Genomic DNA, 563,836 nt, shown 5'->3' with positions numbered 1-563,836 from the left:
GATTGTCAGTGCAGAAGTGAATCCAGAGAAATATTGCCTATGAAAAGTTTGGGAAGCATTGGACCAGAATAATGAGGTGTAAAAGCAGAAAAAGTCATTTGTAAGAGTGGGTCAAATGCAAATTAGGACCTCTATTGGGACTGTTGATGAGGACTCTTGAGCCAGGAGAAGACTGAAGTTAGAAGCTTGGACGTGTGGGTTGGTCATTAGGGAAGGGCTTGGAGCACTGGCAAAATCTTGACTCAGTTGAAGGAAGCAAGAGAAGGCACCATTTCGAGTGGTAGGGAGGAAGGGTACAAAGCTACAGCAGAGGCTGTGATCTGGAATGGATGATAGGCCAAAAGAAATTGGTAAGAATAAAGGTCCTGTGGGAGGGGAAAGGTGGGGAGCAGTAAAAGAGAGACTTACCACAGAGGAGGACAAATGGTGTGGAAAGGGGCAAACAGAATGCGAGGGGGCATGGAAGGAAAGGGGGAAGAAGGGAGGGAACCTGCATCAGGCAAAGCTGGAACAGCAGGAGATTTGCAGTCTAAAAATGGAGTTTACTAGGTGAAGTTTGAAGGGGTGATAACGAGCAATATCTTGATTATGAGCGGGGAAGAGGGCAACCACCACAGGGCTCTTTTTGACATAGAGCTCTATTCCTACATGCTCTTTTCTAAGGTGTGTGGGCACACTCTGCATATGAGGGCCATTATCATTTCCCTTAGCAAAAGACTTCGGCTCCAACCATGCATAAGATTACAACAGCCTTGCAGCAGAGCATTACATTGGAAAGCCTGTTCAAGCTGGATACTCCAGACCTGTCATCCAAAAGCTCGTAGTCACTCTGAGAGCTAAGGCTGTATTTTTAAATATGCACAAAGAAGGCAAGCTGATGAGGCAGCACAGGAACAAACATCACTCTTGGGAACAGAAGCTGAATGAGAAAGGGTTGCAGCCTGCACTCCTTACATGGAAAACAATTCTGTTGGAATAGGCAACAAATGAAGGGGTTATTTTAATAATTATTGGTAGAATTTCTAGATCTAGAACTGTTGCTGAAAAATATCTGGAAGTGAATAAATAGCTCATCCTGTGGGTCTGACTGGACAGCAAAGCCTGGCAGCATGGGGAAAGGAGGAGGAAGTCCCATCCGAGGTCCTTAAGATACAATGGCAGGGTGAGAACTTGTTCTAGCTTGCTCTCCCTGCAGAGCAATAGAACAGTTTTTAGAGCAACATGTGTCAGACTTAGTGACTCACAACCACATGTGGACGTTCCTAGTAAAATAGAAATTGGTCCAGCAGTAGATGAAGAGGAAAGAATCCCAAGTATTGCTTGTGCTAGACAAAAGATCAGATGACTCAAAGTATGCATGCAGACTCTTCTTTCTTTATTTTCAGTCCTTTTTATCTAATAGTGTGTTCCAACAAGTAAATAAAACCTTTTTGTTTTAAAAAGGTATTGATGATGTAAGACAGATTACATATAACAGGCAATACATGCTTGATATATGTGGGATAATGCACAGGTTTATTCTGAGCAAACAGATTTCTCCTTGAAGTGGCTAATGCAAAAGCCTGACACCAATGGTTAAAGGCAGTAGAAGGAAAACAGAAATGCAGCTGGGCTGTAGTAAACCTTGAACAAAGCTTTTTTGGACATTGATAAGAGGTTTTCCTTACCTGAGAATTCAGAATTAGGATCGCAGCAGAACAGGTATCCGCTAGGCCTACTAAATGTGACTGCAATTAAAGCAATAGACAAAGCATCTCCTGTTTGCTGTTAGGCCCAACATCCCTTGTAGAACAACAAGAATTGCGTCCTTTATAACATTTTTCCAGTGATGTCGTGTCACGTGGACATGCAGCAATAGCATTCCCCTCTTTGACAAGTAACAGAGAATATTAATGGGGCCTGTTTCTGAGACGGACAACGAATGGATTACTCAGAATCAGAAAAATTTATATTCCGTTGTTGCCGATCCTGAGTCATCGGGCATTGTGGAGTCAACTCTTAAAGTTCCTGGGCTGGAATAGTGGGCATTGTGGCTATATACCTGCTATCATGGATTGATGTAATGTAATGTAAATGTAAATAGTGGCTTCACTAAGTAAAAGGGAGTTTTTATTCTGGACTTTTAAGCTATGTGCTAACATCTCATGCTAGGAAATCAATCTGCTAAAATCTCATTTATTATCTAGAAAATAATGACGAGTGTGAACTAATATTCTTAGAAAAATAATTACGCACAATAGTAAGAGGTGGGAGTACCTGCTTGCTATAGATTTCAAGGTTCGACAAACACGTTTTAATGGAGAACTCGGTCTCCTGGCTACCACAACAAAGCAGGCAGGATATTCTTTTTGCTTTAAGTACAGAACTGTATATGTTAGTAGTCTGCGCAGGCTGATGCCTGTTCGTGGAAGAATCTACTCATGTTGGTTTACATTTACAGTTTCCCACAACATGATTTGATTTCAGTATGCAGCGATAACAGGACTGATGCATGCTCTTAAGCGTTCAAGAGGAACTGAACTTCAGAAAAGATACATTTGCTGAAACTAGTTCATTTTCACATGTTCCAAGGCAAGCTTCACGTAACACTTTACATCAAGTCCTCCTAGCTTCTTACCCCCCAGGGCATTCTTTGGAAACCAAAAATCCTCTGTGGCTTAAATTTTAGAAAGAAGATGATGTGGCATGGGAACATGAACCATATGATCATTGTAATCTTTACAGTACTGTACTGGGAAGCATATCTACCGTCTTTTACCTAACCTCCAAATATTTAAACTGGAAAAATTAAGTTAAAACTGAAGGACTTTTAGATTTGCAGAGCACAAATACTGCATTCGGAGGTTTTGGCAAGTTCCCAGGGAACATTTAAAACTTGTAAGCATCCAGGAAAGCACAGAAGAACTTGGAGATCGTTGGCTAAAAACCAACGATGGACTTTTCTGGCTGCAAAGAGAAAGTGTCTTCCTCTCTCACCATTCATCTGGGCAAGCATGGATGTAACTAGTAATTTCATAAATATTTGATCATACTGAAAGCACCATGCATATTCTTCACTTTACTCGCAGAAGTAATCACAGTGATGATGATGTGCAAGGGTACTGTTAGTGCACACACCTCACCTAGGGGCTATTCTTAACAGTTAACTTCTGGCATCTCTCTTACGTGCTGAGTTTGGAGCTAAGGCTTTCTATAAAGTCAATGGAGTGAAGAATGTTCCTTAGAGTGGGATTCAAACATACACATTAAGAGTTTATTGCTTTTAATTAACTACACAGTGAATTCAGATACACGCCTAACATTATAGACTACGTGAATATCTGAATTGCAATTCTTAGTCCAGAAACTTTTGTCAAAAACTCTCCTACATGATGATGATGATCTCTTTCCATTCATAATATTTCTGACTTCAACCTGTCTTGGATGAGGTAGCTCTGAGCATCTACTCAATGAAAAAGAGATAGTACCTAAATATATCTGAACGAGAAAGAAAAGTCTAAAATTATAGTGGTTTAATTATATATATACACATAATATATTTATATCTTTATTTCTATTAAAATACTTAATCTTTTTGCAAGTAACAGGGTTGCTCTTCTCTATGGAATGTAAGCCAAGTTTCAGCTGGGAACAAATAATTGAGTTATATAAGCACATATAAAAATAGACTGACCCACATCTGTAACAACAGGATCACATTATAATAAAATAGTATTTGTTGTATAATTTCCCAAAGGCAGAAAGCACCTATATAAATGCACTTATACAAAGAAAACCATGTAATATTTGGTCTATATTAGGCATCCATGGAGCTCTGCAATATGATGGTTTACATGCACGTGAGCCAAAACATGAACAGTTTGTCTTCCCGGTGCAATGCCGTTCTGCAGAGAAGATGGATATCCAGTTCTGAGTATCATGATCTGTATTTGTATCAGAAGATTGATGTAAGATGACATGGTCTGAGAAGAAGTAGCTGCATGCAAAAAATATCAAGTAAAATTAAGGGTTTTTATTTCTGGAATAGGCCACAGTACTGTACAGTTTTGTTTACATTACTACAACCGATCAGAATAGGGCTCTAGCGAGCACAGTTCTGCACACATCAGGGAATCTGCAGCTGCAGATCTGAATAGGATAGGAAACATTATATAAACTTATTGCACATGCTGCTTCTCCTGCTGTAATAGCTAATATGTCAAGACGTGCTTATAGAAACAGACACGTGCATATGCGCATCGCAGACAAGGTAGGTGCTCAGCTGGAAATCAAACCAATGTGTATTTACAACTACTGTTGCCACTCCTCCCTTGCACAGCTTGCAAATTCACAAGCTGCCACAGTATATTCCAAATAATTTAAGTTGTAGTTCTCTTCAAAGCTAAAAGCCAGAAGTATAACATGGTAATTGTGAATATTTAATACTTCACAGTACTCACAGACTAGTTTTACGAAGCAAAATCTGTTCTTAAACCAATAGAATATGTGCAATAAGAACACCTTTCTTCAACTATAGCTACCATTACTGATGCTCAAAGCCAACTTATGAGTCCTTAAAGCTTAGTTAACTCAGAATTAATTTTCCTCACAGTAAGAGCATGATGTACTCCAAAGTAATGAATATTTCCATGCCAATTTCTCTTTTAAATTCTTAATTTTATCATCTATAACATTATTTTTTTATTTCTTAATGTGGCAAGAATTCTTTCATAACAGAGACTGTTTTCTCCCTAGTATTCTAATGGGTGAAAAATAAATGTTGGTAGAAGCTAAGCATGGAAAATTTCAGCCTAAAATATTTCTTTAAGTAACGAATGACTGAAAACAGGGTATTAGAACGAAACCTGTTTCTAACCCTGTTGCATTTGCCTCCTTTTAGCTCTAATGTAGAGTTTATAATATATGGGGGAGGGGTGTTTCTGAAGCATAGATCTGGTTGCTTAACCAACAAGATATAAACCTAACCGATTAAGTACAGCATAGAAAGGGCAAAAACATTTTTTTTACACTGGTTAGCAACTCTGCCTTAACACAGATGTAAAAGTAGCTACCTGAGGCAAACTTAGGCTCCAGTTGCCACTTGAGCTTAGCTGAAAGATAGCTCCATTTCAGCACGCATTGACTCAAACGTATCTCAGCTGACTCTGTCAATAAGAGCAAAAACCTAAGTGTTCTCCATGATATAGAGCCCAGTTCTCTGAAAACTAATCAAGACTACAAGGTCATCTTGCACTGGTTATTGAAGAACCATCAAAATCATTTTTTCTTGCTTCTATTCCAACATGGACCGAATAAAAAGAAATCTACAGCAGAAATTTGCAGTAGATCAAGAAGATCAGATCTGCATAATAACTGATGATTTCTCTGGCTAGCACATATGATCAGATAGTCTCTATATCCCAGGAAGTCATGCCAGTATTTCCGGTGCTTAGTGTGTCAGATAGCAACGCTGATCTTTTGAAATAAGGGCAACGCTATAGACAAGAGGGCACTGATCCCTCAAACAATGTAACTGCCTTATTCTCTGTGTATCCATGTGAGATGGCAACAGCGTGATCATTATATATGTTTTTGAAATGAGGCAAAATCAAACATTAGAAGTTAAAATGTACTTCTAAACCTGCTCAGTGACTGCTCAGCCAAAAGCCTACAGAAATCAATAGGACATTAATTCCCAGTGGGAACTGGGCTCAAAAACCTTTAGACCATTTTGAAAATTTTGCCCATGTCTAAAAACAATCTAATATTTCTGGAGCCAAAACCTCATCGGTTCAGTGGATCTTGCATTTATACATTGGAACTTCAGGATGTGAAAATACCTCTAACTCTACAAACGTTAAGAAAAAAAAAATCATTGTTTTACATATGCTTGGCATCAGGAAAGCCTGATCTATGTGACCAAAAGTAAGCTATGTAAATTAAAGCAACTAAACAAACGTGACAGTAGAAATTATATCAAACTGTTGAGTGTAGCCCTCTCTACGGACTGCAGTGAGCAGTACAGACTCATCTGATCTTATATACATCTTTCCTATTGGACTAAATGGCTTTGTGAACTTACAACTTTCTAAAAGGAAACATTTCAAAAACTGACCTGTAAGCAAAGTAAGAATTCTATTGACAGATTCAGCTTACCAGGGAATAATGTTCACTGCACCGATTTAAAATTTACCTGCAATTAATCCCATACCTGGCAACTGGGGAACACAGGAAATTTTGTTTTAAAGCATAGTTTTCAAATTGCAGAAGAGAGGAATTCAATTGCTCAAACCTTAATCAAAGTCTCAAATAGGTCTTCGCAAAGTTTGGGGGTTTTTTGTAAGGATGGCCATTTAACAGCAGGGGTATTAAGTTGCAGATCACATAACAAAAATTTAATTTCCTTGGCCATATCTGTTCTCAGCTTCTAAATGTTCTGGGGCTCCATGTCAGCTCAAATGTTCCTTTGCTTGTCATCCCTAAAAGCACACCTGGTGTGATACAGCGTTATGCCAGCCCAGGGAACTGAACTTGCAATGACTTTGCACAACTGTGCAGCAAGTGAGAGCAGCTGAGGTTCACCCAGTCTGGTATGCACAGCTGGGGGATTTCCCCAGCTCCAGCAATAGCTCCTGTCCCCAGTCATCCACCACAGTCACTCCAACCCCAACATAACTGAAGACATCCTGTAGACTTAGATGGCAAATTCAAGACGTCTCTGTCATCCACATATAAAAGCCTCTGTGGGCCACAAATAGCTCATTTGGGATGGGAAATAAGTAGCTCGTTCAAAGATTTCCCTTTTTGACTGCTGAACCTAGCTTTTGCACTGCAGTTCATCTGCTAAGTAATTATTCCCAGCAAGCAAAGTCACAAAGAAGAAAGTAGTTTTTGATGAACCAGTTGAGAAGAATCACTGCTTTCTGACAAAACCGACCATCTCCCATGCTCCTCTGGCAATCCAAACTCATGCTGCATTGACTGTGAGGATATGAATCATTTGGTCTTTTACCAGCAAGAAAAAAGAGTAAAGTCTTAACATCCACAGATCCAAGGTAGAGGAAGTCTTGGTGCTCTTGGACTCAGCAGAGCCTGAGCAGTGAGCTCTTCCTGGTGAGCCTCCAGCCAGCTCTCCGCTGCTACCATAGGGAAAGGCGTCAAAGGAGTCACGCAGGACATTTTGCAGTAACATCCACTGGATGTGGGAGTCATTAGCTTCCTTGAAAATTTGGATTATATTGTTCAGGTATTTCGAGTTAAAAAATAAAAGTCATACTGAGTCTTGCCAATGGCTTAAAAATTAGCAGTTCTGATCTTCAAGGCGAGAAAACATTTCACTTTTTCAATATGATAATTTTTCATGCCTATGTATAGAAGCTGAACTGAAAAAAACCCTCAAGTTTGACCTGTCTGGAATTGAGTAACTACTAAGGAACCTGGAGCTAGGTGAGTCAGGAGCAGTCTAAATTAAAACAGATAGGAATACAACCTTATAATTATTATGCATATAAGTATTATGTATATAAGAATATATAACATAGTTTTCCTACATACCATATACACTGGTATACAATTTTGCAGACTGTTGGAAAGGTGGGCCTTAGGCTTAAGTAATTTTGTGAGGATGGTAATATGTATTTGGAATATGTATTTTATGCATACATTTTTGTTTGAATATTCTTCATCTTTATAAACACAAAGCTTGAAGTTGCTTTGAGGTTTGGCACCTTGGAAGTTATTCCACTGGAGACAATTAATACACAGTGTTTGTAACTGTATGTATTATGATTAGATCTGATAGCACAATCTGTAGTGAAGATGTCCCAACATTTCTCACTTCAAGACACCTCTTTTAGTTACTTATAACTTTGCCAAATGGGTTTTGGACTGAAAAATGTCTTACCAGATGCTTTTCCTTAGCCTGATTATTTTCTTGTTTGTTTCTCAATTTACAGATAAAATAATGTAAGCCTTCATGAGAACAGGGCTAGACAAAAAGTGTGTTATGTTGCCCATGCTGAAAATGTTGTGGGTTTTTACCGTAAAAGTTTTACTCCATCCAGTTGTTGAAGTAAAAATTTCAAATTGGGATGGAGGGGCTTTATGCTAGGAAAATATTCCTGCTGTTCTGAAAATCTATCCACATTTTAAAAATTCCATTTTGCAAGTGTTCAGAAAAGACGTGCTAGAGATTTAGCTGAAAACTCTGAAGAGTCCATCTGCTGTGGACCTACTCAGGGCTGCACAGACATAATTCTTCCTGTGATTATAGCCAAGCACCACAAAATGTGTGCCTCTCAGGGACCTTTCTGTTGACAGAGTGCAGAGGAGAAAACAAATTAATTTGAATGCAGTGTAGACAGAAGTGGAGTTTAGGAGTTAGTGATTATATACATCGAGAAAGAAATGGAGGGAGTGTGATGAGGGGGAGGGTGGTACCGTGAATTGCCATGTGGATATGCAGGAGGTGGGGACTGGGAGCTTGTGTGGAAGATGAGGTTTAGAGGCTGACAAACAACCAAGGTGGACAAAGGAAGAGAATTGAGGTTAGCTGAGCAAAGGGACCAGGACAAACATGCAAAGAGGAGTAGATGAGGATTTCAGGGAATGGGGTCGAAAATGAACACCAGCTAAACCAGGGATTAGATAGTGCGAGAGGGCTAACTGGTGGTTTGAGAGCTGGTCAGTGGTTAAGCTGAATTATTTGGGTAGGTAAGAAGACAAGAATGTGAAAGGCATAAAGAAGACTGTGAATAAGAGTAACACAAAACATTAAAACAACATTTTAAAGGTGCAATGCAAGGTTAAATGCAAGCTTTTAACACATAGGAAATGCCAACATTGATACTGCTTTTGAAACTTTAATTTGAACCCTTGGGCACAAGCATGATGATACACTATTATGGCATGATGATAGACTATTTCTTCTACAGAAACCCAGCCTTACTCAGGGAACCCCATTACAAGAAATCTCCTCTGGGTTTCCACAAGGTTATAAATTGAAGATTACAAAACTCCTGCTTCATTGGCTCTGGCAGTCAGAAGGTGTGAAAAGCATTAAGCAGTGGATTGTTGGAAGGATAGCCACCTGCATGGAGATGCTGAAAATTAGGTTCCTTCTTTGCCTCTGACAGTTCTCATATGATACTAAACAAGTAATTTTAATCTAACTTTTCCAGATGGTCACTAATTACACATTTTCAGAGAGCCACCCGGAGATCTGAGATCTAGTTTGAAATAGTGTTGGCTAGTCATCGCTGAATTCTGCTGGAACGATGCTTCAGACATAAGGACTTGAAAAGTCAGGTCCTTGGCACCCTGGACACTGAATACTACAAAACAGTTTTGACTTCTAGTTCTCGCTTTCCCATTCTAAGGCAGTTAATGCTTCTCACCTCAAACTGTTCCTTGGGTCCAGATGTCACTCCAAATAGAGAAACATAATTTAATTTGGTTATTCCACAATTGATTTCAAGTTGAACACATCAATAAACAACTCTCTTATTTATGCAAAACTACATGGATTTGTTTGTTTCAACTTGAACATGTAGTTCAATCCTACAGGGCTTTTGGCACTTTTTTGGTTAGCTTGTGATTCATCTCATGCAACGGGTCAACTAGGTTCTTCAATTAAATATATAAAGAGAAAAAAACAGTAGTTCTGGAATGAGAAAACCATTGTAGCTTGCATTTACTGAATAAACACCTATGTGGTTAAGCTTTGTAACTAAAATAGAACCTCCACTTTTGGAGAGAAACCAGAGAATACTTTGGAGTTACAATAAAATATCATGTAGACAAATTAATTTCAGTGGAACAATAGTCTGAAGTGTTGCATTCATTTTATTTTCAAACTCAGGAAACCCAGACTGTGATTCTTTCATACCCAAGTAGAGTTTATTAAATGACAGCTAATGTAGGAAGATACAGAGCCAAAAACCTGGGGTAGAAAAGGAACATTTTTTGTAGTAGTGTGGGAGGATGAAGCTCAGAAGAGTGTTTTATATCTTTTAGTGACTCAGGTGTTACATACTCATCTGAGTGCCTAACAGCAGAACAGCTTGCTATGTAACTTCCCAGCTAGAGGACTGAAAGCAAAGGGTTACACGAGGAAAAACGTAAGCGTGCTTGGTTCAGCTGAAATCAAATTCAGGACACTCCTAATCCTGGAGTGATGTTTACAGCTCATGATCTTGTAATTAGAAAAAAACCCAACAAATTCACTAACATCAGAACTGGAGATAGCACAGAAAAATTTAAATGTGTTTTTTCTCAGAGTATTAAATGATAAAAACTTAAACTAGAACTTGTCATTTGCTAAGTATGTCCTAATTCTTTTCTTCTTTTTTTTCTTTTTTCTTTTTTTCTTTTTTTTTTTTTCCATTTTGGACATATGCACTGTGGCACCTTACATTAACAGGTCTAATATCACCTCCCCCTGAACCAAACATCCAAATAACTTTCTAGTAGAGGAAATATTGTTCTCCCACATAACTGTAGACAGCCAGCAGATGCACAGGAAGGCTCAGGCCTCCTAAATTCCACAAATAAAGTCTATGGCAGAAAGAAGCAAACTCCTGAGACCCTGTTCTGTTTCTTAACACAACTTTTAACACAACAGAGACAATCCTTTCCCTTCTAAAAAGGTCACTGCTTTTGCTATTTTAAACGTGTATGAGGATGTATGCACACTTTCTCGAAAAAAATGTCCTTTTTCATAGGAAAAGTTAACAATCCGTTACGAAAAATGACTTCAGCCTTCTAGGCTGTGAGAGTGTTATTGCATTTGGCTTACAGATCTAAAATATTGCAGGAGTTTTCTCTAAGCAATCTTCCTTTGAACGAGACAACGTCTTGTATTGAAAACAAGTTCATGAGATATTATAATCTGAGACACTAAATACTTTTTAAACATTAATTTGATTTTATTTAAAAGAGCCCCTTGAAACCATAAAAGAGATAATTTAATGTAAGAACTGGATTCCTTTACCTTCTACATGAAAGAAAAGCCTACAAAGACGCTAAAGTTCCATGAGTAGCTTACTTTGCAAGAGGAAAGTCATAACTGAGTATTCAGTTCAATGGGCCAGCATTTTGCCCCCAAAATCTGAAAGCATTGTTTTCGGCATTGCAATAAGGTGAACTTGAAAGTTTCAGCAGGAATGATCTTTTGTTTTCGCAGCCTACAGCCAGAAGGAGCCATTAGACCCTGTAGTCCTACCTCCTCTATAATACAAACTATTAGGTTTCAGCCAGATGTGTTACTGTATTACATTCAAAATTAAGCTATTAAGTTAGATGAATAGGGTTTCAGTGCCCAGAGGAGTAAGAGATTCATTACCCGCAGTCAGAAAACAGGACACATAAGGTGACACTCATGCCCAAGGTCACGGCAAGAGCTGAAGGCCCAATAGGTGATGTGATCTCAGAAGATGAACCACACTTCACAGCACAGAGGAAGGAAAAGTCCTCTCAAGTACTTGGCAAATCTAATGTGGAGGTTATTCCTTTCCACCTCCAAATCTGGTAATGAGCAAAAAACTGCATATATGAGGAGGACACATCAAGCAGGACTCTAAAAGCAAAGATGCTCAGTGCAGCCTTAAAGCATGAATTCATTCTGCGTGAAGTCCCATATCCTGGTGTGGTTGATCTCTGGTACTTCAGAGGAATATCAAAAAACTTAGGATAACTTGCTTACGTGTTGCTAATTGTTCACGAGGCAGAAAAATGCCATACTGATTCTTGCTGGTGAATAACTAATGGCCCTATGCATGAGATCCAATTGTAATGATTGCTTTCCTGCGCAGCGGTAACTTAACAAGCATGCTGAGGGCGCTGCCTACAATATCCCTGAGGCCTGTGAAGGATGAGATAAACATCACTTCACTAGACACAGACTTATTAAAACCAGAGGGAACTGCACACCTATTCAGTCAGTCCAGTGGACCTACTACACTTTTTTTCAGGAACAGATTAAAGCAAATGTTTTTAGAATGAATCTTGCTTGAGATTCTGACGTGTCCCCTAAAGCCTCTGCATATTTTTAAATACTGTCAACTTGCCACACCAATAGAAATTAAATCAGAACCCCGATTTTATTTTTGATAGCATAGCACCAGTAAGCTAAACCAGTGTTAAAAATAAATCCCAAGTCAGAATTGCCAGCCTATTTCCATAAGAAAATGACAGTACAACTGCTGATCCTTTGCCTTTAAGAACTGCTAAATCTCAAACAAGCTAATTCACAAAATAACATGGGTGAAAACTCAGATTTCAAATAGAAAGTAATCAAAGATGGATACCAACATCAGTTAATGGCACAGCAAAGACATAATTTTTAGGTATACATTTTTATATATATACATCTGCTAATGTAAGAAAGTAAAATACAGCAAGCAAGATAGTTTTGGCTAACTCCCGCTTTTAAAAGGGATCTCTGTTTCTGACTGGTGGTGTCAGACCAATGCACAACAGAAAAGTATACCAACAGACATAAGGCCTGTGCCAATTGTTTTTAACGTAGGATGATAAAATATTTTCTTGCATTGTGATAGCAACAGCAAAGTGGCACTGGTGTGAAACTGATAAAAACAAGATCTTGAGTAGGTTAATGTGTTTTTACAAGTGACCACAAATAGCACTTGTGAATGGAAATGTGCAGCATCTACTTAGAAAAGCCATCCATTATTGCAGTATTACGAGGGAAAAGGAAAGGATAAGATCATAACAGGTCCTGACTCTAGCTGAGGCTCTGTGTGAACTGATGGATGGAAAACTCTCTAAATCAGAGATTTGTGGCACTTGAAGGATCGGGCGCTGTAAAATGAGAGCATTTACATGAGTCCTGTACAACCGGGCACACATAAAAGGGGATTTTGATTTTCAAGTCCCTTTTGTCTCTGTCAGCATGTGCCACTCACTACCTCTTAACTGCCGTGGACCACACATGGTACCTAAAATTGAACGACGGGCCTGAACTCTTGCATTTTTGCTGTGTGATGTGAAGTTAAAAGGTTTAGTACAACAGACTTGATTTAGACAAGCAAACAGAAACAAATATGATATTTACTTACTGTAGGCGCTTTCAGTACCTAAGGTTAAAGAGCCATCTGTTTCTCTGGTATAATTCCAGTGGTTTCAACGGAATCAGGGCAGGATAAATTTGATGCAATACGTTCACCTGGTCACCTAGCACACAGCAGAGACGTTCCCTTTGTGTGCAAGTCTGCATACAATCAGTTTGCCATCTAGTGGCAACTATTTTGAACACAGACAGTGATTTAAACCAGTAGATGTTATTTTAAATACCAGGGTGTATTAAATCATCTGAGGTGTATGAAAACACACATTATCAGCTAAAAATTATTTTGAAGCCTCAAAGTGTAACTGCATATATACCCAGCATTGTACATTCAGACAAGAAAAATTTCCTGACTCAAGCTGACTATCTAACACAAAAACATTTGCAATTGCACCAATACTTTCTGTACAGAGTGGCTGGCTATTTATCGCCCGTAGGATTTTGCATGAAAGAAGATGGAACAAAATACTGATGATTAGACACCTTCTAATTCACACATCTCCCTCTCCTGCCGGTCTCTCTGGGATTAAAAGAAATGCTATCACTGAAAATTTGTACGTAGCCAAACTGTGGCCCTACCTGAGTCATCTCAGTGACTGGAATGGCAGTTGCTCATGTGGGAAAAGCAAAGACATGGCCAAGTCAGCTTGTTTGTATTAAGGTTATGAGTTACTAATAGAAAGACTAGTCGCAGCTAGCGACCACATGCCATACCTCCTAACCCAAAGCAGCTACCAGAATCTCCTCAGGAAATGCAAAAAAGATGTACTTTTTGGTGTGGATGGCCTGGTAGCACTTATGTGCTTACGTAAGTGGGTTTATTTTCCCTACTTTTAAGGCTAATTTGGCTATTCTTAAGAGTAACTGGACATTTATCTGCTTGTGGTACTTGAATGATCTTTGTTACTATACTCTTCCTTGCTTTACTATTATTACCATATGTGTCATGACACAAGAAATGTATCTGACATAGGGAAATGCTGTTATCTTATTATACAGATAAATGTCTCATTGCTTCAAACTTGAAGTGGCAAAGACTTCTGCCCTTCCTTCTGCACAAGGAATTCCATAAATTTCATAAGAAGCTTAAAAAAACATTAAACCCAGTGCCAGAATACATTGTCCCTAGACCTGATTTTAAAATAGTAAAAAGATACGAGTCCTGCATGTCTAAATTCTACTGGGAGCCAATTCCATAATGATGGAGATGAAATAACTCGAGAGCCAACTGACGTCAGTCAGTCTAGAAGACATGCCAAATAGCTAGCAGTAGCTAACCTCAGTGAATGACAGGAACCAAAGGGTGACAAAAGGTCAGAGAGGAACACAGGTCCTCCAATTTTAGAGTATCCTGAATTGACAGGGGAATCCCCAAAACACTGAAAACTTGAGCGATGTGATGTGAAAAAAATGGATTTAAAGAAGATTTAGGCTGCTGAAATTTGTATTAGGATGTCATTAGCTATTATCCTGCAGAGAACCATTTAATAATGAATTTTATTAAACTGGAGCTGTATTAAAGAGCTGTTGCAATACGTTTTGGAGATGTCATAAATACAATTTTGTTTGTTTGTTTTCTGACAAATATCAGCTGGATCTAATGTCAGAGGAGCAGTAAAACTGAGTACAAATTCTTTAGATGAGAGAATTTATCAGGTTTCTGAGCTTAATGATGTGTCTGCTTACACTGTAGTAGTCAAAAATATAAATATACATAGATGTTTCATTGAGTTACTGAATGCATCTGTATTCAACCTCCCATTCAGTGATCACAGACAAATGCTCAATTCATTAAAAATACACTTTAGCCCCGATTGCCAGCCTAGCTGTGATAAAGTGACTTGCATTCTGTTCTGGGCCATGAATCATGGTCACAAGAGTTAATTAAAGTTCTAATGGCAGGGTCAACGAGGTCAAGTGAATGAGTTTGTCTATATGTAATTAGGGCAGAACGGAAGATAATGGAGTTCAACAGGTGTAACTGAGAGCAGAAGCTGTCTCTCCTATTAGAGTGCTTAACTTGAAGATTCAAAATTGCTTTTGGAGTGAAAAGTTGGGAAAAATACCTTTTTACTTGTCAACGGAAGAAATTTTTCTCCAGAAATGACAGGTCTGAAAACAGATGACGTCCCAGCGCCATCTTTATTCTTGTTTCAAACCTGCTGAACTTAAGCATGTGAATAACATGATTGTTTCAACAGGACACATTTTTATTTTCTAGGTAAATGCAGTGTATCTATGACTGCAGAAAAATTAAGATAAATGAGAAAATTTTGTAGATGGAAATGCATCCTGGATGTGGTTTATTCTACATCAGTTCAGTTTTAGAATTTCTGTATTTTCTCACATTAAAGCAATGAGTTCAAACTAAAGATGGCAAATAAGAAAAATAATTAATTTGTGGCACTTTTCAATCTAATAAGAAAATGCATACTTTATCCTGACTCCTCTATACGGACATCTGTTGCTCACAAGCTTGCTGTTTTTAAGCCAATCACTTGCCTCAAATACCGAGAAACAGCGAAAGTGTACTCCATGAACAGGACAGAATGCATGCAGAATAATTTACTGCACAATCCTAAGAACCCAGTGTAAAAGCACTGAGGCAGGTTTATTTAAACTCCCTCTTCGGAGAGCAAAGGGAAACGTGTGAATGTGTAAGTGTCCCAATAGTCCTTCCCCAGCAGTCCCCCAGCTGTATGTTAACACATTTATGATAGCTATTGGCAGTGCAAATTTCTTTCTACTACCTTGCCAGCGCTCGAATCAGCCTTTCAATCAGAAGGTACACTTCTGCAAATGAAAAAGGAGTTCAGTTTCCATGCCCAATCAATCCTGGTATCTCTCCTCAGAGTGCCAGAAAGGGATGGTTAATTAGTGCCATGTATTACTGCGCTGGGGACACCTGCCTGCAATGAACAAAAATGAGACCGTTAGGTCATTTCATAGAGACTCTACAGTTACATCTACCCCAGTAAATTAAAATAGTGACTGGGAACATTCTTGGGCACAGAAATGGGATTGCACATTAAATTAAATGATGATGGAAAAGGTTCTTGCCCACGCCAGTGAGCACAACTGGGGAGGCTGGCACAGGCCTGGGTTACACCACCGGGCAGCTTGTGGGCAGCCACGCTGTCTGGTAGAGTACACACTGGTCATGCCATGCCATGTGGCCCAGGAGCCTTCCTGGCACTTTTATGGTACTAGGATACACATAGTGTATTGTTACTTGTTAAGCTTTCACATAATGTATAAAATTTATAATTGAATCAGTTATAAAATAGATAATCCCATAAAATGTTCAACCATTCCAAAATCACCCATTATATCCTGTCAGCTAGATTTTGTTTTTTTCAAATGGTGGAAAAACAGGCTTGGTAGCTGTTAGGTTATGTGGCAACAGCCCATCTGCACACCCACGAAAGAGCACAGAGAGGCAATGTCTGAGGGGGAGCCCAGATAATACCATGATGGGCTGCTCCCAGGCTCATCAAGGAGAGCCATCGGTTCATCTCCACAAGCCCAGAGGAGCCAGAGAGGGAAGCAGGATGAGACTGTGTTTGCGTGAGTTCTCCATGTGCCTGTCTGTGATCTGTGTGGCATACATGTGTGTATATATATATATATATATATATGCATGTATGTGATGTATGTATGCTCTGTGTGTGTGTGCTTACTGGGAATACATCTTCAGCCTCACTACTGTTTGGACCTAGGGGCATGGAGCTGCAACAGCCTTGCCTCTCTCAGGCTGTTCGATCCAGCACCGTATATTTTCCTCTAGCAGTAGCAGCAATTTTGCAACCCACTCCTCAGTTTTTGCAGGTCTAGTCCTAAAAAGATTTTTCAGTGCTTCAGTGTACTCATCAAAAATTCCCACTAACACTAGTGGAGATGCCAGAATATCTTCAAAATGTAGGCTTGTGGTAATCAGCACATTAAGCTCAGCAGAAAGGCCAAATATTGATTTTTTTTTAAATACAGACAATTAAACTTGGTTCTTAGACATACAGTGGGGCCAGGGTGGAAAGTTTACATTGCTGCAATTGTGTTATTGCTTTGCTCTGGATAAACAGAAGACTTCATTTTCACTTCTATCAATCCCACACCATTCACAAACAATAAAATTAATTTCTAGTTTGAATAAATAAAGCCTACTAAATTTGTTCCTTTGCCAATACTTTCAAGCTTTATATGGAATTTGTTCACAAAGCCAATAGTGTCAGTTAACAAAACAAAAGATGTTGTTTACTATTTTTGCTATTAATTAAGCCAAATCCTTAGATACAAGTAGCTCATTGGGGTTAATTATCTCTAAAAGAATCCAAATCATTTCAAGTTTGCAGATCAGAAAGAAATATACCAATTTTTTGAGTTGAATTCTTTTAGTAATATGAGCATTTCAGAGTTCATGAGCTTTTACACTGAAATTCAAGGAGACAACTTTTCAGGAGCTGAAAGTCCCTAAAATTCACTCTTATTTCATCAATTATACTGAAAGCTTTTCTACATGATATTATCAGGAATGAGGGCATTGTTAAAAGTGATCCAACAAAATTTGGAACAAATAATAGACTGATACATTCAAAGCACATTCCTGCTTCCACTTAATTCTCAGATTCCCCGTCCCTCAAAATTTATCCATCTGCAACTGAGGTGAAAGAAGGAAAGAACCTGATTGCTTTAATTCTCATGGAGGTAGAGCCTAGACCTCACACAATTCCAGCTCCTTCCATATGGGTGCCAAGCTGTCATATTAAGACTGTATAATGCATATACAATCAACACCAAATTCTGTGGGTTGTCTTTCATAGGATACAATGAAGCTATATTTGCTAAAGTTGTAACACATGCTAAGTCAATAAATTTTAGTGCTTTTTTTTTTCTTTCAAAAACGCATTTTCATCGAGTTCCCTTCACTGCATTGTCAGAGTCTTCCAGTCACTGCAGTAAAAGAACAAGAACAGTGGCCACTTTTTTTTCCCCCAAGCTCTTCTACCCTCATACACAATGTGAGTATAGTTCCTCCCTATCAGCAGATGGAGACAGAGTACACATGTTTTGATGTCATCATCCTTCAGTTAATTAAGCATTTCTCACCACACAACATAGACAGCATCCATTAGGTTGATCTTTGTATTTTCTTAAAGTTTCCATTATAATGAATCAACATACCTTGGGTTTTAGTCATTTCCCTGATTTTAAGATGTTTTTCTATTTTTGGAATTACCTAAGAAACGTGATCCTGGGTCTAGCCCTACATGTTAAGGCCCAGTGTGCTGTAGCACAATCAGTGTAACAGCAACACAGATTACCTGTTAACTTCCATGAGAGATACTCATGTAATATTGCTGTATGATATAGTTCTTCAAATTGCTGTTAATTGTTTTTGCCATGCTATTCAACAGCATCATAAATTGTGGGCTTAAATGGGAACATACTAAAAAAACCCTGTAAGTAATAAGTTCAGGCAGCAAACTTAGCAGGAAGCTTTTATAAAAATTTTCTCACAGTTCATTATTACAAATTGACTTTTTGTTTTGGCCCAGGTAGCAGATAGGAACTAGGTATTGCCTGGATAGTATTACGTGCCATTATCAGTTTCTTAAAAGAGATACTGCCCTATAGAAGTATCCTTAATTTCACTTTCAAAAGGTGTCTTTAATTATTCTCTGTTCTGCAATTGTCTGCACTTATGCTTTTGTCACTGTCTCTTAACTCTTGTCCATTACATATCACTACAAAGAAAGTACATGGGTACAGCCAAATGCCAAATAACAGTATTTATTAAGTATTCTTAAACAGGTGAGGGCAAGGCATCGATATCCTACCAAAGTAACTGTTTCCTGTGTGTTTCCATAAGGCAAACCAGCACAAACTCCAGGGGTTCAAATGTAATGGAGTGATGTTTTTCCTCATAACCTTAAGAAAAATCTCTAGCATAATGCTTCAGAAAATGGTCTGTATTTAAAAGTAGGGCTCGTTGAAACCAAAATAGATCATTTATTTTAACCTCTATTAAAACTTGTCTTCTGTCTCCCGCTGCTGAATAGGACTTGTCGTATTTCCTATAGCTGACCCAGTAAAAAAGAATTTGAAGAAAATAAGAAATACAAAACAAGATTATTCCATTATCTTGGCATTTTGCTAACAGCAACACAACATCTCTTCCGTTAACATTCACTATTGGGTGATTCAGTGTTTTGGGTCACACACAGTTTCTGCCACTCCCAATTTTGATTTGCTCCTGTTCACGGGATTACCACAGTTCTGGTGCTTCCGATCCTGAAGCAAGGACGCAACAGAAATATTATCCTTCCTTTTAGAGTATTTAAAGTTTTCAACTGTGCGATAGGAATAGGAGGAACCTCTTAGTCTCCCTAACAAACCCATGCCTACAGCTTCCATTACATTTCAGTCAAACTCAGTGACTTTGGTTCTATCTTCAATCTTTGTCTGGTTAAATTGACTCTTTGTGAAGAAGTCAGTCAGTGAATGTAAACTCTTGTTATGTTTAATAATGGTCTTAGATTAATGCAATCCATTACTTTTTCAATTATCTTGCTACTTAGAGTTACTGCAAACGTTTATGCAAATTAATTTTAGGTCATGGCTGTTTTCAGCTGATACTTTGGGGTAGATAGGATGCTCTCTGAATGAAACCTTTTGTTCCTTTTCCAATATTTTTTAATTACTAAAGCCAATATTTCTTCATTAATTTGCTACTTATAACTATTGCAACCATTTAAGCAAAGTAATTTTTACTTTTTTTTATTTTGCTTCAGTCTATTCCTTTGACATCGCTTCAGCCCTCAAAATAGGATTTAACTGATGTACAGATTTTTGTGCTAGCATTTTGCACAGAAAGGAATTTCACACAATACTACCAGTAATTTCCCTGACAGTATTCACAATCTGGAGCTATCGAATCCATGAGCAAAAGCTCTTGTTTGCTGAGTGCAGACTACATTTTAAGGCAGATAACATTTATTTTGTATGATTAAAAAGGTGTAAAAAAACTTAATGAAACTTGCACATATTATGTTAGTGATAGCAAAAAAAAAAGGTCGTGCTTGGTTCAGTTTCATAAGTGTTCCCTTGTATGATCTCCTTTTTCCCAATAACACAGCATACTGAATCATAATGTGTCTGTAAAAAGTCAAATCTGAATCCATTAAGGAACTGCTCAGTAGAAGTTGGATCTGCTCTAGAGCATACTAAATTTCATTCTGCTGAAGGAACAAAATATGGTTCAGGAAAAGAAGAAGAGTCGTAACATAAGTCTGGCATTCTTAACCTATTTATACCTAATTTAATGTGAATTATACTCGATGTAATAAAGCGATAGTCAGAAGAAAAATGTTAGCAAAGAACATTGTGAAGAATGTACCTTTTCACATCTATAGTCAATAGAATTAATGTTAGGAATTGTAAAACTAATTAAAAGTAGAAAGGTATAATAACCCCAAGGAACTGTGATCAAATGAATGCTGAAAAAAGCAAATAGAAGGCAGAAAACAATATTAATAAAGTTGTCTCTAAATAGTCAAATTATATTATAGATATGCTTTGGCTGACTGTAGCTATGAAAGTATGAACATTAAATGAGCTAGTAGGATTTTCTCTTTGCTCTTCAGCGGCTTACAGTTAGCTCGCAGATGGCTTCTGTCTCAATTTAGTTTAATCCAATCAACTCGCCTCACTCTGTCCTATACTCACCTATAAGAATGTTTTTTGGGGTGAAAAACAGCTGCTTCTTCCTGCTGGCATTGGCATATGGAATATAGCAACAGCACTTCCTTTCACTCATCATGTGTCCATGGCTCTCAAGGTCAAAACTGCTGAAACCAAGGTAAAGGGAATTGAGTTTGTTTAGTGTTGTATGTCACTGGATAGTATTTAGAGAATTAGACAGCTACTGTGGGGCTTGAAAAAGCAGTTGCTTTCATTCTTACAGTAAGAGTGTTCTTCAGTCTTCTCTTCCTAAAAAACAAAATGAAAAGGACACTTTATAGTAGAGTGCTGGTAGTAAGTACTGCAAAGTACATCTTATAAAAGGGATTTCAAAATATGTGATGTAGTTCCATTTATGAGATATAACCCTTGGAAGGGTCTAATAAAATCCTACATTTGATGACACTGGTGTATTCCTAAAATTCTTTCTTTAAGTTGTTTTAGCATATAATAAATGACTCTGTAGTTTTTAACTTGTGGGTTTTGCTTTGAAATACTTCAGGAATTAGAAAGGGAAAAAATAGTTTGAAAATACAACATATTCTGAGATTTAAAAAATATATATTTAAATTTCAGTGGAAAGCTCAAATGAAAAAAATGAAGTGGAATGTAATACAACTGGAAGATTTTCAAAGGGTTTTCATTTTCATGTTATTCTTTTAAGAATATATTCTTAGCACCGAGCTGCATGGATTTCTTTAGCTTATTCGACTGAGCAAAGCATGCTATACCTAATACATCACTACATCCCTGAGACAGGGACTAGAAATATTCTGGGTACAAAGAGAAAAATCCCGGGCCTTTGACGCCAGTGAAAGTTTGTCGCTGACTTCAAGAGAGGCTGGAAATTTACCTACTGTAATTAGAGCTCAACAGGTCATTGGCTCACAGCCGTCCTTCAGCTCTGTGATTTTCACCTCAGTCCTGTCTCACCACTTTTATTACAGTACAAATCTACATCTAGAGCAGATAAGCCTTCAAGGAGGCAGTTGGTACAGGAGGGGCAGCAGATAAAGGAGAATTACAGGAAATGTGCATCTGCTCAGAGCAATGGAATGAAAATGATTCCCACCAAAAATGTGCCAAAGATTAAACTTCCAATGCTTAGAGATACTTCGAGGGGGGTAGGAGGTAGCATGGCTGCCAAACTTGCACGTGACTTTGTAGTCAATTAACATTACAGTGACCGTAGTGTACACCATGGAAAAGAAGGGATCAAATGGATTATTTGGCCAGTTTTCATTTAGAATAAGACTAAAGACAGTGGAAATGGGAAAGCCATATTTAGCCCTCAGACCAACCTGCCTGAAGAGATAAATCATTCTCAGTTTTTGCTTGGCTTTGTTTTGATGTAGGGAAAGAAGAAAATAGTAAGGCTGTCTTGGACATTTACTTATTGACAAATATCAGTTTGTACAGGCATGATGAACTTCTCTCCTATTGCATTAGAAACTACAGCTCCTTGATCTCTCTCCTTGTGGGAGATAGATGCACTATTCAATATTTAGCACTTTACAAAATTTAGCAATATAAAAATAAGTAGTTTGCTAAATTCACAGTATCCACACTTCTGTCAATGTCAGATGGTTCCATAAATACATTACCTACCACACAACCATTCAAAGAGAACTAAGGCCAGAAGTGAACGTTAGAGATGTTTGAGTGAAGCTTCATCCAGAGAGGCATCTGGTTTTGCTTTGAAGGATCTAGTATTTCCAAAGGCAGTTTGTTCCATTGGCTAATTGCCTGTACATTTAAAAATGTCCTTCATGCATCTTTTTAATTTGTCTAGCTATAACTTGCAGCTGTTTACTTCTTGTGGCTTTTCTGATAGATTAAAGAGCCCTTAAGAACCTGGTATTTTCTGCCTGTGAAGGTACTTATCCATCATAATCAAATCAGCCCTCAGAGCTAAACAGATTGACCTCTTTAGGGCTGTAGTCCTAATGAAAAAGAAAATGTAGCCATCAGCTCCCTTTTGTGGCTATTCTCTGCACCTTCTTAATTTCTTAACATACTTTAAAAATTGCTGACACTAAATTGGATGCCACTTTGTCTTCCCAGTGCTCTGTTTAGAGGTAATACTTCCTTATTTCTATTCATACTCTCCCACCTTAAAACCCGAAGCCTTAAGAGCTTGCTTTGTGTCCCAGTATTGCAAGAGAAGCTCATAAAAACGAGCTAGTATGAACGAATGCTCATCTACAGCCCTTCTCAGAATCACTATCTCCTTGAATAAAGGCTCCTTTTACCAGCATATAACAAACTAAATCAAAATGGAAATTACACTTTAGAGCTGCCTTATGTTTTACATTTTTCACTGCAATCTCACCTGCCAATTGAGTTTTATTTAAAAATGGGGACATTAAAAAATATTCTATACCTTTTCTTCTTTTCTTTATTAATTTTGAATCACTTGTCAAGAACATTATCCAACTTTATCCTCAAAATCCCCCCTCAATGCCCCAAAATGATAAGGGCACTCAATAACCAGTTTTGATAAAAATTCTTGAATAAGAGCAAATAAAAAGAGCAAGTCTCTTTCAAACTTTGCAAAAGGGAAATGATTTTTGAAACTTTGCAGTATCTTATACATTTGGGTTTTGGTTTCATTCCTTTAGTCTTAGTTGTCCTCCAAATAATTCCTCTTCCTTTCTAGTTATGAATATGCAATTATTATTTCCCCTAACTCAGTCCCTGTAATCAACCTACACACATGTGATTCCTTTTACCTTTCTTTAGAAATGAGTCCTATCCCTCTATTAGTTGTTACCTATTTTTCCTAAAATTAATCCCATTGTAAATATGGTGTCACTATTCAGAGATTAACTCCAGCTTCTTTTGCATTGATATAATGCTTCACTATGTTACTCCATATTGATTGCTTGCCATTCTGATACACTGAAAAATTGCATCCAGTCTTCTATATTTTACTACTTCATTTATGCAGGGCCACTTTTTGTGGATTTCCTTCTGAATGAATACCTGTATTTGGAATATTTCATCATGTTAATCTTCATTTTTCCATTTTAAATTTATTTTTGAATTGCAAGAAGTCCTGTAAAACATCAAAACTTTCAAACTCATTTGCTATCAGCTCAATTCTATTGATCTCAAGGGATCTTGCAGGGCACACAAAAATTTGCTGGCTTAGGACCCACATTTACATGTCCAAGTGTATTTTTTTAATAATGGAATCGCTATAGTAATGATGTTACCCTTATTGCATAATGTATCACAGTTTGGAGATCAATGGAGGTCTTACCAGAGGAGTCAGATAAACACCCATTGCTAGTTTCAAATACTTGATAACCAAACTGGAGGAAGGGCAAGAAAATTCTTAACTCATTACATGTGTTGTACCTGGGCTAAGACTTTATACAATAGTCTGCTCCTAAAACAGAAACTGAAACTGGAATGCTTTAATATAAGAAAGCAAAATGTAGACACACATCTTTCCATTGTAAAGCATCATGTAGCACAATATTAAAGATGGACAATATGAAACTGATAGCAATTCTCTCTACAGTCACTGTCTTTCTCATGACTGCTTTCTATCTATATCTTTTGGAGAAAATTAAAGAGTAGAAGATGCAGGATGGAGGGGATAGGCAGAGAGGAAAATGAAACAATAAAGAAAGTCAGGAGTTTAAAAAATGGCCAATTAAAAAGGAAAGATACAAAGAAGTTAAAAAAGAGGAAAGCACTAGCACTAGCTAGTGTGAGAAAATACAAGACAATCTGGAGTCTATAGAAAAGAAAAACTGATTTTACTGATCACTCTACCAGACTGTAGTAAACATATTCAGTTTCATGTTCTTAAGCAAGCGCACAATATTGCCAAAGCAGTTGCTCAGGTTTGATGCATAGACATCCCTAGTCCTGATGTCCCATGTTTCCCTTTAAAAAAATAAAAACCCAAATAAGCACCTGGAATGTCATTATATCATCACAGAAAAACAGAAATTAAAGTGTTCTGCATTAGCAAGGCTCTATTATTATTACCAGAACACATTAACCTTCAAAACATAATTTTACATTATATGTGTAGGAATTAATACAAGTCCTAGGGTCTGCATAATTCAGGAAGCCAACTTAGATGATCTGAGATATGTGAATTGTGCTTCACCTGAAAGGATCTCAAGGCATTTTATGAACTTCATCAGCTGAAGGCTCACAGGTTTTCCTCTGGCTGCATTGCTTCTGAAACTTCAGTTTAGAAATGAAGACACTGAAATGGAATGAAAGAAATAGTGATAATAAGGTATCTTAGGAGAAATAAAGTATTTGTATCATTCTCTAGATACCGTTTCTCTTTTATTTAAAGACAGAGTATTTGATCATAAGATAGTAATTGCTTTATGAAACTTGTATTTTTAGGAGTATTTTTTTCAATTTGGAGTCGGAATTTATTTAGAACTAATTCCCAAAAATTGAACTTTGAAAAATATGTAACAGATATCCCTTGTTACTCATTTCTACATCCTTACCTTTGGAAGTAAGCACTGGGATGACGTTTTCTAGAGGCTGGGAAACTTAACAGTTACTGCTTTACAATTTTCTACATTTTTATTTGTATACGGTTTCAACATGCTTAAAAGGATGGCATTTCTTTTAAGTTAAAAACTAGGTTTAGTTAAGCATCTGGATGATCTTAAACTCTCAAGGCTTCCTGTGTAATAAGTATCAAGAAATGTGCTTCTCAGTCTCCGAACACTTATAAATTCAAGAAGCAGTTGGTATACAATAAAATACAATAAAAACAAAGAACCGTACATTGTAACCACACATTAGGAGCCGAAATGTACCAAAGAGCTTTTAACAGCTTTTATGTAATTGGCAACAGCAAAAATTCCGTCTAAATATTTCATTTTCTAAATGTGTGTGAGGTTCCACATTATGATTGATAGAAATCTGGAATTATTTTCTGACAATTATGTACCTAATATAAACATGGCATTAGGTTTTACTGTTTTTTTCCCTTTTGCAGGTTGTTCTGGTGAACCTGTTGATATGCATGGTAGTTTTCTACACGGTGTACTATGTGGTCCTATCTGTGTGCTTTGCAGTATTCAAGTAAGATTTCCTTGTCTTTAGTCTAATATGAGGGCATACAACAACTGGATATAGTTGGTAGGGCTCTGACTCTGTAGAGGAGGCATCCAGACTGGAGGCATCCAGTCCCAGTTATTCTGTGAACACATTCTTCAAATTCAGTTGAGTTGTTGTACCTGGACCTTTGTTCAAGTGCACAAATTGGCAAATGGAGACTGAAAACTAATACGCAATGCTGCTTCTAATCTGCTTCCTTGCACTTGCACCGTGTAAATAAATGAACGTAAGAGAAAAGATGACATAAAAAAAGGAAAAGAAAGATTTTACAGTTGATAAAAAAGACAAATTATATTCCCTTAGGAAGTTATTGATTAGCATGTATAGTGCCAGACATGTCTTAAATACAAGCGGAGATCATGGACACCATGTACAAGGGCAAGACCACAACATGCAATGGAACATAGAGAGCTTGTAAAAATCCAGAGTATTCCATCTGAAATTGTATTTAAAAGCACCCATAATATGTCATATAATCACGAAGGCTTTATTGAAAATCTCTGGTTATATTTGTTCATTCTATTTCCACAGGATTAAAATGCTGGATGCTTTGGCACCTTTTGATTTTAAGACAAATCCCTCATGGATTAACCCATATTATTTAGGTAACTGAAGTTTGTTTCTGTTTTTTTTCCCAGCCAAGAAAATAGATTGTATCTGGATGTAAACTTGTGTTCCTTATGGACAGTATTTTAAAGCTGTTTTAGTAATACTAATGATTTCTGTATTTTAACTACACTGCATTTAAATGCTTATTCATCTTCCTTGCACTTCTCATTTCTGTATTGCTACTCACCATTCAAGCGATTGTTAGGCTTTTCCTTGAGTTGTTCTTCTGATCTTGCATCATCTGAAGAAAACGTGCTGCTTTGGCAGGATGCTTCATTTTCATTGCAGAACAATTACCTATTCTCTGTAAAGATCCTCCACAAAGTTGTTAAATTTAATTTTCATACTGCAGTGAATTTCTTATGAACCATATTGGATCCAGATCTGAGTAACAGGTCACATTCAACTACTGGAAATCTTGCTTTGGTAATGCCTAAATACAGTGGGCATTAGAATTTCAGGGTTTGATTGTAGCTCAATCCCTAAACATATCTTTATATATGCTAAAACAGATTTCTGCATTTTTGTCTGAAGCTTTCAAAATATATTCTCTTTCCTAAACTGTCATTCCTAAAAAATTACATGCATACATGAATTTTACCTGATTTGTAATCCATTTTACAAAGGCAAACCACATCATCTATCAGTAAAGTAAGTAAAGCTCAAAAGTAAATTGTTTAGTTCATCAGGTTAAAGAGAGTAATAAAAATGCATGGATATTTGTACAGTGTCAATACTGATTTCAGATTAAAAAAGAGCATTTCAGTTGTAGCAATGGAAAAGAAAATTAAATCATATTCCATTAGAATTACTTTGCAGGGCCCTAACGTAATTACTGTATCTCAGTATGATTTTTTTTCCCAAAAATTTTATCAGCTAGTTTGATGCAGCATGTTTATATGCCAAAGACAGCAACTATATCATGCAACCGGTTAGTATTCCATCCTCCTTTCTGTCCACGGGATGAAATAACATGGATAGAATAGCAAAACAAAACAGGATCTGTTTAAAGTCTATGGGCACGCAGACAGAACGAAGCTCCCTGAATGATGTTGCAAATGAGAATTAGTTTACTCAAGGGTCTCACTCATGCCTGTTAAAAACTTAGAAGATAACCTCAAAGTAAAAATGGAAGTCAGCTCAGAACTGAGGTATCATTACTGGCCCAGTTTTGTAAAAAAGTTTACAGAGCATCTGTCTACACTAAGCATACTTTCTAAATTATAAAATTATTGGCAAAATTTAAAGGGATACTACCATCATGAACTATAATAAACTAAAAAACCTAAAATGCATTTGTCAAACATTAAATTTTTTGAAGTGTTATTTCCTATTTTCCTAACTACATGTTGTTTTCCAGTTATCTTCTTATTATTTTTTACATTTTTTAAACTGCTGGGTGAAAGACCCATATTACAGTAGGAACTAATTCATCCTATACAGAAAAGAATAAAAGTAAAAGGCACAAAATGCTGCCAAATGTATGAATTAAATACAGTTGTCATGGTTTAAGCCCAGCCGGCAACTAAGCCCCACATGGCTGCTTGCTTGCTCCCCCCCGGGTGGGATGGGGGAGAGAATCGGAAGAGTAAAAGTGAGAAAACTCGTGGGTTGAGATAAAGACAGTTTAATAGGGAAAGCAAAAGCTGCGCACGCAAACAAAGCAAAGCAAGGAATTCATTCACTCCTTCCCATGGGCAGGCAGGTGTTCAGCCATCTCCAGGACAGCAGGGCTCCATCACGCATGATGGTGACTTGGGAAGACAAACGCCATCACTCCAAACGTCCCCCCCCTTCCTTCTTCCCCCAGCTTTATATACTGAGCATGACGCCATATGGTATGGAATATCCCTTTGGTCAGTTTGGGTCAGCTGTCCCAGCTGTGTCCCCTCCCAGCTTCTCGTTGGCAGGCCATGGGAAGCTGAAAAGTCCTTGACTAGTGTAAGCACTACTCAGCAACAACAAAAACATCAGTGTGTTATCAACATTATTCTCATACTAAACCCAAAACACAGCATTATACCTACACGAGCTACTAGGAAGAAAATGAACTCTATCCCAGCCGAAACCAGGACAACAGTGAAAAAATAACAATGGTCTCTACTCTCAGCTACAGTAATCTTGGGTATTACATCACTGTAATAGTAAAAAAATAAATAATTCCATTAAAAATGTGACTTTTGTATGCCCGTGTACTTAAAAATAAGAACAAAATGCATTTAGATGGAAAATTATCTGAATTACAATTGCACAATTATGGCCTGTTGCATGGGAATTCAGGACTACAGCTAGAAGAGACGTCCCGCATTTTACATTCAGCCCCCTGCATAAAGCCACCGAGCATAACGTCAAACTTCACCCTAAAGGTGATAATTTTTGATCCCATTACACATTGTAGCAAGTAAACAAGCTGAAAGCGAAGCACCACTCCATTGCTGTGTCAAAGACTACAGCTCATCAAATACCAGATGAGGTTCCTCACCCTTCCCAGCGTAGCTGCTCCGTGCCTTCCAGACTGTTTTCCTGCCCGCGGCTTGCCCCTGCCATTGCTTTTGCAGAGCTGTGCCCGCATCAGGGGAGGTGGTCAGCGCAGGCTGGTGGCACAGCATGGCTCAGCACACTGGGGAGAAAGCGCCAGGGGACAGAAATGCACCATTTCATCACCAAGAGAAGGAATTTTCTTGATCAGATAACTTTAATAGTCTCTTTTGGCAGCACAGTTTAGTTATTATCACTTTGCTGGTAATCCCCATTTGTGGTTTAACACAACACAGAGCGAGCTGCTGAATGTCAGGCATGGTGAGTGCATGGTAGCTGCGTCAGCCTTGCTATCAGCACTGAGAAAAGCCAGGCTCCTGCCTGTATGTGCCATGAGACCCATATGGATGGATGGCCTCTGCTCACCGTGTAGGCCCTCTGCTCTATCTCCCCTTGCGTGTCTTGTCTTGAAATTGTTCTGAGGTGTATATATATATTCTGGTGTATATCATATATATATATGATGCAATGAAGTCGACAGGGAGAAAGCTATGGAGTTTCTTACCAAACATAACCCCTTAACCACACAATTCTGCTTTGGATGAGAAAAATTTGTCTCTATCACTCAAATCTATTTGGTGCCATATGCAGAGTGTGGATGGTCCCTAAGTAAAATTTCCACACCATTTCTCCTCTAGACTATATAAACTGGTCATAATCCTGTCACTGGTCATGATCCTGTTAATTCTCATGTTTTGCAAAATCAGCAATGAACTTTATAATGAAAACATTAGTGTAATATTTGATCCTGTAAAAATAATTTGCGTAACTATCTCAGACATTTTAACTTCCTTTTGCTACCATTTTGAATATGGGAAAAAACCTTTCAAAACTGTGCTTGAAATATCTTATTTTCATTTACAGTTCTTGTGATATCGTTGGAAATAACTTTCTTCATTTGTGGTCTGCTGTTTGCCCTGGTTGTGGAAGAATGGGTTTGGGATTATGCTGTAACAGTTACTATTATTCATATCATCATAACTTCAGTCGGTAAGTCAGTTTACTGCTAAATATATGCACAGTATCACAAATTGAAGGACCAATCAACTATGATTCATCTACTGTATTACTGGACTAACTTAATCATTTTTCCTTAAAGCTAAGTAAATGCATATCTCTATTTTCCATCTATTTGACTCATGCATGTATTTAAATTGTGCCATTTAAAACTAAATTCTGGTTTTGTTGCAGAATTTTAGAACACTATTTTCTTATCAAGAATTCAGAGTTTTAGTTTGTAATCTAACAGTTCATATCAAACAGATCCAGCCTAGATACAATTTCAGCATCTGGGAAGTGCGTTTTTCTCTAAAACAGGAAATTAATAGTGGTCCATGTCCTGACACTTTAAGATCTACTCATTAACACTTCAGCTCGAGTTCAGAGTAAAAATGAGGCTTGCTTCAGCAAAGCCGATTCAAAGTTTTAAAGTTAGATCATTTGAACTAAACCTCATTGAAGAAAATAAAGAATTTTACCACCGAAGCATCTATTTTCCCCTGAAACTCTTCCCCTCAAAGGAAAGAAAAGGAAAAGAATTGGCTGCTGTAAATGAGACTCGTCATCCCTTTTTGCCAGTCCCTGGTAACCTGCTCCCTCTTCTCATGCTGTTTAGAAGAATGCTGCTATGGCTGATTAGGAAATATATTTTAACCCCATCCTTGCCAGAGCCCATTTGGGGATTCTCGTCTCCTCTAACAATGAGCTTAGTATTTTTATTCTAGAATTTAGAAATAGGAAAAATACCACTGACAAAGTAGGACTCCCTCCCTACTACATAAGAATTCATATTCCATTTCCCAATGCTTTGTCCATTTGTCTTTTAGCACTTTATACAGACAGGGATTCCCCAGTTCCCATGACAAGTTAAGCCAGAGACCAACAGAGACTGCATCTTAAAAAATTAACCATAATTTCTCCTCTACTGAATTTGATTTCCTGGAATTTAAGCTACTGTAATTCCTTATTAATAACTTCCGTATTTAAATCAAGGAATTTACAAAAACTTTGTCAAAAAGTGCGTTGTATATAATTTCTACAGGAAGGTATCTTCTATCATTATATTAGATGATGCATTTCAATGTCCAAACAACCCCAGATTTGTTATTGTTTCTTTCAAATGGCCAACGAAAGCTCTGCTGGCTGACTCTGAGCTGCCAGCACATGCAGGGTGCCTCCCAGCTCACTTTACTACCTCGACAGCCCTGTCAGCTTTTTTGGGGGTGGCAATATTGGGTCATATAATGGCCCTTCAGTTGATCATACAGTGGGGATGTGGGTCAGCTTGCACTTGCAAGGGCAAGTGCCTGACACAGGAGAGAGCATGCTGTGCAATAGTGCTAACATGCAGCGTGCGCACCCAGACTGCCTTTCATGCACTGCATCACCCATTAAACTGAAAATGTTTATTTAATTTATTTGGATTGCAGCAATATGTAGGCACTCTACCAGGGGATCGGTGTCTTTGTTGTGCTAAACCGTGTACAGGTAAGTAATAGAAAAGGCATTTCTTCCGCAGAGAGTCTAAGAAAGAGCTCCATTTAGCACACACTTATTAGGTTTAAGACTTGCCTTCCAGTGGGATCACTCACCAGGCTAAGCTTAATGGTATGACCAAGCATCTGAATGATCAGGACCTAAATATGCATTTGCAATTTCAATAAATGTAAAGTGTGTAATTTATGAAACTTAACTAAGCAGACCTTTGATAACATAATGTAATGTTTGCATGTCCCCATCCTTATTGTTTAAAAATTTACATTTCTCCTTTTCTTCTCCTTGTTATGTCTTCTCAGTTATGTCCGAATTCCCCCTGACGTTACACTGGTGGCTGGCATTAGGTATAATTACATTCTTTAAAGTTTAAATTGTTAGACTCTGTGTAGAAAGTTAGTATTTACAGTATGAATTGTTTCTATTAAATGTCTGTTGTCTCGCTAATTTGAGAATTGTCAACATTTAAAGAAGAAATATATGCTTTGAATTTACACTTCTTTTAATGACACAGGCAAGTAACACTGGGCTAACATTTGCCTTGCCTTAAAAAAATCTTCTGTTTTAAGACCAGAATGTACTCAGCTTATGTTAATCTTGCTAACAAACAGCAGATACGCTCATGTTCTTGAAATAAACCATGATTAAGTCCTGACTAATCAAACTTTCTCACTTAATTTAGGTGTCAAAAAGACAGTTGCCCAAACTAGTCTTCCTTGGTACCCTTTATAATCAATGGAAAGAAACAGGCACCTTCAGAGGCAATTTTTATAAACACTATGCAGAGGCACGTATGATAGATGAGATAGATAAATCCCAGTCATCACATTTCCTTAGAGTGAATGGCAAGCCTACATTTCTGAATGTTTAATTTTCTGTAAAATTAAAAGCATAGCTTTGTATTAGAATATATTATCGTGAAAAATAGTTAAGGGAAAAGGACTGGCTTCTGCTCTTCTTTCTTGTATGATGGATAACAAGCATCGACAGCTGCAGTAAATTCCTAAATGATGGGGACAGGCAAATAAATTCCCTGTCCTGCAACTGGTTTTGCATCAGCAGCTGCTGAGGCTGATATCTTTGTAGGTGGTTAAAGCCTTGGGCAAAATGTTTAAGTAGACAGTCCATTTTTAAAAAATTGAAGATAAAAAGAATGTCTGTTTAAAGTTTTATCATAACATTTATATTCTGCTATAAAAAATAATATAAAACAGTCATAAATTTTATTTCAGGATCTGGAGTAATTTCAATGATTTGTGGAGGACAGATTTTGGCGTACTGCTTGTTCAAAGACAACTTCATTTACCCAATTCTAGATGATTTTTGAAAAGGAAAATTAAAACTTGCCTTTGTATCTATATACATTCTATGGTTTCATTAACAACATAATCGAAATGAAGTTAGCAACTGTCTAATGGTAAAGCTTACCAGACCTCTTGTATCTTACATTTGTTTGTAATGTCAATGTCATCACTTTTAGCTGTTGTATGTAATCACTTTCAGCTTTTGTATGTACATTAGCCATTAAGTAAATAATTAGATACACTGTCTCTTTTTTAAAAACAAATAAACCATAAGGAGGATAACAGCAATGATGCAGCACTCTTTCAAAATCCTAAAAGGAAAAGGAAAAAACAGATTTGAATTTCATGTTTTCAGGGTGCTTGCTATTTTATGAAATGCCGACTCTAATTTAGGCTGGAGTCTGACCTCTCACAAGTGCTGCAAAACTTTAAAGTCACCCTATCTGGCATAAATTGCTGTAGGTTTACTGGCAAACCCCTGGCAAAGAAGAATCTGTGAACAGCACATAGCTCTGCATCTCTTTCCATCTTAAAGCTCTCATGTAGGAGCTGCCCAAGACAACAGCAGGCAGACGTACAATCCCCAATGTTTGGTTGACCCCCTTGCTTCCAGGGATGCTACAGACAAATGATTTCTACAATAGCTTCAGGCTATTCTGTCTTTTGCTAATGATCCATTTATGGTCTGGCTGTGCTGGAATGAGGAAAGGCAAATGCTACTGACAGCCACTTTTTTACATACCCCTTTATCTCTCCCCCAGCTGCAAGTGGCCAATGCCAAAGTGTGAGTTTATGGGTAGTGGTAATTAAAAACAGAATCACAGAATCACAGAATCATATAGGTTAGAAAAGACATTTAAGATCACCGAGTCCAACCGTAAACCTAACACTGCCAAATCCACCACTAAACCATGTCCCTAAGCACCTCATCCAAACGTCTTTTAAATACCTCCAGGGATGGCGACTCAACCACTTCCCTGGGCAGCCTGTTCCAATGCTTGATAACCCTTTCAGTGAAGTAAAATTTCCTAATATCCAGTCTAAACCTCCCCTGGCGCAACTGGAGGCCATTTCCTCTCATCCTATCACTTGTTACCTGGGAGAAGAGACCGACCCCCACCTCTCTACAACCTCCTGTCAGGTAGTTGTAGAGAGAAAACAACAAACAAACCACAGTAGTGGCTTCAAGTAACTCTTTATCTCTTTAACCATAATAAGGTTGTAACAGGAAAATTGCTAGAAGGCAACTTCATCTTAAATATGATACTAGTGATTGGATTTCAACTGCGGTTTGCTTAGAAGAGCAAGACTGGATTGGTGTTTGTGCAGGAGTGCTAAATGTTGCATTTGCCTTAATCTTACTCAACAGATAATGCCTCTGAAGAATCTGTCCCCTGTTGATCTAATCAAACATCTTAAAATTTATCGCAAGTTTTACAATTTGCAATTAAGTTTCAATACTGAAAGTACATATACAGTGAGAAGCACGTTTCAGAAGATTCCCAAAAGAATGAGCTTGTCTCTCATAAATGATAGATATGCAAGTCATTTTAGAGACAAACCAGGTATGTAAATCCATGGCATTGAAAAGACTTAGACTTTACAAGTTGTTCAGCATAATACACTGCATACTGAAGTCAGCGGAGATCATTCTGGAGAGTGAATCAACTGACCCGCAGTGATCACTGGTCTGACCATGGACCATTTTTAGTTTGATGGATTTGTATCTCCATAAACATTAGTGTGCAGATAACTGACTGGTATTATGTGTTTGAAAGATGTTTGCACATTTCTTCCAGATTCATTTCAGTTCAGAACTATAAAAATGGATGTGAAGGACATGCTGTCTGATGTAAATTCATACCTCTGTCCTCATCCGTACGCAGTTTGTGTGTGTAGTGTGCCATGTGGCAGAACGTGAGTGGATTAGATACAAAGTTAATCCATGGGTGGAACAAGTTTCTATTTTTAACCTGACAGGATTTTCCTCTACGCGTGTCAGCCCAGCAGCAGCTTGTAGTAGCTCTGTTGCCCAGTCTTGACAGTTTTAACTTTTGTTTTCTATTTAAAATCTTAAACCACCAGCAAGACATACCTTCAGACAAATATGAAGAGTGCTTTAGCCCCAGGATTTCTCCAAGGCACGTACAACTAGGCCAGTGCTAGAAAAACAATCACAGCAAGAACTCTATTGAGGATTAAAAGGCTTAGCCCAGCTATTAGAGAGTCATTAGCTTTTTGCATTACTTTCAGATATGGAATGATGAGACAATGTCAGCATTATTTATTTAATCTTTCCTGTTACTTATATGTTGAGCATGCATGATAAATATTACACATAGTGTTTGAAGTGTAGACAAAGTTCATATATAAATTTTCATCATGTAAGCAATATGAGCTATATCTGTGTGGGCATTACCTGGTTAGAAGCCTTCAGATGTTATACCTAATACTATGTGATTTCTATTTGATATACCAAACCAGTACTTTTGAATATGAGAAACCTGGCTATATCTGGAAAAATAAAAAAGTGATGCACCTGAGCAATGTGCATGTGACTAATGGATAACAGTCAAGACAGGTGGGAAAGAAGAGCTGCTGGAGGAAAAGAAGGGCATTGTGTATGTTTCACAACAGACCTGCCAAAGACTACAAAAAAGGCCACTACAGAAAACAGAAGGAAAATAGGGAAAACAGCAACTGGGACGTATGTTTGGAAAAAGGCACAATGAAAGCAAGAAATGAGAAAACAAAACAGACAAGATCAGTGAAAGAAGAAAAAATCTGCAGACTGAACTTGTAGCACTGGAGTCTCACAACATGAGACTTGCATGCCATTTGTATGCTGCAATCTGTTTTTCTGCTCATGTATATATGACTCTAGGAAAGGTGGTCCCCACATCCATAGTTCTGACTACAATCTGTGATGTTATGCCTGCGGCTCCTGCCCCAGGATTTTCAGAATTCTTTGCTCTCTGACTCAGCCAGGCACAGGAATATTGTGTAACTTAGTTGGTGTGGGCTTGGTGTTAAGTTATTTAACCCCTTGTGATACAGTTTGGTAGTCATGAGTTCGCACAGGTATCAGTGGGGGTATAGACAGTCTAGAAAACATTACAAGCAGATGGGGACTTTATCCACTTCCAGGCAGAGTTTGCAGGGAAGACAGTTAGAAGTTGCAAACATTAGGTACAGAAATCAATGGAATGGTGCACAAATGACATACCTTAATAATACCATACTTCGAGTCATTTTAAGGGTTTTTTTTCAGAGGCAAGAAACTCCTTTTCATCATATCCAACCACCTACTGAGAGAGATTATAGTTCTCCTCAATTCAGCCCTCTCTCTAAATGGCTCTGCATTCATTCTCATTCCAAATGGTGAAGTGTCTTACTTGTAACAAAGAACATGAGTGAAATGCATTTCTTTGGAGACTCTGAGCATATATTCCTAGGCTAATAGCACTGCCTTCAATGTAATGTCAAAGTGTAAACCAATTCAAAAAGTTGTTCTGGGACCAACAAACTAACTCAAACGTGTGAAAACAGCCAAATATTGAACTACAGAGTAGTTTGATACACAGACAATGAAACGATTTTTAGTTGGCGTTTTCATAAAAAAACCAGATTTAAATACTTATAATTTCCTAGTGAAGTAGAGAGCTAGTAATTCAAACTAAGCCTGTAATTTTTCCACCTCTGTAAATTGCTTGATCAACATTTCCACCTTTTTTGTACCCAAACTTAAAAAAGCAAGCAAAACAAAACCCTACAGTACTCATTATTTCTGTATTCCTAAAAATACCAACCACTGCTGCACCAATAAATATAGAAAACACAGTATGAATAATACTAGATCACCAGCAATGGGTAGATGAGTCACCTGACTGCAGTCTCCTACGTTGGATATTCATGCACAAGATTCCTGTGGCCCATAGTCTCTTGACTAGAAATATCCATCAGTGAGCTTCGTTAAACCGAGAAAAGATGTGAAAGCCTTATACATTCTTCGCTCCATCAGCTGGTATGTACGTTGTCACACCATAAAGTTAGATCCTTGTTAATCTCCCCAGGTATTTAAAGCTTCATTTAAATATTTTGTATCTTCCAAATGTGACTTACTTAGAATATTTATTTCTTGTCTTAAGATCCTGTGTAATGATCCATCTGTTCAGTAATGGCTAATACTCTAATCTCTCCTTTTTGTGAGCTAATCACAGCCCCAGACAGCATGCACTCTCTCATTAGATGTCAGAGAGGATAAAGGTCTTAGGAATGGTTATAAAATTTGATGATGTAATTAATACCTTTATTATTGGCTTTAAACATTTTAGTGTGAGGCTATGATTTTAAGATGCAGACCCATGTCCCAGCCTCTCCTCTGCTCAGGAGAATGATATGGATCCCTTTGGAGTCCCTCTTCAGATGCACCAGGATAATTATGCCTACGTTGTAGGGCAGGCATGCTCTGTGATGGACTTACATCCTACTCCATCCATTCTCCAGTTCAGGGGACCAAATGAATACCTTGAAGTGAGCTCCCAGTTCATACAGTCAGGTTTCCTTTGCCAACAAGGATGAAAGAAGGGTAAGATGTGTGCTTGGATGTCATCCTGACATGTAGTTGTAGCATGGCATTGGCTTGGACTGGGGATTTGGGAAGCGACACTAGGACACCAACTATGGACAACCAAAATCTAAGGAAAAGCCTTGGCCCCCATCTTTTAAGGTTGCCTACCCCTAGAAAACAGTTGCAATCAAATATAACGATGATGGTTGAAACTGGAGCCTGTAAGAAATATGCAAGGTACTTTCAGTCTCTTGCTGTCATTGTCCTAAATCAAAGATAGTCACAGCCTGGCCATTACTGTTCCGTATTTTCCAATGAAAATAAATCCTAATATGAGATTATTTGCTGTGGATTTGCAGAGTGATTTGTAAACAAAGGGTCCGCTCCTGCTTCCAACAGCAAAGATCCCGTTATCTCTATCAGAGCAATAATCTGTCAAAGGACCACTTCTATGTACCCAGACGGTCTCTCAGAGCGATCTTGTCTTGTCACCAGGTTTTCAGCAGCAAAAGGAGAAGTGTTTAAATGAAACATGGGTGATGGCAAAATGCTCCAATACATTAAGAATTACCAGTTTCCTAGCAGTCTTCAGACACTTTTGCACTGAAATTACATCTACATCAATAGCTTTCAAAATACACTGAAAAAGTGCTTTGATTCTCTTCATAAACCTTGATGGGGGTCCACACAAAGATGTACCTTTAAAAAGGACAAAAAAGATCAATGTGTTTGATATCTCATATGGTATTAACAGAAAAAAATTGTAGATATTAGCCAAATTACATGAGCAAATTCAACAGCAAACCATATTTACATTAATTTGAATTTAGTATTTAAAATTAATCTGAATTCTAAGGAGTTGTTTTAACACTACTTCACTGGAAAACTATAGCAAATCCTATGAAAGTGGGGAGTATTCCTTAGTACACTCCCAGAAGAGACAAGGGCAGGCAGTGAGCGGCAAAGGCAGAGGGAAGAGGGTGTTTCAAGAATGTAGCTGCTTCAATACCCAGGAAGAATGAAAGAGAACTTACAGGATATGAACTGACTTACCTAGCTGGGAGCCATTTTCCATTCTAATGGGAGATGTGCTGGTAACTAAGTCCTGGCAAAATGTTTCAGCAAACCATCGATACACAAAAATTCATTTTAAGACAGCCAAAACCATCTGTGAACACAGTTAATTGGGTTTTGTTTGAAAAAGAAAAAAGGTGAAGAGTGTCAATGCCTGTTCATTTCAGTCCCATTAAACCTCAGTTGTTCAGGTTAGACTCACAAGGGTACCAACAAGAAGAGAACGAGAGGGCTGCAATGACAGTGGATACATTCAGATCTAAAGCAGTAAACTCTCCAGATCAAATTCATCAGGCAATTATTTGGTGTGCCATATTTTCCAGCAGCTTTTTAAGCACGCAACCCTTGCTTTAGAAATAAATTTTATTTCCTGAACATTTGCCATTGAAACATTTAAAGAAAAATGCAAGTTGTAATTGAAAAGCAACTACTGTTTTCCATTGTCAGGAAATGAAGCAACATCGATCTTCAGGTTTTAAGCAAATAAAATCAGTTTTGATTAAAAACAAAGTTGCATTAAACTGAAATTTTATCACAAAAATCTGCTTAGACCAGAAGGTATTTTTACTGAAAAAAAATATTTTTTCCCAAATGATAATGTTTCATACCTTATTTGTTGTATGTATTTTTAGAATGTGTTATGTATCACTAGATAACATTTGCAGACTGTTCCAGTTGCCGAGGTAACTATGTTATTTTAATGATCAACGGAGAGGATCATTATGTAAAACATTATGTTAATTTCAAACGCGGAAAATTGATGTCTTGCTGTTACCTTCAAGCTGCACCTTTTTTTTTTTCCCCTCAAAGTGCCTTTTTCCATGAAAATTAATGGTATGGCTAAGTGCTCGAGTATCCTTTTCATACTGATTCACGTTGGCTTTGGAGGCAAATAAGGCAAAAATGACACCTGACAACCAACTAATGGCAGAAAAAATTCAAACCACCATAGTTTGTACAGAAATAGTATAGGAAAAATTGTTCCATATATACTTAACTAATATACATGGACAGTTGGTGGGAATTTTAGGAAGGCACATATCATATAATTTCATTTTGAACTTTGAAATATATTATTGCTTAGTTAAGGAAAGCAAATTATAAAGCACATGTAAGTATTGTTTATGATTAAGTATGCATAAGTGTTGTCCATGATACAGACCAACTGATGAAGAGATTAAAAAACTGACATTTAACTTTTGCTGCTTTTATTAGATTATATATCTACCAGATTACTAGATTATACCAGCAGTACAAATGCCGAACATTTACAATTTTATTGCACTCATAAGTGCTCTTTCTGAGGCTGCAGTGAGAACCTTGCTGATCTTAGTAGTTCATGGTACGTTGCTGTTCTCACACCTGCTTTCTCCATCAAAAAAATGTCTGTACATTTGAAAATTATCAAAACTAAGTCTCGCACAAATTCTAGGGCTCATAATGGCAAGAGCTGCTATAGAGCACCAGCCTCACAAATGCAGGTTGTCTCAGGCTACCAAATGCAACTCAGTTTTGTCACCAGAATCTTCTTTTGCCTCTTCTCTGGAGTTCTGCCTACAGATTGTCTTAAATTATGAACGCTTAATTCTCTAGGTGGAACTGGATGCTTTTATGTATCAGAACATGATATGCTCCAGACATCTGAGAGCTCCTATATTCTCCTGACACTTCATCGTAATCACCTGATCCATTTTAGAGTCAGTGAACTCTTCTGACAATATTCAAAGTGCATTTTGATGGAGACTATATTTATACGGACTGTACCTCTTCACTTCACGGAGCTTATTTGAATCCTTTCCCAAGGATTTCCTCTGCAGGCAAAGCTCTGACTTCAAAAGGTGGTAGCTCTTTCTCAAATTCTTTACCCATAATCACACCTATTACACTGGTCGTCTTCTATTTCAACCTCACTACCCCAACTTTTCTGACATGCTGAGGTTTGCCAATTTGTACACATCCCAGTGAGGACTGCAAGCCGAAAATGTAAGAATGTGAAAAAACAGAATTGTATTAAATCAATTAGATACTGTAAAAAGAACATACGATGATACAGCTGGGAATAAACCATCTATTAACTAATAGGATTAGGAATTAATTTCCCCTTTCCAACAGCTTATGCCTCACTTGTCCACTATGTGCGACCAAATACCTTATCCTGAAAAGCTTTGCCTTCATCCTTAGCATGGTGAAAATAGTGGGCTACATATTCAATCCTTGGAATGATTTAAAACTTTCTGATGGGTAGCTTTCTGCTAGAAAATGCTGATTACACAAAATCTAAAAGTTTCAAGGAAAAATATCCTTTATGTAGAAATTTGTTGACAAAATATAATCAAAACACGTTATCCTGTTGACTACTGAATTACACCAGAACATGATGTAAAAAATTAAAGTCAAACAATGGAATAAAACAAAGAAATACTGAAACAAAACTCCTAAAGCGCATGTTTTATGTCAAACATTTTGATAGGTCCTTTTAGAAATTGTAAAACAGACTTTTCAGGATTTTTGTTTCATGGAAAGTTTAAATTCTTGCAGGGAAAAAAAGAGAAAAATGCATATGTCAGGTCAATTTTTAGTCTAGTAAGACTAGATTCATACATTTTTGGGAACAAGCAATTTGAATTATAACAGAATTGTTAGATCACAGCTACTTCATATTTTTTAATCTTTTTGTGAACAAATGTATTATATGAATAAATATAAGTATAGAATTAGCAAGGACAGATTAGTTAAGGAATGCTAGTGAGAAATAATACATCTTAAGAACAAATATGAAAAGGGGGATCGCTAACTACTAAAAAGAAGCCAGCCTTGTTAAACCTGCTAGAGGTGAAACACTCCACCTCTGCTCCACTGACAGAGCAGAGCTGTAAACGGTGTAGAGAGCAGCACAGAGCATGAGAACAAGTTAGCAAGTGAAGGGCACATATTTTGGAGCTCTAATTGACATGAGCTGAGAAATACAGGAAGTATAGAAAGAATTTATAGAGTAAAATAGTGACGTTAATGAAAACAACAAGCTTGAGGATATGGGATATAAAGCTATATGTAGAGTGGGCAAAAAAAAATTCTACATAGCAGTATTAACCACTAAAAAAAAAAATAATTCTGTTTTAACTATCTACATCAACTCCTGTATGTTTACTGAATCTCTGTATTCTGATTCATCACCAGTAACTAAACACACTTTTCTCACAAGTCTGATACTGTCAAGAACGTGCAGACCGAAGGGATTACAGACTACAGTGAACCACAAACTGAATTAAAATTCTGTCAGTGAGGATTTCCAATGAATTCTTCCTAGAAAAACTAAAATACCATTTACAGTAGCCACCTTATTTCAAAAGGGTACACTGACTGAATAGTAACTTGCAGGTACAACCTTCTAATCTATATCAAATATTTAAGTTGTATCTTTGTGGCACTACTTACTTCCAAGCTATCCACAGTCCCCAAATACTGCTTGGTGAAGTAGAAACATCTCATGTACTGTGACTTCTCTTTGTTTCTAAGTTTCAGTAATTTGAATGTTATCAACACAATGAAATGCTTCATTAATCATTATTATACATCAAGAATTCTGAGTCAGAAAATACGGAATACATTTTTGTTTGCAACCTTCCCTCATACAAGTTAATGTGTGCATTATGATTGTCTTTGAATTACATTACTATAGTGCATACTACTTTTTCAAGAGTCTTGCCTGGTTCAGTGCTCAGGGTGGATGCACAAGAAGGGGAGAATAAGGCTGAAGGGATATTCTCAATTTGGAGTGCACCAGAAAGTAAGTAATTAATATTAATAGATTTGAAAACCTGGAGCTACTGTTGTGATCATCTGCTCTGTGATCATCTAGGCTGATCTCCACAGTAACAAAGACCACAGAATTTTCTCCATAACCCCTATCAAACAGATGTAAAGATTATTTATATGCGGTTTATATGAGGAAGTCACCCATTGTAGAGCTAAAATTTCAAGAGATCCAAGATCCAGTAGTGCTTTACATAAATCGTTGCAGTACCCTTACAGTAACACAAAAGGTGTTTCATTGTTCCCAGCCTGAATTCGCCTAACTTCTGCTTCAGTCCTTTGGTTCTTCTCATGTCTTTGGTAGATTAAAGAGCTCTCTACTATGACAAACCCTCCTGCGTAGGCGCTTACACGCCATAATCAAATCACTTCTTCTTCCCGTCCTCTGCTGAGCCGAATGGGCTGAAGGCGTCCGTTTCGTGCGGCGAGGCAGGTTGCCCAGACCTGCAATCACTCCCCTTGCTCTGCACTGAACTCTTCCCCACTGACCGGCCTCTGAAAGAGCACACAGGCACCGTGCAGGTCTCAGCCCTGCCATTCGCAGCGACGGGACCTCTTCCTACTCCCGTGGAGCGTTTCCATCCTCACACCTCCCGGCCTGCGCTCTCCTACACAGGGCGGGGTGCCCGGGCTACCGGCCCATGCGCCCACCTACCCCAAGCGCTACCATACCCCAGCATGCTCGCCCTCCTCCCCGCCAGCCCCGGCCGGGCCGCTTGCCAGCCGCGTCCACCTCAGAAGAAAGCCGAGACCCCGCCGGCCTCCCCGGGCCTCCGCCTCGTCCCGAGGCGCGGCCGTGGCGGGAAGGCCGCCCCAGGGCACCCCCGCCAAAGCCGGGCCCCTCAGGGAGGCCGCAGGGCCCGAACCCAGCCCTCCTATCCTGTGCGGGCCCGCCGTCTCGCCGCCCGGCGTGTCACGGTGGCCCCGCCGCAGGCCGGAGCTGAGCGGAGCGGAAGGAAACGGGCGGGCGGGGGGCGCCCCGACGGCACCAGGCGGAGCGGGGCCCGGCCCCCGCGGCGGGAGCCCCGCGCTCTCCCCCTCACGAAGATGCGGCGGGAACGCGGCCGAGCCGCCCTCGGCCCCGCAGTGACTCGGCGACCGCGCCGCTGCCCGACTCCGCGCCCCGCGCCGCTGCCCCTCCAGAGCGGGCGGCGGGGGGGGGCCGGGGTCGGACGGCCCCGAGGGAGGGCGCCGGCCCCGCCCTCTGCCCGGGCGGGCCTCTCCGCGGCGGGGCCGGGCGCGGGCGGTGTCTCCGCGGTGGCGGTCGGCGCGGGCAGCTGAGCGGCCGAGAGGCGACGCCGCTGCCGCCCCGAGGACGGCGAAGCAGCAGGGAAAGAGCCGCTGAGGGAGGAGCCCCCGGGGAGCGTCGCCCTCTCATCGTGTGTCCCTCCCGCCCCCGGGGCAGCGGCGGGGAAGGTGACCCGGGAAGATGGTGACTGTGGTGACCAAGCTGGTGCACTACCTGCACCTGAGGTAAGGGCGGGCGAGCGTGGCGACCGCCCTGCTCCTCCCGCCGGGCGCGACACCCGGGCGGCCGCCGCCCCGCGCCCGTCCCGCCGGGCGCTGCTGCGGGGTCCACGCTGCCCGCCCACGCGTGCGCCGCGCCGCGCCGCAGGCGACGCCGCCTCCGCCGCCCCCCGCGCCGGGCTGCGCCGACACCGCCGGGAGCCGTCGGGAGGGAACCTTGGGCGGCTGCCGCCTGGTGCGTTGCGGTGTGCTGCGGAAACGAGTGACAGTCGGGGGGGTCGGCGCCGCGGGTGGGAGCGTGTCCGCCCCCGCTGTCGGTGCCTGACCCCGCCGGCCGCTTCCATGTGCGCTCCCTGCGGCTGCAGGCTTCTTCCAGCCGATCACTGAAGTGCGTCTTGCAGCACAACAGCCCAACAAGGCGCTTCCTGGAAAACATCGGTTATTACTTTATAGTCTGAAAAGCCGATGTCCCTACAGTGCTTGTATAGCATAATTATAATGGCATGGATTAGACAAATGACATGCTTATTCTCTTATATACGACTTCTGGCAGGATACATTGCTAAGACATTTTTCCCAATGTCATCTATTCGCATCAGAATTTAGCAGATAAATAAAAATGGTTTTGCATCGAGTGGACAGAAAGCAAGAAGATGTGCTGTCCCGGTGATGTTCCAGTTGTATTTTGTTGAATCGCAGTTTTTCTCATGTATATGAACGCCTAATGTGCATTAAAAGAGTTGATCAAAAATATAAAGAAAATGCATCAAGGGGGAGCATATATGGAGACAGATTTAATTTGTGAAAGCAGTGATGTTTTTGTGTAGCATTTTCACATAAGGCACACCAACTCTGGGAACTGATTTCATTAGCTAGATTTTTCCAAGTTAGCCAGGGACTCAGTAAACGCAACAGGCGAAGAAACTGAATGTTATAGTCCTGAATGAAAATGAGTTGGGATAAGTTTCCATTTGTCAAAGCTACATAAGAGGATGAATACTTCACTGAGTATTGCTGGAGTGGTAGATAGTGGCAGTATCTGACAGGACGTACATGAGCAAGAGGTGTTCCCTGGAACCAGTACACATCAGCGAGACAGAGCATATTTGCACGCAGAACAGATCAGGGAAGGGTACTTGGTCATCTGTAGTGAGTCTGCAGGCTTAAAGTGCAGCTTGATTTTAGCAGAATCACATAATACTTTTGTCCATCCGCATCACAAAATCATGATGGATGTTTCAATCCATGCAAGTCAGACATGAACAGCTACTATTAGGCATTACAGTGTGCTTATTCTGTGCCTCCATTAGCAAATGACCAGCAATATAACAATGAACCCAGAAAACAGTAAAGTAGAAAAGAGAGTGCATAAAAATGAAATTGCCTGGCACATTCTTGAAATACTGTAATTTATGAGCTCTGATTAAACCATTTCAGTAGGTTTAGTAGGTTTCTGGCTAGCCATGTGATAATGTTTTTCCTATACGTGAGGATGGAAATAGTTAAAAACCAATTAACAGCAAGGAAACTGAAAAATAAGCTGTGCAACTGGGTTAAGAATAGTTAGGCAGCTGGCGTGCTGGGAAAAATGCGTATCATCAGCGTACGCAGAAATGCTAAGGGTCAGCTGTCATCTTCATATTCTGTGTAAATTCTTACCCAGCAAGGCCTGGTTCATGAATTGGATTTTAAGGTTCTGCCACAGTTAAGTGAATAAATATTATGCTAATATGCCATAAGAAAAAGATATTTGAATGTGAAGAACTGTACTTAATAAGTTTATAAGAATATAGTTTGTGGCAAGATTAGACTATGCCAATAAAATAGTACACCGGGCAGCCCAAACAATTACTATAATCCGATCCTTAGAGAATCATAATTGTAGGACTGTAGGACTTGCGCAGTTAGCAGAAATGGGGACATCATAGGAATCTGTCTTACCTTTGAATTTGACACCTTGCAAAACATAGGATCCCAAAGCTACAGGAATAATATTACAACCTTGGGCACTATGCGAATGTTCTAAAAAATGCCCTTTCTGAAAATCAGAAGGAAATACATTGAAATACAGTACTCGTACTTGCTAGAAGAAATCATGTAGCAGTACGTAGTCTCTTACACTTATCTCAACTAATTAGCCCTTATAGAGGATGGTTCTGTACCCATTTAAGTCCCTTCAGCTCTGTCATAAACTTCTGATTAGTTTCAGTCAGACAAAAGCAGGCTTACTGAATGGGAATGGATCAGCCAAGGAAATAATTGTAAAAATACTAAATTACATTCTCAGCAAGGCAAGATGTTTTCATATGAATATACTTTATCTAATTATCTCTATGTAAATAAAGATTGTGCACCAAGCAAAAGCAGAGCAGTACACAAAAAATGAGATGAGCAGTGATTCTTGAGAACAACAGACAAAGGAGACAGCGGCAGACAGAGCAGCTCCCAAGGACAACACCAGGCAACACAAGCAAACTGAAGACAAAGACATAGACTTATGAGTGTGAGACATTCACGAGGGGAGTGAACATTCGATGCTACCAAGGAGATTTCCACAGTAAATTGTATTGCAGAAATTTGAACTGAAGGACGGCTGTGGTAGTTCCTCATTTTAGGAAATGAAAATGTTTAAGCTACGCAGGTGGAAAAGAGCAGTCCCAGGCTTGAAGTGCTTTTTTGGAAGTTCAATGTTTGTTATGAATTAATTATCTGTTTTTATAACCTGCCTCTGAAAGCGGTGACATGAAATGCAATGAGATTGTTAACTGAAGCAGTAACTAATAAGGCTTTTTTTGAGTGGTCATGAGATCCCTGCTTTTATATGTGAAATTTTTATATCTTTAAAAAGTTGGCCAGCAAATAAAAAACTTCTGCTAATAGTGTCAGTCACATCTTCCTTCATCCCTCTGATTCCAACATCTTTACACTCACCAAGAGGTCTCACTTAGGTTGGGTATGGCTCTGGTATGAGCAGGGTCTTCAGGATCTGCTTCTTAAAAATCCATGATCTGGGTCTGCGTGGTTCAAGATGTGGCCGATGGACTGAATCCTGCCTGAAGAATGTTTCTGGCTGGCCCGGCACTTTTTTCTCAAAGGAGCCTGGGACCAAGAAGTTTGGACAAGACGCTGTACTGCTACTCCAACACCTCAGCGTATGGCTATGCATGGTTACCCTGAGGAAGGAGCAGAGAGGAGAGAGAGGATGAGGAAGGATAGGAGGGAGCGTGACTCTTCCTCCTGCTTAGAGGTCCAGCAGAGGTTGAAGCTGCTGATGTTGCTGTTACAAAAACACACAGTCTGGACCTCTTGGTTCAGCATCCCTGGCTACCATGCTTGGACAAAGTGTTTCCCTGTGAAACTTCTGTTTCAGAAGTTTCATGTCCCTCTTAGAGCACCCCAGGGAACTATCATGATTCCTGAGTCCAGCTGGGTGTCCTTGCCTCCACTCTTCTGGGGGCTTGGTACAAGTGTGGCCATCTCCGATGGACAAGTAAAGGATACAGGGTTCTGCTGAATGCTGCAGGTGAGGTTATGCAGCACAAGTGTTATTTTATGGCTCCTTATGCTCTTGCACTAGTGTACAAATGGTCTGCGTGGACCACTGCCTGGTCTTTGATTCTTACCAGCCCCCTCTCCCCCCTCACAGCCAAAGGTATGATACTTGTACATCTTTTTTTTTCATTTGTAAAATTATAGATTAAAACAATTAACATATTGGGACACATAGACCTGAAGTGACGTTGTTGACTTCTGAAGTTCTTGAGTTCATTTTCTTTTAGAAGCTTAATGATTCTTTAATGTAAAATTTTTTTTATATTTAATGTAGCTACTCTCTGTCGCTTCTTCCACCCTAGTGTAGGAACATAGCACGGGAGGATGCCAGGGTGGAAAGAACTTCCTAGCTCACTGAGTGCTACCTTCCGGCTTATAAAAAAGCTACCATCTCTAATCCATTTCATAAACATGCTGAGCTTTTTTAAAGATTAGGTTGTTTGTCCTTCTTGATGGGTGTGCTGGAACCTTGCTCCTCTTGATAGTTAGAAATGGATTTCTAATTTTCAACCTACAGTTGCCAATGGGAAGTTTCAACACATTTCTTTTATATTGACACTGTCCATTAACTTAAATGGATCTTCCTACCCAAGATATCTATGTTTATGAGTACTCGCAAACAGCAGTTTTATCGTTGCTTCTTAGTTGCTCATGCTGCAATAGATTCCATTCTTTCCCATGTGATTGTCCATACGCCTTTCTTGATTATGAGTGATCAGAAGTGACACTAAAATTCTAAGTAATGTCTGATCAATGCCTGTGATGATATTAAAACTCTGCTATCTAGCCTGACATAGCTAGATATACGTAGGACTACGTATGCCTTTTTTATTGCTGTACTATACTGTGTCTCATGGCTGCCTTATGACCAATTAATATCTGTCATTTCAAACTGATGAGTCCTGTGGCTTATAGCTTAAAATCTAGTTATTAAGTCTATTAAATACATGCACTTGTGTCTCATTTTTATTCTTCCAGTCCCTTTATTAATCCATTTTTCCTGTATAATATCCTGGACTTTCTCTAAATTGATATCCCTCATTTCATACTATCAATAAATTTCACATTTTTCTTTCTGTGCCGAAGTTAAGAATGAAAATATTAAATAATAAGATCATTAGTAAGAAGGAACCTGGAGAAATTTTAATAGGAAGACTCCCTTTCTCCCAATTAATCAATCAGTTTTTCGGCACCATGTATTGCTATCTCTCTTCAGCTATGTCTTTTCCCAGTTTACAAACTTGCACTGTTCCCAATCTCCTGTTTGTGTAACTCTATATGTAGTTATGCTCCTTATGTGGTACAGTATCAAATGCAATACTGCAGTCCATACAGGTTAGATCTGCTGCAGCCCCCCATCTTTAATACAACAAGTTATTTTATTACCAAAATCTGTATTTACCTTGTTAAAGTCATGTTGTATTTTATTGCAGGTTTCCATTTACCTCTGTGCCTCAACATACCCTTTCCTTTGAAGTTCTTAAACAGACTTGCACACTGTTGAGCTCAGAGTAACAGGTGTAAAGTTGCCAGTTTTTCTGTTTTTCTCTTTCTGAATTGTATTTGTTATGTTGACATTCTCTGGTAATGTGGCATCACTTGAGCTGATAGATTTTTTTAAATTACTTACTATGGAATTCATAGGTGAATTGTTTCAATATTTGGGGCAGGAGATTATATATTCTGCCTGGCTTAATTTTGCCAAACCTTAAAAACTTTGCTTCTATCTTGAATGCGATTTAGTGTTATACACACATTTTCAGTAGTTGTCTGGCTTTTGCTGTCATTCCCCTTACAGAAGATTTGAGTCAGGAAGTTTTGGGGTGTCCATGCCAACATTATCTTTGATCTCAACTCCGTTCTTACTGTGTAGCAACTTCACTGCAATTTCATTTCTCTTTTTCTCTATACTTTCAAAGAATAGTGTACATTTATTTTTATTTATATTGCTAGGTCTCAGGACCTGTCAACTGTCAGGACTCAGCTTGACTTTTGGCAATTCTCATTTTATCCCTACACTTTTTGACCTCTAAGACAGCACTTTCTTGTCGTCCCCCATCCCATCTTTTCTTGTAGCCTTTTTGCTCATACCTAATACAGTGTTCAGATAAATCCATTCATTTTTTCAACCAAAGATGCTGCACATTTGTCAGTTATCTTTATGGACCTGCCAACTCTTTTTTCTTCAGAGGATACTGAGCATCTGAGAAGCCCATGGCTGTAGAACAGAGAACTCAAGTCTTAGACTTAGGGATGATCTGTTTGTATGCCTGAACTCTTATTTTTGTTTAAAAGTGACATAGGATGAAAAAAAGGCATGCACTCTGCAAAATGCTGTTAGTAAAGACATACTATTTAAAGTAGTCAGGTCAGCTCATTTTGACTGAAAAGGGTTAGTGAATGATTGTGTATCAGCTGTGCAAAGATGTCAACCTCTTCCATTAGCACATTTGGCTCCAAAAGAGGATGTTTGTTCATCACTATTTTGAAACAGCTTAAACCACTTTCTGACCAATCTATGATAAATGACAAAAAAATTCTCAATGTGAATTAAGAATGCACATCCAGCAGTTTTCACTCAATTAAACTTGATTAGCTCTTTGACTAGTGAAGGCCATCACCAATGTTTTGTTAGCATTTCATTTCTCACCGTTCTGCTCCATGCGGTACCTCCCGGAAACTACACAAAGGCAGGAGGATTGTCAGAGCCCAGGAAACATGACGTGGGACACTCACCATTTCAGCTTTTCTCCAGGCTTGCCAGGTGCAATAGAAAGGAAGAGAGACACTCATACCGTTTGGAGGTGGAGGGTGATCCTTGCCACCAAGGAGAAGGCCAACTGGCAGGCATTTCTCAGACTGTGTCCTCTCTTTCTGATACTACCTGTCAAGCCAGACACAGCTCGGGCTGGGTGGTCTATGTGGTGGCTTTTCCAATATTGGAAAGGAGATGGCTGCAATAGCTGTGTAGTCATTGCCCTCGTTCTGTTAGGGAATACAACAATAATAACTCTGCGGCACACACGTACACCTTCATTCCCTCACTCTTCCTGCTCAGATGCTTATTTCCTCCAATCCTTCCTGATGTATCTTCTCAGCAAAACCAACTGCAATAAGTAATTGAAAAGCCCAATATTCCCATGTATTATTTTGCTGCAACAGTGGTCAATAGAATCATTGGATACTTGATTCCTATCGTGTAATAAGTACAAATTTTTATCAGCTTCGTTACTCCATTGTATTTTCAAAGCCACCTTCATAATCTCTGGCCAAAAATAAAAGCCACTGTGGCCATCACAGTCCGTCAGCTTGGAGGGAAGGGTTGCATCACTTTAATAATTTTTCTCTCTGGAGCACAAAGATCAAAATGAGAAACAGTCCTGCATAAAGTAAGCTTTGAGAGATCAGAGATTTAAAGCAGGAGCTTGAAGTACAATGAAAATTATTGGAAAATCCACTCAAGAAAGTAATACAGGCAAGCACATTTTACTTACTAGAAGCCAGCAACCCAGAACAGCTCTTAGCCACTGTGTCCCACTGAGCTGTGGGAATTTGAGTAGTTATCAGATGGAGTAATTAGCGACTGAGTCATTTTGTGGAATTACTGGTACATAAGTCAAGCAATGTTATGGCAAGACGTTGATGACTTTGTAAAGAAACGGTGTATAGTTGCAGTTGTAAAAAGTATTCTTCCCAGTGAGCGTAGTAACAAATAGTGAGAGAAAAGAAATGCACGCTAATCAAGAATGTCCACCTAGGCCTAAACAGAGAATACAAGAAAAAACAAGTAGCAAGAATGACATTTGGAGGCAAGCTCAACACAAAGATGTCTAGCAAAAATGAAGTAGTCATAGGCGTTCGATAAATTTAGCAGTTTTAAGAACAGAAGCCCTTATACTTCATGTCCTCCTCAAAATAAGCTTAAAGTTGAGGCAAATATTATTTATGGAGTTAAATATTTTGTTTCTTCCTTGTGGCCAGTCTAGCCAGGAGAAAGATGAGTTTTCTTCTTTTGTGTGATTCTCTATTGTTTAATACTGTTTCAAAGTTGGGATGTCTGTAGGTGGTGGAGTGGCAGATCTCCTCATGCTCTGGGCAGGGGCAAGCACTGACATCATGGACTTTACCATAATTCCTGAGGCAAAACCAAAGGGCTTAGAGGTTTACACAAAGTAATGAGAGCCAGACCTACTTACCCTTGCTTACACGTATATTTTCCTTCCTTCCCTCTTTGCAGAATTGACATTTCCTCTATAAGAAATGAGAGGACAGCCCCCCCCCCGGCCCTTTTCACAAGTGCAAACCAACCCCTATAGTCTGTTCTGTAATGCTATCTAATTCTTTAATTTTTCTCCAAAACCCAGATTTCTGGAGATGGCTTATGCATGACTGAATCTGAGTGTCAGAAGCTGCAAGTAAACATGAAAGAAGCCAGGGACATATCCTCAGCATTGTCTGTATGCAGTTTGCATTGCAGCTGTACAGAGCAACTCAGTGAAGGAGACGGGTATGGAAATGCTGAATCCACAAACCGTGGTAATAGCCTGGTGGATGGTACTGCATCAGATATTTAACTTGTAAAGGCAGGAGTCCAAAAAACTCAGACATTTTAATAAAAGAGTCATTTTATCATGTAAGCAAGGAAAATTTAAATAAAGATATTGTTCCTTTTTCTCTGAACTTGAAAGGTCAGAGAGATTTTACTTTGATGCTAGGAAGTGGTAGTCATATTCAAATTTGAACAAATACTAATTGCTAAAAATAGAGTGTAGCTGAATGAACATGGCGAAAGAAGCATTTGTGGAAAAATGTCAACTTCTGTGAAGGAACTCAAATTACTAGAACAATTTTTTTTGGCACAGGAATTATGAATGTCACAAGTCAACATTCAGCTCTGTGTGTGTGAGGGTCAAATATGAAGTTAACACACCTCCCCCCCCCCAGTCTGTACTCACTATTAAATCAAGCAGAAAACAATAATTTCATTAAATGGTACAACTGACAGAGGAACTGCAGAATCAGAGCTCTGATTCCTGCCAAATATTTTGCCAGATAAAATTAGGAGGAGGAGTGGTTTTACAGTCCTTGGTTATCAGAAAAGCACCATTTACTAATGCGTTTATAGGAAGTTATTGATATTGTTTGAAGTAAAGCTATGTACAATTTATTATGATGGACCTAACATGAAAAAACCTCAGGTGTCTATGGAAAGTTGTGCTAAGTGGGTTCATTAGATCCAGTTAAAATTTGTAATAAGAGACAGTCTTAGCATGCAAGAAAATGAAGTAGTGGTTCAGTTCACGCTTTGCAAAAGTGTCACATTGAACTCGTTAAATGGCTGGGACGATCACTCACCAGGAAGGGAATTGCTTCCGTTGAGAATCGGGATCCTTGCTGGAAGATTATGCTTATTCAAATGAAGCCAAGGAAAGGTGACACTCAGCCATCATAAGAGTGTAGTACTTCAATACTTCAAGAATACTTCTATAATACTTTTGTTTGGACAAAAAAGTGAACAAAGATTGTAAGTGCAAATAGTATTCAGTGGAAAGAAGGCTAGACCACTTCTAAATAAGAGTTGTAGTCCAAATTAACAGTGTTATAGTAGTATGCTGCTTCTTATGTTCTCTTTGTCTTGGACCTGCTGGATCAATTTTTACTCTGAATGCTGTTATGTGATACACATTTGACAGCAGTTAAGGAATAATAGAAGTCCAGCAGTCTTTAGTGTATCTGATTGCTGTGAATGAGAAATTAACTGTCTAAAGAGAAAGTAATGTGCGTTATTTTGTACCTCATGAGCCTTACCCTTCCCTCTGTGAGGAGAGGACTCCGTTCGAGCCTCTCACTCATAGAAGGGCCATTGACTCCTCTGGGCGGAGGCATCCATTGCAGTTCGGGTTGCTCAGATGTGCAGATGAATGTGCATGCGCAGAAAGACAATTACAGTTGTGATAATATCTGACAACTAGGAGAGAGATGTCCTTTAGAACCAGTTTTGGTCCGTCTCGGATGATTAAATCGAGTCTTTGCCACGGGGGTGAGCTGTGGGACCTTCGCCCCTGCACGTCACTGGCGTGGGATCACTATAGCGAAGGGTGGGTGCAAGAGGAGAACTGGTCTCCTATGTATTTTTCCTGTAGGAAATTTTAATTCTGTTAAAACAATTTTGGTCCTCTCTGCTCTTCACAGTAGCGAAGCATATGGTCCCACATTTGGTGGCCAGCACTAGCAACAGATTAACACCTCAGATAAATGCTACATTTTGCTATTATGACAGTAAATGCAATTAGACCTGGGCATAATGAGACAAAAGATTCCATAGCCAGAGAAAAGCACATGTTCTCTATGAATTACAGACCTAGTATTGATTCGTAATTATATGTATGAGATAGAATGGTTTATATCTCCAGTAATCTTTACAGACTACCATCTGCCTCTAGACAAACTTAAGAAGGAAACTTAATTTGGATAAAAACCTGATGTGGATAGTTAATTCAGTTAAGGGATCAATTTCTAATAAAATTTAAGGATTGGGCTGTGTGATAATCCTTTGAACTACCTGTAGCAGCAAATTTGTCCTTAGCTTTTTTTCCCCACAGTGCCCCAGTGGCACTCAGCTTTCTGGTAAGTGATAGACCCGGTATGGTCAATAAAAACTGACTGAAACAAAACTGAAAGAATTTTAAAGTTACTGCTATCATAATAGTAATAATAGCAGTAAAACTCATCAAAATATAGATTATTATAATAAAAGTACATTAACATATATATTTGTTAAAAGTAATAGTGATATGAAGTAAGTAGATGTTTTTAAGATTAATTTAAAAATATGAATTATGAATGCATTCACGTGTACATACACTTGCTACAAATGAGATCAACAAAGACCTTCAGTGTTACGGGGTAAGACAGACATGAAATGAGGGCAGAACAGAAGTGTTTGAGTAAATGTCAGTTTGAAATGTCTTCTCAGTCTTTCAGGACTGCATTTCTGCTCCTAAGCAAGAGCAGTTTGCATGCAATGAACTCCCTGGTATACGTTGACTCCCACTGCACTCTGTGTCCTTAGCAATTTCCTTTGAACTCTCTCACTCAGCAGAATATAAGGTCCAGTTCAATTTGATAAAGAGGAACTCATGATGACCTGTATATAATAGATTTAAGTGCAGTACAGGGTGTTATGTTTTCTTTCAAGATGTCTTTAGAGCTAATGCAGAGATACCATTTTAAGGTTTTGGGCTTCGTGTTGCTATCCATTTAACGGTTTACATCAGATCTATAAATCCTTCATGACATTTTTGCTAAAGGAAACATTACTTCATGTATTACACTGCTAACAATAGCATATCGTTTTCTTAGGTAAGTCAGAAGTTCAGGCCGGTGTCAGAGGTAGCTACGTTAGTCATTTGTGATGAAAGAAAAGCCTCTATTAATGCTTATGCACTAGGATTAAGATGACTTGAATGCTGTAATCCTTCCTGTTCGACTGTTGGCATCATGCTGCCATCTGACAACAGCTGTTTCCTCCTTAATCTAGTGGAAAAAAATTGTGGTAGATTGTTGCTTGCACCATTACAAGCTCAGTCATTCCAATTAATGTTTTAGTAAATATGCATATTTATCACAATAAAAACCTCTTAAATGTATACACATATTACATATAGTACAGTCTTGTTTATTTTTTGCATCTGCTTTAGTAAGTAGCCAAAGAACCAACTGACATTGTTCTGCACCAACACTTCCTTTTAGCTCTGTGGTTAGGAGTGTGCTATGTGGGACAGCAGGATCCAAAACTTGTCATGAGGAAAAAACCCAGGCATTTGGGGCACATCAGAAAATGAGTAAGCATTGCATGTGATGACACTGTAATTGCCACTCTTGGCACAAGGCCAAGCATGAAGTTTGCAGAGTCTTTTGAAGCTACTGGAGCTGGAGGATCCTGCCTTGGAACTGGACATCAGGCCACATCTCTGTATTTCCTGCCAGCTGCTACTTTCAGGACATGAAGTTACATTTGTCTCAAGTCTTCCCTGAGCTTCAAATTGTTAGGGTACTTAGGTGAAGCTTAGAATTCCAAAACTCATCCATGAGAATCTGATTGGGACACTGTTGGATCATGGTCCCATCATAAGTGCTGGTTTGACTGACAGCTACTGGTATGTTCACATACATTGAATACATTTGGTATTGGAGATAAAATAAAGGCTTGCTAAATGACAAAGTATTCCTTGAAAGTGGAAGACTGAACATTTGTACTTTTTTTTTAAATCTCCTTTTGAGTTGGTGATGCACAGAAAAGTGACTACTGTTGGTTGTGAAGTGGGAGAATTTAGCCAGAAGATCCTGTCCCTCTTTATGGGTGTTTTCCGAGTTTAGCTTGGGAACACAATGAAATGCAGACATGGATAGAGGGGAGGAAAAAAAGGGTCACACTGAAAATCAGGCAAATAATTCTGTACCTTTCAAGAGTAGAAACTCAGAACTGAAGGATCCCATGAAATACTTTATTATCATTTCAGGTGAAGTCCTTTAAACTGAAAATAGGGATGTCCATATTTACAAGAATGATGAAGGCTATGGAAGGCACCTGGTTTGCACCCACTGTTACCCAGCAGTGTGGGTGTGTGCTGTAGATCATGCTAGGGGTGCTACTCTCTCAATACACAGGAAAGGGGGGAAGGATTATGTGAGTGTCAGTTTGGGAACTATTGTGCTCTGATCCAGCCAATTATTATAAACAATCCTAATTACTGACAGCGGAAATACTCAAAGCCAGCCCTTAACTTCCAGCAGCAGAACTCCCAACTTCTGCCGGGGGAAATGGGCTCATGGTCAAGGTCTCCCAAAATCCACCTACACCAGCCCAGTAACTGTTGAGGGAAGTGAAAACAAAACTGCTCTCTATTTTGCAAAACACAAAATATTCCTAATAGCAGGACAGAAAGGACAAATGGTCCTACCCTGCTGTCTACTCTTCCTAGCAGATATGCACTATGAGAAACAGAATTCCTTACTTCATGTTTGAGGATGATGGTTTCACAGGCTGGAACACACCATGGACTGGCTGCACAGAGACTGAACTTCTCATTCGCTTCTAGAATCGTGCTCTGGAGCTTGTGCAACCACTAATTTGTAATTGAGAGGATCTTTGGACATACTCTTGTATTAGCTAAGATTCATGCTAAGATTGTTAGCTTAGCAAATCACTGGATTCTGCAGTGCTCTTTTGTATTAGCTGCTTCCAATAATGAGACTTTGCATGCAAATATGAATAGCTGGGGCAAAATAGAAATATTGCAAGTCCTAATAGAATTAAATATTGCAGGTATTTTTATGACACTGCAGAATGCATGAATAGTGATCAGTTGTTTAGGGATGAAATGGAAGGAAACAAAATATGGAATACTCTGCTTATATTAAAGGCCTGTTGTGTAAACTGTATTTAATACCATCTTTAAACAGATGAGTTCTTGGTGAGTATTCTCAAGGGGGTTTCTTTTATTTGCACCACCTACCTTGGTTTAGTCTGAAGTAAATAGAGTTTATTTAAAATGCATTCTTAGGTTTCAGCCCTACTGCCTCAAACATAACACCAAAACCAAACGATCAGCAGGACAGTGTGTGGGCATCAGTATGAGCTGGATTATGAGCTCTGGGGATGCACGTGAATGTAATTTTTTGAAGGACATAGGAGCTGATAATATATACTGACATTTTATAGTGAGAACAGATCTTTTTTTAGAAAGTCTTCAATCCAGAGGTATTCTTAATATTTGTACTTTTTGCTATAGCAAAATGTATTTGACAGTTGTAGCTCTTTAACTGAAAATATCACTCAGAAATTTGGAGTGATGCAGAGGATGCCTTTCTGTTTGTCCATTGACATTTTTGATATTTACATTTCCAATCAGGGCATAAACACAACAGTTTCACCTGACTAAAATGCGCCATTAAAATTTAAATACATGTTTATTTTGCCAATACATGATTCACTGAATTAAGATAACACTGAACATCCCCTATGAGCTAAAAACTTGGCTTGCAATTTAGAAAGGGGCCTGTGTTCTGCAGATAAGTACACTGTCAGTGTTACTCTGTGTTTAAAATGTTTCAGCTACAGGGGTTACAATTGAAGAATTGCTTCATTTCTGCAAAGCAGGAGCAGGCCAACCTGTGTATCACAAGATTCAGATTTAGGACTGAGTTCCTGAGAGTTATTTGTGACCGCAGCATGTTAAATGTGATCCAGATTTCCTCGAATGGTGATGCTTTTAAATCTAATCAGAAAATTGTATCCTCAGAAAGTTCAAGAAATTCAATCATAAAGTTAACAGGATGTGTTACTTTTTAAAAAAGTTATTTTTTAAAATAATGCAATATAATAGAAGTTTTTTGCTGCTGTCCTATATACTGAATTATAATTTGTATTTTTTGTCATTCATATGCATTTACACTACTTTAATTGTTGCAAGGAACCAGAATTATTTTAAATTATGGCCTATTTGAACATAAAAGTAGCTCTACTGGATTGGACCAAAAATCCATCTATCTGGTATCCTACCTGTGTTTAAAAGACGCCCATACAAGAGTTTTAAAGCAGGGCCACCATTCCCAATGCTTTCGCCAGCTTGCAGCCATACGCTGCCAGGCAACTCCTGAGCCAGATGTTCTTTCTATGTATTTAGTAATAGTCCATGGATTTCTTTTCTGCAAACATGTCTGGTCTTGCCAAGAACCTGTGTAAGCTTTTAGGTTCCCCAGCATCCTGTGGCAAGCAATTCTGCTGCATAATGACACATTATGTGAAATGCCACCACTTTCTGTTTGTTTTGAATCGGTTTTTCATTGTAGTTATAGCTAATTCCCCTTAGTTCTGGTACTGGAAGAGGCAGTGAACAATCTATTGATATAACTCCTTTTTTTTTTCCCTTTGAGGTTTGTATCTTACTAATTGAGGTCCCAGTCTTCACCTGCAGACCACCTTCTCTGCCCTCTTTGGGTTTTTTTGTGGTTTTTTTTTTTTAATTGATCCTATAATTATAGTAGCTGGCAGTGAAATCACCAGGATTACTTGTATGAGAAAGGTATACCCAACTAAGCCCTGAATTAGAAATGGTATTTGATATAGTTTAAATCTGAATATTGTTTAAACATAAACACAGCTTCCATTGTATTTTGTTTGGATGTTGGGGCCAATCAGCCTCTTAACAGAAAACCTGATCTGACTGTACAATTTAGGCCAATACTTATTTTATTATTAATGCATATTGTTTACTTCAGTAAGAGTATGTTATGCCAGAAGAGTTTGTCATGTACTTTTACAGCTTAAAAGACTTTCTGACATACAGCAAGTATAATCCAGAAGGTGCCATTGGTAGATTTGTAAGTATATTCCCAGTATTCTTCTGTATTTTACTATATGCCTATAATTTAAGAATGGTACGTAATCATCTATTCCAACACTTCTGTACTTTCTGTCCCTAAATGTGAATAATACAAAATAGAATACACATACTGGGTCCTTATGCTTTGAAATTTGGGTCCTTGCAAAGCAACTGTGATGAAGCTTTATTTTAAAATATTAGCCTTGCTTTTAATTAAAGTACTTATCTGCAGTCAAAAGAATGAGAAATTAGGTTGACTAAAATAGTTACAATATTCTGAACTGAATAGTTAAAAGTAGGGAATTCTGCTGACTAAAGCAGGATACTTGAAGCCCTTGGAGGCTGGCATTCATGGTGGTGGGATATGGCAACGTCCTAAAGTCATTACCATTTCACAGCTTGTTGGCAGCTAAAAAATGATGTACTTGCTTCATGGGGAAGAACAACATTCCAGTTTTGCCCATGTAACAAGTACTTCAGGCAGCACTTAAGACATTTAAAACTATTATGGTTATATGTTGTAATATATATTTCTGCATAACATTACAGCACACATTATACATTGTGCTGATGCCTTGTGAAAGTATCTTCCTGTGATTACTGTAATGAAATGCACTTTGCACAGATAATGTTGTAGAGCCTGATCCTTCCACAAATAGATAACTCTCAAACTGGGGCTAGGAAAAAGAAAAATCTTCACCTTGAAATCTGCTCCTATGAGCATCTGCTCTTATTGTAACAATAATCTGTTATAGCAATTTTGTCTTAATTTTTAGTGATGCCCCAAAGCAACTGAAGGGAAGAAACTAACAGGCTAAGAAAAGAAAAAAGAATGCTTTTGGCAAGCATGCAGCTTTTTCCCTTTAACTGTTCATTCATGGCCAGAAGCCCCAGAAACAGCATACAGACACATGGTCTCTGTGCTGCTACTTTGGTAAAACTAAAACTAATAGATATCTGAAGGTTCAATGGCTGAAGATTAATTTTCCTAATTTTTGTGAGTGAGTGATTTGTGGGCTTCTGCACTCTTGAAAACCGGTCTATGTCAGTGAGAAATGTGATTATTTTATAAACTAGCTATACTAGTAAAAGCCCTACTGCAGCTGCAGTAGAAAAGCACTTTATACTGCTACAGCCACCTAAACACCTGAACAGGTATTAAATGTTACAAGTACTCTTATATTGATAAAATGTATCTACACTAGGGTCTTTTTTCTCTACCCATTCTGGAAGAGTCCCATCTGGCAAAATGAAAGTGTAGAAGGCCCTAGTGAGAAAGCCCCCTTTTCATAAGTCTTCTAATTCTTTTGGGAAGTGCTCCAAAATTGGGTACTGTTGACAAGTGCCCAGCCTGAACTGTACACGTCTTCCTGAACGTGAAGGGGAGAGGGAGCGGACACCTGGTAATCCCCTCATTTCAGTGGAAGCACTGGGGGTAAGAATAGTACGTGAATCCTTGTGGAGTTTCACATTGCTGTTCCCTTCTCCTGCCCTTTTTTTTTCTACCCAAAAGAAAGGGCGGTCTAAATTTTTTACCTGTGTAGTACAAAGAATGATCTAAGCAAATGGTGATCTAAGCAAAAAATGCAAACAGGAAGCAGAATAAGAAGATATTGGGTTGTCCTATAATTATCCCCAATTAAAAAAAACCAACAAACCAACCACAAGGAGAAAGCAATTTTAAATATTACAAATGTTTTATGAATCTAAAAGCCAGAGAGCAAACAATTCACTCATGAATTTATTTATTTATTCCTCAGAAGAGAATTTACAAGCCCAAACAGGCTGGTGGACCGTCCAGCTCCAGCTGCACCAGGCCAGCAGCAAAGCAGGGCGACTGAAGCCCTTGCAGGAGCCACCCTGGTGCCCGTCTCTCCTGCATCCCTTCAGAGACGAGCATAAAGGAGCCTGAGTATTGCAGCTGATGTTGAGCTCACAGGATGGCAACTCGGGGCTGAAATCTTCGTCCCAGGAAAATCAGCAGAGCCTTAGTCTCTGACTCCGGTGGGGTCAACATTTTGCTTCACGTGCTCTGGCTGTAGAAAAGCTGCTGTATTCTACTGTCCTGTCATTTATAACCCCATTTTCCAAAGCTTTTCAGCCTTTGATGAAGTAAGGCTACCTTCTTCACAAGCACTGATGATCAGCTATGAAAATCTGATAATTTCTTCTCCTACAATGTGGGCATTTACCATATAATTTCTCAATTTGCCTTTTATCTATTTATCATTATTTATAATCTCTGTCTCCATAAGAATAGAGCCTAACACAATCTATGGTAATGTCAATTAGGCAATTTAAAAATTTGGAGACAAGTGCTGGTCATTATATATCTGCATATACAGGCAATGAGGGAGAAAAAAACATTTGGATAATATTTGAGGCTTGCTTGTTTGTTTGTGGCCTGTGTGCTGGCTTTGCCATGCTTCTGATTTGTCCTTCACCTTGTAACTTGTCCTCTTAAATCCAGATTATATGGGATAGCACAGAGAGAAGCAAAACACAAACAATAGGTTTTTCATATGACTACTACTTGATTACCCCTAACCAGCTAAGCTAACAGAAATGTAATTTTATGATATTTGTTAATGTCACTGTTATAATTCTGGGAAAATTGTAGACTCTCCCAAAATGGAGGTACTCGTATGTAGTTGAAGCTTTTGTACATCAGCCAGCAGGTGATGAAAGCTCCTACAGATGATTATCCCCACATGTACTTTTGTAACATGTTCCAAAACAAACTTAAATAGGTGCTAAACTCCCTCAAAAGCAGCAGAGCTCATGGTATCAGAAGTATCTTTGTAATATTTTCTACCAAGTTTCATTGTCATGCACACTCACATACAAGATGAGTCTCTTTTCAATGAGAATTTCTGAAATACTCACCTTAAATTACTGAAAGTGCTTACTTCTTATATCTCAGTTTTAAAGATGGTAGAAAATGAGTTTGGAAGAAGAGGTAAAACCAAAAGTTTATGCAGCCTACTTACTATACAGGGATTGTTAAAATGCATAATTACTGATAAGAGATGATACTCTGGCTGGAAATGATGTGCCCCTTCAAAAATGTTACCTTTCATTAACGCAAAATGAGGTCCTCAGCTCCTTGCCTCTGTCTCTCATACACACAAGTTCACAGTATGTAAAGTAATACAGCCCCTTCTTTTATGGTCAAGGACAGATAGAAGAGAGAAGCTGATGATTCCTTCATATTTTAGATAATTTGTCCCATGATAAGAGACAGATGGACTCACGTAAATTCTGCGATGGAAATATTAGTGACCAGATTATAGTGCCTTCTGGCAATTTGATTTTGTATTTAGTAAAAATACATGAAAATGTATAAGGGGTGGTGTTCCCCGATCCTGGGAATTGCTTTCTGTCCCTGAGGAAAATGCATGCTTCCACTGATGCAAGTTAGTAGCCCCATTTCCATTGATTTTCAAGTGCCAAGATGCAACCCTCCCCTGATTTGAGAGCACTAGCCAAGGGCTGCAGATGGCTCCTCGTCAAAGACCAAACCCCGACACAGCCGCACGTCGTGACTGCTCACTCGGAGCCCCACTTCCCTGTGGCAGCCATATGGCTCGGAGCCATTCCCTGGGTGCTCTTCCCTCTTGCTGGGTATGCGTGTGCATCCTCCTCTGCAAACCACCCCACTTCCCCGGCCTGTTTTGTGCCGTGCACTCTTGTTCTGATTTTGTTTATGACCATATTCATTTCTACCAGTGAAGCTACGATTGCATTTCATAGATTGAAATTTCAGGAGACTTGATCATAGATGCCCTCATAATATATATATGTTATCTGTATGTTTACATTTATGTACATTTACATTGCTTTTCCCCATATGCATACTTATTTAAAAGATACTTCAGCTTCTCTCTTTTTTTTTTTTTTCTGGACATATGGTGAACAGTATTGTACATAGCGTGAGTTATTAAATAGTAAGATACTATATTAAATCAAAGTAAATCTAACCGCTATAACATAAATACCATTTTTTTGGTGAATATCTTCCAAGTGAACTGCAAACGTTATGTTTTTCCTGCAGAAACTACACAGATGATATCCTGATGTAGGCAAACTTTCAAGTTTAGCCTTCTGTAACACCAGCGATTGCTTCCAAAATACACAGCAGTGGTAGTATATTCTTGCCTTGTATTTCTGCAGCTCTGTCTGAACTTTGCTCTACACAATTGTGAAAAGACACAATTGTGTCTTGACACAAAGACACAAACCTGTCTATCACAATTTCTTTGCAGTCAGAGATGAGCAAATTAGCTGCAACAAGTGATTTATTAAATTTAGTAATTTGTGAGTGTCATAAATGTACCCTTAGAGGACTGAGGCCTTAGAGGCCACAGATTTGATGCTTTCTTTAAAATTATTTGTGACTAGTGTGTGTGGCTATGCATCAGCCTAGAAATACTCATGAACTTTATAGTTATTGTTAGGTATGTGGTACTATAGTACAGCTATAATAGTGCTTTGAGTTTTTATTATTCTTGCTATATGACTGGTATTTTTTCAGCTTTCTCACTGGCTGCTTTCAATCACAAACAAATAAAACCTCAAATATTTATTTCTTGTACAAATTTTTGCACAAGTATTCATGTTAATTTTCCTTGTAGTTGTTATTCATGAGAGTTACATTAAAGTTACTTTTGTATAGCTATGAAGAGCAAATAAAAAGCATCAGAAGGATTATCAGAAACAAATAATCAGGTTTTTTTCCTACAGTTTATGTTTGTGAATTCCTTTGTGCAAAATTTGGCCAATCCTTGTTACAATAATGCTATTGGAAAATAGCTTCCAGTCCTAAATATCATACACTTACTTTAATTCAAAATTACAAGTGCTAAGCATTGCTGTCAAAGCTAATTTATGCAAAAGATGTAGAGAAAATTTTGGTTGTGTTAATTGATGATTTTTCACAGAATGCAAGCATAACAGAAACAAGCCTGGTAAGCTGATGAAAAAGGCAAGACAAGCAAGAAAGCGGGGACTTCTATTCCTCCTTTCTGATTTGTCTCTGATACTTACAGACAAGGTTTTAAGAGATACTGTCCCATTAATATGATATTTCTCAAACTGGAGTCAAGGATTTCACATGTGGTTAAAGTATGGTGCCCTTCTTTTGGATTTTAATTAAATTTCTGGAAAATGCAGTTCTGAGTTGATATGAACCATTTTCTTAATTCATGTTGAATTCAGAAGATTGTTTCAATTCAAAATAGCAAAAATAATACTGACAGCTTGAAATATTCCATATTAAGGGTGGCTAAATTTGATTGCATTGTGTAAAATGTGAGAGAAGGAAACCTTTTTCTAAGATTTGTTTGGGATGAAGGAGAATGATGCAAAATGAATATTTTTGTCAATAAGAAAGAACTAAGAATATTTTGCTTTGTGTTAACTTGAAGTTTTACTGGGTAATCTTCAGTTTCAAAGCCCTTACAGAGAAGTGGTTTTCTTTCTTGCAGCCCATGACTCATGCAATTGTTCCTTTCTTTGTTCTGAAGCATTTCTTCTCAGTTCATAGTGACATTTCTGGATAGCTCTGGCTTGCTCAGTTTAGGATTGTGTCACAATTTTCATGAGGTTTTCTGACTGACTAAACTCAGAAGAAATGCTTCTTCTTCGTGGCTGCTGTATGTTTTACTTCACCAGATGTTGCTGTACCACAAATTCAGCTGTGATCAAATCTGCAGGCAACAGCAAAATTAGAAGGGTAATGAAGAGAAGAGCTCCCAGTCAATGTGCAGACTGACTTAGTGAACACATGTGAGGGAGAGCATGGTTTCAACTTCCTAGCCAGATGTAGACTGAAAAAACTAACCCAGCCCCTGCTCAAACCTGATCTAAAGCGGGGGGGGGGGGGGGGAGTAGCTGATACAGACCATGAACCTGAGTGATGGATACAGCCTGCCTTTTAAAGCATCAAATCATACATTTATTTTCAAGAAGTATGTTCTCCACACTTGCTAGCACCATCTCCATCTCACTTGATGAATCTTCAGCTGGTCAGTTCATCCATTCAGTTACATCCCAAATGCTGGATATAGGGGTCTACTTCCTGACTTAAAGGAGAAGAGAGGTGGAGTTGTGAGTTACAGGAATCTTCTCTGCTCCTGCCTCTCCAGTGGGTTTGGTGTTGGTTGCAATGTCCAAGAGAAGAGACAAACCCAGGATTTCTGGCATTCATATGACAGCACTCTCACAGCAATGACGTGAATGCCCCCGACCACTCTGTACATACCCCTCATAAGAAATTTCAGAATGAGCTTCCTATGTGTGCTTTGATGTGCAAACTGGTCAGCAAATCTGCTCTAACTGTATCCTACTCGCATATGCTCAAGTCAGTCATAGAAGGACTGTAAGCACTGATGTGAGAAGCAGCCATGAGAAAAGCTAATGTTTTCCACAATACCATGTTTGTGATACAGTCAGGAGAGTATTTGTGGTGATGTACAAGGTCCCAGTTGCCCTACAGAGTTCAGGGCCCTCATGTTCAAGAAAGATCAATTCAAATTGGAACAGATGCAGAAAGAGTCAACAAGGATGGTCAGGAGGATGGAAGATCTCTCCCTGAAAGAAAGCCAAAAGCACGTAGCATGTTTAACCCAGAGAAGTTCCTCTTGAAGGGTTATACAGCTGCCTTGTATAAATGTAAAACAGGATTGAACAGGAACATGAGATACCATGCTCCAGAGTTTTTCTTTTATCTTTATTTCATTTTCATGCGTTAATGGAGTATATCTACCTATGTAGTGAATGCATTCGGTGTGCACCACGTCTAGGTGACACCTTGGGAAAATTAAGAAGGACCGAGGCCATTATATTCTGAAAATACACTGCCTTTCCATAATTAGTGCCATAGGGGAAGTCATGGTTTATAAAACCAAAATTGTATCAAAACTAGCTCAAGAGAAAGGGGGCATTCAGTGTCACCAGTGAAAATCCCTTAGTCCCCAACGTTCTTGCTGACTTTCCAAAAGTGGCATGAAACATCAGTTGTGGTATTAAGTTTTCCCCAACAGTCCTACACATCATGTGGAGATACTGCGAAGTGTACTAGATTTATCATCTGTTCTCTGTGCTTGTGGATACAGAAATCCATGCCATTTCATCCCTATTAAATCACGCACCAGAAGAAAGTAAACATAGTGATGTAATGGGAAGTAATACGCTGCATTTTTTGGTACCTTTCAATGTAATTGAAGATATGGTGAATAATCCTCATAAATAGCTAGATATTATTAGCCCCGTTATATGGATAGGGAAAGGGAAGCAAGAATTGATATGAGGGTTTGTGCAAGGTCACACTACAAATAAACGTGGATAAATTACCACTACTGAAACTGATATACCTCTGGGTAAAATTCAGCAGCTGTCTGACCATGAGCAAAAACATAAAGCAGATGAGATGAGAACCTCAACCACACAGCCCCCTCTGTGATTTATGTAAGGTAAGCAGATGGGCTGCGATGGGCAAGATCTGAATTTCTCCAGGGGGTGCATTCAAGAAAAATCAAATTGGATAAACTGGAATAAATTCATGTGCTCATTAGTCTTCGCATGGATAATCTCAAAAACAGCATCGGTAGTTACCGTTTCACCTTTTGCAGTCATTGAATTAAGAATTACCGAAGCAGCCACCAGAGTGCACCAGATACATTTGAGAGCAACTTGCAAGAAAAGAGAGGAACATAAGAAGTGTCCCTCCCTTTTCTTCTTTTCGTCTTTTCTTTTTGCTATGGGAAACAAATCAGCTGTTTAAATATGTATGTGGAGGGCAGTGAGGGAGAAGGTGAAAACTTCCAGAAAGCCGGGAGGGTGTCAGTCTCTTACCTGTGGCCATGTCCTTGCAGTTGCTTCTGTGCCAATTGTTTTGCTTGCTAAATTCCCCCACGTATCGAGCTGCATCTTGATAGTATTGGACATTTTCTTCCATAAAAAATCCTATGAAAATTTGCATATAGGATACACATTAGCTTGCAGGATCAGACCATAAGAAATGTTCATAATGTGCTGGCTAGCAAACAAGTTACCAGCTTTCTGTGTACAAGTCTGCTTTCTGTGGACACGTGTGACTTCATCCCCATCTTTGATATCCAGGGATATGAAGCTGATCTGAAACACCTCCTACATACCAGTACTGTACATTTCAGGGTACTGACTACTCCACATTGTGTATGCTATATGGTACACATTGTAACCGAATGTTGCATCTTCCATATTTTGAAGGGCAACATAAAAGCATTAAAGGTGGAGCTTATCTCACAGATGTGGACACCTGCATGGGACCTAGTCATGTAGTCAACCTTTGTAGTCAGTGTAAATAAACAGACAGTTCTAGAGTGTGATTCATCTTTATGTCCTAAAGTGGAGGTCTAACACAGGGCAGAGGATTTTACCCTCTAAAAGGGTAAAATTTATTTCTCTTTCAATGGAGCATAAAATCACTTGCATGGATGTAGACATCAAGAGTTAAGTAACAGAAATCATACTCTGACTATGTAACCTGTAATATTCTTTTTTATATTATTCCTAGCATTGGTTATTAACGGCTGCAGAACACTATTCACGTATGTAGTGATGTAGTGGAGTGCAACAATACATGAAGTGTGAAGCTTAGTAACGGTTAGATTTCATCTTACAATATACAAACAACTTTCCATTTCATGTGTTTTCTGGCTGCTAGCTGGAACTGTGGAATCACAGTTTGGACAATGGAAGTGCTGCCATTTTATTTGAATGTGAGTTAGGTGAGTGAGCTGATGAGACATTTTCTGCTCAGTTTAAAACCCATCTGAACAAATTTTACAGTCGATAATGCTAGGGAAAGGATGAAACTCTCCTGCATTAAAAATATAATTTAAAAGTCCTGAAGTACAGTTGTACTTTCACTGCAGCCCTGCACTGGTTGTCTAAACGCCCCGGCATTGGTTCTAGAGGGATCTGTGGACCTCAGCAGGAATAAATCCATCTACTGCCATTGAAGTCAGCCTGTGAATTCGAATTTGTATGCTCACCTTTTACTATTTCCTCCAGCCAGTGCTTCTCAGTGGATTGCATTTTTACCTGCTGAAAATTAATGCATCATCAGGAACACGGTATGTGAAAAATCACCCGTCACCTATATAAAATATAGAATCATATATTTATACAAAATATGAAAATCAGTGTGATTTATTTTTTTATTTGGGAAAACTTTAAACAGGAAAAAAAATCACTCTGCAGTGAAGAGTCAAAAGCATATGTTGAACACATGCATGTTCAAACCCTGTAAAGCAGCGATGAAGGATGGTACTGCTGAGAAGTTCCCTTTTTAGCAATTGCTTTGTAAAGCACGAGAACCCTGCGTGATCTGCTTGGCTCTGGTGACTGATTATATTAAGTGTAAAGGCACTGCATGACATCTTAATCTAAATATTTAAACTCTTTGAAGGAGTCTTGGATTCTGTAGCAAGATAGACTGATTTGTAATCTCCTTCCTCAGTGATATCTCCTTTTATCACATAAAGCTATATGCCTCAAACGGTGCATTCTTATCTAGTTGATTACGAACAACCTTACTTTCCAAATAAGCATTCCTGTACCTTGTTAAGAACATGAATATGAACTGCAAACTCAGCAATTACTGACTATAAATTGGTTTAGGCAGAAGATACACCGGTGAGAGAGTGGTGATATTCATGTCAGTTTACAGCAATGATACATCTGTAGATGAAAACTGTCTAGCTGGCTCCACTGTAAATCAGGAATAATTTCATCAAAGAAAACTATGCTGGTGTTACGCTGTCGTAACAGTACAGAGTTTGATCCTATCAAGTTGTCAAGCATAGTAAAGAAAAAAGTGTGCCTAGAGTTAAGCTCCTAAATCCACTTCCACGTTTGAAGTGCGTCACATTAAAGACAGATTTAAGAAGGGAATCTGGTGGTTTTATCACTAATTTAATCCCTATTCTCATTTATTAATAGAACTTACTTCTTTCTAGCTCCTTTTCCCACCCTCCTTGTGATCAAAGAATCATAGAATAGTTTGGGTTGGAAGGGACCTGTAAAGGTTGTCTAGTCCAAGTGCTATACCTACAAAAGCCTTCTTACTCTCCAGTTGACTGGTACAAACTCATTCTGGGTTTTGCCATTCTTAGTCTCCCCCCCTGCCCATGAATGAGGCAGGTTCTTCCCCTTCTCCATCTGCAGTAAAGTTTTCTTTGAGCAGTCCCTGGTGACGCCGCATTGGCTACATCTTGTTTCTGCATTCTTCTTTTTACAGCGGCAGTGCAGCATGTTATGTTGTGCCTTAATTACGATGTGTTTTAAGATGCTTATCAAAGAAAAAGCAGTTTCTATTTTTGTTCTTATAACACCTAATATATATTTAGTTTGGGCAAAGGGCTTTGGAAAGCACTCATTAAACACAGAATGCTTTACATGTTTTTACTTTTCTTTCTGTTGTTTTTTTAGTTATTCTTTAAAGGAAGTTTTATAACTAAGTGGGGCATTTGGCATGCAACCAATTAGCTGAAGTTTTAGAAATGGCCGGGTCCTGAGGATCCTGGTGTTTACATTTTTAGTTTTCTTGGTTTAGTTTAAAAGAGAAAGGTTGGGTCCTTAACAAAATAACTTTGCATTCTACATAGGCTGTTTGACAATCGATGTGCATTTAAAGAAAGAGCCAAAGGTACCAGTAGATAGGTGTAGTGACATACATTAATAGGATGTTTTCTCATCTCATGCTGATGTACTTCCACAGTGACCAGTGAAAACAGACGAGTCTTGTTTGTGTGTTTATGTGAGAAGTTAGGCCTCAATTTTTGCCTTTTGGACGTGGCCTGAGACATGTAGCGAGAGTGCTGTACCTTTGCAGTGGGCGTACAGGGAAATCTTTTCACAGTCCTAAGTTTTGTAGTGGTTTCGTGCCCTTGTTTTTGTGTGTGTGTGTGAGTAGGTACATGCCGATAATTTGTCCCAGTCTCTTGCTCTTGGTGCATACTGCTAGTTAAGCTGTTGTAGCCGTGCTACTAAGCCATTGCTGAAGCAGAACTGTAGTTGTGCCTTCTCTTTTACCCATTCCCTTTGGAAGCTGAGAACATCTGGAGAGGTGGGGCAGCACCAACCTCTTTTATATGCACGTAAATCTGCCCTGATATACCTGTTTAAAAAATCCACATAGTTCCAAATAGGCCTGTTCTTTATTCTAATTTATATGTAAAGCTTACCTGTTGGTACTATTATCTATTTTTTTAGTAAAGTATTTATTTTTGAAAAATTCTAAATATGAAAATTTTTATTAAAAAATTAACAAATTTCATGCCAAAAATATTTTAGTCAAAACACCTTGGCCAGCTGTCTACAGATAAAACATCTTACAGAAGCCATGGAAGAGGCAGACTTTATTAAAACCCACCCCTACCCTCAGTTCTTCACATGAACTTAAAACTAAGGCAGCAGTTGACCTTCAGTGGTGTAAGAAGTGAAAAGGCGCTGCTGTAATGGTTGGTCTATCAAACATCGGCCAAGTTTTCCTGTGCTTGTAATGCTGGGACTCTTCGCAAAATTTCATGGTGACCTTACCCTTTTTAAAGAAATTGGGGATGTCCTGTTTGGCATTCTGTAGAAGGTCACCCTTTTAAGAAGAAATCTACTGGATGAAATTATCCACTTAAGTCAATGACAAAATTCAGTTATGGCTGGATATCACCCCTGAACTCTGCAAAATCACCAGCTGTAAGCACCAAGGACCTCTGAAGGACAAACTGATCTTGCTCAAACATGACGGGAAGTTCTTCCTGTTTGCTTCTCCGCTGGGAGCAACTTCACAGTGACCGTAGGTCGAGATTTCTGTGCTGCGCCTGCTTGGCAGCTCTGTGCTGGAGAACAGCTGCACAGAAAAAGGCATGGTCCATCGGCAACTGCATGGAGCTTTCCTAGTTAGGTGTATGATGGTTTAAGTAAGTTAAGATTCAGACTCCAGATACCTGCATGCTCCAGGTACTGAACTTTTCAGATATTTAACTGCAAGCAAAGCAGTTGCATGATGGTTTTCAGTTTGTTTTAAAAGGAAAAAGGAAATAAAATGCAAGTTACACTCATATGGAAGTTAATCCATTCCCTTATGGCAAAAAGCAATTATAATTCAGCCAAATTATATGCTTCTGTGAATGCAGACACAAACGATAAACCTAAATACTGCACATACATTTACAGGGTACGTTGTAGTTGCCATGGAAAAACCAGGTTTGAGTGTTGCGGTGCAGATTGGGCCTACGGAATCAAAACTACCACCAAGGCAGTGAGTGAATCCCATCTCATCGACGTTTGTGCCGAGGCGCAAGAGGAGGCCGTCCCTACTGAAAAGGCCGACCCAGCGCTGCCTGCTCCGGCTGTCGCCGGTTGGTAGAGCGGGGCCTTGGGGCTAATGGCGGCTCGTTTAAGGCACAGCAGCTCTGAGGCAGCGCGGTCACCTCGTGTCCTTGCCTGACGCTATCACCTGCTGTGATTTTTATAGCAATAGCTTGTAATTAAAAAAAAAATCACTTTTCTGTATGAAAAGTTAAGCACAGAATCATGTGGCGATTCAGTGAAATGGGCAACGTACAAAGCAAACCCTGAACACTGGACGCATTCCTTATTTTTCTTACCACCGGGCTGCATTTGCGACCCCGCAGCCTCGCCAGCCACCTCTGCGGGAGCAGCAGTTCTCGTGTGGCGCGGAGCACCTGCATCCCAGACCACTTACTCGGGTCTGAAACCGCAGCAGCTTGTCTGGCTTTCATGGACCGACGTCTTCGCGGTACCTTAGGACGAACTCCAGCCCGGCTAAGGAACGCTGGGTTTTAACACTACGTGATGTCTGGAAGCACACCAAACGCCTCGGCGGGCGGGCGGCCGCCCCCGCCCGGGCCCGTCGCGGGTCGAGCCGCCGGCGGCCGGTGCACGCCGCGGGCAGCCGCTCCCGGAAGCCGCTCGGTGCCGCCGCGCTCCTGCGCGGCCGCCGCCGCTGCCTCCCGCCGGCCTCGCCCGCGGGGCGCCCGGGCGCCCCGGCCAGGAGGAGGGGCGCGGCCCGGCGGAGCGCGGCGGCGGCCCCGCCGGGCCGCAGGAAGCGCTGCCGTCACCCGGCCCTGCCCCGCTGCGCCGCCGGCGGGAGGCTGGGCCGCGCCGGGCCGCGGCCGGGCCGCCCCGCTCCGCCTCGGCGTCCCCAGAAGGGATGCGGCGGCGCACGCCATGAGCTGGCGGTCCGGCTCCCGCGGCGTGGTCCTCACCGCCTACCACCCCAGCGGCGGCGGCGACGCCCCCGGCGGGTGAGTGGGGGCGCGGGGAGGCCGGGCCGGCGGCGGCAGGCCCGGCGCGGCGCGGCGCGGCGCGGGCAGCAGGTGCGCTCGGGGGCCGCGGGGCGGGGGCGGCGGCAGCGGCGGCCGCCGGGCTGCGGGGCTGCGGGGCTGCGGGCCGTGCAGCGGCGGAGGAGCGGAGCCGGCTCAGCGGGAAGCTGTGGCGCGGGGAGAAGGTGCCTCCGGCCCCCGGGGGCTGGGAGGGCTTCCCCATCTCTGCGCTTTGTCCCGCATCCTCCCAAGCGGCTTTTCCCGTCTTTTTTTTTTGCCCCTTTCTCTAATAACGCCTGCACGTCGCGGAAACCCCAGGCGTTTTGCTGGGCTCCTGAGAGCCGAGTGCAAACAGCAGACGCCGGCTGTTGTCAAGGTGTTTGCGGCTGAAAACAGCTCCCCGGCCACCCGAGTGCGTTGTCGGTGTTAAAACCGAACTGTTCCTGGCCGGTGCGTCTTTAGAGTTGGAGCGTGGAGGGTTTGCAGGGTGCAGTGGTGAGTGCTGCCCCGTGGCTGCCGGGGGAGCTGGAGCCCAGGGTCTTTGGGATCAGGCTGTTTGTGGGATGCGGTGCATAGATTTTCATAGAACCTCTTTGCACTTTACCGCTTTGTTCTTTGCATTATTGGTATTTTTTAAATGAGATAAACAGAAGGCAGGTGCAGGTAATGACAAGATAAACTTTTTAAAGCATTTGCCATTTTGCTTAAAAGGTGAAACTGATAACGGGCAAGGAAGCCAGCTTCACTTTTGTGAAGGCTGAGGACCTCCTAATGCCTCACAGCGTATGTTTAGTATAGGCAGAAGCACTGCTTGCTGGCTTTTCCATAGAATAACCGGAGAGACTGCTGTGTGGAAAGGAGAGTTTTGTCTTTATGGCCCATTCAGTCTTGTCTCTTCCTTGCTGAAACTGTCAACAAAGGTCCCATTGATAAAGATGGGACTTTTATTAATGCCGAGAAGCCAGCTGGAACCGGGAAGGTATTGAGACTGGCACACAGCTTCCATGCGTGCATAGGAAGAGCGTGTCTGATCAGAGATTATAGTCTGATTAAAAGAAGATAAAAGGAAGTACAGTGTGTCACCCTGGACAAAAGATAAGTGATGCACCATGATATGTCACACCAAGAGTCCACGGCAAAAGCAAGAACTGAACTGAGAAATACAGCCTACCCCGTGTTTGAACCACAGAGTCGTGCCTCTCTTTTTATTGAGGTACTTCCTTCTCTGTAAGTAATGTTATTTATCAACGCTGCCTTAAGCCCTGCTGTCATCTTAGCTACATATCTAAGGGCACTGCAGATCTAGTTGTTCACTATTGAATGCAAAATATGTGCATTTCTGCAAGAAAAACACAAAATCCACCGCCTTCTCTATTATTGTTTGTGGTGTTTTTACTTCTTATACCCCTCCTCAAACTTCCCATGCAGGAGGGACAGGATAAAAACCACTTTCCCTGCATAACTTCTGAATAAGGATCTGTGTATCTGTAAACTATCAGGATCGGTTCCCTCCTTTAACACGGGGCTGCCTGGATACATGGCTCTGATACATGGCTCTAATACATGGCTGCAGTTGCTCTTAGCCCTCAGAGGCCCCAGATGCGTGAGCACAGTCCTGAGGGCCCTTCCATGTCCTAGAAACGTGTCTCCCCTGCTAACACCGCACCATTAGGAGCAGCGATCTCATCAGGTTCCCTGCAGCTGCTTCTGGGGACAGCCTCCTGGGTAAACCGAGACTTTGCCATGCAAGTAATGGTGTTCCTTCACAAATTGTTCTGATGTGGGGTGAAGGCAGTGCAGGGGAAATAAATGTGAAAAGCAGCGTCATTTCCTTAGTTATAGCAAATAAGTATGTACATTAAAGCCTGCGCAGAACAGGGGATTCCCACAGTTTGCCTGAATTCCACCGCTGGCAGTGTTACGGCTTTCCAAGCCATGCATGTTTGCCACCTAGCTCCTTAAACTGAGATCAAACAAAACTCTTCTGAAACATTGTTACGTTTCTGTGGGATTTTTGTCCATTTTTCTAACTACTTTCCTTCTTCATCAACATTCCCAAGATGTGCAGAGCTGTGTGATAATAACAGAGCAAATGCCCGAACCTGTATAATTCTGAAATATTTTGTGGAAATAAGTTCTTCCATTATGCTCTGCACAGCATGTAAGTGTACCAGTTCTGCCGTCCAGATTCTGCATTGTATTACTGGTGTGAAAATTGGAACTTACTTTGCCTTTTTAAAAAATAACAAAATAAGAACAACTTTCAGTATCTAGGTTAGCATCTCTCTAATTTGAAAACTCTGTAAATTTTAACAGGGATCAGAATATTAGGAAGCCAATGTAATACAGTGCTAGCTGTAATGAAGCAGCCCTTTTGGAAAGATTAATGGAGAAACTATGTTGAATTATTTTTTCATAGGCATTCAAAATAGTGCATGTTAGAGATTGCTTTGTCTTTGGAGGGCTGGGGAAGTGTGGCACTGGTGCATCCTGGAAAAAGTGATACATTGGCTGTGCTCCAGACAAAGTGGCATCCTAGGAAAGGGCTATACTTCCTAACCATTTGTTTTTTCCTTCAGACATATGGGAAGTCTTGCTTTGTAAGACTTAAGAGTTTTGCTGATCTAATAGATTGATGAGCTACTTTTCTGTTCTTTTTTGGCCCTTTAAAGGCACAATGAGCCTGTCAAATATTTCCTTTAGGAAAGGCTTACCTTACCATTGGTTCACTAGGCTAAAATCTAGAACATCCTCAGTGTGATTACTTCCAAGTTTGACAATTTAGAAATATTGCCTTGACAATGGTGATGCACAAAATAGCATCAGAGCTTTGCCATAGAGAAGTTTATTTTACATTTTACTTTAAAGTAACGGTTAAAGGAGTATCTTTGTACAGTGTAGATATTGATTGTGGGTGAGGTCTGTGATATACCTAAGTATTTCTCTGAGAACTTCCTTAGAGAAATCACAAAGGCAGATTACCCAGTATTAAATTCAATTTTAATAGCTCTCTTTTCCATATTGCTTCAGTTTTCTCACTTCCCAGTTTTAACCTCTTAGATCCACTAATGCTTTATTGGCTGTCACGCTAATTGGATTTTGGTGTCATCTCCTTTTCTTTATGATGTCCATGCACAAGCTTTTAAAATTTCTTCTTGTTTTTCCCATGAAACCATTTGTTGTTTTATGGACTGTGGAAGGTAAAAGTGAATCAGATAGCTCTCAGTCCAAGACCCTGTTTCGGTGACTGCTTGTAGGCCTGTCACCCTCTTGCACGTGAAATGTGAAATCCACACCTTTAAGCATAGACTTCCAGTGCCATTTAGGTTCCTTGCCAGGGTATTTTACCCCTCCTACTGTGGCAGAAAGGACTGCAGGTCCTGTGTCATATTTGCCATCCATATGTAGGCGTTTCGAATAACAACAGTCTTCTCATATGGCTGCGTGGGCTTACCCTCAGGCAATCAAATGCCATGCACTATTTCTGTCCTGTAGAGTGAGTGAATGTGTGTGTTTATGCATATATATATGTATGTGTGTATGTGGATGTATGTAAAAATATTTAAAAAATGTGATTATAAGGCTAAGACCAAGTCTGGAGATTCAGTGGATGGGGAATAGGATACAGCAAAACTACAAGTGAATGCATGCAGACTGCATGTAGAACTAACTGCATGCATACCAGTGCATGAGATAAACTTCCGCTACAGAGCATTTTCAAGAGCCAAGCCTAAAATGCAAAGTGAGTAACAGATAAATGATTTTAAATGCGGTGGCCGCTGGAGGTTGACTTTGCTTTTCTCTCCATGCCTTTGTTGTGTGTGAGAGGCTGCCTTTCTGTATCGTCTCCCGTGCTGCACCAGATTGTCGTGTGCATCACAGCCTCCCTGTGTCTGTCCCAGTGAGTCACTGTACCTGCTCACCAGCAGCCAGCACGTGCGCTTTTGCTGCCAGTTCACCTACACTTCTCTAACTTACATCGGAAGAGCAGTTTGAGTTTTGAAGCTTTGCAAGCCAGTGCCTGTTTAACAACATATGCTCCCGAGGGCTTGTGAATCTTCATATTGCTAGTGACTTAAGAAGGACTGCAACATTTCATAGAGCCTAGGACACGGCATTTGCCATATTGAAATCTTGTGTTTGGTTTGCTGGTAGTCACTTGCAAAATGAGAACAATCAGTTGAGTTGCCCTGAGTTGGAACTAAACCCCAGACCAGTTCTGGAAAGAGTGTTGTAACCCTTAGCTGCTGTAAGAGAGAAGATTGCTGCCAGTTCTGGAAAGAGTGTTGTAATGCTTAGCTACTGCAAGAGAGAAGATTGCTGCCGCCTCAGGTCTCCTCTTTCGAGTGACGCCTGCTAGCCAGAGCCTGCGGTCCCCGAGGCTCACTGTCCCGCTTCATTACTGAATCCGCATGACTTTGGGAGACACCAGCTGAAGCTTGGATCTGTGTGGCAGTGAAACCAGGGCGTCTGAGTTGGGTTTTGCTGTAGAGAAGTGCCCTTTTTGGTGGGTTACTGTGTAAGTCTGTATAAAACAAAATACTTATTTTTATATGCCTTTGTAAATATGAGCCTTGCTAAATTAGTAGTGGCAGCATCTGTGTTCACTGTGAGGATGGGTGACAAGTGAGGGGCATAAAATACTTGGTGTTTCCTACAGACAGCTGTGGTCTAAATCACTCACTCATTGCTTGATCTCCCTGAGAAAGAAACCAGATGATAGATGTCCTTTGAGCTTGGAAAAATGACAAAGACTTCTGCTATGAATTGCCCACAATATATCATTTTTTCAAACGTTGACCATAATAGACATTACAAATCACACATACAAGAGGAGTTTATTCTTTCCTTACCAGAATAATCTGCCTCATTCATTGTTCAAATATTTGCTCAGTTTAATCTGAAGACTTAATAGTTTGCATCTTAAGCCAAGAAGAAATCTAGTAGTATGCATGAATTCGTGCCTTTTTTCAAGGGCAATTTCCACCTCTGTTCTTTCAGAGAGAAAAGTTCTCATTCCTTTTGCCCTCTTTTCCTGCCAGTGACTCACTCTTGGAATTGAAATCCAGTGAAATCCAGTATGAAGGACTAAAGCACTGTTAGGGGTACATGTAATGCCCAGTGCACAAGCAACAAACTCACAAGCTGATTACTCACAACTGACTTCAGCTGGTGGAGCCTTTTGCAATTTCATTTGCAACCTGCTAGTATAGCACAGATTTCAGGTTCTCCATATCATCACAGCATTTGTTGTTCCTACCCCTGTAATCTGTCTTTTGTGACGCCAGTAGGGATGGCTCAGCACAGGACCTTCCATGTGTGGCTTTGCTTCTGGAAAGCAAAGACCTATCACACCGTGACTGACTTCACAAAATCATAGCAGTCTTTTTATCTGCTAAGTTTACGGGCTCTACATGAGCACAGTCTTTGTCTAAATGCATTAGAAAAATCTTTCCTGCCTTGGATTTGCCTGCTAATTTAAACTGTTTATTGTCTGATGCCTACCAATTATCTAAATGCATTACAAAAATCTTCCTGCTTTGAATTTGCCTACTAATTTGAACAGTGTTTATTGTTCAAACCCTACCAACATCTTTAGATAGAGCTGACAGGCAACAATACATTAAGTTGCTTTATTTAGCATTGCTTTTGTGTCTTTTGTATTTCATGCATGTATAATATGTAGTATACTGCAGACCCTTAATGTGTTGCTTAGTTATTGGTGTATTAATCCCAGTAACTTGATCTACTGACAGCAAGATGTGGTATCCCAACATTTCCTGCTTCCTTGATTCTGGATTCCTGCTTCATGGGGTTCCCCCTTCCCCCAGTTTGCACCTTATTTCTTCTTTGAATTTATCTTGCTCCTGCCTTTGGTTCTTGCTATGTCTTTCCAATCAATTAAAAAGCCCTCCTAGTGCCTGTTACCTGTTGTCAAGTCGTGGCTCAATTTTATCTTGGTAGATGGAGCAAATAATTCTCTTTGACTCTCTTTGTTTCTTCAGTCTGAAAAGTCTTTTTACGACACTTTCCTTCAGCATTTTCAGCATCCTTCTTTACACTTGCCCTGCTACTTTGCTTCTCCTTCACCCGCCAGCCTGAATTACATGCAGTACTTCAGTGTCAGTCTCATGGGTGTCACCTACACAGGTAAAATCACTTCCTTGCTGCTAATTACCTTGCTGTTAATTACCGCCTCAACCAATTGTATATACTGCAGTCAGGCTGTCTTGTTTTTCTAAGAATCCTGGTTGAATTCACTTTGAGTTGTATGTCCTTTCTGAGCCCCTCTCTGATCTCCTCAAGCTCTTCTTTTTCAGTGCAATCCTCATTGTGTAGATGTAGTCACTGTTTCTTGCACTTAGACATCCATTTAGCATCTGTCAGTATGATAAAACAACATTATTTCAACAAGCCTGGTTCACTATGTGACCTAGATTATTCAGCGCCGTGGATGTATATTTGATTTAACACCCTTTGCTATCAATGGAAACAGTCTATTCAGTTATACTCTGGGTCAGGCCCTTAGAGTAGATGTAAAATGAGAATAACTGTGCTGAATCAGTGGAGCTACATAAGCAGAAAAGAGGAAAATTGGGGCCCTCAGCATATAGGCTTTCTTTTTTGTTTTAATGACATACAGAGAATGAGATGTCATGCTTGTCTAGCTATAAGGAATGTGAAGCATAAAGGCCTTTTGAACATTTTAATTAAGGGCTTTCCCTTTTTTTCTTGAGTGTGTACAAATCTAGATGATACAGAGCATAATACCATGTACTACTAGATGTGCTGTTATAAGCATATAGACCTTATGCAAAACTAGAATGTAACTGAACTTCCGATGAGCAAAGTGCCAGAGGAGCTGTGTAAATCTGAACTCCAACGTTCGCTTTAAGTGTGGTATCAGCTTAATATTTTTTTATTGTTTTTCTAAGTTATTTTTCTTCGAAGAGCAGGATTGTCGAACTTGTTTTCAAATAAGACTAATGGCATTATCAATCTGCTGATACTGGCACTTGATTAAAAAGTGTTATAATCTATTGTTATTGCCAATATTTTACTCAATTTGTAACTTACTAGAGAGGCTGGAGCTGAAACCTGTAAGGTTTTAAAAGGCTACTCATACATGTTTTGGTAACATCTGCAATGCCAGGACCCTTGTCCTTGTTATGCTTTTTTACTAGAGTTACTGAGTACGCATCTTCATTCTTTTCTTCTATGATTCAGAATACTACGGCTGAACAGAGGCCGTAATGACAGTAAGTGATACAGCGAGGTTCCTGCTGTGAGTGGTGTTGCAGATTCCTGTTCTGCATGGGTTACTGATTGCCGCTCCAGACCCCTTGGCCAGGGGAAGAAAAACTCCACACTCGTAAGTTTTGAGTATTTCCAACATGACAGTGGACTGTTTTGTGAGGGCTGCTGGTTTTGCAATGAACTTGCCTCTGCCTTGGAGTCTTGATCTCAAAATAATGTTCAGGCAGGAAATGTAAGTATTTATAGTCAAATAAATAGGAAAAAAGGTAGGGGTTTTGTTTTTTAAAGTATTTGTATGTGTGCAAAATAAATAGATTTGATTTATTTCGTAAGTACAATTGTAGCCATCATTTTCTGAGGTATATTTTTGGTGATACCCCAAGCAGCATATGGGATGAGCACCTAAGCAATTTACCCCTCTGCGCTCCCAAAAAAGCTGAAGCTATGAACTTATTCTTTGGTCATTTTGTGCCAGCTCTTTTGTATTACAGTAGAATAAAAGTGTGCACAGAAACTGTTACTTACCTGGTCATACCTTCCTGTAGATAAGCTGCTCAATATTCCCCCTTGTTTTATGACTCTGTTCCCTGCCCTTCCTGCTCCAGCATCCCAGTCCTGTTAGCCTAGAAATGCTTTAATGAGAATTTCAGAGATTTTATCTGTCATCTTTCTGCAACATCCTTCTTTCCTAGGGAGGCTTCTTAGGCCAAAAGGTGAGAATAAAAATGTGTTAGAATGTTTACTTTGCAGGGCCCCCAGTATTGTTGGAGGACTTAAAATGGTTTGGGGTGAAGGATTTGAGGAGGAGCAAACGTGAATGTTTTTAGCATGCTTAGAAATATGGTCGAAGGTACACCACACATGAGAAAGCAACAAGGTAAGAATAATGCTGTCTTCAGCAAATAATATCTTATCATGCATACTCAGTGCCAAACTGCGGCAGAACAGTTGGCATGTTTTGCTTGATTTAGCATCAGTACAAATCTTCAATTTACCACTCCTGAGACTACCTCTTCTTCCTGTCCACCAGTCCTTAAACTGCCCAGACAGCTTTTACTCTGGCTTAGAGGAGTCAGATATTTTGACTTCACTTCCCTATTTGAAAACCAGGAAAATACTTAAGAGGATGTGTGAGAATTGTTTGGTCAATGTTTAGTGATATGTGCTTAGTAAAGTACACTTTAATTTTTATTATTTTTAATCAGTTGATTGTTTTCAGCTGATTTCTATGTAATTGTCAGAACAATAGTTGGCAGTACTCAAGGCCACTGATGAAATATTGTGTCTATCAGAAATTCTCTGCCTTTGATAAAATACAACAGCAAGGTCCAGGAGTATACTATATCCAGAGGTAACAGGGAGCTTTGCCCCTGGTTTAAGAGAGTGCAAGGTTAGATTTTAACTGTACAAATAAAGCAGAAAGTTCTGGTAAGGCTCATAGTGGCCCAAGGAGTCATATAGTAATTGTGGTTATAGCTGTGGTTATGAGCCTATGATCCCTCATACAAAGCAAGAGGCTTGGAGCAGTAACCAGAAGCCTCAGCTACTGAACAGCGAGGAAGCCCTGGTAAGTGCCGTCCGACACACAGCTGTGACTCACTGGCCAGTCACAGCGGGAGACCAGAGCTGTCCTTACCATGGGCCAGGGGAAGATGCTTTCTCTCTTGGCAGTTGCCCAGAGGATGATAGATCTAACAGCTCTGTAATGTAGCTTCTGGAGCCCCACCGCGTGATTCCCTTTGCCACAACCAGATAAGAGAACGCTGGTAACGGTGTTATCACTGTGGGAATAGTTATGCCCATCATTACAACCCGTTTAGAGAGTGGGCTTTCGTGTCCTACTAAACTCATTCTGATGGCTTGGCTGTGTCATCTTCTCCTGAGAAGCCTGTATTTCGGGTAGACTTGAGGAATATCTTTTTGTTCTGTTGAAAGTATTATCTCAGGAGAGAGATGCCACGCAATTTCCTGAAACTTTTTCTTTTCATCTCAGAGTGCCTCCTAAGGCTTGTCCTGAACCAGCAGAAGTTTTCATGTGCAGTGAGAGTGGGTGCAGGTCATGGCCATATTAGGCTGAGATAAGTGGAGGCTGAAAAGAGTGGGGTTGTCACTGAAAGTGGAGTTTCCTTCCATCTCTCACCTACGCCTTCCTAATGCTTTTCTTGCCCTGTCATTGGCATTTCTGAGCTGACTGAAGTATGTTGTGCTGCATCAAAAAAAAAAAAAATCCAACTGAAAGCCATAGTTTTTTGCAAGTGTTGTTTTCAGACAGATTGGTTTCTTAACCTAGCTCAGCAAGTGGCTGCATCAGTGATGGTGCTGGCACAAGGGAAGTGATGGAAACCCACAGGAAAGGCGGATTTGACAGAACCCTCTGGCAGCAGCCTACATCTGTGCCAGCTTAATGTAGTCATTAGGGGGCTGCGATTTGACAAGATAAGTCATTTTTCTGAGTCCTGCTACTGGCTATGGCCACATCCTGTGAGAGGCTCATCTGATACAATTTAACTCCATTGGTTCAGATTTGTTAAAAAGATATTTGTTAACTTTGTACTGACAGGTTTTTAGTCAGTTCAGGTACAGCTTGTCCTTTAGCAGCCACTCTAAAGCTAGTGTAAGCTTCATCTCCGGCTCATTTAGTCCTGACTCATACCACTCAGTGCTTCAGTTGTGTGCATGTCCTCTACCTGCAAAAGGCAGGCTGCGATGTGAGAAGAGATCCTTGGGATCCAGGGAACACCTGCGCTCCTCTTACGGAGCTGTGGATAACCTGCCGTCCCCTCGCTGTCAGCGTGTGGCATCGTGCAGCCTGCCTCACCAAAAGAAACAAAAGCCCAGCTTGGATTCCCACACACTGTAATGAGGTAAATTAAACTGCAGTTGCTAAATTATGGTTGGTCGACGGTTGATAAGCTCTTGAAAGCTTGCTGATTTGTGCCTTGTTTAAACACGCCTTTCTTTGCTCTGAACTTTGCACCAGAGAGATCGCTTTGGTTTCGTAGTGCCCCAGGTAGTCCATCAAAACAGTATCAGGAATGAGAAGTATAATCAGAATAGCTCATACGATTTCCTATAGGAAACACAACCTAACTTTTCATCACAGTAATGTTTTCTGGTTTAAGGGTAAAAAAGACTAAGACATCAAATATCTAAGACATTATACAAATATAAGTCACTGAAAATATTATGTACTAACTAAAACGTCCAAGCATCTGTCCGGTGACCCAAATTCTGCCTGCCACCTTCTTTCAGAGGAGGATATTTATGCTGTGGTACTTGTTCTCCTTTGAGGTAAAAGCTAAGAAAAAGACTGTGTGTGTTTGAACTTCTTACTGTGGATGATACATACAAGAACAAACTAAAACATGATCTTTTTTTCTCCTAGTAAGCAGGAGCTGCTTATGAAAGTTTATGGGAAACTTTATGAGCTTCATGCTGTGAAAGCTGGTATTTGGCACTTTGTACTTCAAATCAGAACTAACAGCTTATGAAGATGTATGGTATTAAAATCTGTGTGATGTGTCACAGTGTTTTGGTTTTTGGGCCTTGCTTGAGCTTTTGAAGTGGTTGTTTAAGAAAGTTTTGTCATCCTGTATTAGGGAGTGTAAGGGAGACATTCGCTTACATGTTTTTGCTCACTGTCCATTTGCTGAATTATTTGATACAGATTTCACTAAACACAGACCTCAGTATAGGTTGTGATAATTTTTCTTAATTTTAAATATATGTATGTATTTAATCTCTGACATTCAGATTAGGCGTAAATTCAGTTTTTGTTGTATACATTTGAAGAAGTTGCTAAGTGAGATCCAGTTAGTTAGCAGCTAGGGGTTAGCTGGGGTGAAAAATGCATCTGGAGCCAGATCGTCCTTCTGTACGTCTGCACAGGGCCTTGCCAGCGAGAAGCGGGGCAAGGGATGGGATGGGATGACAAAGCACTCAGCGTAAGCAACCTTATATGACAGTCTTTTCAAACCTTTCAAATTGTGTATTATAGTCTAAGTTTGTATGTAAAATTTTGTAGGAGCCTGGAGCCAGGCTCTTGGCTGTTTTTTAGCAACAGGGTGTTCCCTCCCCTATGAAAGCCGGGATTCCTCCTGGGAAACAGGTTACTGGGCTGTGCTGAGTGGTAGCTTTCTTGGGGTACATCTCCATGGCAGTGTGCTCAGACCTTAGCCCAGCAGCAGCATGACCCCATCAGATAGCTGTGTAGCTGTATTCATGTGGGTTTGAGCCTACGCCGAGAAACCTTTCCTTCAGCCTGGTTCTGTTTCTTTCCCCCTCCCCGTGTGTGGTATGGTCTTGACACAGGTGCACAACCTCTGATTCTGGACAAGGTCGGTGCCTTTTGTACCGTGCTCTGTTATGTTAGTCTCGTGGAGGTTTTTGAAAGCCTATTTCTTTCTCGCCCTCCAAGTCTTCTCACATGGGTATTTTTGTATAAAAATGTAATTCAACTTTGATCCAAAGGAGCTTCTTCAATTGGATAAAGGATATTTCTCCAAGTAGGTTATCTTGCACAAATCACTAGTAGGAGATAGTGTTCTTAAGTAGAAGAATCAAGGTCACATCTGCATATGCTGCTTTGTTGGGTTTTTTTCTTCTTCATTTTATTTGCAGCCTTCCTTATAGATAAAGCTGTAGATAATCTTAGTGCCTGTACACGCAAACATTTTTACGTGGGTGTATTGGTAAATACCTTTATTTGTTTTTAAAATGTGTCCTGACTGGTGTAATTTTGTGTACAGGTATAGCTGTAATTCAGTTTGCTGGCTAGGAACATTCTTAGTTTTTTGCTAGCAGTGTTGCAACCATTTTTGATACAAAACCCCTTTTATTGCTCTACTATAAATTTCTTTCTACAATTCTGATTTCCTTTAATTAAGACTAGAAGTTCTTCTCTGGATGGATTTCTTTCCTTCCATTCTATAATACATATATTATGTAAGTATATATGGTTGTATGTGAATAGATGATCTGGAATTCTATGGATTTGATTTCTGCTTTATATGGAACGATGGTTTCATCCCATCTGAGCACACATGTCATTTTCTAGGTATGCATATTAACCTCTTCCTTAAGATTTGTTTTATTTTCCTTTCATTTTGTTTTATTCAACTTGCAAATGAGGATTGGGAGGTAAAAGCTTTTTGTTACAATATGCAGCATCATCTATTAATGAATATCTCTGAAATAATGAGGGACTCTTACACTCAGAATATTGTAGGACTGCTTAAAACCTATTAAAATTGCAAAAGTTTTCTGGTGTCCATCAGGTGTCCCACAATATTATGTGATCTTTGCAAAAAAACCCCTGTTCTTAAGCATATTTGGGAATTCGGAGGTCTGGAAATGAAAAGTAACTGGAGAATTTCTCGTTTTACACACCATTGTTCCAATAATTATAAAGGCCGTTCACCTGTCACTTTCATGTAAAACTTCGAAGGTGACTTTTTCAGGTAATTTATTCCATTATACCACCACACTGTTGACGTGAGAAACTAATCTCTGTTTCTATTTAAGTTGACATTATCTTACTTTTGTAGGACTCTGGAATTGCTGAACATGTTTTGTACTTATCCTTCATTTTATTTTTTTAGGTGCATTCCCCATTTTTTAATTGAAGATACGTTTATGCCAATATATTCTTTATATCATTACTGAATGACTTTCTGTCTGGTTTTAAGAACTTTTACTCACTTACCTGTAGTTTAAGTTATAGCAAGATTCTTCTGAAGACTGATGAGATTTATCTGAGTCAAAATATTAGTATGAAGTTAAATTTTTTGACTTAAGGTAGAAAATTAAAACTGTTCAGGGAAACATACCCTAAAAGCACAAGATGCTTTTGCAAGTAGGAGCAACACTTTTGCCGCTTATAGTAACCAGTGAGGGAATTGTAGTATTTTAAAGCTTTGATTTTTATTGTTAACTGTTACTTTGGTTCTGTGGCTTGTTCTGAGCTAGCCAGAGATGATCCTTTGTCCCACTTCAAGCTGCTGCTGTCACGACTAGCCATTGCTAGTACTTTAAACAAGGAAATTACTTCAATAACTCCCAAAGTGCCATGGCGTCTTCAAGAGAAGGACATTCATTTATTGATTCGTAAGCTGCCTCGTGGCTGGCCTCATTAGCTCTGGAGGTGCAGAGCGTGCGTTTCCCAGGCCTTTGTCCTGATCCCAGAGTACATTGTATCCTTCACTGATGGTTAGTTGTCCACCAAGGTGGTCTGTCAAACAGTAGCTTGGCAATTTTACCTCAGGAAGTCCACCATCACCTTAAAGGTTTTCAAGCTCTGTGAGTCCGTGTACCATCCAGTCTTCTTCCAACTGGTTGCCATCTGAGAAGGGTGGGAGAGTGCTGCTGCAGTGAGGGGTCATGGGACAATCAGCTGTGCCAGGCTACTAAAAGGACATCCATATCCATTTAGTTTCTTAAGGAGAAGGCTTGTGACCCTTACGAGCGGAAGAAGGTATTGCTTTGTCTTTTTCCGTTACCAAGGATCCCTCATGCCACAGGTTTTGCTTTCTCAGAAGCATCTGCTTTGCATGGTTGTCACCAAGTTGCTGCTGCTAGGCAAGTGGGAGGTTGCGTGCCCAGTATCTGTCTGAGTGAGCTCTCCATAATACTGAGGAAATTGTTGCAGTTCAGGAGATGCAAGCAAGACGTCTTGCATGTTCCTTGTGCTAGATACACCAAGGTCTGCCTGCCCCTGTTTCTCTGGCTTGATGCTCTGGAAGAAAGGCAAGGTGGCTGGCATATCCAGCTGTGGCAGGCTCACCTATGGATAACTACTGGGCAGACGTGGCTGTACACTCTGGTTCCCTTAAAGGATGCCTTGCAGGTGTTTTCCTAATGACCTCTAGGATTAAAAGGGATTAAGGAAAAACTAATGACAAGGGCCATTCCAAGTGCTTTGTACAGTTCTGGGATTCCAGGTCTTCTGCTGTGTCAAGCTGAAGGAACAATACAAGGGAAAAAGGAGTGGCATTGGGGGTTTTGTGGGAAGTGGCTTAACTACTCGAAGGGTGACGGTGTTACTTTGGATGTCTCCTGGTGACCTCCAGTGGAAGAAAGCCTAGCTGTTGGCTGGAGATGCAGTGCTGAGGTGATGCTGATGCCCTTTCCGTGGCTGTAGACCCACCGCTATTTCTGAATAAAGAATCATTCTCTGCTGTGGCCGCAGAGAGCGGTGATTCGCACTGGGCTGGTGGCGTGCTTCAGTCGTGCATCTAGTTGGCTCTGCTCAGTGTTATCACACAGTCCTCTGACAGGCCCGGCAGCTGGAGTTTTCCCACATAGTCTCTCCTAGTAAAGAGACATACCTGTCCCTTTCCCCCGAATCGGACTGTGTGTACAGCAGGCTAGCTGCCTTACTGCTTGTGCTGTCTTTGGAGGGGTCTGCCTGTAAGGATGGGGAGATTCCAGGGTCTGGCACGTGGTTGTTTTGGGGTGTGGAGTTAGGCTGCTCAGAGAAGGATGCTCAAAGGGCGGTGTCTGCCTCTTACGAGTTACTGTAAGGGTGGGGTGGCCTTGAGGTGTCACCCTTGGGGGCATCCCCCTGGGGCGCTCCGAGGTTGCGCTGGTGTGAAGCCTGTGTGAACAGAGAAGGAATTGGAGCCGAAGAGCATTACTTTGGCACTCCTGGGGAAGAGGCAGCTTCAGTGTATTACCTCGTCGTTTAAAACAACAGCATATATACTTGGTAATAAGAAGTCATATTTATTCTGAGAGGGCATTGTACAAATCATTCTAACTGATTTAGTTCCAAGTGAGGTGTGATGAAATGGCAAGAAAGGGAAAATGAAGTCAGTTGCCTAGAGGGCACAGTCAATGAAAATATCCCTAAATTCCTCATTGCACCTTCCTGACTTTCAAAGAGGAAGGAGATCTGAGCACCTCCAGTGAAAACACCCAACAAGGGTGGCAGAAGCTGTAAAGTATACACACCGGTTTTGCATTTAGAGAACTGAGAATTGAGAAAATAGTATAATTTAGGTATATGGGCATTTGTCTTTCTTTGAAAGTCTTCTTTTCATCTTTATGTTAAAATATGTCGTAAATTTTCTGTTACAGAGTTTCTACTTCCCTTGCCATTTCTCTGTTGACTTACATTGTAGGTTTTAGACCCTTTTGATGCTGACAAGTGTATGATTCCATTTCTGTGTCAATCTGTCAGCACTTGTATAGTCTTTGTAAATGTAAGGCTTTGTCCAGGTGCCTTATTTTGGCGAGGGAATTACTCTTTATCCTCTGAGATAGAATTGTCTACTTATGCAAATATTTCTTGTATCCAAAGAAACGTTTAAGATTGCAAGTGTGCATTTTCAGTGCAGAAAACACTAAGAAGGCATTTACTTTAATACCTCTGGTAGGAAGGGGCTCAACTGTGTCACCCTGCCTGAGCTCGAAGGATGTATTTGTCACTTGGCTCGGGCCCAGAGATGTTCAGTCCCTTCATTGCCTCCCCAACACTGTTGGTATGTGCTGGTTCCCTAATTTTTAGGGTGTGTTAGGGAGCGCTTCAGAGCTGGAAAGCCAGGGGGGTCCTGCCTGGCGTGGCAAGGTGACATGAGGGCTGGGGACAGGACAGAGTGGTCAGGCAGTGCAGCCTGGGAGCTGGGAGTGAAGGACTTGCGGGGTGCCTTGCAGCTTCTGCTCTGGTTTGCCTCACACCTTGTTCCCTTCGCTGTCTAGAAATGTCTCTGCTTTGTGCACCCAGGTCAGGCCCGTTCGGGCTGTCTTTCCTTCCTCCCTCCCCTTCCCCCCAGATTGCAGGCTTAGGTCACTGTCATAATATGATGTTTTCAAATTAATTAAAATGGAGTTTTCATATGTGACTTAATATTGCATGCAGCAAATGGTTTTTTTCCTGTGTACATATGATACTGCATAAAAACATACGGTATTCATTTGCAGAAGATGCGTCTCATAATGGGAAGTACAGATGTCTAACATTGGGTGCTTGGTCTTGTAACTAAAAATCAAGGATGGTAATACTCAAGTGTGCATAACATTGCTCTTGTTTTTCTGGACACAGTGTGTGTACATATGGCAAAAGAAAATATGAATTTGTATTTATAGAAGCATCTGCATATGGATTGTGCCTTATTTCAGGTTTAATGTGTTATATGTGAAGCATTGTATTTCGTTTTCCTTGATTATTACTGGGGTCTGTAATCATAGCTACTTAGTGTTACGAGTAAGTGCTATTTTTACCCTGTTTACACAAAGGAATATGTCTAAAGTTGAAGTCAGGGATTTAACCTCTAGATACATGGGGAAAGTTAAAAGAGTACAATGTGATTTTACTTGCAGTTTTTGCTCGCAGTTAACCCTCTACTGAAGTGTTTTCTTTGGGAATGCAGGGAAAGAGTTATGGCTAATATTAGTGATGCAATAATTTTAAAAAGACAGATTGATGTTGCTTTATATAACTGATTGACGTCTTCCAAAATAGACTGATACCTTTTTAGAACAATAATGATGGAGAATGTTATCAGCTGAAAAACCGTAGGTGGCACCTGTATGTTGATTTAGAAACTGGTATCTCTCCTGTTTGTAAGATGCTGGTAAAGAAAGGGGTGTTGGTTAGGAAGGAAAACAAAGGATTTTCCTAAATAATTTCTATTAAGAATTATCATCTAAATAATTTATAAATCTAAAAAATGACAAGGTTTTTTTTTTTACTTACTACTAGTATTTAATATGTAAATCCCAGAATTCTCACAGTCCCTGCCTGCATCTTCTTTTTGATGAGTGTAATTTAAACTAAAATTGGTAAGAGCTCTTTTGGTCTTCCGTTTCCACAATTTTCGAAGCATTTTTTTTCTCATTTTACTAGCAGCGCATTTTTTTTCAGCTGCAGAGCAAGCAGTGACTGTCAGCCTTCCCTTTCTGACCAGTCTTGAACATTTCCTCTTGCTGCCTTAAAATATGACGACAGTCTTCCATGACTGTGTTAAGTTTTGATGAACTCGCTGTCCATGTACCCACATGGAAAGGAGACTGCTTATGCCAAAAAAGAATCAGATCTAAGAGTAAAGAACAAAAAAATGTAATGCTGTTAGTGGAAAGGAGAAACAAGGATTAGATGTGTAAAATCATGATCAACTAATAATAAAGTACATATGGAAAGTTTTTTTAGGGTTTGTTTTTCATTTTGAACAGTCGTTCCTATTAAATGATTGGTATTTAATTTGCATGTTTTGTTTACTTTTTCTTAATTTCCAGTGTTTGTTTCCTTTTCTATTTTTCCCCCGCTATTGTTTGGTTTGTATTATGTTCTCTTTGTTTTTCCCCTCTCCTGGAACAAAACAAAACCTCTTTTAAATCCTTACTGTTGAAGTTTTGGTTTTGTATTCAAGTGCTGATGCTCAGACCTCGTGGACAGGTAGCATGGTAGTGAACGCCACGGTAGGCATTTAGTGCTGGGTGGCATCCTATCAAGGGAGACCCAGGTTGTGAGAACAGATTCATCACTGCAGGAAATCTGGCTTCCCCTCCCCATCACTCCTCTAGAACCTGACACATCAGAAAACATGTCATTCCTTCCTTGGTGTCACCTTCATCTTGGGTTATAGGGCATTTCTGCTGTGTGGGGAAAGTTTTTTTCTAAGCTGTAGTGGTGAAACAACGGAGCAGCTGGAGCTCTTAAATTACAGACCAGGCGTTTATGTCAGGGCTACCACTGGTTTCCAAAGTTGCGCATGAATGCATCTATATATTCAAATTGGTAGCTGTAAATCTGTATATTTAATTTGTAGGTGAAGGGACATATTTATGCATACAAGAACCAGTAAAGCTTTGCAGGGAGCCTGGTTGAAAAAATACACATTTTTATAGCTTTTCTGCCGATGTTCAGAAAACAGAGGTGGTAGCGAAGGGGGAGAGGGAAGGAGAGAATCTGTGGTCCTGAGTTGCTTCCTTTTTGCTTGGTTGTCTACTGACATTTAAAAACGACCAGAACTACAAGGGGGGAGGGAATATATTAATGTAATTTTGTTTTATTTAGTGGGGTTCCTGCTGGGTCATAGGACCCCAAGCCTTTGGAAGTGCTTGTTAGCGTAAGTAACAGAGAGGGCTGCAGACAGTTCAGTTGTTACACCCCAGGAACAGGTATTTTGCAGGAATATTTGCTTAGAAGAAGGACTTTGGTAGGAAAGGAGACGTCGCAAAGGCTCAGGGCTTTAGCAGTTGTCCTCGAAGGTAAAAAGTAAGAATTGTGACTGAATGCCCTTTTCAATCTCTTTTCTTCTGCTGAGATGATGATGGACTTTGCTGCTGCCCTCTTCATGCGGTGGGTCTGTGGGGAGGGGGCATGAAGGAAAAGCTGGACGAGGGCAGACCTGCATCGCCCTCCGCTGCTGCCATGGCACGCTCTGCCGGGCTCCTACTAGAGGAGTTCCTCAAAGCAGGTTTGCCTCATGTGCGGAGACGTATGCAGCTTTGTTGTGTTAGCTCCTCTGAGAGCAGGTGAAATCCCAGCGACCACTTTTGAAGCTGGTTGCAAACCCCTCCTTCCTCATGCTAAGCCTGAACTAAACCCAGATTGTCCATCCCTTGGGGTGTCCTTGAGGCCTCCCTCTCTCCTATCCCCTTGCCGTTAAGGATGCTTCTTAAAAGCATCCTCTCTGACGTTTTGCTTCAGTTTCTGAACAGACCCTTATCCCTCAGCGTACTTGGGTGCTGGCCTGCCTTGTGTGTGCTTCTCTCCTCGGCCCTTTCTGCGGGCAGCTCTGCTTCCTCCTCTCCCACTCTTGTCTAGCTTCTGTGAGAGCACCTTTATCCACTTCGACGTAGTGGGTCTTTGCTGGTGGTTTGTTTGGATAATGAACACAGCTTCCTTAAAAGAGGTCTTGAGGCTCCTGCATGGATTTCCTTGCCTGCTGTTTGAGAATGCTCATACAAATTCATTTACAATTTATTCTGAATGTAAGGATTATGTAGTAATAAATTGCCTATGAAAGTGTGCCAGTTTCCTTCAAGCATAAACAAAAGTACCAAATTGTGCTGTAGGCCTCAATATTTGCAACTAAAAGGGTTATAGGTCTAACTAATAGGTCCTTTAACATGGTCAGAGCTAATGCTTTTAGAGAGCTAATTGCTTTTAGAGGCACAAAAGTGACTCCAGTATCATTTCGTGGCTGTAACTGAACTTTACTAGATGGTCCTGCTATTTGCCAGAATAGCTTAAATCGGGCTTTGTTGCCATGTTTATTTTTTTCCACTGTGAAAAGAAAAATAAATTATTTAAATCTTTCCTCTCTGTGCCTCTCAATAATGGAATTACGAATACTGTATCTATTTCACTTCCTGGTTTATTCTCTTTGATATCTGCAGAGCCTGAAGTAATCTCACACAGGCTTTATTCTCTTCTTTGGGAGAAGATTAGTTCCAGTAGTTCCCTTAGAAGATTACAGAAAAAGTGTACTTTTAAAATGTGTATGATGTGTTCAAATATTTTCCCAATAAGCAGCATGAGCGTTGTTACAGAGAACATATTTTGCATACATTTTTGTAATTGATATGAATTAAAGAGAATGAAAAGAACCAAAACTGCAGAGGAAAACATCTCTGTCTATATGGAGCCAGGTGATGTAGAAGGTATTTGGAAGGAATGAGAAAGGTAGATCAACTGACCGAGTGTCAGAGCCAAAAATGTGACAAAGGAGATTCGAATGAGGCCATTCCTTTCCTTACTTTCCTAGCTGTGGGCAATACGTTTTCTTTAAAACTAGCTTTAAACACAATTAGGGTTGTATGTAAGGGAAATATATTGGGTGTGTGTTGAGTTTGGAGACTGGCTTCTGTTTTCATTCACTGGGACTTGAGGTGCTGTAAGCACTTCCAGCTCTTCCAAAAGTCTGCAGGAGTTACAAACCCGCTTCTAACGTGGTGCCACTTGTGTGATTGTACCTGTACAGGTCACCCAGATTCCCTCGTCCCCTTGTGTTCCCCTCTGGTGGATTTTGCATTCCCAGGAATAGCTATTTCTCTTTCTGAAATGTATGCTTTTGAACCAGGAATTTCTATGTGTGGGCAAAAAATAGGCATGTGTTTTCAAAGCCTTTGAGAGTCTTCATTCAAGTGGTTTGAGAATTAAAAGGGTCAGAATGGCAGGGCCTGAGACAATACGGTCTACTTAATTTTGTGAATACAGAAGTAAAACCAAACCTGATTTCCTCTGATACTACTTCTCAGTTTAGCTAATTGTGATAATTTTATTGCAAGTCTGAGGTGATGTTCTATTTAAAGCTCCAAATCTGAGTCCAGGAGACTCACCTTTCACTAAAAGAAGTAAGCAGGCTTTTGTATTTTATGGTTGGAGAATAAAGCTAAAAGCATGCACTGAGTTGAACAGCTCAGACACTGGAACGCAACAGTCCCCCCAAAACCAAGCAAACACAACTGGTCCAGTCATTTTGTGGGGGACAGGTTTCATGGCTGCAGTTGTCAATCCTGAATTCTTTCTCGCTTTATGTGGAGTGGAACAAGATCACGATTATTCTGAAACAACCTGGGATGGCATATCAAATAACTCTTTTTGAAAATGTTCAAAAGTATATATGTTATAGTTCTAACACCTTTTTTGATAATAATTTCACATCATCAGTCATACACAGGGGCCAATGGTCTATGCCATCATTTTAGATAGGGTGTGTATGTGTATCAGTTTACCGTAATTATAATTCATCTAATCGGAAATAGACAATAGGTAGAGTCTAAATGGCTGTGTAGGAACATGAGGTCCTATTAAAGGAAATGTCATGAAATATTTTAATCTTCTTAGAAGTGCTGCATATGGTTCAGGCAGATTAAGTTTTGGCATTGTATCTGGAATCTCCCATTTCTGGTGCAGTGAATTAGAATATTAAGTGTAGTAGTCTGTGTCATTGCCGCAGTTCCCTTCCTGTTTTCTTCAGTGACAGGTTGGGGTTGGGAAAGGAGGAAGGTCATGTTCACTAAGGTAAAAAAATCTTACATAAATAGTAATGAGGATGTGGCTGGAAGCAGTACAGTGTATGTATATACTTTATAGATTTATACTCTGGCAGCCCTAACTTTGTCTTGTGTTGCATTTATTATTCATGGAGGGGTTTAAAATGCCAGTTTGTGGGCTTTTCTGGGTTTTTGTTTTGGTGTTGGTTTTTTGGAGGGGTTTGTTGTTTGTGGTTTGGGTGGGTTTTTGTTGTTGTTGTTGTTGTTAATCTCCAGAGCAGTTTTGAGCAAGTATTAACAGCAGCTGATGGTATTACAAAAAATCCTGAGGGACCTGATTCTCTTTGCTCAGCCTTTTTTATGCTCATTTAGAAAGTTAGTACTGTTTTATACCCTCTCTGCAATCACTTTGTACTCTGTCTTTGGAAGGAGAACAGAGCTTTGCCTCAGTTCCTACTTCTCTGGCTTTTCTTTGGAGCTTAAGGGGGATTTGGGCAAGTTTGATTGCAGTTGACATTCAAAATGTCCCATAAGGTCACAGAGCAGCCAAAATAAAACTCTTTAAGTTGGGAGAGAAGGAGTGCTAAGTGTCAGTTCACCAAAAATACTGGAAATTATGTTGATTCATTGCTGTTATCTTTGCATCCTCTGTATGACTTTTTTGAAAAGACTGAGTTTCAGGAGAGTTTGCAGTCAGTCATGGACAGAATAAAAGACAGAAAAGGTAGAAAGGATGCAGTTGTTGCAGTGAGTGACAAGATTTAGGAGCTAGAATGAAAAGCAGAAATACAAGCCCAGATTAAAGTTTCTCTAATGCCTTCTAAAAGTTATGAAGCACTTTAAAAGGGGTGAGAAATATTTTTGCATTGCTCTGGACACCACATGTGCAGACTTGGATCCTGGGAGGTATTGCTAAAGGGTTACCTGCTGCTCATGAAAGCTGGTGATACTGGCTTGTTTGACAGGAGGTTTTAGCTATCAGTGAAATAGAAAGAATATTTTTAATAAATTAAGCTATATAAAAAGATTAAGACATTTACATTTAGCTTTTTTTTTTTTTAACTTCTGTTAGGTAGTGTCACTACTTTGTGGCTTTATGCAAAATCCAGTTACTTTAGAACAACCTGCCTTGATGGGCACATCAATTACAATTTGATCTTTTTTTTAACAGAAGACTTTGAAAGATGCTCAAAGCTGTACTGCAAAATACTGAATACTGTGCAAAGGAGTGGTGTGACAAAAATTTCATAAAGATCAGGTTGGAATCCATTGGAATAAGTGATTCGGTAATAAATATTCTTGATTTAACACATACTTGGAATCAAGGCCTTGCATTATTTTCATGGCTGATCATTTGGGATGCAGCTTTGCCTAGAAACTGTGAAAGATCAGGATGCCCTTCTGGTAGGTGCCGTGACTATAGGTAGGTCTGGTGATTGCTTCCCAGGGCAGCGTCCCAGCCAAGAACAGGGAGCTCAAGCCAGGCAACTGCTGTAGCCATTAGATTAGAGCTTTCTTGGTTAATTCAGTTAAGAATTCTTTGCACCTTGCGGTGCTACTTGGCTTCTTGAAAGGAGGGGAGGGATGGGAGCAGCTTTGGGCTTCGGAGCTTTACTTATTCCCACATGTTTGTAGCTCAGCCTTCAGGATGAGAAGCAGAACAGGAGACCCCATTGTTTCCCTCTCCTTATCTTTTTAGCTGTTTAGATTTGAAAGGACTTGAGAAGTCCTGTATTTTTATTTATGAGCACAGCATCCCATGGATGTGATTGCTCAGTAAATAGTTTTCAGAATGGGCCACAGTACCCATAGGCACTTTTTTGTTGTTTAAATCTAGTTAGCCTTTGTGCAAACTTAAAATTACTTACGCAAATTACTGCTTAACTTTGTAACTCCTATGTCAACAAGATAATTCTGTTTTGTGAGTGCTGCTCTATTTATAGCCATGGTTCTGGAGTCTATCACAAAGCCACAACAGCAGAGCTTCCTTTTATCTGCCTTGCAGTTCACTATGGGTCAGATCTTGATCTTTAACGCTCAGTGGTCCAGTGGTGAAAGACTCCAGAGATCTGAGAATTATTCTTGTTTCTGTCACTGATTTGCACCGTGAATTTGAACGGCATGCTTCACCTCTCCAGGCCAAATACCCACCCCTTTTTCTTTTTCCCTCTCACAGCCTTCATGTACCTTGTTTATCAGGTTAATAATACATCTAACCATGTGTTGGTATGATGCTCAGAATCAGTGATCCCCAGTATCAGCTGAGGTATGGCTGCAATAATACTACTAATAGCTTTTACGTAAATGGCCAAACGTACACTGGCTTTGGGAGTGATGACTCCCTTTGCACAGGCATTTCAGAAGCTGCTGCTGTAATGTAGCTGTAGTCAGATATGTTTTTGTCATTTTATATAACTCTGGAAGTAAAGTGCTATTTTATTGGGGTGCCGGAGAGTGTATCTGAAGGGGCTGCCGTGCTCAAGACGTTGCCAGTACAAGAACCCCAATAACAATGGTTAATGGCCAGGATTACTTAAAGAAGCTTTTAAGGCCAAGCATACGAGGACTGTATTTTCAATGTACAACTTAAGGAGGTGTAATAGTCCAGTTTGACAAGTAATTATATCACTTGATAGTGCAGTGCTTTTTTTGCACTGTTCTCTATGTTGGAAATTGGCTGATACAAACAAATGTTTGTGAAACTTTTAGTCTTGTAGAACATTGACTCGGCCTTCAATTTGAAACCTGTTTAAAGACAATGTTTAAGACTCCCATAGGCTTTGTTAAGCAGCTGTGGAAAAGAACCATATTTGTTTAACCTCAAAGAGTTGAATCCTAATTGAGGTTAAACCCAGTAATTAATTAGACGGCTTCTTCCCTTGTTCCACTTGTGACACTTTGTATAGTTGTGACAGTTTTTATTCAGGAAAGACCCAGGCCTGAATTTTGAATTCCAAAATTTGGCAAAAGCAGGTGGAAAAAAGGACCCTGTACAGAAATTCCTAATTTGTAAGCAGAAGAGGTTTTTCCCACTCCTCCCTTTCACTTGCTTTTCATCCATTGTTGCATTTTTTTCGGGAAGAAGTTAACAGATTATAGAGACTGGTATCTTTTTGCTTTATGTTCATACAGTATTTAGTAGCTGGACTTTGTCCTTTCCTGGAGTTGGTGAGCTCTCCTGCAATAATCCTGTTAGAGGAACGCCACTTCTCTTTCAGCAGGGTTAACCTGTTCTGTTTGGTTCAACAGTGCATTTATATTCCCTGGTTTTTATGACCACGAACATCCTTGCATTTAGTATTTCTGCCTTTCAGTATATTTACACATCTAATACATGCATACCCATATATTTAGTATATAAGGATACCATACAATTATGATGTTTGTACAGCAACGTAGAAAGATCATATTCAGATCCAAAATTAGTGGCTAGCACTATAGAAATGTCAAAGATTATCTTTTTCTCATCGCTCACTGTTTTAAAACACAACATAGTCCTTAATTCTTGAGTGAGAAAAATGGAAGTAAGGGCAAAATTAGCTTTCTACGAACTGAATTTATCTGAAATGCCAGTGAAAGAGCACCTTACTAACTGATTAATCTCTAGCTGCTGTAGTTTACACATGACAAGTATCAGTTATGAACTGCTAAAAGGGCACTGGAAGAGACAGGGAAATTTAGATTTCACAGGGAAGAAAATAAGGAATAAAGACAACTTCACTAGTATGAAGTGACTATTGATGAAATCAGAACCAGGCTGACAGAACCTGAAAAAAAGCACTTTTATTATGGTGTAGAACAGTGATTAATGTGAAGAGTCATATTTTCTTACAGGCTGAGAAAGGACACAGTTGGTCACAAAAGGAAAGGCTGAAGAAGATATTTGCGCACAGTCCTTCTACCTTAAGTACTTGCCACAACGTGAAGCTCATCTGTACTTAGTGAAATAACCCAAATCTGATTTCTTTCCTTGTGAATGTAACGAATGGTGTTCATTACAAGAATTGGTTTTAATGGCTCCCCTCTGGAAGAGCTGGAGTGCTTCGTCTTGCATCCTTGATGTTTCTAATAAATAAATGCATCTCCGGTGGGTGGGACAAGAAGATTAACTCTGGTAAGAGACTGCAATAACTATGTTGAAGAAGGGGTTTTATACCTGGGGGCTCAGTTTTGTACTGAGATAAATAGGCAAAAATCTCATCGGCTGCAAAGGGCACGTGTCTGAGTATCAGAGGTCAGAACTGGCTGTGTAATTTGGAAATGAGAGTATTGCACTGCTCCCTGTAAAGCTATTTGGAGAGTAAACTCTTTACTAATGATTGGAAATAGATGTTAATAAGATTTTAATAGAGTTTGAGAGTGTTGTTAGCAAAGACCCTAATGGAAATACGAGTTTCTAGGGGGGGGAAAAACTGCTGGAGAGTAAACTTACCATTTAGTAATCTGAAATGCTAAATGAGTAGTGTTTGAAAATTACTTTAAGTGACTGTGTTAGCAGTAGCTTACATTTTCTGGGGGAAGAAAAGAGATCTCCTTGAAGATACTTGTGAAAAGCAGCTGCATTTTTCAAATATGAAATAGAAAAACTGAACACCTAAAAACTCAAGAATGTGCTGGAGAAGTAACCTACTTTCTGCGACCACAGTAAGAGCTTTTTTTGTAATGAACGGTGCTTATTTCCTACTGGTAGTTTTTTGGAAAGCAGTCTTCTACCAAATTTTAAAGCTTGCAACATGGGGTATTTGAAATACTTTTTTAAGCTTGGTTTTTTTATGAGTCTTTCTGTGAATGTGGGATTAATTATTTTTAAAAACATATCTCTCTTCCAGATTCCTTATTATTACTAAGATTGATTGCTTCTCCCCTTCTTCTCTCTTTTTTTTCTTGGCCTTAACTTGTTCCCACCTATGTGTTTTTATTGTGTGATATGCAACTAGTGCTTACTAAGTATATGTTTGGAGAAGGACTGAATTTAGTGGAAGGTAACAGCAGAAATCCCATGTTCTTGGTCTTGTCAACAGATATCTACAAATAAAAATCTTAATTGGCAACCTATTTTTCCCTACGCTGTGGATTTTTAAAAATATTTTTCTTTTCTCATCTACACCAGCCCTATGGTATCAAGACTGTCCTCGTTATCCTCGAAGGGTCTTTCTTGTTTGTGCCTCTTTGTGCGCAGGGGTTCATAGGAGGGACAGAGATGGGGATGCCTGGAGCCACTGCTGTGCAGATTACCCACCAAATACTGCTTCACTGGCGTCTTTCTCTGGTGGGGCATGCAAAGCAAGAAACACTGAACCAAGTGAAGTGAAAATAAGATCTGACCTGCTCCGTCAGCTAAAGTTTTAGCAGTTGTTCTCTCCCAGCCTGAGCCTCTCTCTGTCCCAGCCCATAGAAATGTGAATTGTGGATGTGGACAAATGCAGATGGATTTGGAAGGGTTTGCAGTCCAAACAGAAACTGGGGATAAGGGGTTGGTTGAGTCTGACGAGGGAAGACAAGGAATCGGTGAGTGGAGCGGGAGCGGTGTGGCAGCGGCCTGTGGCCTTGGCTCCTGAAGAGCCCGAGTGCTGCCGGCGCTGGGGCTGCCAGCTGTGGATGAGCCTAAGGCAACATGGATTTTGAAGGAGAAGATTTGCAGCAGAGCAGTGAGGTTTTTGTGTGAATATTTCTTGGAAGGTTCCCCTGGTCGTTCATGTCCTTCTCTGAGGGCTTTCATGAGGAGAAGTGGCGCTACTGCCCGCTCAGAGTTGGGAGCGGCTGTATTGATTCATTAATGAGAGATGGAAAGATCAGGCCGGGAAGAGCCTTACAAGAAAAGCAGCTTATGTTTGGTCGAGTAGAGCAGGCCTGTGACCAGTGATTGAAGGGTAGGCCGCAGTCTCTGAGAGTTAATGGAGTGTTTTTAATGTACAGCAAATGCTCACAGGACCCTGAAAATGGCCTTGAGTGCTCTGTGCCGAGTATCAGCTGTGCATTTCAGGGCACAGACTTCTTCGAGACAGGACTTCATCTGGGGAAGGTAACGAGCTGGCTTTTTCAGAAGGACAGGAGGAGAGCTTCCCTGGAAGCATGGCACAGAGCCGTGGCCTGCTGCAGAATATCCCACCTCAGCCTGCCAGAGCCCCCCAGAGTGCACGCTTTTAACGTATTCCATCTGTTGGTTTTATCTTTTGCGTGGTGTGCTGTCGTGGTTAAATTTCAGCTGAGGCGGGTCAGTGAGAGCAGGTTGTTCCAAAGGTGAAAGGCCACCGAAGAGCTGCCGAGCAGCTCCGCAGGGTTAAACCGGGGGACGAGAAGCTGAAATCTGACCTCACTGGGGCTGCGGTTCAACCGTACGGAGTCTGTTTCTGAGAGGGACCCAGTCTGCTCTGAGCACCTTCAGCCGCAGGGGGAGGGAAGCCTGGGCAAGGGCTGGGAAGCCCGACCTGCTTCGGCCACACTCGGCACCGACATCGGCTGCTGGGGACGCTTCTGATGCAGCTCCATGAGCATCTTTCTGCAGTGATTAGTGTTGGATTCACAAGCAGCACAGGGAACACACGGGACATGCCTGTCAGGAGACTTTAAGAACCAAGGTAGCTACATGGAGAAATTGTATTTATTGGGTAACATGTACTACTATTAAGATGTTGTTATTGCCATTGATGCAGAAGCTAAATACTCCTTTATATATATTTTTTTCCTAGGCTTTCAAATAAGGGCAGGTTCAGGAATGGTGTTGGGGTGCATATTAGCTTGGTAATTCATTGTCATTTATTAACTTGTACCTGGAGCAGAGAGGCAGGGCAGGTGGAAACTCATAGTCCTTCCATAAGGCTCTTTACCTTTAAAGGCAAAGTCCATATAGTTAGTATTTCTTATCAGAGAATCAAGCACATATGGTGTGAAAGGATTTGTGACTTGGACACACAACGGGCTTATCTTCAGAGAGAAAGGTATGCCTTTTTTACTTAGGGGCAACTAACAAGCATTAGTTGTGCCAAGATAAAATGTAAGGCCGAGGTGCTTTTGTTTCAATTCTAGATAAACTTGCAATGTCAGCCAAATGGGAAGGCAGGACTTAATTTACTGTGTTTACATTGTGATAAATCCACAATGCTTGATCTTTGATATGTTTTTCTGTCGGAATAAGTGATATTTATTACTTAACCCCGAACCATGCCTCCTTTTTTAGTATATGGAGACAAATTCAGACATTAAAGACTTCTGAAGCTGTTACTGAAATGTTAAGAATTTACTGTTTTTTAATACAAGGAAGAATTTTGATATACTGTCACAATAGTAGAGTAAGTTAGTTTAGAAAGGACCACTGGAGATCATCTTGTCCTATCTACCTCCCACTCAAAGTAGGACCAACTCTGAAGTTAGATCAGGTTGCTACTCATGTAATCCATGTCCTCTTGCTGATACTCTGAATCAGTTGGTAGCTTTTGATTTGGTATCTTCAACTGTAAGGGTGACCTGTAACTTCAATGACATCACTACAACCTTTGCACTTTTTAAGAGGAATTCTTTGCTAGGTCAGTGGTAATTTTTGCCAATGACTTAATAAGGTCAAGATGAGACCTAGAGGTTTCAGGTTGTTGGTTTCTTTTTTCTAGTTGCAGCTACACTTAAGATGAAAGATCCCTTTTGAAAGCCTTAGCAACATACAATTGGCAGGGTGAACCAAAAACTAGTAACATCAAACTATAAAAATGGTAAGCTTTCAGTCAAAGAGGAAGCAAGAGAAACAAATACTGGCCTTTATTAAACGTTTGGACTCACCAGTTTACTTCACAAACTGTAACTTCATTGTCCTTTCCCAGCTGTAATTAAGGTCATAGGTACCAGACTAAATATTTATAAAGAATAAAAGCAGAATAGCAAAGGAAAAATCTAGGGGTACTGTCAAGCTATAAGAATTTACTCAGGCAGAAAGGCACTTTTGAAAAATTCTTTATGAAAGGTGATGCTAGGAAGATATGTACCATGAATTTTGTGGAACTGATTGTTGTGAGTTGAATTAGAGGTTTGGTGTAACTAGGATTACTAGAACTTGGATTCATTATTTCCTCTTTCATACAGACTCCTGTGCCATTCCAGATTGGGAGATAAGTATAGCAGAATACGTATATGTATAGATATGTATAGTTTGATACTTTGACACAATTCATCGCTAACTGCCTTCACAGATATTAACATATCCTGTATCTTAAAATGCTAACCAAGAATTGCATTTTGGTTTATGTTTATAGCCGTCGGTCTGGACAGTATACAATGAACCATGACCACTCCAAGAAGACCACCGATGGAGCATCGTTTGACCGCTCAGGATCTCAGGACTCCTTGGATGAACTGTCTATGGATGACTACTGGAAAGAACTTGAAAATATCCATGAAACCAGAGGAAATAATCATGAGGAACGAGTAGCACTTGTAGTGAAAGAGCCAGATGGTAATGAAATCTGTTCTTGTGAATGATCATCAGTTTGCTGATTTAGGGTTTTTTCTTTAAGTCTTATTTCAAGAGATGGCACCCACCAAACACACTTAAATGAAAAAGGAGGTCACTCTGCTGAACATCCACTGTTGAAATTCTGTTGCCTCTGATGCATATCACCAGAAACAGGCAGTGCCCTGAAAGAGAATTGTATTGGAGATAAGTAAAAGGCTGGCTTTCCTTTAAAAGGTATTTGCAGAACATCAGAAAGGTGCCTGTATTTGCAAATCACAACAATCAAAGCTTTATTTGCAGTTACTGTTAAACTAACTTACCCTTTCGCTCTTTGTGTATGTTGTTCGTTATTGTAGCTATTGTGGATAGAAACCTCACGCTTTAGAAGACAAGCCAATGATTAACCGGTTTAAGTTTAGTGAGTAACTTTCTACGCTTGTAACTATTGTGACTGTTCAGTTGTATTATTTTTGTTTCTCAGAAGTATCAATTATGGGCCACTCCTGAGGGCATGATCTTAGAAGAAGTTGGGCAATTTCTTTATTTTTCTTGTCCTATCAGACAAAAGAGGAGTAATGTCCTTAATTCCACTCTTATCTCAAAAATTATTTTTTTAACAGTGTAGTATCTGCCCCTCTCCCATTCTTACAAGAGGCTCCCAGTCTCAGTAAATTAAAATGGTGAGCTTTGCATGTTGGTATGGCCTCTGCATGAGTGAGAAGAATGTGCTCCATTAGCTTTCAAAAGGATTTGCACTTCTGCCTCCCTAGGTGTTTTGAAACATCACCGCTATTTACAAGTGCTCTGAAGAGGGTAGCAATGTTGCCTCTGGAGAAAGCAGCAAGGCTCCAAGCCTGCATGCCTGGGGAGCAGGGTATCTGACAGAGCTGCAAGGCTTTCTCCAGAGCAGCAGAGCCCATCATTCTGCAGTGCATGAGCCTCTTCTCTTACCCCAGCTCACTGATGCTGCTACGGCTTCAGGCTCTGCACTCCAAAACCCACCATTTCCTTTTTTATTTATATATAGCCTTGTTCCCCCGAGTTGCTGCTCCAGCTTGAGCTGCTGACTCTGGCATGAGGCCCAAGTGAGTCAGCTCATTTGAGCTGATCAGCTCGAGCAGATGTTGCTCTGCCCCACACCTTGCCTAATGTGTAGCACCTCGCCTGGGTGTGAGTACTCCTGAATGTGTGTGACACTGCACCTGGCTGATGGGCCTGCCTGGGCAGAGGCTTGCTTGAGATGCAGCCATGCAAAGGCTAGGCAGAGGAGAGATGAGATATACCTTACTCGCATCTGCTCTGGAGAATAGGTGTAGCCCTTCTTTCCAGCCCTAATAACAAAATCTGAGAGAGTCTTGTCAGAGGCTCAGGATTTGGCCGCATAGCCATAGCAAAATTCATACTTAAAATTTTGTGTCTGTTTTCTGAACACTGTTAATATTCAGGTGCCCACTTGGATGTGCACTGGGCACTGTGGGAAACTGCAGTCAATAGTGAAGTTGACACGCCAGCTTTGGAGTACTTTTAGATATCTCATAAATGGAAATGTTGCTTGAACATTTGAGAGGGTTGTTGGCATTCAGCACAAACTTGGCTGCTACAGACAGAACTTGGTGTTTTAAAGAAAGTATCAGAGAGATACTGGTTTCAGAAGCAGAAGTTTTGCCATGGGTGACAGTGTTTAATAGCTTTCTCCTCTTTCATGTGCAGTGATCTGTCAATAAAGGATACCTTATCAGCTATAAGACTAAAGCAACAATTGTTTTGTGGGCTGTCAGCAGGCTGGAGACCATGTCATAAGAACTGATTAAAAAATAACATTAAGGTGACTCTTGTAGCCTGGTTTGTCCTTCATTAAATTGACCTAGTGCAGAGGTGTAGGATTAATGCATCAAAAAAAGTGAGCAGAACCATGTCAGTAAAGGAGCTAAAAAGATTGAGGATTGAACTAAAAATCAATGAAGCAGCGATGATCAGAGACTTTCAGACTTCCCCATACACATTTATATCTAGGTACACTTATAAAATGGTATATGATTTAATAGAAGTGCTATAGATTATTATAAAGTTTGCCCCATAGCAATCTGTATTGGATTAACTATTTTAAAAGCTTTGATATCATATATTAACCCTTTTGAAGCTCTTTAGAAACACTAGCTTTCTTCCAGGTCATGGTAGTGTAAGTAATTGTTCTTAATTGTGGATCCCCTTAGTACTTTCCCTGTGAACTGCGTTACCTAGATCATGTTATTAACATCCAGTGTGCTTAACAGTACTCAAAAGCCAACGTTTATGCCTTTTCCTCTTTGCCTTGCTCAGAGGGAGAACTGGAAGAAGAATGGCTGAAGGAGGCAGGTCTGTCAAATCTGTTTGGCGAGAGCTCTGGTGACTCCCTGGAAAGTGTGGTGTTTCTGTCCACACTGACCCGAACTCAGAAGGCAGCAGTAGAAAAGCGAGTAGAGACTGTCACACAAACCATGAGGAAAAAAAACAAACAGCACCAGATTCCTGATGTCAGAGATATCTTCAGGCTACAAAATGACTCAAAGGGAAAAGTAAGTTCCTGTCCGTTGTTTTGTTTGATTCTGGCAGAGAGAAGAGAGCGACATGGAGGGGTCGGGGGAGAGGAGAGGGACACACAGACACAAAAGGGATATTTCTAGAAGATTTGTGTCTAACTTTTCACTGATTTCCAAGGGAATTTTCTACTGAATTTATGGGAATAGCGTTGGCCCAGACTTGACATTTCATTAAGCAATTTTAGAAATATATTTGCCTCGTATTCTTTAAAGGTGATGAATAAAACAACCACTCCATGGTCAAGATATTAATCTGAATTAATTTTAATGCAGATGCAAAACTCATGACAACAATCACCCAAAGAGCTACCAAAAGCCCGCTCTTATCTTTGGGTGGTAGTGCCCTGCACCCATCCTGAGGGGTCTGCCAGATAGGGGGCAGTACCTCTTACTTACTGGTGCTCTTGTTTCTTTTTTTTTTTTAAAAAGGATTAAAAAAGGGACATCAACCTAACCTCCTCTGTTTTGGCTAGGTCTTTATGCCTGTCAGCGGGGGGCTTAGACCCCGTACTAACTCCCAGGGCCTGTGCATGTCATAAAACTGTGTGTGGGAAGTTGCTCTGACAGGTCTTGAAGGGTCCCTATCCCCTCTCATGGGGTATTGAATGGGGGAGTTCCTCTCCCATACGCAGGAAAGGGGAAGGAGGGAAATGGAGACTATGATTAGAATTCCTCTTCTGTGGAGAAGCATATGTGTCCTGTCTGCTGCCCCAAAAGCAACGAGAACTTCAGCCGTAAGAAGACTCTGACCTGATGGAAGTGCATGGCTAGCTTACCTGACCTCAGCCCTGTCCCTTGTTCTCACTGCTGCCACTGCCGTTCAACGCAATGGTAGTGGCGGTGGAAAGCGTAGTGAATTTTGAGGGGATTTAACTTCCTCCTTCACCTAACAGCTTCCTCTCCTTCGGCAACTCCTTTCAAATTCAGGAGAGGTGAAATGTAGTGGGGGGAGTTTGTAAGCTCAAATGTATGTTCTGGAGGCACAACTTCCCCTTCACTGTTCTTCTTTGCATGTGGTTGCAGAAGGGATATTAACTCCATAAAAGCTTTCCAGGATCTGATTTGGAATTGACTACACCTAAAAATTACAAGATCTAATTGCAGAGCAATTTAGGTAAAATATCTTAAAGCTTAAAGCAGTATAATTTCCCTTTCAAGTATGTTATTTCAGTAAAGCACAAGAAATACTCATGTTCCTGTATTTAAACTACACATTGTAATGTTTGAAAATCATGTCACAGTGTTCAGTAGACTTCTGTGTCTCTTAAAGTATGTTTTGATATTGATGACATCAGTGGAAAGTAATGCAAACAGACAAATGATTGTAGCCATTTAAGATGTATAAAACAGAAGGTTTTATACATCTTAATAAATATATTTATTAAATATAGAAATAACTAAAAAAAAAAAGAATCCTTCTAAACCTGTCTCCTTGACTGAAATAAAATAATACAAGTGTAGGCCCTCAAACCTATACTGCATTCCTTTCTCCAAAGCAAGATAATTATTCAGAAATCGTTGCTTGCAGAATTCTTTGATTCTGAATGATTCTATTCAGAATGATTCATCCAATCTGTCACAGAAAGCCTATAGTGAAGTAGCTTCTACAACCTCCCTAGGTAACTTGTCTCAGTGCTTTGTTACTCTCCCATCATTAGAAAGCTTTTTATGTAAAAACAGAGGACTGAAGCCATCTGTAGCTGTATGAAGTCATTACAGTTTAATAATAGCCTCTGAAAATCCTGTAACCCCCTTCACCTGGAGGAAAGCAGGAGGAAAGGTAAAACAATAGTGTTGATGATTCGCATCAATGCAACAATTGTGTTGATGTTTCTACTAAATTTCCTGCCATATTCCCAAAGAGAAACTAGACATTTGGTACCTTGATAGCTTCCCAGTCTGCTTCTACTGCTCTGTGAAATGTTAATCATTTTCTGGGCAGTCATGCTATCTTCTTCCACCTCTCAAGATCCCCGATTTAAAAAAAAAAAAGTAGATATACAGATTTGTGTTGGTAGGAGAAATCTTTAAAACTTGATTTTTTTTTCTTGGTAAGTATGGAGTTATACAGTGCTTGAGTAAAATATGATTAAAAATCTAAAGTGCTAAACATTCATTGTTGATTTGAGTTGCCAAAAAGATAATAAAAATAATACATAGGTAAAAACATATATGGGTACATGTGTACCCATATATATATGGGTATAGATTTTCTACATGTTCTTAAATATCTTTTTCTATAGTAGGTGTCATCCAGTTCAGGGAATGTGACAAATCTTGAGACTGTGTAGTGCAGCACTGTAGAAAGGAGAAGATGGTTCAAATCCTTTCCTGTTTTGTTGTCTCTTCAAAGTGTCCTGGTTTTACTGTTGGGAATTGAAGCTGTAAGCACAGATATTAATGTCAGGCCGCCCTGCAAAAGGGATGGGATTGTTCTGTAGGGGAGGCAACCATGTAAGATTTTGCAAGAGGAAGGAATTTGGACTGTCAGTCAGCATGTCTCCTCCAGATTCCCTTTCCATATCTTTTCCAGTGCAAACTATGGCTTCAGGTCAAAGACTACATTTTCTTATTCTTTGCAACTCTGGAAAATTAAGTCTTATACCCACTTGGCCTTTTAGGAAGAGGGGGAATGGACTTAATTACTTCTTTTTTAATTACCTAGATTTCAGATCCCCATAGACTTTGGCAAAGGGTTTTCTACTGAACCACACCGGTGTGCTTCTGCATACCCCTGAATTGCAGGAGTATGTGTTTTAATCCTGCACAGAGTCAAAGGAGTTTCTACAACCATGTATTTGGTTTCTGTAGGCATGCATACTTATTGTTCCTTTCTTAGGTCTGTGATGGAAGTGAACCTTCAACTGCGAGAACAAGTGAAAACAAAAATGAAACACAAGATGGAACAAAAGGTAATGCCAAACAACTCTCCTCCCCCCCCCTCCCCCCCCTTTAGTTTGTAGGCTTTCAACTACACAAGTTACTACATAGGTCCATATTTCAAGTAACTTTTCAGCAAAAGAAAATGAAAGTCTTATGAGAAACCTGTTCTGGCCTGTGTTGTTGTGGTGTAAAATTTTTAAGCATGGCTGTAGATAGTGTCCTTTGAGCCATCTGGGAAACGTTGTTTGTTAACAGTGATCATCTTATAATCGAGTCATCTGGGAGAAGTCTCCTCTCATAGCTTATGCTAAGGTCTTTGCTGATCCTTAATTTACCCCTTCTAGTTTATCTCTGCTGTACAGTACAGGAAATGAAGCACTATACATAAGCTCATCAGTGCATACAAGAGAACAAAAACAAATGGACTATAAACATGCAAAAAAAGTGAGAACTGGCTGTATGTCTGCAGCTCAAAATGAAAGAAAAACAGGAATGGAAGAAAAAAGTTGTTTACCTTTTTAAGGAAAATGGAAAGGAAATAGCATTCTGTGTGTATAGGACTGGGTTATGTTCAACAGTGCGTGATCACACAAGAGGGGTGCAGTACCTGTGGAAGACCCCTCCCTCTCACTGCCAGGTAGGACAGAGCATCACAGAAGTCCTTAGCTGATTCTGTAGTTTCTGTTTTGAGAGTATGAATTTTGATGAAAGACTTTGACAAAGCTTTCTGCTCTTCTTCAGATCCGATAATAAAAGGGTGGCTGCCCTGCATCATCTTAGGTTTCTTCAAAGTAGGGGTTGCACTGTGTCTGTTATACCACCGTACCCATCACTGTAGAGATCAGGATATTAACTGGCAGCCATTTAAGCTTTAAGATACTGCACTGCTATTCTGCATTGTTTGTATGTTGGGGTTTTTTTCTTCTTCTGGGGGACTGGATAGCACATAGGTGTTACACTGAACCCTATAGCAACTTAAATAGTCACTCAGGCAGATCCAGTTCCCTACTGCAAGTTACTTAATCTGTAAGTAGACTTAGAAAACAGCAACAAACAATACAGGATGTGCATGGAAGTTGAAGTGGGAGAGATTAATATAAACCAGCCCTGAATATCACCAAATCTGTGCGTTTCCAGAAGTGCTGTTAATCCTTCCTTCCCTTAGTCTCAGCAAACCTCACTCCAGTAAGAACAGTAAAAAACTGGGAGGACTGCCAGACTGCTGGTTCAGCACAAGGGAAGGAAGAGATGCCTGGTGCTTGTGTCAATAAACTGCACTGTAGGATTCAGAGCTGGAAAATTACCAAGCAATTATTACAGAGTTTTTATCACATCTGGTTCTTTTTTTCTAGTGGCCCCGATGAACCCTTCAGAAATGGGAAGTTCTGAAAGGCAAATCCCATATGCTAGCTCTCCTCAGCACAGATTGCGATGTGGATGGCAAATGCAGCCTGCTTACATCCTGATACACTTCTGCTCTTGTCAACATGTTAAAGTGGGCTCTGCTCCCAACATTGGAGCAGGAAGAAAAAATCAGTTAAATTTGCAGTCAAACCATGCAAGTTTGGTGGTGTTAAAAGCACCGCACCTGTTTCAGTGCTTTGCTGTGATCTTTCCTCCAGAATGATGAGCAAATTAGTGTTACACAAACAGTGAATGAATTTAGGGCAAAAAGTAAACAATGCCTGATATTTCAGAGATACTAAGTATTTATGAAATCCAAAGACATTATTTTAAAGTGGAAACGCCCTTTGACAGAGAAGTAGTACCAGTTTTACCTGAAAAATATGAATATCATCTCAGCCATTATAAAAAAAATCCAAAGCTTAGATTGAGATGTCTTAAAACTGTTAGAGTGAACAACTCTGGCCCTTCTCCAAAGGTGATGACTCTGTTTCTAACTTTGTATTTGAACGCTGCATTCCCAAGTGCTTCTGCCAGACTGAAGATGCTGATGGTTTGCCCTTAGAGCATACATGGGCTGTGTGAACCTGTGCTCACTCCTCCTTTCTTGCCAGTCCGACACACCTTGTTTCTTGCCTAAACAAAGTAAACAAACTCAGGGAATAATATGAAACCATTACGTTTTTATTCTTTTCTGCCTGATCCTGTTCAAACAGAACAGTTTAATGAGTTCCTAAGATTTTTTTGTTGGTAGATGCACATTTGAGTTTTTTTTGGAAGGACCCTCACTTACTGGCTTTACGTGCCTCTTTGTTTCACGTAGGTACAGAACACGTCTACAGGAAATGAAAAGAAAATTCAGAATCATGTCTTAAGCTGTCAAAAGACATTATCATATTAACAATCCATAACGCTCACTAAAGACCTGTAAAGCTAGCAATATGTTCAACAGCTATGAAAGAAAAAAAGTAATTCTTTTTGGATGCCTGTGAAAAGGAGTAAATAACCTTGTTGGTTGAGACATCTCAAGAAATAAAAAGCAAAGAATAAAGCAGATGAAAAGCTAAATACTTGTTAGCTTAAACAGGGGAGCAGCAAAAGTCAGTTTACTGTGGGACTGCAGTTGTCCTTCTGAGCACACAGAATTAGCTACAAGGGAAGAATGTTAGATAAAACCTCTGTGTAAGTGTTGTCTCACAAACGGAGTTCGTTACCCAGTGTGCAACACCCAATATGCACACAGAGCCGAGATATCGATTTATTTCTGGTTTTGCGCAAAAATGGGTGCTAGGTGGTAATTCCACAAAGCTAGCACACTGCTCGTTCATGCAGGTACAATATTTATACGGTCTAGTTATACATATGCATAAGTAACTACGCAAAGCGGTTTTCTATTGGTCTACATTTTCTTGTCTCAATCTTAAAGCTACAGTACTACTTTAATATTCTGCACGTGCTCAAACGTGAGGGGTCTCTGCTTGGGCTGGGGTCTCCAGCTCAAGGGGTGTGACTTTTAGTATTATAATGAGGAGAGTTCACATGAGGGTGCTTCTTATCACACTTCTACTAGTAGTTTCAGATTGTTCCAAAAACTTCTTAATTAGCTTACATATTTCTCCAGGATGTGCTTCACTCCTGAGGACAATAGTTCTTGATTAGACGTTCCACATTCCAGCATGAATCCCCCTTATCCACTTTATGTATGTCTTGGCCTTCCACCAGCTCTAGTATACTTCACACATCTAAATATTTAGATCAGACCGACCTTCCACGCGTATCTGTATAACACTGAATCTGATTGACTACATAAGGGCAACCTCAAAGCATAATGATCTGGCAAATAGATGAAAGAATTGCATGTACTATGTGTAACACGATGGCAAAGAACTGTAATGTTTGCTTCTTGATAGGAAAAAAGACTGAAATGTGGTTGTATTTCTTAATTAAAGAGTTTGTTTCTGCTTTTCATTTTACATGATAAATAAGGAATCTATGGCCAGAGTGATAGAGAGTTAGTGAAAAGATTACAAAGTTTTTTATTGTCTATTTAAAATCATCTATGAATGAGCATTTTGGAGAAATGCTTTGTCACTCAAAAAAAAATCAGCTGTTCTACCTTTCCAATTATAAATTAAGATCTATCAGCATAGCTGCATCGGGGTATACTCTAGATTCTCCAGCAAAACTAGGAAATAGCAAGGTTGACACTTCCTATATTTCCATGTCCTATTAAAAAGAAACCCAAAACGTAATCCATGCCCCGCTCCTGTAGAATTCCCATAATTTTATGTGAGCTTTAAATAGCACTGTGAACCAAGGAAAGGGTACATGACTAATGTAAAATAGAGTTTCCACATCCTTATAGATAATATTTACATTTTTCTGTATCACACTTGCTTTTCTCTCATGAAATACTGCATGCAGTTGGCAGGTTGGCAGAACACCAAAGCTGCTTCCTCTTACAGCTGCTTCCTAGTTAGTGAATGCACAACAATAGGAGCAAGGCTATAGACCAAGAAGAAACTCCCCACAACAGCAGCATTTCCAGAGTTTTAAAATGTGCCATTACCAAGACATCTGCTTTACATGCCACCTTCGTATGACCAGAGGACTGAAACAGGAGCTACTGCTTTATTGTTTGTTAACATCAGATCCCTCCCAGGCTGGTAGGAAGTATGTAGGTCATGTATAGGCCACATTAGCATGACAGAAGTCTTGGGGGGACCAGGAACTGTTTTCCTTTAGTTCAGATGCATTAAATAGTTTACATGATGTATACAGATATACACACAGGGAGGCCAAAGATCGAAGCCAGGGATGAATTTGACCTTGGATATTTTTGGTTACTGAGGTTTCACATATCTCTTTACCGAAAGGAGCAGCTCTAGTTTCAGGATCAGCTTAATCTTTAGCGTATGCCCCAGGCATCTTTCGGGGTCTATGGAAAGTGAGCAGAAGCCACTCTGGAAGGAGCATGTGGCGAGTAATACACACAACAGGCAACATTTGGAAATGTTTTATTCTACTTCTCACAGCATGGCTTGGTTGTAAGTGGAGTCAAAGTGTTAACTCAAATCCACCTTCTCTCTCTGGAAGCCTCTCAGCTCTAGATCAATTACATTAATGTGGAACTGGTTGCATAAAGCACTGTGCCCTACCAGAGAGTGGCTGTGGTCGCTGCAGCCATTTGCCTATCAGGTCCCCTGAGTTTGGCCCCGGAAGACTGAGGTCATTTTCAGGACTCACTCTAAAGAATAGCAGAGACTAGTCTTGTTTTGTGTACAGTCTTTCAGTTAGATGCAGATACAATTCAGAAAAATTTTCAAGTTGGTGTAATTTTTTTTTTTTTAAACTTGATGCTTCATATGCTGTTCAGTTTGCACACTTGCAGCTCAGCTCTTTTGCAGATCACTAGAAGTATCAGTGTAGAGCAGCACTTTCCTGATGCCTTCTCCCTTAATCAGCCTATCTGCAGCCTTTCCCCTGCTTCAAGGCCAAATGTTGCTGTAGCTGTAACTATTTTCTGGGAACTTTATTCTGGCTTGGTTTAGCATAGTTATCCCAGGCCATAGAAAAATTTCCCACAGTGGTGTAAAGAAATTAATCCATTACGTTATGCAATACTCATATACCAAAGCATCCGCACTGCTCATGGTTTGCCTCCTCAACTCATGTCTGTTTCCATCCCACTTTTCCTGCACTTGGACTATGTTAGCTCTGAACAGGCTGCAGTCTCCTGTGTCTAGGAGCCAATGGCAGAATCATGGTCCCATTGAAATGAGCAGGATTGATTTGTTTATATTTGTGCTGGTTTTAAGAAAGTCTGAATTTCATCACAAATACTTACAAGGTATTTGTAATGTCTTGTACAAGAAACCTAGTCCTGGATGTATCCTTTAGGTATTTGTAATGTCTTGTACAAGGAACCTAGTCCTGGATGTATCCTTTAAGAAGTATCACATCACAAGAGAGATGGTGGAGAGATTAGAATCTTTCTCTGTCTAAATTGTCTTTGATGCTTTGTATTAAATAGTGTTATTTACAATATAATTTTCCTCTTGCTTCTTTTGTGATATATTTTAACTTCAGACTGAAAAGCAATGGTTGATTTACTATGAAATTAGACTTCCTCTTTTTCTAAAAGCAGAACTACCTCTCCCTTTTTTCCTTCTTTTTTTTTTTTTTTTAAAAGTTCTAAATTTGTCTAGTGTTTGATTCCTTTAAGGAACAAAGAAAGAGAAGTAAGGCCATTGTTGTGTACTTAGTCCTTCCCTGTATCATGAAAACATGTCCAAACAGTTTTGAGGAATCTAGACTCTTCAGGCTGAGGTGAGGACAGGGATGTTGGGGCAAAGACATGATCTATGTACTCCCTGTTATTCCCAGATGTTAACGCTTTGGATCATAGAGGAAACATTCTCTTTTGCTTTTGAAACTTTAATGGCAGAAAAAATTGCTGATTTGGTCGCAGGATGTTAGTCTTTGAAGCTGGAAAGTGTTTGATGGCAAGAAACTTCTGATGCCAAAGCTATTTGGCTCTGGAATATTCTGGGAGTCTGCTGTTTGATTGAGGTGGATTGCTTTATCTTTTCATAATAGATAAAAAGGAGAAAACCCCATGCCTTCGCAGAATTATTCAAGAAAAACTCTAAAAGATGGACCCTTGTAAGAAGTAAATTCTCAACTGACATAAAAAAATGCAGAAATTGGTGAATTTTCAGCCAGAAAGTCCATCCCTTGCACAGCGTTGACTTCTACTTGGTTTTAAACTTGCTCTCATGCACTGAGTGATGCTCAGTTGTGCTGCTGTTGATTATTAGTTTTTTCTACTCTGTTTTCAGGTCCGAAGTTCAGTCTTGGAACTGATGAGCAGAAGAGCCTGCTTGAAGACATGCCGGTTTTGGACACTGACATCAATTTGGAGATACCATTTGCAGAACAGGCAGCTAATCTCAAAGACAAATCAGTAGGCAAAATGTGCAAGGGTGGAGGAGGTGACACTCTTCTCCCAGTAGGTGTTTCCTACTTATTGCTCTCATTCTTTGTTTTTACTAGTGGTCCTATTTGCATGATATTTATCTGATAGTGGGTGAATTAGATTTAGAAGAACATTGTCGGATCCAGCTTCATGGAGATAGACCTTCTCAAGATCACTCATCTTGGGGAATAGTATTCTCAATAACATGGGAATAACTACTTTTATGCCTATTTATATCATTGTCTGTCTGGCAAAATGCACTCTCTGTGTAAGCAATAACAGACTGGTAATATTAAGCTGGAATAGTGGCTTAGTGGTAGTTGTACACAAACTGTGTCCTTACTTCATTTGTTTACAGCCCCTTTTCCTGTTATCTGAAGTGAGATGCTTTACCTCTGTAATAAAATCTCTGTTGTTATTTAAAAAGGGGTGGTGGATGCCTGTAGAAACCTTGTGCAGTTATCCAATGCAGATAGGTGAGGGATGAGAATGAAGAACAGAATGGTCCATAGAAGTCTAAAGTCAAATGGCAGGAAATTCAGGATTAGTTTGTGCTCGGTTTTACTTTCCAACTCTTAATAAAAAAGGCACCTTCTGAATGAATCCAAATAAATACAAAAGAAGATCCTCCAAGGCATTTTGTTGTTGATCCTCAGGCATCTCTTTGAGGATCTCTCTCTGCCTAACAGTTCATGAACATGCAGTTATGTATGACCTGTAAACTAATGACTGGTGTGAAAAATGTCGGGTTTTTTTTCTAACAGTGTATGCAAACATGTCTGAGTAAACATAGTGTCTGAAGTAATAATGTTTCACAGTTCTTCAAACACTTAATTTAGATAAGGGCATGTGCAGTTCTTCAAATAGTAATTACCCCATGTATCCTAGTTTAAACATTATAAACCAGACACTAGTGGATATTTAGAAATGGATTCTAAAGTGTTTGAGTCATGTTTCTCTAATGCAGCCTATAACAAGGAAACAATAGCTATAGTCTAACGTACTTCTATATATATGCATATATATATATACATAATATATACTTTAGCTATACTTTTAGCTAGGCTTATGAAGGATTGCTTAAAGACATGGCTATGGGATTTCTCCTTCAGTGATGAAAGGAGTGGCAAAATAATAGGAAAAGGACAGGAGTTACCTATTTAAATCTACAATTTGTATTTGTTGCACCTTCATCATTGGCAGCTATTTTTAAACATACATGTTTGTGCAAGTCAATCAAACCTCAAGGCGGGAAACTGACTATATATCTACAATTTGTAAATTATGTTTATGTTTTGGTATGTGCCCTTGTAGTCATGTACCATAACCACCAATTCATCTGTGTTATCACTGGGTTTGTAGAGGATGAGAAAATAATTCTGGAGTATAATACGTCTTTCCAAATGGAAGAAAGTCTTGTCAGCCTTCCTGCTTTGAGTCATGCATACTGCTAATGTCAAGCACAGGCAAGAGTCTTACTTAGAAGCCTGCTGGTTAGAGATGGAGTTAAAAAGCTCTATGAGCTGGAAAGTCCCTCTGCCTCCCCCTCTCGGCTCAATTCCTTATATTGGTCTCTGACTGCAGCTTCTGAGCATTTAGTGCAGTAGAAATGAGCCATAATTAAGGATCCCCCTTCCCTAAGAAGGGAACCCCTTTATTATTATTTATAAGGCAGCCAAATATGTTATTTTCTGTGCATAAGTGCAGAGGGATTTCTATCCCAGTTGTACATGCATAGGATTGTTCATGGACAGTAATTTCCACCACTGTAAATGCAAAAGGATGCAGAAGGTGGTGGTGGTGGGTGGTTACAAGCAAGACAAAGCCAGACTCTTCTTGGAGGTGCACAGCAAAAGGGCAAGAGGCAATGGACACAAGAGAGTACAGGGGAAATTCTGTTTTGCAAAGAAAAAAAAGTCCCCATGAGAGCGTTAAGCACTGGAATGGGTGCCCACAGAGGTTATTGGGAGTTTTCAAAATTCAGTTGGACAATGCAACAAGCAACCTGATCAGACTTTGAATTTAGCCTTGCTTTGAGCAGGCAGTTGAATTAGATGACCTCCAGAAGTCACTAGGAACCTAAATCCTCCTATGATTTTAAGATCATCTGCTTTTCAACCTATGGGGGGATTCTTCCGTGGTTTAATCAGTAACAGCAGGCTTCGTGATGAAAGGTTGTGTCCTGAAGGAAGCACAGCCTTCGAGCTAAGTAATTTATTATGACTTGAATTATTCACTCTGCTGCAAATCTCTGCTTTTAGAATTTCAGGTTGCCGAAGGACAAAACAGGTACCACAAAAATTGGTGACCTGGCCCCTCAGGACATGAAGAAAGTCTATTCTTTAGCACTGATTGAATTAACTGCTCTCTATGACATACTTGGGACAGAATTCAAGCAGCAAAAAGCTGTAAAAATCAAAACCAAAGGTGAGTCAGTGTTTCATATTCTGAACCAAACGGGTCTGTTTTAATCCAATAAAACAAATGCATCCAGTTCTTTATGATGTTCAAGCAGAAAATTTATATTAATATATAAATAGTAACATAGGTCCTGAGCAGCTTTAATTATACTCCTTAACCCAAGGGACACTTTAAGCAAGTTCATGCACATAGTCACTCCAGCTACAGGACTGTGTTCTCTGTCTAAAGTTAAAACTCAGGTCAGTCACTGAGCAGGTAAACCAAGGAGTGAAGAAGGGGAACTATTTTAGTAGTGTGCTGTGCAGGAAGAATTGCTTCACAGAAGTTTGTATGTACTGATACATTCCCTGGGAGGGCACATGTATGTGCTCCTTGTGGGTATTTTTCTCCTGCTTTCCTGTGCTACTTCTACCTGACTTTCTTGCTTTCATTGCCCTTGGCTGGAGATGCTGCGAACCTGCGTCATCTGCTTTCCTCTTCTGTCTGGTACAAACTTTCCTGGGTCACATAGGCCTTGCCCATCCAATATTTACTCAGGCCATAATGCAGTTTTTATGCTGAATGGCATCATATTAAGTGGAAGATTTGGGCTGTTGCAGAGGATGTCGAGCAGCTGCAGTGTGTCATGTTGCTCTGCAAGCCGTTGGAGCATATGTATTATCACAGTGCTTTTCTTGGGAACATAGGACACATGGAAACCAATTTCAAGATGCTAGAGGTTTTCAGTGCTTTGTTTGTTTTCTGTATTTCTGGTTTCTGCTAAATGCTTTACAAGAGCTTGAAATGTGTTCCCAGTTAATCACAAGCCTACTTTGGCCAAAACCCTGTTGTCAAGGTTCAGTGAATGTGACAGTGCAATAGCTCACTTGAAATAATTGAAAGCAACAGAGAAGGTTGAGAGATATACAGTAAGGTACAATAGATTCTTCAGAATATGCTCTTCACTTTACAGTAGTAGAAAATAACTTTTCAAATGCAAAAAGCATACACAGAAACATCTATGAGACCTTGATCCCTTAAATGCATTTTCTTCTTGCAGAAGTGCTTGTGCTTTCACTAATAAACAGAGACAAAACACTTTCTTCTTTTCTATTTTGGGTCTTAGTTTTAATTGATTCTTCTTACCAAATTTATCGTTAATTGAATTTCACTTATAGCATTATTGGGTGAATGACAGGCAGTCATAAAAACAATGAATTGATTAAAAACCCTGTTTTTCCCCAAGTTAAAAAAGATGGGCTAGACTCATGGAAATGTTTAGGAAATAGACAATGACATGTCACCCTTTCTGTCAAACAAATCTGCTTTTGCAATGCAATGCCTTCAGTGCCTTGTTGCTCTACCTGACCCTCACCTCTTCACTCCTGAAGTGCTGTTTGGCCTATTGATTCATACAACGGTGGATCTATTGGCTGTTCCCCTTTGTGCTTGAGTACGTAAAGACAATGAAAACATAATGCATTCCGTGGAATGCCCAACCCTGCCTTTCTATTGACCTCCTACAGTTTGTTTCTCCAACTTTATCTCAGTAGAAACTTTTATTATTGACAGGATCTTCAAGGTGATAAAACTATGGAGTATGGATGTTAAGTCTATGTATGAGTCTCTACATATTTTATAGGCAGACTTTTTATGCTGATAGAGATACAAGATCTCCCCTATTTGGCACTGAAACCGATGTTTCTTTGACATATATCACATTCCTTCAAAGGCTGACATAGTAATTACAGCTGTTCTGTGCTCAATATTGGCATGGCATCATACCAAGCAGGAGTTTTTATCTACATCTAGCGTTATATGCTGTTTCAGAAAAATTGCACATACAGCAATTATCAGTACTTCTGACAGAGAAGTTCTATGTCAGCAAACTTGAGGTTAGTAGTTACTAGTATAGCTCTCTCTTAATGGTCATTCACTTCTATTCAGCTGGGCCATAAACACATGGGAGTCCCATTTACTTGAAGACTAAGGCTAGTTTTGCATCAGGGCTAGATTAACTGAGACTAGATTCCTTTTTTTAATTTGCATTGCCTTAGCACTATTGTAAAGATCATTTTCTAACCAAGACTTAACTGTACTTTTGCTTTTATTAAAAAAAAAAAAGGCAAAACACCTTTGGCAAGATGGTGATCTTGCTATCCTGCTGGTGTTGTATAATGCAAAAGCACAAGGGTTGAAAAGGTCTTCTTTCAAAACCCTCATAGAGAGAAGTGTTCAGAGTAACTCTGGGTGACAATTACATCTGTCTCATTCTAGTAGCCAGATTTCTGGATATTTACTCATGCCATTTGCATCTTAATTATAATAACTTGCATTGAGTGATGAAGATCTGCGTTGCAGGGTCATCATCACACCCATTCTGCAAACCAGAACCACGCAGATGGTTCATTTATGCAGTTTGTTTCACTGTACTGCAGAATATGTGGATGGCAATTTGAAGTCAAAGCAGAAGACTTCTGATTTATGGTTGAAGGAAGAGATGAATGAATCCTTTTAGCCAGAATGCTTTGTGTAATAACTTGATTGACAAAGACATTCGAACACTTTGAACAAAAGGTCAGTAGCTCTGAATAGGCTTATCGCTTCTAAAATGTGGTTTATGCCATTATCACCTGTATTGGAACAGATATGGATAGTATCTTAGTTTCTTTTGCTTTATTCTACAGACTCTGGCTTGTTTGGTGTCCCACTGACAGTTTTACTGGAACAGGATCAGAAGAAGGTGCCAGGAACCAAAATACCACTGATTTTTCAAAAGGTAAATAGGCACAAACAAGTCAGCTTGTTACATACCTGCAAATGACAAACAAATAACATTTTGTCCTGGATTTATTTGCTCCCTGTAGCAAAGTTTTCGGTATATTACTCTAATCAATCAAAGTTATTGTAACTTTTATTTGCAGCTTTACTTATTAATTCAGTAAATGTGATACTTAGCTTTGTATCAGACGTATTTTGAGTTAAAGGAATAAAGTTTGTTTTTTGTTACAACTGGTCTCCATGATTTAGGCAAGTTTACTGATAAGCCTGTGAAAACTGACAATCAGTGTAAGAATCCACTGCAGCCAAATTCCATTTAATAACAGTGGTGTAACTTCCATCATCAGTAGGGCTGCCCGTTATTTTTTCAGAGCAAATACTTGACATTCCTTAGAAATTCTCAATCCCTGGCCCACAGGCTGAACCTATCTTACTAAGAAATGTTTTTTTCCTTTCAGAAGTGATTTGAGCCTTGAGGCAGGTAGCTAAGGAGTGGGCATCAGGCTGGATAACTGCCTCTGGTGGTGGCAGCTGCCCTTTTCCAGAAGATTTGTTGCTTTAGTATGTGGGGGGATGCTTTGGCCTGTATCATGTCATGGTAATGGGGAAGATAATAGAAAAGATGATGGAGACCTTGGATTTACTGCCCTTGCATAGCAGGTCTCATTGCATGAGAAGGGAGAGACCACAGTGTGTGGACCTGTCCTAACACTGACAGAAACTCAGTGCTGTGTCGTCACCATTTCAGTAGGTTTGGGGACCTGCTTAAGTTATTTTTCAAGAAACAGAAAACTCAAAGTAGTTTTGCATCACTCTGTCAAAACTATTGCTCTGTCATTCATGTCAGAAGTTACTTCCTGAGGATCATAAAAATACATTTCTGGGAGAGATGCTATCTAGAAAAAAAGAAATCAAATGACAAAAAGTGATTGATCACTGTGCTATCCTAGGAACATAGTAAGCATAGTTCTTCAGGAAGAAAATTCTACATAAACATTTCTAGCTTATAGATGTGATTTGTTTAGCAAGATGCGAATGTCATTTGGAATACAGTTTTTCTTTAAATGAGAGTATGAAAATAAAAAGTTTCCCATTTCTGCTGCCTGTTCTCTGCAGTACGTGCTTTCCAAGAGTAGGGGATTTATATAAAGTGCAGGAAAGAACATTTTTGTGCATACTGCTTTTTAAATGTACCTTAGTTATTACTGAAATAAAACAAACCAAGGTAATAGGAAGGCTGTTTAATTTAAAAAAATCTTTTAATAAAAAATACACCTAGTTTTTATTTCATTGATGAATTATGGTTAAAAATAATGACATAATTTAGCCTAGGGGTTTTCGGACTGGAAAATCTGAGGGTAATACCAATCCATGTGTCTCCACCAGAAGTTTCTGCTGATAGTAATTCAGGTCTCTGGCCTGCTAATGAAGCCATGCAAAGCAGCCCTGATAGAGATTAAGGGGGGGATTTCCAGCAGCCACCTCTTGCTGCCTGCCAAGGGAGTACTTGTGAGTGAGCGTGTGCGAAGGAGTCGTGGCCGCTGGCAGTGCCACCAGACCTCGCCTCCCCATAGGTATGGGGATGGTGGCAAATCACACAACATGCCCACAGCATCTTTGTGCCCAACAGATGAGAGTGGCAGCCACTGCTCTGGTGTAAGCTGGGTACGGTGAGAGTTGGATGCGGCCAGTTAGGACTTTATTTTTTTTTTTAACCAAGTAAAATATATCAAGGTGACACTTTTAGTGCTGTTTTCTAATTTTTGTGGCTTTTTCTGTCTGATCTTTTTAATGGCATTTATCAGTCACATAAATACAGTGGTAGGTAAACCCCCTTTAATTTCTGTAACTGGAGAAAACACAACTGTGTTGCATAATTTTTCTTACTCAAGAGCTGGCACAGGAAGATACGTAACAAAGGCAGTGCCATAGTTAAACATTGTGAGACCCATTTGTGCCAAAATGATGTCATCAGCTTGTTTACAAATTTCTTTTGAATACTCTTAGATCCATCCTTTAGTGAATACTTCTAGGCATATCTTTTAGCGAAACAGAATTTATGATACGTGTTTTAAGTACTTTTACAGAATTTCTACTAATTTATCTAAGCCATGTGTAGGATTGCAAACTGTTGAGTTTGTTAGGAGAATGCCAGTAGTTGCAAAACTGCGGCTTCTTTAAAGCCTAAAAGTACTTAGTTCCTCTCTGGTAAAGTTGTAAAGAAGAGTATTTGTGAGAAAGTTAGTACTGTATCTCTAATGTTACCTTAATTGTTTTGATTCGGAGACATGTTAACAAGAGTAGTAATTGGGATTTATTTTTGAAGCCAGAGTACTTTTGGAAAAAAACTGCTTCAGTCTTTGGAGCCGATTTGAGGGGGGGTCTAAAAAATACAGTTTTCTTTTTAAATAAAATAGTCAAACTCTTATTTAATAGTGTTCATAAAACAGCTAAGAGCCATATTAAAGGTTTTGTTCTACATCTACAACAACTGTAATCCATTTGTAAACTGTGTGTTTGTGTGTCTGCTTGTTACATAGGTGCATGCACAAATGCATGCATACACATACACGCACACACATATATGTACATAAAGGCTCCAATATATCAGAACTATCTATCAGTAATTTTTAATTGGCATCTTTGTTCATGCAATTTGGTTTGTGTTTGACAGCTGATCGCCCAGATAGAAGAGGCAACTCTGGAAACAGAAGGACTTCTTAGAATACCAGGAGTTGCAACAAGAGTAAAGGTAAAACATTGCACAGATTCTCAACGTCTCCCAAAACCTATCTGTGCCTGCTGATTTTATTTTGTTGTACAAATATATTTTAACACCAGGTTGTTATGAAAATCTTCAAAAACAGAAAGCAAAATCTCTTTACAAAGAAAACTGAGTTACATTAGCCAGAAAGCTGATGGTTTCATCCAGTGTAGTTTTGGGGAGAAGACTGGAGTTCAAGTTTGAAGGAGAGTCAAGGCTACGTTTCAGTTGTGCCAAAATCTCATTAATTCTTGGCATGAGCTTTCCAGCCTTTTGCTTTTTCCCTGAACCAGCTTAATCATCTGAACAGTTCATATACAGTCTTGCTACCCCAGGAGGAAGCTTTTCTCTGGCATTGTGAGCCTATTTTAATAGCTAGACTTAACCTGTGTTACAGGGCAAGGCAGCCAGCATGCACTGAAGAACCTCTCACATTTATTTTTATGAACAGCAATATAACTACTCAGCTCACTAAGCGCAATCTTGTTAGGCACGTCCGTGCACACCGACACTTCACAGAGTGAGTGCCAATTAGATGCAGACTCTTCCCCGGTGTTTGCCTTAATGCAGGGAACTAAATACACAGTATGATTCACGCCAACAGTCAATGTGTTAAAAAGACAGTCTGAACTGGCCTTAAATTCTGAACGGAAAGAACCATTTAAGTGGATTCAGCTGTCCAAAGACATCTGCCAGCCTCTGTTGTGTAGAACTTGGTCCACCAGCTGGTTCATTAGAAACAACTGAAAGAAGGGAATATTATGGAAATTGGCTTTGTTTATTTACCAGTAACTAAGATATGGTTTTTTTTACAATTTTCCTCCATTCTTTATTTTCCACTTTTCATCAGTTCTGCATACTGGAATGATTTCGGAGTGATTTTGTTTATTTGTTTATTCTTTGATTGTATCAGTTTAATACGATTCCCCAGGCAGAGGATCATTCACTATTTGACTTTCATTAATTTTTTGCCTATTTACGTGCAGGAGCTGCTTCTTTGGATTAAGCAATTGTTTTGTTAGCAAAGATGTTAAGTTCCTTTATTTATTAAAATGGAAAACTTTATAGAAAAACAAAGAATTCAGCATAGTAAAGGACTGATGTTTTCTCTTAATTTTCTTAAACTTTTTTCTCCTATAGAAAAAGAAAATATTTTTCTCCTTATGTAGTTTTATAGAAGGGCACAGATAATCTCGAGAAAAAATATTTTCCTATCTTATTCTATAGATTTTAGAGGAGTTATTAAACAATTGCATTCCGTATCTATAATACGCCATAGTTAAATACATTTACTTTAAAATTTAAGCATTGGTCCATTAGGATGCATAGTTGACATTTCTGCTCTTTGCCTCTCAGATAAAGCAATTCATTTTATCTAGTTGTTTAATACTGCGTTTGCCACAGTGATTTGGTCTGAACACGGATGGATGAGCTGATGAGACTCAAAGGGAGAATTGTCATCTTTATTTCTAAAGCTTGCTTTTGTTGATGAGCAGGAAATCGTACCCACTTGACTTTAGACATCTGAGTTAGGATCTTGGCACCTTTGAACCCCCTACATAATCAGTGGAGACAGAAGGTCTGTCTGGAGGACAGTTGAGAACATCCAACTTCTATGTCAACTTAAGTGTCCACATTTTCTTTGGAAATAGATCCATTTTCCATTTGGACAAAGTTAAATTTAATGAGAACAGTACCTTAAAAATGTATCTAATATCCTCTATCCAATGTGCCCTTCTTGTCCAGATAAATAATTAAGGCCATATTTTTCCATAGCGCTTTCCCTCACTTCGTCTCTCATACTTTACAAAACAAGCCAGTGTCTCTGTCCTCATTTTCTGTCTGGAAGAACTGAGGCAAGAAGAAAGGAGGGACTTATGAGAGATGCCTCAGGGCCACTGGCCCTATACTGAGGCCACTTCCCACTCTGCTGGACTGGGAAATAAACTAAGTGGGTGCAAGGTCAGGACTGATGCTTAACAGGAGACTAAGAAGGGCTCAGTCTTTGCAGCGTGTTCCCATTCGTCCATCTCTGGAAGCCCAGTAATAGCACTGCCATGGGAGAAAGGCAGGTATATGGTAATGTCTGTGGCCAACAGTATTCTGCCCTTTCCCAACCCCAGATTTACGAGGTATCACTGAGCCTTCCAGTGCTGTTTATTCTGCTGCATAACCTCATGTTTTGCAGTACAGTCCCCTTCCATAGAGGGCATATTTGACAACCAGTGCTAGGCAAAGCTGTACATGCCCAGCGGCATGGAGTTCCCTGTAGATGGCAAGACATCCAGCTATCCAGTCACACAAATCTTTTCCCTGTTTTTTAAAAAGAGAACCAGCCTCACCTTAGTGTATGTTTTGATAGGAAACTCTGTGTCAATATGCATAATTGTCATATTTGTTTATGAAAATGTCCATGTGTGCATTACAGCAACACCCTTTGGTAGTAGTTTCAGAATTGCTGTGTATATCAGCCACATCTTAGTATTTTGGGGGAGGGGAAGTCATAACCCTTACATGAATGAATATGATACTTGGTTCTTACCATATATTCCATATGGCCTGGAGGCAGGCCCATGGGATTTCTTCCTATATGATTTGGCTGTCTGCTGCCCATTACTATGTGTTTGCTTTCAGTGCTTCTGGTCCCCAATTTATCTTTTTGTAGCAAAAGATCAGCGGCAGCTGCAGTTAAGTGATATTTCAGATGTCTCTTTTTTCCCCCCTTTCAAAGTATGGAAAGTATTGCTGTGTGTATAATGCATGACTTCCAGCAGCCAAGCGTTATTGGTGCTCTCTGTATCTACTGCCTTTCAGAGTCTTTGCCAAGAACTGGAAGCAAAATTTTATGAAGGGACTTTCAACTGGGAAAATGTAAAGCAACATGATGCAGCAAGTCTTTTAAAACTCTTCATCCGTGAACTGCCTCAGCCACTCCTCACTGTAGAATATCTCAAAGCTTTCCAAGATGTACAGAGTGAGTAGTGTCCTTTCTGTCTCAGCTGTGAAGAATTGATACCAATGCAGAGAAGTGCCTCTTTGCCGTAGCAGTTATTTTCGGTAATAATATGTGAAACTGAAAAACAAATTGAATAACAACAATATGACTTCTCCTGAGAAAAACTGGGCATATTTTTGCTAATGTACAAATAACATTTTTCATGGAACATCTATTTTAATAGTTTACACATAAAATGAAAGCATACTGCTACTTTCTGATAAGATGTTTCTGATAGTTGTTAGGAGGTATAGATGGGTTATAAGGAAATTGTGTATGATGGTATCAGTTTATAAATTATATTTGCTTCAAAAGAAAACAACAGCAAAGATAGAATAATTCTGCAGAAAATCTAACAAATGGTAATTTATACTGTTCAGGGTATTTTATCCATTTACAACAGGAAAAGTTAGAGCAGAATAGTCAGAACTGCTGATCATCCCATGTCCCTTGAGATCAGCAAGTTCCTGTGAAAATGTCTTCCTTGCCAACTGGTCACCAAGACAGCAAACATACCAGCTGTAACTGAAAGAGAGCAGCTTGGTGATAATGAATCAGGAGTGAGAACCCACATAATTAACTCCCCAACCGACACAGGAGTGCAAGTTTCAGAAAAATCTATTCCCCTTGTCTGCAGGCAGAGTGATGGCTCATTTCTAAGGGACACTTTCAGGGAATTCTCATGGACAGGCAGACAGACAAATATTCTTAAAAACTGTGGGCTGTGTCAGTCTCTGGGTTGTGAGCTGCCTTTCAAGGCCATTAAATTGGTGGGAGTAGGGGGCTGGTGCTTACGTCTGCTGCATAGTGTTGTTGATTTTGCAGTACTGAGCGGCAAGTTAAAGCTAGCCAGAATGCTTTCAAATGACGCTGGCAGCAAACAGCTCGTCAAGGTTGTTCCACTTACCGGATACTGATTGGAGCCAGGAGGGTTTCTGCTTGCCGCTCCTGAGCTATCTGAAGGCTTATGTGGTTTTACTTACCCAGAAAATACTCAGGTGCCAGGATCCAAAACACTTTCTACATTGAGCCAAAGGATTTGATGCAAAACAGACGTAGCACTTCATAGCCTCCCATTGTTTAAATTGTCTGCCCATCTTGTTGGTTACATACAATAAAATTAGGTGTTAGAGGAAAAGAGCCATCTTTGTGACAGTAATCGGTGTTTCTCATGATACTGTGACTAGGTAGTGTGGTTAGAATTAAATATTTAAACAATTTAAATTAACAAATTAAATTGTTTAAATTAAGTAATTTAAACAACTAAAATTCAATCATTATTTAGGTGGACAGAAAACCTTGATTTAAGTAACGGATTTTAATTGTTTTGCAATTGTATTTTTTCTTACTTTCCTAGGAAAAGGTTGATTCGCATTGCTTTTTGAGCATTGTGACATGGTGTTTTGGAACTAAATTTAAGCCGTACTTCTAATGTATGTCTTTCTAGAGCTGGTAGATACACTGTTGTCACTACTTGCATGTTTTAAATGGCTGTATAATTTGACACTCATTTATTCAGATCCTTACTTTTTGTTATGGTAGAAAGTAGTCATCAAGGGGTTTTTTTATTTCATCGATGAACTTTTTTTTTGGCCGTATCTCCCAAACTGATTTGGATTAAATGTATTTGATATAGCAGTTCAGTTGGAATCCCAGCAGGATGCACGAGAACAGCCCTGTTGAATTCTGAAATAGTGTGATAAAACTATGTCAAGTGCAGGTACCTCCTCCTTCACTTGTTTTATGTATGGCCTGATTCATTAGGAATCTGCTGAGAAGACTTGCCAGAGCACGTCCTCTAAAGCTTGACAGGAGGAAGTTTATCACAAGTGGCAAATGTGGGATTGTTGGGGCTTTCTGCTGCCCAGAATGTAGGAGCTCTTCTAGGAGGTGGAGGAGTGTAGGGATGCACTCGTCCTGCATCTTGGGTGAATGATGCACCACTGAGCAATTGGGTAAAAGGCAGAACCAATGTCACTTTTCTCTAATTATAGCTTGCCACATTTGGTACGGCACTCACTGCTGCAGATATGTGTTAAGCTTCTCTGCTCTTGGCTTTATCCCCACCGGTTTGCCGTTGCAGCTGCTGGTGCTTATGTCACTGGAGACCTGCCTTATTCAGCAACACGTGGTATTCATTCTGCGTGGGTGACTTGGGAGACCATGCAACTGTTAAGGCAATCAGAGAAACTGTGAAAGCAGTTTTGAATATACCCTTTCATATGTTGGGGCAGAGGCTCAAAAAGAGAGAAACTGTTAGCTGACTATTTATTCTTGTAACACTGCAAAATAAAGAATCACAAGGCATCTAGAAAATACTGCCAGAAGACTGCTGAGTCACAAGGCAAATCAATCCTAAAAGAACATTTGGAAATGAGTATCAGAAAACAAGGATCTGCCAGTCCTTTGTCATACTATGACAATTAGCCATGTGTATGCATTCAGCATTTTGCAAGAGGTTTCTACTTTGAAAACGTGCTTTTTGAAGAGGACAAATGACAATTTTAAAATACTGAGGTTCATGTGCTTCACTGGCAGATCTTCCAACGAAGAAACAGCAACTGCAAGCTTTGAATCTTTTGGTTCTCCTTCTACCTGAAGCAAACAGAGACACTCTGAAGGTTAGAATTGCTAATACTTTTTTCCTGCACAAATATTTTGTCTGTTTCTGTGAATCCACTGTAATGAATGCTGTTGTATTTTAACATTCCTTTTTTCTGTTCAAAATTAATGCTGAATCTAGCGATTCTTTTTTCATATTTCACGGAACTTCAGGAAAAAAAAAAACAAATTAGGACCCTAATTCCTCTCAAATGACTTTTAAGAATGTGACTTGAAATTTTTCCAGGAGATTGCAATAATAATCTGCCAGTGAGCGACCTTTTCTCTTACAAGGTTCGTTCCTTTTTTTGCTGCAGCAGTCGTTATTTCCAATGCAAAAAATAAACAGTGTTAGAATACCATGGATGAGAGTTTGCTTTTATGAAATGGATTTAGCTCTTCATTTTTATTCCACACTTTTCTCTGTGCTGTTTGTTTCTACTCTCAATAAGCTAGAAATTTACACTTCCTATTGGTATTTGCAGCACGTTACACGGAGTCTTCCAATTTGGGCTTGTCTTTTTGTAGCAAAGCTATTCATCTTTTTCAGAATATGCTTACTATTAAAATTGCTACATTCAAAAATAAATTTGCAGGATTTGTGTAGGATGCAGAACATCTTCTGTTACAGGTAAAAAATCCTATTCGGTCTTACTGCTTAAACATTACTTTCTTTTTGAGTTTATTTACTGTGTGGAAGCAGTCAGGAGGGCTCCTGAGTTGAGTTACAACTATCTGTAACTGAATTAATTGAAGATTGTCAGTTTGTAACTGGCTACCTGTCATTCACAATGCAGTGGTTTACTCACAAATTGCTTACCCTACAGAACTAGCCACTCCATGTTTCCATAACCATGACAGCTGGCACTATTGTGTTCACTTTCAATTTAAGAAAAACCAACAGTAATGTTTTCAAAAGCATCTGTGGGATGCTGCTTATGCACCTACATAACGAGGGTTTTGAGAAAGAACTTACTGTGCAGGGCTTCGAAGTCGCTTGAATGCTTTTGAAAATGTTATCCACAAAAATAATGAGAGTTATTTACTTCTTTACTTAAAGGAAACAAAACTCGCACTACAGTCTTGTGAACAAACAAATCCACACTTCCTATTATTGATTACTTTTTATGTGGTTTTATTAGGAATAAAGAGCTTTTTCCAAAAATATGTAACATCGTGTTTCACACTAACTTTTTCATGTGCAGAGTTGAGCTGTAAGTTCTGCTGTTATTTCAGGTACTGCTTGAATTCCTCCAAAGGGTAATTGATCATCGAGACAAAAATAAAATGACGTTAAAGAATGTTGCGATGGTGATGGCCCCAAACCTTTTCACGTTTCATGGGTTTGGCTCAAAGACTATTGAACAAAGCGAGTTTGTTATGGCAGCTGGAACAGCAAATGTCATGCGCTTTATGATTCAGTACCAAAAACTTCTCTGGACAGTAAGTGTATTCTTAAGGGGGGGGGATCATAAATTTCACAAACAAGGCATCTGAACAAAGAAGTAATATGAACTTATTTCCGTGATTTAGAGAAAGATCAGCCCCATCCAGTTGGGTTCTTGCTCATAGGTAACTCTTACGGGAGTGAAACAGAATCGTTACATCTTACTGTAGAGTTAAGCTCTGATGGTCAGAGTTTTAATATTGTATGTACCATATGTGAACTCAAAAATAAGTCCTTGGGGCATCTTTGGCCTATCAGTATGCATTGTTATGAGGTACTTGATCTTTTCTGCTTAGAGATATTAGCAGGAAACATGGTGTTTTAGTCCATTTCCCTTTTGGGCTGAACTTTGTATTTTATAAAACATGTTTTGATAAACCATGAAGCTGTGCCATGGTCTCAAGCAAAGCTCTAACTTCGACAGACTGGAGAAGTTTGGGCTTTGTTGTCCATCAGCAACTTTAAACAATTTTGACCTTTGCTGCATGTGAGGAAAAGTTATTAACACTATTGTACAGACTAAGTGTTGAGTGAATTTTTTTGGCTGAGGAAAGTAAAAACACTGCACGATTCCACCTGTCTTCCCCTGACAGCTTACTGGATAGAATATAACATCACAAACAGGGTGGTTTTTAAATTGTTTTACAGCTTTGTATTATTTGAATCTTTAATTATTACAGGAAATAAATACTGGTTTTTTGAGTTCTACCTGACAATCTGTCAATTTACAAAGTTTTGATAAGTTAGTTACTTAAGGAAACTATGTAGATGTTCATACTTACTATCTATATTCATCTAGATTCCTAAGTTTATTGTTAACCAAGTGAGAAAACAAAACACTGAACGCCAGAAGAAGGAGAAAAAGGACAAAGCTATGAAGAAACTTCTGAAAAAGATGGCATATGACCGGGAAAAGCATGAGAAGCAGGAGAAGACCCCTAATGATGTAAGGAAGCATACATCTGAAATACTTTATTAATAAGACTATAATCTCTGGATTATAGTGGATATAGTGGATATCTCTGGAAAAAGTGGATATAGCAGAGGGGATACCTACATTTACTTAACTGAGAATTTCAATAGATAGCAAGTTAATATGGGTTTCATATTTTATTACCAGCATGATACATTTAGGGGGTTGGGCTGTTTATTTGTTTGTTTTCTCAGATATTTAAAAATATTTCTATTCTGAAAAATGATATCCCACAGGTTGTTTCAATTTGGGCATCTGGAACAAAAGTATGTTAGGTCTGTATCTGTAGAGGGATCAAGTGTTGTGACAACACTCAGTGTTACTGTATCCACATTTAGATGCATTGCTGCCGAATAGAAGTCACAGCAGACCATGTGTTTACTTAAAAAATAAATACCTAGATTTTACTATTTGATATTTAATAGTGTTTGGAAACAAAGCTACCATTTAATCCTTCTTCCTCTTACAGGAGTTCCCAAATAACCGAACTCTTTGCCTCAGTGAATCTTTAACTATTCCTTGTAAAGTGGAGCATGCTAGAACATGCATAACCTGCCCACCCCAAGAAACCCCAAAGGATGAAACAAATATAAAAAATGGATAAACTGCTTCTTATGCAGCTATTGTCCAAGTATCTACTCCCAGCTTACCCCTGTGTATATAATCTACAGTTCAGTATCTCTCCATTAGGTAATTGACTTCTGCCAGACCCATCAGTAAAGTCAAGGCATAAGTTTCAGTGTAACACTCTTCACACATTCTTTACAATGAAAAAAAAAAATCCTGTGGCATTATAGTGTTAATTTTTCCTGTACTTTAGAAATATTTTAATCAAACTTTTCCCACTGACATCGAAACTTTTCAAAAATATATCTCATGTACCTTGAACTTGCTTATTATTTATTATTTCAAAGAAGTTAGTAATTACAATTTTTTGAAGCTCATTAGCCTATACAGTGTGGTGTCTTAATTATAAAGCATTTGAAATACATGACTCCAAAGTTATTTTCAATAAGCGAACAGGTAACACCAAATACGTGTATCTTGATAACATAATGAATACATATCAGATTTAGGTGATATGAAAATACCACCTTGTGGGTTGAAGTCATATTGAAGATTCTGGTGAATTAGAGACATCTTGTGGTAGTGTGTAAAAATGCATTGGTCTGAATGGTCTGTGTTTTTCTTACCAAGTATGTGTATGGCAAACTGTTACAAAAAAGGGTTGTCATATTCTAATAAAGGCTTTTTTTTAAGCTATTAAGCCAAAAAATAGAATATGGCAAATGTATATGCTATAATATCCCTCAAATCTGCCTGGTTTGATCTTGCAAGTATGCCTTCTTTTTTTTTTTTCAATGTGCAAATAGCTGGATCCTTTGGACAACTGGATCCAATATCTGCTGGAGACTTATATTTCAGTGTTCCTACCTTATTTTGTATGCAATATTTGACACATCTCTTAATGTCCAAAATTAATTAATTCCCCAGGCATCACTTTGCCTTACTTTCATATCTATGTATATGAAGGAATCTGTACACAGAATGAGGACTTACATACAATTCTAAAATAAAGCTAATTAAACACTGGCATTTGTTTTACACTGTCTAATAAGAAAATAATTCTTTGAGTACAATTCAGCTGAGTTATGATGAGATGACACGTAATGCTGCCATCCCCTGTTCAGCACAGAAATAACAGCAAATACACTGGAACAGGCAAATGCTGTTGCAACTTCAGGTAGTGGATTTTTCTGTAATTCAGTGCTGTTGGTCTTTTAGAGTAAAATATGCCTTTTTAATCCACTGGGGAGTTAGGGCTGAAATCTCATGTAATACATTCTTACTCAAATGTAAATATAAAGTTACTATTCAATAATTTTCTTTAAGCCCTAGAATTCTGTGGGGATTTTCTTCAAAATTAAATGGTACAATTTTTCACAAATCCTTCATGCTTATTTGAAGCATTCAGTAACTTGGGTGCCTGAGAACATATTACTCTTAAAATCATATTCACAAATTGATAAGGCTTCATTGTGAATGACAATTTTATACATTTTTCCAAGTAAAAAATGGTCTCATTCTTTAAGGAAATTTGTTGTGGGGTTTTTTTCCCAATTTTTAATTTATACTGCCTTCATTTTAAATTGAGGTTATTTTCCTGTGCAGTTCCTGAGCAGCATTTCACTATTAGATGGCAAGTGAGGCACCCAGACTTGTGGTGAATCTCCACTCCAGTGAAAACTGAAACTTTTGAGAGCTAATTATCTTGCGTGCAGCTGAATAAAAACTAAGTAAAAGTTAGTTTAAGTAAGTAAAATAAAAGTTGCTATTTTCTACCACATGCTGTGGTACCCCATGTGATTAAACATAGATGGACAGAGCTTGAGTCACTTCCATACTCTCCAGAAATACCTCAGTATCTGCATTCTTAATGGAAGTCAGCTCATTTGGATAAAATTTCATCTTATCTCTGATGAGGCCTCTCTATCAATCACATTTCCCCTTTTAAGACAGAGGTTAAATAGCATTTACTGCAAACTTTGGGCAAGATCTTTGTACAGTGCTGAGTGGTTAATATTAGATGGCTCATGAGGGTTAATCGAGAGTGGTAAATATTAGAGGGCTCATGAGGGTTAATTGCTTTTTGGGATACCTGTTCATACATATGGCCCCAAGTCAGTGTTAGGGATTAAGTCTTTATGTTGCTGTTGGGGTGCATAATGCTCTAGCCAGGCAAAGAAAGATGCCCTCAGGGCTGGAAATTTACCTACTAGCATTAGCCAGGTTTATACCATCTGTCACTGCATTCCTCTATAAGTTGCAATTGTTCCAAAAAAAGGAGCAGTCGTGTTAGCAGCACAACGCAATGCTACTGGGCTTATCTAATACAGGTTAGAATAACCATTATATCCCATAGCCATTCTGTTTGCGTAACCTATTTGAATTTTCACAGTATAATGTTACTGAGTCTTGCTGAATTTGTTATCCACTACAGTGCCAGATTATTTACTAAAAAAATTGCTACCTGCTAAATCATTTCTCTTTATATAGTTTTACAGTTGTTTGTCCCAAACTAGGTGCAACACTTTGCAGTTCAAAGAGAACAACTGCATCCCATTTCTTTCGGACTTTGTCTCCCATGTAGCAAGATCCTTTTGAATTCCGGTTTTGTTCTTCATAATGCTCGTGCCCCATTCCTGCTTGGTACCATTTGCACATTTAATAAGTATATATTATATTCCGTCATCTGAATCATTAGTGAAAATATTGCGTAGTCATGTTGTTCCTCTCTTCATCTAGCCTGATGAATATTTAAGTGTGTCATGCAAAATGGAACAGGAGAATCTGGAAGAGACCCACCCCAGATCCTGTAGCCAAGCAGCTGCAGTTCTTTTGTGATACATAGATTCAAGTCCCCCTGAAAAGAAAGGGTTTGAAAGAAGATGAGTACCTCACAGGTGACTGCTGTGTCTGCTACAGACTAAATGTTGTAGGCCAGTGTATCTTCCATCAACTAAGGATGTATCTCTCTTCAGGTTTTTAAAGTGTGCAAGTACCTAACTCAGCCAGTGGTTTCATTGTTGTAAACCTCACCCTGAGAGAGCCTGTGAGGCAGGAGAGGAGACTCGCAAACTAAATAGTATAGGTGACCCACCCTTGTCAATCACCTTATAGGTACTTGGCTTATATGTTGTGATGTGGAGCCCTAACTTGGATGTTTTGAACTGTGCTCTGCAGAGAACAGGTCCTTCTGTGACTCTGCTCCTAGATGTTTTATGGCCACGTTTTCTTTCCCACCAACTTGCACAGTGAATGGGCTAGGAGATGCTCAGTATCTGTTCTCTCTACAGTTGGGCACCATGAACATATTGTGCAGCTGAGCATGAGTTCTTCTGTAAATGCAGGTGGTGAAAGTGGCAAAATGCATTCATTAGCTGAGCTAATAATGATTCTGTCTGAATAAACAAAGTAATTATTCTGTTTGATCTGTGACCGTAATGTTACAGCTCTGTGGACTTTTCTTGTTCTTTCTCTCGTATACTCAAAGCAGGCAGGTTTTTAAATCATTTATCATATGCCTGCTGTATAGAAAAAAAACCCCTGTTATCCAGCTGAAGATTGGAAAAACTCCATTAAAATCAACTGAGACAAAATGATACAGAATTGTATACAAAAATGAAAACCATTTTAAATTTACCATGCTGAATTTGATGAAAGACCAGTTAGGGGCATCTGTAAATAACCATTTCATCCTTAAAAGTTTCCTTTCCTTTTGCCAGGATCCCAACAGTTTGGAAAGAGGCAAAAGATTTTTAAGCAGGAGTTAAATTCCTAGCAGATTGCTACAGCCCCTGTTTCCATAGGTGGAAGCCTTAAAGAACAGATTTGACAAATTTAGGGATAAATGTAGGGAGTTGCTCTTTGAGATCCATTGCAGTCTTACAAATCTTGGATTCCACAGTTACTACAAAGCAAATTCTCAGTTTGGTGATTCTTAATGCTTTAAATGTAAATAGTTATTATGTCTAGTATTTTTAAATCAATAAATAATAAGACTGGATATAGATGGATTGTTTCGTTAAAATTACTTACCGTAGCTCATCTAGCTCATCGCTTGTATAGTAATGAGCTTTTAGCTTTCTCAGGAAGCTGTGCTTCTGATTCTGCTCACGTTTATACTTGTTCTATATTCGTTTAACTCTGATGGTTTCAGAGAAGCTATTCTAGATTCACAGGTGCCCAGATTTGTTCATTGATTATGGAAGAAGAAATGTTCAGCCTTACAATTGCAGTAAATAGGGGGGGGAAAGAAGAGAATGAACTGTCATAATCAACCTTGGCTACTGAGACTCTTACATTTCTTTTCCTATCAAAAGGAGTACATTTGGGTAAATGGTAATGTAATACGAATAGAAAAATTACCTCAAGATTTCCAGGAACAGAAATTAGGACCTTATTCACAATTAAATTATGCCTTTTGTAACTTCAAATGTCATGTACTGCAAGTTGAATAGAAAAACTGTCCTTTGGAGCCCTCCTTCTCTGTAACTAATATGATTGATATTCATCATCAAGGATTTTTGGGTTGAAATAAAATACAAATCCATTATGTAGTCAAACCTGCAGGTTGACTAGCTGAATATATTCTGGAGAATAAAAAATAGGGAGAAAAAGCTGCAGTAGTGAATATCTGTTTTAAAAGGAAATGATATTTGAAAAGAGGAATCACTTAAAGTAGACTGACCTGTGAATACTTTGTGATTTCTTTTTTTTGGCATGAAATTCAGATTAAATGAAACTGGAAAGGTTTATTCTGGAAGTTTTAGCAGGGGGGTGGTGCAGGGGGCTTGCCTGGCTTTCATGCCTGCAGCAAGTCTTTTCCATATCAATCTCATATGCTTCTTATCATACCAAAGTGTGTTCTTAATATAGCAGTAATTGTTATTGTTATTCTTAACATCTTTGAAAAATAATTAAACACTACTGGTCTTTTGTTCTAAAGTTCTGCCTGCTGTTAAAAAGAGATTTGAAGGACTGATGTAATTTACTGAATTACTGTGTAGTTATCATATTTCTGCAGTGAAGTGTAGTAGATAGTAGTTAAGTATAAAGCATTGTACTAAGTTACTTATTCCATACTGTATTTTGAGAAGCTCATCAAAGCCAGCTGCTAGCAGCTTTGTTCCAATACCGTTATTGCTTTGCAGGCTGATGTTCCTCAGGGAGTGATACGGGTGCAAGCGCCTCATCTTTCGAAAGTTTCCATGGCAATACAGCTGACAGAAGAACTGAAAGCCGGTGATATAGTAGCCAGGTTTCTCAGCCAGAAAAGGTACAAACACATTCTTTTTTTGTTATCATTTCGGGAGAAGTGGCTCTTCATCTATTATATCAAGAAAAAAGTTTTAAAATACTTTAAGTCCAGGTGACTTCATGAACTTTTCAGCTACATTTAGCTATTAGAATACACGCTTGAGGAATTAACTTAATGCTCCTAATGTCATTAAAGCTCACGAAGCCTTCAGGAATACGAGTGCTGTTAGTAAAAAATTAACTGCTATGTAATCTTATGGGTCAGGAATAGTTCTGTAACTTTCTGGAGACAAGACAGAAGGGAACTCCAAGAAAATAAGTCTAGGAAACAAAGGAATGAGGAAAAGAGAAAGAAAATATTATGTAAAAAAATGCATTTATGTATAGCAACAGTATAGGTATTGGGATATAAATATGTGCAAATGTCGTGCATGTGCAGTGATTTAAAAGGAGAGCTACATTTGAGTCATCCAAATCCATTTAGAAAGGGAGAAGTTTTAATCAAGCTTTTACATCTATTTGTTATGTATATGAGCAAAGTAAGAAATCAGAATAGGCTTAGCAAAAAAAAATACTGAACACACATGTGCATCATATATAACTATTCATGCTAAAGCAATAATATGGTACACTAGTTGAGATTAAGAAGCTGCTTTTTCCTAAATACTGTTTTTAGAGGTTTACACTTTTGACAGAAATTTATTTTCTGGCTGTGCCTTAGCATATATTATTACAATTAAGCAGTGAGAATAATAGAATCCCTTTGGAATACAGGGACTTTATTCTTCCACTGTCTGTTTTTTACTTCTCTTAGTTGCAGCAAAATTAAAAACAGCAAGAATGTGCCTTCTCCCACCCAACCATAAGGCTCTTTCAGAAATATGAAGTGTTTGAGGGGAATACTTATTTTTGCAGCAGCAGTGAAAGAAAAATCAGAGGGTAAATATCAGGCTGCTTGCTAATAACAATGGAATTCTTTTCTAAACCCCACAGTTTCTTCACATCTATCTTATTTTACCTTTTGTATAGTGTATTGCTCGCTTGCAGGACTATTCATTTGCACTAACATGCAAGGGTATTCTTGTTTGCTTACTGTATCAGTAAATGAGTATAAACACGAAGGGTTTATGACAGGTACACTGCTGATCTTAATTAGCATAATTTCTACCAGACATGTCTAAGTTCATGTACAAGCTCTTTCACAATATAGTTATTCATTGTGTTTTGTTCCTGACAGTGGAAATGTCCAAACACTCAAGAAAGAAGAGGTCTTTCTTTATGAAATAGGAGGAAATATTGGTAAGAATGGCTTCTGAACAACTACTTTTGCTAAAATAGAATTCCTTGGCACGTTGTCCATTGGCTTCACTGTGGTTGCATTTTTATTCATGTCCCTAGTTCTCCCTGACACTAAGGCAGACAGTTAACCTTGGCGAGAAGGAAGCAGAGATGTTGGTTTGATCATCATATTAGTAGTATCTTATTATCTCTCCCAGAGGAAGGCAGCAGCTGTAAGAGATGTTCCTGATATGTATGTACAGTGAAGAAGCACAGAAAGGTTGGATAGGAAGGTGCTTGAAGTTCATCGTATTCATCTCTTTGTATTGAGACATAATAAGTGAACTTACAGTCCTTCATGCTCTGCATTTGAGTGTTGCTTGCAGGTTGCTTTGGGGAAAAAACCACTCAACCAAAAAGATGACCTAGTGATAAAATTTTCCAAGGGTTAGTCTTTCCTGCTCTGTGTCTTCCAGACCCTCTTGATTAAAGCAAATAGCAGATCAGCAAGGTTAATGCCAAAGAATAATTTTGAACAGTTCTGAAATTTTCTTCGACAAATGCAAAAGTATTTTTGGATTGGGAATCAGTTTCTAATCACAGTATTTTTCATATGCTCAGCAAAAAAAAAAAAAGAGAACTAGAAAATAGTATTGGATTGGACTTACATTTACTTTTTTTCCTTATTAACCATGACCTGTTAAACTTTATTTGAAGTTCTAAAATGTCATGAATACCTAATACTTCTGTACCCTGCAAGTTTAAATCCTGTATGTAAATTCCTACTTCTAGCATTTTTCCTTTCTACCTAATCACTATTTTAAATCAGGGGTTTTTTTGTGTGTCTAAACCAAAAGACTTAAAGTAAATTAAAAATAACACTTTCCTATGTTCCCTACAACATATACGTCTTTAGTGTTTTTACTAAGTCTGATGGCAAAAAAGAAATTACCAAGATAGCTGGATGCCAGATTAATGTATTATATGTTCTCTTGCATATCCAGTATGTACATACATTTGCTATGCCTTATCCCAGATGTAAGACTTTTTTAAAGGAGAGGAGTATCTTGTTTATTGTACAGAGTTGAAATCATTGTAGAAAAAAGTTTTTGTAACAGAATTCCAGTGAAACTGGGACAACCTACTATCACTTTAAAGATGGGACAGAAATTGTCTCTTAGAGAAAATACGTGGCTAATTGCAGATTTAGAATCATAGAACCATAGAATGGTTTGGTTTGGAAGGGACCGTAAATATTACCTAGTTCCAACCCCCTGCCATGGACAGGGACACTTTCCACTAGACCAGGTTGCTCAAAGCCCCATTCAACCTGGCCTTGAACACTTCCAGGGATGGGGCATCCACAACTTATCTGGGCAACCTGTTCCAGTGCCTCACCACCCTCATAGTGAAGGATTTCTTCCTTATGTCTAATCTAAATCTACCCTCTTTCAGTTTAAAGCCATTACCCCTTGTCCTATCAGTACATGCCTTTGTAAAAAGTCCCTCTCCAGCTTTCTTGTAGGCCCCCTTCAGGTACTGGAAGGCTGCTATAAGGTCTCCCCAGAGCCTTCTCTTCTCCAGACTGAACAACCCCAACTCTCTCAGCCTGTCCTCATAGGAGAGGTGCTCCAGCTCTCTGATCATCTTCATGGCCCTCCTCTGGGCTCACTACAACAGGTCCATGTCCTTCTTACGTTGGGGGCCCCAGAGCTGAACATGGTACTCCAGGTAGGGTCTCATGAGAGCGGAGTAGAGGGGAAGAATCACCTCCCTCGACTGCTGGTCATGCTTCTTTTGATGCAGCCCAGGATACGGTTGGCCTTCTGGGCTGCGAGCACACATTGCCGGGTCATGTTGTCTGGATGTTGAACACATCCCAGCTTCTCATCAACCAACATCCCCAAGTTCTTCTCCTTAGGGCTGCAAACAAAAATCCATTCCATTTGTTTTGTTTTGTTTTGTTGTGAAATAGGATAGAAAGCTTAGATGTTTCCTGTCCGAATGGTTTACTTGCAGACAATTTCAACTTTAATCAGCCCTTACAAATACCAGTCCTTATTAATACTCTCCGTTGAGATAAGAGAAGCTCCCTGACTTTAACCTGCTGTACAGGTTTAAGTAAATCAGCTGTCCTGATCTTTGCCATTTCTTTTTCTCTGTCCGATGTGACTGACTCATGTAGAGAGAGCCCAAAAGTGAGAAGACTCGACAGGCTCGTGATACGCTCATATGCTTACCCTTATGGTCATAATTGTAACATGCGCAATGCTGCAATCCTGTCCCCTAGCAGATGGAGCTGCTTAAGTTTCCAGACGTTTTTTGAATACTCAATACACTATAGGGCTTCAGAGCACTGAACGGGACTTCTGCCATTGCTTCGTGACTGGGACTGGATAGGGACATGGCAAACCACTGTCCCTGTGCTCTCACTGCCTGAACATGCTGCATTGTGTGGGAGAGGGGGCCTAGTTCAGCAGCATGGGCGGTACACGTCATGTGGGTTGGAATAAAAATCTCAGAGGGAAGACAGACTGCCACCTGGCAAGGAAGGTGGATGCAGACAGAGCAGATGGAGACTGAGCCTGGCTGGGCAGGGAGTCTTGCCTTCTTGCCTGCTCCACGCAGGGAGTCCAGAGAGCTGGCAGACAACCACAACTGCAGCATCGCACCTCTGCTTGCCTCCTGCTTCAGGAGTACATGTGCTGGAAACATCTGGCTGGCACACGAGCCATCTACCCCAGCCACTTGCACGGTGGAGTAGGAGAGGGGCTGTGATGTAGAGCTGCAAATGCATGAGCTAATGCTTTGCCTGTGAGGGAATGGGAAGAGTACGCAGATCTTGATGGATCAGCATATGCTATTTTCATCATAGCTAGTAGACATACATTAATTGCTTGCAACGCACCAAGAACACTGTACTACTTTTCCCTCCTAGGACGGTAACCATTACAAGTGCTATGCAGAACTGCTGACCAAGAGGAGCAGGACAGGGATTAATGGCTTCTTAGCAAGGACAAACCTTGCTCAAACTTTCTGTTTAAGAAGGAGAAAATAACCTGAAATTTAATGGGCTTCTACTCAAATGTGAACCTAGTGTTTGGATTTAACCACGAGAGGACCAGGGCATTGCTCCTTTTTTCCTAAACCTTCAGAGAGGGCAGCTCGCATATGCATTGTCTGTGTGAAGAATTTGACCTAGAACGTGCCAGAGAGGTGGCACAGCCCCTACTCTCCTTCCTTCTTCCTCTGTCCCCCTTCCTCCCCAAGGCAGATGGGAAGGGTAAGAGCACTTCTAGGTTTTAGCTGTGTTGTTCTTTGTTTAATACCACAGAGAGGGCTCAAAAACCTAAATGGAATAAAACAGTGACAAGAACTTTGAAAGTTGTTTCCTTTCTTTTTTGGTACTGATGTAACTACATTTCTCTTCTATTTCTAGGAGAACGCTGCCTTGATGATGATACCTACATGAAGGACCTATACCAGCTCAACCCAAATGCTGAGTGGGTTGTAAAATCTAAGCAGAGCTAAGCTCACAACTAATGGCAAAAGAACAACCTGTGGCCTTACTTTGTAAGGCTGAATGTTTCAAAGGGACAATGTGTCCTTTCAACATTCAACTGTGTTATATATATATAATAGAACCTCATCCATTTAAAAAAAAAAAAAAAAAGTGGTGGAAACCCAACAGTGATTGCAGCAAAATTTTGGAGATAGCACAGTTTTCCCACTCATATTTTAAATGAGAATAAGTACCTTAAATATTTTAATGGCATTAATCTACCTCCCATCTGGTAGGTCTTGTTTCAGAAGAAGTTATTTTTCAAACAGATGTTTAACCTCTTTATATTAGAGATCTACAATCTGTTTGTGTAGAATTGTGTGTTCATATAGGTCTTTACAGTGCTAGTACACTGGAGAACCAAATCCTGATGAGCACTTCTGAATGGTACAGTATTAAAAATACCTAAAACCAGTCATACGAATTTCCCAAGTAAGTGTGAAATTCACAGGAAAAAACTGCAATGCAATATATTTTGTCTTTGGAAGTCCTAATTTTGTTCACTTTCTAGGTAAAGTTTGATGAAAACTATTTAATAACAACTGTGAAAAGGCTTTCTATGCAGATTTTTTGGTAGATCTTTTAAATATTTTTTACTCTTATTCCAGTTGATTGTATTCTTGAGATTATTTAAAAAAAAAAAAAAGAAAAAAGAAAGGTGATTAATTTTTAAAGCTCACTGCTCTTGGCAGTGTCCTTTCTGGAATATTGTCATGCACTAGAAAGACTTTTAGGTTTTTCAGCAATGACATGCAGCCATGTTACATACACTGGTTTCCATTTTTTTGGACATCTGATAGATTGCATTTTGTGAACTGCCATAACCTGCCAATTACTAGCACAATAAAAACTTTCAGGAAGAATAAAATAACTGTGGAGGGAAACTAGTCTAAATTTGATAGGTAGCAAACCCCCAAACCTTTCACTCAAAATCAGTGTAAAGGTCTGCTGTGGAGTTCACATAGGCTTTTTGGATATTATCTACCATCAGCTTTATGTTTGGTCTGTCCTGGACAAGGCTAGAAATCAAGTTCTGATTTCCCTTAGGCTGATAGATGCTGTCTAAACCACTTCAGAAATTAATAGTCCAATGGTGAACTATTGCAAATCCTTCTCTTTGCAGGGAAGGACTGAAAGCTCTCCATGGAATTCACTGATAATGAATTATAGACTGACATGGCTTGTTGCAGCACAAAGAGCTGTGGACTGTAGCTCCAGAGCCCCAGTCCCACAGCAACACTTTGGGCTCACTAACTTGTGTACCGCTTTACAATTTATTTGTAAACTAGCTCAGCCGTGCTTAAGTGCTCACACCTGCGTGCTGAGTACCTGAAATAACTACTGTGAAATTATATCCTTGCAATGAAATATTTTCTTTCAATGCACACACAGAATTATATTGACCTCATAGGGAATATTCTACATACAATCAAGGACTGAATTACTTTTTTTTACGTGATCAAAGCTGATTAAAGGAATAAAGGGCCTTTCTGCTGAGCTTTGGATACAGGCCCTGACTGTGTTGTTCCCAAAGTAACCACTGGAACTCTCCCTTTTATATATAAACAGAACTCTGAAAGGTCATAGAAAAATTAGACATCTACTGACTAGTTATCCGCAGCATACGAACAATTTCGGAGGCATAAGTATTTATTGTTTTTTAAAGTCGAAGGCTGTCTTCATATGGAAAGGAAGCACTGAAGGATTCTCAAAAGCAGGATGAATAAAATAGGAAATTGTTCTAATGTGACTGTACTGCCCTCGATGCTCCATCTCATTGGGTACCCCTACGTGGTATAGCACTGTGCCACTATGGGCGAACCCTGTAAGACAAATCACTTTTGTCAATAGAACAAACCACACTCCCTGTTCTTTAAATGTAAGGAGACATTTACATCTTACATTACATTTACGTTACATCTTTAAATGTAAGTAGAAAACCAGTACAATGCTTAGGTAAATATTTATGAATTTAATGTAATAAAAAATATAAGGTTTTTTTGTCATGTAATACAAAAATGATGTGTGTTTTCATAATACATTATAGTTCTGTAAAAGATTACTTGTTACTGGAACTCTAGATGTTATTTTAATCAGGAGCAAAGTGCAGATGATAGGAACAGCTGTACAGTTTCAGTATAAAATTACAACTGCCCTGTGGCTATGATCTCTTAAATAACTTTGTTTCTGGTTTAGTGCCATTATCTTTTTTAATTTAAAAAGCTCTTTTATAATTAAATGTTGTTTTTTCTGACTTTTCTCATATGAATTCTTAACATTTGTATGTAAAACATACACAATTGACACTAAGCGGTGATTATTTTTTAATTTCACACTTTATATCTTTGTAGCTAGCTTGTAGTTTTGTGTATGAAAAGAAACATTGATAACTTAGAAAGAGTCTTGCAACATGAATGCCTACGGGAAGAGGAAGTACTGGCTAGAAGTTTAAAACTTTGCAGCAATCACAGCGCACCTTAGCTAAATCCGTAACGTAACACTTACTGGGTATATGCAAGGGAACAGCAACCTGCTCAGCATTTATTGAAAATACTGGCTCTTAATTCCTCATAATTAAAAAATTAAATTAGGGCACAAGGGGGCAGTCCAAAACACATTCAGGTAAGCTGATAAGAATATTTTATAATTAAGAAGACAACGCTGCTTGGGTTGCTTATTCAGGGCAACTTGGCAGCCGATCGTTTGACTGACAACTTGGGAAACACATCCGCAGGTTGTTTTTTTTTCACCCAGCTGACAGATTAATTGATTTAAAAATTAGTGTGCAACCCCGTGCGGGCCTTTGGCTGCGCCGGACGCATCCCCGCTGCACTGCAGAACTGGGATGGGGGGAAGGAAGGAGTGGGAAAGCAGGCAGTAGCCCCTCATACCGCTGCCTGGATGTTGTGGAGCACGTAAGGATGGTTTTGCGCTCAAAAATAATCCTCCAATGTATATTGGGGGGGGGGAGGGGCCGGTGGTGAGAGGGTCCACCATGCTTGCATGGGGTGTTGAAACCTTTCTCGTACTGCCTGTCCTCTTCAAAGAGTTTGCACTCATTTTCCGTAGCCTCCGGTACTTCCCCACCTTGCGTGAAGCGCACGTGCCATCCCTGGATATCCACAGGTGCTAAGAAGAAAGCTCTCATCCCAACCACCTCCCCCCTGCATGAGCAACAGTGAGGCAGGCAGCAGCACAGCAGGTTCTTCTCACGTTGCAGATCGACAAGCAGCGCGTGTGAGTGTGCTGGTGAGGTTTCAGGAAGGCGGTAGGGAGCAGGAGGATGAACGGGTCTGGATGTGTTGGAAGTATCGGCTGAGTTTCCGTCAGGCCTTTCAGTATGTGGTGGAATGACTCAGATGAATTCAAGGGGTAAGGAGATGCATTTTTATCCAGTGAGTGCTGATGGAGAAGGAAATGTTTGAGAAAGGCCTGCTTGAAACTTTTTCCAGCCCGTTATTTCTTTGTCAGATATTCTTCTTAAAAGCAGTGGAACTGTCCAATAAAATACACTCTTTTACTAAGTATTGAGTTAAATTGCATCAGAAAGCTAACATGGCAAAAGATTTGCTAAATGAATGATTTCCTCTGTATCACACTTAAATATACGTGAGGATTAGACCTCTATTGTGCTTCTATTTTTAAAAGGTTGCAGCCATTCAAAAAGAATAAAATGCGTATGTGCTAATCTTTCAGCAATATTTATAATAATTATTTTTTCTGTAAAGCAATGCTTTAAAGAGCTTCAAACCACTGTTAGTGTTTGCACACAGGCCACTTCTGAGGCAGGTAAGTAGTTGTCATCCCCATTTAACAGATGGGAAGAGTGTTCATAAATGGCTTGCCTGCAGCTAGAAGGGGTGAAATCAATCTGATTTGTAGAAACCAAATATAATCCTCCAAAAATTGTTTTAAAAATCTGCCGTATTGCCAATAACAGAAGTACAGGAATCACGAATCTGACTTCAGGGGACTGTTTTAGTAAATACAATACTGTGGTTTTTAGCCTGGTTTCCAAAGGAAAAGTGTCTGGGGTAATCTCGCTGCCTGTGTGTGTCTTCTCGTAATTACTTTAGAATCTGTTGGCAGACTTCAGTCATTTTTGGCAAATGGAGTGGGGGGAGGGAATGTCTCAGAAATAATTAAGTTTCTACGAGCTTCATAAAACTAGGCAACTGGAAGGGAGACAGAGGCAGTACGAGTCCTTTGTTCAAAGGGAAGATGGCAGCGTAAGCTCAACCTTTATGTAGGCGCCAGAACGGGTGTGGGGGAGAGAGCCGAGACATGCTCTGACCGTGGAGGGAGGCTGTGCTTGGAGCTCAGAGCCAGCCATCGGGAATTGGCATCGAGGGTTTGGATGCCTGTGAGAGCACTTGCTTGGGTTGCCTCCTGACTTCTGAATCTTCTTTGCTGACGTGATGGGGGTGGTCGTTGCTGAAGCTGCAGTTGTTCTCCTGGGCTGGCCTTTGTGGTGCAGCTTCTCCACAACTTCTGGTTGGTTCGGCTCATCCCCGTCCCCTCCCTATGGACTGAGCAACAACCGAGCACCTTCCCGGCCCGAGCTGTACCTGCAGTTAATGGCGTTCACACAGGCGAGGAGATGGGTAGCGGCACATCTGCTCTCTCCGCTTGTAGGGCTGTTGGGAATTACCTTCCTCCCGGACAATGATCAGATCTAAAATTGGTCAGTATCAAAGGACAGCCTTCACAGGCAGGTTTTAAACTGTAGTGGGAATACAACTTGCCATTCAGATCCTCTGTTCTGAATCATACGGAGGTGGTGGTGGCTCAAAATCCCTGCAGATGTTGCCACTCCTTGATTAGTCCCTTTTGGGATAACGGAAAGGATCCTTCATTCCTCCTGCGGCACTGTAAGACCAGTACGTAACGCTCATTCACACCGAGAGCCGAAGTCTCCGTATTTTACCTGCCAAATGAGCTTTGCCCTCTGCGTTACCATTATGCCTCTGTAATGCATTCCACTTGAAAATGCCTGCGTTTGGGTTCAGTTGGCTCAGCTCCCGTGAACAGTCTGATCGCATGCCACGGCAGGAGATGGGGCCTTGCAGGGCAGGCGGTTCTGTGCTTCTGTCCCGTGGGCTTTCTTGTGCCTTCAGAGCAGTGACACTGCCACCCGGGTATCGCACGAAGGTGCGTTTGCTGTCCGGGGTGATTCATCGCCCGTTGGGGAGAAGCGGAGGACCGGTCCTACAGCACGCACGGCTTCATTTCCTTCTCTGAAAGCCGCCCTCTGCGTGTGGGATCCCCGTCAGCTGCCACGGGCAGCCAGGCCTCGCTGTCCTCCCTCGACCCTGGCTTGCCGCTGCTACGCTTTCTCATTTCCCTCTTCCTCCCGCGGCTGCCGTGGGGCCGGCTGCCGTGGGGCCGGCTGCCGTGGGGCGGGCTGCCGGGGGGTGCCGCGGGTGCCGGGGCGGCGGCAGGTGGCGGTGCTGCGCCGTGCTCGCCTCTGCCCCGCCGCGCTCCCGAGAGCGAGAATTTAAAATACCGTGTAGTGCTCTAGCTACATATATCCAACCTATACTAGCGGTCACTTGTGTGTTCCTGTCTGCTTTCCTGCCATCCATCCTGTCAGCTGCACTGAGAGCTCTTCGACTTGCTGGAGTCATGTCTTTAATTTAACGTATTTTTCTCGCGCCTGCGGCTAGCCACGCAGGACGTAACTCCTTTATCCGAGGTGGTGCATCAGGCAGGTACAACACCAGCGTCCGGTTGTCTGGGCACAGCGAAACTGGGCGGATAGAAAGCGTTGCATAGCAGAAAACCGCAAGCTTGCGTGAGTTACTGGAGTATCCCGTGCGGGTTATCAGCGTGCAGATGTATGACTCCCTCCAAATGACCCAGAATAAACGAGGGAACACATAATTGCTTGGAAATGTCTGAGGTTCCAAACCCTGGGCTGTGTTGGATTAGCAATTGGAAACTGGTTTCCTGCTTATTCACTTGTATTCACTTTTTCCCCTAATCTGAGAAGAGTTGTTTGATTTAAATCTTGCCTTCTAATTTTGGATTACTCTGAAACTTATAGTGCGTCTAACATAATTTACTTGTCTTGATTATATTCTAGGATGTTCCCACATTGTGCTCTGTAAGTTATAAGGCAAATGAGCTCCCAAGCCCATATCCTGGATGCTCCTCCTCTGCTATAGTCTGCCAGAAGCTGTCTTCATTCACAAACCTCGTTCAGCCTGCGTAAAGGGGGTTTCTTTCAGCAGGAACCAGAGCCTGAGGAGGTGAAATGGTGCTGAGGCTCTGACTGTGGGGCTCTGCATATCTGTGAAAGACAGTGCTGAGAGGTGCCCAACTCAGTGTGCCCGTCTGCCTCCTCTGCTTCTGCGCGTCGGTCTCATTCAGTACAGCGTTTTGCTTCTGTGACTGTAAAATCTTGGGATGCAGCCAGGTGACATCCATCTGGGATGCTGTTTTTGTTTAAAACACTTGATCTTGAAATAAGCAGTATTTTGTGGGGTATGATAAGGGTGAAGCCTTATCGTGCAGTCTTGGAGTCCTAGCAAAAATATCTGCTGGTGCTTTTAATGTGCCATTGTGAACTCCCCCCAAAAAATTTTTCTTCTTGTTGGGTTTAGCAATGACAGAACAGACAAGCCTGACATAGTTAGGAGTTCAGAGAGGTTTTTGCAAAAAGTAGATCAGAAAACATACGACGCAAAAACCTTTTCAGTTGTTCAACTTTTCCTACCAAGATGGTGCATTTTTGTTTTTTGTAGGTGTCTGCTGGGAGGTTATTCTGATTTTTGTTACATTTTTGCCTTGGCTAGATGATAGAGAGAGATGTGAGAGAATTATTCTGGTTTTTTAAAAAAATAATTAAAAAATCTTATTGTTAAAAGTATTGTTAAGATAACAATGATGGGCCAGTGTGTGAACATGAAATGGAGTACTTCAGAAGAGGATTCTTATTTATTCCAGTTCCTTCCAAGTTGAGAAAACGGGACAGCCAAGTCTGTAGACCAAAAGTTTCTGTCATCCATGCAGAACTGTTTCATCAGAGGTCTTCTAGGAAGAGTCAAATACCCATGTCCCCAGCCGCTCTGGAATGAGGAGACGTTCTCCTGCAGGTAGTGTTGCCAGCACTCAAAGGCAGTCACAAGAATAGTGTGGGGCTGGGTTATTTCTTTCTTTTTTTCTTTTTAAATTGGCTAATTTTTCTCTTTGAATGCTGTTGTTCTTGGAAATAATGAAAATTATTGTGAAAACTCAGCATAATTAGAAGATTTTTTTCTGTACAGCCACAACATGGGTATTTTGGGAGTATCTATAGAATACACAGGATTACAATACTCTGCTCTTCATTTTTTCCAGAGAATTTCTAAGTTGCTTATATCAAATCTGCTTGGATCATTATAAGAGGAATTGAGCTAGTACAGAAGTACTTGCTAAGCCAGTGATACACCGTTGGTAAAGCTGGGAAAGAACTATTTATTTTTTCTGCCAAGACACCTGTGGCTGTGGCACAGTAAATTCTAAAAACAATTCTTTGGTTCTAGGAAAAAATAATTAGTGCATAAACAGTACAACTAAATTGTATAATTAGATACGCTGACGACGACAGGACTGATATCCCAGGTCTGTCTATTAGGTGCTGTCTCACAAATTTGTGTGCTGGTGAGATGTCCTTAAGGTCACAAAATAGTTTCCTAAAGATTCCATTAAGAAATGCTGAGTGTGGCAATACTGATTAGAGTGGCTATTCTTCATTTGTCTTAACCTTTACTTTTAGGTTATTTTAGCCCTCCTGCTCTTTTAAGAAGCCCTTTAGCAATATTTGAGCAGTTAGTAAGACAGAGACAAAAAGGTCTGCCCCATATGATGTTTTAATCTGTGCCAGTGTGCTTCATCTACATTATGTACAGAGGAAAAGGCCAGAAATAATATTCATCTATGTAATCCCAGAAGGCATAGCTGTTCCTAACAAATATGTTTTAAAGAGGAGCTGGTGTTCCCAAGGGGTGCTCCAAAGGGCATTCCTGAGCAGGGGGAGTCTCGGTACAGATGTGTAGGAGTGATTGCTGCTAGAAGTGTGCACATATGCTGCGTTGAAGGATGATCTGCTGCTTCTCGAGCATTGTTGAGTGAGTGTGAAGTGACTGCATATTTTTGGAGTGAGAAGACCTCATCCATGCCACTAGCAGAACTGGCAGAGTGATTAGCACTGGCTGCTTCAGCATGATGTCATTGGACTTGGAAAGCTTTGATAGAGTTTCTAGCTAACATCTCAGCTTGTGTGTACATGTGCGCTTTCACTTGCCATCTCACCCTCTCACCACTGATCTTTGAATCAAAGTTGGAGTTTTTCAACCGAGTATGGAGGCAGTAAGAACAACTGCATTTGGCCAGGTTGAAGGTCTGTTTAGTTTTATTATCTGCCTGTCTCTGATGGTCATCAATAGTGGATCCTTGAGGAAGGACTGAAGCACAGAACAAGCACGTAGTTGTAATTTCCTGGTATGCTTTCTCGGTAAGCTTGTCACTTGCACGTAATGACCTTGTGTTCAGTAGCCATTAATGAGGTTTACTTCCACTAATTTTCATAATTGCTTTTGAACCCCTGTAAACTCATGGCATTCACTACATCCTATGGGAGTAAGTTTTACAGTGTAACTGTCTATTGTCCCTTTGGAAGGGACTTCGCTCAATGAACAGCTCTGCCCTATGCCGTGCTACTTATGTTTTCATAGATCTTCTTGGTTGTCTTCTCCTCTGGTCAAAGAGTTGCAGCTCTTTTTGTTGTCTCATGTGTGGAAGCCATTCTAGAAGTCTGTCCATCTTTGTTGCCCTTCTTGAACCTTTTCTTATTCTGCTTTGTCTTCTCAGGTTAGGGGAAATCAGAAACATACCTTGCAGTCACATCTTATCAGGAGGTGATTTGTTGTTCTCTGTACCTTAATGACTTCTGATACTTGTTTGGGTTTTTTGGCTATTTTTAATCACTGAGTTGACATTTTCATAGCTATTAACGCAATGATTTTTCATGTCCAGTGGTAGATAGTTCAGATTCAATCACTGTGAATGCAGTATGGGACTTTTTCTCATTTTCATTGCTTTATACTTAACACTGAATTTCATCTGCCATTTTTTCACCAGCCAGTCATGAGGAGACCAGTATCCTGAGGTCTGTCTGGAGCTCTCTGCAGTTTGTTTCTTTAAAACCTTCAATAATTCAGTATCAGCAACCAACCTTATAACTTCATTTATTCACCCCCACCTCAAGATCAGGTGTGTGTTGAACAGCGTGGGCCCAAGTGCTACACTGGTGACCTGCCTGCAATGAGACTGTGCATTCCTACCTTTTCTTTCTCATCTTTTAAACTTGTTAATCTATGCGAGCACCTTTTTTTTTTTTTTTCTTTTTCCCCCATGGCAACTTCATTTCTTAATGAAGACTTTTGATGTCTATTTTTATTTTTTGGGTCCTCCTTATCCACATGATTATGAACTTCCTCAAAAACTCCAATAGGTTCACGAGTCATGACTTTATAAAAGAACAGTGTTATCTTCAGTAATGGGTTACTACAGTTAACAATTCAGCTGTGTCATACTTGAGTTCTGTTTAATTTGTGGGTGAAGACCATTGGGTGCTGGTAACTAGGCAGTGTTAATTTTCTCAATTTGTGTTACAACTTTTTACTAAAATTCAGTTTGAGACCGCTCCTCTGGAGTCACTCCTGTAAATCCTAAAGAGATAATATAGATGCAGAAAATTAGTTTAGTTTTTCTGTTGTGGTCTCTTCTTTGGTCACTGTTTACACATTAATTATTGGTCCTATAAATTTCTGGCAGAACTCCTACTCCTGAGAAAAGAACAACTGGTTTTATGCCCTTTTAACAAGTTATTCCTCTAAACCCCTTTTTGGCCTACTCACTATAATCTTACATAAAATATGACAGTGTGTGTGTGGTTTTGGTTTGTTGTTTTTTTTTTTTACTTTTTTTCTACACAGACATGGCTTTAAATTGTCAAAGAATTCATTCTTTTGGTAGAATAATCATTCTGACATAAATGTCATAAATCATAAATGACAAAATCATAATCATAAATGACAAAAAATTTAAATATGAATTCAGTGAGCTTCCACTACAGTGTTTTTGCCACTTGCAAACGCTTTAACTGTTGGCTTACATCTTTGGGGAATTTTTTTTTAAATAGCTGCTTTTTTTTTTTTTAATTTAGTTTCACTTAAAAAAAATGCAATTATGTGAGATAGGGGAAGGTATTGTTGCTGCTCCTGCAGTTTAGTGTATCTGAGGCGTGGCAGAATGAATCTCTGCAACGTTTGGAACCAGATCCTGCACGTTCCTTAGAACGAAGTCAGGAATTGCTTTGCCTCTTGTGCGTTTCCTGAATAATTGCTCTGTGAGGCAATTATTTATGTGTTTAAATGTGTAGCTTCATATCTTATACAGCAAATACCTGTAGGGATAGTCGGCATCTTTCATTGTTCAGCTTGCAGCCTCTCCGACCTGTGAGCCTCTTTCGGTATGTGACCCTCGCTGCTGTGCTCATGGTTGGTCCCTAGTACCACATTCTTCCTCTCTCTGCCTAGAACTTGAGTCCATGGGGAATCTGTGTTTCTCATAAGGAATCTGTTATTTCTCTGCGCATGCATGTCTCACTCCCTTGTGCATGGAATTTGTATCCGTTATTGTTCTGCAGCCTATCAGTCCCTACCGCCAGGTGTTTGATATACCTGTCATAGTAATATTCTTAATCAAATCCATTTCTATGTGTGTTGTGGTTTAACCCCAGCCAGCAGCTAAGCCCCACACAGCCGCTCGCTCACTCCCCCCAGTGGGATGGGGGAGAGAATCGGAAGAGTAAAAGTGAGAAAACTCGTGGGTTGAGATGAAGACAGTTTAATAGGGAAAGCAAAAGCTGCGCACGCAAGCAGAGCAAAGCAAGGAATTCATTCACTCCTTCCCATGGGCAGGCAGGTGTTCAGCCATCTCCAGGACAGCAGGGCTCCATCACGCGTAACGGTGACTTGGGAAGACAAACGCCATCACTCCAAATGTCCCCGCTTCCTTCTTCTTCCCCAGCTTTATATACTGAGCATGACGCCCTATGGTATGGAATAGCCCTTTGGCCAGTTGGGGTCAGCTGTCCCAGCTGTGTCCCCTCCCAACTCCTTGTGCACCCCCAGCCTACTCGCTGGTGGGGTGGGGTGAGAAGCAGAAAAGGCCTTGGCTCTGTGTAAGCACTGCTCAGCAGGAACTAAAACATCCCTGTGTTATCAACACCGTTTCCAGCACAAATCAGAAACATAGTGCCGTACTAGCTACTATGGAAAAAATTAACTCTATCCCAGTCAAAACCAACATAGAGTGTGTGTGTGTGTATATATATGTTAAGACTTCTAGTCATCTTTATTTTTTGAATTTTTTCCCTCTCCTGTTAAATGGCACTCTTCTGCTTCAATCTTTCACTTGCCTTTATTTGGAATTATGGAGCCTTTCCGTAGGTGACATGTATTCCTGAACAGTGTGCTCTTCTGCATCTGCCTTTGATTTCAAATTCTCCTATAATTTTAAAAGTGGTAGCAACATGGTTCTGTATTGGCTTAGGTGAAGAGTATCTTTCTTGTACAAATTTCCTTTCTTCTCTCTGTTCCAGAAGTTTCCTCAGATGCCATTGGACCCATACCTGCTGTACCACTTCTGTACCACTGCAACAGTAGGAGCATTTCAGAGAACACCGCTGCTGATGTTGTGGCCTTTAACTTCCTACCTAGTCATGTACTCTCTTGTGTAGGTAGACCATAAAAACAGATCCGCTCCCCTCATATCTTTCTTCACAGCTTATGAGGTCAGCTATTTTTAACCCATTAGGCCAGTCGGTATGCAGGGATCCCTAACATCACAGATATGAGAGGTTTCAGTAATAGTTCACACTATGGCCTGCCCCTCTCCTAATAACTAGGATCACTGTCTTGACCTCATTTAGGGAATCGCTTTTGTTTTCATTAACTTTGTGATTTCCCACCATGAGACTTCTTGCTACGTCAGCTCCAGCATGGAGGAAAGAAAGCACAAGGGTCATTAACAGTGTCATCAGTGCATCTCTCTGTCCTCGGGTTCCTCTCATCTTGGTCAAAGAGACGGGGTTTTTGTCTGTGTGCACATGTCACTTGGCCACAGGGCAGACAGTCATCTGTGTGACGGTCATGCAGATGTCTGGGAAACCTCTTACCTCTGGATCGACTTCCATCAGCATTTTGTTTTATGTGATGTCCAGCTGATCTATGCTGGCAGATCTATTCAGTTTCTTCCTTTCCTCCACCATGCTGTGCCTGTGGCTTACTTGTGATCAGAGGGGCTGCAGTAGTGGTGACTTCATGTAGTTGTTATCATTCAGCTGAAGAATAGTCGCTGAGCAGCTCAGGTGGACTCTGTCGGTTTCTAGCAGCTGGATAGGCATAGAGCTGTTGTGGCACACAAGCAGCTGCTTATCTGAATTTTTTGGTCTTGGACAAGTTGAGCCAGGGAAATTGCTGGTGCTGACACTGTCGGATTGCCCCAGAGCCAAGCTTCATGTCTAGCCCAGCCCTGGCAGAGTCCTGGGGCCCTTGAGGAATCGCTGTTGTTTCTCACCTCTGAGCTGTGGCTGGACTGCTTGTCTTCTCCCTTCTGCAGTGTACAGCGTATGTGTTTTGAGGCTTCTGCCACGATTAGCATTTTGGATATTTTTTGTAGGGTCAGCAGTGTTGGCCTGCTCCTTTGCGCTATTACAGTATGTAGCACACAGTGAAGGGAGTTAAAGAGTGTCCAAATCCCTGTGAAGTTTGCCTTTGAATGCTCTACTAATAGTAAAAATATATATATGTAAATTTTGCTTCAGCCACGTCAGTGCAGCTCTAAGGCCTTTCTGTTCTCTTCTAACACCTTCCCTGTACTGCGCTACTCAAAGGATATGATTGCCACCTGTGGGCAGCTCCGCTTTTCTTTGCCTTTTAAATATTTTTCTTTTAAGCTTTGCAGCCAGTCTCTGTTGGACTCCTTGCTGGAGTGGGTCCCCCCTTTACAAAAGCGCATCAATTCTCTCATGGAATTCAGGTAAAGAAACAGTGTCTGGGGCTCTGACACCGTAGCAACCTGGCAGTTTATGTCAAGGTGTGCTTTGGTAAACCAAGGCAGGAGGAATTGTGCTCTCTAGATAGCATTTTATAATTCCTGTGCTTAATGGTTAGCAAAGTACTGTACTGTTTTTCTTCCCCTCTCCCCAGTTGTGCAAACAGTTACGGTGCCTCTGGAGATGGAGGTTTTTCTGTCCTTACAGGCTGTATCATCAGAAGCGCCAGTGCAAGTTTTGAACCACAGACTCCTTCCACTTCCAGGGCTCACCTCTCCTCTGTACCAGCTCACGTTCAGGGCTCCAGGTCACATTTGAGACCACAGAAAACCTTGCCACCATCCCTCCCCCTACCAAGAGCTTGCCCCAAGGGCTCCTGCTTAAGAACCAAATGAGCAAGGGTGAAGTGAAGTGAACGCCTGTTTTCTGGCTGCTTTTTAAGAAGAGAGAGTGTCTCCAGAGGGTCAGTACTGTGCCCACCTTGTCCCTGCGGGGCATGCGTGTTTTGCTGGGGTACCTCAGGGCGACATTTCAGAAGCTGAGTCTCATTGGACTGTTGGCTTTCTTGTCAAGGTTTTGCTCCAACACTGGTCCTCTGCTTCGTGACAATTTGATTATTAATTACTACTAAAAAAAAAAAATATTGATGGAATGCAACATTTTCCCTTCTTGGACTGTTTGAATCCTAGCGTAGTATTTCTTTGTGTCCCTCCTGTTCAGAAACAGTTTATTTTCTTTCCCAGCTGATTCTGTTTTCTCTCTTTCTCCTGCTTTCACCCCTTTCGTTGGCTTCCAGTCCATCCATGCTGTTCCAGCGTCCCAGTGACCTTGCAGGCAGCCGTCCCATGTGAAGTGAAGAGGGGCAGCTGTGCTCAGGTCTTCACTGTAACTCTGCGGTTAGGCTTCTGCAGACACTCAGTATATCCAGGCTCACAGAGACTGCAAACCACCAGCAGTCCTGTGCCTTTACTCTTTGTCTCTTCGTTCTCCTCAATGATCATCCAAAGACCTGCTTAGAAATGTTAAACAACTGCTGTAATTACCCAGTCTTTCTTAAATCCTTTTTCATCTGTGTCACATTTCCCACAAATGCCATTCATTTCTGAATTAAACAGCATAGGTACAAATGATCTTTTCTTGAGCTATTAATTTATTTCTCCTCTGACCTTTTGTATCATGTTTAAGTATTTGCGGTGTCAGGAATGCCTTGGCTCACTGTGTTTCAGTGTGGCTTTTATCAGTGTGGCTTTTATGTGGCTTTTGGCTTAATTTAGTTTAACTGGTCCCCTACCAATGCACCTCCTCTCTATCCTTTGGCAAGGGGGTGTGAGAACAAGGAAAATAGTAGTTTTTAGTGTTGGGTTCAGATGTTAATCTCAGAAGTTATGGTAATGGCCAGGTCTTCAATACAGAGCTCTAATTTTACCCTTACGTTTAGCGTAGAAATCTGGTTTAGCTGGGAGATGTGCAGCAATTTTAGAAGACTGAGGGCAATTTGATGCAAAGTTCAGAGAAAACTATTAAATCTATTTCTAAAGTAGAGATCCCTGCAAATTTACCCTAATATAGTATTTCCTTGTGTCCCTTCCCCCAGGAATAGATTGTTGTTACTCCCCTTTGCACTGTGCTCAGAGTGTTGCTAGCTGCCTTTGAAAAAATCAGAAAAAGTTGAATAGTCTTATATCAGAAGAACAGAAAATGTGAAGTAAGCAGAATTATTCAACCTAATTGTCTCTGGGGTCTCACTGAAGTTTATTAAGGAACAGAAGGGCCAGTTCTAACTTTCATGGGTCAGATTTTCTTAAGAATTTAGTATATTATCTGCTGCCTTACTTATACTGGATGTGTTACACTGGAAACTTGGTTCTGAGTGTGTGGTTCGTCCCTGTTTTCCCCACCAAGAGCATGATCCCACATGCTAATTAAACAATGATAGCTAAACAGCGAGAGGCTGGTTGGCAGGTACTCAATTAATTATTCTTTGTAGCAATGAACTTATAGCAAATAGCACTTTTTTTTTCCTCTCCTTGCATTTAGCAAATTATTTGGCATAATTTGCTAAAAAATTTTCACACGGAAGTTTAAACTTTATATCCATTTGCTGTTATAGTTGGCATGTGGAAAATACTTCCTTTTTGTATTGTATTGGAGTGTCTTTGGGAGCTGGAGGTAACTAACTGGTCAAGCAATTTCCAAACATAGACACTTGAGCACATTTTTAAATGGTTACTTTTTCAAAAGGTCTGTGCCCTTGTCTCTAAAGCTACCCTTTGATGTTTGGATTTCACATTCTAACAAAATCTACTAAAAGCAAATAAAAAACAAACCACCCACCTGTATTGATCAAATATCAATGCTACCCTGCAGTCCAGAAGCATGCACTTTGAATAGCCTGCATAGCAGAGTGAGTTTCTAGTTTTCTTTGTTCAGCATTGTAGAAAATGAGATTACGTCTCGGTCCTGTAGGGCAGAAAAAGATTTAGACAAAGATTTATGCTGTGAAATGTAATCCAAAATGAAGCATCCCTGTTCTTTGTTTTACAACATGGAACATCCCTTACAGAAGGGAACATTCAGTGAAAATGACCACTGCCAAATCAATATCTATCAAAATCTGAAACTGAATATTTATATAAATAACAAGGCACTGATGATGTAGCAAATTAAGGGAAATTTGAACTGGCTTATTACATGGTTTGGACTGAATGTTACCTTGTTCAGCTGGAAGCGACAGCAGCCTGATGTCGGACCTTGTTTGCTTCGAGCTGAACGAGATTGCCTCTTGAGAGAGACGTGTAGAAGCTGGAGGCCGGTGTAGTTGTTCTGTTGAGAAGGGGTCCTCCTTGCTCCCTCCGAGCCTCACAGGCACGTAGGGTGCACCAGGCTGGCAGAAACCACTAAGAAGGAAGTGTTTGGGGATAAAAGCTCTGGGAGTCATGAAAACAGCTGGGAAAGGTGGGTACAGGTTTTCTTCTGGTTTCATAAACTCTCTTGGGTTATATGTATGCCCCAATGGGAATAATTCTTTTTCTGGGAGATGAAGACCTTCTATACAAAATTTCCATAACTTAGGAAAAAGTAGGAGGCGAGGCCAGTCTGTGGGAGAGTCTGCTATATGTGCTGTGTTGAGGCTTCAGGAGAGAGCTCCTTCTGCTTGTTCGGCTGGTATGAGCCATTCTGCAGTTGTTGGAGGTGCGGCTGAGTTGTCATCCATGGGGCCCCATCAGTCCCTTGCCAAGCTTTTGCAGTGTCCTTAAACCCAATGCTGATATGTCTGTGGCTGCTCTCTGAATGCTGTTAGAGTACATGGAGCCTGACTGAAACTGTCAATTCCCGTGTCCTAATGGGCTGCTGAAGCCTCACAGCCCAAGAAGTGAGGAGGTTGGTAGAAATTATAAACTATATTGGCCATGGTATTAGGGGAAAGATGAGAGCCAAGCTGAGTTCATAGACCCTTCGGAGCAACGTGACCTAGGTACAGTCATGGTCCTTGTAGGGCTCTTGAGCTGTGTGCCTCAGAGGAGTTGCAGAGGGCCAGTGAAGGCATGGAGAACTACCAAACTCTCAAGGTTATGGCAGAGATGGGGACAGCATTTATTACTCAGGACATTGTAGGACTTGCAGTTTAGGGGAAAAACCTTATGCTCCCCACCCACCTCAATGGAGGAGCACTGTTATATATCAGAATGTCTCAGAAGGGAAAATAATTCATGCTCTCCAATTAAAAAAAATCTTGTAACAGCATAATCAGTCTGTTCTTACTGCTGCTGTCAATAGCATTTATATGCGTGAAAGAAGGGAGATTTATGAAATGCACACTGTACAGTGTTTTATTGCATATTAGTAATGCTTTCCAGATCTTCATAATTAGACCGGGTCAAGCAGCCATAATACTGATGATGCCATTGATAACGCTTTCTACCAGTAACATGGTCTTGCTGCAATTGCACTTCAGGGTGAGTTGAATTACAGCTTTCAGGTCATGAAAAAGAGCTGAGAAGCAGGTTGAGACTGAAAATTTCCTTCTGCAAAGATTCTCAGACATCAGCTTGCTTAGAAATGAATACAAAAGAGTTAGAGCGTTACATTTATTCAGGCTTTTAAAATTTCCCCCATGAATACAATATTCGCCAATGTCTGCCAACTCTGCACCTTTCATGGTCCTTTCAGCTCCTTAGGAAATAAGGTGGGGAGGTAAGAAAAAAATTTCTATTCAAGTATTTGGAACTCATTCACATAAGGATTTGACATTTCTTTAAAGACATGAAAGCTGTGCTAGCCTTTAATTCTGCATCTGAGATGCCCTGACTTGCAGCAGGGAACAGAGCAGATGTATATTTCCATTTTTTTGTTAATAAGGAGGTTCTCACCTGATGCCACTGAGCACCAGGCTGAAAATCATGACCATGAAACATCTTAAAGAAGGAGTGTCAGTAACAGATGTTTCTGATATGATATTAAGTGGAATTCCTTAGATTTAAATGTATACTGTAAGCCAAAGCCATTGAGCAGGCTCTACAGCATTCAAATTGCTTTTCTTTTTTCTCGATGTAGTTGATGCTATCCTGATAGTGTCTGTGGGTATGGATCCATAGAGAACTTCGTAATAACTTCTACTTCCAGCTGACAATCTGGTATGTTTATGCTACAACACCAAAGTGAGGCAGATAACCCTATTTGCTGCTCTATCTGTTAATTCTATTTTAGCGATGAAATATGTGATGTACAAATCTATAAAGAGTTCTAGTAGCATCTGACAGTTTCCAAAAATTGGGTAGGGAGACAGTTGGAGAAGAGTATAATCACATTACTTGTACATCTGAAGCATTTAATCTTTTTTGCTCCACAAAAGTGTTCCTGGCCTTCTTCACCTGTCATATAGCTGTTTCTATAGCTAGAAATGTAAAGTATACCGCAGTGAGTTTTATTTTGGTAATATCTGACCCACTATGACTTTTCTTATGTAGTGATTGTCTTATTTCCCTGTTACGAGATAGCAGGTGCTTATGATGCAACTCTCTCCACAGTAAGTTTGCACACTTTCAATGTAAGATGACGTGAAGTTTTGTCTTCTGGCCACCATTCAAATGAAGTTTGCAATGTACTAACAAGAAAATCAGTTTCACCTGCTCAAAGTCATTTATGGAACAAAAATTATTAAAATATACAAGTGGAGCATTGAGAAGATATTGCTTGCAGACTTATTTGCTTGTTTGCTTTCTGCCACTGAAAGATGGATCTTACTTTTTTTTTTTTTGAAAATGCATTTATATTTCTTCTAGTAGGAGCAGCAGCAGCAGTAAAAAAGCCACTACTCGTTACTACCTATTACAGCAGAACAACTTTCTTCATTTTTAGAAAATAATTTTGTTATTTTTAAACTAAAATAACTGCATGTGAAGACTAATGAATTGTTCCAAACTTTCACTCCTGCATATATATCACCCAGAAAACAGTTTGTTATTTTCCACTATTATTTACTTGGTTCTAAGTAGCCCTTCCACTGGGCTCATGAGTATATTTTGGTAGTCTGTTTGCAGAAATATTGGAGAAAGATAGCTAATATGATGATATTAATGCAAACTGACATACACAGAAATTTATGTCAGAAAAATGAAGCAGGGGACCTTACTGTGGGGTTATATAGCAAGCAAATCCATCTTTCACACTGCGGCTCAATTTGCAAAATGTGAGTGGTGATTACAGTTGGCTGACTTGTTTCCCAAAACAGGGCACCTCAGAAGGACTTAGCTTTTCAGGAGAGCAGGGCTCAAAAGAGTGTGTGTGGCTCATTCGCCTGCTTTTTATTAATTGGCACTTGTTGCTGTGCCCCAAGCTGGGCATCTAGAGACAGTCAAAATCCGTAGTTGCTTATGAAAACCTTTATGTAGTCTTGGATCCATGAATCCATGGATCAGAGAAGGTGGACAGAGAAGGTGGAAATAGCAAAAATGTCTATCATTTTTATCCTGAAAGACGAATCTCCTCCGTATTATGAGGGAATAAAGGGAGTTAATGTACCCAGAATGTCGATCCACTCCCATGTCACCTTTATCTCCCCCCACTTCCCAACCATGGAGAACAGCTTTCCAGGTGAGCAGCCCAGGAGACTTACCTGGGGTCCCAGGCCATGGGGAAGGACAGGAGTGTGCCAGTGGTGGCACCGGCAGAGGCTCTCTAGAGGGCAGATCAATGGAAGGACCCTTTGCCCTTCTTCTCCTCCTTCTGAAAGGGCTAAACAGTATTTGACTTTCTTTTTTTAATAATTGAGAGGGGGAGAATGGTCTAGCAACTGCTGTCAGGGGAGGCAGAAACCAGACTGCACTTCTTGCAGGTGGGGAAGATGCTTCCCCACGTTGTGCCCGGCTGCACCATTTGGTCCTAATCTGGCTTCTGACATTTCCTGAGAAAGAAGCGCCGTGACAAGCTTAACATGTGCTGTACATACCATACTTATGCCTTTTTCAGCTGGCATTACTTTAAACAAGCTCTTAGAACAAAATTGAGGGATCGAATAGAGTGTCTGATAGTAAACTGCAAGAAGGCAATTTAGAAATGCAGTAATAAAATGGTTGCTACTGACTGGAATCTTGCTCACAGTGAATTACCTCAAATATATTTGCCATTTCTGATTCTACACTGTTTCCTCTAATTACATCGTTGCCTTGAAGGGACAGTAGTTCTCCATCAGCTTGTTCAAATTGGGTCTGGAGACAACATGACAAAATGTTGTCTGCCTTACAGTGAAAGAAGCCAACTAGAAAAAACACCAGTTCCTTAATGCAGTTGCTCATTACCCATGAAGAGAATGATTTTATCTATATTGCTACAATGGTTGACTTCCATGCACTTGTCCCTCCAGTCACATTAAATGGGCTTCAAGGCAAGGGAGTGAGCAATGAATATTTATTCTGTTTATTAGTTTGAAACAGCACTAACTATAAGCAGATCAGCAAGAGTCAGACTGACAATATGTGTATGTCTAACTGCTGTGAAAAATGAAGAGCACACGCCTTTGCTAAATAAGTTCTTGTTCATTGCTGTAGACAAGGATGTCTGGTTTGGAGGGAAGGCGCATGGGGAAATAGAGGAGTTGAATTGGATTTAATTCATATTGTTTTTTAAGCCGGCATCACTCTGTACCGTGCGAGCATAAGAGGGTTTGCTGTGTATGTAGGCCTTCTTTAGAGACACTTCGTTGGCAGCTGTCTTCCCACAATTGAAGAGGGGAATGTGAGATCATATTTAATCTCTATGTAATGTAAGGTTAGATTGTTATGAGTTGTCCGTGTGCTTGAAGAGCCTGTGCAGCTGATGACAGTGTGCTAATCGCAGTGTTGGCAGCGGTCCAGAAAGAAGAAATGGTACACAGCATCCCCCGCATTAACAACCCCCTGGAAATCTCTGGCTATATCATCTCTTCAATGAGACTGTGATTTTTGGAGATGCACCTGGGCTGCATCTAATCTGGTACTAATAGCGGCAGTAACGGTAACGTGGATGCTGTGCGTGCACGGGGTCGCAGCTGAGTGTGTGTAGTCCACGCTGAGACCTCTTCGTACTATTCGCTGCTGTTTCTATGCATCATGGCTACAGCTTATGTGCCATTAGCGATTTTCAGCTTTGCAGTGCCGCCGTAGATCACACAGCACTTTCTTTAGTGTCTAATAGGCAAGGTAATGCTAGTGGAATATACTCTTGAGGAGAAAAGAAAGTGATTAGACCACTACGGATCATTTTTGTTTTCTAGTTCTATGGCACCCCTTGCACTCCAGGTGAGTTGGTTTTGGACAGGGGACTTCTGAGAGCGGTAATTGGTTTTCCATAAAGGATGGAACAACTGCTGATGGGTTTCAATAAAACTCTGCCTGCACTGGAATTAAAGCACTAACACCGCTGTGGCTTTCTTTATGGCTTTACTGGTTCTATGCATCACTTATTTCCTCAGGATACAGCAAATTAATACATGAATTTCCCTTAGTGCCCAAGCTATCCTAATTGTAACTGGAATAAACCCAGAATTGAAAGTCTTTTAGACTAGGGGCTGTGAACGATGTGATTAATCCTGGACCTATTCCCGTGGGTATATTCCAGTATACTACTCACTGGACTGTAATTTCTATATAAAGACAATGAAAAATAAGAGGAATGCTCAGTATAGAAAAGTAGTACATTTTCTAAAAAGTCTTCAAAAAATAAAAATACCAGGACCCAGATCCAGGAGCTTAATTCTATTCACAGTATTTGGAAATCCTGTTCTCCCTCACTTACCAGGGAAGAAACTTCTGAGTAGCCTGAGCTGTTGCATCTGGATTTACGTGCCATTTTTAGGCAGGGAAGACATAGCGAATCTTAACTGCAAACTTAGCAAGCAAATTAAACAAGAAGATGTGTTCAAAGGTCCTAATTTTAGCATTTTAGATATCTACAATTTCAGTCCAGCCGGCAAAATTCCCTTGGTGGCTGCTGTTTGAAGAAATGCTTTCTTAAGGTTTTCTCTGCTGTCACTCACTCTTGCCCCCCGCCTTACCTCCTTTTCAGTGTCCCTTTTCCCTTTTTTTAATCTCAGTTGTTGAGTGAGGACACAAAACATTGGCCACATACACAAATCTTTATAACAAGCACTGCCTTTTGGCAGCTTTTTCTACTACCAAGGAAGAATTTGCACTGGATTGCTGATGTTGTTGCTAAGGGCATGCTATACCATGTTCTCAGCTGGCAGTCATCCTACAAGCCTGCAGTTCCCCAGATTTAGCATGAACCACCATTAATCCTTAATAGAAATATTAAAACATTAATAGTTGTTGCAAAGCGCTGGTAATTCCTAGACCCTTCACGTGCTTGTCACCTGCACTAGGGAGAGTCAAGACCCCATGCAGTACAAAATTATTTCTCCATCACAAGACACCCTTCCTTTACTATTGCTATCACTGTTCAGGGCCAATTTATATAAAGCTGCACCAGAGCTGCTCCAGCATGTCCGAGGAAAATCTCTGGTCTTTGCTAGATCTGTACACAATTCTTTAACATGTTATCTTAGAAAACACAACAGAGTCTTACTTATTGATTTTTGATGGAAATTAGCATAGAGGGAACCGAAGGCAGACGTTTCAAAGGAGAAACAGATAAAATAGATTGATGTAGTTATTGCATTGGATAACTTAATTTCCTGGGTTTTATGGGTTTGCCATAGGCATGCTGTTTGTAGTAAGCCCAAATTACGACTTTTGATTAATAGAAAAATGGATCAGTTAATATTCCTCAAGCATCTTAAAGATAAATATTTCATAAATGCTACATTTTATTAATAGTTTGTATTAAAAACTTGGCAGTTGTTCCCAAAATTAGTATGCTGGTTTTAGACTTTCAGTTCTGGTTATATATTTATTTTATAGTTATCAGCAAAAAAAGTTTGTATTGTCTTATTAATTTTGGTAACACTTTTTTTCTTCATGGCAACTAGATACTTGAAGTCTGAACTTTAACTGAGAATGAATTTTGCTGCTTAATCCCCCTTGCATCATAGCTTGAAGGTGTACCCATGGTAGTAGCTTCTAGGGAGAATACTTAGTGTAGCGATACTGCGCTGCAGTAATAATTCTCCATTAGAACAACTACTGGTATATGTGGTGTACCATGTGCCGTTCAGATATTATTTTCAATAAGCATGAAGCTTTAAATACTTTTAATGCAACACAGGTTTTCTTAAGCTGGTGTAAAGTACTAGATGCTGGCTTCCACTGTTATTGCCATCATTATGTTTAAATTACAAAGTGTATATTTAAAGTACAAATGTGCTGGTTTTGGCTGGGATAGAGTTAATTTTCTTCATGGTAGCTAGTATGGGGCTGTGTTTTGGATCTGTGCTGGAAACAGCGTTGCTAATACAGGGATGTTTTAGTTCCTGCTGAGCAGTGCTTACACAGAGCCAAGGCCTTTTCTGCTTCTCACCCCACCCCACCAGTGAGCAGGCTGGGGGGGCACAAGGAGTTGGGAGGGGACACAGCCGGGACAGCTGACCCCAACTGGCCAAAGGGCTATCCCACACCATATGGCATCATGCTCAGTATATAAAGCTGGGGAAGAAGAAGGAAGGGGGGGACGTTCAGAGTGATGGCGTTTGTCTTCCCAAGTCACCGTTACGCGTGATGGAGCCCTGCTGTCCTGGAGATGGCTGAACACCTGCCTGCCCATGGGAAGGAGTGAATGAATTCCTTGCTTTGCTTTGCTTGAGTGTGCAGCTTTTGCTTTCCCTATTAAACTGTCTTTATCTCAACCCATGAGTTTTCTTACTTCTACTCTTCCAATTCTCTCCCCCATCCCACCGTAGGGGAGTGAGCGAGCAAGCGGCTGTGTGGGGCTTAGTTGCTGGCTGGGGTTAAAGCACGACACCACTGAAATAAATTTACACTAGTGAAATCCTTGGCGTAGGTTGCAGTGATAAGAGTCTTCTATCCCTTTCCGGTGGATCCTGGTTTTGGCATCCTCATTAAGAGGCTGAATGCATTCTTGACTGATGACAGTGTGTCAGCTTTTAAATGGTTACTTTGCAATTGCAAATCAATGTCCCTTTCTAAGCACTGAGTTGGAGGCAGATCAGTATGACTCAACTGTATTTGCACTACTACAAAAAACATGTACTGACACAGTGCTCCAGTAATTTTATGACCTTCTCCACAAATGGATACAGTGTGCTAGGTGGTTGAGATCTTTAAGAATGGCTATAGCTTAGCTAATGTATGCATTAACAGGGATATTCAAATGTATCTTTCTCCACTGGTTTCTTTTCATTACCCTGGAAAATGAGCTTTAGTTGCTTTGGTTGCAGTACTTGATAGAGCTATGTATGCTTCTTGCGCTTCCGTTTAGAGGGGGAAAAAAATACTAGAGTCCTCAGACTGGCTAATGAAATAGAGAGAGAAACATGGTCATTAGCTGGAGTGGTGGTTGGCTCCTGAGCCAACTTCTCCACTGTAAGGAAGCATTTGATGCTCTTAGGAGACTTGCTTATTTCAGTGGGTAATGGTTCTGTTTATTGAGTTTGCGCAAATGCATTTGATTTAGTCAATTTAGGCTCTGCATTTAAGCAAATTACAAGTTAGGACTCCATCAGCGAGAGGTAAATTAGTTTGAATGCATATAAAAGGATCTTGCTGAGGGTAAATTTACAGTCAAACCATTACATGGAAATCATAATGTGCAGTACACGTCAGGTTTGATAAATGAAGCAGGACTGTAAAATTGCCCTTATCTTGAAGTGTGCTTGCATTTGACCAACTGCAGAACTGAAGTGCTGTTATGTTTGCTGTCTTGAACTGGCTCAGGAGCAAGAAATCTCTCCCAGGTCGGAATTACTGAATTTAAAAAGGACGAGTTGAAGAATCCTTGCAAGTATATAAGCTACCCAGCTCTTCTTCCACTAAACTACCCAGCTCTTCTTCCCCTGCTAAACTACCTAGCTCTTCTTCCTCTGCTCCCTGGTCTCCCCCCCGCTGGGACACTTGCCAAGTACGGGCAGAGAGTGCTGACCCCTGTTAAGGAAAGGCGTTGTCACAGGAGAAACCTCATGCACAAACACAAATGGGGAATTACTGGCAAGGCCATCACTCTGCAAAGAGGAGAGGATGAAGTAGGTGGCCTCTTTGAGCCCTTTCAACTGTGCAGTGGGGTTTTGTTGTTTGGGGTTTTCTTCCCCGTAAGACTGTTTCCTCTAGAGCATCACATTTTAGAGACTTCACAACCCAATGTGCCACTACCAATTGGTGTTTGAGAGCACACTGGTACTGCAATTAAGTATATAAAACTGGTTGGAGGCTTAAAATAGCATATGCCTTATAGACGATGTATACAAAGGTGTGATTGTGCACTGTGGCCATGCTTGCCTTAGTCTTGCACTGAATGTATTAGCATCTTGCAAACTTGGTGTTAGAGCTATGATATGGATAAACATTGAGCTTACTGTACCTCTTTAAACCTTACCTTACTGGGTTTAAGGTGGCTATGTTGGATTTTGGTCAATGATGACTGCTTAATCCTTCTTTAATGTAACTGGAATGCAGCACTGCTGTCTTTAGTTTGTATTTTCAAGTGTAATGTCTGGATACAGGGTTTTTTCCTCTCTGTTATCCCTTTATAGGATGGACACTAAGCAACTTAGTAGTGTGAGAAGCAGCATTGAATTTTCTGGCCCATAATAATTCAGAAAAAACAAAACAAAACAAAACAACTCCAGAACACTGTTGAAAAACCTACCTATACCCATAACCATTAGCTGCTTGTTGAAGAGTTGTAATCTTCAGGAAAACATACAGTAGAGAGTATACGGATACTTTGAGCAGAATTTTATAGGACATTTTTTCATTCTTTCATTTACATGAGAAAAGCCAGAAACAAACCACTGTGAGCCATTTTCTATCTGGTGCAGGTTTTCAGATCAAGTACTCCCATCTGTAGCAACCCTTTTCTCTGCCCTGCTATAATGGCATTCCTGACCTGCTTATTTCCTTCTCAGAGCTGCCTGCTTGGCTGTATGAATGTGTAATCTCATATGTAGATGTGATTTCCATGTTTTGCATGTTGTAACCTTTTCCTTCAGTGTGCACCAGCTGTACGCAGCGTTGGATGAAAGCTGGGTTTTCTAATTTAGGGCAACCCACTGTTGCAAGTAGTTTTTGTCTGGGGAGTTTGCTCTTCCGTCCAGCTGTCTGTGGTCTGGAGGAGATGCAGTACAGTATTAGCAGTACCCTGGCCTTTGGACCTTGAGACTTTCCACAAGACAGCAGTTTTCTAACAGCAGTCAGAAGTTATTTAGATTTTTCTGACTTGCCTCAGTATCAGTGAATTCTCAACCAATTTGATCAGCTATTCCAGCCAAATTCACCCCCTTTGTTAAACCTTCTATTACTTAATGGGGAGATTTGTGCAGATTGTCAAAATGGACTTGAATAGTAGCAATAATGCAGCCATTAGCAGAAAGAAATGGGCTTGAGGGAATACATATGTAAGGTTAATTTCTTAAAATGCTGCAGCTCTGTGACAGAGATCTAAGTGGTTGTACTTACATCTCAGGTTTACTGACGAGTTCGTTTCTTTGTGGAAAAGAAACTAGCTAGTAATGTTTGATATTACCCAGATCTGGAAGCTTTTTTCTAAGCTGGGGTTCTGCTGTATTCAGTCAAGAGTAACCCTAACGCTGGGTGCCGTAGTTAATTGCGGCTGAGCTACCAAGTCCGATTGGGAAGAAAGGTTTTACCAGTGACATGAAATGAAACCAAACACCCAGGGTGACAGCAGGCCTGTCTGCAGCTTCTGGAGTGGCCAAAGTTTGCTGCTTGTTGGTGGCTGGCACAGTCTGGGCACGCAGCCTTGCTGTCTCAGTTGATGGATCAGCCTTATCATTTGGATTCTGGGGCAGCAGGAGCCAGAAGAGCTCTGGAGGTGGCATTTGCAGCCATGGTGAATGAGAGCCTGTTGTTTCCTCTGGTCATTTGAAGTAAAAACTGTAGTCTGATGGGTATATCAATAATGGATTGACATGATATCGTTTGTTTCCAAGCAGCAATATTTCTTTTCAGCTGAAGATTTACTCCCACCTCAGTTGTAGGACATAATTGTCCACAAGGCAGAGAAAGAAAAAGCCAAGAAAAAAATGAGAGGAGCAATGACTTTCCCTCAAGCAAATTTAACATAAAAATAGAATTTTTAAAAGAGGAATGAAATAGAGGTGTTGGTTGAACAGATGGTAAATAAGAAATACTAGAATAACTTGTAGTATTTGGATCTTTTCTGAATTTTCAGGTGGGGTAAACTGATGCGAACTGTAGAGATATCAGTCTATGCTGTTTTAGGCCTGTCTATACCTCCAGGCATCTCAGTGCTTAAGAAGACTCTAACTTCAAATCATACAAAGTTGTGGAGGAAAGGGCCCCGATTTTTATTCCACCTAACCTTATGACCCTGAGGGACGTAGGCGCCTACGTTGCTCCACGTGCTGCGTTCCCTCAATGCAGAGGGATGGGTGCGGACGTGGGCAGTTTTTCCTCTCCCAGGAAGCCAGTCTCTTGACATGAAACTCAGTGAAAGAGTGAGGCCTTTGGCTGTTTAAATCAAATTCATGTTATACTGTAGTACAGAATCATAATGAAGAAAAACACAGGAAATTCAGCTACTCTAGGGCCTCAGCTGCCAGTCATCCTTCCTTGCTCATGCCAACTAGAAGTACCAAAGTTGTCAAAATAAATTATGATTAAAATGGGAGATGTCACAGCAGATTATTCAGCCTTGTGAAATATTTCATAATACTGTATATCATAAAAGTTAGTCTTTGAAACTCTAGACACCTACTTTTATTATTATTGTTATTACAGAGTGTTAGATAAAAATGAGGCAAGCAGAAAGAATCAGTTTAATTTTGTACTCAAACATCCTTTTGAAAAAGAAGGGAAAAAAGAGACGACTCTAGCATTAGGAAAGTTTTGTGCAGTTCTCTTCAAAATAAGTAACTCCGTAGCCAAGTGAAAATTGTGAGACTGTGTTAGATTTGGGCTAAAGGTTCTGATGTTGGTCCCAGTGGAAGCATGAAAAGTGTACGAGAGCACTGACTGTTGGCGATTTTTCCCTAGGATTTTCTTTCTTTGCTTAAACTAGATATTTTAGATTGTGAAGTGCTGTCATTTTATGCTATGTTGTCCACTAAACTTGAAATGGAAAGGTTTGTTTTTTGGAGTTGAAATAGATGCATCGTATTGGGAATTATCTGGGACTTTGGGTACCTGAAGAAATTATTTGTACTCTTGAGTATGAAGAATAACAGCATAGAAATATATAGACTGAATAATTTGGGGTTTTGTTTCTATTCCATTGCGTGACACATCAGCAGTATATTCAAGGAATTATTTTGAAGAAAGGTCTGGATGGTTTTGTGTCTGTTTATGAAGCATGAAACAGTGAAATTGATGTTTCTTCCTACATATTTACACCAGAAGTTCAGCTTAGATGTACGCTGTAAGACTTGATGGATGACTGAAGAACTGGTGGGATTTTGTCATTAGGCAAGGCAGACGATATAAAGAAAAAATATCTTAGGTTAAAAATCCAGTGGTCTAGCTATGGTATCTCATTAAATTGCTCTGAAAATAACATTGCATAGAGTATTTTCAGAAGAGTTTTGTAGCCTTTCATTAAATCTTAGATAGCTGAAAACTGCAAGGTCTTCTTTAAAGGTTTAAAAACTGGTGTGTATGTGGGGATAGGGATCTTTTGTGGGTTCTTCAGTAGATGCATTCTCATGAAAGGTATGGCATACACTTTTCTGGTTGGTCAGAAACAGGCTGGTGAAAAATTTTACTTGCACGTACTGCAAAACCCCTCAGCAGACATCTGACATCTCCCAGAAGCCCCATAGCTGAACAAGGGAAAGCTGGAACTGGCATTGCTGGTGGTTTCTATGTTAAAAGAGAGACAGGAAAAATGGTTTGGATTTTTAAAAATTTTAAGGTTTTCTTGTGCATTCTAAAGAAAAATACTAAGCCAGCAAAATGTTTTTCCCTTTATAAGCTTCTATAAAGAGCTGAAAGTATGATTTGATAGAAAGAACAAGTAAATTAATCTTTACAAAGAGTCTAAGTTGAAAACTGGTTGTATTTAAAATCAAACCCACAACTTTGTTCATACATAGCAGTTTGCCTAAAGCTAGAGATGAAGAGGGATTTCTCCCGTTCAGAGTGCATGTTCATTGTAAATGCCTAAAAGTTACCTCAGTCAAGAGGGTCAATCTTAAACACAATTTTAAAAACATGTGGGTGTGAAGTTTTTAGTTTTGAAGTTTAGCAACAAAGAGTATTTAATGTGCGCACAAAAAAAAAAAGGCAGTAAAAACTTCTGTATGGAAAAAATCCACCTAAATAAGGATTTAAATATTTGTGTTCTGTAGATGTGTATTAGTTTGCAGTCTTGAATTGGGACATTACATTGCTTCTGGCACAGTCAGCAGTGATGTAATCTCTAGCAGTTTGCATATGGCTCTGAGGCTCACAACCTGCTATTTTCAGGAAATCTTATCTATGAATGTGTTGTATGGCAAAAGGTAGTAACAGGGAGCTGGGATCATTCCCGGATACTCTGCTGAATCTTCAGAGGCAGAAAGCTTTACTGACAGTACTTGGTGCATCCGCTCAGTGATCTATGAAAACAAATTAGGTAGGTTTTTCTGTTGCCTTTTAACTTGGCTATTTGCTGAAGTAGCTGTTGTTTCAGCCTACTGAATTTATTTCCTTTAGCAGAGGACAACAGCTGGTTGATTCTTTCCACCCGAAAGTTCAAGAAATGTAATAATGTGCATTGTTTCATTGTTTTTGCTCTGTCCCACACATTCCTGGAAGGCCATGCAAGGGAGAAATAATTCAACACAGCAAAGAACATAAAGGCCTCTTGTTTTTTTTTTTTCTTTCCCTTTTTTTATGCTGAAACTCCAGTATTTGTTTCTAAGGCAAAGACATCTTTATGTGAAAGACCATTGCTGATGCAGCACTGAGCAGAGCAGTGGCAATTTCCTGCCTCTGAGGCAGGGCACGGTACTAACTCACGGTGTTCTCGGCTCCATTGTTTGAATTTCCCTTGTGTCTTCAAATCAAAAAAAAAAAAAACAAACCCAAACTTTGCAAGCAAGGTTGGGCTAAAAAAGAATCTAACATGCTGAATAGAACCTAGAGGCTAGGAAACACGTCTCTAAACTAGGTAATGCCTGTGGGTGTGATGGGCCAAGTGGCTTGGCTGTTCTGTCTTCTGTGAGAAATTCATGACAATGACATACGTCCCGCTGCAGAAAAGTCTTGGGGCTTCACTTGTTCATATTTTTCAAGAATTTTGGAAATAACTGTATTGAAGTGTTGTGGCCTGTTTTTCCTGAGCTGCTCAAACTATCTTGAAATATTACAGGGATGAGAGTAGGTAAATATAAGGGACATAAAAAGAGTAAAATAGAAACACATAAATATTTTACAGTGTGTTTGATAGTAGCACTAGAATGTAGAAGTTGTAGTAAGACTTGTACTTAAGTCTTATTTAAGTAAGAGGTATAGTAAGAAAGACATGTCCCATAATTAGGCTTTTTCAGAGACAAATGCATGCTTTACTAATTCTTAGCACTTTGAATGTGTGTAACATTGCACAGCCATTAACTGTTTGCTAACGTTAAAGGGCCACTTGCAAGTGAAAACTAGCAGACTTGCTGAAGTCAATTACTTCAGAGTTTCACTGCAGCTAGATGTTTTTCTTCAGGTGTATCTGATGAATGTTAGACTCCCCAAATCGTTAGAGTGGCAATATACATGTTTATTACCATCTCTTTAATGTAGTTTCCTAGTGTAAAGGTGGTTTTTTCCATGGCAGTTTAGAGAAACGTTGTACGCCAAAGAGGCCTTTTGTAAAATACAAAGCACTCCTGCAGGAGGGCTCTCTGGCAGCATAAATTTTGCAGCTAGCCTCTTTTTAGTCATGTCAGAAATTCTGAAAAAGTGTATTCAAGGCTCACTGTGGGCAGAAAAAAAATAATTTAAAAAACCCTTTTCTTTTAATTGCATCGTTGTGCTACCTTACTGCTAGGTTTTTTCTCTTGTTTTTCTCTCTTGCGTAGGTAGTTGTTTTTACATTTGTACAGTAGATGTTCTGCATGTCCAAGCACAACTTTTGCAAAAGTAGAGTTTAACAATTTGAAACAATCCATAGAAAAGATAATCCACACTTTGGTGATGATTTCATAGTCCTCTCAAACATACAAAGCACTGAGGAAAACCGCCAGGATTTGGCATTTAGTGAGAATCTAGGAAGCAACTTTCTTCTCCCCATCTAGGTTTAAACCGCTATCCATAGAGCACTCTAAATTTTATTTAAGGAAGATCTGGGGTGGCTTCTGCATTCAGAATTCCTCACAAACTGACAGCATCAAGCAGAAGCAGTAGAGTCTAACTTTGGAAGCTGCTTTTACCTTAAGGATTTAATTAAATAGATGACAGTAGAGATGAGTGAGATGTGCCATGCTAATAATCTCTGGGATTCTCCTGCTTCACTTCCATTCTACTCCAATGCAGTAGTGTCAGATTTCATCTTCCTTTAGACGCTTGGGTTGTGAATTTTGCTATGTGTAACTTCAATATCATGTATAGTTGGAGAGAGGGGCAGTATCAAACTTTATTTATTAAGGATCATTTAAAACCGTATTTCCAGGTAAGTGATAGAACTTGGTTCTACTCCTTCCCTTACAGACTACATCTCCCAACATCAAACAACATCACCTCTGTTAAAATCCAGTGCTGTTCAAATGATATAGCAGGGATTTTAGGTGCAACATATTTTCTTCAATAATCCCAAATAAGTCGAGCAAGCAGTAACATTTTCCCTCCCTGCACTTGGTTCCATGGCTATAACATGACAGCAACCATGTAGACTACATAAAATTTTGAATTTCTCAGTGAAATTTTCATTGGAAATATTATGGTCAGAAAAATTTTCTAAAAGTTCTTGGGAGTGATTTAAGCAAGGTAATATGCCCGTTTCTAATGCAAGACAGAGGTATGCACGCACACAAGTGCCCTGTATTTAGAACGGTAAAGGAATGCAAGTTTACAGAGCTACCTCACCAAAAGTATTTAGGGAGCATTTCAGGGAGTTGGACTTGATGATACTTATGGGTCCCTTCCAACTTGAGATATTCCATGATTCTATGATTCTAAGTTCTGTAGTAAAGGAACAACCTGCATAATATGTGGTCTTACTCATCAGAAGAATGATGAAACATTTCCGTTCCAAGCTATAAGGAAAGAGAGAGATAAAACTAATAGTTCTACTCCCTTAATGAAGGGAGTGGGAGAAAAGGATTAGTTCTTGCATTCTTGGGAAGTACCTTGAAATAGCCATCTGAATATACCACAAACACTACTCAAATACCTGCATAAAGACATTTTATTGTGAATGCAATGTATATATAGATTTTTTTTTCTTTTTTAATCTGAGGTGCTTACATAAACAGACCCATATCGGTTGAATGACAGTTAGTTTGCAGGGCATGACAGCGGTTGAACACCCTTCAGCTCCAAAGCTTTGCTGAAGTTAATCTCTTGAGGTTTAGCAGTACCCTTGGTGAGCTTCAGAAATCGAATACATCCTTTAAAACGGATATTAGTGGTCAGCCCAAACTGGGTCACACCATCTGAAGGAGGGAAAAAAAAAGGCAAAAGGAATTATGTAAGTCTGAGTTGATACTTACATTTGTTCTTTGAGAGTCCTGCAGCAGAACAGATGTCCCCAGCAATATATGAATATGGTTTATTTGCCATGTATCTTCTTCATCCAAAAAATGACAAACATTATGAGTGAATGTGATAAATGCATATGTTAGTGATAACAATCCAGTCTCCTTTCCTTTTTCTGTCCTGGCATGACAGTGGCAGAATCTGAACACATTTAAATTACCATCGTAAACCGTATAACTCAGTTATGTGACATAGAGGAAATTAAGGAAAATGGCCAAATGGCAGCTTGCTATGTACAAATGGTGTATGATGCATCCTGCATGCTCATCCTGAAGATCTCCTTCTCAAGCTATTTATCCACAGAATAACAACAGAGCAAAAAAAAAAGACCAAAATGGATGCAGTTCTCAGCCCTAACATCATGAGAAAGCGAGTTCCTCAGTATGGACTTCAGGTGTCATTTAAGGAACGGTTTTGAGAGTTTTCAAGCATTCTGATTTTTTTTTCCTTGCTGATAGTAAAGCAGGGATTTGAGTACATCTCTTCCACTAAAGAAGGAGGGAACTATTCTAGTGTGACCAGATGATAGAAGTGAGAGTTTGTTTATCTGGGAAGCTGGAAATATTTCTCTCAACTGCTTGAAATTCATGGCCCAACTTGTTTCTCAGTGTTCTTCCAAGTGAAAAAGTGGCTATGGGGATGCACTCTGATACAAATCTATGTGACTGATAAAGTAAGGGTTGCAGAAATAACTTTACACCTGTAGAGGACTGACTGGCCATAGCATTATGCTGTTTCACAGAGGATGAGATGGTTGAATCCATCTGTCCCTCCTTGTACAGGGAAGAGTGATAGTAGGAGATGAGTAATGGCTTTTATGGGTAGCCAGGAATTTATATCCCTGCTCACGGTCTGGTGGTGAAAAGTTTCTCTGCACAGGAAATTCTCCACCAGCTAATTCTAGCTGGTTTACAACTGTTTTGCACTGTTTATGCAGCCAGGAGATGCCTCAAGAGGACTGGAAAATACAAACGCTTACTAATTTTACAAAATCCTGTGATACTGTGTTTTTAATTTGTGATGAGGCTGTCTAGGTATTGGGAATGTTAAAACAAATCTTGGATGAGCTAGACTAGACAGCAAGAGAAGTGCGAGGTGTTTAAATGTGCATGTAGGTTTATTAAATCATTTCATAACTTGCCATGTGGCTGAAGTCAGGAATATCAATTCAACATGATGTAAGTGTAGGCTTGTTTTGTACAGATTGCAGTGTTACTTCCATTTGTTGCTCTTGTAATGTTCCTCTTGATGTACAGTCCAGAATGAGATGGTAACTCCATCTGCAGTGTTTCTTTAGTACTAGCTCCTATGCTAGAATCTGTTTTGTTATAAAAAGGCTGCCACAAAGCTGTTTTCCTTCTGGCACAAAGTTGTTGGGCCTTATCAATAGTCACTGTGACTGAACGCTCGTATCTCAGTATCAAGAACATTTTTGAAAAATGTTCTCAAGCTTGAGAGAGAAGGCTTTTTGGATGCACTGTATCACACATTAGATGGGGAGAAAAACAACTTCCAAAAAATAATTTAGGAATTAACTCAAGAGGCGTCTTGCCATTGACCTCAGTATGCACTAGAGCAGACACATACTGCAAACATACTTAGCTTTTCTGTTTGCAAACTAGAGGGAAACTTTATTATAAATGCAACAAAATTGGCACTTCACAAACATCTTAACTGTGTTTTCAGAAAGTAAACTAGATAAACTTGTTAATTGTCTATGAACAGATGAATACTAGCATTCATTATCAGCTTAGTGAAAGATGAAGCTAGCTACAGAGCTTGGCCCAGTTCTGGATCTTGTTCAATTACCTCTGCATGAAGCAAGTTCTCTTGAGGACTTCCAGAATACTGAATAGCAATTTTTTTTTTCTTTAAAAGCCACCAGACCATGAGCAAAGACATTAATCAGAAAGAGACGGTGTCCTCTCACCTCTCTGTGCAAGCTGTGGTCCACATTCCCCAGGTCCTCAGGTTTTACAGGCTGATTTACACACACAGTGCCCTGCCCCTCCATGGGCATATATACATTCTTTAGTTAAATTTGCCATTCTTTCATTAAATATAAATTTGCCAAATACTGTTACTATTGAAACATAACTATTATGCTGTTACTAAACTGCAAGTTTGGAGAAGGAGGCACTGTGTGTGTAGGCAGCAGAAGGAAGAAGGTCTGCCGGCTCCTCTGTGGCAGTGCCTACCTTTGAGACCGGGCAGGGGGATCCGCGAGAGTCCCTGGGTGCTGCAGAACTTCTTGTTCCGAAATGCAGCTGGATGCAGAAACAAGCATCCATGCCAACTGATACAAACTTGGACAGTCTTACCCATCATCTTGAGCATCCTAGTCCTAATTGCATTTAAGACATTACCAAGGCAGAGTTGCTAGAGCATAAGTAAAGCTTAATTTGTGTGTTAAAGGCTTACCAGGATATCCTCCGACAAAGACAGGGTCATTAGTGTCTGCTGAGGTCGAGGCCCTGTTTGGGCTGTTACCATCTACCTGTCTGTCATCCACAGTCAGCTCTAAACGGTGTTTGATCTTCTTTGCAAGAACCTTGTGCCACTGTCCATCACACAAGCTGCCTGGTGCATAGGGCTCATAGATAGCAGAGAATCGGCCTGCACCATTGTCAACGTGAAACATCACCTGAAAAGAGTGACATGGAAGTCAGCTAGTTCTCAAAATAGTTCTACAGTTCTTTTTTTTTTGTTTTTTTTTTTGTTTTGTTTATTTAAAGTCAACATGCTCTGACTGCACACACTAAAGCTCTAATTTAATACCAGACTCTATGTGGATTGCTGTCCCTCTGGCATCTGGGTTATGTCACTGAGATAAACACTAGTGGAAATACGCAGAATTGTTGTATAGGTTGTCATTTTTGCATTTTTTGTCTTAGTTTTGGGGTATTTCACCCCTCCACCCCAAGGTCTTTATAAATGATAGATTACTGACTGGTTTTCCAGACTGTGAAATAAAAGATATACACCAGAAACTAGTATTATTAATGACAAAGCCCTTCCTCAAAACTTTTCATATTCTCACTAATTGAAGTCCTGATGTTGCAGTTTTAGGAAACTCAAGTGTTACAGAATCTTTTAAAATATCTTTGTAAAAGTGTAAGAGCCTCTTGATGTATGTGAAGTGGCAAGTGCTGCATAAAGGAGAGCCCTGATATCGACTGAGATGCCTTGAGATTGGTGTAGTAAGCTTGCCTTTAAACTACCTGTGCTTTTTAAAACCAGTCTCTATAAAGAGCTAAAAATGCTTTGTTACTCACTTTTCCATCTACTAATTCGATACCAAGCCCATCCATTTTCTGGCTGCTGACTCCTAGGAGAACACCATTCATTCGTGTTGTACGGAATTCAAATTCCACAAGCAGGTCTGTTCCCACTTTGTATGCACCAACTTGTACAGAAAAGGGGAAGCATAATAAAATCAAGAAAAGCATTTAATACATTATTCCTAATAATCACACAAAGTGTGTTGCCAGTAATGCAAGGTAACTAACTCAGCATTATCAATGCACTCCATTTCATGTGAAATCATGTAAGTAACTGTTATGGTGGCTGTGCTTAGTGTGAGACCTTGCTAGAAAGTCATATAGTCTATCCCTAGGCAAGATAACTAAAAATGATCAGTGAGAGTTTCAAGTATTGGTCTCACTTTGCCTCCAGTCAGCAGGAGTTAGGTAGCACTGGAAGTTTTTGAAAGCAGCATCTCCTCTTTCTCTGTTCTTTGCCTATCAGCAGAATTGCTGTTCATTACCTGTTTTGGCAAAGCCTGTTCCATCGAAGTATGTTCCTTTCTGTGCAGTGACAAAGCATTTTCCAACATTGAAGCTGGAAGTTGGATTATCCAGGTCAACAGGTGATTCTGTCATTTTAAAACTTCTGATGCAGCCGTCGATGCTATAGGTGACCTGCAGTCAATATTTCAAACAAAATTTATGACTGTGCAAATCAAGCTGAAATGCTCAGAATAAAGGCCTGAAGTATGTCATCAAAAAGTACCTTTCCTCTGCTTCTCCGCTGGATTTATGGAGCTGAAAAAAACCTTGAATTTTACATGGCTAATCCTTAATATCTGATTGTAATTGGAATCTCATCTCAGTCATACTGAGGATGAATTACATTACTTTTCAGGGATGTGATCTGAGTCACATCTATTTGGCTTAATGGAGGGGACATAAAATAATACACTGCATAATGAAACATAGCAAATTACATCAGCAATGCAGGAATTTAATGGCCTATACTTTACCTATTTAATTGACGAGGTTATGGGGTTTGCAAGTAGACGAAGATACTGCATATAGTTCTCTGGGCTGCTGGTAATTTTACTAGGGCTTACGTGTCCCCCCCCCACCCTTAATCACTTTACTATGGGCCTAATGTTGCATGTTAAGACTGAGCTAATGCAGGTACACAGCTACTAAAATGAACAAAGCCCTGTGTAAAGGTTGTTGACCATACATAGTTCTTTGTGTAATAACCATATATAGGGCCGGTGACCACAGTGAGAAGGGCCACTCTGTTGGCCAGAGAGGCAGGTGGAGGCGAGGGATGTGCTCGGGTGCATGGAGGCTCCCGTGCGGGGTAGCAAACTGCAACTCCAGTTTGGCTTCTGCGCTGGGAGCACGTTACTGTGACTCCGAGCGGGTGGTACCTGCACACTTAAGCTGGTGGTGGAAGTAAGTGAGATCCTGGCTGGGGCAGGAGTGAGGGGCTGCCCAGGCTACACCCCGGGTTGCCCCGGGGCTCAGCTGTGTGATCGGTGCATCCCAGTGGGACCTCTGAGAGCCATTGGCATCTCCCCCCGCGTGAACTGCCCCCGGAGCTCTGCCTCCCTTTTCTCTCTGAGGTGTGCAGCAGCTGCGTTTTGGTTCTCAACTTTAGACAAAGGCTTTGAGCTTTGACTTAGAGTTAGGAAAATTTATCCCTGACATCAGTGGGAGAGAGGAAAATGATAAACATGTACTTTGAGGAAGAAAAGGAAGACATTCATAAGCAATGCAGTAGGAAGGAGGAAAATAAAAATCAGCATATAAAATACAGTGTAGAAATATGTATAAATACAGAAAGGGGAAAGGCACACTTGCAGAGGGAAGTCTTGACTCTGCACACCACCTCCTCTAACAATATCCTGACTAGTCACTTGAAAGAATTTCCAAAGAATTTCTTTCCTCATAAATCAAAGCTGGATGTACTGTGGAATTATATAGCTTATTACTTCTAGATACACCTGTACAAAGTTTTCATGAGAACTTGAGCAATATCAGTGAATAAATTAAGTTCTGAGCTGAGCAATGCTTTCGGTCAGCTTCTTCATAAATAGACCTTTTTCTAATTTCTAAGTGAAAGTCATCTCCAGATCAACAAGTATTGCTACCAAAAAAGAAAAATGCCACAAAAGAAAACAAATCTTGCCATCTTCACTGTGAGAATAAATCATAGAAATGCAGGATTTGTAGACAACTCTATAACATCCTCTAACTTTAAAATTTCACTTTCCTTATGGAAAAGCAAATCTGGTTATACTTTAGCATGGTAACAGGCAATATAACATCTTTTGCTGAAATCAGATTTTTGAGTGCTTAAAATATGACATCTGCTGAAGCCAAATAAGTAGGTATCAGTCTTCTGCACAGAATAGGAAGCCAGCCCACCTATGGTTACGTATCAGATTAGTGTCTAAAAAGGTTGATGTGTGTTTAGCAGAAAGCCCTAACTAAGATAATACATGCTTTCAACTTACTTTGCTTCAGAGCCTTTACATGAAGCCTACAACACAACACTATTAATACATCACGCGGTGTATTTTACTGAGAATGACTGAAAGGCAAGCACTGGTTTTTACCTTCTGTGAATGCCATTTGAAGTCACAGCTTCATTTAAATCCCAAAGCACATAAGACTGTCAGGATCTGACATGACTGTTATTGCCAGACTGAGCCATTTATCTGCATGGGTTCCCTCCATTACTTCCGACAAGGAGCAATAGGTAAGGATTTAGTGTTACCTTTCTCCTTAGATTAGTATTTGTAAATTGCAGATGTATTCCAAAGAGCATAACTTGATAGTATTAGGAATTATATTTTGTGAGTAGTGAAGTATTGCTTTTGTTTTCCAGTGCCTCAGATCTGGTTTAGTAAATCCAAATGATCAGTAGATTTGCCTCAATTTGGGCTTTCTGCACAATTTGGTCTTTCTGCACAATCCAAAATTTGTTAAGAAATATGATCTTACAGGTCAGTTTTCTTTATGGAACACGACTCTCAGATTTAGAGTGGCTACTCTTCCCCTTTATTCCCAATCCATGAGTTATTATAGTGACTTGTTTAAGCAGGATCTAGGAATTCCTTTTCTGTATTTATTTTGTCCACCCAAACTGGTGGACTCTTGCCTGTCTATATACTAGTCTTCACCATTCCATAATCATCTTACTAGAATGGTATTTACTCATGTGCAGTGTCTCTGAGAGTCTGGTTTGTTCCTTTGCCAGGATCTGTGCTTTTGCCTCCTCTTTACCATTCTGTATAACCACCCAGAATGAGCCTAGACGTAGCTGCTACTGACATTCCAGTTTTTTGTCCACATTGTGCTGTACTATACGCCTGATTTGTTGCTTGCTATAATTAAGTTCACTCAAGTTCTGGCTTCTGCTTTGAAAGACCCCTCTGTGCAGAGAAAAAATAATGCAGGGAAGAGGTTTTCTCCGGTTGTGATACTGGCATATCCTGGGGGGTGGGAGGGCAGCAGGAAAGTGAGATGACTGACACGGAGTTGTGCGGTTAGATGCAATAAATGGCCTGGGTGAAGGGATACAGTGTTCCTAGTTAATCCTACAAGGTTTAGGCCAAAATGATATTCACCTCTCTGGGCTCTCTGTTTGCCAAGATATCTTCTGTGTCAGCATGGAAGCTGGGCATTTAAACTGAAACAGTGATAAATTGAAATGTGCATATTTGGAAACAGAAAGAGGAAAACAGATTTTTCATGGCCTTACTTCAAAATACATTCTCTCCTTGTTTAGTAATAACAACACAAACCCAATTACAACAGTAAGCAGCACTACTACTGGGTACTTTGTAATTTTGGCTTCTACTGCTTCTCTTAGGGTATGCTTTCACTGTTTATTAGCACTTATTGCTAGATGAATTACAGCCAAGAGAAAGGGCAAGGCGTATTCAGGACCTTATACTCTAGCTGTGCAGTGATCCAAGTGGATACAAGTGTATGGATCTTTCTACTTTTCCATAACAGTACCTAACTCTGCTGTTTCTAGTTCTTTGCATTAACTGGATTCTGAGTCAGATCTTTCCACTGAAAGAAGGCAGTGTACCTCTAGTAAGGTCCATTTTATCCATATTCTTGAGCAGTCTGAGGGAAAAGCAAAACAAAACAAAACAAAACTGGGAAGACACTACTACCAATCAAGACATACTTAAGGAGTGTAAGATAACTTAAACAAACTTGCTTACTGGACCAATTCTTCTAGTTGTGTAGTTAACGGGCAATCCTCCAACATACAGCATTCCTACAACATCCAGTATATCGGCCTTCTTGGGGCTAACAGTCCTGTTTGAAACATCATCTACTATAAGGTTTCCTTCTTGCTTGGTTCGAATGACTTTTATCTAAAAAGACACACAAATGCAATACAATTACAGATAGTTTTCTGACAACAAAGCGTTTCCAGATTGTAACTAGCCTTACAGTCTGCAATATATAACAATATGGGAGAAAATAGTAGGAGTGGTTAGCAGAAGTACCGTGGCAGCAACTATGGATAATGTTCATGGAACAGAGCTCCTGCGCAAGGTTTTGTGCAAACGTATCACTGCCTTTTAATTAGCTCTGGGTCAGAGGCATCACGACTATTATTTATTAGAATTACTAAAAGGACTTGGGGTTCCTTTAAAAAGCTTCATTGTTGCTATCTTAGGCATGCCACAATATTGTTTTTCCTGGAATCAGATAGAAATTTGAAGTACTGGGAATAGTAAATGCTGAACGTTAATGGCACTGGCTGCAAATCTTTATTACAGCACATGTTTGCAGACAATATTGAGTTTATGATTCCACTAGTTTGGACGTGCCTCAGATCATAGTTCATGCTAGAGTAAATACAATACCAACTATGTTCAGTTGGTATTATGGCGTCTGTTCAGGCAAGTGGGCTGTGAATGGCAGGGAGGAAGTGCAATTGCTGAAGAGTTGAGGAAATTCTACCCCAACAACCATAGGCCAGTTTCTTTCCAAAGGCTTATACTGATAGCTCTACAAATCGGTATAATAATGGTTCTGTATAAAAAGGGATAAAATGTGAAATGCAACATCATATTAGCAGATTTCTAAACAGGACAGTAGTTAGCTCACCAGGGTAGCAAAGAGAGAGAAACAGCATTTTTCTTTGGCTTTTCTTTAACATGGCTGCTTCTGCTTCAGTGTGGCAGCACATCTGTCAAGCAGTGGCAAGGACTGAACGCTGACAAGGGGTGGCCTGAAGGCGAGGGACTGAACCCAGTGTTTATAGACGACTGTACATTTGAGACGGACAATTACACCTTGGGCAGAAGGAGGATTTGGTGAGCGAGACAGGAACCGGGCACAGACACCCTTACAGAGGACCTGAAGAGAACAACGCGGCACTGTAACGAGGCCTGGCAGGAACGTTTGACTGGTGCCCTAGCTTTGCAGGCCTGAGGGAAACGTTCCAACCCAAACCATTTCAAATGGAGAAAAGGTTCTCACTAAAAGGATTATTATAAGGAGAAGCCCCCGCTTTCTTAAAAAACCAAAGACTGCGGTCTTTTCTTAAAGAGGTTGCCTTTTTCCCCCTCCCAAAATGGACTTTCTTGTGTTTTTTGGGAACTGTGACTTTGGATTTTGTCTCCATTCTCTCTTACAAAAATGGGATCTACAACAAGGGTCCCTGTCTTGCCGAGTGCCAAGCTGCATGCCCAAAGAGCACAGTTTTCCATTAAGAAATATATGCTCCAGTTGGTTGTCTCAGAACATAGAGAAAATGGCTAAAAGAGCAAAACACATCTGTTCTGTATCTAGCAGAAAGGGGCCCTGGTCTACTGCCAGTGCTCCTAGGCATTATGTAAAACAGATAAATACTGACTACAACTTTATTTTTTCCCCTCGTGAAATACCTTGGTTTAGAGCATTTGCTATCATCAAAAAGTTCATGAATAAAAATCCAGTGAAAATAAAATTCCTACAGAACAGGGTGGGAATGAAGCAGAGAGGGACTAAGGATGACTGCAAAGAGGGTTTTGTAAGAGCAATTCAAGCGTAACAGAAAATGCAATTAGATTTTTTCTCATTTGGTGATAGAGATGTGGATGGTGACTTTCCAAATATCTGTCCGAAATTTAATGTCTCTTATAGTATATAATTTGAATACATAGTTACATGTATTCTTTTCTTCTCTGTCTTTATTGGTGCCTTCAGGCATGTTACCTAATGAATATACTATGTGTCTGTTGTCCTTGGCCCAGTAAATACTAAACTTCATGGCTGTGATACTATTCCTTCCCTTACCATCCGAAAGCCACAGGCATTGTGTATAAATGCTTCCTCTCACAAAGTCACAGAAGGGGCTGCCAAGTACATCCATCAATATCATATTTATTCCCTAATGAACTGAATTAATAATGCAGGGAAGATTTACTTAAATGTTACTTTTTTTTCTTTGTTCTTAGCATTATGGCTGAACAATGACATTATTAACATAGAAACAACCGGTTTTAATGATGTATTCCATCATCATGAGCTGATACTCACCTGAGCCCTATTAGGCAGGAAGGAACATTTTCTGCAGTTCCTTACCATACATGGGACATATTCTAAATATGTCCAGAAAGATGTGTTTCCTGAAGGAGAAATTTCGAAGATCAGCACTAACTTTTTTGTTAGTGGAATATGTACTGTGTACTTAACAGTGAATCTGAAAGCACAAATTTTGCAGACTACAGAAAATCCTAGTTGTAAAGTTTAGCTTGTATGGACTACGTTTTGCAAATATCTTAAGGTGAAACAAAGCTCTCAGCATTACAAAGAATAATTTAGCATTAGAGATTATTATACCTTGTGCCACTGGCCATCATTTATTTTGTTGGAAATCATTGTGTTGGTGTCTCCACTCCCCAGATCATAGCTAAAATAAGGCAGTCCATTCTTTATCTGAACTGTAGCAAAATCAGCATGGTTGATGCGGGCCATATAAAATAGCAAGCCAGAATCAGCTGTTGTTCGGACTTCAAATTCAATTGTAAGTCTGAAAATAAAACAAAAAGAAAAACAGAAACAAAGGAAAAGATATTCGGAGTCAGACAGTAGGCAAATTTATCTGCTTTGCCATTGTGTTCCTCTAACCAAGCTTTACAGTTAGTGACCCATTTTACTTGTCCATCAGGGTTTAAGAAAAATAATTTGGTTATACATGAATTGCATTTCACACATATCTGATCCCTGACATGTGAGTGTTCATTAGTCCTTTTACTGTGGAAATACAAAAGTGCAACCTTGGCATAGAATTTCAAGATACAATTCTCAGCTGCAGCTGTAGTTGCTCGAAAATCCCAGCCCTTGTAAAATTCCAGCGGCGTCATCCATCATCCACACACATAATGCTCGCAAAGAAGAGCGAGCTGTAGTGACAGCTGGCAAATGTTGAGTTTCTAATGAGTTGTATTGCCTGAAGACAGGTTGCGAAACTTTTAAAGATGCAGAGAGAAGAGTTTACAATCAGGATATAAAACACTTATTCTGATTTCTCCCAACGGAAAATGGGGGGGTGTCTGAGGAGGTCTGCTGACCCCTTGGACAGAATGGTAATGCTGAAAACCTCCCCTACAGCAAAGAACCTGGGAAGAAATGATTTAGATTATCTAGATGCTAAGGTTGTACTGGCAGCAGATCACTAACCTAGCCCAAGCTGAGCTGCAAAGTCAGTACCTGAAAGTAGCTGATAATATAAATGTGAAAAATCATTGCATGAAAATGATCAGGCCAGGATTCTTATTTGAAAAGAAGACAGGCAAGGACTGTAGGATTACATATTTCTTTTAATTATTTTCCTAGTTTTCTAAAATTAGCATACATGAAAAGATGCAGTACAGCATCTTTATAGGTAAAAATAAGTGTGAGGCTGATGGATTTGTAAACTACAAGGCAGCAAAAATGCTTAGTGGTGTGACATGGTGCATGCGTTAATGATCATGTGCCGTCACAGCAAAAATGAACAATTAACAAGTTACAGCTTCACAAATCCATTGAAAACAGCTGTATTTTTATAAGTAGCTCTTGGAATTCCTTTGCATATCAATATGTGTATGTATGTATTGTTATACTTTGGGAGGGCACCGTCATTTTGCCTGTTTACTGTGCAAGCTTGATCTTAACTATCGGAGGAAAGGGGAAAAAAAGTTTGCTTATTAGGAGAAATTATCAAGTTACTGAACCAAGAAACTTTCTTCTGAAAAAGCAACCTCTGAACTCAGTTGCATGACCTGGTTTCATTCTTCTGTTTGTTTTTCTGCAAATCAGTCTGGGATCTGTGTGTGCCCAAACCTTTATAAACAAAGAGGTAAACCGTTTTTTGTGAGAGCTACTTAGGTGGGCACTTCATTGCCTAGCTTTCATGCTTTAATGCTTTTTATGTTTGCTTAATGAAATGAATTAGCCATGGGACATGACCTTTTTCAGATTATGCCCATAATTTTGGGAGATGCTTTTGAGAATATTAGGAGGGGCATTTTATTTTGACATTATGCCATCAAAACTCATTGCTGAAATAAACAATATACCTGTTTTTCACTTTGGTGTCATCAAATGCAACTGCAATGTGGCTGTTCCTTGAAAGACCAAATTGCTTGCCGCCTTCCAAAATGGCTGGTTCTGTGTCAGCAGCACAAGAATCCTGCAAAATATACAGCGATCATACAAACTTCATGTTTTGTATCTATCTCCGCTGTGCACATGCTGGAAGTCTTCCAGCTGCTCAGGACTGAGAATATTCCACCTAGTCTAGACACTGGCCCTGCAATTTTCCAGTGTGTTGATGTTTCATCACACCAGCTAAAGTTATAAACCAGTAGGACAGGAACTTGGTGTAAAAGCAGAGCTCATTAAAGCTGGCTGTAAAAGCAAATAAAAGTAATATAAGAACATTGCTGCTTTCATGCCACCAGTGGACATCTACAAGAGTCTTAAGTGATTTCCAGGCAGCTCAGTGTACTCTTAGCTCACATAACTGAGTTTTACACAGTAGGATGCCCTCTTACAGAAATGAAGCAAGACTTAAGTTTTAAAGGGCTGCTTTGCTGTCGACTTGCAATCTAGTCACCTTAAAAATAATGAGTTAAAAGTAGTTTCAGATCCTGCACCTGTCAACGAGTCCTCCGTTTTACTTCTTTATATTGTTTTACAGTTGTATTCTTTGTTTCATGCGCTGTTGTTTCCCCTGGTGCTGCTGAAAGGCCCCCCCCAATAGGGGAAGCGGATAACTGAGGGGTAGAAGTAACAACTGTTAAACTCCCCGAGCTGGCGCATGTAGACACATTACCCAGGGGGTAAAGAAAGAAACCCCTCCCTGTCTGTTCCACTTCTCTTCATCTTAAAGTGGTGCAACAATGGAAGGTAAAATATCTTCTGCCCGGTATAATTTTCTCTTTTTAATTTCACCAGGTCTTTTAATCTCTGGCCCTAAAGCTCTTGTATAGGGGTGCCTGGGGCAATGCGAGACCGTGGTAATTACCAGCTCCTACTTATGTCTAGCTTTTGCCTCCCACTGAGAGTATTGTGAAGAAACTACTCAAAGGATCTAACACAACACAATATCAGGACAATACCGCTGGGAAAAAAACAAACTTTGATAGCTGCAAGCTCTGTTTTTAAGCACTGTGGCTGATCTCATTTTGGATTGGCGACAGCCTCTTATTTGAGCCCTGACTCAGCAGGGACCTGCAAAGCACAAGGTGTGGTGCTTTGCTGACAAAGAGCTCTTTCTGTGAAACATTTTGAAAATGTCACGAGTGACTCATCAGGCACTGAGATTTCAGCCGCAAAGAGGAAATTTCTTTCCCCCTCTCACGCAGTTTTTCAGTAGTGTTATATTTGTGCTTTCACATGTCACGAAAATCTTCACAACAGTATAGAGCACTTCTGAAAATTAGTTTTCCACAATGAATGCTCTGGCTTGAATATGACAGAACACCATGCATTATGACAAGTACACATCAATGTACAATGGAGGGAAAAAGCAGGGAAAATTCAGCAGTACCAAACAAAGTTATGAATGTGTGATAGCAGTCTTCCAGTGATCAGCAAATAGAAAAAAAATCATATTCCCATAATGCTGGGTAAAGTTTCTAATTATTTTAAGCTTTACAGGTTTATCTAGAAGTTTAACAACTATGTTAATAATAATATTGTGTATATAATACTTTCAATAGCATTTAGGCTTGCTAAAATTGGACGATAGGGACTAACTACTGGTACTGGAACAACAGGAAAGAATTGGAAAATACACTAATGCACACTTTTCAGTGGCACACGTTTACATATTACATGGTAGAAGGACATATTCTGACAGTAAATTCAATCCTAGGTTGGTATGTGTTAGTAAAGGGTCTGGCCCTGCCACTTCAGCTGCTCCCCAGCATCAGCAAACACTGCAGTTTTTCTTCATCCCAGCAGGAGGACAAAGAGTGGGGCAAGGAGTGGGGGAGTGCCAAACACACTGTGATGGTTGGAATCATAGCAAGCATACACCGATTATTTACTGATAAATACTAATCGGTAACAGTGAACATTCATTAGGTTGATGTGGAAATGGCAGGAAAAGGAAAAAAAATAAATCAGTAGGGCATGCTTAAAAAACTTCCAGGTTTTATTCACCAACCTGTGTCTGCTTTCACTTTAAGGACAGCCAGCTTCACAGCCTTCACAAGACTGTGAACTAAGCACAGGTCATCAGCCTATATTAAAATACCCCAGCTTTGTTTTTTCAGTAATGGCCTTCAGGTGTCCTGGATTTAAACCTGGCGGCTTAATAATCTCCCTTATTACCTGAGAGCCTCAAGACTGAACTCTTCAGCTGCACTTTACTTCAGTCTTGTCCGATGTCAGGGACTTGACTGGTAAGTCAAGAAGCTAGGTGTGTATCACAGTGGCAATGAAGAACAGAAAAGCCCACTGGTGGACTGTCACACATTCTCTACAAACAATGCTGTATTAGCAGTTACAAACAAGTAATTAGGGGAAAAAGGGAGCACCACTGAAGCAGTCTCCACAGTTCATTGAATAGTGTTAATAAAACAATGAGGTAATGCATGGAGAAATAGTGGAAGATACCGTCATGGAGACAAATGCAGAAGTAATGCTGGCGCTCTTCATTTCAGTGGCAAGCGAATCCTGAGAAGCAGTGAATAACATGAGGCAGAAGCAGCAGTTAGTTACCCAACATTGAGAAACATTTTGGCATCCGTAGCAAGCAGCAGCAGCAGTCTGGTGACCAGTGTATTTCCCAACTGTCCTACTTCTAGATCTTGGCTTGCCTTTAGTAGAGGGTAGGTCTTTTTCATTTGGGACTAAACTCCCCTCCCCTTTTACATGCAGATGGATAACAGAGATAAAAAAGGTCCTAAAAGGACTTAAGTAGAACAGATACCTTATTTAAGCCTACTATGTGGAAATAATTTTTTTCTGCTGTATATTTTCCATATACAGTCCTTCTACGCTGAGCTTCTGTATAATTAACAGTCATATGAGCGCTATCTCATTATTAGACTCTAGTTACTTATTTTGTTGCAACATTCCCCAGAAAAATACTTTGGAGAACTTACTTAGATGAACGTAAAAACTATCCAAAAGCTTGCCTTATTTAAGATACTTTCAAGTCTTCAGAATACTGAAACGGTTTCATTTTTTCCAAGGAGAAAGTGGAGTAATGGTGTTGTATTTAGAGTTTTATTTCGAACTTCTGTTTCAAGTTATCACGGCTCTAGATATGTGGTATAAAAAACTCACCTAGTTACAATGCGACTAGTTTCTGGTATTAATGAGTAGATCTATTCTTCTCAATTTTGCTATTCAAAAGTTAGTGCTTAGAGTCTTAGAAAGTGGGCACTCGCTCTCTCATGCGCTTCTGTGGTTTTTATTTTTTTTATAATGGATGAGTGCACTCTTTCACAACAGTGAGCATTAAACTGGATAACTTTTTACCTTGTTGCCTCGTTCCTTATCTTTCTATGGTGGCCTTACTATACTGCAAATTTGCTTACTTGCAACTCCATACAGCAAGATGCATCGGAGCCCTCGTGTTACAACTACTCCACCTTGTGGGAATGAATCAAAAATGCTGCCCTAGAGCATTAACAGCCCGATACATCGAACTCCGGGGCTCGGGCAGGGTAATAACTAAGATGGAACTTGCCTATCTTGAACCCCAGGCTCCCATTTCCAGGCACACGGATGGCTGCATGTGCTCTGGAGACTTCAGCAGTGCCTGACAAGTCCTTCTAGCTAAAGCCGTGCCATATGTACCTGGCCAGTGAAGGTGGCCGTGAATCTCAAATATAAAATTAACCTCAACAAGTTAGGGGGTTTGGCCTAATTTTTGTACTGTTTTTGGTAGGAAAACATTGTTAGAAATCCTACCTATGTCCAAGGAAAACCAGATATGAATTCTGAAAACAAGTCAGGTAACAGGGAGTGACTGTGGCAATGAATTCAGGTTCCTTTGTCTCTAACTGACGGACTTACAGCCAACTGACTCACTGAAAATCACAACTCTTTTTTTTTTTTTTTTTTTGTGGTCTTCATGCAATTAATTGATAATCTTAATTTCTGGATCACACACAAAAATCCAATACAAACAAACTCAACGTTCTGTAATGTTGTGTTAGTGAGGAAGTGTGAAATGAGAATGAAGATTAAACCTGACTCAGCGTGGGAGCGCCTCCCAAAATGGTGAAAAGATCTTATGAAGCCAATCTGGGAGAAACTGTCAAAATTACTGACTCTCTTGTATTTGATATATATAAAAAGGGAAGTTAAATATTCTGGTTGTTGACTTCTCAAAACTGTCTTATTATGGTAGTGTAAATAGGCTCCTAACTGGTAAATGTGCAGTCTTCTCACACTGTTTGGAAACCTCACCCATACTGAACTCTAAGTTGCATAAACCAGTGGATTGTATGCAGGTGTAACAAAATGCAAAGGATCCCCTCCCACCCCCCGAAAATCTTCCAGTGGATATATTATTCAGTTTAATATTCAGATATCTAAACATATCTTTTCTGGACAGTAAAATGTTGCATCAACTTGTAAAACTGCTACACTTGTGACAGAAGCATTTTCTTCTTAAATTTCATTGTATAAGACTGCTTGCCGCTATCTAGCTATTAAAGATTTCTGGCAACAACAGTTGAGCTCAATTTAGCAGTGACTGGGATTTCATTTCTTAAGTTCATAAGTCTCCTGACTAAAGTTATAAAATAGCAGTGGAGGAATTGCTGTATCAAACAGACCTCTCTGGTCTACCTGTTTCTTCACTGTGTCACTGACACGGCTGTTATCATGTGCTTCAGAGAACAGCAGAAGAAATAGAATAATGACATGGATTTCCCATAGGAAAATTTCCCTTCCAACCCCGATCGGATATTGCTTGTCTTACGTCCTGAAGTGCAAGGGTGTAGGGCTAAGCATACAAGCCAAAGGGAATTCTAGTGCGATATCGTTCTTTAAATTACTGTTGTGATAATCCAAGCAAATGACATCAATCAGTTTTCCATTATCCACAGGTTTTACTGACCTGGAACAAGGTGTTCCCTTTACAATATCATGCTGAATTGTTACTATTTTTGTGGAAAATTACTTCGTTATTCTTAATGGCTAGCTTTTCAATTTTGCCTGGAAAAAGAAACTTTTCAAACTTTACCTGAGTGAAGTGATCTACACTTACAAGTGCTGAAGATAGAGATGGTGTTGGAGGAGGAGGGGAAGCAGGAGTCGTCCTTGGTCTTTCTTTCTCCCCATTAGTGTCTGGTTCAGGTTGGATCAGGACTGTTGTGTGGATTGGTTTATCTTCATCCTCTGGTGGCCTAACCTCTGGTTCTAGAGAGGGACATTGGCCAATATCTGCATTTTCAAAGGACACGGGCTGAGCAAAATCCATGGGGCTGAGAACACACAAAGAAGTTGATGTCTGTTATTAGTTTTTCTGCCTTTTTACCACCCATTTATAAAGAATAACGATATGCTGCAGTGTAATTCCACTTCACAGGACACAAGAGCCAGGATTCATTCCATCTGTTTTAGGTACAGAAGTGGGTCACTTAAATTAGAGGTGATAGTCACCATTGGCTTTCCTTCCTACAATCAGTGCAGAGAGACAGGCATCCTCTTTGGCAAGCTTTACCAGCCTAGGCAGGCTGAATCACATTGTAGAGAAGTCCTTCTCTCTGATGTACATTGATGGAGTATGGGGTGATGAGATCCTAATTTAGGTACTTCAGTTACGTGAAAGAAAGATTTAGTGGGAACTTTCTATAGAGGTTTTACTTTATTCACCATTCCCTTTCTTTTTACTTAAATGTTCCTTCCAGATTACTGCAGCACGCACTTTCCACAAAGCAAATTAATTCCCATGGTGGTTCTCAGAATTTGTATACTCTTGGAGATCAACCTTACTTAAAATAAAGTGTTATAGTACACCATAAATACCTATCACTGAGGCAAGCCTTACTGCAGCGTTACTGTTGAATTTCTCTGATTTTATAGATAAATGGACAGGTGTTGGCTTGTCTGTAAAACAGTTCATTAATTGCATAGCCTATGGAGCGTATATCGTAGACAAAAAAAGGAAGGGCATATTAAGAAAACAGATCATATTCTAGGATTTGCTGTTAGTATGATTCCTTGCAACAATGAAGCTTCTTTTGGCAGCCAAGGTAGTTAACCAGACCTCATTAACTGGACATTTGTTGGCATCAGTAAGACTTACATGGCATTAATGACAAGATTCCATATACAGCCCTCAAATGGTGGTATGTTTCTGAGAGGTGCAGTCTGAAACTGAGAAGAAGTACCCCCCACAAAGAGTTTCTTAACAGAGATGGGCTGGTCTGTCGGCAATCTCTGAGTCTGGCCTTTGTCTTCATCTACTTGAACAGTGAACATCCTGTGAAAAAGATTTGAAAGCAAAGAAATACATATTTTACTCTGGTTATTGCTTGTATTGAAATCATCACTCTGCAGGCTCCATTTACTCCTACACCAGCTATAACACTGAGCAACCCAAATTATGTAATTAGCAGCTCACATTAAATGCATATTAACCACTAGAAGGTTTTCAGCTACTGCTCTGCTTCCTCAGTAGTTCTCCGACACAGCTTGGCAAAGCCGTGCTGCAGAGAGGCGATAATATCAGTGACTGGTCGAAGAGGAAGAAGTGGTTTGTAGTACGGCAGCACTGCCATGGTAAGGGCCCAGCCTGCGGCACTGTGCTGGTAGGTATAATCATCTAGTGCTCAGCAGGATGGGAACAGCGTGGGGTCACATTTTGTTTGGGCTCCCTATTTCCTGGTTTGTACAAGTTATTATCTTCTTGCAGGGGGACAAACACTGCTACAGACTGCTCTGATCGCAGAATCAACCGCAGATACATACTGTAGGCTTTTTAAAAGATCGGGTAGCTTTTTTTCTGGGGGAGACAGCAGAGTAGGAAAATTGCTGACTGTTCACCATGTAGTGATACAAGTGCTGTAATTCATTTTCATGGGTAATGCACATGCTACAAGTTAAAAGACAAAGCAGTCCCACGGAACATCCTGTTACAGTTGAACAGAGGAAGGTAGAAGCCTCTGAAGCACAGCACCACTGGCTGACCAAGCCAAGTGAAGGAATGGAAAAAAGAGCAAAGAAGAAAGGGGTAAATATGGTGAAGGACATTATCCTGGTAAAAGCAAGAATCCAAATTTGAGAGAAAAGCTGAATGCTCTTGCCTGTCAAAGCTACTGAGATGCAAATGTTGTGGGTTTGTACCACATTTACAAGGAAACATGGTAAAGAGGACAGAAAGTGAAAAACTACTTTGCCAAGCCATACATTGTGTGTACTGAGAAAGCAGCTTTAATGTAAGGGCTGTGGAATTGAGAGTGGATTATTTTGATGGGTAACATATATAACAAGGCATAGCAACAAGAGTCAAAAATCTCACTGCTGTCTTTGGGACAATTTACCATTGGTCAAACATAGAAAATCTCCAACTTCCGAACAAATCCAGCTCAAGGTGAACTGAGTTGCAACAGATGGATAAGAACTTCGGTATTTTTGAAGGTGAATGTGGAATGCTAGTTGGCATAATTTCTTTATGCTGTTAGACTATATTTAATAGAATTTAGCCAGGAGAGAATCAGGACCACAAAAAAAAGCTATATGTGTCTCTGGTAAACTCTGATATGATTTATGAAGTGCAGTTTTTATTGCAAATATGTTACGGTCATGCTAAACATCAGGACCTAACTATTCAAGCATCTTTGACTACAATTAGTTATCTAAACCCAAGTTGGGTATCTGTAAGTAAGTAGCTTGATTTTTCAGAATTACTGAGCATCCTTATGACATATCAGAAATAATCAGTTTCTGGCAAATAACCTCACTTTTTTCAACTGCAAAATTATATTGAACTCTGATATTCTTCCTTAACAATAATTACAAATGTTAGCAACTGAATATTGAAAATGTTTATTGAAAAGAGGCCATTTTTCATAAGTAAAACACTTGGCTTTATTATTTACACAAGTCCTAGACAGAACTGGATAGTGACTTAAGCACCTGAATTCGATAACTGTTGTACTACATGCAAATTGTCCAATTTCCTCATAGTTTTGGATGGATTTATTTGGTTTAGAAAGCTGTAGAGTAAGAAAGTGATTCATTTTTCAAAGGGAAACTGAGGAAGTGGGTATTAAAACTTATGCTTCGGGACAATCTCTAGGATTTCCCCCAGACCCTTCAGGAGTGGAAACAGAAGGAGAGAGATTTCTCTGGGGGTAGTTCAGAACGACAGACTAATTTAGGTTCTGTGAAGTGTCCCAGAGAGGACATTTCTCTCCACTGCCTTCAGAAGAAATGTAGGGAAATCAGCCTGTCAAAACTTGAGTTATCCTTTGTGCTGCTGCATGTTAGCCATGGCTACTGATTGTCAATGTTTTCATCAGCATGCAATATTTCATCTCATCTTTAGCCATTACCATAGTAAACATTTTGGCTCTAAGCAGAACCATCCAATGATGTGCATTAGTCTTCAACAGTATCCTATAATTAACTTGGAAGAGAAAGCACATACTTCATAATTATATGGACAATTATCTCTCTGAAGAGTTTTCAAAAGGTTTTCCTCCTATTTAATCAAATAAAGCTTGAGTTTGTGATGAGCAGAGGAGGGGTTAATCTTAATTTATATCTTTTCACATCCATTTCAGGTTACAGAAAACGCAGAGTTCAGATAATTTGTTTTGTAACAGAGCTACAGTGATGAACAAGCATCATCACTGCATGGCATTGTACAGCAAGTGTGTCTTGATGTAGTCTCACAGGTCAAGCTATTGTACTTGCTATAGCACTGCAGAAAAGAACTTTCTTTGTTGTTTAGAGATTCTTATTATCATCTGCATATTTGTGTTCTGTCACAGTGACACAAAATGTTTCGCAAAATGCAGTCATCCATTTCCAAAATAACTTTTTCTCCCGAAGAATTTACAGTTTTACCTCAAACTAGTGATTGAAGCTGAGGAGAGAGATTGTCTGAAGGCATTATTTACAAGATTTTTTTTTAATGATACAATAGAAATTCAGTCAGATAATTATACTGACAAAGGACAAAGCAAAGCAAAGCAAATTATAGAGAGGACAGAAGGGCACCTTGGGACTAGACAGATAGGAATTTTTGCTGAAGAAGGCTGCAGTGTTGTGGGGGTAAGAGGGTGAAGCCTAGTGTTCAGAGTGCTTGGATACGCACATTTTGTAACATGCTGGATGTCACATCTTCTTTCTGATTTCTTTTTTAAACAAAACAGAACAACGTTGTGCATAGTGCACTAATCCACTGAATGTCTGTACAGTATGTACACATTGGTATGTCCAAATGCCCACAACGAACCCTACTTGGAACAAGGGCTATTCCAGGCCATCATAACACTGACTGTCCGAGTCCTACACACTACAGTAATGCTGTTTCTAATCACTTTCTGAATGGTGAAGTGTAATTAGCATTTTTTACAATGTCTGAGAAAGGACAAAGGAATTTATATGAAATTCTGTTTAAAACAACATGGTCTGAGAAGGCCTGCAATGGCTTTCCAGCAGTAAGAATGACTGCCGTTTATCTGGGACTGTGGGTCTTCATTGTTTCACCACATTTAGCTGGGCACCACCATAACCCCGTGTATATACACCAGCACATGGCATCTCAGAAAGGCTATGGGCTGCTGTGCTGTTGCTGTTTATATACTTTGAAAAAGGTCTTTTTCTACATGTCTTGAAAAGGTGATTTACTGTACCACAGCAGTATTTCTCATCCACAGATTCGATTAATAAAATATATTTGCCAAGAACCAGAAAGTTAAAGATGCCAATTCAGACAAATGCAGGTCTCTGGAGAAACAGGCTGATTGATAGCCTACGAAAGCATATAAACTTAGCTCTGCAAAATAATAAGCACTGTCAGAAACTAACTTCTAAAAATTTTTGGATAAGGATGGAATTACACTAAATTCTTTGCCTCAGCAGAAGCATTTACATGGATTGCTAAAGACATCGGTACATTCGCTTTGTTGAATTAGCTGTGCTGCGTGGTCTGTAGCACTTCTAGGTATTTGTTACCCTTTAGCTCGTTCTATCCGGATGGAGTGTGCTCTGCCATCATGAAACTCGCCAGCTTCTGGTTTGATGGTGATTCTGTGGGGATCCCGTATCCCAGTGGAGATATGCACTTCTAGTCGACCTCTGTTCAGGAACACTGCATAGTAGGCCTGCAATGTGTATGTTGGTATGAGAAGGTAAGTTACATTTGGAAAGAAATTATTTCACTTAGTTTTACATTAGTGTGTATGTTTTATTTTCTTACACTGGTTTTTAATTTGCTCACCATAGACAAGCTACTGTAGTTCCAGTTCTGCTGCTGCTGCTACATTCAGACTCTTGTATTTTTGTAATGAGGAATGGGTAAAATGAGGTCACGCTGGAAGGCCTCATCAAAAGATTTAACTCTCTGCATACCTATTTGCAGGGAAGGATGGAGACTTCAAACCTACAATTCTTCTGATTTTTGCTGCAGGCCTGGTCTTAAACACATCAAGCCCTGAACAGCATTGATCTCAGTATGAGTTCTGCATTCGGAGGGCTGGCAAATCACGCTAGTAGTTACTCTAGCAACCAACATCATGTTGTAGCGGATTTCAGGATCTAACCTCCAGTTACTATAGCAATGAGTGTCATGCTCACTTCTGTGACCTGAAGAGCTGGGTAACGATAAAGGAGCCCCTACCCTGAAGTTAATGTCATGCGGGTGAGCCATTATAATGTGCTGTCCCTGGGGCATGTTCCTCCAGGTCACTGAGAGCTCTCTTCCAAAACAGGCAGGAAGGACAATAATGGAATATCATTTCCCAGAAGTCCTGAACAAAGAAAGCACCCAAATATTCTGTTTATCTCTGTTGTAGTAAGTCTGTCTGTGAGGTTTTTAATTAATCAAGATTTGAATAATTTTTCACAGCAATCACACTTTGACCAGTTAGTCACTTGGACTCTGTAGGTACTTCCTCTGAACAGACTGACTCTATCCTCTTCTTCAGAAAGGATTTATACTGCAGATTTGTATTTTATGGGAGAGAAGGAGAGGCTGGAGCACTCTTAAGTCTTATATCCCACAGCAGTGATCCCAAACAAGGGCCTTATCTTGCACTGCTTTTAGCAGCTTTTTTTTTTTTTGTCTCGGGGAAACAGAATGACCCTTATTTATGTCTATATGAACAGGAATGAGAGACGTTTCCAAGCATTAATAGTGCATAAGTAGTCCTCAGAATGAGTGAAGAACAGTATTCTCTAATATTTAGGTTTGATTAAAAAAACAACATGGAAGCATCTATATGATAGAAAAACAAATCTGTTGTTGTTTAGCAAGAAGCAATGGATGCCTTACTGTAAATCTTTAAGAGAAACAGTTACCCCAATGCAAAACAACCATTTCTGAGCCTCTATCAGATTCTCCATCAGATAAAGGATAACATCAGAAATAATTGATTCCCTAGCACTGAAAGTATAAACATCTGACAGTGTCTTGAAACGAACCAAGTGGAAGAAGTTCAGTAAAATTGTGCGTTTTCTTTATCTTTTGCTAGGTTCCTCGTACCTGTCCCGTCTGTCTGCGCTTTCTCCTCAGAGGGGCAGCTTTCCTCCCAGTGTACCTGCGCTTTCTCCTGGGGGGGACAACCGTGCCACTTGTGCCAAACAAGATGATCCCAGACTCATTCTTGGTGCTGAAGGAGAGGTTGATTTCTGTGCCCATGTCAAAGGAGACAGGCTGCAGTTCCACAAAACCTGGCTTGGGGAAGCTAACTGTATAAATGTTCTGTAGGAAGAAGAGGACAGGAAAGTCCATTAGTAGGATTAAAAGCAAGAGTATGAACATGCAGAAAGATTTATTAACTAAAATAAAAAACTATGTAAATATAACTAGTGTGGTGAGATGGAAAGTAATAATAAACACTACGCAATTTACTTCTCAAAGTGTTGTGCAAACACTAATTTACCTGTTTACATCTGGCATCATTAGAGTATTTCTGGAATCCTGTCTTACAGGAAGGCAAAGTTCCAGTCTTATTTCAGTATATCCTCTTGGATTAAAAATAACTGCTCACAGGTGTTTTTTTATATGAACGTTTTTCATTCAGTTAATACAGTGGGATTTTGCTTTTAAATCAGTACAATAGAGAACAATAGCCAATATGAACATAAACTAGATTGTATTATTTGTCACATGTGCCCAGAAAATACTTTTCATTAATCAGTCATTATTGCTTCATCATTATTGCTTCACTAAGCACCACTGCTTTCTTGATGACTCAGGCTCATAAATAAAGCACTCATTGTGCATGGCCCAACTCTTTGGACATTGGTAGCCATTAACACAATTTAAAGAGTAGAATATGTCATCAAATAATAAATCAGTGCATAGTCCTGAAGATTTTCTGTAATAACTCCCAATTCTTGTACTCTTCCAGACAGGGAAGACCATTTGATAGAAACAGTGACTTTTTCTAAAATAACTCACCATTTTTTCAGTACAGTAGAACTGTTTTCAGGTCTAGAGATAATAGATTATGCTAGATAAAATAATTGCTGATGATGTTCACCTTTCTCTGAAATCCGAGGGCATTTAAATACTTGAGCGTATATCCAGTCTTTATCTTTTGCTTTTACTTCACTTTTTAATTATCCTACATATCCTGTTTTGTACAATTAGGGTATTTTATTTAATTCCCCAACAAAAAATGGTTAATCCAATTAGACTTCAAATTCTGAAACCTCAAGAGTTACAAAATAATGTGAAAAACAAAGTTTTTTCTAAGATTCACAGCAACAGAAGAAAATAAACACAACTATTCTTCTTTCCTATTCAGGAAAGAACCTACAATAAATGCAAACAAATATGAACATCTGTAGAAAATTTTTGCTGAACCCAGACTTGTAAGATTTAAAAGCATTTGAGCAATCTGGTTGTTTACAGTTTAGCTTTGTCACAAACCTGAAAACTTAAAAATGGCCATCTCATGACAGATCCACCTAGTCTAATATCCTGGTTGAGAGTCCTATTGTTGTGTGCTTTTTGCTCTGATGAAAGCCAGAGATAGAAGTGAGAAAAACACCAAAAGAAGGTACTCGTCTTATTTTGGCCTGGCCAGGTTCCAGTCACCGTTCAAAGGAAATTTTCAATGTTTTGGAGAAAAATGTTTGGAGAGCATCTGTTTAACAACAGCTCATTTGGATTTGCTGTAGTGGTATCTGATATGGAACTCCAGATCATATATCTGCTTGCAAAACTATCTTAAATAGCATACATTTCCAGGGAAGAAATATAAACTGTTTATTAGGAGACAAATGTCACTGGAAATATTTTTTTATATATGAAGGCTCTTCTTTTCCATGGAAAATTACTACATTCTCTCTCAAACTTAGGATCAGATTCCTTTAATTTTATATGCATTGAAAGCCTGTTAATTAGAAGCAGCAACAATTGAAAATAAATAGACTTGAGTTGTATTTAAAGTTAAAATAATGACACCGATTTTGCACATTCTTAATGATCAGTAAGAAATGTGCCTTCCAGCTCAGTGGTAGGTCATAACAGTAAGTGCTCTACAGTTCCTATCCTAAAGGTGACTTTGTTTCAGTCACCCCCAAATATACTGTGAATTTCAAAGTACCTCAGGTTTTCTGTAGTGAATGATGTTATAATAACAATTTTTAAAAAATAATTTAAATCCTTGGATTTTATATGCATCAAAATTTTTAAGGTTTTTGCAATATTGTCAGTGCTTAATTCTATCCTCATTAATGTCAATAATTCCCATTTTAGTCAGCTGAAACAAAGCTAGACCATTGCTAAGCATTTCAGAAAATCCTACCCTTTAGGGATAGGAATATCACAACTGTCCAGAGATACTGTCCAAGAAGTTAGGATCTGGAAAACTGGTATACTTGCTGATCAGACTCATTCATCTTTCTTTCTCTTAAATATAACTGTTCTGATTTTTCAGGTTAGATCCCTATGTGTGTCTGAATATGCCTTATACAATTAATATGTTATGCCATAAAATCAGAAACCAGAAAACATTTATACCCATTAAGACCAAAATACATGGAAGTCAGACTAACCTCTAGTGTGCATCCTTTGGTTAGACCAACAAAATCAGGACTACTCAATATATTATATGGTGTCCTTGAAATTTCAATCTCTTTGAGGCAACCTGTATATTTCTTTAAGTTCACTTCAGGCCTAAAAAAAATGTAGAAGTACAATGTATTTTCAAAAATAGAGTTTAGGGAGAACACAGTCAGCCAGACACAGACATATGCATTTTCAGATGCACAGATGCTTGATTTTTTTTTTTTTAAATACACGCGTACACTCAAATGAATACATCTTGCCTTCTACACCTATGAGCACATATTGTACTCTGCTTTCCATCAGTCAAAGGTGTAACGGTAGATTCATCTAATCTCCAGTTGACAACAGTTATCTTTTCCATTTTTTCTTTCTTTTCTTTTCTTTCATTTTTTTTTTCTTTTTGGTAAAGGAGTGCTGTCACCTTTGGTGTTTAAATGCAGTGAGCTATGAAATAAGTAAGTAGTTATTCCTTAGGCAAAGCAGAAAGATGCAAGCTAGGAAATCATAACAATAAGGAGAGACCTTAACTGGAAGACAGATGTTTCATTCATCTTTTTGCATGCTAAATCCTAACGAAAGAGGAACTTTAGCAGCATACAACCATTTTGGATGAAGTCTTTGCCAAAAACTGAAAAAAATTTTCATTTGATTTTTTTTTATGCTTTAGGAATTCTTTATGTTTAGGTGGACTGACATGTTTTCTATGTATTTTATATTCCCAGTATCTTTGCTATGAAAACTGCTGCATATTTTCTTGTGACACAGCAATATATTTGACTTTCTCAGGCAGTTAAAGAAAACAAAACACTTGGGTTTGTAACAGAATCCAAGACAGGAAAATATTGTAATAGAATTGCAAAGTTCCACGGTTTGGCTCATCAGCCGGTTGCCAGAAGAAATGAGAAAACCCCTGAAAGTAACACCAAAGCTAGCATGCTTGAATGCAAAAGTATGATTTCCCAGGCCTGGGAACACCAGAGTGAGACCATAACTGCTGGCAAAATCTGAACCAGGCTTGCAAGAAGAAAAGCCTTATAAAGTCACTTCAGAAAAAAAGTTACCATTCATACCATGGAGAGTAAATCCAAAAAGAAAAAAAGCACTAGTTAATTCACTCACAATATTACCCATGAGTGCTTAGGAGAATATCTGAATAATACGAACAGCTCAAAGAAAGACAAATGAATTTGGAAAACAAATAAGGAGTTATTTGTGGGGAGAAAAAAAAACCCAAACACTTCAGCTCCCTGGAAGGAAAGAAAAGATTTTAAAGAATGTTAATTACAAAACAAAACCATTTTGCACAGATACTGTTCAGCTGCATGTTCTGGTACTGAAAGCCATTCTTTGCATCATAGCCATCCTAGCAAGCGCAGTGTATTCTCTGGCAAATTAGCATCCCCTGCATAAGTTAAAGTAAGCATCTGGCTTACTAAAATAATCCATATTCTGCTTTATTTACAGTCATCTAGTTATGGTCACCTTTCAATTTTGATTTTTTATTTCCTAGCTCTTCCCCAGTTCCTTTATAGACTTATCTTCCCAGCCGCAGAACAGTTTTGCATGTCATTATCAGCAGTGCCCGTAGGCTCCTCTCTTTGCCACCCAGAAGCCATCCGTGTTCCTCCCCGCTTCCTGCCCTGTCCCGTTACAGAGTGCTCTCATGCAGTCCCGTTACAAGCAGCTGCTGTTATCTTTATCATTCCCAACCCCTCTGAACTCTACATCCTCGCAAACATTGAACACTTGTTTGTTGTTTTCTTAAGACTTCCTTTTTCCCTTGTTCCCGTCCAAAACATACAAAACAAGGTCCAAGTTCATTCAGATCTTGCCTAAATTCCTGGCCTTTTTTTTTTGCCAAACTAGGATCAGTTTCAAGGGAACACAAGCAAAGATTTCTGGAGCTTGGGAGGAAATAATTTTTCTCAGGATCGGGGGGGGGGGGGTGGAGTTGCATTTTTCTAATTCAAGCCAGGAATTAAGCTGCAAAACATGGTGAAGTTCAGTTCATATCTGAGCATATCAAAGCAAAAGTAACGGACACAAATAGTTGCCAACTGAAACCACAGTCAGAAATAGGTGACCTCCCCTATACCCCCCTCAACCTCCTGTTCTTAAATTCAGAAGTGGCAAATTTCACAAAAATCCGCGCCTCGCTTTCATCCCCTCCTCAGTAACGACTTCGCTGCCTCGGAGTGCAGCGCTCCTCGCCTGACCCGGGACTACGCTGCTCTTACAGCCTGGAGGTCAGAACCAAACCTGGCAGTACAGCTTGCCGTAGCTTTGCTTCTGAGGCATTCCAGTGTCATAAACAGACACAGCTGAAGTAAGCAGCTGCGTGAAGAAAGTCAAAGTTGTTTGTGTAGGTGTGTGCACAGCATGTAAGATGACAGCGTTAAGCACTTGGGAGCAGCTTTGCTTGTTGCAGCAGGAGCAACTTGCTGAATTAACAGCCTTAGCGTAACAGCTGGTATAAATACTGCCCACACACTGCTTCTGCATTGCCACCTGTGCTTTCAAGCTGCACTTACTAGACACATGCAAGTCATGCAAGTAATCTGATTATTTTTACCTTGCTTTCATACTAGGGTGAGAGAGAAAGACAAAAAAAAAAAAAAATCAAAATTAAATTAATTGTAGCAAATGATACTTATTAGCAAGGTTCAAAATATTTCACAGTGAAGCATATATATATCGTTTACAAACAACACATTATGGATGGTGAGATTCTATATACACTATCAAGCTATAATAATTAACAGGGTTACTCTGCAAACAGGTACCTTAAAATGTAATATGTCAGAGAGCTTTTATAATTTGTTGCTATACTTGCTCGTGAGTAAAAGCAAACCATGTAAAAGAATTTGGCAGAACTGACACGACCGGATAATTACAAAGTCACGGGTACCTCAGCACCTATTGTTTGTAGTAGCTCAGCTTTGCCCTAATCCCCTTTTCATTGTTTTTTATTCTAATTTACTATAACGTTCATCTTGCCCCAGTGACTGGTGAGCCATAGCTGTAGGCAAAATGGTTACCACAGGTCCAAGTAGCTGTGGTACACTGATTTTCTAAGCAAGCACAAAGGATTTGCTGGAAGATAATTGCTCTAGACATTTTGTTATGCACTAGTGTGATGTCACAATTACATAATATAGTGTTATACTTCATGAGTAAAATAGGTCTTGGATCTTTTTATTGCTGGGTGATTTGACATTAGAGGTCATTTATTAATCTAATAAATTAACAAATATGTCCTTTCTTTTAGCTGCAGAGCAGCCTGTGGACTAATCACAACAGTTCCTTGTGCACAAGACCACTTCAAGGCTGTCGTTATGCCACGTAGCTAAAGCTGACATAGATTAATGGGCTTGTTTCTGTGTTGCTCATCTGTTCATTGTAGCACAGAATTCTCTTGTTCTTGTCATTGCAAAACTGCTGAATATTCATTTAAACCACAAGTAAGTTTTTTGGTCTATTTAAAACCATGTAATACAGTCACTAAATTCAAGTGTCTGTTATCCCATTTATTTAGTTTATTAAAGCTTAACTTAAAGTTCATCAAGAATAATATGCGATACTTTAAAAATGAATAATGGGAATTTTATTTGAGTAAGAAATTCAGGATCAGGCTTCTGAAGGGAAAAGGTTGTCATATTTCATTCTATTTACATTAAATACGTTAAAAGTGTTGTATCATATACTTTAATTCCTGAATACAGGAGGAATTTAATCTAAGGAGTTCAGGAACTTCTGTCTACAAATAATTTTAAATGGTATCTAAACACAACATTTTTAGACATATTGAAAGTATACTGACCCTGATTATGCAGACATGCATACCCATTTAACACTAATCCTGTGAGGAGCAGTCTGTAGTTCAATTCTTCTACTCATGCACAAGGTAAACTCTTGTGCTTAATTTTGTGGAGGTATGGAGTCATTTCTGCAATTTTGGAGTAACAAACTCTATTCATCAAATAAAAAAATACTTAAAAAGATAAAGTCAGCTACATCATAGTTCTGCACAGCATCAGAAAGCTGTACTGCACCGTTGCCACAATTTTCATTGTATTTGTGTAATGTGAGCTGTGTGAAATACATTGAAATACACAACATATGTAAATAAAGCGTTGGTCTGCTGTGGCAATGTCGGGTACATTGGGAGCTCACCATTCACTTACAAGTGAACTTGAGAAATAGATACAGAGAATAAGATTATACTGCATTACATCCCCTTACCTAAAGTAAAGAAATTGGTTTGAGCCACGTTACCTTAGATTTCTCAGGGTTGGCAATCCCCCAAAATATATTTTCTCATGCCCTTTTAAGTTGAGCCCAAAGTGGCTGCCTGTAGAAGTTGTTGCTATGGTCTCTTCTTCATTGGTGTCTATGTCTACAATTGATATGTTGGCTGGAAGAGATTTGAGAGTAGTTTCAAAATATCAGACACGAACAACGATGTCTTAGTGTAAGAAACCAACAGAGAAATATTTGGAGGGTTAGCAGGTGAGGGGAGGGTTGTATTTTGCAATTAAGACACTGGATTTCCAAACTGTCAATTATGGGCAGAGGAAGAGACCCGCACTTTCCTCTGTTTCCATAACAACCTGAAAAGCTATAGGATTCTGTATGCTTTATTTTTATGTATTTTCTAAACCTGTTTCAATTTGGTATGTTCTTTGTGTCACTGTAATTTGGAGGACAAATTACAGGACAAATTCAAGACAGAAGAGATCACTTTACATCTAATTTGTGATGTCAGTCCAAAGCTTGTCACTTGAGCAGGATTTTTTTTATTGTAAAAGTTTGTTAAGCATTGTCATTATGTGCCTTAGAGATCGGTGATCAGTCACTCTAAACCATTTTCAAACCCAAAGCAGCCAGTTGCTGTCATGTCTAATCTCAGTCTGGAGTCAGTGATGCGCTACATACAACCATCCCATTTAAAAGCTTGTTCCATGTATATTTTTAACGTATGGATTAGTACAGAATATAAAGTTCAATGAGAGAGACAAGACACACTGAAAATGCTGAGCAGCCCCCAAGGAAGAAGGGGATAGTCTACCACAGGGATGCACAGAAAGGGTTCTTTCCTTCTTCTTTCTTTCCTTCCTTTCTTCCTTCCTTCCTTTTTTTTTTTCCTTCAGACAGTTAAATGCAAGAGATTGCTTATAATCTACGCTCCTCTCCCACCCCCCCGCCATCTCCATACCTAAGGAATGAAATTAATCTTTATTTTAATTTAAAAAGTGACCAGCCTGATTTCTGGTTAAAGATGGAATAGAGTGAGTTTGGAGATGAAAGACATGTCAGCCTCTTAGGAGATTTCACAGGGAGGACTGGCTAGAAGAAGTAAGGTATACTCTGTGGAGAGGAAGGAGGAATGGGAAGATGGGAGGAAGAGTGTTCTCTGATAGAAGCTCTCCCCACAGGTGAGCCTCTTGAAGTAGCAGCTGACTAAATAAATGCCTTAAAAGAGAGAAGGAATGTGCAAAACCTGAAACCACACTACCGTTTTCAGGAGTGAAAGATAATTGAATGGGGGATAGACTTTCCTGTTGTACCTTACTGTAAATAGACTAATTTTCCTTTCATTTCTATACCTGGATCTTCTTTATAAACACGATATGTTTGAATGGTATGAATAAATTACAATTATGTGACATTGTATTTTATCTTAATACCTCCTGAGTTAAGCATGAATGAAGACAACTGGCTAGCAACAAGGCATTCCTCCTCTAACGGTGCAGCAAATCTACCAGTGAGAGCTCTGAGTTATTTTGGCCAGTGTCCCGGCTCCCCAGTCTACTTCAGCCAAATGACAAGAGAGTGGGTCTGTGTTTGAGACGCGAAGGTCAGGTAGAGAGCTGGCATTGCAAGGGGCAGAGGAGGAAGAGCGTGTTCATGGGCCCGTGGTGACCCTGAAGATTCAGAATGCAGAAAGACCTCAGGATACAAAGGCACAGAGAATGTCACAGATGCCATAAAGAAAATTAATTTGGCTCAGGTAGGATTCTACCAGTCCTATAACCAGATTAAAACCAAACAAAAAAAAAGGGTTTTGCCAGCACCATAGCCAGCATTCTTTGTGATCTTATCAAATGCCACAACTTCACATTTTGCACCCGTAACAGGTTAAAGAATTAGTAGCACTTTTGAAGATGTTCCCAGTTGTTTCCATGCAGATTCAGATCATGGCACTCTGCATATCATTAGGGAATATAAAATAGCTGTTGTTTTTGTCTGCTGAGATACTGTACTATCAGTACTGAAGTCATTGCTTTTTTAAGTGCTTTGGGATATGCCGAGCATGAGAGGACTGGACAGCATAAAAGCTAGTGCTGTCCTAACAAAAATCACACAGGTTTGTTTTATGATTTTGAACAACATCAGGGAACTGATGAAAAAGCTTCTTTTTTCCCCACTCAGAAGCATTTTAGAATGTAATTTATGCAACTGTAAAGCAGAATTATGCCTGAAAATTAAGCTACCTGTTCATAAAAGGCCTGTTTGACAATGCAATCACTCACATGCAACTCAACACACCTGTAATCTAAGCAAAAGAAGTTGCTAAATCACTAGAACTTTATAATTCTAGCAGTTTTGCACAACGTCTTCCCCATGATTAGATGGTTAGCTGTACTGCAGAGGTAACTGGGAAAGTCATGGTGATGACACCACAGGAACTCACCTTGCTTTTGAATTCTTGACAGGGTGAAAGATTTCCATTTGCCATCATTATGATTTTGGTTGCTGATAACAGAAGCTGTACCTGAACCCAGATCGTAGCTGACTTTTATACGCCCACCACTGAGTTCTACACTCATAAAATCCTTCTGTTAATGAAAAGGATTAGATACACAAATTATGATTCTTGTTCATTTTGGTAAGAGGCATATGACATTGACATTAAACACTTTCTTTTCCTGGGTGACAACAGACAACTTTTTTCAAGCTTTTTAAAAAAACCTGCTTAGGCATTTACTGCCCAGGACAGTAATGTACAAAAGTCTGCTGCCAACAAGTTCTTTTCATCCCTTTTCTTCTCCTTTGGATTGCTAACTTAGTTGGCATTTTGCTAACAATTTAGCTGGAGTTTTGATGGGATGTCTGTACTTTTATTTTCTTAGATCAAAGACAGAGATACACATTATAATTACCTGAAACTAATACTCAGCTTTGAGTATATGTCTGTACTACAGTTAGTGCATTTACTACAAACCTCAGCTAGATTTAAACTTGCAAGGTAGAAAACAAGAATAGTAAAGATGGTAAAATGGGCTTGTTTTACCAGGGTTTCCAGAGAGTAACCTGTACTGATGGAGCAACAGAGAGGTATGAACTGTTATTATCATCACTGACACCAATATCTAAGCAGTAACTGGAGATGGCTGACTGGAGCAATGGTATACGCTGCAGTATCTACAAAGAGCTGGCAGAATACAAAGAGCAAACCAAATAGCCAGGGAACTGGATAGCATGAAAGCCATTAAGAAAGTAATGGTGGAACTATGACCCTGGACATGAATGTACCAGAGAAATTTTAAGTTTAATCATCATTTTGCTCATGGCCAGTTCCACCTGTGCTCAGATCTAGAGGGAATGAAAATACTTTACCATGTGCTGAATACTTATGCAAAACTGTGATAATAATGTTATGTATATGAACATAAATTTATGTTAAGAAGAAAAGAGTAAAATTTAACAAACTCAGTATTCTAGATGCTTATGCATGTCTATCCATGCATCACTAGGAAGAGCATCCTCAAAGTTTTTATAGAGTGGGACAATATCTTAAGAGACAAATTGTATCGAGGACCAGTTGCCTTCCAGCTCCCAGTGTTTTTCAGAAGTTCAAGTAAATAATTTTTTCTAGAAAACTACATAAATTAATAATAATTATACAAAATAATTATATGGAATCATATAAAATAATTACATTAATTATACTTTCAATATTAAATTAAAAATGAATTAGAAAAACTATGTAAGTACTTCATTATCATAATAAAATGTTATCTTTTACTATAGTCAGTCAGAAGGAGCACCTTCCTCCTTGACAATTCCAGCAATTATGATAATTTTTCCCAAAATACAGGAATGTGAAATAAGACTGATTTACACAAACACAGTTTTTGTAAAATAGTGAGTGCTCAGTAATTCTTCAAGACATCAGTGAGAACTGTTGTACATAATTTCTGGCCCATAGGAAAAGGCTAAGGAAAGGATTCTGTTCCCAGTCAGGCGTGCAAATCAACCTGGATCAGAGATGCTGAAGCTGAGTTATTCCCGATTCATGTGAGGATCTGGCCAGATGTCTTCATAAATAACTTTTCCCTGCTATTCACACACATTTGATAGTGTGTGTGAATAAAAACCTTGAACAGCTTTATAACTAATGTTTTTATTCTCTATTTTAGCTGTACAAGGCACCATTTGTAGACCTTGTAAAATCGTCATCACCATCACATGCTGTTTGTTGCACTATTCGGTTCCCCTTTAATGCCACTCACATTAAACACAAACTTCTTCTTTATATCAGTAGGACTTCTATCTGAGAATTGTCTCTTCCCATATTCTCCCTGCCCTCACACTACGATATTTTTAACTATGAATGTACAACCACAACTGGCAATGTTTGCACAAGTAAACATTTGGGATAAATGAAAATTAATTAGTAATTTCATAAAAGCTAGAATTCCCCTCAGTCTAACATAATGCTCCCCAGTCAGTAAACACTAGGTAGTCAACTTCCACACTACAACATTGTCTTCACTTGGACAGCAGTGAAGCATCATACCAGGCAACATCATACCAGAACAGTGCTGCATTAAATTACTATTTGTTTTCATAGTATGATGAATTCAGCCACTGTAAAGATGGCATGAAATTTGTAAGGAGTGTGGAGGTTATCTGGTTTTCTCACCAAGTCGTCAGTAGCAAGATACATCAGCAAGGCATTCGATGAGAAGGTCCTGAATTTGAACATGACTGTGGAAATATTGGGGTTCCAGCGGATCGGGCGGCTCACCATGGCGTAGCTGTCACCATCGAACTGGACCGTCCCTTCACCGTCTGCCACCTGTGGGCTGAAAAGGGGCAATTCCAACCAGTTTCCTTTGCCGTGTGAGGTTAAAAGAAAAGTGGGGGGCTTGGGGAGTGAAGGGACGCTCTTGGGAGTCTTCCTGAACTTGGTTTGATTTCATATCAAAACCCCATTCTGACAAGTGAAGCTGTAAGGTCAGCTCACCGGCTGTCCAAAACAAAAGCACATCCGGGAGGAAGATGGAAGAGGAGTATGTTGCATATATCTCATGGTCTGTAATGACTCATTTTGCCATCCTCAATGTAAAATAGCATTATGTACTCTTTCATCTTGTAATAAATCTTGGTTTTTTATTGTTAGTGATTTTACAACTTCTGGAGGGTCCTAGACTGAAAACCTTGGAAATACCATGTGCTGGTTTTGGCTGGCACAGAGTTAATTTTCTTCAAGTAGCTAGTGTGGGGCTAAGTTTTGGATTTGTGCTGGAAACAGTGTTGATAACACAGGGATGTTTTAGTTCCTGCTGAGCAGTGCTTACACAGAGCCAAGGCCTTTTCTGCTCCTCACCCCACCCCACCAGCGAGTAGGCTGGGGGGGCACAAGAAGCTGGGAGGGGACACAGCCGGGACAGCTGACCCCAACTGGCCAAAGGGCTATCCCACACCATATGGCGTCATGCTCAGTATATAAAGCTGGGGAAGAAGAAGGAAGGGGGGGACGTTCAGAGTGATGGCATTTGTCTTCCCAAGTCACCATTACGCATAATGGAGCCCTGCTTTCCTGGAGATGGCTGAACACCTGCCTGCCCATGGGAAGGAGTGAATTAATTCCTTGTTTTGCTCTGTGTGGCTTTTGCTTTCCCTATTAAACTGTCTTTGTCTCAACCCACGAGTTTTCTTACTTTTACTCTTCCAATTCTCTCCCCCAACCCACCGGAGGGGGAGTGAGCAAGCGGCTGCGTGGGGCTTAGTTGCCAGCTGAGGTTAAACCACAACACCGTGATTCTCTGTTTATCCACAAATTACAAACACTGCAAGAGCAGAAAAATCAGTCCCTCCACAGTTTTTGGCATTCCTGTCATTACAGGACAGAAAAGATCAGTCCTTGAGTTTGATTGATATGATTTTTATGATAGACTCTTGTTCATTTCTGTCACACAGATCAGGTAGCTGCATGACAGCAATCTTTTGGTTTAGTCACACACATAACTGAACTTGAACAAGGGACCTACATGTGAAATATTGGCCAGGAACATGTTTCCTATTTATCTTGGCACACATACAAGGATCTTGAATGTAGTCCTCTCACGTTCCACAGCTACATTTAACAGTTAAGTTTTTGCAATTAGATTTTGCAGGAGAACAGGACTCTTTCTGGTACTGGAACAATGGGTTAAGGTAAAAGGGAGCTTTTAATACAGTTTTCTACAAATGTCAAATCTAGTATTCTTTTTCTTTAATCTCCCTCTCACCCACCCCCACTCCAAGCAAGCAGATCTACACTATCACTAATGAATGAGAAAATTAAATTTAGAGAGAGATGCACATAAAGGTTTAGGCATTACCATTTGGACTTGCTTGGAACTGAAATGCATATATCCATCATCATGCTCCTTAAATTTCCACCTAAGTGTCAAGGGCCTACATTTATAGTCAAGGAATCCTTCGGTATTTCCAAAAATATTTCTGTTCACAACTGGAATTTCCATAATTTTCAAAGGGCTAAGCCTTAGCAGGTTGTCAAACTAGCAGCCTAGTTTGAAAACTAGCCTGCTCTTAACTTCCCTGACTGGGTCTACAATTATTTTACCTAACGCAGCATGAGCTCTATACCATATACTGACACTGCCAAATTCCCTAAAAAAACAGGAGCATCTAAGAGGACAGTGCTGCTTTCATGCAGTGGGTCACTGTGAAAGTCATAAACCATAAACAAGGTTGTGAGAGACCTGGAGTCTGTCTTCTTTACATGATAATTCCCAGGACTGTGCTGTAGTATCACGTGGTGCCTCTGTACAAGGGTCCTCAGCTTTTGGAAGCTGAGACATGGCACAGGAAAGTGTTTGAGATTAGTTCGGTGGGAAAGATGAATGAAGATGGGTCACAGCTCTCTAAGGACAAGGACACATCTGGAAAGGAAGTAACTGATGTTGTTTTAAAATTCCTGGAGAGAGTTCTGAGCCTACATATGTGAATCCTTGTCCTGCCTGGATGGGCCATTTACCCTATCTGGAACCACACGTCACTGACAGGGACAGGATTTCCCATTCTCTTTTGAGAATGGAAACACCTTTCTCTTGTGGTGGTCTCTGCTCACAACACTGGTGGCTGTGAAAGCCACCTTGAGGCACCTGACGCCACTCCATGCTGCATGAGAGCTGCAGGCACCCACACCACAGCTGTCGGTGAGCCAGACTCAGTCCCACTGTGGATCTCACCCTCTCTTAGGTTTTGACTAATCCTGGTTACTGGTTAGCAGGAGTCTTTCCATCACAGCACTATTACACCATCTTAATTCTGTTAAGACACCAGCCACATTTACGACTGAGTGGGTGCTTCCCCTTTTTGTGTAATTGCAGCCTAACATCGTATTCCCTACAACAATCACCGTTGCATACAGACCACAGCTGTCTACTGGAACTTATGGCTGCTGTGGAAATTCCTGCTGCTTACCACAGAATGCAGTGTCACCGCAGACAGGTTCCCAAAGGAGCATGAGAAACAGTCAGTGCTCTACCTACCTGACAGCACATCCTTTGCAGTCACCTTCGATATCTCTGAAATTCCACAGTCCTATGGGCTTGCTGTCTAGAAAGGTTTCACCCATGCAGCCAGTGAAGGTGGTGACTCTTACAGCATCTGACTTCTGCAACAAAAACCACAAACCTCATTAGAATTCAATTTGAAGTGATCTACTGTGTCTGAAAGCATAACTGGTATGAAAATCACAAATACCAGGAGATGCTCCTTCTTATTTTAAATGTCAAGGGTAGTATTTAATCTAAGAAGCCCCCCTATAGAACAACTGATCAGTGAAAATGTGAACTAGACTTTGTATCAGTCAGGATGAAAAATCCCATTTATATTTGAGACTCTGGGGAAGGCCTAGGAAGAACGATTCCTGGAGAACCAGGAGCTGCCTTGGCTTCCATGTCATCATCAGCTTTCCTGGCTATTCAGAGATCTGCCTGCTCCCACTTGTTCAAGGTCTATCTGGATTTTTATTTAAGACTTCATAGAAAGGACTATGAGGAATCTTGCCCACAATACAATAAGCAAAATGTTTCTACTGTACTTAATGCTCAAAAGCCTGGAAATCGAGCAGATCGTCCAAGCTAGAAGACCAACTGTGAACTCAACTGGCTAGACCTGTAAAATTCATGCTGAATTTTGGATGCAGAAAAAAGTGCAGATGGCAAAGCAATTAAAACTCATATCCCATCAAAACTCATTAAGCTAGGGTCACACACATGGGGTAATGCTCATTAGATCATAAACGTGGTACCATGATCAAGGTAGTAATATTTGACAGTACACAGAGTACTCAGCTCAAAATTATCCTTCTAAAAATACCTAGTTTCATTTAAATTTCACTTCATCAATATGAGTTGATTGAAAATCTATATACTTAGCTATTTGAGATAGACAAGCACCTGCTGTTTTCCATACAGCAATTACGAATATTAAGATCTTGCAAGAGAATATGGAGAAGTGCAACTTGAAAATATTCAAGGAAAAGTATGACTCAAAAGACTTAATGTGCTGGTGATATTTCCCAGGGTAATTGGGAAGGTTTTAATTAGCAACAAGTATGAACTTAATGTCACTTCTGAGAAATTCATGACATCTAAGTATCATAGTCTTCTACTCAAGTCAGATGAAAGATGTTTTTAAAAACTGAAAATGAGCCTTCTTTTTGAATACACTGCAAAGATGCATGCAAAAAGGGATGCGGACAAAATCCCAGGACAAATCTAAAGCACTCCAAAACCCAGTAATATGAAAAAGCAGATTCCTGAGACAAAGATTTAAAAAATATCAGTGACCTTAGTATTTACTAAGAGTCCAAAGAGCTTCATGGTTTTAGAAGACAGTCTCAGTTAAGGACTTCATTTTGTGAGCCTGACAACTGTACCACATGATGACAAAAATTCCCCAAAAAGTAAAGTTATCATTTATCTTTTAATTCACAGACTGTGTCTGAACAGAGCAAGTCTGATAGTGTTTAAAAACCTGTATTGCAAATATATCAGGCATACCAAACTTACAATACACTGTCTTCCTACCTCTGCCCTTGTCTTTATTTACCTGGAGGAAAAAAAAAAAATCAGGTTGGTTCTCCTGTCTAAGATGGAAAAAAGGAGAATTCTCCAGAAAGTATCTGGAGAATTGTTACTGAGGTTGAAAATGGCTGTTCTAGAATCAGACTGCAGCATCCATAATTCCTGTTCCGGTTCAGCATCGCACCTTATACTCAATCCTACAACTGTCTTATGTGTTCAGTTGTGTTCACTACCCACCTCTGCCTCACTGTATCTAAATAAAGGAAAAAAGAACATTCAGGAGAGGGTTCAGATTTAAATGTTACTGTGTTCCAGGTCCTTTTGTTTACCCTGAAACATCGAGAGCCCTTGAACCCTTTTCCTTTCAGAGATTCTGCTAAATCTCTAACTTTTTCCTAAATACACACTTCATGAAACTTAATTGTTAAGTAATTCTTCTTGACTAAATATTATTCAAATACTGTTAGTATTAAAATATTAAATAAATAGCCCAAATAAATACTACTAGTAATAAACGTGAAGTAGATGCAGTAGATATAATATTAAATATTTTAAAATTCAAACTAATTGTTCCTCTGACAGTTCAATTTAAGCGACATGACCTTTGTTAGGAGTGGTGACATCTTTTATTGGAGCAGTAGGTACCAGCTTTGGGGCCTGGTTGCTCAAATAGTGTTACAGCCTGATGGTAGAAAGTGAGGCAAAGGTGCGAAGAGAGATCATATGTACTAAGAGCTCTTTATTTAACAATAAAATGTTTATAACACTTAAACCTAGAGATTACATCAAGTAAAACATACATTTTTATTAGTCTAATGTGGAAATTTAACAGCTTTGCTGTGGAAATTAGGACTAGGCACAGGACTGCTAGGTACAGAACAGCTGTTGCTGAATTTCTGTATCATCTTTGACTCTCTGGATTCTTAATGTAAACAAGCATTTTTTTTGAAGTAGAATTCAGGTGAAAGCTCTGGTCTGTGCGGTTTGATGTTCTAGAGCCGTGCAAATATAAATGGCATTATTATGTTTCAGTACTTGCCCCACTTGCCTTCTGATAACTCAAAAGTGATATCTAAAATAAAATTCAAATAAGGTTTGGGTTTAGGCTGCCATTTGAATTTGAAGTTTCATGACTCCTTCAGGGGATCACCCAAAGACAACAAGCCAAAGCCCACCTGACCACACATTTTCTAGGGTCTCAACTAAGTCAACGAAATTTAAATAGTGTATAAACCAAACTCTCAAGTGCTTTTCTAAATACACAATGATGAAATTATTCTTTTAATCATAATTCTGGCACTTATGGTTGTTACCTGAGCCAGTCTGTCTTCCTGAGCCTGCAGTCAGACTCTGACGGTTAAGAATTTTAGTGAGGCGGGCAGACACAACCCTGTAGACTCTAATGGACTTGTGTGTGTTTGGGCCTTTGGTCATTATAGCTAGACAGCACTGCAAGCCCTGAACAGTCCGGATTCAGCTCAGTGGAGTGTTTATTCCACTGAGTTGTTATGGTGAGTAAAAAACAGGACATATGCCGATGTAATTAAATTTGTTACTGGTGAAAACAACAGTAGAAACTAAAACTTACCTGACATAGCAAAAATCCAAGAATGAAAGCAAGCTGAGAAGATTTATGAGGTGTAGGAGGTAAAGTACCTCTCACCAGTTTATTTCCATTCCCTTTGAAAAAACAGATCAAAGGGACAGAGTACAGAATGCCAGTGAGGCCATGCTGGTTTTGTAAGGGTCACTAAACTCTGCAGTATCACTTTTAGCAACTGATGATTCATTAATTTTAGAAATATTTTTCAAGGGTTCTTGTTTATGACTAACAGAAGAAAGTAAACACCTTTAGTTGCCTTTAGATAGAAAGCTGGAAGGTAGAGAGCAAACCAGAACCTCTGTTTAAGGCTGTAAGGAGAACACAGAAAAAGATGCAAAGTCTGCTTTATCTAATATGTAATTCTCCAAGAAATCTTAAATTGACCGCCTTGTCCATTTCCCATATGAAATCGAATGACATAAAAAACTGTGCATGGCAGGTATTTACACCCTTAAAGTTCAACAAGAAACATCAAGATTCATTGCATCTGCATCTTTGAAACTTGTAAATGTTCATGATTTTTTTTTGTGGATCCATTTCAGATAAAGCAGATCTGAGTTCTACTAATATGGATTGAGTTGCAATTTCCTAGCCCAAAATCTCATGAAATTTTTTCCTGTTCCTGTGAATGCTTGTCAGTCAGATATATCTCAGTTAAGTTGGCCAGCAGTTGCCCAGGTCTGCTCAGTCTTGCTTTTTTGTGTGTGCCGAAGCCCTGAGTTATGAATCTGATTGAGTTCTAAAATGAAGTTACCTGACTGTGCTCCAAAACACATTTTGAAGCTAAAGCTGGACTTCAAGACACTGATTTCAAGCAATCTACATTGTCTATTCCTCTTGTATCCTCTGATTTTGTCTTTGTCTGCCTGGAAATGTGCACCCACACTATTATTTGTAAGAAAGGAATATGTCTATCCACATATTCCCAAACCAGAACCATCTAGAAAATTCAACTTTCTAAAAACTAGAAAGTTGGACCATAAAATATTGTGCTATTTCAACACTTGAGGACATACAAACTTTAGTATAAAAAAAAGTTCTTTGAGTTCACTGTTTGGGAAGGTCTAAATGCTAACTTTTTTTTTAATGTTAAATGATGATTATTTTGTAACTTTAACATTAAAAAACCCCAAAATATTGATCAGGAATGAAACAGTTCATTTAAATTGTTTTGTAATGAATTCCACTGGAAAATATATCCTAATTACTACTTATGGGAGAACATTTTTTGCTGAAAGATTTCCATCCATTCTACTTGGCATAAATCTTCTATTAATTCCCATTAAGTTAAGCAATGTAGAAGCAGTCACCAGAAAAATGAACAGGCAAAAAGAAGAGAAAATAGATCAGGGACCTGATGCAGGTAGCAGTTAAAAAGAGGGGTAGTACAGGCAGAAAACAGGAACAAAAAATCAAGAAAATAAAGCAGAAACATCAAAAGTAGACTGTAAAGGAGGAAGTGATACTGTGGGTACATGACAGAAAAAAACCCCCGAATGCAAAGGAATATATATTGTTACATACATTGTTAGGAGACCAGGAACGTATGGAAACAGAAATGAGTTCCTGTCACTGGTACTGAAAGCCTGTTGGGGCAGCAGTATGTCCAAGGTAAAGCATCCAGCTACCTGGCGGGAATTAGTTGTTTGGGCTAAATGCTGCATCAATACAGCCAGCCACCAGGCTTCTGATTAGGAGAAGTTAACAGCATGGGCAGAGAAACTTCAGGTCTGTGCACCTACATGTCTAGGCAAATCCTAATAGGCTTTCAAGAGTGCAGGTGTACTATTTGCTACTAAAGCACCTACTACAATGATGCCAACATATTAAAGTTTACTATTTCTACTGTAAGTAATGAAAATTGTCCACATAAATAGCCAGTTAATACACTAGCACCGAACAAGACGTTACCTTTATTTTTTCAGTTAAACCACCAACAAACAGCATGGCATTAGCATCTACATCCAGAATGGTATATCCAGGTGGAGAGACAGCACTGAATGCGGCTGGCACAATGCTAGCTTTAGGACCATCCAGAGCTCGCACTGATATTGTGCCATTTTTCCCAGTCCTAGAGATTTTAACAAAATAATTTAAGCATACAGAGTCAGTAGTTAAACCAAACGTAGGAAAAGTCTATTTTAGATGGCATCTTTTAATAGAGGCATGTATTACTGATCTGATTATGTTCCATTTTGATACAAATGAACAGACTCTTATGCCTGCATAAGTTAAAGACATGATCACAGAACCAGGGTTTTTTTCTCATCTCAATGTCCTTTTTGAACAAAATTCACTATACAGATGAAGAGGAACTTTCATTGACTAAAACAAAGAAGTTGCATTTTTTAAATTATTGTGATGAAATTAGTGTTAAGTAATTGTTTCTTGATGAAACAAATGATGCAGGAAGGTTCCAAATTAAATTTCTGAATTTCATAAGGTTTATTAGATTATATTTGAACTGAAATGAATGATCATGTGATAAAGTACTTCAGTTTGCTCCACTGTGATGCAGAGAGTTTGCATTTTCTGCAGTGGAGCTCTCTGGTTGCTTATCAAACAGGCACAAACCCCATTATGTTTAAGGATGTTACCCCATTGTCCTCTGAACCACATCAAAAACTGATGGTAACAACAATAACAAGAAAAGAATTTACCATTTGTTAATAGTTTCTGCAGCAGATAGATAGTTTTCTTCTCCTTAGGTTATATTAATGTAGTAACTGGCATGGAAAGAGTTTGCTGACTTTTTACAATAGAAGGAACAGAATGTGGAGAGAGATGATTCCTCCTAGCCTTTCAGGTATAGAGAAAGGTATTTCAAAGGAAACTGGAATAATTTTGAATCCTTTGCGATAATTTGCTTAATATTACTTTCCCTTACAGCAGTATGGATAGCTTTCCATGGAAAGCTTACTACTTACCTAATAGAAGTAAACTATTAGGCATTTATAGTCACACCATAAATTAGTGTTTCTTCCCAAACAGATGGACCATAATCAACACACATAATTTCTTATGGGGCCATCATATGATTGTCGAAATAAGCATGGAGTGTGACCCAAATCCTGTCATGTGCTGATGAAGTATCTAGTATGTTCAGTAATGTGGTGGAGGAGTGGCTGGGAGATGAGGTAGGCAGAGGGAGATCACTTACTGTGGGTTTATGGATAACTTTGGAAATTGCTGCTTTATCTCATTTTTAATAGGATGCTGGATTTCCTATGACCATTGTCATGTTAATTTGGAAATTTCTAACACGGATGCCTGATCTTGCAACCCTAACTAGCACTGAAACACTCAGCATGGATACCAATATTACATGGAACTTTTCTAACTTATATGTTTGACACTTAATGCATAAATACACCATTTTAAATAAAACTTACTTTCTTTTTCCATAACAGTTTACAGAGAGTATATACCTATCAAGAGTGACTACCCATTTTTTAGATTACGAGTAGCGTTTCACTGGTTACCTGATTAGACTCTAAAAATTACTCAGTACCTGTTCTCAAGCTAGACAAAACAGATTTTTCTCAGAAAACAGATTTTATGTCTATATTTGTGAAAAAGGTTTCTAGGGAAAGGAAGGAAGCTGATTAAATAAAGGTGATAAAATTCACCAAAAATTTCCACATTGTAGCTTTTCTAGATGAAAAGTTACATACTCATCCTATCAAGATACTGTCAAGTCACAGCCAGAAAATTAAAAAAAAAAAAAAAATCCCTTTGATTTTCTAAAGCCCTGAACTTTGCTGCATGCAAAGATGCAAAATTCATTTTTGTCTAATTAGAAAACAAAAAAGATTGGCTTGGGGTATTGAAGTAACAAGCATACTAAAAGTTAAAAGCCTACCTTTCAGGAAGAACTGTCATTTCTGTTAAATAAAGCTTTACTTGAAGAACTTACATTTAGAGCACAGCAAGGAACACTGCATAACTTAGGCTACTGAATAAGCTAAATGAAGACATTGTTATCCTGTACTTACAGAATTCCTGGATTTAGAAAGTTTACTGGACCAGGGCTCTAGAGGGTGGAAAAATCCTATAAGACTATGCATTTTATGTCTAAAAAACACTCTTCAGAAATTCCTTTGGCTAAGAACCTATTACCCAAAAAAACAGGATGAGTTGAGAGTTCCCTTATGAAATAACATAGAACTGGAAAAAAGCCACTTAAATAAGAAAAAAAAAAAAAAGATTTAGTTGAGACATTTCAGTTTTGATAAATTTCTCCTGAACTGTGAAGCAGGGTTGCAAAGTAATTTTGAGGGTTTCCAATCAATGGGGAATACATTTGTAGATCTATGCCATCTTGCCTGCTTTGTAGTCAGGGATCTCAAGGCTTTTAATGTGAAAAACACTATTTTTTTTGCAATATTTGCAAAAAAATATTGGAGCTCTTCCATTACCCACCTGTACCTTGATCTGGCAGCTCTGAAAACCACATGGATGGGACTCTCAGTTTCCTAGGGAATCTCCTAAGTGACATCTGGGGTATGCGAACATGTAGTTGCTCCAAATAATTTTAAAGAAGTTGGCTAAAGCCATCCACATTATTCTAAAAGATTTTTTTTTTTAATTTCCTTTTAATGACAATATCTTACCTTTTATTCCAAAATCAACTGTATGCTAAGTAGATGGCTTTCTATGCAGCAGAAATTCCAAATTTTTACTTTATATTTTTCAGAAGGTTTATTGATGTGAAGCCCTTTAAAGGATAAAAGTTCTCTGTGTAGTAATTGTTGAAAGACTAACAGTTGCTAAAGACTTTTTTTTAAACTGCTTAAGTTTGATGCTCTCTGAAAGTCATTGGCAGTTTCAATCTATATTGTGCTGAAATCAAGATTCCAGCTTGTGCATCCAAGTGCAATAATGCAGAAGTCACTGAGCAGACTGACACTTTTTAGGGTGTCTAATATGTCACAAATAGCACGGATGTCTTTCATCTTCAAACAGACCGAAATGCTAACAATGGAGTCTCTTCTATAAATAATTCTCTCTTATTTAGGGAGGACAATTGAGCTTGAAGAAAGAACTTGCCTAACTTGACAGCAAAAAGACATTGCTATCCTGTGCATGACAAGTCATCAGGTTAGAAGATATTGTTCTAGTGATAGTCAGTTCTTGCAAAACTGGTGGATTATAGAAAATGTATCAGCACTTTGTGGCTGATCATCTGAAAAATTTATGTAACGCCATGCATGCAGGGTTTGCTCTTTAGGAGATGCATGACGTAAATGAGATGACTCTTGCAAGTCATCAACATTAGATTACAAAACACCATGTAGAAACCTCTGCTCCTTGACCCCTTGAGAGCACAGAAAGTCTTCATTGGAAAGTATGGCTTAGATTTGCCACATTAGTTTAAAACTGAATTCTTGCTGAGCTGGGCTGGACGTGTCTACAGCGAACTCGTGATTCACGCGTCCTTTGTCCTCAAAGGAAGGGTGCTGCTTAAACTCTGTCATTAACAATTAAAGCAATGGTAATGCTTAAATCACACTTGATTAAAATCACAACTAATCAGGTCCTGCTCCTAATTCAGGCCTGCTGAAGTCAAGTGACATTGTTTCACTGATCTAGTGAGTCTCAAAAATATTCTGTCATCCATTTGACTTTTTCACAAAATTGACATTGTTTGCATGTGGCAAACCTGCTTTAAATCATTTTGTCACATACTGTTATGCCTAATTTTCCTTTGTTAATTGATACTTTGATTGATTGCAGTTCTTGATGCCGATCAGATTTGCCTCTGTAAGCAGGTAAGTAACTCTGTAGGTGACATTTGTTAAATTCCTGTACCATCAAAGTATAGGGAATTCCTATAGGAATAAACAAATTTTACTTCAATTCCATTAAAAAAATTAAAATATTTCCACTATAAGCTCTCCATATACAATAAAATGCAAAGTATTAGTATGCTTTAAATGAAAAGGTAATGAAAATTAAAAGTGTCCCTGGAAAACAGATGCAGTAATTATCAATTTAGTCCTAACACACTGGAAATTTTGGCGCAGACATTAACTGAACTGAACATCTCTGATCATTACTCAACGGTCAGCTTTTTCATATTTAGATTTCATTCAGTATGCTGAGTGACCTTGAAAATTTCACAACCTCTGTGCCACCACATGTCCTCTTTTTAAGGCCCTTTGGGATTCTTGATTAAGAACTGCTACCAACCTTTAAAACCACCATATCATTATTATTGCATGTCAATGCCTGTCACCACTGAAATCTATGGCAAAATTCAGCAAGGTCAGAATTTCATCTTATGTCCCCATTCTAAGTGGATGCCCTGTTCCAGCTGTTCAGGCAGCTCTGTCAGGTTGCTGAAAAAGTCTGTGGCTGGAACAGAGCAGAAATTTGGAGGAAAAAGGTGAGGGAATGAAACAAGTAAAAGTCTCCAACAGCTTATGCAGGGAGTCAGAGAGTTATCAAATGGACTAAAATGTTCAATGTTGAAGAATCTTCAGTAAGGTACATGATTTATGAAGTCTGCCTTAAGAATGCAAAATCAGTCCTGAGCTCTTCATCTTAATCCCACAAATCCAACTAATGTCTCTGCAATGTAATTATCCTAAACACTGCTCTGTACTTCAGATTTGTGCAGCTATAATTGTTCTAAATTGCTGATCCAGCAGTTTGTTCAAAACTAACGGCATGCACACCCTATATATCCAGAACAACCAGCTTAATAGGCAATGTGCTTTTGTAGGATGTGTGAATTTTTATACCATGTCCTGGCTCCATATTCTGCTGAAGCAGCTTTCTTGTAAATGAAAGTCTGGCATTACTGTGTCACAAAGCTATTTTAGTATGCATAATATCAACTGGTGAAGATTTCAACAATTCTTATCATACCCCAGTTTGTATTTTCCTAGCAATAAGGTTTCATTAAGCCAGCTTCTGGAGACGGTGCCATAATTTTATTTAATTCTCTGCTCTGAATGGATGGTTTCTGTGATTTCACTAAATTATTTAAACTGGATGCCATTTCCTCCTCTGAGAGCTACGGATGTAACCAGAATTAGAGTGCTTTGTTTTCTTTCTCCTTCTTTCTCTCATTTTCTGACTATATTATTGGTTCTATGTTTAATACTATGTGAAATTAACTGTAATGATGCAAGAGGAATTACTCAGCTTCATATCAAATTGCAATACAGATGATGTTATCTATCTAAATTACTAAGATCTGTTCAGAAGTAGAAGATAAAGGATATAAAGTTATGTAATCCTTATGCTGTAATTACTACACCATATGTCATGTATTTGCTATTTGAATGGAAAATATAAGCTTCAACTAATACATGTGAAATTTGAATATTAAGGTATCTATATTTCTAAAGTTCAAAAGCATTCAACAGCTGATCTCAAATTAGAAAGTATAGTTTAACTTTCCAGAATATTTCATCCTTGAGTTTTCATAAACTGTATCTTTTTAAATATCTCCAGTTTGAAGAGACATTCTGCCTATGGAAATGGCATTTTGAGTAAGAATCAAGATACTGGGGTATGACAGATGATTCATTTGCAGTACTGTATCAAGACCAGAAATTCAGAAAAGCTGCTCCTCTTTGCAATTCAAGAAGAAAAGAATAGTAGTTATCTATTTGAGTGCCAAAACCTGTAACTGATTTTAAAAGGAAGCTAGTTGAAGAAGAGAATCCATAGAGCGATAGGTAAACAGAGGGGAATATAAGCAGTCATAGATTGTTGATGCTAGAGGGGAAATCTGTGATGAAAATAAATTCTTGACACAGAACAATTCACATTTCAATAGTAATTGTAGTGTATACCCTTTTGGTACTATTGGATGTAGGTTCAAAAGCTTTCATTTCAAAGTTTCAAAAGCAAACCAGACTAGAATTTCTCATATTTATAACATCATCTTTTTTAAAAAAGTCGATGTTTCAAACGTAGCAAACATTTCCATGTAAACCTGAGGTATGCCAACTTGAGGACAGTGGATTAGAAGCAGAACTTGTTAAATTTGGCCATTTTTTCTTTAGGAACCAAATCTTGGAAGTGAAATATATACTTGCCTAGAGGCTTCAATCCGATACCAAAACCCATCATCAATGGTCAGATCTGGATACTCTACCCGTCCAACTCCAGATCCCACATCCCACAGGAAGCTCACCTTGCCTTTGCGCATCTCGATGGCCAAGAAGTCAGTCTACATGTAAAATATGAAAACAGAAGCAATCTCATACTTTAATTAAAGGAAGTTACCCATAACCCTTCACATTTCAGAAGGTCTAATGAGGCATCAGAAACCCATATATAGACAGTAAAGAATGAACATTAATTCTCACAGGGATCTAAAATGAGATTATCTTTTTCCTGCTTTCGTTGGTTCAACCAAGGAATCTTAAGCCAAAGATGGCAAATGACTTCTGTCAGTCATATGCAATAAATGGCTTCTAGACTTACAGAAATGTTAATATTGTAGCTATCAAGAGAAGGATTTAACTCAGAGTAACGTTTGTAAAACGACCATTGGATGGCAGAAAGATGTCAGGATTCTAGGCTAATACATAATGCCATCTAGCCTCTTCATTTTGTTATGGTAAATAAAATATATAGTTCAAAATGTTAGAATACTTTTCCCATTTACTGAATTATTATTGATTATTCTAGAAGTCTGTCTGCTATAGGGCTCATGGGAAACTAAATCATTTATCATTATTATGCTTGGCATTGTAGTCTTGACTTAAAATTACAATAAATAGGAGCTTTGACAGATGCAAGATAATTAGCTACTTCATTTCCAAGGGAAAACCCACAACCAACCCCAAAATTACCCTGGCTGCACTGTGAATTTTAAAGCTCTGATGTAGTCCATGTACAAGTCTCCTATTTCATATCTAGTTAAAATAAAAAAAATATAAGAAAAATTTGCTGGTCATATTTTAAAAGTCCCTATATGAATACCAAAGACAGTAAATGTATAGGTTATCTTAGGCCCTCTACTACTGCTTTGAAGACTCTAGGAGGAAAAAAAAGCCTTTCTCATATTCTGTATTTGTCAGTAGTCTGATTTGATCGAGCAACCCTGACATGAAAAGCAGGAGACAGACTTACAAACTTGGCACTTCCAAGGTAAAAAAGCAGATTGTCAGCAACTACAGTCTTCACATTGACAACAACGGTGTTGTATGTTCCTTTCTTTATTTCTGGTCTGTACGTGCGAATACAATTGCCTCCAGAGGACACAGATACTTTGATCTTCAAAAAAAGCATAGGAGAAAGAATTCAGTTTACTGCTTATTATTCCAGAAATAACTTTAGATGCTTCCAAATAATTATAAGAATATTATACTTTTTTCTTTTTTCCTTTCCATTTCTGTATTACATGTACCAGGGAGTTGCTTGGATATGCACAGGAGGTAGAAATGGAATTTTCTTTCTGGGATTGTTTATTAAAAGGAAATAAAACTCTTTCTGGCATTCAGATTTGAAAGGACAAACTGTATGGATTAAAAATAGCTAGAATATATACTGGTCTAATGCAAGCAGCAGTGGAATTCTAGCAGTAGAGATAGTCTATAAGTAGAATGTGCAGCCAGGAAAATAAGCAGCATTCCTGAAGGGATTACAGCACATTGCTATTGGGTAGACAGGATGATCTATTTTTTCCTTGTAATATGTTTGATTATGCCAATTTAAGACACCTTTTAGCAATTATTTTTAAACCGACAGTTGGGTCTATCACTGCTTTTACATAGCCCCTAATGGAGTTGGTATTCATAACTAAGTTTCATTTTCACAGCTGAGTGGCATATGCATTTGGATATGTGTGCTAGTTTCCTCAGGCTCTGCGCATGGATAAAAATGGTATACTGTTTGCTTTCATAATGCCAGCATAGACATAATGACAATACAATGGTATTTCAAATGCAGCTAGACAAGTTTATGTATTAGAGTAGATGTACATAATGCTATCACCTTATGCTTAGGGCAAACTTTGTCAAAAAAGAGATCCATTATATGCCCAAACTCACAATTTCCCTATCTCAAAAATGCTGAACAGTTAAGTACTTCAAAGCCTTCAGACAGAAGATGAATATAACAAAACCATATCATCACTGTAGCCTGTCCTTCTATCATGGGCAAATTTCATCGATTATATGGAATATACTTCTGTCCCAGGATCTTATTATTCTGTAGATTTTTCATTTCAACCATTTTTCAGGAAGTTTTCTTACATACCATCTTCAAGAAATTTTTCCTTTGCTACGTTAGGTCACAAGCTGAATAACCTTAGTATTAACCAGCTGATCCTTGAGTTTAGAGTATTACTGAGTCAGGGAGGTGGACTCCAAACTCATTAAATGGACTAGAAATATATTCTTAACTCAAGTTCAAGTCCTCAGAACTGCTACTGGACAAAGAAAGTCAAGAATATGGGAAAAGCAAATACACTCAGCAATTTCAGTGAGTTTGAGATGGTGTCATTCTCAGGTAATAGAAGTTCTATGAAATGAAATCAGGGGCTTAATATCAGTGCTGAGGCAAAACAATACATTTTCGTTTTCACAAAAAATCAATGATGTTGTGACTCTTCTGCTGTACTATCATACGCAATACTTCTTCAATAAAAACCTTTCCAGATACGGTCCTACAGATGATATCCATTTAACAAGGGCATGATTTAAATGAAGAAACAAGACACAGTGAAAATCATCAGAATATTCTCTGTTTGTCTGAGAAATTATACTCCATTATTTGCTCTCTTTACACATGTTTAGAATTAGAAAGGATTCACCCTGTGGAAAAGAAATAGAAAAGTAGAAAACAAAATCTCATCAATAATCAAAAGGTCATCTTACTGAGAAAGAGGGCTTACCGAATTGGCTTGCTTCCGAGCTTGGTTTATCAGCTCTTTTATCTGAGAAATGTTTTTCCCTAAGTTATCCTGAAGTTCTTTGATTGGCTTGATTTTATCTAGCAGGCGATCTGCTTCCTTTTCTAGGGTTTTAATACTGGAATCTGCATCAGCAACTTCATGAGAAAGAACAAGGCAGAGTTGTAGAGAATAGTGTCAGAGAGTAATTATACATTGCAATAATAACATCCAAGAAAATTCTGCATACACAATACTCAGGTGATTGTATATGCCACTATGAGGTACACACAGACCAGGAAGCTACCTGAACAGAATAACATAATTTAAGAATATTTAGAATCAAGTTGAAGCAGCAATACTAGCAAACACAGGTGTTAAAGCAGGATTTTGAAGCAGTAACTATGCTTCAGGTCAGGATGATACTAATCGAAAACATTTCCCGTAGCAAAATACACTTATGAATGAAATATTTACTTTCTTTTTTTTAAACTCCAATTTTGAAGAAAAATGCTAGATTAATTAAAACTGATTAGTGCCCATTAGTAACTTCTGAAACAGGGTTAGAATTAACTTGAAGTTAATTCTTGAATTAACTATAGTGGCCACAACTAGAAAAAGGCTTTATTCTGGTCACAAGTTTAAAATTCTGTATGTGTACTGAAAGCAGATTAAAGAACAGTGGCAGTAAACTGCAAATATTTTCTTTTTTTTAAGGTGAATTTAGTAATTCCACAAGGATACTTTTTCTCTCTTTTTCTCTAAGCTTCAAGCAACTTTTTTGCCTCTCAACATACAACCGGTGAACAATTCTCTTTGACAATTTATCAGCAGATCTAAGGATTGCAACACTTGGCTAGCAGGAGGGTATGGGTTTATGTGGATGACACTGAAAGGGACAAACTTGAATTTACCAGAAGAATGTATATAGAATGATAATAATAATAATAATAATAATAATAATAATAATAATAATAATGAAGAAAGTCTGGATATCTAGTTTTTTAATAGTCACCCAGACACTGATACCAAACCTGCAAGACGCTTCTTAAGGTTTCACATAAGTGAAACTAGTTACCAAGTCACTTTATCTTAGAGCTTTCAAAAAGTAACTATTTAACTGTTCAATGAATGTGAAATGTAGAGCACCATGCAGCAGCTTTGGTGGTAAGTAGTGAATCATTGTTTACTGCAAAAGGCACAATAAAAGCAGCAAGAAAGAAAACGTACGTACTGATTTCTGTAGGCAAGGTATGGAGACAAAGAAAAGAGAAGAAACAGAAGATAATGTAAGAAAATGTTTTGAAGATCTAAACGCAAATGTAAAGTAAATTAAGGGATGGGATTAGTCTAGAAAAAAAATATTACCTTTTATATATTGCATATCTGTATAACGAGAATTCAGAGCCTGAATTTTGACATACAAGAGAGGCTATGTCTACTTTAGCAGATAGTCGTGAGTGCCAACATACTCGCTATATACATTTGGAGTGGTTTACTCTGCATTTACTTTAATCTCATTCTGTAATCTGAGTATCCGTTAGCTGTTGGAGAGTGGTAAAAGTGTAATTCTGGAGAACAACTGCCAGTTAAGCTTTATCTGACATGAAAGAGTTTGCAAGTGTTAAGACCACTACTCAACGTGAACCAAATAATGGAGACTGGGGACAATCAAGAGATTCACTTCTAAATTATTGCTCCTAATCTCAACTAAAATGCTAACATACACATAGTCTTAGAATACTTGGGCTGGGACAGATGGCCTAGTCTAGATCCAGCAGTGCCAAGAAATTACTGCTTTTAGGCCACTTCTCAGTTGTTCATCACTACCCTGCCAGAGGTCATTACCTCACAGATCTGCTTGTTCCATAACCCGCCGTGATCTAACCACACTATTTAAACCAATAACTACTTTTCATAATGTCTAAACTAGTATGGATCAGTCTGCCTGATGGGGATTATACCTGGGGCTCACACATGTATCTCAGTTGATGAGGGATCAGGAACTCGCAATAGGCAGGCAGTGACAAATGGCCATTGGGATTAACTTCTTTCATTGGTACAGCTGCAATTTGAAGATAATATTTGTCCATAGAATGAGAATGACAACATCCTAAACTGGCTGTTTCTAGGTGCCCAGCTTCATCAAGCTGATGACAATCTCGGGAGCCCAGGTTAGCTGTGAAATTAGTCCTTTGGTAATTTTGTAAAGACACTGGTTTTGTGGTCAGCCCTGGCTGGATACTCCTATATGAGATGTTCTCATAATCTACCATAAAATGTGTTGTAATTTAGAATTCAATTTTACCCATCATAACCAAAGTGAAAATGCTAAAGCAATTGTCACATTTGATAACAGAATTCACTGTCAAAAAAAAAAAAAAAAGCATACAAAAAAACATTTCCAAAATCTCCTTTTTCTCTTTCTTCTTAAGTGTCTTCAGTGTTCTACCAAAAATAGTAACGTATATGAAAGAAGTCATGCATTCCTCCCAGAACTGATTATCTGACTGACTAAAGACAGGGTTAGTGCATGGACTTTTGCTTGAATCAAGGGGTGAATTGCCAGTCAGAATCTTTGATTATTCATAAATACTAAATGAATACTTTAAAAAGTAGTCTGCAGAACAAATCTATCCACATGTTCATCCTGCTGACATTAGCTTTTTTTCCAACTACTAGCAGGAGTCCTTAAGATTTAAAATTCTTTTTATACATTTAAGGTCCAGAAAATAGAAGTGATAGATTCCTTTTACCCCAGCATACTGTAGTAACACTATGTGAGTGAAATTCTGGAGTGTCTGTTTCATTCTGAGATGTGAAATTAGAACCACAAACTGAAAAAACCCACCACCAAACAACCCAAAAAAGATCTTACTGTTCTTGATAGGATCCTTCAAAACCGCATTCGTTTTCGCCACATCGTCTGCAAGTTTACTGTAGTTGTTTCTCAAGCCCAGGAGATTCTGGTTGAGGTCTTTAATCTGGGCCAGGACGTCATTTGCAGTATCGTTGGCTTGTCTTGCTTTGTCTTTGGCTGCCTGTACCTTTATAGCTGTATCTGTAAGTAGAAAAGGATAATGAAATGATTGCCTAGAGAACAGAAGTTTCCCTCACACATCTTAAGAACAAAGTTGGGTCAAAATTCTACCATCTTAAATTGTGTTGTGTAGTTCTTTGAGAGCTCCGACTTCACACGTAGTAAGACATTACTAATTGTAAGTGTGGCTTGCAGAATCTGGCCCTTTATGTCTTTTTTGAGACTTCAAATGCACCTGAAGAAGAGAAAATGCTCCAGCTCCATTCGTATGTAAAGTACAAACAATTTTTATTAGGTAAATTTCCATGCAATTTTGTTGTTGCTGTTGACTCACTGGTTAACCTCTGATCAAGTGTCAGATATAATATTTGATACTTGTAAGTATCAAATATTATACTAGAAATAGGACTAGAATATTATCCTAGAAATAGGATTTTCAATGTTCTGATGTACAGAGTACAGAAATCTAACTCCATGTGTTTCAGCTGAAACTGTGACAAATAATCTTGTGAATCAGGAGACCAAGGGTTCATTGACTGAATTAATCACATACATCCATAGATATCCTTGGTGACCTTGAGCAAAACAATTAGTCTAATGCTGCCCCACCTCTCTGCCTGCAAAATGGAAATGAATGTTCTATCTTTGGGGTGAAAACATGCAAGTCTGGAATGTTTTTGATTCTGCTATTGTAAATTATAAAACAGCTAGGTATTCAAGTAGGTATTTATTCAAATCCTGTGTTAGTAAATTGGGTTGCTTTAAAACTTATCATGCAGCTGTTGAGCAGCTCAGGTGCTGTTGCCATGCTGGGATTACATCACATGATGAGCCAGCAGCACAGGTTGTGCTGGGCTAGGGAGCTGCCAAATTTTCTGAATTCCCACAGATGGGAGGAAGTGAGCAAGCAGAAAACGTTGCGGTGGACACTCCAGCTTGCAAGGGAACCCATGTGAACTCCCACTCTACCACCACACCACAGTGGAGTCGTGGGACCCGCAGGAACCTGCTTTGCCATCTGCTTCCTGTGAAACTGGTCTTGGAGTTACTTTCTCCTTCTGTTCTCCAAGGTATCCTCATGCCCCTCAGTCATATGGGAATTTTGGAGTGCAGCTCAGAAGTTTGGACACTTCTGAAACAACCATGTAGAGACAGTACCACTTTTCATACTGACTGGGGCTTCCTGTGGTAGTCCGTGAAGTTAACAGACAGCATTGCGGTAGTGGGGAAGGCCCAGGAGGTTGTATTTTCTTTCCATTTCTGATTAAGAAATAGTTGATAAGAGTTAGTTTATACCAATATTTGGTTGAAGCAGATGGTACGTTCCTGATTCTATCACTGTGTGAAGACATGGGGAAACATGGACATTTTCTCTGTTTCAAGGGATCAACAGTATAGGTTTCCAAGTGGTCTCCTGGGTAGGTCCTTCTCCTTCTGTGGAACTTCTGATTCAATCAAGCCTGTGGCGTGGGGAGCACGATGTTTCCTAAGGCCATAGAGAATTGGTGGGTTTGTCCTGCACGCTGGAGAGTTACATGACCCTTTTTACTTTCTTGAGTGAAGATATATGATACCTGTGCTCCAAACAACTGCACCCTTATTTCTGAAGTTTTGGCTCTGAATAGACCCCAAAATACAATAGCACCTTGAAAATACAACTGAACCTTTAATAAAGCATTATCATCATCAGTACTGAAAAAGAACAGAGAGCTCTGATTGCCTTTTTTCACTTCATTTTTCAATGGCCTCTTTTTGAGGCCATTATTAGAGGTCACGCACCTTTCTGACAGTGAAAGTTGGAGTTACCATGTTACTTCCCTCTATTGGTCACATTAATTATATTTATTTTCAGCCACACTTTAAATTATGCCTATCCCTGCACATGCGGGTCCTTGTCCTAAGGCGATCTACCCGTCTATCCCATTTTGAATCTTTCTGCTTTTATTTGGCTATTAGTATAGCATGGACACAAGAATTATTAGTTAAGCTGCTCTCTGCTTTCTTGAATCCTTGAAGAACAAGATATATGGCAGGGTCATTTCCTCCCCATCCTCGTTGGTTATTTCCCTGCTGGACAACTAATTTACTGCATTTTCTTAACCATGCCATTTATTTGCTCTGAATTTCATTCTTAATACACATCCACTTATTTATATGAGTGTCCTTGTCCCAAGAGCAAGCACCCTGTAACTCTCATCTGACAAGAGTTTATTACATTGCTAAGGGTTGCATATTTCATATTTCTTTTACTTGTTTCATATTTAGTATTCTGTGTTCTAAGGTCAACTGGCCTTAGAGGTCCATTTTGTTTGACTGAGACATCTATCTGTGCACAAGAAGAGAAACAGTCATGTCAATACCTGTGACCAAAACCTGGGAAGTGGCATAAGATGAGCATGACATATTAAAACAAATTTTTGTGAATGCTTGATTTCAAGGATCACTAATCTAAACCAAAACTTTCCAGTTATCTGGAATCTTAAAGACACAAAAATGTGCAAGATGAATAGTAAATAGTTTTTCATGCCAAGTTTTTATTTGCCGTCTGAACCTTCCAGACAATCACAAATCAGACAGAATATAGATTTTCTTTAGAGACTTTTCTTAAGGCATATCTCCAGTTTATAAAGAGCTCATTGGAGAGAAAAGTCGTAGCAAATTACATTGATAAAAAACTTTTCATTTTCTAAAACAAACATTCATTTTATCACTGTCCATTATAATGAAACCACATTGTAACTCCCTGTCACTCGCTATCACAACACAAAGTAGCTAACATCCCAGGACTCTGGGATTTTAATGAGTATTACAGATTTTTTAAAAACCTTTTTTGGCTATATAGAATTATGAATGTGCATAGCACTTCAGAGTTAATTGAGGAAAGCCTGTTCCAGTTCTAAGCAATTTACAGTCTAAAAAAGATATACAACACCAAACAGTGACTGGAAATGATACTGCGGCATAAATCAATGCGAGTGTGGTAGAAAGGTAAGACAAAATGCAGCAAATTTCATCCTGCCTTTTCTGTAAAGTCAGTAAGTCTTTATTCTTCTTGGGTTAAATTATACTAGTTAAGTTATAATGGTTCATTAAACAGTAGTTTCATAAAAAGACTTTTCACATTTAAAGAAAAGACTGTCTCAGATTGTATCATAATTCCTGATACCATAATTCTTTTCTTTCTGAAACCTTTTGCAAACTGCAGTAGCATGGTACCTTTTACCGTGCCAAAACACAAACCGAAACAGGTATCTGTTTTCAGTTCAGTTCTCTCACATTGCTCATCTTCGTCTTATTACAGCAGCCGATGGTCAAAGTGGACACAGTGTGGACACAGGCAAAGATTAATCAGACAGATATTAAGTGATGGAAAATGAAACAAAAGAGCAGGGATGAGTCAAGTGTTGCAGCACTTTTCCAGCTTACCATTAGGAATGGCTGACAGCTTTCCAAAGGTTTCATTCAGAGCTCTCAGGAGAATGGAATTCTTCTCATCAGCATCTTTGAGTCTGTTCTGCATGCTGTCCAGGTTATCCCCCTTTTCTGTAAAAAGTTCACATAGTACAGAAGCTTTAACTCTATTTCCACTATCTTTTCTTTGCACATAATTGAAAATGCATAATAATGAACAAGCCATTTATCATTAAGATATTATATTGTGTAAATAAGAAGGTCTGGTAAAACTGGTTGTAGGGTTCATTGATAATCTTCTTCTATTTCTTTAAGTTCCCTACTTCCATGGTATCTAAATGCTTGAGTTCCTTCTACTGTTGTGTATTTATCAAGGGTTTTCCTAAGGTGTACAGAGAAAAAAAAAAGAAGACAATCACAGATGGTATGATTTATGCAAATTCACACAATGACCCACTGATAGATTCAACAAGTGTGATGTTTAGTCATAGCTTTGATTCCTAGATTAAGCTACTACTGAAATTTTCTTCTTAAGGGGGTTGTCTGGGATGAATGAGTTGAACACAGTGTGAAAGAGGCAGGATCAATTAGGTCACCTTACTGTTGCAATTAGACTGGCCAGAGCCCAATTCTCTTGGATTTTCTCAAGGATAACCAATGTTGACATAACATCTGAGGAAAACACATAAGATCACCCTAGCACTGATCATCAACACGAGGAGACTACGCTAACAACAGGTTATTATGAAATAAACATACTAAATTTGGGGGGAAAAAGCCCTCCTAGTAAATAAAACTCAAAGCTAAGAATTTGTTTGAACTGAAGAACTAGTACAAATCAAAGGCACAGATGTGTCATATTTGGTACATCGCAGATGAAACTGATGTTATCCTTTACAGGTAAGTTCCTATTCTTCAGCAGTTGCTTTGAATAAAAATTACGGAGTTTTTTTGAACGTTATCCAGCATAGCAATAATTTTTCAAACTCTCAAAAGTGAGATTCCAGCTAAGCTTTATAGCTATTTAAACAGATATTATTTCAAAATTTAGAAGTAAAATTTGGCACAGAAAATGCCAGTTAATGCTTAAACTACTATCTTAGGGGGCATTTTTCATAATTTCTTCATATCAATATGGAACTCTTTGGAACAGACAGCTGGCAATTTCTTACCTTAAAGGCATGCCCTATTGGGAACCTAATTCAAAATCACTGTGCTTGATAGCAGGAAGAGGAGAATAATTTGCAGAAACAGAGTTCAGGATACAAAGTATGAATGTGACCTTCAGATATGTGACAGGTTATTGAAAATAAACACCTAGTTTTTGGATACTTATCCAAGTAGATACTGGGATAGGAAAACACACTGGAGATTAGGTTTCTTGGTGAATTAGTCACATACTTGTCAAAACCAAAAAGCATCTCTTTTTATTAAGGGACACTATTTAGATGTATCATTGGTACTCCAGCATCTCCAACAGCATTAGGGCTGTAACTCTTTTGTGAGAGGATAAACAGAATAATGGATTAAAACGAAGGATTGTGGTCCACGTTCCACAAATTCTAAAATGTAAAGCTCCTTAAAACTAGATGTGCAAGAAGGAATTTGTAAGGAGAAAAATCAAACAAAATGTATATTACCTACAAGAAATCATTAACTAAATTTTCCAAGACTATAGCAAGACTGAAATAATGGATGGAATTTAAAGGAGAATCATACTTTTGTTGTTAGACCCTTTCAAATGTCATTCAGGAAAAATCTGTCTGCTTTATTTAAATTAGAGCAACACACAGGACTGCAGGAGCGCCTGGAGGCAAGCCTTTATTCCTGCAAAATGTCCTGCAGAGGAACAGGACATTTGTGTGAACCGTAAGAGGCACAGTTAACACTAGAGTAAAGCTAGGAAGAATCATATAAATTATAAAATCACCCTTCTCCTCAAAAACACCTTTATTTTTAAATGACAGGTTTTGTCTCCACTGATGAATGAGGCTACTGGTAATGTGATGTTGTTAAACTAGGATGAACTCATAAGATTCTGGTCTTAAATGCTCTGAGACTTTATCCCAGTTAATTTCTTGTTAAGCAGGAATACCAACAAAACTATTTTCATTTCCTCCATTTAATTCTGAAATGATGGTCTGCCTGATATTTCCTTGGTGTCCCTCGTGCCTTTTGGAATGTTAGTGTTTATAAAGTGTGTTAATATTTCTGAGATATTTGATTCATTTCCGGTGGTGGTGTATTAACTTTGTTGCACAGTCTTAAATTATCTCTTTTTCTCCTCTTTACTCTGCCAGATCCAACATTATGCTAATTATCCCCCGGTTATGTTTCCGAAGAATCATGTTTCCAGACTTCTGTTTTCAGCTTTGTAACCATAGCAGCAAACTGATTTTTATGGATTTTAATAAGGGAAGTTTCCCTAGAACTCCTGAAATTGAACACTGAGACTCCACCTGTTTAATATTTTTTCTTTTAATTCCTCAAATGCATTTTGACTGTGTTTTTTAAATAGTACAACAATAAAACAATAATAAGTGCCCCAAGGGAGGCTCTTACACAAAGAGATGTGAGGAGATACTAAGGCCCGTGTCAGCTTTTCAAGGCAATTGTTCATTTTGCACAGTGATATCAACATGAAGTTATATGTTGAAGTAACTTCCCATCCTGTAATCCAGATGGCCTCTTCACTAAACACTGAGCTAATTTGGTGTATGAATCATGAACTGAACTGACTTCACTTCAGCTTTTCCCCATCCTTTAATTATTATCATTTATGAAAAATGCTGGAGCTAGGATTTGAAGGCCTGAGATCCTCTAGTTAACCATAGAGGCTAGACAAAATACAGGCAGCTACAATCTAAGTTTTTCCAAACTACATAGCTTATCTGACTTGGAAGACGTTAGTGGGTCTGCACTGAAAGATGTCAGGCACTGTCAATTCACATTAAAGTGTAGGTCGAGGAGTATCCCGAGAAATTTCTTTCAATCCTGTTTCCACTTGATTGGCTCTGCACGGAGATGGCACAGAATGCCAATCAATGCACTGTTTATTGTTCAAATCAACAAAACTATTAATGCATCATTGAAACTAAACGCTAAAGGGTAAGCAGGATCCTGAAGGACTTTGCAGGTATGGGCCTTTAGGTTTTCTGGCTTGGTTAATATCACCAAAGATTTTCAATTTCTGTTTATATTTCCATGGTTAAACACAGCATTACAGAATAAAGCATTATCCCTTTTTCCTCTAAGTGAACAAACTGAAATAAGTCAAAGGAAAATTAAAAAAAAATCCCTACACTCACATGTTTCATTAAGAACCCACTTAAGAACTTAGTTAATTACTGTTTATATGCAGTGATCTATTTTTACAAGAAACAAGTATTTACAAGTGTCTGTAGATCACATACATATGTGGCGCTGGTTAATTACTGATGATGTGCCACCATTGCAACGCTAGTGGAAACAGATGTCTTCTGACGGTATGACCAAATGCAGTTTTCCATGCAAAACTGCCATGCAAACTAGAGAAATGAGGCTAATGATGGTTAACTTTTAAACAGACTACTTTCAGCACCGACCGCAGTTTTTGTATGAATATTATGTTGGTCATCAAACTAATGCAATAATTTGCTGAATGCAATATGCCAGGTCAGCAAAAATACAAAGCAGAGGAGAATACATAAACAAGGGATTTAGCTGTGCCTATCTTCTGGAAAATGTTTTAGCTAAAAATATTCACGTGTTGTCAGACAAGACAAGTCCCCCTCAACCTGTCAATTCTTAAGCAAAAGAAATGACATGAGCCGAATTTCAGTAGCCACCTGACACCAGTCTCCAGCTGAAGAGGAGTTTATACATCTTATTTTCACTTTTCATTGATCAGTTTTGACAAAGTCTGTATATAGTCTCAAATCTGCACTGGGGCAAGGATATTTTTAAAACACTAAATTCAAAATTGTAAGGAAGAAAAATTGCTCCTGGCAAACTGAAAATCCCTCAAGGCACAGAGAGAATTAAGCTGGCAGGCAGCAGCATTCACTCATTTGTAGCCAAAATTTCAAAACTCCTTCTTAGCCAGAGCAGTGCATACAGATCTTGCTTCTCCCGCCAGGGTTATTCCTTCTAACTCCTAGCCCCACAGAGAGAGACATGACTAAATCTCCATTTTAATAGCTTCTATCAGAAGCTTTGCTTTGTAAGGACTGTTTCAGCAGTTTTTGGTGGTAATATAAAACATTTCCGTGATTAACAGCCGTTTTATAACTAGGGTAATTGGCCACAAATCAGGGGAATGTCATAATGTAGCAAGAAAATACTCCCACCTCCATCAGAGCCCAGCCCGGATTTCTGGACTGTATATTAGTTGAGTGGCTTACAGGTCTTCATTACTTTAACTAATGTACTACCTGTAGTGCAGACAGCGAAATTTTAAACTAATGATTACTTCTGTCTACCAGATCTTTGTAGAGTGCCCTTCATCCATCCTGCGCTTCCAGTTGAGACTCTGAACAGGGTGGCTTTGTAAGAATCGTAAGAAAATATCGTTCTATTTGCTTTACACTCAACTCTCACTTTCTGTCCTGGAAACACCAAGATATCCAGAAGGGATTATGCTCATAACACTAGTAACATCACCCCTTTGAAGCAAAAGAGGGGTGGGGGAAAAAAAGAAATCTGTCATTGCATGTTTTTCTTATGCATCTGTATTCTGGGCGCAACGTTAACTGATCTCCGCGGGTCACGTTGTGGAGCATGGCCGTGCTTTATCAGATGCAAAAAGGCGTACTGTGAAAAGTTCAGAATGTTTGTCTGTATGAAGCACTTTAAATCTAAGACATATCAGAGAGCATTAAAAAAGCTCCATCTCATTACCCTTCAGTACAGGGCAAGAACACAGACAAAGATCTAATATGTGTATTTTAAGCACTGCTCCCTGATTGCATTAGGATTGCTTTATGAATCTTTAGACCTTCACTTCTGAATTATGAAACTGTTATCAACTTAAATTCTCACTGTTGTAAAATGGGAGAATAACACACTTTTTTTCAAAAATCTCTGAAGTAATGTCTTATTGAGGTTGTAATACATCTTTTCTCAGGGTTAAATTGGACAGTCTTGTGGGCACATGGAATTGACATATATCCAAGTACAGACACTATTTTATTTTGTCCTTGAAATAGGGCACTGTCTATGTGGAACACATGATTACTCTGATATAACTGCCCGGGGAGCACACAAAGCTACGGACTCCGCGCCGTGGCACCTAGTCTGCTCAGAGGAACGCTGCGGCAGGGAAGAGGCGGCGCTGCTGTTTTAGCGTTTCCTGTACGCTAGCCACAGCAACCTGCAGCAGTTTGCATTCCAGAAAGGGGCACTAACAGCATCCCTATTCGTTCTACTTCAGCCATGCTACTCAAATTGCACACTGGCTTCCCCTCATATTTTTGTGATTTTCTGTAACGTATTTACTGAAACATGCCCCTCCAGCCCTAAATCTGTACTGAATCTGGCAGTAAAGAGTCACAATAAAGAACACCTTAAATATACATCCAAGATTTACTAGTAACTGAAGACACATTTTTTTCTCAGCGCTGTTACAAGAAAATAATAATGTTTTTAACTTTCAAACAGTGTATGACAGTGAAATGTAATTAATGACCTTATGAAACATTATGCTTTATGACCTTATTAAACATTATGTTTACTTGTTAACTAGTTCTGCAGTTGGAAATGCTAGAGCTGCCAAAACTAAATGAAAGTGTAGTAGTAGCCAAAAGATGACGCTAAGTTGTATGGATCTCATCCTTCATGCTGTAGGCTTTTCACAATGCATCTCCCAGGAGGCCAATGAAAATTTTGTACGTTAAAACCTGAAAGACTGGGCTCTATTATAAAAATCTGTCTTGTTTCTAATAAAAAGTATTTTAACTACTCTAGCATGACAGGGAAGCTTCAGGCATCATCTCTGTGACAAGCAGTTTAAATCTCAACCTCAAATATTTACTGAGGGTGATTTTTCTAGTTCTGATGCATGAAACAAGAAAAAACCCCCTGCTTGATTTTCAGATCCTATGATGAGCAAAAAATATCATATCATAGATGTTTTCCTCTCCTCGTCTTTATTTATTCCAAGTCCTAAATCTGTTTTCTCACATAGGTTTTCAAGTGCTATGCTTTTCCCATCCTTGTGGTTAACTCCAGCTTAACCTTATTATAGCTTCATCCAATTGAATCAGATTAAACTGTAATGTATCTAGTACTAAATAATTTTTCAAAAACTGCAGTGACTGGACACAAGCTTCTCAAAATATACACAACAAAATTTCAGATTACAAAAGGGAGGGGATTACAGCGTACTAATTTGGAATAAACCACAAAGTTATCAACTTGAACTTATTCTGTCTAGACTAATAAAAATATTACTCAGTATTTGGATGAAAGATCTTCAAAATAGTTGTACGGAGGACTCAGTTAATTGATCCTCCTCTCGGACTTTACTATACCAGTAGCACAAACACTGTATGTTCCTAAGTTGCTTTCTTTGTTACATGTAAAAACAAAGCAATTAAAGCAGTAACGTTTAACATTTTTCACAAAGGCAGATGTGTGAAACTCAGTGTTGGCCTACTTGAAAGTGGCTAAGTGTATCATGCTTATTTCCCCTCAGGTTTAGCTGAAATGAATTATTTTTTCAATTCCTTTCTAAGACTGCTGTGGAGAAAGAAGTGTTGAGTACTGTTAAACAGATGCTTCATTAGTGCTGCAATAAGTAATTTCTTAGAGGATCTATAAAACAATCTGTCTGGATAAAGGCGCAAGAAATAAACTGCTTTTGGTTGCAATGATCAGAAGATCATTGAATCATAGGCTCAGAACAGATGTTTGTCCAAAGATCATTTTTCTCCTTCTGACCAACAGTCGTTCCTCACTGATGTTTGTCTAATCTGTTTTCAAAGATTTTCAAAGGTCGAATCTCCCTAATCTCCTCAGTAATCAATTCCAGTACTTCTATGTTTAAATTACAAGGAAGATTTTCCTAATATGTGATCTGTATGAGTGCATTTGAGATATGTTAGTCCCATCTCCTTTGGAGAAACCTTGACAAAACTGAAGAATATTAAGTCCCTACTCAATTGTCTCTTTTTCAATCTACAAATCTAAATTATTTAAATCTTTCTCCTAATCTCTCCTCCACTAGATCTCCAATTAGTCTTCATGATGTCTTCAGGACTCTCTGCAAACCATCTCAGCCCTCATGAAGTTCAGTACCCAGGACTGCAGCCAGTAACTTAGCTAAAGCACTAGGAACGCTGAACAGAGTGGAAGGATTGTTTCACGTGTTTTGGAAAGCCGTGCTCCTATTCACGCGTTCCTCCGTGACATCTGCCTTTTCCACCTCTACCCAGAACATGATCCATGCTTCTCTTTAGTCTCGTTCTAGAGAAGTGCTACACAGACAATTGCTCCTCATCCTGCATTTCTGCAGCTGATTATTCACATGTGCATGAAATGCCTCATATGTGTCCTTATTGACTCCTGTCCTACCTTTTCACACTATGGCATTCACCAATAATATTCTAATTTATTGATGAGAAAATATTAAGGACATTATAAGCACAGTCTGACCTGAATTGCCAGCTTTTACACCTCACCAAACAGCATAGTTCAAAACCTTTTTTTTCCAGTGGAAAATACTGAATAGAAATTAAAGATGTTTTATTTTTCACTGGGAAACCAAAGTATTTGGTTTGGAATCTACAAACTTTATGGTTTGAGCTGCATTTAGACATGTATTTATGCTTTAGGAAGAATGGAATATTCTTTTGTATGTGTGTGAAAAGAATAATTTTTCTCTAGAGATGTGTTTTCAGTTTCAGTTTTTTAAGAAAACGCTTAGCAATTCCCTCCCATTACTCTGTTTGGCAAACATCTTCATTTTACCTCCCCATGCTTCCCTTTTCTGGCACAAACCCATAAGCACCTTGAAGAGATGTGGTGTCTCTGAATGGCATTGCAAACCCCGCTTCTGTATTGACAAGAATAAAAATTTAATGCTGGGCTGGTTTTTGTACTAATTTTCTGCTAGAGCATTTAGTAAATCAGAACCAGTGTTTCCATCCCCCTCTCTTCCCCACTTACTCTAGTTAGCCCTTACTGTAGTTAGCAAGAGAAGACCAAGGCTCCATCCTCCTCAGCCTTCCTGTCCAAGAAATGGACAGAGGGGACAAGCATCCCTGCATAATGCCCAGGCCCAAAACAGGAGAGTCTTTTTCACTCATACATTGTTCAATTTCAAATCAGGTAATGAATTATACTTTTTTCTACTGATACGGCTTCTTCATACTGGAAGCATAGCAGTCTCACAATGTTTTTCTTGTATTAAATGGGCCTGAATGCCATATACTGCACATACCTTTAACATCATTTTCTAACATCTTGGCTTCATTAAGGACCCTGAAGCTTTTCTGAAGAGAGCTCTTGGCGCCATCCTTCAGTGATCCTTGAGGGCCAGATGTCTGTAGCGAAACAAACAGTGTCATATATACAGGAAAGTCTGAAGTCATAAAAGATATATGAAGATGATCTATGTGAGTAGTCATCTAAATTTTAAGTGAACATCAGCGTGCTTTGAATTATATCCCATTGCCATTATATTGCTCTACAAGAGACAAAAAAATATTCTCTAATTAATTTCCTTTTGTTTTGACAGGAAACCAGATCTCCTTTGGAATACCAGTGATGACTTTAATAAAAAGAGAAAATGGTTATAGTGTTAAAGAAACAGGTTTGACTCTAGGAGCAAAACTTTGTCCAAAACAAAGAAACAAACAAAAAGATATTTCAACTTGAACATGGGTTTCTCCCTCCAGCTATGGACACAACACCATGCAACACAGTATCTCTCCCTCACAGCAGCTACAGTACCTTTAGAAACCAGACTGGATCTGATGATCCAAATTCTAATATCGACAACAGAGATGCCTTTGTGGTTAAATTCAAGAATTGTAATTGCTAGGTCAGTAAAGAAAAGATGATATAAAAGAAATAGAGTTTAAAAAGAAGGGCAAACTGCAGTTAATCTGAAAGACTTTTATTACTAAATAACCATCCTTCATCATATCATGCTACTTAAAGATCTTTCTTTTGAAAAACATCCATCTCTATCTTCAGTGCAGAGATTGATCAATAGATAGAACGATTTTTCTAAATTAGATTAGTATTTTCGGTTGGTAGGAAATGCTCTAGGTTCTGAACCACTTACTGTTCAGTTTATGAGACTGAACTCAGGTCACACATCATAATGAATACATCTCTCTGAGAATATTCCTGACAGCCAGATAACATTCTATATTAGTCATGGGTCATAGCCTTGTAACTAGTATGTAATTAAGAAGCAGCTACTTTTCATTTTCCAGGGCAGATACATATACTAAAAAATTAACTGTCTGTCAATTAAATGACACAGTTATTATTGCTATTCATTATTTATATAATGAGCAAGCCCAGAGGTGATATTTCGCATACTACTGAATCTTTGTTGGTTTTCGACGACACTCAAAAAAACCCCACATATTGGACTTGCCCATTTCTTTTTCTTTTAAAAATCTTAGGGAATGCTTTGGATACTTGCAAAATTCAGAACCAAGTTTTTTGTTACGGGATATCTCATGGCATATGTTGCCATGTCACAGGGATATAGCTATTAAAGATTCCTTGTATTCATATGGGATGTAAAGGTATGCTTAGCTTTCATCTTAGGCTAAGTGATTTTAAGAAGTAAGGCCCACATGACTGCCATATTTCCAAGCTCACCTGAAATATTAAGCTGTGTACACAAATTCCTTTCAACATCAACAGAAACTATACATTCGAAAGATGAACAAAATTAGTTTCTTATTGATTTTCTTTATCACGTAATACAAGTAGCATTGGTAATACAAAAATACATATAAACCCAGAAAAAAAAAAAGACTATCCAATTAAGCAAAAGACTGCTCCTGAATGAAGAATGGTTGGCCAGATTTTGTGGCAGATGCACCTGTCAAATCAGATAATACTTTTATATTCCTTTTCCCATTAGCAACACAACCCAGGGTATGATCACTCTGTGGCCATGGACTTCAAAAATAATGATTGTTATTATTATTAAATGACTAGGCATGGTTGACTGGCTGCTAAAGCAGTTTATATTCAATACAATGAAGCTGGAAGGCCAGATTTACAATGCAAAACCAAGAAGTTCATCAAATCAGGGACAATAATTGGGCATGTGCAGATAATTAGTCAGAAACAGATTTCAGCATAAATACTAGAAAAGCCCCTTCAGAGACAAATACACTCATACTGATTAAAAGCTTTATTTTATACTTATTTTAAAATAATTCTGAAAGGGAGGATTAATCAAGATATCTGATGCAAAACATACTTTTTTTTGCTAGCTTTCCTTGTGGCTCATGAGACATTGAGTTATGATGAAGTCAATAATGAAAAAAACCAAACATTTTCTGGCTTTGTGTGAGATGAGTTTGTGTGCCTGTGGCAAGCCTGGGTCATGATGAACCCCTTTATGATTTAATAAGACTGACAGCCAATGGTCTTTGATATTATTTTCTAAATTGGGACACCTGCTGCAAAAAAGAAAAAAAAAAGGTAAGAAAAGATTGTGATTCAAGATAGATTGGAAAATCGCAGGGTCTCAGGAATCTAATTTGTTCTAATTCTGTCTCTTCCAGAGCATTCATAACCTGGGGATAGCACCTTCCTCACCCTGTGCCTTCCTTCATGCCCTCTACCCTCCCCATGCAAACTCTGTGCAGCTTGACTGCTTGTAGCAGCTTGTGGCGGAGGTGGGATCTCATTATGTATCCAAACAATGCAACGTCAATCGTGGTTTAGAGGCATAAGTGCTGTTATAATAATATCATACAAAATGCTGCCACTGAAACTATACATCATCCTTAATGGTCTGGTTTTTTTCCTATCCATGGGTTAGCAAAAATCTCAACAAAGTTTAACAGCAAAAGAAAAATATCTATCACATTACAGAAAAACTCTATGAATTGATAATTGGCAAATAATTTTGGGGAAGGAAATAATTTAGGAAGAATACCGCCTCTGTCTTCCTTTTTCTGGTATTTCAATGAATCTTGAACTCTGTTTTTGTCAAACAGCCCAGCTTCTGCAGGAGTGGCAGAAAGATTTCAGTTCAGCCCATAGCCTGGTGGCTTATGGCACTCTTCTGGGATGGAGGAAATCTCTCTAGATCTCCCAGGGATGATTGTGTGAATCACTGACATCACATAACAGGGAACTTGCTACACACTGCAAGTTTGAATAAGATCAGCCATAGTCACAGCACTCTGTGAAGACTCCCGCGACAGCGCATGCTGGGCATGGTCTGAACACATATCAGACTGAGAATTGCTGGGGACTTTGCTGAAAGGATTTTTTTCTGAGGTTTCATGAATGGATGTAAATGTGAAGTAGGCACCATGTTGCCCAAACCTGCTGGCATGTTGGTGATTTTGGTCACATGCAGAGGTACAGCTCCAAGCATGGATGCAAATGCACTGGGACAGTTTAGAGGATCACATACTTGAACTTACACATGTACAAGGTATTTTATACACCTAAGTGCTAATTCACATCAGTAAAAAATAGTTCTGCCTTATTCTTAAATTGAATTATTTTCTTTTTACATACGGTTATATTCTGGGAAGTTTTCACCTATGCAAGAATTAGGGCTACTCTCATTTTTACCAGTCCTGAAGATAGCTGAGCATTCTGAAGTACCAAAATGTTACGAATGATTTGCACCTCAAGACATCCTCACAAGGAGGATTGCTAGGCAGCTTTATGCCACTACAATGTAAGGAAACCTAGACACCCAACATAACTGTCGTGGTACCACTACAAAGAAAGTCAAAGGAGGAATTAGGACCCTAAACACCCATGTGTTACCTGTCGTTTCAGTTACTAGCCTATAAGCCCTCTCTAAAAAGCCTACAAATAATCACATTTTTTCAAGATGTATTGTAAAACTATGATTCTGATCTGTGAGACACAAGCTGGATCTGTTAACATGACTCCTCTCTTCAGTCAGTTACTGCCTTGGCTAAGTAATGGGATGTTGAAGCTGTTTGAATGCTAGAGATTTCTCATCTGTGATAAATTTATTTTGCTTCTAAAGGGGAGAGCAAATCCATCATAAAAAGTTCGGGAGGAATTTTTCTGTTATATTTTTAATACTTTTTTTTCCCATCATTCATCAGGCTTCCTGTAATCATGATGGATTTTAAGCATCTTCTCACTCTTGCTTTTAGCAATATTAGCTTAATTTGAAAACAAAGTAATTTTCCCATTACAAACCAAAATACAAAAAAAGACTGAGATATCACTAAGGTTCTTGTAAATTATTTGCTCCAGTGACGTACAGGGTAGAATCTAAAACTCAGTCCTGTCCCTACCATCTCTAGTTTGTGCACCAGCTTGCTGCTGTTGGGAAACCTTCCTCCCCCTGCCTCAACATTATATGGGTCAATGGGAAAGGCTAGGCTCAGGGATGCATGCGAGCTTCATCCCTTTTCTCCGTTATCTGCTAGCATCTGGAGATCAGAATCTTTTACAGAAGATAGGCACCCACAACTGCTCTCATAAAGAAGAGAACATGGCTCCATCTTTCAAAAGGAGGGGAAAGACATGATCTCTGTCTTCTACACAGGGTCCCAAACAGCACCTTCTCAGGAAGGAGGGGACACAGTTTCTAGGGGCTTCTCAGTCTGAAAGGGCTCAAATCCACAAACGCTGCCTTCTAGGAGAGTGCTTGAACCGCGGTGCTCCAGATAGCCCTGAGTGAGGGTGCATTCCTGCTCTCATGCTGAAGCTCAACTAAAAGTAAGTTCCTTGGGGCCTGCAGAAAGAGGGAGCCTGATTTACCTGGTTAGCAGGTAAGCTATTCACTTAGGATGAACAAACATTCAACAGTCTTAGCATAAAACGAAAAAAAATAGAATAGCGAAATGATGACTGAACTTCACAATTAACACATTTTTTTAAATCTGGCCCGAAATCTTCACATGATCATTTCCCAAATAATGGTTAAATTCTACCTTGCTCTGCAGCAATTTCATTACCTCTACCTGATATCAAGTCAATTACATTTAAAAGGCAGCAGCTCTCTCCATTTTCTTCTTTATCAACTAGATTCCTGTTACACATATACAGCTTATAACAAAAACCAAGCTCCCTCTAATGAATACATGCAATGGAGATACTTAAAACCTCACCTTAATAATATATTAGTCTCTTTCCTTGCTACTCACTTGCCTCTATTTACATCATATTGTCCATCTTCACCTCCATCCCTCTCAAATTATCTATCCACTTTCTCTCCATGGTATAATCAGCCAGTTCACCATCTGATATATACTCTTGTAGCCATACTGTAATTGCTTGCTTTGTTTCTTGACTGCTGTGTGTGTCTTTTTTCCTATTCAATCCTCGAAACAGCTGCCTGCCTCACTCACTGTGAGTCAACAAAGGAGCAAAAGATAGCTATCTGTATTAAATCCTAATGAGAAGAAAAAAAAATCCACAGCTTTTTATTTACTTCTGCAGTGTAATTAGGAGTTCCGGTGAAACAAATAACTATTTACAAAGAACTAGCACATATTAATGAGTGAGGTGAAATTTTTTCATCAAGAGAGAAACATAGTAATTAGTGTTATTTGAAATAGAAGTTGACAATGTAAACAGCCTAAAAATATTAAAATTTTTGTGCAGTGGCTAGATCACTTTATCCCTCTCCTAAATACAGACCTTTACAGCATGTGATTGCTTTTGCTATTCTCATAATCCATTTGACTGAAGTAGCTCTCTGCAAGATACCTTTATTAATGTACAAGTGCTGTAACTACAAGTTGCTTCTGTTCATCTACATGTTTCTGTATCAAATACAGGAACTGGCAATTTCATATGATACTGTCATTTCCTTGTGTTTCTGTGTGCCTGTGAAGTGCACGTCAGTTGCTCTCTGACCAACTTGCACAAATTAGCCATTAACTCCTTTGATACTTGACATAAAAAATAATTCTGGCTATGCTCAGAACATTTTCTGCTCACAGTATACACATTAAGGAGCCGAATTCCTCGTTATGACTCAGGCTGGAAAGCTGGCTTTACCTTACAATCCTATTTTTAAAAGTTCTCTCCGTTTCCTCCGAAAATTTGCATGCAGTACCTCATAGAGAATAAGACTTCTCTGCGAAAAACAGCAGAGTTCACAAAAGAAGCTGTATGATTTCTATGAATAAACCTTTCTGCTCCCCTCCTACAATTCTCCATTTCTAGAATACTGCTAGGTGCACACAGTTCACCCTACGTGCAGAGAAGTGCCTCAGCATTTTTGTGGAACTAGAGGGTGAAGAGTTAATTAAGTTCTTTAGATGTGTGCAAAACATTCGTTAAATATAAAGTAGCTTTATTGAGTATCAAATGACCTACACTCCTGACTCAAAGCTTTCCTGCAGCAGCTGTTGGCTTGAGCCATAGACAGAGACTGAAAGGCAGAAGACAGTTGGAGGAAGAAGGGTAAACAAAAAGGGAAAGAAAAATAAGGAACAGGAGTTAGGAACAAATGGGGATGTAGTTTGAAGGTACATGTAGCTCTGACAGGGGCATAGCTTTCTGATCTCAACACAAGAATCTATGGTGGCAGGGGTCTGTAAATAAAGTCATAAGATGGCAAAACATGGATCTGAGATAAGGTGTGGCACAGTTCCACAGAAAATCTAAGCCTTCTTCCCAATTTACTTATTTTTCTTACCGCTTGCATAGCTTCATTTGCAAGAGCCTTGGCTTCCTTGGCAACTTTCTCAGCTTCATCTGTGTAATCCTTGATGTTAGTATAAGCATTGAAAGCAAGTGTGGCATTGAAAGAGAGGTTTTTGGCTTCAGCAAGGATTCTGTTGGGATGAGAAAAGTAAACACACCATTAAACCTGCTATCAGAGCTCAACAGAACATAGTATCCTAATTTTTCAAACCCAACAGCCTGGATTTCTAAGGCTATTTCTAAGGCATTTCTTCAGAGAGCAATGCTACACTTGAGATTTCAGGAGTTCTGGCATCATGTGTTTAATGGAATTCACATTTCCTCTGTGCAGAAAGACATAAAAAACAACGTTCGCTAAAAGAAGAGGTTCTGTGAGATAAAAATGGATGAGACACTGATAGAAGATAGTGTAGTGCTTAACACTATAATCCAGATAACATATATTCATAATGTGGGTTTATAGGTTATGTGTTGAGCCAGGCAACTCAATGAATTTTGCACCGTATGAACATGGTGGGATCATCATAGGCATATTTTAAAGTAAAATCTATGAACAACTAATTTCTTGGTCTGGCTGCCAAACAGAAACACCAGGTTTGGAGGAGATCTCACTGTCTAAACTAAATACTAAATGTTCATTTTGCTGACCAAAATGAAAAACATAACCAATAATGCTTCATATTGAATGGGGTGTTCCATTTACATGAAATACTCCATTCTAATAACTATAATTAGATTAAAAGGTAATTTTAAACAAATAATATTTCCTGGTGCAGGGACTGGAGCTCAGCTAACCCCCTTTTCAGGGGAATTTCTACCCAGCAGGCTGGAGAAGTCACTTTTCTTGCACTCTCTCTGTATGATATATTCAAATATTTTCTACAAAGAAGTACTGCACATACAGAATTAACTTGAAGACATCTATCTCAGACTACATTATGCCTGATGCCTATGATGCTTTTCCTGAATAAAAGGTAAATGGGCTAAAATCCCTGCTTGAATTGGACAAGAACGGATTTGAACTTGGACTGTTGCCTCTCTGGGAAATGTTCTAGCCATCAAGGTATATGGCAATATAAGGGAGGCAGGGATTACTCCTGCTGGACCTGTTCCAGCTTGTATAAAATACTTAGTCATTGAGACAGTGTGTGTGGAAGAAAGAGAAATTCATTCTCTAACCTAGTAATTAACCTATTCTCTGGGGACAGCTGGGCTCCAATCCTCGCTTCAATGAGTATTTAATGTTTTCTACAAAATGCAACAGGAAAGACAAAGGGGATGGAAGGTATACTCCCTGGACTCCACATGTAGTTAATAAGGGAGAGAGATTCCCTTTAGGCTACTGCAGAAACAGCATGACTGAGCTGCCTCTGCATCACTCCTAGAAAAGCGTATCTCCTTCCTCAACTACAGATGGAGCTCACTAGGCTACAGTAAGTTTTTTGTGGTGCTCTGTTAGAGAAATGTGCAGCCCAGAATACCTATCTAGCTAGTAGCTCAAGTACTGCTTAGAAATATGGTTCAAATCCCTTCTGGTTAGGAGGGAACTGAACTGAATTTGCCAAATACCAACGATATTTACTCATCAGCAGGCAATTACCCATAAGGGAGAAGCCTATACTAATACCTCCTTGTATACAGGAAAAATAACAATTTTTTCTAGGTTAAATTCATGAACTGTTCCATGTTCTAACTCTCAAGAGAACATCCTCACCATCAATCAACATGCTATCTGAAGCCTTAGGGGGTGATTGGAGAGAAAGGGCTCTCCCTCAATTTCTCCTGTAAGATGAAATGCTACTTTTCAGGAAATTTAGTATTAACTGAAAGACACCCAAGTGCCAGCTGTGAAGATAGATACATTTTTTGAATTCCTAAGACAGATAGAGACTGCATATTCCTGTAAAGTATGACTGTTTCATGTCAGTGCATGAAGTCAACAGCTTTATCCTGATGCAGGATTACATAGCACCTTGGTATTTCTTTCTCCTTTGAAATTATGTATCATCTGACCACACTGGAAATTTTGATTTTGAACAATATGCTTTTAGATATAATTTTTAATGTCCTTGATTCTGCATTTATTATAGTATACCTTGAGAAACTGAGGTTGATGTCTGGATCAGATAGAAGTATACATGATACTGCTATACCACAGTGAATGTGACTTTAAACACCACCCTAAGCTCCCTGAGGCCAAGCTGTCAACCTACGTTAAGACAGAAGCACATGCACACACTCATAAAAAAACTATTTAGCATAGTTAAAAAACTCTATCTCAAAATATGTCTTGCCAACATTTCGTTAAGGAGGCAAAGTATTCTTTTCTGTCTACATTTTCTGTACTTCTTAGTCCCTCCATGCCAACTTTCCATGTATTTGAATATTTATATCCAAATTCAGTACTGTGGTTGGATGTGACACTAGTCACCTACTTTAGGTCCAGAGATGCACCACAAAACTGACATGTCCTAATCAGACAGTGCACATACCATTTACAAAAGCCACGTTTTTCTAGAAACAGTGCCCTTCAAATCCTTTTTACTTAGGAAATCACAGCTATCATTATTTTATGTACTCCTCAAAACATAGATTAGACTGAATATCTAGAGTAGTGTGACTACACTGTATATGAAGCCAGTAATTTTACAAGTATCAACAAGTATCAGACACTTTATCAGAGATAATTCTGTGCCTTTTCCTCAAAATTACAGATGCTGACAAGAAAAAATGTGTTAAGCATCTGCTTGCAAGTCTTCAGGATACTGAAGTCTTCAGTTAGGTCTATGTTGTGGTTTAGCTTCAGTCGGCAACTAAGCACCACCAGCCGATCCCCAAGCAGCGATTGCTGCCACCCAGCCAACTCCCCCCACTTTCTATACTGAGCATGACACCCTATGGTATGGAATAGCCCTTTGGCCAGTGTGGGTCAGCTGTCCTGGCTGTGCCCCCTCCCAGCTTCTTGTGAGCCTGGCAGAGCATGGGAAGCTGAAAAGTCCTTGACCAGTGTAAGCACTGCTTAGCAACAACTAAACCATCAGTGTGTTATCAACATTATTCTCACACTAAATCCAAAACACAGCACTATACCAGCTACTAGAAAGAAAATTAACTCTATCCCAGCCGAAACCAGGCCAGTCTAGAAGGTGTAAGCAGCAAAAAAGGAGCATATTGTTGATGTTAAAAAAATTATCTCTTTATTATTCATGCAGTGCTTTTGAGAAAATAAAACTCTGAAGCTATGCTGGGGACAGGTCCAAGAGGCAGAATATCCACAATCTGTTTCTGAGTATCACTGTTGCAAATTACACTTACTATTTATGGCTTGCTTTCTTAAATGCAAAAAACCACAATAAAAGAAAAGACCCCCCCCACCTCTTCACCGTCCAAACCCCCCAACAAACGCAAAACAAAACAAAAAATCTCCTTACCTTCTATTCTTTCCAGGAAACTATATTCAGGATGAGTTATAAAGTATCATACTTCTGAAAGAGCTGTGGTCATATAAACCAAGGGCAATGCAATTCTCACTTATATTTAGGAATGTGATAGTGGTAAACAGAAACTGAAGTTTCTGTATTTAGGTTTAAGCATTTTGGCCCATGACACCTACTCATTTTGGGAGAGTGTTTTGAAACTACTAGAGGGATTACTCTCTGTCACCATGGGGGATTTCTGACAGTAAACAAATTAGCACCACGATAAGGGTCTCCTACCAAAAGGGTCATCTTAAAAATAAAAATACTGCTTGTTTTTCACAAATGTTTATGAAAACACATAGGGGGCCCTGTAAGACAAAGTTCAATTTTTTTTACAACAACATAGCAGTAAGCATATGGTAAGTTAAACTGTGTTCAGAGTGCATCTGAGGGCACTGTTTGCAGGTAATGCAACCTATAAGCATCACAAGATGTGTGAAACGGTTTACAAGAGATATGCACACAAATCAACCAACTGGATAGTTGTATACTCATACAGAACACTGGTTCTTTGTATACTCCCAGTGACAGATGTCAAAGTCTAAGAAGAATGCCCTTCAATTTCTGTCAAGCAATTTTACAAACCTGCTTCATGATTTTATCATTACCAATGAATGGCTGCCTTACCCATCCAGTATTGCAGATGATTCATTCAGCTGGGCTGCATGGTTCTCAGCTTGCAACACCTTTTCTGGGAGCATCCTGTCATGAATTTCTTGTGATAAGTCATCTATTTTATCCTTCAGCTGATCAGACATTGGCTGTATCTTATCTGCAATGCCTTCTACATACTGAAAATGACAAAAGAAAGGCCTTTAAGTGACTGAATGCAAGCATTCTGTAGCCCTCTAATTGTTCTTTTTTTCCTTGTGAGGTATTCTCTCATAACTGCCCCATGCACTAAGACTTCAGGGAACTCATATGGAAAGAATAAAGGAATGGCGGGACGGGAGAGCAGAGGGGAGGTAAAACAATATTCCAAGAGCTACTTGCCTCTCTCGAGCTGAGTAGAAGTTTTTATTTTACAATTAAGTAACTGCACAGTTTAAAAGTTTATAAACTCTAATTTGGATTTCTTTCCTAAATGTAGATGCATTCATAGTTATACTAAATTGTTGTCATGCTCCACAATAATAACTAACCAATGACAGAAGTTTCATGTTTCAGGACCCTTTGAATGACTCCAATGTCTTTTTGCTTATTAAAATATCTTAGTAAGAACTATACTTTTTGAAGACCTGCCATTCGTGTTCCAATAAGCCGTCTCAAAGTGTTTACTTTCCCATTTCTCCAAAAAGCATTTTTCCATTCATTATAACAATTCTCAGTGCAAGACGGAAATATTACAGAACCAATGATATTCAAGATTTTTTTTTTTTTTTAGCTAAGGCACTGAACTCAAACTCAGTTGATAAAACTTTTAAGGCAGAATTTTCAAAAACATTATGTAAAATACAAGTGCAATCCTCTCCTCTCCCTGATCTATCTAGACTTAAAATTGTTGCCACAGGCAACAAATTATTTCTGAAGTTTCCTTCTCATAAGCACACACAGTTTTTGTGCAGATAAATCTACATCTAGATCACAGAGTCACAGTGAGATTGTGAACGGATCTGCTGCATCTGCAGTTCTAAAGATAAAGTCAGCACCGCATTCACAATACCATATTTATAAAAGAAGGCAGAGTCCATGAAAAATTATGAGCTAGCTCTTTATGTAATCCAATGAATCATTTAAATCTCAAAGTTAATAATGTTTATATACCAGATTAGCTTTTCTGCCATACAGCAACGGAAAAATTATTTCTTCCAATCAAATATTCCAACATTGATAAGTAAAAAGAAAAATCAGGTGTTACTTCAATTATTATCTATTTTGCTTCCATAATGATGCTTCGTTGTACTAATTCTCAGATAAGGATGATAAAAGACTCACCTCTACAGCTAAGCTGATTTCATTTGCAAGTTTATTGGCTTCATTAAGGACATCATTCCCTTCCTGCAGGGTTTTCTCAACATCTTGTCTGCCATCTTCTACAGCTTGCTTCTTTTTCTATAGGATGTGTTCACACAAAGGAATATATGAGTTGTTTACTAGAATAGGGATGCAAGTTCAAATACCAGCGTCCCAATACCAGACTGCATTTCGTCACCATGACACAATGCCACTTCTGGAATTCTCTGAGCTTTCAGAGCAAAGACAGTGACAACAAGGAAACACTTATAATGTAAGGTATCTTCTCCTTCTCCTCCTGTCCCCACCTTTGTATCCCCCTCCCACATGGTACGTTTTTGTTGCTCTGTAAGAGAGGTAACTGACTGTAGTACTATTGCAAAATTAATCAGAAGGAAGGTAGAAATCCTAATCTTTACCCAGATGTGCAAGTTCCTTATTTTGACAATTACCTCTTCTGGCTATGAAGGCAAAATTTATCAAAATACTCTGCTGCTTTCCTAGTTATGTCCACTGGTGTTTCACTAACTACTGAATGTAAAAGAAAAGATGGTAGGTTGGAGCAACCTTAGGATTCTTGATTTTCCAAGTAGTAAAAATACTGCATATTGTGGAGTAAGGATGAACTTCTGAATAAGGAACTGGCAATTTCCTGTGCAAGATCCACTGAGTATCACAGATGAGTCTGATAGAAGACCATGGCATTCTAGAGTTAAGAGTGCTGTGATGGCTTCTTGGTCAAAACTGTGTCAAAATAAAGCAGAAAAACTCCTCAAAACCACCAGGTGGGCAGGACTGCTGGAAAGGATGCCTTCAGGCACTCTGATACTGTGATGCAGAAAATATTTTAAAAACTGAGATAGCAGGTAATTTCTCCAACCTTTATCCATCCACCTTTGGGAAGAAAATGCACAGAACAGAGATCACCTAACTTCTTTACAGCATTGTATTTCCTTAATTCAATCAAGCCCACAAATCTCTGCTGAGAACTGAGGTCTCGGAACTCTAACCTCATCATTGTACATGAGGTGAAAGCTCATTGAGATACAAACAGTTGAAACATTTATCTTCATTAGGTTGACTCTGCTCTTTATGTCTTCGTTAAATGCTTGTTAATGTACAGTATAATATGCTCTTTAAGTCTCTGCAATTTAAATTAAATCACAAGCAGACCCCTCTGCTATGAAGGAGATCATTTATAACAGCTACTAACTACAGAGGATAGAGTTTGATTTATTACTCTGTAATATCCACATACCCCCTTCAGTCTTCTTCCCAGGGGCTGGAGAGGGAGAAGAAAGTGTAAGTTTTCTAGGAGCAAATATATGACAGCAAAGATTTTAACTGAACTCCTACTTAAATCTTGAGCACAGGATTTGAATTTTACATGACTATTTATACTGGGATGAATTTAATCTCTCCCAGAATAATAAATCCAACACACCCTCCACTCAGTGTTTAAAAGCAGGTGATATTAGTTTGATGAAGCTGTGGAGTAATTCTACTTCTAAAAGCAATGCATTTCCTCATCCTAAGGAACATGTTTCCTTTTAATTACATCAGACATAGTTATATTTGAATAATATTTTTGGTTTGCTTATATTTTTGTTTCAAGATTTAATCATGCAAAGTTTCAAACTTTGATCAGACTCCAGGTAATCAAGCATACAACTTGTCAGCACTCACCTCTACCATGGTCATATTTTTTTGGTTGACTGCAGATAAGCGATCAGCCTCCCTAATTTTACTCATAGCTTCTCTTAGCAGATCTCGAGCATCATCAACTTTGGTGTGGTAGCTTGCTAGCTTGTCCTGGACCTCATTTTTGAGATCCTCATTTTTCTCACTGGGCTCACCAAATAATTTCTTCACCTTGTCCAAAAGATCTTCTGCATTCCTGCAATACATCACCACCCATGAAGGCACTGAGTTCATATTCCCTACACTGAATAATCTGAATATTCTTAATAACATGCAAATGAAATAGAGTTTTAAATTAAATCTCAAAGTAACTTTCAAGAGAACACATGCTTAATAAAGTGAAACGACAGTTGTTCTTAAGCCCCTTCTTGAAGAGGTTTTTAAATGCCGCTAAGGTCCTATTTATAAAGTAGAAAATACTCAAATATTCTCCATTGAAAACTGTTTTGTCTTTTTTTTTTTATGGTAAATTGCCATTCTTGAGATCTGACTAGTAAAGCAAGATTTTCTGAAAGATTTCAACTTGTCTAAAAGTTTTCCTTCATTCACATTAATGTTACACTACAAAGTAGTTTCCTACCTTGAACTGAGAAGGATATGTAGATATGCCTGATTTCAAGCTGTCTTGGAGCAGACAAACTGCTTTAGACAGTCAGAATATCATAAATACTTTCCTGTGAAATAAACAAACCCCAGGATCCTTGGATTTATGACTTCCAGTAGCCAAACAATTTTGCTTATCTAAAATAAATTCTGGGATATTTTTAATGGACTTCAGCAACACAGAAATAGAAAGTTCACAAGTGCCTGCTTTTGGCAGGGGATACAATATTTCTTGATCATCAGAGAATTGCTGCACCCAGTTTTAAAGGACTGGAGTACTGGAGTCCTTATGCCCTGTCATTTCTCTGCCTCATGATACCAGGCCATTGAATCAGTTTCATGTAATGCAACTCCACTGCGTTAATGCAACAATACAACAAGGACAGGAAAAAAAAAAAAAGGGACAAAAAAAAGAGGCACTTCCAAAATTATGCTTTAGAGATAAAGAAAAATCCTAAGTAAACAGGAATCTGTAGGATAGATAATACCTAAGGAAGAAATCTATCGCACTTCCACCTAGAACAGATTAAGTTTTTCTTCCTGTCTCATTATGGCAATGGGTCTGAAGAAGCTGTGTGGAAAACAACAACTGTATTTTCTGAAAAACACTGCAGTTTGGCCTGTCAGTTCCATTAGAAACCTTCTAAAAATAAACACATAAATAAATGCACATAAAAAAAATACCAGAGAGGTGGAAAAGATATGCTGCCACTGGGCATAATTTAGATGAAGGATCTGAATTGGAGCCAAGGAAAGCCAAACTGTTACCTTAGCTTTGGGACTTTCTGAGATGGATTTTTTTTTTCCCCATCTGCCCTGCCTTTGGTTTTGATGAAAAAAATTATTCACGTCGTGAATTTGCAACTTCTGAGGACAAAATATTTAATCATAAATTCAATCCCAGTATCGATAACCTGTCACAGAAGTGTAGAAAGAAATTCAGAATTTCTCCCATACCTCCTCCATTGTTCTCTGTATAAACAGCTACTGTCTTACACTTCTGGCAAATGTTGACACCCTTGACTCTGCAGTACTAGAGGAACAGTACAAGACAGATGGATTTCCTTTTTATGCCCTTGCCTCATAGCACAGTCCAAATTACCTATTTGTCCAGTAGTCTACCTCAAAACTCCTTATTGGTGCTCTGAAGATAACACTTCCATATCGACCTGTTGTGCATTTTTCCCTCTGCTCTTTCTAATGAAGTACAAGGCAATAAATCTGCTCCATGTAATCCCTTTTCTGCGTGACTGGACTGCACCATGTTTCTTGAAATACTATCTCGCACATTTAAGCTGTGCTACTTTCACTGGATACCTTCCTAGAAAAAGAATGAAACTGTACAAAATGCTTGAAGTGTTAGAAGAAGCAATCACAGGTCTGGCCTAACACCTGCAATGCTGTGTGGTCTGGATCCTCAAAATGAGTACAAGGGAACAAAAGAAAGATTAGAAACTGATGACAAAATGATTTAAAAAAATAAACTATATATAGATGAGAGTCTAAATATGTTAGAATTGTCCTATCTGGAGAAGAAATGAGGACTATAACATCATGAGTAGCATGGATAAGGTGATCAACTGTCCAGTGTCTCTCCAAATACAAAACTGAAAATATCAGAAAGCAATGTCAAAACACAGGAGGCATCTCTTCAAACACTGTGTGGCTGAGTTCTGCAATTCTTTCTTACGGGAAACTGGATGATAGAAGTTCACAGTGGCTCAAAAGCCATCAGACAAATTTATGGAATAAAAAGTCACACAAAAATAAAGCTATTCAGCATACTAAATAGAAAGATAGAATTCTGGCTCACAGCATCCCTTGATAGCAACTCAGTGGCATCCGAGAAAATGTGTAGGAATGTTATAAAATATTGAAAGATTTATTTCATAAGTATGAAAATCAGGGTGGTTTAGGACAGAAACTGATGTATTTTTAACATGCTCTTTTTAGAGAGAAATTATTGACTAATGTGCCATTTCAGTACCCTAAGGCAATCAGATTACAGACATGATTTGAGAAGTTTCAAGGAAAATAAATGAGGGAAAAAGCTGCACATGTAAGAGAAGTTTGGCCATCTATGAAAGCAAGAAGACTTTACTCCATTTGTCTTAATTTAACTTTTGAGAAATCACTGAAAACATAGGAGAGGGAAGAAGAATCCAATTCTGGATTCTTCTTCAGGAAATTCTGTTCCTGGACAAAATCCTGAAAGCAGAATACAATCACTGCCAAAAGACATCTCACCAAAGAGTAAACATGATTAACTACCTCAAAGTGATAATGAGACTTGCAGAGCTATTCAAAAGTAAATATTTCTAAATAAGTCTGTAACAATACACGTGAGCATAGTGATCCACACACGTGTGCACACACACACAGTTTTAAGAATGATTAATTTATCTTCATCCTTTTTCCTTGCAGAACATATCCTATCCACTATCTTACTACATTATCAAGCAGTTTTAAGACATTTTTCTTTAAAAGGCAGTACTTTATAAAAGAGTTTCAGAAAACATTATCTAGGGACCTTTCCTCCCTGCCCTGTAATCCATAGTGACTAATTTTCCTTCTGAGTTCACTGCCAAAATTTCTTGGATCTCAATGACTGCCTATGCAGAGGTCATCCTATCCTTAAGATGAATCACACACCTTTGATTGAAATCAGTGAGTATATTCATGTATTTCTTAGTATAAAATGTATTCCTTTACCAGGAAACAAAAATACTCACTTTGCACATTTCAGGAAAAATGGTAAGAGAAATTCTTTCCCTCAAAAAAGCCCTACTGCATTTCCTACTCTAGCTATTGGGCTAGAATAGGAAATGATTTCATGCTAGTCTGACAGTTTCATGTTTGCTGTAGCATTTAAGGACTAAGAACACCTTGTTTGAAAGCCCCCCTCAGTCTGCCCTAAAATTGCAGGCAGCACTTTCAAAGGTTTGGCTAAATTTTTCTCATCCCTATTTTTTCCTGGTTTATTTCTATGTGTGAGTGGAGAAGGGATAGAAGAGGCTCAGTGGCATCAGAAGAAAAAGCAATAAAACGTTGCTGAAAAATAAGTTTGCAATATAGCCTTTCTCAAGAGAACAGAAAGCGGAAGCATCAGAATTATGGGAAGAAATACTGTACTGGTAGGATTTTCAGAAAATGATCCAATTTATAAAGTGTAAGATAGGCAGTGCAAATCTGATTCTGTACTGCTTGGAATTCTTAGCTAATCTTGTATTCTGTTTACGCCTCCTTACAGTATGCACGCACCTGATAACTGACATTTTCAGGCCTGAATACCTCTATCCCAGACAGTTTTCTGAGTCGTCACAACTTCAATGGACCACATAGCTGCTCAGCTGGATTACCTGCTAGTTGTTTGCTCTGGCGAAGCGCTAAGCAAAGCCTAGCTCTAGCAATATGCCTGGTCTGACTGATACAAAAGTAACAGACTACCAGAATTTTAACTTCAAGCCAAGTATTTTTCTGGATCAGGTAAGTTTTCAGCATTTTGCAAAATGCTTTATAAAGAGCTGCCAATATAATTATATATACTTATAGAGCTTTTATTTTTACAGATAGCTAAATAACCAAACCCTGGGCTTCTGAACTGTGCCACAGAGTTGGAATATTCTGATCTACATTATTCTATATATGGCAAAATACATCCTTTTGAATGTCTATGCTACTGGACAAACTTTGCAGACAGATAATATTTTTATTAGACCAATCAGTTTTCTAGAAAAAACCCCAAGCTTCTAGACAAGCTTTTTAGTACAAAAGCCATTCATCAGGTCCGAAGCAGAAGCTAAAAACAAACTGAGAAAAATTGCTTAGAATTCGATTAGAAATGTTGCTGGTACCTGTGGAGCAGAGAAGTAATTTCCTAGGGATTGCTTTCCACATACGTAAGCATTTCCAAAAATGCAAGTACTACATTAACAGAGATGAAGTATTAGACTTCGCTTTCCTTCACATTTCTGTAAGCCCCAGCTTGAAAACTTGGTTGGAAAAAATGACAATCACATTTACAAGAGTCAGATATACTGGGAGGTTGAAGACTGAGGTCTCTCTACTCACTTTAACTCATCTTGAGCTATTCTTTCTTGCATATTCAGCTCTCTGCTTCTCATCTCTGCAATCATTCTGTCAGCCTCACTCTGCAGTTCTGGAAGGCTCTTCTCTAAGGTCTCATCTTGGGTTCTGAGTGTCTCATTCAGTTTTATAGCATCTTCATTTGCAGCTGCAGGGGGCCAAAAAATATTTACATAGGGAGTTAGTAAATAAAAACAAGAGAGGCTTTAAGCATCTGCCCATCAACTCTATGAGCAAGTGGAATGCAACTTGCACTGGTTATTCCTGCTATGAAATATAAAGGATGGTTAATCCAATGATTGGTAACAAATGGAAAATGTTATATGTTTCATCAAACCTTTTATTATAGCTCACTTTTAAGCACAGTAATTAAAGTGAAGAAGTCTTTATATCCAGTATAAGAAATATATTGCTGCCCTCCTCCTCCTCCCCCTGAAAGAAAGAATTTGCACTGAACCTTCGAAACAGCAGAAGATAATCTGGTATATTGCTCATAGAATTAAGGAGCAGGCAGCACAAGCAATGAAAATTAGATTTAAATTACTTTTGGAGAACTTCAAAATATGTCATTTTTAGCATTCAGACTTAACAGTGCTAGGAAGAATAAATGATTGGGAAATTTCGGAAAAAGAAGGAGAGAGAAGAGGAGTGAAAGACACCCACTCATGTGTTTAGAAGCAGATACCCAGAAATAGAAAAGAAGGGTATGAAGGTTGGAATATATGATGGTACACTGTAAATGTATTATGTGTTTGGAATAGCTGAACTATTCCTAACTGATAAAGCTGTACACATGGTATCATATTCAAGGACTGACTAAAATCTTTCTGCCATAGCACACCACGACATATTAGAATATACACTTTCAGAAGCAACTAGGTCATTTACAACAATCAGTTCCATCTTCAATTTTAAAAAGTACTGCTGCCTTTCCACAGGCACAGGGCTCCCAAGCAACTGATTTCTCCAAAATAGCACAGTTCCTGGTCGCATGGGTACTTCTGAACATTTTAAATTAAATCTTTAATTGAAGAAATGAAAATCTGTCTTCCAAAACTCAAATAAATGACTATTTCATCTACACATTGTGTAGGTTTAGAGCAAATTATGAAGAAAATTCTAATCCAATGATGTCTTCGATTTGCTGGTGAGAACTGAGATTTGGATCTTTAATCAAGAGTGGTTATGTGTGGGGTAGTGAGGACTGGAAAAAGACTACACTTTGCTTAAATGGATCATGGATCGCTTCTGTGCATTATGTTATGTATCATTACTAAGTTACCTCAGGCCAGGAATAGGCATATATTAATTTTTTAAAATCTGGAATAAATAAATAGTAATTTAAGGTAAATATCCAGAGAGGTTAAAAGAGAAAATGGATATATTATTTCAGCTTTTATTAGGTTCAGGAAAATTTATACCCAGCTTTGTCTTTGTCCTCCATCCTCCTCTTCTCATAAAATTCTTTACTTTCTAGTCTTAGTATACTGCAAACTGTCAGAGTCCAGTGGTGGTAAAAGATTTGGATGCACTGACATAGACAAACGCAAGGAAGTGCAAAGCTGGGGAAATTCCATAGTTAAGAAGGAAGACTAGTTACAGGTACTCAGAAGTCCAGAAAGTCAGCAATCAGTTCAGTAGAAATGGATTAATGGCCAGGGTATGGTCGTTACAACAAATCACTAAAAACTTCTTACTTGTAATAAGGAGATTTTATGGCTTGAAGAATTACTTGATTCCCTGACATTTAGGGAGGCATCTGTCAGATCTACAATCACATACTTCTGCCCACTGCCTTCTCAAGCATTACTTTCAGTCAATGGAAAGAAATAGGTCCTTTCATGGCATTTCATCCTAAAGTTGTTGCCTACTGGCAACAAGTACTAGGGAGCTCAGGGTCACAGATACAGGCCTGCATTCCTAGAGATCCAAAGTACTATAACTCAGAAATCTGTAATCTAGGGATGGGGCACAAGGAATGGGCATAAAGAATACCTGCAAACTGGTTGGTCATCTCAATCAGAACATAATGAGTGGACATAAAGTCTTTAAGGAACAATCTAGCAATGTCTCATAGGTCAAAAAGAGCAGAGACAATGAAGGTATAGGGCCAATATGCAGTTAAAATGCCATCAAATTTTAAAATAATCTAGGAATGGCTCCAACATAAGGTGAAAGTTTATCCTCAGTTTTTGAAAGATGGTGATCCTGAACAGGAAGACAATTGAGGATGGCAATCAGAATTAAGGATGTAGAAATTATCACAACCAGAGGAAGAACATTTTGAAGAACTCAAGCTGGAATGGCCAGAGAACTGCCATTCTAGAAACTTGAAAGATCTAGTGCATGACATGGCAAATCCAGGAAGAAGACTGTTTGACTGGGAACAAGCAAATGCAGTGCCTGTTTTGAAGAAACAGGAACCACTACGGCCTGAGAACTTGCTTTGGAAGTAAGTGGAAAACAGGTTGTGGAGTAAATTAACGTGGAATTCCCGATTTTTATTATTTTTATTATTTTTATTATTCTTAATTTTTTTTTTCCAAAGGTAGCACATGTCAGACTGTGCGGTTTAATAGCAAATCCAGTTGTATATTTTCATTAATGATCCTGGAGGGGGAAAGAAAAAAAAAAAGGAAGTCTACTGAAAAAATATGCTTATGAGGAAAAGTTGTAGACAGTCTTAGTAGGGAAGGATTGGAATGCTATGCAGGAAGAACTGAGTGACCTTCAAACTGAAGTAATTGGACCGGAATGAGATTCAATAGTAGAAAATGTAAGGTTGTGAACTAAATAACAACAGAAATTTCAGCTGTAAACTATGGCTTTGCCAGTTAGATATAAGGTATGAATGAGAACATAGCTATATTATGAATCTCCAATGGCACCCAGCTGTGAAGAAAAGGAAATGCTATCCCAGAATGTATTAGGAGAGCTGACATAGGCAGGTTTTACTGCTACTGAAGTGCAAGACACTGAAGCAACCTAATTTCAATGCTTGTTACCTGTGCTCAGGAAAGATGAAGCTAATTTTGAACAGAGGAAGTGAAATTATATGAAGCTGAGCAGGAGACTTGGGAGAATACGCTTTAAGGTGTTTTAGTCTAGAAAAAAAGGGGCTGAAGGGGAATATGATTCCTCTGTACGAACATAGTTGGGGGAGGGGGAAGGAGGAGAAGCACAAGGGAGAGGCAAAAAACTATTTGAACTAAAGAACAAGGTTAGCAAAAGAACACATGATGATAAACTAAACATGAATAATTTTAGCTAGAAATGAGGTTTGTAGTTATGCAGAGTTCTGAAACTGCCTCCTGTTCAGATTGTGTGTATTTGTGGGAACTACTTTGAAGATGAGGGTTAGAAAGTTTATGATAGCAGGGGAGTGGATGCAGCAACCCAGGAGGTATCTTTCAGTCCTGTGCTCCTATATTTCATCTATTCTTAAAATGTTAACTTGGCCACTAGGCAAACACATTGATTTTAGAGTCTTTGCCTTCTTCTAAGATACCACATAAACTTATTGCACCCCCTCAGCGTCTTCTAACTCTACTTCCTATTGCTAAGCCTGCTTGAGGAAACTTTTGTTTGGGTTACAAACACTGGGCATGAACTTTGTGGAGCGAAAAATTGGTTTAGCCCTTGTCATCCCAAATTCATCTTGAAATATGAAGAATCTGGTCTTTTGTTTAAAAAACTTCTTGAAAACTTGCTGACTTTTTCTTGTTGCTTTTCCCACATTTATTGCATGTCAAAGTTGCAAGTCTTAAAGGTATCCTAAATTTCTGTTCAGTTCAGCTACAGGGCATGTACTGGGATGTGTCACATGAAAGGCAATATAAAATGTATTTTATAGCACTTGGACAAAAGTGGAACCTTTCCCTTTCAAGGAAACGGACCTTCAGAAGCGTAACTACTGAAGTCAGTACTGTAGTGGGAGTTTTGAGGAAGAAAGAACAGATCAGTATTTTTTCAAGTAAAAAACCTACCTGTGATTGCCAATCATTTTCATATTTTTCAGCCATTACCTTATTTAATAGCTTCATGCAATATATAGGTCTTGCTCCTCAAAGCCATCTACAAGACTTTTGCTCGTGAGTCTTTACTGCATTTTTAAGTGCAGTGAATCAGCTTGCGGAAGAAAGAGAGTTGGCGCCGTGCCACTACTTAGGTAGGGTTAGGAGTCACTTGCAAATTCCAAGCAGCAGATGTTCATTAACAGCAAGTAGTAAGGTATTTTTGAAGTAAGTTTGGGGAATTAAGATGAAGTGTTAATGTACCAAGTGCTAAAATTACATCAAGCTTTTTTACCAATACATGTTTTTAACTGCTTTGAAAATAAACAAAAGCTAAGCCCTGTTGGTTACTTCATCATAATAGCTTTTCTTCAAATAACTGCAAAAATCCTGAAGAAACGTTCTCGATATTCTGCTAGTCTTTGTTCATAATTACCAATGCACTAACTGTTTATATAAACTGCATCTGTAAATTGCAAAAAGCCTGAAGAGAGTTGACTGTAGTTTCTTCACTCAACATTTAGAGCACATGACATTTCCCAGTGAATAAACTCTTCCTCACTGTCTCTCAGACCCTCTTCCCCACCATCCCTCAGTGTTCTTGAGAAACAATTGGTATATTTCAATTTTTCCAATACCTTCAGCAGCTTGGAGAATGCCTTTGACGAACTGTCCAAGAGATTTCGCTCTGTCATTAGTCCTCTCAGCATCCTGCCTGGTTTGCTCACCATCTGCTGTCACCTTGGTAGCCTAGTGATCCAAATTCAGCAAAAGTATAATTAATAAACAGGACAAGGCTGCACTATGTGATATTCCTACTGGCTGAATCTATGTACAAAACTTTCCTCAGGCAAAAGGCAATCAATGAATTATTGATCAGATGCATGGGAAATGACATGCTCTGTTAAAGTACACAATTAAGTTTTATTACCTTTTCCTTTAAATGGAAACTGGAAGGCTTTATTTTAGGTTCTTAGAAACCCTAGCTGTGTGCCACAGCACACAAAGGGAGACAGGATCAAATTATTCACTGAATTTGCTTAAAGAAATGCTGTTTGGAACCTCTTAATAGATTCTTCAGGGAATACTTTCCATAGTTTCACAAGTGTGCACCTTTCGATTGACAAAGTGCAGCAGATATCATGACCTCTTTGCTTCCTCCCCGGAGGCGTTCTCAAAGAGACAGTTCATGACAACAAGCAAGAAGAATTTTAAATCAATACATTAATTAAACCAAGAAAGAGAGGAAAAAAAGAGTTGGTTTTTTCAGCTCTAATGCTGGAATTTGTCTGTTTGTAACATATTGGGGTGCTCAGTAAAATTTTAGCTTTACGTAACTAAATGCTTTATAGTTTTATTGAATCACAGCAGCAGCAGCAGGATGAAGACAGATGTCTGCTGCAGACCTGAAAAACATGCTAAGGAAAGGAATCATCTTAAGACATCCTGCTTAGCTCTCAAGGTCCCTATTTACAAAATGGACCCATTTTTATTATAAAGCAGCTGACCATTTCAAGCAACAAAGCTTGTCAAACTGTATTGTAAAGCAAAACACTCCCAATTTTTTCTTTGGGGATTGCATTCTCAAGAAATGTCTCAAAGCAGAGCATTATGATCTTTCCAGTCTCTGGGAAATAGCTAGAAGGTCAGTAATTCAAAACGAGCTTAGGTTTTCTCTGACTTGAGCTGTACAAACTGTTTTCTCAGTTACACCCTCCCCCCATTTCAATAATAGTTAAAGAGAAATAGTGTCACTTTAACATATTTATTTTTGCCTGATTAGCTTCTAGATGGAAGCCCGTGAGAAACATCAGGACAGCTGGGTTTCTGAAATCAAATCCCTGGCATTATCATACCACTTACAGTTTTGGTCTACTTCAGAGTAGTTCCTCTGAAAGTAATTTATATTAAAATGGTTCAGGTAAATAGAATTATACAAGAAGAATTAAGAACCCACACTGACTGGGGGGAGTTGGTTCCATTTTCATCCCTGTATCAGTAGAAGAACATGGCTTTTCACATTTATACAGCTTTAATCATGCTATTGGTTACTTCCTCTAAGATTTACAAAACCCCTTTGCCTGCCTGGATACAGAACTAAAATATTGTCACAGTGAGCTGTAAAAGGCAGTTGGGATAGGAAAAAGGCAAAAATACAGAATGGTGCTGATGGACTACTGCTCTAACCCAACCTGGCATTTCTGATGCCATTTCATTCTTCATGTAATTGAGAACTACCTTATTATTTATTGTCAAATCCTCCACAATCAGCCTTTCATTCTTTGGGTTTTATTTGCTTGGAATTTTCACATTCACTTTATTATATTCTATAATATTTCTAAGTCCTTTACTACAAATGGTGTTTTATAACTTACATATACTTTTCTTAGTTTTGATTATTTTTTCCACATTCATGTTAATTCCAATTGGCCACTTTAACCTCTCAGTATTTATGACTGAATGGCATGTACTACATTTTTGTGCACATTAATCTGTCATCGAACAGTTTTCATTTCCTCTTGGTGACAGTTCCCTTTAGTACTTAAATCCCATTCAGCTCCATTGAAGGCTTTCTGTATTTTGCCATAATTTGCTGTGCTGAAAAATAACCTTTCACTTCATTATCTGATCTAGCTTTAACTCCATAAACCAAACTAAATGGCAAACATCCTTTACACTGTACCTAACCATTCCATGGCTAATTAAATGTTTCCATTTGTTAATAAAGTCCTACTCATTTTCTATATATTCAGTTTACTGCAGTTCACCATTTCTATAAGGTCAATCTTCAGCATCTCCTAACAGTTTAAACAAACACAACAGACTCTTTCTGGGGGAGCAATAAGGGTCAGGCAGACTGGACCCAGAGCAAGGGTTTGGAATGAATCTTCAAGAAGTCTGGACACAAATAAGACTTTTTGGCATAAAGGAGATCCCTACCTTGGAAATCTATTAAAGAAAGTATCATCTGAGATCAGTGAACCTGCTTTGGTGATGTTCACAGCTTGTACTTACTGATGAAGGTTCCATGGAAGGCCTTGTCCCAATATGAAGACTATTAGCCACTTAGCAACTTAGACTATTAGCAAGTATTAGCAATTACACGTTTTTGTTTTGGTTTTGTTTGCGTGTTTAGTCTGAGGTCTTAATCGAGCCATAAGAAACTCCTCTGGATGGCATCTGGAGGGGAACCCTACAGGAATTTCTCCAGCTAGTGAGCTGCAGACCAGAGAAGGAGGAGTAAACACAGACCTCACTGTGCAGATGGAAGTTCTTGGCTCTACCTCCAAATGCTTCCAACTATTGCAAACTAAGTTGCCCCTGCTACTACTTCCAGAAATTTTTGAGCTTGAGAAATTCAGTGGTATGGGAGAAATGAAAAAGTTTACAAAGTCAAAATAAGTATTTCAATCAAGAGGAGTGATTCTGATCCCTGTGTTTCTTGAAGGCTCTGAAGGTACCTAATTAGAAGGAAAGAGCGGGTTTTGACTAAAAGTAGTGAACTGGAAAGAAGTGAAGAGTCTGAGATCTGCCTCTGGTGGTAGATGTGGGAATGTGCATGCAAACATATAAGAACGTAATTAGTGCGAGAAAGACGTGAGGATCTTCTGTATGGCAGAGTGAATGAAGGAAAGAATATGATGGAAAAAAAGAAAAAGGAGTGGAGTGCTGCACTGATGTAAGAGATCACTCGTTGAAAAGAGACCACAAGGAAGCAAAAACCCCAAAGGTTTTGTAGTGACTAAATACTATTGTCTTCTACATTTTATCTTAAAATGGATAGAGTTTTTTTTTCATGGAAATAGACTCTTCACCAATCCTCATCAACCTTTTTCTTTATCACTACTGGTTTCACTTTGAAAGTTTAGTGAGCCTGCAAATCAGATAAGGGGAAAAACTTTGCTACCTATGGTTGTACCATGTGCACCAAGTGTTAGCCATTATGTGGTTATCAGCTATATCTTCATTTGGAAATGAGACTTGAACACACTACATCAGGAATCACTCTTCTTTTTGGGTCGTTACTCCTATTTACAAACATAGAAAGAGAAGGGTAGGACTTGTCACTGCTGGCCAGTCCCCATATTGAAAAACTCAACTGCAATCCAGTTAACGACTCTCTGTAAAGATAATTGGAAATCATAAGGCTACTTACTCATTGCAACAACAGAAAACTGCAGAAACAGAAGTGGTGATGATCTGGCCACCACACTAAATCCCCTAAGATCACACCTTCAATCTTTTTCCTTCCAAGACTAGTCAGAAGGTCAGAATTTGGAACATTATTTTAGGTGATCTCCATGGGAGATTAAAATTCATTTGGGGGGGGGGGGGGCCACTGGAAAAGGATACTAAAAAGAGCAACCATGCAAAGTAGAAAAAAAATTGTCTTAGCCTAAGATTGAGAAATCTTAATACAAGAAACATAATCTTCCCTGCCTATAGGGCTGTCATGAGTTAAAAATTCACCTAGACTTAAAACTACCATAGTTATTTCTGGCAGAAAAGTAAAAGAGCAAACAGAAGTGAAAAAACAAGCTTTCTTTACACTCACAATGAGAGTATGTATAGATAGATACCTGTGTGGATAGACACACACATACATGCATACATACGCAAACACACTACAGATGCTTTCTTACCCACTACCCGTGATTTCATAGGTTTTTTCAAAATTGAATGTAATCCACACAAACAAACCAGTTTGTCTGAGAATTTTAGCTCTATAAGCCATGAACAAATTTAAGACAGGATGCTAAAACTATATGGGGTTTAGGTAAATTATCTCGGGTGTATATGCATCAGTACAGTAATCCATGTCTGTCTTATTTGGCTGTTTCAATGCAGGGGAGCACAACTCACTAACATGATTTTTGCTAGTCCTTCATAGTAATATATTTTGGACAGCTGTATTTTTATCGTGGCCGGTCCATTTCCCTACTTTTTCTCCACTAGGTGGCACAATTTATACTATTTTCTTAGACAATGTCTTTTACTGACCAAAATAAGGTCTATATTGAAATAAAACTTTCCTAATAAAAAGAGTAAATAGCACATCGATTGAAATCCAGAAGACTCTCACTACCCTCATAAATGAAATATAGAACACATATATTTAAATAAACTCACACACCTTGTGCATATATTTGAATTCTCCCTTTAAATATTGTACCCATTTCAATTACTTCATTCATTGACTCTTAATGACAACTTCTTATTTGTTAAACCAGGACTTCCATTGCCTTGCTATAAAATGTCTTGAAAATAACTGAATCAGGCTAGGCTACCATTTGCTCTACAGCTCCTGGAGAAACAAGCCAACACAACAGATAACCCAACATGGAAAATGAAACTGCAAAACAGCAAAACTTTGCCTATAACATGCTTGAGATGGCTGGGCACTAAGTAACTCTAAGTGAAACCAGGCTACTTGTATTGCAACAGGCAATCTTAAAAGATAAACAGGCTGAGAACTATCTTGAGACAGTCAGACTCAGGAGATTTGAAAGGGAATATGATGAGATGATGTTGCTGATGCAGAAGGCAGATAGCCTTACCAGAGATGGTATTAATGTTCAGAAGAAAAGGAAGGAAAGCAGGCAGTTCAGTTTCCGAAAGTCTCAGCCAGTCACAGAAAAACTCCAGACACGTGAGAAATTGTGTGGTAATCCCATAGTTTTGTTGCCATTAGCTTTGTAACATAACCTGTAGCTGAAGTCATGGGAAAGCCCATAAGTGCTATATCAAGAACTCTCCTTTAGTGTCAGCTTTTCCAAATATGCTCATTCTTGGGTGCTCTGTATGAGCATTATAAAGTTTTCTTACATTATTATAAAGTTTTGCAGAAAATATATCTCAATGTATTGGCCCACAAAAAGAGGTTGTTAGAGGACTTGCTGCCATTTCAGACACTGAGACTGAGAAGCATCTTATAATTCATCTATTCATTCATGTTTAATTCATATTCAGAAGATTTCTGTCATTATGCAGCCTTAACCAAACCCATAGACCCCAACGTGATCATAGACTTACTCTTGTCAGTAGTTCATCCATTTCTGTCACCAGGGTATCCAGATTTTCTTGTGCTAGCTGAAGAAGTCTCGCTGGTGCTCGCTGAGGTGAAAGCAAATGCTGTCGGGGAAGAGAGGAGGGAGACTGAAAATCTGTATTGAATGGATCTCAGTGCTTCCAAATATTGTAAAGAAGCAGCATCAAAATTTTCCCTTTTCATTACAGTATGCAACTCCCTTTTGTCATTGACTCTTGTGTCACATCCATCCAACATATTTTTCTCAGGAATCTTGACAGCGTTACATAGTTTAGTGGAGAACCTACAAGTATGGTAGGGAACATACAGTACATAAAATACACAACCCCTTTATGGACCATCAGCATGAACACTCTTTTATTTGTATGCGACATCACTTTTTCTTTGCCTGCAGTATAATTCCTTGCACATACATACACAAATTACTGCTGCGAGATTTATTTATTAAAATAAGTCAAAATAAATAACTGTAATAACTATTTATCAACCAAAGCAAGTTTGAAGTAATTAAATCTTGCATTTTTCTTCTTCCCTGAACCTACTCACGGCTGTATGTTTGAACAGATTCAAGTACAGTTGTACTGAAGCCCTGTTATTTATGTATGTGAATACTGTGAACATACCTTTAATTCCTGTGTCATGTTCTCAAAACCATGCAACGTTTTATATGGAGCAGGCAGTGGACCACTGAGGTTAACACTCAGGATCATCTGGTTTAGCCGATCCAGGTCACTGAGAAGGAGTCCTGTGCATTCATCATCACAAGCTGGGGGGAAGAACAGCAAAGCTTATTTATTCCTGCTAAATGTTTCAGACATATGTTTGAGTTAGAAATTTTATGGCACACATACAATTCTGTGAGAGGTAACACTAATTTCAGATAATTTACTCCAAAAGCATAGTGGGAGAAAAAATGGAAACAACAACTAGGGAACAGGAGAGACCTTATTGCTTAGGACTTGGTAATGGGACAGTTTAATATAAAACATGAAGAGCAAAATTGGTAGGCTTACCTCACAAAAAGAGGAAATAATTAACGTCGTCCGTTATGGACATTATGGACTAGCCAATAGAAAATCCTAAATTAGACAAGAAATTTGGATGAAGTCTGAGAAAAGTGGAGATGTAATTTGGAAAAGCTAAGGAGCACCTGAAGAAGTATAGTATGGTTGTGGATTTGAATGTAAGAAAAAACTAAAGAAATCTTACAATTTACATACTTTATAGTCATATAACAGCATGGCCAAGCATGCTAAACTTGTAATGCAGAGAGTAGAAAGAGTCCAGGTAAAAATACTGATAGTTTTCTGTTAAGAAATGCTTTTCCCTACCTCCTTTCACTAACCAGCTTGTAAGTTTTCCATGTATGCTTCCTTTCTTGCAAATACTCTCTAGCATGAAAAATACTGGTGTGTGCTGCATATATCGAAAGGAGTTTGCATCTTCCCCCCTCTTGCTTTCTATTAACTATCACAAGAAATTCTCATAACCTTAAAGTCTTGTATCATTTATGCTGCAGACGGGAAAATTCTTCATCCTTTAGAACAGAGTTGTGGGAGTGCCTTTCTGTTTCCCTGCATAAAGATGCTACACAAGACTGGCAAACCTAAACAACATCTCAGTAGATGGAGCAAACTGTGAAACAATGAATTCACTGGTGATGTTAAGAGACATGGAGGGTTGTACCTAAAGTTTTACAAGTATGTAATTATTTATTTCAGCAATACTCCTAGGCAGCTCAATGGCTAAAACACACTAAACAACATGTATGTTTCTGTAGAAAAAGAGAAGTAGTTTTCAACAGAGAATTACATTTTTTTTCCTGAAATCTATTTCATGTAGATTAAATCCTTTCTGTTCTTTAAAGCTTTCACAGTTATCTAAATGTTGTTCTTATTCTGTAGGTTGGCTGTTCAATATAGCAAGGAGTTGAGTCAAAAACAGAGAAAAGAAGAATAATGAGTACTAGTTTAATACACCATGAAACTCATGTGATGATTGAAAAGGAGACAAGATAGATGCTGGATTAGTGCAGTAAGAAGTGGGTGCAGAAAGATAGATACTGTTATTTTAAGACTTCCTTTTGCATTTTCTTTGCTTCCATTTGCAGACTTCTTCCTCCTATTTCACAGTATTTTCTTACATAAGCTGAACTGCACTGGAACTTCTCTGCAGTTGTTAACTGTGGGCACGATACATTCTGATTTATGTTTCTACGTGAAATTAAAAAAAAAAAAAAGCTTATTACCATCCCAGCTCTTGTCATCTGTGTGCTTGCTTTTAGAAGTCTGAGAGAATTAAAGGAAAAGCAAGTTTTGCAACCAACTGAATGTTTTATATAACAAACACCTGTTCTGTAGCTGGTCAAGAAGGTAAATAGACCTGATAATCGTTTTGCAGGATGCAAATAAGTCTTCTCAGACCTGAAAAGAGTTGGGTTTTGTTGTTTGTTTGTTTTTCTGATACATTATTTCACTTATGAAACAAGCTGAATCTATTCACCCTCAAAATTGTCAGAGTAGTTGGTAATAAAATGCTGAAAATTTGCTAAGTGTTAAAGACAAACTCAATTCACACCAATAAGAAAAAAATGAACAGCTTATGAAGAGATGAAGTATTCTCAATGTGAGAATTCAGTATAAATTAACACCTCTTGCACGATAATCAGGTTGAAAAGAGGAACTACATCAAGTGAGGCCCACAACTGGATGGATGAGACAGGACTAAGCTACTCCAAAATGCAGTCTGAAATGTACTGTAGCTACGGGAAATATTTCAAGAGCATGATTATATTTTGCAAGACTAAATATTTCTGTGTCTAGCTATAAAACTGTCAGGATAAATTTGTGTCTAATATTAACAAATGCAGCACTAAATTCAGATCATTACAGCAGTGCAAGCATGTAAGAGGCAAATCATGCAGTCGATATTACAATAGTCCAGCAAGCAATTAATGCAAATTACTGCATTTTCCATTTTCACCACACTTTCCCATGCACAGTAGGCCCTGTAAGGATTTTGACTTACCTCTTGTGAGAAGCATCTCCAAAGTACGCATGCCAAAGAATTTTTTTTTTTTTTAAATAATTGCTCAAGTAATAAAAGACACTGGAAGTTTATGGACATCTAACCACTTATTCCGTCTTACAAAGAGAAGATAATGTACAATAAAGGAATCAGATGTCTGAGCCACAATGTGTTCCTCCAATTGAGTGATTATCTAACACAATTTTGCTTTAATACATTAATTGCTGTTAAGATTCATAAGACTGTGTTACGACTCGGTAATTGTTGGTCTAAGGGCAACCATGTAATCTCTGATATGAGGTGGTATCCTATGACTGTCAGTGACTCTTCAGTATTAGTCTCCAGTTGCTTCACAATAAAAAAGTGTTGAACTATTGTTAGGCTCATTAATCTGTTGGCTGTTACCCCATTTTTCTCATTTTGGCACTGGTCTCACACCAAATAATAAACAAGCCCTCCTCTGCCCCCTGCAACAGAATTGCTGATCAATATATCTCCAAAATCTGGGAAAATTCAGATCCAGATCAGGGTCTAAAGTACTGACTCAGGTTTATTTCTGATTTTCCTTATTTATACAGCTTTATTTGCTGGTTCCGATACATACCAGTACTAGTTAGGTTTATATAGTGCTTGAGTTGGGCAAAAGACATTGGAGTGTGGGTCCAAACTCAACAGCAGCTCATGCATCAAAAAAAGGGAGAACAACCGATAGCTTATCAGCTTCTAGGCCAAGTAGGGGTGCCCATCCCTTATTGAGCTCATGCAGACAGTAAAGCAGTTGGCCAGCACAGAGATCAGTTTCATTCTTACAGCTGTGCCATAAGTGCTCACAACTTCTGTTAAATTCAGAACATAGCAGAAGCTAGTCCAATGCTTCCTAGATCTGGTGTTACACACAGTATCTTTCTTTTCAGCTCAGTCTGTGAAGGCTTGTGGTAAGAAGCTCCCAGCTCCTGCTGAATTAAGGACTGTGTAGGAGCTAGGAGATGCTTCTTTTTACAGATTCTTCAAGATCTGCCTCTGACAGAGACAGTATCTCTGCTTAGTTCTGAATTTGGGAGGGCTGAAATCATGGAGCTACTCCCTGTTTTAGAGGGAAAACCTTGGTTCTGCAAGGACCAGTGGCTAGGAGCTTCCTCGTTCTCGTGGGTGCAGAACTGAATGGCAGATGGGAAAAACTCCCTCTCATTGCAAGCACCAGTCTACTTAGAGTACAATATTTAAGTGTCCAAGACCTGGTATTAAAGGAATCTAATTATATAATTTTCTCCTTCTACCAGTACTGAAGAATCAAATTCGTAAAGATGTAAGTTTGTTCACTGCAGCACAGCTGAAGGTCCTTTTTTTTTTTTCCCCCACAAGATTGAGTTAAAGAAAAATTCCTAACAATGAAATATCTGTTTGATCTCTCTATGTCATGATTGCTTCCTGTTCCCTGTTAATCTCGTACAGCAGAACCACATCGACTGCTTTACATTTAGGTTTTTGCTTGACCCCAAGGAACATTTATGACAGGGGCATACATCTGAGGAAAGGTTTTGCAGTTTGCGTTGCAACACAGCTCAAAATATTGAAGCCAAATTTTTTTGAAGTCCCCATTGGAGTTATGAGTGGTGCCCTAAAAGCATTCAGAAAGTGAGTTCTGACTTGCCGTGTGTTTAACAATAAAGCCTTGAAGTTCTCACTAGGATCTTTTTTTTCCCTAAACACTGCACAGTAGCAAGCACAGTCACTGTTCCAACAACATTGCAATCTAAGGTTCTTCATTTTACGTACTACAAACTCTACAATGGAAGTGAATAGGAATGTCACAAGGTATAACAAAAAATACACAAGAGAATTACTAATCTAAGAAAATGCAGAATAGTTACAGGCTTGATCCAAAACCCCTTGTAGCTCCTTCTTTCCACTTCAGCTTGCTAAGGTCAAAGCTCTTTGGGAAGGATGAGGAGGGAGCAATACATGCTTTAGCTTGTTTACATATTTCTGGTATGTATGTGTAAAATATGAATCAAGCAAATACTAATGATCTCAGTCTGCCTGAGCATGCTGGGTACAGATGAACTGAGGAAAGGCTGTTCATCACACAACTCAGCTGTGTTCTGGATTGGAACTGTGGGGTTTAACTAAGAAAACAAATAATATACATATTCAATACTGTAGTGATTATAGGCTAGTCAGCAATTGCCAGTTGACAACTTTCAGCAGAATAAACATTGATATATATTCATTATAGTAAAAATGAGTGATGCATAAGGGAGCATCAATCATTTAGAGGACAATTCATTTATAGTTACAAATAAAAATAAAAATCTGTAAGCATTAGAGAAGATTTGTGAGAACTTTTGTCATATTTGACAGTGTACAAAGATGTTGGCAGCATTATTAAAATTAGTTTGCAATCATTACTAATTTTCTTATTTGCTACTGACTGTTTCAAAACAGAAGAGAAAGTGAGCCTAAGAAGTGGCTCACTTGAGACCAAAAATTACAAGGAAGTCTTCATCAGCAGAGTATTACGAATATCTGTACATGATGATCTAAATGGTCACTTTAGCTGGGGAAATAATCCACTTATTTAGAATAAAATAACATAAAAAATTAGATTTTTTAATGATGTGTAGTAGACCTTTCAGACTCTTGTATTACTTATAAAAAACCCCTACTTTTTGGATATCTTTTTCCATTCCCTAATGGCATCCTAGAGAAAGCAATATTGTTCTGTTCTAGGAATATAATGGGAAGTGAATTCTGTCTGTGCCATTCACCTGTAATTATCTTTCTATTGTTATTTAGCAGTAAACAAATTCTTCCCATTTGTACAGTGGCTTTTAAAAAATATATTCTCTTTCCATTCTACCTGTAGCTTTCTAAAATATAACTGTTATAACACAGCACTGAAAAGTGGCATGCACTAAGCAACTGAAAAATGACATGTTATGAAAAAAACAGTAAGAACCTGGTAAAACAGATTTTCAGCTACATCAGAAATAGATCACTTTAATGAACATGCACACTCCTCCAGATTTTTTTCTGTCTTTTCACTGCAAATTGTCACTCTAAAATCTTTAGAATACTTATGATAAGGGTTATGTTAAAATATAAATGTTATATTTAAACAATAATACATTACAATATTGTGGCTAAAATACCTCTCTAATTGGATTTAAATATGCATTATTTAGCTTTCATGTAATACTGTGTGGTGACCTTTTATAGAATTTGACAAAAATTCATTATTCAGTTGGTTATTCTTTGCTAAATATTCAGAATCAATTTTCACTTTCCTAAATATTAACTATAACATACTAACAGTGGACAGCTTAATCAGGCTATGTTTTATATTACTTACACCTACACTTTTTCAAACATGGGTGATTGTATTTTCTTTAAGCTAGATCATTTTACCACCTAACTAGGGGTTCTTCACACTTCTGTCAGGTACAATGCAATTGCAGTATTTGAAATGGAACTCCGCAAATGAGCAAAAGTAGATACATGCATATAGCTCATTTGAAATATTGAATGCAAACAGGATTCTGCATATGGCATTAATTTTCTGTACATTAAGAGTACTTAATCACTATTATTATTACTATTAAGGTTTCGTTACAACTGAAGCTAGTCAGAAGGGAATCTAGTGAGTATTTTGGAAGTGGTTGACACAAAAAAGTAAAAATATGTTGTACACAGGACTAAATTCTCATCTGCATTCTCACCAAATTCTCCAATCTCAACTCAGATTGGAAGAAATAAATGTTCTGGGAGGAACGAAGGAAAGCTTCAGGGTTTCCCCAAAAGGTGTTTCTAATGGTTCTTTGATAGCACAATGACTATTAAAGCACATTAGGGGCTGCAGCAATGAATCCCTATCAGAAGAAAACAGCTGTACTCTGAAGCCTGTGACATACTAGGCAGTGTTAATCACAGGCAAATTCCCACCAAGTCTATGCTTGCCACACTCCCTTTGTCTGCCACAGCCCCTGTGTCCACCACAGGCTACAAAGGTAAATGGTTTCTTGATGAGGGTGGTTTTCTACCATGTCAGGAGTATTGCCCTGCATTAGCAAAGGCGGGTTTGGAGTAATATGGGGGTTGAGGAACCTTTAAACAAAGGGAAAATCATATAGTGAGTGCAAATAGGCATAAAGTGTCTACTGAAATATTTAATTGCAGTTTTTGCTATTTATGACATGGATGTTATTGATGTGGTGTCAATAGTAACAGACTAGTTCCTGTGACAGGGGAGATTTAAAGTACCTCCCATCTGTTCCTATAGGTGGTTCCTATTTTTATGACTAAAGGAAAGAAATCTTTTCATTTGATTCCTCACTTTTAGCAATGACATGAAATGTCCATATGCACATGCAAAGGACTGTTTTTATGGTGAAAATTGATTATCTAGTTACAGTAAAAATGCCGCTACAGGTAGTGTAGCTACATTTCAACACCGGCACATGAATATGTTGCAGTTAAATCAAAGATTATAGCGAACCACATCTTTCAAAGCAAAAAGGTGGAAAATTTGATTTGCCTGCACACAGCATTACAAATGAAAACCTGCACTTAAGCTGTTTTGTACAAAGACACTCTGCCATCCCGGATATCCAAAAGACTTTTCAGAATGCTGATAAAGTAAATGACCAGTAAAAAACATACTACGCGGTGCCTGAGATTGAAAACATTAGCTAGTACTGGAAATAATGTAACAGGTATTCAGGATATTGAAAAATTAAGTAATTTTCGTTTAGATGCCACTCTGGAAAAAACAGTCCTTATTTTAAAATAATTTTGTAGCTGTAACACTTATGAACTTAACTTGTGATTACAATTCTCCTTGACATTTAAGCCACAAAATGGAATCCAAAGCGTAGTTATTTCAGCTAAGTAGCTACTTATTCTATTTGCACTTATTTTGCTGTAGTTTAAAATAGACCTTAAGATATATGATAGTTCAGAATTAAGTTCTAAACTACATCACACTGCAGCACATTAGAACTTTATTTCCCTTAAGCACACTAAGCTTTTCATCAATGAACCAATGTCATATTATTAATAATATGGAAATAGAAGTATTTTTGTCTATATTCCCAGTAATCTCTCTATTCATTTTCAAAGAAGACTTGTACCTGGGAATCAGGACTAATGCAAAAGCACTGAACTCAATAGTCACATTTAGAAGCTTAGTTCTGCTAAGTCCCGATCACTCTCTGAGAGCTGATCACAACCATGAAGTTGAGTGAAACAATGTTCTGCACTGTGTAGTCTCCGACCCTACATGCCTAATGTTTTCCTCTTTAACCTCTCAAAGAAGCCACACATTTCATTCTTTACTGATATGATACCTTCAGCCATTTTTAGCACTTCTTTGGTTTCTTTATTTTTCCAATTTGCTTTTAAAATGTTTGCAATTTGTTTGAGCTGTACTAGCTGATTTTAATATTAGAGACCTCTGGTACACCTCTGGGTATTGAGGTAAAGATTGAATGCATTCTGTGGAAAAAAATAAAAAAAAGAGCCTTTTTTTGGTATCTACTTGCCTTCATGTTACATATCCCTCACATAGGCAAAAAAACCCCTAAAATGAAAAAGCTCCAATTAAAGTCCTATAACAGATAAAAATCAGGTAAAACATTAAAACCAGTTCATTGTGCCTTGCCAATATATTCAAAGATGCACAGATTAAGAAATATTACATACTATGGACTTACTGGATCCCTATCTGTATTCTACTTTAAAATGAACAATGATAGCCTCAAGAGGAAAAAAAAAAAGATCACAATAAAATTAGTTCCTACTAAGCTGGGGGAGATGGAGGAGAGGAAAATGCCTTATTTCAGTCAGGATTTACTAAGTGTTCTAGAAAGGTTTTGCTACCTGAATTTTTTTGATAAGACATAAGCATACAATAGCATGGGAAATGAGATTGTGGGCTCAAAACAAACATCATCCAATTTCATGGAAAAAAATTCCAAACAATAATAAAAGGCAAGACACTTGGTACATATCAGAACTGAAGGTAGGGCAAAGATACCAGTACTGTAAACACACTAACTTGGTGGTTTAGGCTATTAGTTTTCTATTTTAATCAAAGAAAAGTCTTTGTTCCTGGATATATTGTACTGTCATTCCTTATGTCTTTTAAATTCCAATGGGTGGTTGTTGAACCAACATGACCAAGCAAACCTTGGTAAAAACTTTCTGTGTGACTCATGGCATAGAGCATTGCAATTGCTGGTTAAACATTTGGACAACAATAAATATTCACTAGGAGCAAATATTGTCACAGGAGCAGTGACAATCTTTAGCAAAACTACAGACTTCAAAATCCCACAAAAAGAAATCCTTCAAAGCTTTGCTGTCAATTTTTAGTGAGCATATTAAAAAGTATTGAGAGTTTTCCTAACATCTCAAGGCTTGTGAAAAAAATGGACCAGAATGCCAAAGCAGTAAGAAACCTGGCAACTATTTTCAAAGAAACCCGCACAACTGACTGATGGACAAGCAGGGCTGAATTTCTGAAATATGACAAACACAATCAAAAATTCTCCAAAATTACATTAGTATACGTACAAATGCATTTCATGCCGTCACGTGCATGCCGATATTCACATCCAACACACTTCCACCCTGTGAATCCAGGCTTGCAAGTACACCGTCCAGTGACAGGGTCACAGGGGACAGGCAGGGAACCGTATGGATCGCACTCACATTCCTGGCAGGAGCCTCCTGGAGTTTGTGGGTTTCCCACGTAGCCAGAAGAACATCTAGATATTGCAAATACAAAACCAGGTTTGGCCAACTGAGACACACGGTGTACTACAATTAATACTTAGCGAGATTGTAAATAAAATGTATATGAACATTCATTCATGAACCTTTAAAAACAATCTTTGGTGCTTTATGACTCAGTATGCATTTGTAGAGGAGGAAATGCTGCAAACTGTCCAAACTGATAACTTTTAACCAGAACATGGAACAGTCTGCATGGAAGGAGTATGCAAAAGTGATTCCACACTCCTAACAGTTTTCAGTTAAACTTCTATTATACCATGACAAAAAAGTTTTTATATTAGCAGTGTTTGGTCTATAGACTGTTTTTTTCCCACTAGCCATGTGTGTTTTGTGTTAGAAGTGAAATCTCATAGTAGACACTTGCTAATTTTGATCTTCTTAATCCCACAGCATTGCTATGGATGGGACAACAGCTGCTGTTTAGGTTATTAATTTGCAATTTGGTCATTAATATGTTTATATATAAGAGCCTTTCACAGTCAGTGCCCATGAGGACACAATAGTCACTAGAACAAAGGGTATGAGTGACATCAAGACACACTATAAGCATGGTGTCTAATTTTAGATAAATTTCATATTTTTCAGTTTAACTTCTGAGGCCCAGGGAAAAAAAAAAAACAAACCACAAATCAGAAAGTAAGACTAGGACAATATCTGTGATATAAGTAACACCGATTATCAATTTACAATAAAAATTGCCTATTATGGCTGAGTTTTAACAACATATAAAGAGGAAATAACTTATCTGAAGGCAGGTATTTAAATATTAGTAAATATATGTTTATAGTATTGAAGGACATTGCTCTCCTTCACGTCTTGCCCACCTTTCATTGTCCCTCTTTCTTCTTTTTCCATTTATCCTACCTTTCACAGTACTGGCCTTCATATCCAGGTGGGCATGCAGTACACCGGTAATCACCGGGTCCTTCCGCAACACAAGAAGGGCTGAAACTAAAACAAAAGCAAATAAAAAGCTTTTTCCACTCTATTGCATCATTTCACTCTAGTCAGCTGTGCAGAAGGGCCCATGGTAAGCTCCATTTCTGAATGTAAGTGTCAGCATTTTCTTATCTGTTTATAAACACCTGTGGGAGATCCCTCCTTTCTATTAAGAATTTTGTGAATGCCTTGCTGTGCTACTGGCACAATTTAGACAAAATGCTGGAAGGGTAGAATCAATGAGGGTCATATCAGAGGGGATGGAGTCAACAACGCCCATGCTGTAGGCTTGTGTGATTGAATGGTGCTGTCACTCACAGTGATCAAGAAAAGATAGTCATGGGAAGGATGTGAAACAAAAGATTAAGAAACTGAGCTAACAAACATCCAGCCTTTCCAGTCTGATTTAATTTTAGCTTGAATAAAAGGAGATAAGCTGGGAAGAGTTTACTCAAAGGTAAGACATAAAGAGGGAGAAAGGAACCAAAGTCATAGCCATGTGGAATCTTCAAAAAGGCTGTGTCAGATGAACTTCTCAAGGACGTACTGAAGAGAAAAGACTGGCTTACAGAGAAAAAAGCCCTAAAAGCTACCTCCTTCATCAGCAGGGAGGGGTCGTATTTTAATCATAGAAGACACTAAATTATTTTTCCTAACTCATGACATAGATGAGTAACTAGTGACTGCAGTGTGTACCTATGGGAACTGTGCAAAGTAGCATGTTGTTGGAATACTAGTACATTAAGTGCCTGCACAGACAGTTAAAATGAACAAAAAGGGTGGGTAGGGGAAAAGAAACACAGCTAAATATTAAAATGGTGCAATACTGTAAAACTCTTTCAGCTCTTTGTGGAAGAACCAGAAAAGCACAGAGGTGGCTAGCGGTGAGCCCAGAGTTCCTTCTTGGTACAGTACAGTCAGCATCCTACTCTAACTTGCTTATAATGCATTAAATCAATAGTGCTTGAATGAGTATATAAAATTACACCTTTGCAAAAAAAGGTAAACAAATTGATCTATTACTCACAAACTCATTATCCAACACACTTTCAACTCTATAAAAATAGATCCGCACCCCCAGGAACAATTCATTCTCTCTGTTCTTTTTTTTTTTCAGCTCATCATGTTTGAAGCTGACTGCTGATTGTACAGGAATACAAAAACAGCATTTAAAACCTTAGTGGAGTTTTGTAAAATTTCATAAATAAAAATAATTGCACCATACTAATTCACAAATATCATCATGTCAGTCATGACATAATAAGCTAATGCAATAGCTCATTAGCTATCTGCATTTCATGCAGATTATGATTACTCAACTACCATACAATAGATGCAGGTAGTTAGAATTTTTTCCTTAATAGTATCCTGAAGAGCTTTCACTGGGCTGCACAACACACAGAAATCCAAGGTGTGATACCCTTGTTTTCCACCTAATTCTGTAGCTTTATGGAATGGATCTATCCCACCTAGGCCTATCCATCTAAAAGTTAGGCATGTAGCCTAAGCCAACTGTTCAAAAGCCTCCTATGAAGGCTTTTGATCAAAAAAAAAGCCTCATAATCACTTTTATGTGAGCATGACACAAAAGGCCCTGACAACATCCGCGGCCATGCAGGCCGTGTGGCTGCATGAGGTATTGGTGCTGTGCTTGCTCTCCCTTGCTAGGCAGCTCAGCAATTTGAGTGCACACCCAGGGTACGCGTACTACCCGGAGCCCTTCAGTGACACCCACTTCCCATGTTTTACGTTAGCTTTTAGATAAGCTACTGAAGTGATTTCTGGAGCACAGCGTGGAGAATATGTCTAAATTCTCATAGCAGGGTGCCATAACCACCCAGGTGAAGAGTCCTGCTCATGTGCTGATCTGACACCTGTATTTCTGGGCAACCAAAGGTTCTTAAGCTCCAGAAAAAGAATAGGATCGAGTGATATTTTCAGCACTTCTTACTGCCAGTTAGTAACAGAAAAAGTTTTTCCAGTGTATTTGCTGATGCGCAAAGCTGGGAAGCTTGGTCGATCTTGTTCTTTGCAACTTGAATGTCCTTTCTTCATACTAGTAGGTAGAACACATAACCAAGTCATAACAGAAAATATTCATGAAAAAGGGTACAACTCAGAAAAACTTGCAGTTAAGACCACATTATAACTTTCTGAGATAAAGGGTATTTCTTTAAGCCCCTTTTGTAATTGTTTTGGTTGTTCTCAGTGTGGTATTTATGAGGTTTGGAAGTCTTCTTAAAAACACTTGCCGTGGATGAAAGATCATGATGCGTTTAGCTACTGATGTTTGAGAAAGGGATTCCCTCCTTCAAAATAAACCTCAGACCACCCCAAAATGATAAAATGAAGAAGAAAGGAAAAAAACAAACCAAAAACCCCTCTCAGATATACTGGCTGAAATACTCACTACGAGGTCCTAAAGGTCAGACAAAGCACAGAAAAATGGTTTTAAGGAATGCTTCCAACCTTTCAAGAGAACAATCATGAAACACAAACCTTTTCAGAGCAGTACTATGGTATGATTCCAAATATCATTAAGAGCTTCTCAGCAAAACAACAAACAAATCTCAAGTGCTAAAGGATCATCTGTTGGGAACACATGTGGAGACATTGTGGCAAGGCTCATTAGCATAAAGCAACCAATAAAATTTATGCTGCAATAACTATATTGCTTTTAAATTATTCTGTCTTTCACAAATTGCCTAAAACTCATGTAACATTAAATAAGGAATCAATAAATTCCAGAGCAGAGCAAGAAAGGCACTGTAACACATTTATACCAACATAATATATGAGCATAAGACTTTTTACGGCTCCCTTGTGGCTATATTGTACTTGAGTTCTGCTCTAGCTTCATTTGTGAGAATACCTTTATAACACACATTCATTATCTGTTGAGTATTGCATTTTCTACCACTTATTAATTTATTCATCAAAAATTAGCAAGGGAGCAATTTCTGACTTTTAAAGGAAGATCAATTAGCAAAAGTAGATACGAAACTTTTTAGCATGGCTTACATGATGCAGTTCTCCTGTACCCATCTGAAAAAGGACACAGCGAGCCTAAAACAAAGTTCTTGCTTGCTGGAAAGGTAATTCTGCATCATTAGTTTGCTTACTTACTTGTTACTAGAAACGAATAGGGGACAAGCACAAGGCTGACAGTCATCCGGAGAGCCTTGGACAATGCCATAAAATCCCAGCGCACATCTCTCACAGTGGTGACCAGCAGTATTGTGCTGACAACTCTGCAGAGGAAGGAGACAGAATGAAAGCTGTATTTGATAATTACAAGAAAGCAGACAACATTTTGTTCCCAGCCTCAGGGATTCAAACTTATTTCGATTCATAATTTCTCTCTCCCTGATATGATTCACAGTGGGACTGCTTGCTTTAAGCATCTATCAAATGCCTGCTGAGTTATATATGGGTTTACAAGGAGAAAGAATGGAGGCCTGTAGCTAGCCAGATGTATCCTATGGAATTTCTTATCCCATTCATCCTTCCTTCCCTCTTTTGTTCCAGCCATTGAAGCAGGAGAAATAATCAATTAAAATTCAATCTTACTGTATCAGGTCACACATATTATTACCTATAAGAGCAGTGCTGTGTTTATTGCATGACACATGGTACATTGCCTCTTTAGTTTGCAGATATTTAGTTTTTCTTTTTATACGCATAGTAATTCAGCGGTAGTAAAGCATTGCATAATCTGAACTCTAGAAAATCAGAATGGAAAGCTTTAAAGGTAAATGGTTTGCTTTTTTGACCTCCCTTTAGCTTTGACACTTAAGCTATTTAAGCAAAATTGGATTAAAATATTGTCCTCTGGTTTTTTAGATCAGTTACTTTACTTACAAATTTTACATTAAGATTAACCTAGTGCATAAGTTGAGAAATATAATACCTGACAAATTGATGTTTCAGGGTCACACATAGCACTGTGTCCATGACACTGACATACAACACAGGCGCCTAAGGACTGAGCAGGTGTCCTTCCTGCAGGTGAAGATGGAAGCCTATAAAATCCTGGAGAGCATGACTGCAATAAAAAAGATGCAGAAGAAAACAGATCATTACAGAGTGGACTAGGTATGGGGAGCGTTGCAAGCTCATCTTTCCAATCACCAGTTTTTACAAGTTGCGAAAAGAACCTGACAGGCTTCCAGCTGTGTTACAAACAATATACAGTACTTTACAGATAACAAGAGCCAGCCCTAATTGGAAATATTGCTGAAAAATCCCTGGAGCACTCCACTGGCACCAGGCTTTTCATATTACAGCTTGAGAGACCTTTCATTCAGATGCAGAACACCTCACTGTTCTCACTGTGCATCAAGCATCATTCTTTTCATTTCTTAAGAATAAAGTTTGTTTTCGAAATAAATTTTTTTGCATGGACTGTGGAGAGCAAGCATGACGATTCTGTTTCTTTCGCCCTTGGTGAGTTTTTCAGGTTTGACAAGCTAATATCTGCCTACATATTGCCTGACGGATAACAAGCAAAAGCTGAATGATAATAGTCAAAAAACTGGCTGCATGGCTGCATTATTTATAGCTATAAAATTTAAAGCCCATAAAAGTAAAGAATTCAAAATATTACAGGTTTTACACATCTTGGGACTATTAGCCCCAATTCAAATTTATCTATCACTAAGTCTCCTCTACCCCAGCTTGGCAATAAAATTCTGAGAGCAACCCAAAAATTACTGGCAAAGCTGACACAGGCAAAATCAAGCACTTGATCTTTATTTCAGGCTTATTATGCAAATATATGAAAGTGTCTACATAGCTCCCAGAAAGCACACAGCTATGGCAGCATAAGAATACAAACAGGACCATTTTGATAGTTCAGACCATTAGGGGTAAGTGCATGCAGACAAGTTACTCGTCCCATGTATAAATCCCACCACCTAGTGGTGCTAGGAGCCTGTGAAGGCTGTCTGATGAGGTCATTTCCTACTGTTGACCACAATTTCTCCTTTTTGGAAAGAATGTGAGTAGTACACTTTTCAAACAGCAATAAAATGGATGCAAAATAAAACAAAAGAGAATCTGGAGTAAGTAACTTTTCGTGATCAAAAGCAGGATTCTTCAGTCAAGCACTAGCTGACATGCTAGATTCTGTGCATACGACACCACTCTGACAGTTTTATAATCATTGCCAAAACCTCCAGGAGTCCAAGTTATGGAAAAAGCATAAACAACATTATTTTCTTTAGAATCACAAAGAAAGCAATGCAACTCACTTCTGCTTTTCCACTTTTATTTTGACTTAGACTACATTAAGATCTCTGAAGCATAGAAACAGTCTATCTGTTTTTTCATGGTTTGTGAAGAATTCCAATTTAGATAAATAATCTCAAACAAAAATAATTTTTTTTCTTACTACAATTTCCTAATTTTTTCCTCCCTCTGCATCCCCAGAAGAGTCCTTGTCCAAACATAAAATGGGACAAAGCACAGCTTTACAAGTTCTGAGTAACTTTTAGGATTGGGGTATAAATATATACCCAAGCTCAGGTTGGACGGGGCTCTGAGCAACCTGATGTAGTTGAAGATGTCCCTGCTCTTGCAGGGGGGTTGAACTAGATGACCTGTAAAGGTCCCTTCCAACCCAAAGCATTCAATAATTCTATGATTCTATGATATGGTACATCCTCAGACAAATCTAACTGTTTTTTTCTGATACGCTGTTGACACTCTTCTCATCTATTTTGATCTAAGCATTTCTGAGATGAAACAGGGCACAGACAAAAGATGAAGCAGACTACATTTTTCATTACTAGTTTGGAAGTTTTTCAGAAGTAACCATTAGGGAAACTCTTATCACTGCTTTTTCAGCCTGCTACTGGATTAAAAAAAAAAAAAAAAAAAAAGATATAAATGTCACTTCTAGTACAAACTGCTGTGCACATAGTCCTCACAATGCAATTACAGGATAAATCATGAAATAGATACATATATCCTGTTAGCATTTGCTTAAAAAATGCCTGAGTATCAGATGCTTTTTTCTCCTGCTGAAATTAAATAAACCTTCACAGAACACACCATAACCTTCACTGAGCACACTAAAAATAAACTAAGTTATGAGCCTGTGAAGATTGCACAATTAAGCACAAAGTATGAAGGTTGCAACTGAGACATTTATTCCAGCCCCTGGTGGGTGTGAATTAAAATAAAGTTCTAATTACATTATCATATATTTTCCTTTGAAAATGCAATTTGTTACAGTAATTTTAAAAAAATCTGTACTCTTGAGCAAATGCTGGAGCTGGTTAATTTCTCATATGTGTATTTACACACTTTCAGGTGTGTGCTTTTACTGAAATAGTGTGCAAAGAAAAGTACTTCATTCACTTCCTTGCACGCATTTCCTATGAACTCACTGTTCCTGTTGCCTCATTTGCTGCGTAACACAATCCTGTACGACGTCTGAAGGGAGCAGAGTTCTTGCAGATAACAAGGCACCTTTCCCTTCATTTACTCCCTCATTTACTCCCACCGCTAGCTTGGGGGAACTGTTTACAAGATCCCACTTAGTCAGGATGTCTGAGTGATTTGCAGAATACTCGAGGTGGTGTTCCCTGCTACCTCCACCTAGCAACTGCAACAAAGGCATTTGGAATTGCTAGTCCTGCTTAATAATAAAAACATGCTGGTTTGCACACAGAAAGACTGCCAGTCTCATCATCAAGAGCACATACAGTCAATAATATTAACTCCTATTCTGCAGTCGAAGTATTACATCTTAAACACTTTCTCTGGTACCTATCATAAATACATTTTACAAACGCATACAAGTCCGCTATTTTCTATAAAACTTGGGCATTTTTGAATCATGCAGTCTTCAGCATGAAAATATTTAGATAAGCAAAAAAATAAATATAGTACATGTATAAGGACCACCCAGCTCACTTAGTTGACCAACACTTTTCTCCCAGTGTTCAATGAGTTAGAAATTTACCAAACTTCAATGGTACAGGACAAAAGTTTCCATTAGTATCAGATCTATTTTATTTTATTTTAAGACACTGTGATTAGACTGATTCTAAGAATAAAGCAAAATACACTATTTAGACCATGTTCTAGAATTTCTGCTCCTCTTCACAAGCAGCTCCATTGCTTATATAAGGGGTACTGAAATTTGATAGGAGGCAAGCTTTTGTGGATGGACTGGACAAGATCTTATGGAGTCCTATACCAGCACTGGAAGAAGAATAATTGTGGGGGAGTAAAATGGAAAGATATTTGCCAGAACTCAGTGGCCCTTTTCCATGTATTTTCATAGATCCACTTGAATAAATTATAAGTATTCAGAAAACTGACAGTTTGAACATGTGCAGTAGACATTTCCTAAAGCTTTGAAAACATCTGTGGGATAATTGCTGGAGGTGACTTAGAAATTAAATTTATATTGACACTTTTAGGTAAGGTACAGCATTGAACAAGATTCCCGGGTGGAATGCGGCTGACATGCAAGGCCATTCCATGGAAGTTCCCTAGGCCTGTAACCTTAGATGTCGGTGACGCCAGGGGAGCTTGGTGTACTGACTCTAAGAGGTACTGTTCGGAGGGTGGAGCAGTGTGGAGATGCCGTGGCCAGGCTCTGAAATTAAATGGGAACTCAAAGGTATTGTGTGTGACCGGTAAGCTGCACATTTGCTATCCTGGGCCAACAGTCCGTCATGTTTCTGACAAAATGCTGTCCTTTGATGAACTTTGCTCATTATAACATCATTATAATACCAAAACACACCTTCATCCCAAAAGCTACCTGCCTCCAAGGTGCGACCACCCCTCACTGAGCTTGCGCTTTGAATTTTTCCTAGCTTATACCTTTAAAAGCGAAGTGAGAAAACTTTACACCAATCCTAAACAAAGATGTATGACTAGAGTCACTCAAGCTCCACCCAAAAGGTGAAAGATAGTATAAAATGGCTTAAGAGAAAGAGAATGTTAGGGAAGACACCATCGCGTACCACTCTGACCTCTGGGATCAGTCGACGGGCTGAGCCTCTCTTGCCCCCCATCGGGACGCCTTTGGGTAAGATTCGAACACTTGGTTATTCCAAGTGCCTCCCTGGGAAACTCAGAAATCTCTCTAGAGTTGCTTTATCATCTTTAACGCGTTTATAGCCGACAGTGTCACTCATACTCTTGGTATTTGCACGTGCTTTGCAGACAGTAAATTTATCACCGGTAACCCAAAGAATCTGTGTATCTGTTGCTCTAATAAACTGCACTCTTTATTAATGTGGCCGTGATAGTTCATGCAACACGACTAGACTGGGGGTGCAGCACATTTAAATTAATGCTGTCGCCTTTACTCTGATGAATGGCTGCATATACAGTCCTTAGAAAATAACCATTGACCAAGTCTGAGACTAGGATTGGATTTAGCCGCACCTAGACTCCTCTCTGAGAAGGAATTTAGAAAGCAAGGGGGTCCTGTCTGAACCTCGTGACTCAACGGGAGGGTTCCCCTCCCCAGCCACTCCTCAGACTCCTACATGACAGTAACTCTTAACGCAACAAACATCTTCCATGAAGCTTCTTTCATGAAGCACAGACATGCTACAGAATGGTTCTCATCTACATTTTTAATGCATTTGCAGTGCTATTTTGACCAGTCAAGCATGCAAAATGAAAGCAAAATGGACAACTTTCATCCTATTAGTGTTGATCCACAAAGGCATGATATTGGAACAGTTTCAAGAGGAAAGATCAGTGTGAGGAATCTACAGGTTCTCAACTATGAGCTGCCTTTTTGACCAACTGTTCAGAATGCACTATCTCTTGTTTTGCTTTTGAAATTACTTCTCTTTTTAAATTTTTTTATTATTTGAGTTATTCATTATAATACTAATATTTAAGAAATCAAAATTGAAATGCTGTTTAGCTTTTTTTCAAGACAATATATTTCAGTCAATCATACAGGTATTAAAACTTTAAATGATAAGTTAGATGTCAAACAAGGGAAACTTAAAAATCTGGAAAGCCTTTACGGAATAGAATTCTAAAATTCTGCATGGCTTTGTTTAGAGTGCTTGGTGCTACAAGTTTAATAACATTCTTTTAACTTTTTTGTTTTCAAATTTGTTTTTATACTTTATTTGGTTAATTTTATACAACTGACAGATCTTTAGCTTTTCAGGAATAAGTAGTATGTAACCTTTAATTATTCACTATTACAAATGTTAATTTGTAGTTTACTTACAACTATCAATAATTTATAGAATCAATTGTGTTTTTTTTTAATTTGACATAGAGGTTTCCTGTGTTTTTCTCCACAGCTTCTGTGAATCGTGATCATGATAAAATGATGCATGTAGTTCAGCCTTTTGGAATAACTGTATTGTTACGATATCATGTCTCACCATAACACGATAACATAGTACAATCTGTTGTACACAGTACATTACAATAGTAGTATACCCTTATCTGTCCAAAAAGGCTTGATCAGTCAGCATCAGTCACACAATTCAGCCTCAGAGATGCTGACCCAGTAAAGCTCACTTTCCTGTATTCTAAGTATTCGAGTCATCGCCATGGTTTCAGTGGCATATTTGCCTAAAGCAAAAAGAAGTGCTTAAATTCCTTGTGAGAGAGATACCTGAGAGAGAAAGAATGTAATTAAATTAAATTAAGGGAGAGTTGTTGCCAGTTAAATGTATTCACACTCTAATTACTTATCATACCTTACTAATGAATGGACCGAAGAAGGTATAAACACTTTTACTGGAAGTCAGGTTAGTACTGTACCTCACAAGACAAACCAGAATAACCCAATGGGCAGTCACATTTCTCAATCAAGTAAGCCTGAGGAGTCATCCCAGACACAGTGCCGCCTTCAGCAACTTCCAGTGAGATCTCAGAAATCCTGAAAAAAGGAGCAAACATCTCTAATGAGATTCGTCAAGCACTAGCTCAAACCCAGTTAGTTCATAGTCAGCTGGCATGGAAGAAAATGGTCTTATTAGGCTGTTCGTAGGCTCCTTGATCTACAGGAGACAAACAGCACTAGTTTTGCCTCTCCTAAGGAAACAGCAAAGCTACCACCACCTCCAGTCTCATTTTCCATTTCTAGGCAATAGTATAACTAACTCTTCTCTCCTGCTTGATTCTCTCTCTTTTTTTTAATCTCTTTTCAGCCAAACTATTAACAAAAGCTCGTATCTGATTCTTCATTTGGAGGGACTCATTAAGAAATTGAAGTCACATACTAAATGCAGTTCCGATTCATGATTCTCATAGGTACGGCAATAAAATTGTTCACTAAATGAGCTTGTAATGAGGCAACTATTTAAAAAAAAATAAAATAAAAGCTATCCTCAGCAACTAAAGCAACCTAACAAGCTCTAAAGCAGACTTCAAAGACATTGGGCATTGCCTTTTTAGCAGAAATTTTAAGATCTGTAGCCAGATATCTTTTTTCTTTTTTCCTTAGGATCATTTAGACACATAAACAAACAATTTAAAGCAAACAAGAAATCCTACTACAGAAGCATCTGCTAGAAAGGGATATGTTTCATGGTAGAGCTTCCAACATTTTAATTTTCCAAACATTTGTTTGATTGTATTAATAATAATATCCTTGCCTCTCAACCACTCCCTGTCTTTCCAGCATGCACGCTGACCTGCCAAATAGGGTTGAGTACCTCACGGACAAAGACAACAAACATAATATCTAATGAAATACACTTAATCCTAATGTACCACAATGCTGTTCTTTTAGCTGACTTCTTTATTTTGGGGGCTTGTTAGTTTGTTTAAAGGAATGCTATCATCTGGAACCCCTTACTTCATCTTTGAGAAACAAAAAGGGTAGAATAGTGTAAATTTTAAAGCTTCAAATTTATTGCCAACCTCAAAGAAAATGTTGAAGAACGTGTGACTAACTAGCTGAATAAATGTCGATAATGCTGGTAGAGTCTATTCATTAAGTGTCTGTGCATAGGGCTAATGCAGAGGAGCTCACAGAACTGCTGAACTCCTCCTCGTGCTCATAGCCCATTCATCTACTCCCAAACTTTGATTACTGAGCGACTGAGTGACACTCTTCTTCTGCACATTGGCATATAGGCACTGATGTCAGGATGACTGTAGGAAAAGCAAATGCCCACTGCTGAACTAGATGAGAGTTTTGCGATTGAGCTTAGGTGACCAGACCCATACCTCTTGTTACCTTGTGTCAATGCAAAATCCCCAGATCATCTAGTAACTTAAACCCTGTGCTCCCTTCTTACCACCTGAAGAAAGGGTTTCAGTGGAGCAGGGAAACTGAACAAAAAAACCCAAGCAAACAAAGCCAGGTCAAAACAGAAGACTGAAAATAAAGAGGGCAAAACCATTTGACATGATCTGATATGTCAATGTAAGCTTACATTGAAATCTCTGTACATTTAACAGAGAAACAAAATGAAATCTGCCTCCCCATCATCTTCAAGGCTGAAGCAACGGTCTGTGTGCTGCAAAAAAACTATTTACTGTCAGAAAGCTATATTTACATAATAATATACTCTGGGACCACAAAGCTACCTGTTGTTTGTGTGAAAATGTTACTTAAGGAAGGTCAGGCTTGGTTGATTCTTGGAACATGTCTAATAGGCAGCAGCCCAACAACTGCTACCTGATCAGTGTCAGGGATATTGAAATAATTCACACTCAAATTGAAAGCATACTTCCAATTCAAACTAATTTATTATCACAGCCCAGTTGCCTGAAAAGCAAAACAAAATCTAATAAAAGAAATGTTTCAATTTAGGGCAGTGAATGTGAAAATGAGCACAACAAAATGAACAACATAGGATAAAAATGTTTGGCTTTGGATTCTGAGCAGAAATCCCTAAATCACTAGTAATGCTGCAGCTTTGAAGCAGAAACAACATCAGCATTGCTGCTAGACTATATAGCCAATACAGCGCTAATGCTAGAACTAGGCTATTTTTATGCTTCCAACTGCTGGTGCTGCTGCTTTGACTTTATTTTAAAATGCTTTTCCTGTAGTTTATCACTTGTCTGCAGCTTTTAAACTCTGCAATCAAAATTAAGGCAGTATTAAGAACCTTAAAAATTTTAAAAAGACTTCATATATAGAATTTTCCTGCTCCCATCCACAGTTTCTTTTGCTTTATAGTTTTCTACTATGCACAGTCAGGCAGAAAGAGAAGCTTTACAAGTTTAGAACAGGGCCCTTATTTAGAAAGCACAACACACTCTATTTAAACAAATGATTTATTCTAAGTCACTTAATTCAAACATATGTTTAAAGTTGAGCATAAATATTGCCCTTTAGAGGGTCTCAGACTATTTTTAATAAAAGCCTTCAATTCTTACACAAGCTAATATTCCACTAACCTTTAAAAACATTTTGGGGGATTTATTTTGTGGTCTTAAGCAAAACTTCCTCTGAAATCATTCAAGGTGCTAACTTGAAAAAAATAATAATGTATTCCTGCTGTTTATTTCCTACTTAAAGTCTCACATGCCATGTGATGAATGTTACATACGTAACTACACAGATCATAGAAATCTATTGTAACATAACCACTTCCAAAATCAAATACAGTATGATATGCAAGGTTATGACTTCAGATGGAGAGCTACCAGAAAGAACAGATGAACTCTTTGCTAAGTCCTGCTGTCATATAAAACATCACATTCTGAAATGCGACGCTGTAAAAATACATTTTGGTTCTTTAAGTGCCCCCTTGCAAACCTGCCCTGAAACTGAAAACTCCTCCTCTGTCCTGGTATATGCCTCATTACTAGGTAGCCTTGATAAAATGGTGCTGTATTACAATGCAGGTCTAGTTCAGTCACGATGGTCATACGCATCTCAGAACAAAATCATGAAAAGGGAGGTTCATTTTCATAACTTATGCTGCTTGAGCTGAGATAGTATTCAGTTTTTGCTTCCACAGCTGAACTAGGATCTGTAGTGCATAAAGGGAAAGGAGGGGAGAAACAGACACAAAACATGGATATGTTTCTCAGATTTTCCATGTAGCACTGGAGTTACTTTCCTATCTCTTTCCACGGGAATTCCCTGTGCTTGTAATACAATATCCTAAATTGACTATGCCAAAAATAAATGAAACCAATGTAAAACATTTATGGCATCTGTTGTTAATATTTAGCATCTAGCCAGTGCAAGTTGGAAGAATACTTTCTGTAAATGACATACTTTAAATAGAGACAATAGCAGCAACAATGACTATGTTTTCTGTCACACAGTGCTGCAACGTTGCATTGTATCTGCCCCTACTATTCACCCTCATAAACTCCAAAGGTCATGTTCTTATAGACCTATTTGTGACCTAGAAATCCAGAATTAATTTTAGCCTATCACTTTTATGACAGAATCATAGAAGGGCCCTCTGGAGACCTTTGGAGTTTATCTCCAATTATTCCTGTGTCCTTGCTAATAAATTTTGCTTGCAAAGGATACCGTGAATTACTTATCAAAAACTTTTAGTAATAGTTTATGTAATCTATTCCAGAACTTCTTTACCCCCAGGAATTTTTCTCTCATGTCTAATGTGAATCTTTCCTGCTGAAGCTTAAGCTCCTGTCTTTTTTGACTTAACTACCATGGCACCAGAGAACTGATTATTTTCCTTCTCTTTGTGACAACATTTTATGGATCAGAAATTTAGAAATTTCTGATTTCTAAATAAATCTGGTTCTTTACATCTTCTCCACAGGTCATATTTTCTGACCTGTGATGATGTTCACTGTTATCCTCTGAACACTTCAATAATTTTTTCTTGAATTCCAGTATCCAAAACTTGATGCTTAGGCTTTACTAGTGTTACATGGAAGTAAAAGATTAATATTTTGCACTTTGTGGGCCATACCTGTTTATACATGCACCTAGAATATTAGCATTTCTCAACAAGAGTATCATTACTGAATCATGTTCACCTGGTGATATATTGTAAACAACAGGCCCCTCTTTGAAGAATAGGTAACTAAGCAGTTGTTCCTTGTTTGTTCAATTGACTACTCCTTTCAAAATGTAAAATCTTACAATTGACCTTTAAATTGCAGCAGATTTTTGTATTATTCCTCTCATCTTGCTGTCTGATGTCCACTTCAAATTTAGTAAGCATTGTCTTTATTTCATCATCTAACTTATTAATGAATAAACTGAATAGAAAATGTTGAATATATCTGCCCTTAATATATTGGATTAAGTAGCATTTCATTAAAGGAGTACTCTTTCATCTTTGACTTTGAGCTCATTTCCCACTTGCAAGAGAAAATTCCTTCATATTCTAACATTTATATTTAATTACAGCATCATGTTTTCATAAAGTAGACATTTATTCAAAAAATACTTTGGGTTTGTTTCAGGATGTGTGTGCTTACACGTGTTTTCTGTTCTAGAATCCTGAAAATAAGGATTTCTTTTGCCTATTGTGATTAAATTTTCTAGTGAATAAAATTTCCCTCTCCTGCATCTTCTGCTGTGCTGAATGCTAACTCCTTCTGTTCTTCTCAGCAACTGCTTATAGCTTATGTTATGAATAAAAATTCTGCTGGGAAGCTCTATCAGGTTATCTGTGACTACTACACTATTTCAGACCACTGTATGAAATACTTACCTGCTCTGCCTCATGATATTGCCATGAGTAGCCTTAATAAGAATGTAATGAACATCATACAACACATTCAGGAAGTCTTCCCGGGATACAGCTCTACTTGGTCTTGATTCATCTCCATAATGCTTCCATGTGAAATCTGCCTGGGACACCGTCCTGTTGACACCTGGGTCATCATGATAATATCCCCAGGGCACAGTGTTTCTGACTCTTTGGTCATCACCGTAATATTCCCATTCATGCTGAAAGACAGTAATACAAAACCGGATTATTAACAGTATTACAAAGAACCAGGTGCTTAAGTTCTGGGGAAAAAAGCAGATGGGAATGTTACCTCTGTCATCTCTATCTCATGCCTTGTCAGCTGCCCAATCAGAGGGGCAGCCATATGCCGGACAAGAATTCTTGTGTGGGTGGAAGGCCCACCTCTTATGATGACTTGCGGGTAGTAAGTAGTAAAACCTGTCTCTTCTCGTGCTTCAAAGTAGATTGCATATTTCAGTTTCCCTCCATAAGCGGTCAGCTAACAAAGCAAAACACAAAGTACAAAAAGAAATCTCATTTTCAGTTAGCTAAAAATAAATTCCTGGGCATATGTAGGAGCTAGATACACTATGCACCTGTGCACAGTCTGATGAATGTGCGTGTAGTAGAAAATAGCAATACATGCTTGTGGAACTATCAGGGGACAAGGGCTGTGTTCAAAAATACCCACCAGCAATTTGTTATTGTACTACGCTAAAAACAAAATGTTATCTATTTCTTTACAGGTGCCTTGGTGCTCCCCAAAGTTTGTGTTTAGAGAAAGAAACATCTAAACTTTACCAAGCCAAACCAAGTAATATCAGAAGTGCAAAATAAATCGTCACAGAGGTGCGTAACAATATCCAAAAGGAGCATTATTTCAACCATTTTCTCCTGTGTAACTTACAAAGATCAGGCTTTTTTTTTTTTAAATTGAGAGAAACAAAAAGTTACAAGACAGTTATATTAATGCAGCTTAATTTTTCAAATAACATTTTAATGAGAGAATCTATCTTGTGGAAAAATATTACACGTTACTGTCTGTAAATATATATTTTAAAATAGTGTTTATGTTACAGACTTACGAATTTCCATTATAACAGAGCAAATAATTTTTAATAATGGAATGGCATCTAGTTTCTTTTGAAGTACCTTTCACTGTGTGATGACATGCTTATTGGAAGGGAAAAAAGGCATTGCAAAATACAAATATAAGATTAAAAAAAATATAAATCCATGTCAATATTCAGTGGAATTTTATGTTTACCTTTCGTCCCTCAAACTGCTCTGGAAGTCTCCAGTAAACAGGTTCTGACCGAAGATCCTGCATCACCTCTTCTATATTTGCCACTATTTCAGGAGGCTGGAACGCAATCCCTAAAAGAGTGCTGCGCTGAAGCTTTTCATCCACCAGTGGTAGAATCATTTGCTCTGGCTTCAAGGTCACCTACACATGTTCAAAAAATTCAAGAAGAAAATCAAGTGTATTTTTCCCCATTAAGTGTTAGTCTTTAAATTCTAACTCTTTAAAAATTATTTCTAGGTAATTTCATTTCACATCCTGAGCAATTTGTCACAACACGGTTTTACTACTCCTTCAGGTATAAACAGTGATAACAATGACTTCCCCCTCAAGCCTTTTGCACCTTGTCCTCATGTTAACAAAGAACGTACTAGCAGTGGTTAAATAAGTTTCATCAGCAAGTGATCCCAAGAATTTTATTGAAGCAATTTTCATACTGCTATTTCAGTCTCAGGCCTCTTCTGTTTGGATTGTGAGAAATGTACCTTACGAAGAAGCATACTTCTCACCAGCGCTTATTATACATCACTGGGGCTGTGGAACACAGTGCCTGATCCCTTGGAACTTTTACGCAATAATCAAACTAAGTGTTCTCCGGGCAATATGCAGAGAGCGAGGGCTCAGGGTTTCTGTAACTCTAAATTCAGATTTAATGAAAAATATAAGGACGCCACTTAGATACTTGTAATTTTCTTAGACTTGTTGAAAGAGTCTCAATGGCATTATACAGAAATCATTATTTTGATCAAAAAATGTAATAAGAGTCTTAGTAATTCTGTGCAGATGAAAAGTATCACAGGAAGTGTGTGAACAAATGCAAAGGGCTGGTATTAAAATTGCTTTTTCCCAAAGAGTAAGGAAAACAAAGAAAACAAATGCAGAGTTATATCTCCAACAGTCATCCCATCAACACGCTGTTCATGAGATAGGGATCACGTAATGAGGAATCAACCAAGCCCTATACTGTACTTTAAGCATCTTGGTATTTCCATTTACAGCAGCATCTATGGACTGACCAGACATGGAAGCATTCCTAACATTGCCAGTCCTAAGTGAGATTTCCTGAGTTCCTATCACAACTGTATTTTACTGTTTACTACTTTAGACATCAAGAAAGTGGTCAACACATTTCAGATCAGCCTTGCCTTATTGTCATGTAAGACAGGATTTGCTTGTTTAAACATGTCTAATGCCATTTCAAGCACTTGAGAGTATCTGAAATAGTCACTAGCAGCTGGCAGAACCCAGTCTTACTCAGTTTACAACTCTGAATCAATTCTGAAATAGATCCAAGTACCAAAAACTAGATGACGTGGACATACACTTGTTTAGATATGACCATAAATAGGAAAGGAAATTAATCAAAAGACACAACATGATCAGGAGATTTAAACTATGTTTCTGCTTTGTGCTGCCACAAAGGTCAAAGCACAATTTTCCAGAACTGTTGCTGTCATGGAACTTGATTAAATTTTATAACTTGTCAGCCTTTTACAGCCTTTCATTTCCAGCCTACCAGCATATGATGGGCAAAACTGAAATAATGAGAATAACTGGATCAGATCATGATAAATCACATCATCCACTGTGAAGGGAAAGAGGTGCTATTGGATTGAACAATGAAGGGGAGAATGGGTGCTATTCATATTACTTTAACCAAGAGATATGAAGTCCTTAGTAAGAGATGACACCTTGATTTCAGCCTAAAGTATCCTTATCCAATTGATGCTTGTGCACGGCAAGTCAGGGGCTTTGGCTGATTTGCATTAGGCAGACATTCCCTCTATGGTTGAGATGCTTTCTAGCAGAGATATGACTGACCATACATGGGGAGTGAACTAGTCATTTTCTATTAGAAATAGCTCCTCCAGAATGTAACTGAGGAGCTGGAACAGCAGTGCGAGACAGCAGTGGTCTCAATATGTGTTTTGCACTTGTTGTACAGACACATGGAGACATCCAGCCTTATTTGTCAGTCCAGCACAGGTCTCAAGGCCCTCTTCCACAGAAAGGTGGAGAGCTCTTTGTTTCCTCTGATGGATTATACCCTCCCATTCTTGGATTTAAATAGAGCTTTAATAAGCTCTTTCTTTTAAATTTTAAAAAAACCCAAAACATTGAAAATAAATGGATTAATTGAACCATGGGAAATCTATGCTGGACAACAAGCGTCTGTGACCCTTGAATACACCTGGGTAAACTGTGTATCATATACCAGAGATTATGTTACAATGCACTGGGCTGCATAATTTCCCCACACAAATAGCCTGCCCTTCCCTGGGTTTTAATAGCTTTACTTTGGCTTGATGTCAGCTATCCTATCACTGGTTTTCTTATCTACTTATTTACTTTTAATGCCTTGACACGGATTGTCTAATGGAACATACCGCTTTCTCCACTTCTCAAAGTATAAAGAGGAAAACAATTGCTTAAATGTTTGGCCATTTTCTGGCTACCTCTCAGTGCCTGACTAAAAGATGCCAGCAGGAAACAACATTATCGCATTACATGGCTCAGCAGTTTCCTACTCACCCGCATGCGAATCAGCCCCCTTGCCTCACGGCACTGTGTAGTCAGGCCAAAGCAATAGCAACTGCTGCAGCCAAGTGGGTTTCTGGCAGAGAGACCAAATGTACCAGACTTGCACCTGTCACAGTGGACACCTTCCACATTAACCTGGAAGAGAGAGAATATTTAAAAAAAAAAAGGGGGGGGCAAGCTTTATTTTGAGGTAGTAATAAGAAAAAGAAAATCATACAGTAATGATAATAACAGGGTGCAGAGTGAAATAATATTAAGTGCAAGGAAATATTCAAGGAACTTCCCAGCTTCTTCTCATGTGTGTATGCAAACATATACAATTAATGTAATTGAGGCATTTGCATTGGTATCCACTGAGTAGCTCTGAGCAATGGATGCTGGCTTCATACTGATAGTTGTAAGCACAGAAAAATCAAATGGCACTTTGGGCATGACATGTTCAATAACTGATTGATAAGATAAGAAAAAATATGTCCTTCTGAAATTGCCAGGGTTAATCAAACCTTTTGTTTAATAGGAATTAGCTTTGACAAGTTAGAATGTTTAAGGTACAGTACTAAATGTTCTTGTTGAGAAACATATTTTAATGGAAATATTGTAGAGAAAAGCTTTCCCCTCTTCATGATTGCTTTCCACATCATTGAACAGTATTAACAAGACTGAAATGTTTCACTGTTCTAATGTCAATGCTTTTATTTTCATTTTTCAATTAGTCCAAAGAAAAAGCTATACTAGATAGGGCCAGATACACAATCATTTATGCATAGCCTTTTAAAACCATTTTCATGCTGAGACCAAGGTATGTAAAAAAAATCACCAATAAGAAAGCATTGGTTGGCTTTTCCTCCCCGCCTTTTTTTTCTCTTGAGACTAATGTGAAGAAGCCAATCTAAAAAACAAATTCCACTTTCCAAAGCTTATACAGGAAACCAACATCATCCCTGAGGATTTACCATTTTTAACCCTCATTTCCACACATGTAACTCTATCAGCAAATGTGCCTACACTGTATTTAGCTTAGACTTTGCTGCTTTTTGTCAGGGCTGACAAAGGGGCTCCCAAGCCTTTGAAAGCTCATTTCTGCAGCTATAACAGCAGTTTAAATGGGAATGATTACCACTTTATAAAAATCTAGCTTCTTCAATATATAACTCTTGCAAAAAAGTTACACAAAAGGTTAACCAATCCTAGATTTAAATTCAAATTTAGACTTAAATTCTGGGGAAAAAAAATCTGCTGACTTAATTCAGTATTATTTGTTCATTTCCTGTCATAAATTGTGAATTTTACTTGCTTTGCATTTTGTTTAATGTCAATTGCCATTTCTTATCATTAATCATCAGCTAAATATATACTGTTAATTTGCAGTCACAGAAACATAGCAGTAACTACATTAGCCTTAAAAGAATCAACAAAGAAACATTTCTATTAAAAAATGCCATAAACCCCCATTCTTTCTATTTAGTGCTTCCAAGAGCTGCAAGAAAGACATTGACATACTGGACCTAATCATACGGGGCACCAAGATGGTTAGAGGGGTTGGAGCACATCATGTATCAGGAGAGGCTGAAAGAACTGAGATACTTCTATTTTTCCATTTCAGAGGATGACATAGGACAAACACCACTGATTATTAGGCTGAGTTTTACTCATGTGATCAACTCACTTCAGTTTTCTTATGGTCACCATCAAATGAATCAGTATTTGTGAAATAGAACATAATGTCTTCCGTTCAAATACACCAGAAAAACAGCAGGGTGGTCAAACAGTTTGCACAAAGAGGGTGTGAAATCCCCATCCTTGGAAATACTGCCTCAGGAATGTCTTTCAAACAAGGTGCTGGACTAGATGACCTCCATAGGTCCCTTCCATGTAATTTGTTCTACAGTTCCTCCATTGAGTCTATCCTTTAAACTCAGAATGAAGTGACTGGTGCCCATTTAACAAAAGAATTACCTGGCTATTCAATCATTTAAATTCATCTTCCCATTTTGCTAGCTCTTTGTGTCAATACAGTCCCTGAAAAAGAATGAATCAAAATCACAGAAGGAATCTCTAGAGGTCACTTTTAAAAACCTCCTCCCTGAAGTGGGACTATCACCAATACTAGATCAGGTTACCCATGCCCCTTTCTAGCCAGTTCTTGAAAACCTCCGAGAATGGGGATTTCACAACCTTTCTGGATAATCTGTTCCAGTGCTGCATAACCCCCCAGTGATTTTTCTTTCTAATGTCCAACCCAAAATTCCCAAGCTGCCATTTGCAACTGTCATCCCTTGTCACATCTTTTGCTACTATCAGAAAGGACTTGACTCCATCAACTACTCTTTGAAGTGGCTGTAGGCTGCAACTGCATTTTCTCTTAGCCTCTATTTTTTGCAGACTGAAAGAGTCCAGCTCTCTCAGTATATCCTTACAGATCACCTGCTCCAAGTCTCTTTGTAGCCCTTCTCTGGATCCTCTCCAGTTTCTCAACAACACTCTTGAGTCAGGTCCTAAAACTGGACACCATTTCCAAGTGCAATCTTACCAGTGCTGAGTAGAGGGGGATAAAGACTTTCCTCTGCTGGTCACACTCTTCATGGTGTTCTACCTTGAGCTGCATTGGCCAGTATGATCAATGCATCCAGCTCAGCAGGCAGTTTGCCTTATTTACAATGAGAGTACATGGTTGGCTTATATTCAGTTTACCATTCCCCAAAGCCCAGATGTGCTTTTCAGCAGGATTACCACTCAGCCTTTTTCCTCCCAAACTGTACTGATTCTTGAGGTTATTCCACTCAAATTCATGATCTTTCTATTTTCCCAAACACGAAGCTTTTCAAGGACCCTCTAGATTGTAGTTCTACTGTTCAGCATGTCAACCTCTACCTCCTCCAAATCAGCAATATTCTCAAATCTCCTGATGGTGAATTCTGTCATCTGTGTCACCTGATGAAGGTACTGGCTCTAGGGTACTCTGCTTGCTGGCTACCAACTGCATGTCAAACCACCAATTATTTCCCTTCAAGCCCAGCAATCCAGCCAATTTTCAAATCACCTAAGTGTGCTGTTCTTCCAAGAACAATTCCAAATAAGAATGCTGTGGGTCATGATGCCAAAAGTCTTTGCTTTAGTGATCCTGAATTGGATGCAGTCTACTCAGAAGAACAGATACTACTGCAGAGAATTCTACTCATAAAATTATCAATATTGACTCCCTCTAAGTCAATGCAGAACTAGCACTGTGGCACAATGTTATTACTGATGTGTTTGCTTCTAATTTGCCAAGTATCTGAACAGGAATTGTATTGAATGGCATTAAATTGGCAACAATTCTGTAAGAACAGGAAGAAATACAAAGTGAGAAGAGAGCCTAAGAGGATGCTATCCTGGCAAGTGTTAGTGTGTGAAAAAGCGACTGATAAGCACTTGAGCCTTTCTTTATGGTAGACTCCTCCCACAGCAGTTAGCAAATACACTATAAAAACCAACTAGATTTGTTTACATATATTGTTGGAACAGGCAAGTACAAATGTCAATGAATTTTGGAATAAACTTCTCAGCAGCTATAAGATCAGCTTACAACCTTCATTGTCCTACCTTGCAGCTGCATTGGCCACTATGATCAATGCATGAGCACTTCCCCAACTCTGTATCACAGCTCTGTGGCTCCGTCCCTGCCAGGAAGCACTGACAAGCAACACATTGTGGATAATTCCAGTGACCCAACCTGCACTCAGTGCATTTGTCCCCAGAGAATTCAGGGCGGCAGAAGCAACAGCCTGTATTTAAGTCACACTGAGAACTCAGGGCTCCAATGAGGCTGCAGTCACAGGGCTAAAAAGGAGAGAAACAAGGAGAAAATTGCAATTGTGCTTCGGAAAAAAAACAAAACCAACCCAACAAAAAAGCAACTCACCTCTTTCAAATATCTATAAATAAAGTACAGCAGTGAATTTCCACTGTCTAAAGGTAACGTATCTGAATTATAAGGCTAGGCATTTATCTTTATTCAACAAGGCTCAAGCAATTACATTGAATACATTTACAACACTGTTTTCTTTTTGAACAGATATTACTTATCACTGATAAGTTAGGCAGTGAAATCAAGTAAATCCAAAAGGGTCAAGACACTGGGATACTCTGAGGACAAAATTAACTAAAAAACTCTAAGTGCTCTCTAAAAAGTGCTTTCTATGTAAATCCTCTGCCAGGCATGTTCAGATCACTTTGCTAAAACTGGAATTGCTCAGGGGCAGTGGTCCCAGTGGAATCTAGTTCAATGTTTATTACTCATCCATCAGACAGGTATCTATCTTCTTTGTACAAACAGGACTCTTAGATGACAGTAATTTACACGGTAAGGGATAGAGATTTAGTCATGTGGTGTACTGGGAAGTAAACTTGCTCACAGAATGAGACTTGCGCAGGCAGGTAAGGATAGAAACAGATGATTTGCCAGGGGGTCTAGATATTGTGTACAGAAGTAAGTAGCAGGGAAAGCTGCAGGCTTCCAAAGAACAGAAGAAGCCCCCAGTGCTTTTACTGTGACCATACTGCAAAGTTAGCACAGGACATTTGCTGTGATCACTGGCACGACCAGAATCTCATTTGGAGAAGTTCAGCTTGCAGAAGCAAACTCAGTGCCAGTAGTACAGGTTACCACAGTAACTGACATGGACAGACTTGCTAAAATTAAGGACACAAAGCTGAAAGAGAGAGGAGGAAAACATGGATTCAGTTTCTAAGCGAAACTGTTTATTACATGAATACCTAAAGCACCTTTCTTCTGATCTGAAAAGACCATTTATAAAGAAGGTGATTATATACAGGAAACATTCAAATTCAATCTTTACTGAATGCCAGAGAAACTATTTAACTACTGGTTAAATGTTAGACTGCTAGACTACTACCTAACTTAAGAAATAAAACCTGCTGACAGCAAAAGCCTTATTCTCCAAGATACATTCGAACATGAAGCTTAGAAAGCAAATTGTTCACCATACATTGAAATGGCTTGGTGTGCAATATCAAAACCTAAATTACAATCAGATGTTATGTTTGTTTTGCGAGCAAGCAGTTTTATGCAATGCTCTCTATCCCCCTGAGTTACGACAGCCCTGGAAATCTTCTACAAAGAGTGCGAGCGGAGATTCACATCTCACTTTGCAGAAATTAGCTGCAACATACTGAAAGAAATGTGGGCTGATAGATCATTATTAATTTAGATGGTGCCATGGAACTGCCACACTAATGCGCTCACATAAAAGACAATCAGAGAATATACTCCAGAGCTCAAACAGAGGTCTTCAACCTCATTAGGCTGGTTTCAGAAGCCAAGGGTCTATATCACAGCAGCACAGCAGAGGTTTCACAAGAGGAGTTTTCCATACATACAAAAAAGAAATCTTTCTTGATAATTAGTTTGCAGCCTGAGCTACATGACAAACAGCTTTTTAAGAAAGAGCATTAATGGTGTATGACCATGTTCAGACAAGACATCATTTTTTGGAGTAATTGCAGCAGTACTATAAATCCCTCATCATCAATGAGAATGGCAAAGAGGAGAAGGCATTTGAACTTTGCACAATATTCACTGTCACCAGTTTTCGACCTTAACTGAATACTGCTCCCCTTAACTCAAGAGTAGGACATTAACAACAGCTTTCATGGCCTCTTTGACATACTATCATTGTTTCCCTGTTTCTTCTCCCTCCTTCCCTCCCCTTCAGAATTTTTTTTTAAGCGTGTCAAACACTGGAATAAGAAGGATTTAAAGGCTAATGAGAAGGTTTATTTCCCTTTTAAGAACATAAGAAGAAAGTGCATTTTACAGCTAAAGTGGCTGTTTCTTTTCTTCTCTCTTCACTGTTTTTTACGCACAAGTTGAAGCCCTTCTGAAGTAAACTTCGAGTACAAATCCCAGTGGTATCACAATTAGGGCCAAAGTAAATTTGTTCTGCAAAGGCACTGTCAGTTACCTGTAATTATACATCTATATACATTGTACAACAACGTGGTGATCTCCTCAATCATGTTAAGCACAGCTATAATAAAAGAAGCCAGGCTCAAGCAGGACACTTGACTCAGCATGACAGCAGTATAAACAGCGTGTTCGGTGTTACAGGCTGCACACCTGAGACAGAGGATCTACAGTGCTCAGTAACAGATCGCCAACATTTACATCACAGTCTGACACCAAAACTCGCAATGCAGAGACAAAGCATGATTTATAAACCTAAAATTGTGTTCCAGCTACAAATTACTGTATTTACCCCATGGGAAAGAGGTAACGCACACAGAGAAAATAGGGATCCACTCACCTTGCAGCCACTGACAATGTCATGACCCCAGTAATTTGGTGCACATTTGTCACACATCTCTCCAACAGTATTAGGAGGGCAGATACAGCGGCCAGTGATGGGATCGCAGTTATTACCAAAACGTGAACACTCACAGGCTTCATGGGAGACAGAAAAAAATAAAGCAGAGGAAAGGTTACCCCTTTATGTGACACCTGGAGAGCAGATCCTAACAGGGTTAGGATCATTCCACCAAAGCCTTTACCGTACAGTGAACTCTCAGTTATCTGCAGACACAGTGGGGCAGAAAAGGTATGGTAAACCCAGAGAAACCCAAATCAAGAGCAGTGCAACACAGGTTAACTGAGGTTGAAGTAACTGCAATGAGAACAGAATGGGAAAAATAAAGGTGCCGACTGTAGAAGTGCAGAGACTTCTGAGCTGGTGCACTCACGTGCCATAGCTGCAGGAGTATCGCTGTACAGTTTCTGGGCCCACATTGTCTTGTGCAAGAAGCCACTTGACTGCCTCTGAGCCCTCTAAGCAGGGAACCTGCAGCGTATTTAACCTCTTCCACCAATCTGAGCCAGCCTCCTGAAACTTCTGCTGCTGTAAGCAGACTTTTCTTAAAGGGCAGAAAAGGTGTTTCCATTTCTTTTTCCCATTCTACTCCCTTTTTTCAGACTACATGTATTCTGTCTCAGGAGGATATCAACAATGTGCTTCTTCACAAGAAACTGGGATTCTTTGCAGATTTTATTCAATTAAAAATACTTTGGTTTTGGAAGTGGTTCCAAAAGTGATCTTTGCTCTTAAAGCATTATTAAGTGAACAACTCATTGGTGGAAATGCAGATTCAAGTTACGTAAGTGATAAGTAGTTATGGGGCACAAGACACCTAATCGCTTGGAGGAGCAGAACTGGTACATGGCTATTTTCATACCCACTGTCAACATTACCCCTGAGGTCAGAGCAAAAGCATCATAAGCAAACTACGACTCTCTGAGTGATAATCTGTTCCTTGGGGTGTTTACAGGGCAGCGTAACATAACATTCATTGCTGAGGACTGTATTTATGTTCATTGCCTTTACTGGATGAAATACTTTCTAGTTTTACTCTGAATTGAAGTAAGAGGTGTGCAAAGATAGAACTCATATCTATAGTTCAAATAAGAAGTGACCTTTATTTTTCCCATCGATGCTGTCAAAATAAGGTAACTGATGCAAAGAAGATGGTAAGTTTTGCCTCCGTCACACCAGGAACAAGATGTCTTGCATGCTACATAAAATCTTTTGACACACTGTGGCTTGAAGATGTTTCAGAATGCATCTCTCCTTGGGAGACTGAGGCTTTTGGATATGATGTCTCTTCTATGGGCTTCCAGTTCTTACACAATATTGGTCCAAAAGGCATGGAGGGGAAGAAAGTGATACACCAATATTTTTTGCATTTTTACTTTTATCATTATTAAAAAGAATATGGGAAAAATACAACACATTTGTCGCAAGAAATAGTGAAATAGAAATCTCTTTTGTATCTTTGCTGCTCTTTTGTATCTTTGCTGTTAGAATGTCAACGCTAACTGATGATGCTTTAGGGGTTTTTTTTTAGGCTTTATGGTTTTTTATTGCACAAGAAAAAAATCAAATTATATTCCTTTTGGATAAATGCTAGATAAAAGAGGTCCAATATTTTATTCGATACTTAACTGTCACTATGGAATTCATTTTTGTGCACTTTCTTCCTAGCACGATTTGATATACTTTTATTAAATTTCTGATTTGCTCTGTGATTCATAATTTAATTCCTTTTTTTTGTCATTTGAAGGAATACATAAAAAGCCTACTAAAAATAAGTGGGGAAAAAACAGCACTTTGAAAACAGAATTCCTCTCCATCTGTTGTATTAACTTTGGAACTTTTAAAAATCTGAATTTTCTGAACATCTTTAGCTGTTGCGGTTATTTAAAATATTTGATGACCAGAGGCAGATACATTTCTATTTAAAATATTGTTTGGATTTACACTGTTTTCCCATTGCATCACTGTTCCTTAAACTCTGTCATTTCAAGTTTGCCAAGAGAGCAGTTAAAATTCTAATGTGAAATCTTGTTAATTGCCCTCTCATTTTCCTTCCCCAACTGTATGAAATGAACAACATTTTGCAGTATTTCACAATAGTGATGTGCTTTTAAACTGTGAAATGTTAGAATAAGAGAGTAATCATGAAGATATACTACAGTATTTTTTTTCCCTCCGTATATGTGCTAAGGGCTCTAGGACTGCAGTTATCATTTGCATTTTATTTCAAGCTCTCTCATCAGTGAGCCTGTGAACCAATCTTCCCCTTTTCCAAGATGCCAACGTGTTTGCACTTTTCAAGCTGGTAAACATTTCCTTCCCATGGGAGACAATACCATAGAGTAATGTTTTCAAATATGATCTATAATCCAGCCTGGCTCAAGGCTTATCAACAGCACAGGTGAAATTGAATTTTGCTGCACAGATGTGGGTCTTGAGGCCTCAATGCTCCTTCCATTTAAAAAAGGGAGTAAAAAAAGGTAGAGAGCTAGGCTTGCTGCTTCTGTTGCCGTTCCGGATGGGAAAAGAGGAGGAATAGGATACCGGGCATGGTGATTTCTGCTTCTGGAAAGAATACAGCTTCGGCCTGAAGAATAATAGCAGCAATACCCTTGGCTTTATAGCGCTCTGCCATCAGCAAAGAATGCTGCAGAGCCATCGCCATTCTGGCGTCCCAGCAGCCAGCCACACTAGACAACTGTCTATGTCTCCTGTAATCACACCTAAATGAGTCTATGAGACTTTAAAAAATACAGTTCTATTAGCAAAGATGGATATTTCCCTGTGAAGAGACCTATCAATTAGGTTCTTTTCAATGTAGCAGTCTGTACTGTTTAAGGACAGGAAGCATTCATTTCAGTGTTTGGCCTAATGTCCAAAAGGACAAACATAAATGTAAAGAAGTAGCTGGATATATTTATGTCTGATGCTAGAGTTTCAGCATCTGCAGAAGCATACTTTTCATGTGTTTACACAAGGGACATACTAGAGAATTTTATCTGAAGATCTTGTTGTACACAAAAAGTATACAAGTAAGCGAGATTCTAAATATTACAGTACAGAAATTTAATAAAAGAGGATCAACCATGTAAAGACAGTGAAAAGGTTTGGGATAAAACTAGAAGCAAAGGGATTTTTTTTTTTCCATTCACATCCCTTCAAGCTGATGTGATTTGGCAAGCACCTTAATAGGCCTTCTATGATACTCCTACCATAACTAAATTATAGGAACTCCATAGAAACTTTTTTGGCAGAAAGTACTTGGAGAAAAGGACATTCCTGTTCCTTCCAAATGTGGCAGATTAGCCATAAAGTGACCTTAAAATAGCAGGAACTGCTTGAGTCTTTTGTTCTTGCCAGTCACCATCCTTGCCAATTGACCGATTTACAGGGCTGTCTATGAAAATACCTACCTGTCAGGCAAATTTGTTAGACAACCCAAAACCAGCCAAACTAGAATCTTTGTAATAAATAAACAAACAAACAAATAAATAAATAAATCTGCAACTGGCTGCAAAGAGTTTACATACGAGTACAGCCTCCTTCTTCAAAGTTGTAAAATCCATGAGCACAGCGGTCACACTTCTTTCCTGTCACTCCAGGCTGGCAATAACACTGTCCATCTCCATCACAGTCAAAGGACTTGGAACCAAAAGAGTTGCAGTTGCAGGGAATACATCCTCTTGAAGACTGTAAGCCAAATGTTTCAGGCTGCCACAGAGGGAGGAAGAGCAGTTAGTACATGGAATGATTACCAGGAGAAAAGAGGAAAAGCTGAGAGTGTAGGGAGATCAGGGTGGTTCTTTCCTCTTCATCACTGAAATACTACCCTTAACAGATTGAATTGTAGCAGTAAAACACTGGGACAAGGGCACTAAATACCCTACACAGCTGAAAAAGAATAAAGATTTCAGAACGTTACCTGATGCTATAATAAATATTCTGCAATGTAACGCATTTCCTATGAGGTTGTGTTTCCATAAGTACAATTCCCACAAGAAATGGAATGTATGTCAGTGCCATATACATATCCTGTGTCTGGGTTGTAAGATTATTTTAGGCAGAGTTTGTTGCTAAGAGAGTGAATTCAAATCCTTAGCTATGAATGGAGATTGATTCAACTGGAAAGTCTCTGAACAACCAGATTTTATCTCCTCTGACCAGGGGCAATGTCTGTATATCATATTCTGTAACTCAAGGGCATTTCTTTTGAATGATACTTAGGAATAACTTTACAAGAACATAGGTATAACGTATTTGTGTACATTACAAGCAAATAATGGGAATTATCTATTTTTAAGATAAAAATCTGTCTTGGGGTTAAGTCTAAGACTAATATAGAAGTAATCAATGAGCCTCTGTTTCTCTTCTATTTTCATTCTTCGTTTTATTTTGCATTGAGTACTGAAAAGTTCCTACAGAACCAGAATAGATGTTATCAGCTATAGTAATAAATTTCCTCCTTAACTCCACTAGCGGAGTGCAAAACGTATACTTGTAAAGAAGGGAAGACACATGCTTATTTGTATACTGTCTGAAGCTTTTAACGAACAGACCATATGGGTTTCACTGCACCAGCTAACAGAGGCTCCTAGGAGCAAACCATACTTGATATTCAGATTCTGAACTCAGTCTTGAGCTAGAGTGACTTAAAATGGGAATACTTTTCTACCTTTTTTCAGGTATGATGATTTTCAGAGAATATTGAAATCCAAATCATATTACTAACTTCACTTGAAATTGATATTACAACATTTAATAGTAAAAATCTATCAGAGACTTCACTAGGAAAGCAAAATGTTAAAAATGAGATATTAAAAAGATCACTGCTAATGAATATAAATGGAACAAAGTGGAAAATATTTACTTTTACAATGTACTACTGTGTGATCCAGGCATATGGTGTTAGATTTTTACCTAGTATACATCAGTACAGGTTTTTCAAGTTATTGGAGCTGCACTGACTTATATTTTGCATGGATTTATTCCACAGTGGAACCCCTAACCTCTTGTGTAGGTGAATTCCCAGAGACTTTTACATGAAAGCCTGCTTTCATGTAAAAGTCCTGAAATCTGATCTCTGAAGTTAATATTGAAGTTCCACATTCCCATAGAGAATCTGCTGATAAGTATCAGAACACAGGACCACACCTATGGTCAGAATTTGGCCTGAAGAATCATATGAACCTAAGGAAATGCTTGGTTATACATGTAATAAAGAATTACACTGATTTTCATTTCCAAATTCTATATTGAAATGTTTTGCCAATTATATACTTCTGCATGACAAAACATGGTGTATCAGAGAGAAAGAAATACTCAAACTCATATAATTAAACTCCAAGGTTCAATTAAATATACAGACTATCTCTAGAGATTTCTTTTCCACAGGAAGAAACACACAGAAATGTGAATATGCAAAAATCTCAGGACAGACATTCAGATTAATGCAGCGAAGTAACCAATGCACAGCATGCAACTCAGTTCTCAATAGAAGGTTCGATAGGATCTAATAAATTCTGTTTATAAGGGTGAAAGCCAGAAAAAGTCTAATACACTAGCACTCCACACTGCGTGAAGGAAGAAAAGATCACTAGCATGCTGGGTTGTATTCTGTGATGAGCTCTGCACAGTCAAAGACATTTTGATCAGTCATGCAAACCCCCAAGATGAACCCCCAAGTTAAGCCCTCTGCAAAGCTTGTTTACACACAGAAATTCTAAGAATCACATTTACTGAACAAGAGATAAGATCCCGGATAACAATGAGGAAATACGAGGAATTTTCTGAATATGTTGTTATATTTTGTCCCTGTATCAGTGTATGTCGAGTGTTTGTGTGGGGAACAGTTACATAATATATGTTAAATGGGTAAAAGCTCATGTTCTCCAAAGGAATCCATATGAGCAAACATGGCATGGGGCCCGGAGTCTGCCTGAGGAGGAAAAACACTGCCAGGTATTTTTGAAACCGGGTGTGAGAAGTGTGGAGGTTTTGAGTTGCAGGCAAAAAACCCCAACATTCCTAAAACACTGCTCTGTTAGAAGCAGTTGCATCATAATTACTTCATTTTAGGAAGTAAGTTGCTTTGTTGTATCGTTGTATGTCATAAACAATGAATACTTATGTCATTTTGGGCATTACATTAAAATAATGGGCACTTCGCCCTGTTAAAAATGGCTCAGATGACTGGCCATATTCACTAATGAGAACTTTTAACACCAGTTATGCTTGATATTTCAATATTAGATCTTAACACTTTGCCTCTGGGGCTGATCCTTCTCACAAACTCCTTAAGCTTTTGGTTCTTGAATTGTTAGAAGAGGAAGCCGTACCCTGCCAAAGGCCATGAAAATCCCACTGATTCCACTGATGCATGTACATCACCCACACGTTTTGTGCATACTGCTGTTGACCGTGCTGCTTTTGGACTTATTCTGCTATTTGACTTCTGTCCTACATTGTCATTTGCTCTTTGAGAAGCCCTAGAAATGGGGAAGTATCCTAAAAGGCTGCCTGTCTTCTGAGCCTGTGTGTTTCTTGATAATTTTGTATATTATAGCACACATATTATAAATTTAAAAAAAAGTCTGTGGGAGCTCCAAACACAAGCGAATACAAGATTTCAGCCCATGCAATGCACACAGTTTCTGATTACCGGAGTAGCAGGCCGGTAAGCACCCCGTGGGCACCCACTGGCACTGCTGATGCCCCATCTCCGAGGGGGGACTCGGATCTGCTGACTGCTTCGTGCATTTTCTTTCAATTTAGGCACCTGTCTGCTGATTTCACAGCGTCTGCCCATGAATCCTGATTTGCAGATACATCTTCCTGACATATCACATTGCAGTGACACGGATCCTAAAGCACTGCAGCCACAGGGTATACAAAACTGCTTTTCTGGGGCCCAGAAGTAGCTGGGCTTTAAGAATGAAAAGTAAACACTGTTAGAAGGTGAAGATAATGAAACTACAGCAAATAAAAGAGTAAAGGAATAAAGATAGTAGTAAACACAGTAGTAAACAAAGTTTAATTCCAACCAACGGCCAATATTGCATCAACAAGCTTGAGATATTTTGTGTACGTTATGCAACCTGTTCCATTGATACCAACAATTTTTCTTTGAATGGATTCTTTAAATACTGTTGAAAATAGAGTGCGAGCAAACCTCTTCAGAAATTACGCAGTTTACGCAGGGTGAAAATGATCCTTGTGATTTCTGCAGAATGATTTATGTGCTTTAAATTACACACACACGGAGGTGTTCTGAGGACACAGGCCTAACCCACAAGTCCTCACGCTGAGCTAGAGAAACATGCAGCCAGCAATAACATATTCCTTAGCAGCCTAAAGAAAACTCTGAGAAAGTTCATGAAACACTGTTTTTTACAGTGATTTATGAAACAGCAAAACAACATGAAGGCAAAAGACATTTTCACCAAAAAAGAATACATTATTTGGCCAATACAAGAAGAACCTCTAAGAAAAAACATAAAAGCAGAACATTCACAGCGGAAGTAAACTAGCATCCTGCTTTTTTTGAAAATCAGATGCTATCAGATATTTTACAACTGTTTTCATAGAGGGATTTCCCCCAGAGCTGCAATACTTTTAACTAATTTAATTATAACAAGCATTCAGAATACAAAGTGTACATACCATATATAAAAATGTACTTGTACGTACAGTGAGGCTTAAAATATATTTGCATGCAATGTTCTGCATTTTGTTCTAGAAAACCATTGGAAAACATTTAAAAAACAGCCATTTTACCATGCTGTATATAAGAACAACCCATATATGTTCTTTAAGTGAAAAATGAGCAAAAAAGAAAAACTATCCAAACCGAAACTGTATTTAGTCATGAGAAACAGGGAAGAAAACTGAAAGAAAACCGCATTTCTTGCCACTCACCTGGCAGACATCGCATCGGCGCCCGATCACGTTGGCTTTACACTCGCACTGGCCTGTCCGAGGGTCACAGATCTCTGAGAAGGAGCCATTGATGTGACAGTGACAGGCTGCAGAGCAAGAAGAAGGAGCTGTCAATGTATTTCCTAAAACACGTATACTGCTGAATCTATCTTTAATAGACAAATGTTCTCAGCGTGGCTTTTGCCACCCTGAGAAACCCAGGAAGGCAGGCCTTAGTAAAGCAGGAAGGAGTTACTCCCATTCGGTGACAACACACATTAACCTACCCATCTTAATGTGGAATTTTGCTCCAAATTATTACGGTGAGAAATTTTGCCTCGACTTCATAAACAATTTGTTTTATATGCACCTCTCAGGTCAAAAGAGGATGTTTAGGGCACATTACTGAGTATGTGATGATGGAGAATTAAGGTTTTAAAACAGTCACTGCCTTTACATTTTACTTAGTGCCAAATTTCCAGACTGAGGGGATGGTGGGGAAGGCAGGGCTCTCTCCCTCTCAGAAGCTGCTCCCTCGGAACAGCCTGGCCATTGCCCCAAACCTTGGAGTGGGCAGGGCGGCACTGAGAGGAAAAAAAACGGGTACAGACCCTTACACATGGTGTGTACGGGCCTTAGCTACGGCAGGTGGGAGTGCTACTGCTCCACATGCTGGTCCTGCTGCCCTGGGGTCCAGTCCGTGTTAATGCAGTAGGCCGGAAATGTTGGCAGGCTGAGGACCCAGAAGGCGGCCACCTCCAGGGGCCTCGCTATGTGGGCAGCAACCTCCTCAGCCCCCCAAGAGCTCCTCCTCACCGACAGCACCCCGGAGTACAGCTGAAAAAGAGATCGAGGATTGTCTGCTCCCGTGATGCTCCGGTACCTCTGTCTCAGCAACAGCACCACAGTTCCCAGAGGAAACTTAACCTAACTGGCCAGCCTAACTCATCACAATGCTCTGCTGAGGATTTAAAATGGCAATGAAAAGGAACTACTCTTTCTTGAGGAAAACAACAATGCTTTTGGCTTCTAAATTTTCATGCTTTAGGAGAAGAGAAATTCTGGGGAAGCTTTCTATCACCCTTGATGTTCTTTGACCACAATTCTTTTGGCATGCAGAGATTAGGAAAAAATCCCTTTAGCGCTCACAGTAGAGAAGAGGGATGTGATCGGGTGTCACAGGGACTACGACCATGCAGTCACCAATTCCATCAGAGCGAGCTGGTTCCTGCACGTCTTTTTTTTGTCCCAGAGGGGAATGAATCCACATCTCTATATTGATTATCAATGTACTCTGTAAACCAGGGCTCCAATCCACTTTTTGCCTTCCTGCAGTGCCCTGACTGCATGTGTTGGTCTCTTTCTCAACCTGACAGCTTCATTTTAAGAAACACTTAAGAGACCCAACAGCGAACACATGGTGGTCACATAGTTGCATGTCACAGGGTGCCATTTGAGACAAAGCAGTTATATTTTTTCTATATATAGACTATTACAACAGGAGCTTCCTTATTATTTTATTGTACTTGCTACATTGCAAATGGAAAGGATTCTTTTCTGTTTCCCCCCCCCACTTTTCAGGTATTCTGCAGAAGTTGCTTCTTTTAAATGAAAGTGACTTTATGGGTTGCTAGTTTGTTCATGGCCTTATTTCTCAAATGTCTGTAAAGATGTCTCATAGTCTGGAATAAGTAACAGAAATATGTTGGGCTCTCCTATCAGTCTGCTAACACTTTCAGTGGTTTTGATCTCTTTCTGTTTTGCAATATATTTTTAAAATGTAAACACTTAAAAACACTTTTGCTGTAATCAACATCGCTTCTCTTTTCCTTTTACTCTCACACTGTACACAGTGATGAGTATCACTATATATATTTCGAGTATCTTTCTAATTAAAATGGTCAGCAGTGAAAGATGATGTGAAGGCTCAGACTCAACAAACCACAATTCTCAATGCAAATCAACAGTATTTCACCAACCTTTTTATACAGACCTCAAAAAACAAAGCTTGTCTTATTTGAATTGCTTTGCTTATCAGGCATATGACACTACAAGAATCAAAAAGAAAATTTACACTGATTTTATAAACAGATGAGTTTGTCCTATTTATATTATATATTACCACAAACAGCATACCATGTATTCTTAACTGAGCCACAGATGACTGAGTGCAATACAGTGGGGTAAGGCAGAATTGGAAGTCAAGACTTTGATTGTTTTTCTTGGCTCTGGCAGTACGTACATACAGAAGAAACATGCAGTCAGGGCTATTAATCTACTAAACTGTTACTCAATCTGATAAATTGCATTTATCTCACCTAAAGCCTTCCCATTCATTCACCTCTACTGGGAAAATTAGCTATTGTCCAAACCTCCAAATGGTTGCCATAATACAATACAGCCTGTCAGAGAAATTTGTCTTACTTTCTCCCAAAATGACACTGGTCAAGACCCTTCTCATTCTCTCTTGATTTGTACAAATATTTATGCGTGTGTATTTATAATCACACTTACTCACCTCCAACAGTAGTACCTATGCACTGGCACATAGGCACACTTGAATATTTGCTTTAATTCATCTCATGTCACTTAGCTCTATTACCATCAGCACAACCTCCAGGTATTTGCTTCAGCACACTGTTCTGTTTCACACCAAAAAACAACCTACTAGAATCAAGTCAAATAAGCCTAGGACATTTGCTCAGTGTTCTTAGATTTATTATTTTGTACAGCTACACCAAGAAATTCAGAGACGCTATAGTGATGTAAAGTTGTACTGTCATTTGATATGGTTAATGCACATGACAACAGCACTGTACTGAGAAAGAGCAAGAAACATTTCAAACAATAATTTGAAAGCAAAATTCATGCTTTGCAATACTCTTGGATTTGGCTTTTTAATAAGGAACGAAATTGAAAACAACAAAGTAAAGGCAGAGTCCCTCTGATATTGTAGCTGCAGGGCAAACTTCATGGAAGTCTGCAAAGGAAATAAAAAATCATATGCAAAAAAGAAAACCCACATGAAAGACAGAGAGTAGATGAATACAAGGTAACTGTGAGTGCAAGGCTATGAATACATTAGGGGCCTCTCCTTGTCAGTGATACTAACAACAAAAGCAAAGCTTGTAATTCTACATTAAATATGTATTTATTTTTAATACTTTTTTTTTAATTCTATGTTTTCTGAATTCTCCTCATACTACATTTCTTTCCCATGCAGCTGCCACTACTGTAGAAATGTTCAAAGCAACAGTCCTATTGATGCCTCAGGAATGGTGACAAGCTACTGGAAGCTATGATTTTTGAAATACACTTCTTTTTAAATCACATTACACACTTAACACCTTAACTTATATGACATCATTCATCACAAACTGTTACCTCGTGCAGAGAATATATGCAACTGTCCAACTTTTATCCAGCGTTGTATAAAGTAGGTACAAAAAGCATTTACACAGGCATATGTCTTCATGGCTATCTATGATTTTACGTATATCCGTGTTTATTAGCCTTAGCCAAGAAACCTGGTGATGTTCTGCATCTCACTGGCTCCCATGCAGTCTTACGTGGTCCAACAGAACTTAGTATTCTCACTGTCAAACTGCAAGCCACTAACAGCAAATCCTGGAAATGGATGCCAGTGGCTCAGACTTTCGTGCTTGCAACGCATACTGCAGAAGTGGTCTCTGTGTTGCTACACATACAGCAATAAAACAATGGCCCAGCTCTTTTACTTGCATAATTTTGTCCTGATACACGACCTTTGTACTCAATGGAGTTGCTTTGAGTTTATTCCAATGAAAGAAAAGGATTAAATCCTTGTGACAGTGAGATGAAATACTCTGCTCTTTCAGGACAGTTTACAACCTGCTGTATTCCATTCCTCAGAATGGGGTGGAAGGCTATGTGAGGATTGTTTTTAACTTAAAAACACTTGTTCTGCCTAATAGCTGCATTCTGAATTGTGCCAGCAATGGCTCAGAGAGAGCCACTGCCTCCTATAGAAGCAAAAGCTCCTGCTCCTACCAAATCTTCCATCTGCTCTCAATAATTTCTTGCAATCACTATGGGGAAGTATGAGCTGGGGCTCATACTTAAACAAAATGCCACCACTCAGCTGAGAAGTGGTAGCTTGCTGCAGTGCCAGGTATCTTCCTTCAGAGCACCTTAGAAAATTTGTCAGGAGATTTTAGACTCTGCTTTGCAGGAAGCAGGAAAGTCTTGCCCTGTAAGAGGCCGCAGCTCCCAACTCTTACCGAGGTCATGTAGGTGGGAAGGAGGTCACAAGTGCTGCCAAAGTTGGACCCTACAGTAACTCAAATGTCACTCCTTTCAGCACCGATCTTACTAGTTAATGGGATTTCCCTGGATGGCTTATAGCGGTTTTAGTGAATCGTTTTCATTTATTTTTGTAGATCTGACATTTAGTATAACCTTTTGCATCCATGCAATGCTCCACTCTCCCAGGTTTTTTCCATGTCTGCTTCATTACAGCTTCAACTACAGCAGGAAGTTTTTTAATAGGTTCTTCTTTCTATTTACTTTGAAGTCTCCCTTTCCAGATGCAGATGCAAGTAAAACATTATTATTATTAGAGACGTAAGTACACCGTATCATTCTCCCGCTCACACATACAGAGGCACAGTCTTCCTCTCAGGAACACAGATATAGGACAGATCAATACTGCCAGGAGCAGTAAAAGTTCATGACTTACGTTGACAGTTTCTTGCATCAAGAGCATCGCCAAAATATCCATCAGCACACCTCTCACAATATTGGCCTGTTGTACCTGGCTTACATATCAGGCAAGCACCAGACAAGCTGTCACAGCTGCCAGGAATGGAGAAGTCAAGGTTGTCATTACACTGGCATGGCTGGCACGATCCCCCTGGTATTAGAGGTTGTCCAAAATAGCCTTCTGCACACCTAAGGTAAAAGACATCACCAGTTAGGACCCTTAAATAATCCTCTTATTAGAAATATTTAATTTTGTTGCCTCACTAATCACCAAAAGTGATTTGATCTTCTTTCACGTATTTCTTAAGCATCTTTTTTCTCTCTCCCTCCTTCTCCTTTTTAACAACGCTGTAGATACACTACCAGCTGAAATTCTGCCAGTTCTGCTAGTAATTAGATTTCAGTGGGAGAAAAATCTTGTCACTGGCACTGAAGACAAGACAAAGCACAATAAGAAATCTGTCTATTGGCACACTAGAGGAATTCAGGTCCATGTTAGATAGGCTTTGTATTTCAGCACATCATGTCTAGATGTTCTGTACTCATTTACCAGCAAGCTTGATTATTTTTTCCCTCTACCTTAAAAACTTGTTTAGTTTAGAAAAACTGGTTTAGAAAGGAATACAGACATAAATTTGTTTACCTAACAAGATCCTCCCCTGACTTAGCCTTTCGCTGATCTAGCCTGACCCCCTGGTCAGATTTGTTTAATTAATGGATTGCTAATCTCTGTGTATAGGCAGGTAACAAAAAGATTGCTTATTATCACAAGAACTATGTTGGTGTGTACTATACCTTTCAAATTTTAACAGAGATGTTTAAAAATATCACCTTCTTTTCCACCTTGCCCACCAGCAATTTCCTATGAGTACCATGTAAAACAGGTTAGTGAATCTGACCTAACATGAGTGTGTATTTAAAGCAAATTTCTACTCATCTCACAGCCTATGTCCTATTTATATTCTGGTCTGCTTTCTCTTTCCATTACATTTGCTCACACTTCACAGTAAGAGCAACTTGCAGATAGCGAAGAAAAAGAAGAAAAATTGCCCAGTTCCAGCTAATGAAGTTATTCATGTGCATCTCAGATGAACTCCAATTAGTGTAAAGAAAACAGAAAGTATGTAAAACACATTGCATACATTAATGTTTCCTACTATTTTAAAGTTGGTTTGAATGCAGTTCTAATGTACATAGATACCCTCTCTGCTTTGTAATAGTACTGGATGGTATGGTTGAGCAAGGATTTTGGGTACCATCCTAATACAGGAATGCAGAGCTCCACTATGCTTTCACTCCTGTCCCTTTATGCTCATCAAGTTCATCCTTTTCCTTGCATCCAGAATATCTCATGAAGCTTCCAGCTGGATCCTAAACAAAGCTGTCTAAACATTTATTAGGTACTATTCAATATAATTAGCAAAGATTATAAAAATGGATGACTGAGACTGGGGAGGAAATTATAGTTGGATCTAAGTGAACAGTGTTTTGTAGTAAGATATTACACAAAGTAGGATTTTTTCCATTCTCTAAAAATACCCACAATGAAGACCACAGATTAATAATATGTATATAGTCCAGTGGTTTGGGTGTATGTAAGCACTCAAGAACGAGTAAAATTTTCACAACCTAGACCACTGTGCTTTACTCCTTTAGCATAGCCATCTCTCACAATTACCTCCTCATAGCAATGGTACATCAAAATCTTGTCATTAGAATAATTCAGGCATTTTATTTTCAGAACCTGTCACAAATGTAGCCATGTATTGTACCTCCTTGTATTCCCTGCAAAGAAATGGATATTTTTTCCTTGGATGGAGGATATCTCAGCAACCACAAAAGACTGATTTTTAGCTTACTTTTGCCAGAACAAATTGGCTGTTTTTCAGCAATGACATCTCAGTTACAAAGGCCAGGAATGTCTCTTAATACATGTAACAATTAATAGCCATGTTTTATCAAAGCCAAAGCATAACTGGATAATTTATGCAGTTATCTTATTTTAGCTAAAATGGATGATGTGTGAAGTTCACCCATGCTTTGCTGAGATCTTTCTCACTTACTACTGGCATATTTGTCATAAAACTGTATCTTTTGGTACTACTAATCTATTTGACTTCATTTAATGTGTATTCCTCTTTCACTTTCATTTAGGGGTTAGTTCTGTATCTGATAGCATTCACATAAACTTACCAAGCAGTTCACTTGGTAAAAATACTCCAGGGATTTGTGAGAAATGCACTGTTAATAATTTCCTTCTATTAATAGCAGGAGACCTTGGTAACTTTCTGTATTGTCATCAGTTTAGGCTTTGGTAATTAAAATTAGCAAAACCCACTACCATCACATAGCTATGTTCTACTTATATACATACATAATCTCAAATCTAGATTCAAGATGATCCTGAAAGAAGGGGTAAACCAGTTAAGCTTAAAAGAAAACTGTGTGTATATATCCGTGTAAATTCTTCCACTTTTTCTCCCACTTCTCCTAAAGTTGCGGGGGAAGATTAAAAAATCCACTTTCACTAATTCCATCTTTATTTCCTTAAGGACATTTCTACTTCAGCTACTCTTCTCAGATTCAAAGCATTACATATTTGGCAAGGTTCATATTTAAAAAAAAAAAAAAAAAAAAATGTATGTGGCATGGAAAAATCACATTTCTGTATTAAAATACATATCTAAGTAAATGACTGCTAAATACAACAGAACACCTCTGAGATGAAAAAATAAACAAAAATAGGAGTAAAACCAGTGAAGAAAGATTGTTTCCATCTTTTTCTTTCTTCCTCTATGCTCCCCTTTACCCTCAAATGCAGGTGTGTCTGTGACTGACATTGTTTGTTTTTATTTGGCATAACTGGTGCCAAACACAGGGCTACTATATAAATACATGTGTATGTATCTGTACTGGGTCTGGCTGGGATAGAGTTAATTTTCTTCATAACAGCTTGTATGGTGCTGTGTATATACACATATAAGCACACAAACACAGGCCTATTTTATACATTTCTTTATATTTAATGGAAAAAAACCCCTTGAGACAGAGTTAATTTAGGCTGCAAATCAAAACAATTTAAAGTCTGGAAATACTACTTTTACAGTTGCTTTGAAATTCGTGTGCATTCAACCTGTGTACAAAATCAGGCAAAAGCCCTGTGGAGAAATGGCCTGTGAACACACAGTTAAAAATCTTAACTCAGATGCACAACACAGACATTATTGTTGTATGACCAACTATAAATCTTACATTTTCTAAGGTCAGAGTGCCTACCTTTGCAACCTGTATACAATCCGGCCTAACACATTTGTTGTATCAAATCTGAATGTTTGACCCTTTTCCCATCAGCACTGCAATACAGACTTGCGCTTCTGGCACTAGTGGGAGAATTATATTTCCTAGAAGGAGCAGCAGGTTGAAGCCAAGGGACTCACAAGGGACTGGGGCTGGTGGCACTCTGTGGTAGACCTGAAGAATGGGGCGGGGAAGGAAGACAAAACCCAGCCCACCCTTCTCCTCCCACTTAAGTTACACTGACCTCTCATCTCTCCTTCTAGGAGGAAAAGGTCACTGGAACCATATTCATAAATGAAGGAATGCTACAGGAGAAGCTAGACTCTCACCCATTTTGCTTCTTCCCCCTAACACTGTGTGCTCTTGTCTATATCAAGACTGTGTAGTTGGAAAATGCGTATCATCATCCTGTAAATGTGCTGGGCCAAAAGGACAGCTTTTTTACCTTCTCATACACCCTTTCTATGGAGGTAGGAGAGTGTCTGTCCTACCTCACACCCCTTGGGAAAGTGGGCAGTAAGCAAAAGAAGAACGTAAGTCTAATTCCTTGGGGAAGAGGATTAAATGGGGAAGCTGGGCTTTCTCTACGAGTATAGATATGTGGTAATTCCCAGCACAGTTTATATCTGCAATTATTTTGATGCTGTCATGAGCCAGAACCCTCAGAACATTGAGCAATTTTGGCAACATTTTCCTGAAGAGTCCAAGTGAGAGAAGTAGCAAATTTTTTTGACATTTTACAACTCAGATCTCTGTGTGTGTGTGTGTGTATATATATATATATATATAAAAGATCTTATCTCCCTAGGGAGCAGAGGACGATTTTGGAGGCCAAATAAGTACAGTACTGCGTATGCTCACTTCATGATACTTGGTACGTCACGATAATTTAGGACTGTTCAGTTAATGAATCATGTGACTCAGATCACTTGTCACTTTGCAGTTGCTAAAATGAAAGAGAATTTCATGTAAACTCTTCTAGCAATTATACAATCACTATTAATAGCAAAAGGCCACATGCTTTCTCCTGTTCATTATTATTGACAGCTGCAGGCATTACCAAGCAACTTGTTACAACTAAAAGCAAATCGTTCTGTAAGTATTGGAATTAATGATATAGATAAATCCAATTTCCAATGGATTTATATCTCATGATTACAAGGCTAAGGGCTGGTTATTTGCTGCAGGATGTTGCTATTCAGCAGGGAGTAATCCCTCAGGCTACAGCAGTGCTTTCTCCTTGCCCTGTGAAAGTTTTCTTATGGGCAGAACATTTAATAATCTCTCTCGTTCTCTCTCTCTCTCTCTCTCTCTCTCTCATGTATTCTCTGCTGTTTCTCTGCTGTTTAATCAGGTGTGAGTTCACACAGTATTCTCCCCCTTAGCTATGACATGTCCTGATTTATTAACCTCTATTCAGCCACTTCTTTTCACAAAACCTTCAGGAACAATTATTATCTTTGAGACCTCCTACCCTTCTGTCAAATTTGGTTGAAATTGACCTACAAGTTCAAATGTCTTTGTGGGCAGCCAGACAGACATGCACAAAAAGATCACACTACCCTCAGTTCCTTAGGAAATCAGGCTAAAATCCAATCCTGCCACTTATTCAGATTCTGTCCTACTGCATCTACAGCCTGTGCTCCACTCAGAAATAGCACTTGTTGCTAATGGAAGCTGTCAATGACCCTGCATTGACAAACTGCCACCAAAGTGCTCTTGATGTGATTTATTCCTGCCGTCATTAACTTCACAGCCCACTAGCTGAAAGAAGGTGATGACTTCCAAGACAGACAGGAAAAGACAGGCAGAAACAGCACGCGGCAGGAGAAGACTCAGTGATGCTGGGTGGAAACAGGTGCCAGCCTGCACTCTCACTTTAGGACAGATACAGCACAACAGGGGATTTGAAAGGAAGTAGTTGTAAATGTAAATTGGAAAGACAGGACTAGAGGGTGATTCACAGCGTACGGTCAGGTTCCTGCTTTCCTGGTTGGCTCTTCCTCTTGCTTCATTCCTACTTTTCCTCATCCCAGCCTGAATATTGTAAGTCTTCATTCAGAGGCCTTACCTTTGTTTAGGGTTTACGTTGGAAAATGCTGCAAGCAGCTCATGGAAGTGCCAAATGGCAAAAGCCTACTAAGAAACAGAAGTGCCACGTTTTCATGCCATATAACTGTCTAGCCAGGTGTTAGATAGTTATCTGGCTCCCCCAACCCCTCTTAAAAAAGGTGTCATTTGCAGGGTCACAAGGGACTGGGATCATGGAGCCAAAGCCAATGCTGATTCATCACGACCTCCAAACAACTAGCAGAGGTCCCCTGGCAGACTAACTGCTCTTGAAAGCTGTTCCATCCATGTGAAATCCCAAGGGACGGAAAGGTGGGCAGACACAGTGATGATGTGCCTTGTCTATGCGATCTCACCTCCTGTGGAAGGGGGTTCGCAGGAGCTTAGCACCCGCACTCACACTAGCCTTCTGTTTCATTTAAATTCTCCATGTGATCCTTTCAGAATAACAGGATATAAGGGGAGAGAACTTTCTCTCTCAGTACTAACATGTCACTCAGACCTCTCATAGCCAAAGACAGACTAGACATATTTTTTTAATTTGCCTTTTGTATAGGTAGTAATGAAGCGTAGGAAATACATATTGAGCTTTCCTATGTACATGACAAACAGGAATTATCTTTTTAGTCATTAAAACCTAGCTTGTTCTCATTGCTAAATAAGGACTGCAATGGGAAACTAGAAGCAACAAAAATGTAAAATATTATTTAAAAAATAATTACAATGAACAAATAACTTATTAGAAGAACTGTATTTTCGCTGCATATTAACTTTTCAAAAAGAGGCATCAGTAACTTATTGAATACTTGATCCACCCTGCTCTAAACATTCAAATGACAAAAGAGACAAAATAATTATAAAAATCTCAAAGAGTGACAGAAAAGCTAGAAGAATAATTTAAAAAAAAAAAGACTCTTACTTCTCAGCAAATGCTTCTTGGAAGCTTTGCACTTTACCATAAAGTAATAAAACATGCGCTAGAAATATGCAAATGCACGGACACAATATCAGAGGAAGATGCCCAGGAATTTCTTCAGTGAGTTTCAGAACACAGGAATGGGGATGAGACGGGGAAGTAATAAAAAAGTAGAACAGTTCCAGGTGATAAATACTTTTGTTTCAGATCTCATATGGTTAAAAGCATGATGCTTGCTTACCTTTCACAGCGTGGTCCCACGTACCCAGCTGGGCATTCATCGCATATTAATCCACGACTTCGGTCAAAATGGCATGTTGGGCTAAAGCTGTGTTGTTGATATTGGGTAAGAAGAGGGACAAGGAAGAAACATAAAGAAAAGACTTTTAGCAGCATAGCTCTCTTCCCACTTCAGAGATTGTTAATTTGCAAAACAGTGTCCAGGAAAAGTTATTCTGGTCTAGGACTTGGGGCTTAAGTTTGACTCCAGCAAATTGAATTTGGAATGACTCTGCTATTCCTGTGACACTGAATATAGAGTAATGGATGGCAGCATCCCAATAGCCTGTTATTACAGGACTTGAGCCTGCCACTGAGTGGTCTGGATACCATTAAAAAGGCAGGAATGTACAGCTGTTTGTTTGTGCCCCCAAGGGCCTGGCAAAACAATCTGTGCCATAATGTGGCCCCTATATAAATCTTTCTGAAGGACAACCGATTTGAAAGCTCAGTTAACTTTGTGTATAACCGGCTGTGAAAGGAACCCAGTGAACAAGAAAGGGGAGGGGCAAAAAGGGAAATATCTGGTGCAGCTTCCCAGAGAGTGCATTTCAGTAAATCGAGTGCCAAAGACCTCAAGCAACAGGCTAGGCAGGCACGCTGAAGTTTAAGAATAGCTTGCAGAGTAGAGAGCTTTACCTCTTTGCTATGCTCTACTTATTTTTAGCTGGTTTTTTTTTATAAATAAGGATACCGTAGGCATTTGCAAGCTCCATCTCTCAATGTCCATGCTTAACTCTGAACTGTGCTCCTTCACTGTTTAGCATTTTGCTTTCCGTAGTCTTTCTCCCTTAACACACTTTTGTGAGGAAACCTCCTGACATTCTAAAAGACACCACACAGAAGAAGAGGCAACCTGTTCTTCTATCATTCTGGAATTATTATTAGAGACAGAGACATACGAGCACCTTTATAGGGCCTCATCTAAACAACAGTAATCAATTCTGATCAACCAAATAGAAAAATAGAAAAAGGAAAAAAAAAAAGAAAAGAATGGGAGCAGGTGCATAGTGGGGTGACTATTCACAACAGGAAAACAAAGCACCTATCTGAAAAGAAGACACTAAACTTATCTTTTGTAACCTAGGAAAATAGAAATTGAGAAGGAATATAATTGCTCTAAGAAAGACATCAGAAGGAAGGTATATTCAAGGTAAAGGTTCATGCGACAATACTAACAAATAGATATAATCAGACCTCAGATAAATAAAAGCAGGATATACGATGAAAGTTTCTGGAAAATAATAGGCACAGGGAAGACAGAAAGGCTTAATTAGGATCATGTAACGTGATTACCTGCTGGTGACTAGACCCCACTTCCCAGGAGTCATCCATCCTATAATCTGACCTCAGTTACTCCTTATTCTGTTTCTGTTATAGATTATTTCCATTTATAAATACCCTGTCTGTCTTAGGGCAAGCTATCCCACAGACATAAGAGATCAGTAAGAAAAATGTGAGAAGGTCAGGTCCAGTAAACATAGATAGGTATTGGGATTCTCCTCTTTCCCATAAGGATTATGTTTGTGTTATTTTGCAATGTCATTCTATTAAGAATAGATTCACGAATGCATGAAGAGCCAGTTGAAGAAACAACAATTGTTCATTCTATTTTTAAATAGCAATGAAAGCAATTTTCAACTGAGGCACACATTATCATTGAATCTAATCAGCAGCACCTGACTTCAAATAAGATCCTGCTTGTCAGTCCCAGCCTCACTCTTTCTAAGAGCTACATGGGAAACTTTTGTGGAGATGCTATCACAGCTCATTATAGCATTGCACAAGATTTACTGTACCACAGTTCCATCAAGAGGTCTGAATTCAACTGCATAAATTTTAAAGATAATAATAATTAAGTACTTATTATTACTAAGCAATAACAATTAATAGCAGAATTTCCATGTTTTAAGGGTTATGCTCAGACCTAGCATCCTTTGATTCTTTCTCTAACTTAATAGTCCACATCTCAACACTAAACATTAATGCATTGAGAAATTCCCCTCTGCGTACTATAAAAGAAATATGTGATAGCAGGGTGAGAAGTTTATCTTCCTGATTATTTACAATCTCATTACTCACTAGTGATAAATGCTAATGAACAGTGTATTGATCTGTCAAAACAAGCTTCAAAAAAATCTTAGTCCCTCTTGATTCATCATCACTCTTTTCAGTTTTTACATAAGGTAACAACATTAATACCAGTCAGGACATGGGACAAGTATGAATACACAGTATGGTTATATGTGTGATAGGTCTATGTTGGGAGACAGAGCTTCCTAAAGGCTTACAAGTATGTTATAGAAAACATCTCTTGGGAATAAGTTTGAGATTTTATTTAATTCTCCAAGAAAATATTAAAATTCTGAGACCAACCCCAATTCCTAGTGCACATGCTACGAGTTCACTTCTGGCCCTCCCAGGCTGAATGAGATATCTTCTCTCTCCCATTTCTAGTGACAAAACATTCCTGTCAGGGTCTTCATTGCCCATATTAAATTTATCACCACTTCAAGAGAGAAGCAGTAATTATCCCAGACATCTACATTTGGTAGAAAGAATTACATAGTAGTATGTCTGATCTTTTCTATGGAAAAAAAAATAAGTTTATTAGAAACTCCTCAAAGACTAAGAATGTTAGAACAGTTTGTAAGAGTGATGCATTAATGAGAAGAGATAAGACGAAGAAGTCAAGCGTGCATTACATATGCCATTTATAATATGGGTATTGATCTCATTTGCATCATATAAGTACAAATATGGAGATATATGCAAAAAGAAGAAAATATAGCCCAGGTTTTAGCAAACAAGCTTAGACAACTTAATTTTAGTTTCCTGATTTGGCCAAGCGTTCTTTTCTGACATATGGCAAGTCACTTATCACTGTTGTGCTTCAGAAGGCAGCTTTATGATTGGCTTCAGTGATTGCATATGGAAACTGCTGCCGTTAGGAAACGGGAGAGGGAATAAGCAGCAGTTAAATCAGCTTAAGTTAACTATAGAACAACACCATCACCACCACATTTCTAAAATGGATAAAACAGTTCTCCTCCACCTTATGTGGCATTGCAAAGAAAAAGACTCAGGTGCTGTGAAAACAGTGATGGGAACCATTATAAGCATTATAAAGAAATAAGACACTACTATAAAAGACAAAACTAATTTCTTAATAGAAATATATCTCAGAGGTTCATTACATGGACAATATTCTCTATGCACCAGGAACTTAGTATTAAGCTTAGAGACCTACAGATGCCCTGTCATGCCATGTTAGGAATTAAATACTACAGGAATTAAAATCTATAGATGGCTATTTATAATAATTTGTACATAAATTTGTCACTTGTTAGGTTATTCAGAAATAACTTGACATACCACATCTGTACAGTGACATGAGGTTGGTAGAAATTTCTTTATTTTTCATGTGAAGGCTGTGTGAAGGAATCTGAATTGTTTACATTTATTATCCCTAGCACACCAAACTCACTGCCAACTAAAGAAAATAAAATGAGTATTTTAACAGCCTTCAAGTAATACATTAAATCTTTAACAACCTCTTTTTTCCTCATAAACAAATTTAGTAATTGGTCTAGAACTGTAAAGTCATGAGAGCTTGAACCTTACAATGAGTTCTACAAAGCCTGGGGATGTTGTTCACAGTTTTGCTTTTATCCATTTTAGAAATAGGAAGCTATTGCACAATTCTAATGCAGGGCTAAACTTTGTAGGGTTCAGGACTCCCACAGTTTCACAGTTCAAGAACATTTATATTCTGTGTTTGGTTTATACCTGTATTTTTCAAGACAACTAAATATTAAAAAGGGACTCTCTTGTTCAGTTTCAAAAAATGAAAGTAAAGCAGCCAGAACTCTGATGAATACATAATAGAGGTCTCCAGGCATTTTGCCAATAAAAACCCAAACTCAATCTATTTGACTTGGTTTGTTGCACATCTGCACAAGATATAAATGTGATAGTGTTTTTCCTGCTTTGTCAGTACAGTGTTCTCAAACAATAGAAAGAGAATTAATTAACTATGCAAGGAAATACTAAGTATGTGAAAGCAGTGAGGACGTCAGAGGAACCATGCCTGAGCAGCAGGCATAATAAACCCATGTATATCTAATAAAACCACCTGAAGAGCTGTGATAACAGGAGGGCAGGCTCCCATTCTACAATCCCCTGGAATATCTGCTGATAAGTGCTTAGATTATTCCTGCCCTGATCAGTGCAATTTTAATAGGACACAATGTCACTGTAGGCAACAGCGTTAGCCAGAACTACTTAAGAGAAAAATCTGGTTCATCTGTGCCGTATGTTGGCACACTGCCATTCAGATAATGTTCTCTTCTTTACTTGCATCTTGCAGAGCTCCCTCTCTCTGCGGGTGGTAGCCATGCATTTTGCCCTGTAAACCTTAGGAAGTACTCTTTATACTCTTAAATAGTGAAGTGCATTTCATTGACAGAATCTGACTTCTATTTCGGGAAAAATGGGGTGAAACAGAAGATACAGGGCTGAAGGGAGAAAAAACAAATTACTCCAGTGGATTTATCAGCTCCTGTAGCCACTTGAAACTTCTAAGCTGTGTGAAGAGCTTGGGATGGGGCAGCCTCTGTGCATAGTTTACAATCTTCCAGTACAATCCTACGATCCTTCTGAAATGCTTATATGGACTAACAGTGATTCTTTTTAGAAGGGAGCCGCATCCAATTTGTGGCTGGAACTTGGGCAAGCATTAGTTACCTCTGCAAACATCAGGCACAAACTCAACAGTTCCTGACCTTCCTGAACAATTATTGTATGTGTCGCACCCAGCAGCTCTTCTGTGTAACCTGGGCATGTGCTACTTGCACCAGGGCTCCCCTTCTCTGAAGCCATACTGGAAAGCATAAACCAAATGTGCTAATTCAAACTGGCACACATAATTTCCATTTTTTTTATATGCACAAGAAAAGCTAACCAGACAAGATTCAGAACAGTTTTCTTCAACTACATCGTGTCAAATGATTTTGGTATTGTTCAGGTATTGTCCAGGTACTGACTGGGACAAAACCAACTAAAAAATGTTCAAGCCACTTGGTCTATTGAATTGTACATAGCAAGTAGCACAGACAAGCTTTTGTAATGAAGGAAACATTTGTTCTTAGATCAGAGTTTTGATTAACTTTTCACTATTATTTTTATTTAATATAACAAATGTATAATGATTATTCTGAGATACGCTGACACAATATTTTCACTTGCAAGATCTAAGGCCGAATTCAGAGTCCAAACAAATCAACATTATCACTGAATGTTGACTGGAAAAAAAAAGAAAATTAAAGGCAGAAGAAATCACTATTTTATCTGATCAACATAAATTGAATTTAACTTCAATTATTAAAAAAACCCCACACGTCAAATCGGTAAATTCAGCTTTAAAACTAGAAATGACTACTCTTAAGGAGAACAAAAAGGCAAACGCTAGTTACTGATTCAAAGAGCAGTCATCCAAATTCTGTATTGTTATTTCTAGCCTAGTCTCATCCAGCTTTTGTCTTGTTCTTTGCCTCTCAGTAAAGCTAAGCACCCTGTACAACTATGAAGAGAATAAAAGTTTATATTGCAGAATATATTATTGGATTAAAACACAAAGAATCTCAAATGTACATGCAAAAGTATAAATTAAAAAGTTATGCAATTTACTAAGTGAAAAGTGTAATATGCAATAAATATACTTCTTACTTGTTAGAAGGTATATTTAGGGGGCAAGCACACAGCTGGCAATCTTCAGCTGTCCCTTTAGTAGGATCACCATAGAAGCTAGGAAGACATCTATCACAATATGGACCACCTGTGTTGTGTTTGCAGTCCTAAACAGAAGATAAAAAGTACAAATTCACAATTAGAGAACTTACATATGGAAAGTCCTTGAAAGTCATTCACCTAGCCCATCCTCTCAACAGGATTGTAAAAGGTCTGCAACATATATTCTAATTTTCTGCTGCTGGTTGAGAACCAGTTCTAGAGGTTAGCTGTCACAATCAGTGCTTCTTATGTGTCAGGTATTTATGTTCTCTTGGATAATTTTTCTCTATGTAAAACAAAAAGAATACTTAACTGCAGACCTTTATCCTTCTGCCATACAATAGGTGCATTATTGTTTTAGCTTGCTTAAAGAAAACCAACCTTCAGAGCAGCGCAAAACACGTTTAGTATTGCAGTCTTGCAACAGGCCATATTTTGTGACAAACAGTTTTCAGCTGTTGATCCCAGAAATACAGCCCAGACTATATAATTTATAAAAATGAATTATTTCACATTTAAGTGCATTAGCTCATTTTACAGGGTATATGGCTAGCAGTATACTAAATATATTTGTGAACAGTAGCAAAGCCTGAATTACTTAATTAATAATAGTTTGCTAGAATAGCATCCAGACTCTATTTTATGAGTAGGAACAAAGATGAGTATACTGTATACAGGGCCCTGTCCAACAGTTTGTGTTACTGTATGTGACTGGCTTTCATAATACAAGAGACAGTTTATCTGAGCATATGAAACATCCAACATACTACATAAAAATGGCAGCACTAGATCTGTGCTTTTGTATATAACCTTTGGTGTGATCTCAAAATTAAATGATCTTTTGGCAGACTGGGAATTGGTCCTCTGAGAATAGGCTTCCCGTGATGACTAGTAAGAACCAAGTTTTAAAAAGTAATTACCCCTTCTACTCTTCCCCCTCACCATAGAGGATTTAGAAATTCTAAATAATTTGGCAGGATCCTCGATAGGCTCAGCAAATTAGCTTTCTGGCTTAGACTGTTCCGGGTTTTTTGCCACATTTTTAGCACACCACACTATTCCTTTCACTGCTATTTGCCACAAGACACCCAAGTGTAGCTCTTTCACAGTGTGAAAACAGAGAAAGCAGGAGAAATGTTTTTGGCTCTTAAATGCCATCTTGATGTGCTTGGGTATAGACTGAAAAAGCATATGGCAACTTGAAAAGACCAAAATGAAAGCCATGAGAGAGATTTTATTTAATGGGCTATGTTCTGATCTGATTTAGACAATGGGCCAGATCAAATCTAGAATCTGTTTCACCCAGCTGCTGCTTAAGAACTCTTGAGTTGTTTTTTTTAAAAGGTGTAAGTATTTCCAAACTTATGATTTAACTCAAAATAATTTTAAGAACGCTTTAAACTTGTTTTCTCATTTGCTATAAGTCATGCATATGGTAGTGACTGATAACAGCATTACTGTCTAGAAGACATAATGTATCCTCAATAAAGAATAAAGCAAATGGCAGTATTCTAAGGAACACTGATTTCTTCTTCAGGACTTTCCAGGACTGCAATGATTTGTAGAAAGTTTTTTGCATTGTGCTCTGCATAGTCAGTACCATACATTTGGGCAGCTGAAAAAGCACAATACCCTTTTCAGTCATGAGCGCACTGAAGTCAAAAGCATCTTTCTCCAGAAATGCTGTTTGCTGTTTTAAAGGGTGCATTCTTATTGCTTGTGTATACAATCAGCATATCTTTGAAATGAAAGCATTAGTCACAATATTACATTTTCACATATTTGGTAGATTGTGAGCTAATACCAACTATTGAGACTCTTAGTCAAACAAAATTATGGCTTTAGAACCATCAGCTGGGTTAAATTCTACTTCATTAGGTCATTTAAGTCCATTTGATTGTTACTTCAAGTGCTGTCATTCAAAAAGTATCTACCAGCCATACTGAAAAAGTAGCTGGGAACATTAAGGTATGCTTTTAAAAGAAGATGCGACAAAAATAATTTAAGCAGTGTTTCAAAAGAAAAATCCTTTGCAATTCAACTTTTTTAAGGCATCATGTCAAATTATTTGTACTTTTTCTGAAAAATAATGGATTCTTCTTTTGTGTTAAGTTTAGCTTTAAATATCCTCAGACATATCTTAATGTTTTTGAAGAATATGAATGGCTTATATGTCAAGGATGTTATTAAAGTGAAAGGAGCTAACACACTATTTTAAAGCTGTGCATCTCTTACAGAGTGGTATTTGCAGCTTCTGCTTTTTTTAAGTAAAAAACCTGAAACCTTCCATTTTGTAGGAAAACAATTCATGTTACAAAGAGCTGACCTTCTTCTCTTTGATGAATTATTTTCTGAAACTCCGATGTCAGTCATTTCCACATACTGTGTCTAATTCTCCTCAATCCAGATCTCTGTATCTGCTTACTTCCTCACTATAAATCAATAAATTTAAAAACAAAAAAGAAAAGAACCCCACACATATAGTACCAAAATCTGAGCATACGTTGCACTGTGTAAATGTTAGAGTTTAGCTGAGAAATAATGATCTTGTGTGGTCCTATACTTTTCTCCCTGAGCCAGTCTGGATTTTGCAGGACAAAGAACAAGGATTATGTACTACGCAGATGTGACATAATTTGTCTGTTCTCTTCAGTGATGCATTAAACTTTATAATAATTTGCCAAATTTATAGATCACTTTAAGTACTGAAGTAGATGAGTTATTAGCCCTTCTAAAGATATTATCAATACTCATAAAAAATGTGTATTTTCTTGATGTCAATTGGTTGAATGTCAGTTTGAAACTTGTCAAATGTAGAGCATTGGTTTTAAGCATCATCTAGTTTGAGCAATGTCTAATTATACTGAGATTATTTCCTTAAAACATGCTTAAGCCTGTGAAGTCTTAATTTCATACTCATAGGAACATTTAATTTTTTTTTTGTGTGTCATGAGACTGAGTATAAAGAAGATCATGCAACTGTCCTTAACCTGCTCAGTACATTATATACGCTTTCTTTTTATTCCCTTGGACATATAGTTTGTTCCAACACATTGATCTAGTGGTTTTGGTAAAATCAATGCCTTGTTCCATAGGTCCATAGACTTCACGGCCAGGAACGATTTTATGCCCAAATCTTTATGCTTTCAAATTCCAGGTACTGGATCTCAAACTATTTTGAATGCATCAATTTTCTGGACCTCTTTTATCTCCAAACACCATTAAACTTCACTTACACAACCTCTGAGTAAGCAAGACCGTGAAATTTATTTTTGTCCAAAATTTTATGTACAACTCAGACCTTGTTGCCCAAAGACTTTATTGCTGATGTCCTGGAGTCTGTTTTCCACCATTTCCTACCGAGCCGGCTCTCCCTGCCTTGGAAAAAACCAAATGAACATCTTTATGCCCAGTATCAGGGAACCCGAAGTTCACACTGAAAACCACTCCTGCTTAGCTGCATATGCAGCTGAGTGTATATGAATATGGAAAGAAACAGTCTGAATAGAAGGGTAGTGATGAAAATAGAACTTTAATCAGGGCGTATGACTGAGTCCAAGATAGTGCCTTTGGCACGCTGCTGCCCTACCTCAGGATATCTGTCACAGAGACAGCCAGGGAAGCTGCTAGTTTAAGCTAGTTAAAGAAAGTGAAAGGGTAAGCCTGGGTGCCTATTTTAGTGTATTCCCTGGTCTAGAGACCAGACAATGGTATTACATCTCTGGAAGCATGAATATGCTCTTCTGGCATTTTCAAATTACCGTAATGTCAAGATTACATGGACAATTCCCTTTCCTGGTGTTACAAATGCAATCAGGGTGTTGCAGAGGCTTTATGTAATTTTCACCTGCATTTAACTTGGGATGTATCATTTTGTTACTGTGTATATGAAGACGGGTGAAGACATTTTGTCACTCCTGATGAACACTGTCTAAAGCACATGTCCACTATCTCTGACACCGGCCTCAATCTACATGGTATATGTCGTTTACACACAAAGGAACAAAATACAAAATGGATGCCACTGGGGACTGCCCACTTAGCAATTTGAGCATATCTTAGGAGAGAAAGATCTGCTTTCTCTGGGCTTACTAATAGGAACGTAGTATCCTGCAATGAATGAAACACCTTGAAACGTGTTCGCTTTTTCCAAGGTTTAGGCTTAACCAACCTCCTAAAGCTACCGTAAGTGTGTGTGTGTAACACTACAAAAGAGCATTTCTGAATGTTGGAACCTGCCCTATGTACCAAAGCAGTTATGTATATCACAATGGTAACGAGAATGATGTATCATGCAGCTCTCTATACGGTTGCTGTGGGGATCAAAGGGCTTTGCAGGTTACTGCAAGGTATGCGTTAAAATGAGCTTTTTATACAGGCCTATGTCAAAGCAGATGATGTGAGCTTTTATCATGAGTCAAAACCATATTTCAGCTGCTTTTCAACTACATTTCAAAGCTAAGGAAGAGCAAAAAGAAGTATCATATCAGTAAATTAGGTGCCTAAATTGTCTGTTGTGTTGCTGAAAAAACACCATGAATAATAATGAGGAGGCCAAAAGGCTGTGTAAACCTCAATAGAAAGAATGCCTTTGATGTGAAACATTTCTCTTTTTCAGCATTCAGACTTCTCTCTCTTTCACTTCAAAAGGCTTATGATCCAAATTGAATAGCAGCATTTAATAGCCTGCATGGATACTAACCAATCTAACTTCCCTTACAGTGTTTTCAAAGTAAGCGGCAAGAAAATCCAGAACTGATTTTAAGCTCCCTGTGTGCCTCTTCTTTATAGCATGATCTAGTATAAGCTCAGACAGAACACATAAAATACAGAATGCTTGATAACGCATATAGATTAAAGTACATTTTCAACTGGTTATTTTCCACTTCCTTGTCAGTGCTGTGTTATCTTTACACCAGCACCCTTGAAACATCAGAAGGGGGAGCTCTACTGTCTCAGTCAATAGCTCACATCAGTTGAAAAGTGCAAAAGCGCTACCGTATGCAACTATATAGCCTTCTCTCATATCCAGGCTAGTGCTACAGACAACAATAAAGAGGGAACTTGTGCAAGGGCTAAAACTTGAAGACACAGAAGCAAGCAACCTCAGAACTTGCATATGACCATGCACTCCTAAGCAAAATAGTCAATAGTTATGATATACCTTAAACAGGATTCTCCCTTCCCTTTCTTTTCTGTTAATTGATTTTACCCCACACTGATGTTACAGACATCATAGCTGGAGGCTACGGTCATTAATGCAATAAATTTTATCTTTCTCGAGAAACACAAATCCGTATTACCCTACTGATAAACATTTTCATTGCATGTAAGTGAAGGATTCAAAACATGACTGTCATGTCATACATATTTTTCATCCTAGGTACTTCTTTAAGGCTTACAGTATAATTAAATTGAGAATCATTTTAAGCTTCTATTCATGAAAAAGCAATTTGAAAAATTCACTGATCCACCCATAAAGGACATCATGTTTTGCACTGCAATGCAATTAAACATCTTGTATGGGCAAAACAGGAAGAGCAGTGATAATTCTAAGTGCCAAATTACATTGAAAAAAAGCCTGAATTTTCATTTTGGATTTTCCCCAGCAGCTTTTTCTTAAGGAAATAAAACGGAACATTTAGAAACATGCACAATACAGAGTCTGCTTGAAATTCTGCAGGGAAATGAGAGTATGATATCCCACTAAACTGGCACCGGCTCAAATTGTGTTTCTGCAAGACTAATGAAATGAGAAATGTTGTTTCAAGCTTAGTGCCATGTCAGACAATATAAAACTAAAAATGCCCTTGAGTTAATCAGAACAGTCTATTCAGCATAATGCACCCATTCCAAAAGGCTACTGAACAGGCTGGAAATAGTGGTGTGCTGGTAGGCTTGCTATGGATAATATCACAGATTTAATTGCTGAATTAGTAGGTAACTACATAAAATCTCCATAGCCTACAAGAAAAAAAGTTGATTTAGCCCAAATCATATGCTTTTATTATTTTTCTAAAGTACAATTTATTAAGTGTTTCTTCAAGGTTTAGTAGGAATTTAGATGAAGGAAGACATTAACAATATCTTCTTGTCATACTAGAACAGAATTTACAAAGTTACCTGCTACATACTATAAATTTAATACACTGCAGGAGACAGATGGGAGGGGGAGATAAATCTTGCATGGAAGAATATTGATGTATTTGCTGCTTTCTGCATGCCATACCTTATACTATTGATTCTATTTCAAAACATAAATTCTACGTGAATAAAAAATTCCTTTTGTTTAACTGTATAAGCTACCATATCTTGGTATGAGGGGATCCTTAACTTCAGCAACAGTTCAACATAAAGATCTCTTCTGTTAATCGCTGGCTTTTTTCTCCTTGAGTATTTCAGGTCTCAGAGTTCATTAATTCAATTGCACAGATATATTGAATTGATGTTGGCCATGTCCATCAAGTTTCCTGCAGTGACACTTACCAGGCATTCTCCTGTGATATCATCACACAATTCTGCATGACCAAAGCATGTACATGGTGCACAGACTCCACCAAAAATTGTGCCATTCACGCGCCTGTGCCGAGGCCAGCAAGACTGTAAGATAAATTAGATAAAAAGTTAAACTCTTGCTTGAACAGAGAAAGGAGTGGGATTTTAAAAATATTGTTGAATTTGATACTTGAGCACACAAAACCATACTTGACAAATTAATAAAAATACCAAAATTTCTCTAGAAAGTTGTTCTTCCTGGTGCTATGCCTTTGCACTGACCTTATTGGCGGGTATGAGATTAGAGGAAGCCTTAACTCGATCATTCTTCTGAAATGGTAAAATAAAGCAGAGAAATGAAGAACTGAAATATGACAGCATCAAAGCAAGAGGTACAGGTTGAAAAATAGCTAGAAGGCAAAATACTGAAGGAGTGAGAAGGAGGGAAGAAAACCCCCAAACAACAAAAACCTTTCCTGAGAAGTTCAGCTGCAAAGAACAATGAAAATACCACTTAGTCTGTCTTGTTTGGAGTCTAACAAAAGGCTACACTGAAATAAAGCGCAGGCTGAAAACAAAGCCATCCTTTTATTTACAAGTTGTGCTTCTTAAATATAAAGTGTAGTCATTTCCCTTTAAGAAAGTGCTCTGATTTTTTATTTTTTGAAATGTTATATTCAGATCAATATTAAATGCATGGCCAGTTTTTTCTTAGGAAAGGTGACATCGTACAACTGTGATTCATCAGCGAAAATTCAGCTATTCCATTTCTTCATAATAAGATGTCAAGCAGCAGTCTTCCCTCCTATATATCTCACAAATGGCTTTATAGTTTTTGCAAACTATCTTTACTCAGTAAGACTGCTCATGTGATCCAAGGATTTTGCATAGTATAAAAAAGTGCATGACAAAGTGTTGACCTTCAAAAGCACCTGGCTAATACAAAGAGAAAGTTTTGCAGTGACAGAATACTAAAAGTCTCATTTAATAAAGAAAATCTCTTCCCCTTCACATACACTCTCTAAAAAGGTAACCAGAAGATTCTCCTTTATAAAAAAAAAAAAAAAAGTCCCTTTTTGTCTTACTCCTGCAAAACATGAAAGTAATTTGAAGATGAACTGAAATGATTCCTTTAAAAAAACATTCCAAAGCCTGAGACATTATCCTTGTTTTTCCTTCTTTTCATTCTTGGTTACACATTCCTAACAAAACCCATAAATACTAAAAATTAAAATTCAGAGTTATAAAATCTAAACAAGAAAAACAGGTTAAAAGAAATTGCCCTATTTTTTTCTGTGGCATGAAATGCAACTGCCTAAGCTGTTTCTGTATAAATATATATAAATCTTTTTCCTCTTTCAGTGATTCTGAAAAGAATGATCTCATGCACAGATGTACATGATATTGCACAAGATAAGTCTCCAAAAGTCACTAATGCTAAGGGCTTAGACATGGAATATCAGCAGCAAGGCTTAGAACAGAACTAATATAAAAGATTACAGACTGGGATCTTAAAAAAAGAAATGATGTAACATTCAAAAGTCAGGAAAGTTCTTGATCATCATAGTGATGCACGTTAAACACAACTTCTTCCACAGTGGAAGCAAAAGAGTAGATAGAAAGGGAACGAATCTGGTGGAGAAGAGTGATTAGATGTGAAGATGTTGACAAATAAAGGCCAGAAGATACACGAGTAGAGCAAAGTAACTATCACTAATGAGTCCAACTGGTATTTGAAATTTAAAATTTCATCTACTTTACCTATGCTCATGCAAGTCTGTGTTCATTTCTCAGATATACTAGCAAAAACATAACAATTTTCTTTGACTAGAATCCTGTAGAAAATTAATTAAAATTTGTGTAATGGAACAATCTCACAAGAGACAGCATATTTTAAATGGGATTGGTTCTCTTCTGAAGACTGATTGTGCCAAAACATTAACAGCAAGAAAATAAGTAAATAACGGTTGTTTTTAGTGCTGCAGTGTCTATGCCAGGTACCACAACATCATTATGCAGGAAACAAACCCATACATTAAATTAAATGAAGAAGAGAGAATGAAACTGAAAACCTGCACAAAACCAATAAAAATGAAACTCTGCTAGGTTGAAACTGGAAGAAGCAAAGTGTTGGACAAGGCCAAAAGTAGTCAGAATAAACAAATATGGTATTCTAAAAAAAACCATATTTTCAATTTATCTTCCCATACTTTCTCAACTGCTCGTTTGCCTGGAAATCTAAAACTTCACTGTTTTGTTTTTTCTTGCTTGTCTTTGTTATAAAAAGCACAACCATCTACTCAGAACACCAAAATATTTCCCCATTTTTTTCTGTCAAGCACAACTGTTCTATGTATATCGTATGTTGAACCTCTACTACAAAAGACTCATGAGAAATGAATTCAGTGAATAAAGGCATGGAAACTAGAACTTTTAACTATATCATTGTTATCGTAAGATAGGCCAGCTTTGTCAAATGGCATTTCTGAGCTGTCCAAAATGCTCTGAAATTCAGTGAGGGGGCACAGGAAAAGTGTGCTTATGCAGAAGTCTATCATATCTTCTTGGCTTTCAGTCTTGGGAGGAAAACTAACATACAGGTAGGGACTGAAATATGGTTTAGTTCAATAGGTCTGTGGTTAGCACTCAGCCAGGAATCAAAGAGTGTCCATGCCCACTAGTGTGCAAAGAGACTTTAAATTTGCAGCTATCTATATATGTACTTTCTATTGTGGAATATGATCTTATCAAATTTCAGGGACTGTTTTGAATTGGAGAGAAGGTTTAGCATTGAAGGACACAATGTTGGACAGAGAATTTCAGCCACACCAAGGCAGGAATTCTACCCAAGTCCTTCAGCTTCTGCAACAAAAGTAGATATTGAAACATCTGCAATCAGGGCCTTTCCAACTGCTTTCTGGGAAATCACACCTAAATCTGAATTGAGAAGAAAAATAGACAATTAAAAAAAAGTGTGAAGCACAATGACACTTCATCCAGCTTTTTTCTTCAAATAATTGAACAGACAGTCAATGGTCATACTTCAAAATTGTTTCTCAGCCAAGGTAGGCAACATTCTTCTCCAGTTTTTTTTCTGTCTGTACCATTTTGGAAGTGATAGGACTATCCATTAATTCCTTCAGGCCTTCTTTCTACATTAGTTTATCTAGTCCCAGCAACAAGCAACCACATTTGGCATGAAACTAGACTCTAAGCCCTAAATATCACATATAAGCATGGAAGATTTTAAAGAAAAAGAGAGTTGACAAGCAAATGCCTAGAGTGCCTATGTAAATGGCATACTGTTTGTAGTTTTGTGAAGTGGAGCATCTTGGTGTTTGAAACTATTTCCTTAAAGGCAAAGCTTTTGAAGATTTTTTTTTGTGGCTTCTATTTACCCCAAGCTATGCCCACGTGAGCTAGTTCATCATATGTACACTTGTATGAACAGGGTCTGTGTGAACTAATGAATTTGTTAGGAAAGTGGGTATTTCCTGAGCATGTGTGTATGTTGTTATCTGTAACAGGACCAAACTGAAGTGAAGCAATCCTCACACGAACACACACTCAATCCTCAAAGACTCCAAGGCAAATGGCAAAGCCCTGGGAAAACAAAAGAGGAAACTCAACACATTAACTCAGATAATTTGATCTGGCTTTGTTGTGCACAGGTCAGATAACTGCCATTTTCCTTCTAATTGTCATAGTTTCATGCATTTGTAATATCAATTGGCTGAAGAGTACAAATACTGCTTTCATTTTCTTTTTGTTAAGAGAAATGTCTTTTCATAACTTAGAAATCACCACAGAGGTGTAAAACTTCAGATTTCAAATATTATCAAATATGAACCACCACCTAGAAATAAAGGTAACTAGACAACGTATACCAAATTCCTAACAGGAATGGACAGCTCTCTTACTATTTTCTGCCAACACAGAGCCACTGGTTGCTTACAACGATCACAGGGTTAGCACAATTGATCGAGACTGCATCGTGATACTCACCTCACACGAGGTACCATCATACCCCGGGGGACAGTCACATAACTCCACTCCAGATGCCACCTTTCTCCCAGTTGAAGTGTGGTCAGCAGCTTCAATGCTAACGCTTCTCAGTCTGGATGTAACAGGAATGAAACAGTTAATGTAGCAAACTAGATGGAAGCATATGTGCAGCTGGATGTAGCAAACAGTATATAGTGACAGTCAGTGGCTTTTTTATGCTTTCCTGTTTAAAAATAAGGACATTTTCATATTCATCTATTTCTTTTTAAACTACATGTCTGTAGGCTTGTTACTACTTTTGTCCATCATGTGAAGGAGACTATGGTCAGACACACACTGATAAAAATAGATTAAAAGAGTCTCACAGCACTGTATCAGTAGATGGAAGGCTATTCCTGGCCTGCAAGCCACAAGTGCCAACTTGCATTGCAGCTGTATATATAGCAAATTTGACGCTAAGCAGTGTCTCCAAAATTTTGAAACCACTACTCCAGCTTTCTAAAACATTACATTACTAAGTTTTGGTTATAGGGTATTTTTATTCTGGAGATTTGACCTCTGGAAAAGATTTCAGCTCTGTCCGGGAGGATCTAAGTATTATCTACATGAAAGAAAAAGGTATGTACATGAAAGAAATAGGAAATCTTCCACAGACCTTAGCTTCCCCAGTGATAGAGAAGACAGAGTTGGAGAATTTTTTGTTCTATGCACAATTGCCCTTAAAAAATAAATGCTAGACGCTGGCTAAACAGCCGTTGTTAAGCCAAACACTGAACATGATTTTTGTTTAAAAATCATGGAAGTATGATGGGAGAGACAACAAAAGGCTTTTGATAATCTTACAGGTAACGTGCAAAACAGATGTAGTTTACCTCAACAGTATCCATTTGGGGAAAGAAATTGGGATATAGGGATTTAATTCTTAGGAGAATTCATAAGGAACATTAAGGCATTATAGAGGCTCAATAACTTCTATTTTCACCCAGCAATCTTAACAGAGTGTTTGATTACTAGAGCTACCTGAAAAGCTTCTGCTGAAGTCTTCTTCAGCAGAAAATACCTTTCTATCATGACATGCATTTTGTTAAAAAACAATAAATTTTCTTTGGAAAACCAAGCTTTTTTCCCTCCATACTAAGGCATTCATCTTTTGGCTGCCAAAAAATTGTGAAAATTATTTGGATGACCTTGGATAAGAAAACATCCAAGAAAAATATTTTGTTGTTACTGCAGTGGTTGGAGGAAAGGTTAAGACAGGATATTTTCCCACTCAATTTTATGACTACTCTCAATAAGACAGACATGAAAGTTAAGTGGAAAAAAAGGAAGATTTCTGAAATTAGGATGGGAGCTTCAGAAAAACAGAAATTTTACCATCACTGGGGATATGACTGGACTTTGGAGGGACTACCATTGCGGACTATGCAGTTAGAAACTTGAATCTAATTTGGTGATACTAGAACCTCTGTAAAAGGTTCTTCAAACTATTTTAAGAGAAGGATGCATGTTCCTATCCAGATCTTCAGTAAGATCTCTCTCACTTTTCAATATTTCCCCTTCGCTCCATTGCTGCATGCTTATTTTGCAATCGTCCTTTTGAGTTTTCCTTACAATAAGATAACCTCTCTCTAGGATATTAGATATCAAATGGTGATGACTTTAACAATAAAAAAATCTAACAATTTAAGGAGAAAAATCTGTAAATGAAGAAACAAATTACTAGTTAAAGGCCAAGTTTTATTTATCCTTTGAACTACAGCTAGTTCCCTCTCAGCACAGATCTTGGAACAAAGAGAAGCACTTACAGACAGAAACAATCTGCCCAGTATTATCCCACATTTGTATTCACTGAATTGTTCCAATTTTCATTACGTTCTGCTATTTGCTAAATGGGATTTTAATGTGTTTAACAGTTTTTAGCATTAACAGTTACTCAGTGAAGAAAGCTGCAGTGATTTTTTTTTTCTCCCATTTTGGTGTTGCAATTTTGATTCCTCGATGCCATTCTGCATTCATTAAAATACATAATGCTGGCAGTAATGGGGCACTGGATCCTGGAGATGCATGAATAATTTGAGATTCGACATCGAGACCAAATATTTAAGCTGACTGTTACTGTCAGCAGGCAACTGTTGACTTCTAAAAACAAACAAGATTAAAAAGGAAGGGGACGTTTCAGGCAGTATCAGCATAGTTTACTGTCTGCTATGCCAGGCATCTGAATCACATCAGCTACATAAGGCACATGAAGTACTGACCCAATCATTGCTCATTTGTCTTGAAGCCAATTCTGCATATGGAAGAAAACCCTTGGCCTTTCCTCCCCTCTTTCTCCTTGCATCTAGCACTGATTCTATACGTGGTTGCAAGCATTCTGTTACCTTTGGCACCACAATTTCCAATGCCCATCTGAGTGTCTACAACATTTACCATCAGTGGCCACTCTGCATATTAAAACTGAAGAAACAGTGCTACTAAACTTTCTTTGAAGCACAAGCTAACAATATTAGATTAAACAAAATGATAAGAGAGAGCTGTCTTTTCCTGGCCTGTTGCTTCTACCACAGGACTTAACTGCAACAGTTTGGAAGATCTGTCAAGTTAAAGCAGGATCTCGATTTAAACGTAGAAGCTGTAGTCACTTTCAAGTTGATTGCTGCATTTTTGTGTTCTCATTTTTTATCCTACTTGATCATCCAAATGAAAGCGCACTCAGTTGAGGAAGCTTCCTAATTATGCCATAGAGCAATAACAACATTCTAAGCTTACAATGACCCAAAAAATGTTCTCAAAAACATGCTCGAGTCAAACTATTACTGTATTACTGCATTAATATTGTTTAGTAACTACTTGAAAGTGCTACTGATTAACTAATGTTTCTAGTAGGTTAAACTAAACAAGGGTGAAAAATATAATCTTTAAGTTAAAGCTCTTGCTAACTGGAGACAACTCCACTGAATTTTTAAGTCTCTTTCTACATGACTGCAAGAAAGTGGCTTAATCTTACAAGGCCTCCATTCTGGCCTCTTCTCAAGCACAGATTATAATAGCACCCTTGGAAATCCTTACGCATGTGGTGTCATCCATTTTGAAAACTTTCAGTATTTAAATGAACAGGTTGCTTAATATAGCAATCTCTAATTAGTATGTTGCATAATTCTGCTGATGCTTTGATGCAAAAATTGTCATTCATGAAGTATCTAATAGCCCTGTAATATTTCTGTCTCTCTGCCAGACCCTCTTTACTCTCTCAGAGGAATATCCATCTGTTCACCACACATACCTGTTTAAAAGACAATAAAAAACTCTTAGTTCATATCTACTTATCTAATAATTCTTAGCTCTACACTATTTCTTTGGCAAAAATTTCTTCCTTTGGAGCCCATCAACAGTAGTCGTTAATCAGCCCAAGATATCACGAAGAATATTCTCTTCATTGGGTCTGGTTATTTTCCCTGCAGTACTAAAGGCGCAGAATATGGAGAAAAGAGTTGTTTTGCATGATCTTAGAGTTACGAGCACAGCTTTGCACCTAGTATGTGTTAGCATAAGTGAAAGTCAAAGAGAATATGAAAAGTCAGAACTGAGGCATACACTGAAAAGCAGCACCATGCCTACAACAACAGATCATAAGCTGGGCTGGATGACAGTAGATGCTGTTGCTGCGAAGTCATGTGACTGGGAGCATGCACTGTTCTGAGAAGATTTAACTCCACCCAGTAAATCCCACCCTGATGGGTGAAACTACAATTCCTCCAGTTAAATCAAAGATGAAAAATCCAATTCATTTAATTGTGATTGGAACGTCACACCCTCTCTTCCATCACACTAAACTGCAATAAGCACCCTGACAGCACTCAATAAAATGTGTTTACTTTAGAGCAAACTATTTTCAGAGACTTCTAGACATGCTGATGGTAATCACAGTAACACAGTAACCATTGCATTCTTCTCTGATAAGAGACATCATAGGGACAGCTAGAGATGTACCAGTAATATAAAGCCATTTCTAGCAAAAAAGGTACTCTTCAAAATTACGTCAGTCCCTTCCCCTAACCCCCTTTTAAATCATTGTCTTTAAGTGACCAACCTTCCTAACTGTAATGTCACTACATCTAGAAGATGGTGGCTACTAACCTGCAAAGCATAAATTATATGTTCATCCCAGAGCTCTTCTTGAAGCATATTTCCAAGACCTGTTTTTGGAAAGTTATCTGTAACACACCACTAAAATGTTCCAAAGGCTGAATATGAACAAGACTACAAAACAGTGAGGCACCACACATGGCCAAATGGCTAAAGCAGTAATCTGGGATGCAGACAGCAATGCATAGTCTTCCAAACGTGCCACTGACAGGTCTGCCACTTCTTACTTACAAGGCATGAACTATAGACTGTGCCAGTTCTACATGTGTGTGCTGACCTGAGCTCTATGTTCTCGCCCAGAGGGGATCTGATCTGTCCCACCCCCACTGTTCCACAGTGGAGTCAAGATGGAGCCAGTACATGTCCAGCAATGCACTTTCTTCACAGATTTTAACTGCCTAGCCAAAGTGGTTTTTGTAGGAAAGCTCCGCTTCTCATTCTAGGGCAAATGTCAGTACACAAATGTATGTAAACCACTGACACCTGAAGTTTGCACTTCCCATAATACCTAGTACGACCTTTGGCCCAAAGAAAGTCAATTATACATATCTCCTTTAAAGCAGCGTAGCATAGAAGCCCCTATTGTTCACCCCAAAACTACTCCTTTAGTTTGGAAAATTCTGACTAATTTTTTTGTTGTTATTTGAATGAGAACAGAGTGGAGGAACAGCACTTGCTGAGCTCCCACTAGTCTCAGCTGTAAGCTGTGGATTAACAGCTTCTCATGGTCTGCTCATAGTGCATAAGAGATCAGCTCTGGCCTGGTGGTTTGACTCTCCTCTAACACCAGGGTGGGAAGGTGATGGGCCATGAAAGGTTTTCAACCTGGATGCAAGGAGATGCAAGATTGATGACCAAATGAGCAAATTAGGAAACAGTTTGGCTCAAACTCAAGCTAGTTATGATTCACAAACTTATTTACAGACAGGTAATACATACTAATTAACCACAGAAAAATAAAGAGATTGAAGAAACATGAATTCTTTTTGCAGGGAAAAAACATACACTGCCAAAGCTCGAATCAGAAAACTGCATGCTGTTGACACAACCTGCCTTTCAATTTAGGATGTATTTTAATTACCTAAGTATTCAAATGATGGTTGGATTGCTTAAGACATTTCGCAGTAGCAAAAACTGTATCTATGCTCTCAGCAAATAATCACTAATGTGGTATCAGCTCCCTCCATTCCAACTTGGCTTATGCCGCTGAATCAAGTGATGTGTAGGTTAGAGAACATTTCAGGTTTCATGCCTTGTGAGTAGAAAACTACTATGCAATCAATGCCATTGCACTTTTGAAAAATATTATTTATGCCACCTAACTATTAATGTATAGACAGAGTGCAATCATACAGGAGAGAGGCTGTCTTCCAGCACTCCTGGAGTATTTGCTCATGCACTTACAAAAATTTTATAGGCAAGTTGAGCTTTACAGGTTCAACCACACTGCAGCCACTGAGCTAGAACAACTGTGTTGTCTCATAAAACGTCTTTCATTTTATCAGAAGACTCAGAAGAGTTCACATGAAATCAGTGGTTTTAAGTAGTCCAGGCAGCAACCTGACATAAATCAAGGGAAAGGCTTTGGGATTAGCCAGTTCTGTGTGTGGTACTGATTAAAAACACAGAAAACTCCCCTCGAGCCACTTTTCCAGCTTAGAGACTTAGGATATTATTCTTTGGTCCACTGTTAAGGTGGCCCTATATGCTCATTAAATGGAGAAAACAGTATATAAGCAATATATCATCTCTTACTTCAACATGTCATTACTGCACTCCATGATTTACCATATACATGGGAATTACAGTGTTCACAAAACAAACATTTCTAGAACTGTCATTCATGCCTTAATAGTCCATGTGATTTCATTTTCTTACAAGGCTGCTTCTTTCTGTTGCCTCTCCTCCTCCTGCCTACCCAAAATGAAAACAATACTAACAACTGTTTGAAAGTGTAAATGAATGCTGTGGATTTCATTATAATAAATGAGTGTGTTTTAAATTACATCAGCTTAGTTCTCTGAAGAGAGAAAACAAGTATTTTGAGAAGCTGCCTGTAGCAAATGGACACGCTTCCCACATTCACCTGTAGATGGCATTCATCCCATAGCTGTATGTGGCTCTTATGAGGATCCTCTTTACATTTGCAAGGATAGTCATGAACTCCTTCCTGCTGACTGGAACATCAGTGCCATGCACAGAGAAAGATTCTGGTTTCAGCACAATTTCTTCAGTGTACTCTTCAGAAGGTTGCAGGTGAATGCCCTCTTTTGGAGTGCTGATTCTCAAGTCACCTCCCTAGATAGAGCCATGAGAAAGAGACATTTAAATACAAAAAAAGTCAGGAAGAAAACTCTATCTGTAGCCAGTTGGGGTACAGGATTTATTGAATAATATATTTTACAAGAATAATAAATATCAGGAATAACATTCACCTTTCATAACCTTGAAATGGGCTTGCCTGTAAAGTTGAAATCAGTGCAAAAGGAAGTTTAGGTTATTCAGCTAAAATCTAGTGTCACGGCTTTGCATAGGCAAAAGCAAACTCATACAATGCCGAGCTGCACAATAACAGGTCTGCTGAAAGAATGTGAAAGTGTTACCTGAACCAAATAATTGTTTTATTTCTTCCTTCTTCCTGATGAACAGGAAGAATATAGTTTTGTAAGCTACTGCAATATTGCCAGAGGCTCCTTGAGATACTGAAGATTTTAGTTCTCTAAAGTGTGTCCATTTTCTGATACTATAAATTAGCTGAAAGTACGCGCACCCTGCTGTTCTGCTGTTCAGCCACCAGGCTTCACACTGAACATCTGAAGAAGTAGGCAATTTTCTTCCTTTTTTTTATTTTGGTGGCTGAAAATACAACCACTTTACCTCTATGATGACATCAGATTGAACCATCAATTGAACTGTCTCTTCTTCCTCTGTGAAGTCATAGGAGACTGTAAATTTCAGATGTCCCCCAGCAGCTGCTACCTGGGGAGAAAAAAGACAGAAAAAATGCAATTAAATGAAAGAAAACAGGCCTCAACCATTTGGTGGCAGTTTTCTCCAGCGTCAGTATTTCCCAGAAATCGACTTCTAGTGTTGTAAAACCATATGCAGATACCTGGGGATTACAGCTCCCTTACAGACCGTTTCCTTCTTGCTCAACCATCTAGAAATCACGCTTAGTCATTTTTCTTCTATGCCTGTCAAAGGTTGCAAATTCCTTAAACACATGGACTAACAAAGTAATCAGAAACAGATCTGAAATCTATGCAAACTTCCACTTGATACTGACATCAGGTTTTCAGCATATTTCAGTTTATGGTCCTCATTTAGGCTGGGCCTCTACATCAGCAGCCTTAGCAACCTTTAGAAGATTCAATAACTTCAGTTTTGTTGATGGGGCAAACTACCAAAAAAGAAAAAAGCCCAGCGATGCTTTCCTGAGAATGAACTGAAACCTAAAGTAAAGTAAGAATTTTCCCTCATGGAGTCAAATACATTTACTTTAAAAGAATGCTCAAGCCCTTTCTCTCAGTTTGACTCAGCCTTCAGTGTGAGAAGTCAATAACCAGGCTCTCATGTCATGCCAATATATTTTTTCTATGCTCTTTTAGCCCCCCAAAACCATGGCATTGACACTAGCTTTTCCATGAAAAAATGGAAAAAGTAGATCAGTTTTAGGATGCAAATCAAAAGCTGCAGACTTGAATGACAGAGTTCAGTACAAAACCAGTGCTTTTTGTTAATTGTTTGGAAGCAGCATAAGTAAATCAGAGATTGCAAAAGCTACATTTTGGTTTTTAAATGCATCTGCCTCATACTTCAGTGGTGAGCCTTCTCTCAGAGACTATTAAAATCACAGGGATGCAGCAGCAGATGATAATCACAGCAGCAGATGAAAATCACAGCAGATGATTAAAATCATCTGCCCTTCCAGTGCATACTGCTGACCACAGAGCAAATTCATGAGTCTTCTACAAAGAATAATCTGGTTATTCTCAAGGACATAACGTGCTATCTCTTGTTCATCATACTAGATGGTTTTGCACACAGTAACAGAAAGCAGTGAAAGTCATCAACTTCATTATTTTACGATGCATCTAACTTAAGGGGAGAAAAAAAGTCCCAGTATTTAAGGCATGGATATAAACTGATTTTTAATTATCCACAAAGGTATAAAAATCCATAAACTGCATCTGAGGCTGTACAGCTAATTGCTAGGTTAAAGTCAGAAAATTCACTCCAATTTGTAACCCAAAGCTTGGATCATAGAATCATAGGATCATAGAATCATAGAATATGTCAAGTTGGAAGGGACCCATAAGGATCATCGAGTCCAACTCCATGTTCCTTGCAGGACTACCTAAAACTAAACCATATGACTAAGAGCGTCGTCCAGACGCTCCTTGAACTGTGACGGGCTTGGTGCCATGACCACTTCCCTGGCAAGCCTGTTCCAGTGACCAACCACCGTCTCAGTGAAGCATCTTTTCCTAATGTCCAATCTGAACTTCCCCTGATGCAGCTTCATTCCATTTCCTCATGTCCTATCGCTGGTCAGCAGAGAGAGGAGATCAGCTCCCCCTCCACTGCCCACCTTGAGGAAGTTGTAGACTGCAATGAGGTCACCCCTCAGCCTTCTCTTCTCCAAGCTGAACCAACGAAGTGACCTCAGCCACTCCTCACAAGTCTTGCCCTCAATAACTTTCATTATCTTGGTCACCCTCATCTGGACACACTCTAATAATCTGATATCCTTATATTGAGGTGCCCAAAACTGCACACAGTACTCGAGGTGGGGCTGCACCGGTGCAGTGCAGAGTGGGACAATCACCTCCCTTGACCAGCTAGCTATGCTGTGCTTGATGCACCCCAGGACAGGGTTGGCCCTTTTGGCTGACAGGGCACACTCTTGAGTTATATTCAACTTGCCATCAACCCAAACCCCCAGATCTCTTTCCGCCGGGCTGCTCTCCAGCCTCTCATCCCCCAATTTGTATGTATAAGCAGGATTACCCTGTCCCAGGTGCAGAATCCAGTACTTGCTCTTGTTAAATTTCATATAGTTGGTGACTGCCCAGCTCTCTAGTCTATCCAGATCTCTCTGTAAGGCCTCTCTACCCTCGAGGAGTCCACAGCTCCTCCTAGTTTAGTATCATCGGCAAACATCGGCATTGGATGTTTATCTGCATAGTATCTGAACCTGTTAGGACCAATGCAACTACATTCAGCCTTGACTGCAACAACATGAAAAGACTTTTTTTCCTTAGACACACCGTTTACAGCTTTTTTGTTTTGCCTGTGGTCAAAGCTAAACAATGGTTTATAACTGTAAGAGGAATGTAGAAAATTTAGATATCTGAAATGCTGCAAGTACCCAGAATTGCTTTCACTTTTAGACAAGAATTTTAAAAGAGTAACTCTTGCAGAATTTTATCCTTTCTGTTTCAAGTTCAGACTAACTACAAGGATTCAATAAAATGAAAAAAATGGGAAGACAAACATTGTGTGGTTTCAGGCAACCCATAAAAAATATGTACCAAGACAGGTTTTACTTTTTCCCAACTACATAACCTTTACCTTAGTAAAGGAAAATCCAACATGGGGAATTGATAGGTCATACAGGAAAAAAAAAAAAAAAAAAGAAAGGAAAGGTTCTGATTTAAAAGAAATGCAGATAGAAAAGCAGTCAACAATGCAAACTTTGACCAAAAATCTGTTAAAAGGAGTAGACAAACACAGTAGTTTAGAGAAAGCAACCAGAATGGATTAGGAACTTCTAAAATATAACCAGCAGGAAACACTAGAGGAAAGGTGTGGGTTTCACTAGTCCAGAAAAGAGAACACCAAGAGGGAATAGGAAAATAGTTTACCAAAAGATAAAAGACTGGAAAAATGAAATGGCCATTTTTATTTTCCTGTGGCAACTGCAGGGAATGCATGAAGAAGATTCAGCTTGAGTATACAGAAAGCTTTCTCACTGTAAGGATGGTCAAAACAGTATCAAGCTACTTGAAAATGCTATTGAATTCCTTCATTAAAAGTTTAACAGTAGTTCAAACATGTCAGAGACACTCTAGGTATGATGCCTAAGAGTTGGAATATGACTAAGAAGTCTCTTGAGGTCTCTGCTAGCCACAGCAGTCTGAGTTTCACAGCTGCAACTGGCAAGATTTGCATATCACAAACAGGATCACACATTGAAGTCAAGGTCCCAAAATGGCACTTATCGGAGAGAGTACCTGGTAGTTCAGAATCTATATTTACCTTGTGTGCCGTATAATACCAATGTAGATTAGAAAAAACCCCAAACTTATATAAAACAGAAAGTACTACTTCCTTCTGCCATTGTTTATAAAGATAATTTCCTTCCTCTGTATATTTAAAGTACAAGTTCACTCACAGGCAAAAGAATTCAGAGGTCAATCCATGTGCTGCATGAACAATTATGTCTCATCTAGTGCAAAAAATACGTTTCACTGAATTTGGAATACAAGGGCGATACAGAAATTGGGCACCTGTGAGATCCCTTCTTTTTGACGTGGTTCTCTGAATCACCCGAAGATTCAGAGTTCTGCCTCAAGGATTGTTATCCAAGGCCATATCAACACCAAGGAGAACAAAGCATAAAAGTTTGCCTTGCTGGTGACAAAGGCATGTATTGTTGAGACAAGAATAGCTGACTAAAAACGTCAAGGAAGTTCCACAGAATTTCCTTTATCTCTCCCACCTGTTTTTAGATTAATACATCAAATATTTCTTCCCAGCTAAGGAGGCAGAATCTCCGTGTTCAAGAAAAGTCACAGACTCCCCAAGAAATACAAGTATAGGAGAGAGAAATCACAGCTATCTTAATTCTAATCCACCAAGTTTCTGGCAGATAGTTAATTTTTTTGGTTGTTCACGGTTAACTGTACTTCTACTATTATGTTACATGTTGTTAAAAGATATAACCAGAGAGCAGACAAAACTGGTTATGACATCCTAACAGTTGCATTCTGGGTCAGCCAAAACCCTCTGAAACAGGAGAGACAGCTCCTTTCCTGTGAACAAAAGGCCACGCTCAACAGGAAGAAAGCTGGAGGGTAGGAGGAAGCACTCAGTACTACCTTGTGTAAAGCATGCTTTGATGTTATGCCTGTCACACTAAAACCACTTCTAAACCAAGACAAGTGATAGTAAACCACAAATATTTACAGCACTGAAAACAAACAGCTTTGCTACAAATATTTGCAAAGCCATAGATGAGGAAAGCTTGCATCTCTTTATATGGAAATCAAATTCTAGAAGTCTTTCTCTTCCTCCACTTAGTCAGTCTGCTGCCAATGCTTTTCTGAGGCAAGTTGTCAGGATCTCTCCTGCTAATGCCATTGGAGAGTACCTCTTTCTTATACAGCTTTTATAACCCATCTTACTGAATCATTTGGTGATTCACACTTTCCCTCTCCAATGCCTCTTGTAACTCTGCCTGCAAAGTTTTAGCACTTACTTCACTACACTAGAGGCTGCCTCATTTCTTCTGAACAACATCTGCCAAATGTAACTTCAGAAGATCAGGAGCTACCTCTGCTAAACAGGGTGCTGTTCACAATCCCTTATCCCATTAGGCAGTAAAATGCTCTTCTGTCAGCTAGGAAGAGACTCAGTTTGTGATTAAAGCATCTAAATACATTCGCACGTTTGTGGATTAGACGATCATGACCCTGTTGAGTGGAAGCCAGATGCAATATACTGGGGCATCTGATATGGCACTATATGGCTATGTGTAGACAACTGAAAGAAGTCCTTTGTATAGTCTAAGGAATCTAGAAAGTGGCTGGTCTATGGTTTCCCCACCAATGGACAACTTTCAAACCACTTCACTTTGTAATTATATTTAAAAAATAACTTGGAAGAAATAAAATACATTTCACAAATGAATAAAGTATTACACAGTAAGTGTATTATTGAAATAAAACACATGCACCTTGCTCATATGTTTAGTAGTAAATCTGTATCAGAATGGATTTAGCTCAGGGAGGCTTTGATCTCAGGCCTAATCCAAGAGAACACAACACCTTCAAAAGCAAAAATATATTACTGCATTAAACTAGATTTAGACCAATACTCATACAACACCAGACTTTAGAAATGAGCAAAATAAAAGGCATCAACAAATATCAAGAAGTTGGACAATCTTTTCCCTCTTCACTGTTAGTAGTTCTAGCAGAAATATAGTGACTGACACGTTGTATTAGAGAGACAAGCATTACAGAGAGAGTTAATATTTTTATTAGACCAATATAGCTGCAATACAGCTATAGAAAGGTGACATGTTTTGGAAACATGAACCCTGCTTACTATTACATTATTGTATACATAGACATACAATTAGAACTATACCAAGTGAACAAATGCTACCAGAAAAATTTAAAAAAAGAAAAAAAAGGCTTACAAACATGAATGGACAGAACATTTCAGTGGAGAAAGCTAATACACATACCGCTGAATACAAAACCAAGGAGGAGTCTCACAGCAAGCTGCTGATAGTAACTCAAGCTTCTAAAAGATAATAATGTCCTCTTATTCCAGAAGACATCCCCAAAACAAAAAAAATTCCCATTTGTTTCCTGATGTGCCTGTGAACATTCTTTCGCTTGCTGTCATGATTGTAAGAAATGACACAGATGCTCACTCTGTCTTCCAGTGGCTCTGTCATATTCCTGGTGGCAATATCTACCACTAGATACAGTGCTTGAAGGTAATGAAATCATATTCTATACAGTTTAACATTCCCTGCTAGCCTTCTTGAATTTCCATGAAATAGAGCTGCAATAAAATGTTGAAGTTTATTTGGACTCTTTCACCTTCACGAACTCTCTAGGTACACATTTATTTTATGACACAGATTTCAGCAAATATAGAGATATCTGCCACCAGAACATCAGCACTATCTATGTGAAGGAAATCCTTTAAGAAAAAAAGATTGCTCCCAGTTTATTAGTGGTGACCAATTTAGTCCATAATTGATTGGCACCTATGCAGTTGTGATACGATTTGACAAGGCGCCGAACAGACAATGTACCATCTTAATCAATGGCTTAAGTGTATATGTGTTCTTCTAGCCAGCCCACTCCATGCAGACAAAGGGCTGCTTTTCCTTACTTAATTTACTTAAGGAAATATCCCATTGTTAATACAGCTCTCATCTGGATTATTATCTTCTTTACAAAAAAGTACCGGCTGTAAATTTGTGATATTTAATTGGGTTTTGCTGATCTAGTCTTCATGCTGGTCATAGAGTGAGGGAAGGCAGGGACTAAAAAAGAATTCTGATAGAACCATCACCAAGAAAACATCAAATTTTTATTCATTTAGTAATAGCGCTCAGTAAAGATTGCATGTTTTAGTTCTACTCAAGATCCAATTAGAGATTAAATAGACTTTCCTCTCTTAGACAGACTTGAATTCAGATAGGATATAAAAGCTCTTCTGAGGCATTATAGTAATATTTCAGATAAAGCAGGGAGCAGAATAATCATGTTCCATGTGAATGACAGTATAAACCTGGCTAGCTTTAAAAAAATGCAGAGTTTTCTTCATAGAGAAGTTAAATTTTTCCCCTGAAAGAACAGGCTCTTTCCCCCAACTCTCTACCACCTAGAGTTCTCCCAACTCTATCCCAGCTAGTTCAGAATCCTACAGTTTCCCTGCTTAAGTACACTCAAAATTCTTCTATATAAATTGTATAAATTGATGCTACATTCTACTAAATTCACTTATTCAGAATATTGCTCCAGAGAAGTTAATGGAACAAGGAGGGAATAAGCTTATATAAAGTAAAGTAGCCTGACTACTATATTGCTTGGTTCAGTTGCTTTCCTTGTTTTTCTACAACACTGAACCACTCAAAGGGGAAACTGAGCATTTCAAACCATTCACTGTCATCTCCAGCTTCTTGAAACAGACCACTCCAATAACCAAGTCACACTATAAGATTTCCAAGTCATTCTTTTCCGGAATCTTATCAAGAATGTTATGATACAGCCTCTTTAATTTTTAGTATTTCCTCTGCTGAGCCTATGTAAAGGCAGAGTTGAGTCAAAGATAAAGGAGTTTTATCCAGTGTAGGCACTCATTTGATCACAGAATGTTCTCCAATGTCTAAGCTATATGCTAAGAAATCAAAGAGCAAGATATAAAGCATACCAGTGAGAAAAGATTTATTTGCTGTACCTTGAACAACCTTAAAGGAAAATTCAAAAAAAATCTTAAGAACTCATTGTGTAAGACGTCTTCCTTCATACATTGGCTAATGGAACAATACATTCACGATAAATCTGAATATTTTAAAATTTTGCAGCAATGAAGAGAACTGTCAAATCTTTGGCTTTCATTTTTTCCCCCTAAGTGAAAGTTTTCTGATTAAGAGACATAACACCAGTCCACAGAGCAAGCACAACTGATAAGTAGCAACCAAAACTCTGCCAAATTGTACTTCATATGTACCTTGACCATGTCTCTTTCATATATTTTATATCAATATTTGAGTATTTGGAATCCCTTCCAGAACACACATTAGTCTCAGCTATAGCAAAGTCTTTCTGTACACTGCATCTGATTACTAGGCAGTAGAAAGAATATCCTGGCACCTATCACAGAAATATCATGCATTCAGACTCAAACACAACGGAATCGTGAGTGAAGAAAGAATATCAAAAGAGGAAGGCAGCATATTCCAATAAGTATCTCCTTAATCATCCCTTCCAAGTATCCCTTTGTTTTGCTAGAATACCGGTAAATCAAGTGTAATCTGACAATCTAAAGCTTTTTGATTTTTGGTCCTGCTGCCTTTTCTTTCTTGCTGCAGAAGATGCAAGGCATAAGTTTTGTAAAGTGGTTGGTAACTCTTGCCATCCTGAGCATGACAATCTGATGCTTATTTTCAGGCCCTTCATGTTTAAAACAGTTTGTCATAAGCAATGTAGACCAATTAAAATCTTACACAATTCTTTTAATTCAATGTATCTGCTATAATAAGAAACGTTTAAATGCAAAATATTAAAGAATTCAATAAGAAGCTTCTTATTTGTGGATTTTCTAAATTATACCCATAAACTCAGCCCACTCTCACTGTTACTGAGATACTGTATTAACATTACCATTTTATAACCCTGGTTCTCTTCCTCCTTGGATGAACTAAACTGCATTATTTGGAAGCAAAGAAAAATCAGATGTCTAAATAAAATGCAACAATTCATTGTGTTTAATACATAATATTGAAACATTCAGTGATATCATGGAACTCTAAAAGGAAAAATGGAATAAATCTCAGTTCCTAAGGAAGATGGGAACTGAACGACATCAGCTCTCCTGTGAGCCCTGTGCTGCCACTCCTACTTACGTTGAGTAGTTGCTCTTTCTGAACTTAGCACTGAAAAAATTAATGGAATCAGTGACTGATTAAAAAATTTGCACGACAAGATTATATGCTGTTTCCTGAAATATGCTTATGAATGTAGACATTTACTCTACAAATTCTCAGATCTCTACCATCATTCACAGCTGTCATTTCCTCTCAATGGAGAAGAGAAACAGAATTGTCCAGCCAACCATTCTTGAAGTCTAAAATCCACTTTGCTAATGACAAGCCTTTACAAAATTTAGAATATATGATTACTTTTTTACAGTTACTTAACCACAGTAACCATAGCACATAACCTTAGTATGTTTACTCACTTTCTTCTTCCTCCTTTACTTTCTGCGTGATCAAAGTCCTGTGCTGTCCCAACCACTGTTCCCCAAGCAGCTGTAACTAGATCAAGGATTCAAGAGTATAAAGTAGGATATATATTCTTCAGTAGTGATGTGGTAACTGTAATTCATGTAGTTACTTCCCATGACTATTACTGTGGTGGCAAGTAAATCTCAGTCTTTGGAAGTGTCCCAGTCTGGCAAAAATATGCCAGAAGCTCTGACACTGTAGCATAATATGTCAGGCACTCATCATAGAGAGAAATTTTAAAAAATTAACCTCGTATGTCATCAAAATTGCAGACATTTTTCCCTGACTGAATACAGTTAAACTGCAGAGGAGAAAACAAAACAGCTAACACAAACTCACCAGCTGCTGACGAGATTTTTGCAACAGCTGCTCTGATCTTTATAAGCACCAATTTAGCAGGGCCAGAGTGGCTGAAGGGTATAGGTCCGGATAAAAATACCGCTTTTTCTTTAACTGTGAAGGTGTTTCAGACTACCAGTGATATTGAAATCAAACTCACTATTTGAGCATCAACTCTGAGACATGTTTCTAAATAACATATCCTCATCAAACGTTTCTAAATAAAAACTGTTTACTGCTGGTCTTGTAGCTGTCAACAACCTCATAACTGAAAGTAATTCTTAATTTTACTGATTAAATGTTCATCTCCCAGTTCCATGGTCTTTGGTTCCAAAGGGACAAACCATAATTACAGTAGACATATCAATAAATGCCTTCCTGTAATATTAGAATGAAATACTAACTAGAACATTTATGTCAATGTTCAATTCCGTTAAGACACAAGAACCGACCCTTACCCTCCCATCTCTGGCTGTACTCCTTCATGAATATTTTACCAAGAAAAAGAATTTGCATGATTTTGCAAAACTAAAAAAGCTCATATTTCTATGGCAACAAAGTTCTAGCATGCAAGGATTATTAAAAACAAAAATGCAGGACTATAAAACAAGAGTAACTGTTCAAGTCCAAATTAAAAGCTGTTCTTAGTAAAAATATTTCCCTCAGCCTTGCTATTGCATTTAGGGGTAATCAATATTTACATCCAATATTGTTGAGGACATCCCACTGTGTGATGATCTTAAAATCAAAATCCATGAATACTTCGTAAAGTGTTGACTTGCTACTGAAAAAGCTTAAACAGTGTAAGTAGCAACAAGAAATAGTTAAATTCTATTTCTTTGTTAGTAGAGTTCACCAAGTCAGACTGTAAGTAGCCTTGATCTCGGGCTTTCTTTTGTTTCCATGCTTGTAAAGCACCAAGCAAAATAGCTCAGGAATGTTATTTCTAAACTTTGAGACAACAGAAAATGAAAAAAACCCTTAACTTCTAGCCAGCCAAAAGTGATTTTCCTACCTCCTTCTACTTAACTGTTTTGCAACATTACTATGGACAATATTGTACCAGAATGATGGCTGCACAAGTAATTCAAAGCAAAGTATGACATAACTAGCACTTTGGGATGCTTTAGGAAATTGAAACATATCATAATGTTTCAAGCATAAAAAGAGTTGTGTAACTGCAGTATCTGTTGTGCAAATTATTCTGACAGAAAGGATATAGTGTTTTTAATATCTGTCAGTGTTTTAAACTTTTAAAGTGGGAGATTTTGAATGAAATAGCATGTAAATACATCAATATTTTGAAGATAATTCCTTCTTTTCTAACAAAAATGCAAGGATATGGAAAGCCCAAATCTCTGCTCTTCAGAGGTGGCTTATCATTTGATATAATAAATGCAATAATAATATATTCTTATTCAGTATTTTACCACATATCATGGAGACCTCTAAGGATCACATATTAAAATAAAAGCAGTAAAAATAAACATTTGCATATTAAACAAAGATATAGATCTGCATAAACATGTCTCTGTGTACTATAATTCACTGACACTAATCATAAAAAAACCCAAAACCCAAAAAACTCCTTACATTTTTATTTCATTTTTCAGGGCAGGGGAAAACGAATCAGTGAATAAGAACTCCTGTGATTTTTCCTCTGTTTTCAGTCAGCATAATCCATGTTTTGAATTACTTTGCCTCTGGAGGCAGTGCTTTCTCATGATTAAATTCATGGCCGCTTTCCTGGCTTGTTAGTTTTGCGGCCTTTCTTCCACTAAGCTTATTCATGACAAGCTAACGTAGTTTTGAAAAATACCTATGTTTTCTTTTAGAGAAAGAAACTTGTGTTTGATGTTAGTTGAAATGCATGCTAGTTAATAGTAACTAAATATACGTATGTATTACACAAAACCTGAATGTTAATACTGTTTTACTCCAGGAACAAAGATTTCTCAGAACAGTATAGACAGCACTTAATTAATAAGTATTATTTAAGACAGAATTAAAAAAAAAAAATAAATCAGTGTAGATAAAATCTGTACCCAAGAAAACAATTCTGCACTTGTTATCACCATCATGGTAATCCGCAGATGATTCTTACTTGAGGCAATGCACTCATATATACGAACACTGCATATGCATAGACACAGAAACACACACACACACACCATACATATGTGCATATGCACACACAGTGAAAACAAAACTTGATATGCACTCATCCTTGAAAACTAAAAAACTGTGTTGCTGTTTAAAAAGCTAAGAAAAACAAGTTTGTTTCTGAAATAATCTTAAAGAAAAGGTCCTTTCTGAAAATCTTTGCAGGTAAAATTTATTTTTTTCTTGAAGTTCAAAGTCTTTATCTTTCTTAGCTATGATCTTCTATTAAAAAACCCTATATTTCTTCTTAGAAGGCTGGAGGGAGGGTTAGGAATCAAGCTAATGAGATTGGAGAGCAAAAAGAAAGACAGAAGACAAGTGAATTGATGCCCAAGTGTGAGAAAGGAGAAATCGCATAGCTTTATAAGACCTCCATAAGATAATTTATTCTTTCAACTTCAATTTGCCTTAATGGGAGCTGACCAAAAAAAAATCCTTTAGTCATTGTGAGGATAATCTAGCTCTATGAAGTTTGTGGCTTCTGTATTCGTGTGTGTTATTTTTAACACTACTTTTTTTTTTTTATTTCCTTAAAGGAAAAACATAAACAATATCTGTTCTCTATAAATTATCCTGATTAGAAAAATTATTGTAGAGCAAGACAATATAGGTTGCCACTTCTTACCATTTGTTCCTACAAGTGCAGTGCCTTCTGCTTACAAACTTGAAGCAATATTTTTTCTAACAAGTTTAATTTATACTGTATCTTTTACTGTGAAAAAAAGGACCCTTATATTCATAGGAGGTTACCCCTGCTTTAAAGGCAGAATGATGGAGAAAATTTGCTTTGGATGAATTAACAATTGTCCAGAAAAAGCGCAAGTATACCGCCCAAGGGTTAAATGTGCTGAAAGAATCAACATCAATCTTACACTGGCATGAGCTCTATGAAAGTCATATAGCAAGTCCCATTTGAAGGATTCATCATCAAAAAACATTGCAGTTCCATGAGGTATGTCAACATAGAGAGTGTGATCAATATAACATAAATTTGAATTCACACAGATAGGGAAAATCTCTACTGAGATTAAATGTTCTCAGGCCTGTCGACTTCATACACTTAATCATGTGGTTATTTTGCAAATTTTTTTACAGAAAGTGCTATGTGGATTTAAGTGAGAGTCACATATTTCAAAGAAAGCCTCCTATTCTCTTCACAAACTCATCTCACAAAATGTCAGAAATTCCTTTACCTTTGGCTACCAAATATACTGCACAACAAATTGCGCATGAAAACTATGTGATAGTATTGTCCTATATACACCTTATTTTAATCTTCTGAAAATATCAGAGGCACCTAAAAAGTAATACAACCTTTACAAGCTTAGAGGAGAATAAACACACAAAGTCTAGTTATCTAAAATTATATCCAATATGATCATAATGAACATCCAGGATGAATATAGAGTAAGTATCTGAACAGAGCAATGAAAAAAATAATGTGAAAAAAATATTTCTACTGAAAAATTATCTTCTGCATATCCACATTAGTCATCTAACTCAACACTGTATCTTTTTCAGATACAGAAAGAACTTTCCAGAAGATATACTTGACCTTCCTAGCTAAAAGAGATCCTTTCAATTTGCTTTCTCTATGAATGCTGACACTTTTCAATTTTATCAAGACTTTTTATAAAGAAATTCCTTGCCTTACAGTACATGGGCACTGGGTACATTATATCTGGTTGCTGTTATTATAGGTGTGGATACTTCTCACCTTCAACAATTGGCAGCTTCCTTCTTGGACAGTGCCTTCTTGAAAAGATATATTTCAAACTTCACTCTTTCTGAGTATGAAAGAAGGAAGGATAGATCCATCATCTTTCAGGTAACTCCATGACTCAAATTCAGATCTGCTTGTACTGAAAAATTATTAGGATGCAGAAAAGGCCATTGGCATAATTAAAAGAAAAAAAAAAAACTACACAGAGATCGTCAAAGAGCAACCACGTTAAAGGAGGGAGACACTGATGTTTCAACAGACCACTACTCAAAACCCAAAAGTTAAGTGATGGACGGCAGTTCTTTTCTTGACTCTACCTAAAAGCAAGAACACTTTTTCCATAGCTTATTTAATGATGTTCACCTAGAAGAGCTTAGCTAAAGATGAACAATTGAAGTGTTAATAATAAAGGATGAAGTAATTCCACCAAAATGAGTCTGGATATGATACTTGATCTCAAAAGCTTGGTGCTGTTAAAGCTACTGATTGGAATATTAAGACTGAAGGTATTACCTAAGTTTGTGAGATTTTGTGGTGGGTTGACTTTGGCTGGCTGTCAGGTGGCCCGCCAAGCCACTCTCTCTCTGCCTCTCCTCAGCAGGACAGGAGGAGAGAATAAAATGAAAAAGCTCATGGGTCGATATAAGGACAGGGAGATAGCTCACCAGTTACCATCATGGGAAAAACAGACTTGACTTGGGGAAGATTAATTTATTGCCAATTAAAAACAGAGGATAGTGAGAAACAAAAACAAAACTAAAATCACCTTCCCCCCATCCTCCCCTTCTTCCCAGGCTCAACTTCACCCCTGACTGTTCCACCTGCTCCCCACAAGTGGCCGCAGGGAGATGGGGAATGGGGATTGTGGTTGATACGTAACACTTTGCTTCTGCTGCTCCTTTCTCCTCATACTCTTCCCCTGCTCCAGTGTGGGGTCCCCTCCCATGGTACACAGTCCTTCATGAACTTCTCCAACATAGGTCCTTCTCATGGCCTGCAGTTCTTCAACAACTGCTCCAGCATGGCTCCTCTCCATGGGATATAGTCCTTCAGGAACAGACTTCTGCACGGGTCCCCCACAGGATGCAGTTCCTGCCAGAAAACCTGCTTCTGCATGGACTCTCCATGAGCTGCAGCTTTCTTCAGGACATAGCCACCTGCTTTGGTGCAGGGTCTTCCACAGGCTGCAGAGTGGATATCTGCTCTGATATGGTCCTCCGTGGGCTGTAGGGGAACAACCTGCTTCACCATGGTCTTCTCCACAGGCGGCAAGGGAATCTCTGCTCCAGCATTTGGAGCACCTCCTCTCCCTCCTTCTTCTCTGACCTTGGTGTCTGCAGTGTTGTTTATCTCATATTTTTCTCACTCCTCTCTCTCGCAGCTGCTGCGCAGCATGTTTTACCCTTTCTTAAATATGTTATCGCAGAGGGGCCACCAGCTTTGCTGATGGGTTCAGTGAAAGGTCCGTTTTAGAACTGTCTAGAATGAACTGTGTCTGGCACAGGGCATGCCCTGATCTCTTCTCACAGAGGCTACTCCTGCAGCCCCCTGCTACCAAAACCTTACCACATAAACGCAATACAGAATTCATTAACAAGAGAGGCTTTGCTTTAGAACAATGAAAGATTCCAGATGCCTTGCACAGCAGAGTCCATGAAGCCCAATACACCCATGGATGATGTCCACCTAAAAACTGTAATGATGGATCACTTCCTCATTTCTTCTTGAGGAAGACTTAAATCCAGTCCTTCCTTAGGATGCCTTAGGGCCCTTGTTTGGAAGGATGAGAGCAGAGAAAAAGGGTAGATATCAGAAAGCTTTCTCATATAGCAATTTAAACTGTATTATTAATGATGCTTTGCTATACTAATTAGATAATTTTAGACCTTTAGACTGTATAAGCACTAACTGGACTAACAATAAACTCTTACCTCAGCTTATATGGTTTAGTCCTTTTCTCTCATAATAGTATTTTGAAAGTAGTAAGGATCCTGCAGTTTATTTCTTGTGTGAACTTGATACTAAAACTGGTGCTGATTTGTTACAGCAGATCTTGATCGATAATTCCTTTCTCGGTAAGGGTATGGGATTATAAATCTGGTACAGTCAAGTCTGCCAGTACCAGAAAAAAACCCCAGGTATGACGCTGAAAGACAAATGAGTTTCTGTGGAATACGTTAATACTAGAGGAGTATGTACCACTGGGAATATTCTCAAATACATCCATGATGAAGCTGCAATAATTTCTACCATGTATCTGAATTTTTAACTTTTATTGGTGAAAAGTTTTCCTCATGTATAACTTTAACCTTTCTTACCATTATTTCAGCTCACTCTTTTTTGTCCTGTTCATCATGGACATTAAGAAAAAATTGTTCCTTCCCTTCACACAGCAGCTGCCTTTTAGGTACTTTTAGACATCTACCTCAGACCTTACTAATTTTATTTATGTATATTTGTCATTAAATAAACCCAGTTCTTCCTGTTTTTCTTTAAGTCTTACTCTGCTTTGGGCTATCTCCAGTTGAAAATAGAGTCCTGGACACATCAATATCCTTTAATGAAGACCAAAGACCCCTTATAAAGTTGGAACTGCAACAGTGTCTTTGGTAGAGAGAAAAGGGTAGATGTAGAACATTAAAACAATGTTTGACATAGCAACAGTCTCACCTTGAGAGAAGGGAAGAAGAATGAGTGTGTGTGCGTGTGTATGCATGCACGCCAATGTGTGTGGTTTTATGCATACAGTGAGCACACCTATGTTTGAGATACCCTCCATGGAGAAGATACACAGACCCTAAAATCAGGTGCTTCAGAAACTCTCAGAAAATATCCCACTCAATGCCAGTAAAAATTCTCATATGTTCATTTTCTAAATAAGAAAGCACTCCCTACTCTAATGTCAGGATAAACATATTTAAAGTGTAACAGCTATAATACTCAAATAATGAAGTATTACTTATAAAAAGCATAAAAAATCAGTTTACGTAAGCTATCTATTTCCCTCAACATAAGTTCAGTTTCTAGCAACTGATTGATTCATGTTTCCTCATTTACATCCTTGGAGAATGGAGAATGACAGTATCTATGTGCATTGGAGACCAGAAGAAGAATGATTAAGTCATTCTGAGTTTTGGTGTTATAAGCAACTCTTTGAAGAATAACTGTAATTTTGCAACCTCAAATAGTAAAGTCTCAGTATAGAATTTCATCACCTGCTCCAGGATCTTTAAAGCTAAATAACAGTGTATGAATCTTGAATCTAATAAAATCTAGGAATTTTTATTACTCATTATTACTCACTCTGTTTCAATAGCTTTTCAAAAAGTTATCCTGAATTTCAACAGATAGGGTTGGGAAACCTCAGCTTCATTTTATATTTTAGCCAGGATACCAGCTTTTAACTTCCCTTCAATATCTTTTGAATTCTTGGTGTAACAAATAGCTATAAACCTCACAAAGAATCAACATCCTTGTGCGTAGTTCATATATAATATATAAATACAAGGTCTTCTGAGTGCGATTAATGTGATTTATATACCTACATAAATTTCCTTTAATTGAATGTGTTCCTTCTTTCCTTGTTTCTGTTAGCCATGTATATTTCTGGCTCAGTTCTAATGTAAGCCAGGCTGCTAGGTCCTAATAAAACAAGTTTTGACTAACAATGTAAATTTTCTGCTTCAATCTCAAACTCTTTAATATTTAGCAGGGTTTCATGCTGCCTTAGATTTAATGCAAATGGTGTAGTCTGAAGCAATGATTAACTTTATAGCTGGAAGATAAAATGTGGATAAAAGAGCTATTACTTCACAATAGCATTAGGAGAAAAAAATGATTAAAAATGTTGAGCTTAACTTAGTGCTGTTTAAAATATGTGTTAGATGAGGACTGTGACCTACACAAAGTTATACAAGTTTCCAGATGCAGTAAGAACACACCATAAACTCTTTTACAAATGTTAATCTATATTTAAATAATCCTCATGTATTAAGTTAATCACACATAATCAGGGAGTGGGGTTTTTTTTGCCATAGTATCTATCTACAGGTTGCAAGTCACTGTTTTGACTCAGGGGTGTGTTCCAGACCCTCTGCACCTTACTTGGTCATAGGACAAATTCCCCTCCCCACTGTTGACAGTAAAATTTCTTAGATCTACAGTTCTTTGAATTTTAGAACGGACAGAGATTAGACCCAACACTGTATTTCAGTCCTCCACTGGCATGATCTCCACTATTAATTATCAATTCTGTTTCTTCATCTATCTCTTCCCACCCTCCCCCTAGCTCTACTGGCCCATTTGTTATTATTTCATAACCTCTTGCATTAACTACCAATTACGGTTTAAGAATTTAAGTCAATCACTTTTTATCTAATGCTGTGTATTTTCTATTCCATTCAGCATTTCATTCTCTTACCTCAGACTGTAACAGAGCTAGCTCAGTAAATGCGTGCAAATTGCGGTACTGGGTTGGTGTGCAAGACAGCATTGATGTGTGCTTGCTTGCTTATACTATTCCATACGCATGCAGTATTGGTCACTGTTGGAGATCACTTCCTAGGCTAGACAGACCTTTCCTCTGGCTAACTACAGCTGCTCTTACTTTCTCATAGATGTTTCAGAACTGATCTCCTGCTGATAGAAACTGCTGTAGCACCATGAACTTAATTGATTTCTGAAATTTTCTGCAAACAGGGGATCTGTCTTTTCCTGTAGCACCAAGTGCCAACTAGGATGTTGATATCTCACTTCTGAAGAGCTAAAGATAATGCTAACAATCGCTGGGGAGTGAATGAGTGTCCAAGGCCAGCTGGCAAGAATTACTATTACTTAACACTTGAAAAAATGGCTTTTTCCACTAATTTTCACAGAAGATGTGTACTGTGCTGTATCTACTTAAGTCTGTTAAGAATTTTGTAGTCAATATCCTTCATTAATTAATTTCTGAATGCAGAACAGAAAGCAGCTAGCTAAAGTTCAGAAGAAAACATTTAAACATCTTATATTAGGTAAAAGAAAGAATGGCATGTGAAACAACAGGGAGCAAATTACTATATACTAAACCTGCACAAATCCACACATGCAGGCCATCAGATTTTGTTTTTAAAACGTACGTGTGCTGTGCTTGGGAAACAAACTTAGAAAAGCATGCAGTCCCTGTGTGACATGCGTAACAGATCACACACCTGCCTATTTCATTGTCTTTGTCATGGTCGTGGTCTTGTAATAAACTTTGTACACAAAAGTCTGTGCACCTACTTGTATACCATTAATAAAGTTATTAATAAGAAAAAATATATTTATGCATATTTGGGAAGATTGTCAAATTTCACAGTCCTGCACAATGTGTGTGGAATTCCAGTGTATTTTCAACATGATTCTAAAAATTTTAGCTTAGATTAAGAAATGTTTTTTCAAAATACTTTTCCATAGTGAAGTGTAACGTCAGGTGCATAGCCATCTGTACTTCAGAAAGAAGTATCAGGGCCTGTCATTTGCTATATGTAGGAGTTCTGTTTTGAAATATTCACATGTGAGCAGGGTCGGTCTAATTCTGTCTTCAATGAAATGACAAAACTGCAACTAGTAAATGGTAAATTTTTTTTTAAATCCTGGATTTAGTTTGTAATGAAAATTTCAGATTCACTAATTCCTTCAGCAGTCCAGCCACCAGTAAGTGATCTTCATAAAACTTTTAGTTTACTTGGACTGCAACCCGAATCATCGCAAGCCTCAGTTATGCATACTTTTCAGATCTTTCTGTAGAGAATTTGAACTGTGTTTCAGCTGAAGGTCTATAAACTATTTCCTGTTTATACTTCCCTTTAAATATGCTTCAGGATAAATGGCATTAAGTGTAATATCAGTTACTTTAGGATTATTGTACTGAAAACCACCAAAATGCTAGGTTACTGGATGACTACTAGTGATATCCCATAACACCTTTCACTTCCAAATCGTTCCTGCCAGGTATTTGGTGGGAAGTCATGGAACCAAGAGCAACACACAAAACCATTAACACTTGAGATAGATAAAAAATCAATCACATTTCTGCAACTAAGAATTTAACAAAATACGGTCATAAGAAAGCATTTTACTGGTATGCATGGAAGGCATATAATACATCAGCTGCATCTTTTGAGAAAGTCAAGTCCTCAAGGCCTAATTCAATCCTCATGCACTCAAAAAATTATCATAGGGATTTCTGCCTGACTATTGACTTAATGATTTATTCCTCAATGTTTTCTGTAATACAGTGTATTTTAGGGTATTGGGTATAAGTGGTGAGATTTTGGTAGCAGGGGGACTGCAGGAGTGATCTCTCTGGGAAGTGGTCAGGGGCTGCCCTGTGCCAGGCACAGCATGGTTCAGCTGGCTCTGCAGTGGACCCACCACAGGCCCATCAGGTCATCAGCCAACTTGGTGGTGCCTCTGTGGAAATATATTTAAGAAAAGGAAAAAAAATATATGGGATGGAGAGAGAAGGATGGAACAAAAAATAGTGAGAAACATGAAAGAGAACATCTAGGTCAGAAAAGAAGGAGGAGGAGGTGCTCCATGGCACTGCAGATATCCCTGCAGCCCGTGAAAGAGCCCATGCTGGAGCAGATTTTCCTGATGGGAACTGCAGCCCATGGAGAGCCCACACTGGAGCAGATTTTTCCTGAAGGACATGTCAGAGCAGGGGAAAAAGTGTGAGAGGGAAGGAGCGGCAGAGAGGAACTGTTACGTACTGACCATACCCCCCAACTTCTCCTGCAGCACTCAGGTAGGGGTAGAGAAATCAGGAGCAAAGGAGTGAAACTGAGCCTAGGAAAGGACGAAGGAAAAGTACTTTTTAGATTTTTGTCTTTGTTTCTCACTACCCGAATATATTTTAATTGGCAATAAATTTAATTTTCCCCAAGTTGAGTCTGGTTTGCCCATAACAGTAATTGGTAAGCAATCTCCCTGTCTTAATCTCAACCCACGAGCTTTCTCATCCTATTTTCTCCCCCTGTCCTGCTGAGAAGGGGGAGTGAGAGAATGGCTGGGTGGCAGTTTGGCCCTTGGCCAAGGTTAACCCACCATACCATCTATTTTTCATTCTGGAACAGTTGATTTGAGATTATCATGTAAAGTTTGCAAACATCAAGATAGGCTTGCTAGAAACAGAGGAAAATGTCTCGATATTTTTAGTTACAGCCTGTGGAAAACACTCAGTCTTTTTATAGGAAGTGCCTGAGAAATACCTGAAGGCAAGCAATACAATCCTTTTAAAATCCAAGAATCTAAGGTCCCACTGAAGTCAATGCTGGGAGCTGAATTTCAATAATGTGAATTGAAGCTATGGTGTCTAAGGTTGCCTAGCACTTCATGGATGTACCACAGAAAATATAATTAGAAAAGGCCAAAATATACTACGTCACAAAATATTCATTAGAAATGAAGACTCAAACAAATAGGCAAGTATTCTGGAGGATTGATTTCTCAATGTGGTAAACAGCAAATGGTAAACTCTATTTGACATTATTTGTTCAACAGTTTTCAATATAAGATTTTGCTTTTAGTGTAAAACTCAACATGACATGATCAGACTAAGGCTCGGCAAAGACTGTAACTTGCAGCTAATTCAAGTATTTAAAACAGTTTACCCATATTAACACATTGCTTTACATCTAACCAGTCAGATCAATCTCAGTTTATTTACCTACTGACTGAATCAATTAAAATTAACAGTAAGTTTAAGGTACTGCAACTAAAAGAACTCTTAACTTCTAGTATGTCAGCCACTCAACTCTTTAAAGAAAAACTAGTCCTCTACAAAGTCCATATGCAAGACACGACACAGATTGTTTAGCATTGTATTTTAATCCCTGTGGATCTCTCCTCTGCCATTTAACTACTGTGAACTCAGGCACTGATGAGTCTTACTGGAATTTAGCATTTCTAGTATGATTCTTAATCTCTGGAATAGGTCATGGTACTGTACTTCACCAGAGAGTAACAGGAATGTCAGATTAAAAAACCACAGCAGAATGCAATAATTTACAATACAGTGATTTCCAAATAGGCAACTGTATCTCTGTGATACACTGTAAGTTGTAAAAACTTTTAATTTCTATAATTTTGATTTTAATAATTTTAATAAATTTAGTTTTAAAGTAATTACTAGTCCTTAACTGCTTGCAGGTCTGTACCTAATCATAGAACAACAGAATCAGAAAATGGCTGAGGTTGGAAGGGACCTCTGGAGATCATCTAGTCCAACCCCTAAATCCAAACAAAACTTTAGATGAAAATTTCTTTTAATTGAGAAATGTATTTAACTGGGCTTAGCTTTGTCTGGAAAGGAGTCTTTCTAGGAGAAAAGGAAGGAGACTGCTAGTATGTAAGGCCTACAAACAGTGTTATGTTATACCATTCTGACCACTCTGCTCTTGAACAGTTTAGTGTCCTCTGCAATAGCAAAGAACTTCTAACTTCTTTTTGTGGGAATGCAAAAGAAAAGAGAAAAAGATGCTGATATCATTAGGTGATTAAAGGAAGTTTTAAAAAAATTCCCTGTTGTCTCCATTATTCCTCAAAAGAAGGAAGGAGAAGGAGCATATAATGAAGGTAACATTGAGACCATGAAATTATTTGGAATAAGAGTTAAGTCAATCTGAGGAGTTTTGTTACATTTTAATACTGAAGTAATTTCACTTTTAAAATGCTTTTTTGTTTGTCCTGGAACTATTCAGAAAATCTGAGGAAGTTTGCCTAACAGTTCTTGCCTTTTCATCTGAAAAATATTTCAGAGGCTAAACTGACAAAACAGAATTTACCAATCTTCCACAGATGTGCTGTTAATTATCTTCATTTTAATAAATGCCTGCAAACCATAAAAGTCTGCTCCAGGTCAAATGAAACCTTTGACCTGTAATGAAATCCTTCAGTTTCTCATTTTAGCTGGGAGAAGAAAGCAATCCTTCAATTTTTCATTTTAGAAGGGTGAAAAAAAAGTTTTTATCATGAGTTGGTCCAAACACATTCCCACTACCCTTTGCCCCAACTTTTTTATTTCATGGCCCAATGAAAGATGGATTATTCACTCAGACACACTTGAGAATGGTTCCCATATTGCTAGAATCCCTGGTCTTCTTTCATGGTTATATCTTCTCACCTTTAAAATTAATGCTGCCTAATTCCAGGGCACATGAATTATTTGCAGTGCAAATTATGACTATCCTTTTTCAGCTTAAAAATCTAGCTGCTGCAGGCAAGAAGAGACTGTGAGAACATCGAAGTGTGGAACATATATTTGAGCTAGATAATTTAAGTGGGTCTACAACTGACTGTTAGTTTGGCTACTTACCATAAACCACAGGTGTCTCCAGGGTGCAGTATTATTTGCTGTTTTCTAAGAAAACAGGAGTTTCTGCTCAGTAAGGGCAGGCCCGCAGGATATTGTAGAGTTTCTGCTAAAGTTCAAAGCAGGGTATGAAAGCACTGACTATCCATCAGGACATGAACTGCTGTTACATTCACACTCTCTTGGGTGGCACAAATATTTATGCAGCTTTCAGTACATTTAATGTAAATTCATTCCCACAGAAGTTAAGTAACTACGTTTTCCTGGAAATCTATCTAGGCACAGGATGACCTTGTTTTTACTCAGGGTTCTTCTCATGTGTCTCCATGCAATTAAAACTACTTCTCAACTCACTTTCTCTTTTGAGTTATCTCCCTATTTAGATACACTGACTCTCCATATTGCTTTTGTCTATTATATAAATTACTTTAGTCAGAATTTTTTTATTAATGCATGACATCAAGTTGGTGCAAAATTGTACAAAAATTAATGGTTTATTGCATGCAGAGGTGTTAGAGTTAACTTGAGGACTGAAAGCAGTCTAGACTATAGAAATTGGGAATTCAGTTATTAATACCTAACCTAGATCATTTAAATTTAGCTCAGAACATTTACACCACCCTGCTGATAGCAGTATAGTTAGGGCAATTATTTAATAAATACTGCTTTGGACCACTGAGGATTTACAAACAACAGTCATGTGCTGTTGACTGGTTTCCAGTTGCTTCATCTTATGCAGAAAGCTAAAATACATAAATATTTATTGATAGTACTTTTTCCACACAAGCATTAATTATATTTGCCATTGGGACACAATGCAGCCATGACTGGATGGAGAAATTACTTTTGCAGTCATGAGATGATTCTAGCAATGTATACACATTTTGTGTTTTGCTTTAAAGATTATAGTTTAGAAAGCTGATGTTTTATAATCTGCCACACATAAACATTTCAGTAATGTACATATAAACATTTCTATAATGTAAACCATTATTTACAAATTATATCAACTGTAGTTACCTTATGGCCATGTTACACACAGGACGCTGTACCTTAGTTTCATGTGTAAACTGAGAAAAATGACAAGTGATCATTTTTGTGAAATGTCTCACCTGATTGGGAGATCTGGGTGTTATTACACAGGATATCTGACTTGTCTGTACAGGTTTCTATCACAAGCCTAATACCAATGGCACAATGAGACTTTCTATATTTAAGCTTACTTTATAGGTAAAGTGTCCAGTGCAGACTGTCAAAAAAATTTTCAACAGAAATTACAAACTAAGGTACTTCTCATGAATGGGACAGGGGTTTGGTCCCTTTTATCTACCTTTTGTCAGCATTTTTGAATATTTTTCAAAATAGAATACTTTCAAGTTAAAGTGAGAACTGCAGGGGCCCTAACCACAGGTAATGTTAGATGCCTCATTTAGTTTTAGAGATGATATTCCTAGTCTCCCTCCACTGTCAGTGGAGAAGGAGAGGGTACCCCTAAATTCATGTAGAGCATAAGTTAGTGCTATGAATTGCCCTTTGGGGGAACTTGTCTCTCTCCTCCGGTTACATAGGGGAGCCATCAAGACTGGCTTGTGAACTTAACACACCAGAATAGAACTAATTATTTGGCAAGGCTTCTGCATTTCCCATTTAGGAAGTTCGTTCGATAAACTGCATGGTGAGCCAGCATATCACAACTGTTTAAACTGCTTAAAACTATTTTCTCTAGGGATTTTCATCTTGCCAAACAATTAATGGGGTTTGAAGTCTTTCTATGCTCAACTAGAAGTATGTAGTTCTGCTTAATTCTGGAGAAGTTCAAAATATTAGCACAGATGGAAGAGAAAATAATAACAAAAGGAGTCTCTAGGAGTCTCTCCTAAATTCTCCTGGGAATAGTCTGGGAGGCAGTATGAGCTAGGAGCCATTCTCAAATTATAGTTTGGATGGGACAATTCTCTTTTGGCGGATGAGAGATTTCAGTAGTGTAAAGTAATGTAATAATTGTATTAGTTGCACTATACTGTTACTTCTTTAAATAGTTGCTACTAATTCAACAGCATAGTATTTCAACAGTATGCCCATAACAGCGGCCTCAAAATTAGAGAACAGGTCCCAACAATTCTTAGTTTATTAATACAGATGTGTCCTCAAAGTACCCATATGAACAATACTTCTGACAGTGTAGCTCAAAAACTGCTTTGCAAACTTTTGTTTTCATTTTCGGTAATCTGTGTATTTAAAACTCATTCCATCCAAGTGCCATCTTATGGTTGAATACAGAAGTTTGTGTGTTGAGTTTTGGCCCAAGCACCATTTTATTACCCCAGTTTCAGCCTACTGGAATGAGAAGTTAATGATGAAAATTATTATTAAATTATTAGGCTTCATTTCAGTACAGTTACAACTCTAGACTCTGCTTTTTCCTACCTACCTCCTCAATACAGTATCATTTTACAGTAAAATGAGGAAGCATATGATATTTTAAGAGCAGTTAAAAATGTCTAAAGTAATAGTTGTAAGTCCTAATACACTGCACAAGGCAACTTTTCCCAGACTAACATACAGACATAAATTAGTACCATATTGTACACATGTTGTATGAAGATAATATCCTGCCAAGTAGGGAAATGTCATCCTAAAATAGAAAGCCACATTTCCTCAGGATATTGATCTAGCTTAGCTGGATTCTATAAAAGACAGAAAAGTGGATAACGTAACTTCAGACATGAGAAGTTATTAAGTGAATTGACTGTTGGAGCTGTACCTAATCCTCAGTCCCTACAGCACGAGAATCTCTCAGGTCAGATTGTTTTTATAGCTCTAATCTCCTAATGCAGCTCACTTGGGAAGGAGGAGGAATTCTAAAGTGATTAACTTGCTATGGTGCCTGTGTCATGTATTTTTGCACAATTACTTGCTTACCTGCTTCCCAAAGTCATAACACAAAGCGCTTGAACTCCACAATTCCCTTTGAAAATTTTTGTAAGGACGTTATTCCTAGTCATAGTGGTCTAGCAGTAATTTCTACCATGGAGGGTTTTGTTTTCAAGTTCATGGTGTTTTAATATCTAAAAGGCTTAATCAATGACTTAACACACATGTGAAACAAGATATGACTCACAACATTTCAACATTACATTAATGGTTAGACATTTATATGCTTTAGCCTGGTATACAAGAAACAGCAACAGTAGCGTCAGTGGAACTATCTTCATTGACTGAAAACTGGCCATCTGCAATTTGTGGTGTCTACAAGAATAAAGAAGACAGTACCAATACAGAGTAGCTACTGAACTAGTATACAGTTAAGAACAAAAATCTCAACTCCACTTTGAGGACACACATTATCATTCTTATGGCCCCCAGAAAGAGATTTAAGGTTTAAGACGAGACATTAGGAAATGAAGTACATCTTCTCTGCCTCATAACCGATGTCGATAGTGTACAAAATATCATGAATCTGTGCATCTTTAAAGGAGTACAGAGAGCACTACCACAGCTGAGGAGCTGATACATAAGAAGGATGAGGGCATGATCATGTATACATTTATACAATTAACTGTCCCACAAAACTCAGGTTCTTGGTCAGCATAAAGCAGGTTTTGGAGAATGCAGTATTGACCTCATTTCTGCAATACAAGTGAGACAACATAAGCTGGGAAATATATTTTTTGACCACTATTTCTCTTGCATGGGCCCACTCAAGAAAAGCCAGAATATGCCTTGAAAAGTAGTTACACTAATTCTTCTTTTCCGTATCCTCCTATGGTTCTACTTGATCTGATTTATTGCTTCCCCTTCTTCAACCTTATTTAGCTATTTTAGTACTGGCTCAGATCACTTTCCAGGGCTCACTGCTTTTTATATACTCCAGTACAAATACGTAGTGTGTGATACAATCACATAAATTAGAAGAGTAATAACAACATGTTGTTCCTTCATTTATTTTGATACTAACCTGAATCAAAGAGAGGTTTAAAAATTCTTAATGCATTAACACCAAGGACATACAGATTCTAATCACTGCTAACATAACTGTTTTAACTAATTAGCAGAAGATTATAATGTGAAGACAGAAATAGCTCATCCCTGAAAAAGAGACATTTGAAAGGATTTTCCTACAATAAAATCTCAAAATATTTTCCTTCTTTCTGATCAGTGTCAAATGTAATAGACAGCAATTTACAGCATAAACAGATGGATGAGAAGCAAATATAATAGTTTGTGCTTTGACGTCATGGCAAATACCTGCATTTCTTTACAAAGTACAGGTAATTTTGCCTCCAGACCACTTATCTGACTTGCCAGTGTAAATGGACAGAGTAAAGCAGCACTAAGACCTATTAAAAAAACACTATGTTTTTGCTTAAAAAAATAAAGAACATTTAATAGTGCAACTGAGGCTAGACAGAAAACATTTTGATCTCCTGGATTTTCCCATACAAACCATTTTTCAGGGACAATTCAAAACCAGATAACAATGGTGGAGGGCAGGACACGGAGTGGGCTGCCACAGAACCAGACTTGCTGTCCCAAACAAGACCCTCATTTATTGCTAGATCTTCACATGATAAAGGTTTTAATGTGCGGTTAGGATGAAGAAGACCATTAAATAGAAAGACACCTCCATCAGTTCAGAGGTATCCAGGCTATAGGTTGGTTGAGGTTAGGAAAGTATGTGATGAAATATCACTATACCCTTGCGTGCTTCTTAGACTCTTCCCTTGGTATTTGCTGTTGACCACTATGATTAAACAGGCTTCTGGGATGGACGGACATTCCTTTGGTACAGTTTAGATATTGTTATATTCTCAGACTTTGTCTTTTCCTCAGAAAGATACTAATGGTTTATGATTCTATGTCAAGAACTGGAAGTATAAACCTTTCTTTCAGTGCCTTATGATCATAATAATAGCAACATACTCAGAAAGTAATGTATTACCACATCTCTCTCTCTTTTCCCTGAAGAGCCAAATAAAACTACTTGGCAAGAGTAGTTCTAACCCTGAATCTATGATCTCCCTCTCAGGACAAATTCCTCTTTTCAGATCTGCAGTGTGAATCTTGTTTGCAGTTTACTGCTTTATTACACATTGTGCTTCCATGTCTCTCAGTATTGCAGGTGAAGGTTCTTCCTCGGAGCCACTGTAGAATACCTGATACAGATCCACAGAACAGAACACCTAATATAGATCCAGATCAAAGATCCGTAATAGAATAGCTAATATATGTTAGTATACCCAATACAGATTGAGATCAAATGGGAGAATTTTTGCCTTAGTTATTTTAAGATACAAAAAATCCCCCATAAAAATGACCCATACTTCTCTGGCAAAATTATACTTCATTTTCTTCCTAGCTGTCCAGATGAGAATTAGGACAAGAATTAGGACAAGAATTAGGACAAGAATTAGGGCAAGCATGCATCCACACTCTTCCTAGATACAATCCCCTTATGAACTCCGCTTTTTCCTTTTCTCCTCCCTAAAAACAAGAACTCAGTGGGATCATGTGATATTTTGAAACCAGTTGTTAACAACATAATTGTCTCTAAAGCTTGTAGCAATTTGAATTTTCCTGCAGAGAGTTGGCACAAAAACTAACAAGGAATAAATAAATAAGTTAACTAATTAATTAATAAAGAGAACCTATTAGAAGCCCTCATAGAGCTTACAATGACAAAGAAGCCCTACGGACATCTGTAAGAACCTTGGGAAGTTTGAGGAGCTGAATGAACATACCATGTACTCGTAGTTGGAGCTACCTTACGGGGTGCTTTAATCTTTTATCTTTTATCAATGGGATGCTGAACGCTGTCCCACGCAGACGTACTTATTCGGGCAGCTCAAGCCAATAGGTATTCATGCTTTTGTTCACATAGTCAGGATAACAAAGCACACCAATTACAAAATGTTTGCTTAATTGCCATTGTCATACTGCTGGTATTTCTATTTAAGTTTCTTTGTATACAGAAGAAAAGAAGAAAAGATTTATGGCCTTTTGGGCAGTATTCAGACTATTTTCTTTGTACTTTCAATATTTTACATAAAACATATATAGGTACTTCTAGTGAAATGGTTAAGAACTTTTTGCTGCAATGTTCAAATTTTCCTGACGGTCCCAGATTGCCCAAAGCACATGCACAGTTAACTAAGATGTGTACATAAATCTGTGATACTGATTACACATTTTTACCAACACAGCCAACAACATTATAATGAATAAAATTTAGTTTTAGTGTCTCTCTTATTACTCATTCATTTGGTATTCATTGTTTTAACACTGACCATAATGATATCCATTAGGTTTTACAATGGATGTCATTTATCCTCCCATAAGAATTCCATCATAATTCAGCATAGATTATAATATACTCATTATGATGGATCTTTTCATTAATAATGTGGATTTGTATCCACATTACCCAATATAATATTTGCTGTATTCAAGCATTAATTAACATCCACTTATTTTAAAGTGGTAGTCACTACCTGCCTAGAGGAAAATAAATCCTGCTTTGTAATACAAGCTTAAATTTACCATATTCTTTGGGCAAAGTGAACACATTTCAGTAAATAACCAGTGTTTTCAGTGCTTTATGAAATGCTGCAGCAGTACCATACATGCTGTAGTATTTATGAAAACTGGACTTTCCCACACTGGAAAACAGCACACTTCTAACAGGCAAGAAACTCTGGAACATCATTTTCAAAGACATGGTTGACTAGAATCACTTTACAGTTATTTCTGCTGCAGTTCTCTACACCTCTGAGCATCACAGAACAATCTCAAGCACCTAAATAGAGAATCCGATAGATGGCTTTTCATCTCTCCAAAGATTTTGGTATTTGAATATGAAACTAAATTTGTGCTGTAAAAATGTCAGAAGGACTTTAGGAGGTCAGATCAAAATCTGTTTAGACTAATGCCCTCTCTCTAAACACAAGAAAAATTTCATAATGGTACTAAGTAAATAACTTGTCATCTTCAACTCAAAAAGCCCTGGATATATTCAAACTGGCCAAAATTTCTGTATTTGAAAAATATAGTCTTTTGCTTTGTTACAGAGCAGAACATAGCTACATGTTCTGCATATCTTTTATGCAGAAATGGACATAAAATGTCAAATTTTAAATGGAAATCAAAAATTAAACATGCAAAATACATACAGAAAACCTACATAATAATTTAAATAAGTTTTCCTTTGTTAAAAACACTAGGAATCTTTGGAAGAAAACAGAAAAATACTTTTTTATAGTTTTACTATAAGTTTTTACTTTAGCTGCATCCATTAAAAAATGAGATTTGCTTGTCGTAAAACATTTCATAGATCTATAGAACAACATTTTCTAAACAGAACCTGCAGCATTTAGCCAACCAAAATACTGAAAGACAGCTTGAAAGAACTATCATGGAAAAATCTTGAGAGGGAAGCAAAAATACTTACCTTTTGGAACATACAATATGTGACCAGAACAAAGTGAATACTCTGTACAATGCATCTATAGATGATAGCCCAGAATTATCTTACTTCTCAAAAGCAAATATAGAAAACACTTCACAGTACTGGAAAGAAAGTAGACAGAGAAGCTAAATAATGATTTACAGGAAAAGTAGCTAAGGCTAAGTTTTTCATATTTGCCTAGAGTAATACTCTCAATGGCTATGAGCCAAGTATATAGACGGTAGACTGAAAGTACACTAGTCAGTAAAAATATTTGTAAACTAATACAACTTAAGGGGAAAGCTGCTGCTTTCATTATTTTAAATAAAGCATGTGAACATCAAAATTGCTCTTTTCCCCACAAAAACTTGCACTGAAAATTTGGAAGCTTTTTTCTTATTTCATTTTACTTTTGTCTGTAACTTTCAGAAAAACATTAGATTTACAACTCTGTAAATTGTATTAACAACTGTGTTTTGCCACACATTTTCATACAGGTTTCACAGTTTGATGAGACCACCACTAAACAGTGTATGCACTTCTATTTAATATGAAATTGGGACTCAGTGGAGGGACAGTCAGGAGATACTCTGAGATTTAGAGAGCTCTTTTGACTCTCCCAAATCTTACAGCTATCATTTATCTCCTTGAATATTGTGGGCAGAGGAATGTTTTGTTTCATGGATTTCTGGGGAGGCTTGGTAATGAGTCTGATGATTTACTGGTAAGGTCATCTACTTGATCATATTCATGGTGAGAATAAGAGATTTTGAGTTGCTGTATTTGTTACCAAATGTTAAAACTTTCCTACTACTGCCAGCCCCTTTTCAGTAACAAAGGAAGGAAATAGCAGTGACAGATCCGCAAAGGCACACTGCACTAGCTCAGAAAATCTCCATTAATGCCAGACACGCTCAGACACTGTCCAAAATCTGAAACAAAGTATCTCACTGCAATTTTTCTAACAGAAAATTTGAAAATGTTTGGTGGAAAAAGCCAAACCAGTATTTTAATGAAGAATTGTCAGCTAGCTTTAATATAAAAGCTTGAGGTTTGTTTGAGAAAGGTTGCCTTGATCATTCCTATATTTAAGTTTCCAAGTTTTTTTAATCTCATGTGGCTAGTTTTATTCTCTTGCATCCTTTGTGTCATACATTCATATTTTTGTTCAACAGATGAGATAAATGTATAAAGCTATTTGTATTCAAATGTATATGTATATATATCATATATTTGACATAAAACAAAAGACACAGGACAGTGACAAAACTGGATTTTTGTGCATCTACCTAAACCGAACTAATACATCATCTATGAAAGAGAGGAATAATTTAATGGACTGCACATCACATAAGCTGAATCTCAGCAACAAAACTGTAGAAAGTTATTTCTCAAAAGGACTTTTCATCACAGCAGACTAAACAGAATTAGCTTACACATTTAAGTAATAAGACACAGCTGACCAAACAACGTACCTATTTATTTGATTAGCTTTAAAGGCATCTATTGTTACAAATCTACTTCGTAAGTTAAAAAATGCAGTTTCAGTCCACCAGTTTTAGTAGTTTAGACTGCCTAGGTTTATTAAGTTAGGAAATCTTGTTTCCATAGCTAATGACAACAGAATACTTATCTATTTGTTTTCTTTCTCATTTTACTTCTTTTACTTTTCCATCTGTTTTTTAACTTGGCAAACATTTAAAATGACTAGATGTATGTATAGCTCTGTATTGTTGCATTTAATTTAAAATATGTAAGAAGAAAAGGTTCCTCTATAATATGACATACTTTGATCATCTGAGCTTCAAAAAAACTTCAAAGTAAATGAAATACTGTGCTATGGTTTTCTGGAGCATGGAAGATACAATATTGATGGAAAACTATGGATTACTATTCACTGTATTTATATCCATTAATATTGCCGCAAACATGCTACCCGGTTCACGGCAAAGCAAACGTAAAATTGTCTAAGTTTTGCCTTATTAACTGCACAGTAAAGCATGCAGTGCAGTGAGGCACGGCTCACCAGGACGCACTGCAGGAAACCTTCTGGTACCAAGCATACTATGTAAGAGAGGCATGGATATAGACAGGATTGCTGTGCTGACTGGCCAGTTGCACAGCTTAAAGCCTTTCATTCAAGGCAGTACTCACTCCAGGCCACGCTTTCAGAGCAGACTGTAGCTATCTTATGGATAAATGAGATATGGTTTAAGAATATATGAAGTAATTTCTCATGCAATATAGTTTTAAAAATTGAGTCACAACCAAAATCTTCTTTCAGGACAGTAAATTGAAGGTATGTATCTCTGGCACTGTTATTTTTAATTAATAAAATACACTGAAAATCCTTAACTGGGGTGGGGTGGGGGAACGACCAAAAAAGCCCAGAAGAAAACTAACACAGAAAGTTGTTAAAACAACTGCCTTCACTGTAAAAAATTTTCCTGTCTCCAAAAAGAGTTAAACTAGCCAAGGAACTGGTCCAGAAGTGTATAAGTATTTAATGATATTTGATACTTAAAGGTGTCAAAAGCTTGTAATAAAATAATTAAAAATGTTGGTAATGTTACAGTTCCTCTATCTTGCTCATTTTCCTGAGGAAATTACCTCTGGAACACAAATTGATAGGGCTAAGAGGGCCAAACAAATAAAACAAACTCTTCAATTAGAAAAAAGGATTCACCTGTGTCATAATACAGAGTGCCTCTGAGACTGAAAAGGCATGTAGATACCGATCAGAAATTCATCCAGCCATCTCAGGAGACAGGGGTGGTACTTCTCATATTGGAAGAAATGTTAGGTACTTCTAGCGAAATATGGAATGTTCAGGCAGGCCCATTAAAAAACCCCCCAAAACCACAAAACAACCTGACCAAAAATAAGCGCAAATATATTCTTTTGGGTAAAACAATCATCTGTGTCTACTCATGCATGCTATCTGCTCTCATTGCTGTTGCTCCTGTCAATCTGATAGGTAATGGCCCCATGATTCAGGGAAACTGCTGAAGTGCGTACTCAGGCTTCAGTTTGAGAGATGGGTTCATTTATCATCATAATAAGCTATTACCATTGATAGGTCACAACTCATTGAAGAGACAGTCAGTCTAATTGGCTCAGTTCAGTTAACTCTGGATGTGCCTCAAGGAGACGAGCAGTGCTTTGCAGGTAATATTCAATCACTCAACAAACCACTTGTTTAATAATTCATCACAGTTCAGACTGGGGTTCTAGCACATGATTATTCCTTCAATATGCCAAATATCTGGTCTCATCCCTTTTGTCTCTTGGGTCTGGGAAGGCAAAGGCAAATTCATTCTGTAGTTAGCGTAACACTTACTTCTAGAAACTTACTGAATATTTAAAATTTCCACTGAGGTTTGCTTTCTAAAGAAATTTGTTGTAGTTAGCTAGAGTCTCTCACTAGAAAATACAATCTTTGCCCCCATCATTCTCTCCTGTTAAAGATCAGCTTATAGTATGTAAACTTAATAGGAACGTAAAGTAACAGAGCTCATTTTGCCTTCTAGAGATTTAATGAAGCAGTATGGGTCCATTCAGAAATCTTCAGCAATCAGGTCATGATAGGGTAGATGAGACAGAGGGAATAGTGTACGTGAGACACAGGACTACGGGATTTAAAGGATGCTTCATATTCTGTTCAGATATTAGTTCAAAGCGTGAGTCACTCACAACATTAAAATGTTTAGAATAGTGAATCTATGAAAAGGCAAGTTAAAACTAAACCAATAATTCAAGCTTGTGATCACTATTGTGCTACTTTCTTGTCAGTTCAGGTTTCAATTCTTTGTCAGTATATTGCAGCCATACTGAAAAGTTCCTTTGCAACTGCTGCATTGTCAAAGGCTTTAAGGTTCTAGTTCTTCCCTCACTTTCAATGGTGTTGTGGTGGGTTGACCCTGGCCAGCAGCCAAACACCCACCTACCTGTCACTTACTCCTCTCTCCCATGGCATGGGGAGAAAATAGAAGGAAAGTGAAAAAACACTTATGGATCGGTGGGAAGGGTTGGAGAGAAAGCCTTGATGCTGTGCAAGCTCTGTTCAGCAAGAGCCAAAAGAGTGGTGTGTTACTGACACGGTTTTCACTACAAATGCAAAGCACAGCACCATACACGCCACTATGATGAAAGTTAACTCCAGCCCAGCCAGACCCAGTATAGATGTTAAAATACTATGTTCATATCAGACTATATGAAGAGTAGGATGGTCTGCCTTTCTCTGTCTTTTTCTTGTTAAACTGAAATAAACAAAAGTGATAATTTTGATACTTTTTGGATGACTGACTGGAAATTTAGTAAGTATGGAATATCACCTTCTGAAAATTAGAATTTGTAAGGCACTCACAGCATAATGGCCCTACCACTCACCAATCATTTATGAAAAAGTCAAGAATATATTAATTTTCATTATAATTAGTTGTGGAACTGGTTACTTCTCCCCAGAAACAAACATAAAATAAAACAAAAAGCAGCTCTTTGCATACACTTTGAGTGTCAGTTTGAGTTTTCTTTTGCTAATGATATCTTAATTGAATTTGTACGATTTTCAACCATTGATAAATCGCTCTCCCTTCTTCTGTACTCTAGTCAATAATGATGCCAGTGATGGTATGTTAAAAATGAGTGACTCCTGCCTTTAATTATTCTTAATAAAATGTTAAAATAGACAATAGAAAAATATTTTGTTGTACAAATACATAACCTTTTTGTTAATGATAATGGATGTAAAATGCCATTAACAAAGTTAGTTTGATTAGGTCTCTCAGATCTATGAACTGATTAAAAATTCACGACACCCATACAGTGAAATGTGTGTCACACAAATTCACATGCATATACCTCTTAATTGCGTCTGTAAACAGGTGACTAGCACTTGGATTTGGGCACCTGTGCTACACTGGTTTGGTCTTAAAACTTCTCAATGACGGAAGGTAAAGTTAGTCAATCAAGTTTAGGCACCAAAACTTAGTTTCTGAAGACAGATGAGAAGAAAAGCAATGTATGTAAAATGGATATAATGGAATTTATCCATCTTGTAGAGAAGCTGCATGTCAAGAACATTTTGAGATTGTCAGATGCTAATGAGCATGCCTGCTGTGGTTTAGCCCCAGTCGGCAACCAAGCACCACACAGCTGCTCGCTCACCCTCCCCCCCGGTGGGATGGGGGAGAGAATCTGAAGAACAAAAGTAAGAATACTCGTGGGTTGAGATAAGAACAGTTTAATAATTGGAACAAATAATAATAATAATAATAAATTGTAATGAGAAGGAAAACAAGAGAGCGAGAGAGGAACAAAATCCAAGGGGGGGGAAAAAAAAACAGTGATACAACTGCTCACCACCTTCCGACCGATAGCCAGCCTGTCCCCAGGCAGCGACTGCTGCCCCCTGGCCAACTCCCCCCAGTTTCTATACTGAGCATGACGCCCTATGGTATGGAATAGCCCTTTGGCCAGCGTGGGTCAGCTGTCCTGGCTGTGCCCCCTCCCAGCTTCTTGTGCGCCCGGCAGAGCAGGGGAAGCTGAAAAGTCCTTGACCAGTGTAAACACCGCTTAGCAACAGCCAAAACATCAATGTGTTATCAATATTATTCTCATCCTAAATCCAAAACACGGCACTATACCAGCTACTAGGAAGAAAATAAACTCTATCCCAGCCGAAACCAGGACAATGCCAGACTTCAAAAACAATATAGCACAGATTGAAAGTACTACAAATGGTTTGCAGAAAAGGCTGTTTCTTGTGCACCATCAGAAATTCTCAGTACTTTTGCCTTTCTGCATACTGCCCTTTTGATGTCGAAAGCAAAAGTTGAACACCACAAAATTACAAAACTAAAGCTCAGTGGCATCATGCAGTTTTACTAATGAGTTATAAACTCAACAATTTCAATTACATTCTACCTCAAGTTTTTGTAATTCATTTAAATTTAAAGTAAATTGGGGGAGAGGCAGGTAAATCAAACAGAAATAGCAACTTAGTTATTCATAAAGGGAAATCTGGAAGCTGAACTGAACACTACCTCTTTGTAGCTCTCATATTTTGAGAATGACCTTTCAGTAGCTTGTATGTATACCCTTATCTTGGTGATGGGCAGAGATTCCTTCATCACACTCCCGTGTAACCCAGTATCAACTAGATGTCTGAACTATAAATTCCGTCCGATTCCTGTAAGTGGATAAGTTGAGTAAAACTCCATTAAACCCTTTACTTCCAGGTAACCTGTGATCAGCAAGGAACTCCAAATATAATATTCAAAGCAAACGCTTATTTGCTGAAGTGCTTAGCATGCAAGGCATACAAGAGGAACAAAACCCCCATGTATCCTCCCTTTCATAAACTCCAGTTTTCCTTTGCAGTCTTAAGTAACCACTCTTCAATTTAGCTATCTCTAGCTTAGGAATCACCATCACCATGCTTTGCATGTTGATTAGCCCTCCATACAAATCACCAGATATATGAGTTCTTTCCAAGTCAAAGACTTTTTTTCTTTTCCTTCTGCTTTGTTGGATCCTTCAGTATTTTAGTATTTGGGATCAGAGATAAGAAGAGTAAGACTTTTCAATCTGGCAAGCATATTCCCCAATTTACTTTCTTCTTCATTATTTCCTAACACTCCTCAGTATTCTCTCTCTAACATCCACATCCCTTCTTTTGTGAAACTACTTTATTTCCTGCTTGTTTCTCCATTTTTCAACTGCCACTATTGATTAAAACCCTTGCCTTCAAGGCAGACTTGGGTAAGCAGGTAATGCAAAGGGCACTTGAGATTTATGAAATAATTTCATCAACAATAAATTTCCTCTTTTCTCTCCTTATTCTCAGTCGTATAAAATGATTTTAGCACAAATAAATTAACTGTATCATGGGATACACGAAATACTGCAGCCAGGTTCTGAGCCCTGTTTCAACTCATTTCCAAGGCGCAAAGAGGCTGTAACAGTCTACTGGGCATCCTTAGTTTTCCTTGCAATTACAATACTGGCTGTACTTGGCCTGTCCCACAGGCTGTCCAAACATCATTAAAAGCATTAATGAGGAACAAAGTGTCCAAAATTTACTTATGTCCTGGTGGTTCTTTACAGTCATGGGTAGCTGAACCCCAAATAGGATAGTCCTGATATTGTTTCAATTTGTACTAGGGATCAAGCAAAATTTGGCCAGCCACAGCTGTGAAAGAATGCAGAGACCTACCCCGTCTCATTTCATGGTGCCACGCTGAGAGAATATTTCAGCAACGATAAAGAATCTAAACCCAATCATGTAATACAAATTAAGTAAACTTAAAGGAAGCATCAGTCAGCTGTGGTTCAGATCTTTAAAATGTTTTGCTCTTCACATGTATTCCTGCTATGTTTGTCTCATCCTTTCAGTATCTGAATTTGCCTATTACCTCAATTTTTAGAAGCTACAGTGAAGTGCTAATAAAATAAACAGCACACTTGGTATAAATTGAAAGCATCTTCATACTGTTGACTGAGTCTGATTACCATGGTGACTTAATTTCAGTCAAGGCAATCCAGATTGTGATTTAAAATAAAATTACATTATTTATATTAGTTTAGGGTTTACTTATTAAAAAATAAAAACATATCAATAAACTAAACCAGCTTTTTATCAGAAGAATGCATTCAAATATGAAAGACAAAAGATACTGAAGTAGCCGTCTTTACAAAAGATATTTTGCTTTAGGTTCAAATGAATCATTTTAATTTTCTGCCATGTGTTGGCTGCTGACACTACTTAAAAAAATCTGAGGATCTACAGCAACTGTGAATTACTTCAGGGGCATTACACTGAATGGATATTTCTTGCATATTATGTGCTGCTGATGCCTATTACCGTTTCTTTTAAAAATATGGATAACATGCATATAACAACTTTTTAATTCCGCTCAAACTTACAAGACATTAAGAATCATCAAACATCTGTACAAAATTGGTTTTGATATGTTATGCCTTATACTTGAGGATCACATTCCGTACTCCATCCCCACTTTACTTTTGCTAGCGTGGAGATGTTCTTTGTCACACATTCAAATCTGAGGCTGAAACTCATTTCTGTGCAGACGGTATAAAAAAGGCAAATTCATCATGAAGTACTGGACTTACCATCGCTACAGAAAAATCCCTCACACATTTAGCAGATATTTCAAGCACTGCCATCATGTTACTAAACGGTGGCCTGCTTAGACTTGGACAACCCATCTGCACTGGGGAACCAAATATTCTACATGGGGGCCTAAATTGTCCATATAACCAGCTGAAAGAAAGAAGTGTCTTATAAAGGCACACAAAGGGAGGTCACACCAGCCCACCTAAGTTTCACTGCTTTGCTCCCCTGACAATAAAAGGAACACTGACACGTGCTCAAAAAACCCAGTCCGCTGGCTAAATTTAAGACACAGCTGACTGTTGGAATTATGTAGGCTAGGCCAATGAATTTCAAAAAAACCTGATGGTAGAAAAAAGTAGCTTCCAACAACAATTTATTTTGCATCTTATCCATTTATACCAAAAAGTTTTAAGTGAGATTGTTCTTTTTGAGGCAGGCAGTAAAAACAAGAAAAAGAGCTGTGGATCTATCTAACTTTATCATGTCCTATGAACAAGAAAGTCTTGAGATCTGAAACCATGACAGTACTAGATGAAGCTTTCTGGGTTTAGATGCATTAATAATTTAGGACAATTGATCCTGGCATTTCTGTTCCAGCTGATTATTGTATTATTTACGCTTCTTTATGTTTTGGGTTTCAACTCCCTCTCTCCCCCCCGGGAGCTGTACACTGCAATTTGCTTTGCATTATTCTGCCTTTTGCATCAGAATTGCCCAAGAAATGAAAACAAATGGAAGGAAAGAAACATAAAAGCCACAAAGACCTAGCTTATGATTATTTTATAATTCAATATTTAATCCTATGAGGTATTCTGGGCCATCTGCAATAGATAATATGTCACAAAACAAACTGCTCACTCCATCCCAACCTTTAGCTTTCCACAGTAGAGTACTTTTAAAGGGCTGATAGATTTTTAAAGTTTGTATGTATTGGCTACAGGCTTATTACAGTGTCTTCATTTCTGGACTCAAAGAAACATTGACTTCTGCAAGTCAGCAAATAGGTTACACAGCTAATTATAAAAGAACAGGCAAAATAAATGAAGTGACAGTGGTAATTCAAACAAGTCCCCTTCCTGTTCTATATGCACAGACTCTACACGAAACTTTCAACTGTTGCCTTGGTTTTCACTAGAGGTCAGAGAAAGAACAACGTATCCACCATATGGCTGCTTAAGTCTATGGAGTTGACAAACATGATGTGCTAGAATTTTTCCAAGAGGTAACAAAGCCTTTTATTCAAGCTTCTTTAGCTTTAATTTTCAACATACTCTGACTTCATGAAGGATCAAATTATATTAACTTTACTTACACTGAATGGGATCATGCTGTACAACTAGTTCAAATGAGCCCTGTAAAACAGCATTTGATACAAGAAACTTCTCAATCTGAGTAAAATCTGACAGTAAGCAAATAGTGTTTTAGAGTACAGGTGTTTTAGGGCTTCTGTCGTGTTGTTTGCAGTCTGAGTAACGGCAGCATTAATATCTGCTCAAAACCCAGATAGAGGAGTTAGAGGATGCGTTATCTAAATCCTGTATGACTGCTGGGTGTTGAGACAATGTTCAGAGACCTGGATTCCAGGATGGCCTCCACCTAAAGGCAGAACTAATCTGTGACTGCTGACCAAGGGCAGTGCCCTAACTACCTGAAAGAGGCAGGATAAATCTCCACCTTCATGGTTAAAGCTGGCCCTTAGCAGAGAAAAGAACATATTTGCAGCAGCAGAGAGAAAATAACGCAGAGGGACTTTCTCTAACTAAAGATGGACTTTTTGCCATGGAAGCTCAAGTGGCCTCAGCTGTCCCTCGTGTGTGTGTCATGGGGGGGTGTCATATGTTTATTTATATATGCTCCATATCATGTTTTCTTTCAGCTAATCGTAAATGGCTTCTACTCAGCATAGAAATTATCAAGTTGCTTTTTGCCGAGGTGTCAAAGGAAGAGGCAGAGTATATGCATAACGTCAGACTTCTGAAATATTGCGGACACCTAACCCTTCCACACTGACTTTAAAGAAACAAGTGTTTCACATCATCCTGCTGAGCTTGGTATCTAATTTTTAATTAATTTTATACTTTCCTTTCAGTGCTCTGATCAAACATTATCAGAATGTAACTCATAACACTTTCAGACAAATTTATAAAATATTTTAGCATGGACATGAGTTTAAAATAAACTTATAGATCCATTGTCAACACAATTTAAGAAACTGCTAACAAAAACCACATAGGATTTTCAAACACCGAAAATGTAATTAGAGTTGATAGAATAAGACAATTTTTCTGTAAGTAACTAGAAGCTCTAACAGACCACAAGTCCTCATGATTGCTGCAATCCTTAGTTCAGTAGGCTATGATAAGGTAGGCAGGCAAGAACTGTTTTATGATACCTACTCAACCCTTAATACTAGCCATTTTAAATCTGTTCTCCCAAATTATCCACTAGATATTTTATTTCTAGAAATTAAATTCCCCCAGGTTACTCCCAAACGTATTCTGCATCAAAAAAAGTGTTCAATTTTTCAGTTCAAATGCATATTATATAGTCAGACAGGTAAAATATCTGGCTTTTAAAAAAGTTATCTGTATTTGTACAACAAATTTTAAGTTTTGGTAGCAGCATATATGTTTAGAAGACTAAAAGGATATGGTGATGTTAAACTAATTTGCTCATGTTCTTGTCCTACTCTGAGATAAACAAGAATCCTGTACCATCTATAGCCTCTTGTTATTTATAATGTCTCCTTAGAGACACAGTCAAAGACCACTATCACATAGCCTAGTGTCACCCAGATTTAGATGAAAAAGAAAAAGCTGAAGGCTGCACACTCAGGAGCATCCTATTTATAATGCTTTTTTCATCCAAAAGAAGCATTTGGAGATGGATGTAAAACAAGCAGATAGCACCCATATGGCAATCAACATTGTGGAGGCATATGCACAACATGCCAACTTTATATTAAAATAATTTTTTTAATTAAGGTTTTTGAGCTATATTTGAAAGCTGGAAAATGCAGGATGGTTACTACCTTTTGTTACTCAATTTTATGTTGGGGAATAGTATTTGAGATCAACAATTTTAACAATAAAAAGGAAAGGCAGTTTTCTGTGACACAAGGTTTATAAATTACAAGTGTACATCTTGATATAAGATTTCCTAAATAATTCTCTACATTTCCTAAGACAAAAATTCTTAAAGAAGCTTGCCTGCTCTGAGATACCAATTATTTTACTGTAACACAGCTAGCAACCACTCTCAAGAAAGGATGTTTTTATCTAGTTTCAGCTATTTGGTTTTATCCAGTTTCAGCTATTTAGAGAAATGTTTTATTGACTTTACAAATAAGGACTCTCAATATTCTATTTCCATTTCCCTTTCCATAGCATAAATCATATGGCCTAAGCATGTCATTATGACTATAATTTACATGATGCAACATGACAGTTAAGATGTACTGTGGTAATTTGTGAGTGCTTTCAGTATTATTGTAGTATCAAAAATTTATATGGTTCAGTTATTAAGGCAAATTGCTTCATTCATACAGAGAAGTCTGACAGTAACCACAAAGGACCTCCAAATTACACTGAAAAAATATCTTCCACATTCAAATAATTTGTGCACATTCTTACCATTATTTTCCTCACTGAATAGAAGCAGGATGTCTGGAAAAATATCAGTTCATCTCTCAGGGTAAGTTCACCAGGCATGGAAGATTATAGAAGAAACTCTCCCTTGCCCAGCTAAATGAGCCTGACTATCTTTAACAATTTACAGCCATGAACAAGATACCCAGTTCTTTGGAATGATGCTATTTAGCTTCCACATGCTCACTTACCTTCTGTCATGTTGATTTTCAGCCAGCAGGAAGAAAATAAATATATAAGAGGTTGACTAGCCTGAAGAGACTACAGAGGAAAATGTGCTCAAGTGTTTTAGTGTTAGCATTTCTGATAAGTTTTAGCATAATCCAGGTTACAGTAAATGGAAACCTGTTTAACTTTCTTCTCATTTAGGACTCATTCAGTCCTCAATTCTACTCTCTGGAAAAAAAAAGAGATTTTCATGAAGGTATCATGTATGATACCAGAAAGTCTAATGGTGAGAAGCCTGATAATCAGACCACTAAAGCATCCAAGACTTTAGAAAGCAAATATTTGGTATTAACCTGCAGGGCATGAATATGTGTGTATGTGCACACATGGACACATGCAGACTTGGATAAATATATGCATTAGAACTGGCACAGAGCTCACAACAGCATTTTCTGAGTTCTAGGGCAGAGCGCTCCACACACACAAGTTTCTTGCCAAACATTAAAGTTTTGTAACACACCCCCACAACATCTGATACACAACTTGCATCTCTGAAAAGCAGACGAGGGAACTGGTTTTCAAAGCTGAGGACAAGGTGGGAAGAGAACAGGACAAGCTGAACCACACACCAGGTAATTCATTCAAAAAACAATACTGCAAACTATATAGACTTCTCTAATACCTGGCAGCAGAAGCCCGAAACAGGCTCAAGGTCAAAGATACTTAGCTAATTTTCTCTACTTAATTCTTTGCCTCACAAGGATACTCCACATGCCTGATTCCTTTCTGCTTGCAGTTTTGCTGGTCAAATAGCTATCCAACTTAATCTTCCCACAGTTCCACACCTCTTCAAACCCTTTCTTCTTTTCTCAATAAATCAAATCAGCATTTAGGCAAGTACCATCTGCACTTACTTTGTTGCCCAAATAAGAACTGGGTGCACTCCAATAATAAGTCTGTGGCAGTACTTTTCGTGCAGCCACGTTGCTGATGCTAAACTGCTGATGCCCATCAAATCTCTTTTGCTTGGGGGTAACTCTGATGAGACCCGATAAGCCAGTCAGATACCAGCCATTCATGTCTTCTATCTATAAGGACAGAAAAAAAAAAAAAAAACAAAGCAAAACACATTACAATGAGAATCAGGACATCAGTCATTTCAATAGTCACAGCCTCGCATTCTTCCATTTTCAAAAAAAACTGATTAGGTTTATATGATTAATAGCAGTTTAGGAACAAAGGAAACAACAAAGTAATAACAGCAAAAAATCCTTTTATTGTATGTGACTGGGAGTTATAACTTCTGAGTACTTTGAAGTAACTGCAAGTATTTGCTTTCTCTGCTTCATATGGTCCAGAATAAGGAGGAAATTCTATCATACAAACATACGCGTAAGAATATCTCCAAATATTGTACAAGTTTTCAATAAATAATATCAGTCACAGAGGGTACAGAAGATGAGCCGACAAATGAATATACATTTTCTGATTGTTGTAGCGTAATTTATAATAATTTGTAATTCTAAAGCCTTACAACTTAGAAGTTCAAATATACTTTTTTGAGAAAGCCAAAGCAAGGCTGGAAAGCACCAGAACTTGAATTTCTGAAATCCCATAACTAGAAATGAATCATCAGAGAAGAGCACACTGTTCATACAAAGATGGATTCTGGAGCCTGGATACAAGCAGAACAATAAAATAGCTCAGCTGTGGGATAGAAAATTTTCCAGATGCTGGCATGTAAATGAGCACACTAGGCATATATGATTTTACTTGCAGACTTCCAGCACACCAATACAGCCAAAACCAGGAGCTAGTAGACCTGGAACACATTTCCCAAACTCGATCTACAGACATGAATATGTAGTATACATCCATTACAGTGGAATCACTATCTGAGCTTTGAGAACTAATTTAAAGTTTAGAGTATATTTGCAGGCTAAAGACATTTTTCTACAGCACAAATAAAAACAGTAGGTTCATCTCCTTTCATATCCTTTCCTAGGAATGCAGTAAGCAAAAGAAATTCACTCAAAATGCCCCCTGTAAGGTATCCCTTTTTCTTACATAAGAAAGAATATGTGTGTTGTACATTTAATGTTTCAAAATTCTTAATTATTTCAGGTCTAGAAATTTAATAATTACCTGGAAAAGAGGCTGCCATATAGATATGTTGCATTTAACTCAGGACTGATTATGTATGCACATTCCAGGACTGTGTTTATGCACACGGCTTCGTTTTTGACTGTTATAACTTCTTTTGCACTTTTCACTGTTTAACTGAACTTTTTCAGAACTTTCTCACAATGAAGAGAAACAAAGCTTATAAGCATTTTCTTTTGGATAAATGAAAAATATATGGGGCAGAAAAGAACATACATGATTTTATAGTAAGATGCACTCTGGTGACAATGGACAGTGACAACACACAGAAACACAAAACCAATGACATGTACTGATATGGTATGATTTTTCTTACACTTCTGTAGGTAAGGTGAGAGTGTGTGCAGACGTTTGTTTTCCCAGAGCAGAAACATTCCTCACAGCCTTTGGGATTATTTTGCTGCAGATTGAAGAAACCTGGTTTGCAACGATCACAGTTTTCTCCTTCAACATGTTCCTGGAAATGCACATTAGAATATTACTTCAGTTGTCATAGATTAGAACTTGAGATCACCAGCTTTATACTCTGCAGGAGAGTATAAAAGCAGGACTATAAAGACATTTATAGCAAAGACTATTCTTATTTGTGAATATTAGTAGCAGATCCTCTACACAATAAAAGTTACTATGGCTGCATGTAAATTACTGAACACGGAATTTAGACATTATAAGATTTTTAATTTTTCTTCTACATGAATGGACATACCTGATTTCAGGGAATAATCTAATTTATCTCCTTCACACTTAAGAGTGTCAGAGGGGAAGGAAGCATGGAACACAATGTTACAGCCTCAACAACTGTAGTTTGTATGTATAGCTGATAAAATCTGTGCATGCCCAATTGATGCAAACTACAGTTACATAGTATTAGTTGTACCAATCATTCAGCATATCAGTTTTTCAGTGGTCTATTATTAATAGATGAATTCAGGCTAAATCCAAGTGTTGAAAGGGCTGCATTTCTTCTTTCCATAACTACATGTGTTTGCCAGCCATGCAGCCAGGTCTGCAAACTCTTCCCCTGCAGAAAGCCAGGCACTAAACATACATGAAGAATTCTAAACTTAGCATTTGGTAATTACATTTTTCAGAGAAAGCTTATGTTGTGCATTAAGTCCTGCTAGCTTACACAATAAATCAATTTGTCCTATAGGCAAAGATAAAACTAGCTTTTCTACAAGGAGTATGTTGCAAAAGGCTTACGCTATGGTGCTGACTTAGTAAGTCAATATTTTTCCCAAGATAGCCCAGAAAATTCTTTCCCTTTCAAAAGTGTTACATACAGTCTCTTTAATCCTGGAGACAGTGCTCTATGGTATGCACACAGGCCCAAATTGTTGGCTCCACTTCAGCAGAGAATGAACACATTATAAAAAGCCTGCCCACGCTGTGTAGTCTATGATTGCTTGCAATACACAGCTCTGAAGTAAGTTCACCAAAAGCCATTTGAGAGCTTCCTGGTTAAGATCTAGCAAAGATGGTAAAAGCAGGGCAAAGCATGTGGAAGTATGGGGAGAAAGGACAGCACACGTGGATTAAGAGAAAATAGGGACAATGAGGAGGAAGGGGTAAGGACAGGTAAAGAAGGAGATAAAACGAAAATGTAAATAGGTTTTCACTACTAATTATACAGTAACAACATGTGTAGCAAATATCTTTGCTCCATCTCTATTGCTGTGCTGTATCTATGCTCCCCTTCAACAACATCATATAGTCTGTTCAACAAACCAAAAATCTCTAATGTAACTCAAGACTATCAGTCAATTACTTTTAACTTCAACATCTCATTAATTTAAAGAATGGTATTTTTATATTTTCACCAGCAATCTCAGGATTAATCAAGGCATATTATTGCCATAGGTACGCTGAAATCACGCAGCTACTCGTGCTTCATATGAAAAATAATGTGGGTAACATTTGGGAACTCGCAGGCACCCCAATGGTCTCAATTCTACTATTTCTAGAATTATGAACTACTAACTAGAATTATGAACACTGGTCCCAAAAGTTTCAGACCTTGCTGATGTGCTTAGGGTGTGCAGAGTGGGAAGGGTAAAATAAAAAAAGAGAGCTGCAAAGCAAAAATACGTGTTTAAATGAAAAGTTGTCATACTCTGCAGTCACAAGCATGTCATCAGCAAGTAAAACCTGTATAATTCTATTAAGTAGGCATCAAATTCAGTGAATAATAGATATATAAAACTCAAAGTTGGAAAGGACATCTGACCTATCCTTCAGCCAATGAAGCAATGTTTCTACAGCCTCATTTATTTATGAATACTGTGTTCAGTCCAGTTTTAAATGATGCAAAAATGAGACTTTGACCATATACCTTCAGAAAGCTCTCTGAGATAATTGGTGATAAAACAGGCATTTATATTTGTCCCTCACCTTTCTGTACTTTAGTTTACTCTGGCTAATGTGGTAAAGATGACAATCTAATGCCCACTTTGTTGCATTTTGCTGCTTACAGTTAGAACTGTTTTTCAGCAATTTCCTTTACAAGAAAACTATCTTTAGTAAATTTAGAGCTCATATGTAATTGAAAGATGTGATTAAAAGAAGGGAAGCATTTTTCCTAAGACCTGCTATTAACTTGTCCAGACATCCCACTTCATTCTTCATATGGAGCATAACTAATCTGATGATTTCAGTGTCCCTTTGACCATAATCTGCTTTGATTTGAATTTGAAGATTGCTAGTGAAAATAAACGTGTATGTATCTGCATCTCAGCTATCTGCAAAGGGTATCATTTTTCTTCCATAACCACTTAAAAAGGGATTAGAGGAGCAGAAAGGAGACAAAGGATGAACAGTGAGGAAAAACTATATAGTGTGGACTCTCTGGGATAAGAACAATTATCTCTATTCCATATTTGTTCATTTTGGTCTGATTGTACTAACAGGTCAGTTTGGCATTACACAAGTAATGTCATAATAAGAAGAATCATTCAGCAGTGGTTATCTTGTATTTCACATATGACATCTTCATGAAAGGTCCTTTTCAAGTTGGAATACAGCAAAAGCGCCCTTTTCCAATCTTCTAGACTTGATAGCTAAGGAATTAGAACTGTGATATGGATAGATTTTATTTCTGACAGAGAGCATGTGACTGTTACATAAAGTGAGGATCAGGTTAATTCTCTGAGTCGATTTTAGTGCTATTCAGCTGTCACACCAGAGCTTTAAGTGTGTATGCAGCATGAGCTGATAGATTGAAGTATTTTTTTGTACATTCTTGTATTTAAGGGTGTAATGTAAGCATTTTTAAATTCACATTTGTGACTAATTCTGTTAATTAAATGCTGGAAGGAAACTCCCACAAGTACAACACAGAAAAATTGACCCACAGTACAGTAAATTGTCCTTTGGGCCTATTCATGGTCAGTTACTAAACTGTGACTTACAGAGCACCACCATTTCTAAAGAATTTCTGGTAACTAGGTATTTTATAAGAAGTGTCTTTAGAAGTTTTTTATTTCAGTATAATATTGATATATAATTTGCTGGAGGTACATGAAGGCACACGGAGAAAATAATTCTTAAATTTTCTTCCTAGAAATTAAGAAATTCATCCTACAGAAAGGATGGATTTTTTTATTTTTAAATATGTTAGAGATGTTTAAATATGTTTCTAAACAAGCATCACAAGGCAAGAAAGAATGCTCTCAGTTTGGAGCTTAGCAAGAAAAGAGAATTGTATCCCTAATGACAACTCCTAAAAGGCAACTTTTTTGTTTAATACATCATCAGTTCACCTCATTTTCTCTTTTGAAGTCATATTACAGGTTAGTTTTAGAGCCCACAGTACTTTAAACATATAGTTTCTGAGTAGATGAGGATGCAAGTTCAAAACAAATGGTTCACAGGCTTCTTAAGTATCTACAGATTTCTAACGACTTGGCAGCAGGCCCCTAGGTACCTATGTTAATTACAGTGAGTATTGAGATGACACAAGACAATCTAAGACTTTACAGGGCCAAGAACAAGTGTTCTATGAGAAGTGACTAACATAAATACTAACGCAGCTAGGTGTTATGATAGAAGACCATTAATTGCAATCTTTCAATATCATTAGTATCTTCCTACGGCTCAGAAGAATTTGACATCCATACCTTGCAGATGCAGGGACCTATGCAAGGGTCAACATTCACACTGCCTTTCAGTGAGCAGTCGCAGGGCAGGCACTCAGGATATCCTATATAACCCAAGGCACATCTGTTGCAGCTCTCTCCTGCATAGCCAGTCTTGCAGTGACAGAAACCAGGCAACATATCTATGGGAAGAGGGAGAAAACATGAGACATATTTGATTTATCATTATTATTATTATTATTATTATTATTATTATTATTATTATTATCATCAGATATGTGTGTTAGAGTCCTCAAAGCAACACCTTTGGTAGGTGTAACACAAGGGCTTTTGCTGTGGGTCAGACCATACGTCTATTTAACTCAGTATCCTGTCTGAGAGAGGCTAGAACAAACCATGTAAGAATAGAGCAAGTATGTAGTGATTTGAATTCTGAGCTTCCAGAAATCCGCATATTAGAGATCTTCTAAAGTGAAACTTATCCCTACTTCCCTGCATCTAACAAGTCCCTGAAAAACTCCTCTTCCACTAATTCACCTAATCACCTTTGAACATGCTTTTACTTTCAGAATCCATAAAGCTCCCTAGCAGTAAGTTCCACATTTAGCCATGTGTAGTGTGAAAGAAAACACTGGTGTGTGTTAAACCTGTATTTATTGCCCTCTAATTCTTGTATCATTCCCTACTTGTAACCATTCCCTACTCACTTTCTCCATGTCATCTGTGATTTCAATATACCTCTATCATAGCCCACATGACATTTTTATTTTGTACGACAAAAACTCCTAAGCCTATTTAATATCTCTTTACACAAAAACTGCTTTGTATGGCTGAAAATCTCTATTGTCCTTCTCTGCACTGTTTCCAGTTCTAATAAATTATTTAAGGAGAAGGGAGTACATAGAGTGGCCTATAAATGGTTTGATGATTCTCTCAGGTTTGTTTTTTAAACATCAGTAATATTTCCTAAGGCTCTGTTGACCTTTTTGACTACTGCTGAGCCAGCACTGAGCTGATACATCCAGGGTACGGTCCAAGGTAATTCTAAGAGTTGTTTCACAACTAGTAGTGCTTAATTCAGAAATTGCTGTGATCGATGTCCAAGTAGAACTACTTTTCTCCGTGTTCTACTTTTCCTTTAATTGCTACAGAAATTCATCAGTTATTTTACTACCCAGCCACTGACTATCTTGAGATCTTTTCCGAACATTTTGCAGTTCTTTCATTTTTCTATGCTGAAAGATTTTGTACTTGCTAACTTTGTCACCTTCCTACTCATCCCTTTTCCAGGTTAAACATGAATATTTTCAACAGTTCATATTGATCATCACTGTGGAAATGGTCCACTTATTCTTTTAACCAAGTACTAATCCATGAAAGAACCCTTCCTCCTTATTCTATCAGACTTTTTTTCATGGTCTTTGGTGAAGGATCTTGTCGAAAATTTTTGATAATCAAAATACAGTATTAATCAAATGAGCCTTTGTTCACATGTTCACTGAATCCTTCAAACAGATTCATAAGGCACACTGTCCTCTACAAAAAAACCTGATCTTGAGTTTCACCCATTTTTGCCACAGTTCAGAAATCGTATAAATCATTTATTGTAGTTCTACTGATTTGCTTGGTACAGAAACCAGACCTGATTTTAGTTTCCTGGAACCCTCTGCCTTTCTTTTACAAATTGGATAAACAGTTTCTGTTTATGTAATATTAATGTCAGTTTTTAAAAGTATTGTAAACTATATTTAATGCTTCAAGCAACTTCTTTTTCAACTACATCCAGAAGCCATGGATAAATACGATATACGCCTGATGAATTTTTATTCTTCATTTATCAGCTTGCTCTAAACTTGACACTTGTGTTTGAGACAGTTCTTCTGACTTGTCCCCATGAACAAAGACTCCCAAGTGGGAAATTCCCTGAGCTCTTCTATTCACAGATACAAAGAATTAATCTAGCTTTTCTGCTGTGTCCTTTTCTTTCTTGAGATCTCCGGTTATAACTTGATTACACCTTAATCATATTTAACTCCTACTGAATTTGAATCTCTAGCAGTCTTTTTGATTCTGATTTATCTGAAGAAGTACTTCTTAGCAACATTTAAGCATTTAGCAAATTATTCCTTAAAATATGTGTACGTGTTATTAAGAGTATGACTTTCCAGAATCTGTCACAATTTATGTCCTTTTCTATTATCCTCAATTGGATACAACTTCTGCTTTTTCAGGGAGCTTCTTTTTATTGTTTAAATAGATATTTTTTTTCTAGCTTAATTGCATTGCTTGAATCATTTTGAACTAGAGGAATACATCTTCTCTGAATGTCTAATATACAGCCTATAAACCCTATGCTTGCCACTAGCAATCTTGGATTGTTTATTTTGCTTTTCTTTTTAAAGGTTTCCTTGTTTTGATTAAGTCGTTTTTTATGGACGCCTTCTCATTCCTACAAGAATGTTGAATTTGACTGCCCTTCAAGAGGAGAGTTTTAAACCAGTTCCTCATGCCTAAGTCCAGAGGTGCTTCTCTTTTTATGGTTTCTCTAACTAGCTGTTTGAAGAAGCAGTCACCTACAGGAGTTTTAAATTATATTATCTGTTAATCTATACAGAGATGAAATTCAATCTGTCTTCTCTAACCTTGCAGCCTCTTTGATCTCCCATAGCACATCATATTGACTGTCACCTTCCTGATCTGTCCTAATTATACACAGAATTTCAGTGCATGAAATTTCTGTGTTACTTACTATCATGAAACCATGTTCTCCATGGGTTTTGATGCCTCTGGCCCAGCTGATTCTCAAATTTCTGAGTTACCCTCCTCTCAACTAGCCACTGGTGCAGCCCCACAGCACAGCAGGCCTCAGGCTCTTTTGTAATCTGGGTCAATGCATCCTAGCCAGACAATCTTGTCTTACGAGATAAACTTCTGTTCCTTCCAGATGAAAATACCCTGCTATACACCGGGGTTCAGCAGTAAAAGACACAGGCAAGTCTAACTCTTTAGAAGTGAGCCAGTCTTATTTGAAAGTTTCAAGAACTCATTCCTAGGTCTCACGAGTTAAGTCTCAGCAAACTCAAATTCAATTAAATGTCTCAGTATGGAACAACTCCCAAATACTGATTTAAATCTATAGTCTCTTCTCCACTGCCTGGTCAGTCCACTTTTTTAGATCCCCATCAAGACCCTTCCCTTCTCCTGCTCTTTCCTTTCTCTGCAGTTATGGAGGAGCAACCAGGATTGGAAACTCCACTGCCACCAGCCCAGCAATCCCCTTTCTTATGCACTATACACAGTAGTGGATAACCTTCAGCCTACCATCTATCAAGAGACCTCACACCCTACAACAGAGAGAGGAAGGCATAGAGACTACTAACTGTCATATATTCTTCCAGCTCTTGCACTTGTTGACATGGTTAGTCTGTATATTTTATTTGGCTCACTGCCTTCTTCCATTTACAGCACTTGCAAGATTGTATTACACAGTATGTAAATTCCTGTCAGTGTCCCACTGGTTATCTTTGACCAGGCTTCTGTAGTGTATATGTAGCCCATATTACGTCAACAGCCTAATTACATTTTGATTTATGACAGATGTTACAGGTCTATCTTTTGTTGTTGTCGTAATGAACTACCATTTCAGCAGAAGCACATCTTCTTTTGCTTTCGGTCTATTACTTCATAAGCCTTGTTTGAATGGGGCTTTATTTGTTGAAGCTGTTATTCCCTGTTTTCTACCTGAATATTGTCAGTGTCTGTCCTATCTTTCAGTGTACAGAGGCTTTGAAAGTTCATCCTAGAGGATGAGTCATCTTGAAATATGAGTTTTATCAATCAGTTTTCTCCCAGCCTACCAGCCTTCCAAAATTGCACAAAAGTAAATGCATGCAAAAGCATGCACCAGACCCTTGCAAAAACCTGCAGTCCCAGGACTGGCCTCTGCCATTTTCACTGCTGTTCAACAGTGTATAAATTCCAAAAATGATCTCATGGAAGTCAGTAGGACTGCTTGCTGAGCAAAGTACTATGAAGTCCGAATAAAGATGGAGATGTCTGGACCTTATTTATCCTACAATGTCTGAGAAAGTTTTTCAGCAAAAATAAACATCTGTCATTGGGATTATATTGTACATAACGAGGCAATAGGGGAAAAAACTTCACTGCATTGATAGTATGCAGGGAAGATTGAGTCACAAAACTGTGCCAGTTTCCAAACCTCACAGCTCTTGCAGGTGCTTAAAAGCCAAGTAAAATGGCTATTTGTTAAAATCTAGCCACTACAGCTTGGAACAAGAGTACTGATTCACTGAGAAAGCCTAATTACTGCAGTACAGAGTAGTTCTTAATGTATAGGCTCCACCTTCGCTTCTGTATGGACAATTGCAAGTGATCGCAATATCAGTGATGGTCAAGTTGACCTATTATTAGGATGGATTAGAGATAGGTGAACAAGTTCAGTTTTAAAATTATCACCTTCCAGTTACAAAACCTAGAGACATTTTCATCAGTTTATTTTATCAATACCACAGTTTGCAAAGATACTATGATTTATAAGTTTCTGGCTCTATCTTTTCTATATTGCTCATGAACATATCAATATGCTATGAAAGAATATTTGAAAAGCATTCTTGAAGATTCAAAACCAAAAATACACTATACATGCTAGAATAATAATATTTCATTTCAGAATGCTGAGTGAAACATGTGGGGACAAAGTTATACTAGGCTGATCAAAATGGAATTGTACATGCTTAATATACAAAAATACATCTTTTTCTCCTGAAACAATGCCTGGCCAATTATAAAGCGACTCCTTCATGCCCTTCCCTTATCTACTGAAACCTGATGACGACTACAGGATGCAGTCATTTAAATCCTCTTGTTGCACTTCATCAATGTACTAGTTATTATGGTATTTTCTACAATTTTCCATTTTAATTGTTGCTTACCTACAGTATTCAAGCACACAGAGAATGTACAGCCTCCAGCTTTATTTTCCTTGAGAACTGTTCACGGTGACTTTATATCCCCAGTGATTTTCCTTATTATCATATTTCCATTTTAGTTTAATGTTTTTAATCTTCCCGACTCATTTGCTTACCACACGTTTAAGAAGCACATTCCCATCTTACACCAATCAAACAATTTATCCTTAAACAACCAGCCAGCAAACTCTGAGATGTATTTCAACCTACCCAGTGTATATTCATTCTGGTTCACAGATGAACAGATAGATTCCTTCAGACAGATCATGCTTTCTAGCCTTTCCTTTATGAAGGCTCCCCAATGCTTCAAACCCAACTGCTGCCCAGGGTGAGCAGTGTACAGTAAAAAGAATTTTATCAGGGTATTGAATGTAAATTTGAGGAAAAAAAGAAGTAACAAGTGATCAGCTTTCAGGATAGTTTTATGCTAAAAATTATATCCAGACCTGCTCTTGATTCTAACACAACCTCTTCCATTACCACAAAAATCTTTCCTTAAAAAAAATACCAAAAAGGCTTTTTCTTTCAACTAGCATTATTGTGTCTTTTCTGTTGAATAAGACGTTACAGTCACAAGTCTGGCCTGCTGGTCCAAACGCTATAATCAAACATAATGTGCAAGAAGCAAACAGTTTTCCTAATGTGTTGGAACCTTATTTAGTACAACAAGAAGTAAAGAAAAGCAAATAAACAGAAAGAACAAGGAGCAAAGAACAGGACCGTTGTAGGCAGAATGGCTACAAAGCCCAGTTATGTGTAGAGCTGACTTATTTTTGTTCTTGTGGTCTTAAAATAGGTAGATAAAATAAGATAAATATCAGAACTGTCCTCTAGCCACTCTCTAGACAGTGCAAACTGTCCACTTCTCACTGGACTCCTAGGACTGGGCAGGACACAGACAACTGGTTTCAGGAACAAATGCATGGAGTACTTTGGGAAGGGAATTCTGTATATGACGGCTGTTACCTAAATAACAATTGTTGTGCTTGTCATATATGAGACGAAGTAGTTTAAACACACAGAATAACCTCTACAGTAAATACGTTGGAAAAAGGAGACATCAATGGGTTTAAAAAGCAATAAAGGAAAAAAATTACTTCACATGTTACAAACAGCAGATTCAACAGAGATTAAGAATACTCTAATGTGTTCAAAAGCAACAGGCCTCTAACCAATTGCAGCCAAATGAATTAAGTTTCAGGAAGATCAGGAGAAGCTGGTTACAGTCAAGACAGAAAATGATGAGAGTTTTAATTTTGTGAAGAGAACAACAGAACTCTCTGGTTCCCGGGACTGGAGGAACTGCTGAGATATGAAACTTGTTTCAGTGCCTGGGGCTAGATGAGCAGGACTGGCCGCTTGCCAATAAAAGTAAAAGGAGGCAAAACAGATAGAGGTAATGCAATTTTGGATATGTTATCTTCAAGATGGCGGCATGACACATTTCTTGATTTATTAGAAAGACATAGTTAACGATCTTTAGATTAGATGGATGGAGACAATAGAGAAAAAGCAAGAAAGGAAAGGAGGGGTCCAAACAGGAGCTTTATTCTCTTCCTAGAGAGGGCCAGAGAAGAGGCAAGAGAAGAATTTACCAGAAAGAAGATCAGAGGATTAAAAAGGCAGAAGGAGATACAGGAAGCAAGGTGTTTAAAGCACAGTACCACCCGTCAGGTTCAGGAAGTGTAAGCAGATTGAGAAAGCAACTATGAGATGGTTTAGATCTGTTCAATGCTCAGAGGCAAGAATGAGACATTACGGAGAGCTCCTAATGACACTATTTCTGACAACCAAACAAGATGGAAAAATGTCTGTATCTTTTTGCTTCCCTCTTCCCATGAGAGAAGCGCTGACAGGCTATTAACTGCCTTTCAGCTGCCAGGCCCCTGGAGAACGACCCGCACCAGTGGCCAGCACGGGAGGTGTGAAAAGACAGACTGCAGCAGTGACAGATAGGAACCCACAGACCAAGCAGCTGCTTAACGCACGAGTGGAACATTGGCATTTCTTCGCATTAATCATTCTTCCATCTCAAAATCACAGTCTCCGTATTTTACAAAAGCGCTGAATATCAGTAGTGGCAAATGTTTGAATAAAAGTTGTCCTGTTTAATAGTATGAGAGGTTTCTTTGTTGTATTACGTTTGTCACCTGTAACCTGTACGCCCTCACCCCCAGGTTTGGTACAGGCATCGCACAATCTTGCTGTGTTTTTTCCAGCTTTGGGATTCATCCTCTCTTCTGCTTCTACTGCCTCTCCTATCAATCTGTGTGATACACGGCACCGGGTGTCCGTGCCCAGGCTGGCAGCGGGGGGCTGCAGGGCGGCCTCTGTGAGGAGAGGCCGGGGCTGCCCCGTGCCGGTTCCAGCCGGCTCCAACGGACCCACGGCAGGACACGGCTGAGCCCCACAGCCAGATGGGTCAGAGGAGGTCAGAGGAGAAGGAGAGGGAGGAGGTGCTCCAGGTGCCGAAGCAGAGATTCCCCTCCAGCCCCTGGAGGAGACCACGGTGGAGCAGATATCCACACTGCATACCATGGAGGACCCCATGAAGGAACAGGTGGATATTTCCTGAAAGAACACCCATGGTGGAGCAGACTTTTTTCCTAAAGGACGGCAGCCCGTGGGAAGGACCCATGCTGGAGCCAGGGAAAAGTGTGAGGAGAAAGGAGTGTCAGAGAGGAACCATTATGGACCACAAACCCCCATGCCCCATCGCCCTGCACCACCTGTGGTAGCGGGGGAGGAGGTAGAGGAGCCAGGAATGAAGGAGTGAGGTTGAGCCTGGAAAAAAAAAAAAAGGAGGTGGGGGGAAGGTGTTTTTTTAATTTTTGTCTTTGTTTATCACTATCTGAATCTATTTAAATTGGCATGAAGTTAAATTAATTTTCCCCAACTCGAGTCTGTTTTGCCCATGACAGCAATTGGTAAGCAATCCCCTGGTCTTTACCTCGACCTGTGAGCTGCTTCATTTTACTTTCTCCCCCTGTCCTGCTGAGAAGGGCAGTGAGAGAGCGGCTGGGTGGGCAGTTGCAGCTGCCCAGGGTCAATCCACCATATATACCACTGTGACAGTAATCAGTATCATTTTATTGAACTGAGATAATCAGTATGTGGTTGTTACAGTAGATTTTACACCTCTGGGCCCTGTATTTGCATCTCTGCTATGCTGCTTTTATGTTCCATTGATCTCTATTTCAAAAAAGACTGCTACAACATCTCTTGTTGATAGATTGTAATTAGCCCAATTAAAAGATCTCTTAAGAAATGACCTTGAGTTTTGTTGTTATCTTCCTACAGTATTTTCAGAAGTTTGTCAACAAAAGAACCATAAAAAATATGGCAATCCACTGTTTCCAAAGCACAAGGAAGCAGTTTGTTGTCTATTTGAAGACAGCTTTTACAGGGCTGTGGTAAACAGCTTGCAATTCTACATTAATAATATAGATGGCAGATAAATATGACACCTTTCAAACAGATTTTTTTCTAGGTTTCAAACGGAAATATGCTTAGAGAGGAAAAGAGATTAAAACATTATGCTTGTACTAGTTTTAATCTCTGCTGTAAAAGAAGAAAGCTCTTTAAAACCAAAATTCTCCATTATATTCCATGGGGAATACTTTTCCCAACGTACCCAAGTTTGCAAGCCATGAATCTGAAAGAAGCCTCAGCAAATTTGGCAATATAAAATCTGAGTTTCCAAAGAAAAGTATCATAAGAATGCAGGTGGATTATTGTTCGCATGAGTAAACTTTAAAAAAAAGTTTTTGTTTTTTTTTTTAAGAGTTATCAGAAATGTGTTTCAGCTTTTCTTTGACCATTGCTAAACTTAAGCTTTAACATCACTGTCTTTTAGGGATCTTACCTCCTTCTGCATGTTTCTCATCTTTGACACAGGTATCATGTAAAGACCCATTTGGATCACAGGAACATGGCTGGCATGGATCTGGGCTATCTGGCAATACCTATAAAAACAAAGGGATTACAAAACAAAATCTTACCTTTAATAACTGGAAACTTTTATTTACTTCTTAAACAAAAAGCAGGAGAGAACAACTTCTGCATAGGTAGCTTGCAGTTTAACAAAAATGAGATGGTTGCCAAACTTAGCCCATGCAGTCTAGGCATTAAAGTTACATTTTGGATTTTTATTTAGAAACTTGTAAGCGATGTAGATACAAATATGTTTTCAACGAAAAAAACAGGTGTAGAGATAATAACAAACCCTTGTATAATTAAAATCAGTAAATGTAATGAAGTACATTTTAAGCATTCACTACCTAAAGTAATATTGACAAATAGTTCCGTTGGTCTGGTCAATACGATTCAAAAAACTAACTGAAGTTAGTTAGTCAGTAACTGAACAAAAAGGGTAAGTGAAGAAAAGTGAACATTAGACAATGGAACAATTTCCTTTTGTTCTTGAAAAGGTTACCTCAACCAAACTAAAACCTTAGTCTAATATCACACTGGGAATATAAAGTAGAAGTTCTCCATGAACTAGGTATATACACATACTATAGATACACTATACACACACATATATATAAAATCCCTATTAGTTGGATGATAACCTGATTCAGGGGAAAAAAATCAAGTGCCTTGCAGTATATCTTTTCTCAAGCTTTAAGGCTAAAACCAGTATATCAGGGAGAATGTAATTATTGTTATTTGCTGATTTTTTCTGTGTTTGAGGATTGAAAACCAATCAGACTAAAGGCCATGATTTATCAAACCGAAACTCTACAGACAAAATATCAGGAATTTAAGCACACACTAAATGTGTAGCTGTCTAAAGCACAGGCACAGCCCATATTGGCAATATAACCTAATATAAGATTCATCTTCTGACAGCTTCAGCTTAGATGAAAATACAGAATTACATGATGAAACACAAAAAACAATTCCCACTGCACTGAAAATGAGAGGCATTCATGAGACACTATAGAATTTCAGTGGTTATTAATTCTACATTACATTTTAAAAATAAAAATTACAGACTCCCTTTCTCCAATATCAAATATAGCAATATTTCTTTGATCTTTGATGACAAATCTTGAAATTCATTACTGAGGCAAAAGTTCTGTTTACAGCACCACATCCTCCTTTAAATTAAATTGAAATACAAGCTGGAGGCCCTGACCTCATGTGCATTCCCTCATATCAACACAATTCACGTTCATATTTCTGTGAGCGTTAACTTTACAGATTTCCAGCTGTGAAAAGCAACTGCTACACTGTCAGAATTAGAAGTTAACCTGCATAAAATGGCAGTCCAAACTGTGTCATCTCTTTTTAATAACTTAACTCCCCATGCTGAGGTGATGGTTTGAACACCGAGCTTTACAGTGAAGCGAGAGCAGAACATGCGTTTACCCCTTTAGGTCTGAAGTAACCGTCGATGCAGGTCTCACAGTTTATGCCACCAGTGTGGCTCGTACAATTCACACACACTCCACCCCCAATGTATTCTCCGTGGATGTTCAAACTCTGATTTCTGTCTGCAACATCCTGATCATAGTAACACTCCTCAGTCTTCCCGTGACAGTTGCATGCTAAAAGAGAAGGAACTATGTTAGCGAACACTTTCTGGCTGGAGATGCCACTCTGTCACTAAGGTATTAAAAAGAGTCATTCAACATTTTACCAGCAGAATGGTATGAGTAAATTAAAATAATTTCCATGAAAGCTGAAAGACATCCTAAAACCACTTGATTTGCACACATGCATATAAGAACTGGGTCAGAACAAAGAGATTCCCAAGCTTAAAACTTCTTTAGATATTCAGATTTGAACTCTTAGGCTTCAGGTCCACATGCAGGAGAGCTAATCTAATAATCTGTTGCTGTGAAAATGAGGTAGCTCTCTCTCTCTCCCTTCCCCTGTGGTATTAAAACATTCATTTCCACATAAAGAGAAATTCAAAGCTCGTCAACATTGTAGGGAGTCATCCTCTTCACATCTGAACCAGATCCCAGGGAACTGTTTCCATTATGAAAGTACAACAATTCACTGAGGGCTGAACAGGGCATAAGAAATGTCTCTTAAAAATTAAACATGAAAATAAATGTACCCTGATTTCATTCCAGAATGCATTCCCAGTACAGACAGTCCCTACTGAAACAAAGCCCTCTGTGACCAAAGTTTACAAGACACAAATAAGCAATTACTACTTTTAAAATGGGGATATGTGTTGCTTTTTATTTATTTTTAACCACTCATGATAAAACCATAGCTGCAATCCTACAACTGAATAAACACTTACATGTAATGGAGCACTAGATTTTACTATGTTCAGAAATATAAGTGGTATGTGACCTTTGGAAGTAAGATATTAAAGTTCAATTATAACTATGCTTATTACAGTAAATCTGAAAATGAAATTCCCACCCTGCGGGAAGATGATATTTCAAGGTATGTTTTCATTCCATGATGGAAAACTAGATACATTTTTTTTTTTCATTAAAAAAATCGGAAACTCAAATTGCATTTTGATCGTGTAAAAATATTTTGTTTCAGCAGGGCTGAACATTATGATATATAAAAGTGGCATCTATACAAAAATCATGCCATTAAAAGTTTAATATAATGAAAAATCCGTAGAAAAGATTTTTTATTTATCAGGATACAGTCTTGTTATTTTATCACAACAAATCCACCATAATTATAAAAACTAAACAAGTCAAAATGAGTTTTTATACAGTATTCCACCAATATCAGCACATTAAACTAAAATATTCTGGGTTCAATAAAACCATGATTCTACATGTAATTTCTCTGTTAACTTTTTTGAGCCAGTCTAAATAAGTGCACAACAACTGATTCATAAACACATGTGGTTAGAAATAAAATTAATTGCAAAATCATGTAGGACCCGATTTCAGTTTTCACCAGCAGTTGCAATAAACCTTCTCTTCTGTACCGCTTTCAACTTACGTTCACATTCATGCTTAACCAGGAAAGTGCCAGCATGCCAAGGCTTTTGATTGAAACCAGGACAACACCGATCACATGTCTCTCCGCATGTGTTGTGCTCACACTGACAGACGGATTTCTAATTTAAAAGAAAAAAAAATATTTACACAATGTGATGACTTGAAGAATCTGTCCATGTACATAATCTGCATTCCAGTTCAACTTATGAAAACATTAAGAATGGCTCTACTCTGTAATTCCTCTGTTTATTCGTTTTTATTCATTTACGAATCCTGCATTCACCAAGTGAGAGACAAAAGAGTGTGTTCAACTTCTATAGCTCTTTTTAAGAAAACAGCCACGATGCAAAGGAACATGGTTGGCCAGAGAATCTAAGGAGAATCTAAGAATGCAGGAGAATTTAATTCCAACTGGCTGAAGAGAGGAGGATGGGAGAATGAAAGTTCCCCAATACAGCAAATAAGCTAAAGGCTGGTAGCCCTCGATACAGCTTCACATTACAGAAAAACTGCTCTGATAGCTAGATTACACTAGAAGGAGTGAGCCATTCTCCACCCTTCCCTTAGATGCAGCAATGCTGCAGCTGCAGAGTGAAATCAGTTCTGTTGGCTGATCCAATAAAAATTGGCTTTTCTTTTAACTTTAGCATTATTTTTTTACTGGATGAGTCAACTCATCGTGTAACCTTCTAACTGCATAACTAATTCTGTGTGAGGGATAGCAGGAGTTTTTAAACTAATAAGAGATGAGAGCAGGTCCAGCTTTTCAGTCACTTTTCAATTCCTCAGCAGATCACCTTAGTCCCAGCATGAAAATATTGCTGTAGGGAACACCCAAACTCTCTGAGCCACAGAAGCAGCTTGGAAAAGATAAAAGAAACTGTAGTTTGGAGAAATGAGGAGCAAAAATTGCCTTCCTAATAGTTATTCAGTGGAGGGGATTCTCTGTGGTCCTTGTGAAGCCACTCAAGGTCAAAGCAGCAAGCTGACCCGGAGAAATTCTATGGCTCACAGGACAAAGCATAAATCTTGCAAAACAAGGTTAAGTTAAGGAATGCTGCAGAAAAGCAAGGCAGTACATTCAAGCAAGTTTATTCTTTGTAATGCTAGGGGAAAGATTCATTGAGCTATCAACGACAGTCATGATGTTTACAAGCCAAAGCCCACCTATTTTGGTATGGCTCTGTCTAAAGAGTATCCCTGGAGAGCTAAACCAAATACTCCAAATCTCTTATGGCTTGAGTTGTTTCACTTTATTTTTTATACTGGTTAGACAACAAATATATATTTGTCATCCTGCAAAACAAGACGCTACACTTGTCAAAATGCCTTTATTTTATCTAGCAGCCAAACTATCTGAACTGAAGTATGTATTAATTGCAATAACAGCACTTATTTTCTGAGGTAGGCCCAATTCTAACAGATAGCACTGAGACAATGCTGCAGTTTGATAACTAAGGCCCTCTGAAACAATAGTTCAACACTTGCTATACACATCATCACAGAAAAGGCTTAGAAGGATTAAACCAAGGAGTTTGTAAAATTTTTACAAGGATCCATGGACAATGCTTAGAACTGTAAATGCATTCTCTCTAAGATTTCTTCCAGTTTGTTTTTTTTAATCAGTTCCTACACAATGGCTTAATGTCATATACAAACAAGATTTTCTGTTAAATCCTACAAAGCTCCTACTTAAGTAAATAGTGTATGAAGAGATCCCACATTGTGGCACATTAGTAATACAAGTAGATTGGAAATTCTGTATTAGGGATAATGTGTGCATAGATTTGGACCATCAGTAACAAATTATATTTTTCTATTTCAATTATATTGGTTATGTGTTTATTAATAGCACATAAAGAAAGCTACAAGTTGGAAGAAATTACAAACAGCTCATGATTTTCTAGACTAGCTTCACTGATCACTCAATTAATATTTCCCACATAATAAATGTGCCATTCTAGAGCCATCATTTGTTTGCACGTATCGATGAAACACTTGACAGTCATTCAGGAAACACCTTGATTAATATCAACAAGGAAAAGAAAGACTGACTGTTAGTGCTCATCTCTACAGCTACATAACATAACCCAAATTTCTGTTGTTCCAAGGAAACTTTCAATATGGACTGAATTATTTGAAACCTATTCTTTCATTTCAGACAAAGCCTCCACTGAACTTGTATGAATGCTTATTATTCTGGTTGCCAGCACTATTTCAGCCTGGCACTGCTTCTGACTGTCCTTCTAGGTGAAAAAGAGACATAAATTCACAGAACTCTGAGGAATATCAAGATTTTTTTCTCATGTTCCACCCTACGAATAAGGCACATTAAAAAAAAAAAAAAAGGAAAAAAACATACATTGGTCGCTGGATCCAGTGGACAAGCCTTCGCATGGCCTGAACATATACACATGCCTCCAACAGAGATATCTTTTATAGAATAGTAATACTGTAAGACAAAACAGAAATTGAATTGCTAAGTGGATTGTAAAATGCAGGTGCCAAACTACAGAATTCATTTCTGGTCACAAAACTGTCAGGTCGTCTTTTATTTCTTTTTTGATCTATTACAAATATAGCAGACAGTGTAATCCAAGCTGCATCTTGATCAACAGATTCAGGCTTAGTGAAAGAAAGGGTATAAATTGGCACAGTTTCATTTGTTTGAAGTCACAACAGCCATGTCAATTTATCCACAGCACGCACCAAACATGAGCATAGGAAAAGTCTATATGCACACTGGATAATGAGAAGTCAAATGCTATAGAATTTATTCCCTTCAGAAAAACTGAAAAGGAAAAGCTGTGATGATGTGAAGAAGAGAGGCTAGAACACTAAAGAAAGCTAAGAAACACCTTTGTTCACCTTAGCTGGGTCTTACTCAGGCATTCACTGGAATTAATGTGGAAATTCACTGGAATTTCACTGGAATTCAGTGGAAAGAACTGTTGTTCATTATTGGCCTTCTGAATGACTATGGAATAGTCTTCATTATTGAGATTTCAATAACTTTTGACCTGTTTCTCTGCCATTTGGCCGTTTCTATTTTTTCTTTCATGGGGATTAATATCCCTAACCAGAAAGAAGGATGGAAAGCTATTTATACTCATGTATTATGACATCTGTGAAAAGTTAATCTCACATGCCATCTTGTCCATTTTCACCTGCTTTGGTGAGGGTCCTGTAGCATCCAAACAATCGGCTAATCAAAACAAACATGCTATTTGCAAATTTTGCTGTTTCTGTATTCAACCTCTTTTTCAGATCATTAATAAATATATCAAACAAAATAGGAACTCATATAATTCACAGTTAACCTTCTACCACACAGAAAATGTATCATTTATGGCTATCCTTTGTTTCCTGTTTTGCAGAACAGTGGCTTGTCTAATGTCTTCTATAGGGAAAGCCAGACAAGGATGGCAAGTTTCAGTTGCTCCTCGTTCCTTTGAGGACAGCCTCATGGAGACATACAATACAGAAGTTATTGTTCTTTGTTGGTTTGAGAAATCTGTGGATTTTCCTGCACTAGGTTTTCATAAGTATACAGTGATTTTTAAAGTGTGAATTGGGCTCTTATCTAGATTCAGTTTCGTGTTCCTGATCACTTAGAATCAGATTATTAAATTTGCACCCAGTTTCCAGGATTAGTGAGGCTGCAATAACTGCACTCAACTGGAGGGTTTCTGGGTTTGTAATACAAAACAGAATGGCACATTCCAACCTTTCAGAAATAGCCAGCACTTTACATATTTGGAGGAAGAAATGGAAACCAGAAATGTGGAACAGAAGAAGCAAATTTTCTTTGCAGTTATCCACCATTGATAAATGGTGTTAATTAAAACAAAGAATAACCAAACTCCCCCTTCATAGCAGGTTTTACTATAGTGGTACCCTAAAAAAATAATATTAAAAAAGATGAAAAATAAGATGATCAACAGAAAGTGAGCAGAAAGAAAAAATGTGGAAAGGTATACATCCCCCAAAACAGCTTTTAAGAATGCTTAGTAGAAAAATCAGAGGAAAAATAGAACAACACACAACATTTGAGCAGTGGGAAAACAGGGAGATGTGGCATAGGAAGAAAGTACAGACTGCAGAAAGAAGAGATCAGGGCGTTCACACACAAGGAACAGTGGTGAAGACAGGAGTATGGTGTGAGTTTGAGTGCTGCATCCCTTCTTTTAAGCTAAAGCACAATGTAGAATTTTTAGTGTTAGCAACAATCATATAATAATGCTAAAATTGTTGCATTCAGGCACTACTACTAGTTATAGTACCGCTAGTAGAAATTCTACTCAAAGGAAGTGTTGAAGGAATGTTAAAGGTAGCAAATGATTGAGCAGCAGAAGAGGCAAGAGGACATTATCTAACAGCAACCACTTGCCAATTACCTGCATCCGAATGTTTACAGCCAAAGGAGCTGTGTGCTTATCTTAATAAGCATGTTATGTATGTTAATAACACTATTAAGCAGAAAAGATAAAATTGTTACTTCTGCTATAGAGAAGTTAACAAAATACTGTGAAGAGGGAATCCTCTAAAACTAGAATTTAGACAGATAACAATGGGTACTCCTCGTCTCCCAAAATTTCCTCTAGCAAACAAAGGCAGGTACCGCATTTACAAGTGTAAGAGAACTTCTACACATGCATTTCTACTGTCTTGCCAGAACTTACCCTCCTGGTAACAATGGGATCAATTTCATTTGGATCTTTGTGTGCGAACATCATTAAATCAGCATTTAGTGTCCGTATCCTCTGGAATCTCAGGCGAATAAAGCGAGCAGAGGTGAATTCTAGTAATACTCGTGAAGGATCATCAGCACTAGGCCGTCCGTTAATTAGAGAAGTGTGAATCTGAAGACAGATTTATTAAAGCAATAAGGAATTAGATTAAAGCAATGCTGCCACGATTATGCCAACAAATATCATTAAAGGCACTGTGTGAATGCCTTTGTAAAGGTAAAATACCTTCTTTCTTTAGAAAGCAGATTTCCCCACAAAAATACTCCACATACTCACAGACTCCAGGTATGGAGAGGCTTTACAGTAAAAACATTTTGAGCAAAGGAAAGTCATCAGCTACAGAAAAACTGCAACCCAAACCGCATACATGTACCAAGGCCCTACAATAATGTCCATGCTGCAGGCAACTCATTTCTCCTCTAGTCTGAAATGGGTATTTTCAAGTTATCGAACTACCAAAGGGCTCAAAAATTTTGAGTTAAAGGAATGGATACTTGGAATGGGACTCAGAATTCAACAGGGACCAGTTTGTACCTCTTAGAGCGGGCATCATCAAAAGAACTTTTGAAGTAGTTTTTTTCTATAGCCAGGATAAGGTAACTTGTAAGTACTGAAAACTAAAACAGCTAGATGAGACAAAATAAGCATTCATAAGCATCTCCCCTTTCCCACTGTCGCTTTGCACAATACATCATTTCCTTTGAATCTTGTTCTCAGCAAGTTGAAGCCATTTCCTGGGTTGCAACTGTTTTTACCTGGTCCCTAAGGAAAGTCTTTATCACCTCTGAGAACTCTGTTCAGCATTTGTTTTTCCAAAAATGGTCCCAATCTCTGCTTACACTGTGGTTTCTGTAAAGATTGCCCCCCTTTCTCTGCCTGCCCTATCCTAAACTCTAGAAGTCTTCTATATAAGTGTGCTCTGTGGCTCTTTCATAAAGAGACTCTCTGACCCCAATTGCAGCAGCAAGGGCAATGCAACAAAAATAAGCACTCTTCTTCCCCTCCTGTCTTTTTAGCTGATCGTGGCATACATTAGCTGTGAATCAACAAAATAAAACAGGTGGGCTGCTACAGAATTGTTCTTGGAAAAGGCCTACAAGAAAAAGAACGTCAGGTATAGCAAAATATTGTTAATGAGCACCTAGGGGGAGGGAGGAAAGAAACCATTAATTTTCCTGTATTCTGAAGTGTTAAATTTTAATTGGGGCATTTTTATTACAGGCTGGTACACTGAAAGAATGTTCAGATACTGAGCCAAACGTGCGCTACATTACAACGAATAAGAGAATTATTCCTTCTTTGCAATGAACATGTTTTGCACCTTACCTCAGTGCTCTGAGTGAGAGGTCAGGCCACACAGCCATTTTCTATCATTGAAGACGATCTTATTACCACTGTTTTAGGCAAACAGCTGCACTCAGAATGCCAGCTGGCACTTACTCAGCAGTGGCTGCCTCACACCGAGGAAAGAGACAGCAAATCTATTGCTCCCAGCAAAGCAGTAGCTCTTCCTTTCCTGGAGTTTTCGCAGGCACTGGATAGAAGGCTTATTAAACAACTGCTGTCTTGCACTGGCCATGTGATACTAACTTACTTATTTTCACTACCAACAGGGAAACCCTAAACCTCATCACATCCAGCATCCTCCTCCATTGTATCCGCTGGTACACAAAATCACTGGGAGCCACTCTGCCAGGAGCAACCGTCAGTCATATCTTGCCTGAATATGAATCAGCACCTCTAGGCTTCTGCCATGTTATCTCAGGAATAGGTGATATTGCTACCTCCTCCTGAGATCATAACAACACTCTCACTTTGAGCTCTGACTCAATTTTGCTCCTGACTACAAATAATTAAATTAAAGGAGACAGTTGGCTGGAAACGAACAGAATTAAAATGCTATGAAAAAGACAGGGTACAAACAAAAGGTTATAACAAAAACCCCAGAGAAAGCAAGGAGGAGCTCCTGAATGAGAAACGTTTGGCTATAAGCAGGACAAAAACACATGACCAGAGAGAGCAAACTGCTCAAGGCCCCAGTGAAAAGAGAGAGAAGAACATGTGTGGAGAGCAAACTTCAAAAGAAGCCTGGAGGTGGTGGCAATAGGTCCAGTGGAAATTGATAGATCTTTCCAAAAGAAGCAAGATTTTAGTAAGAACACATGCCTAAAGACTTCTTTGCATAATATTTACCTGTGAGCAAGGAAATACATTTCTTTTGAGTGTTTTTTTCACACCATCACCCCCTTCCTTTAAACTGGATCCAAGAGATTTCTTTCTTACAGGCATCAAACATTGATGGCTTATGGTTTAGAGCAGTGGAATACTAAAGACTGAACTTTGATATTCCAGAGATAAAGAAGAAATATATCTAAAGTAGTGCTGAAAACATCCTCTAGCTCACCCTGAAACAGCAACAGCACCGTGGCTATAAGCAGCATGGCAGTCTGACTATCTCATCAAAAAGACAAAAAATTAAGCTCTTGGGGGTGGGGGGAGAAAGATGCAGGTAAAAGCCCATGTATCAGAACAAGCAAGTGCCCACAGAGAGTTCAGAGTATGAATCACAGGCACAGCTTGACACCAAATGACACAGCTGACAAATAGCAGTCACATCTTTTGATTTATATTGTTTAAAAAAGAACAAATGTAACCTTAAGACACCGTTTGGGAAAAAAACCACTACCTTGGAGTGATAGTTTTACAGAATTAAAATGTAAATTAACAAAATAAAACAAGAGGCATCCTTTTCAGAATAGACCCCCTTTTTAAAAGGTTTCATGGATCTATCTGCCAGCAGCACATCTATTTGGCAAGGCTAAACTAGTAGAGATGATGACTTCCATTTATATTGTCTTTCATGCTTGTGTTTAAATGTTTCACAATTTCATTTTAAAACAACAAACAAATAATTTCTTACAATTACTGAAATGCAGCTATGTCCTGTGTGAAATGTGGCACCTGTTGAAACATGTACACCAAAATGACCCTGAGATTAGGAAATTAAAACTGGGTAGTTTTATCAAAATGAATCTGAAGGGAAAATTTTACACAGGCAAAATTAATTACTCTAAATTATTTCTCCTCCTCTCAACATCTGTGATGAAATCATTAATTTCTCCCTAGAAACATTTAGAATCAACTTGAAGAGTGTCCAACTAAGTTGTTCCTACTCCTTGAAAATAGAATAAGGAAGAAACTAAGAGTACTTTGGGAACATCTGTCATTAATCAGGAATAAACAGTCAGAATTTTAAATAACTTTTTTTAAAGAAGTTTAAAATGAGACAATGAGACATCACTGTGTTTTTCCAGAGCACACTTTCTCTTTTCATCTTCCTCTACAGTCTTGCACCTAATTGTAAGACACTGTTCGCATGACAGCACATTTTCAGTCAAGACACTAACATGGCCCCTACCCTCCAAATATTTGAATCAGATTTGAAAACTGTGCCAGTGAACACAGTCCTCAATATCCGTCTACCATTATGTCATCCAAGAACCAAGATCATCATAGTACTTCATATATAGCTCTGAGTACTTCATATATAGCCCTGACTCCTGTAAAGACTAGCCCCATTTTCACACAGGCAACTAAGGCACCGATGTCCTGCACTAGCTGGACGTGTACTGTAGTATGAGCCACACTGGCGTTCTACAGCAGAGCTAAGAACCAAAGCTGAGTCTACCAGGAAAATAGTAATACTTTCATCCACCCACTGGGCTGCTATAATGTAGATAATTCAAGTCCCCATGAGGGAGCAATCTCAAATTTTGCTCAGGTTTTATGGACAACTTTTATTTACCCATTCCAAGATTGAGGTAATGACCATTTTGAATTCTAAATGAAAGCTATGTGGATTTCAACCCTAGAAAATTTTTCCTTAACAATGAATTTTCCCAGGATTATATTCCAAGAAATGGGATCTTTGGGAAAAATGAGCGTTTCCTTACAAAACATCTAAATGTTATCACAATGAAAGCCAAATTCTCATTTTGTAAAATAATTTTGAACAGTATCTGTCAACCAGTTCAATAGTCAGAACTATTCAAGCAAAAAGGGTATGATGACCTTTTCCAGTAGCTGCATTAGCAACTGTATGTTCAAAAAAGATTATATCACAGAATCACAGAATGGTTCAGGTTGGAAGGGACCTCCAGGGTCATCTGATCCAACACCCCTGGCTCAAGCAGGGCCACCTAGAGCTAGTTGCCCAGGACCATGTCCAGATGATTTTCTAATATCTCCAAGGATGGAGACTCCACAATCTCCCTGGGCAACCTGTGCCAGTGCTTGGTTACCCTCACAGTAAGAAAGTGTTTCCTGATGTTTAGATGGAACCTCCTGTGTTTCAGTTTGTGTCCATTGCCTCCTGTCCTGTCACTGGGCACCAATGAGCAGAGCCTGGCTCCGCTCTCTTTGCACCCTCCCTTCAGGTATTTATACACATTGATGAGATCCCCCCTGAGCCTTTTCTTCTCCAGGCTGACCAGACCCAGCTCTCTCAGCTTTTCCTCATAGGAGAGATGCTCCAGTCCCTTCATCATCTTTGTGGCCCTTCACTGGACTCTCTCCAGTATGTCCATGTCTCTCTTGTACTGAGGACCCCAGAACTGGACCCAGCACTCCAGGTGTGGCCTCACCAGTGCTGAATAGAGGGGATCACCTCCCTTGACCTGCTGGCAATACTTTGTCTAATGCTGCCCAGGGTACCATTAACCTTTGCCACAGGGACACATTGCTAGCTCATGTTCAACTTGGTGTCCACCAGGACACCTGAATCCTTTTCTGCCAAGCTGCTTTCCAGCTGGGTGGCTCCCAGCATATGCTGGTGCATGGGGTTGTTCCTTCCCAGGTGCAGGACTTTGCACTTCTCCTTGTTGAACTTCATGAGGTTCCTGTCAACCCATTTCTCCAGTCTGTAGAGGTCCCTCTGGATGGCAGCATGACCCTCTGGCGTTATCAGCCACTCCTCCCAGTTTGGTGTCATCAGCAAACTTGCTGAGGGTACACTCTGCCCCATCATCCAAATCATGAATGAAGATGTTAAACAGGATTGGACCCAGTAGTATATATTCAAGTTAGTTTAGTTACCAAGTTACCTATCTTCTGGATTCAGTTTGGAACCAAAACTTCTAACAGTTATTGAAAAAATGCATACCCTAGTTAAATGGAAAAACAGAAAACCCATTCTGTAACACCAAAGATCTACCTAATTCAATGTCCTGTCTCCAGCAGAGGCCAGTAGAAAACGATTAGGAAGGAATATAAGAAACAGAGCATTTAGAGAGTAACCCCTCTGATACAATATCATCACTTCCTCTGACTGAACAGTCTAAATGTTTCCTGAGCTACAGAGTGAATCTGAGTCATAGTGTTTAATGTCTACCAATTGCCCTTTTCTCTATTATTGGTCTACTCCCTTTTTCCACCATTATGTTTTTCATCACTACAGACACTTGTCCCAGTGGGAGGAAATTTGTTTCTTCTAAAAAAACAACAAAAATAACTGGTTCTGGTGGGGTTGGGTTTTTTTTCCTTTTAAACCTGGAACTCGGATCATGAATCATTTCAGTGACAGTGTTCTAGTTTTTCATTTGAGGAAATTGTGAGCAGTCAACATCCTTTCATTTCTAACTTCAGTATGAAGTTAAATCAACTTTTTTTCAGAGAACTGTTCAGAATGCTACAAGTTCTGTTCTCTGAAGAAAATTTAGTCCAACACTAGCCCATCAGCATTCATGCATAATTCTTTTTCTTCTTACATGTATTACTTTGCTTTTAGCAACACTAATTTTCATATAGTATTTTTCATTTAATATCGTAAGCTCCTAATAGAACAAATTATCTTAACTTTTTCATTAGCAACAAATGCTGCTGTTACAGTTTCCTGATTTTACAGGTTGCCCACAAGTATGTTGAACAACATAGACACTACTAAAGATATTCAATGGACATGTCAGTAATTGGAATGCCTGGACCATGTCAGAACCAAAAAACCTATCTAGCATGGTATCCTGCCTCTTATAGTAGTCAAAAAAGCATGCTAACAGTAAGATGAAGGCAAGCATACATAATACTTCCTCAGGGATTTCCTGAGCTATAGGTAGTTTCTATACATTTGGTAAGCCTCAAAGGATTTCCATGAACTTACTCAGTCTCACCTTAAATCCAGGTCACCTTTTAGAATCTATACCCATCACGTAACAAGGATTTTCTTACCTCATTTACATGTCATAGGGAAAAAGATCCTTCTTTTGCTTGTTTTAAGCCTGACTCCTACTAAATTCACTTAATACTTCCTAGTTCTTAAATTGGAACAAAGAAATATATCTTTCTACGAGCTCTATTTTTCATTACATTTCTTTACTACTAATTAGCTTGGCAGCAGTATCAGGCTTCCAGAACTGTAGTTTCCTTGGATTCCTAAGAATGTTTCTAAGAAACTGGTGTTTCATTCGACACCCCACACTCCCCAGTTATTGAGAATATTTGTGAGGGGTTAAATAATAACTGTTGTAATTCACCTATTTTAGCCTTGAGTTCCTTTGCACTATCCAATTTATCAATTATTTCTGTGCCTCTTCAGTTAGCAACCTAGTTTGCGACTGCTTCTCCAACTCCTCTCCTGTAAATAATGTTTCCAGTGCAGAAACCCTCCTGACAGTCTCTGTAGCAAAAACTGACTCAAATCATTAATTTAGTTTTTCAGCAATTACCTTATCTTTCTTGAATGCTCTTTGATCATCTCTCAGCCCACCAATTCTCTGGCAGACTCCTTGAATCTGATGTGTTTGAAAAAAGGTTTATTTCAACTTCATACTCAATCACTCAGAATCTTTTTCACATCTTTATTGCGTTTTAACATTTCATTTGCTGGAGCTTATTTTCCTACCTCTTTTCCTCATTTGGAGGAAAAGACATGACTTCCATTCATAAATGATGCTAGTTTACTTTTAATATCTATTATCTTTCCTTAGTTTATGGTTTAAACATGTTGTAGGATTTTTGAAACTATTCTTAAATGTAGCACACGTGTGTAATGATATCTTTAAATGAACTCTACACTGTCTGAAATTTTTTTAGCTCTTTGATCATCTTTTCTATTTTTAAATTGTACTTTGGCAGATTTTATTCCCCGGGATGTTGCATTTTGAGTATTTTCTGGTATTTTACATAACAATTGTTCAACAGTTAATACTCCTGACCAGGATATGTGCGCTATTTTGGACTAAATTGTGGGTTCCTTTACTAGCTGCACCAAGAACATTCAGGTGTTTAAGAAATACTGTTTTGCACTACATTCTATTCTGACACCTACACAGCCTGCCAAACGATTACAGAAGGCTGATATTACATTCTTAGCCTTCCTTTGGCAAGACCCACTCACTTCCACACTTCTGTTTGGGCAGTTGCTGATACAACATTAAACCTATGCTGTCCTAATTTAGGTGCTGAATTTTATTTCATAGAGACCTCATACACCATTTTATTTCTGCTTTCTTATTTTATTTTATGTTATTCTTAAATCCATAGTGCCTCTCTTCCACAAGCCACTCAGTCATTCCTAAACAACTTCTTGTTTCTGACATGCCTATTGTGTCACCTCTTTCCAACACGCTTTAAGGGTAGGTATTAATTAGCAGGGTAAGTAACCTTCTCAGCTGCTGGGTATAGATACTTCTGCAGATACTGGGGCAATACTTGGATGCATCCAATCCTAGCTTCTCTAACAAAGACACCTGAGAGGACTTGCAATGTGCTCCAGCCAGATGACCATCAAACCATCCAGCCATATGACCAGAATTTCACAACACATTTCATTGAGTTTCTGCCACTGAGAAGTGACAGATGTAGCCTAAGAAACTTTCTGCCATTTTTGGCATTAGACAAGTCTCATATACTGATGAACACAGACTTATTTAAACTGTACTTGTAATGGGTCTTCAGAACAGAGAAAAGTATCACCCCACACCCCACCACATATTTGTACACTTTGATAAAATCTCCCTGAGACTTCTCTTCTCAAGGCTAAGCAATGCAAGGCCTCTCAGCGTCTGCTTATGGGATAGGTGCTCCAAGTCCTTCATCATCTTCCCAGCCATTTCCTGGACTTGCTCCAAAATGTCCACGACTCTCTTGTACTGAGGAGCCCAGAACTGGACACAGCTCTCCAGGTGTGCTCTCATCACTGCTGAGCAGATGGGGAAGGATCACCTCCCTCAACCTGCTGGTGACACTCTAATGCAGCCCAGGATACAGTTGGCTTTCTCTGTTGCAAGGGCACGTTGCTGGCTTATGTTCAACTTGGCGTACACCACTGCTGTCACTCGCTGTTTCCTCCTGATGCTGCTGGGTGATTCAGGCACAGCTGGCTCACACATCTCATTGAACAGAGCTCCCAGCCCATTGTTTGCTTCCAGACACTGAACTATCATGTAGCTGCCCATCTGCAGGCAAAGAAGGAGCCTTCCTCCTGGTGTTGGAAGTCACCAGTTTGCAGTCTTCACCATCATGAGAGTCTCCATTTCTGAACCTACAGGCACAGACTCTGCCTGCCTCTATTTTGGTACAGTTGTGGCTTCAGGCTGCAAAGTCCCAGAGAAAAGTCCGTTAACCTCTTTCCTGTCACCTCTGATGTTGCGCAGTCTGCTGACATCCTCCTGCAGTTCTTTACTTGGTGACACAAATCCCCAACCATAGCAAACATTCTCTAGGCAAGGACACCATCTCTTTCTGCCACAACCTCAGCAAGGTCCCAGACAGTTCTTGCAGCCTCAGAGGTGAAAAGCTGCATCCTTCCTCTGGAACTCAGCCTGAGGTGGGGGCTCTACTGTACTGGGGTAGTTGCTCCAGTCGGTGCTGGGGACTGTGCCCAGACTGTGCCTCAGCACCACTGTTGAGCACAAAACCTCTCTTTCTGCCCCTCCTTCTGTGCACGTTTCTGCATGACCTATTGTGCAAACATGCATGTTAGCTGCCTCTGTTGTTTTACTTAATGCAACAGCAAAAATGCTGCTGCTTTGCATGAAAGTATATTATCACCTGGTAAGTTACTTAACACACTTCAACAAAGTTTTTAAGAATTTTAAGTATGCACAATGTTCTCATTCAAATTTAAAATATCCATGTATGAATCCAAGTGGTGTATTTTTCTACTTAGAGCTTTGGTATTTGAAGTTAGTTACTTTGCCAAGCAATTTGAGTGCAGTCAATCTCAAGCTGTTTGTAGAATACAAAAAACCCCAGATGTTTGGCTATGTGGCATGGAGTTTTTGTGTCCACTTTCAAGAAAACAGCATCGCTAACCAGTATGCTTTTCACCGATGCATATCTATATATTGAATGTTAGATAAACTGGAAGACTTAATTCTTTCATAAAAAGTTAAGGTTACTTATTGTAATTTCTTACAAGGATGGAGCAGAAACATCACTCTACAATATTTTTTGGCTAGTAGTGGTAAAGAACTCACTTTGTTCAAGTACTCAGTAGTTTATTTTGGACATCATATCAAGACTGTGGGCTTCAAGCCTGATGCTCTGTGTAAGGCAGAAATCTGAACCTAAAATATTGTCAAGAAAGGTCAATTTCTCACTAAAATTTAATCTCAGACGGCAGCATAAAGGAGAGAAAAGCTTCCGTCCTGCACAAAAAGACTTGCTACTTGATAATCAGCAATGGAGAAGACAGATATGTCCGTTTTAAAATGATTTAATGAGAAAAGTACTCCATAATTTACATTCTCAAGTTATGCAAGCACATCAATATGAAGGTGGACAATATTGAACATCAATTTTTCCACAGGTGATTCAGTAGCTCTCATAATTCTCCTACTCAATACCAGCTTTAATTATCTGTTGCAAATAGCTCATTTGCAGTAGAGGTAAAATTACTGTTGATTAGTTAATCTCTCAGCATCTTATATTTAATCCCTAAAGACAAAAATTCTGTGAGTTTTCTTAGTGCGAGCCCTAATCTATCGTTAGAGTTGGTTTCAAAACTCGAATAGTAGATGGAAGCATATGCCAGAACTCAGCATCCAATATTTCATCATAAATACATATTTATGATAATTGTATATAAGAAATAGTGTATTTGGCAAGGTTTGCTGTATTTCTAATAAATACCTCACTATCTTAATAAATTAATGGTTTAGTAAGTGAAAGCACAACTCCCGTCTGTGCCTTGCTAATGAGTACAAGAGCTGCTTGAAATGCAGTGCTTAAACTTGCATTAAAATGTCAAGGGCTATGCATGTCAAACTCTATCTCAACTAACTCATTCCCCCTAAGAATACAGGCAAATGTCAGCTTAACGAACTGTTTAGCAAATAGTATCGTGTCATTGACAACTATACCCTACAGCTTAAGCTAAATAAGGCTTCATCTCTTCAGTTCTGATTAACTTGCTTTTGTCATTTTCCTCTGTCCAATTTCACTCGAAACTTAAATTGCTTATTCTAGCCACTGCTTTTCTATGGTTCCTGTAATTTTCATGTTTGTCATTTCTCGACAAGAAACAATTTGTCAAAGACATCATCTTGCATTCTTTTAAACAGACTGCTTATTGTCAGAGCAATAGTTATTAATAAATCACAGAATAATAAGGTATTTTACTACCTTGAAAGTATATTTGACATTTCAAGTTTTTATTTTCTTTTTTTACTGTCTTAACTAAGTAGAAACACTACACCGTGCTGTAGTTTCAGCAACAGTTATGCATACCGCAGTCCATAAGGGATTCAGACAAGACGCAAGGCCTGGAATACTGCACTTTAACGCAACAATCATCGTTTGTGTTCTACTGGCTCTTCACAGTGTACTTGCAAATGAGACTCCATCTCTTAATATAGTAAAAAGGTATTTTGTGCTTAGTAATAACGAACAAGATAGCTGGAGAAAAAGTTAAAGGCTTGGCTCTTACAGGAACATTCTCAAAGATGAAACACACTGAACCAGTATTTTTAAGTTATCTACAGGCAGGTAGATTGGCAATGTGCTATAGGTTCTAACACATAATACCACAGGTGACTTATGATTTTAAATTGTCAAATGATAGCTGTTTTAAATTTCACCATACACAACAGCGGTCTGACCTCTGATGTCTGAAAATGTGTACGACCACTGTTGTTCCGGTTGACATTTTGTCAGTGTCATACAGCTGCTGCCTAACCTAGTGGCCCTTAAGCAAGCAGATTAGAATAAGAAAAGAAGCCTCATGAACTCAATGGCTTATGCCAATGGCAACTCTAGGTGCAAAGCAATTCTGAAAATTATGTTAGTCTGGGTTCTGATCAAGCAAAGGTGAAACACGGTGGCATTACTGAGCTAAACACTACTGCCTATCTGCTTAAAGGATGAAATATAGTGGTCTGTCAAACACATTCTTCACAAGTACTCAAAAAGCACAACATAAAAATCTAAATTACGCTATTTTTTTAAAAAAGCACTGAAGTGAGATGGCACATTATCTTAAGAGGATATTTTGTCGTTACTACTTTTGAAAGTAGTACGCTTCTTTTTGGACAATGATCATGAATGGGACAAGTAATTCCAAATTAATAAATAAAACAGGAAAGTTATGCTTTCTTGCAGATTATAATAAAAAGCATTCTGATCCCCAGATTTAATTAAAGGGCTTCTAACTATGCCAAAGCAAACAACATTAAAAAAACCCCCAACACTCACCCCCCCGTTCCTACCAAGATATTATGATTTCCCTTAATTCTTTATATGATCGTCCTAAAAAGTCATGGCAGTTTCCACTAGATTTTTTCCTGAATGAGATGCGCTGTGGAGTGTGCAGCGTGGAATTACAGACAAATTACTGCCAGAACAGAATGGTGACCAGTAGAAAGAAAATCCACAGGAACTTGTCCAGCTGTAAGCAGTTGCAAAGGGCTGCCAAACACAACTGCTGATGTAAAAGAGGGAGAATGTGAGGATTTAAGCTGTTCAAACAGTAAACAAGTACATCTGCTCCTGAATGTTATCATTAAATAAACTGCAGTAATATGTTTTACATTACTGCAGCATTCTTGTTTTGAACTACATCTCTGAAGAGTTTTGAACTGGGGAAATGTCAACAAAACTTTTGAGGTTTTTTTGCATTGTAGACCCATATGTGGAAAAGCCCATTACAATTACCGTACAGTGTTGGAGTCTAAGTTCTAGCAAAAACTGTGTCATATCATTTGGAACACGCACTGATGAATGCTTTTGAAAACCAGATGGGATCCCTTTGAATGGTAAGCATTCAGTGCCTTTAAAACCATTTACAAAGTTTTAAAAAGAAAGAATAAATAGGACACTCAGCTGTAGAATACAAGAAACTTTTACCCCTCTCCCACTCTGAACCTGATCTTTTCAGACTTGGAGATTTTTACAGGGGCTAATACAACAAAAGTCAGGAAAAAAAATCTGTTTCTAAGTAGCACAGAATGAACAGCCCAGGCCAGGAATGGTATCATAAATCTTCTGTAAAACACAGGAGATTAAAGAATTATGTGCATGAAAACAACTTTTTGTTCTTTGCTCCTATCATTAATTGTTGTAACGTTACAAAAATAGTAGTGCTTACTTTGGCTACAAAAACTAAACTTGGCAGGGTGTTGTCAAACTCTCAACTGTCTGGGTTTTTCAGATTTCATTTATGATATAGGATATAAAATAATATGACAGGTATAGCAAACTAGTGTACTGGGTTTGGCTGGGATAGAGTTAATTTTCTTCATAGTATCTTCTGTGGGGCTATGTTTTGGATCTGTCCTGAAAACAGTGTTGATAACACAGGGATGTTCCAGCTATTGCTGAGCAGCACTTGCAGAGCATCAAGGCCTTTTCTGCTTCTCACCCCACCCCACCAGCGAGTCGGCTGGGGGGGCACAAGGGGTTAGGAGGGGACACAGCTGGGACAGCTGACCCCAGCTGACCAAAGAGATAGTCCACACCATATGACATCGTGCTCAGCAATAAAAGCTGAGGAGCAAGTTTGCCAGGGCTTTTAAACTGTTCTTTGAAAACTGTTCTTCCTTCAGAAGTTCCTCCAACTTCTTCTAAAACAAAGAAAAGCTCTACTGTGGCTACTTCTTTATGTCCCTCCACAGGGAGCTCAAGCCACAGAATTCACCTGCTATGCACTTACTGTCCTTGGCACTCCTACTATATCTCAACTGCCTATCAGCTTTATTATTCTGATGTCCTTGAAAAAGCTTCTCATATCCTTTTTTAGGCCTTCAGCCCAGTTATTTTTTTGGTATGGAAGGGCAGTATTTTTGTTCTTGCTCTTTCTTTTGCCTTACTGTGGTTTTATGTTAATTTGCAAAATTCCTACTTTCCTTGCTGGGACAAGACGGTTTTATATGATGTCTTTCAGTTTCTAATGCCTATTATATATTCAGGTATTTTATCCTGCTACTTTTTTGGATACTCTAAGATTTATTCTTTTTTATAAGTAGCATGCATAAGCGCCTACATACTTAAGAAGAAAACATATAAAAATATATTTCCACCTTTAGAGATCTCTTTAGCTTTTTTACTGTCCTTCCAAATTTTCTTAGGAGCACATTGAATAGTGAGAATATTATTGCCACTTTACAGAATAGTCTTTAAATACCAGTATTTTGATCTAGCCTGTCTTGCACTCTTCTCACAACATTTTGAGTTGCTCCCCTTATTCTAAGTTCTCCAATTAGACTGCTTCTTGGAAGAACATCCAAGGGTGCTAAAGAATCAGCCTCTACTCCATCATAACAGTTAGCCAGCCAAACTATGGGAAGCTAACCGTAGTTTACTTTTTCACTATGGTGTTTATTTTTGCCTTCATTTTTGCCTTCACAGCCTCCTCAGTTACCTTCACTACCTTGATTAAGTAGTACTGCAGTCCTAACTTTTTCTACTGTTACTTAGGCATGAAATATCAATTTTCTCAGACACAGTGTTGTTTGCTGATACAATTTGTCTACTTACCCAACTTGGCTCTATGCTTTCTTCATTCATATGTTCTAGAGTCTAGACCTCAATCAAAGAATCTGTCCACCGGTATTACAGTGCCTCATTGACTAACTTTCCTTCTATTGATTTTCTGTGACACTTACCGTTTAAACTGAAAACTCCAGGTAAACTATGCTGTTAGGTTTTGATTTTCTTTTACATAAAATTCCTTTGCACGGAGATGAAAGCATACCTACATTTGGCCTCAGGCTGACCTATTTGTATGTCCCTGCTTCAGTGAGATTTTTATTGATCCAAATTACTCTTCCATGTAGCCCACCTGGATTTTAACAAATTCTACCTTTAAAAAAATTATTCATTTTTTGACAATACAGAGTTTTATTATTTAAACATTAAAGAATGATTCATCTTGAACTAGGCACTCACTAGATTTCTCCCAGCCCCTGGTTTTAAATTACCTTATAACCTTTACTGCTTTTTCCTTTCTCATCTCTGCATCTCTCAGCTGCTTATCATCCTTACCAAAGTCTATAAGCCCCTCTATGCCTTTGGCCACCAGGCTCATTAAAAACAAGAATTAAGCTATTCTTTCTCCCAGTATCTATCCATGACTGTTAACAACTACTCAAAAAAAAAAAAAAGACAAAAAAACCCCTTAGAAAGTTGTGTTATAATTGTCTCATCTCAGAACAATAACCCTACACAAAATGCAATGGATAGCCAAAGTAAATAAATGTTTGTGGTTTTACCTCTTAGTGGAAAGTGCTTACAAGTAGTATTTCATTTAAGCAAAATTTTCTGTTAAGTATTTCAGTTGTGTGGGCAAGGTCTTCAAGTATCAGTTCCCCCACCCCCAAAACAACCACCCGCTGGGGATCTTCAGTTCCCGTAATCAAGCAGAAGAGAAAAAAACTCACCAAGTTACCAAGTACCCAGTGTTCTTGTTTCACTGCCAGAATGAAATCTACTGCTGTCCAAAAATTAGCTACCAGACCCAAAAAGAAGACAGGTTTGGGTCATTGCAAGTAAATACCAAGACTTAGGTGTACCATTTCCCTTTGCAACATTAAAAGAGCATGGTGAGTTATAATCTACATTTACAGGCATGAGTCTTCCTTTTATGATTTGGAAAAACTACCATAGATCTATATAAAGATGTGCAACACTCATCTCTTTTCAGTAAGCATTGTGATCAATTATATGATGGATGCTAAAGAAAAAAGAATCATCTAATCAATTTGACTCTTCAACTTCAAACTGGAAGACTGCTCTGTATAGTATGTACTTTGTATACTGCAACTTTATTACTTTGTAAGTCTTATGATTCATATGATTAATCAGCTTTTCTTTTTTTCCAGAAATGGTAGAAATTACGACATGAGTTTCTGCTCAGGGACAGAAGACAAGACAAGATTCTAGAAAAGTGGACTGACTAACTACACAAAAGAAACTTTCATTCCAACTTGGCCCACTTGTTTTTACAATCTTTCCTCTTGTTTTTACAATAACGGGAGACTGCTATACTACTTCTATGTAGTTTTCCACAGTTTTTTCCTCTTTGGTGCATAATTTATAAGTGTATTATACATTTTATATCCATTCTTTTTTTCTATAATATTAAATATCAGAAACTCAAGTTCAGCATGAACTATCAACTTAAAATATTACTGTAAGTTTTCCTTTTCTTTTCTCCAGCAAAAATTAACAGTGAATATTGATATAATGCAATTATAAAATTACTCACTTGCAAGATTAGTTGTACAAGATTTGAATAAATTATTGCGAAGACTATTCTCATCATGCATAATAAAATCATTTAAAGTTGTCTTAAATTAAATTCTAGATGTTTTCACAATTATCCTGTGCTATTGAGCATGTATGTCAAATGCTTACTTTGTTTCTTCCTTCTACATATCTATGAATGTCTATTAGGAAATCAGGAAATGTTAATAATTTTATATTAGTGAGGCAATATAGTATTGTGTACATGGAGTATGTAAAATGTATCCATTTATTTGGCAGCTATTTGTTAAATGTCTTTTTTTTCCCCTCAGATTAGCTACTCAAGTTTAGTTTTACTACATCAAATTAAAAAAAGACAAAACCCAAAAAGCGACAAAATGAATGAGACCTGGATCTTTGTCCAAACTTCAAATCTGTTTTATTTCTTTTTGTAAACTGTTTCTTTCATGGTTGTTCTAACTGGAAATTTTGGACCAGCTGAAAGCTTATGTGCCAAAATTCTTGAAGAAAATTGATATTCTATCCCTTCTTGGTAGACACAAGTAACTTTTTAGGCTAAGTTATGCTTTCAAAACACTCAAAAAAGGAGACTCACAAGTAGAAGTTATCATCACAGTCATTTCACTGAGACCAATCACACACAAGAAGGTGATATGATATCCAAAACCACATCTTGACCATAAGACTTCCTGAAGCTGCTGTAGCCAGAAGGTGGGGGTGGGAGGGGAAGCAAACAAAACATAAACCAAGACCAATACGGAGAACAAAGTATGATGTAATCCAGAATGTTAAGCAGTGACTGTTTAACCACTGAAGTGGTGGAACACTGAATTAAATGAGACAAACAGTCTTCACGAAAGACCTGATCCAAAGGTTATTGACTTCAGTGGAAAGATCTTTAATAATAGGCACCATTTATCTAAGGATCCTGTTTGCTGTCCCCATTATTAATCCCTACAAAATACTAACTATGCCTGTAAGACAGAAAAGCAAGAAATGAGAATGATCATAAGCTGATGGGACACTTGGATTTCAGTCCAGAGAAAACCAGATTCATTATTTTTTACAAAATGAAGCTATGCCACTTGGCTAGATAGGTTGACTCAAAGTATGCTAAGAACCTGGGAAGCAGTGCTAAAAACCTGGGAAGCAGGCCGTGTTCTTGGATGCAAGGACTGCATCTGATAAGATCTCTACCAGCTGAAGCTTTCTTTTGTGTTTTAGGCAAAAGACTGTCACATGTCCTCCATTCACAATTTTGTGAAATTTGTTTTCATTGTCTTTGCATTTAAAAAAAAAATTAAAATGACCAAATAAAATGTTTTCATTTTGCATCACTTCAAACAACTCATATCGATCAAAATAAAAATTTCCCTTTCACTGTTTTGAAAAAAAATCTGAATAATTTAAAATTATTGTTATTCTCCCTGTTCAGACGTCAAGTTGACAAAAGGTGTTCACAGAACCCTACTTTGGAATTTCTGGCTCAGACTGCATTCATTAGTCTTTGCCTGACGTCTTTGTCTAAACTGTGATGCTGGAAGTAGAACCAGCTTAAATTTCTGAACAGTTTCATCTGTTAGGAATAGATTGTTACCTAGCTTTTTGTATCATCTGTTTTTTGCAATGACAATATATCAACAAAATACTGGTACAAGACAACATATGCCATAACCACAAATACTCTAAGGAAATGTACAGAGATGCACATCAAATATATGGAAATTTAGCATACTCATGAGAAATGCCTAGGGTGACTGTAGCTGAGGCCATGGAGAGAGATATTACTGGCATTACTTTTTACTGTACAGATGCCTTTTCTACATTTTATGCTATTGAAAAGAAACCTATCACTGTTACTCAAGGCGAACTGACAGCTCAGACTCTAGAAAATAATTTCACAATAAAGACAAGATGTTGAATGCATGTTAGGAGCTGAGAGGATCAATCTAAAAATAGGAATTATAGACAGTATCAAGACTGCAATCCACAAACTCTTACGCAATTTTTTTTAGAAACACTGTAGCATCTGTATCATTTATTATTAGGAAAAAAGTCATCACAAAATTTTCAGTCTGCAACTGAATATGTTTCAATTTTGAGTACTTCCAAAAATTCTGACCCTTCGTCCTCTTAGCATTGACAGTCTCAGACTCCTAGTGAAAAAGGATTAAATCTGGCTGTGGGGACAATGGACTTAAGAGTCCATTTGTAAGTTTCTTTTTCTTCCCTTCCTTCTCCGCGAACCGATGAGACTACAGTGAATAGGACAAGCACTATGGTATGAAGAGGAGAAAACTAGCAAGAAAACATTGGGAAGTAGCAGAGTTCAACGTTCCTGGCCTCATTGGTCTGAGGCTAGCTCAGCAAACAGCAAACTACTGGGAGGTGGGGGAGGTTCAAAGTGAGCTGAGACATGCAGCACAGAGACATGTTTAAAAAGGGGCAGAGTACTAGCATTCAAGTAGTATGGCAAGTGAACAAAATAACAAAACATTACTATCAAGGAACTTGTTTCTGTTTATGTTTCTTCTTTACATGTTTAGTACACACTTTGAACTTCCACTTGACTGAAGAAAATAAAGACTAATGCATGTGCTCATACAGACTGGCCTTTATTACCACAGAAACAGTATTTTATTTTTTTCACCTCACACTTACAGTGCTACCATCACAGGAGGAGTAAGAGGTTAAGTGTTTGAAGGAGGAGCACTGAAGCATCACCTTCATTGCAGTATCATTCTCACCACTATAATAACAGTGACAGGAAAACTCGTTTGCGGAAAAGGAAGGAGACAGGTTACTTAATTCCCACCATAACTCCTCCCTGTCAGTCCTCTGCTTCAGCCTTAGTGTTGGCTACGGCCATACAGTAGGCAGGAGGAATTTTCTTGTTAAGGGATCAGGACTCAGAGAACCTTCGGCTCCGTTGTTCACACAGACAGCTCCTGCTAAAGTCTTTCAGTCTCTAATTTTTACCATTGTGAACATGGAAATAATACTATGCAGTTTACTGACAGTTATCTCAGAAATCCTTCATAAGCATGCTGTATTAGTGTTAATATCTTTCTGAAAATATTGCCAAGTACTTTTCATTTAACAGTAGATATAGTTTAAAAAAAAAAATTCAGGAAGTTGAATTTGACTAGAATAGGCTATTTCAGTTGGAAAAGACCTACAACAATCATCTAGTCCAACTGCCTGACCAATTCAGGGCTGACCAAAAGTTAAAGCATGTTATTAAGAGCATTGTCCAAATGCTTCTTAAACACTGACAGGCTTGGGGCATCGACCACCTCTCTAGGAAGCCTGTTCCAGTGATGGCAACCCTCTTGGTAAAGAAATGCTTCCTAATGTCCAGCCCAAACCTCCCCTCACGCAGCTTAGAGCCATTCCCATGCGTCCTATCACCGGATCCCAGGGAGAAGAGCTCAGCACCTCCCTCTCCACTTCCCTCCTCAGGAAGCTGTAGAGAGCAACGAGGTCGCCCCTCGGCCTCCTCTCCAAACTAGACAAGCCCAAAGTCCTTAGCCGCTCCTCATAGGACATGCCTTCCAGCCCTTTTGCCAGCTTCGTTGCCTCCTCTGGATGCGTTCAAGGACCTTCACAACCTTCTTAAATTGTGAGGCCCAGAACTGCACACGGTACTCCAGGTGAGGCCACACCAATTGAATCTACTGCCTAGTATTTTCTCTTGCTCAGGAATCAATGTCTGAAATTCCCCCTCAGGAAATTTGCTAAGATGATGTTAGTACTACCCCTACCACTGTAAAGACATGACCTTTCTCTGGGCTGAATTCTTAGACAGAACAAGGTTAAGGTTTAATGCTACGGAAGTCTTAACAAACTCTCATAAAGGCCTGCACAAATACTACATGAGCACCATATGCTTTCAGAAGAAATAGAGAAGACATGTAGAAGTTCAGTTTAATACCTGGCATCACTCTGGCAGTAGAATCACACTAATGATATTTATACAGACATGTGAGGAGGTATGACACAGTCCATTCAAATGGTTCAGCCAGCACAAAATACTCGTATCTGTCTATCTCTTCAAATATCTGCACTTCGTTCACTACTTTGACGTCTTAGTCCTTTAAGAACTGTAGGAAAGGTGAGAAAAGTGAACCTCTCAATTATATAAGGTGAAGAAGTAAATTTGAAGCAAAAATTATTTTAAACAAAAAAAATTAGAGAGGAAGTACATACGATCTGGTAGGTAGACATCATAAAACGGTGAAAAAATATTAAAAGATCAGCAAGAGAAAGGAAACTAAGTGGGAATTTTAACACCTGAAGTTGGAAAGGAAGCCAGTAAGGCAAAAGTGGTACAGAATTTAGGGGTAAGGTATTAATATTTTTAAGTGATACCCTTATTATTTTTTCCTAGAGAAAACATTAGACTTCAATGAGGAACAATGCTTAGCAGCAATCCAAAATAGCAAGTCAGAAGCAAGCTTTTAGGAAATCACAAGTAGAAAACATAATTAGACCACTATAAATCCATGGTTCACCCACACCTTGAATACCACTGTCACCTCATCTTAAAATTAGCATATACATACTGGAAAAAGCTCAGAGAAGGTCAAGAAGATGATGAAATGAATTAATATCTTCCGTATAAAAATAACAACAGAATAGGGTAGGACTCTTCAGCCTGGAAAATAGATGACTTAAGTAAAAATATGACAGAAATCTATAAAATGATAAATGGCATGAGGAAAGTGGTTACAGATTGACTGCTCACCAAATCTTCCAGTACAAGAATTGCAGTTCATCAAATGAAACCAGTGGTAGCCAAGTAAAATGAAACAAGAGGGGATTCTTTATACAACAGGTACCAGATATATGGAACTAACTGCCAATGGATGTTAGGAATGCAAGAACTCCAAAGGGTTCTGAGGTAAGGATGGAAAAGTATTTGGAATAGGGATTCATCAACAGTATGAAAAGTGCAAAACATATCAGGATGAGGAAATCCCATGAGCTGAAAAAGTGTTGGATATAAAATACAGCTCTAATACCTAAGTTATTTTTAAATCCATTTTCACGCACTGCTTTACTTATTAAAAACCAATATTACAAAAATCCTGCATATTCCTCTGTGGGTATAACGTTTTTTTTTAATTTGGTTATGTCTACATAGTAAATGTCATGCTGAAAGTAGGTTGACATTGTTGAAGTAAATGACCCAGTGCTTTACCACTGATTAGTCATTTAAAAGGTGCATTTGGGCTGTGCTACTCAAAAATGTGTAAGTAGCAGATGTGCAACTATATTACCTCTTTAATAATAGTCTGATAGTCATTATCAATATAGTTATATCAACTCTCTGATAGTCACATCGACTGCTTCACAAGTGCCACTTGCTGAAAAGAAACAAGCAACACCCAAGGCTGTGTTTGATCTGAAGCATCTAGACAACCACTTTGGAAATTTGGTACACTTGGCATACTGCAATTAGGTGGCATTCTCATTTCTAGAATCTGATTACTTTCCTTCAAATATAGGGCTAATACCATTTTTCGATCTTTAAATGTCAAGGTAGATCATTCTCAGCAACTCAAAATAACGTATGAAAAGCATCTCACAGGAGGATCAGAGATTGTTTCTCTTATTCAGTACAAGGAAATATTTACTGAATCCTGAAATTTCACCTCTCCATTGCCTCGTTAGGATGATTACAAATATATGGCTTTTTTCGTTGGTTACAATTTGTGGCAGAGATACATTTACGGATTTCTTCTCATGATACCAAACTAGTATTGCAGCAGTTAGCAGGGAGTGATGTTCACAGCATCCTGATACAGCTAATCTACATCCCAGTTTCATTCTTCCATGAAATATGAAATACAACAAAACAAGTAACAATATGATGGAAAGCCAAAAAGCTCACAATTGCATAAGTTTATCTGGTGATGGGGCGGTATGAGATACAAAAAAAAAAAAATTGTAAAAGCTTTCATTAAGGATTGAGATAAATGAATGTTTAACACATCTTCCCCACTGCCCTCCCCCCCCTCCAAACTCTCCATTACTACTGACATTGTTAATATTTTCAACTCCCTTCCTCCCTGACTACATAAAACGTAAGCTGAATGTGTTCCTGAAGGAAGAGCCAAACAGTATAAGACAGATCGCTAACCTATCTGTCTTGGCTAGGACTCAAAAACATCTAGGAAGGGTTTCAACATTGTTGTCCTGTTCATCTAGTCTCTACAGCAAGGTTAAGAGCAAGTGCAGACTACATAACCAGGAAGTAGAAACTAGATAGCACTGCTACCCTGAGCAAGAACTTCAGGAGAACACTTCGCATCTGATAATTCTGGCGAAGGGCAACTGGGATTGAAAAGAGACAAGTGTTATCTCTGTGTCCTGCCAAGAGATTTTTCCATTGGCTACACCCACAGACTTACACATACAAACACTTCTGAAGGAGAAGTATTCCTCATCTACAGCCACTTGAGCTTCTGCTCTCTTAATCTCTCCTTTTCATATTAAATCTGCCTACCAAACTGACAAATAATGCTCAGCATTTGTAACTTCTGTGTAATCTAAACTCTACTCAATGGAAGAAATATCCTTTGAGGCAGCATCTTCTGCAGACAGATTCTGCCCACAAAGAGGGAGGGATTTCTTCCCTTTGTAAGCTTATATACCTTCCACACAACAATAATGATTTATAATTTTTGAAAAAGAACTTTCTGTCAGAACTCCTCTATGTGATGACACCAATATGGACCAGGGAGTCAATTGGCTATTCCAATTAAGATTTAATAAGGTGGGAATTAAATTCACACCCTTCCTCTTCGTTTTTATACTTTCAGAAAGCCTCATTGTAGAGAAACTCAATGTTTCCCAGAACATGAGGTTTTTTTCTTCTTGACTTCTTAGTAAAAGCAAGTGCTTTCGTATTAGATTAATTAAACCTTTCTCTCACTGTCTTCACTGGATTTGACTTTCAGTCTCTGTCTGCACAGAGAATTACTTTATATTAAAGAAACAACAAACTGTGATGGTATGCTTCCCCTGCCCCCAACCTTTATCTCCTGTAACCCTGCTCAGGTGATAACCACCACTGGTGGTTGTAATGGATGCATCCGGTCACGATGGCTGCATCCGCTCAAAGTGGATTTGGGAGACAGATAACAATACAATAGCCAAGGGTTACTGTGCAATGCGCCCACCTAAGAAACTAAAATCTGTGGTCAGTATGCAAATATGACTCTGAGTCAATCATCTTACCCTCATAAATAGTGAGCAGCCCAAGAGCCCTTTGAGCTCTCCTGCACAGCAGCAGGCTGCACGCCAGGATCCCTCCTTGAGTAGGGACTCTTCTCAAGGTTAGTCCTCGAGGTTGAGAGATTCCTTGCCACAACAGATCCTCGGTAAGTGACTAATAGCATGCTAAACTTTGAAATCTTAGCTAAGTGATATAAAGGATTGATTGTGCATATATAATCCTTTAGACATAACCTGTTGACCAAGTCTGGGACTAGGATTGGATCCAGCCACACCTAGACTCCTCTCTGAGAAGGAGTTTAGAAAGGAAGAGGATCCTTTTCTGAACCTCATGACTCAACGGGAGGGGTCTCACTGACAGTTTTGTCTGACCCTGTTCTCTATGCAGTAAATAATCAAGGGTACCTTGCCATCGAATCTTGTTAAATAATCAAGTGTACCTTGCCATCGAATCACTGTTGCATTGAACTTTAACTCCCTGTTCTGTATCAATAAACTATATTTTTACTTCTCTCTTATGAGTGAAGTGCACTCTCACTCCATCTGTGACACAAACCAATTATTTTTGACCTAAATATTTTTTCCTACCCTATACAAAATACTCTAAATCTATGTATGTTTGAAGAATGCTTTTTGTAAGTGTAACCTCCTCTTTTATTTCCTATCAAACTACAGGTCAGGTAAAATGTGTCATTTTCTGTGAAAAGATATACATTTTCCTAATATGTTATAGTGATCAACTGGTGCACCTGAAGTCTTCAGAGGGTCCAGCTTTGAAACAACTGCAAGCAAGAGGGAAGACTCCCATGTATCAAAATATAAATACTATACATGCTAGTTCAAACAAGCGTTTACTAAAAAAGATCTTCATAGATCTCAAATAAAAAAAATTATGACATTGAAAGTTAATGTCCAGAGGCTCACATCCACCTAGTCATCAAGGTAAAGAAGCTGTGACACAAATTGTAGTCTAGCAGAAGAAGAAAGAATTCAATAAAAAAAGTACAAACTAGATGTAAACATCAGAGGCTCCTGTGTCAGGGAAATGAAGCAAAAATCACTATGGTAACCCACTAATTTTTAGTTCTCAACCTAATGATCGTGTGAGGAAATAAAGAAGAAAAGAAATACCATTATGATACAGTGTTTAAGTAAAGATGAAAATGTCACAAAATGGGCATTCTTCTTTACCCAAAAATAGCAGCCTCATCCCGCCAGCTATTAACCCTTATGTAAACAACTCTTTCTCAGTTAGTACCAAAAAAAATTACCATCAAAGCAAGAAACATCAATTCAGTAAAAGTCAGTGAGTAACTCACTCATTAATATAACTGATCTCTTTCAGTTCTTTTTCTGGCTTGGGGACACTGAGACAATGGAACTTGTTTTTTCATTTTGAAATACTATTTTGGGGAACTTTAGCATTTACATTTATTGATGGCGTATCAGAAACATAAATGCTAAAAGTCTACCTTTGCCAGTGTGATATAGAGACACTCTGGTCTCCCTATGATTTTTTCAGGTATCACTGATCTTAGACAGTGTGGAAACAGGAATGCTAACAATCTTTCTGCATGCAAGACTACACTTTTAGAGAAATTTCCTTATTTGAGAATTTCTCAGTTTTGTTCATTGAGAAGCTGTCATTATGCAATTTTCCATTAATTCATGAAAATATTCAATAAAATTATTTTATATAAATAATCCTTGTCTACAGATTGTTTATTCACATTTGACTGAGCGAACTTAAACTTGTCATAGTTACACTGACCTGAAGATAAATCACATGGGGTTTTTGTTTGTTTGTTGTCTTTTTGTTGTTGTTGTTCTAGTTGTTGTTGGCTTTAACTCTGTGATTGGCCAAGAGAATATTACTGGTGCAAACAGTGACACTATTAAATGCCCAAAATATTTTGCTTAGCATTAACATTCCTGGAAATACTCTAATCAATCAAGTCACTGACTAAAATGGTTGTTGAAAGTGTACATGAAAAGAACATATTCTGCTTTTTCTAAGATTACAAGTTTTAACTTAAGGCACTACTGTAGATGTAGATTTGGCTTTGCAACTGGCTTGCCAACCTATGCTCCTTCTGCACTTCATCAGGTTTCCCGATGTACACCAGAATGGTGTGCCTAAATAGCTCATGGGTTTTCAAGCAAAGGAAAGGTACTTAATGTACATTTCATAACTCTGTCAGTCTTACAAAATGTCTGTAATATCTGATACATAGAACAAAAGTCCTACCCTGGAACAAAAATAAATTATATGCAGGTGCAGTTCCACTGAAAAAACAGGAGCCAGGCAAATACCACCTACAACACAATTGCAAGTAAATCTGATGTTGGTATGAATTGTATTATTTTTCATGTTACATGTTTGATGAAATATGAAAAAGAATTAACCTGGGTTAATTCTACGTTAATGCTACATATTTCATAATGCAGTCTACAGCTACTCAGACATATGAAACTAGTGTTTTACTTATGAAAAGAATATTGTTAAAAATGTAAGCTGATTAATTCATGTGGCATGATACTCTTTGAGTCACTATAAAAGTTAAGCTTTAGGCTTTTAATTTCAATATATTCTCCCTCTATTAGGGCCATAACTCAGATTAACTCTTACCTGTGTGAGGTAAGATTAACTTAGGGTGGCTTAAATCATATGCCTTTCATAAAGTATGCCTGTATCTAGCAATTCCCCTTTTCCAAGTGGAATGGAACAGATGCATTCCTCCCTTCAAAGTCTTCTTCCCTTTTAAAGAAACTGTTTATCAGATGCTGGTCATTTACTAGATTTAGGACAGAACACCAATTACAGCACATCAGGCCAAGTTAAAATTTATTAATTGCACACTTAAGATCGGAATTAAATTCCACTGAATTCTGCAGGCCTTAAGCCAATGTTTCAGTCACAGATATAAACTGGCATGCTGAATAAAAGCCCTTTGCTGTTAACTCGGCCAATGAAGTACACAAAGAGGCACTGGTTTAACCAAGAGGACAGCAGACTACTGGAATCAATATCTGTCTGCAAGAGAATTAGATAATCAAAGAAATCGAACAATGTAAATTAAATTAATTATTGGAATAATTACTTTGGCATTATCTTTTCAGTGCAGACATGTTCTCCCAAAGAAACTGTATAAAATTTCTTTGCAAGTGATAAACTGCTAACTCATGTTCTGTTCACCCCTCAAAAAGCACCCAGTTGGAAACATTCTGAAAACATAGCATATGTGTATGCACTATTTCTTTTAATATCACTTTATCTGCTCCTGCTAGATTTTACAAGAACAAATACCTATTCAAACAATACAAATACAAACAATACAACTACGAACACAAACTATTTGCAATGATTTTTCCTAGATGTGCAACTGATTTCGTATCTGATAACTCATACAAGACTCCTTTAGATCCAAGTTTACATCTTTTTAAAGTGTATCAGCAGGCTATTTTCACTGAAAGCTATTTTTGTAGCTGGCATTGGAAATTTCCTGTGAACATAAACAAACCATACGTACCTATATCCAGTACTCAAAAATAATTGTATTAACAATTTTGTATGTGAATGTTGCTTTGCATGTAGAGGAACAAAAGAGAGTAAGTTTGTACCTCTTTATAGGGAGATATGCCATTAAAAAAGTGGAACAGAAAAAATTAACAGAAGGATAAATACTGAGGCTAAAATTTCACAGAACATCATTAGACATCAAAGAATCTGTAAATAAATAAATACTACAGATCTAGTGCACATTCAAGTAATGTTATTTCCTTGAATTACCAAGTTGTGTGCAAAGCAAGTGTTGGAAAAAAAATCTGTGAAAAAAATACACGGTTGTTGGAATTTGGTACACATGGCTTTCCCTTACTTCATTTTAAGTAGCTGAAATTACTGTATTTTCAGCTACAGATGTTACATTTGCCTTGTTCTTTCAATCACAGATCCTCATTCTCACCTCCACCACATCTTTTCTACACCCTCAGTTAAAACGAATGACTGGTCCATGATTCATGTGCCTGGACTCATGATGAAATAGCAGAGGCCTCTGACAGGAGAAGAATGAATAGGTGTATGCAGAGGCAGAGGGTCAGTTACAAGCTCTTAAATGCAATAAATTAAACTCTAAGTAAAATCATTACCATTTAACATCCTAGCTTATACACAGGGACTGAAAATGCAACTCAAAGAAAAGTCTTTTAATTACTTCACTGGGTCCATGAGTTTTCCCAGTATTCTCCCCTTTGTTCACAAGTGACACAGGAACATATTTCAAGCACCTAATGTTGTCTGAAAGTACTAGTGCCTACTTCTACCTAACAACTCTTTTACCTCTTGGTTTACTTTGTAGAATATGCTTGTTAGAGTGTACCTTGTATGTATTTATATAGGACCATGTAAGATGAGGCTTTTAAAATTGCAAATAGACTACCTCCCCACCTTTCAAGCATACCAAAACCTTCTGTCTACTCAAGGCAGGTATTTGCCAATTAAGAAAAGGGGGTTTTTTTCTGCCAGGTTACAGTGCATGGAATAACATCTGATCTTACCTCTCCATTCTCCAGAGGATGGATTTTGGAATAATAAGAAGTGCATATGACTTCATCATCTTTTATATAGGATGGAGTTCCAGGACGGGGATGAATGTTGTAGCGTGTCAGGCACTCACTGTCTGTGATAGCATAATACTGCCATGGTTGGTAGTCTACACCATCCAGTGAACGCTCTAATATCCAATTCCCAGGTCGAGGTGAGTTAGCTGCTTTCACAATAACATACGCAATCTGGAAAATCTGAAAAATAAACGAATTGTTAAAATATATGTAAATACATAATTATAAATTAATTCCAAATTCTTAATAGCTACCAAACTAAGAAAAGTAAACATGATAATGTTTGGAGGTTTTTTCCCTCAAAAATGCAATATGGCCTCAGCTTCCATTGAAACTCTAACTACAGAAATAAATTCTCCATTAACATTTCTGAAAAAAGATTAGTTGCATTACGCCAACAGAGACTTTGAAAATAGAATTAAAAACCACTCTAAATTCCACATAACTTAGTAGGTAATTGCTAAGCTGCAGTTTCAGCCAAACATTTGCAAAGTTTGTTTTCAAGTATTTTCAATTTGTACAAGTGGGTTTGTTTCTGTATGTGTATTTATAGACACACACTTTCTGCAATGTTTAAGAGTTGCCAAACTCTGTTACAACTTCATCGCTGTTAAGAAAAAACATAGGTTTAAGCTATTGAAAGGTAATCATATTGTGCTGAAATCATTCTAGAAAACATTCTTGTTTCAATCACATGACTCGGCACTGTGGCCATAAATAAGCTTTATAGGACAGAGACACATCAAATATCACTATAAATGGAATGTAAGCATGTAATCAATGCTCATTATGGTCCATTTCACCTGCCTATTCAATTGATTTATCAAGGTTTATTTCTGTTTACAGGCTTGCTGGAATGCAAGCCACAAACAATACATTTGCAATTGCAGAATGACATACATTAGTGATGCAGTTTTCTGTTGGTTTGGTTTTTTTAACTTAGTAACATCTAGATGCTACAGATGTAGAACTGAAGCTAAGGAAAGGAAACAGCTATTTCCATCAGAAAAGCAGAACATATAGCAAGTTAATATTTTTAAGATGCAGTGCTGTGAGTCTGCACATGAGGATGCCAGAAGGTATCATGGAGAGCACAGTGTTGATTTAATACTTAATGCTTTCTATATTGGATAGTCATTGTAAAGAAGCTGCATGATTCAGACCTAGTCCACACAAAATCTGTTGTGAATACTTAGACAATCAGTAACGCTGGTGAAAGAAGATCCTACAGTAATCGATGAAAGAAACAGTAAGAAGACTCAAATTGTTTTTTAATAACCACCAGTATTATTATAAAATAGAAATTATGTTAAGTGGCAGAGTACTGCAAATACTACAGTACATTTGGTGATGGAGGCAAAGAAAATGTTCATCTCCAATTATCATTCCTGCCTTCTGTGTAGATGCTGAGAACATGGTAAGATCCACAATAGCTTCAGTCAGGAAGTCAAATCACTAACAACCAAAGTATTTCAGTGGGCATACGAAGTGGGTGAGGCTGTATTTATTTCAACCTGAAAAACATATGTGTAATGGTGCATTTGTGGAGGATTATCTCAAGTTATCAATGTTTTTCTTCAATAGCATAAAAGAAAATCTCCAGAGACAAGGAGAAACCTGTGTTTCCATTGTTTCAACAGGAATCATACAATCACTTGTCCCCTGTTTCACAAATGCCCTTTCCTCTCTTAAAATCATTTATAGATATATTCCATTGTGGCCACAAATAACTATAACTGTAACTATACTGGATCAGTGTCACCAATACTGTTTACAATAAACAGAGAAAAACACAACATTAATATACTCACCAAACTGTTCCCCCCAGTTAAGCTCTTTGAAATGAAAGAAAATAGCTGGAATGTTTAATCATTTATTATTTCCTATGGGAGGTAATGAGCAACAGCTATATATCAAGAGTTATTTTGTACATTGTCCTTTGCATGAGTAAAGAGTCCAATGTACCATGTAAATTGTTTTTACACCAGCATGATCTAGTCAAACCACATAAACTCTTTCAGCTCCAGCCGTTCAGAATAGAGATGTCATTCTAGACTACTTCTAAATACTTTAAAAAAAAAAATTTAAATAAGTGTTTTACTCCAAGTTCTCACAATAAGACTATTCCTTATATGTTGAAGGGATAACAACTAAGGCTAAACACATTGCTAGGGCTTCTACCGTGGAAGATCTGTGGTTTAGGACATATCTGACAATAAATTCATAATCTTAGGTGTGCATATATAATTTCTTTTGTGGAAGTCCTAAAGTTTGCAAAACTTCACAGAAGAATCAATGTTAAATACTGCCTTTAGCCAAAACAACATTTAGCTCTGCAAACATCTTGGATGCATTGGCTCTGTGGGGTCAAGAGGAGTAATCAACAGGGAGTCTTTTTTTGTTTGCTTGCTTTGAAACACTAGGCTGTGTGGGAGAATGAAACTTTTTACAGTTACTTTTCAAATTAGAGCCCTATTTCAATAACATTTCCTGCACATTCTGCTGAAGATTTGTTTGAAGTCTCATTTCTTACCTTCTGGGATAGCGTACAGTTTGACTGCAATTTATTATATACCTTTGGCTTTGATTACTTTTTGCATATTTTGTAAATGAAACTGCAACAACATTTTATAAAAAAAACAGTGGAGAGGAAACAGCATATTGCAGGTCATAGTGGGGTGAACGTTATTTCTCTTAATCTAAACTTGACATCTAAACTTGACAATGAAAAAAGCTTGTTAACGTAAATAAAAGAGTACACATGAAGGGTTGTTTTTCCCTACTAATCAATTACAGTTTTCGGCCTGCCCCAGTCTATTACTACTGTCCAAGCCTCTGAGAGTTCCTGTAGTGCTTTCTGCAACAGCGCCAAGCTATCTGCAACCCACTGACATGTGAAACATTCTCTTTTCTCCTTCACGTCTCTGTTCACGAGTGGAACTGAAATACTGTTTTGTATAAAACAAAATTATTTCCTGGGCAGAGAAATAGAGCTGGAACTAAAGACCAGAATTTGTAAATGTTGGTAGGCTGTTAATGCCAACTGCAGTCAAGGGAAGATGAGCGAGCACATGCAGCAAAAACATGCCCTGGTTGATATTATTCCTGATCTTTCTCACTAAGGCTAGGCTGAAGAAAGTACAGGATGCTAATCCATGCTTCTTAGAAATACCTTTTCTCTGGGGGACAACTAGACTTGTAGAGCTTTAGCATGAATCAGGAAGATGGTTGTCCCAGCTTAGAGAGCTCCACTAGTCACTACCAGCTCATCACAGTGCTATGACACAGACAACAAACATAGTGTATTCTTTAATGTGCTTTCTGAACAAGTTGACAACAACAACTAGTGCAGAAAAACAGACTAAAATTAATGGCAGATGTATGATGATTCTCAAAGCAAGTCAACGTCATGGAAGCAACATTGACTTTCCTACCAATTGGAAAACTGTCTTTCTCCAGGCACAAGAGTAACCTTTCTTTTATTGTAGACTTGCTTAGCAAATGGTGTTCTGGTTACCATAATACAACCAGCTAGAGCTTAGTGACATGAGAATACTAATACCAGTAAAGTCTAATGTATCACTGAGTTTTGCTGTATTTGTTTCCACAATCAAAAAAAGTGAATCTGCTCAACTTTCCGGAGCCAAGTTTCTGAGTAAATTGTAACACTGAGCTTCTGTTCCCACAGGGTAATTGCCTGGTTTACTTTTCAAATAGCATCAATAAGCTGACACTTGTCAATTGATATAATAATTGTACAGTCTTAGAGCACATTTGGTTTTGTACAAGTCCAATACAATGTCACCTGGAGACCAAAGTTTGCCGATACAAATTTGAAAATGGAGCAATACCAAGCTGCCTAGTAGCGTGTCCATTAACACAGCTGCCAAAGTGCAGCTGGCGCATTTTTCTACTTCTCTGCTCTTGTGACCATAGTGTAATTATGGGAGTGGGAGGGAAATATTCTAAATACTCCTTTAAGCTTTTCCCAAATTATAGACAACATAATCCTCAAGATGAGAAACAAAATGAGTCTTGGGTCTCATTTTCACTGGTAATTGTCTCAGCAGTAAGATCTGCGAAGCACATATTGTGAGGAATGGTTCCATAAGTTATAGCACGGTATCTTCTTATGAATGCCTCATAAGACATAGAAAAGTGCATCCTACTATACAGGATAATTTGCTACACTAATATTATTCAGATAGAGCTGAAGTGAATCATTAATCTGCATAGGGTTAGCTAGTGAAGCAGGAAATCTCATTGTGTCTGACTCCCACCTGCGCTTCTATTTAAAAAATAAATCCTTCAGTTAGAAACCGTTCATGTAAGTCAGTATATCATCAGAGAAAAAAATACAGTACCACACAATTCTATAGGAGTATTTCCATTTCATTTTCCCAACAGAGGAATGTAATAGCTCTAATGGAGGCTTCCATCAGCAATCTTGTGTAAACTGTGTATCTACTTATTTACCGTAATTATATTATGCTGTTGATTATTATTCCAGTTCAGTGGTGAAGTAAACATTTTTTTGAGAAGAGTGCAGAATTTAGGCAAGGGTTTGTTTCCTTACAGGCTGGCATAAATACTGTTGAAACCTGTGGCCTTAAACATCCCATACATTTATTTAAGCAGCCATTCAAAAGTGCTATTAGGGACAGCAAAGCACTGCAGACAGACTCCCCTTGTCCCAGTGTGAAATCCACCCGGATGAGTCAACTGAGAAAGCTATCTCCGAACGCCCTGCAGGCTAACAGGGCTTATTGGCTACAGGGGAGTACGACTCATTAAGAGAAGCAGGGGAAGGAACATTTTTGGAGTGTGTAAAACTTATTATGGGATGTGTTAAGGGGATTGTGTAAATGCGTGAGACTTACTATGGAACATTTAGAGGAGGGACCAGAGGTGGGGAAAGGGAGGGAACAAGTGTAAGATAGAGGAAAAAGGAGGTAAAAGGAACCGTTTGACTGTAAATAGCTAGCTGGTCAGCATGTTTGATCTGACCTCAATCACTGAAGTCTGTCCTATTTTCTCATTAAATGCTGTTTCTAAGTATCTTCCATTTAGGTGTGCTCCCTCTTTTGAGCAGGTATGTGTGAACGAGATTTAACTTCAAGCTCGACTAGCCAGCAAGTAGAAGAGGTCTGAGAACCAGCAATTAGAGTAGGGCTGCAAATCTCCAAGGCTCTTCTGTTTGGGTGCCAGCAACTGGGGACACCAGTGAGATCTGGGGCCAGCTAGTGGATAGATTATCTAAGGCCAGCTACTGAGGTGTTGCATGTTGTGTATGCATCCATAGATGTACGCACATACACAAATGCCCCCACAGACTTTAACCTTAATCAGCTGGAGAGGAAGAACAGGGAGAGGCAGCCTGTGCTGTGTTTATGTGTTTATGTGGGTGCTGATAGGGCACTGTGGTCTATTTATTTTGCTCTGTGCAGCCGTGTGTGTGTGTGTGTGTGTTTCACTCACTCAGAAATATGAGATCTGCCTTGCTACGGTCTTAACGTCAAGACAGAGCCACAGGAGCCTTGCATCCATCAGGATACCAGTTTCAGTAACTTCTAGTACCTAGGATGAGCAACAATCAGGAATCACAGATCTAAACAAATCCTCAATGCACTTAAAACAGTGTTCCTTGATCACTGACTTCTATCTTTACACTCAGGTATAAAAACAACTGTTATTTATGCAGGACGTCATGCATATCAAATTAAATATCACATTTGCACTATCTTTCATTTTGGAATAGCCTCTCCTTCTACAGGCTTAAGACATGAAACAGACCATATTAAGACTTCTGCTAATGAGCTAAAGCAGAGGTTTTGTGAGTTTGAGAAACAGCTCCTCTTATTCTCAGAGGCTGATATCAACTCCTTATGATTCTATGTGGGCAGTCATATTTCAAGTCGCATGTGCTGTTATGGATTGTTGTTTGTGTCTATTATTTATGAAAGAGAGTAGACAATTTTGATGCAAGAATTTTCAAACAATTGGCTATTTAAGATACAACTAACCTTCTCATTTTAGTCTCACATCCAACTCAGACAAAAAGCCTAATTTAGAAATGGAGTAGCTCTCCAGATTCCTCAAATGACCAACTACCACATATCTGACGCCCATCTACAAGAAGGGCCGGAAGGAGGAGCCGGGGAACTACAGGCCTGTCAGCCTGACCTCGGTGCCAGGGAAGGTTATGGAGCTGATCATCTTGAGTGCCATCATGCAGCACATATGGGACAACCAGGTGATCAGGCCCAGTTAGCATGGGTTTATGAAAGGCAGGTCCTGCTTACTACCCTGATCTCCTTCTATGACAAGGTGACCCACTTAGTGGATGAGGGAAAGGCTGTGGATGTTGTCTATCTAGACTTCAGTAAAGCGTTTCACACCGATCCCCACAGCATTCTTCTGGAGAAACTGGCTGCTCATGGCTTGGATGGGCATACTCTTCGCTGGGTAAAAAACTGGCTGGATGGCCAGGCCCAAAGAGTGGTGCTGAATGGAGTTAAATCCAGCTGGCGGCCGGTCACAAGTGGTGTTCCCCAGGGCTCAGTATTGGGGCCAGTTCTGTTTAATATCTTTATCAATGATCTGGATGAAGGGATCGAGTGCACCCTCAGTAAGTTTGCAGACGACACCAGGTTGGGTGGGTTGCTTGAGGGGAGGAAGGCTCTGCAGAGGGACCTGGACAGGCTGGATCGATGGGCCAAGGTCAATTGTATGGGGTTCAACAAGGCCAAGTGCCGGGTCCTGCACCTGGGTCACAACAACCCCATGCAACGCTACAGGCTTGGGGAAGAGTGGCTGGAAAGCTGCCAGGCAGAAAAGGACCTGGGAGTGATGGTTGACAGCTGCCTGAATATGAGCCAGCAGTGTGCCCAGGTGGCCAAGAAGGCCAATAGCATCCTAGCTTGTATCAGAAATAGTGTGGCCAGCAGGACTAGGGAAGTGATCGTCCCCCTGTACTCGGCACTGGTGAGGCCGCACCTCGAATACTGTGTTCAGTTTTGGGCCCGTCACTACAAGAAGGACATTGAGGTGCTGGAGCGTGTCCAGAGAAGGGCAACGAAGCTGGTGAAGGGTCTGGAGCACAAGTCTGATGAGGAGCGGCTGAGGGAACTGGGGTTGTTTAGCCTGGAGAAAAGGAGGCTGAGGGGAGACCTTATCGCTCTCTACAACTACCTGAAAGGAGGTTGTAGCGAGGTGGGGGTCGGTCTCTTCTCCCAAGTAACAAGTGATAGGACAAGAGGAAATGGCCTCAAGTTGTGCCAGGGGAGGTTTAGATTGGGTATTAGGAAAAATTTCTTGACCAAAAGGGTTGTCAAGCACTGGAACAGGCTGCCCAGGGAAGTGGTGGAGTCACCATCCCTGGAGGTGTTTAGGAGACGTGTAGGTGTGGTGCTTAGGGACATGGTTTAGTGGTGGACTTGGCAGTGTTAGGTTAACGGCTGGACTTGATGATCTTAAAGGTCTTTTCCAACCTTAATGATTCTATGATTCTATGATCTTTTTCTATTGCTGTCCTCATAGACAGTGGCCATGGTTTCAAACATTCTGCTCACAGTTAGAAATTCTGTAATTGAAAATGTTGGCATGGGAAAAAAAAAAACATGCTTAGCGGAATTCAGCTAATACCAGTTTAGAGAGCTGAACAGCTCCCCGCCATGCTGCAGTTTGCCTTCTAATAACAATGTCTCTCTTTTTCATCTGAGCTGCTTCCAACTGAAATGCTGCTACCAGATGGGGAATTTGGTCTGAAAGATGCACATGCTTGATTCCAACATAGTTTTTTTTTCCAGAGGGTTGCAAACAATTCTGGTTGCTAGCTAGCAGGGCATCATCTGTCCCAGAAAAATTGTGTCTACAAGTGTCATGCAAAATAAGATGTCCACAGCACTTCGTGGGAAAAACTGAGAAAGATTTTACCATAGCAAACCTTGAAAAGCTCTAAGGTGGGTGTCTCCAAATCAAGCCAAGTTTCAGTTAGAAATCTTCCACCTTTTCTAATTAGACAAAAATTCACTCATGTACAATGCTCAGTCGCATTCAGTTAATACCTGCAGAACATGCATTTTAAAAAAAACAATTTAAAAATACTTCAACTTAGAACAATCTCAGCTTTCTCCCTCCCCTGTATGTAACTGCTAGAGAGGCTGCAGGTTCCTTTAAGAACATTTTCTTCTCCTTGAGAAAAATAGATCCTTTATTAATACCTCTCAACTTTTGCTCATGTTATAAGTAAAAGATGATTATAACTCGTGTCATTTAAAAAAAAAATAAAAGCAAAGTCTATTAAAGCAGTGCACTTTATAAAATGTCAAACTGTAAAGCTCTCAAGTTGTCCAGCTGTTGAATATCTAAGATACATTAAGCCAAATGGAGTGAGTCAGCACCTGTAAAGTTTCTGGCAATGTCAACTTTGTTCTTTGTAATTTTCTCTGTTGGTTTTCTCCATTACCCACTGTTCAGTTGTTTGTGAAGGCCTCAAAAAGAACAGCTGCTTTCTATTGACCATTTTTGCTGCTCATCATTGGCCTAGTGTACACCAGAATTGAGGGCTAAAGTTAGTAATTTCTTTTCACAGTGCTTTCAAATAATAGCAGAAAGCAATTTCTTTTCTCTTTATTTCCTAAGGCTAATCACTTCTTGCCATGGAGAGAGAGTATGATGAGGAAAGGAAAATTGATGGAAATGCCAATATTCAAACTTTTCTTCTTCAAACCTAGACAATAGGAGCGAAGAACAGAAAAGGTGGTTCTTCTATTTTGATGATAAAACACAGAATAAATTTTTTTTTTTTTTCTTCATCCAAGAACTGATGCTCAGCCTGGGTCCAGTAGTGTTGAGTACCCAGGGTAAAGTGTTCTCATTTCCTTCAGTGAGGTTTCCATGCAGTGTCCTCTCACCAGCTGTCTGTGTCCACTAGTGTCCTCTCACCAGAGTGACATGCCTGTTCCTCTAGCTTGAGAAGAAAAGAACTATCACAGCCATTTTTTTAGGCTCCATTTAAAAGTTCTACAATGCACAAACCTTGAAACCTAAACATTTAAAAACTATTCTCAATCTCCTCACCTATTACAGACTCATACCAAGTCTTTACATTTTATTTCCATAATGGGAATATTAAATTTAACATAGATAAAACTATTTAGTCAGGTACAGGAATAGCACATAAGAATCTCCTTTTCCTAGAGAATGCTTACTTTTCTTATAGAATCATAAAATGGTTTGGGTTGGAAAGGACCTTTGAAGATCTAGTCCAACCCTCCTGCCTTCTGACTTAAGCGGGGACATGTTGCACTAGAAGGCTGACTACTCAGTAGTTCCCAGGGTCCTCTTTATTACCCTTTTTAAAAATAGGTGTGATATCCCCGTTTCTCAAGTCACTGGGGACTTCGCCTGACTGCCATGGCTTTTCAAATATGATGGAGAGTGGCTTAGCAACTACATCAGCCAGTTCCGTCAGGACCCTGGGATGTATCTCGTTGAAGTTATTCAGATTTCCTTTTTGTTCAACAGAGAGCAAGTTCACACTGCACTAATTTTATCAATGTGAAATTAAAGATCTTTTCTGCAGACTGCTGTAAAGTATATAAATAAATACTAGTTATTTAGTGAGGCGACATCTGTTACCCACCTTGTAGAGATGGATACAAACAAACATCTGAAACTGTTGTACTGTTAGCATAGAGCATCTTCTGCATTATCAACATTTAAACCTTTAACATTTCCCTGCTGAAACCTTCACAAGCTTTTACTTTGAGTTCTCTAGAAAAGGACATGTTATTCACCATATAAAATGTATGATAAGAGGCATCATCTTGAGGACCTGGGATTTTGATTTGGTTTTGATTGTAAGCTCTTTGAGGTTAAGATCATTGATCCCAATATGAAATAGGCATGTACTAATTTATACCCATTCCCTGAACATGACACAATGTTCTCTCCATCTCACTCTGGAAATATTGTGCAATACAAACAACTTGAATAATGGAAACATGACTAAAGTAGTACCTTAAGCCTTCAAATAAAAAAATTGAGACTGTTTTCCAAAATATTTTCAGCCTCGTTTGCTTCTTTCTTTTCTTCACTTTCTCTTCATATACAACACACTTCATTTCTTTAGCTAAACACGATACTGGTTAAAAAGGCTTAAAAATATATTCTGGCAGTGTTTCTAAGCTGTCTCATGTCACTAAACTTTGGAAATTTCAAAAACATACACAAGGAAAGAAGAAAATGGAAAAGAAATGAGACTCTAGATCTGATTTCCAGATCAAAAAAGTGTATGCATGTTCAGTTTTCAGTTTTGCTTTTAGTTCTTAATACTTTTTAAATTATCCTGAGAACTGCTTTAGATGTAGATATGTTGCTGTACAGCATAGCAGGGGATATATGGAATATAAAAAGTGAATTACGAGATGAGTAATTTTATGTTTCCATCTCATAGGCCCCTTTTACAATCAGAATTTACTTATGAATAATTGGAAGACACAACACATTAGGACTCACAACCAAGTGAACAGTTTATCTTCACCATGAAGTTGTATGTTCTGTGTACGAACAGACCAAGTCTCTGTTTTTCCATGTTTCGTAGCTGGAGAGATCCAATACATACCCTTCTCTAAGCTTCTTCAGTCAGTCCACATTAGTCCAAACCAAACAAAAAGAGCTACATTAATGACTATTTTTACTGACTGTGTAAACTACATGATTGATAAGCAAGTCTCTAAGTGCTTCCACAGAGCATGTGACCTGCTGCACATGGACTTCATGGAGCAGAGAGAGAGAGAGAGAATAATTTTGCCATCAATAGATTTGATGAAAGGAATATATATATATAGTCATTGTTCAGAACAAGGGATGATTTTATGCAGCCCCAAGGCCTATTTAAACATTTACTTTATTACCATCAGTACTCTTTCCTAGAGTGGTTTTAGATCCACCAACAAATCAAGACCATTGCACAGATGAGGAAGAACTCTTGGCAGTTCAGATTCAATGCTCTTGACCAAGCTCTGACCTACTCTGCACATTATTAAGAGTAGCAGCATTTTACCCTGTGCTGTATACTGATATCTGAACACTTTTACATCCTGCTAGCTTAAACAAAAGGCAATTAAAAACAACCTTAAGCATATTTCATGAAACCATTGTATAAATACTGGCACAATGCTGCAAAGCATTACATGACATTCATATGACAAGGTACTTTCTTGCTATTAGGAGTTGCTTCTACTCCCCTAAATCTTAACTTACACACAAAACCTTACAAAAAACGAATTAGTCAATTAATAACCTATCTCCTAACACATATTCAGCTGTCCTGTTACCACGTGTACTACAGAATTTTGTTGCCCATCTTGTAGCATAGACCTTACATTTCAATAATAATTTTGTGATAAACAGCTAGCATAACAGAAGCACTATTTCATGACCACCACTGTCAGCTGCAAAACTCATTTTTTCAAGTTAGCTTTTTATTCATCATGAACTATTCAATGACGACATATTTCTTCAGTAAGGAGAGCAAAATCTGTTCAAGACTAAGACTCCTATGACCTCATTATTTGTCACACCACCGTTCTCCCAGGCTCTGTGACTTTCTTGAGAACCATAATTGCCAATAGTACAAAATCAGAAAACCTCATATTCATGTCAGAACATATGTGTCACTTGAGATTTTATAACAGAGTATTTAGGACCTATATCCTGAAACCATTTACCTGAAGGATGGAAAGGTGAATAGCTTTCTTGGTTAAAGCCAAAATAAGAAAATAAAAAGTGGTATGCATATTTACTGTAGTTATCCAGGGAAAATGTAAGGCAAGTAACGTCAGAAAGAAAAACTATAAATTCTCAAAACTTTTTTTAATCTTTGTCAGTGTGTATTATGAACTGAAGCTGAAAGGATTTGCTTACTTAGAAATCTTTCTGACTAACCACAAAGCAATAAAGTTATGGTCTGATTTAGTAAGGAGCATAAAAAAAATTGGGCAAAATAATCCTGTGGAGATTTATTGTTAATACAACTACTCAACCTAGCTAGCAGCAGCACTTTATATGGTGGGTATTACAACGGGTCTTTCAGTACGATAATGGCTTCTTAGCATTTCAGAACGCATTGAAAAGTACTCCCTCCATGTATTATTGCACCACTCATGAAAAACTTTCTTTTTTAATGCTGCAGGAAAGTCAACTTGAGTAACTTCACTAACACCTGTTTGTTAGAACATCTAAAAGCTTAATGCAGCAGGCTCTACTGGAGTTACAGCTGGCATAGATGTGCACTCTCAACCCTTAGCTAAGGAAAAAGGTCATTCATTTTTCTTTAGGCTTTTGTCTGAGTGATATCAATGTGGAAAACTTTATTCTGAGACAAGAACTGAGCCCTGGATGACATCTGTTACTAGCGTGCATATATTCTCCCTTTCCCATGAAGAGAAAGCCAGGTGGAAAACTACATAATATAAAGTATACTTGCAAATAGTATATAAACCAGGCAGTTCTTAAAAATGTTCACTGTGATGTCAAAATATTTACTACAGTTCTGTTTGTTTTCACGATTACTAATAATTATGTTTCCAGGTATGTTTCCTATAAATCCTTACTGGTATATTTATGTGTTGTTTCTTTTCTGGTTTTTCTTTTTGCTTTTTTCAAATGTTTTCATTATAAACTAACTTCAAATCCAATAGTTTTGCTTTGGTTAAAAAGAATATCAGAAGGGCAAAGTACGGTTCGTTTCATCCTATAGATATCTGATTATTGCATTACCAGCAAATTGTGAAAATAAAGAAATGAAGGGAATTGCTAAAATGTTCAGATTCAAGTCTATGAAGAAAACAAAAAAAGACATTTAAAAAAAATCAGTATTAAAACTAATATCAGTTACATGTGTAAAAATTGGTTGGGGACTTTAATAAAACAGAACAGATCTCATTCTTTTTTTATATTAGTTCCACAGTTGCATTTTCATGGTTTTAGTTGCATCTTTTTCAGGCTGTCACTTTAACAGTTCATTACCACTTAGGTATAACTGAGCCAGAGAACTGGACTTAGGGTTTTGGGGGGTTTTTTTGAGAGATAATTAATGCTTTGAATTCTCAAATGTTTACATTACTTCAAAACAGAATGATTCATGTGCAAGAAATACTCAAAACAAATATTCAGGATGACAGCTCTATGTTGCAGTCACGGACTGTAGCTCATAGATCAGTACTTTATACTTTCAAGTTTTACAATCAGCTGAAGCCAACGCAGAGCGCCAGCTGCTCCGGAGAGGGGTGGAACTGTTTTCCCCACCACCTCCAGAAATATGTTCCTGCCCCTTCCCCCACGTTGGCATTAAAACCTCATACAGCAAGCCAAATTAGAAAATTGATCTGGCAGAAAACTAACCTCCAAAAAACAAGACAAGATGTAGTTTTCAGTATCAAGGTACTGATCTGGTTCGCTGCATGGCAGCACAAGTGCTAGTGCCAGAACAAGGGAGACAGCAATGCCTCCCTTTAGCCAGTTTGGGAAGTGGGATGTGATGGGGGGGAACAGCAATCATGGAACTGCAGCATCACAGTCTGAACAGCGCAAACAGACTTTGCTTCTGTTCACATTTCTCTCTTTAGACAAATATTTTTGAAGATGGACAAAACAGACTGACGTTTCTTGGTGAAAGGTCTCAGTTTGGATTAATTTTCATTTCTGTTAAATTACTTTCTGGTTTGGGGATGAAGAGAAGCTTTAAACTTTACTTTACAGAAACTGGTTTGAAAGTGTCTCAGACATTTGAAGCACATAATTGTTAGTAAAAGAGAAAAAGAAAATATTAACTGAAAACCTAAGCAAAATGTTTGGACATATATATAAATTTAACACACGAAGACCGACTGGCACTTTATTTTACTAATCTGGTTCTTGTATCCCAAGAACTAAACAGTGTCCTTAACCTTCTCTTTATTCCTTTAGCTATTCTGATATTTGATACCAGAAGTTATTCAACAGAAAGCTAGCTGTATTTTTTTTTCCCACTGGAAAATGTATTTGGTATTCCAGAGCAGAGAAAATATAACATGAAAACCAAATATCTCCTAGTGATATACATATTCCTATACTACTGCACAGATAATGTGTAAAGGCTATTTTAAGATGGTTGTGTTTGCTCAACACATTCTGATTCCTTAGACACTGTTTGGTGAACTGTTATTAGTTAAAATCAAAAAAACCTACAAATCTGTATTAAAAGAAGCAACGTTGTTGAGAAATATCTTATCATTCAATTTACCTTACATTTCACTGTGGCTGTAAGACTGACTTCAGTCAATCCCTAAAGGATTAGTTTAACTGGATCTAATTGTGAGGTTCAACTATATAGACAAAGACCCACACAATGGGTTCCACTAGTTTTTTGAAACCAGACAACAGGGAGATGGTTCCAGAATCCAAAAATCATGCAACAACTTCTAAATGGCCAAGACTCAAAAACCTGGTTATTTCTTCTTTAAGAAGAAAATAAATTGGACAGGAATGCAGACTGAGTAAATTCATGGTCTCTGCCACTTAATTTGCAATATGACACAGTTCCTAGAATATGTGTTTTCAGACTGGCTTTGGAAGGGATGGTGAAACATGGGCAGTCTCATTTACTAGAAACACAAATAAATGGCTAGTCAGAAAGGGCAGCTTTATTTTTGAGATTACAAAAGTACTCCAAGCCAGTCCTTCCTATAGCAATCTTCTTGTAACCTCCTCAGTCAAACACTAGAAGGGAGAGGGAAAGAGGCCAAAAGTGGGCAGAGAAGTGGTGATGGAAATAAGAATTTAATTGCTCATATAATCTTTCATTAAAAACAGCCATTCTTTAAATTAAACATATTATGAACAGGTAGCCTGTCTCAGTCTGGCCACACATCTGGGCAACATCTTCAATACGGTACTGCAAGACAGTACTTGCCATGCTTGCCTCAAGTCATCCTTGGCTAACAAACATGCGGGCCCTGTTGCTGTGTAACAGTGATGAACCCTTTCTGAAAGAGAGTTGTGGTCCCCCAAGGGATCTGGCTAATGCTGTGCATCCAGGGAACCAACAGCTGAAAATAATGCTTCCTTCAAACAGCTATCAGCACAGTCATACTGGCAAAGCAAAGGAGCAAATGACAAGCAAGGTCCACAAGCAAGGTCTCCGCAGGAGGTTTCTCCTCTCTCATACTTCTCTTCTCCCCCAACAAAGGTCAGCAATATTGCATTAAGACGTGGGGGAATGCCACCATTTTGGTGTGTGTAGCATGTGATAGGCTTAACATAAAATCTGGACTCTGTTCAGACACAGAGCTTATGAGGGTGCAGACATACTAGCTTTTTAGCTCAGATAAGGAGCATGCTTTTGAGGTGAATCTCCCAACTGTCCCAATTTAGCATGCTTTGGTTCACATCATGAATAGATCATGGAGCTCACAAACTGGATTCCCTTCGGACAAGAACTAAGCCAGGAGAACAAGTTTAGACATACCTGATTCATTTTAGCTGCTAATGGACATTCAGCCCATGGTCCAGAATAGAGCTAGTCTGAAGTAAAATCCCTGACAAGTGAGTTGTGTCCTCAGCACCAAATAAACACATAAAGCACCAAAGTCCTCTCCCAAGTCTCTCCTCCCTCTCTCCCACTGTGACACGCTCTTTGCTAATGCAGGCAAAACTGAAGTATCAATATTCAGATTTTTTCCTCAGTTGGTTTCAAATTTTACCCAAATGTTCAAATTATAAGTTACATTTCACATTATGTATAGTAGTCCTCAGCATAGCACATAGCAGCAGATGTATAAACATATTGTGCAACCCAAAATTCAAGCTTTAAAGTAAAAATAATAATTAAAAAAATTCAAGAATTATAAAGCACAGTAACAAAATAATGAATCACAGTCCATATTGTGCATGTGGTATCCGTAACTCAGCTGTGAAATATTACTTTCAGAAATTTATTATATGCTATTTCTGATGTTTATAGCTGTCCTACCTATAATAGCAAAGAGTGAAGATGTACTTTGCATGGGACTCTTCCTCCCTAATGATATTTTTTTTCAATTTGGTGGCAACTGTGCACATACAGATTCTGTTTCTCTTCATTGATAGGAGAGGGGCTTTTTCCTCCCTCTTAAACTCTTCCCACAGACTACCACACTGAGCTTTTATAACACTAGTCTGAGTCCTATCCTGTTATTTTCCTGTCCCAGCCTGAATCTCTCCCATTCATCTTGTCACAGTTTCTCAGTTCTCTCATGTCTGTCTTTTGCCACAGAGCCACTTAGTCGTACAGTCTTGTGTAGAGAAAGCAAAAGCAATCACTCAGTTTTGCAATTCTTTTCCTCTTCCTAGCATTACCGTTATTAAGGATATGTGATATGTTTGTGACTGTGCACACGCGTGCATGTGTTTGTGTATTTCTGCTCATGGGTATTAAAATGAATCAAATAACAAAGAAATCATTCAAAACCAGATCAAAATCCTCCATTCAAATTATACTTGGACAATACAGAACTTACAAAATAATGAATTTAGCCTTAGCATAATGCTGTCTACTTTTCGTAAATGCTTTTCACAATGCTTCTGAGCGAGTCAAGCATTCTTCTACTTCCAGTTATTCAGTTCTCTATATAGTTTCAGAAATGCCACTTCCCAAAGTATAATATATGCCACTCAAATAGTAAAGTCCATGAGTCTAAAAACTTACATTCTAAAAAGTAATGAAATACACTTCAGGAGAAGTGGAACTGCAGTGATTTCTACATGGACTCAGAACACAATTTTTTAGACTCCTTCCTCCCTTCCTACAGAAGGAGGGCAGGGGACAGGATGAAAAGACAAGGTGAAAGAGTTGGACACTATCAGAGCTTAAGGAACTTAAAACTGATGAACTGCAATTGCTTTATAGAGAAATCAACTACATAGCTTAATCAGTTATTCTTGCTCTTGCACCTTATGAGGTGCACCTTATGAGATCTTACAAGGCTCTGAGGAGTGTCAGCCACTTTCTTTTTCTTCAGAAATATATGGCTGGAAAGGATTGCCTGGACACTGACCTGATCCTCCACAGTCTCAGGCAATTAAGATATATGTATTAAGTAAGTCCAGAATTTTCTGCCAGAACATTAACTCTGGGTCCACCTGAGTTCCACACATCTACAATTCACATCAAATATTCCAGCACCATTTAAAAAAATATAAAGTAAAAAAGTAAAAAAATCAAACCCCACATAAACATCCTCCTGGCATGAGTATCTTAGCAATATCAAGGGTATTGCCAATGTCCTTGTTCCCCACAACAGCAGGGAATTTGTTAATAAAAGTGTCCTGATGTGTGTAGAAATCAGAAACAGATGGGCTGACCACCTCACCTCAAACTGCCAGCTGGTTTGCCTGTGTATTTGCCAATACTCTACTAATCTTCCACATCACTGTGAAATTAAACCAATTGAGGATCCAGGATAGCATGAGTACAGAGAATATGTTCTCCCTGGAAGTCTAAGCATTTCTGTTTTGCCAACTGCCTTCTCTGTACTTCTTGAACAGAAGGCTTATTTTCTGTCCTGCTAAACACTGCACTCACCGGACCTGAATTACTTTTGTTGCACTTGAACTGCCCACCACTCTTAAGGCGAAACCCACAGACCCTACACAACCAGCAGGACTAAGAGATGCAGAACAGCAGACAGCTTCTCTTGGTAATCTGTGAGGGCTTCATCGATGCAATAACCTAGCACACCGATTAACCTACCCTGCCAAACTCGGGCCCGCAGTTTCACTTTCAGTAACCAGGGTAGCTCAACCTCACATTTTAACCTCCATTTAAATTCATGTGAGCAACTCCCAAATAAATCTCCATTCATATTTTGACCTCCTATGCACTTGCTGGATGAAAACCACTGTAAAAAATAACTTCATATGTACAGCTACAAATGGCATTCCATAATATTCTTGTGAAACAGATAAGATGGTGATTGTCAAAATAGCTAAAAAGTCTAGAAAAGTGAAGGGTTAAGAGCAAATTAGCAAAGATGCTCAGAACCAAATAGTTCCATTTTTCAACTCATATTTTTATATTAGATGGGGTACAAATTTAAAAAGCACTTTATTGAATTAGAAACGTAGCCTCTATTATAAATAAAAGCTCTTTCTAAGTATTATGGTAAACCTCAGCTGTTGGGAGAAAAGAACAAAAAATACTGCATTTTTTCCCAACCTGACTGATAATATTTTGGCTCCTTCTAAAGTTAAATATATTTTACTTCATCAGTTTATCAGTTATTGCTAACTAGCATACACCATTTTTATATGGCTACACTGCACAATAAAGTAAAAAAAAAATAAAGTAGCTGCCCCAAAAGGCCAAGCATTATATAAATGAAGAAATTGTAATTATTTTCCTGATTTTTTCACAAAATCAGGATTGCTAAAAGCATTCCATGTACTGTCATAATTACCAGTAATAACATACAAACTAATGTGTTCCTGCAATTTTCAGTCCATTACTTGTAGATTTGTCATTTGTTATTTCTATCTCACAAAAAGAAGTTAAGCATTTTCATACTTAAAACAAGAATTTATCAACACAAACATAGCAATTACTGAATCTCCTATAAGCCAAAGGTAAAGAATGGTATTTCTTTTAAGTGATGTCTCAAAGATATCTGGCAACCTTCATCATTCATAGTGACTACTATGCATGACACTAGCTGGAAGAGAAATTTCGTATTTTACTGACTACTTTAATAAAGCCTACAATGCTGTGTCTACAAAACACCTGAATAAGCAAACAAAAACTCCTAATACTCCTCAAAATCCAAACAACTCTTATTTCTTACTGAGCAGTCTAAAAGCCACGCAAATTGCAACATACTTTTTACTACATTTTGGGGAACAAAACTGTTGTTCTGTTCATGTAAGGTGGTGAGTAAACATAGAATGCATTCCTAACTACATGGGTTACTCAGATCATAAAGAGTGTGCCAGACAGCATTAGTGACACAGGGTCTTATCCCACCTCTGACATACACGGGAACCTCAACACTGCTCCTGTTCCAGCCAATACAACTGAATGGGCTTAAGAGAAGCTATCAGCTTTAGTAGTGCATAAGGACGGCCAAGCTTTCTTTGAACAATTAGCAAGAGAACATGGGAAAGAAACAGGCTCATATTTGAGCCTTGTCTGGTTTAAAAAAAAAATAACAAAAAAACCCAACCCAAACCCACACAACACACAGTGCAGTATTCTCAGACCACTGTCAACTGGCACACAAATAAGCTTTTTAAATACATTAGAACAACCCATACTTTTTATTGAATATAGTCATTGACCTCGTAGTTGCTACCTTTTACTGTGTTAGAAAACCCAAAACTTTCAGAAGTGCATAAATTTGCTTATTTCTTATGACAATCTAGATACTGACAGAGCAGAAAAAAAACAGAAGTTGTAAAGCCCTAGTTTAGCAGACCTGACGTAAACAACTACACAAGTAAAATCACTAGGGTGATGAAAAACAAGGATGGTAATTTAGTTCTAATGCCTGAGAGCTACTCACATATTAACAGATCATAGCCAACAAGAGGCACAATCCCTTGCTGTAAACGCAAAGCAGTTAATAACTCTGAAAGTTTAAGACATTTGAAAAACCCCAAAACTTCTTAATGCACAGGAGCTTAAACTCAAACTTCCGTAAAAAGGTTTAGCTCTGCTGATTGAAAGAGAAATGCATATCGAATACTTTTGCATATATAAGGCCAAAGACACAGATGTAGGATTGTTTCTGCCAGTAACAATGAGGGCTCCAAAGCCAGAATGCTAATAATTCTTAGCATTAGTACTTGCTTTCCAAGTACTTCAGTGTCACAGATACAAGGTACTTAAAATAATTTTTCCCATCATGACAGTTTTTTTACAAGAAATAAAGGACAAAAAACTAGAAATCCAAGCATTACTCTTCGTTAAACCTTATGGAAGTTTTGAGTTCTGGACTAAGACTAAGATTGATTTCTTACAACGAAATTGTATGTATGGATGCACACAGATGTCTCAATGCCCTGCCTTTCATTTCATTTTATTTTCTAACAAACTATGCTTTATTCAAGCCTCTTTAGTTGATAATTAGCTATTGTCCTCTTTAAGTATGGCTAAATGAGAAAGAAGGGAGATAAGGACAAGTAGGTTCCAAGTAAAACCGATAAACCAATAATATTAAACTGAAATAGAAAACTGATCTCAGTGAAGAGACCACAGAGGAAGGGGGAGCTGGGAAGGGGAATCTCTCTCCAGTGAGCCAAAGAAAGGGCCTTCCCTTTTTTCTTAGCACCTGGAAAACAAATTATGACACCGTTTCCCACAGCATTCTCCTGGAGAAACTGGCTGCTCATGGCTTGGATGGGCATACTCTTCGCTGGGTAAAAAACTGGCTGGATGGCCGGGCCCAAAGAGTGGTGCTGAATGGAGTTAAATCCAGCTGGCGGCCGGTCACAAGTGGTGTTCCCCAGGGCTCAATATTGGGGCCAGTCCCGTTTAATATCTTTATCAATGATCTGGATGAAGGGATCGAGTGCACCCTCAGTAAGTTTGCAGACGACACCAGGTTGGGTGGGAGTGTTGATCTGCTCGAGGGTAGGAAGGCTCTGCAGAGGGACCTGGACAGGCTGGATCGATGGGCCAAGGCCAGTTGTATGAGGTTCAACAAGGCCAAGTGCCACGTCCTGCACTTGGGTCACAACAACCCCATGCAACGCTACAGGCTTGGGGAAGAGTGGCTGGAAAGCTGCCAGGCAGAAAAGGACCTGGGGGTGTTGGTCAACAGCCACCTGAATATGAGCCGGCAGTGTGCCCAGGTGGCCAAGAAAGCCAATAGCATCCTAGCTTGTATCAGAAATAGTGTGGCCAGCAGGACTAGGGAAGTGATCGTGCCCCTGTACTCGGCACTGGTGAGGTCGCACCTCAAATACTGTGTTCAGTTTTGGGCCCCTCACTACAAGAAGGACATTGAGGTGCTGGAGCGTGTCCAGAGAAGGGCAACGAAGCTGGTGAAGGGTCTGGAGCACAAGTCTGATGAGGAGCGGCTGAGGGAACTGGGGTTGTTTAGCCTGGAGAAAAGGAGGCTGAGGGGAGACCTTATCGCTCTCTACAACTACCTGAAAGGAGGTTGTAGCGAGGTGGGGGTCGGTCTCTTCTCCCAAGTAACAAGTGATAGGACAAGAGGAAATGGCCTCAAGTTGTGCCAGGGGAGGTTTAGATTGGATATTAAGAAAAATTTCTTGACCAAAAGGGTTGTCAAGCACTGGAACAGGCTGCCCAGGGAAGTGGTGGAGTCACCATCCCTAGAGGTGTTTAGAAGACGTGTAGGTGTGGTGCTTAGGGACATGGTTTAGTGGTGGACTTGGCAGTGTTAGGTTAACGGCTGGACTTGATCTTAAAGGTCTTTTCCAACCTAAATAATTCTGTGATTCTATGTTTTCTGATTCTGATTCAAGTTGCAGACAAATATGGGCCAGCTGCAGATCAGAGAAGATTTTAAGCGGGGGGCAGGGTTTAATTTGTTACCTACTTAATTGAATACCAAAACAGTTAAGTTTAATAACATGATGAATAAATTTGGTACCAGATAATTGTTCTGTATTTATCTTGCATAATAAAAATACAATTCTTTTCCATCTACCCTCAAATCCTCTTGCTCACATACCTGAAATTTATGTAGCATTTTCATAAGCATCAAATAACTGCATTCTGTATAGCTACATCTGTCAAGCAAGACTCCACTAACAAGAGGTCATTTATTTAAGGACCCTGTTAGCCAAACTCCTCTCTTTACCCAGGCAGTCCCTCAAAATAACCCATCACATGTGCATGTATCCCTAGCACAGATGAACTATTTTTAGTGTATTTAAGTATTTTCAGTATTTTTTGTGTATTTAAGTGTATAGTACTATGTTACTGAAACAAGAAAGAACAGTATTCTGAACGTAAACTTGTATTCATAATACTTTTTCCCTGAAACTATCTTTTAATTGTCTTTAAAGAGCCAAACCACATGTTATAATGAAAAAAATACTGACAATGTTATATTTAAAAGAATTTTAAACATGACTTCATAAAAATATATATGAAATACTTATTTTTAATTTGGTACATTACGTTACAATGAATGAGTCAGTCAGAATTATCTGTATAAACAACAGAAACTTACAGGAGAAGCGGAGTGCGTCTCCATAACATAAAAGCAACATAGAGCAAAGAGGAAAATAATCCAGGTCATCTACTGTAAAGAAAGCAAGCCTTTGCAGAAACAAACAAACAGAAGTCTACCTGTTGGAGGTCCAATGTAATGGTCACATAATGATATTCAATTCCATTCTGGATACTAGGGCTTTGCCACCAAGTGTTCTTGCCATCAATTGCATTTGTTATCGGATGTCGTTCTGTTAGAACAGCAGAAATACATAAATATATTTCAAAATTATCAGGAGATTTAAATGTTTTTAGATCTAAAATCTAGATTTTAATAGAATTACAGAACTAATGAGGCAGCACTTTAAAATACAGGAAATTTATTTTTCTTTTATTCTTGGGGCACAGTCATGCTTATTATTACTGGAATACTCATCTAGTGTGAGTTGTTTAATTTTTGCTAAGGATCACAAGAAGGTGATTCAGAACACCTAAATGCACTTGGAGGCTCTCCTGATTCTACAGAAAATGTAGGCATCTAAATCAAGTGAACACATCCTGCAATCTTCCAAGGTTTCAAGTACTGTAAAGTCATTAAATGTTGCAACAGAAACAACAAATCAGGAACCTGCGATATGGTGTGCAAGGAAAGCAGAGATTGAAGTAATACTGGTACTTGCATTTCTAAGACCTTTCTAAGCACACATGGAAATAATTCAGGATATAATTCAGAAATCATTACAGAGGAAATGATTCAGAAATCATTACAGAATATATTTCCCAACTGGAAAATTGTCTGACTCACATACGTGCATATAAAGAAGGTTTGCTTGGTTATAATCCATATCAAAGTCCAAGATGCATTACTCTTCATGCCTACATTTACTCTGCTGCAGTGTCCCAAATGAATCCCAAATAATAGGGATAAGAATTTATTTACAGAATTGTATTCTTCCCAGATTTCAAGATCTTCTAAATTATTGAAGCTTGCTTACAAAGTATTTTAATGTTATTCAGACTGAGAAAAATCACAGTCAACATTTCCAGGATACTTTTTGTGGTCAATTTGTGTTTCTCTCCTGTACAAAATGGAGAATAACATAACCTCAATTTTAAAATGTACAAGGATCCATATTTTGAAGTCCCAATTGCCTAGAGCAAGTCTGTACATTATGGGGAAAATAACCCAAAGGACATTCAAATAAAGTAGGTTTCTTCTATGCAAGTTCTTTCTGCAAGACCATAACAAGATAGGAGAAATCCCACCCCTTTCATTAAGGATGGCTTTCTAAACTGACAGGTTTTCTTGATATAAAACTGGAATATGCTTCATTACTAGCTAGTCCTAGAATCGCAAATAATTAATTCATGAACTGATTAATTTACTTGTTATTTTAATTATTATTTAAATCAACCAGCCAGATTGATAGTCTTTGTGTCTCTGTTTTTTTGCTACATCAACCACCTGCAGAGGACAGGCGTCCTAGCTCATTAAGGAAAGCCAGAATGTCTGAACATATTTAAAGATACAATTAAAGTGCTTTGTGGGAGTGAGGGAAGGCATAAGTCCTCAAAATTGAAAATGCCAAAAATTTCATTTAAATATCAGATTATTCAGTGGAATTAGTGGGCACCAACACTTGCAAGTAGAATACTGGTGCTACAAGTGATTTTATTAGTAGCTTTATCTTTATATTGAAGAGAAAAGCAAAACACACCCATGCTTTACATGTTGTCAGTTCCCACAGCTCTGATCATTTTCACAAACCTTGACTTTAAATGAGTGCTAGCAAAAATCTTCTGTAAATCAAACTCAGAGCTCCTCAGTGATTGTGACAGAAGCTGTCTAATTGGAAATTTTGATGTAAGTCTCTTCAGGTGAAATTGATAGAAAGGTAAATCATGAGAAAGAGGGTTGGGAGATGAATCAACAATTAACTGTAATCACCATTATGAAAGTTTAATCATAATTAATTTGAAAACACTGATTAATTGCTGGCATGTTTTGCCTATTTAAAAGGGAAAGGAAAATAATATAATATTAGCAAAAAGGACTGCATTGCAAATGCAGTTCAAGGACCAATCTTCCTGATGGATGGCAAGGGGGAGAACTTACAGAGTGAGCCCATCAAAGTGTGCTCTTTAATTTGGGTTCACATGTGATTAACCAGGGAATTTGTGTTCATTTCCTACTACAGTAATTAAGGGGAGGCACTCCAGACTCACACATTCCAGGGGGATCATTTAAAGTCTGGTTACATTACATGATTCTCCTATTAATGAGCCATCTCTGTTTAAATAAGGCATTTCCTTCTGCCAAATGAACATTTAAAAACCTTAAAATGAGATGTGGTTGGCAACAAAAGACCAGACATTATGAAGCTGGGCAGATTCAAGTTTTCAAGAGGGTAGGAGTGAGGGGAAACACAAATATAAATCATTCAGATGGGGTTTATACATATATATGTATGTATGCCTGTGTATATACACATACATTAGTGTACACTATCTAATATCATAGGCAGGACATGGGAACAAAGCAATCCAGCTCTGTTTTAGGTTTGGTTTCTGAATTAAACAAACTTAATATAGAAAAAAACTTTTACGTGCATGCGTCTCTAAATACCCATCTATAAAGAAGGGAAAGAATCTGTTGCACAGTGTTTGCCAGTAGGAATGGTTCCAAAAGCCCCCAAAATCTTCTCTGAGACACACTACTACAATGTAACGTATCATTTGAATGCTTATATTGCTACAAAATCATGTGATCTTTCCTCAGAAGGTGGCATTTACTACAATTAAAAAAGATGTCAAAACTTGGAAACTATCTTGGGAAAAAAAATAGGTTGCAACTGTCTTCATACAAATGAAGTAGTCTATACTGGGGCAATTATAATTAGCTTCGCAAATACAAGATGGGGAGCAAATGGATAGGTAGCCATTTAGCAGGAAAGCACCTGGGGATTATAATGGACAACTAGCTATATACCTCTCAGTGGTGTCACACCATTAAAAATGGGAAATATCTAAGTAAAACATGTAAACAGGAATATATTCTGTTCATTCTGAAGCAAACCTGCATCTCTATGCAGTGCTGGTAAGAGCTCAGGTGAATTTTAATAAAGATGAAAACCTCTAGAGAGAATTCAGAGAACTCTAATTTGCACAGAGTTCTAGAAAATACAACCTATGAGGAGAATGAAAGAAGAGATAGCTTAGTGTAGAAACTAGATAGAGCAGCAATACCATCAACCCTCAACTAAGTAAAAGATTTTTGTGAAGAAAAAGGGTATAATCCACTCCTTGTATTGACTGAAGTTAGGAAAATGGTAACTCTAATTTCTGCAAGGAAGATGCAGATTAGCTATTAGAAAAAGACTTTGTAATGAGTGAAATAACTCTAGGAAGGGTGGCCCTGGAAGGAAGTTTCTAAGGAGAAGCTAAACAAGCTTCTGTCTGGAAAGCTACAGACATAGATAGCTCATCCTGTCTAGAACTAGCAGATAAATTAAGTGTTGCCTTTTTTTTCTCCCTGTAGTTTTAAGCGCATGCTTAAATATGCTTTGTCATGAGGTGTAAACGTATCTGAGCTAGGTTTTAGAGGGAAACAACTGGAAAAGAAGAGACATTGTCTCCATGCTTCTGTGGCTGTGCTTCTTCCAACACTTTATCTATTCCATTAAAAGCTGTCTTAAGTGTCTCTACACCCTCTACCATCTACAATGCCAATATACCCACAAAAATCTAACAACGTTAATGCTATTCATGTCTTTCACTGCAAGGTCGCAGGAAATTAAACTTGTATGACTTGACTAAGAAATTTTCTTAGTTTTAATCTTCCCAACTATTAGAAACATGCATCTCTGAAGCAGATGATAACAAATTTATACTTGAAGACTGATTTTGCTTCCGGGTAGTCTTAAAAATGCCGTGTTAGCACAGATCAATTTTAATATGAAAAACTAAGCAATTAAACCAAGCAGTACTCCATTATCTTATCTTCTTTTTGCTGGCTCAGGGAAACTGAATTAACATCAAACGAAGAAGAAAAATATCCCAGAACACAAAAAAATAAAACTGAAGTTGGCCCTAAACTGAAATTTCAGATGTTGCTTAGACTGGCCAAAATGTTCAAATTCCACATGTCAGTATGCAGGTAAAAGTCATCTGGTTTTCATTCATGGTCAGTATATACCAAGAAAATTCAATAACAGCTGTAGATACTCAATTTTTCTAAATCTGAATTTAGGTGCTCCACTTTAAGTATCTGAATTAGAAAGTTCAGTTTGAGGAGCATACATAACAGATACAGGTTTTGAAATACCAATGGAAGAGATGAGTAACCTAATTCAAAAAGAAACACAGAGATTTCATAGTAATCAGGCCAGTGACCTACAGTTTTGTTTGCCGAGTATCTACAACCTTTGGAAAAAAATATTTTTAAAGGAACAAAATGAAAATTGCACACGTACGATGTGGAAGCCTGCTCCGTTGATCACAAATTCGGCACTGAGGGTTCCTTACAGGCTGTCCAGGTACATGTTCAACAAGTTTGCAGTACATTTCCCGACCCTTTTCTCCACAGGTAGCATTGGTTGTGATGAGAGCATTAGTAGCCAGGTTCAGCACTGCAGGAAACAACCCTGCAAACAAAATAAAATAAAATCATAAACAAAAGCAACAAAGCTGAATTTAGCAGCACAATCATAAATGAACATAACATCCTTAGTTTTCAACTTTTTAAGCCTTTTTCAAGGCTTAGTTTGCAACAACCATAGAAGTAATGAAGCACACAAAAGCACCAACAACTTTGGTTTTGAATCCAGAGTTTAGACATCAGAATAAAGCCATTATACTGATGGTTTCCTCCTCATTCCCTGCTAAAATCCAAATTGGTACCCTCTGGTTACATCTTGAACAACAGTAGGATGCCAAAGGAGAAAGTAAAGTATGGAAACATACAAAGCATCATAAAATGATTTTTTTCATAATCAAACCTTGTGTTCCTACCCAACTGGACATTGAAACATTGTATGCAAATTACCTACGAAAACTCTTTATTATTCTTCTTTTCTGCTTACACCTCCATGGGAAAGCTTTTCCTTCACAGACTGCATCACTTGTATTACACTATATTACTATTCTGCTTAGGACCTTATAGTCACCCTTGTCATCAGAGGAGCTAAGTAATTCATGCAGCAATATGAATAGCATCTGTCGTGTGGTTTCCCTTTCCTCAAGAAGAGGGTAATATATACAACTTTATATCTTTTATGGCAGTACTGTTGTTGTTTTTTTCAGGTGCCCATGCTGAGTGATGTATCATAATTCTCATTCAGCACAGCACTTAAGCAAACGTCTGAGTGCTTCGCTGAACCAAGTTCTATGTAGCAGTAAGCTATAAAGATTATAAACCATACGAAGAACAATCATTAAGGTGGGTTACTCTCCTTCCCACTAAATACTGATCAAAACCTTTGAGCCGTGATAAAATTGATCCATGGAGACAAAGTGATGTATGTTGAATGTATGCATTAGCCCCTCACATTAAATCAATCGGTTTTGTATCCTCAAAAGTGTAATTTGCCGTGGCTGCAGGTTAAACAAAAACAACAACAAAAAAATCTGAGGTATGGATTGGGATCATCTTCAGATTTATTTGATGACAATTTCCACTGGCCCCAAACCCACCCTTCTGCAATTCATTCAGCTTCTAACCCTACTGTATTATTATAAACTTAAAATAAGGCTTTAATCAAAACTGAATCTGCAATTATTGTACACTGATAAAGCTCCCTCTATAATGACTTTCCTTTTCCTCCTCAGCAGATGGACAACACTATTCAACTGACTCCTTTCAGTTCTTTAACTCCAGTCTCCTGCTTGTCTCTGAAATGAACCTGTATGCCATTTAATTACCAAGCTTGGGTGGTCATGGTACAGCTGTCCTCTGACATCGTGAGTTAGTGACTCTCACACTCACTTTAAAAAATGTTAAACATACTGCTTGAGCAAGGCAACCCATTAGTTACTAACCTGTCCAATTTGTATAGTCAATCAATAGTTGAGATTTTATTGATTGTGTAGCTTGCTTCTTCTGTATAGATTACAGCCTATTTTCATCACATTTTAAAATCTATACAGTTGTTCTTGGTTTTTTATTCAATGCATTCAGTGATATTTGCTGCCTTCTACAATGGAGGCACATGGTAGAATCTGTGTAAGCATTAGCCGAGTAGATGAATTAATAGCTGTGATTTACAGCCTCGTTATTCTCTTGTTAGGCTGTACAAAGTTAATAGTGTAAAAGCCAGTAATCATTTAGTCTTAACAGAGTCTGGCATTTGGTTTGGAGTTAAGTATTTTATTCCTTCAAAAGTGAACCTCATGAAAAGGACAGAAGGATCCTACATGCAAGGAATTGCAGTAGATGGCATCAGGAGAATAAATCCTTCAAAAAACAGTGGAGCAGCTGAAAAAGAGCAGGCAAAAAGCTTCCAAATGTCTATACACAAATCATACCATTGTTCTAAGTTTTAACTCAAATTTTAAATGTAAGAGACATAAGTAAATGAAGAGTACTTAAGGAAATCATCAATTAGAACATCATTTCATACCTCTTTTATGTACAGTGCACGAGATTCTAGCAATATAGAAGATGAAAGCATTGTCTTGAATCCTTTATTTAGGCTCTTTGAATGTGAAATAAAACTGTGAATGCTCATGATGCTAGTAGATACTGTTTACCCTTTCTAAGATTCCCATCTATCCAACCATAAATCCCCAGGAAAAAGGCAAGAGAGCTCAAGACACCACAGTTCATTTTTTCAGAGAATTTTGCCTTATGTTTCATGATGATAATCATACAGAAGAAATATTTTAAAACTGATGTACTAGTTTTGTGCATCTTAAAATTCAATTTCTCACTAAATTATAAAGTTTGTTTAGTTATCAACCCCACCTTTAATTCTGTGGGCATCCTGCTATGAAATAGTTCCAAAAACATGATCTGTTACAATTACAGACAGCTCTTCTTTCTTTATTGCCAAATACCTTTAGTAATCATTTGCTCCAGCGCAAAGACTGGGTAAAATACCTCTGAGTCAGAAACACATTATCTCTATTTTGTGTAGCTCAAGTGCAAGCAGAGAAATTCTACTCCCTTCAACTGCCAGCTACATCAATCTTTTCCCTCCTTTGTGTCACTGGCAAAAAACAGATTAGCATTCATTTCTACCTTTAAAAAAATACCAAAATTCTAGCAGGTGCATGGAGGAAATAGGTAGAAAAGATTGCCTTATAATTAGACAGTGGTTTTCGCAGCTTGGATTCAATTTTTGGTTTTCAACAGACTTCTGTTGCATGAAGAGAAAAACACAGTCTCAAGATTCTCACCTATGAAATGGGTATGGTCATCTTTCTGCTTCCCACTTTGGTTTTTAAGCATGGAACATATTCCATGGAGCTTTTAGAACATGGAACCCTGATAAACAGTTTGTTTAGCATTGACATGTGATTAAACTATGAAAGGAAAATAACACAGAAATTAATCAAATTCTTTAAAGTGGTGTACCATGCAAGGGTAATCAAGAAAGCTGCTCAACTCTCTACAGAATTAGTGATGAGAAGTTTGTTGTGAACAGAAACAGTTTTAGAAAAAAACTGGTAAAAATGAAAAGCAGTGAATCAGCAGGAATAGTTGATCTTTGCCTACAAACTCCGATGTACTCAAGTTTTACACTGCCACTGTTCTAGTTAAGTAGGGTGTGGTACCAAAGTGCTAACTGCATTATCAGTTTTTTAAATGGTTCCTGGATCAAAGCAGATCTGAATATCTATCTTAAATACAAAAATAGTGGATGCTTGGGATCAGTGGTTTTTTACAGAGGCCGCACAAGTCATCCCTTATCAATACTAAAGTTCTTTGTAGACATTGGCAAGCATATAGGTATGAGTGATTCATTGAGTTCAACATATTTAGATTAACAAACAGATTTTGACAAGATTCCGCAAAGGCTGCTAAAGGAACTAAGCTATCATGACATATGAGGGAATGACCTCTCATGAAATAACAACAAAAATGGGGAAATGGGGAATAACACTGAAAAATGGGGAAATAGGGAATGGGGAAAGGAAAATGGGGAATAACACTGGAAAACCACAGCGCTCTTTGCTGAATCCTGTTTTGTTCAACAATTACATAAGTAACTTAGAAAAGAGGGTATGAAGTAAGGTGACAGTTTATTGATGACAGAAATTATTCAGGATAATCAAAATAAGGACAGACCACAAAGAGTGGTAGAAAAATCTCACAGTATGGTACATCTAGGCAATAAAATAGCAGATGAAATCGAGGAATGGAAATTAATACACAGGGGGGAAACATGATAGGCTCTGCACTAGGTATTATCACCCCTGAAAGAGTTATTATGGATATTTAAATGAAAATATTAGCTCAAGGAATAGAAACAAAATGTCACTACATTATCGCATAAATCCATCTGCAATGACAATTCAAATACTGTATGATATTCCTTATCACTCATCTCCAAAAGGACATGGTAGAAGTAAAAAAAGAAAAGTGTGACAAGATCACAGCTGTAGATCAACTTCTGAATGTGGACATTAATAGCCTATGAGTCTTCTACGGGGAAAAGAACTGATTGGGAGATGTATAAAATGACATAACTGTATATAAAATCATAAATGGGTTTAGCAAGTGAATATTTGGAAGTGAACACGGTAAGTTAAGTTACCCTTCTACCACAATTTGGGGGTGCTGAGTCAACTTATCAAACAGAAGTTTTCTTCATTGATTGGGATTTTTTGTCTGTTTATAAACGGAACTGCTTTTCAGTAAGATAGAAATTAAATTCTAGAATACATGAATAAATTCTATAATAAAATACTTTTATTCCAAAAGCAGGAATGGATTAAAAACCAATTAGATTAATACATAGGCAAGGGTTCATCCAGGGCTGTTAAACATGAAGGGCTTGGTGTTCAACTGTCAGTTCAGAATATCCCTAAATCACTGGCTGTTGCAGGGTTTTATCCAGGGAGGCATCACTGTACTCTTTCTCTTCTTTCACATTTTTCTGCAATGTTGCCTCTAATACATACCTGTAGGTGTTTCTTATGAAGACTAGTAGCACATACAGACCAACATCAAGGTCCACCCAAAATGGAATAGAAACTGTAACCTTAATTTTGTGTGGCATGGCTAATGAAACCATAATATTTTTGCCAATATTCATTTTTTCCACCAGCCATTATCCTCTATACTACTTCCCATCCATAGAGGTCTCATTAATAGCTACTTAAACTATAGAACCTCAGAACATTCTCTGAGATTGGTGATTGCCTTGCGGTTTTCTGCAAAGCAGTATTACCTAACTCATTTTCTTATGTTTTCCTAATCTCATTGCATAAAGGAAAATAACAGCCCAGCTTCACATGTTTGCTTTTATGTACTTTTCACGTTTCCTCACCAACCTCCAGCTCATAAAAGCTCAATGAGCATCAGTGGAACAAACCCCACCAATCTGATGCCTGGCACCCCGCCCTATTTTGTCATGCCCTATTACCTACTTCTCTGCCAAACTGACAGATTTTCCACATGCTTTTTTGCAATAGTTGAGATCAGCAGAAGCACATGAGCTACATAAGTAGCAGGTACAAGACATTTTCATAAAGCCTGTCAGCTGTTGAATTCAATCTCATTCTCGCTCTCACTCTCCTCCCAAATAGCGCTATTTGATTGACCTTCACAGCACACTGTGAGACCTAGTTGATTTCCCTAGCTGAGACAGGATGGAGGAATTCTAGTGGGAAATCAAAGATATTAACTATATCTCCAGCTGCCGAATGGTGATTACAGGTTCATTATGAAGTGGGGATAGTCACTGGGGTAAGCTACTTTTAAAATATATCAAGGAGCAGCTACAGCAAAGGAGGGGTACTGAAAATAGAGATGAATGTAAACAAAATAATTACCTTGTACATTAGTCTTCCTACCATTTACCAATTCTGACAGTTACATTTTCCTTTCCTCCCCTTCACATAACCCATGGAGAGTTGCAAATACTGTTCCAATCACATCAGCATCCTACATCTACAGAGCAACTGGTGGGATACATCTCAATAGAAGGACACTCCAGCATTACAATGGAAGCAGGAATCACAGGGGAAGAATCAAGACCAAGATTATAACCTCTGTTAGGCTTCTGCTACTGCACAGTGGAAGCAGCATCCACCTTGAGTGAGAAACAAGGAACCACCAATTAGTGATAGGCGACAGAAGACAGCAGCAGAGATCTTTGCATGGAGATGAAGGAAGGAACTGGCTAACTGAGTGGGGGAGACTGAGCAAGAGAGAAGAAAATTAGAAGGAGAAAGACCACTGCAATTAGATACCGAAAGAAGGCTCTGTAACCTTTCTTCTTGACAGATAATGGTTGGCACACAAAATTTTGCATTCAGTATTATTTAAGGTCTAGATTCTGATTACACAGTGATAAGAAAGTGCACTATTTTACTGAGGGTAAAATTAATATAATCACAGTCCCTGCACACATAAGCAAAGTGTTAACATAAAAAAAATAATTATTGGTTTTTAATAGTATTTTTAAAATACTTCCAAGATAGAAGACAAACTTTGGTTTACCAACTCTGGGATTTCTTTGTGTCTTATTAAAGCATTAGAACTGAGAAAATGTTTTCCTCCTTCAAAGAAAGCACTGTTAAGACCTGCATATTCCTCTTCTCTCTTCTAGACAGACCAATATTTGGCACTGTATATTTCTTTCAATCTTCTCAAAATATCCCCAGTCTCTTCAAAGAAGCAAATAAAACAGCCTGCCTAAATATGTCTAACTTTTCAAGCCAATCTTCCTAGTCTATAGAGTACTTTGAAATGTTCGTGCAGTCAAGCAGAGCTGTTTGCCACTGAATTTGTACTAAAAAGACAAAAGAGAATATGTCAATTTCAGATGTTCTAAGAAGTGTCACTGGAAAAAGAGAGACTTGTCTGCTGCAGCGCGGAGCTATGCTAGGCTGTGGGAACACAGTGGGGAGAAAAAACTGGGACAAAACAAAACAAAATGTTGCAGCACAGAATAGCTTCCAGCTGTGCACCACAGGGAATAACTTAATGCACTCTATCCACAATGTAGATTAAGAGTTTTATACAACCAGAAAATAAGCCCAATTTGAAGTAATAGCTGTCCAGACACAACAGAGCTTGCAGACTGAAAAAAAATGACACTAAGCCCATTTGTCCAGAGGAAAACAAAATTGGAAAACAAATATTTCAGTCCCCATTTATGTCAGTTGCCCTAAGGCACTGTGCATTATAGTACTGTTCGGTAGTCATCCTTTTTTCCTTCCAAAGGAAGTGGAAATGTAGTTTTCAGTGTTCACTGGTAGAGGTGGCTTGCTTTTACTTTCAGGTAATTTTCCCTCTTCGTACTGCGTAACATTATATACATCCTCCTGCATATTTAACTTCAACACAAAAGACATAGTAGAAAACCCTAACATGAAGAAGCTTTATAGCAAAGCTAACTATAATCCTTACAAAGTAACAGATGCATCTGAAAAAGGGTATATTGATTATCTAGTAATATTAACTTTCCTCTCCACAGCTTACAGCGTTGAAAATCTGTGGGGACTTTGCTGATTTTAATATCAAAACACAATCAGTTTTACAGATTGGGAGACTGAGTGAAAAAATTGCTATTGGCTTACTCCAATATTGTATAAAATATATAAGCATTCTCCTAGCTTTGTAATGAATTTCCTTTTTCCTAGAGCTGTCACAGAAGGTTGTTTTGCAAAGCAGAACAGGAAAAATATAGGTGAAGATGAAATCCTGTCTCCTTGACATCCATGGCAGATCTCCCACTGAATCAAAAACCCAAAGCACAAAGACTTAATGGACATCTCATTTTCAAAGGTATTTACATGCCCAGTCCGAGTCAGGCATCCACTGATTATTAAATATATGTCTGTATTCTGGCACAAATTTTAAAGTGCAAAATCCTAGTTGTACAAATACCTTATCTGTAGAAAGAGTGCACTATGCATGAAGAAGCAAGAAGCACTCTTTACAGTTATTTCCTTGTATTTATTAGGCACATGACCTTCATTAAAACCGTTGCGGTGCAGTAGTATGGTCCTGGTCAGCCAAGCAGGCCTAACAAGACAAAGTAAAAGGACCTCTGAGAGACAACACTGACCTAATGCAAACAGGAATTCTCCCAAATCGTCTATCTTCTGTTCTTAGATAGCACACATCAATTTACAACTTTCCCAGATTGCATGATACAGCTAAAAATGTCCATTTTTGTTCAGTTCCCACGTCTGAATACCAGTGTCTCCCTACTCAGAAAACACTGTAGATTTGGTTCCCCCCACTCATGCACTTCCCTCAGTTGCTAGGAGAGGGAGAGAGAGACCTGTATGATTTGTCTATCCCAGTTCTGTCCCACTGAAGGAGAAACAAAAAAGGATTATGACACTGAATGAAAAAGAAAAAAAATGAAATCAGAATTTCTCAAAGGTAGAATAGAGCCTGGCAAAATTGGAGCCTCCAGATGCAATTTACTGCTGACTTTGGTCTTGACAAAGCTATTGTTTTATGCAAAAAAAACCTGCTATACATTGTCTTGGACACTAAAGAATATTAAGCATATTACTATTTTTGCAATAGCTTTAAAATTAATGTCCATTGAAACCACACTGCAGAGTCAGAATTAGTTACTGTGCCCTTGAGTCTCCAACACTGTCAACTTAAACAGAAAGACTGAGATGTTTGCTGTGTTCTTTTACAAGAGGCAACAAAAGACATGTTACGGAGACTAATAAAAGTCATCCATCTATTCACCATCATCTACACTGACAAAAAAATCCAAACTGAGTTTGACATTATGAAACCAAAGAGCAAATGGAAAAACCGATCTTACCATATGTAAGAGATTCCATGAACTTTTACCCTGAGAATTCAAATGAAAATAAAGTATGTTTCTCTCAACTGATGAGCTTGAATAAACATTAACTTCAATTCTCATTCTTTGAACTGATTTACTTCTTCCTATTCTGCTGTAATGCTTTACAAACACATACTGATAAGGATTCTAAACATTTTAACGTATTCTGGTAAAATGTGAGACCACCGATTAGCAATTCCTATGCAGAGTTCTTAACACTGTCTTCAGAGAATTAAAGAATCATTGAGGCTGGAAGGGACCTCTTATCTAGTCCAAACCCCTGCTCAAGAAGGGTCACTAGAGCAGGTTGCCCAGGACTATGCAGCTGAATTTTCAGTATCTCTAAGGATGCAGACTCCACAGCCTCTCTGGGCAACGCATTCTGCTGTTTGACCACCCTCACAGTAAAAAAAAGTGTTTTCTTACGTTTAAACTGAATTTCCTGTATAGCGATTTGCACCCATTATCTCTTGTCCTGTCACTGGATACCACGGAGAAAAGTTTGGCTGTATCTTCGGCATCACCCCCGACGCACGCATTTATATACATTGATAAAATCTCCCTGAGACTTCTCTTCTCAAGGCTAAGCAATCCCAGCCCTCTCAGCCTCTACTTGTAGGACAGATGCTCCAAGTCCTTCATCATCTTCCCAGCCATTTCCTGGACTTGCTCCAACATATCCATGTCTCTCTTGTACTAAGGAGCCCAGAACTGGACAGAGCTCTCCAGGTGTGCTCTTCTGGTAGTAGATCACTGCTGATCAGGCAGGGAATGATCACCTCCCTCAACCTGCTGGTGACACTCTTAACTAATGCAGCCCATTTGCCTTTTTTGCCACGTTACTGGCTCATGCTCAACTTGTTGTCCATCAGGACACCCATGTCCTTCTCTGCAAAGCTGCTTTCCAGTCATTTGGCCCCAGTCTGTACTGGTGCACGGGGCTGTTCCTCCCCAGGTGTGGGACTTTGCACTTCCCTTTGTTGTACTTCATGAGGTTCTTTTTAGTCCATTTCTCCAGCCTGCCAAGGTCCCTCTGGATGGCAGCACAGCCCTCTGGCATATCGGCCACTCTGTCTGATTTTGTATTGCCTGCAAACTTGCTGAGGGTGCACTCTGCCCTATCGTCCAGGTCATTAACGAAGATGTTATACAGTATTGGCCCCAGTATTGACTCCTGGGGTACATCACTAGTGACCTGCCTCCAGATGGACTTGGTGCCATTGATCACAACTGTCTGGGCCTATCCATTCAGTTTTCAATCCACCTTGCTGTCCATGTATCTAACCTGTACTTCATCAGCTTTTCTATGAGAATATTATGGAGACAGCATAAAAAGCCTTAATAAAGCTAAGATAAATAACATCCACTCTTCTCCCCTCATCCACCAAGCCAGCCACCTCATCATAGAAGGCTATCAGGTTGGCTAAGCACAATTTCCCCTCCATAAATCCATGCTGGTCTTAAAACCAATATTTTAGCTACATGTACTATTTACATTTACCATTTTAGGTGTATATGTTACTTAAACCCAAGCTACATAACACCCTATTAAAATGAGAACTAAGTTGCTCTCCTTGGATAATACTGTAAGGCCTTATACATTTGATCTGTTCAATTTCAATGCATGTAAAGCACAATTAGCAAGATCAAGGCCTTCCCTGATTAGTACTGAAGGCAGAATGTAAAACATATTTTTCACAACTCAGTCTCCCAACTTTCCATAGAATAGAACAGGTTATTTCATTTCCATACAGTCAGCACTCCGAGGCACGAATTAGCCAAATAACTGAGAAATATTGCAAAAAAAATGCTTAATAAACTGCAAAATTAAATTGTATATTTGTGTAGTAATATAGATTGGTGTTTCCTATGCATTGAGTCAAGAAATGCATAGGATTTCAGTTACATATAAGACCTTCAGTTACAGAAGGTTACAGAAGACCTGTAACCTTCAGTTACATATAAGACCATGAAAGAATATTTTGAACATTCTGTGTCAGTGTTAGTGTATCCTTTTGTTCTGGTACATTGACATAGTTGTTGTATGTTACATACATTTGTTCACCATAGACTTGCTACAAAAGGGCTACTAAATACATATATTTATAAGTGCTGTAATAGTGTATTTATATATTTATAAATTATATATGTATGTAAGATACACAGATATACAAATATAATAGTGCATCTGTATCTGTAGTCACAGTAGTATGAGTGTCTAAAATTCTTACTGTTTCATGAAGAGAATAGAATATGTGCATGATTTCAGTATCTTTTTAACATATATCTTGTAAGAAAGAATATTTAAATAATATTTAATAATATTTATTTTCTCCATGAGAAAAACAGTCCAATAATTTCCCTCTCTTACATATATTTTGTCCCCCTTTGAACTGTGACTGAATGGGAAGATCAAATGAGGTCTGAGCAGATGGCTGTCAGCAAACCAGTAACAACGTACCATGGTTTAGAATTAGAGACAAAATGTGCAACCTGGTATACAGTTTCTGCTTGTAACTGCCAAAGGCATCTGGCTTAGAATATAAGCCAGCTTGAACATCCCTACACATATTTACTTTATCATTCACGAAAATTAAATTATATCAGTATCTCTTAATATTTCTCTGGTAAAGCTGTGCCTATCTGTATTAGTGGAAACCCTCCTTTTCTTCTTTATAAAAGTGGACTCAGAGCTGTCACAGATGTCACATCTTTACATTCCATTAAAATCAGTCAGAACTGCATACAGAGGAATCCCTGCACGTTGCTTTAAAAATGCATGGGATGACACATCAAGGAAAGGAATCCTTCAGGTCTTCCAATAGGATTTTAACGAGCTTCAGTGGTACTACTGTCACTAGTATGACATTTATTTGCATGATTAAAGGTTTTAGCAATGGACTCTCAGCTGGAGAACAAACGTTTGTTTTTCAGAAATCTGAAGCAAATATACATCTCTTGGGTTTTCCTCTGGCTGGCTTCACTGTTCTGAAAGTTAGGAAAATGCCAAAAAAAAGTTTTCAGGTCCCCCACACTTTGTGTATGGCAACAGCTCTTAATGTAGCTTTTTCTTATTAGCAGAAGTTGCTTTCAGTCAGTCTAGGTGACAGCCTGCTCAGTTCGTGGAGACTTTAACTTCTATACTTTTTAATTCTACATGAACTGTCCACTGAAGCACACAGTTCCACATTATACAATGAGACTTTTAGCAATAGTATTGACAAGACATAGCTGGTTGGCATCCATACAAAAAATATATTTGAAATGTAAGGTCTTTGTAGACTTACCAAGTTGGTAACATTTACGGGCATACCTGTAAGTACTATGATAATTGGCTGTAATAATTAAAACTAATTCTAAAACTTTAGTGTTCTCTGAATCATTTACTGGCCTGGGAAAGAGGAAGGGAAGGAGGGGCACAAAAAATCAGAGCTAGATGTGTTAGAAGATTGACAGGCTTAACTGCCTGTAACTGTGTAAGTCCACACCCAACAGAGCTGGCTGATAAAGGCACCTATTAATGCTTTCCAGGTAATAGTGAGACACTTCATTATCCATGCCATGGAGTCTACTTGCTAAGAGACACAGAACTGAAGAGAATGGCTTCTTGATCAGTGAAAAATTGGAAGAAGGGAGGAATTTAGAATAGGTACTAAGACCTGAAATAGGCAGGAAATGGAATTTTGCAGATAGGCAGCAATGAAATGCAGCACTCTTTTTATGCAGAATTGGGGGGATTTTGATACATGAGATGGGGCAGGTGGTGGGGCAGGAGCAGCTCCTTTTAAGGATAACGAGAACAAGGGAATAGACACAGCCTTTGTCAAGACAGAAAGGGTAAAAACAGGCAGTTCCTGCAAGGAAGAAAAGAAAGAGACCCTTTTATAAGGGAAAAGGATAAAAGAACACTCAGCAGATGTATCACATTTAGAGGTTTGGTGAACCCTAAATGCAGAGGAAAGGGTGATGAAGAGAACACCAGTCCTGCTGGCCCTTCTGCTTTTGAAACCCACAACACCTGATGCAGGGAGGCAGGAAGGCAAGGAGAGCACAAAACAATCCAAGTGTGTCTGTGGGTGACACCTGGAGATGCACCGTATCCCCTGCAGCAGGGCACAGGGTAAGAAAGGCAGTAGGTGAAGCAGTAGCAGTAGAGCACAAAGGGATCTCAGGGGCTGAAAACAGAATAGCAATAAGCACATTTAGCAACAAGAAGCAAAAAGTTGGATAACAAAGAAAACCCCTAAGAAACAAGTCAAAGACTGTTTCCCAAAGGAAAGATGAGGGGAAAGTTTTACACAATAAATTTTGGTGGGAACACATAATAAGCTCTGGTTACTAAGAATACAAAGACTGTAATCTTCTCCTTATACCCAGGGGAAAAAAAAAGCCTCCTTCTATGAAGGATGACAGAAGCCATCACTCCAATGTCAAAAAACAAAATTGCAAGGTAGACCTAGTATAATTTCTACAGGGACAGTGGGATAGACTAAGAATTTTCTTCAGGGTAATTTTCTGTGGAAAAGGCTTCCAACTGTGCAATGGCCATTGTAGAATCAGCAATGAACAAAAAGCCTGAAGCCACATCTCTCCACTTGAAAGTTTTCATTTTAAAATTTTGTTTGCATCTTCTACTAAAGAAACATCCATCCTTCTCTAGTTATTTCTCCAAGTAGTTTCCTCAAAACTATCACTTTGAAAGTAAGGTGCAGAGTTGTATCTACAAACACATCTCAGCTTTTGTTATGCACAAATAGAGTGTATACTCTCCTTGAATTTCCATGCCTAATTCTGAGTCTAAGAGAACTTTTTTGACATTGCTATCATAAATCCCCAGACTGAAATTCCTAAAAAAGTTAGCAATCAGTGCCAAGTCTCTTCCTTCTTCCAGGATATCCTAATAATACAAATACTGTGTTTGAACCTTCGTGCAATCTAACACTAAACATAACTATTAATTAGTCTTTGCTTTCTTTGAGGTGTTACACAAAGGAGTTGAAGGAAGATTCTGCAAAGAATACACAAATTAATTCCCTCTGAAAGACTGATGTTTGAAAATCTTTTCAAGATGGGACCTTTTTCACAATTATATGACCATTAGAAGCTGTTGTGAAAGGGGAGAATTAATACTGTAAGTATATACTTATTTTACTCTACACTTAAATATGTTTCCCATGTTTGTATTAAACAGGGAACCTGTTTAAAGTTGGGTATAAAGTAGCCATATTAATGTAGTCTATGTCTTAACTTTGTTTCCAAACATTAAGCACTGATCCTTAAATCTGCCTAGTGTCTTTTTCATGTAACTATGATTCCTTTAGGCCTGCAGACAATTCCATTCAGCGTTAACTAGCATAGAATATAACTGTTTTTCCACTCCATATATATCAACAGTTAATTTGGCATCGTTGCAGTGCATTCAGCTGTTCCTAGACTAGGACCAACGCAAAGCCACTTGAAATTTACTACAGTTCTCAGGCAGCTATTAGCACACCAGCAGGAACCATGGGGACTTTGTATCACAGTAGGGAACAGCACCATATTTTCTACCTTAAAAATCTTACAGCTCTGCCTAAAAGTGTCCTTATTTATGAGGTTTTATCCATTTGTTGAAAAGAATGCCAGACAATTATTAAATTCATAAGACAGTGGAGATCAGTTTAATATCCTGTAACAGGAAATTTTCTTTCATTAGAAACAGAGAAGCTATCCAGTTATTGGAAAGATAACAGAAATACACATTTCAATTAATTCTTCATATTATAAAAGAACCCCTTGGGTCATCTTCAGCCAACTACTCAACTCAAATTAGAACTACTCACAAATATTGCTCACAGATTTCTGCTCACCTGCATGCCCACCTGTCATATATTCAATATTTGAGTGACAGAGTGCATTTGGGTTGGTAGACAGGTTTTCTGTGGTAGTAGTTTCTCTCTGTAAAATGATATTGCTGGGCTTTATCCTTTCGTAAATAATGGTTCAATTGTACTGTCAATGCAGCTGAGATCAAAGAAAAGTAACCCTGCTGTCATGTAGCAGAATTTCATTTTCTGTTGATTTTTGTGGGGTGCTCATACTTGATCCATCTTGCTCCAAGGCTTGACTAAAACATGTAATATATTAATATTTCATCATCTTAGAGTTTTCTGTTCTTGTAGTCTCTCTGTGTTTTAACTGTTCTTCCCTATTTTAATTGAATTCTACTGACTATTTTTATCACACAGTTGATCTCAAGCAAGCGGGAGAGAGAGAGAGCAAGCAATCTTTTACTGTGCCACATGGGATTATAATCTCTATATACAGACTAGATTTGAGTTCTTATGCTCTCATCCAAAAGGAACCTAACAGAGTAATCTGCAGGATAAATAGTGTAGCTCCCGCAGAGTGACAAAACTCCCAAGACAGTCCTACAAGAACCTGAACCTCGCATTTCAGGGAGACTTGGTATTAAAAAGCCAATGCTAAAAGCACGGCTCCACCTCCTCAGACACCCCTATAAGCTTTTATTTAGAACACTTAAATGTTTAGCATTAATCTCATTCTCATTCCCCTTCTGTTTCCCCTAGCCGGTTTTGCATTCAAGTATCGAAGTCAACCATTTCCTGTGATGCCATACTAACTTGTCCAAGCACAAGGTGATCACATGCCATTATGCCAGTATATTGATCCTGCTTTTTTAGGTGTGAAGGAAGGGAGCGCTAAATATTCATTAAAATATTTGCTTTTAATTGCAAGAGAAGTAATGTACTTTGTAATTACTCCATGACACATTACTTGTCCTCGCTTTCAAAAGACTGTAACTTTCACGTTGCCCTGGATCATATACTGTGTACCTCCTCGAACCTGCTCAGTTGGTGGTTTTGTGAATGCTTCCATCATTGTATGGCAAGGTAGGACTGTGGAGACAAGGGCTCCTGTTGGATGCGCTCCCTCCTGAATGGAGGCAGTATTATTGTGTCACTGGCATTATCAACTTTAAGGACAGATCTGGATACTGCAGGCAGCAAGCAGGTTTGTTCAAGACAGACTGGTTCATGCAAAAACTGCTGTCAGGGAGGTTAAAGGTACATGCTGTTCATGTCTCTGACTTGGATATCTCCCAGTCTCCTGAGCTCACTACAAACCTGTAGTAACTCCCAGGTGACAAAATCTGCAATCAAAGACAACTGAAAGGCGTATCTTTAAAACCAAAACGAAACCAAACCAACAAAAAAACAAACAGGTGTTTGCTGTTTAGGGCAATTATTCTCAGATAAAAGATTCCTTGCTCATAAGACAAAGGCACAGTAAGTAAGTTTGCTCATATTACTGCTATCTACATTCTCCTTGGAGTACACAAGGAAGGGCATTGAAGTTCGCATGTTATACGCACACATTTGTGATATTGCTTGTGTACACTACATACCCTCATGATTTATCTTAAAGGTTCTGATTTTAGATGATTGTTAAATTGATGAGACTATGGATGAAGTAACATCTAAAACAGTGTTACTGAAGAAATCGGCAACCATACAAGTTCCTGGCAGTATGTTTTGAAAATCTTAACACAAGGATTACAATCTGTCCCTGACTGTACCTACATCCTATTCTGTATATGTGAGGCTCAGGTCCTGGCCACAGAAGCCCTGTTCCCCACTCCCCGCAGCTGCCATTCCTACCGGGGTGCCAGTGGCCAAGGGCAGCTTCTTGTGATAGAACCACTGCAATAGAATGGGAAGTAAAACTGGAACAGTCTGTTTTAAGAACAATTTCCTCTGCCATCTAGGTCTCAAGAACCATTTCACTAAGCTTTCGTTCAGTTCTTACAACGAATTCTTTTCAACGTTGCAATTTCACTCTCTCTTTTCTTTTTTTACTGCTACAAACTACTATGTTCTCAGTCTTCTCAGGTCTAAAAACTGACACATCTGAATGACCAGAAGGCCTTCCCATGGACAAGACATCGAAATAACATAGGCATAAAAGTGTAAAATAAAATATCTATTTACCAAAGCCCTTACATATAGGAAGAGAAAGGACATTTTTGTAGGTGGAACAATTTATGAAAATAGGAATATGCAATTATGAAGAGATATATGCGAACCAAAAATCTAAGATAAACCTTTGAATTGCCAGTACCTAGAGAAAGAGGCTTTGAGAGTAGGGAATCTGGGGGGTGTTCGTGCAAGTTAAAAAGATCCATTGGTTTTAACTGGAGGAACTCACATCTATATTATGTAGATAACAAAAGGTGCTGGCAACATAACTGCAAAAATTTTACATAAATTTTTCTTACACAATTTCCATGTTATTGTTTTTTTCATTTTCATTTTTACTATAAGCCTGCTTTTAAGAGCATAACATTTTTTCCATTAGAGCATCGTACTTGTAAACAAAACCAAAACAAAACCCATGAATTTCTTTCATGTGGCGTTCCATAAAGAATGGGATTTGCTTCTCTCAGTTTCTGTCTCTTTTGTGGGGTTTAAGTTAAAAGAAATGGAAATAGCTTTTAAAAATTCCTCTGCCACAAAGTATACGCATATGAATCAATCACATTAATGTCTGGAAGGCAAAATATCAAAGTTCTGCTTCCAACTCTATCACTGGTTTATTGCAAGACCCACATTAAACCTCTTTTTCCACATCCGTAAAGTGGAGATAATACCTGCCCTGCTTTATAAAAAATATGGAAATTATGTTGGAAGAAAAAGTCTAGAGGTAAACAAAAATTAAATATATTTACATATGTACTTTTTTCCTGATGTGGCAATATCTAAAGGTATCTCTTAGTACTTCTAATAAATAGAGCAAAAACGCACCTTTCTTTTTTTGACAGAGGAGATATAGGGAGGTCAAAGGGCACCTTTTATTCTGGAAACACACTACTTATCTGGTTAGGGGAGAGCAAGCACACATATACATACACACATAAGTAAATGAGGGTAGACCACCCCAAGACACTTCTCATGAAGCATCCTTTTAAACCTAATGATTGAAATCTGACAAGGTCCTTGATTTCCTTTTTAAGCACAGGAAATCCTCTCTCTGTGTCCCCAGCATTATCACTGGAAAAAGATAATACTGATCCCAGTTCCCTTTGTAAAAGAACTTTGAGATCTACAGACTAATTTATTAGGTATTTTACAATTCCCTTTAATTCCCTTTGTGGGGAAATTCCTGCACCAGCAGTTAATGTTTAACAGACACATAGATACCATGGTGCTGAGTGCAGAAAAAATTACTAGAAAATTTCAGTAAAAACTGTGCTAAATTAAGACAGCAAGAAAACCAATGGGAGGCTCTTGCATAGTTCTGCAATCTTTCACACCTCTTTTCTGTTAAGTACCAGGGACATAATGTCTCTTTTCACCACCCAGCATAGAACCAAGTTAAATCTACACACATAGTTCCACAATATATTTTGATATAACTTATGTTCTGCGTGTGCTGGGGAAAGCATCAGCTACTTACAACAGTCAATCAAATAAACTTTCTAACTCCAAGTGTCAGATAAAAGAAGCAAAATACTGACAGACCAACAGAACACAATGCTGGTGACTCCAAATTTACTCACCGCAGTTAAGTAGCAATACTGTGTATCAGATTTTTACTTAATTCTACATTCTAACCTAAATCCATGAAGAATGTGCAGGTGCTGGTGTCCATTCCTAAACATCTCTTACATGACAGAGAAACAATGATTCTGTGAGGCGCTACCTTAAAATATGTAAACACCTTTGTGTAAGTCACTTTAATCATGAGTATCACATGGAATTCAACTTGTGTATGTATGGACATACAGTTGCTCCAGGAACCTGAAGAACAGAACTGAAACAGAATTCAGCTAAAACAGAAATGTGGAGAGAAGAATGCATTTTGACGATTTTTCATTTTGATACAGTCTCATCAAAGGCATGTTTAAGTTGGAAGAATGGGTCAAAATTTAGGTGCTATGGGTCAGCATTTAGGTCCTATGTCTTAACTGGGCCGTGTTTAAAATTGGTAAAATTCCAAGGCATGGTCTGAATTCTTTGCATCTTGGTGTCAAAAAACTTCTGGTGCCAGCTACCAGAAGTCAGATGAAGTCAGACAAAGTCAGAGACACATATTTGTTTCTTCATTGGATCAGAACTGCCTAGTCTAACTACTATCCTTATTCTTGCTACAGTTTACTTCTGCAAGAAGTTTTCTCTGCTTCTGCAATACACACACTGAGGGCATAATTAGTCAACCTTCTTGTAATGGCCTTGGCTAAAGTCATCACTCCTCTGCTGACTTCCCAGTCTTTATTTATACTCTTATTATATGGCTCTGTATATTTTGCTGATATAAGCATTTGTGCAGCTGAGGTAAAAAAATCCAGGGCTGTTATCTGACTAAGGAAGTAATTTTTTCCTCCTAATGAGGTAATTTTTTTTCAGCGAAGTGGTAAATCCCACCACCTTCTACTTAAAGACATTCTCTGATGCTGCTTTATATCATGTATATGGACATGTAAAGAATGGAAATAAAATCCAAAACGATGCCAAAGCATGGATGATATATTAGAGTGATATTAGATAATGAGTTACAGAAAGGCACTGAAAAAGAACTGTGATGTAAATGGCTTCAGAACCTATGCAGAAGCCCCTCAAAATGAACTTCAGATAAGCTAAGTGAGAATTTCAAAAGCTTCGTCAATATGTAATTAGAATACTATGTTGTGTTCATTTATGGGAAACAACATAGTATTTGTATTATAAATTAGTTATATAAAAAACATAGTTAATACTTATATAGTTAATATAGTTATAGTCATATAGACAGTAGCTAATATATAGTGATATTAAAATACAGTTAATTATATATTATAGCATTAATTTGAAAACAGGGTTGTTAATAACAGTGCAAACCAGCATATCTAGTAAACACTCCAGATTCAAACCCAGCCTAAGATTACAGTTTATTAGCATCTGTGGTATTTATTTGAATCAAATGTGTACTCCTTACAATTTGAATGATGTGAAAGACAGACATTTGCATTAAAGCTGGACGAGTTGGATCCTTCCTTGAATAAGAAAAAAGAAAGAAGTCTTTAGCAGAAAACATCAGGAAAACAAGAGTCTGAGGTAAACAAGGAGTCATTAATACACTAAGTCACAAGAACATAGGAAGGGGCAATGGCCACAGATTTCAACTTGAGATGTTCAAACTGGAGACCAAGAAAAACGGCTCTTGATGAGTAGTATAGCACTGGAACAGGTTTCCAGGAGAGGCTGTGAAATCTCTATCCTAGGCTGTTTTTAAGACTTGGCTAGACAAAGTCACAGTTAAAACTGTAATTTTCTAATAATATTCTATTCTAGTAAACTAATTATGTGCAGGTCATATTATGGCTTTGAATCTCAGAAGGTTAGATTCCAGTGGTCCCTTCCCACCAATATATATATGATTAACAACTGGGAGAGAAAACAGAAAAATAAAGAATACAAAGAGGAAGTATTCAAAAAGGCTTAGATTTAAAAAACAAACAAACAAAAAAACCCCACAAAATCAACCAAAAAACCCCTTCCAGATTCACCTACAATTTTTTAGCTTATGGCATATTTTTAATGGCATATTTTTTATAAATATGACATAAAAAAAATGTTTGATTGCATGAGGAACTGTCAGTTCATACCTCTTTTATCCAGATATCCATTTGGAATTACAATCCTCCTCCTTTTTTTTTTCTTTTTTTTTTTTTTTTTTGAGAAGTCACCAGTATATCTCCTAAGCAGATGTTCTTCTGTTGTCATCAGAAAGGATACAGAATAACAGGGCAAACTCTTCTGTTTCTTCTCAGAATGGTTCAAGATTCAGCTTGAATAATTACTTACTGACTGAAGTTGAAGTGATTTTTCAAAATATCTTGTTTCAAATAATGTATTTCCTTGCTTGGCAAGACTTTATTTTAGGATTACTGTTTTATTCCATGGTTTCCAAGATTCTCCCTCATTATGCAGCTATATCCATCACGAAAAAAATGTTCGGCTTGATGTCAAGATCAGTTATGTTTTACTTAACTAAGGAAAAGCAAAGTGCAGCCTTCTTTCTTAGTGATCTTTTATTTTGCATGCTTCATGTTTCTACTCAAGTTAGCACATAGTTTCCCAGCTGCCTTAAATCAATCTTGAGCATGTCCTGCCACTGAAAACACCAGATTCCCCTTCTGCCCGCATCCACACATTTTTACCATATTTTTGTCAACTGTGGAAATCGTTTGGCTGCACAGTAAATTGGACTTACACATGCACCTGAGGAAAAAACAAGTATCTGGTAAGGACAGTGACCTAACTCACGATACGACCACATAATCTGTAACAACCACACAGAAGAGATGGGGACAAACTTTTGTGGGAAGGCCAGGCAAAGGGGTAGGTTCTCCCCTTTTTGTAACTGCACACGGTTACAGGCCAAGTCAGGCCAACTGTGGAGACATACGTGCTTTCCCCTTCTATTTATTTATTTATATCGTTGTGAATGCATATAGTCACAGACCCACTGTCGGTCACTCACCAAATTTCTGTCAAAAATGCAACCACCAGATCTCTACATGCTTTAAGCCCAAAACTTGAAAAACTACTGAATTCAATTTGGCTATCCTCAGGCACAGTTCCACCACCACAACAGTTCAACTGCCTGTCTGCAGATTCAGCACTGACACACTCTCATCTATGCTTAAGCACACTCTTTTCAGAAACTTATCCATGCCAGAAGCCTTACAGTTTACAGATAAACAGCAGGAATGGCATGTCATTTACCTCAAGCGGGTGCCTGACACTACCACCTAAGTAGTGTAGGCTTGCACTCTTCCCTCTTCCTTGCTGTGACTATAGCCCTCAGAATGTAATCTATGAAGGATTTAAAAAAAACACTGAGAAAGAAAAGACCAGTCTTAAAATTAAGATGCAATTTCAGTTTGACACAGAGTTCCTTGTTCCAAATAGACTCTCTACAGACTGTCTGTAACCCCTCTACCTGAATACCTCCATCTCCAGCTTCCCCAGTTCTCTGGTAATCCTGATAATACCCAACCACATAAATAGGAATTCAGTTAAAACTGGAGCTCTAAAAGCTGAAGAACATTATCTTGATTCCTACTGAGACTTTTTGCTTGCTCAAAGGTGGTAAAAATGCTTTAAGAGACTGAATGGTGAACTGGACATAGCACAAAAGAACTTTTGCTCATTTACATATAGAATAGCTACCAGATAAAGACTAATCGTATAAAAGCTGGTTAAGTCATGGGAGTAAAAAGATAAAATTACTTTGGAGACATACAAAAGGGGCGTGGGAATGGAAGGCAACTGAAATATAAAAAATTCAAAGATTATTTTCCACATCTGAGGTCTTTTCAAACATTCCCGCAGGCAAGTGGCAAGGGTGAAGACCTTTAAATAAGTAACAGAGATTTAGCGAGTAGCTTGTCATCAAAATGATGAATGTAGTTAGTTAAAGTTATTCTTAAGGAAGAGACTTTTTATGCCTTAGGATTTGTAGACTTGGCTAATAAGAGAACAATTAAGTGGCAGAACATTAGCTATTCAAGAAGGATGTAAAATGAACAAGAACAGATGTGGTCTCACAGAAAACTAAATAGGCACTTCTGTACCTATAGTAGTACAAAATATCACCTTCCTACCAAGCAAAGTTAATAAAAAAGAAAACCCAGTACAATTTTCTCTTGAGTCATGAGATGTGGGGCTTTTTCTACACTTTATGAACATACTATTATTAGCTTGTCCAAAAAGCACAGCATGAGATTGGCCTTTGGAGGTTTCCTCCAGCAAAAGGGGTTTGGTTTTGTTTCTTTAAACAAAGTAGCATAATAAGCTCTTACTCAACAACATTTCTTTTTCAGTTCCTGCAAACATACAAAGACACCAACAGAACCATGAAAGTTTTTACTTCGTTTGTGACCTTCTAGCAATAACACTCATATTCAAGATAGAAAAGACAGATATGGTTCTTAGTTACTCTCCAAGCTTCTGAAAAATCTCTGAAATTTCATCACAGAGTAACTCTGATATAGAAATTATTTGATTAAATAAAATCCTTACATATTCGAGGCATACATATGGTAAGGAAAAATACAAAGCAATACTTTTTCACTTCATTTGGGCTGAGAACTTAAAGGTCAAAAAAATATTTCTTCTGTTTGTTGGCCTTGGTGAATTCTGATTTTTCCTCACCCCCATGTGATACAGCCTAGAAGAATAATTTTACAGATTTTGGTATACATGTGAAGACTAGATAGGTTAGTCCATGGGTGTATGCTGTTTCTAATTTAACATTAAAAATTATCCAGCTATAAAAAGTCTTATAACTTCTAGATGAACTTCCTCAGTAGCTAGTTTAAATCTTATTTACTGTTGTTGCTATCCTGTTCATGACTAATAAACCTGTAATAATCCTGAACAGCTGTCAGCCAACAGGTGCTGCTGCATAACATTGAAACACAGTGCCATAAACTGGAATCAGTTTTGTCTCCTTCACCATTACAATCAGGCAAGCAGAACAACTGAAGCATTTTAATATTACTTTTAATATCCTGCAGAAACTTAGGTGGGAGACAAAACCTTAGTGTATAATCAAGAAAGCACATCCTACCATAATTACAGTTGTTACAGCTACACATTTTATGAGATTTGTAGAGAAGCTAAAGCAAAGGTCTTCCTCTGAAGGCTGAATGCAACTGATAGGCAGTGAGATGAACACAGAACACACAAAACATTCTTGAAAATGGTGTCTTGAGTTTCATTGAGTTCTAGAGCATGTTCACTTGCAATCCGAAGTCAGCTACAAATGAGTTTTAACTTACCATCAAAATTATTTTTTCCTAAATTAACTCTTTGTGCTTCAAGGCTTTCCTTGAACTGCTTTGACAGATGCTGAGAAATGGAAGTCCATGTAAGTAATGAATCTGTGTCTAACAAAACCATCGTTCACAATACTAAATATCTAACAATGCAAGACTGATGTAGTTAAACTTATCTTCTCTGAACTTCACTTTAAAATTGTTCTAATTACTCTAATTCAGTAAGAAGAGAGAAAAAACCTTGATTTCTTAAAGTTACATAGTCTCCTAAAACTGAAATCAGAAGTATGCAACTCTTCATTTATTTAACTGGTGCTTTGATCTTGCAAGTAAAACACATTAAAATAGCAAATGTTTTATTCCTGACAATAAAATATTACGATTAATAGAAAACCTTTTCTAAAATCCTAAAGATTTTCATGGAATGACCAAAATTTGTAATGCTAATTTGCAATACATTATGTGGTCAGAGTCATTAAGGGCTGTTACACAGCCTTGTTATATATTCACTCTTCCCAGCTAGGCTTTCTCTCAAAGGCCTTCAACCTTGTTAGCAATTAGACTTTATTGTTCAGCTTGTCAGGCTTGCACTCTGTGGGGACCCAGAAACCAGTCAGTCAAGACGGCACTATAAATATGTAAATCTAAACAAACTAATAACCCACACAAATTTTCACTTTTTTTTCCTTAAAGCTCTAGCATTATTTTGATGAAAGGCATAGTCCAAGGAGACTAGCAACCAATCTCTCCAACTGATAGAATCTATCTTTTCTCGCTGTCCATTTCCTTGGCAGATGCAGCAGCAGACCTGGCCACTCCACTGCAAGAACTTCATCTTTTGCCATACCCAAACCATCTCCACCTCTCGGGGAGCTTAATTTGTTAATCCTTTTTTTTTCTGAGACAAAGTCAACAGAGAATTCTAACTTTCTCTCTTCAATGAACTGTTAACAATGGGTTTTTTTATTTTTCTGCTCATTTTCTCATGTGCAGAAGATTCTTTTTAGAATCTTGAACTAAGAACCACATAATCAAATATATATTTACCTTACATTTGTTTCAGTATTCCAACAGCCCCAAATACTACTTGTCAGTTAGTGTAACTTTGCATATACCCTACAGAATATGCAAGCTATGGATACTTTCCAACACACAAATCCAGTTGTGCAACTGAAAAAGTAACACAGAAGTGACCTCCCCAAACATTCAAAAAACAAAGTACACAAACATTTTTATATTTCTCAGCTCTAGCATAATTATCATAGATGGATATCCATTTTTCAAGTGATCTGTGTTCAAGTAAATGTAATTAAAATATCCTGTCTCCAGACGGAGAGCGATCTAAGAAGACATAGTTTTCAAATTTTCATTCTTTGTTTTGTGCATAAATCAACTTTTCAAAACTACATTTTCAAGGAAGAAGACAAAAGAGGTAGCTTTATCTGTACAAACATCAGGTATTTTTTGGTTAAGCTCTGTCAAGAGGTAGAATTTAATTATGCTCCTCAAGAGATACCTCCTAAGTAGCTAACAGAAGCAGGCTGAATCGTACTTCAGAGACGCCTAATTCTTGCCACAGTTAGATGAGAAAAATACTACCAAAATCATGGTATTAAAGTACAAGTGTCTGCCCCATGCTAATAAAATCACAGTCAGTGAAACTGCAACACACCCAAGCAGTCTGTATCCAATGTTGCTTGAATATTTATTTTAAATATTAAAGTTCTTCCAGAAGTCCAAGAATTTCAAGACTAGCTAAGTGTGATTCACTTTGAAAAAATTCTGAGACTAGGTAGGCAGTGCACCTGAAGTCGCAAGGTAAAGCAGCACTTCTACATACAAACTGGCATTATATCATACTGGAATGGAATCTCTTTCATGCCTATGAAATTAAATATATAATATGCTTCTTAATGAAAAATGGCATGTAGGAAACAATCTTGTCATTTGGAATGAAAGATGTATTATGGTCAAAATCCATCAACTACAAAATAATCAGCAAACCGGATACAGTTATCCAGAACTAATGGAACCTTTACTGTAGGGATTGCTTAGTTTGATGGCTGGGATGAAAGATGATGTATGGAAACTAATGGGATGACAATAAAGCAGCTGAAAATAAGTCATTTTTAAGCAAGAATTTGAGAACTGTTGTGAAACAACTAAGAATTTGTCTAGTTTAAAAAAAAAAAGAAACAGCATATTTGCTTAAGAAATATTTGCTCCAGAAATATTTGCTCAAGATTCAGAGAGGCAAAGGTTTTGTTGAAGGTAAATCAATCACAGAATGACTGAATCTTTAAGGTTGGAAGGGACCTGTCAAGATTGTCTAGCCCATCCCCCCTCCACAGAGCAGGGTCAACTACAACAGGTTTCTTAGGGCCGTGTCCAGTCGAGAATCCACAAGCTCTCTGGGCAACCTATTCCAGTGCTAGATCACCCTTGCAGTAAAAATTAGTTTTCTTATGTTTAAATGGAATTTCCTGTATTGCAGTTTGTGTATATGGCTTCTTGTCTTTTTACTAGGCACTGCTGAGAAGAGTCTGACTTTGCCTTCTTTACTCCCTCCCATAAGGTATTTTATACACAATGACAAAACACTCCCTGAACCTTCCCTTCTCAAGGCTAAACAATCTCAGCTCTCTTTGCCTCTCCTTGTATGTCAGATGCTTCAAGCCATTAGTTATCTTCTCTGGATTCACTCCAGTATGTCCATGTCTCTCTTGTACTGGGGAACCCAGAACTGGACATAGTACTCCAGGCGTGCTCTCACCACTGCTGAGTAGAGGAGAAGGATCACTTCTTTTGACCCGCTGGCCATGCTCTTACTAACACAGCTCAGGATGCTGTTTGACCTTCTTTTTCACAGGGGCACTTTGCTGGCACATTTGCAACTTGTTGTCCACCAGGACTGCCACTGTTGGACTTCATGAGGTTCTTGTGAGCCCATTTATCCAGCCTGTCGAGGTCAGCCTGACCCTCTGAATGGCTGCACAACCATCTGTTGTATCATCCACTCTGTCCAATTTTGTATCATCTGAAAACTTGCTGAGGGTGCATTCTGCCCCATCATCCAGGTCATTTAGTGAAGAGGTTAAACAGTATCGGCCCCAATACTGACCCTTCACTAGTGACTTGCCTATAGCTGTCCTTTGAGCCTAGCAGTTCAACCTGTTTTCAGTCCACCTCACTGCCCATTTAAATAGTCTGTATTTCATCAGTTTGTAAAAGAGGATTTTAGGGGAGACACTGAAAAAAGCCTTCCTGAATTAAAGATAAACAGTATCAATGGCTCTCCCCTCATCCACTGAGCCAGCCATCTGATTGTAGTTAAGCATGATTTCTCCTTCACAAATCCATGCTGACCACTCCTATTCACCTTCTTGTCCTTTATATGTTTGGAAATAGCTTCCAGCTTGGGAAATGGTTTATCCATCACCTTCCCAGGGATCAAGGTGAGACTCAGCAGCCTGAAATTTCATAGATCCTCTGTCTCATGCCTCCTGAAGATAGGAATGGCAACTAGACCCGTGGAATTTCTAATTTTTCAGGGGAGGTGTAGCACCTGATGAAAGTATATGGCACAGACTAGGCATGCAATCTAAAAAGACACCTCTAGCACAGTAATACAGGGATACACAGCAATGGTTAGGTTATATGAAACGTATTTAATTAATAAATTGACAGTACATGGGATCACTTCTGTAGAAGCTTTGAAGAAAATTGACCAGTTTGTCTTCTGTCTTCAAAATCATTTGTCATAGATAACCAAAATAACAATGATAATGTAAGTGGACAGGTGCCTAAGCATCTCCACTTCTTTCTGATCACAGCAGCACCAGACTGTAACTACTCCTCCATAGCAGATAATTTGCCAGTAAGACAAATATGCACATTTCAGGTGACACAGATGCTCCTTACACAGTGCAAGAAATAAGAAAACTAAGTAGGCAATCATATTCAACTTTAATTTCAGTCCTCAACCATCTTGCATATTCTTGCTTGACACATACCTTTTTCTTTTATAAAAAAGTTTGGATTCCTGACAAAAGTTTCTAAAAAATTTTTTTTAAGTAGCTTCAGAATTTTCCATGAGACCTGACAATGTTGTCACTGTCTGCTAAGAGGTGAATAAAACCCACATACTGTAATACATTACACTTAAATTCCATCATCCTATCCTCTAGATGACAAAAAAAAAAATCAACTTATTATCACAGCCAATTTCACTGCCAATCTTACCTGCTCATGTTAAAGGAAAAGAAAGAAGTGGTATGGATACTGCTGAAGTAAGAACTTTGTAGATGACTGATATTCAAAGACAAAACTACACAGATTTGTATACGTAAACTGATCGTGTTACACAAAACTCCGTAACAGACATTTAGAACTTTTCCTATTTGTGCAGTTATATGTTAGATACTCAAAGCACATCACAGGTGCTAGGCGTCTTCCTACTACCTACTTCAGAGGAAAAGCAAAAATCCCATGTCCTTTACTTTGTGCTTTCGTTGCAGCAGATGGGAAGTAAACAATAGATATTAATGGTGAGCAGAACTATTTTCTCAGATTCCACAATTATTTCCACAGCTAGCTGTACTAAGGCATCTGTGGTTTTCTGCCTCTCAAAGTCTCAGGAAAGAGCCTGGAGAGCATACTGCTCTTTCCAAATGCCAGCTTCTTCCATTGCAGATACACACATGCCCTAGAAAGACTATAGTCTATCCTCTGAGTTGAGTCATCCATTTTTGATAGCTGTCAGAGTTGCCAGTACCAACATACTATATGCTATTTATGAACCCCTCAATGCAAATGTCATTAAAAAAAATTATAATTTGTAATGCTGAGGTAATACCTCATTTCCAGGAAAAAAAAAGAAAAAAAGGTTTCATATATACCTTTCAGAACTCTGTCTTGTTAGTAACGAGCTGTTAATTTCATAACTCTTTGTACATAAAACAATAAAAGAACAAAAGCTTTTTAACCAAGGACAAATTACTTAGACATATTATAGCTCTCCTTTTATCAGCCTAGATTTATCCACATTCTATTAAATCTTCTAGTGTATATTTTAGCACAGGTATTTGGATGGTGTGATTTTTGCATGCTGTAGTAAGCCACCCAACTTTAACCACACTATAAAATGTAAACTTCTATAAGCAATTAATCTTTGAACTTAGTTCTTTCAAATCAGTGGCAACTTTCCACAAGTTTGGGGGCATGTTTTCATTATTAAGGGGTAATATTTCAGCACAGTAATTAAGTGAATGAAGAAAGTTATTAAATGAATGAATAAACTACACTTCACTGGCAGCATTGCTCTTTTATAAAATGCAAAGACAGAACAAGAAAATGTGTCAGACATATTTTGCAGTTCTAAAACACACCCAGAATTTCAGAAGTGTTTAGCTTTATCATAACTCCTCAATTTACAGATTCAAACTACAAATATCTCTTAGACAAAATATATTTTCCCCAGTACGGTAACTTTTTTCTGAAGACTAAATTATTTTGTGAAATATTGGAAATTCAAGGTTTTACACCTTGTTGTGAACTCTACAGTCTTACATTATGCAATACTTTTCAAAAAGAGAAATTCAAGAAGGATACTGGTTTCTCTCAGATTTCTTGGCTTTCATCCACTTAAATTTAGTTTCAACAGCACATCTTATAGCAGAAAAAGAAATAACATTTCATTTTGGGGATGCAAAACGGTTTCTTAATCATCAATAAAATGAATTAGTACCCTGATGGTGATACATATATCTATAAGCAAACCACAGTTCTCTCAGTTTTGGCATAAGGGAAATAAAAATACAGAAAGTCTTGAGCCAGGTGAATGATAAGAAAACTTTACACAGTGAAGAAGGTAAAGCCCCCCCCAAAAGAGTTTTTTCTACTCCAGTATCTAATGGATTCAGTTCCACTTACAGGGTTGTGCATAGCCCATGTGAAAGCTCATGTCCACACTTTGAAAGCCTTAGCAATAATCAAGGTGACAACCACTAGCAAAACGCATCCCTTCTCCTGGGCTCTGGTTCCTGCATTCTTTAACAGAAGTAAAGAACTCTCACACAGCACAGGATACCTTGCAAGTCTTAGCAAAAGAAGTGGTCTGATAAGGAAGATCACAGCTCTAAAGAAAAGTAGGTACCTGTACAAAAATGTATACAAATACATTTATTGGCAAAAGTAGCCTGCACCATTGAAAAGACAGTTGTTACAAGAAAATAGTAAGTTATCAGTGGCTGAGCAGCTTTTCACACAATTTCTACAAAACAGGCAGGTAATTGTGCAAATGCTTCAACTGATTTATATTTTAAAAAATCTTTCATATATATTTATACTTCATACAGATTTATTTAAAAAAAAAAGGAAACAGTCAATACCAGGGCACAGTTACCCTAACCTAATCATCTTGATATTATTTTATAGTAAGTATTTCACACAGTACCTCCTAAATTACAAACACATTTGGTAACTTCTGTTAGACAGTCCTGACTCAAGAAAAATGGTTCATCCCCAGAAAAGGGCATCAATATTTCTAGTTATTCTTGTTTGGTTCTGATAGCTCTTGTCACTGTTTTCAATTTGAAATACAAAAAAAGTTACATATATTATGCGTACATTCAATCTTCAGCACTATTAGATTTCTGGGCAATGATACTTTTTCAACATATGGTAAGCATACACCTTTTAAGATCGAGAAGCCATAGATAAAACTTTAAGATCTCTAAAGAATTATGAATTGTTGGGATGTTGAGAAGAGAAAGGTGGTTATTTGCTTTGTTTTGTTTTGAATCAAGGTAAGTCCTCTTTCATCAAGACTGCAAGAAAGTTCTTTTGTACTGACAAACACCAAGGTTGTCAAGATAAGCTTAATAGCCTAACTGCATGTAGTCCCGTTTAATATTTGAACTAAATGTCTATGCTAATATAGTACCTTTTTTGCTATGATTTTTCTGGAAGATTTTTACTGAAGAAAAAAAGCCAGAACTTCTATCATGACAAATATTTACATCAAATCCACAGATAAAGTTGATATACTCTGAAGATTGTATTTAGACGCTTGCAACATTTGGGAGATGTGTCTAAAAATTTAATTTTTAAAGGTGGTCAAGTTTCTCAATTTCAGAGAGAGGTTTAAATACATCTCTTATGTTTATAAAGAAAAAAAATCAAGAACGAACAGTATGCACCCAAGAATTTTTTTTAAAAAGCAAATAAAAATAATTCAAATCTATCATTTTAAACCAAAAAAGTCAATCATGAGATAGTTGTGACTCAACTTCCAAACAGATCTGGCAGCACCATGGGAATCTGAGCCACTACAGAAGCATGGAAGAAAGTAAGTGGAAAAAATGTTTCAAAAGCAATAGGGAGGGAATGGCAACAATTGCACTTGCAGTTATTTATGCTAACAAAGTACAATTCTGGATGATGGGCAGCACCTTTTACAACCACTGCGACTTCTCAACTACAAAATTCAGATAAACACATTAAAAAAAATTATTGTAAATTGAGAAACTCACCTCCCTGCTTACCTTAAGATTGCAACCCTGATGAACTTTGACTCCTTTGAAATCAATTTCCCACTGACTTCACAGATGCCAGGATTTTTTCCCACTTGTTTGCCTTTCGTAACATACATAGTATGTTAAAGAATATTTCCTGAAATAATTCTGGGAGTAAATCAGGGGCCTGGTGCTGCCCTGCTGAGAGGAAGAGAAATCTGTGTATTTTAGGAAACGTTGGATTATTTTAAATACAAGTGTCCTTGTTCTCATGGCCTCAGAGTTCAGCTAAGCAGCTGGAAATGATGAACCCTTCTCTTCAATTAAGTCATCTCTGAAAGGTCTAATACCACTCTGTAGCATTTCCATCAGGCCCCTTCCTCAGATTGGTACCAAAAGGGAGCTTCTCTTCTAACTTTCAAAGAAGCAGCGGGATGCACCGTCAACTGCCAACCTTATCAGCTTCACATCAGTGTATCCCAAAACATCCATATTCTTCTCTACCAAAATATTCCCACAGGATGTTAAAATGAAAGGCATCCACATTTAGAGGATGTGTCCAACTGAATCTTTCAGATGCAACATTTGTTACACAACTGCAGGCCCGTATAAGGGCTACACTGCTCTCCTGCCTTACGCAGGTGGTATTAACACATTATTGCCTATGTCAGTGCATCCCTATTGTCACCATTATCTTTACAAGGCCACTCATGCAAACACCTGTTTCCTGCTCCTGTTCCTTCTATGTTTGAACAATAGCATGCTGCCTGCTGCCCAACCCACCTCTTCAAAGGTTGGACAGCTCACACTGCAAAACAGTGCAATATCAAAGTCATCCAGGTCTTTGCTCTCCGAAGGTTCCTGGTCTGTGAGGAAGGAATTATCATGACTGGGTGACATCTCTGCCAGTAATTGCCCTGCAAGCAGATGGAAACTACCTGAACCTGTATGTTTCGTTCTTGTTGTTTTGCAGGGCAGGGACAAATGTCCTTGTATGCAGTGCCATTTCAACATCACCATATGATAAACAACTGTTGCATTCAAGAAGGCAAAAGTGTCCACAGTAGGTCGTTATAAAGTCCAGAAGGGCTGCATTATCATGCGTGCCTTAAGCATGGCTCATTCAGTCACTTTGAGCAAACAGGTTTTGATGTAGCTAGTGACTATGGGGAAGATACATTCCACAGCTCACAGTACCACAGGAAAAAACAGATCCTGCAGTTAGACCAGGATTACATGTTAACTTCTCCACAGTTGGCAACTGAATGCCCTCATTTCATCAGCACCGTTCCTAATTAAAAGATATATTCAGAGAAGCAGTATGCTTACCTAGTTGGAATCAAGGAATGCTGGTGTAAAGGGTGGGACTTGACAGGATGGATAGAGGGCCAAAAATAGTCTTACAAAATACCCTCACAGTGGTTTCCTGTGAAAACTAAGGCTAGAGACCACAGAGCAGCACCATAAAGCTCCAGAAACCTTCGTATTCTCACACAATACCCAATAGATGTTATTTCAAATAAGCAACAAGTTCAAGGGTGTGTTCCTATCCAAAGAGCTGTTAAAACTCTTCCTACTTGGTATATGTCTGCTGTGTGACAATCCACCCTTCATCACCTTGAATTTTATGCAGCACTGTTTGCTAGTCCTTTCTTACACAGCAGCATTAAAAAGTTTAGAAACATTCTGATATTCTGATTATTCTGCAACTAGAAGAAATGGCACAGATTTATCAGCACTGTCACTTCCCTAAGGCCTTGGTTTGCACTTCACCTGATTTTTTAAGAGCCTGAAATCAAAGTAATCAAAAACAGAAGAGAAATAATGGGATGAAAGTTCAGCATGACAACAGAAGCTATGGTAGGATTCCCAAGAAGGAAAAGATTTTCCAGCCAGAAAGGTGGAATAATGAAGAACAAGCAGGAGTTGCAAAAAGTTGAGGGCTGCCAGTCTGAAAAGTATGAATGGCACTTAGCCATACGCATCTGCTTCAGTGTACTGCAGAAGCCCTCAACAAGAGCTTTCTCTTAGCACATGCACATTAGATGTATGTGCTAGAGAACCTTGTAATTGTGTTGTCCACTCATTGATTCAGATCTTAATGAGGCTGGAATAGATTTAGGGAAGAGCTTCTAGTTTAGAAAGAAAACTGCTTTGAGAACAAAACATGCAGTAAGTGGAGACATCAAGGAACTGCCTTCAAAACAGCACAGTTTCTCCAAACCAAATGGCTAGCGTAGAAATATCACAACAGAAGCTTAGTCACCCAGCTCCTGAAAAGGGAATTTACCAGTCTGTATCCCGAGGTGAGCAGGGATTCTTTGAAGGCTCAATAGTTACAGCAAGTTTACACAGCGCATTTACGACACTAACACACCTCATCCCAGTCAATTCACAAGATGAATCCCACCTTCTATATTAATACAATTCCAAAAAAACAGAGGATCCATTTACCAAACATACAGTTTCCATTCATCTCAGATTATAAACCACTCTGGGACCTTTAGAGACATTCAGTACGTCAGGTAGACTATAACCTAGGGAGGAAATATTACCCAACCAGCCTACAGAAGTACAACAAACAGAAGTATCAGTTGCCTAAGCCTAAACAGTATTAGAGATCATGCTTTTCTAGTACCTCAGCCTCACTTTATCATTCCAAGAGATTTTGAAAATGTGGAACTCCACATTCTATGCTATGAGAGGCTGTTTTCAAAGTAGTTATGTGTTTCCAGATATGCAGCTGAACTGCATTTTGAAAATTTACTGTGAATATCACTTAACTTTATCTTGCCAGATTACTGCTGTAAAAATCAGTTCCAGATAATACAGTGTATGTGTCTCTCTTGGGAATTACTTCCAAATGTCAGAAACCTTCAAATACTATTGGACAGACATCTAACATTGAACAGGCTCTTGAGCTAAAGATGAATTTGACTTTCCTAACTCCAGCTGCCTCTTTAGAGGAAGGCTTCTTCAAAAACACAGTATCTCAAAGTGCTGTTTAATATCATCCAAAATCTTGATCATTACAGTCACCTGTGACAGATCAAAGCAACACATTTCTGAGCCCTATTGCTCAAGAACTGCAATCTTTTACATGCAAATGATACAGCACTTAAAGACTTGAACACAGAGGTTAATTAATTTGAGCTGTTCGATTACACCAAAAGGATTCTGCCACTGCTTATATCCAATGCATTTTCAAGAATGCAAGACTATTTAATTCTATGCCTGGGAGTACATAACGATGTTTCTCAGCTGACCTCCTGCAATATGAATTTCTAACTTTATTTCTCATGCATTTTTTAGGTTATACTGTTGCTCGGTATTAGAGTTACACCAGAATATTACTTTGCAAGTGACATAGCTACAACTAGAAATTCACTTACTAATAGCATACAAGGCAATTATTGGGAAGCTATTTTAGTTTTAGTAATCAAAAGCAAAATGTTATGAAACAATAAGGGAAGTAACATCCACATAGGCTCAGAACACCTATAGATAAGAATACTGAGTATGTGTAAATGTACTTAAATGCAAAAGAATGAGCATTATCTGTTCACCACCCCAGATGTCTTTAAAAGATAACTCTCATGAGAAAGGATTTGGTCCTGACCATGAAACTACATAAGCTGCAGAGCCATTCTAGGCATTCCATTTGGTAGCAATACTGTCAGTTTTGGTTGATCTATATTTTACATCTGAGTTCTTCAGATGAGAATCTAAAAAGGTATAATTTTTTTTTTTTTTTTCAAAATCTGCACAAGCAACTGACCTATTTCCATTCATAGGGATAGATTTTGTATTCACGGCCATACACATGTAACAGACATAAATCAAAAAGGGATGAAATAGGTTATGAACAAATGGGGGTGGTAAGGGAGGAATGAGCAGTAAGATACTTACAGGGTAGTGCTCTGTGATTTACTTCAAAAGAATAAAATGTGATATTCTGTCTTTGAATGCCTAATAAAAACAGGTATTTCAGACCTGCCAAGTAATTCATTTGTAGAATATGCTACACAGATGAGCAAGTGAGACAGTTTCTCAACAACAGTGAAATATTAATACTTTTACATTTAAAATCCTGTAGTGCTTCGAACTGTACTAAAGTGATTCCCAAAGTTCAGGAAAGCAATTTATCCTCTATAACAGTAACATGGACACCCCCAGCTAGCCCTGCAGAAAACTAGAACACAACAGAAAACTCATCTAAAACATGGCTGTCTGCAGCGAGTGACTGGTTCTCAGGATTAAACTACAGTGTAATTTGGAAATGGAATCCAATAGCTTGAGGTTAAAACATTTTGCCCCCACCTCACAGTCTGTTTCATTTTAATTGACATCAAATAAAAAAACCTGTTCAGGTCTTTCCTCACAGAGTTGCTGCTTTAACTACATAACACTTACTACCCAAGTGCTGGAGGAAGGCTCTCATGTCAGAATGGGTTCCCTTTGGACAAACAGTATAAAATGAAAACAGTTACAAGAAATAAAACCATGTTCAGTCCATGAAGCACTCCTTTCTACCGAGCAAATAAGAAAGGAGAGAGCATTGCTGAAAATGATTCTTCACTGATTTAACAGGTGATTCCAAAAGCACCATTATTTGGACCTAAGCCCCACAGTTCTATAGAACAAGAGAAAATGGAAAATCCTGTAGACAACAGGGAAATGCAGAAATGATGTCACTAGATGATGAAATTAGAAATTCATGTGTATGTTTGCAGATGTCTAGCGCACAGGAGAGCATCTAGCATTCTTGCCCTTTGAAGCTGATTTATGCAACAAACCTTCCCTTTTCTTTCCTCCTGTAAGAATGGTAGAAATATTGGTGTTAAAACCAACTCAGAGCAACCAGAATTTCCATTTTGTATATTTTCCTGTACATGGACATGAATAATGAAACTGAAGAATGGATGTTCCTATTCCCTTTAAACCACAGTTGTCTTCTGGTAGAGTTGAAGGGGACTTTGTTTGTTTTAACATGTGAATTCCTGATTTGGAGCCCTAGCTGTTCGTTTTCTTTCTAGAGGATAATATTATGATCCTGGAAGTATCAGATGTATACTGCCAATTAACTAAGTTCTTCTTCCCCTTTTTGGAGATTTTGTACTCTGAGAGACTCATGTTCAAGAAAACAATTTATATTTCTCTCCTAGATTGCTTCTAATGATTTAGCTTCTTTCTGCATTAAACATAAGGCCTGTTATAGGGCCATAGTTCAAATGTGTGTTCGATCTTTTATTCAGTGAGCAGCCATGAGTATCCAAATGTGATTCTTACCTCTAGTAATTACAGAAGCTAGAATTAGGTCACAGCATTATTTACTGAATTCAAAATGACCTTCAATATTCAAAAGTTCTTTTCATTGCTCTAGCACTGATCTGTTAAATAGGAAGAGGAGTTTTAATATGTAAGAACAGAGCTGTACTAATCTAATATTTAACTAAACAAACATCATAAAAGAATATTCTCTATATTGTTCAGTAGTATACAGAACCTACAAAACCAATAAGAATTCAAACAAGTGCTTTGAATTTAGCAAGAGAAATTTTTTTTTAGTTAGAATCAAGAAGCTAAAATAAATGGTTTTCATTAAATCTTGCTAGAGGACAGTTATTTAAAATCTTACTATTGAAATACAGATGTTTCTTGAAACTAAGAGCATCAGAAGAACTGAAATTAAGAACACAGTAAAGCTTTGGCAAAGACAAAATATTTCACACTGAGTGACAGAGTAAACTCTAGAAACATGCAGTTTCTAGCTCCCCTGCAATAGTTTATTGTGCTCCTAATCAAACTGAAAATACACGATGCGCACCAGTACCAAATGTTCTAAATTAGAATGTGAATAGTACAGAAAACTAACCGAATTATTTTCTTTTCAGAAACTACATGAAAACACACTTAGGATTTCATGCTGGGATTGGAGGACATTAAACACTCAGAAAAAAAAGCAGGATTCTCTTCTTTCATTACAAATAGGCACTAGGAACCCAAAATGAGAAGACAACTATGCCAGCTCCACCCACGCTCTCTTTCTTCCTACTTTCAGGACAAAATGTGCCCTCCACAGAATCGGGGCCACAGCTAGCTACAGCATGCATTTCATCCCCGGTGTCACAGTGGCATGGCTGCTCACTAGGAAAACAAACACAGTGTGATCAACAACACACACATTTAGCTTTTCCACTGTTAAGCATGATGAAAATAAAATGTCAGCTGTTCAAGAGAACATGAAAGAAAGTGCAAACAAAGCCAACAAATTTTAAAAAATGAAGCAGACCTTAGTCTTTGTCTTTCATATCTAGAACTCAACTCTGTCCTTGCAGAGGGCTCAACACATAGGAAAACAGACAGGAAAACTGAGCAAATGACAGATACAGACACGGTTTCTCAAGTTCAGAGCCACATTATCCTAATCATTTAGGCTTTGACCTTAGGCTAACCTATTTTATTGACACAAGGATTTATTCACATTGCTTACTGGCAGGAACTTAATAATTGAAATATACTATGTTTTTTGCATTCAAAGAAGTAATGTGTGATTCCAGCCACAGCTTTCAGATCCCAGTTCTCTTTAGAGCCAGTGGACAAAACCAGTCACTGACCCATTGTCTGTTCAAGATGCCTGCAGTATGCAGTCTGGCAAGCAGCCTGGTGGTTAGTTCAGTCATAGCAATCACCCATCACTTAAGAATTCATTCCTGTGGACACAGGAACTTGGTTATCATCTCATCCATTCTTCAATACTTTGAAGTTTTTTTTCCCCTTCTCGCCACAGAATTTCAATTCTCATCCACAGAATTTTAACTCTAATAGCATTGCCAAATCTATTTGGAAAACACAAGTAAAATGCACAAAAAAAATGCCATAAGTATTTTTTTTAAGTAATCACTGCAGCCGAAATGCACTAAGTGAGATCAGCAGATCAATGGAGTGGATGACCTCAATGGGTATCACAAAACCTAATCCTAAAGCTCCTTTAAATCAACGACAGCCTTTGGATCAGACCTAGTTAGTAGCAATCAATTACCAGAGCCATCAGTTTAAAATCTTTCACTAATATTACATTCATGTTAAGTTCAAAAAAAAAAAATCCACCCAAATACTTTAATATTGAACTCCTCTTTCACGTTTGCATCCTTGGAGCCCTAGAAACAACATCCCCTACAACCCCCAAAACAGAAATGTTGTGGTCTTGCAGGTGTATGGAAACTTGGTTTAACGTCCTTAGAGATAATTGGGGATGCAAGGAAAATGTTTTTCTAAAACAGGAAGAGTGAAGCGACTGTCTAAAGCAAAGCACATGTGCAATAGCCAGAGAGTGATACTGCAGATGGCCGTAACACTGTTTACGTGAAATCTGATTATTTCTCTCATTTTTGGCACAGCGTATAAAGAAGCTTATTTTTTTCCCTACATGTGTAATGCCTTTACCAGATATATTGAAGAGCTCAACAAACATATGCTTCCTATGTTTCATCTAATACAACCCACTGTCCCATGAGATAAGGTCCTATCAGGAAAGCAAAGTCAAGAAACATTCGACTGGAGAATCTCATCCAAAATACAGGTGTTCCGGTGTAACAATGCTCCTTCAGTCTGCAGGCTTCAGAAAGAAACCACAGAAGCATTCAGCACAGTATGAGGGCTATTAAGACAACATCAGCTGCACAGAATTTCCAGACAAACATTTGCTATGACTAAAATGTTTGAAATAATCTTCTTCATTTTTTCCAAAGTCATTTGTTATGATCCAGAGTAGTAAAATGAACTACTCTGTTACTGTTCTCTGTTACCTCCTCCTAGAAAAGGGACTATGACAGTATGTATTTAAAAAAAAAAAAAACCAAAAACAAAAACCAAAACAAAACAAAGCAAAACAAAAAAAAACAGGAACATGGAAAGTAAAGTTATATTAGCAGCTTCAAGTAACTACTTTAGGAATTATAACATGTGCAAGTAGACTGGTAATAATTACTAGAGTTCGTAATTTCTTGTAAGGCTCATACTTTGTTTGAGAAAATTACAAAGTATTACCTGGAAGGAGCGCTAGGTTGCTTTTCATTTTTGTTATTTTTGTTTCTTATTGATATTCTAAGGTTTGTACCAGAAAATGGAAAAACTGTCTTGGACGAAAGAAACAACACACAGAGAGTCAAAAGCCAGAAGCACAGAAGGTAATTAAAAAGTTGAAGAAAAAGACTTCTTGCTAAAATCTACAGCTCAGAGAAAAGTTGAGCCCTGAGAAGAAACACCACCACATAAGCAGCAGGAGAGAAGTGTAAACACTCAAATCACTATTCCCCGTTTTGAAGCATACAGAGCAGGAATAATTTGCCTACTCCAGTGACAGAGAGAACTGCTCCTAAACATATGGTTTTGTAGCTTAAAACCTAGGGTTGAAGCTGTGTTAGCGCATCTCACCTCTAACCAGATTTGCTGCAGGCAGGCTGTGAATCCTGAGACATGATATTGATTATTCTGCAGTGTGACAGAATGGCAGCATAAGGGCAGTTTCTCACATATTGCACAGCCCTGGACATCATTACAAGAGATTAACAATTACAACTGAAGTAAAATAAAAATAGTTTTCTCTTGCGTCACTACTTCCCCCATGGCTGCAACAGAATAGGCTGCATCAGAACAGAATGCATGGCTATCCATGACTAGTAACAGAGCAAAACATAATACTTCTTATGTGTTTTGCCACCCTCCAGAGAGCCCAGATGCTGTCTGTCAAGCTAGCTGGAATACAACCTTCTAATGCAACTTCCTCTTATAAGAAGAGAGTTAATGTGTTCTTTGAAAAAGTTCACCTCCCATGCGACCTCTGCTTTTAGAGAGATCTTCTTAGTGGTTACTTTAGTACTCATTCCCTCTGGTAATCTGCAGATCTTATTATTTCATTTCACCTTACATGAAGATCCTTCAGGAGGATCCTTCAGAACACCCTGCAGCTTTCTTTTTATGGTACAGCTGTGCAAGAAGAAAAACGATCTTATTTGCCTGCACACCAACTTCACTTGCTTCTCAGTACATGAAAAGGTGCTCATGAGTATAAACTGTTGGCCGAAAGGGTGAGAACACTCTTCTATTAATTAATTCAGCTGGGGTAGTCAGAAGAATGCAACAGCTTCACATTTAATGTACATTTAGCATGAAAATGGCAAGGCTTTTTTATGTTACTGCTTTATAGAACTTAAACATACATGACCGTAGACATGTCATGCCTACTGTGTCCTGTCATGTCATGTCTCTATGCGTTAGAGACAGGAGAGGTTTTCAAGGTGATAAAATCTCAAGATGGAAGGTTAACACCAGGAACCCATTCTAGATTAATCTCTAACTTGTTTCCCCACCCTGCTGCTTGGACAGGCCATCCTAACCAAGCTTGCTAGGAATTACTTCCACCAGTTTCACTGATTTTCCTGTGGTTTTTTGAGAGCTTGAATGCTGTAAAGTGGTGTGTTGTAAATTATCAGCAAGTCCTGCCCTTCCTAAATGCATCACCAGTGACAGATACAGAATAGAGCTCTTCACCAGTAAGCGTTAAAAAAAACCAACCCACCAAACCAAAGATACTCCCTAAACACAAAACCCGCACAACTCGGGCCCTTGTAGTAAGGTCATCTTCAGGACCTTACATTTGCAGTACTTATTTGAGGAGAGGAATCTCCCATCCTTTAAGGAAAAGCTTCAAAATCTTACCTAGTTTGACCACTACAGAAGAACAAGAAGCAATTCATTTTAGCAGTACCATATTTTAAATTACTTAACAAGGTCCACAGTCATAAAGGAGAAGCACGAAAAATTTGAAGTTACTATTTGAAACTGATAGAAATTGGTCTAGTGAGAGGCTCCTCAGATGGTGAAAAATATCAAAAAAAGTGACAGGAGCAGATGGTATTTAAGATAACTTAAGCAAAGAATTAGTACATGTTCCAGGTCCATTTAATATTAATGAATACAGTGTTCTTTCTGAAAAATACTGTTTTCCTGCTAAATAACATGATGAAATAATTTTCCTTTTTTTTTTATCATTTAGCTTCTGCACTTTTCACTTTTTTGACTATTCTTATGAAGTTGAATATCTGTGACAGAGGGAAGGATAAACTGGACTCCTCCAGTCTTCTGATATTCCTGTAGTTCTTTATATGAATCTGACTGGGTCAAGTATAACTCACAAAACTGTGCTAATTATTTCATTTGAATAATGCTTCACATTCCAAACAGCAGTTCTTAAGCTATAGTTTAAAATGAGCCACACAAGTCCACAGGCTCAATTTAAGAGCACTACCCATACTTTAACTCGAAATTTCATTTCTGTTTGTATCAGTATTTGCTCTTTCTGTGTCTAAATGTCAGCTATGATGTGGCAAAGGCTGCTGATCCTGAAGCACCTACATAGCAATCTCAACAACAAGCTGGCTGGCTGTATCCACACTAACCAAGTAGCACAGTGGAGCAGGAATGGACCTGAAGAGTGCAACAGTCAGTGCAGAGGACCTGGTATCCATATTGTGGGCGTTTTTGGGAAGTAAATGGTACTTGAAATTTATTTTGGAATATCTCCAGTCAGATCCCACAAACTGCATGCCAGATCACACCTTTTGGTTTAGAATAACCTGAAAGGAATCCAGTTCATGCATTCTGGAATACAAAAAAAAAAAAAATTCAACAAGTGCAAAAGATCAAGATATGCACTCAAAACACAGTCCTGATCAGATCTAAAATGCAAACACAGATGCACCCTGATTTTGGGGACAGAAAATCTTAGAATCATGGAATAGCTCGAGTTGGAAGGGACCCATAAGGATCATCGAGTCCAACTCCCTGTTCCTTGCAGGACTACCTAAAACTAAACCATATGACTAAGAGCATCGTCCAGACGCTCCTTGAACTCTGACGGGCTTGGTGCCGTGACCACTTCCCTGGCGAGCCTGTTCCAGTGCCTGACCACCCTCTCAGCAACAAGCCTTTTCCAGTCTGAACTTCCCCTGATGCAGCTTCATTCCATTTCCTCATGCCCTATCGCTGGTCACCAGAGAGGAGATCAGCACGTTCCCTCTGCTGCTCTCCTTGAGGAAGTTATAGAGTGTGATGAGGTCACCCCTTGAGCCTTCTCTTCTCCAAGCTGAACAAACCAAATGACCTCAGCCGCTCCGCGCTCCGTTCATCAGGTCCTCAGATAGCTGAAAAATCTATAGCTCCTAAGATGCCAATGAAAAGGTTTCATAGATTTACATATTGAACTACGAATCTCTGGCTATGATTAAAAATCCTTCCAATGGATATGGAACAAAAAGTCAGAAGAGTAAATAATTATCATTACTTGGCCACTAAGTGAAATACTGCGTATTGAAAAAAATGCTCACCCAAAGAAGGTACACAGCTCAGAGTCTATAGAACAACTGTCCTGTGAAAAGACCCTAGGACAAACATGGTGCTTGCACCTTCCCAGCACCATAGTTCAAAGAAACAGCAAGAGATTCTGCCCTACAGAAGCGGTACGGGACCAGTACAGGCAGGGACCTTTGGACTCTCTCTGGCCTGTGCAGCCTGCCTGCTTATTCCAAATCCCTCTTCCTTGTCTTCCATTTCATCATCTCAGCTTTAACCTATATCTGCCTTTCTGCCTGTTGGCAATCCTTGTTTCTTTCAGCAATCTACATGCATAGAAAGATAGATAAGAAATAATGTTTACAACTCTATATAATAATTCTGCATTTTTATTCTACCCTGTTACTTACTCTAGGCACCAAACCTTTCCCCTGCCATAGAATTCAAAATTTCAGTCTTCCACATTGCCTATTTATGGCTCTATTCTCCACACATTCAGGTGGTTTTAGATCCTGTACTGCAGGGCTTGCAAACAGCTGAGTATCCAGTACAGGATTGACCCTGAATGCCTGTTTTGAGCCAAGAATTTTGTTAGTCATTAAAATAGTGAGCTCTGTGACATTTAGTCCCTTTTGAAGCCAACCTAGAGCATTAACAAAAAATACTCCAAAGAAGGAGATGCCACAGCTAAAGAAACAAACCCAAGATAAAGAAAGGCCACAGGAATAATCTTGCTTGTAGGACCGTGTATGACTATTAATGAGTTTTCAGTGTGTATTCATAGTCCTCGGAGAACCTTTCATAAGCTGTTCCCCAGCTGGGGCATGCTTGACAGTGCAGCTCCACAGGGAGCCTCTATAAATACTCCAAGGCCAAAAGAAATGGTGAGGATGAATAGCTTGCCCTTCATATAATTTACATGCTCAAACTCACAGAACACTTTGCATATATCAGTAGGGCTCATGGCCTTAACTTATGATTTCCTATGCAGTAAGGGAATAGCATCTCTGTTCTTGAATTTGAATCAAGGAAAATAAAAACAAAGGGTAAGGTAATTTATAGTATGCCTGCATGACACAAGGCCACAGAGGACTACCAGAGCTAGCCCTGCTTAAACTACCTCAGTTAATCAGTAGTGGTGCAGTTGTACTGACTTGGCTTATAATCTAGAAACACTGCTGCCCATAGCTGAGCTGGTTGGTTATCTCTACATTAAACAGCCATTTAGTTGTTTCAACAACACAGAACTATACCAAGCCCATAATAGCTGATGAAAACATCCCTATGTTCCTCAGTGGGCTTTGGCTGAAACTCGCTGCTGAAAAGTAAATGAAACACTAACTTCTTGTCACTGGAATTTGCCAACAAATAAATGGAGATGATGGACTCAGATTCTAAGTAACTCCTAGAAGCATCAGAATCAATCAATAGCTAAGAGAACAGAAAATGTAGGAACTGGGAAAGACAATAGGTTAAGCCTACAAAGGCTGAGGGGATGATATAAGGGATTTCTGATATTTCTTCTCTGTAAGTTTTCTGTCACAAATGAAAGGAAAATTTATCTGGGTAACAGTACCACCTTTTATTTTTTAGAAGTGTAAATCAGGAAACATTAATACATAATTAATGGCACATTTTTATTTATTCATGCAGCCATGAACCTAAAAGAAACATGTAGAAATCTATGATTGAGTCTCAGGGCTAGCTTTTGCCTTCCCCAATTTTCTAAGAGACTGAGGTCTATGGCAGAAATTTGATAGCTATTGCTTCTGGTACAGGCATCAGGCATAATAGGTATATATCTCATTCACACTACAGACCTTTTAGTACTCCTGTGACCTTAAATGAGCATTAAGAAACCTTTTGGAAATAAACTAGACCAAAATAAACTACTAAAAGCTATATAAAGCATGTGTAGCCTATACAGTAATGCTACACATAAACATAGAGTAGCTTAACTGAGTATGTCTAAAAATGGACCTTTAATTAAATGAAGTGTTTCCTGTATAGACAAGATCTTATTTCAAGTAATACGATATATTATGAGAATCACAAAATAATAAGAAAAAATAATAATAATAAAGCAACTGACACTGGAAGCGATTTTAAAAAGATAGGCAACTGTCAGCTTTAAACTAAATTTAAGATTGAGACTATAAAAGGAAATCACAAGAAACACATGATATGAATTTATGTGCTCACCTCTTAAAGGCTATTTGAAATCCTAGTGTAAAACCAGAATTTCGTAGCTTGTTTTATTGCTTATAGAAACATGGTTGCACGGTTCACTATGTAGAATTTTATCTTGAGACAAAGCAATTGTGGCTATGGGAAGAGGAAAAAATAAATTTGGTGTGACTGTTTTATGGGACTTAGGGGGAATAAATTCCACTACAGAGTGTCAGTTTTACCCTTTAATGTCTTTTTCTTTTTTTTTTTTTTTATGAGCAATTAAAAATAACTAACTCAAACAACACTGCATGACAGTATCCTAAATCAAATTTACTAGACAAAAAGAGATACCAGTGGACAGTAACAGTATTCACAGGACCAGCATTTGCCAGCATTCATAAATTCACCTGGAATCAAAAATCAGAATTTCTTTATGTGTTATTTTGCTTTCTGGAGCTGAATGAGAGGAAGAAGCCTACGCATAGGAAGGAACATGGCCAGACACTGGCTCAGGTACAGCTGGAAGATATTTCAGCACTGTTTCCATCAGACTCATTTAACTATCTTCTACAAACAGTATTAAGAAGAAAAAAAACCCAGAACCCGTGACTGTGGTTGCCAGTGAGAGTGCAAACCAATTTAATCCCTGATGCAGCACAACTGATATCAACAGTTAGATCTGGCTTATTGCACTTCCACAGCTAGCTTTTTACTTCTGTAGTTTATCAGCAGTGTACAGGAAGCATTTACAAGGCTTTTAATTCAAAGAGAACTTAATGTTTGTTTCAGTTCCACTGAAGGCCATGGAATTACGCCTATGTTTAAAGTGTACGCTTGGATACCATCATGAAATGTGACCTAAATCATGTTACTGCAGTGACCAGATCAGTATCTGAGAAGTCTTCAACTAATGTGTAACTAGGCAAAATAGAAACAAAATAGGTGACAATCCACATCTCTGGGAATTTACAGGAGAAAAAAAGGACAGAACAGGCTTTCCCTAGCACAGCCACAGAATGCCCTTGCCCACTTGGAATCCAGAGTCTCCAGCTGTCTCCTAAAACTCTACTCACAATTTCACTTTCAAAAATGGATCAGGGAATTACTCGTTCTTTCTAAAGCAACTGTGACACTTATCTGGGAGATGAGAAGCCTGTCTTCCAGTCCATGCTGCAAGGACTTTTTCAGCATTCTATGCTATGTCTCGATCATGTAAAATATATACAAGTTTCAAGCACAGACGAGAGCACTACTCTTCCCCTTTCCAGTGGACAGCTTTCGTCATCATGTCCTACTGAGCTATGATCATAGTTTTTTCTTTCCTCAAAGCCTAATGAGTCTTTATACACTTGATAAGAGCACCTGGAAGATTTCACTCCAGAAAAGCCTTTGTGTAAAATAAAATGGCAGTCACCACTGCATTTTGGCAGTTCCTGAAAGGGCATACTGAGGTGATACTGAAGTATCTGTAAAGTAAAGCAAGAATGCCCAACTCCTAGATCTTAGCTGTAAGTGTGACCAGTTTATAATATCAAGACTGAGGGGGTTTAGAGCAAGAAGAAAAGCAAAGATTTAAGGCTTAAAAAGTGGCATGCATATGAGATATAAGCAGGCTAGGGTGGCGTCTATTAATTTTATAAAAGCTGATCCACTACGCTTGCAAAATGGAAAAAAATTGGTCAGTTCCTCCAGTTACAAGGTAGGTGCAGGCAGCATCAAATACAGCAGCCAGTACAACACAGGAAAAACGGTTCCGGAGTAGTTCCCTTACCATTTCATGCTGGGCCTCAAACTGCATCTATGAATAAAAGCATCAGTTTTGAGGGTCATTTGTAAGTACAGAGAAAGTAAGTAATGTGGTAACAGGATTGGATTGTGACCAATCCTTTGTGACCAATATGCTTTTAAACATACACATTTACTGTTTTGTTCACTTGGATACATTGAAACTAGCTACTAAAAATACTATTTAAAAAAAAAACAGTCTCAACTATTCTGGTCCAATAAAACAGCTGTTATTATTTAGGGCTGACTGAAGAAATGCTAAGCCTTACTTTTATATTGAACCTAATTCTTTGGCATACTCATCTGACATGAGGATCACTTGAACTCTAATATAGCTATATTAATTTGGATAAAAGCTTCTTGCCCCAGCGTGGTTTTTTTATAATGTTACTGGCACAACAGACCTCCAAATTCAGCAAATAAATAAAAAGAAAGCTGCTAATTACCCGATCAAAGAAAGTATGCTGACAACATCACCTGGCATAGGAATCACAAATTAGGGATCACAAATTTCATTTGGAAAGAACATTTTATTTTATGCTTGGTAGGTAAGAACACCTTAAATTATCAATAGCATAGAATAATTTTTGCAAATATTTACTTTTTCAAACAATGTCCATGTTAACTGGATGAACCCCTGCTGAACCTAGTACAGGCTATCCAAATACAAGGAGGTTAGAACAGCATTCTTTTTTTAGTCATGCTTCATCTTCACAAGCATTACATTTTTCTCAGGAAAATAATCCTCTTGTCTTTCATCAAGCTCTAAGGTTCTCAGTTTCTCATACCCAAGATTATAAATAATCTCTGTAATATCTCAACAGTCAAATACCCCTACAGCTTTTTGGGAAGTGTTCTTCCATTTTCCATGCTGGCATACATTCTCTTACTTTTCTTACACTGGACAGACTTAGATGTTTTTATCCTTTCTCCCCTTAGGACAGTAATTGACTGTCTTCTAATAAAAGGTCACTATAAAAGACATGAGGGAAAAGGAAGGTGTATGAAATGTAGAAGCTGTTTCTATGTATTTCTTGCTAAATGCAGAAAATTAATCATGGAGAAAAATCAGCATAGCACAAAAAAGACTCAAATTACTTTATATGTGGCTAACTTCTGTAATCGACTGACTGGATCAATTGCTCATTTTTTGAAAATGTTGATTGTTTCCGCTAACTAAATATTCAGTTGGTGTAGTGGCAAGTGTCTTATCTGGCTTTATTGATTTTTAAATTAAGTCTAACTTGGTGTTTTCAACAGCTCTATTACTATCCCTCAAAGCTAAGCCAGAAAGAAATAAGACAGCCAACAATGAAAAAAGATGATTATTACACATCTTTTAAGATAAGAGAATCTAATCATCATTCTGAGAAGAAAAAAAGTATATTTTCCTACTTTCCTCTTCCCAGTTTTCCATTCATGCAAACCCTGTGCATTTTGCCAGGTAAACTATTCTGCTTCTATAGCAAAGAACATAGATCACCAAAGTAGCACCAGTAAAACTGTTACAATAAGCTGAATTTACTATAATACACAAAATCTCTGACCAGAATTAGATTCTGTTTTGCTGTGATACGAGCAAGGAAAGAACAATAATCACAACCTTGTTCCCTCAAGGAATTGAGATCTTTTTTTCTAACATAGCAAGAAAGCCACTACTCATTTTTACTTTTTTATTATAAGATTGTTGTATTCTCTTATACAAATCCTTTAAACCAGAGACTGTGAACAATGTGGACCTGTGGTACTCTTGTTCCAGTCTTGTTTCCATCTCAACAGATGACAAAACAGCCAGAAGATTCTTCTCGCTATACAATACATTTAGGGAGGTTGAATAGGAAGGAAGAGCTAGCTCTAAGACTTAATTATCTTTAAAGAGATAGTGGAGCTAATACAAAGCTTATTGAGATGTAACTCATCCAAAGGGAAGTCTTTCAAATGGCAGGGGAAGAGCTGTGTGGCATCTATCCCATTGACTCATTAGTATGTCCTACAGAGAGCCATAGCCAAAGTATTATTACAAAATTTTTTTGAAATTATTTTTATGTCAAGCCTGTCAATTACCTCAGTGCAAAGGAAAGGTAAGAAATTAAGTGAAACACCAATCACTTACTTAGATTAAATGTTGAATTACATATATTCTTTATTTTTACACACAGAAAGCAAAAGCTAGGTCAGATTACCAACTGAAATTTTTGTAAGTATGAAACTTGCAGACTGATTATCAGTATTCATTATGGAAACTGAAGGATACAAAAAGCAGTATTCTGCAAATTCTGTTCCATATTCAATACTATTTAATATGTTAATTAATTATACAAATAGAACAAAGAGTATGCTTATTACAGTGGCACAGTCTGGAAAACAGGATTACAAGTGCTCTAGCAGCTAGAGAAGTCTGAAAAGCAGAGCTTGAAATCCAGCGAATTTCAAAATTTAGACAGGAATAATCAGCTCCACAAACACAGGAAGGGGAGCAATTACTGACTAGTACTTCTGTAGAAATCATATAGGAGCTACTGTGGACCTCAGATCATGAGTCCCCGTGTGATGTAGTTACAAAAAGGGTGATTATCATTCCGTGGCATCTAATCAAAGCTGTAGTGTCAGCCTATACCTCTATAGTGCCAGCTTTTACATCTCAATATTTCATATTAGAACTTTTAGCAGCAGCTGGAGGTTAGAAACAGCAGTAAAAACTTGAAAGATTGTAAAAGATTGTCCAAGATGAGACCTGAGCAATAGTTTAGTTTTGACACTGCACTTTTTAAAATATCTAGGTTTCAGAGGGCAAGAGAAATGATTAGAACTCCAGATAACACCAAGTAGAAGAACTCAAGATGTTCTGTTCAGACCAAGAGGAATCTTCAGATGCCTGCAAGGGCACTACAAAAAGAAGGGAATTTTACAATAGCTTTTCTTACATTATCCATTCAGTTAGGACGATGATTTGAGAAAACCTATAGAAGAGCAAAAAAAAAATATCTAAAAGAACAAAAGTAAACACACCAATAAGCCAACTAAGTGATAGTATTTCACAAACTTTCTTATTATATCACTTAAGAAAATGTTTAAGTAATTAAAACTAAAATTTCAGCTGGTTTCAGCTGAGATAGAGTTAATTTTCTTTATAGTGGCTGGTATGGGGCTATGTTTTGGATTTGTGCTGAAAACAGTGTTGATAATACAGAGATGGTTTAGTTGTTGCTGCACTAATCAAGGACTTTTCAGCTTCCCATGCTCTGCCAGGTGCACAAGAAGCTGGGAGGGGACACAGCCAGGATAGTTGATCCAAACTGACCAAAGGGCTATTCCATACCATATGACGTCATGCTCAGCATATAAAGCTGGGGAAGAAGAAGCAAGGGGGGGACATTCGGAGTGATGGCGTTTGTCTTCCCAAGTCACCATTATGCGTGATGGAGCCCTGCTTTCCTGGAGATGGCTGGACACCTGCCTGCTCATGGGAAGGAGTTAATTCCTTGGTTTGCTTTGCTTGAGTGTGCAGCTTTTGCTTTCCCTATTAAACTGTCTTTATCTCAACCCACGAGTTTTCTCACTTTTACTCTTCCAATTCTCTCCCCGATCCCACCGGGGGGGAGTGAGCGAGCGGCTGTGTGGGGCTTAGTTGCCGGCTGGGGCTAAACCATGACATTAAGCAAACCAAATAAGACTAAGTTTTTTATGCTTTGGATTAAAATTTTAGTCAAAATTTCTGCAAGTCAGAACAATTCTCTGGATACTGAAAACAAGTCTGGTAAAAATAAATTGTTTTGTCAGTGTTAATGATAACTTTTCCAAAGGATAGCTCTAACAACTTGCTACTTTAGAGCAGACGTGCTATAAAGGATATGCCATTGATGCCCTATTGAAAAGATAACCAGATATCACCTTGTTCACGTGTACTTTTCTTTATTTGTGCATGTTTTAGCAATCAGAAAAGAGAGCAGTTACAGTTTGGCAGCAAAATTTTCTGAAGATTCCAGCTGTGGTTTCCTGTATTTGGAGAAAAGATTGTGCTCCAAATGTCTCGTGGGCACTAAGAGTTAATGGGAACTTTTTGCTTATAACTTCTCTTTAACTCCATTTACTGGCTACAAAATTGAGGTAATACCTTTCTCTGCCTGACTTCGTAGGGGATTCTTGCTTGCTTTAATTACTTAATGCTTTAGAACTATTTAAGTATTAAATACAATTATAGAAAATATTTACAAAAGAACACAAAAACATTAAGAAGAAAATCAGTCATTTTGTGTTCAAGACAGGGTACAAATGGAAAGCAGTAAGTAAGACAAAAGACCACATCTGAGGAATAAAAGAAGCCTGGAAAAATCTTACACTTTCGTAACACCCTGTAATAAAAAACAAACAGGATGTGACCAAGACACTAAAGATTGTATTGCAAACAGATGAAAGAGGTTAATGCATAGTCTTTTTCTGAAGATCTTAATTTTGGAGTTTCAAGCTTTCAAATGCTTCAGTTTGCAGTGAACTGGGGGGGGGGGGGGGAGACCCAAGAAAGCTATACTGGCAAAAATGGAGAAACTAAAATAGACTACAGAGTGATTATACAACTGTCATGTGTAATACTGTACGTGAAAACTCAACTTGAATACTTCTAAAATACTTAAGAGGAACTCATAGCAAGCCTTTACCAGATTAGGTAGATGCAGCTGTTCTGAAGATTCATATTTATACTTACTTTTGCTTATTTACTGTAATCAGGCATCACATACAATTTAGTGATTCTAATAAAAACTTGGATTTGGCATATTCCCCTTTAGAAGGGACATGATTTTCAAGGTGTTTTTATTTACATTAGAGGGAAATATTAATCTGCATACAATTAATTCATCTATTAACTCTTTTATCCATAAATTCTGAACTAAACAAAAAATATTAAAAATACCTGTGAACTAAACCACTCTGAATTTAGCTATTCGTGATCTGAAATCCTCAGAGCAGACACACAAAAAGCTAAACTGAAGAATATGTTATTTCTTCTTTTTTGTTTCCTTTTTCTGACACCCATCTGAAAAGTATAAATACCTGGTTTTTACCTAAACTAAGCTAATAGGATGTTGAACTTAAACCACCCCAGTGGATTGTGGTCTGTCTGTTCTGTAACTCAACATATTCAGCATTCTAATGATGAACTTTATGATGCCTCATACCGATAGCATTTCAATGAATGCTTCATTAATCAAAATACAATCATTTAACCGTTATTTTTATTCTTGTCTTTAAGCCAATGTCTGTTAATAACTTGCAGACATCTCAGCCACATTGAAACCATACATAGATTGAACAGGCAAGTATTATGAGCCTACTGAACTGTGGAAGTGACATGAAGTGGCTGCTTTACTAATGCTTTGAACAGATATTATATTGTCATCATCATCATCATTTGATTTATTTGATATGTTCTACCAGCAGATTAAAATACATCTATCAGTATCTCCTTGAAAATCCTATCCAGTTGATAGAGTGAGCAACAAATACTCAAGATCAAGCAGATTTAGCCTTTAATCTTCAGTGATTCATTGCATGGCCTTGAACAAATGCCAAAGTATGATCTTCAAAACTGACCAAGTAATTTAACTTCTCTTGCAGATTTAACTATGTCATCTAAAGACAATAATTTCATAATTCATATGGATTCTGCAAAATTCAAAACATATATAACATTTTGATAATGAGCACAGAGAAGCTGGATGTACTTACATATTCTGGGCATCTCATTATCTAGACCTTCTCTAAAACACATTTGAAAGAAGATATTTTAATGTAACAATTCTAACATAAGATTACTTTTTAAGAGTTCAGATAATAAGCCAAGGAGACAGTTTTTCCTCATTCAATACAGGATTTCTCCAGACTCCTAAACTATAATTAGCAGATCTCCCACTTTAACAACATAATGGTAAGCGGTGCAAGTTTGGCTTCATGTCAGCAGGAGTCACAGTGATGTGAATGTGAAAACTTTGTTTGTGTAAGGGTGTCAGGTCATTTTGTGCAACTTATATGCCCTACATTCTTTGTACTGCACGATCAAGCTTAAACCAGAGCCTCTTCCTCCCCATTCTTCGCATATAACAGATTTTTGGAAGATCCTTATTTTTCCACTCCAAGCCTAGTCTGACAGAATCAGTAGTTATTCTCAACATGGTGCTCTGCACTTTTGTAATGTTTCCCAAATTTCACATTGCAACTAACAGTGGCAATTTCATGCACATATAAATTCCTAGTTTTGTGTTTTATGGTATTTACACATTGTGTTTGGATTTCAGCAGTCACTGGGGAAGAGATGACTTCTGTAACATTACCAGATGTATACATGATTATTGTTCCTTTAGTTGTGTGTTACAAAATACAGTAAAATTCTCACTTACAAAAAAACAACTGAAGAAGTCTGAGCCAGACAGGGGAGTAACTTTAAATAGTAATTACGTGAATGACACTTCTCTTCCACCTTTTACATAAGAAACAACCAACAGCCAAATTATGTAATCAATCAAAAGCTAGTTAAACAATACACTTCTGCATCAATTAAGTAGGAAGAGTGAGAATAAAGGAGGGAGAGAGGCTGTGTATAGTTTTAGTGGGATACCTGTATAACCCCAGGAAACTACGGAAAGGAAAATAGGTTGGGAAGAGTCCAGTTAAAAGGCTAAAAGTATTCTGACCCATAACCAAATCACAGAATATCCTGAGTTGGAAGGAACCCACGGGGATCACCAAGTCCAACTCCTGACTCCACGCAGGGCAACCTAAAAGTTAAACCACATAGCTAAGAGCGTTGTCCAAACACTTTTTGAACATTAACAGGCTTGGGACCATGACCACTTCCCTAGGGAGCTTGTTCCAGTGCTTGACCTTTTCCAGTGAAGAACTTTTTCCTTATATCCAGTCTGAACTTCCCCTGACGCAGCTTTAAGCCACTCCCTCACGTCCTAAGCCATTCTGTCGCACCCTAACCAAAAGAATGCGCAGTTTTCCAGGGTACATTTGGGAGAGAAGGTAGTGCCATTCATCCTCACGCCAAATAAGTACTCTCACCCCAGAGCCATAGGTAGTTTTGCAAGTATTTTAATTAAGCAGCATATGCCTCACTTGAACTTGTATAACTCGTCCAAAAAATGAATTGGGATAAATGAAGAAGCCAGACTGAAAAATACAGCAGTTTCCCTAGAGTTAGAAAAAAATACTTAAGAACATACAAAGATCACAGAAATCTATGTCTAGTTTACTGCATCATGCATTTCATAGAAGACCACAGATATCCTTCTTGTAACTATCTATCTGCCTTACTGAACATAAACAAGGGAATTCAGGAAAAAAATCTATTAAATTCTGTCTTACAGAAAAAAACCAAAACACACAACATGCTATTGTTATAGAATACATATCCCACTGAGTTAATCTAACTCAAGTTTCTATTTGCATAAATACACTTGCATTTCACCAGCAATTTTCCTGTATATCAGAAAAAGAACAGGGATGTCAGAATAATAAATAATTCATAGTAAATTGCTAAACAACAGCTGAATGACAGATTCACCATCTTTCAGCTGCAATACAAATAGCTAGTATTTGTATAAAAGCTCTAAGTTTGAGTCAATTCAACTTAGACTCCTGCTTACAAGAACTTATTTTGGTACAATAGGATTATTTTGCAGCAGGACAAGCAGCAGGTCAAATCCCATAAAAGCATACTCATAATAGATCTCTACAACAGAGACACTAGCTTAATTCAGCTTCCTTTGGCCCCTATTATTCACCAGTCATGATCATCTCTCTTACTGGAATTTTGTGTTGTACAAATTTTATGGGAAGCAAATGCAACTCATTTTAAATTATTTTGACAGCTTACTTGAAAGCAAAAAAAACCATCAGAGACTTTTTCAAAAGCTCTAAGGCTTTTCTAAAGATAGCACTTTCAAATTCATACATGCTTGACTTAGAAAAACAAATCCTAAATTCCTATCAGAATTTCGTGAACAAAAACAGTCTGGCTGAAATTTTTCTGACTTGAAATTTATTCAGTACCGTTTTTTCTTAAGAATATTGGGAAAATTTTGCAGAATTGAACATTCCTTACAAATTCTGTTCTGATTATACAAATTATTACAAGGCCTTCTTTAAAATGTTTTCACCAAGAAATCTGAATGGGCAGTGAGATTATTTTCGTAAGTAAATCAAGAACATATCTAATACAGAGTAAAAAACACTTAAGAAGATTAAAGAATCCCATAAAGACAGACTAAGAAATTATTATTTAAGTTACAGCAAAAAAACCTCTGTCAGAATTATATCTTGGTTCCCTCCTCAGAACTAATGTATCTTCCACTAATTGCTGTAGACAATGCCAAAATTAGATGATGGACTAATGCCAAGAGTCCTAGACTTTAAGGCACAGAGAACCCATTTTCATCTAGTCTGGTCACGTGCACCACCTAGGCTAAAGATTTTCACAAAGAGATGCCTGTATCACATTACCTCTCTGAGCTAGGAAAATGTTTGCAAGAAAAACATACAGTCATGACTAGTCTTTTGCCTTGCCTCAAAATATTTCAAAATTAGGACCTGGTCAGATCTGGGGCAAAACTTTTTTTATATAATTATATTTGTTCTGCTGAACTAATTCTTATCTAAATCATTTTGCTTTGACAGTTTATTAATTATTTTACATCAAAATGCTGTAAGTATTTAAAGTACGTAATCAAAAACCTTTAAAAAAAAAAGGGAAAAAATTTATTTTAGCCTAAGATATAAGGATGATTTTTTAATGTGGAAAAAAATTTCAGTTCATACAAAAAAAGGCAAATAATCAATGATTCACACAATCTTAGTCAAAAACCTTTTGAACATATCATTACTAGAATTAAGACAATATTGTTTCCCAAAAAATGTGCTTATGCCAGTGCAGTAACAGCTGCCTACTCCTCATTTGATTTTTCTCTCAAGTACTGCAGAATCATTGTTGCTCTTGTAGCCACCAATCTGCATTATGGCCAGCTGGCTACACACAGCACTTAATTCTTTGCTGCATGACAACTTCTCCAGAATTCAGTTCTCTGAATGGGTATGCATAGTATGTATGTATGTGTGTATGTATGATTTATACCACTTGTTCATAAATGTGCACCCTATTCAAGTGAGATTATGCTACCATGTAATCTATACTGCGCTGTAAAACTTTGTCTGATTTTGTTTATTTTAATGGTTGCTTAACCAATGTTTATGACATCTATAATATTTACTAGCAACAAATTCAGGTTTCCTTGCAGATATGTTATAATGATGATAAACAGCCTCAGGAGAAGAAAAGATCTTCTGGACCCGGTTATAACCCCATTACCTGATTTTCTGTTTACAGAAAATTCTGATATTCTGTGGGATATCAGTTATCATTAAATGTGTGATACACTGGTCTTTGCAGAATACTAATTTTAATGAGGTTGAATTGATCAAAGCAAGCTAAATAATTTAGAGCACTAAATATGTCAACTTTGTTAAAATGCACAACCTAACAAACATTTTATTACAGTTGTTTCATGAAACTATTTTCCAGGATTTGTTGTTAGCTAATTTCTTGTTAACTAATCCCAAAAGTATCATGCATCTTGATTGCCTCCAGTTATCAGTCCTCTCCAGGATTTTTCTTTGGATTAGTGTAATGCTAATCTGCCTACCACTATCTGAAACATCTTACTTCCACTTTTCAAATGCTGGTACAGCTTCTGCCCTTTTTAAGACTTTCAAGGTTTTCTAGTATTGCAAGGTTCTTAAAACCACTTCATCGATTCCTATCCTTAAATAATAAAAAATCTACACCATTCCAATGGTTTTGTGGATGTTTTTCTTTCTCAAAAAATTCTTATTGTCTTTATCCACAATACCAAAAGATTATTTTTCCTCTGCAGATTTATTTAGCTTTCAGATATCTACTCACAAATGTTAATTCATACCAGTTATCTTTTTCCTTTTATTTATTATGTATTCTTTTGTTTATATTGCCATTTTCATTTCTCTTAACTACGCTTTTTAAAAACATTAAAATGACCTTTTCCATTTGGAGAACCATGCTTTTTCAAGTATCTAGTGAGGTTTTCTTTCAAATAACACCCAGTCATTCACATTGCATTGTTTTTTTAGCATTTTCTTCCCCATATAATTTCACAAGGGTAAAATCTGAATGCATCAGAACTATTTATTTCACACTTGTGACACTGGTAGTGGGAAATGTGTTTTTTTCTATTAGAAGTATTGATTGTGCAGCATATATTTGCAAAGCAGCACTAGACAAATCAGAAAAACTGAAGCTTTTTTCAAACAGTTACTAAGACAATGGGGACGAGACTCCAGCATCACTAGTTTGAAGGCAATCACAGATGACTTCATGAATTTCGGAACTCTCAGATTTTGTTTTGACTGGATACTGAATCCAGGAAAAAATAAACCAATAATAGGAGAATGTAAGAAGGAGGCAATACTGGTTTTAGAAAGGGGAATCTGAAAAGGGACAACAATAAGGCAGAGACAAGTATTCTGAAATCTCATTTTCTAAATGTTTTCCCTCACATTATTTAGCTCAGCCTCTTCATCTTCCCCATTACTTTACATATCAGGTGGAAACTTTGCTATACCTTTTAAAACAAAACCAAAAATAACCAAAAACCAATGTCATGCTCTGAAGTGGTCTTGTGATACAACTTGTGTAGATTAATTGTAAAGCATGCAGCTCTTTCTGAATGGAGCCAATGCTTGGAGTCAACTAGCCATAGAAGGCATCCCTAACCATTTTGTGGTGATTACTTTACTCTGCCACTTACAAGCTGGCCAACAAAATGGGATGTCTGAATATCAGCTATAATAGTGTAACTGTAATGATGGCAATTCAGAGTAAGTAGACTTCTACCCTAAAACTGGAATCAGTAAAAAAAGATAGTATCTTAAAATGCTGCCCACTCACTTATCATTTGTTCTCCATGTGAGGTTTCTCATTAGCCAATGAAAAACTCACATTTGAGAGTGAGCAGCTAGCAAAGCAGTGATCTGCCGCATATTTGGATGATGTATTCTACATAGCTCCAAAATTACAGTTGTACTGTGTTTGTGTGGCCAGGTTTTGGTAGCAGGGGGCTTTGGGGGTTGCTTCTGTGAGAAGCTGCTAGAAGCTTCCCCCATGTCCAATAGAGCCAATGCCAGCTGGCTCCAAGATGGACCTGCTGGTGGCCAAGGCCAAGCGCATCGGTGTCGGTGGTCGCGCCTCTGGGATTTAAGAAGGGGAAAAAGTTGCTGTGCAACTGTAACCAGAGAGAGGAGTGAGAATATGTAAGACAAACAACCCTGCCAACACCAAGGTCAGTGAAGAAGGAGGGGAAGGAGGTGCTCCAGGCACCAGAGCAGAGATTCCCCTGAAGCCTGTGGTGAAGACCATGGTGAGGCAGGCTGTCCCCCTGCAGCCCATGCAGGTTAATGGTGGAGCAGATATCCACCTGCAGCCCGTGGAGGGCCCCACACTGGAGCAGGTGGATGTGCCCAAAGGAGGCTGTGATCCTGTGGGAAGCCCATGCTGGAGCAGGCTCCTGGCAGGACCTGTGGACCCGTGGAGAGAGGAGCCCACGCTGGAGCAGGTTTGCTGGCAGGACTTGTGACCCCGTGGGGGACCCACGCTGGAGCAGTCTGTTCCTGAAGGACTGCACCCCATGGAAAGGACCCACACTAGAGCAGTTTGTGAAGAACTGCAGCCCATGGGAAGGACTCACGTTGCAGACTGTCTCCTATAGGAGGGACCCCATGCTGGAGCAGGGGAAGAGTGTGAGGAGTCCTCCCCCTGAGGAGGAAGGAGCAGCAGAGACAACGTGTGATGAACTGACTGCAACCCCCATTCCCCATCCCCCTGTGCTGCTCGGGGGGAGAAGAAAATCGGGAGTGGGAGTGAAGTTAAGCCCGGGAAGAAGGGAGGGGTGGGGGGAAGGTGTTTTTAAGATTTGGTTTTATTTCTCATTATCCTACTCTGATATGATTGGCAATAAATTAAATTAATTTTCCCCAAGTCGAGTCTGTTTGGCCTGTGACCATAATTGGTGAGTGATCTCCCTGTCCTTAACTCGACCCACGAGCCTTTCGTTATATTTTCTCTCCCCTGTCCAGCTGAGGAGGGGGAGTGATAGAGCGGCTTTGGTGGGCACCTGGCATCCAGCCAGGGTCAACCCCCACACAGTTCATAATACTTCTTTAAGTGCCTGCATCCTCCCTTCTGAAAGTGGAGTGTGTTTTTACTCAGTTGAATGAACTCAGTCACTACTTCAAACTTCACTGTTATTTCAGAAGAGTTATTGTCAGCTCTCTGAACCCAACAGAGCAGTATCTGCCTGAACTGAAACTAAAGTTCTCCGTGTTCCCCCAGAGGGGGAGCGAGGGAAAACTTTTTTAACTGCTTAGGCGTAAAATGATCTAAAACATTTAAGGTAAAGAAGCAAAAAACCGTTGTAGGTGTCTGTTGGTTTGTTGGGTTTTTTTAATACAGCAATATCTGGTAGGAGAGTTTCTGTGAAGTATGAAGGCAAGAGAATTTTCCTAAAAAGTACTGGAAAGCGTTATTGCACATACATTGTTAGGTATACCAGAGTGACAATATCAAAATATTTGAATGTGAGAAGACAACTCACATTCTCTTTAACCCTTTAGAATTCAAGAAGTCCCCAGTAAAAACCAGCTAATTTTTAATCAGCTACTGCTCAGCCCTAATATTAAGGGCACTGTCAAGAGATCTTCTGTAATTTAAAATATATTTTTCCTTGCATCTTTTTCTAATGGTCTCGTTGAATCCACCAATTAAAACCTGTTTTCCTTCCGGAGGCCTGATGATGCAACGTCTTCTCACAATGCTTGAAATTATTCACATGAATAGTCACATTAAAAACCACAGAAGTGTTTTCAATGTGATTAAAAAGTTGCAAAATATATTGCCAATGGTCATTCCTCCCAATTGGATTATTATTACAGATGTTCTTTGGAGCACTTCAATGACAGCAAAATACAGAACCAGCTGTTTCGTCAGAAACCTGGTAGTATGTGCATTTTGCAAATGTATTTATAAATACATCAATAGAAAACCCACACTCCAAAAAACAGATGGCAAACATCAAAACTGACAATCCTAATAACATCCCTTTCAAATAAAAAACCAAGATTCCCATACCCACCCCAGACAAAACTGAACAGTACTGATTTGAAAGGTTCTCTCAGGATGTGATGTCTACATCTTGGTTTTCATGACTTTACCTAAGCACTGTTAGCCAGGATTAGCCTGTAAACACTGTGAGTAAGTCTCACCCAATTGCTATAAGTTTTGAAAGCTGATCTCTGTTCCTACGTTTACTTTCACAGTTCTACAGTACTTTGATAAGGAGCTTTAACATTAGAACACTTTGATTCATGTAGAAAAAAGTCACTAGGGTCACCTACTGCATCTTCAGATACAAGTACCAGACTGCCCCTTACACTTTGATCAAATGTTTAGCTATCCAGATTACGTGCAAAGCTGCACACTGTGCAGAGCTGCGAGAAAGGAATGAAGCAGTACTTCCAAATTTTTGGCTAATCTACTGCTTTTTACAGGCAGCAGTGTGAAAATATAGACAGCAGGACCAGGAACAGCCAAATGTTCCCATGAAAGATAAACAGGGAGGACACCCTGCACCTTTCTGGATTCTTTGAATCAGAGAACACCTTAAAATCCCATACCATATGCAGACCATACCTGGGATGCATTATGACACATTACTGTCGAGGCCAAATCCTACTGACACTTAAATACTTGTACAGCTCCAAGTTATTCTGCCTGTCTGAGAATTCATGACCCTTGGCTAAAGGCCAACACACTGACTGACAGCAGTTACTGGGCTGCCAGGGTTGAGAGAATCAACATTACCCTCATGAAGAAAAAGTGAAGATCCAATATTAAATTTTCCTCAGTATTTAACAGAAATTTATTGTCTTCTCCGGAGTTTGGTATTTGACATGTCTGGCTTCTACAAAACTTCACCATATCCAATGCGATTTATCCAATGCAAAATAAAAATCTCAATAAACCATCAGCAACATAATTGCAAAAAAGGAAATATTTAAGAAAACATAATGTACCTATGCAATCTGGTAAGAGATGTCAACATCGTATTTGTTGAGATGTTTTTCCATACACCATGTTTGTTTTTAAGATTTTGTTCTTTTGCTTTCTTGTTGAACTGGATTGAGCAAAACATATTCCCAGCACGTTCAGCCCTGCTGACTCCTGCTAGATTTACACAGAAGCATTATGTATCCATAAAGCCCCAAAGTTGCTTTCTTCTCCTGGATAGAAAGAATTAGCACATCGTTTACAGGTTTTTTTCCCAAGATATGCAATACACAAGAACCCCAAAGTGTAATTTAACTATGCACAATCACAAACTAATTTTCATGTCTTCACATCACTTAACTGTACATTACATTAAGTGCTGATATTATTTTAATGTTCATCGATGCCTTTATTTTCTAACAGCGAAAATGACAGCCATTCTTCACAGTGACAATGAGGAAAAAGCGTCACTCCAAAGCACAGGTTTTCTTTCCAAATTAAGCCTTTGATGTCTTCTATGCTTATTATTGTCAATATGCCACTGCTTCAAATATGCTTTTTCTTTAACACAGTTTCTGTGTTCTTGAGTAATTAGAATACATTACTATACTGGTCAGTAGGACAAGTTTTTAAACTCAGATGGAGTGGTAACAATAAGGCTTTGTGCATAAATTATCTCTACAAAGAAGCAAATGCAATACAAAATTAGGCAGTAAGCCTGAAGGAATGGCATAGTTTAACATAACAGCCCACTCAAAGTAATTTTGTAAATATACTGCCTTAAAAGAAAGAAGGAAAACATAAGGAAAATTTGCATGGATAAGAAACCTTATAAACTTTTGAGTTACTGAGGTTTTAAGAGACTTCCATCACTTTCTTAGGGCTTCTGCACTTCTACCCAGCTATAACTGAAAAGAAGTACATACAATCTGAGTGCCCATTAAGAATTTGAAGTGGGGTAAACAAATAACTCTGCACTACAAAAGTAATTTTTTTTAAATGAGTTATGGGGCAGAAATCATTTAGTTTGACAGATATTCTGAAAAGTGAGTATAGCTAAAATAGCTGTAGTAAGAAATCTAGATGAATGTGTTTAATAGGAGTGCTTTTAAAAATTAAAACCATTAATAGGTATATGGTAGTGGCACTTACAGCAGTAAATCTTTGGGGGAAAAAAAACTGACATGCGTATGAAAAACATATCGAGCTACTAGCCCACAATTTAATGAAATAACAATAAAGCAGGGAACTGAACTCCAGACCTCTAACAAGTGAAGTCCGCACAAGGTCCAAAAAAACCTTACTGCAACTTAGGGCTAACAACAGTCGTCTTTATCAGCTTCATTTCTATTTTTTATCAGTAAAATTAGTCACCTAAAAATTTGTCACACCTGCATTTCTGCCAGAAGCTCACGCAAGCCAGAGGAGAAAAGAATCATGGTATCTTTTTTTGTCTAAGGCCCCACAGCTCCTAGATAAGCTGAGAAAACTAAAGCAATGGTGTCCATCAAGGTGTACAAAATGACACAAGAAGACAGCAGTACCCTGTCATAAAAGCACTTCCCAAAATAAGAAAGGCATGAAGAGGTCTGGAGATCTGCTCTCCCCTGTGAGCCTTCCTCTATCAAGAATTAAGAAGGATGCAAAATTCCCCTTCCCACAGCCTTACCCTACATAGGTAAGAAACCAAAAAAGGGAGGAATATATTGAACCTCATCAGGATATGAGGGCCTAGAACCCCTTCTTCCCCAGAGGGAGTGTAGGAGCTGCCGGGATGTGTTACAAAAGCATGAACTGGCTGTATCAAAAGGAATGGCTTAGTCAATAGAAGATTCTGAAAAGGAGGTGACTGAAATCCTACCTTGCTTCAGCATTCTCCTATACTAGCTGCTGTGTACCTCATCATTTGACGCAAAAAGTACCCCACAAGCTGATTAGGGTACTTGGAGGTCTAATTTAATCACGTATCCTTTCACAGGATCCTGAAGGTACCCAGAAACATTAGATACTGTAAATTAGCAGCCACGCTTGTCTCCATTTGAGTGGTTTAAAGCCCTAAGGCTCACAACTAGTAGCTAGGCCAAGCCTGAACAAGAGGCTTCCAATTTATAAATAAACTGATTTCATTAGCATTCGATGCTTGTGTGCTTATTCAGGCTTGTAGATATATTTTCACTGCATTATTAGACAGAGTAAGCAGAACTGGAACTTCAGCTGCTAACTTGCAAGCAGCTGACTTGCTCAAGCTTAAAGCACCTCTTAATTCAAACTACAGATTTTTGTGGGTAAATGGGAATTGGTGAAGAGCAATATTAACATTGTACATCAAGCTAATGATGCCACAAGGAAAACTCTCTGCATCCATTTTATAAACAGGAAAAAAAATCCTTCCCTCCCTGGCATTGCTAATGCAGGAATAAATGTACTAAATAGCACAATACATCCAATCTTTAGTACAGCATTGCCTCAAATGATTGGCAAGTGACTGCAAACAGTCTCATTTAGGCTTATGAACTCTCCTGTGTGAATGTAAAAGCACAGTTCTTTATGTCTAAACAGCAATTGGGAAAGAACCCTAGAACTGTGAGTTAAGTTGCATGTGTATGTCAGTCTGTGTCTGCGCACATGCACATTTATTTATATATACATTGCAGCTACACAGGATCTCGGCCTCTGCCCTGCCTCTGCAAACTCAGTTGCCCCAACATTACAGCAGCTCCCAACAATGAAAAGTTGTTTAAAACATGCAATGAAGCTATGCCTCAGACACTTAAAAAAAAGTAATATAATACAAGATCATCCCCAAAAGGAAGTCAATATGTTGGATAAGATAAGAACAGAGACAGACAAACCTGGATACCCATATTAATTCTAGCTTTCTCACAAAAAAATTGAACAGTGATCTAAAACTGGTAATGAATTTAAAATACCTTTTTAAAAGTTCCCGCAGGATTAAAAAGAATTACATATTTGGAAAATAATTACTTTTTGTTGTTGCTTGTTGGTAGTGGTGATTTTGTGTGTCCACATTTTCATATGGAATAAAGATCTGAAGAGCTCAATGTGACAATGATTAGAAGCAAGACCTAAAGAAAAATCACCTGAATTAAAAAAGAAAATAAGGGAGTTTTCTTTACTCTGCCAAAACTAACTTAAATCAACACAGCTTTGAAACTTGACAGTGACATGCACTCATACTGCATAAGACCCATTTTTAATGTAGTTGCCAGAGAAATGCTACAGAACATTGCTACATACCTCATGAGCCTAATTCACTAACTCAGTCAGATGCAATTACAAGAAACCCATCCGAATGCAAAATGCCTCTTTAAGAAGGCTGTCATGTACAGTTTCTCTGCAATAAAAGAGAATTCAAATACTGGCACATGGCATCTGGACTATGTAATTTCTCAGCTATGATATTTCTTTTTTCTTTTTAAAGCGCTGTTCATCTGCATGAACCATACGATAGTAATCAAAAATAACATCCAGTTTAAGAATAGAATGTGAACCTCAGAAAAAAAAGCTCACCAAGTTCAAACACAAAAGAAATACAAAAACTTCCCTTGATAAGACTGCCCCACAGACTGTCATGTGGCTTCCTTCCTCCGCTTTCTAGTTCCGAGTCCGAAACAAGGTTCCAACTCCCTTTTCCTCTAGAAGTCCTATCAAACTCCTTCCAAACTCTAACAGCCCTTCCTGAAACCCTTCATTTTTTTGTTTTCTATTTCTGTTGTGGAACAGTCAGAACACTGCAATTTTTCTTAATAAAGGAATCTTCTTGAGCCCAATGGCATGACAGTCTTCTAATACAGACTTATGATTTTCCACTAACAGGGCAGTGCCACGAGAAGGTGTTGAGGCAGTTAAATAAAATTATGTTAACATAATGCAGCCCACAACCCCACATTCTATCTTTCATCTACAAATTCAAATTTTGTTCTCTTTATGGGTTACACTTACAGAAATTCGATTACATTTCCTGAACTTCAGATAAACTGTTGGATAGATAGGGAGTGGGGAAAACAGATGACAAAAGCTTAGATTCTGGATTATTCTCAAAGCAGGTATAAAGGCTCTTCCAAGTGCACGCTGCTGAATTACTGAGTATCAGAAGCTTCACTTACATGTATCTTCTCCATTGACACAATATCTACATAGTTCTGAATCAGCCGAGTTTTGCTCAAATTCACAATTTCAGAAGCATAGGAAAAATACCCTAGCAGAAGTGAAAGACTGGCAGTGCAAAAATAACAACACCTCTCTGTTACTCCCCATCCCTTCCTGGTATGGGTCAGTGCAACTGTACAGAATGAAATCCACACTACCATGTAACAAGCTACATCTGTCCGTGATACAAGTTTGTGTAAGCATATAACAATTTTTGTAACAAAAAAAAAAGCAATGACTGCTATGAAAAATGACCAATGTATACAAAATTGGTTATAAAATTTATGAAGCTCTCCAAAGAGTTTGTAAAGTGATAGAATAGCTTGGGATCCCTCGGGATCTTGCATCCTGACACGATTACAAGTTTTGTGAGAACATAATCTTTTTATGTTGGCCTATTTGTTCAAACTGATTATGAAAAATAGAAAATAAGTAACTGGTATGATATGTATGTATGAAGACAAGTGAAAATCCACTGTCTTGCTCTATTGCAAAAGAGCAGTAGAGCACTTTTGTGCTCTTTTATGCCACTTAATGCCTATGTAACCACACATTTATTGATTCTGAGCAATAATTAATTATTCAAAATTAATCATTCATATTATTCAAAATTAAATTCAGTAAGATATGGCAGGTAGCTTCCTTAAAAGTAGAATGGTTGACATTAGCTGCAAACTGGGTAGCCAACTTGCAAGTGCAAGAAATTAATTTCTGTACCAGAGTACTGACTTCTTCTGTACCGCTCTATGGATCAATTCTGCTTTCTAGAGAAAGCATTCTGGTGCTTTCTTGGCCGAATAATACATTCATCCCCCTATTTTTCTAACTTTAGTTTCTCTGTTAGCCCTTAGGCATGTCCTGTTGGTTTGTGTTCCTAAAGAAATTTACAGAATTTATTTATTACATACAGGATTAATTTAGTACATTTTATTCAAATCAGAACCAATGTATTCCTCAATTTTTCAGGTTTAACTTATTTTCTCCTTTTATTCACCCCCTCCTTTCTTCCTACCTACCTTCCTTATGACATTTTTTCTGATTGCCAGGAACTACTTCAGAGATTTTGTCTAGATTGCTCAATCAGTACTGTCCACTTTTCATGGTCTTTTTACACTTCATACCCTCTCTTCATTTACAACTCACATCTAAAGGTGGTAATTCCACAATACTTTTAAAATACAATTGTGATGCTTTAGATAAAGCCTAAGAAATTCTTCATCTCTAAGACAAACCAGATGAGAATAGTATTGACTGAAGATCATTATCATTTGAGAGCTGGCCTGTGGAGCTGTGTAACAAAAAGACAGTTTCAAATTATCTGACATTGTACAAGGCAAAGGATAGCATAAGCTCCTTTAACATTCAGTAAGTCAAAGGGGCTAAACACTGAATGAAAATAAAAATTAATGTCTTGAACCTAACAGTCAGATGATGATTAGGTCATGCTGATGGGAACGTAATGGAACATGTTCTTCCAACTTGTGTTCTTTAGATAACTAGAGATAGTTTTAGTTTCCAGCTCAGCAGACCAAGACCTTTTATAAGGGCTATTTTAAGTTTTTTAAGAAAAGTAAAGTAACATTGTTACAGAAATATAAAACAAACAAGCAAACAAACTTTTTTATTAAACATTTGGCATTCATTTAACATTCTAGGCATTTTAATATTTTTAGCACCCTACCAGGCATCAAATAAGCTTTCCTGTCTCCAAGGTTTACTGACAACAAACAGCACGTAAATCACAGGAGCAAAGCCTTTTTAGAACAGACTGAATGCTGTTATTTTTTAAGTAAATTATATTATCAAAGCAAATTATGTGGGTGGGGATTTGCAGTCTTCCATCATGCCTCAAGCCTCGTGAGGGACTTTACACTATTCTACCAGAAGAAACATCATTTATACAACAGGTGTATATGAGGCAGAGCTGAGAAGGTATTTCAACAGTTTGCTGTAACTGTTTTCTTCTGACTGCTACCTGATCTCATTTTAATATGGTCTTAGGAATGCAGGAGTTGGTCTATTGCATCAAACTCATATTTCATGTAATACAGGAGGTTTGATATAACGATCACTAGGTGTTCCAGAAAGACACAGGACAACTCCATACCAAATCAATGAGGAATAATTCTCCCCTACTCCTAATTCAATATTAATGTCTAATAGTTTAAGAAGTGTTGAAATCCTTCAGTATAAAGTTTCTGTCTCCCTTCAATACTTTTATTAGTATTATACTCGAGAATATTCTCAGTCTCCAAATACTTGTTCAAATTATCTCCAAATTTTAGGGTGGTTTCACAGCAAGTGCCTGTGAGAGACTGAAAGAGTTAATGTCTCAAACATTGTGGCGAGACGAGGTGCGATGTGCATGGCGACCGCAGCTCGACGAGCACGGGGTGGGGGAGAGCGAGAGCGGGACGTGGCGAGCGCGTCGGAGGATGCGCAGTTCCGAGTTCTGACAGACCTTACCATACATGGCCAGAGCTCACACAGCCCCTTTATCTGAGGAAGGGGCTTGTGACCACCCGAGAGACCCCTTGCGACCACCCCCCTCCTCCGGCACCTGCGCAGAAGATTGAGAACTTTCCAGAAAAAGAACCATGTAAGTCCTCAAGGGGCGTACCTGGAGGCGGGGACTAGCATATAAAAGACACCCCCAGGGAACCCCGCGCATGCCCACCACCGGAGGGTTGCTGTGCCTGTCATCGTCATCGCGGGATCCAAGGGTGGTGATACTTTTCTCTGTCCTCCTCTCTTCTCCTTTCCTCTTCTCACTTCTCTCTTTCTCTACTCTTCCACTACATGTAAGTTTTGAATAAATTGTGACAGGTTGCTCGGAAAATAGCTCCATTGCCAAATCACCTCTGTTCGTTCGTTGAGCTTGCCAGTTCGTTAAGTCTGTCCGCTTGTTGAATTCACCAGTTAATAAAGTTGCTGGCCAGACTGTTCCTCTGAGTCATTGTTGTGACTCTACCGGCCCCGCGGCTCTGCTGAGCAGAGATCGGCCTTTGTCGGTACACAAACCCTCGGGGAAGTAAAAAAATTCACCCATCTCGTAACCCACCGAGTGGGACGAGACAGTGCCGGAGTTTCAATTTACTTTTTTTTTTTTTTTTAATGATTCTTTTATCTTCTGGGACACTTTTCCATACCCACAGGTCATTTTATATATTTTCTTAATCTATCTAGATTCTAAAAGACATCTCATAGTCCTACCAATAGGAGAACACTGCAGTGTTTATCCAGTCACCCTAGAGCATTTTTGCAGCAGAACATATGCCAAGCAAAATTACTTGTTTAAGGAACAATACAAAGTCAAAGACAAGACAAGTAAGAGAATCTTATGTCTTAAATGTCCATACCATGTATTAACCATTGTCCCACCATTGTAAGTGCATGGTGATAAGGTGTTTGGTGCCTCTTCTCCCAGTGTATTTTATTTTTTGGATGTCTTTCACCTTCCTGAACTGCAACCAGACAATGGAAAGGCTTCAGAAGACTTTTCAATCATGCTAATAATACACTTAGGATGAAGTAAAGATAAAAGTTAATCAAAATACTGACATAGAGATATTTGTACTCCATTTAATCAGGAAAGACCGCTGATACACTGGACAGATTGAATTCGGTTCATCAACATTTGTATTACTTCTATCATATCCCAAAATTTAAGTTTTCATTATGAATTGGTAGCCAAATAAAAATTTATTAAACTCAAAAAATACTCAGAATACATTCATTTCAGTCCTTTGGTCTCTCTGCCAGCTCTGAACTTGAACATCACAGTTCATATTTTAACATCAATGTTCCTTACCAAACATTTGAAGAAACTCTATTTTCACAGCTGTACTGTTTGCATGTTCATTCAGCCATAGATCAAAAATAACAACATGTATTTTATCTGACCATTCCTCTCAGACACCCATATTTTGAAAAAGTTTTCCAAATATCTAAAAAGAATTTCCCTTGTTGTATGTTGTGTCCACCACCTATTACTGTACCGCTCTGAACTGCCAAGAAGACTCTGCACCTTCTTTATACCTTCCTATTAGGTGGTGGAACATAACAATATCCCTTCTAGTCACTTATGAAGCAAAAATAAGGTACTGTTATTTAGATATGCAGAGCCTTAAAACACAGATCTGGCTCTTTTCAGTATATATAAAATATATTAAATGAGAGACAAAGATCATATGCACTGGCAAAGATCCAAGGATAAAAAAGAAAAAAATCCTTCACAGGAACTATACACAGTAGGATGACCAGGATCTTTGAAAGGCACATTAGAACTCTTAATGTTTACATTACTATGGATCATACTAAAATGCTGCATGAAAAAAATATTATGTTAACAGAATTTGCAAGAAACACAAATTATTACAATTAAATTTGAACAAATTTGAGAGCATTTTTGTCAGTATAATCTTTATATAACCTGGATAGAATTCAACCAATATTGGTTCTACTTTCTTTCTTCAATACATTGATTCTTAAATAATACTTTTTTTCTCTCATCCAAATGACTGTAAGGAATCTGATAATAAGATGTTCTTCATTTATGCATTTTCTACTGCTTAGAAATTGATTCCTGCTTTTCAGTAGCAGACCAACATTATCGTAAATTATAATAATCTTTAGTAAAGACTAAAGACATATGGTAGTACACAAATCTTTCCAACCTACTTGCAGTACTTGAGCAACTAGCTTTGTATGCTTCATCAGCTTTGCCAACAGTTTGTCAACATTCTTGTAATTGCTACTACACTTGATTTCTTTCACAGAAATTAGTTATTTTATGATCTAAGATTTATTTTTCTTCCTCTGTCTTTTGCAATATAATAAATATACACTGCGTTATACAGCAGATACTGAATACCTTCATGGTCTGTTCAGGATTCACAAGTAGGCATCCTTGTGACCAAATCAGAGGTCTCATTTGACAGTTGAGCTGTGAGCTTGCCACTTGCACAGGACCAGCACAATAGTAGCAACTTGCACTCAAAAATGGTACAGTTGTGGTGACCACCTTTTATAGTCCACAGTCCAAGGCTGAAGACTCTGCCAGAAAATGGAAAACCAAAACTATCTTTCTTCTTGGAAAATGTCCTGCTTATCAGGCATAACAGTATGAACTGGGTGAATTCTGCAGACTGAATCTCTGCAAATGCACATGGAGTGCTATGGGATGCAACAGTGGAAGGCAAAGGTAATCCCAAGGGAGTCATAAGGTCCTGTTTGCATTTAAGTGAGCACCCCTATATTTTTCATTACAGAATCGGTGAATAAAATATATAACTAATAAAAAAGCATGGGGAGCAAGGAATAGATATGAGATCTAGTCTGTTTGCCAGATGAGTTGCCTTACCACTAGACAACATAGTCCAGTTTTCCCCAAAACACTTGTACTCTTCAACTGACTGGTGACCTGGCTTTAACAGGAGAGGCATAACTTAACCCCTACCAGCTTTCTGTACACTGATGCATAGAACATCCTCTTTGGAGACGAGACTGAAACACCTCAGACTGAAAAGAGATAGAAGCTCAGTCCTCACATCAGAAGTGAGAGACCTATTTAATACAAAATAGACACTGTCAGACACCTCCTCTAACACCTGCCGTTTGGAAGAAAAGGCTGCAGTTGCCATTTGCATCCAGAAGAACAATACAGACACACAAACAGAGCAGTAGGCCAGGAATTTTGATGCCATATAGACCTGGACTGCAAGTTAGTACCTACATGTGGAAAACATAGCTGAATTTCAGCACTTGGCAGCACTGTACCTTCTCCTATTAATTCAGAACTCTGTCTTCCACCCTCACATTTTTCCCCTGTATCCTTTCTTGTACTGCAAAGAAGTAAATCTTCAAGTTAGTGGTAAGAAAGATTATTTTGATTGTACTAGAGGATGGAGAATGATTACCCTCCTTTATCCACCTTTAAGGGAAGTCACTATCAGTCCTTATTTTTTAACCTAATTTAAACCTAAACCAGTCTTATTCTCAGTAGTATTAAAATGCTTAAAGGTATTTGGTGAATACTTAGTACAAGGTTGTTCTAGTTACCTAAAGTGGATTTTTTAGAGATACTGAGCACAGTGTGGTAGTTTGAATAAACTACAAAGATTAAAATTACATTTACCAGCCAGCTTGCTCAAGGATGCAGTATATGTAGCACTTCACCATAAAAAATTAGAATTACTTTGTTTTCTGCTCTTTTGTAATCTTCCATCTCTTTCTTCAAATATTTCATCACCTATATAATAATGATTTTCTCTGCCTAACATTTCTAAGCACCAGCAGATCACTCAATAACTGCACAAAGCAAAACAGGACATTTCAGGACACTAAAAACTAGAAGACTTTTCCACAGCAAGGCTGCTGACTATGACATGCAAATGCCATGCACAAACTCTCTGAAATGCTTCCAAACAGTAAATGAAATGTTTTACTCGGGTGGCATTTGATTGAGATGTGCACTTACACAGATATTACAATATGATGTGTTGCCTTTAATGCTTCATTTGTGCCTTTAAGTTATACTGGATAAGCAGAACCACAGTTCATACTATCTCATCTACACAGCTATGGCACAATCCTACACATATATTTCATAATGCATAGCAGCTTCTATGAGGTTGTTGAACACAGAATGAAAAAGGGGACTTAAAATGAATAATACCTCAGTCCTCTAGCATATGTATGGTAGTAATGTTTTGAGTCAAGGTGAAGTCAGGTGGTGAGAGAAGTGAAGTACAGAGACTAAGTCCTTTAGTAAAACATTCGGCTGGTTTGCTGCAAAGTTTCAATCCTCCACTTGCACATTTAAGCATGTTACATCATGTACAAGACGTGTGACAAACTGCAATTGCAGTAACAGAAAGACATCTGTCCAACTTACTTTGTATAACACTGAACAGCTGCTAGAAACCTTTTCCTTCCAACAGCAAATATACTACTGTATTTAAAAAAAACATTAAAAAGAAGTGACAACATGAAATTGTTGTAGAAATTTATAGAAATTTTATATTACTCCTAACAGTTGAAATTAAGAAACTATATAGATCGTATTTTAATATAAAGGTCATGAAATTATAGATCAGATGGTAGATAGATGGTAACATGGACTACTGGCCCTGATAAATTGACCAGGACCTCAAAATATGCATGTACTTCTTTAACAGAATTGTATTTCAGAGTAACTGTACCTCCTGATTATAACCCTTACTCCAAGGGCACAATGTAGCACTGAACATACACACTGCAGCTTCAAGAATTTCGGTAGTAGTGAACTTCACACATAAACATTAAGTATAATACATCATAGCAAAATAATAATATTAGAAATAATTATATTGTTCCAAAGTGTAGAGTATGTACTGCTAGGCAATAGGACTAAGAAAAAAACAGGCTCAAGTCACAAATCTCAAAATTACAACCCTTTTGATTAAAGCTACTCAAAATAAAGACTAAAATATATACATATTTTAAAAACTGAGCAGAAAAGCTAAGGACAGATCTATCTGTGAAAACTGCACGCTGTTCAAAATATCTTGAAAGCAAATTGTAATTACTTTCTGCACTTACAGAACTGCCAGAATGGGAATGCCAGAATGGGAATGTATATGTTTGTGAACCAGGCCATGCAAAGGTTGCTTGAGTCCTTCCATTCGTCCTGTCCCTACTTCTCAGAAGAGAACAACTGCTTTTCACCTCTAGCCGTGCCTATCTTCATCTTCTGCCTCAGGCACTAAATCAAATACAAGTCCCCTTTCTTTAGGACTTCACAAAATTTTAAACACAATTGTTCTTACTTGCTCATTTATTCAGTAAAGAGTTAACAGTGAGATGAGCCACACAGAATTTGTGTTTCTGTTTCTCTCATGACTGAATGGTAGGCCCCTTCTGCTGACTCAATTTTCTTTCCAAGAAGCACACAATATTTAGCAGGTCAGATTTCATTTTCTTGCCTAGCTAAAAATGTTCTAGCATACTAAGGAAGACCCATACACTCCTCCAACTTAATTTTACTAAATGATTGTGTGATACTTAAATGGGATTTAGGTAGTCAAAGAATTACTGTTTTGATACTGCAAAGCAGAAAATGGCATCTTGATGGTGGTCTGAAAGCTCCCAGTCACTGGTCAAAGCAATCAGCATTCCAAACTGCACCATAAATAGAACTGAAAAATGTATGACATTTTAAGCGTACCTGCTTTGGGCTAGTTACCTGGGTGCTAGATATTGATTGATTAAGATAGCCTCAATGCACCTTATAACAAGACAAGCACAAAATCAAAGGTCTTGAATTTCAGCCTTTTAACTGCTAGTGCTTTTTTTCTCCACACCTCCACACTCTGTATAATACTGGCAAGCAATTATCAGTCTTTAGAATATTCTAATGTCACTATTATTTAATATACACTACCAGTAATTCTCTGACTACTTGCCACTAACAAGAAGAGCTCAAGAAATAGATTAAGCTTCAACTAATACATTTTCTATTTTAATGTAGTTTGTTTAATATATAAAACATCCCCACTATTCCTTGAATACAGTGCTTAATAGATATATTACACTCAAGTAGTATAGACTACGTATAGATTACTACATAATTGTATAAATATATATTTATGTGTATATGCACATTTATGTAAAAATAATGTGTTTGCATAAAAACACTACACAAACTTTTAACACAATATATTGAACACTGAATCCACTGCCAGGAAGACTTCCTTGTGTATGCATCAGGTTACAAATGAACATGCCTAGTTTAAGCCAGAGCTGCCATATATCAGAGCTACAGCCTAGGTATCTTTCATATAGGAGTACCACTGAGCTTACCTGCAGAGAAATACACTTTATCTGCACTTTCACAGCATGTCTGCACTTACCACTACTCAAATACAGGAGGGAAGGAAAGAGTTATCTGTACTCTATTGACTTGTTGACTTTGTCAAATGCAGCTTAACTTCAGTGTAGTTCAGCTATAATATTCAATACTTTATTGACTGTAATTGCAGTCATTCCATGCTCCCAAAAAGGCAGTTTATGTAACATCACAAGTAGCAGAACATTCTTCCTGACAAAGTCTAGCCATTTTAACCTAGATTACTATGTGAGTTTTAAAGCCTGAATATTTTTTACTTTATGAATATATATGTCTTTGCAGAGGCCACAGTTATCTTGCTTTTTTAATCCCACCAGGAATATGGAGTTGAGTATCTTATATTTAAAAAAGAGCTTCTGAGAGTACCTTAGGCACAGACAAAATATATGGGACATCCCAGATAGCACATGGAGCAATAGCACCCAGAGGGAAAATAATTACACATACTCCCTACTTAAATGCCTAGATAGATCTACAGCATGCACTAAGGGTAACTTCTGTCCATAATAGACCTGTGTCATTATTCACAAGCCTGTAAGATTTCTAAGTTCATGTTCCCGAAATTTTTACTTCTCCCCCAAACTACACCCATTCATCTCTTTAAAGATCTTGCCACCCCTATAAGCCTCACCTCCCCAGCCTGCAAGTCATTTCACACATTTTCCTGAATAGAGTTCTGTACCAAGGGAAGGTGGCTATTAGCAGATCACAAATGTCACTTCATAAGCATTTACTGAGGTTTCAAACAATTTCTACTGTTACAAGCTGCAGAAACTTAAAACTTTTTTCCGTGTCTTTCGATAAGACAAAGGTATTATTAAGATACCTTTTTTTAGTATGTAAAGGAAGACTTGTGCACCCAAAAAGCTCATTCATTTTTCCCTAAGTAAACTAGTGGTCTAATAAATGATCTCATCCCTTCCTATAAGCCTCATATTGCTTATCCTTAAGTATCAGACTGATGTACTACAATATCAAAGACTAACTTAGACCAAACTGCTTTGGCTTTGGATACGAGGAGCTTCCAGACTACAAAGGACATTCATTTAAATGGATGTGGAATAATTAACTGAATCAAAATTCAAGTTTCCAAAAGTTCCAGGATTAGTAATCTAGACTTATCAAACTCCTAAATTACTTCTGAGACCTAAAGCTGGAGACTCTGGGATGATACCTTAAAGCAAGATCTCTGTCTGACCTGCACAGGACCAATTAGACATTAAGAATCTGAGGTGTTAGAGTAGAATATTAAATATTTCTGTTAGCTGTACTTGTTTAGGTTGTATTTTCACTTAAGACTGAGCAGTAAAATTTTATAGTTCTATTAAGCACTGACAAATCATTATTTTATTTAGACTGTTGCATAACAAAGGATCTGCCCTTGGCTGGCAAGCTTCCATGCAAGACACACAAAAAAGAGAAGGGGGTGGCAGGGAGGGGGGGAAGTGACAGTGAGAGAAAGACAAAGAGAAGGGAGCTTTGTCCTTGTAAACAGGGGTAGGAATGCTTCTGATCTTGGAGAAGGAGGAAAAGCACTTATCTCCAAGTATATGGTCAATTTTTACCTTTGAGGGGCATGGTAACACAGGTGACCAAAACTGTCTCACCCAACAGACCAAAAGATGTCCAGAAGTGGACATTTCATGAAAAAATTATTCAGAGCTGTGTAACTTACTTTCTCCTTTTCATTCCCCATTGATACCACCATTCAAAGAAGCTCTTAAACTTGCATGACAGTATCTTGACAAAATGCTGTGGCTTATATCTGACAGAGTTCAGCAGAACAGAAAGCCTGAAATCAGTCCCATAGTTACAGGGATTTGCCTTATAGCATCATCTGGACAAATCTTCCCTAATTCACTACCTGATCTGCAGGGAAGTCAGCGTAACATCCTAGTTCCTTCTACTGTCTCCCTGTTTCACACTGTCTGGTTTTCAAGGAATGAAATATCTGGCCTAGTGAACATTCTGGGCTTAAAGTAAGATTTAGGGTTTCCCACACCTCATCTTTGAATATATAATATAGGATTTATATACCAAATAATTTTCAAGTTAATTTCAAATAGTAGAAGAGGGGAGAAGAGCACCATGAAAAAAAAGAGACAGAAAATTACAGCAATATAAAAATATGCAAGCAGCATTTGCTTTTCTTGTTTTGCTATAAGAAACCAAGTTGCAAGGCCAAAATCTACCTCGCTTTTTAGAAATTAAAACACAAGGCAAAGGATTAAGGATAAAATCCTCTTGATTTTGTGACTTCCAATGCGAGCACAACACACAGACACACAGACTGTCTTCACCTGTTATCTCCTTCATGCCAAATATCAAAACAGCATTAGTGGAGCAGTGCTTGGAGGACTTCAAGACCATTACTGTTGCATTTAAGTCTGAATCTTTCTTCTCTGCAAAAGAAAACCATACCTGCTTCAAAACTCTGAGCCTAACTAAATTTATATGTAAGCTAAGGCTTCCCTCATTCAACAAAAGAGACCATATCAGAAGGTTGAATCCAGAAACTCAGTAGGCCTCCAAAACCTTGAAACAGCATCCGAACTCTTTGGAGCGCGAATAGTAAATCAGGTGTCCACAATTGCTCATTATGCCCACCAGGACCTAGATTTTTAAAAAAAAAAATATTTACTGTGGTTCTTTCACCCAATTAAAAACAATTAAATTCTAATAAAAGGCTTAAAAAAAAAGCATCTGGAGTTCATCTGACCTTAATGACATTACTTAAAGATGTTCATAGACTCCTCTGCTCATCAGGTAACTTTATATATGTTCCACATGCTGCAGAGCGTTTAAGGACAGGCTCCACAACCCTGCCTCTCCCACTTCTCAAGCCTTTTCTCAAATCTCTACATGCCAAAAATTTAAGCATGCTGAAAAGGCATTACATTGTGCTAGCCCACTGGCCACATGTAACAAAAGAACCCTCCACAGTGGTCATGATCTCAACATTGACCTCCAGGTCCTGCATAACTGCAATTCATATGCTCAGAAGGACAGTGGACTTCCCAATAACAGGTGCTTGTCATGTCTGATGCTATTGAGGCAAAGAATCTTCTGTTGGCTCAGCTTTAGATAGAAAGTACAAGAAATCTCAAAGGAAAACAGCTACATTACATTTTGTTTATTGAAGTTCAGTGACAAGATAGCCAAGTTACTTGCAAATAAAACTATACAAATCTAGTGAGGTAGTAAGCATGAACCCCACCTATTCTCTGAAGGTAATGGAGATCACAGCTGCTCCTTTCACAACAAGACTGAGATTTTGTCATGCTACACAAATGCAATCTTTTTGTTATTTCTATATACAACATTTCCGTTTTACAACATAAAATCAGGTTTCCAAAAATTCTGATCATATCCTGTGCCCTTGGAGACTTGAGAAAAGAACTGAGCCCTTCCCCGCTTTTCCCCAGAAAGCTTCATGACACGTGGCAACCTATCCCTTGTTAAAAATCACAGAGCCTTTACAAGGAACCTATTAGATCTTAAATGCCCTCCCTGCCCCTCCCCAAAACTATTAGGGGAAGATTCCACTGGGACAGGAGGGGAAAAAAATATGGGAATAGCCATGAAAAGTTGTCTACTGGTGATGTGTGTTCTAGTAGATTTGGTTTATATCCCAGTTCTTGCAAATTTTGATGCCTTAAGGCTGGTCTAGTAATAATAATACTGAAAATCTCAATGAATTTTAAGACATCATCGCTTGGCATTAGGTATTATCTTTCCCTTACAAATACAGAAGCCAAGTTCCAGATATGATTCTGATTTCTTGGGCTAATTTATTTTTCAGAAAGATAGAAATTACAGTAGCTGGCAAAAAATGAATCAATAAATTTCCCACAGCAACATCTGAAAGTCTTCTCTTTCTACCAGCCTGAGTTCCTAGGCATGTGGTTCTCACTATATCAAAGCTACCATGTTCTTATCCTCTCTTCCATGGCACTGTAACCCTATAGCGTATGGAATATTTTACAGACCTCAGTTTCTTTATGTGCACACAGAATTGTCTGCATTATCTAGATCAGATTAAATTAAATTATTACAGGATGAAAACTATCATTTTGGCACTGTTCCACTATGAGAAGAACAAGGGTTTCGTGCTCTCATCTCCCCTTCGGTTTACAAAAAAAGTCACAATCGTACTTATTTCCTGAATTCAACCTACATGCATTCCAAAATGAGAGCTAGAAATAGGCTTTCTCCTCTTTACATAATAGCAATCTTTAACTAATATCACTGAACCATAACTACAGCTGCAAGTAATATGTTACTGATGCAATTGCTTTACAGAAAAGCTGAGCTATAAAGCAAATTAAAACCATGTCTCTCTCACTCTCAGTGAATACAGCTGTGTAATAAAGGGGCTACAGAATACATTGGTAGTTGGCTTCTATTACCAGTTTTACCACTGAAAACTTTAGTTGTATCACTTTGTATGTCATATAAACTTTGTTTGCCTGCAGTACTTGTAGCAAGATATAGACAAAATATGGCCATCCTGTAGTACTTAAAAATGACAGCACTAAAGAAAAAAAGCAAGATTTGAGTTTAAAAAAGTAGGTCTCAGCTTCTGACTTGTTTCAGTTCTGGTTATTTCAACTTCAGGCTTAGCAAGACTACAAGTATTGCTCACTTTCTAAGACTTCAGTTACTGTCACCTCCACCGGGTGGTACATGGTTTGTGAATTTTGTCACTCTGCCACATCTAATAAGGCTTCAGAAATACATTGCTGAAACAAACCGAATAGCTTCAGAACAGAGAATTTATCCATATTTGCCCAGAAGGATTTAAATCCATGTTTTCCATCTCCTAGGACACTGGCCCAAATTCCAAACTAGTTGAGAAGGAGAGGGAGGGAGTAGGTATTTTTACTTTTCTTACTCAATCTGTTATCCTGTGAATTCTTGAGTATTAATTTGGTACAGAGAACAAAAGGAAGCATGACTTTTCAGCCATGGAGGCTAGCCTAGTCCATTCTTTCAACATGAGAGGTATATTGTAACTTCACCAATATTTTTCTCATTGCTATTCTTTTCTTGCCCTTCTATCTACACCGTATTGGTCTCAATTACTAATTGTATAATCCAGTATTCACTTGTATTAGTTCTTTCCTCATCACCTGTTCTTTTTTCTAACAGTATCAGAGTATCAGACAAGAAAGTAAAGTGCCTAAACTGTGGGCAGTTAATCTTTCTCTTTAGATAAGAGCAAGTCTCCTTCAGAAGACAAATCAGAGCACCTCAGACTTGTAATCTGAAGTGAATGAAATTTGTTTCTGTATGAAACAAAATAACTGTATTAGTGGTTGACAGAATTATCTCCCTAATCAAGTTACATGCCTAATGTTAACTGGTATAGATACCTCCCCCAGCACTTTATGTCTCAGTGGCTTGGGTTTCTGTGGTAGCTTTCTGATTCTGGTTATGCTTCTGAAATGCCTTATTGAGTTGTTAGAGAAATATAACGTTAAGACACTTCTAGCATAAGAGAGAGCAGCATTCCTCTCAAAACTTCCTTGATTATTTGCAAATATGAAAATCCTTAAGTGAGATGGGGTGCTATTGTGTAACTCTACATATTTTAGCGCAGAAAGACACCAAGGCGCTCTCAGTGTAGTAATGAAATGTTGATTTTGGAATTCACATCTAAACTTCTGATGGAAGTCTGCCCAGGCAGAAAAAAAAGGAAGGGAAGGGACCAGATCTTGGTATTTTTATTCACAAATTCTATTCAGCACTCAGAGACAGCAAAATAAATAATTTTATTTGTTCATACCAAATTTTGCTGTTAAGAGTTTAATTCTACAATGTAATCTATTGTACATCATTTCAACTAAATGAGAATAACATGCTTACTTTGAGGAAGCCAAATCACAGTAATGTCATCATCATGGTGAAAAGTTTTACTGCCATTGAAGAAACATGAAAGCAGTTAGTCACTCTGAAGATGCTGCTTTGAATAAAAGTATTTCTACACTTAAATGTAGCATAAAATAATACTTAACTGCACTTGAACTAAACAGTCACGTAAGCCACAATTGCTTATCATTTGGAAGCGAGTCTATACACAAAACTGAATACAATAATGTTTTTCCCATTGTGATAGGGAATAGTTAATCATGGATTACAGGAAAAATAGGGATAACAGAAAGCATCCATTTATAACAGAGGTTGATTTTGGATCCAAGCTTGTTTTATCTGGCATATCGGCAATACTACAGGAAACCACACTCAGATTAGAATGCATAAGGTTGAAAGATTCACAACATTATCAGATTTCCCATGCTGCATGCTGTTGCTCTGGGTAGCATCTTAAGACTGGTAACAAAATCCAGATGTAAATCTAGGACATTATTTTTTAACCTTTATTTAAATTTATAACTTCCTGTTTATGTTGTTCAAATATCAAGTTTGCAAGAGTATATTAGCAAAGACAAAAAAATATACTGTGACCTGATTTAGAAGGCCACTAAATTTCTACATCCTTCATGCATTACTTGTCCTTCTAGGGTCTGACTCTGCAAACACAAAGTATTCCGCTAATAACAATAACTGGGTATTTTTCAAAAATCCCATACTGAGCATGTAAGCATTTGTAGAATAAGAACATTTGCAAGTGTAGCAGTCTTAAGTAAAGGACAGTATCTCTAACTATTTACACAGCACTTTCTATGGCCAGCTTCACCATCCTCTCCACATCACTGCGGATTGCCTTAATAGAAATGTCACATTTTAAAAACATACTTGGTATATATTGCTATTTTTCTAGTCAACTGATACATGTGGGGGGCTAATCATCCATATTCACAAAGACTGCAATAACAGGATATATTTGAAATACACGTATCTCTACATGATGGCATGCATTGCTTAAAAAGCATCAGCCAGAAGAGTTTCCTGGAATATTGTGCTGGAATACTCATATCTGGGAAGGAAACCTGACCCCACCCTCTCTGTTTGGGTCAGAATGATTCAGGCAGATCAATTACAGATTTTAAAGAAAACAAATAGTCCCACATCACACATTTCAAATAATTGAATGCAACAATAGACCATCCAGTACCAGAGAGCACCTGTCTTCAGAAATGTTGCTGTTTTTCAGAAGTACATTCTGGACAAGAATGCCTCATCCTTTGCAAAAACACATAAAAACTGCCACTTTTTTCGAGGAAGACAGAATTTGGCGCACAAGTGGATGTTCTGTTCAGACAACAACATATTTCCAAGAGAAACACTACTTCTGTTTCTGGGCCTACTGAAATAACCCCCTTGAGCCTTTTTTATCAGGCTGAAGACTGAACCACAAACAAACTATTCAAGGTGTGTGCACCTCCTCTTTTCCTTTCAGGTCGTGTACCAAGCAAACTGTCAGATCCAAGGATAAGTTCTTCTGTGGGCAGAAGTCATGAACCTACTAGACTTAATAATGCTAATAGAATAATAAAATTAATTCAGTATTCCATTATACATCCACTATATCAAAAGCACAATGCACTTATCTAAATAGCAGTGTACAAGCTTCATTTATGAATGTGGAAAGAACAGCTTAGCTCACCTTCCAAGTACACATATATTCTAGATAGATACAAGTAATTTCCATTTAATGGAAGTTATGCAGAGACGTTCCATAGAGAAAGGGGATGGAAGAATAATAATAACATTGGAACATAAAAGCCTTCTTACAAGGGTAGGAAATACGACCTGTTTCTAGTCTAGAATGTTCTTAAAAATACTATTTAAAAAAGCAAAGTACATCAGAATAGCTACAATCTCCTCATTTGTTTCTCCTTACAGTAAATTAGTCTATATTGCCACAGCTAGGCCATGTCCAGCAGCCAATCTGTCTGCTTTAAACTACATGGTCTATATTTCAGGCCTGTATCTGTAGTCTAATACTAAAAATACGGATTCACTCAAAACTGTTCTCAAAATCTGAAAGTCCTAGGTAATTAATTCAGTTGGAATTTTAATGCAGCTTAGTAGTATGCGTAATTCTAAACATTATATATGTTGCATCTCAGGTAAAGTGACATACATTGTGATGAAACCAAAGCCCTCCATTGTATAGTACAGCACACTGGGGACAAAAATTGAGTTAAGAATATGGAAGAAGATTTTAGTCAGATACAACGTCCACTAACAATAATCAGAGTTAAAATAGGTTACAATTTCAGGGTTTGTTTTAGAACAAAGCTGCAAAGATATTCACGAAGAAAACAGCTTGTGTGTGTTTGCTAATTTTTTAAAAAAATGAAATTATTTAAAACAAAACACTCGTTTTCATTCATGCTAATTATACTTCCTAATGGAAACTAAGGCTGAGAAACACCATCATATCTTAAAAAATCTTTAGGTGCAATAAGCCTAAATACACTCTTACACATTAAATCCACCTTAAAATCTAAAATAAGATGCCAGGTACAATAAGCTTTGCTAATAAAAATGGATCTAAATTCTTTCAGAATAAGCCTCTAAAACCGTGAGCTTACTTCTTAAGACACTTTATCCAATAAAGGCTGAATCCTTTGATGAAGTTTCTTTGCACTGGTAAAACTTACAAGAATTATTTGTACATAAAGAATTATATACCTATCTGAAATTACCACTGATCAAGTTTTTCATAAAACATACATACACTCGTAAGTGCACGTGTAGGAGTGATTAATGTTCATGAAACAGAAGAGTGGGATTCTAGAAGCACCATCTGATGACATGCCAATCAATATTTCGATCCTCACAGATTTAGAACAGCTGTTTCTTCAGCCCAGCTGATACAGTGAAAACATCTCAGCTTGGACACAGAAAAGTTTAATTCCTAACAGAAGAGATTACTATGGATCTGTACATGTCATTTTAAAGAACTTAAAGAACTAGTTTATCTTAAAAGCTAATTGTTCTTGTTCACTGTTTAGGTACCACTATAAAGTCAAGGGAGCTGACACAAAGATAGAAACAAAGCCTCATTTAAACAGAAAACAACAAGAATGCTTCTTAATAGCTCTCTGTAGTGACTCACTCCCTAGTTTTCAACTATAGCTAATGCTTCGGTTTAACTATTCATTCTGACAGCTCTGGGACCCTCTGGCTCCTCTTGTTCTTCCAGTCATTGTAGAAATAAACTGCTTACACACACATATGTTCAGCAGAACATTAAGACAGAACAAAATGTTATGTTCTGGGTTGTATGCTCCCTTTATAAGGACTGGGAATGAAATTCTTGCCACGAGGAAGTCAATAAGAATTTCACTGTAACTTCAAACAAACCTAACTTTCACACTAAAATGAGTACACATCACATGATAATAGGTATTTTACTCAGATATTTCAACTAACAGCCATAAAGGAAAATCAGGTAGTGAATGAGAGAAAATTATTTCCTTGGACTCTCTGTGGATTTGGTTTAGCAGGGAATACATAAGCTTTGTTTCACTTCTGGAAAGTAATTGTACAGGAACTGTCATCCTGTAGACAGATGCTACATTTTTAAACTAATTCCAGAAGTGATTTAAAGGTCTGCTGTGCAGAACATAATGGCTTTTTAACACAAAATTTAATAATTACTCGAGTTTATGAAACAGATTGAGCAGAGTAATTTCATCTCATTCTAGATTGTCTTAATAATGTTGACTCACTTTGAAACTAAGTGTTATATTACAGAGGTACTTAGAACAATTAATGGATTAATTCATCAATGGATTTTCAACTAATTGGAAATATTTATTTTCATACCATGCAGCTAAAATTCCTTCTAATTCCTAGAAACAACTCTGTTCTATGGGACAAGAAGAGTCTAAAACAGTGCCCTTCACACACCATGTTCAAAGTCTTGCACCTGAGCAGTATAAATGCTCCTCCAGTCACATTTGATCCTGGGGGTCTGTCAAGTAATCTTAGGCACAGACTACTCAGCTTCTTTTGCACAAAACTGACAGCCCATGCAAGAGTTGCTGGGAAGAAAACTCTGTTGTCATAACAGCAACATATAAATGTAAATAAAGACTGGTAATAACAGAGGAATAGAGGTAGTAGTTAAAGTCCACATTATGCATGTTATAGTAGGGGTTGTTTTCACTTTGCATTTACCAACGATCTAGGGCAACAACTTATATCAAAACTGTTTAAGCCTTACTTTTCCGAACTTATTCAACTTTTCCGAACTTATTCAAACTGCCTGTGCAGTGGAATTTTTTGTGCTGTAATTCTTCATGTTTCCAGGCATAAGTCTTCCTATGAAAATATTTACAACTAAAATGAAGGAAAAGCAAGACTGAGAATTTCTTGCATGAGAAACGTGCAACTGGTTTGTTTCACAAATGCATAGAACTGAGGTAGAAGATTAAAAGCAGAGTCTAGACTCGAGCTACAACAGATATCACCATTTTTGAAGCAGACTGCCTACAAATTATCCCATCTTCCATACAGATGGAGAGATTCACATGAAAAGTGATGGTCTATAAATTATGGTCTGTAGAACTGGAATTCCTGAGGACTCATAGCCGCTTACAGTTAGATATGGCAGAACACTTGCTACTTACTGGATCTTGAATAACAAAGCCATAAGAAAGTGCCTGCACCGTTTAACTGAATGTTGCATTTTCTAATGTTAATTGAAGGAAAGAGGGTCTGCACACCACTACTACTATTACAATAAATTAGTGAGAAGCTTCCAATACAACTAATGTTCATATCTATCAATTCAAGACTAATTCCATCCCAGCCAGGCATATACCTTGTCAAAACCTTCTATGGAATTCTTGCATAAATGCAGTTCTTTCCTTTTTTCCTATGATACCGTAGTTTAAGATGCTCAGGCATATTCTCAAATGCTCTTCTGAAAACCCAAGTCTGATATAATAGCCCTTATTAATACGGCTACTATAAATTCTTTGAAGGCTTGTCCATATAATATACAAAAGCCACTCGGGCTCTTGCCAGCACAACATATTTATCCATGTATTTACTAATTCTATTCTTTATCATGTCTACAAATGTGTTAAGTGCTAAAACGATAGTTACAAGATCACCGTGTGAGGCCTTTTTAAATATTAGCATCATATTTGCCAGCTTCCATTTCCCCTCTAATGAGACTGTTCACGTAACCTGTTCAACAATCGGTTATACAATGTCATTACTCTATCAGCACTTTCACACCAAGTTCTTCACATGCTTCCGTAAATCTCAGATTCAAATACCTATTTCCTCCAGAGCTACTGAGCTGATACCACTCATCAGCCTTAACCAATCCATATCTAAGCTGATTCCACGAACATTTTCATGCCAACAACAAATCCTATACGCAGAGTTGATAATTTAATGAATCAGCATTTCTATCTTCCTGTATCTGCTGTTTAGAACAAAACCCTGAGGGCATTAGCTGTCTGTGTCCTCTATAATGCTAAACACAATCAGAAATTACTGTATATCTTTCAGTAGTTTGCTCATCACCACAATTTTTCTCTTGAACTACTTTATACATGTGATCCAGCACCATATCACCTTCTGTACATATAGCACCCCTATTTTAATCCTGAAGAGCATGGAATACAAAGAGAAGGCTTAATATCAGCCAAGGTTAATTCCTGAAGCAAAAAGCTTGGTTTATGAGCAGTCATCTCACAGAGTATCTAACTATTTTTATTTTCATTCTTACAAACAGACATAAATAGCCTTCTCTCCCAAACTTTTCCCCTCAAAATGTACCTTATGTTCCTCAAGCAATGTTTCCAAGATGAGCACTGTCAAACTGTACATGTATCAGTAAGCCATGTGTTCAAATTAAAAGCCGCAAATGAAAAGCCGCAAATGACTAAAATAAAAAACAGATTTTGTATAGATAATTAAAAATATAGAAACACTGTGCAAAGAACTACACTCACAGTTTTACTCTCTGTCCAAAGTAGCATACTAAACCAAGCACTGATCTCTCTCTCACTAGTGACATACATGTAATTTTACTATTTTGAGTTATATTACAGGACTTAATCAAGATGAAAGACAATAGGTGAAGGCAAAAAGCAGACCAGCAAAACAAGTAGTTGCATAAGAACCTATCGCCACCTCTGAATCACAGAAGTTGTAAATAGATATTTTGGGACAAATAGATATTGTAAGTAGAAGCAAAGTACTGTACAAACAGCCACAGATATTAGTATCATGAAGAACCAATACATTACAACACAGCTGCATCCATTCATCCCCTTAGATACTATCATCTAAGAAGGACAGCCAGAAAAGAAATAATGAGAGTAACAATATTGACCAAAGGATAAGGTATATCTTCAACGAACAGACAAATCCCTCAGTGTAACAACCTGAGTTCCACTTTATTCTTCTGGGACAGTGTCTAATTTCCCCAAGAACTGACTCAAGCTCTTGATGATGATGATGATTGTTGTTGTTGTTTTTCCCATCACTTTTCTATGCCACAAAAGTTCTTCCACCACTTAGACTATGAGCTTCAAAGTCACTTTTAAATAACTCCTACCAATATGGCAGGCAGGCTCAGTGCATCTTCCCCTCTAGTTAACAAGCTATGAAGTTGATATAAGCATTTAACTATTAATTTTGCTGGCAAATGACTGCCTTATTCTCCATGTCAAAGCTGCAGCTGGGGGAGGAAACTGAAGCTGCATGCAGAATCAATGATTATAGGGTATGCATGTAAAAGCTTCCCACCTACTCTGAATTTAGAAAATATTTGCCATATTTACTATATAAGCATACCAAAAGTGACTGGGAGGGACAAGCACACTTACACAGACTCTAAACCCACACAACACACAACCTTAATACAATGGAACTGATTTCGAAGACTGTGCCCAGCTGTAGAAAGACATTGTGCTTAAGAGAAGAATTCAGTGTGCATATTACAAATATATTTTTCAATTAAATGTGTGGGGTTTTTTCCCATGGTAAGGAAAACCTTTTTGTGTGAGGGCTCATTCTTCTTTAAAAAGGAATGATTAATAGAAAATATTCTCCGATTATACCAAAATCAAAAGCCAATGAGAAATGTACTCTGTTTTATGCCATGTACTGTGTATGGGAATTCTTAACTCACAATTGGGGTTTTTCCACAACTGTTATAAAAGGTCACTAAAAAATTATCCACAGGGATGAAACAGTACCAAGAATTTATTTTTTCAGGTAATATTAACAAATTCAGTATTGTCAATGATGGCTCAAGGTTAAACACAAGAAGTGTACTTCTGATGCTCTGCAATCATCTTTTTGTTGCCACTACAAAAAAATGCATGCATAATTCACACAACTAAATCAGATGTGCAACTGCATCACACTCAAATCGCCAGCTCTGGCATTTGAACAAACATACATGTTCTGTTCCTGGTGGTTTCAAATATCAAACTCAAAAGCCCTGTATGTTTTATTTATGTCACTTTGCATTCTTTAAAAGGCATGGATTTCCTCTTGTGTCATAGAGCTCTCTGGCTTTCAGAGGAATCCAGACTACTCATATTCTCTGTCATTGCAGGCAGGTTTAGAAAATGCACAAAATAGTTATCACTGTAACATAGTATTTTATCATATATATTTAGAAACATAGTAATATGTACAAATAATGCTATTTATTTATTCCTTCTCCCAGCCTAAAAGTTATTCTTAACTCCAGGCCTAAAAGGGCCACGAAAATGATCCAAGGGCTGGAGCACCTCTCCTACGAGGACAGGCTGAGATTTGGGGTTGTTCAGCCTGGAGAAGAGAAGGCTGCGGGGAGACCTTATAGCAGCCTTCTAGTACTTAAAGGGGGCTTATAAGAAAGACAGGGACAGACTTTTTAGCAAGGCCTGTTGTGACAGGACAAGGAACAATGGTTTTAAACTAAGGGAGGGCAGATTTAGACTGGATTTAAGAAAGAAATTTTTTACAATGAGGGTGGTGAGGCACTGGAACAGGTTGCCCAGAGAGGTGGTAGATGCCCCATCTCTGGAGACATTCAAGGTCAGGTTGGATGGGGCTCTGAGCAACCTGATCTAATTGAAGATGTCCCTGCTCTTGCAGGGGGCTGGACTAGATGACCTGTAAAGGTCGCTTCCAATCCAAAGCATTCTATGATTCTATGATTCCATGATTCTATGATTCCATGATGCCATGATTCTATTCAGCAACAAACATATAGCAGTAGTTCTGTATTCTCAGTGCAGGATATACTCCAGGAAAGTTAATATATAATGCATTTCCCCATAATAGAGATTATCCAGATATTTCTGTGGAACAGGATTGCAGGCTGTTGAGTAGCTAGCATAAACAGAGGAATACATTGCCATATTCAGCATCTTCCATCAAAAAGTAAAGGTAGCCCAAGTGAAAGTGGCATCTAAAAGTCTCAGGGATCATCTGAGGAGCTGGTGTATATGTAAAAAACCAAATTAAATCCTAAATCAACTCTCACTCTCACTGGAAGTGTGCAGAAAAACAGTGCTTCTGCTTTCTTTTTCTTGCACCCCCAAGTTCCTGATTGCCAATGCCGAGCTTTGCTCCATTTTCCCATAGCAGTGGGAAATATACAATATGTTTAGAGGCATTTTCCAAACTTTTCTGACGAAAAATTCTTCTGATTCTTTCTAATTGACCTCAAAGACTGCCTCCACTCATTGGGGTAGGTGAAGAATGACAAGATACAGTCATTTGCCATTAAAAAAAATTGATACAGCTATAAAAATATTTTTTTAAAAAATCCTATTTTGTTCACTTTTTTGTAATTTTCTTTTTTGTTACAACTTAAATCCATGAATTATGGCAGTAGTAGATACACGTCAGTTGGGACAGAACAAGGCGTTGTAATGGTATTTGGATAATCCACTCTGCAGGAATGTTCATTATTCTTCTTGAGGTTTCACAAGAGTTCCCTGGCATAATGCTGCTACAGCTGCTTTACAGTCTAATGTTATTACAAGGTCTGATTCAAAGATAATGTCTGCTAGGGGAATCTGGCAGGGAGCAGAGTCCTAGGAAAATCCTTGTGATGCTAAGGTGTAACTAATGGAGACTGAACTGGTGAAAAAATTCAGCATAGTAACAGCTATTTGTTTTGAGTTTTGCAAGAATCCTGAGACATCTCTGTTGTTTCTCAGAACAAAAAATTCAAGTTACTTTTTTTCTGGAAATCTTATCATGTTTCTAATCAAAACAAATCCTAAAAAATAAACAAAAGAAGAAAGGTCTAATCTCTACCTTATCCATGGTACAGAAGTAGCCCAAAAATCATTGCCATTTTCTTCAGTACCTCCCTTATCTGTATTTTCGGATTGAGGAGAACATCAAAACTACAAAAAGCAAGAACTAGCCATCAACTGCAGTAGCTGGTACAAGAGAGCAACATGTAGTCATCAGCAAGAGCCAACTCATGAACTAGCTCTTTTGGCAAACATCAAGGAATTCCCTTTCCTGTTTCAAAGACATGGATGCAGTCAATATAAAGTTTAGCAAACACAACATTTTTGCCTGTATTTTACATCTGTAAGCAAGATTTGGTCTGTACTGTTGTTAGTGTGGCCTAAGTTGTTAGTGTGTGACATATGAGCTCTCAGATACTCTAGACAGAACTCTAATTCAGGAAGAAAAATATCCAGTATAAGGGCTTATTATCTAAGAAAAAAGTTGGAAAAGAAAAGGAGATAATCAGGTATACACACTGGTTCATGTTTGCCTGTATTTGTGTCCTGTTATGTTTCCTGACCTACAATTATAAGGAGTCTGGACTTCAGGGGAAAAAAAGAAAGGGGGGGGGAAGCAACCCTGCACCAGGAATTCATGCTGCCTCATATTCCAAAATACTATAATCTCCAAAAACTGTCAGTCCAAGTAGCTGGATAAGAAATTAGAACATGTGTGGGTGGATTCCTTCCTCCAGCCTGAATTAATTAAAAATGATTGTTTGCTGTATTATTTTTAAGTGGATTTTTGGAACAGGTTAAAGAATCACTGTTCTGACTTCAGTATTTCAAGCCTAAGAAGAAAGACTCCTGTAAAAAACTTGTAGGAGGAAAAATTAATAATAAGGGGTTTAAACATAAAGTGCATTTTATGTTTTTATTTGTTGCTTGGAGAAATTCACACATTCTTGTACTAGACCTACCTCATTCAGTCTGGCTGTGGTTATTTCAAGTTAAAGCACGTACACAAAAAGCACACACAAATTCATGTCTCCAGTCAGTCTGGGCAATTCTACCTATTTCTAATACCTTAAGTTGGCCTTTAATTACTATGTTTTTCTTTCTCACACTCTAAACCTGACACACATATTAATACCCTCTGCTTTCACTTTCTCAACTAGTTATTAAACTATAAGAAAATAATATGGACAACAACTTTAAACTAAAAAGTTACAAGCGATCACAACATATTTCTGAGACCAGCATCTCCCAAAATTTTGGGGCTGGTTAATCCCTATTGATCAGGCAGCATTAAATATTCCTAAGAGAGTTTCTAGAACTGATCAATATCTGTCTTGTATACATATATGTAAAAGAAAATAATAAGAAAGAAACAAAAATCCTAATTTCCAGGTCACCAAAAGTTTATCTGCAAGAACATTTAGTAGCATATAGAATTAATGTAAAAAGGGTATACATAGAATGTACTATACTGCAGTATACCCTCAGTGAACAAGGCTTGTTACCTGTTATAAAATCCTGAAATTGGATTAAATAACTCCTTTTTTTAAAAGCACACACAGGATTTTACACATTGTAAGACCCCCACCCTCCACAACAGACATACTCTCCTTCACATTCTTGAAGCTAGAGCCCCACATACATTGACTAACCAGACTGAATGGTTTAGATAATGGGTAAATTCTACCTTTCCTCTAGCAGAACAGAAAGTACTTTGGGGCTCTTTCTCCCAAATAGCCATTGATTTTCAGCAATTATCTTAAAGATTTCTACATTGCTTTCAAATTTGGTTGATATTGGACAACAGCTTCAAAATTAATTTAGGTGAGAATAAGCTGATAAACAGAGCAATCACCTAAGCATTGTTCTCTCAGGAAAGTAGAATGCAAATTTACCAATATTATTCTTTCCAGTACCAACTAAATCATTTACAAACACCATTCTCCAAATAAAGACAGCAGAATGTTTTGAATGGTCAAATGCTATCAACCACAATGGAAAGGCTCTCTATATAAAGATTACAGCTGGGGGGGGTTTGGTCATTTTTGAAAACTGACCTTACTCCAAAGAGGACCCTATAAAGAAATAGCAGATTTTACTTCTGCTTTACCAGATTATATTAACAAAGCATCTGTTTTTTTGTCTCTAGAAACAGAGAATCTAAGTCCACACAACATTCTTCAATCTTAATATGTGAAATATTAAAATTATGTCCCATTATCTCTCTTGACTTTTCAGAGTACGGTGTATAATACACACACATATACGTATGTGGGAAGGAATCTTGTAACTCCTCATTTCCATGAGATAACACAGAGAGAACAGTTTTGAACTAAACTCTGAAAACTCATTTAAAAAACCTACACCTACAGACAAACTTACAAATATTGATCAACTTGCCACCATCCATTGCCTAATAGACTGGCACCAGCCATATTCTGCTAACACTAGGTTGATGTTCACCCCTCATTTCTCTTTCAAGTGAGAAATTTCACTTTGACTTTATAAGCGTCCTATATACATCAGCTCTTGGAGTCAGCTTACACTTCCGATTTGTGAGATGCTAAGAAACACCTGTACTCCATGAGTTATCTCCACTGACGCCAGCAGCTGACACCACAGATCAGGTTACCCTGCAATGTATGCTCCTTAGCCCTGTCCCTACTATTCACACCTGTCAGAGATACATAGCTTCAGTTCTCTCCCATGATAGATACTCAGACCTTTTAATAAAAGGATGAATTCTTCAAGATCAAAAGCAAGTTTTTTATTCCTTTCTAAACTACTACTATTTTGTTTCTCTCACATTCCACAGGAATGAGAATTAACCAAGGTTCAAGATTCAAAAGGAACATTATATAGCACTTCAGTAAGTTTGCCTTAACTGCAAGTTATGCATACCTTTAAGAAACACTGTTACAGAATGCACATGCCTTTCTGGTTCTGATTCTTCCATTTTATGAGAAATTTTACATGACCACTTAGTGTTCAAACAATAGAAGAACAAGTAACATGTGTAGCTGAAAAATAAAACCCTAAAATTAACTCCAGGTTTCTGACCACAGTAAATCTTCTACCAACTTAAAAATAAAAAAAAATAATTGAAAAAAAAACCAACCAAAACCAAAAAAACAGAATTACAGACTGTTCTCATCTTTGAGGTGCAAAATGTTCTTGAACTGTTCTGTTCTAAAAAGCAACATGGGAATTCATTGTGATGTCTCAAATACTGTTTTTCAAAGCATTGCAGCTTTGTTACATAATTCTCTCCGCAGACATATGACTGGTGCTAACAATTAGAGAGCAATACTTACCATCCAGCATTACGGTTATTACCAAATAACTATTAAGTGGAAAAACAAAAGTTGTAAGTCTAAAGGTATAAACCATGGGTCTAGTAACATTCTTGTACATGTTAGAAATCCCCCAGGACTTCAGTGAAGTCAGACTTTTCAAACTTTTTGCATTAGAGAGGAGTTAATTACCTCTTTGCCTGGGCCACGCAGTGATATCTACATAGTGCTAGCACCTCCTAGCAGCTCTAACAGATCTTAGAAATTTAGAAGTCAGTAAATGGCTTAAAAATTTGGCAGGCCAGCACTTGAATTCAACTGTGAGGTTTAGAAGGTCCCATCATCACATTAACATATAATTAAAAGTCCTAGTGCTCCTCACAGAACTACCAGAACTCAGTTATAATACCAATGATGCAGCAGATGAACACTCAAGACACCCACTTCTCATTTAAAAGGAAAATAATGATCATATCCCTTCACTGCAGAGGTTAAAAAAACCCAAGATACTGCATAAAGAAAAGGACATTCTCCAAAAGTGTCTCTGTGTGCATGTGAGTGAGAGAGCAAGAATATTAAAAGGAATGCTAAATCAGTGTTTTTCTAGCTGAAAAATGAATTAGCTGGCAGGGGAAAAAATAAAAAATTAAAAAAAAAATAAACAAGAGGAAAATCCATGATGTACTATATCTTAAATGCTCTACTTTTAAAATCTCAGTCTTCAATGTTTACCAGTAAGTCATCATCTAAACACAGTAAAATTCTGGATGAGTTTTTATGTACATAGATACTTGATCAACTGTCGTTTATCCTCACACAGTAAAATTAGTATTAAGGAGTCAGCTGCTTGAGACACTTTTTTCATGAAACGACAGTGCATCATGTTTTCCAAAGTAAACCCTAAACCCTAAAAATTCCTAATCCAAAGTGTTCAGCCTATAGTGTGACATCATGGCAAAACAGAAGCTAGCTGTTATTCCAGTCACTTTAATTAGGTTTTTTTTTAACACACCCATGGTATCTCCTTACTGAATTCTTTTTAGCAAGGCTAAAAATGTAAAGGGCAGCAAATGCAGGCACCAGAAGGAACACCATGAGCTGAAGAATGGATTTAAGGATTTGCTATGACAGCTGATAAATTTAATAGTTTATTTCTCCCATATCTGTACATCACCCTTTTTGATCCTTCCACAGAACGCTAATTGAAAAAGCAAGCAAACAAAAAAAAACTCTTAGTGTCAACACACCTAAACACTGTATAATAGAAAATGATTGTATGTGTAAGACATTGACTACTCATGCAGGATACAATTGATGCTGTTCCCGTTCCAGTCGTGGTTAGTTTTTAACACCGAGAAAAGCTTTGTTACTGGGTAAGTGCATCAAATTGTCACCTTAAGTAAAAGCAGCCCGAGCAGCCCGCATTTGTTTCAACACTGGCTACCAAGCTTCCCCTAATGACAGAGGTGCCAAGAGACGGGCACAACACGGGGAGAGGCTGCCAACAGATTAGCCTGCAAAGAGTATGTGACGCTTCGGGGACCAGGACATGTCGTCCAGCCGTCCCTAAACTATTAATAACAGTAAGTATGATTTGTCCCTCCGTGTTCAGTCACAATGCAGCTCATCTGCTACGCTCTGATCCGTCACTTTGCCTCTTAATAAAAGCGTGTGTGAGAGTTAACGGGGAAGAGCGAGAGGGGGAGAGAGTGTAACGGGGGGCGCAGACGAACTCCCCGGCAGGCACAAGCACCCCGCCGGGACCCCGGCAGCACCGCCCGCGGAGCCGGGCGGCCCTGCCCCGGGGCGGGCCGGCGGCAGCGCGGCCGTTACGCGGGCGCGCCAGCGGGGCGGCCGCCGCTCGGCAGGGTGGGAGCCCGCGGCCCCGACCGAGGGCTGCGCTCCCGGCGCCACGGAAGCCCTCCTCGGCCTGGCCGCTGCACCGGCGGGGGTGCCCCGGCGGCGCTTCCTCGCCGAGTCCCTTCTACAGGCTGGGGGTTACTTGTCACGCTCGGTCCCTGTCCCCCCGACCCTCCCGTCACCAGGACTCCCGAGCCGGTGGCAAGGTCGCCTCCCCCTCTACGTCCTCCGCGGCCCCGACCGGGGCGGGTGAGGCACGGGCTCCCCGCTCCCCTGTACCTCTTGGCGGCGGCGGCGGCTGGCCTCGGCTGCTGAGCGCCGCCAGCAGCAGGAGGAGCGGCAAACTTCTCCGTGCCATGGCTCCTGGGCAGCCGAGCTGCTGGCTTGTCCCGCCCCAGGCCAGCCAGACGAGTGAGCCGCCGCCGCCCGAGAGAGGAGAGGAGACCCCGGTGCCCCGGGCAGGGAGCAGGACACACCCCTGCCCCCCCCGCCCCCGGCCCCGCCGCTCTCCGCCCCGCCGCGCCAGGCCGTGTCTCCGAGGGCAGGCGAGGCGCGAAAGCGAGAGGGGCCTGTGGGCGCCCAGGGGGAGCAAAACCGGGCGCTAGGGCCAAAGGAGGGGGCAGAGGCTGCCGCAGGCTCCCCGCGGCGCTTACCGCGGCCGGGGGCGCACCGGGAGGCCGCGGCGGCCCGCGTTTCGGGAGCGGCCAGGTAGCGCCGGCAGAGCAACGGCCCGCCGCCAGCCGCACGAGGCGCCGCGCGAGGAGGGCGGCACGTGCCCTCCTAACGGCCGCGGCACCCGCCGTAACGGCCGCTCCCGCCGGCGCCGGCTCCCTGCGCTGGCAGGGTCAGATCCTGGGGATCAGAAAACAACGCGGAGCCTTCCTGGGAATTTTCTAACAATTTAAAAAATTTATCAAGTTATCTGAGAGATATAAAAATACCGGTACTGTGGGAAAAAAAAGCTTTCTGGGTAGGCATTCAGAAAACTAGAATTGCAAATAAGCCAAAGACATTTTTCCTGCTGTGCCTGGGAGTAGTATGTCAGCGCTAGCCATATATGACAGGAAAAAATCCATATTACTGCATAAAGGAAAAATTAATGTTGCATTAAAGTAAAATGCCGATTAAAATCTATTGTGTAGTTTTCCTAAAGAAAAAAAATTACTTTAAAAAAGTCAATAAAACCCGGTTTTGATAATGGAAGGGAACAGCAAGGCTTCCAGCCTGCATATAAGCATACTGAAAAAGCATATAATGGATTGCTAGAAAAAGAGAGCTGGGCTGAACTTACAGTGTATGCACAAAGGCACAAAAATAGGACTGCGCTAGCAGCCCGTTTCTGACTTGCGTGGTCACCCCTTGCGTGGTCATTTTCACAGATCTCATAACGCAGCGCTTCAAGCTGAACGTTCTTTGTATTTCACATAGAGTTTAAGCAATTATACATATTTCCCGACATAAGTACTTCAGTATATATGCACACAAACACATCTTTACTTGCTGCAGTCAACATTGAGCAAGGCCAGAGGATAAGTATGCGCAAGCCTGCATTTGATACATTGTCTACTCAGAGAGCTCTATTTTAGCTCTCAAACCACAGCCTTTTCTGTTGGTAAATTTCTCTGTTACTCCAGCCCCAAATTCAGGGAATGCAGCGTTTTGCGCATAATAGCCTCACATCCAGCAACACAGCCTGCTTGTTTCTCTCACTGTCATCCCACCCGGAGTAGAGTCGTTCTTTCTCTTCGCAGTGACTGCTCACTTCTGAGGTTTCACCCCAAATGGCCTGGGCTCTGCTGCTGGGATTCCTGTTACCGGACGCCCATTGCTTCCGCGGCCTTCTAGAAACTGCTCCCCCAGTACAGGGTGGCAACAATGAATGCTCTTATACAGCTCAGCCATCTGTCACTCATAAGTCAATGGAAAATGCTACACTCCTCTTGCCAAGCGATGATGTAGTGGCCTTCTGCACTTCTTACTGGGAAACCCAAGTTCAAGGTTCATCTTGATGGTTTTCATGTTGTCAACTATTTGCTTTGTTGTGGAAGTATACATAGTCAGTGAGCTGTGAGGGACAGAGAGGGAGGCGGTGTTTATGACACTATCCACAGTTTTTTCACTGTCACTGTTGTTAATCCATGAAGTGTTTCCATACAAGCAGTACAGTCACTAATTTCTTCCGGATGCTTCTCTTTCTGCAATTCCCTTCATGCAAAAATTGTGACTGCAAGGAATTGTGCATATATACAAGAGGAATAAGCTAGTGAATTGTTAAGTACAATAAATAAAGGAAAACCACTTCACCCCAAGTATATGCCTGTGACTTGGAGAATTCAGTGCCAGTTTTATAGGTAGGGATTTGACTACATCTACACCGGTTTGATTCTAAAAACACATTTACTGGATGAATTAGGCCAAGCGTAGTGGCAGCTGCTGCATAAAAGCCACACTAGCATGAGTTGCATACTCCCCCAGCTGGAGAAATTCCTTCCAGGGCTCTGAGAGCTGCAAGCGCTATAGATGAGTTTGAGGTAATACTCCAGAAGCAGATTGTAGAAACTGAAAGTGAGACCTGAAGGCGGGATCTTCTGCTGCTTTATGTAAAGAAGGTCTCGTCAGATCTTAGGCAGTAGGCTCAGATACGGATTCATCGTGTACCGGGGCTGAAATGGGTTATAGTTTTGACTTTATGTTCAAAACTATCTTAACAACCTTTTTACTCATATACAAAGATGAGTCAAATTCCCTCTTGTCGGTGCTGGATTTTTCTGTGCACCAGCCTTTCTTGCCTTTGCAGCTTCTGAGGTTGCTGTTAGTCTTGAAAACAAAAGCTAGTACTTTTTCAGTGCCTGTCCCAGTATGTTTTCCTCTTCTTAGGCATCTGCAAAATATCCCCATGACTCATGAATTGTTAAGCTCAACAGGAGATTGGTTGTAGGGGTCCCTACTTCCCCAGATGTCAATATTACACCAATATTAAACCCAACATATGTTACTTACCTGACCTTTTCTTCGAATTGGCTTTTCCTGCTGTTGAGCCTGTATGGTCTTTAATGTCAGATGGCGTTGTAAGAACTCAGCCTACTTTCAGTTCAGCTGCACAGTTGTCATGCCCAGGTACCTAATCACCACAGCCAACACTAACTTCTCCGTAACTGTACACCAGAGCTGTAAACTTTAATAGTTTGGGGACACAGAGAAGCAAGATATGCCAGGATAACCTACTGGCTTATTAAATCAACAACATTTTTCACATCTGAACGACAGGAAATAATTTCATACTATAAAATCCCAGGCTGTGTCAAGAAGCAGCAAGACGGGGCTGCTCCAAAAGGGGAGGCAAGTTGGAAGATGAAGACAACAGCAAGGTAGGCAGGGCAGCAGCCTCACCAAAAGGGCTTGATCCCACAGTACCTGAATGCAGGAAGAGCAGGTCTGGTGATGATGGATCAGCCAAGAGTCCAGATCTCCAGGTTCATAGTGAGGAGACAGATCTGAGGTCAGGCCAAGAAGTCAAGTCTGTAAATCAGGATCAGGATCAGTGAGGTGCAAAGCGAGGCACAGACGTACAAAGCACAGGCAGAGACTGAGGGCAAGGGCTTGAGCTTAAATGCAGCACTCGCTCCTTAAATGCAGGGAGGCACCAACAAGGTTTCTCCAAGCTCTTCCTCACACATCAAATGTGTCACCGCTGCCTGATACAAGGTTACATGGCTGTGCCAGGTCAGAGGCGGCCTTGAGCACAGGCAGCCAAACCCATAGGAGTGGGGAGGGGAGGCTGCAGAGCCTGTAGGTGCATGCAGGGCCATGACAAGCCGGACAAAATGGAGATAGATATGAAGCTTTTTAGCTATAGCACTGGCTAAGCAGCAATAATGATAGTGTGTACTGAGATGAGAACTGCTGGGCTGAAAGAAGGATGTGAGTAGAATCAGGTAAGGACTCATCTAGGATCCAATATTATTATTTTCATGACCTTTGCATAAAAATGAGAGGTTTTTTTAATGAGTTTTGCTGATGAAATAAGATTGGGGAAGACCAATGTATATGTTATAAATTTATACATTTATGTATAGGCATATACATTGTGTATTTATACAATTTTTATTCTTGATGACTGAAGTATAGAAAATTAGAAGATACTGAATACTGCAAGATCCAGGGTCATGCACTTAACGACTAACAGTAACAGTTTCTTACGAGAATTAACAATAGAGAATATAACCCGAAATTCCTGGGTGGAAGTCAGTGAGTCACAAGACATTTTTGAGTCACCAGAGTGATGCAGCTATGAAAAAGCAAGTAGTGCCTAGGATAGATAAGGCTTAGGATCAGATAAAATATTTCCAGTGAAGATATGAAAACGAATACTGTTGTACTGTTGCATCCCACCTAGGATATCGTAGGGAATTATGATCACCCATGTTCAAGAAGAATTAATCTGGACTTAAACAGAGCAGAGCCCTCTGGGCAATAGAGAGCTTATCTGAGACATAGATTAGAAGGGTTTGATTTGTTTAACCTAGCAAAATAAGATGTGAGACAGTTCTAAGCATATCAGGGATGTTAATGGATGGAATTGTCAGAAAAGGAAATGAGCATAAGCAAGATACAAATCAGTATAGGCTGGAAAACTGGAAGATGGTTTCTCACCATTGGGTGTGGAAACAGCCTTCTCTTAGGAGAGCAGAGGGAGAAAATTTAATTGATTTAAAAGTAGAGCTTGGCAGATTTATGAAAGTAGTTCCATGACAAACTTGCCTGCAAAATGCAGGAGGAATGGATTTGATGACCTGTGCAACCCTGCCCTATGTTCTTAGGAGGACTGTAATCAAAGGATAAAGCAAATAAACATGAAAAATAGGTTTAAAGGGTAGAGAGAAGAATCAGATACAGCACTTAGGATGAATTGAAATGTGTGAATCACAACAATCAAAGAATTAATCCATTTTAGGGGCAAGGTGAGACATGGTCTGTGATTTGGACCCAAGTCAGGAGGAACCAGAGATGTCCTCGTGCCAGGGTTGTGTTCATCCAAAGCAGATATTAGGGAAGGGGCTGGCAAAAGACAAGATAAAGCAAGACAACGGATAAAGAAATGAGATATGTGACTAGGAATCAATATGAAAGCAGGGAACAGAATTCAAGATCAAAGTAGAGAAAGGAGACACGAAGAAAAGGAAGAATCTAACACTGATAGAAAGCCATTCTTGTGAGACCCTGTGTTGCTGGGGTCACTAAGTATTGTCAGTTTAAAGGCTGATATGCTAACAGATGCAGATAACTGCATGTCAGGAAGTAATCCTGTAAAATTAAAGGGGGAAAGAAAGGGAAAATAATTGAAAGAACCGGGGGAGAATAGGATAGACCTGGGCCTAGGTAATAAAGAGAAGGTAAATATGATAATTTGACAGGAAAGGCTGTGAAGAGAAGGATGACAACAATAGCAGTCACTGCATCCTGAAGAGGCTAGAGTCAAGAGCAGAATTGTTACAGTTGGATGAGGTACAAATGGCGTCAGGATGGAGCTCATTTCGGAATGGAGCTTGTTTTG

General features: G+C 38.4%; 3 protein-coding genes and 1 long non-coding RNA gene across 11 annotated transcripts; 2 read left to right on the top strand and 2 right to left on the bottom strand.

The window, feature by feature from the left end:
* Window positions 1-3,348: 3,348 nt before the first annotated feature.
* On the bottom strand, window positions 3,349-29,146 carry LOC140650039 (uncharacterized). Of its 3 annotated transcripts, none has more exons than XR_012041831.1 (7): window positions 29,004-29,146; window positions 26,709-26,825; window positions 24,930-25,031; window positions 21,022-21,049; window positions 20,786-20,907; window positions 15,814-15,972; window positions 3,349-3,976 (listed from the first exon to the last, which is right to left on the bottom strand). It is a non-coding gene; the product is annotated as an uncharacterized lncRNA (long non-coding RNA). The 3 variants fall into 3 exon arrangements; XR_012041830.1 differs by having other exon boundaries at window positions 20,786-20,904; XR_012041829.1 differs by having other exon boundaries at window positions 20,786-21,049.
* TMEM244 (transmembrane protein 244) lies at window positions 20,886-32,899 on the top strand. Its single transcript, XM_072857906.1, has 6 exons — window positions 20,886-20,918; window positions 25,791-25,876; window positions 26,444-26,517; window positions 29,924-30,049; window positions 31,855-31,899; window positions 32,785-32,899. The coding sequence occupies exons 1-6, from the start codon at window positions 20,886-20,888 to the stop codon at window positions 32,877-32,879; spliced, it is 459 nt and encodes a 152-aa protein (XP_072714007.1). The 3' UTR covers window positions 32,880-32,899.
* A 3,904-nt stretch (window positions 32,900-36,803) lies between these two features.
* ARHGAP18 (Rho GTPase activating protein 18) lies at window positions 36,804-143,155 on the top strand. Of its 6 annotated transcripts, none has more exons than XM_072855836.1 (15): window positions 36,804-36,880; window positions 101,489-101,688; window positions 104,008-104,243; window positions 107,107-107,179; window positions 113,396-113,565; window positions 115,794-115,959; window positions 118,620-118,711; window positions 121,388-121,465; window positions 124,292-124,451; window positions 127,011-127,093; window positions 128,310-128,516; window positions 129,320-129,466; window positions 135,208-135,332; window positions 136,551-136,612; window positions 140,031-143,114. In XM_072855836.1, the coding sequence occupies exons 2-15, from the start codon at window positions 101,511-101,513 to the stop codon at window positions 140,120-140,122; spliced, it is 1,869 nt and encodes a 622-aa protein (XP_072711937.1). In that variant the 5' UTR covers window positions 36,804-36,880; window positions 101,489-101,510; the 3' UTR covers window positions 140,123-143,114. The 6 variants fall into 6 exon arrangements, with proteins under 6 accessions (XP_072711937.1, XP_072711935.1, XP_072711934.1 ...); XM_072855834.1 differs by lacking the exon at window positions 36,804-36,880 and adding an exon at window positions 43,412-43,786; XM_072855833.1 differs by lacking the exon at window positions 36,804-36,880 and adding an exon at window positions 71,847-72,032 and having other exon boundaries at window positions 140,031-143,115.
* A 29,115-nt stretch (window positions 143,156-172,270) lies between these two features.
* On the bottom strand, window positions 172,271-558,683 carry LAMA2 (laminin subunit alpha 2). The gene is made up of 66 exons (XM_072855832.1): window positions 558,562-558,683; window positions 464,635-464,805; window positions 460,301-460,413; window positions 437,896-438,138; window positions 410,332-410,511; window positions 408,012-408,101; window positions 405,651-405,768; window positions 404,091-404,269; window positions 402,580-402,679; window positions 393,748-393,908; window positions 389,949-390,089; window positions 388,384-388,557; window positions 345,631-345,732; window positions 344,840-345,051; window positions 338,608-338,719; window positions 334,594-334,707; window positions 328,045-328,172; window positions 322,280-322,366; window positions 315,733-315,944; window positions 311,016-311,122; window positions 306,632-306,812; window positions 303,042-303,178; window positions 300,319-300,555; window positions 296,728-296,871; window positions 294,160-294,339; window positions 293,203-293,391; window positions 292,872-293,011; window positions 288,025-288,142; window positions 282,167-282,301; window positions 281,383-281,507; window positions 278,182-278,268; window positions 277,096-277,289; window positions 268,119-268,261; window positions 267,480-267,578; window positions 262,085-262,196; window positions 257,419-257,581; window positions 252,730-252,940; window positions 251,026-251,142; window positions 249,718-249,881; window positions 245,604-245,742; window positions 239,193-239,295; window positions 230,789-230,905; window positions 227,201-227,383; window positions 225,557-225,562; window positions 224,326-224,480; window positions 222,561-222,704; window positions 221,519-221,652; window positions 215,376-215,535; window positions 210,320-210,444; window positions 207,460-207,622; window positions 205,225-205,369; window positions 202,806-202,944; window positions 201,103-201,114; window positions 198,518-198,638; window positions 196,048-196,211; window positions 195,993-196,005; window positions 194,465-194,613; window positions 190,584-190,760; window positions 189,549-189,759; window positions 184,384-184,496; window positions 182,663-182,852; window positions 180,046-180,201; window positions 176,332-176,485; window positions 175,841-175,971; window positions 174,987-175,209; window positions 172,271-172,462 (listed from the first exon to the last, which is right to left on the bottom strand). Exons 1-66 carry the CDS (start codon window positions 558,638-558,640, stop codon window positions 172,305-172,307), a joined length of 9,384 nt encoding a protein of 3,127 aa, XP_072711933.1. The 5' UTR covers window positions 558,641-558,683; the 3' UTR covers window positions 172,271-172,304.
* Between the last annotated feature and the right edge of the window lie 5,153 nt (window positions 558,684-563,836).

This window comes from Ciconia boyciana, chromosome 3, assembly GCF_034638445.1.
Source record: "Ciconia boyciana chromosome 3, ASM3463844v1, whole genome shotgun sequence".
In the NCBI taxonomy this organism is placed as follows: Eukaryota; Metazoa; Chordata; class Aves; order Ciconiiformes; family Ciconiidae; genus Ciconia; species Ciconia boyciana.
The sequence above is the reverse complement of the archived record's forward strand: the minus strand, read 5'-3'. Positions and strand labels throughout refer to the sequence as shown.

Excerpts from the sequence above, each read along its gene's own strand:
- TMEM244 (XM_072857906.1), top strand. The coding sequence starts at position 20,886 with ATGGCTCTCAAGGTCAAAACTGCTGAAACCAAG. Across the intron at positions 25,877-26,443 it reads GTGTGCTTTGCAGTATTCAA|GATTAAAATGCTGGATGCTT; the intron begins GTAAGATTTCCT and ends CTATTTCCACAG. Across the intron at positions 26,518-29,923 it reads GATTAACCCATATTATTTAG|TTCTTGTGATATCGTTGGAA; the intron begins GTAACTGAAGTT and ends TTTCATTTACAG.
- LAMA2 (XM_072855832.1), bottom strand. The coding sequence starts at position 558,640 with ATGGCACGGAGAAGTTTGCCGCTCCTCCTGCTGCTGGCGGCGCTCAGC. Across the intron at positions 438,139-460,300 it reads TTACATTGGACCTCCAACAG|ATTTTCCAGATTGCGTATGT; the intron begins GTAGACTTCTGT and ends TTTATTTTTCAG. Across the intron at positions 293,392-294,159 it reads AGCAGTTTGAGGGACGAAAG|CTGACCGCTTATGGAGGGAA; the intron begins GTAAACATAAAA and ends TTGCTTTGTTAG.
- ARHGAP18 (XM_072855833.1), top strand. The coding sequence starts at position 71,956 with ATGAGCTGGCGGTCCGGCTCCCGCGGCGTGGTCCTCACCGCCTACCAC. Across the intron at positions 115,960-118,619 it reads TGTAAAAATCAAAACCAAAG|ACTCTGGCTTGTTTGGTGTC; the intron begins GTGAGTCAGTGT and ends TTTATTCTACAG. Across the intron at positions 128,517-129,319 it reads ACCAAAAACTTCTCTGGACA|ATTCCTAAGTTTATTGTTAA; the intron begins GTAAGTGTATTC and ends ATATTCATCTAG.